General features: G+C 55.3%; 19 protein-coding genes, 1 long non-coding RNA gene, 1 other non-coding gene and 1 pseudogene across 53 annotated transcripts in view; 9 read left to right on the forward strand and 13 right to left on the reverse strand.

The window, feature by feature from the left end:
• Positions 1 to 16,601: 16,601 nt before the first annotated feature.
• On the forward strand, positions 16,602 to 179,898 carry TSPEAR (thrombospondin type laminin G domain and EAR repeats). Its single transcript, XM_088023642.1, has 12 exons — positions 16,602 to 16,686; positions 126,279 to 126,499; positions 154,591 to 154,829; positions 156,825 to 156,915; positions 157,952 to 158,108; positions 159,938 to 160,069; positions 160,727 to 160,953; positions 162,166 to 162,352; positions 163,362 to 163,591; positions 175,151 to 175,338; positions 177,364 to 177,465; positions 179,745 to 179,898. Exons 1-12 carry the CDS (start codon positions 16,602 to 16,604, stop codon positions 179,896 to 179,898), a joined length of 2,013 nt encoding a protein of 670 aa, XP_087879768.1.
• On the reverse strand, positions 24,134 to 24,847 carry KRTAP10-12 (keratin associated protein 10-12). The gene has a single exon (XM_028126492.2). It carries the CDS (start codon positions 24,845 to 24,847, stop codon positions 24,134 to 24,136), a length of 714 nt encoding a protein of 237 aa, XP_027982293.2.
• On the reverse strand, positions 68,348 to 69,169 carry LOC148164951 (uncharacterized). Of its 7 annotated transcripts, XM_088025021.1 has the most exons (3): positions 69,116 to 69,169; positions 68,774 to 69,067; positions 68,348 to 68,725 (listed from the first exon to the last, which is right to left on the reverse strand). In XM_088025021.1, exons 1-3 carry the CDS (start codon positions 69,167 to 69,169, stop codon positions 68,348 to 68,350), a joined length of 726 nt encoding a protein of 241 aa, XP_087881147.1. The 7 variants fall into 7 exon arrangements, with proteins under 7 accessions (XP_087881147.1, XP_087881845.1, XP_087881667.1 ...); XM_088025719.1 differs by having other exon boundaries at positions 68,348 to 68,757; positions 68,893 to 69,169; XM_088025541.1 differs by having other exon boundaries at positions 68,348 to 68,757; positions 68,881 to 69,169.
• Positions 78,814 to 79,749, reverse strand: LOC114226426 (uncharacterized). The gene is made up of 2 exons (XM_088023644.1): positions 79,265 to 79,749; positions 78,814 to 79,117 (listed from the first exon to the last, which is right to left on the reverse strand). The coding sequence occupies exons 1-2, from the start codon at positions 79,747 to 79,749 to the stop codon at positions 78,814 to 78,816; spliced, it is 789 nt and encodes a 262-aa protein (XP_087879770.1).
• Positions 101,168 to 101,869, reverse strand: LOC114226399 (uncharacterized). Its single transcript, XM_088023672.1, has 2 exons — positions 101,816 to 101,869; positions 101,168 to 101,767 (listed from the first exon to the last, which is right to left on the reverse strand). The coding sequence occupies exons 1-2, from the start codon at positions 101,867 to 101,869 to the stop codon at positions 101,168 to 101,170; spliced, it is 654 nt and encodes a 217-aa protein (XP_087879798.1).
• LOC114226400 (uncharacterized) lies at positions 107,499 to 108,197 on the forward strand. Its single transcript, XM_028126483.1, has one exon. The coding sequence runs from the start codon at positions 107,499 to 107,501 to the stop codon at positions 108,195 to 108,197; it is 699 nt and encodes a 232-aa protein (XP_027982284.1).
• On the reverse strand, positions 108,678 to 114,627 carry LOC114226411 (uncharacterized; annotated as a pseudogene).
• On the forward strand, positions 138,495 to 139,304 carry LOC114226398 (uncharacterized). 5 transcript variants are annotated; one of them, XM_028126481.1, is made up of 2 exons: positions 138,495 to 138,981; positions 139,105 to 139,304. In XM_028126481.1, exons 1-2 carry the CDS (start codon positions 138,495 to 138,497, stop codon positions 139,302 to 139,304), a joined length of 687 nt encoding a protein of 228 aa, XP_027982282.1. The 5 variants fall into 5 exon arrangements, with proteins under 5 accessions (XP_027982282.1, XP_087879792.1, XP_087879787.1 ...); XM_088023666.1 differs by having other exon boundaries at positions 138,495 to 138,955; positions 139,088 to 139,304; XM_088023661.1 differs by having other exon boundaries at positions 138,495 to 138,935; positions 139,029 to 139,304.
• On the forward strand, positions 143,319 to 144,161 carry LOC114226396 (uncharacterized). Of its 7 annotated transcripts, none has more exons than XM_088023653.1 (2): positions 143,319 to 143,658; positions 143,803 to 144,161. In XM_088023653.1, the coding sequence occupies exons 1-2, from the start codon at positions 143,319 to 143,321 to the stop codon at positions 144,159 to 144,161; spliced, it is 699 nt and encodes a 232-aa protein (XP_087879779.1). The 7 variants fall into 7 exon arrangements, with proteins under 7 accessions (XP_087879779.1, XP_087879774.1, XP_087879778.1 ...); XM_088023648.1 differs by having other exon boundaries at positions 143,319 to 143,646; positions 143,749 to 144,161; XM_088023652.1 differs by having other exon boundaries at positions 143,319 to 143,619; positions 143,749 to 144,161.
• LOC114226397 (uncharacterized) lies at positions 152,002 to 152,823 on the forward strand. Of its 2 annotated transcripts, none has more exons than XM_088023658.1 (2): positions 152,002 to 152,432; positions 152,610 to 152,823. In XM_088023658.1, the coding sequence occupies exons 1-2, from the start codon at positions 152,002 to 152,004 to the stop codon at positions 152,821 to 152,823; spliced, it is 645 nt and encodes a 214-aa protein (XP_087879784.1). The 2 variants fall into 2 exon arrangements, with proteins under 2 accessions (XP_087879784.1, XP_087879782.1); XM_088023656.1 differs by having other exon boundaries at positions 152,002 to 152,290; positions 152,414 to 152,823.
• Positions 179,899 to 192,329: 12,431 nt separating the features above from the next.
• On the reverse strand, positions 192,330 to 196,690 carry LRRC3 (leucine rich repeat containing 3). Its single transcript, XM_028126508.2, has 2 exons — positions 196,591 to 196,690; positions 192,330 to 195,860 (listed from the first exon to the last, which is right to left on the reverse strand). The coding sequence occupies exon 2, from the start codon at positions 195,697 to 195,699 to the stop codon at positions 194,926 to 194,928; it is 774 nt and encodes a 257-aa protein (XP_027982309.1). The 5' UTR covers positions 195,700 to 195,860; positions 196,591 to 196,690; the 3' UTR covers positions 192,330 to 194,925.
• A 10,180-nt stretch (positions 196,691 to 206,870) lies between these two features.
• TRPM2 (transient receptor potential cation channel subfamily M member 2) lies at positions 206,871 to 267,511 on the reverse strand. Of its 8 annotated transcripts, none has more exons than XM_028126555.2 (35): positions 267,285 to 267,511; positions 264,189 to 264,314; positions 258,884 to 259,131; positions 258,108 to 258,196; positions 248,661 to 248,829; positions 247,939 to 248,119; positions 246,071 to 246,237; positions 243,002 to 243,182; positions 241,725 to 241,786; positions 240,557 to 240,757; positions 237,035 to 237,137; positions 233,771 to 233,892; positions 233,224 to 233,577; positions 230,613 to 230,750; positions 229,154 to 229,283; positions 228,856 to 229,001; positions 228,245 to 228,357; positions 227,475 to 227,688; positions 226,627 to 226,745; positions 225,964 to 226,096; positions 225,364 to 225,535; positions 221,235 to 221,418; positions 219,872 to 220,053; positions 219,533 to 219,665; positions 217,728 to 217,815; positions 215,631 to 215,718; positions 214,816 to 214,973; positions 214,041 to 214,117; positions 213,690 to 213,791; positions 212,338 to 212,424; positions 211,698 to 211,803; positions 210,005 to 210,106; positions 208,438 to 208,554; positions 207,725 to 207,887; positions 206,871 to 207,381 (listed from the first exon to the last, which is right to left on the reverse strand). In XM_028126555.2, the coding sequence occupies exons 3-34, from the start codon at positions 258,977 to 258,979 to the stop codon at positions 207,762 to 207,764; spliced, it is 4,440 nt and encodes a 1,479-aa protein (XP_027982356.2). In that variant the 5' UTR covers positions 258,980 to 259,131; positions 264,189 to 264,314; positions 267,285 to 267,511; the 3' UTR covers positions 206,871 to 207,381; positions 207,725 to 207,761. The 8 variants fall into 8 exon arrangements, with proteins under 8 accessions (XP_027982356.2, XP_027982354.2, XP_027982363.2 ...); XM_028126553.2 differs by having other exon boundaries at positions 258,884 to 259,152; XM_028126562.2 differs by having other exon boundaries at positions 207,725 to 207,851; positions 258,884 to 259,155.
• Positions 211,655 to 211,744, reverse strand: LOC114226455 (Z6 small nucleolar RNA). Its single transcript, XR_003612763.1, has one exon. It is a non-coding gene; the product is annotated as a Z6 small nucleolar RNA (small nucleolar RNA).
• On the forward strand, positions 260,762 to 269,358 carry LOC114226453 (uncharacterized). Of its 2 annotated transcripts, none has more exons than XR_003612760.2 (4): positions 260,762 to 260,884; positions 265,708 to 265,925; positions 267,203 to 267,475; positions 268,028 to 269,358. It is a non-coding gene; the product is annotated as an uncharacterized LOC114226453 (long non-coding RNA). The 2 variants fall into 2 exon arrangements; XR_003612761.2 differs by lacking the exon at positions 260,762 to 260,884 and adding an exon at positions 263,308 to 264,499.
• A 1,684-nt stretch (positions 269,359 to 271,042) lies between these two features.
• On the forward strand, positions 271,043 to 281,432 carry CFAP410 (cilia and flagella associated protein 410). Of its 3 annotated transcripts, XM_028126543.2 has the most exons (7): positions 271,043 to 271,217; positions 272,738 to 272,756; positions 274,139 to 274,185; positions 276,538 to 276,767; positions 277,666 to 277,837; positions 278,628 to 278,718; positions 280,956 to 281,432. In XM_028126543.2, exons 1-7 carry the CDS (start codon positions 271,141 to 271,143, stop codon positions 281,085 to 281,087), a joined length of 768 nt encoding a protein of 255 aa, XP_027982344.2. In that variant the 5' UTR covers positions 271,043 to 271,140; the 3' UTR covers positions 281,088 to 281,432. The 3 variants fall into 3 exon arrangements, 2 of the variants coding, with proteins under 2 accessions (XP_027982344.2, XP_027982345.1); XM_028126544.2 differs by lacking the exon at positions 280,956 to 281,432 and having other exon boundaries at positions 276,538 to 276,936; positions 278,628 to 278,716; XR_015768263.1 differs by lacking the exons at positions 278,628 to 278,718; positions 280,956 to 281,432 and having other exon boundaries at positions 276,538 to 277,106; positions 277,666 to 277,752.
• A 5,546-nt stretch (positions 281,433 to 286,978) lies between these two features.
• Positions 286,979 to 312,365, reverse strand: PFKL (phosphofructokinase, liver type). Its single transcript, XM_028126476.2, has 22 exons — positions 312,225 to 312,365; positions 306,592 to 306,665; positions 303,849 to 303,926; positions 302,053 to 302,242; positions 301,327 to 301,492; positions 300,786 to 300,830; positions 300,421 to 300,529; positions 298,441 to 298,536; positions 297,528 to 297,620; positions 295,729 to 295,854; positions 294,770 to 294,834; positions 294,146 to 294,209; positions 292,710 to 292,856; positions 292,289 to 292,359; positions 291,721 to 291,808; positions 290,936 to 291,088; positions 289,202 to 289,366; positions 288,862 to 288,923; positions 288,503 to 288,614; positions 287,843 to 287,942; positions 287,643 to 287,748; positions 286,979 to 287,454 (listed from the first exon to the last, which is right to left on the reverse strand). The coding sequence occupies exons 1-22, from the start codon at positions 312,307 to 312,309 to the stop codon at positions 287,307 to 287,309; spliced, it is 2,343 nt and encodes a 780-aa protein (XP_027982277.1). The 5' UTR covers positions 312,310 to 312,365; the 3' UTR covers positions 286,979 to 287,306.
• A 9,762-nt stretch (positions 312,366 to 322,127) lies between these two features.
• Positions 322,128 to 332,803, reverse strand: AIRE (autoimmune regulator). The gene is made up of 14 exons (XM_088018960.1): positions 332,558 to 332,803; positions 331,947 to 332,121; positions 331,532 to 331,687; positions 331,113 to 331,160; positions 329,961 to 330,074; positions 328,847 to 328,989; positions 328,657 to 328,737; positions 327,753 to 327,868; positions 326,588 to 326,672; positions 325,832 to 326,029; positions 325,229 to 325,347; positions 325,008 to 325,110; positions 323,236 to 323,304; positions 322,128 to 322,208 (listed from the first exon to the last, which is right to left on the reverse strand). Exons 1-14 carry the CDS (start codon positions 332,801 to 332,803, stop codon positions 322,128 to 322,130), a joined length of 1,734 nt encoding a protein of 577 aa, XP_087875086.1.
• Positions 332,804 to 356,549: 23,746 nt separating this feature from the next.
• DNMT3L (DNA methyltransferase 3 like) lies at positions 356,550 to 381,453 on the forward strand. The gene is made up of 12 exons (XM_028126494.2): positions 356,550 to 356,649; positions 357,044 to 357,217; positions 357,439 to 357,483; positions 358,899 to 358,978; positions 359,059 to 359,171; positions 359,917 to 360,088; positions 363,177 to 363,264; positions 363,827 to 363,915; positions 366,266 to 366,341; positions 366,928 to 367,067; positions 378,152 to 378,237; positions 381,204 to 381,453. The coding sequence occupies exons 1-12, from the start codon at positions 356,550 to 356,552 to the stop codon at positions 381,367 to 381,369; spliced, it is 1,329 nt and encodes a 442-aa protein (XP_027982295.2). The 3' UTR covers positions 381,370 to 381,453.
• Positions 381,454 to 385,553: 4,100 nt separating this feature from the next.
• On the forward strand, positions 385,554 to 395,549 carry ICOSLG (inducible T cell costimulator ligand). 3 transcript variants are annotated; one of them, XM_088023701.1, is made up of 8 exons: positions 385,554 to 385,863; positions 388,022 to 388,062; positions 389,019 to 389,378; positions 389,946 to 390,239; positions 392,308 to 392,479; positions 393,261 to 393,295; positions 393,599 to 393,636; positions 393,752 to 395,549. In XM_088023701.1, exons 1-7 carry the CDS (start codon positions 385,850 to 385,852, stop codon positions 393,634 to 393,636), a joined length of 954 nt encoding a protein of 317 aa, XP_087879827.1. In that variant the 5' UTR covers positions 385,554 to 385,849; the 3' UTR covers positions 393,752 to 395,549. The 3 variants fall into 3 exon arrangements, with proteins under 3 accessions (XP_087879827.1, XP_027982340.2, XP_027982341.1); XM_028126539.2 differs by having other exon boundaries at positions 385,764 to 385,863; positions 389,022 to 389,378; XM_028126540.2 differs by lacking the exon at positions 393,599 to 393,636 and having other exon boundaries at positions 385,764 to 385,863.
• A 53,515-nt stretch (positions 395,550 to 449,064) lies between these two features.
• On the reverse strand, positions 449,065 to 459,467 carry GATD3 (glutamine amidotransferase class 1 domain containing 3). Its single transcript, XM_028126460.2, has 7 exons — positions 459,264 to 459,467; positions 458,500 to 458,552; positions 457,097 to 457,210; positions 456,267 to 456,386; positions 452,851 to 452,943; positions 450,782 to 450,938; positions 449,065 to 449,623 (listed from the first exon to the last, which is right to left on the reverse strand). The coding sequence occupies exons 1-7, from the start codon at positions 459,390 to 459,392 to the stop codon at positions 449,495 to 449,497; spliced, it is 795 nt and encodes a 264-aa protein (XP_027982261.1). The 5' UTR covers positions 459,393 to 459,467; the 3' UTR covers positions 449,065 to 449,494.
• Positions 459,468 to 461,398: 1,931 nt separating this feature from the next.
• Positions 461,399 to 477,002, reverse strand: PWP2 (PWP2 small subunit processome component). Of its 2 annotated transcripts, XM_028126459.2 has the most exons (21): positions 476,941 to 477,002; positions 475,560 to 475,672; positions 474,227 to 474,321; positions 473,857 to 473,956; positions 472,834 to 472,977; positions 471,843 to 471,978; positions 471,361 to 471,581; positions 470,981 to 471,124; positions 470,709 to 470,779; positions 469,871 to 470,007; positions 469,255 to 469,403; positions 468,938 to 469,085; positions 468,578 to 468,728; positions 467,633 to 467,813; positions 466,452 to 466,599; positions 465,920 to 466,028; positions 464,511 to 464,576; positions 463,440 to 463,658; positions 463,137 to 463,287; positions 462,914 to 462,988; positions 461,399 to 461,967 (listed from the first exon to the last, which is right to left on the reverse strand). In XM_028126459.2, exons 1-21 carry the CDS (start codon positions 476,956 to 476,958, stop codon positions 461,796 to 461,798), a joined length of 2,748 nt encoding a protein of 915 aa, XP_027982260.1. In that variant the 5' UTR covers positions 476,959 to 477,002; the 3' UTR covers positions 461,399 to 461,795. The 2 variants fall into 2 exon arrangements, with proteins under 2 accessions (XP_027982260.1, XP_087879839.1); XM_088023713.1 differs by lacking the exons at positions 473,857 to 473,956; positions 474,227 to 474,321; positions 475,560 to 475,672 and having other exon boundaries at positions 476,941 to 476,965.
• Positions 477,003 to 477,931: 929 nt separating this feature from the next.
• Positions 477,932 to 559,519, reverse strand: part of TRAPPC10 (trafficking protein particle complex subunit 10) — an 89,341-nt gene continuing 7,753 nt past the window's right edge. Inside the window, exons 2-23 of one of the 3 annotated variants that reach the window (XM_028126447.2) lie at positions 545,791 to 545,872; positions 541,029 to 541,164; positions 530,795 to 530,991; positions 526,563 to 526,758; positions 524,584 to 524,695; positions 521,786 to 522,033; positions 509,684 to 509,830; positions 508,915 to 509,029; positions 508,051 to 508,127; positions 507,199 to 507,290; positions 505,010 to 505,150; positions 504,582 to 504,694; positions 501,360 to 501,874; positions 500,403 to 500,544; positions 499,204 to 499,362; positions 498,163 to 498,392; positions 490,985 to 491,085; positions 489,524 to 489,647; positions 488,903 to 489,073; positions 484,368 to 484,545; positions 481,570 to 481,764; positions 477,932 to 481,259 (exon numbers count right to left, since the gene is read on the reverse strand). In XM_028126447.2, the coding sequence (XP_027982248.2) occupies positions 481,021 to 481,259; positions 481,570 to 481,764; positions 484,368 to 484,545; positions 488,903 to 489,073; positions 489,524 to 489,647; positions 490,985 to 491,085; positions 498,163 to 498,392; positions 499,204 to 499,362; positions 500,403 to 500,544; positions 501,360 to 501,874; positions 504,582 to 504,694; positions 505,010 to 505,150; positions 507,199 to 507,290; positions 508,051 to 508,127; positions 508,915 to 509,029; positions 509,684 to 509,830; positions 521,786 to 522,033; positions 524,584 to 524,695; positions 526,563 to 526,758; positions 530,795 to 530,991; positions 541,029 to 541,164; positions 545,791 to 545,872 (3,710 nt within the window). In that variant the 3' untranslated portion in view covers positions 477,932 to 481,020. Of the gene's footprint in view, positions 481,260 to 481,569; positions 481,765 to 484,367; positions 484,546 to 488,902; positions 489,074 to 489,523; positions 489,648 to 490,984; positions 491,086 to 498,162; positions 498,393 to 499,203; positions 499,363 to 500,402; positions 500,545 to 501,359; positions 501,875 to 504,581; positions 504,695 to 505,009; positions 505,151 to 507,198; positions 507,291 to 508,050; positions 508,128 to 508,914; positions 509,030 to 509,683; positions 509,831 to 521,785; positions 522,034 to 524,583; positions 524,696 to 526,562; positions 526,759 to 527,112; positions 527,175 to 530,794; positions 530,992 to 541,028; positions 541,165 to 545,790; positions 545,873 to 559,519 lie in introns of those variants that run through there. The other 2 variants (XM_028126449.2, XM_088023717.1) reach the window with 2 other exon arrangements.

The following is a 559,519-nucleotide window of genomic DNA, read 5'->3' on the forward strand; positions in this document are numbered from 1 at the left end:
ACTCTAGCCTTGCTCCCTTTGTTTCACTGCCTCCCCTATCAAGTCACTTCTGTGGGTGTCTTGCTCTAATCCAGCCCTTCCATCACTCTCTGCTCCCTGTGCAACCCTCCCCTCCCCTCCCCTTCCCTCTGAGACCTTGGTTTCCATCACCCACTGGGACCAGGCTGTGGCTCCACACCAGCCCAGAAAAGGTTGGTGGGGTGGAGGTGTGGGTTCCCACAGACCACCTAAGCACACGGTGCCCATGCCTTCCTGTGGATGCAGTGGCCCCGACCTTGCCAGCTCGGCTCTCAGAGGTGCAGCCTCCTGCAGCTTGTCCCTCCTGCTCACTCCTGTGTGGGCACCTTGGCGAGTGACGAGTCGAGGGGTTTCCTCTCCACGGAGGGCCAGGGGCTCTGGGCTGGCACTTGGTGGGATGCCCTGCAGGGAGGGAGGGGCGCATGTGCCCAGGGCCTCACTGTGGCTCCAGAGGACGGATTTGGGATGTGGGTGGGCCCAGGGACCCAGGGATGTGGCAACAGGGTGTGACAGCCCCAAGGTGAGGCTTTCCTGGGGAGCCCTGGAGGCTCAGGGACAAAGCCCACAGTTGGAGTAAGGCCCCCGCTCCCTCGGAGAAGCCCCTGGCACTTTCTGCCTTGGCTGCCCAGGCTTGACTTTGTGACCTTTGAGGTCAGCCAGTAGAAGTACCCACGGTTCTTGCTGGTCACCTACTGCAGGTTGAGTTGTGGCCCCCCAAAATATGTTGCAATCCTGAACCCCAGTTCCAGCAAACGTGACCTTGTTTGGAGACTGGGTCATTGCAGACGTAATGAGTTAAGACGATTTCAGACTGGAGCGGGGTGGACCCTAATCCAGGGGCTGTGTCCTTACGTGGAGGCCGAGCGAAGACACAGGGAGAAGCCACGTGACGATGGAGACACAGCGCGGGCTGATGTGGCACAAGCCAGGGGGCCCTAGAGCCCCCGGAGCGGGACGAGACAAGACGGATCCTCCCCCAGAGCCTTCAGAAAGGGCAGGGCCCTGTGCGGCCTTGCTCTGGGACGTCCGGCCGCCAGAATGTGGGAGGACACTTGTCGGGTCTTTGAAGCCCCGTGCTGTGGTCCTGTGCTCCAGCAGCCCCAGAAGGCGAGTACACCTGCATCTCAAGTCCTCCAGGCCTACCTGGCCATCACGGGGAGAGAAGTAGCACCTCAATCCCCATGGCGCCTGCCTGTGGGTTGTGCCCCCAGGACCCCCTGGGGGGTGGAGACCCCGAGAATTCTGCGAGCACATGACGCAACTGGTGGGGACACCTTGTTCCCCTCGCTGCGGACGAGCCCCGCTTCAGCTTTGGGTCGGCTGACAGCAGGCAGGAGGGTCGTCTGCACGTTCTGCCTGCCATCTGTCTTGGGTCAGAGCCAGAAAACACAGCCTGTCAATGTTGGGTTGCTGTCAGAAGGCAGGGCCTCTGTGGGGCAAACAAGCCCGGGGCGCACTGGGGGCGCCCGGGGGGATGTGTGCTCTGTGCAGCCAGACAGGGGAGTGCTAGAGCCCCGACCGCCCCCGAGCAGGCCTGGGCCCGGGAGCTCCGAGGCTGTCTCGCGCTCTCCAGCCCAGACTGCACCCCCACGTGACCCGACTTTCAGATCGTGTCAGCGACACTGTCCGGCGGGCCTCGGGGCTCCTGCATCCCACACAGAGTTCCTGGGCCCCCATTCCATCCTGCCTCCTGGAACATTAACTCTCCGCCACTGAGAAGACCGGAGAAACCACCGCTCTGGCCCCTCCAGGACCGAGGAGCCCTTGCCAGGTGGGTGCACGGGCCAGCACATGGGGACTGAGGAGGCAGTGGGGTCCGACTCTCCTCTCGCACCTGCTCTGCCTCTGCCCCAAGGTGCCCGGCGGTCTGCTACTCTGGAGGGGCTGCTCCTGCCGCGGTCCCGGGCCTCCGCTTCTGAGACGGGGCCTTGAGACCGCAGGGCCCTGCCCCAGTGCTGCCAGGCTGCTGGGCCTGAGAGCAGGAGACGGAGGCCCCCTGGGCAGGGGACGTCCCGGCTTTGCTCAGAGCCAGAGGCGGGGAACGGGCCAGCTCTGCATGGGGGTCGGGGGTGGGGGGGGCGGTCCACGCACCCAGGGGGCAGTTCCCCTCCTAGTACCGAACCCAAGTTCAGCGGCCCATCGCTTGAAAGGGACTCAAGAGACGAGTTTGGATTGGAAAGGAATTTGAGCTTTATTGAGGAGGCTGGCTCCCCGGGAGAAGGCCGGACTCCAAGGTTTCTGCCTTGTCCCAAACCTGAGACTCCAAGGTTTCTGCCGGGCCCACACAGGGCGCTCAGCGGCTGTAGCCTTCTCGGTCACATGCAGATCGGGGGTGCGGGCTACAGAGTGGTCTCAGTGCTGGGGGCTGGGCCAGGGTGTCCGGTTCTTGTGACGTGCAAGAGGACCCTGTTCTTTCTGCAAAGGGGGCCCAGGTCTACAGGTGCACAAAGGGAGGTCTGTAAGTCATTTGTGTGCCCTGAAAAACATTGTGCTAAAAGATTGCTGGACTAATCAGAAAGCCGAGGTGGCTTCAAACAGGCTTGCTGGCCTCTGTGGCCGGAATGTTCTGGTCCTTCTCTCCTTGGGGCCCGTGGTCTGCAAATCTCAAAGTCAGTACATTCCATTACAGGTCAAGGGCCTTAGTCAGCAAGGAGTGTGTCATCGCGAAGCAAGTTAACCCTTGCAAGGGGCTGGAGTGCTGCTACCCCCGCACACCTCCGCAGGAGAGGGGCACCGCGGCGTCTCCCGGACCGAGCAGGGGTCGGGTGGGCTCTGTGCCTCTGGAAGCTCGTCTGGTCCATGTAGCGCCAGCTGTGAGGAGGGGGCAGAAGGGAAGCGTGTCTCCACGTGCACTGGCTCATCTGTCGTGTGTGCGCACGCGTGTGTGAACGTATCGTGTGTGCATACATGTGTGTATGGTAAGATGTGCGTGCATGTGTGGTGTGAGGGGGTGTGTGTGGTGTGCATGTGTGAGCACACAATTCTTGCTGCTCTATACCACCATGATGCCAAGTGATTCTGTCAGGAAGATTATGGATAGTTTTCATTTCCTCCTTTTTCTCATCAGAATGTGATGAAGTTTCAACAATGAACCTATTTTTACTTGTGTAATAAAAATAAAGTTATTTTTAAAAGCAAATGTGTGTCTAAGTGATGTCACTTACTTGCTGGGGATAATGGCCTAGGGCCGTGGCAGACGCAGCCCGAGCTCCCTGGCCCGTCAACCCTGTTCGGTGGCCTTTCCGTCCCTGTTCTTCTAACAGATCAGACAAGACCATTGTGGTCAGACACAGATCAAACAAGACCATTGTGGTCAGATGGCGCAGAAGGTGGGGGCTGGGGACCTGCAGGCACCTCAGACCCGCAGGGAGAGAAACGCAGCTCTGCCGATGGTGGGGCGGGCCCCACGAGGGGCCTGAGGCGCTCCCTCTCCCCCAACCCCGCCCAAAGCACGCTCCGTGAGGACCAACGTCCAGCGACTGTGTTGCTGGCTCGGTTCCTGATGTCCGAAGAGCATTAGCACCACCGTGTGCTTTGTGTATCTACTTTATTTTAAATAATGACACCTTGGCTCTTCTAGACTGAGTTCTGTCCCCAAGTCATCTGTCGGAGTCCTGACCCCCCAAGCCTCAGAGGGACGGTCTTTGGAGTCCGGGTCTTGGAGGGGTGACAGGTTAAATGGGGTCCCCGGGTGGGCTGGCGTCCTCATAGAGGAGGAGGCGAGGACCCAGGCTCGGGGAGGAGAAGCGCTGTGCTCCTCGTGGGTCTGGCGCGGCTCATCCCGTGGCCCCAGGCCCTCCCCATCTCTCCCTCTTCCTTGGACCGGCTCCCACTCCCCCTCCCTTCCTCAAGCTCTTCCTCTCCTCCCCCCCACCCAGGCTCTCCACTCTGCTCCGTCTGTCTGTCCGACCCCAGGGGGCTGGCACCTGTCCGGTAACCCCTCATCGCCCCTGGGGCCGGAGCTTGTGCACTGCTGGGCTTGCGCACCGCCTGGCGCAAGGGCCCCTCTCCCAGGCCCCCTGGCACCGGCCAGCTCAGTGGCGCTGGCCCTCGGTGGCTGCCGCCCAGCGCCCCACCGTCCAGTCCGACTGAGTGTGGGGAGGACACGCAACTCTGCTGGAAAGCCCCACTGCCAGCCAGGTAGCTGAGAGGCCCCAGGGTCTCGTGCCCGGAGAGCCTGCGTCACCCTCCCACCCGGGCCCGAGTACTGCAGCGAGGCCCCACCGCATGGCCGAGCGCGCGTCGCACGCGTAGCAGCTCCTGGAGGACGGGGCTGAGGGGCAGCAAGGAGCTCGCGGGCCGGGCCCAGACGCGGGAGCTGGAGGAGCAGGAGCGGGGGAGGGGGGCGGAGGCGCAGGGGCTGGGGTGGGACAGCGTGAGGGCCGGTCTCTCCAGGGAACCAGCCCCTCGGGGAGAGGGTGGAGCTGAAGCCGCTCTCAGAGCGCGGTCAAGACCCCAGACGGTGAGAAGGGCCGCCCGGGGCAGATGGGAAGGGATGGCGCCGAGCCCCCCGCTCCTCAGGCCTCTTCCTCCGCCGGCACCCAGGGCGCGCGCAGCCCCCCGGGTCCCACAAGTGTGGCCGCTTAGGCCGCATGCATCTTCATCCTGCTTTGGGGCGCCGCGGAGGGAGTGCGCGCATGCCCAAAGCCTGGCCTTCCGCTCGCATCCCCGAGGGGCAGGGGCTCGGCGGAGGGCGGGCAGCCCGCGGGGTCTCCGGGGCAGGGCGCAGGGCGGGGGCCCGCGCCGCCCCAGCCCCGACTCCGGGCGATTCACATCAAACAGCGGGCGCCTTTGTTCGTGCCGGCGGTGCGTGCGCGCGGGGCTCCCTGCAGCTCCGAGGCCGGGTGCGCTAATGACAGCCCCGCCCCGCGCGCCTTTGAAGTGGGTGCCGCTGCGCCGCCGGCTCGCATCCCGCTAATGGCAGCTTCCCCCCGGGCCCGCTGCTGGTTGCTAAGTTTCCCTGGGTCTTTTCAGCAGGTTGTATGGGAAATTACAGTGTAGCGCCCAGGAGAAGGTAAACCTATGCTTTTATTGGGTTTAGATTAATGTGGGTTAATCTGTAAAGAATTTTAAGAACATGCTTTGCCTGGAGGTGGGAACGGGTGTCCGGGGCAAGCTGCAAATGACAGGCTTGGTGAAGGGGCGGAAGCAGGGTTTGTCAGGGGGCCACACAGCAAAGGCGCCCAGCGCCCTCCTCCTGCCTCTGGAGCTCGGCCCAGAGCACACAGCCCTCGCTGCTTGGTCCCCTCTGCGCCCGCTTTCCTTGTATAACTAGTTAACAAAACTAACTTGAGGGGCGTCTGGGCGGCCCAGGCGGTGAAGCGTCTGCCTTCGACTTGGGTCGTAATCTCAGGGTCCTGAGGTCGAGTCCCACCTCGGGCTCCCTGCGCAGTGGGGAGTCTGCTTCTCCCTCTGCTTCTGCCGCTCCCTGTGCTTGCAAGATCTCTCTCTCGAATAAATAAAATCTTAAAAAAAAAAAAAAAAAAACCTAACTTGAGTGATTGCAAGAATGTGCTTTGGATACAGGAAACAAGCCCAAAGCCACTTAGTAGGGGAGGCAGGGAAATGTTTGGTTCTCCAGAAGGAAGCACAGCGGTGGGGCCCTTAGAACTGCTCCTCCAGCCATCCATGTGCTTCTAGAGATCACCCCTTGGCTTGTGACGGAGGGTCTGGTGTTCCTGAAGTCACGGTCAGCATGGCTTCCTCTCCACGGGCTCCTGTTCTGGACAGAAGCTCCCCTCAGCCCGCCCCCGTTTGCTCTCCAAACACTCCCAGGACGCCTCCTGTAGCAAACCTGGCTGAGCCCAGCGCCTTCCCAGGGAAACTCCCAGGGCCCTCCTTGAACCGCAAATATGACAGCCTCCTGAGCTGTTGGACGGGGCTTATCTGGGTGGAGTCCAGGCTGAGGAGTCTCTCAGAAGCTCTGGGATGTTATTACAGGGCAGAATCGTGTAGAAAACAGTAAATAAATGCCTAAGGCATGTCATAACCTGCTCAGGGAATGGAGGGGCCCCTAGAAACAGATCCTACCACCTGAATCCACATAAAGGGCCCACAGCGAGGGTCCTGAGAACAGTGGTTTCCACTTAAAGTTTAAGAGAACCTCCTCCCCTAAGTGGACATTACACGGAACCCTATGCAGACAGGTAAACGCAGAGCTCCTGTTTGCAGACAGGTCAGCGTCCAGAGCCTCACTTTCCCAGCTCAACTTCCTGCCCCTCCTCCCCCCCTTCCTCCTTCCCCAGCTCAATTTCCTGCACCCCCCCACCCTGTGTGCCTGGAAGGAAATTTAGGAAGCACTGCTCCTACTTTAGTAGTCTGAGTTCTCCAGGGAAACAGAGCCATGTATCTCCTGACAGAGCCTGGGAGAGTCTAAGGAACTGCCTCATGTGACTGGAGGCCAGCAAGTCCACGGTGACATTTGCAGAGAGGGCTGGCCGGGGGAGAGCCGGGGAGAGCTGATGTTGCTGATCCAGTCTGAAGACAGACTTCCGGCAGAATTCCTCCCTCGCAGGGCCCTTTCTCATAAGGCCTTTAGCAGATGGGGCAAGGCCCGCTCGTGTTACGGTGGCAGATAGCCAGGCGCACCCAGAGTGCGCTGGTTTAAATGGTAATCTCATGGAAGAACAGGCCTCCATGGCAGCACCCAGATGCTCTTGCCCTGCAGCCCAGCCTAGCTGACACAGAATTAACCCTCACACTGGCAAATTTTGAGCATCATCCATTTCCCAAATGAAGGCATTTTCTCCCGGGATGTTTTCGGCGGTCTCTGAGCATTCAGGCCTGAGACCCGGCTGACTGGCGCCTGTCCTGCAGTGTGGGCATGGCTGGGGTCCCTCTGGGTGCCTGTCCTGAGGTGTGGATGTGACTGGGTCCCGCAGGGCGTTTAGCTCAGTGGTGAAGAAGCATTTAGGAGGAGAGGCAGACAAGGGGATGAACCGGGTATCAGGCTTGAGCTGGGGTGAGTTCATCCGTAGATTCTGATGTTCTCACCACGTGCTGCTATTTCAGGACTGGCTCAAATGTCTGCTCTTTTGTGCCGCTTTCCCCAACTCCCCAGACGGGGAGCTCCTGCAGGCTCTCCCGGTACTTTCCGTGTCAGGCGCAGGGTCCAGTGGGTGAAAGCTGAGATGGGTGGTGGGGACGTCAGGCGCTGTGGGCACAGGCCACAAGCTGCCCCGGGGGAGCCGGGAGGGCCGGCCTGGGCTTCTCCTGTCCCCGCTGCCTGGGGGAGGAGGAGGGGAGTTGGTTGTGGTGGGGGAAGAGGGCCAGCAGTCGGGTTCCTGGCCCCTGTGCGTGTGTCCTCGGCAACCTCAGCTGGCTCGCGGCCAAGGAACATCACTCAGGACTTGAAGAGCCTTGTGTCAAGAATCCCAGAGGGTGCAGTTGCCCCCCCCCCCGCACGCTAACAGCTCCCCTGCCCCAGTTCTGTGGGTTCTGACCCGAGACCTCCCCCCTCAGGCCAGAGGCAGAGGACTGTTCATTCCTCATAGCAGGGGCCGTGGGCAGGGTCTGCGTTTCCCCCCCGGTATCCACGGGGGACACATCACATGCGGTGGCCTGTAGCGCAGGGAGGAGCCTGTGCTAAGGGAACTTGGGTGTTTTGTCAAAGGCAGGGTGTTCGTTTGTGGGGGCCATCGTCAGAAAGCTTAACAAGCAGCAGTTCATTGTGTCCTTGTCTGGAGCCTGAAGCCCCATCTCAAGGTGTTGCCAGAGCTGCTTCCCCTGGGGCCCCGAGGGGGACTCTGCCCCAGGCTCCGCCCTGCTGTGTCTGCTGGCCGCTCCCTGGTTCCATGGCCGGCCTCTCTGGGGTTTGGTGGCTGGCCACTCCAGGGTTCGGTGGCTGGCCTCTCTGGGGTTCCGTGGCTGGCCTCTCCGGGGTTCCGTGGCTTGTATGTGTGCCACCCAGTCTCTGCCTGTGTCTTCGTCTGGAGTCCATTCCCCTTGGTGCGTGTGTGTGTTCAGATTTCCCCTTGTTTTTGTTTTTTTTTTAAGATTTTATTTATTTATTCGACAGAGAGAGAGACAGTGAGAGAGGGAACACAAGCAGGGGGAGAGGCTGAGGCAGAGGGAGAAGCAGGCTTCCCGCGGAGCGGGGAGCCCGATGCGGGGCTCGGCTGAAGGCAGCCGATTAACGACTGAGCCACCCAGGCGCCCCCAGATTTCCCTTGTTACAGGGATTGTCCTCTTGGACCACAGGGGTCTCTCCTGCTTCAGTGTGACCTCATCTGAACTAACAACATCTGCAATGAGCCAATTACCAAATAAGGTCACATTCTGAGGTCCGGGGCTCAGGACTTCAACACGGGAGTTAGGGGGACACAATTCGGTGCATAGTGGGCCATGAACACAACTGCCTTATGCTTCTGCAAGAGACAGGACATCTCACTTCCAAGGCCGTTCCCTATACAAGTAGCTTTGGCAAGGTAGCTCAGGACGGAGGGCCTTCAACACCCCTGAGGCTCAAGGGACAAGCAGAGCCGGCCAGGGACCCAGGGAGACCTGTCTGTTGCCAAAGCATTCTGTGATCCTAGTGAATCTATGAACCGTTTCAGCAGCACGGGAAACGCTCTCCCTATTTAGCCATCAGGAGGTGTCGCTCTGAAGAACCAGGGAGCAGCCCCTAGAAGGATGAGGTTGTGTGTATTTATCAGAAAGTCAAGGTGTTTTGAGTGTGAGTGAATGACAGAGACAACCCCAGCCCCTCTGTGTCTTGTGCTCACACGTCCAGGACTGTTCTAGGAGCTTCCCGTGTGTGCTACCCCATTAATCCTGCCCGCGGCCCACTGAGGCATCGTGATCCCATCCGGCTCATGAGTAACCAGAGGCACAGAGAGGGTGAGGCAGCTGCTCAGGATCCCCAGCTAATAATTAGCGGAGCCAGGACTCAAAGCCTCCTAACCCCACCCTGTCTGTCCACAGGCCAAGATGTGTTGCACAACATGGCTTTGCAAAAGCCGTGTCAGCTGTGCGTTTACATACAGACTTCTGGAAGGGTCTAGACTAAAACCTTAGAAATGATAGTGTGGCACAGTTATAGATCCCTTCTCCTCTTGTATACAACGAGAATGTTACACGAGTACCGCTTTATGGGTAAGGAGATATGTTACACGCGAGACTCTGGCATGGGCCCCGCCTCATAAGCATCTTTAACTCCAAGGCAGAACGGGGATCGACCCCATCCCCTCTGGTTCTGCAGTTCCTCCTGCACAGCTGAAGGTCACAGAGAGGGCTCAGGCTTCCCCACAGACCCCACGTCTCCCAAACCCAGCGGTCTCTTCTCTGGCCGCTCCGGAGGCTGCAACAGCACCCCTGGTCAGCCACCGTTCCCGGCCAGTCGAGCTGGCCTGCGTGCAGCTCAGCCCCTCGGTCCTCCCCGCTGACCCCTCTGCCCCTTTCTTGTGGCATCTGCAAGGCTCACGCTTTGTCTACCCCATCTCTTATTGCCAGGTTTTCTTCAGGGAAATCAATTTCTGCAACTTAGAGTTTTTCACCTAGATGAGAAAAAGCACCAGCTCAGGACAATGAGACAAAGGTGCATGTTTTGTAAACATATTCAACAAACTTCTAGAAAGGTAAGAGCTTGTGGTAGAGAGGAATGTTAGACACCAACCAGGGAAAATAGGCTGAGAGCACCTAGCGCTCGCAGACACGGATGCACCCAGCAAGATAGCATCAGCTGGGTGGTGTCTCAGGGCGGGGAGAGCAGAGAGCTCAGGGTTGCACATGTGCGGGACGGGTGCTGGACAGATAATGTTGCTAAAACCGCCTGCCAGATAGAGGAAAAAGGTCCTCGTAGACTTCAAAAGAATGTATAAATGCATGAAAGCCCACAAACTGAAAGGAAGAGCTATAATAAGATGTTGGGTCCAGGAAAAAAAACAAGACTAACACCGTGTTAGTAAGAGAATAAAGCATGGATATTCAAAAGGCCAGTGGATCACATGACTTTCATGGCAAACCTTAAGGAAAAAGTAAAGAATGCCAAAATATGCAGCATCAGATACGAGAAAAAATATAATTGCAGATACAGAAGATATTAATTTTATTTTAAGAGAATGTGATGTTAATTCTTTGGCAATAAATTTGAAAATCTGGAGGAAGTGGGTGATTTCCCAGCAAGATATGAGTCATCAGGGGCGCCTGGCTGGTTCAGTCGGTGGAGCGTGTGACTCTTGATTTCGGGGTTGTAGGTTTGAGCCCCGTGTTGGGTGTAGGGTTTACCTAAAAAAAAAAAAAAAAAGGATATAAGTCATCTATATTATCCTATGAAGGAGCAGAAAAACAGAATAAACAAACAAAAGAAATGGAAGTCTGTTTGAAACATTTGCCATCAAGAGTCCCATTTGGAGTTTAAATATGGTCACCGTATTCGCTAACCCTGTTGGTTTAATGGTATTTTTCCTAGATACGATGATCCTATTGTGGAAATGTTGGAACGCGTCCTTTTTCAAGGAAACACATGCAGAAATATCTAGAGTGAAGGTCATATTAACAATTTATGTCCAGATGGCTCAACAGACAAAATGTTCACCCAGGCGCATGCAGACATGTGAGAAAAGCAACACAACACGTCCTCACCCATGGGTGCGTCAAGGCAAAGTAAATGTTTGGTCAAGTTTTCTGTAGAATTGAAAAGTTTTAAAGAAGTGTTGCAAGAAGAAGGCTGAAACATTTTCACAAATGAGACCCAGTTTGTCTGTGGAAAACGAATTCTTAACACTAAAGTCTTCTAGAGCATGGAAAAGCATGGAGAGCACTTGAGTTGGTTTTATCAACCGAGCGTGACCTTCACATCACCCGATGATCAAGATAGTAAGTTCACGAACTGATTACACGTTATTGAATGCCAGGATACAGGGCTGAGCCCAGAGAGGCATAGTCTGGGTGCCTGGAGTTTCCAGTCTGGGGAGAAAGACACATGTCATTCACAGGATCACCTCAACAGTGATCAAAGGGGCCCAAAGGAGAGGTGGAGGAGGTGTGCTGAGAGCCCCTAACAAGGAGGCTTTCCCCAGAGGAGTTAATTAGGCCAAGGAGAGACAAGGGTGTCGAAAGAGAGCCCAACCTGGGAACAACCCTGGTAGGAAGAGGCACATCTAGGTTGTGCTGGAGCCTGGAGGGGGGCCGTGTGTATAGGGGGTGACAGTGCAGTGGGGTTTGGGCAGGTTCAAAGCCCAGGGCCTTGTAGGCCATGCCCCAAACACTGTCTTTATTTGGGTAGCAGTGGGAAGCCAGAAGGGAGACCAGTCTGGCCAGGTTTGAGTTCTGCAGAGATTGCTCGCACCAGGCGGAGGTCCAGAGGGTACAGGACCCAGCTGAGCGGTGACAGTGTGGAATGAAAGTGGCCAGACCAAGAAGGTGACGGGTTGTAGGAGGCAGAGGTGTCTGGGGGTAAACTCAGAGGGACTTCCTGAGGGAGGTGTCAAGGATGAGTTCTGGGTTTCTGGCCTGGAGCCCTGGGTGAGGAGTGTTGGACCGTGCCTTTGTGACACCCAGGAGGGTGTCAGGGGAGCAGCCTGGTGCTCAGCATAGAGGTGGAGCTGAGACACACATTTTTCAGTCTACGGGAAGATGGGAGCCTGAGAGGTTACCTAGAGAGAGAGCAAGGAGAAGAACGTGAGTAGGAAGGCAGCATTCTAATGAACTGTTGGTTGGAGTCCCACAACATATTGCAAGTAAAATGCACCATGACCCCTGTGCTTTATGCCAGGAATGTAAGGGTGGCTCAGCATTAGGGAAGAGAGCACTGTAATTCAGTCCACTGACAAGTTAACATAGAAAACACATGAAGTCATATCAACTGATGTGCAAAAGCATTTGAGGGATACAAACACAGTGATCCGAAGGGGCACCTGCCCCCCAATGTTTGTAGCAGCAATGTCCACCATTGCCAAACTACGGAAAGAGCCCAGATGTCCATCAACAGATGAATGGATAAAGAAGATGTGGTCCATATATACAGTGGAATACCACTCAGCCACCAGAAAGGATGAAATCTTACCATTTACAACGACATGGATGGAACTAGAGGGTATTACACTAAGCGAAATAAGTCAGTCAAAGACAATCATCAGATGATCTCACTCACATGTGGAATTTTAAGAAACAAAACAGGAGCATAGAGGAAGGGAAGGAAAAATAAAATAAGATGAAATCAGAGAGGGAGACAAACTGTGAGAGACTCTCAACTCTGGGAAACAAACTGAGAGTTGCTGGAGGGGAGGGGGCTGGGGGGAGGGGGTAACTGCGTGATGGGCATGAAGGAGGGCACGTGATGGGCTGAGCACGGGGTGTTACATACGACTGATGAATCACTGACCTCTACCTCTGAAACTAATAATACACCATATGGTAACTACACTGAATTTAAATAAATAATTTTTAAAAATTTGAGAAAATGCCGTGGTCATTCCTACTCTAAGTAAAAGAGAAGGAAAACAAATTGGTACACATATTAAAACAGAAGAGCCAAAATTACTCTTCTTGGCAGACAGTATTTATCTAGAAAAACGGGAGATTCTAGGATCAGTAAGTTTAAGGTTGCTAGATACAAGATAGTTGTACTAAAATGAACCAGTTTTCTTTATACTACCAATAAGTAATTACAGGTAGAAATGGGGGGGATAATGTTCATAATGATGATAAAATTATAAATAAATGTGTAGGACATTTACAGGAATAATTTTACAGAAAATGTGCTGGACCTCTGTAATCAAAACTATAAAATTTTTTTGATGAGCTTAATTCAAGGTTGGAATAAACAGAGAGATATCCGTGTTTCTGAGTGGGAAGACTTCGTATCATAAAAATGTCCATTATTCTGAAATTAATCTATAAACTTACTGCCATTCCAATAGGTATTCCTATAATATCTTTGCTTGTTTGATTTTGGTTTTGGAGGTAGAAATGAGAACCAATAATTTTTAAAGTTCACATGAAAGGGAAACTATGAAAGGGAAAAAGAGAACCACCAATACGTTTTTGAAGCGAGAAAGCTAGTGTGTGTGCCCTTGATCTATAGGTATGAGCACTTACTGTAAACACGCACAAATAATGTGTTGGCAAAGGGAATAGACAAAGAGATTTAGTGGAACAGAGATTAATGGAATAGTTCCAAGTATGTGTAGAGGCCTAATCCATCATAAATGTGACATTTCAAGGTGGTGGGGAAAGGAGAGGCATTTAGTAAATAGTGCGTGCATAACAGCTTTCTGGAAACGGAGCTCAAGTCAGTGCATTCCAGATATCCCAGATCACACCCCAGATGGAACAGGGAGCCAAACAGAAACACAGCGTAACAGCAGAGACATCTAGAAGTTGTATTTTAAGACCTAGAAGTCTTAAGGAAAATGTTGCTGACTAAATAAAAATTTTAAATACTTGGCAAAAGACAAAAGCATCAGAAAAATTGTTTAAAGGATCAAAAAAGAAGTGATGGGGGAAATATTTGCAGCCATCCTTTAGCAGGTGGAGGATTACTAGCACCACCATCCACAGGACTCATCACATGACAAGAGAAACAAACCCTTATTCTCTCCTTCAGTAACGCGCCCCCCCTTACTAAGTCACTTCTAGAACGGGATTCTAGTCTGCACTCCTGCACACAGTGGCCCAGTGGCCGACGGGGGCAAGGCTGGGCGCTGGGTGGGGGCAAGCCTGCCGGGTGCCTATCTGGATTCGCCGTCACACGCCAGGCGCTCTTTCTTCCCCGGAGACCCTTTCAATCATCCTGAGAACCGGGGTCACTAAATGTCACATTATGGTCTATATTCCGGAGGAATTTTTGCATCTTTATTGAGAATCCCTGAGGTTCAACTTAACCTCCCAAAAGGCCGGCTTAGTCTAATAGAGCCCCAACCTGGGTGATTGGTTGGCCTCACGTCTTCTTTCTCTAACCTGGAGTTACTGTTTCAGATTTCCCCTTTGCTTGTGACTTCTCCTCGTCTTCCTGGAGAAAGCGCCATTCCCTGCTTGGGATATGTTGACCTGGGGGAGGCGGACTCGCTCGGGCCACACGGCGACGCATTGTGGCCACGTACGGAGGCCCGTGGCGTGCGTGTTGGTGGACCAACCCGTGTCTCCCGCAGAGCGAATGAGGTCCTCCTCTGTCACCACAGTGGATGAGGGGAGTGACGGTCTGCACCTAAGTTACAGGAGACGTCCGTGCAGGGATAGATTTCTGTTTTTCCTCTGGAGGCAGTGAGCAGACCCAGATGCACGGTCGGCCGCTCCTGCCTCCGTTCCGGGCGGGTTGGCCCGTGTCTCGCTGACAACCCAGCCTGCGTCCCCCGGCGTGCAAACCCGGCTATGTGATGCTCCGGCGGGTTGTGAGCCGTCACAGCCGCCCTGGTCTGTGGTGTGCGGCGGGGACTCTGCTCTCACACCTGCTGCTCTCAGCAGCGTCTGCATCAGCGTGACTCCTGGGGCCGCTGGTGAGGCATTTCCAGGGTCAGAGTGCTTGGAGGAAAGGGCTTCCTTTCTTGCTCGGGAGCCCCAGGGAGGGACAGGGGCTCCTGCGTTCGTGTCCGCTCTTCCTCCTCACCAGCATCTCCGAGCCCGTGGGCAGCACAAACTCGCACAGGTGCCGCTTTAGATAAATTACATCCGGCACCTAAATTACGGGCTCTTCCCGCCAATGCGGGTCTCACCGGGCACTTCCTACAGATGTGGAATTTAAAATGTGGAGCATTTAAGTGGCTTGTCCGGGGTGACACAGGAACCAGTCCGGAGAAGGAAGTTCTGAGCTTTTTCTCTGCGCTCGGGCACGTGTTTTTCCAGTTGTACGCATGAACGGGATTTCCCCCGATGAGCCCTTGTTTGTCACTGAGCATGGCTGGTATTACCTGGATGGAACATAACAGAAGGGGACTGTCCCGGGAGGGCTCAGGGTAGCACGATTGTGATTCCTCAGACCCGGTTGTTACAACATGATGCACAGTCATTTACCCACAGTTAGAGGTCAGCAGGAGACGTAGGGTCAGAGGTCAGTGTCAGGTGGAGAGGTCAGCGGGAGTCACAGGGACGCTGCCTGGGTCTGTGTCCTGTGGGAAGTCCCCTGCCCTCCTGGCCCGTGACCACCCAGGGCCACCGAGACCCTCAAAGTTCTCTGCCAGTGGGGAAGGGAGAGAGCAAGACTCCGTCTGGCTCAGACACAGCTGTGTCCTTTCCGTCCACCATCCCGGATGGGCACCTGCCCGGTGGGGTCAGGAAGGCTCCGTCCCTGCGCTGGCTGGCGGGGGTCCCGGGGCAGGGGTGAGGGAGGCCCCCCGAGGGTCCGCCGGGCGCTGTGCATGCGGTCACAGGCAACCTTTCCAGGTTTCCCTCTGAGGACCTCAGTTACCCAGGCCGTGTGACTAGAACAGAAGGCGTTTGTTAATAGCTGTTGGAGCTGTCTGTCTGTCTGTCTGTCTAGAGACAGAGACAGAGAGAATCTCTCCAGCCACAAGCAGTTTCATGCAGAGCCTTGGACATTCTCTCTCCCCTGCCTCCCTCTGTCTCTGTCTCTCTCATCTCCCCCCACGCAGTCCCCCCAACAAGCCCAAGCCCAGGGTCTGCCCTCGTCACAAACACCTGCGGGTGAGCCCCAGACCTGGGGGCAGGCGTGGTGCCTGCGGCCACAGCACTGTCCTTCGGCAGTGAGGAAGATGTCCCTTCGGGGCCCATGAGAGGGGTCCTGCGGACCCGGGGAAGCCACCTGGCACCGGCCGGGGCCTGGGATGAAGGCCCCGGTAAGCCCTGGATAGGGGTCTGCGGCCCGGTGTTTTATAAAAAGGAACAATCACACTTAAGAGCTGTCCTGCCTGGGGCAGCATTTCGTGTCCACTGTGGTTTTGGGAGGTCAGACCTTTGGGCCTCGTCTGGAAGAAATGAGGCTCCTGCTGTGTGCTTGGCGCTCCCCTCCCCCGGGCGGCCCTCCCCGAGTCTTCTCATTAGCCGCTCCTGGGAGGACTGGCTTCCCTCCGGAGGGGAATTCCTGAAACCCAACAGTTGACAAACCCACACACCCTGGGGAGGGCCGGGCACCAGATAAAAGCCGTCCTCACAGCCGGGCCCCTCCTGGGGACGGCCGCTGTCAGCCGGCCCGGCACAGGCTCTGCGCCCTGGCCCCCCCGCGGCTGGCTGTCCTAAGGCAGGCAGCCCAGGATCTGCACCCGAGGAGAACAGGTTCTCGGAGTTTTTCTGGTTGGCTCCAGCTCTCCGCTGGACGATCTATTTCTGTCTTTCCTTTGGGAAAAGCGTGCTTTGCCAATGAGTAATCTCCGTGGTGCTGGGATGCTATCACCTGTCACCCGCGCGGCAGGACCCAAGCCTGTGCGGAGATGAGCTAGGCTGCCGCCCCGACCTGCCCATACCAGCTGCCCCCCCCCCCCCCCCCCGCAGAGCCGGCAGAAGCTTTCTGCCCCCTGCCCCCTGCCGGCCTCCTGTCCCTGCCGCAGGACTCTGGCATGTGGCCTTCACAGTGACTGTCCCCTGCCATCCCACCCCCGCTGCCACCCCCGGAAGGGCTGGCCCAGGTGTCTGAGGAGGAGCTGGGGGCCGAGGACAGGGCCCCTGGATGGAGCTTGGGACCCGGACCCCCCATGTCTGTCCTGCTGATGCTGTGTGTGGCACTCTCGGCCCTGGCGACCCCAGGCCAAGGCACCCAGCAATGGGAGCCCTGCACAGGTAAGGGGGTACAGAGCTGGGAGCCGGGAGGGGTGCAGCTGCGGGTCAGCGCCGCTTCCGGTCCCCCGTCCCTGGGTGCCCGGGTTTGCTTTGGAGGCACCAGCAGTCCGCCCGGGAGACAGCGACAGGGGGATGGCAGAGGCAGAGGTGAAAGGGATGGAGAAGGCTGGCTCGGTGGAAATGCTAACAGGGTGGGGACCGGGTTCAAAGCGAGAACCAGCTGCCATCTGAAGGCTTCACAAGTATTTACCTGTGTACCATCCTGGGGAAGGGCCTTGCACCTGTTTCAGGAATGAGACAGCCCCTCGTGGGGCCCAAGCCCAGAGAACCCCAGGTCTGCACTTAGCAAAGCACGGGGCCGCCCCTGGGCTGGCTGTTCCGTCCCACGGCCCCAAACTCCCACGCCAATGTGGGGAGAGCGCCACTGGCTGGCTCCTCCGAGGGGAGGTTCTGCTCCCCCTGCTTTCAGGAAGGCCCTGTTGACTCGCTAATGACCATGACATCACCATATCTTTCTGGAATTTCTACCTAGAGATTTTATTTATCAAACCTAACATTAAGAACAAAGCGACAGGAAGAGGAAGCCCGGTAGCTGGGACCCCCCCCCCCGAGCACGTGCAGCCTCACCAGGAGGTCAGTGGGGTGGGACGGTCGGGTGTGGGGTTGCAGTTTTATTTGCAAATTACTCATCCTGGGCCCCCTCCCTGTTAGAGCTCTTTGCTCTGATGGCCCTTGGTTCCCAATGACACGAGCAGGAGATGACCGATGATGACCCAAGTCTGGAATGCTCGGGAGGGTGTCCAGGGCAGGTGGGAGGCAAGCAGGCCCCGGGGCTGCTGGAGCAGCGGCAGTGGGCAGGCTGGGGGCAGGACCAAAAGCCCCCCACCGCCACTCTGGGCTCCCGCCTGCAGTGACTGCCTTGGGACTCACGATTTGCAGACAATACAGGAGCTAAGTCAGCCTGTGGCCAAGCGAAGTCCCCAGGGGCTCAGGGGACAGAAGGCTGCCCCCTCCCCAGCAGAGACCGGCCAGCCCCAGAAGGCCCCCCACCACCCTCCCCCCACCGCCGCGCCGAGCCCAGCCGCTGTCCTCAGCACACGGCAGTCTCTGTGTTGGGGGATGAGTCACTGACATGCACCTTCATGCTCCCTTCAGCCCTGGGAACAGCATCAACCTGCACAGTAATAATAAAGGTTATTTATAAAGCCCGCCCCCTCTGCCCTGAAGGCTGGTGCAGATAGTTAAAAGGTGACCCAGTTACAAACACCGGGGACTCAGGAGGAAAGATAAAAGACGGGTAAATAATATCGAACTGTGTTTGGAGTACTTCCAACACACTTGCGCGTGAAGTCAGGACTTCAATGGTTAAAAAAAATCACTTTGATTCCATTCCGTTTTGAAAGGCCCCTGAGTTTCCACAGCTGGGCTGTGCGAGCTGGGGTGGGGGTGAATCCCAGTGGCCTTCGGGCCTCCCGCATGTCTGCGCAGCTGTGCAGGTGGGAGGCGCCTTGGCGGCCACCACGCTGGCTTCCAAAGGCCTGGCCCTGAGTCTGGGACACAGATGAGTCTGCAGCAGTGACCAGTGGGTGAGGGGCCATTCCCAAGGGCTTCTGTACCCCTCTCTGGGGGGGGGTGCCGTGCTGGGGGGCTGGCGGCTCTGATTGCCAGGGCCGCCTCGGGCTGCCCTTCTGTAGGCGTCACTGGAAGGCTGTGGGGGCCCGTGGGCCGGGGTTTTCAGGCATCCCCACCCCAGTGGGACAGCAGAGGAATGCTTATGCCTGCACCCTGGAAAGAGGGAAAGAGCTAACTCAGTGCTCTGCGATGGCAGGTAGGCCAGAGTGGCCCAGGGGCTGGGCGAACAGGGACCTCAAGTCTGGAGGGCCTCGAGTTCGAGTTCACCATTGAGGAGGCTTGGGGAGGACAGTCCAGGAGGCTGGGGCGTGCAGGGAGGGCCTTGTCTGCGCGGCTTTCGCGCAAAGCTCACAGCAGGAGCTGTGTGCTGGACCGCTGGGGCGGGCCTGGGGTCTGGGCCGGAGAGCTGGCTGGGCTTGCCAGGAAACCATGGCCAGGGTCACGCAGGAGCTCGGGCTGGTGAGCAGCTCACCAGTGCCCTTCTGGGGGGTGGGGCTTACCACTTGCAGATACCCCTTCCAGGTTGGGGTTTTAGCGATAGGGAAATTGGGTTCAATGTCTGCCCAGCGTGTGGTTCAGACCCTCTGCTGAGGGGCGGGCCTGGGGACTGGCCTTTCTGCACAGGTGCAGGTGCGTCTGAGGATGGGTCAAGTGTCTGAGAGCCTGGGCCAAGCCAGACAGATGACCTGGCAGGCGGTCAGCATGAACAAGGCAACTAGGGGGCAGGTGGGAGGTGCAGGCCACGGAAACCGGCTCAGGGTGGGAGGGTGGAAGGGAGTCCAGAGCAGAGGGGCTGGGGGCTCGGGGCATGTGCGGGGTGTTGGGGTGGGCTCCCTGGGGGATGAGCATGGCAGGCAGGATTTTGCGGTGAGATGCCTTTTATAAGCTGTTGGCCTCCCTGACCCCAGGAGCCAGCCTTAGTCTTCTGACCGTGGACCCCTCAGCTGCCCCACTGAGCTGGGCCAACGGCTTCGGGACAAAATGGTTGAGATATGGGTCCCTCCGATCCTTCCTAGCTCCTTTTGGACATCTGTGGTTCTGGGCTGCATGGTATGTGTGGTGCCAGGAATTGGCTGGGGCTGTCCTGGGGGAGACACCTGGGTGGGCTGTGTTCCAGACGTGGGCTCGAATCAGGGGGAGCAGCAGCTGTGGGTGGGGAGGGGTGATGCTGGGGAAATGTCATCCATCCCACACCCAGCTTGTCTGCACGGGGACAGGAGGCCAGGGCGGCGGGAGTCTGTGGGAGCCATGCTGGGCACACGTTATGCGCATTACGCTGGACCCTCCCGGGCTGGGGTCACTGGCCGGCTGGCTCCAAGGGGCTGGGGTGCAGGGGAGGTGTAGGAAGCACAGCTCTGAGCTGCTGCAGGGTGGCAGGATCACAATGTCTTGCCTTCCGTTTCATCTGCGCCTGGTGCGCCTGGGGACATCGATATCCCGGGAACACTCACGGGTGGCCTCCTCGCTGGGATTCGGCTTTGGGGACGTCAGAACCTGGTCTAAGAGCATCCCTTCGTTGACCCCTTCTTGCCTCCTTCATTCGCTCAGTCCCCAGGCAGGGACGGTGCTGTGCCCACCATCCCCAGTGCTGGAGCCTGCACCTCGCTCAGACCACGGCTCCGCCAGCCACCAGCCCAGGGAGGCCCTGGCAGTTGCCTCCTCCCCCAGCGTGGGAGGGGCTCAGGGGGGGCCTCAGAGGAGGAAACCTTCAGGGTGGGGGCGGGGAACCCCAGAGGGCTGGGTGCAGGAGTGGGTGGGGCGGTCGGACCTCCGGGTCTGGGTGCCTGTGGGGAGCCCTTCATCCCTGGAGAAAGTATCCACAACGGGACGGGAACAGATGTGCATTTTAACCAACTGAGCCACCCAGGCGCCCCAGATGTGCATTTTAAAAGCTGTCTGGCAGGGCACCTGGGTGGCTCAGATGGTTAAGCGTCTGTGTTCAGCTCAGGTCATGATCCCGGGGTCCTGGGATCGAGTCCAGCGTCAGGCTCCCAGCTCAGCGGGGAGCCTGCTTCTCCTTCTGCCTCTCTCTCTCTCTCTCTCTCTCTCTCTCTCTCGCTCTGTCTCTCATGAATAAATAAGTAAAATCCTTAAAAGCTGTCTGGCAGTGTGGGGCAGCATCGGGCCTCTTTTGCATTTGGGGGGCAGGAAGCCCTCCCCCCACCGCCTGGGCTGCTCTCAGGAGCCACCCACTTTGTCCTCAGGCTTCTCTAACGGAAGCTTTCAGGAGGGTGGTGCTTTTCAGCCTGCGTCCTGGGGAACCCTGGCCGCTCCGCGAGGCCCTCAACACGGGGTGCTGGGAGACTCTGTGTGGGCACGACGCCCCCTCCTGGCGGCCCCTAGGAGCAGGCGTGAGCCTCTCAGCCTACAGCAGTGGGGACTGTTTCTGGGTCCCAGCCACCCTGTGTCCACGCGCTCTGAGCGGCTTCCCACTCTGAGCCGGGAGCGCGCGGCCCGCGGGGTGCGGGGGGCCTCCAGGCGGAGTGTGGCAGCCGGGGCCCCAGGTCTCATCTAAGCTCCGCACCCCCAGGCCAGGCCTTGCGCAGCGCTAGGCAGCGGGGGGGGGGGGGCTGCTGCAGTGGGGGGCAGACAGTCTCTACACTGGTCGTGCTGAGGCTTTTTATTTAGTCCGTATGTGCAGGTTCAGCGACCTGTCCTCTGCAGGAGACCCCACCGCACCCCTCACCTTTGTCCCCCCCCACATCTCAGAGACAGGCACCCCTCTCATTCCCCAGCGCAGAAGAGGCCGTGCCCCAACCTGGGGGTCCCCAGTGCCAGCAGGGGAGCCTGGCTCTGTCACCCTGACGCTCACTTTCGTTTTTAAAAATTCTCACCCATTAGGCCAGGGCACTTTTTTGTTTGCACAAAAGTTAGGAAACAAAGAATATTCATTTTTATCCTGGAACCTCATACGCTGTATGCAGGTTCTCTGACTTGATCTTTGGGGCTAATCATGTATTCACAGGTGGCCTTTCCCACAGTAAAATCAGCAAGCCCCCAGGCATGCTTCTAGTCTGGACTTGGTTCCCCAGCTGCCCACCCCCTTCCCTCCCCCCAGCGCAGAACCCGGGACGCCCAGTTCCCGGCCCCTCCCCGCCCCACCCGCTTTAGCCCCGCCTCATTCCCCCCTCCGCCCCCCCCCCAAGTCCTCCTAGGTGGATTCTGAGCTCCTGGCTTAGGGGGCACGAGGGCGCCCACTTCTCTCTCCCCACCCTGAGTCTGGGGGAGCGATGGGTGACCTGGTCCTTGGATATTACCCTCCGCCTCCTAACCCCGCGGATCCGCCTGAAGGAGCATGCGCCCGGGGCATGGGGCTCAGTGAACAAGCGGCTCCGCGACCCTCGCGGGACCCCGCTGATGCCCCACGTGCTCGGAAATCGGAGGGAGGGGGAATTCGGCCGCGGAAGCCGGTACCCTGCTTAGATGGAGCTTAGATGGAGCTTAGATGGTGTCTCTAGGCCCCGGAGGGAGGCGTCCAGGGGCGGGGCGGGAGGGGTCGGTTGGACGCAGACCGCAGGGAGCGCGGGAGGAGCGGGCGGGGGCAGGCGGGTGTGCGCCCGCGAGTGTGAATGTGTGCACCCACAAGCGTGTGCGCGTGTGAGCGCCCGCGAGCGCGTGAATGTCTATGAGCGTGCATGCACGCGCCGCGGGGAGAACCTGGGGCGACCCCTGCTGTAACATTTGTCTCACCGGTGTGGACGCCCCGCTGGGCCTTTGAGCATACAGGTGCTCGGACGTCCCTCTGAGCCGCACCCGGCGCAGGGCTGCAGATGCCCTGTCCGGGGGTGACCGGCCAGGGTGCAGCAGGCTGGGGGTCCCCCCTGTCGCGTGTCTGGGGGTCGCCCCAGGGAAAGGGCGCCGGTGTTGGGGACAGCCTGCCGCTGATGTCCCCGCAGAGTAGTTCAGGAGGCTGAGCTTTTGGGGCTCCTTTCTGGTTCAAGCGGGCTGTTGTTGGCCAGGTGTGTGCTTTCCCTGAGTGAGCAGTGGGCGCCCTGCAGCGTTGGCGGTGGAATTCAGCGCCCTGAATTTTTCCTAACCGTGAGGCAGACCCAGCTACCATGAGGAATGCAGAGGTGATGCGGGTTACCACCCTGGCAGCACGGGGACGGTCACCAACGAAGCCACCAGCATCCTGCACCCCATTACAGATGTGTATCCTGCATGAGAACCTGCTCCCCCCCCTTTCTTAGTGCCTTCATGGAGAAGCCTGCATCTCAATGCATCATTTGCTTTAAAAGTATTCTGATAACTGTGTTTTCACACAATTATCTCCCCTTGAAATCTGGAGTGTTGTATTTGACACATTTCAATACGCGTTTCTGACAAGGGGCCTGTGGGTTCCAACAGCAGGCCGGAGAGGTTAAGGCACACAGGCGGGGCCTTCCCCAGGGCACTGGTGTTTGGGGGCAGGAGAAGCTAGCCAGAAGACCCAGAGGAGCTCATGGTGGGCAGACTCCCAGGGGTTTCTTCCATAGCAGGGACCCACGAGGGAGGAGGGGCAGGGGCCCCAGGGAGGCAGGGGCAGGAAGAAGGCTTACTCTAAGCAGGGGGGGGGTGTTCACTGTCAACCCCCTCCCTTTGGGGAATGGCTTGCAGGATTTCACGGCCTCCTGGGAGGGAGGGTGTATGCTGGTAACAGGGTAGGGTCTAGAGGCGGAGGAAGCACTGGGGAGAATGGAGGCAGGGGGTTGTAGGTTAGGAAGTGACTCTGTCTAGGAGTGGGGCCTGAGTACAGGAAGTTCCAGGAAACGTGGGGGCGCCATCCAGACTGGCCTCGAGGGAAAACCCCCAGAGGGCAGCAGTCCTGGGCCTCAGACGCCAGTGTGGGCCCTCGAAGTCGCTTACCCTCTGGCGTCTTCCTCTTGACCTCTGCCACTCCGGGCCAGGCCTGGGGCCGGGGACAGGGCGTGTCCCTGGCCTGTGCCAGCAGACAGGCAGCCTCAGGACATTGGAATAAAACCCTGAAGTTCAAGGGGAGATGGAGAGATAGACTCAGGAGGCTGGTGGTCAACAGAAATGTTCTGGCCCAGCCTCTTCCTAGCCCAGAAGTGAACCTGGGCCCTGCCTCCTGGTGCTAGACCGACCAGGGAGACGGAGGCCTGGGGCAACGGGGCCCTCTTGCCAAGGGGCCTGCTGTCCAGGTGGCTGTGGGCCACCTGAGTCCCGAACACTCAGCAGGGCTACCCCAGAGTTGCCTGGACCACCAGGGTGGGCCTCAGCTCAGTGCCGCTGGAAATGCTCCCAAGATGGGCTTGTCAGCAGGATTGCCAGGGTTATGTTAGCCTGGAGGTTTGGAAATCATGAAACAAAGCCAAGCTGCCGGAGAGAACCAATAGAGGCAAGGACGCAAGATTGATTGATTGATTTTGGGGGGGAGGGGCAGAGGGAGGGAGAGAACCCAAGCAGACTCCCTGCTGAGTGCAGAGCCTAACATGGGGCTTGATCTCATGACCCTGAAACCATGATCTGAGCTGAAATCAAGAGTCGGATGCTTAACTGACTGAGCCACCCAGGCGCCCGTGCAAGTTTATTCATTTAGCATCAGATGTGTGTTTGGGTTGGAGGCAAACAGCTTCCAGGAGGGGCAGAGACAGGGCAGGAGGCCGTGTCTGTCAATAGCAGGGGAGGGCTGTCTCAGGTCATCTGGGCGTGATGTGGAGGCTGCAGACAGGCTCAGCCCCAGTTATTAGGGTCCGAAGATGGTTCATGGGGACATGTGCACCAGAGCTTGTGCTGGGTTAAATCCTGAAGGAGGCAGGGTGAGAGCTTGGGGTCCCCCATAGTGCCCAGCTGGCCCCGGGGGGGACGGGCCCCGTCAGCAGCAGGACTTCTGGGCCGAGGCGGGCACGCAGCAGGCCTGGCGGGAGCCCACGGGCCGGCAGAGCAGGGACACGCAGGAGGCCCGGCGGCAGCAGCTGGGCTGGCAGGAGGACGCGGGCACGCAGCAGGCGGGCCTGCACACGGGCTGGCAGAGCAGGGACACGCAGGAGGAAGGCCTGCAGCAGGACGAGGAGCAGGGGCTGGGCCAGCTGCAGGAGGGGGCTGAGCAGGGGGAGGTCTTGCAGCAGACAGGGGTGAAGCAGAGGGGCTTGCAGCAGACAGGGGTGCAGCAGACAGGGGTGCAGCAGACGGGCTTGCAGCAGGTAGGGGTGCAGCAGACGGGCCTGCAGCAGACAGGGGTGCAGCAGACGGACGCACCGCAGGCTTCTTGGCAGGGGGAGGAGCTGCAGCAGGAGGGCTGGCAGGAGCTGGTGCAGGCTGATTGGCAGGGGCTGGACCCGCCGCTCACGGGGGTGCAGATGAGGGTCAGGCAGGAGGCCGGGGCGCAGCCGCTGGGGGTGCAGCCACTGGACTGGCAACAGCTGGGGGCGCAGCAGGGGGCGGCGCAGCAGGGGGGCTCGCAGCAGCTCTCTGGGCAGTCGTCCACCTGCCAGGAGGAGTCGGGGCAGGAGTCCCAGGAGCCGGGCAGGCAGACGCGGCTGCCGTAGCTCAGGTCGCTGGAGCAGACAGACAGGGTGGACGTGGCCATGGTGGGGGCGGTGGGGCTGGAGGAGGGTGTGCGTGTGCGTGTGAGTGTGAGTGTGTGAGTGTGTGTGAGGCGCTCAGGGTGTTTGGGGCTTATATACACCTCAGGGCTGTGTGCTATCCATCACGAGGCCCTGAAAAGCTTGTTTCCTTGTTGTGGAAGCAGGTCCCTGAGGATTCGTGTCACGGGCCCACAGCTGGTAGCTCAGCTCATTCATGACCCAGGAGGGTCAGTGGCTCTTGATACCACCCCCACCCCTGCTCCCGGCATCTCTCTGGGGCTCCGTACTATTCATCCCCATGCTCCTCAACACTCGGTGGAATCATACACATATTTTGTTCTTTTCCATATCATCTTTATTTGGGGATATAAATTCTCTCCTGAGTCCATGAACCAACGAATGGCTGGGAGCTGTATTTATTTTTAGCATATTAGCAAACACTTATGTGTAATTGATCTTCTATGCCAGCAAGTATTCTGAGCAGCTTTGTACATGTCAACTCAGTGACCCTTACAACAACCTTGTGAAGCGGGATCTATGGTTCCCACTTTACCAACGGGGAAACTGAGGCACAAGGAAGCACTTGCACCAAAGCCCACACAAGTGAGCAGAAGAGCCTGGATCAGAACCCGCAGCCCGTGTTCTCAACCACAGACTCTGGTGCCCCGGAAAGCAGAGAGCAATCTGGCTTCTGGGAGAGGGGCCATTTAGACCTGCTGGTGCAGGAGTCTGGGCAGGTGCACAGTGGGTTCCCGGCAGCTGGAACCACCTGACAAGGAGCTGCTTCTATGAAGGCACCAGCCCTTGCACTTATTACGGCAGGAATGTGCACAAACACAGTGGGAGGTGAGCTTGCGGGAGGCAGGCCGTTGGTAAGAGTGAGACTTCACCCAGTTGAGAGTGAGGGAGGGCTGCTTGGCGCCGGAGAGTCTGACGGGGTGAGGGTCCGGGCCCTCAGGGAGCATTGGTGGCTGGGCAGGTGCTCAGCGCAGAGGTACTGCCTGCAGGGGTCCTGGGTGTGGAGCAGGGGGTGCTCCTGAGCTGCATCAGTTGGCACAGTGGGGACCAGGCACCTGGGCAAGAAGGGGTCTCAGGTGTCGGGGCTCTGGCCGCCCTGAGGGAGCCTGAGCCTAGTGGGGGCATGGCCAGGGGAGGCCCCTGCAGGTGGCCTGGCCAGGACTGCCAGCTTTGTACCACGATTGCCGCCCAACTGCCCACCCTCGCGGCGGGAGGTCTGAGAAGTGTGCAGGAGACGGCCCAGGTGCCACGTTCTGTGCTGGGGAGGCCGGTTTGCGGCGGCACCTGGGGGCCAGGGAGGGAGTGCCCAGAAGCCTCAAGAATGGAAGGAGAGCCGGTGGCTCCCCACGGTTTGGAGTCCCCTCCTGGAGGTGGTGGGGGGCATCTCTTGGGACTCTGGGGGCTCCCAGGAGCCAAGCTAGAGCCCAAAGCTCGAGCGTGGTGAGGTGTAGCTGATACCGGCCAAGGGCCCAGGTGGGGCTGGTCCACAGACTCCTCCTTCCTGAGCTGAGGCAGGGGCAGGCGCTGGGTTCTCTGGAACAGCCCCCGCTCCCACTGGGCATGGACAGGACACACGCGGTCATGGTCAGTGGGCAATGCGGCCAGACACTAGTGACCAGTGGGGAAGTCAGATTTAATTGAGGGTCACGCAGTAGGACTGAGACTTGGCATGTTGCTGAGCAGGTAGGGGTTCACAGAGAGATGGGGAGTGAATGTGAAGAGGGTCTTTGCTGGGGAGCCCATCTGGGTTTGCAGCTGGCACTCTGTGGTGAGGCCCCTGGATTCCAAAGAGATGAGGTGGTCCCGTCTTTCCTGACTTTCTGGGGAGGCTGCGCCAACTTGGGCTGGCTGTTGTCAGGTGTGGGCTGGAGCTCACAGGAGACCGGTTAGGCGGTCCGAGCTTTCCAGGCGAGTGCCTGGGGGGCTGAAGCATCTCCATCTCTCAGTGCTCGCCTCGGCGCTCAGCTGCCCACTCCCCTCCAACACCCACCCAAATGCACGCTTGGGCCCTGGGAGGCCAGCGACGTTCACACTCATGGCTGCCCAACAGGCGAGTGCTCCAAGGGCCACAGTGAGGAGGGGCAGTGCAGAGCCCGAAAGTTACCTTAAGTCCATTCCCATTGTTGTGCCACTGTCCCCACCGTCCATCTTCAGGGCTTTGCCATCATCCTGATCTGAAACTCTGTCCCCATTAAGCACCACTGCCCCGTTCCGCAGTCGCCCCAGCCCCCGGCACCCCATCCTGCTCCCGGTGTCTGAATCCGGCTCCCCTGGTCCTTCCTACATGAGGGACCGGGCAGTGCCTGTCCCTCCGGGACCAGCTTATTTCACTCGACGTCACGTCTGCAAGGTTCACCCAGGTAGCAGGTGCCTGCTCTTCTTTCAGTTCGTGGTGAAGAACACCCCACCGAGTGGATGGACCACAGTTTGTTTATCCGGCCACCTGTCCTTGGACCCCTGGGTTGCTTTTACCTTTTAGCTGTTGTGAATAATGCTACAAAGATCATCTGAATTCCCTTTACCCTTTTTTAAGGTATATTCTTAGGAGTGGAATTTCCGGGGGCATATGGTGAGTGCCCAAGTGTTCCCACAGAGGTGCTCCCCGCTATATTCCCACGGGCAAATGTTTGAGGGTTCCAATCTCTCCACATGCTCACCAACACTGGTTCTTTTTCTTCCTTTTTAAATTACAGCCCTCCTAGTGGGTGTGAAATAGTATTGTGGTTGTGGTTTGCATTTCCCTGATGACTAATAATGTGGAGCATTTTTTCGTGTGTGTGTTGACCATCTGTACAATTTTGTTAGGGAAGTGTCCGTTCACGTCCTTTGCCCGCTGTTAAATCAGCTTGCTGGTCTTTTTGGTGCTGAGTTGTATGAGTTCTTTATATATTCTGGATATTAAACTCTTATCAGATACACGATTTGCAAATATTTTCTCCCATTCTGTAGATTGTCTTGTCACTTTCTTGGTGGTGCCTTTTGAGTCATTGAAGTTTTGAATTTTGGTGAAGTCCAACTTATGTTTTTCTTTTGATCTTCATGCTTTTGGCGTCGTAGCTAAGAATCCATTGTCAAATCCAAGATCACAAAGTGTTTCCCCTGCGTTTTCTTCTAAGACATTTTGGTTTTAGCTCTTATGCTTGGGATGTTTATCCATTTTTTTAAAAAGATTTTATTTATTTATTTGACACACAGAGAGAGATAGTGAGAGAGAGAGAGAGGGCACAAGCAGGGGGAGTGGCAGGCAGGCAGAGGGAGACGGAGAAGCAGACTCTCCACCGAGCATGGAGCCTGATGCGGGGCTCGAACCCAGGACCCTGGGATCATGACCTGAGCTGAAGGTAGCTGCCCAACCGAGTGAGCCACCCAGTGCCCTGATGTTTATCCATTTTTAGTTAATTTTTGTATGTTGGGTGAGGTGGGGGGTCCAACTGTGTTATTTTGCATGTAGAAATCCAATTTTTCCAGCCCCATTTGTTGAAAAGATTATTTCTTCCCCCACTGAATAGTCTTGAAACCCTTGTCAAAAATCAACTGGCCATAAGTATATGGGTGTGTCTCTGGACTCTTAACTTTATTCCTTCATTCTATATGTCTGTCCTTGGATGCTGGTTCAATTGCTGTACTTTTGTAGTAAATTTTGAAATTAGCAATTGTGAATCCCCCAACTTTCTTCCTCTTTTCTAAGATTATTCTCTTCTAGGTCCCTATCAATTTGGTATGATTTTGAGGATCAGCTTTTTCATTTCTAGAGAAAAAAGCTTTGGGATTTCGATAAGGATTCCATTGAATCTGCAGGTCACTTTGGGTGGTACTGTCACCTTAACATTGTCTTCCCATCCATGAACATGGGATGTCCTTCCACCTACGCTTGTTTCTTCTGCTCTTGTGGCAGTGTTTTATAGTTATCCCTGTACAAGTCTTTCACCCCTTGGTTAAATTTATTGCTAGGTATTTTATTCTTTTGGATGTGAGTTTTGCTGCTTTAAAAAAATGTTGAAAAGCAGATGACTGCACAAAAAAATACATCTCACTTAGTTTTAGAAAAACACCCATGCTTATTTAATATATCTATTACCAATAACATGCTGTCATGTTTACTGCTCGCTTACATGCTGTTTACATACGTTTCTACTCCTCTATTTATTTATAGCATGCTTATGTTTGGAAGCACAAGCTAGATTTCTGTCACTAGGACTTTGTGAGCACTGTTCCTGAAGTTTGTTGCATGCAGTGTTGTTAATGGCAAGTCTGATGCCAGTCTGACATTTATTTTTCCGTAGATGACTTCTGTTTGTTTTGTTCTCTGGGGATGCTTTTGGGAACCCCTTATTATCCCTAATGTTCTGCAATTTCAACAGGATGTGTCTGGGTTTTCCCCATTCATTTTTCTTGCCATTGCTTAGTCTTTTCAACCTGGAGGCTGTGTCTTCCACTGTGGGACGTGTTCCTTCCTGGGGTTGCATTTCCTCGTCCCCCTGTGTCCTTGCTGTGCTCCCTCTGGGAATCCCACACAGCAGAGGCCACACCCCCCAAGTGGGTCCCTCATGCTGGTTTCTTTTCTCTCATACTTTCTACCTCTTTGACATTTTGTTCTACGTCAGAGGGATTTCTCAACCTCACCTTCAAGCCCCTCTGTTTAATTTTAGATATTAACAACACATTTGATACCTATGATTTTTTGAGGGTAAGTTTTCTGATCGCTCCTTTTCACCACCTCTTGCCCTTGCTTTATGGCTCTAACATCTTCTTGATGTCTGAATATATTTAAGATTTTTACATTTAATTTAACTTTCAATTTCAAAGGTGATTTCTGCTTTGTAAACTGTATGCTTCCTCTGGGGTGTATTTTTATGTTGGTAGTCTCAGGCTTTCTTTCTCAGGCCACTGGCTTTGCTCATGTGCTGGGGGGAGGGTGGGGGGTGGTCCTTGGTGGTCTGGGCTCCTCTTCCACCATGTGACAGTCTGTGTTGAGTTAGAGAAAGCTCACCCATGTGGGGAGGCTGACCTGGCACTCTGGGATTGGGGTGGGGGTCTGCCAGGTGGTGGGCTTCACTTGGGGATAAGAAAGTTGGGAGCCCAGAGGCCAGAATGAGAGTTATGTACCTGGGGGTGCCAACAACTCCCCAGGAGCCTCAGCCCTTCCTGGGTGAAGTGTTCAACTGTCCTAGAGATACACTCTGGTGATGTTCTGGGGAGAGGGGGGACTGCTGGACACTCGGCCTTGGGGCGTGCCTGGCCAGGTGGCCCTGGCTCCTCCCCTCCATTGAGGACACACCCCTCCTCCTCGGGGCCTGCTCATGAGGAGCAAGTGCGGGCCTGCTCCTGGGCCCCTGCCTCGGGGTTGGCAGCCCTCGCCTGTTTCCCATTACGTTTGTGGAGTTCCGCACCCATCGTAAGCTGACTTCTCCCCGACAGTGGGTCCTGGGAGGGCTGACGTGGGAGCGGTGGGCTCAGTCCGCCATCTTGAACGGCAGCGTCCGCTCTCCTGGAGTGCTGGCTTTCCCACAACCACACCCGTACTCTGGGTGTTTGGCCGACCCACAGTCCATCCTTATTCCGTTGGAATGCGGAGTACCCAATTCACATTGAAGATTAGGTTGCCACAGCATGGAGGCTATTGGTTTAATTTCCCATCCAAAGCAGGAATCCCATGTGTGGCTTCTATTTTTCTTTAAAGGAAAATTTTATTTTAAACTACTTAGCTCAACAATTATTTTCAACTATTTTTATTTTCATTTTATTATGAAATATTTCAAACATACAGAAAAGTTGGAAGAATTAAGCAGGGTGTATCCACATACCCACTCCTTGAGCCCATAGCTAACACTGAGCCTCATTTATGTTCTCAGATACTCGCCCATCAAACCACCCCTCTCTCCATACATCTTAGTTTTTTGGAGCATTTCAAAGTAAGTTACAAACAACAGTACACCTCACTCAAACATTTAGGAAGAATACCATTAACAGGAATTCAATTTTTGTGCTTTTGTGTGTGAAGTAATACGAATCCTAGGTATTTCATTTGATGAATTTTCACAAATGCATTCACCTGAGTAGCCCAAACCCTATCAGGACCCACACCTTGACCATACACCCAACCTACCAGGGCCCCAGACATGACCTGTGCCCACTCTTCTGGCCGTGTACCTAACCACTCTCCCCAGATGTCCTCTTCCACCTAGTCAGTTTCACCCAAATCCTCCAGAAGCAGCCATTGTTCTGATCTTTAAAAAGAGTAAGTTAGTTCAGCTTGTCTTAGAGCCTCACTTAAATGGAATCATGCAGCAGGTGCTCTTCTGCCCGACTCCATCCGCCAACACCATGTTTTTGAGATTCATTCATATTGTTGCAAATGCAGTGCGGTCCTCTTAACTGCTGATTTGTATTCCAATGTATGACTGTCATGGTTTGTTTATCCATCCCTGTTGATAGACATGTGGGTTGATCCAGTTCTGCCTCTTACTAAGAGAGTGGAATGAATGTACCTTCTCTTCAAGCCTTCAGCACCCAGAAGCAGGAACAGCCTCCAGGAGCCCATTATTTTGTAGGGTAGCTCTGACTTTTAGGGAACTCTTTCTTCTTTGAGCAGAAATCTGTGTCCCTGTCACCCTGGCTCCTTGGTGCAACCTTTGGGGCAACACACAATGAACATCTCCCCTTGGGAAGCCCCAAGACACATAACTGCAAGCTGCTGTGGGTCACTTGGGCTGTGTCTCTTCCTCCCATTGTTTGCCCCTCATTGGCACAGTTTCCAGGATTCCAAGAACCATGCATGAAGTCCTCATTTGAAACAGGGGGAAGGAATGCCCCATTCAGATCCAAGAGCCTGGATTACCACTTTTCTCAGAGGGGTTCCCCAACATGCTGAGGGGCATGACCGTCCCAAGAGAACCACCCTCGGACAGGACTTCTTCTCAGCCTTTGGCTGGTCCAAGGGAGCAGATGACATGGAGAGACAGCTTCAGGGCAAAATCACAGAAAAACACAGCACTGAGGAGCAGAGAGATTTATTTTTAACGGTCACTAAGCTTTCATGGAGAAGAAAACCACCATCACTGATTCAGAAATGAGACATGATGGGAGAGGTCAATAGAGAATTGATATTCTAGGTGATTTGTCAGCAGCAGTCAGGGGTGCTGCAGGGGGCAGGCCTGCAGACCATGGTGGGGCAGGAGGGCTGGCAGCCCCCAGAGGACTGGCAGGAGGGAGCCACATACACAATGGGCTTGCAGCTCACGGGCAGGCACACAGCAGGCTTGCAGCTCACGGGCAGGCACACAGCAGGCTTGTAGCTCACGGGCACACAGCAGGACGTCTGGCAGGAGCTGGGGGTGCAGCAGGCTGAGCTGCAGGAGGAGGCCTGGCCGCTGGCCACTGGGCAGCACAGGGACAGGTAGCTACAGGTTGACTGGCAGGAAGTGGATGAGCTGCACACAGGCTGGCACAGGAGAGCCACACAGGGGGCACTGCAGGAGCCCCCACAGCCTGGGGGAGGGCAGCAAGTAGGGATGCCGTCCAGGGAACCAGGGCAGGACGTCTGGCAGGGGCTGGGGGTGCAGCAGGTCACCTGAAAGGAGCTGGGCATGCAGCAGGACGTCTGGCAGGAGCTGGGCACGCAGCAGGACGTCTGGCAGGGGCTGGGGGTGCAGCAGGTCAGCTGGAAGGAGCTGGGCACGCAGCAGGACGTCTGGCACGGGCTGGGCACGCAGCAGGACGTCTGGCAGGAGCTGGGCATGCCGCAGGACGTCTGGCAGGGGCTGGGGGTGCAGCTGGCCTGCTGGCAGCCCGTGGAGCAGCTGGTGAAGTACATGGCGGTGTGGGGCTGGAGTGGAGTCAGGGTGGAGGACAGGGCTGGTCTGGAGGCTCCTTCCCCAGGCAGCCTTTATACCCGGGCTGTGGCATCCTGGCAACAAGCCACACAGGTGCCTTCCTCCTGGTTGCCTGACTGTTTTCCTCCTCCTCCTCCTCTGTGCGTCTCTTCCTGGAGTTTCTGGGGGAAGTTCAGGAAACTGCAACAGCTGGAGGCTCAGTGTGACCCAGCAGGCCTGTGATTTCTGGACTCAGAGCCCAGGTTGGATGGTGAAGGAGCATCAGCTGGGGATAGGAGACCCCACATCAGGATGTTCAAGGTCCTCCCCAAGCTTACATACCCTGTCCTCTGTCCACATAAGCACCATCCTGCTCGCCAGACCAGGGGTCCCCCGTTTTGATTTGGAAACTCCGTGATCCAGAAGGTCTTCCCAATGGACCAGAGCCAAGCAGCTGGGCTCCTCATTGGGGACAGCCGTGGCCATGTCATCCACTATGTCAACCAGTCCCAGCTTTGTGCCGGGCACCGTGCTAAGCCTTTTACCTGGATCAGCTCATCACTGACCAGTCACCAATCCTTGCCGCCATCCAAGGGGTAGGTGATACCCCTCTTACATGGAGGCGCAGTTAGATTCCATGATGTTTGTGTGTTCTCACCACTGCGGTGAAGAAGCAGGAATTTGAAGCTGCCCAGTTTCACTCTGGAGTCTGTGGTTTTTACCATTATAGACAGAAGGTCTCCTTATGTGGCCTGGTAACAAGTCACACTAGTTAAGTCATTTCAAGACTGTGGTCTTGGGGGCTCAGGCTGTGGTCAGAGCTGAGACAATGAACAGCCTGGAGCCTGCCTGAGACCACACAGTGGCGTGACCTTGAGACCTGTGGACAAGCCGCGAATCTGTGAGGTCAGCGGTCCACACACTCGCCGCTCTGTTGGCTCTGACCACAGGTTAAAACCGCAGTTAGGACCAAGAGGATTGAGGGCTCACAGGCTCTTTTTCTTTTTCTTTTTTTAAAAGATTTATTTATTAGAGAAAGAGAGAGAGCAGGGGGCTGAGCAGAGGGAGAGAGAATCCCAGGCAGACTCCCTGCTGAGTGCAGAGTCCGACATGGGGCTCGATCTCATGACCCTGAGATCATGACCTGAGCTGAAATCAAGGGTCAGACGCCCAACGGACTGAGCCACCCAGGCGCCCCTCTTTTTTATTTTTCTTAGCTCTTCCTTCTCTTTCAGGTTAGATAATTTCTCTCGATGTGTATTCACTTTCTCGTACTCTTTATTCTTCTATTTTTCACTTCCCAGTGGACATTTCATTTCCACCGTTGTGTTTTCAGTTCTAGAATTCCTTTTTTTTTTTTTACCTGTTTCCATTTATCTGCCCAACATTCCCTCTCCATGCAGTCAAGATAATAATAGTTCCCTTTAATTCTTTGAACGTATCTTCCTTGGATTCTTGAAATGTGTTTGTAAGAGCCGCTCTTCTGCTGTTGTTTGCCAGCCAATGTCCAGACCATCTCAAGTTTCATGACTACTGATGGACTTGTTTCTTTAATTGTGGATTATGTTTCTATATCTTTTATGTCTAGTGATTTTTTATTGTATATTGAACTTAATTATGACACTAGATATAAGACATCTGCATTCTCTTTTACTGGCTATTGATTTTTGTTCTGGTAGACAGTCAGTTATTAACTGGTCTTACAGTTATTAACTGGTGCAGCCTGGTCTTACACTTTGTTGGGGCAGATCTGTTCCATTAGCTGCAGGTGTCCAGGTGTGTGGCTAGGTGTGTGCCTTCAGGAACAGAAGCAGACAGACTCTCCTGTCAGTGACAAGCTGTCCTAGAAAATCATAGAGGACACCTCCCACCCCAAAAAGAGGTCAGAGTCTTTACACTGAGCTTGCCCTGTCCAGGCGGACCCCAGCAGATGCTGTCTGCAGGCAGGCAGGCTCCAGGGTCTCTGTGTGCAAGGAATGAGAAGTGCCATGGAGGAAGGGGTGAGGGAGCACAGATGGATGACTTTCCTCATGCAGGAGACCCCGGAATGGGGAACAGTGTCTCCCTAACAAACAGGCTCGGCCTATGAGTGTCTGGGTCCGGATGCGTGTGCCTCAGTTTGGGTGCCTGGACCTCGCTGAGCTGTGTACATCTTTGGGGCCCTGCTCTGGAAAATTCTTGTAAACCGGTCCTGAGTCTTATAATTCAGCAGCGTCTTGCAGGAGTGTTTTCAGAAATACCATCTTCTGCATTAAATTCTAGAGCTGTTCTCACCATCAAGGGTGGGGTGGAGGGGAATGCAAGAGATGGTGCGTTCTTTGTAAGAGCAGAGTGTGGACTCCGAAGTCTACCAGCCAGAGCCCTGGGGGTGGGGGCAGACAGTGGTCCTTCCTGCCGGCTTTCCGGTGGTTGAGGTCAGGCGAGAGCCCCAGAAGGAGCAGAAGACCTGCCACCAGACTCAGCCAGTCCTCCTCTGAGTCCCACGTGACTGTTGACATCTGTGGGCTGCAGGAGTGCGGCTGGTGTCCTCTCCCACTTCCTGGGGACACCCCTGCTTCTGGTGGGGCTGCACACAGGAGGTCCGTGCCTTTGTCTACTGTGCTTCTCTAAAGAGGAGGCTTTCTCATGACAAGGATCCGAGGTCGCTGCCCACCAGGAGTTCTCCGTGACCCATGCCCTTCCGTCCACCCTCATGCTGCGGGCAGGTGGTCCCAAGTGTCGGCCGTGCTTGACCTGCAGCCGGAAGCTCCTGGGACACTCAGACATGAGCAAGACACACCCATTCTCCCGGCACCTGCCCCAGAGCCTTCCTGATGCCGGAGAGGCTGTCCAGGGACCATCGTCCACCACAGAGGGAGACCAGGATGCCCATGTTTTCAGATCCACACAGAAGTAGCTCTGGCGAAATCGTAAGGAGGCAGAATCCAGCTGGTGTCAGTGACACACTTGGGCGGGTTTCCAAGTGTAACACACGCTTGAAGAGGGGGCAATTAGTCATGAAGGTAAGCGCCAAACAAATAAAACATCTGCAGCAGAAAACCAAGTTCCAGCCCGGAAGAAGCTCAAACAAGGAAGACGGCAGCGTGTCCCGTGCTGTCCGGACACCCGCAGCTCGGGTATAAAGGCCGCCCGGGGATGGAGCCTCCAGACATCACCGCCCTCCTCCCTGACTCCACTCCAGCCCCACGCCACCATGTGCTCCACCAGCTGCTCCACGGGCTGCCAGGCGTCCTGCTGCACCCCCAGCTCCTGCCAGGCATCCTGCTACGTGCCCATGAGCTGCCAGCCCGCCGTGTCCGTGCCCATGAGCTGCCAGCCCGCCGTGTCCGTGCCCGTGAGCTGCAAGCCCGCCGTGTATGTGGTCCCCTCCTGCCAGTCCTCGGTTTGCCTGCCCGTGAGCTACAAGCCCCTCGTGCTCATGGCCCCCTCCTGCCAGTCCTCCGGGGGCTGCCAGCCCTCCCGCCCCACCTTGCTCTGCAGACCCGTCTCCTGTAGCACCCCGTCCTGCTTCTGGCCATGAGCCTCCCACCCAGCTGCTCCCAGGGCACAGGGGGCCACACCTGCTCCCCTCCTGGAACAAGTCTTCAGTGGCCTCCAGGTTCTGCACAGGGCCGATGAAGAACATGCCCAACGGACCCTCTGAAGCCTGTGGCAAGGATGTAGCAGGATGATCTGGATCCCTCTGTGTCCCCTCTGGGAGGCCCTGGTTTCTGGGGTCCTCTGTCTCCAGCAGGGAACCAGCCCTATGTGAGCCAAATAAACCGTGCTTTCCTGATGCAGCTCTGTACGCCTCTCTTCTATATTTTCTGCCCACCTAGTCCATGCTACGAAGGGGGAAGGCTAAGCCCCTTCTCACAGTGGCTCACAGGAAGTGGGAGCCCCTGCTGAGAGAGGGGCAGCGCACGTGGCTGGGGGCCGTGGCCCGCCCTCTTCTGGCCCTAGCCGCTCCTGCTTCCCCTTGGCTGTCGGTTCCTGCCTCAGGGCTTGAGGACAAGCTTTCCCCATTGCGGCAGATGTCCTGTGTCCCGGGTCCCGGGTCCCAGAAAGTTGAGTCCAGCTGTTAGCTCTTTTATAGTTTAGATCTGCAGAACCCAATCAGTTCTGGCCCCTAGCTCGACTCGCTTCCGTTGCCGGTCCACGTGTGGCCCATTTTTAATTGACTGATGATCAATTATTGATTATTTTAATAACCCCCCACGAACCTACTACCTAGAACACCATCAGTACTTTACCCCTGGCTTCTCGGGGTAAAGATTTGTGTGCTCTTTGTTCACTGCCTTTTGAGAGAGAGAGCAGGGCCACCCCTCTGTGCCCCAGAAAATCAAGTGTTCTCACGCAGGGCTCTGAACGACGGCAGGAGGCACTGTCCTGCACGCACCGGCCAGAACTTACTGTCCCCACTCCGTGAACCCATGTCCTGTGTCGTGCATCCTCTTGACTCCTTCCTGCTGCTCTATTTGGGGGCTGTTTCGGGTTAAACCTGCTCCTGGACTTGGGCAGGTGTGGGTGCCGCAGGGGCTGGGGGCAGGAGGGCCTGGCGGTGGACTGTCCCTGCCCCTCCTTTGGCACCTGTGACCCTTCCATTGAGGCCAGCCAACCTCCCGTCCCCTGGCAAAGCGCTCATCTTCTGCGTGTCGGGCAGAGCCTCGGGCTGGGCAGCAGAGCATGGGTGCATGCGATCCAGGCTGTGTGGCCTGGGGAGCCGGCCTCCCCCCCGGGAACGGGCACCAGCTGGAAGTCCCGGGCTGCGCGGAGATATGTGGAATTCGGCTTCTCACTCACCTTGTCTCCGAAGACACCATAGCTCCATGCCTTGTTTCCGGGGGTTGGTTTTGGAATGAATTTTCTGGGTCAGACAAGTGGGTGCGTTTGAGACCCACCAACCTGGCACCTCATGGGCGTGTAGCAGGAAGGGGCCTGGCTGTAGGCCACTGGGCAGCACGGGGACGGGCGCCACAGGCCAGCGAGCAGGAGACACAGCACTGCCATGCAGGGGGCACACGCGAGGGGCACAGCAGAGGCTCCCCTGGCCTGGGGGAGGGCAGCAGCCGGGGGCACCGCACGTGCAGGTGGCGCACGGGGGCTCGAGGCTGGGCTGGGGCAGGGCAGGGACAGCAGCACAGAGCAGAACTGCTGTCTCCCTGGACGTTCCTACCACCCAGGAGTCTGGATTTGATGTGTTGGCTGCACTGCTTGGGCTGCGACACCTGCCACAGGCTCTGCAGCCCCTCCCGCTGTAGAAGAGGAGCCTGGTCCTCTGCTTCCAGTCAGCTCTGTGCTCCACCTCCCAAGCAGGTGTGGTGTGGACAGCACCGCTGATTTGACTCAAACCTGCCCCAGTGTTGCCTGTCCCGGGCATCAGAGGACCGTGAACCAGGAGAAGCCCAGGAGAGGCCCCTCAGCCTCCCTCCCCAGAACCTCTCACCTGGGTGCCTTCTGTCTGCCTGCATCTTCTGCCTCACCCACCTCCACCTGGTCCTGTGCCATAGACAACATGGGCATGCACACGCGGGCATGCACACATGCACACAAGCGTGCACACATATGGGTACACACGCAGGCACACACGGGCACACACACAGTCCTGTACTGGCTTATCAGGCTCCCTTGTGAAACTGGCCAGTGGGAGTTTCCGTGAAGCTCACAGTGTAGGTGGGACACAGGACGCCCGTGCGGGGAACCTTCAGCTATGTTGCCGCGTGAGAGGTGTGTGGCGAGAGAAAGGCTGCTGGCAGAGTCCAGAGAAGGGAAAAGAGTTTTACTGGGTTAGAAAAGCCCTCCCCAGCACCCTCTGCAGGAACCCCACTTGAGATTGGGGTTGGTCACCCCAGTGCATGTCTACACCCATGTTCTGAAAAAAGGCAGTATATTCCCACATGTTTTTAACATTTAAATGGCATCATAAACTGTGCATACTTTTGTAACATGCTTTTCTCCCCCTCAACATTATGTTGGAGAAATCCATCCCTGATGATACCTGTAGCCCTTGCCATTTCTGTTCCTGGCTGTCCAGTATTCCACCGTATGAATATACTGCAATCTGGTTATTCTCCTTCACGGACATTAGGTTGCACTCGATTTTTAGCTACTGCCTCAAATGCTGCCAGTTTCTATTCTTCTAACTTTTCTGGTGCACATGGCCAGTGTTGCTCTCTCCAGAAATGCTCCTGTGTGTATGTGGTCTTCACCTACCCTGGAGCATGGAAACCACTGGGCAGAGTGGCTGTCCCTACCTCACACACCAGCTACCGTGGCACAAGCTATCCCATCCTTTTTAAAAAAAAATTTTATTTAAATTCACTTCATTTACAGTGTATTATTAGTTTCAGACGTAGAGGTCAGTGATTTATCAGTTGCATACAACACCCAGTGCTCACTACATCACGTGCCCTCCTTCATGCCCATCACCCACTTACCCCATCCCCCCGCCCCCCTCCCGTCCAGCAACCCTCAGTTTGTTTCCTGAGATTAAGAGTCTCTTATGGTTTTGTCTCCCTCTCTGATTTTGGTCTTATTTTATTTTTCCCTCTCTTCCCCTATGATACTGTGTTTCGTTTCCTAAATTTCACATGTGTGTGAAATCATAGGATAATTGTCTTTCTCTGACTGACTTATTTCACTCAGCATAATACCCTCTAGTTCCATCCACGTCATTGCAAATGGCAAGATTTCATCCTTTCTGATGGCTGAGTAATATTCCATTGTGTATATATACCACTTCTTCTTTATCCATTCATCTGTCGATGGACATCTGGGCTCTTTCCACAGTTTGGCTATTGTGGACATTGCTGCTATAAACATCAGGGTTCAGGTGCCCCTTCGGATCCCTACATGTGTGTCTTTGTGGTAAATACCCAGTAGTGCAATTGCTGGATCATAGGGTAGCTCTATGTTTAACTTTTTGAGGAACCTCTATACTGTTTTCCAGAGTGGTTGCACCAGCTTGCATTCCCACCAACAGTGTAGGAGGGTTCCCCTTTCTCCGCATCCCCGCCAACATCTGTTGTTTCCTGACTTGTTCATTTTAGCCATTCTGACGGGTGTGAGAGGTATCTCATTGTGGTTTTGTATTTCCCTGAGGTCAAGTGATATTGAACATTTTTTCATGTGTCTGTTGGCCATTTGTATGTCTTCTTTGCAGAAATGTCTGTTTGTGTCTTCTGCCCATTTCTTGATTGGATTATTTGTTCTTTGGTGTTGAATTTGGTAAGTTCTTTATAGATTTTGGATACTAGCCCTTTATTTGATATGTCGTTTGCAATATCTTCTCCCATTCTGTCGGTTGTCTTTTGGTTTTGTGGACTGTTTCTTTTGCTGTGCAGAAGATTTTATCTTGATGAAGTCCTGATAGTTCATTTTTGCCCTTGTTTCCCTTGCCTTTGTCAACATTTCTAGGAAGAAGTTGCTGTGGCTGAGGTCGAAGAGGTTGCTGCCTGTGTTCTCCTCAAGGATTTTGATGGATTTCTGTCTCATATTTAGGTCTTTCATCCATTCTGAGTCTATTTTTGTGTATGGTGCAAGAGAATGGTCCAGTTTCATTCTTCTGCATGTGGCTGTCCAAATTTCCCAGCACCATTTGTTGAAGAGACTGTCTTTGTTCCATTGGACATTCTTTCCTGCTTTGTCAAAGATTACTTGACCATAGAGTTGAGGGTCCATTTCTGGATTTTCTATTCTGTTCCATTGATCTATGTGTCTGTTTTTGTGCCAGTACCATACTGTCTTGATGATGACGGCTTTGTAATAGAGCTTGAAGTCTGGAATTGTGATGCCACCAGCTTTGGTTTTCTTTTTCAACATTCCTTTGGCTATTCCAGGGTCTTTTCTGGTTCCAGACAAATGTTAGGATTATTTGTTTCAGCTTTGTGAAAAAAGTTCATGGTATTTTGATAGAGATTGCATTGAATGTATAGCTTGCTCTAGGTAGCATAGACATTTTAACAATATTTGATCTTCTAATCTATGAGCATGGAACATTTTCCATTTCTTTATGTTTTCCTCAATTTCTTTCATGAGTGTTCTATAGTTTTCTAAGTACAGATCCTTTACCTTTTTGGTTAGGTTTATTCCTAAGTATCTTATGGGTTTTGGTGCTATTGTAAATGAGATAGACTCCTTAATTTCTCTTTCTTCTGTCTCATTGTAAGTGTATAGAAATGCAACTGATTTCTGTGCATTGATTTTATATCCTGCCACTTTGCTGAATTCCTGTATGAGTTCTAGCAATTTTGGGGTGGAGTCTTTTGGGTTTTCCACATAGAGTATCATGTCATCTGAGAAGAGTGAGAGTTTGACTTCTTCTTTGCTATTTGGATAGTTTTTATTTCTTTTTGTTGTCTGATTGCTGAGGCTAGGACTTCTAATACTATGTTGAATAGCAGTGGTGATAGTGGACATCCCTGCTGTGTTCCTGACCTCAGGGGGGAAGCTCTCATTTTCTCCCCATTGAGAATGATATTTGCTGTGGGCTTTTTGTATATGGCTTTTATGATATTGAGGTATGTTCCCTCCATCCTTACACTGGAGAATTTTAATCAGGAAAGAATGCTGTATTTTGTCAAATGCTTTTTCTGAATCTTTTGAGAGGATCATATGGTTCTTGTCCTTTCTTTTATTAATGTAGTGTATCACATTGATTGATTTGCTGATACTGAACCACCCTTGCAGCCCAGGAATAAATCCCACTTGGTCGTGGTGAATAGTCCTTTTAATGTACTATTGGATCCTACTGGCTAGTATTTTGGTGAGAATTTTTGCATCCATGTTCATCAGGGATATTGGCCTGAAATTCTCCTTTTTGGTGGAGTCTTTGTCTGGCTTTGGGATCAAGGTAATGCTGGCCTCATAGAAAGAGTTTGGAAGTTTTCCTTCCATTTCTACACTTTTTGAAACAGCTTCAGAAGAATAGGTATTAATTTTTCTTTAAATGTTTGGTAGAATTCCCCTGGGAGGCCATCCAGCCCTGGGCTCTTATTTGTTGGGAAATTTTTGATTACTGCTTCAATTTCCTTGCTGGTTATGGGTCTGTTCAGGTTTTCTGTTTCTTCCTGGTTCAGTTTTGGTAGTTCATATATTTCTAGGAATGCATCCATTTCTTCCAGATTGTCTAATTTGCTGGGATATAGTTGCTTATAATATGTTTTTAAATTGTTTGTATTTCTTCGGTGTTAGTTGTGATCTCTCCTCTTTCATTCATGATTTTATTTATTTGGGTCCTTTCTCTTTTCTCTTTGATAAGTCTGGTAAGGGTTTATCAATCTTATTAATTCTTTCAAAGAACCAGCTCCTAGTTTCGTTGATCTGTTCTACTGTTCTTTTGGTTTTTATTTCATTGATTTCTGCTCTAATCTTTATTAATTCTCTTCTCCTGCTGGGTTTAAGCTTTATTTTCTGTTCTTTCTCCAGCTTCTTTAGGTGTAAGGTTAGGTTGTGTATTTGAGACTTTTCTTGTTTCTTGAGAAAGGCCTGTATTGCTATATACTTCCCTCTTAAGACCACTTTTGCTGCATCCCAAAGATTTTGAACAGTTGTGTTTTCACTTTCATTGTTTCCATGAATTTTTTAAACTCTTCTTTAATTTCCTGACTGACCCATTAATTCTTTGGTAGGATGCTCTTTAACCTCTATATATTTGAGTTCCTTCCAAATTTCCTCTTGTGATTGAGTTCAAGTTTCAAAGCATTGTGGTCTGGAAGTATGCAGGGAATGATCTCAGTCTTTTGGTACTGGTTGAGACCTGATTTGTGATCCCATATGTGATCTATTCCCTAGAATGTTCCATGTGCACTCGAGAAGAATGTGTATTCTGTTGCTTTAGGATGGAATGCCCTGCATATATCTGTGAAGTCCATCTGGTCCATCTGGTCTGTCAGTGTGTCATTCAAAGCCCTTGTTTCCTTGTCGATCTTCTACTCAGATGATCTGTCCATTGCAGTGAGTGGGGTGTTAAAGTCCCCTACTATTATTGTATTTTTATCAATGTGTTTCTTTAATTTTGTTATTAATTGGTTTATATAATTGGCTGCTCTCATGTTAGGGGCATAAATATTTACAATTGTTAGATCTTGTTGGATAGACCCTTTAATTATCCTAAGGACACTATATCATAATTAAAGGGTCTATCCAACACAGGGCAAGAAACAACAAATGTTGGAGAGGTTGTGGAGAAAGGGGAACCCTCTTACACTGTTGGTGGGAATGCAAGTTGGTATAGCCACTCTGGAAAACAGTGTGGAGGTGCCTCAAAAAATTAAATATAGAGTTACCCTATGACCCAGCAATTACACTTCTAGGTATTTACCCCAAAGACACAGATGTAGTGAAAAGAAGGGCCATATGCACCCCAATGTTCATAGCAGCAATGTCCGTGATAGCCAAACTGTGGAAAGAGCAGAGATGCCCTTCAACAGACGAATGGATAAGGAAGATGTGGTCCATATATACAATGGAATATTACTCAGCCATCAGAAAGGATGAATACCCAACTTTTGCATCAACATGGATGGGACTGGAGGAGATGATGCTAAGTGAAATAAGTCAAGCAGAGAAAGTCATTTATCATATGGTTTCACTTATTTGTGGAACATAAGGAACAGCAAGGAGGACATTAGGAGAAGGAAGGGAAAAATGAAGGGAGGGATATCAGAGGGAGAGATGAACCATGAAAGACTATGGACTCTGAGAAACAAACAGGGTTTTAGAGGGGAGGGGGGTGGGGGGTTGGGTTGGCCCAGTGATGGGTATTAAGGAGGGCATGTTCTGCATGGAGCATTGGGTGTTATATGAAAACAATGAATCGTGGAACACTACATCAAAAACTAATGATGTATTGTATGGTGACTAACATAACATAATAAAATAAAAATTAAAAAGATCGAATTTGTCTGATATAAGGATTGCTACCCCAGCTTGCTTGCTTGTGTTCTTGCGTTCTTGCTTTCTTTTTTTTTTTTTAGATTTTATTTATTTATTTGACAGAGAGAGAGAGACACAGGTGAGAGAGGGAACACAAGCAGGGGGAGTGGGAGAGGGAGAAGTACGCTTCCCGCTGAGCAGGGAGCCCGATGCGGGGCTCAATCCCAGGACCCTGAGATCATGACCTGGGCTGAAGGCAGACGCTTAATGACTGAGCCTCCCAGGCACGCCCCCCCTCAGCTTTCTTTTGATGTCCATAGTATGATAAATGGTTTTCCACCCCCACCCCCTCACTTTCAATCTGGAGGCATCTTTGCAGACAGGATGTCAATTGGTGTTGCTTTTTCATCCAATCTGATACACTGTGTCTTTTGACTGGGACATTCAGCCCACTTACATTCAGAGTAACTACTGAAAGATATGAATTTAGTGCCATTGTATTACTTGTAAAGTCACTGTTTCTGTATATTGTCTCTCTTCCTTTCTGGTCTATGTAACTTTTAGGCTCCCTCTTCTCTTAAAGGGTCCCTTTTAATATTTCTTGTAGGGCTGGTTTAGTGATCACAAATTCTTTTAGTTTCTGTTTGTCTTAGAAGGTTTTTCTTTTTCCTTCTATTTTGAATGACAACCTTGCTGGATAAAGTATTCTTGGCTGCATATTCTTCTTGTTTAGTTCTTTCTGGCCTGCCAGGTCTCTGTGGACAAGTTTTCTGCCAGTCTAATGTTTCTACACTTGTAGGTTACAGACCGCTTGTCCCAAGCTGCTTTCAGGATTTTCTTTTTGTCTCCGAGATTTGCAAGTTTCACTATTATGTGTCGAGGTGTTGACCTATTTTTATTGATTTTGAGGGGGGTTCTCTGTGCCTCCTGGACTTGAATGCCTGCACAGATTAGGGAAGTTCTCTGCTATAATTTGCTCCAATATACCTTCTGCCCCTCTCTCTCTTTCTTCTTCTTCTGGGATCCCAATTATTCTAATATTGTTTCATCTTATGGTATCACTTATCTCTCAAATTCTCCCCTCGTGATCCAGTAGTTGTTTATCTCTCTTTTTCTCAGCTTCTTTATTCTCCATCATTTTGTCTTCTATATCACTAATTCTCTCTTCTGCCTCATTTATCCTAGCAGTTAGAGCCTCCGTTTTTTATTGCATCTCATTAATAGCCTTTTTTATTTTGACTTGATTAGATTTTAGTTCTTTTATTTCTCCAGAAAGGGATTCTCTAGTATCTTCACTTTATTCAAATCCAGTTAGTTTGAAATCGTTATTCTGAACTCTAGTTCTGACATCTTACTTATATCCATACTGATTAGTTCCTTGGCAATCAGTACCGCCTGTTATTCTCTTTTTTGAGGTGAGTTTTTCCATCTTGTCATTCTGTCCAGCTCTGTTCTAGGATATATCCCACGTCTCATACCATGGCTACTACATCCCACATCTCATACCATGGTTACTACAATACCATTGATCCACACGTTGGCAGTCTGGTAGTTGTGAGATACATCTTGGGAGTTTTATTTTCTATTTTTTTTTAATAGGATGACATGTATACAGGAAAGTACACAAAACATAAGGGCACAGGTTGATGAACATTCACAAAGTGAGTGTTTCCTGTAACTGCCACCAGGTCCAAGGAGTGGCACACCCCTTGCCCAGTCCCTCTGCTTCTGGTCCTCCCCTACCACCCGCCCCCATCCTCCTGGGGTGGCTGCCACCCTGACCTCCACCATGACTGAGGACATTCCCTTGTTTCTGAACTTGTGGGAGTGGGATTTCTTGCTAGCCTACAGTCTGTTTCTGGTGTTCAAGTTCGTCTAGCTCATAAAAACAGGAGAGGGGGCGGTCTCATTTTTGTATTCTCTGTGACAGTTTGTACAAGCTTGGAGATGTTTACTCCTTGAATGTTGCCAGCAGACACCTATCGACCTCTGGGTCTGGCATTGTCTTGGTGGGAATTCTGACTCCTGGTTCGATTTCTGCAATGGTTATAGGCTATTCAAGTTCTAAATGATTCATTTTGGAAAGTTATATATTATTAGAGAATTTATTGGGGTTAAGTTGTTTGTAATAGCCGTTGCTGATTTTAAAATCTCCATTTCATCTGTAGTCCTGCCACATTGTTATTCCTGATTTCCTGATCATCCTTATTTGTGCCTTCTCGTTTATTCCACTGGCCTGTCTTGTCAAATAGTGTTTTTTTCATACAATCATCCTTGGCTCTATTGATCTGCGTGGTGTAACTCTTTCCTATTAATTTCTACCTGTGCTTTTGCTATTTCTATACGGAATGACTTTAAGCACACTTCCGTGACAGTTGCCGTAGAAAAACTTCAGAAAGCTAAGCATGAATGCTTTCCATATGTTGTAGAGTGGAACAAAGCAAAAAGGGAAATCTAAGTCCCTTGTTTCCCAAGGATGATAAACTCAGGTTTTCAACCTGTCATGGCTGAGCATCGTTTGTTGTGATAGAAACCAGTTTGCTTTGATCTTGTTGAAATTCTTCATTGACAGATGTGAAAGAGTCTATGTACGTGTACCATGAGCTCAGTGTCTCAAGACATGGTGATCTACAGCTATATATGTATCTACATCTATATTTATTTGGCCCAAAAATGAAATACAAGATGGCATTTTGTCATATATTTGAAGGGTTTTGAGACAAAACACTAATTGCCAGTGTCTCACTTCATCACGATTCATCTAAAGATAAAGAAAAGTGTTTGCAATTTTTCAAATTTTGAATAAATTGATCGTTAACATCATTTTTCTGCTTGCCCTCTCATGTTTGAGCAATGTGTGTCACAGTCTCTCCCTATGATGGAAAGACTATGGCTCCTCTTTGGAATGCACCAGATTTTGTGATTTGAAGCTGTCCTTTGTGGTACATAGAAGTTGAGGATCATTATATCTTCCCACATGAGTTTAATTTTATTATCACTAATGAGACATCACTTCATTAATAACAGCGCTTTCTACCTTAAGCTATATTTCATCTATTAAAATAGTTGCATTAAATGTTTTTGGTTAGTGCTTGCTAGGTGCACTTTTTTACTTTCAATCTTTCCATTCCTTCTGTTTTATACCAGGGGTTGATACCCTTTTAAGGTAAAGGACTAGGCAGTAAATCTCTCCAGCTTGTGGGCTCCTGGTCTCTGCCACAGCCACGAAGCCCTGCTGTTGCAGCATGAACAGCCATAGACAATGTGCAGGCAAAGGAGTGTGGCCATCTCCATTGAAGCCACACTGACACCTGGGCAGAAGCTGGGGGCACCCTGAGTGAGGGCTGCAGCTTGAACCCTGACTTAGACCACGACAGTGCAGAGCTGAATTTTATTTTAAAATAACTCAATCCCTGCGTTTTAACTGGAGAGTTTAATCTAATTATATTTATTATGGTCGCAAATATATTTGAATTTATTTCTATCATCTTATTTGGGATTGTCTTTGCCCTACTGTTCAATGTTGCTTTTAAAAGCCCTTTTCTTAATGTGCTTGCATTGACATGTTGCAAGTCTCATCTTGTTTTCTGCCTTCTCTGGTTGTGAAGTTCTCGGCTTCTAGTCTTTTATCAGTGGTCCTGAGGATTTCAGTGGTCAGGCATTGGTCATGCCCCTTCTTGCCTTGAAAATAAAAGCAGATTCCCTGCAACTTACTGGCATTGTCTGTCCAGGGCTCTAGTTTTACCTTAATTTTTTTTTCTAACCGTGCTAATTAGTCAGCATTGCTGCTATTCTACTCAGTTAATATTTGTTCATCCGCATGTCTACCAGCTTTTTAAGTCACTGTCCCTGTCTGCCTCTCAGATGGCCCCCTGGGGTATAGTCCTTCTTCCTGGGGGTGTCCTGCAGGTGCTCCTGTGCTGAGTGAGTGTTGCCCATAAGTCAGTTTGCCGGGGAATGCAGCTGGAGGTTGAGCATGAGCGCACTGTGGCACATTGACCTTTCTGCCTGCCTAGCTGCCCCCTTGCATGCGCCTGCGGGGTCCGCCCTAGCAACCCCCCATGGGCAAGCCAGGCTTTTCTCTGGCTGCTTCCAGCATGTTTTCTCCTGAGAGCTCCCAGTGCTCACCACCTGGGCAGAGGCTCAGGTATCTCTCACTTACCTGTGCTGCACTTTGTGACTCTGAGGCCGGGCTTCACCATCTCTGGAAAGTAGCCCGTCCCTCTGCTGCTGCCTCATTCCTGTTCTCTCTGGTCTCTCCCTCTGGAAGATCAATTATTGGAGATTGTACCTTTCCCCTTCTATCTTCCAAGTCTCTTGGTCACGTTTTGTTCTTACAGGATCTCTGCAGGTTAGCCTCTAGGTTGTGTCAACCCTTGGCATTCCATCTACTCCACTATTTTCTCCCATGAAGTGGGCTTTTATTTCAGTGATTTTCCATGTTTTAGCTTTAGAAGTTATATCTGGTTCTCCCAAATACATATATCTTTAAAAAAATAACATCTTATTCCTTTTTCTTGTTTTTTTTGTTTGTTTGTTTCATCTTTCAGTCACACCCATGTTTCAAACACGCTTATTTCACATTTGTAATAGGAATCATACAGCAGGGGGTTCTCAGGGTTTGTGTTTCTATGGCCCTTTGCCCATGTGGATGTGTGCACTCATGTGTTTTGTGTTTAGGATTGTTAGCTCATGCTCGAGCGTCTTGGTTGGGTTGACTCTGAAAAGCCCAGACGGCAGGTGCTCACCTCTAGAAAGCATGCACCGGGAATGGCGTTAAACTCATTGTGAACAGTGTCTCACTGAGCACTCATGCCAGCCTCCTGCATCAGGCACTGGCCAGTACCCATTTTACAGATGGGGACACTGAGGTTACAGAGAGGCTGCTCCAGGCAGCAGAGTTTGTAAATGGCAGAGCTGTGACTCAGAGCCAGCTCTGCCCAGCTGTGCAGCACGGGCTCTTTGCCGCAGCGGAGCCTCTGGAGATGGGGGTGCTAAGCTGCCCTTTGTGTGAGGGAAAGGGGAAGGTGGCCCCAGCCAGACCAGAAAAGTTGAGGACAGGGAGCGGTGGTGAGAGCATAGCAGGTGCATGTGCACGTGTCCCTCTACACCTTCCTCTGTTCTGGCCACCTTCACAGGACCTGGCCATCCACACCCTGCCCGTGCTGGCTCACGGGCATCCACCCTGGGCTCCATGGTGGGGCTTGGGGAAGAGCAAACGTGGCATCACGGGCCAGAGAAGGGCCTGGTGTCCTTCTCCTCCCTGTCCTCAAGGGAGCTGTGGCCAGAAGCACGACAGCCCCGAGATGGTGAGGCCCACCGGTGCGCTGCCCCGGAACCTGGCTGAGGAGCCCATAGGTGCCAAGCCCAGACAGGAAGGCCCCAACTGCTCTCTGCCAACGGCAGGTCGGTGGCAAAAAGCACTGCCCCAGGGAGCCGAGGGGAACGGCCTGGCTGGGCTCCACCACCCCCAGCCACCTTGGTGCTGGTCCCCAGGCAGTGGCCCCGACCCTGCCGTGCTGTCTCAGACGTGGCCACACATCCCAGGCGCAGGAATGAGGGGAGTGTGGCAGCACCCTTCCCAGCCCAGGGTTGGGGTGAGCTGACGACAATTTCCAAGGAGGGAATGCCTGATCAATGAGTTTACTGACCAACCCTGGGGGCGGCTCCGAACTCAGTCACCTGTGGGAGCCGTGCAAATGTCCTGGTGATTAGCCAGAGACCAGTGCGGAGCCTGGAAGCTTGTGTCCTGGGAGGCGCCAGCTTGCACCCAGGGCTTCAGCAGCAGGGGAGGATGCAGCAGGGGATGACAGGCATGCAGAGGAGGCCGGTGCAGGAGGGGATCTCACACACAGCAGGCTGGCAGCACACAGGCATGCAGCAGTTCGGGCTGCAAGAGCAGGCCTGGTTGCAGGCCACCAGGCACCAGGGGGCCACGCAACCACAGGCAGGCTGGCAGGAGTTGGCAGTGCTGACCCCCGGCCCACACGGCAGAACCGCACAGGGGACACAGCAGAAGGCCCCCTGGCCTGGGAGAGGGCAGGAGCCAGGGGCACAGCCCAGGGCGGCTGTGGAGCCACTGATGTGGCTCATGGTGGCACGGGCTTGGGGCAGGGCTGTGGCCTCCTTCCTGGTTTGCTCGCATCCTGGCAACACGCCTGCTCTTTGTGCTGCTATTGCTGATTTCACTTCCTGTGCTGGGCGTTCCATGAAGCCAGTCCCACAAGGGAACCCCAGATGCAGAGTGCAGTCTCTGAGCTGGGAATGGCCGGGGCCAAGCGTTAGCCAGGACAATGCAAGGCTGGGTGTTGGGCCCTACTGGCATGTTGGCCTGTGGTCTATTGGCATCAGGTGGACAAATGGACCCCACAGGATCATTCCCCCAGCACTTCAGTCTGCCTGCTCTCTGATCATCGCTCCTCCAAGGGGCCACGTCCTGACTTCTGCAGCACAGCCTTGTTTCTGAGCCCTACAGAGATGGAATGGTGCCGCTTATCTGCCTCTGTGCCTCCTCCTCTCCGTGTTACGTGGGGACGCAGGTGCATACCGACACACACACATGAATTTCAGGCATTTTTACTACCCACATGCCCATGGTGGGGATGCGCCATGGTGTACCCAGCTACAGTCCACAGACCTCTGGGCTGATTCCTGCTCATGGCCGTGATGCACACGGACGTTAGGCTCATCTGTGCATGTGCCTTTCATGCTGATGTGTGTACACATTTCTATTAGACACATGTTTAGGAGCTGAGTTGTGGGGTTTTAGGACATGCACATTTTCAACATACTAGATAATGCCCAACAGAAATCCTTTTTAGATAAGTTGTGCAGAATGATTCCACCAAGTTATGCATCTACCAGGAGCCAGATGTTCCAATCTCACATGACAAATCTTAGTATTGATGCTCTCTCTCTTTTTTAAAGATTTATTTATTTACTTGAGAGAGAGAGAGAGAGAGAATGAGTGGGGGAAGGGGCAGAGGGCAGAGGGAGAGAGAGAATCCCAAGCAGATCCCCGCTGAGTGTGGAGCCCCATGCAGGGCTCAATCCCATGACCCTGAGATCATGACCTGAGCTGAAACCAGGAGTCGGATGCTTAACTGACTGAGCCACCCAGGGGCCCCTTAGTACTGATGCTATCTTTTTAAAGTCCGGTGTATTGAGGTTCAATTTACATATAATAAAATTTAGTCTTCTTAAGTGTACTTGCAAAGAACATCTATAAATGTACACAGTTTATATATATCACACCCACACCACAATTATGGTACAGGACTTCACAGCCACCCCAAATGTGCTCATGACCCTCCCAGCATCTGGAAACCACCGATCTGGTCCCTTTAGTTGTGCTTCTTCTAGAATGCCATGGAAATGAAACCAATAGCATGAAGCCTTTCAAGTTTGTCTTCTTTCACTTTGAATAATCCATTTGAAGCTCATTCATGGTGTTGCATTCATCAGTAGTTTATCCCTCTTATGTTCTGAGTAGTATTGGACACCCACTGATCAATGATAGACATTTGGTTTGCCTCAAGTTTCTGGCTGTTATGAATGAATCACTATAACATGCATGTACAGGTTTCTTTTGTAGACATGTTTTTGTTTCTTTTGAGTAAATGTCTAGGAGTGGAATAGCTGGGCTGCATGCTAAGGGTCTGTCCTGCTGACACCATCTTGCCTTGATCAATGTAGCTTTAGGGTAAGTCTTGAAATCAGCTACTGTTTGTTTCCCCCTCCTTCTTTAAACAAGTTGTTTAGGCAATTCTAGTTTCTTTGACTTTCTATATTGGTATTAGAATAAGCTTATCAATATCTACAAAAATTCATGTTGAGGTTTTGATTGAGATTGTGTTGAAACTATAGATTGGTTTGGAGAAAATTGACATATCTGGCAATCCACGAACATGGTATATTTATTTAGGTCTTCTTTGATTTCTCTCACCAATGTTTTATAGTTTTCAACATATCAATTTTGTACATTCCTCTCTCCCAAGATTTATCCTTATGATTTTTTGATATTTTGATGCTATTGTAAATGGTATTCTTTTTTCTTTTTTTTTATGGGCAAGGTAGAATTTTTATTTTTTATTGTTATGTTAATCACCATACATCATTAGATTTTGATGTAGTGTTCCATCATTCATTGTTTGTACATAACACCCAGTGCTCCACGCAGAACCTGCCCTCTTTAATACCCATCACCAGGCTAACCCATCCCCCCACCCCCCTCCCCTCTAGAACCCTCAGTTTGTTTTTCAGAGTCTATCGTCTTTCATGGTTCGTCTCCCCCTCTGACTTACTCCCCTTCATTCTTCCCCTCCTGCTATCTTCTTCTTTTTTTTTCTTAACATATATTGCATTATTTGTTTCAGAGGTACCGATCTGTGATTCAACAGTCTTGCACAATTCACAGCACTCACCATAGCACATACCCTCCCCACTGTCTGTCACCCAGCCACCCCATCCCTCCCACCCCCCACCACTCCAGCAACACTCAGTTTGTTTCCTGAGATTAAGAATTCCTCATATCAGTGAGGTCATACGATACATGTCTTTCTCTGATTGACTTATTTCACTCAGCATAACACCCTCCAGTTCCATCCACGTCGTTGCAAATGGCAAGATCTCATTCCTTTTGATGGCTGCATTGTGTATATATACCACATCTTCTTTATCCATTCATCTGTCGGTGGACATCTTGGCTCTTTCCACAGTTTGGCTATTGTGGACTCTCCTTTAGGATTTTGATGGACTCCTGTCTCACGTTTAGGTCTTTCAACCATTTGGAATCTATTTTTTTTTAAGATTTTATTTATTTGAGAGAGAGAGAATGAGAGACAGAGAGCATGAGAGGGAAGAGGGTCAGAGGGAGAAGCAGACCCCTGCTGAGCAGGGAGCCCGATGTGGGACTCAATCCCGGGACTCCAGGATCATGACCTGAGCCGAAGGCAGTCGCTTAACCAACTGAGCCACCCAGGTGCCCTGGAGTCTATTTTTGTGTGTGGTGTAAGGAAATGGTCCAGTTTCATTCTTCTGCATGTGGCTGTCCAATTTTCCCGACACCATTTGTTGAAGAGACTGTCTTTATTCCATTGGACATTCTTTCCTGCTTTGTCAAAGATGAGTTGACCATAGAGTTGAAGGTCCATTTCTGGGCTCTCTCTTCTGTTTCATTGATCTATGTGTCTATTTTTGTGCCAGTACCATACTGTCTTGATGATGACAGCTTTGTAATAGAGCTGGAAGTCCGGAATTGTGATGCCACCAGCTTTGCTTTTCTTTTTCAATATTCCTCTGGCTATTCGGGGTCTCTTCTGGTTCCATACAAATTTTAGGATTATTTGTTCCATTTCTTTGAAAAAAATGGATGGTATTTTGATGGGGATTGCATTGAATGTGTAGATTGCTCTAGGTAGCATTGACATCTTCACAATGTTTGTTCTTCCAATCCATGAGCATGGAATGTTTTTCCATTTCTTTGTGTCTTCTTCAATTTCTTTCATGAGTATTTTATAGTTTTCTGAGTACAGATCCTTTGCCTCTTTGGTTAAATTTATTCCTAGGTATCTTATGGTTTTGGGTGCAATTGTAAATGGGATCGACTCCTTGATTTGTCTCTCTTCTGTCTTGTTGTTGGTGTATAGGAATGCCACTGATTTCTGTGCATTGATTTTTATATCCTGCTACTTGACTGAATTCCTGTATGAGTTCTAACAGTTTTGGGGTGGAGTCTTTTGGGTTTTCCACATACAGTATCATATCATCTGCAAAGAGTGAGAGTTTGACTTCTTATTTGCTGATTTGGATGCCTTTGATTTCTTTTTGTTGTCTGATTGCTGTGGCTAGGACTTCTAATACTATGTTGAATAGCAGTGGTGAAAGTGGACATCCCTGCCGCGTTCCTGACCTTAGGGGGAAAGCTCTCAGCTTTCCTCATTGAGAATGATATTCGCTGTGGGTTTTTCACAGATGGCTTTTATGATATTGAGGTATGTACCCTCTATCCCTATACTCTGAAGAGTTTTGATCAAGAGAGGATGCTGTACTTTGTCAAATGCTTTTTCTGCATCTATTGAGAGGATCCTATGATTCTTGTTCTTTCTTTTGTTAATATATTGTATCACGTTGATTGATTTGCAGATGTTGAACCAACTTGCAGCCCAGGGATAAATCCACTTGGTCATGGTGAATAATCCTTTTAATGTACTGTTGGATCCTATTGGCTAGTATTTTGGTGAGAATTTTTGCATCCATGTTCATCAAGGATATTGGTTTGTAATTCTCCTTTTTGATGGGATCTTTGTCTGGTTTTGGGATCAAGGTAATGGTGGCCTCATAAAATGAATCTGGAAGTTTTCCTTCCATTTCTATTTTTTGGAACAGTTTCAGGAGAATAGGTATTAATTCTTCTTTAAATGTTTGGTAGAATTCCCCTGGGATGCAATCTGGCCCTGGGCTTTTGTTTGTTGGGAGATTTTTGATGACTGCTTCAATTTCCTTAGTGGTTATAGGTCTGTTCAGGTTTTCTATTTCTTCCTGGTTCAATTTTGGTAGTTGATACATCTCTAGGAATGCATCCATTTCTTCCAGGTTATCTAATTTGCTGGCATAGAGTTGCTCATAATATGTTCTTATAATTGTTTGTATTTCTTTGGTGTTGGTTGTGATCTCTCCTCTTTCATTCATGATTTTGTTGATTTGGGTCATTTCTCTTTTCTTTTTGATAAGTCTGGCCGGGGTTTATCAATCTTATTAATTCTTTCAAAGAACCAGCTCCTAGTTTTGTTGATCTGTTCTACTGTTCTTTTGGTTTCTATTTCATTGATTTCTGCTCTGATCTTTATGATTTCTCTTCTCCTGCTGGGTTTAGGCTTTCTTTGCTGTTCTTTCTCCAGCTCCTTTAGGTGTAGGGTTAGGTTGTGTATTTGAGACCTTTCTTGTTTCTTGAGAAAGGCTTGTATTGCTATATACTTTCCTCTTAGGACTGCCTTTGCTGTATCCCAAAGATTTTGAACAGTTGTGTTTTCATTTTCATTGGTTTCCATGAATTTTTTAAATTCTTCTTTAATTTCCTGGTTGACCCATTCATTCTTTAGTAGGATGCTCTTTAGCCTCCATGTATTTGAGTTCTTTCCGACTTTCCTCTTGTGGTTGATTTCTAGTTTCAAAGCATTGTGGTCTGAAAATATGCAGGGATTAATCCCAATCTTTTGGTACCAGTTGAGACCTGATTTGTGACCTAGGATGTGATGTATTCTGGAGAATGTTCCATGGGCACTAGAGAAGAATGTGTATTCCGTTGCTTTGGGATGGAATGTTCTGAATATGTCTGGGAAGTCCATTTGGTCCAGTGTGTCATTTAAAGTCCTTATTTCCTTGTTGATCTTTTGCTTAGATGATCTGTCCATTTCAGTCAGGGGGGTGTTAAAGTCCCCCACTATTATTGTATTGTTGTCAATGTGTTTCTTTGCTTTTGTTATTAATTGCCTTATATAATTGGCTGCTCCCATGTTAGGGGCATAGATATTTACAATTGTTAGATCTTCTTGTTGGATAGACCCTTTAAATAGGATATAGTGTCCTTCCTCATCTCTTATTACAGTCTTTGCTTTAAAATCTAATTTGTCTGATATAAGGATTGCCACCCCAGCTGTCTTTTGGTGTCCATTAGCATAGTAAATGGTTTTCCACCCCCTCACACTCAATCTGGGGGTGTCTTTGGGTCTAAAATGAGTCTCTTGCGGACAGCATATCGATGGGTCTTGATTTTTAATCCAATCTGATAGCCTGTGTCTTTTGATTGGGGCCATTTAGCGCATTTACATTCAGGGTAACTATTGAAAGATATGAATTTAGTGCCATTGTATTGCCTGTAAGGTGACTGTTACTGTATATTGTCTGTGTTCCTTTCTGGTCTATGTTGCTTTTAGGCTCTCTCTTTGCTTAGAGGACCCCTGTCAATATTTTTTTCAGGGCTGGTTTCGTGTTTGCAAATTCCTTTAGTTTTTGTTTGTCCTGGAAGCTTTTTATCTCTCCTATTTTCAGCGACAGCCTAGCTGGATATAGTATTCTTGGCCGCATATTTTTCTCGTTTAGTGCTCTGAAGATATCATGCCAGTCCTTTCTGGCCTGCCAGGTCTCTGTGGATAGGTCTGTTGCCAATCTAATGCTTCTACCATTATAGGTTACATATCTCTTCTCCCGAGCTGCTTTCAAGATTTTCTCTTTGTCTCTGAGACTTGTAAGTTTTACTATTAGATGTCGGGGTGTTGACCCATTTTTATTGATTTTGAGAGGGGTTCTCTGTGCCTCCTGGATTTTGATGCCTGTTTCCTTGCCCACATTAGGGAAGTTGTCTGCTATAATGTGCTCCAATATACCTTCTGCCCCTCTCTCCCTTTCTTCTTCTTCTGGGATCCCAATTATTCTAATGTTGTTTCGTCTTATGGTATCGCTTATCTCTCGAATTCTGCCCTCGTGATCCAGTAGTTGTTTATCTCTCTTTTTCTCAGCTTCTTTATTTTCCATCATTTGGTCTTCTATATTGCTAATTCTCTCTTCTGCCTCATTTATCCTAGCAGTTAGTGCCCCCATTTTTGATTGCACCTCATTAATAGTCTTTATTATTTTGACTTGGTTAGATTTTAGTTCTTTTATTTCTCCAGGAAGGGTTTCTCTAATAACTTCCATGCTTTTTTCAAGCCCAGCTAGTATCTTTAAAATCATGATTCTGAACTCTAGGTCTGACATCGTATTAATGTCCGTATTGAGTAGGTTCCTGGCAGACGGTACTACCTCTTGTTCTTTTTGCTGAGGTGATTTTTTCCATCTTGTCATTTTGTCCAGAGGAGAATAGATGAATGAGAGAACAGAATGCTAACAGGTTAACAACATCCCCAGAAAATATACTGTATACAAATCAGAAAAGACCTGAAACCAGGGGAAAAGAAAGGGAAAGAAAGAAAAAAGAAAGAGAAAAAAAAAGAAAAAGATAAAAACAAACAAAAACAGAACAAAACAAAAAAAAAATCCACAACAGAATATGATCAAATATGATCAGGCCAGTGCATAGATCAGTGCTACACACTAGATTTTGGGTGTATTTTGGTCTGTTAGAAGAAAGTGCCTCCTAAAATTTTAAAGAAAGAAAGACTTATATATGTACAAAATAAGGGTTGATACAATGAAGGGATGGAATATGACTAAAGATGAAAATTATAAAAGATTTTATAAAAGGAATTGATAAGTTGTTTGAAAAAAGAAAGAAGAAGATTTAAAAAAGAAAAAATAAAGGGAGAGAATGTGATCAGGCAGGAGACTAGAACAAAGTCATACACTAGTAATTTAGGGTATATTTTGATCTGTTAGAAGAAACTGTATATCAAAATTTTAAAGCGAGAAGAACTTATACATATATATATATATGCCAAAAATATGGGTAACTACTATGAAGGGATAGACTATGACTCTAAAAATGAAAAATAAAAATGTTTTTTTAAAAAAGGGATTGATAAGATGTTGGTTGAAAAAGGGAAAAAGAAAAATAAAAAAAAAAACAGTTAAAAAAATTAACTTTGAAAGACTAATGAATCATGGTAAAAAAGCCATGAGTTCTATGTGCAGTATTCCCCTAGCGCTGGAGTTCTCCCGTTCTCATTGATCGGTAAACTTGGCCTTGGCTTGCTGGCTGTTCGGGCTGATCTTCTGGGGGAGGGGCCTGTTGCTGTGGTTCCCAAATGTCTTTGCCGGAGGCGGAATTGCCCCGCCCTTGTCGGTCCGGGCTAAGCAAGCTGCTCGGGTTTGCTCTCAGGAGCTTTTGTTCCCTGCAAGCTCTCCGTACAGCTTTGGAGGACCAGGGTGAAAATGGTGGCCTCCCAATCTCTGCCCCGGAGGAGCCGAGAACTTGGGGCCCCGCTCCTCAGTGCGCCCCCAGAGAAAAGCAGTCACTTCCGTGTCCCCGGTCTCCGGCCGCACTCTGTGCTCACCCGGCCTGTGATCGAGCGTTTCTATCTCTGGCACCCGACCCCGTGTGGAGTCTCCAAACCCAGCAGATCCCTGCGGTGCGCTCCTGCACCGCTCCTCCCCGGGAAGGAAGGGGAGTCTCCCTGGATCTGCTGCTTGTTGGGTCCCTGCTGCAGGAGCAGTGGCCCGACTGGGCCGCGGATCACAGTTTATGGGAACCCCGAGCTGAGAGCCCGCGCCTCGGCTCTGTCTCTGCAGCCGGCTTCCCCGCTCCGATCCCTGGGAGCTCTGCCGCACTCAGGCACCCCCGGTCTTTCTGTGACCCCGAGGGTCCTGAGACCACACTGTCCCGGGAGGGTTCCACCCCCCGCTTAGCCACTGGAGCGACGTCCCTCCGCGGAGCCGACTTCTAAAAGGTCCGATTTTGTGCTCCGCGGCTCTAGCACTTGCCAGAAGCGGCCGACGGAGGCCCCCTCCCCTGCCGTCTATCCTCCCGAATATCGCCTCGGATTCACTTCTCCGCACGTCCTACCTTCCAGAAAGTGGTCGCTTTTCTGTTCAGAGAGTTGTTGCTATTCTTTTCTTCGATCTCCTGTTGAGTTCGTAGGTGTTCAGAATGGTTTGATCCCTATTCAGCTGAATTCCTGAGACCAGACGAAATCCAGGTCTCCTACTCCTCCGCCAACTTGCTCTGCCCTGGAAGTTTGTATCTTTTGATATCCCTCACTCATTCACTCTCCACCCCCTACCTCTGGAAACCACCAGTCTTGTTTTCTATACTTATGACCTTGTTTTGTTTCCTTTGTTTTGTTTTTTAGATTCCTCATATAAGTGAGATCATACAGTATTTGTCTTTCTCTGACTTATTTTGCTCATCATAGTTATTTTAATGTTTCTGTCTGATAGCTCCAATATCTGGGTCATTTTTTTTTAAAGATTTTATTTATTTATTTGAGAGAGAGAGATAGAAAGCACAAGAGGGAAGAAGGTCAGAGGGAGAAGCAGACTCTCTGCTGAGCAGGGAGTCCGATGCAGGACTCGATCCCGGGACTCCAGGATCATGACCTGAGCCGAAGGCAGTCGCTTAACCAACTGAGCCACCCAGGTGCCCTCTGGGTCATTTTTGAGTCCAGTTTTGTTGATTGTTTTGTCCCCTGACAATAGACAGATTTTTTTTTTCCTTGCTTTTTTGTATGTCTTCTAATTTTTGATTGAATATCAGATACCATGTATTAATTGAAATGGACATAAACAGTGTTTCCTCCTGGAAATGGGTGAGTCTCTTCTGTCAGGTCATCAGTGTGGTGGGGGGAAGTTTGGATCAACCTGCTCAGATGTTGACCTTGTTTTGGGTTTTGTTGTTTTTGTGATGACCTTCAAGGTACCTAAGACTTTGGATTCCTTTTTGGTGGGCTTCCAGTGCCATGTGCTTAGGGCAAGCACTGGAGGCACAACATTCTTGCTCTGCCCTAAGTTTTCAGCTGTCCCTGTGTGCCTGGCACATGGAGGGGACCTCTACACATGCCTGCCTCCCCCCAGGGATTGCCACTGCTCCTGCAGCTGTACCAGTCAGGCTGAGCTGGGAACGGGAAGACTCTGTTGTCCTGGCCCTGGGTCAGTCTTATTTTTTTATTTTTTATTTTTTTAAGATAGTTTATTTATTTATTTATTTGAGAGAGAGAGAGTGCCTGCAAGCAAGAGAGTACAGGCAGAGGGAGCAGCAGAGGGAGAGGGAGAAGCAGACTCCCCACTAAACAGGGAGCCTGATATAGGGCTTGATTCCAGGACCCTGAGATCATAACCTGAGCTGAAGGCAGATGCTTCACCGACTGAGCCACCAGGGGCCCCGACCCTGGGTCAGTCTTGAGCAGGGCCTATGTGCCTGGGCCTTGGAGGGTGAGGCTTTCAGTTCCTGCTGCTCTCCCTGGTGATGGCCAGACTCCACTTTGTAGTTGGGGTGGGTTTGTGTGAGATTTTCCTGCCCTCCCTGTCATAGAGCTCCGATTCCCATCCCCTATTCAGTGTGGGTAGTTTTTCCTCTGCCCTTCCCCATCTACAAGGTGAGTCTCAGGTGGTGGATGTGGGGAGGGAACCTTCCCCCTGCACCCTCCAAGGACCCCCCTTCTCCAGCTGAGCAGTTGGAGAGAGGGCTCCTTGAGGCGGGGCTGCTCTGCTTACGGCTGCATATGTATTCAAGAAAAGAACTTCAAAATACATGAAGATAAACCAGAAGGACAAGCTGTATCAGGAAAGCATGGTTTATTTGGCTCACACAGGGTGGGTTCCCTGCTGGAGACAGAGGACTCCAGAAACCAGGGCCTCCCAGAGGGGACACAGAGGGATCCAGATCATCCTGCTACATCCTTGCCACAGGCTTCAGAGGGTCCGTTGGGCATGTTCTTCATGGGCCCTGTGCAGAACCTGGAGGCCACTGAAGACTTGTTCCAAGAGGGGAGCAGGTGTGGCCCTCTGTGCCCTGGGAGCAGCTGGGTGGGAGGCTCATGGCCAGAAGCAGGACGGGGTGCTACAGGAGACGGGTCTGCAGAGCAAGGTGGGGCGGGAGGGCTGGCAGCCCCCGGAGGACTGGCAGGAGGGGGCCATGAGCACGAGGGGCTTGTAGCTCACGGGCAGGCAAACCGAGGACTGGCAGGAGGGGACCACATACACGGTGGGCTTGCAGCTCATGGGCACGGACACGGCGGGCTGGCAGCTCACGGGCACGGACACGGCGGGCTGGCAGCTCATGGGCACATAGCAGGATGCCTGGCAGGGGCTGGGGGTGCAGCAGGACGCCTGGCAGCCCGTGGAGCAGCTGGTGGAGCACATGGTGGCGTGGGGCTGGAGTGGAGTCAGGGAGGAGGGCGGTGATGTCTGGAGGCTCCTTCCCCGGGCGGCCTTTATGCCCGAGCTGTAGGCGTCCTGGCAACACAGAAGCACAACTGTTGACTTCCTCATAGTTCTTTCCACCATGTTTCCCCCAACATCTTGTGGGACGCACTCTCCTGTGTTATGCTCCACTATAATACATTTAGCTTAGAGGCCAATTTCTTCTTCTGTAAACAGGATCTTCTGGTTTGCCTGTGCGTGGGGTTCGTGCTATTTCTCCAGGCAGTAATGTGCACACAACACCACGCTCCACTCGGTACCGCGTCCCTTATTCCTTTTTGTCTCATGCCCGTCAGTGGTGACTTTGAGGCAGTGATGCATTCTGAGCTTTTATTTTGCACAGGAAAACATTAAACTAGGGATCTGTAAACTGGGAAGCAGGGAAGTCTGTGGGACAAATCTGGCCTGCTCCTTGTTTTGTAAATAAAGTTTTATTGGAAACAGACATGCTTATTTGCTTACATATTGTCTACGGCTTGCACTATAATGCAGAGTGGTTATGAGAGAGACCATGCCCCTGCAAAGCCTGAAATATTTACTATCTTCCCTTTATAGAAAGGTGACCAACTTCTGCCTCCTAGTAATCTATACAATAATTGATTTGTTCATGCAACAAATATATATTGTGTGCTGGCTACAGAGACGTCCTAGCCTCATGAGCCTTGTGGGGCAATGAATAAACGAGAGGATGAAAGTTAATGCATGAAATGACTCCAGAGTGGTCTGAGTCCCGGAAAGGAAAACAGGTTCATGGGTGCCTGGGTGGCTCAGTTGGTTAAGCGACTGCCTTCGGCTCAGGTCATGATCCTGGAGTCCCGGGATCGAGTCCCACATCGGGCTCCCTGCCCAGCAGGGAGTCTGCTTCTCCCTTTGACCCTCCCCCCTCTCATGTGCTCTCTCTCTCTCTCATTCTCACTCTCTCAAATAAATAAAATCTTTAAAAAAAAAAGAAAACAGGTTCAGCACGTAGAGAGGAATAGGCGTGCTGGCGAGTGGTTTGGGGACCTCTGTGTGGAGGCGATGCTGAGCTGGCATGTGGGTGACGTGGAGGGGGCGGAGGTGGTGTTCCAAGCAGAAGCAGCCGTGGGGGCATGAGGACACTGCTGCAGAAATGGGCGCGTTCCTGGAACAGTGGGAAGTCCTGCAGGGTGGGTGCTGGGCTGCCGGTGCAGGTGGACAAGTGCAGACCACACAGCTTGAGTCCAGGCATCATAGTCCCGGGCCGATAGAATAAGAAAGACTGTCGATATGAAGACACATCAGTAGGAATTACCCAATCTGAAAAAGAGAACAGAACTGAGAATCATGAAGACGGTCTATGGACAATATCAGCAAGTCTAACAATAAGCAATTTTAACTCAAGGAGGAGAAGGGAATAATATTGAAACATAAATAATGGACAAAATTCCCCCATTTTTTTTCAAGTAGGCTCCATGCCCAGCATGGAACCCAACGTGGGGCTTGAACTCATGACCCTGAGATCAAGACCTGAGCTGAGATCAAGAGTCAGATGCTCAACCGATTGAGTCATCCAGGCAACACCCCAAATTTGATTTTTTTTTAATTCTAACTTACGGATCCAAGAGTCTCAGAAAACCCCTAAAGCCCCAGCATAATTTGGCACAATGGTAAAGACCGCAGACTCCAGAGTGAAACTGCGCAGCTTCAAATTCCTGCTTCTTCACCCCAGTGGTGAGAGTGCGCCAACATCATGGAATCTAACTGCGCCTCCATGTAAGAGGGGTATCACCTACCCCTTGGATGGCGGCAAGGATTGGTGACTGGTCAGTGATGAGCTGATCCAGGTAAAAGGCTTAGCACAGTGCCCGGCACAAAGCTGGGACTGGTTGACATGGTGGATGACATGGCCATGGCTGTCCGCAATGAGGAGCCCAGCTGCTTGGCTCTGGTCCATTGGGAAGACCTTCTGGATCACGGAGTTTCCAAATCAAAACGGGGGACCCCTGGTCTGGCGAGCAGGATGGTGCTTATGTGGACAGAGGACAGGGTATGTAAGCTTGGGGAGGACCTTGAACATCCTGATGTGGGGTCTCCTATCCCCAGCTGATGCTCCTTCACCATCCAACCTGGGCTCTGAGTCCAGAAATCACAGGGCTGCTGGGTCACACTGAGCCTCCAGCTGTTGCAGTTTCCTGAACTTCCCCCAGAAACTCCAGGAAGAGACGCACAGAGGAGGAAGAGGAGGAAAACAGTCAGGCAACCAGGAGGAAGGCACCTGTGTGGCTTGTTGCCAGGATGCCACAGCCCGGGTATAAAGGCTGCCTGGGGAAGGAGCCTCCAGACCAGCCCTGTCCTCCACCCTGACTCCACTCCAGCCCCACACCGCCATGTACTTCACCAGCTGCTCCACGGGCTGCCAGCAGGCCAGCTGCACCCCCAGCCCCTGCCAGACGTCCTGCTGCGTGCCCAGCTCCTGCCAGACGTCCTTCTGCGTGCCCAGCCCGTGCCAGACGTCCTGCTGCGTGCCCAGCTCCTGCCAGACGTCCTGCTGCGTGCCTCTGAGCTGCCAGATGGCCTGCTGCACCCCCAGCCCCTGCCAGGTGACCTGCTGCACCCCCAGTTCCTGCCAGACATCCTGCTGCATGCCCAGCTCCTGCCAGATGTCCTGCAGCGTGCCCGTGAGCTGCAAGCCTGCTGTGTGCCTGCCCGTGAGCTGCAAGCCAGTTGTGTGCCTGCCCGTGAGCTACAAGCCCATTGTGTATGTGGCTCCCTCCTGCCAGTCCTCTGGGGGCTGCCAGCCCTCCTGCCCCACCCTGGTCTGCAGGCCTGCCCCCTGCGGCACCTCTAACTGCTGCTGAGCCCATGGCTTCCTAGGACCCCTCCTCCGTGCGGTCAGAAGTGGCTGCTCTCCGAACTCCTACCAGGCAGCCCAGACATCATCCACTTCAGACCTTCTGGACCCGACTGACCATCTTACAGCTAACCAGGCGGAGAGAGTCGCCCCTAGTGTCCCTGGCCCCGACCTGGGCCATTCACCCAGCACCCACCTGGCTGGTGCGGAGTGCCCAGGCTCTGCAGCCACCCACACAAAGGTCTAATAAATCCCAGAGTGCATTTGAAGTCCACCCGAGTGTGTGCGGTGTCTCTCCCTTAGTGCCTTTCCCTAAACTGCTTCCTCCAGGGGGAGCTCCCAGAATCCAGGAAAGCTCCCTCTGCAGAGAAGCCACAGGTTACCAGATGGCCGTGCACAGGGCGCTGACCACTCAGAGGTGGCCTCTTGGGCGAGTGGGCGCTCCTAGCTCAGCCTGATGGGCCCCAGGGCTTCCTTTGTCCCACTTTGTCCCTTGAACCAGTGAGGTTATTTCTTACTCTGCTGGGTGGCACTGAGGGCGAATCCCTAACTTTCTGATCTGACCCCTTTTAGGTAAAAAGGTCTCCTGCTCAGCAATTAATATGCAGAGCCAACCTGGTCTAAAAATTAAAAGTGTACGCTCCCTAGAAGAGTATACCTCCTCCTCCCATTTGGGGGGACAGGGCTTTGTGGGTAACTTCCGTGGCCCCGGAGATGTCCACTTCCTCATCCCCACAACTGGTGGATACAGCCCTACAGGCGAGGTGGCTTCCCAGATGGGGTGAACTGAGGGTCTTGCAATGGGAGCCGTCCTGGATTGCCCGGTGGGCTCGCGTCATCCCAGGGATTTGGGAGAAGGGAGAGGAAGGGCTGCCACGGAAGAGGAGGCCGTGGGAAGCGGGACACCGTACTGCGGGTTTGGAGCACCGTCCCCTCCGACTCATTCTCTCCTTGGGCAACGGTAGCCCGCTGACTGTGTAGACGCCTCATCTATGAGCAGTTCAACTGACCGTGTAAATGCCCCACGGAGCAGGTGGCGCCGCTGGCGGCTGGGAGGGACAGTGAGCAGGTTGGGCGGACGCTCCGGGAGGACCCAGCCTGGCCACAGCTTGGTTTTAGCCCCTGAGGCCTGCTTCAGACTCTGGCCTCCGAGCCGTCAGAGTCCGCGGGTGCTGCTGCAGCCACCGAGTGTGCGGTGTGTCTCCGTGGCCACGGCACAGACCCAGCCTCTGCCGCACAGCCCCGGACGGCCGCCCTCCTGTGTGCTCCTGCGGGGAGCCTGCACTGTTCCGGGCCGGGGAACCAGACCTGCCCCTGACGGCGCGGCCTTAGCCCCTGTGGTGTGGCCATGGGCCACCCAAGAGCAAGGGCGCTGGGGCCGCCCCGGAGATGGGCGGGAGGCACACAGAGAGGGCACGGTCATCAGCACAAGGGAGCCGAGGCACACCAGGGTGCCAGGGGGGAGCTGTGTGAGAACCAAGAAATAGTCTAAGAGGAGCGCCTTCGAGGGGGTCCTCCCTGCAGCAGGACCACATATCCACGTATCTGGAAACATCCATTATTGTGAGGTCACGGGTTATAAGGATGGGAAATTCAGGAGGGACTCTCGGAGCACCTCCTATGCGCGGCTCTTCCTCATGCTTGGTCCCATGCAGACCCCACTGCCGGCCACCGGTCTCACCATCACGGGTGTCCAGCCACTGCACGTCACGCCCTGGCCTTGCAGACACCCTCCCTCCAGGCACCCCCGCGGCCACGGCACCAACCACCAGACAGCAGGGGAGGCCTGCCCCGTCTCCTCAGTGATGCCTCTGAGGGCTGTGACCATCCCAGTCTCAGGCATGATGGGTGACGGGGCGTCCGGGTCCGGGGGCTGCCCACAGAAGGGCTCACTGAGATCTGACAACTTAACATTGTCGCTGCATTGTGAACACGTGTTAAAGAAGCTTCCCAAAGTAAAGACACCCGTCACCTCTGACTTCACCATCTCCACTGCTGGGCAATGGTGGCCGGCTGACCGTGTAGACGCCCAGCTGGAGCAGTCCAGCTGACTGTGTAGACACCCTGTCTGTGAGCAGTCTGGCTGACCGTGTAGACGCCCGGCCTGGAGCAGTCCAGCTGACTGTGTAGACACCCTGTCTGTGAGCAGTCTGGCTGGCTGCGTAGACACCCGACTGTGAGCAGTCTGGCTGACCATGTAGACACCCGGCCTGGAGCAGTCCAGCTGACAGCATAGACACCCTGTCTGTGAGCAGTCCGACTGACTGCGTAGACACCTGACTGTGAGCAGTCTGGTTGACTGCGTAGACACCCTGTCTGTGAGCAGTCTGACTGACTGCGTAGACATCTGACTGTGAGCAGTCTGGCTGACTGTGTAGACACCCTGTCTGTGAGCAGTCTGACTGACTGTGTAGACACCCTGTCTGTGAGCAGTCTGGCTGACTGTGTAGACACCTGACTGTGAGCAGTCTGGCTGACCATGTAGACGCCCGGCCTGGAGCAGTCCAGCTGACTGTGTAGACACCCTGTCTGTGAGCAGCCTGACTGACCATGTAGACACCTGTCTGTGAGCAGTCTGACTGACCATGTAGATGCCCAGCCTGGAGCAGTCCAGCTGACTGCGTAGACACCCTGTCTGTGAGCAGTCTGACTGACTGCATAGACACCTGACTGTGAGCAGTCTGGCTGACCATGTAGACGCCCGGCCTGGAGCAGTCCAGCTGACTGTGTAGACACCCTGTCTGTGAGCAGTCTGGCTGACCGTGTAGACGCCTGGCCTGGAGCAGTCCATCTGACTGTGTAGACACCCTGTCTGTGAGCAGACAGCTTACTGTGTAGACCCGCCAGCCAAGAATAGTCTGCCTGACCGTGCAGATGCCCCATCTGTGAGCAGTCTGGCTGACCATGTAGATGCCCCATCTGTGAGCAGCCTGGCTAACTGTGTAGATGCCCCATCCATGAGCAGTCTGGCTGACTGTATAGATGCCCTGTCTGTGAGCAGTCTGACGACCATGTAGATACCTGACTATGAATAGTCTGGCTAATTGTGTAGACACCCCATCTGTGAGCAGTCTGACTGACTGTGTAGACTCCCCGTCTGTGAGCAATCTGACTGACCATGTAGACCCCCCATCTGTGAGCAGCCTGGCTAACTGTGTAGATGCCCTGTCTGTGAGCAGTCTGGATAACTGTGTAGACACCACATCTGTGAGCAGTCTGGCTGACTATGTAGACACCCCATCTGTGAGCAATGTGTCTGATCGTGTAGTTGCCCATCTGTGAGTACTCTGACTATGTAGACACCCCATCTGTGAGCAGTCTGACGACCATGTAGATGCCCCGTCTGTGAGCAGTGTGTCTGACCATGTAGATGCCGTATCTGTGAGCACTCTGACTGACTGTGTACATGCCCACTCTGTGAATAGTCTGGCTGACTGTGTAGACACCCCGTCTGTGAGCAGTTTGGCTGTCTGTGTAGACACCCCGTCTGTGAGCACTCCCTCTGACCATGTAGATGGCCCATCTGTGAGAAATCTGGCTGACTGGGTAGACCCCCTGTCTGTGAGCAGTCTAGCTGACCGTAAGCCACCCTGACCAGGAGCAGCCTGGCCACAGGGTGACCGGCTGTGTCTTCCAAAGCTGTGAGCGACTTTCCTGCAGGAACCGTGAGAAGGTCCTGGATGTGTTCGTGCCACGGGGCCAGAGCAGGGGTACATCCTGCAGGGGCCCCTGCCTGACCCTCCCATGGACTATTTTGGCAACACTGTGGTTTGCTGGTTTCCACGTGAGTCAACATCCCTGTACTTCACTCTTTTTGGTTATGGATGAGGTGAAACCTTCCTCCAGGTCTTTAACTCTGTGCCGTGAAGAATCCATCGAGGTCTCAGTATCTATGCAGACAGTCATGTTTTTTATTAAATTTGAATGAACAAGTAATGGGCACAGATTTTGGATAAATTCAGGCAACTGAGGGATTTAAGAGTCAAGGCGGGTTTACAACCCAGCCCCTTTCTCTTTAAAGGCCCCCTTAGGGTTTTTGCTCTGTCTCCTCTTCCCTGGGATAGAGCTAACTTGGGGTAGGGGTGAAGTCAGCCTCTGTGAGGAGATACCTTCTATTCCTCCCTCCACCTGCTGGGCCTTTGCTGTTCTGCTCCTGTGGGCTTCTTCCATCTGTTCCTGGCACAGGGATCGGTAGGGAGCCTAATGCTGACCTGGCTGGTCTGACTGGTGGCCACTTGATCCTCTAGTGCTAGAGGTCCACTGAGACTGCAGGCTCATCCTCTTCCACTGTCCTGAGGATTTGTCAACAAGGCATCTTTTTGCTCCCTGTCTCCTCAATCAGGCCTTGAGATCTTGAGTAGAATGAATGATGTCTGAACCGACCCCTGCACCCCTCTTGGGGTCTACAGGGATTTGCTGGTGCTGCAGAGCATCAGCCCCTGTGCCCAGACCAGCATGCATGCAGGACCACACAGGTCCTCTGTGTGGACACCTCTCTCCAAGGGAGTCAGCACGGTGCTAGATACTGGACCCTCCAGTGCCCACCAGTTAGGATCGTGCTACTCCCCAGCTCTTTAACCTGCATGGGCAGGGGGCCAGGCGTGGGCTGGAGCTCTAAGCCTTGTGCAACCGCTCTCACCCCCCAGGCCCAGGCTTGGAGGGCTCTTCACCGTGGGGAGGGTGGGCCGCGGGGCCGGGAAGGGACGTGGAGCGTGCAGATCCACATTCAGACATCTCTCAGGTGCTTTGAACTTGGAATTTGAGACTATGTCTTTATTGTTTGCTTCCACCAGACAGAGCTCCAGTCTGGAGTGGTCTCTGAGGAGGAGGAGAAAACAAACACCAGTCTCTAGGTCATGACACAAACATTTTATTGATTATAGCAATTGGCCTTTGTCGTGCGGAACACAAGGAACCGATCCTACAGAAGAGGGTTCCCGGGGTGCCACAGTCCACCTCCGTTGAGGGACTTGTGGGCCATCTGTTGGCAGAAAGCGGTGGCGGCATGTTCGAATCCCCAGTAGGCAGCAGCTGTGTGTCCACCGAGGGGCCGAGGGGTGGTCCTGGTGCCCACAGAGGGGCGTCAGGGCTCCTAAGAGAGGACATTTGTGCCTGGGAACAAAGATGGCAGCACCAGACACAGAGGTTCAAGCTGGTCAGCAGCAGGACTTCTGGGCTGAGGTGAGCATGTAGCAGGCCTGGTGGGAGCCCACGGGCCGGCAGAGCAGGGACATGCAGGAGGCCCGGCGGCAGCAGCTGGGCTGGCAGGAGGAGGCGGGTACGCAGCAGGCGGGCCTGCACACAGGCCGGCAGAGCAGGGACATGGAAGAAGAGGGTCTGCAGCAGGACAAGGAGCAGGGGCTGGGCTGGTTGCAGGAGGGGGCTGAGCAGGGGGAGGACTCGTAGCAGACAGGGGTGCAGAAGACAGGCTTGCAGCAGACAGGGGTGCAGCCGATGGTCTTGCAGCAGACAGGGGTGCAGCAGACGGACACATTGTAGGCTTCCTGGCAGGGGGAGGAGCTGCAGCAGGAGGGCTGGCAGCTAGACTGTTGGCAGCATGAGGAGGCCGAGCAGGGGGAGGCCTGGCAGCAGACAGGTGTGCAGCAGACAGGCTTGCAGCAGACAGGGGTGCTGTAGACGGATGCACCGCAGGCTTCCTGGCAGGGGAAGGAGCTGCAGCAGGAGGGCTGGCAGGAGCTGGTGCAGGCTGACTGGCAGGGGCTGGACCCACAGCTCACGGGGGTGCAGATGAGGGTCAGACAGGGGCTGGACCCACAGCTCACAGGGGTGCAGCCGCTGGACTGGCAACAGCTGGGGGCGCAGCAGGGGGGGGCGCAGCAGGGGGGCTCGCAGCAGCTCTCTGGGCAGTCGTCCACCTGCCAGGAGGAGTCGGGGCAGGAGTCCAAGGAGCCGGGCAGGCAGACGCGGCTGCCGTAGCTCAGGTCGCTGGAGCAGACGGACAGGGTGGACGCAGCCATGGTGGGGGCGGTGGGGCTGGAGGAGGGTGTGCGTGTGAGTGTGAGTGTGAGTGTGAGTGTGTGAGGTGCTGGAGCTAGTGTCTTTTATACCGTCCCGGATGTTTGTGTTGTCCCAGATGAAGGCTCACCACGCCTCTCTTGTGTTGGTGTTTTGGGCTGTGAGGACCATCATTAGGGCCTGTTCTGTTGTCATGACATGATCTTGCTCAGCTTATAAACCTTGGACCGTTCTGGGCAGGGCTGGTTGTCCCTGGTGTGAGCCTGGTTCCTCCGGGACACCTGTAGGGAAAGTGTAGACTCCCTGTGGCTCCCTCTGTGGCCTCCACCTGGCAGGTCATGTGCGGGGGCTCCGGGTGATGGCCCTGGGCTCATGGGACAGCTCCATGTTGACCCAGCCTGGGTGTGCAAGACCTCTCTTGGAGCAGCTGGCCTGGCCTGTGATTGGGAGAAAAGAGGACAGAGGTGCATATTTTAGGGCACAGGAAATGTGGGGCTGATCCTTCCTGGGCAGGCTGGTGAACCTCTGCGGTCCCCGTGTCAGCCAAGGCCAGTGACAAGGAGAAGGATTTCCATGGACAGGACCAGATGTCCTCTCCCCAAGAAAGAGCCAGAATGTCCCAGTGAAGTCTGCACTCCGTAGGTCACATGTAAGGAATCACACAATATATGGCCTCTTGTGTCTGACTTCGTTCACTGAGCATAAAGTTTTCTAGGCTCGCCCGTGTTGTAGCGCATGCCCGTGCATCACTCCTGTTCCTGGCTAATATTCCAGCAAATGGGTTCACCACATTTTATTTCTCTGTTCCTCAGTCAGTGGACATTTGGGTTGTTTCCACCTTTTGGCTGTTGCGAATAGTCCTGCTATGAACATTTTTGTACAAGTTTTTTTTGAAAGCCTCTTTTCAGTTCTTCCAGGTGTATAACTAGCAGTGACATTGCTGGGTCAGGTGGTAACTCTATGTGTAACTTTTGAGGAGCTCCAGACTGCTCTCCACAGCCGCTGCACCATTTTACATTTCCAACGGCAGGGTACGATGTTCCAGTTTCTCCACATGCTCCCCACCACTGCTTCTGTTCTCTTCTTTTTTTAAAAAAATTGCAGCCACCCTAGTGGGTGTGAAGTGGCATTTCATTGTGGTTTTGATTTACATTTCCCTGATGACCAATGATACTGGGTTTCCTTTCAATTGCTTGTTGGCCATTTGAATATTTTCTTTGGAGAAATGTCTATCAAAGCGCTTTGCCCATTTTTAATTCGGTATCTGTAGTTTTGTTATTGAGTTATAGGAGTTCTTTATGTATTCTGGATACTAAACCTTTATCAGAATTATGCTTTGCAAATATTTTCTCTCACTCTGTGGGTTGCCTTTCAGTCTCTTGATAACATCCTTCAATGCACAAAACTTTAACTTTTGATGAAGTACAACTTATCTATGTTTTCTTTTGTTTGGTGTCATAACCAAGAAAATTGTTGCCAAATCTAAGGTCATGCAGATTTACCCCTATGTCTCCTTCCAAGAGTTTTATAGTGTTAACACTTACATTTAGGTGTTTGATTGGTGTTTGAGTTAATTTTTGTATATGGTATGAGGTAGGGTTGAACTTTATTCTTTTGTGTGTGGATGTCCAGCTGTCCCAGCACCATATGTCGAAGAGACTATACTTTCCCCACAAAATGATCTTGATACCCTTGTTGAAAATCAACTGGCCAGATATGTATGAGTTTATTTCTGCACTTTCAATTTTATTTTATTTATTTATTTTTAAAGATTTTATTTATTTGAAAGAGAGCACAAGAGGGGGTAGGGTCAGAGGGAGAAGCAGACTCCCTGCTGAGCAGGGAGCCCAATGTGGGACTCAATCCCGGGACTCCGGGCTCATGACCTGAGCCGAAGGCCGTCACTTAACCAACTGAGCCACCCAGGCACCCTACACTTTCAATTTTATTCCATTGACCTATATGTCTGTCATTATGCCAGGACCACTGTTTCGATCACTGTAGCTTTGTAGTAAGTTCTATGTCTCCCTTCTAATTTGGATGTTTTTTATTTGTTTTTCTTGCCAAATTGCTCTGGCTAGCACTTCTAGCACAGTGTTGAATAGAAGTGGTGAAAACGAGCATCCTTGCCTGTTCCTAGCTTAGGGGAAGGCTTTCAGTCTTTCACCATGGGGGCTGATGTTCCCTGTGGGTTTTCATCTACCTTCTATTATGTTAAGGAACTTCTCTTCTCATAGTTTGTTGAGGGTTTTATTATGAGAGGGTGTTGGCTTTTGTCAGATGCTTTTTATGCATCAGTTGAGATGATCATGTTCCCCCCCCTTCATTCTATTAATGTGCATTACTCTGATTGGTTTTCATATGTTGAATTACTCTTGCATTCTTGGGATAAACTCACTTGGTTATGGTGTATAATTCTCTTAACTTGCTGCTGGATTTTGTTTGATTGTATTTTGTGGAAGGTTTAAAAATCTTAATCTATAAAAAATTTTGGTCTGTAGTGTTTTGTTGTTGTTGTCTTTGTCTGACTTTGATATCAGGATAATGCAGATCTCATAGAATGATTTATAAAGTGTTCTCTCATCTTGTTTTTTGGAAGAATTTGAGAAAGTTTAGTGTTAAGTGTTCTATAAATGTTTAGCAGAACTCAGCATGAAACCATCTGGTCCTGGGCTTTACTTTTGGGGGAGGTTTTGGATTACACTGTGATCTCATTACTTGTTTTATGTCTATTCGGTTTGCCTATTTCTTCTTGAGTCAGTTGGCTCACTTGAGATTCAAAGATACAAATAGATTGAAAGTGAAGGTATGGAAAAAGATATTTCATGCAAATAATAACCAAAAGAGGGCTGGATGGCTATAATAAAATTAGACAAAATGGACTTAGAGTAGGAGACAAAAAAGGACATTAAATATTCATAAAAGGGTCAACATATCAAGAAGATATGACAATTATAAATATATACGTACCTAGTAACAGACTCCCAAAATACTTGAAGCAAAAATTACAGAATTAATTTGTAAACTGACTAAGTTTCTGTTCTACAATAATAATTGGAGACTTCAATAAGTAATTTCCTCTAATAAAAAATGACATAATAGAACAACTAGATCAAAGACCAGTAATGAAACAGAAGCCTTGAATAACACTATAAACCAACTAAGCCCAACATGTATACAAAGTATTCAACTCAACAACAGCAGAATGCATGTTCTTCTCAAGTGCCCATGGAATATTTTCCAGACTAGACCATATGTTGGGCCATAAAACAAATCTCAGTAAATTTTAAAATACTGAAATTATACAAAGTTCTCTGACCACAGTGGAAAGAAAACCAGTAACAGAAGGAAAATGGGAAAATGCACAAATAAATGGAAATTAAACAACACACATTGAAACAACCAATGGGTCGAAAAAGAAATCACAAGAAAAGTTAGAAAATACTTTGGGATGAAAGCAGATGACAACACAAGGAACTAGTACTTACGGGATGCAGCAAAAACAGTGCTCAGAGGCAGATTAATAGCTGTCAACACTTAATTTTTAAAAAAAGAAGTATTTAAACCCATAACCTAACTTTACATCTTAAAGAACTAGAAAAAGAAGAGCAGACAAAACCCAAAGCTGGCAGAGGAAGGAAACAAAGCACAGATTAATTAGAGACTAGAACTACTACAGAGAGACTCAATGAAACCAAAAGTTGGTTCTTTGAAAAGAGCAACAGAATGGACGACCTTTAGCTAGACTGACTAAGAAAAAAAGAGAGAAGACTCAAATTAAATAAAAATGGGGATATCATTACTGACCTTGTATAAGTGAAAAAGGTTATGTGTGAGTACTAACTGGACACCAAAGAGTTAGATGTAATGCATAAATCCTTATAAGCACACAAACTACCCAAACTAACACCCTTACTGGAGTTCTTTATCTCTAACTATGGCTCCAAATCACTGATTAGTGCCCTTTTATTTCAGCCCGAATTATTATTTCTTATAGGGCAGGTCTATCCACTAGCAATGAACTCTTTTGACTTTCATTTACCTTGAAGTGTCTTAATCTTCCCTTCCTACATTTGTTGGGCATGGACTTCTTAGTTGGCAGTCTTTTCCAGCACTTTAAACACTCCATCCCGGGGCGCCTGGGTGGCTCAGTCATTAAACATCTGCCTTCGGCTCAGGTCATGATCCCAGGGTCTTGAGATCGAGGACCGCATTGGGCTCCCTGCTCCGCAGGAAGCCTGCTTCTCCCTCTCCCACTCCCCCTGCTTGTGGTCCTGCTCTCACTCTCTCTTTCTCTGTCAAATAAATAAAATCTTTAAAATAATAATAATAAAAAAAAACCACTCCATCCCACTACCTCCTGCCCTCAACATTTCGGATGAAGAATTGGCGTTAATCTTCCCTTTTGCTGCTTTTAAGATTCTCTCTTTGTCTCTGGATAGCTTGGTTATCATGTAGCTTAATGTGGATGTCTCTGGATTTATTCTACTTGGAGTTCGTTAAGCTTCTTGGATGTGTAGAATCATATTTTTTTTTTTTTGAAGTTTTTGGCCATTATTTCTTCAAATATTTTTTCTGCCCCTTTCTCTCTCCCCTCTTTTGGAGATTCCTGTCAAGTGCATTTTGGTCTACTTGATGGTGTCCCACAGGTCTTGTTATCTCTGTTCATTTATCCTTATTCCTTTTTCCCAACTACTCCTCAGACTGGAGTATTTCAACTGTCCTGTCTTCGTATTTACTAATTCTTTCTTCTGCCCGCTCACATGTGCTATTGAGCTCCTCTAGTGAGGTTATCATTTCAGTTATTGCAATTGGTTCAATAACCCTACAGTTTTTATTTGGTTCCTTTTTTATACTTCTGTCTCTTTATTGATATTCTCAATTTGGTGAACATTATGCTCTTGGTTTCTATTAGTTCTTTGTCCATGGTTTTCTTTGACTCTTAGAGGATATTAAGAGAATGTATTTAAAGGTTTTGTCTAGAAAGTTCAATCCCTGGGCTTCCTCAGGGGCATTTCCTGCTAATTGCTTTTTTCCCTGTGAATGAGCCATCCTTTCTTCCTTCTTTGCATACTTCATAGTTTTTGTTGAAAATTGGACATTTTGAATATTATAATGTGATAATTCCGAATATCAGATTCTCTCCTTCCCTATAGTTTATTGTTGCTGATTGTTGTGACCTATCATTGTGTTTCTGTTTAGTGCCCTTTTATTTCAGCCTGAATTATCATTTCTTGTAGGGCAGGTCTAACCACTAGCAATGACCTCTTTTAACTTTCATTTACCTAAATTATTTTGTAATGACTGCACTCTTTGTCAGATGTGGTCACTGTTCTATTAGCTAGTGGTCAGATAGTGATTTGACAGACAGCTCCTTAAACACCTGGAGCCAAACAATATTTTTTTCCCAGTCTTTGTGGCTGGGCTCTGCTTGCCTGTTGGGACCATGCCCACAACCTTGGGCCAGGCAGTTTACAGCTCTGCCTTTGCTTTCACTTCCTGCCGGTCAGAGCTGGACGTGTATTCAGTGGTGAGTGCTCAGGGCCTTCTCAGTTCCTTTTTGAGCATGAGCCCCTTGTGGGCATGTGTGGGGTCTTCTGGACTGCCAGCCACCTGTGGAAGCCCGAAAGCCTTGTTCCTCCAAGCATTTCATTCCCCAGCTTTCTGTCCTCAGCATTTTGGTGTGTCTTCTGTTTGCCACAACTGATAACCCTTTTCCCAGGCAACAATGGGTTCATTTGACAAACACTCTCTGTGTAGCTGCTTCTCTGCCTTGAAAGAGTTACATGTTATGAGAAATAAAGCCAAGCCCTTGATGTGGGCACCTCCAGAGCCACTGCACAGACAACCACACTTCTCAGAGAATGGGGCCCACTCTCTCCCTCCAGAACCAGGGCCCTCACTGGGACCCAGTCCACCAGGCTGCAGTGGCTTTTGTGTTAATGATGATTTCCCTTGGTCACTGTAAACCTTTGACCATTTTCCACAGTTCAGATGAAATTGATTCTGGCAGCTTTGCCAGTGTCTTCAGTGTTTCTGTGGGGGTGAGGAGGTGGGCCCTCAGAGTTCCCCATTCCTGATGTTCTCCAACATCACTCTTAGTAGGCACAATTTTGAAAAGTCCTTTTGAGGACATTTGTTAATATCTCTCAGAATTTAAAATCAGCAAACACTCTGACCTGCAAGTCCCACTTCTAGGAATTTAGGCACAGTGAAAACATACAGTAGTGCACACAGGTAAGCAGGGAGGATGCTCATGATGGTGTTGTTTGTAACAATCAAAACTAGAGAGACTTTAGTGCCTGTTCCCCTGTTTTTGCATAAATCAATAATGGTGTATCCACCCGTGGGATGCTATGTGTCTAGGTAAAAGAGGCAATGATAAGGTATTATTCCTTATCAAGTTGGCAAAGATAGAAAAATATAAGGCCCCATGCTGTGAATCTAGGCTGTTATTAAGAAGACCCAGACCCTGATGACAAGTGATGTGTGTCTGTTGGCCATTTGTATGTCTTCTTTGGAGAAATGTCTGTTCATGTCTTCTGCCTGTTTCTTGACTGGATTATTACACAACTGATGAGTCATTGGACACTACATCTGAAACTAATGATGAGCTAATTGAATTTAAATAATAAAAAAAAGGAGGACCCAGACCATCTTGTGAGCAATGTGATTTCTACACCTCCACCATCTGACCCATTGCTCTGCAGTTCCAGGTATTCATTCTCAGATTTGCTCATGTGTGTGGGAAGCTGCATCTGGCTACATCTGGACATGTGTGTTCACATTTCCTCCCACCTTCTGGTCTGGACATGTTCTCACACTGTTCTGGCCCTTCTCCACTATTGCTGTCCCCAGTCTTCCTTTCCCAGCTGCTCTCTGCCAACCCAGCCTAGCAGACGGGAGCTCCAGAGGCTGTGTCCTGTTTTTCACCCTCTGCATCCCAGCAGATAGCCTGGTGCTGGAACACAGGGCATTCTGGTGTCTGTGAATGTAGGCATGAGTCCAGGATGCCCACCTGTCCCAAGAAGACCGTCCAGGCACTGGACAAGCCAACTGCCAGTCTCCTCTGTCCCCAGCAAGACTGTGGCCTGTGCTGACCTCTGCAACAGCCCACACCTGTGCATGGGGAGAAGCTGCTTTTACTCATTGTGGGTTGGAGTCTTGGTTCTCAGCCCACGGGATTTTCCTGGAGCAAAGCTTCAGACCCGTGATGGTGGCCAGACAGCAGATCGATGACCTGAGGTAGACATGACTGGCAGGCAGAGCTCCCAGTTCCCCCAAAGGTGGCAGTATAAGCCCCAGAGAGGAGTGGCAGAGACCCTTGGGTGCTGGCTAGTGGTCACACGTCTCCCCTGAGCCCCCCATTCCCAGATCAGCTGTGGGTCCTCTTTGTCAGCAAAATGACCACAGGAAACAGAAGGGAAGTGTGCGAGACACTAAAGTATTTGGTGGGGTTATTCTGTGGACAGGGAGTTGCAGAGGGACAGTGCCTCTGACTGACCCTGGGGTGGTGTGGGCATGAGGGAGTTGCCACTTGCCTGTCAGACCCAGCAGGGTCCATGATCTTCACCTTTCAGGGCATCCTGGGGGTGCTTTGGCGGCATTTTCTGTGGGGGATGCAGATGTGGCTGGGTCATCCCTGGAAGGAGTTCCATGATGACCGATTCACTGGCTGTGAAAGGGAGGGGCTGGGCTTGGTGGCCTCTTCTGGAGTTGAGGATGGGCTTGGGGAAGTCCTGGCTCAGCAGCAAGCAGGGCTACTTTCGGTGACGGTCTAAGTGAGGCAGGCAGGACCCCGATGGGGAGCTCATGGGCATGTAGCCCACTGGGCTGCAGGGGGAGGGCTGGGCGCAGAAGAGCTGGCACAACAGAGCTGTGCAGGGGTCTGTGTGGGGGTCTGGTCCCTCCCAGAGCCCGGGAAAGGGCAGCAGGTAGGCCAGGGACAGGCTGGCTGGCAGCCTGTTGAGCAGCCGGCGTGGCAGGTGGTGGCCTGGGGCTGGGTGGGGTCAGGGTCGAGGTTGGGGCTGGTCAGAAACCCCTTTCCTGGGAGGCTTTAATGGCGTCCTGGCAACAAGCCACATGGGTATCTTGCTACTGTGTTTTCCCAACACTTCATCCCTCAGTTTCCTCCTCGTAAAGAGGGGATGAGGAGCTCGGATCTCAGAGAGCAGGTGTGAGATTAAACCCCCATCCTTTGGGTACCTGTAGTTGTGCAGACCCACAAGCATGGCTACGGCTGGGTGAGGCCGGTGGTGTTTATTGTGAATAAATCAAAGGAATAGTACACGGCTCAGGGCGTTCAACATTACGAACGCTGTGGAAGTGAGACTCTAGAGCGAGGTGACAACAGAGCACAGAGGGCCCGAGCGTGAAACACACTCCAGGCGCCATCACCAAAGTGGGGCGTGGGAGTTTATCAGCACCCCCGCAAAGGGTCTTTGGCTGGATGGGCAGAGCACATGGCCCTGGGTGGTGTGGACCGCAACTGGAAGGGTCTTCACCAGTGGCATGGCCCAAGAGGCTGGGGAAAGGCCTGGAGAATTACAGGTCACTTGTGCAAACCACTCAGGACAAGTGTTCCTAGGGTGGGGGTGGGGGCCTGGGTGGGACAGTACCGGCCATGCTGGCAGGTGATCTTGCTGGATGTCCCCGCCCTTGTCCACACATGTCCTCACACGATGCCACTGGCATCCTGACACCAGAGCAGGCCACTGTCCACAGCAATCGTGGCCTGACGGGGTTCTCAGTTCACAGGGAAGGCCCCGCACCGGGACTCTGAGTCCCTCGTGCTCCCAGGCAGAGTCCAGACGTACCAGATGGTGGCCCTGAGTCCAGCCCAGGATGGGATCCTGGGGCCCTGCCACCCACCCTTAATATTTTGTTTCAAACCTAGTCGTTTTCTTCAGGAGCTTGGAGCAGTGCCTCCCCCACGACACCACCTTTCCGAGAAATGGGTAGAGCCCGCGGGAGGACCCCAGGGGGACCCCAGGCCCATAGGGGCTGTGCTGCCTGCAGCCCCCAGGCCCGCTTGTCTGGGGCCGGTTTGCCCAGCTGGGGCAGTGGGTGGAAACGGGCCAGGGGCTGAGAACCCCCAGACCACAACCCGTGTGCAGGTGCCCAGCCTCGGGAAGCCCTGGGCACGCAGGGCCCAGCAGCACTGACCATCCTGGGCGAGGACATGGCTCCCAGCCCGGGGCCCTGCCCAGAGGAGTCAGGCCCCTGCCCTGCGCCATTTCTCAGTCCCTCATTCCTAGAAATGTTCACAGCGGGAGGAGACCAGTGTCTGGTCAAAACCCTGGGATCCCCCCGCCCCCATGAGGGTCAGAGGAAAGGAAGCAGATCCGTTGGTGAAGTGAGTTTATTGGGGTGCCCGAGGAGGTGCTGACAGGTCGGCCGTTGAGGCCAAGGGACCCGAGCAGAGAAACTGGGAGGGAAGGACAGGGGACCAGAGCAGGTGTAGGCACCTCCCGGGGAGCAGCGGGGTCAGCGTGCCTGGGAGCTAGGAGGTCAAGGTCAGGTCAGGGGAGTGGACACATGGGGGACCCCCCGTCCTGGGGTCAGGACTGGACTGAGGGGGGGCTGGGAGGACCACCGTCACCGGGTGGGTCCTGAGCCCAGATGGCCCCGGGGGGGACGGGCCCCGTCAGCAGCAGGACTTCTGGGCCGAGGCGGGCACGCAGCAGGCCTGGCGGGAGCCCACGGGCCGGCAGAGCAGGGACACGCAGGAGGCCCGGCGGCAGCAGCTGGGCTGGCAGGAGGACGCGGGCACGCAGCAGGCGGGCCTGCACACGGGCTGGCAGAGCAGGGACACGCAGGAGGCCCGGCGGCAGCAGCTGGGCTGACAAGAGGAGATGGGCACGCAGCAGGCGGGCCTGCACACGGGCCGGCAGAGCAGGGACACGCAGGAGGAAGGCCTGCAGCAGGACGAGGAGCAGGGGCTGGGCCAGCTGCAGGAGGGGGCTGAGCAGGGGGAGGTCTTGCAGCAGACAGGGGTGAAGCAGAGGGGCTTGCAGCAGACAGGGGTGCAACAGACGGATGCGCCACAGGTTTCCTGACAGGGCAAGGAGCTGCAGCAGGGGGGCTGGCAGCTAGACTGTTGGCAGCATGAGGCGGCCGAGCAGGGGGAGGTCTCGCAGCAGACAGGGGTGCAGCCAAGGGGCTTGCAGCAGACAGGGGTGCAGCAGACAGGGGTGCAGCAGACGGGCTTGCAGCAGACAGGGGTGCAGCAGACGGACGTGCCACAGGCTTCCTGGCAGGGGGAGGAGCTGCAGCAGGAGGGCTGGCAGGAGCTGGTGCAGGCTGACTGGCAGGGGCTGGACGCGCAGCTCACAGGGGTGTAGATGAGGGTCAGGCAGGAGGGGGGTGCACAGCAGGGGAGGGTGCATCCGCTGGACTGGCAACAGCTGGGGGCGCAGCAGGGGGGCTCGCAGCAGGTCTCTTGGCAATTGTCCACCTGCCGGGAGGATCTGGTGCAAGCGGTAGGTGAGCAGACGCGGCTGCCACAGCTCAGGTCGCTGGAACAGACGGACAGGGTGGACGCGGCCATGACGTACGTCCGGGAGCAGCAGGTGTCGGCCATGCTGGAGTTTTGTGCTGGGAGGTGAGCTGGACAGGGATGTGTGTGACAGGTGCGTGCGTGAGGTGCTCTTGGCATCGGGGCTTTTATATCTGTCCTTGGGGTACTGAGCCTCGCCTGAGTCTTGACCAGCCTTCCTTTTCCTTGTTATTGCTCAGAGTGTGTTTCCTGACAACCCTTACTAGTTTATTTGCTTTAAGATGTTTGTAACATCATCCCCAAGACTCTGAATGTGTCTGGTGAGGGCTGGTGGCTTGTGTCCGGAAAGCAAACACTAGGATGCAGAGCTCCTGTTGGTTGATTGGCTCATGGTCGGGTGTGTCTAAAACCTGGGCTCCTCTTCCCATTTTTGCTTGTGTATCTTTGGTGTGAATTTGGTCTGCTCTACACATGGCCCAGACACTCTTCACTGAACAAGGGTGTGTTGGCTCGGGGGACTGCCCCCTCCCCTGCTGCACCTGCAGACCCTGGAGGGGTGACTCCCATAGTCCATCCCAGACACTGTTCTTATTCCCCTCTTCATCTCACAATTACCAAATGGTGTGTGTATTCTGTTCTTTCCTGAGTTTTCAGTTTTATTATTTATTTTTAAATAAAGTTTTTATTTTAATCATGCGGTGCTCATCACGACAAGTGCCCTCTCTAATCCCCATCACCTATTTCCCCCGTCCCCCCACACACCTTCCCTCTGGTGACCCTCAGTGTGTTCTCTAGAGTTAAGAGTCTGTTTCTCGGTTTGTCTTTTCTTTTTCCCCCTTTGCTCATTTGTTTTGTTTCTTAAATTCCACATATGAGTGAGATTATATGGTATTTGTCTTTCTCTGACTTATTTCACTTAGCGTAATACCCTTTAGCTCCATCCATGTCATTGCAAATGGCAAGATTTCATTCCTTTTTATAGGTGAAAATGTTCCATTGTATATATATATACACCGCATCTTCTTTATCCATTCATCAGTCCATGGACATTTGGGATGTTTCCATAGTTTAGTTACTATAGATAATGCTGCTATAAACATCAGGATGCATGTATCCCTTGAATTAGTATTTTTGTATCCTTTGGGTAAATACTCGGTAGTACAATTGCTGGGTTGTAGGGTAGCTCTATTTTTAACTTCTTGAGGAAACTCCATACAATTTTCCAGAGTGGCTGCATCAGTTTGCATTCCCACCAACAGTGCACAAGGGTTCCCATTTCTCTGCATTCTCGCCAACACCTGTTTTTTTTTTTTTCTTGTGTGTGTGGTTTTTTTTTTTTTAGTCATTCTGAGGGGTGTGAAGTGGTATCTCACTGTGGTTTTAATTTATCTTTCCCTGATGCTGAGTGATGTTGAGCATCTTCACATGTGTCTGTTGGCCATCTGGATCTCTTCTTTGGAGAAATGTCTGTTCTTGTCTTCTGCCCATTTTTCAGTTGAATTATTTGTTTTTTGGGTGTTGAGTTTTACAAGTTCTTCATGTATTTTGGATACTAACTTTTTATCAGATATGTCATTTGCAAATATCTTCTCCCATTCTGTAGGTTGCCTTTTAGTTTTGTTGGTTGTTTCCTTTACTGTGCAGAAGTTTTTTATTTTTTGAAGTCCCAATAGTTTATATTTGCTTTTGTTTTCTATGCAGCATAAACATATCTAGAAACATATTGGTTTGGCAGATGTCAGAGAAATTACTGCCGATATTCTCTAGGATTTTGATGGTTTCCTGTCTCACATTTAGGTCTTTCATCCATTTTGAATTTATTTTTGTGTAAGGTGTAAGGAAATGGTCCAGTTTCATTCTTCTGCATGTGGCTGTCCAATTTCCCCAACACCATTTGTTGAAGAGACTGTCTTTTTTTGCTTGGATATTCTTTCCTGCTTTGTCAAAGTTTAGTTGACCATATAGGTGAGGTTCCATTTCTGGGTTCTCTATTCTGTTCTGTTGAGTTATGTGTCTATTTTTGTGCCAATACCATACTGTCTTGATGATTACAGCTTTGTAATAGAGCTTGAAGTCTGGAATTGTGATGCCACCAGCTTTGCTTTTCTTTTTCAAGATTGCTTTGTCTATTCAGGGTCTTTTGTGGTTCCATACAAATGTTAGGATTGTTTGTTCTAGCTCTGTGAAAAAAGCTGGTGGTACTTTGATAGGCATTGCTTTGAATGTGTACATTGCTTTGGGGAGTACAGACATTTTAATGACATTTGTTTTGCCAGTCCATGACCATGGAATGTTCTTCCATTTCTTTGTGTCATCTTTAATTTCTTTCCTCAGCATTTTATAGTTTTCAGAATACAGGTCTTTCAACTCTTTGGCTAGGTTTATTCCTAAGTATCTTATTATTTTTTTCCTTTCTTTTTTTTTGATGCAGTGTTCCATGATTCATTGTTTGCGTATAACACTCAGTGCTCCAGGCAATACATGCCCTCCTTAATACCCATCACCGGGCTAACCCATCCCCCCACCACCCTCCCCTCTAAAACCCTCAGTTTGTTTCTCAGAGTCCATCGTCTCTCATGGTTCGTCTCCGCCTCTGATTCTCCCCTACTTCATTTTTCCCTTCCTTTTCCTAATGTCCTCCATGCTATCCTTTATGTTCCACAAATAAGTGAAACAATATGATAATTGTCTTTCTCTGCTTGACTTATTTCACTTAGCATAATCCCCTCCAGTTCCATCCATGTTGATGCAAAAGTTGGGTATTCATCCTTTCTGATGGCTGAGTAATATTCCATTGTATATAAGAACCACATCTTCTTTATCCATTCATCTGTTGAAGGGCATCTTGGCTCTTTCCACAGTTTGGCTATTGTGGAAATTATTGCTATGAACATTGGAGTGCATATGGCCCTTCTTTTCACTACATCTGTGTCTTTGGGGTAAATACCCAGGAGTGCAATTGCTGGGTCATAGGGTAGCTCTATTTTAACTTTCTGAGGAACCTCCACACTGTTTTCCAAAGTGGCTGTACCAACTTGCATTCCCACCAACAGTGTAAGAGGGTTCCCCTTTCTCCACAACCTCTCCAACATTTGTTGTTTCTTGCCTTGTCAATTTTTTCCATTCTAACTGGTGTAAGGTGGTATCTCAATGTGGTCTTGATTTGAATTTCCCTGATGGCTAATGATGATGAACATTTTTTCATGTGTCTCTTAGCCATTTGTATGTCTTCTTTTGAGAAGTGTCTGTTCATGTTTTCTGCCCGTTTATTGACTTGATTATTTGTTTTTTGGGTTGAGTTTGAGAAGTTCTTTCTAGATCTTGGATACCAGCCCTTTATCTATAGTGTGATTTGCAAAAATCTTCTCCTATTCTGTGGGTTGCCTCTTTGTTTTATTGACTTTTTATCGTACTGGCACAAAAACAGACACATAGACCAATGGAACAGAATAGAGAGCCCAGATTTGGACCCTCAACTCTATGGTCAAATAATCTTTGACAAAGCAGGAAAAATATGCAATGGAAAAAAGACAGTCTCTTCAATAAATGGTGCTGGGAAAATTGGACAGCCACATGCAGAAGAATGAAACTCGACCATTCTCTAACACCATACACAAAGATGAACTCAAAATGGATGAAAGACCTCAGTGTGAGACAGGAATCCATCAAAATCCTAGAGGAGAACATAGGCAGTAACCCCTTCGACATCGGCCGCAGCAACTTCTTTCAAGACACGTCCCCAAAGGCAAGGGAAACAAAAGTGAAAATGAACTTTTGGGACTTAATCAAGATAAAAATCTTCTGCACAGCAAAGGAAACAGTCTTATTTTTTTAAAGATTTATGTATTTATTTGAGAAAGAGAGAGAGAGCTCATGAGCAGTGAGGAAAGATAGAAGAGACAGAGAGGGAATCTTAAGCAGACTCCCTGCTGAGTGGGGAGCCTGACTCAGGGCTTGATCTCACCACCCTGAGATCATGATCTGAGCCAAAATCAAGAGTTGGATGCTTAACTGACTGAGCCACCCAGGCACCCCAGTATCTTATTATTTTTGATGTAATTGTAAATGTGATTGATTCCTTAATTTCTCTTTCTACTGTTTCATTACTGATGTGTAGAAAGACAACAGATTTCTGTACATTGATTTTGTATCCTGCCACTTTACCAAATTCGTGAATCAGTTTTAGCAGTTTTTTGGTGGCATCTTTCGGGTTTTCTATATAGAGTATCTGTTGTCTACAAATAGTGAAAGTTTGACTTCTTTCTTGCTGATCTGGATGCTTTTTATTTCTTTTTGTTGCCTGATTACTGAGGCTAGGACTTTAGCACTATATTGAATAACAGTGTTGAGAGTGGACATCCCTGTTGTATTTTTCCCTGTTGAAGATGATGTTCACTGTGGATTTTCTTATATGGCCTTTATTATGTTGAGGTATGTTCCCTCTATCCCTACTTTGTTGAGGATTTTATCATGAATGGATGTTGTACTTTGTCAAATGCTTTTTCTGTGTCTTTTGAAATGATCACATGGTTCTTATCCTTTCTCTTATTGATGTGCTGTATCATGTTGATTGATTTGCAAATATTGAACCACCCTTCATATTGATTAAGTCCCACTCGATCGTGATGAGTGATTTTTTAAAAAAATTTTTATTGTTATGTTAATCACCATATATTACATCATTTGTTTTGGTGTAGTGTTCCATGATTCATTGTTTGTTCATAACACCCAGTGCTCCATGCAGAATGTGCCCTCTTTAATACCCATCACCAGGCTAACCCATCCCCCTACCCTCCTCCCCTCTAGAAACCTCAGTTTATTTTTCAGAGTCCATCATCTCCTGGTTCGTCTCCCCCTCTGACTTACTCCCCTTCATTCTTCCTCTCCTGCTATCTTCTTCTTTTTCTTTTTTCTTAAAATATGTTGCGTTATTTGTTTCAGAGGTACAGATCTGTGATTCAACAGTCTTACACAATTCACAGCGCTCACCATAGCACATACCCTCCCCAATGTCTATCACCCAGCCACCCCATCCCTCCCACCCCCCACCACTCCAGCAACCCTCAGTTTGTTCCTGAGATTAAGAATTCCTCATATCAGTGAGGTCATATGATACATGTCTTTCTCTGATTGACTTATTTCACTAAGCATAACACCCTCCAGTTCCATCCATGTCATTGCAAATGGCAAGATCTCATTCCTTTTGATGGCTGCATAATATTCCATTGTGTATATATACCACCTCTTCTTTATCCATTCATCTGTCGATGGACATCTTGGCTCTTTCCACAGTTTGGCTATTGTGGACATTGCTGCTATAAACATTGGGGTGCACGTACCCCTTCGGATCCCTACATTTGTATCTTTGGGGTAAATACCCAGTAGTGCAATTGCTGGATCGAATGGTAGCTCTAATTTCAACTGTTTGAGGAACCTCCATACTGTTTTCCAGAGGGGTTGCACCAGCTTGCATTCCCACCAACAGTGTAGGAGGGTTCCCCTTTCTCCACATCCCCGCCAACATCTGTCTTTCCCTGACTTGTTAATTTTAGCCATTCTGACGGGTGTGAGGTGGTATCTCATTGAGGTTTTGATTTGGATTTCCCTGATGCCGAGCGATGTTGAGCACTTTTTCATGTGCCTGTTGGCCATTTGGATGTCTTCTTTGGAAAAATGTCTGTTCATGTCTTCTGCCCATTTCTTGATTGGATTATTTGTTCTTTGGGTGTTGAGTTTGATAAGTTCTTTATAGATTTTGCATACTAGCCCTTTATCTGATATGTCATTTGCAAATATTTTCTCCCATTCTGTCGGTTGTCTTTTGGTTTTGTGGACTATTTCTTTTACTGTGCAAAAGCTTTTTATCTTGATGAAATCCCAATAGTTCATTTTCGCCCTGGCTTCCCGTGCCTTTGGTGATGTTTCTAGGAAGAAGTTGCTGCGGCTGAGGTCGAAGAGGTTGCTACCTGTGTTCTCCTTTAGGATTTTGATGGACTCCTGTCTCACGTTTAGGTCTTTCAACCATTTGGAGTCTATTTTTGTGTGTGGTGTAAGGAAATGGTCCAGTTTCATTCTTCTGCATGTGGCTGTCCAATTTTCCCAACACCATTGTTGAAGAGACTGTCTTTTTTCCATTGGACATTCTTTCTTGCTTTGTCAAAGATGAGTTGACCAGGGAGTTGAGGGTCCATTTCTGGGCTCTCGATTCTGTTCCATTGATCTATGTGTCTGTTTTTGTGCCAGTACCATACTATCTTGATGATGACAGCTTTGTAATAGAGCTGGAAGTTCGGAATTGTGATGCCGCCAGCTTTGCTTTTCTTTTTCAACATTCCTCTGGCTATTCGGGGTCTCTTCTGGTTCCATACAAATTTTAGGATTATTTGTTCCATTTCTTTGAAAAAAGTGGATGGTATTTTGATGGGGATTGCATTGAATGTGTAGATTGCTCTAGGTAGCATTGACATCTTCACAATGTTGGTTCTCCCAATCCATGAGCATGGAACGTTTTTCCATTTCTTTGTGTCTTCTTCAATTTCTTTCCTGAGTATTTTATAGTTTTCTGAGTACAGATCCTTTACCTCTTTGGTTAAATTTATTCCTAGGTATCTTATGGTTTTGGGTGCAATTGTGAATGGGATCGACTCCTTGATTTGTCTCTCTTCTGTCTTGTTGTTGGTGTATAGGAATGCCACTGATTTCTGTGCATTGATTTTATAGCCTGCTACTTGACTGAATTCCTGTATGAGTTCTAGCAGTTTTGGGGTGGAGTCTTTTGGGTTTTCCACATACAGTATCATACCATCTGCAAAGAGTGAGAGTTTGACTTCTTATTTGCCGATTTGGATGCCTTTGATTTCTTTTTGTTGTCTGATTGCTGTGGCTAGGACTTCTAATACTATGTTGAATAGCAGTGGTGAAAGTGGACATCCCTGCCGCGTTCCTGACCTTAGGGGAAAAGCTCTCAGCTTTTCCCCATTGAGAATGATATTCGCTGTAGGTTTTTCGTAGATGGCTTTTATGATATTGAGGTATGTACCCTCTATCCCTATACTCTGAAGAGTTTTGATCAAGAAAGGATGCTGTACTTTGTCAAATGCTTTTTCTGCATCTATTGAGAGGATCCTATGATTCTTGTTCTTTCTTTTGTTAATGTATTGTGTCACGTTGATTGATTTGCGGATGTTGAACCAGGCTTGCAGCCCAGGGATAAATCCCACTTGGTCGTGGTGAACAATCCTTTTAATGTACTGTTGGATCCTATTGGCTAGTATTTTGGTGAGAATTTTTGCATCCGTGTTCATCAAGGATATTGGTCTGTAATTCTCCTTTTTGATGGGGTCTTTGTCTGGTTTTGGGATCAAGGTAATGGCGGCCTCATAAAATGAATTTGGAAGTTTTCCTTCCATTTCTATTTTTTGGAACAGTTTCAGGAGAATAGGTATTAATTCTTCTTTAAATGTCTGATAGAATTCCCCCGGGAAACCATCTGGCCCTGGGCTTTTGTTTGTTGGGAGATTTTTGATGACTGCTTCAATTTCCTTAGTGGTTATAGGTCTGTTCAGGTTTTCTATTTCTTCCTAGTTCAGTTTTGGTAGTTGATCCATCTCTAGGAATGCACCCATTTCTTCCAGGTTATTTAATTTGCTGGCATAGAGTTGCTCATAATATGTTCTTATAATTGTTTGTATTTCTTTGGTGTGGGTTGTGATCTCTCCTCTTTCATTCATGATTTTGTTGATTTGGGTCATTTCTCTTTTCTTTTTGATCAGTCTGGCCAGGGGTTTATCAATCTTGTTAATTCTTTCAAAGAACCAGCTCCTAGTTTCGTTGATCTGTTCTACTGTTCTTTTGGTTTCTATTTCATTGATTTCTGCTCTGATCTTTATGATTTCTCTTCTCCTGCTGGGTTTAGGCTTTCTTTGCTGTTTTTTCTCTAGCTCCTTTAGGTGTAGGGTTAGGTTGTGTATTTGAGACCTTTCTTGTTTCTTGAGAAAGGCTTGTATTGCTATATACTTTCCTCTCAGGACTGCCTTTGCTGTATCCCAAAGATTTTGAACAGTTGTGTTTTCATTTTCATTGGTTTCCATGAATTTTTTAAATTCTTCTTTAATTTCCTGGTTGACCCATTCATTCTTTAGTAGGATGCTCTTTAGCCTCCATGTATTTGAGTTCTTTCTGACTTTCCTCTTGTGATTGAGTTCTAGTTTCAAAGCATTGTGGTCTGCAAATATGCAGGGAATGATCCCAATCTTTTGGTACCGGTTGAGACCTGATTTGTGACCTAGGATGTGATCAGTTCTGGAGAATGTTCCATGGGCACTAGAGAAGAATGTGTATTCCGTTGCTTTGGGATAGAATGTTCTGAATATGTCTGTGAAGTCCATTTGGTCCGGTGGGTCATTTAAAGTCCTTATTTCCTTGTTGATCTTTTGCTTAGATGATCTGTCCATTTCAGTCGGGGGGTGTTAAAGTCCCCCACTATTATTGTATTGTTGTCAATGTGTTTCTTTGCTTTTGTTATTAATTGCCTTATATAATTGGCTGCTCCCATGTTAGGGGCATAGATATTTACAATTGTTAGATCTTCTTGTTGGATAGACCCTTTAAGTAGGATATTGTGTCCTTCCTCATCTCTTATTACAGTCTTTGTTTTAAAATCTAGTTTGTCTGATATAAGGATTGCCACCCCAGCTGTCTTTTGGTGTCCATTAGCATGGTAAATGGTTTTCCACCCCCTCATTTTCAATCTGGGGGTGTCTTTGGGTCTAAAATGAGTCTCTTGCAGACAGCATATGGATGGGTCTTGTTTTTTAATCCAATCTGATAGCCTGTGTCTTTTGATTGGGGCATTTAGCCCATTTACATTCAGGGTAACTATTGAAAGGTATGAATTTAGTGCCATTGTATTGCCTGTAAGGTGACTGTTACTGTATGTTGTCTGTGTTCCTTTCTGATCTTTCCTGCTTTTAGGCTCTCTCTTTGCTTAGAGGACCCCTTTCAATATTTCTTGGAGGGCTGGTTTCGTGTTTGCAAATTCCTTTAGTTTTTGTTTGTTCTGGAAGCTTTTTATCTCTCCTTCTATTTTCAATGACAGCCTAGCTGGATATAATATTCTTGGCTGCATATTTTTCTCGTTTAGTGCTCTGAAGATATCTTGCCAGTCCTTTCTGGCCTGCCAGGTCTCTGTGGATAGGTCTGTTGCCAATCTAATATTTTTACCATTGTAGGTTACATATCTCTTCTCCCGAGCTGCTTTCAGGATTTTCTCTTTGTCTCTGAGACTCGTAAGTTTTACTATTAGATGTCGGGGTGTTGACCTATTATTATTGATTTTGAGAGGGCTTCTTTGTGCCTCCTGGATTTTGATGCCTGTTTCCTTCCTCACATTAGGGAAATTCTCTGCTATTATTTGCTCCAATATACCTTCTGCCCCTCTCTCTCTTTCTTCTTCTTCTGGGATCCCAATTATTCTAATGTTGTTTCGTCTTATCGTATCACTTATCTCTCGAATTATGCCCTCGTGATCCTGTAGTTGTTTCTCCCTCTTTTTCTAAGCCTCTTTATTTTCCATCATTTGGTCTTCTATATTGCTAATTCTCTCTTCTGCCTCATTTATCCTAGCAGTTAGTGCCCCCATTTTTGATTGCACCTCATCAATAGCCTTTTTGATTTCGACTTGGTTAGATTTTAGTTCTTTTATTTCTCTGGAAAGGGTTTCTCTAATAACTTTTTTCAAGCCCGGCTTTTTTCAAGCCCAGCTAGTATCTTTAAAGTCATGATTCTGAACTCTAGGTCCGACATTGTACTAATGTCCGTATTGAGTAGGTCCCTGGGTGACGGTACTACCTCTTGTTCTTTTTGCTGAGGTGATTTTTCTCGTCTTGTCATTTTGTCCAGAGGAGAATAGATGAATGAGAGAACAAAATGCTAACAGGTTTACAACGTCCCCAGCAAATATACTGTATACAAATCAGAAAAGACCTGAAACCAGGGGAAAAGAAAGGGAAAGAAAGAAAAAAGAAAGAGAAAAAAAAGAAAAAAGAAAAAAAGATAAAAACAAAAACAGAACAATACAAAAAAAGCAGAATATGATCAAATATGATCAGGCTAGTGCATAGATCAGTGCCACACACTAGATTTTGGGCATATTTTGGTCAGTTAGAAAAAAGTGCCTCCTAAAATTTTAAAGGAAGAAAGACATATATATACAAAATAAGGGTTGATACAATGAACGGATAGAAGATGACTGTAAAGATGAAAATTATAAAAGATTTTATAAAAGGACTTGATAATATAAGAAGTTGTTTGAAAAAAGAAAGAAGATTTAAAAAAAAAAAGAAAAAAGGGAGAGAATGTGATCAGGCAGGAGACTAGAACAGAGCCATACACTAGTGATTTAGGGTATATTTTGATCTGTTAGAAGAAACTGTATCTCAAAATTTTAAAGACAGAACAACTTATATATATATGCCAAAAATAAGGTAACTACTATGAAGGGATAAAATATGACTCTAAAAATGAAAAATAAAAAAATTTTTTTTTTAAAAAGAGATTGATAAGATGTTGGTTGAAAAAGGGAAAAAGAAAAAAAAACAGTTAACAAAAATTAACTTTGATGAACTAATGATTCATGGTAAAAAAAAGCCATGAATTCTATGTGCAGTATTCCCCTAGCGCTGGAGTTCTCCCGTTCTCCTTGATCGGTAAACTTGGTCTTGGCTTGCTGGCTGTTCGTGCTGATCTTCTGGGGAGGGGCCTGTTGCCGTGGTTTCCAAATGTCTTTGCCGGAGGCTGAATTGCCCCGCCCTTGTCGGTCCGGGCTAAGCAAGCTGCTCGGGTTTGCTCTCAGGAGCTTTTGTTCCCTGCAAGCTCTCAGTACAGCTTTGGAGGACCAGGGTGAAAATGGTGACCTCCCAATCTCCACCCAGAGGAGCTGAGAACTCGGGGCCCCGCTCCTCAGTGCGCCCCCAGAGAAAAGCAGTCACTCCCATCTCCCCGGTCTCCGGCCGCACTCCGTGCTCACCCGGCCTGTGACCGAGCGTTGCTATCTCTGGCACCCGATCCCGTGTGGAGTCTCCAAACCCAGCAGATCCTTGCGGTGCGCTCCCGCGCCGCTCCTCCCGGGGGAGGAAGGGGAGTCTCCCTGGATCTGCCGCTTGTTGGGTCCCTGCTGCAGGAGCAGTGGCCCGACTGGGCCGCGGATCACAGTTTATGGCCACCCCGAGCTGAGAGCCCGCGCCTCAGCTCCGTCTCTGCAGCCGGCTTCCCTGCTCCGATCCCTGGGAGCTCTGGCGCACTCAGGCTCCCCCGGTCTTTCTGTGACCCCAAGGGTCCTGAGACCACACTGTCCCGCGAGGGTTCCACCCCCCGCTTAGCCACTGCAGCGACGTCCCTCCGCGGAGCCGACTTCTAACAGTTCCAATTTTGTGCCCCGCGGCCTAGCACTTGCCAGAAGCGGCCGACGGAGGCCCCTCCCCCGCCGTCTATCCTCCCGAATATCGCCTCGGATTCACTTCTCCGCACGTCCTACCTTCCAGTAAGTGGTCGCTTCTCTGTTCAGAGAGTTGTTGCTACTCTCCTGTTCGATCTCCTGTTGAGTTCGTAGGTGTTCAGAATGGTTTGATCCCTATTCAGCTGAATTCCTGAGACCAGACGAAATCTAGGTCTCCTACTCCTCCGCCATCTTGCTCCGCCCCCTCGTGATGAGTGATTTTTTAAAAAATTTTTTATTATGTTATGTTAGTCACCATACAGTACATCATTAGTTTTTGATGCAGTGTTCCATGATTCGTAGTTTGCATATAACACCCAGTGCTCCATGCAATTCGTCCCCTCTTTAATACCCATCACTGGGCTAACGTATTGTTGGATTCAGTTTGCTAGTATCTTATTGAGAATGTTTACATCCATGTTCATCAAGGATATTGGCCTGTAGTTTTCTTTTTTAGCAGTGTCTTTATCTGGTTTTGGTATCAGGGTAATGCTGGCCTCATAGAATGAATTTGGAGGTTTTCCTTCCTTTTCTATCTTTTGAAATAGTTTGAGAAGAATGGCTATTAACTCTTTAAATGTCTGGTAGAATTCCCCTGGGAAGCCATCTTGTCCTCGACTTTTGTTTGTTGGGGTTTTTTAAATTATTGATTCAATTTCTTTGCTGGTTATGGGTCTGTTCAGGTTTTCTATTTCTTCCTGTCTCAGTTTTGGTAGTTTGTATGTTTCTAGGAATTTATCCATTTCTTCTATGGTGTTATTTTGTCGGCATATAGTTTTTCATGATATTCTCTTATAATTGTTTGTATGCCTGTGGGGTTTGTTATTATTTCTCCTCTCTCATTTGCGCTTTTATTTTTTGGGTTCCTTTCTCTCTCTCTGTCTCTCTCTCTCTTTTTTGATGTGTCTGGCTAGGGATTTGTTAATTTTATTGATTTTTTTTTTCAAAGAAACAGCTCCTTGTTGCATTGATCTGTTCTCTTTTTTTTTAAGTTTCTGTATCATTTATTTCTGCTCTAATCTTTATTATTTCCCTTCCTCTGACAGTTTTAAGCTTCATTGTTGTTCCTTTTCTAGCTCCTTTGGGTGTAAGTTTAGGTTGTGTATTTGAGATTTTTTTTGCTTTTTGAGGTAAGCCTGTATTCAATATACTTTTCTCTTAGGACCACCTTGGCTTCAGCCCAAATGTTTTGGACTGTCATGTTTTCATTTTCATTTGCTTCCATGTATTTTCTTATTTCTTCTTTAATTTCCTGGTTAACCCATTCATTCTTTAGTAGGGTGTTCTTTAACTTCCATGTATTTGTGTCTTTCCACTTTTTTTCTTGTGTTTGACTTCAAGTTTCACAGTGTTGTTGTTGAGAATATGCATGGTATCTCACTCTTTTTCTTTTCTTTTCTTTTAAATTTTATTATGTTATGTTAGTCACCATACAATACATCATTAGTTTTTGATGTGGTTATCTCACTCTTTTTGTACTTGCTGAAGGCTGATTTGTGACCCAGTATGTGATCTATTCTGGAGACTGTTCCATGTGCACTGGAGAAGAATGTGTATTCTGCTGCTTTAGGATGAAATGTTGTGAATATATCTGTGAGGTCCATCTGGCCCAGCATGTCATTCAGAGCCATTCTTTCCTTCTTCATTTTCTGCTTAGATGATCTGTCCATTGCTATTAGTAGTGTGTTAAAGTCCCTTACTACTAGTGTATTATTATCAATGAGTTCCTTTATGTTTGTTATTAACTGTTGTATATATTTGGGTGCTCCCAAGTTAGGGGCATAAATATTTACTGTTGTTAGATCTTCTGATCTTCTTGTTGGATTGCCCCCCTTATTATGATATAGTGCCCATCGTCATCTCTTATTACAGTCTTTTGTTTCAAATCTAGTTTGTCTGATATAAGTATGGCTACACTGGCTTTCTTTTGACATCCATTTACATGATAGATGTTTCTCCAACTCCTCACTTTCAGTCTGCAGGTGTCTTTACATCTAAAATGAGTCTCTTGTAGGCAGCATATGGATGGGTCTTATTTTTTTTTTTTATCCATTCTGACATCATGTGTCTTTTGATTGGAGTGTTTAGTCCATTTACATTCAGAGTAATTATTGACAGATATGTATTTAGTGACTTTTTAATGTTTTGTGGTTGTTTCTGAATATTTTCTCTGATCTTTTTTTGTCTTTCTCTCTCATGGTTTATTGGTTTTCTTTAGTGATATACTTGGATTTCTTTCCCTTTATTCTTTGCGTATTTGTTAGTGGTTTTGATATATGGTTTAGGTTGTATATATCCTCTTCTGCAAATAACAGTCTATATTAAGTTGATGGTCACTTAAGTTTGAACCCATTCTTTATTCCTGTCCTCCCCACATTTTAGGTATATGTTGTTATATTTTACATCCTTTTATTTTGTACGTTTTTTGGCTGATTATTTATTTTTTCTTTTTTTAAAGATATTTATTTATTTGACAGAGAGACAGCGAGAACGGGAACACAAACAGGAAGATTGGGGAAGGGAGACGCAGGCTTCCTGCTGAGCAGACAGCCCGATGCGGGGCTCGATCCCAGGACCCTGGGATCCTGACCTGAGCCGAAGGCAGACGCTTAATGACTGAGCCACCTAGGCGCCCCCTTGACTGATTTTTTAATAGAAATATTCATTTTTACTGCTTTTGTGCTTCCTGCCTTCATTCTGTCTCTTTGGTCTTTCTTTCCTACTCAAAGAGTCCACTTTAATATTTCTTGCAGGGCTGGCTTAGGTTTTGTTTGCCTAGGAAACTATCTCTGCTTCTATTCTGAATGATAGCCTTGCTGGAGATTTTTCTTATTCAGCACTTCGAATACATCATGCCCCTCCCTTCTGGCTTGTAAAGTTCCTGCTGAAAAATCCCCTGCTAGCCTTATGTGTTTTCCCTTGTAATTTACTGTCTTCTTTTGTCTTGCTGCTTTTAATATATTTATCTTTATCACTATGTTTGTCATTTTAATTACAATATTTCTTAGTGTGGATCTGCTTTTCTTGATTTTGGTGGGAATTCTCTGTACTCCCTGGATCTGAATTCCCTTTTCCTTCCTTAATGAAAGAAGTTTTCAGCTATTATATCTTTTTTTAAAAAGGTTTATTTATTTATTTATTTATTTATTTATTTATTTATTTATTTATGAGAGAAAGCGAGAAGAGCAGGCAGAGGGGAGATGGAGACGCAGGCTCCTTGCTGATCAGGGAACCTGATGCGGGACTCAATCCTAGGACCCTGGGATCATGACTTGAGCTGAAGGCAGCTGCTTAACCAACTGAGCCACCCAGGCACCCCTCAGCATTATATCTTCAAATAAATTCTCTGTCCCCCTTTTCTCTCCCTTCTTCTTCTATAATACAAATGTTATTACATTTTATGGAGTCGCTGATTTCTTAAGTCTATTTTTGTGTTCCATAATCCTTTTTTCTCTCTTTTGTTCAGCTTCATTACTTTCCAGTAGTCTGTCTTCTAGGTCATTAATTCATTCCTCTACTTCTTCCAGCCTGCTGTTCATTCCATCAAGCCTGTTTCTCATTTTGTTTATCAAGCTCTTTATCTCTGCTGTTACTCCTTATCTCTTTGTTAATTGTCTCACTGATGTCCTCCAATCTTTTCTCAAGTCCAGTACAATCATTACTTTAAAGTACAATCATTACTTTAAATTTTCCATCAGGCAGGGCGCCAGTGTGGCTCAGTCGGTTAAGTGTCTGACTCTTGATTTTGGCTCATGTCATGATCTCAGGGTCATGGGATCAAACCCCATGTCAGACTCTGGGCTCAGCATGGAGTCTGCTTGTCCCTCTCCCTCTACTCCTTCCCCCACTCATGCTCTCTCTCTCCCTCTCTAAAAATAAATAAATGAACCTTAAAATTTTTTTCCATTATATCTGTTTCACTTAGATCTCTGGCTGTGGCCTTGTCCTGTTCTTTCATTTGGGACAAATTCCTCTGTCTCCTCATTTTGTCTAGCTTTCTGTACCTATTTCTCTGTGTTAGGAAAGTTAGCTGTGTCTCCTGATTTTGAAGGTAATGACTTTATGAAGAAGAGGTCCTGTAGTGCCCTACCATATAGTGTCCCTTTCTCCCCAGGGCTTGGTGCTTCAGGGACTCTCTCCCGTGTGTGCTGCATATACTCTGCTGTTGTGTCCTGGCTACTTTATCCTTCAGGCCAGTCATCTCTAGGCTTTCTTTATCTGTTGTGGTCAGTGTTTGGTCCCTGTCATGAATGTGGCATATTTTAATTAGCTGTGCTCTGGTCTGCTTGTGAAACGAGACCTGTCACCACCACTACCAGAACTGAGACTCCACGAGACTCCCGTATTGGGAGATGCAGTGTGAATAGACATTTGGGCTGCTCTTCTGGATGAGGGGGCCCATTGCACTGGGACCTAGGTGAGCATGACTGGGAATGGTGGTTCTTCTGGAGCACAGGGGATGTGGGGTTTGGTGTAAGCAAGTTAGGTAGCCAGTGTCATCACTGGGCTGGTTTTTGCAGGTGGCCCTTGCTTATGCTGAGGGATATGGCAGGGAAATGGCACCTGCCAGTTCCTTTATTCACAGAGGGGCCTCTCCATTAAATGCTGCTTCTCTGGGATGTGTTCCTAGATGAGCAAATAACTGTGTGCCTTAGGTGTTCTTCAGATCACTGTTTCCATGCTGTATGTCCGAGGGTTGTTTGCCTTGCATTTTCTCCAAGAGCAGTCCCAATGTCCTCCAGGCTCTCCCAGAGCAAGCACACTGACATTTAAAACTCCAGGCTCTAAGCCCTGCTGGTTGTAAGAACTCATGAAATTCTGACCCTCTTGCTTTCCATGCCAATTGCTATGGGGATTCATTTTCCCTGTGTGCTCCCCTGTGTGCTAGTCTGTCTGTTGCCCCTCTCCATAACAACAGCTCCCTCCCCATTGCAGTGGCCATGATCTGTTTCTCTCCCAAGCCACATCTCTGCACTTCTACCTTCTTTGATGTGGCTTCTTCTCTCCCATTAGTTGTGGAGTTTGTTCTGCCAGTCTTCAGGTCAATTTCTGGGGTATTTAGGATGAATTATCGAATTATATTCATGGGATGAGGTGAACCTAGGGCCCTCCTACTCCACTGCCATCTTCCCAATCCACCCCCCCTTGAGTTTTCAGTTTTGGATATGATGTGGTTTTCTGTTGTGGAGGAAGGCACTTTCTCTTGTTTCTCCCCAAGCCCCATGAAAAGTTCCTCTTCCTAGCCTCAGAAGGCAGTAATATCCCAATATTTGGTTAAGTCATTGTCAAACCTGTATCATTTTAACCAGGGCATGTTGTTCATAGCCAGTTCTGTGTAGTGGGGCCAGATTTAATTTCCTCACTTGTACATATTTTGTTTTTGTTTGTGTTTTTCCTTTTTTAGAGTTAACAATTGCTTCTTATGTTTATTTGCTTCTTTCTCTGTGTACCTATCATTAAATCCTCTCCAAATCCTCTGACTAATTTATCCCCAAGCTCCACTCAAGAGGGTTGAACATGTCAGGTCATCTACCAGCTTCCTTTATTGGAAATGTCTCTCCAAGAGCTCCCTCTATTTGTGGGCTGATGTCTGCTGTCTGTTCCCTTGGCTGCACAGGTGCATACATAGGTGTCATCCAGGGATGTCCTCTCACCATTGTCTTTGGATTTTCCTCCATCTCTCTCTTACCATGGGCTTCTTATTTCCTGAATGTGGTGTCCTTTCCTTTCTGGGTTTATGTCTTTATTGGGTGGAGCACACCCTCTGGTAGCTTTCTGAAAATGGGTGCATGGGAGATAAATTTTTGAGCATAGCATAACTAAAAATGACCTTATTCTGCCCTTATTCTTGATTGATAATTTAGCTGGGTATACTTTTCTGGATTAGAGAAGTTATTTCTTAGAATATTTTGTTGAAGACATAGAATATTTCCAGAATTTCAAATGTTCCCTTGTGCTGTTTCTCAGTTAACCCACCTCCCCCAAGGAGTTACTACTCCACCTTCTTTCCCTGTGGATTGGTTTTGCCTGTTCTAACTACTCCTTAGTTTATGGCTCCTTTTGCTCAACAGAATGTCTGTGATAAGCACCCATGTGGCCGCAGATTCAGTAGTTCATTCATTTTTTGCTGTGCTACAAGTTGCTACGTTAAACCTTGCTATGCATTATTGATTCATTCTCTTTCCCAATAATAAAGACTTAGATTATTTTCAGAATTTGGCTAATATTAATGATGCTGCTATAAAAATTCTTGTGCATTTTGTTTTGGGTGGACATATTTGCCAATCTTTCTTCAGTGTGCACCCACAAGTGGAATTTCTGGGTCGAATGATAGGCACATGGGCAGTTTATTTATTATTTTATTTTATTTTATTTTTTAAAAGATTTTATTTCTTTATTTGACAGAGAGAGAGACACACACAGCGAGAGAGGGAACACGAGCAGGGGGAGTGGGAGAGGGAGAAGCAGGCTTCCTGCTGAGCAGAGAGCCCAATGTGGGGCTCAATCCCAGGACCCTGGGATCATGACCTGAGCCAAAGGCAGCTGATTAACTACTGAGCCACCCAGGCGCCCCAGGCACATGGGCAGTTTAGCTTATGTTTTGTCCAATGGTTTTCTAAAGATATTTACATTCCCACTGGCCAATCTTATGACTTGTAGTCACTCTATATCCTTTATGAAATGAGGTATTGTCAGTCTTTTAAAATTTTACCCATTTTGGAAATGGTGTAGTGATACCACATCATTGCATTAATTTTCATTCCCTGATGACTAAAGCTGCTCACTGAATATTTGGATATCTTTTTTTTTTAAAGATTTTATTTATTTATTTGAGAGAGAGAATGAGATAGAGAGAGAGAGGATGGGGGGGTCAGAGGGAGAAGCAGACTCCCTGCAGAGCAGGGAGCCTGATGCGGGACTCGATCCCAGGACTCCAGGATCATGACCTGAGCCGAAGGCAGTCGCTTAACCAACTGAGCCACCCAGGCGCCCTGGATATCTTTTCTTCTGAGGTTCATGTTCAAGTCATTTGCTTAGTTTTTTAAAAGTAAGATTATTTGTATTTCTCATTGACTTATAAAAATTTATTATATATCCCAATGTGAGTTAATTGTTGTATATATACAGTGGTGTGTGATAAATGCTTAATAACTGGCTCTTTATAAAACAAAACAAAAAAAGCTCTGATTCGTTCCATGTGCCAGTTCCCATGGTATAGTTACACCACAGCTCTCATTGTGATGTTCTGAACACAGAACTGGGAAGAACTGATACAAGTTCTTCCAGCACTCCTTTGGTATGAGTGTTACACACAACTCTTCCAAGTCAGGGACTTGTTTTTCTCATCCTCTTGATGGTGTCCTTTTTAAAAAGTCAACTTTATTAAAGTATGATTTACACACCCTAACATGTACCTATCTAAAGTTTCTATTTGCTTAGTTTTGGGAAAATATGCACCCGTGTGACCACTGCCACAGGCAAGATATAGAACTTCTCCATCATCCTGAAAATTTCCCATGTGCTCTTAACCCCACCCCGTTGGACCCTGGGCCCAGGAAACTACAGAATTCCTTCCCATCTAGGTCAGATTTGTGTTCTCTACAGTTTCACATAAATTAAATTATATAGTATGAACTCTCAAGGTTTGGCGTCTTCCCCGAGTGTATTGAGATATATAAATATGTATATGGTTGCCTTCTTTTTGTGCTGAGTAGTATTCCATTGTGTGTATATAACACAATTTGTTTATCCACTCAGCTGTTGATGCACATATGGCTGGTATGAACATTCATGAACAATTCTTTGTGTGGATTTGTGTGGCTACTTCTCTTGGGTAAAAAGCCAGGAGTGGGATGTCTGGGCCACATGATTTGGTGTATGATTGAGAGACTGCCAAACTGGTTCCAAAGTGACCATACCTGTTTACATTCCCTCTAGCAAATGTGTATGTTTCAGTTTCTCCACATCCTCGCTGACACTCAGGGTAGTTAGACTTGCTAACTTGAGGCATCCTAATGGATGTGTTGTGGTATTCATTGTGTCCTTTGATGAATAGTAATTTCTAATTTTAATGAAGTCCAGTGTAATGACTCTTTCTTTTTTTTTGAGACTTATTTATTTATGTTTTAGAGAGAGTGTGTGTGAAATCGTGTGAGTGGGGGGAGGGGTAGAGGGATAGAAACTTTAAGCAGACTCCCCACTGAGCAAGGAGCCCAACGCCGGGCTCAATCCCACCACCCATGAGATCACAATCTGAGTCAAAACCAAGAGTTGGACACTGAACTGACTGAGCCACCCAGGTGCCCCTGACTCTTTCCTTTTATGTTTAGTGTTTTTGATGTCTTTGCCTACCACACGTTGTGAAGATATTCTCCCGTGTATCCTTTTGGATCTCCACTATTTTACCTTCTGCATTAAGCTCCAATATTCTTGCCCTCCATGCATTAATTTTGTGCATGATGTGAGGAAGTAGGCAAAGTTTGTTTTCCCCATACAGACACGCAGTCAGCTGCCTTCTTTTTGTGTTGTGATCTGGTTGTCCATTCTCCTACTGAAGGGTGTCTCATGGTGTTTAACATTTAGGCCCTCCAAAGTCTGTGGTGAACTAATCCACGTGTTTTTGATGCCTTTCATGTGCACACACGTGAGGTCTTCTCCAGGAGAGCCACCCTGGGGTGTAGGTTGTGCACAGGTTCAGCTTTTCTGGATGTACCAACTTGCTCTGAAACATGAAGACTCACCTGCAGCACAGAGCAGACCTTGTTTCTACCCTCCCGGCCATGCCTGCTGTCATCAGACTCAAACATTTCTGCCAGGCTGATGGGTCTGGGGGACCCCAGGATTTGGTGATTTGCTAGGGGACCTCCCAGGACTCAGCACACAGAGCAGAATCAGCCCAGGGCAAAGGTGCATGGGGAGAAGCCAAGGGATACTGGGCACACATTTCCAGAGCTCTGCCCATTGAGGTCACACAGGACATGCCTAACTCCCCAAACAGGAGCTGTGACAATGTGTCGGATGTGTCATCCCCCAGGGAGCTCATCAGAGGTCAGCACCCAGGGTTTTTATTGGGGTCGCGTTATGTGGGCACCCTCTGCCTGGCTTGTACGAAAATTCCAGATCCCCAGGAAGAGTGGGTATTTAGCACAAGCCATAGTATTTGTACAGTTTATGCCCAGCGAGGCCCTCCTATCATATGGGTGGAAACCCTCCCCAAATCCACATTCCCATACAGCCCCCAAGGGCCCACCTTGTGAACAGGCCTAAGGACAGCTGTCCCTGGCCTGTGGTGCTAGCTCTTAACTACACGGGCCTGTGGAGTCCATCCTTCTGGAGTGCGGGGGCTGGAGACGGTCTGGGTTCCGGGAAGTCAACACTGAAGGGTGGCTCTTCCCCAGACACTGCCATCAGACTATTCAGCCTGTATGTCCTTGAATGTGTGTCCACATGCCAGACACACAAGTCACTGGAGGCACCTCCTGGACTCTACTGAAGGATAGGAACCCCTCAGCTGGGGGACAACCACAGACCGCCCTTACGCGGAGGGTGTCAGGGAGGGGTCTTTGTTGGAAATCACAGACATGCAATCTGGTTAAACCAATCAAAATAAGAATTTATTGGAGGGATTGACAGCTCACAGAGTGAGGGGTGATGGAGAAACCAGCTCAGGGGCCAGGGCTACACTGGGTCCAGTGGCAATGATGAGACACAGCTCTGGAGGAGATAGCTGATCTTCTCTCCCTTCACTGCACATAAGGTTCAAAGGCTTGGGGGAGCCCAGCTGGCCTTGCCGGGGTCACTGCCAACCCAGGTGAGGAGGCAGGGCATGTTGACTTGGGAAAAGTTAGTACTTGAGGAAAGTCAGTGGGACAAGTGCACAGTGGGGAACGGGTGACCAGTGTCCACCGCGGGGCCCAAGGGATGGGACTAGACACTTGTCTTGGTGCTTAATAAAGAATCCAGGCTGTGCAGATGAGTTCTTGAGCTTTGGAGTTCCCTTAAGATCACTCAGCAGCAGGACTTCTGAGTCGAGGCGGGCACGCAGCAGGCCTGGCAGGAGCCCACGGGCCGGCAGAGCAGGGACACGCAGGAGGAGGGTCTGCAGCAGGACGAGGAGCAGGGGCTGGGCTGGCTGCAGGAGGGGGCTGAGCAGAGGGAGGCCTTGCAGCAGACAGGGGTGAAGCAGACGGGCTTGCAGCAGACAGGGGTGAAGCAGATGGATGCACCGCAGGCTTCCTGGCAGGGGGAGGAGCTGCAGCAGGAGGGCTGGCAGCTAGACTGTTGGCAGCATGAAGAGGCCAAGCAGGGGGAGGCCTGGCAGCAGAGAGGGGTGCAGCAGACAAGGGTGCAGCAGACAGGGGTGCAACAGACTGATGTACCACAGGCTTCCTGGCAGGGGGAGGAGCTGCAGCAGGAGGGCTGGCAGGAGCTGGTGCAGGCTGACTGGCAGGGGCTGGACCCGCCGCTCACGGGGGTGCAGATAAGGGTCAGGCAGGAGGCTGGGGTGCAGCTGCTGGGGGTGCAGCCACTGGACTGGCAACAGCTGGGGGTGCAGCAGGGGGCGGCGCAGCAGGGGGGCTCGCAGCAGCTCTCTGGGCAGTCGTCCACCTGCCAGGAGGAGTCGGGGCAGGAGTCCCAGGAGCCGGGCAGGCAGACGTGGCTGCCGTAGCTCAGGTCGCTGGAGCAGACCGACAGGGTGGACGCGGCCATGGTGGGGGCGGTGGGGCTGGAGGAGGGTGTGCGTGTGAGTGTGAGTGTGTGAGTGTGTGTGTGAGGGGCTCGAGCTGTCTGTCGGCTTTTATATTGGGTGTGTGTGTTGTTCCAGCAGCAGGCCCGACTCGTCTCCCTTCCTTGTTGGTGTTTGGAGCCCAGGGGACTCTCATTAGCACCAGCTCTATGTTGGGTTCCATGAGATGTTTGCTTAGCTATAAAACTCCTAGTATATTTTGGGGTCTGTTGACTCATCCTAAGCTACCTCTGGTCCAGAACATACATTGAGCTAGATGGTGTGAGTCTGTAAATAGCATGTCCTGGGGTTGGATTGGCTGTGTAAGAAATCCATCTATTCGAATCCTAACTGCCCTTTTGTGGACACCTGGGTGGGTCTTGTGCACACCAGGGGCCTCTGCTTGTCAGGGGGGCGCAGCTGCCAGAGGAAGAGAGGGTGTGGAGCCGGACATGTTCTGGTTGTGACTCCCTGGTCCTCTCTATGGTGCGGGGAGTTCCCCTGAGTGCACATGCAGGTGAAGGTGGGACAGTCAGGTGGCCACACTTTCCATGTCCTTGGGTGGCCATGTGGGCCACTTCTGCCTGACCACTCACCAAGCCCATGGATTCTGCTTCTGTCCATGGACTTTTTACACCCCAAAGGCTGCAAACCTTGAGTACAAACTGGAGCGCCCTATTTTCTCCCCTACAGGAAGTGCAGCTCCCAAAAATCCTCCATAGGAAAAACAATGGTTGCTTTTGTGTTTCCTGTTGATTTTCTTGATTGTTTTTTTAATTTAATTTTATTATGTTATGTTAGTCACCATACAATACATCATTAGTTTTTGATGTAGTGTTCCATGATTCATTGTTGTCGTGTAACACCCAGTGCTCCACGCAGAACGTGCCCTCCTTAATACCCATCACCAGGCTAACCCATCCCCCCACCCCCTCCCCTCTAGAACCCTCAGTTTGTTTCTCAGAGTCCATCGTCTCTCATGGTTCATTTCTCCCTCCGATCCCCCCCCTTCATTTTTCCCTTCCTTCTCCTAATGTCCTCCATTCTATTCCTTATGTTCCACAAATAAGTGAAACCATATGATAACTGACTTTCTCTGCTTGACTTAGTTCACTTAGCATAATCTCCTCCAGTCCCATCCATGTTGATGGCAAAAGTTGGGTATTCATCCTTTCTGATGGCTGAGTAATCTTCCATTGTATATATTGACCACATCTTCTTTATCCATTCGTCTGTTGAAGGGCATCTCGGCTCCTTCCACAATGTCCCACAATTGTGGACATTGCTGCTATGAACATTGGGGTGCAGGTGCCCCTTCTTTTCACTACATCTGTATCTTTGGGGTAAATACCCAGTCATACAATTGCTGGGTCATAGGGTAGCTCTATTTTTAACTTTTTGAGGAACCTCCATACTGTTTTCCAAAGTGGCTGTACCAACTTGCGTTCCTTGGGTCAGCCCAGCCAGAAACCTAAAAGTCATCCAAAGTCATCCAAACCCCTTTCTTTCTTCTGCAAATAACATCCAAGTGGCCACCAAGTGGTTTTGCTTCCTTCTGCTAAATAAATTTCCCTCCTTTCTGATCCTTTTATCTTCCAAGCATGAATTTATTCGCTGTGGAGCCCAATCCCCCCATGTGCTGGAAACGGTGGCAAGCTAGAGAATGCACGGGTGCACAGGTCACGGCCCCGTGGAGGCCTGCTGGCCAGGGGAGGCAGGCACTTGGAGCCCCATGGTGGCAGTGAAGAACGGGTTCAGCAGCACCGGGCCCAGAGGAGTGGCACCACACCCCAGTGGGAGGGCTCTGGGGGTGCTGGGCAGTGTGTGCTGACCCTGCTGTGTTCATGGGCTCCAATTCTCACCCTTCCTGGACATTCCATTTCCAGCAGTGGTTCTCACCCCAGGCCTCTCACCTATGAGGACGTTCATGCTGGGGAAGAAAGGGGTTCTAGGAATTCAACTAAACTATGGCTGAGTTGTCTTTCTTTATGTCTTGGGTTATAAAACTGGTGTAGATCTGAGTCTGGCCCCCTGTGCTCAGCTTCTGGCCCTTCTGGAGATACAGGAACTGATCTGTAAGCTGAAAGTGCATGGCAGGGTAGGGAGAGGGCGATGTTTGCCGTCTCCGCCAGACGTAGGTATGCCGGCTGAGGATGGCTCGAAAAACTGGATAAAATACAAAAATGTCTGTGCAAAGCTTCTGAAGGCTACTGATGAGACTGAGCATTGAGGGCCAACATGTGGAGACGGGGAGACTTCAGAGAGGCAATCTGGCATTTCAGAGGGGCTCTTCGTGAAGTGCAGTGGATGAATCTTGGTGTGGGGTGTGAGGGGAAGTAACCAGCTTGTAGAGAGGCCAGCAGACGCAGCATGGACCCAAGGGGACAAGACCCCAGGGAGATGGCAGTCCCCGAGAAGAGCTCTAGAGCTGCAGGTGGAATCTCAATGCATTTGCCCAATTTTTATGCTATACAGGAAAGATACTAAGAAAGCCAACGGAAAACCATTAAAACCCAAGCAGAGCTTCTGCAGCTTCATTGCCATGGGGACTCATAACCCTGACGGCTGGCCAAGGAGGAGTGGCTCTCGGGTGGGACCCCTGGACAGCTCAGTCCCAGGAAAGGGGAAGCCAGACGTAGAGCAGCCTCACGTCGGTATGAGTCCTCTGCCCCACTCAGGCCGCCAGCCAGGGCGAGAGCTGAAACTCTTCAGAAGGAGGGAAATTCATCCAGAGCTGCTAGAATTTTTCAGACAATGTCAAACATTCAATCAAGAATTACAGTCATGCCAAGAGACAAACAGATGATAGAAACAAGCCTGAGATGACAGTGCTGGAGTTAATCAGGCACAGACTTTCAAGGTAGTGGTGGTGAAAGTGCTCAGGGAAATAGGTGTAATGAGGGAGATCTTTATTGTAAAACTGAAACATAGACCAAGAAACCAGTAGAAATTCTAGACTGAAGAGAACACAGGACTGGCATTTATGAATTGACCGATGGATGTTCTGGTTGTGGGTGGGTGGCGGACAGGGGACGGACAGCAGGAATGGAGTAATGGGACAGTGTCTTTAAGGGGCCAAAAGAAATGACTGCAGAACTGGAACAGAGCTCCCCAAGAATGCCATTTGGAGGTGAAGGTGCCACAAAACCTCCACAGGACAATGTCTGCTGCCAGACCAGCAGACACAGAGCGGATTCCACACCAGAAGATGCACTTTGAAGTCACTATCCCGGGAAGCTTTTAGGTAGGATGGCCGGAAGGCAGAAGTGAAGGAAGATGGAGAACCTACAAGGATAAACAGGAAACTGGCCCACATTTCCATTCGCAATGTTGTATGTTGTATATTTACAGTTTCCCGGGGGCTCTACGCTGTAGTAGAGATGAACAGTGCAGCTCGAGCAGGTGAGGAGCTGAGGTGTGCGGGGGTCTCAGGGTTGCTCCAGAAGCGGCCCGTGTGCCCGTGCCCGTCAGACTTGACTATCCCAGGAAGGCGCACTGCAGCCTCTGGGCTGACCTCTGAGACAGTCACGAAGCCACAGACAACAAGTAATGAATGGGAGAGGGGAGATAAATAACAAAAATACCCCAAAGCAGTCAGGAAATAGTTTGTAAAAGGAACATAAAACATTTGAGACAAATAGGAAACATAAAATCAGATCGCAGATATAAACCCAATTATCAATAATGAAATTAAATGTAAAGTATTAAATATTTCAATTTACAATAAAGATTGTGATTCTGCACAAAAATGGAAAACCTACATGCAAATTCTAAGAACTAGATCCTAAATATAAGGGCACAGGAAGTTTGGAAGCACAAAGATGGGAAAGATACAAACAAATACACAGGACAATGTGAGATTCTATGCAGCTGCAACCAAGAAAGCGAAATCTTTATGTATTCATAGGAAAGGAGCTCCATGTTATATTGTTACAAAAAAACAGAGGGGGTAGAATATGATGCAGTTTGTATTTTAAAAATGTATATACACAAATGCTTTATACATGTTCGCGTACCTGGATAGAGAGAATAGATGATAGAGTCCCAATCTTCATTATTCATGAATTACTCACTAAAATTTATTTGTAACCCCAAATCAATACTCACAACGTGTGCGTGGTCATTCGCGGACATGTGCAGAGTGCTCCAAATTTAAGACTTGGACACGCGTTCCCAGCTGAGGTGGAATGAGGCTCTGCCTCCTTGTGTCAGCTCGCAGACTGTAAGCCTGTCCTTTACTGTCTCCTTCGTGCTGTGTTTTGCACTTTATGCTGTGATTTTGCTGGTGAAATTGGCCTCAGGCATAGCGCTGAAGGTCTAGGGTTCTGAGCACAATGGGGCTCATATGCTTTGTGGAGGAAATCCACGTCAGATAAGTCTTGCTCGGTCGTGACTTAAGGTGCCATTGGTGGTGAGTCCACTGTTAAATAAGATGTATGTCAAGTATTTATTAAATAAGTCGCTTTAAACAGAGACACACATCAAGCCAGCAATGTATTGAAGGTTGCTGAAAATATGACCAAAGCTTGCAGGGACCCAACCCTGTGTTCCTCTGGGAGTGATGGTTCAGTGTTCCCAGATTTGCTAATTCAGTGTTTTTGGTGACTTTCTAGAACCTAGCAACTGTGACTAACGAAAATGCACCATGTGCGTGTGTGCACGTGTGTGTGCAGACAGAGAATTAGAAACAGAGAGACACAGAGACATGCAGAGAGATAAAGGGCGGGGGGAATGTAGCTGCTTCCTGAGAGGAGGATGGGGTGCTAGTAGGCAGGGCCGAGGGATGCTCACTCTCCGTGGTCACATTGCCGATCTTTCTGTTGTGTCCTGTGTCTGTGCGCTACCTAGTGACGTGGTGGGTTGTCTGGTGTCGTGCGGGGCACGCGGTGAGGGAGTCGGCCAGAAGAAAGGCTGCGGGGGGACTGATTGGGGCCGTCCTGACAGATGAGGCTGCCCCAGAGGAAGACGAGGGCAGTGACCACCACTGATGTCCAGCCCGGGTGCTCAGGTGGCTCACGCATAACCACAGCCCAGGCCGTGTCCTTGTCCCAAGGGGCAGAGGCTTTGGATATACAAAGCCCTGTGGTCTCCAAGCACACAGACAGGTGGAAAGTGGACACACAGACAGGATGCGCTTTGGTGATGAGAAATGCTCTAGAGCTCAGGCCAGGAGGCCCAGCCCGGCAGGTGGCCCTGGGAAGGCACTGACCACCCCTGGCCTCCGGTTCTTCCTTCACAGGGGGCCACAGTCCTGCATCCTCAGGGGGAAGAGGCGTTTGAACCACAGAGAAACTTCCGAATGCCGTCTGCCTGCCAAGCGAGCGACTGCCCCGGGGCAGCCCTGGCTGGTGGCTGGATGTCCATCCCGCTCCTGCTCCCCTGGGACACTGGGTCCGCTCCAGAGTCAGATGCTCCTGGAGGTTTATGAGCTGGACCACATCCAGGCAAAGAAACATTACTCACGTGGCCTGGGAGCCGGAACTAGAGGCTTGTGGGGACCTGGAACACGAGAGCCAGGAGGGATATAAAGACTGTCAGCCTCAGGCACCTCACACACACACACACACACTCACACTCACACGCACACCCTCCTCCAGCCCCACCGCCCCCACCATGGCCGCGTCCACCCTGTCCGTCTGCTCCAGCGACCTGAGCTACGGCAGCCGCGTCTGCCTGCCCGGCTCCTGGGACTCCTGCCCCGACTCCTCCTGGCAGGTGGACGACTGCCCAGAGAGCTGCTGCGAGCCCCCCTGCTGCGCCGCCCCCTGCTGCGCCCCCAGCTGTTGCCAGTCCAGTGGCTGCATCCCCAGCGGTTGCGCCCCGGCCTCCTGCCTGACCCTCATCTGCACCCCCGTGAGCGGCGGGTCCAGCCCCTGCCAATCAGCCTGCACCAGCTCCTGCCAGCCCTCCTGCTGCAGCTCCTCCCCCTGCCAGGAAGCCTGCGGTGCGTCCGTCTGCTGCACCCCTGTCTGCTGCAGGCCCGTCTACTGCACCCCTGCCTGCTGCAAGCCCATCTGCTGCACCCCTGTCTGCTGCAAGCCCCTCTGCTTCACACCTGTCTGCTGCAAGACCTCCCCCTGCTCAGCCCCCTCCTGCAGCTGGCCCAGCCCCTGCTCCTCGTCCTGCTGCAGGCCTTCCTCCTGCGTGTCCCTGCTCTGCCAGCCCGTGTGCAGGCCCGCCTGCTGCGTGCCCGCGTCCTCCTGCCAGCCCAGCTGCTGCCGCCGGGCCTCCTGCGTGTCCCTGCTCTGCTGGCCCGTGGGCTCCCGCCAGGCCTGCTGCGTGCCCGCCTCGGCCCAGAAGTCCTGCTGCTGACGGGGCCCGTCCCCCCCGGGGCTAGCTGGGCTCAGGACCCACCCAGTGACGGTGGTCCTCCCAGCCCCCCCTCAGTCCAGTCCTGACCCCAGGACGGGGTCCCCCATGTGTCCACTCCCCTGACCTGACCTTGACCTCCTAGCTCCCAGGCACGCTGACCCCGCTGCTCCCCGGGAGGTGCCTACACCTGCTCTGGTCCCCTGTCCTTCCCTCCCAGTTTGTCTGCTCGGGTCCCTTGGCCTCAACGGCCGACCTGTCAGCACCTCCTCGGGCACCCCAATAAACTCACTTCACCAACGGATCTGCTTCCTTTCCTCTGACCCTCATGGGGGCGGGGGGATCCCAGGGTTTTGACCAGACACTGGTCTCCTTCCGCCGCGAACATTTCTAGGAATGAGGGACTGAGAAATGGCGCAGGGCAGGGGCCTGACTCCTCTGGGCAGGGCCCCGGGCTGGGAGCCACGCCCTCGCCCAGGACGGTCAGTGCTGCTGGGCCCTGCGTGCCCAGGGCTTCCCGAGGCTGGGCATCTGCACACGGGTCGTGGTCTGGGGGTTCTCAGCCCCTGGCCCGTTTCCACCCACTGCCCCAGCTGGGCAAACCGGCCCCAGACAAGCGGGCCTGGGGGCTGCAGGCAGCACAGCCCCTATGGGCCTGGGGTCCCCCTGGGGTCCTCCCGCGGGCTCTACCCATTTCTTGGAAAGGTGGTGTCATGGGGGAGGCACTGCTCCAAGCTCCTGAAGAAAACGACTAGGTTTGAAACAAAATATTAAGGGTGGGTGGCAGGGCCCCAGGATCCCGTCCTGGGCTGGACTCAGGGCCACCATCTGGTACGTCTGGACTCTGCCTGGGAGCACGAGGGACTCAGAGTCCCGGTGCGGGGCCTTCCCTGTGAACTGAGAACCCCGTCAGGCCACGATTGCTGTGGACAGTGGCCTGCTCTGGTGTCAGGACGCCAGTGGCATCGTGTGAGGACACTTGTGCACAAGGGCGGGGACATCCAGCAAGAACCCCGACCCAGGGCTCCAGAACTGTTGCCAGCAGTGGCCCAGTGGCCCCGCCCCAGGAAGGACCAGACAGAGGTCAGCCTTCCCCTCCCGCGCCCTCCCCTCCGGGCCCGTGAGCCCCTCACTCTCCCCGCGGCTGTGTCCATGGCCAGAGCCCACAAAGGGAGCCCGTGCAGGCCCCTGGCTCTTGGTCTCCTTTCTTGAAACCCCAGCCACCTCCCGCCCCATGCCACACTCCCCACCTGCTGCAAGTTCCTTGCCCACACCCTTCTCCCCGACCAGGGTTTTACCTAATCCTTCCATTTAAAATCAGCTCTGTCCAGGTACAGTTTACATATAATCAGACGCACCCTATTTCATTGTACCGTTTGATGAGTTTTGAGAAAGGTCTGCATCTTGCAGCCTCCACTGGGGGCACGAGGTATCAGCTTCCCTCCTCTACCAAAGGTTTCTCTGAGTCCCAAGTCTCCATGCCCGCCTGCCGCCTGGGAGCAGGTGCTCCCGGAGCTGCTGAAGTTGATCTTTTCTGGAGCATCCAAGGGAAGGAAGTGTACAACAGGCATGCTCAGTGTCCGGCTTCTTTCACTTGCCTCTTCGGTTGCATACCATTATAGTTAATTTCTTTTAATTGACGAGTAGTGTTTTATTGAATGGATGTATTGCAGCTGTTTATTCACCTGTTGACGTCCATCTGGGGTGTCTCCAGGTTTTAATGGTTATGAAGGAAGCCCCTGTAAGCACCTGTACTCTGCATGTTGTCCTCTCTCGGGTAAATACCTAGGCGTAGGCTTGCTGGGTCCTGTGCTAAGTGGGGTGAGCAGGGTGATATTTGCCCTTCCTGATGGCTACTGTGTGTGGGTGGATCAGCTTCCGGTGTGCCTCTTCGTGGTTGTCTGAAGTGTCTGCTCAGAGGCTCTGCCCATTGTTCTGCAATCAGACTGTATTCTTATTCACTGTAAGTGTTCTTCACTTATTGCAGGTAACAGTCATTTATCATATGTGTACATTGCAAATTCCCCCACCTGTGCCTAGACTTTTTACCTTCCTTTTTTTTTTTTAAGATTTTATTTATTTATTTGACAGAGAGAGACACAGCGAGAGCAGGAACACAAGCAGGGGGAGTGAGAGAGGGAGAAGCAGGCCTCCCGCGGAGCAGGGAGCCCGATATGGGGCTCGATCCCAGGACACTGGGACCATGACCTGAACTGAAGGCAGACGCTTAATGACTGAGCCACCCAGGCGCCCTGACTTCTCATTTTCTTGACAGTACTTTTCAGTAGCTGACATCCTTAATTTTGATAAAATTCAACGCATTCCCTTCCTTCAGTGGTGCTAAGGAATTTTTGCCCAAAACTGGGGTCATGCCTGTTTTGTCCTATGTGTACTTCTAAATATTCTATGGTTTTAACTGTCATGTTAAGTTTTATAATCCCTTTCAAGTTAATTTTTGAATATGTTGCTCGTTGTTTCCAGCATCATTTGTTGAGAAAACTATCCTTTCTCCACTGACCGGCCCTTGCCAAAAAATCTATTAACCCTATATGTGTGGGTCTATTTCTGGACCCTGCTCTGTCCGGTCTTCAGCCTTTGTTCTTATACCCATAACACACTGTCTCCATCAACACAGCTTTAAATGAGGTCTTGAAATCCAGCAGTCATCCAATTCTGTTTTTCTTTTTCAAAATTAGTTGGCTATTTTAGGTCCTTTACATTTCTGTATCGATTTTAGAATATATTTTAGAATCAGCTCATCGCTTTCTAAAGAATAACTTGCTGGGATTTTTATTGGAATTGCACTAAACTTGCAGGTAAATTTGGAAAGAATCGACATTTTAACAATATTGAGTCAATTCATAAACATAATATCTATTTCTAGTCATTTAGGGTAACTTTTTTTCTGCAATACACTATCATTTTTAGTACATCGACATTGTACATATATTAAGTTTCTCTATTATTTCATTTTTCAGTGTTTCAGTTAATGGTGTGTTTATTTCATTTCCAAGTACTCAGTGCTACCATGTAGAAATTTAATCAGTTTTTGTGTGTTGACCTTGTATCCTGTGACCTTGCTAACTGCACTTAGGAATTTTAATAGTGTTTTTATATATTCCTTAGGTTTGGACGTGACATTTTCTTTGTGGGAAGGATCTTAACTATAATTCAGTTACTTCAATTGATAGAGGGCTATTTTGGTTTTCTGTTTTTTCTTCTATGAGTTTTTATATGTATATCTTTCCAGGTATTTGTCCATTTCACCTAAGTTGTTGAATGTGTCATTCACTTAAGTTGTTGAATGTGTCAGCATCAAGAGTTGCCTTCTTTTGTTGTTCTTTTAATGTCCGTAGAATCTGGGGCTATAGCCCTTTCTTTATTCCTGATATTATTTATTTATTTCCTTTTCTTGACCAGTCAAGGTAGAAATTTATTAATTTTGGTGATCTTTAAAAATTAGATTTGATTTTATTAATTTTCTCGTGTTTTTCCATTTTCTATTTGGTAGATTTCTACACTTCTTGATTATTTCCTTCCCTCTACCTATTTTGGATTCAACTTGTGCTTATTTTTTGTAGCTTCTAAAGATAGGAGCTTAGATAATTGATGGATTCCTTCTTTTCTAATATAAATTATTAAAGCTATACATTTCCCCCATATGCTGTGTCAGTTGCATTCTATAAAGTTTATTTTTATTTTATTAAAAATACTTCCAATTTTCCATTGTGATTCCTTCTTTGACTCATGGATTATTTTGAAGTGTGTTATTTAATATCCAAATATTTTTTGGTTTTCCAGATATCTTTCTGTTCATGACTTCTGATTTTGTTGTGGTCAAACAACATTCTCTGTATGATGCCAGTTATTTGTCCTATTAAATATATTAAGACTATTAAATATATCAAGACTGGTTTTATGGCCCAGCATATGATTCTTTTTGGTGAATGTTCTATGTACATTTGAAAAAAATGTGAATTCAAGTTCACTGTTGTTGGATGGAATATTGTATACATATCAATAAGGTCATGTTAGTGTATAGTGTTTCTCAAGTGTTCTATATACTTCTCAATTTCATCAAATTTGGAAAACATTTAGCCATTGTCTGTTTAAATATTTTTCTGTCTCCCCTCACCCCTGACCTTTTTCCTCAGGGACTCCAGTTATATTTATGTTAGACCATTTAATATTGTTGCTCCGATCACTGATGCTCTGTTAATTAAAATTTTTTTTCTTACTTTCTTTCAGTTTGGGTAATTTCTATGATTATGTCTCCTAGGTCATCTGCAGTCTTTATTTTACTTTTAAATTCATCCTTTAAATTTTTTATTGTTAATGTTATGTTTCTTACCTCTCGCAGTTCCATTTAGTTCTCTTTTGTATCTTACATTTCTCTCTTCTTTGTGTTCATGTCTTCCTTGAAATCCTTGAACATATTTATCATTGTTGCTTTAACTACCTTGTCTGCTGATTCCAGCATCTGTCATTTCTGAGTTTGTTTGTATAATCTGTTTTGCCTCTTGATTATGGGTTAGATTTTTTTCCCTCTTAATGTATCTAGTGATTTGGGGGCACTTGGGTGGCTCAGTTAGTTGAGCATCCAACTCTTGCTTTTGGCTCAGGTCCTGATCTCAGGGTCGTGGGATGGAGCCCTGTGTTGGGCTTCACACTTAGTGCAGAGTCGGCTCGAGATTCTCTCTCTCCCTCTCCCTCCCCTTCTGCCCCGCCCCCGCTTGTGTGCACGTGCTCTCTCTCTCTCAAATAAAGAAAGAAAAGCATTAAAAAATGTGTCTAGTAATTTTTTATTGGATGCTGGGTTTCAATAAAATAATAGTGTAATACTGTTGAATGTTGTACTTTGTTTCCTTCCTTTAAGGAGTGCTGGGCTTTGTTCTGTCTGGCACTTACCACCTATGGATTGGCTTGATAATTGTGATGCTTCTGTGCTTGTTTTATGTTTTGTTATGGCAGATTGAGAGAAGCCCTTACTCTCAGGCAGGTTTAACATGAGTATTAATATGTGACTTCTGGGATCTGTACTGTGTAACAGATTGCACCCCTCAGCATGTGCTCCTGACACCACACTGGGGATGTGAGAGTGGGGCATTGAGAATATTTTAGGCAATACAGAGATGAAAATTGCTAATTTTGAAGTTAGGAGGGCATTTAGACATACTCTGGAAAAATATGGATCTAGTAGATCCTAATCCTGATTGAACAGGCATCATAAGGAGTGACGGGGCAAATCAAGGAAAAAAACTATCCCATGGATGACAGTACAGGAGGGTGAAGGATGAGCCCAGGATGGCCCCAAGTGGCCAAAGGGCTGCAATACCCACCCACACCCTCTGCTGCCCAGCTGGGACCTCGGGGAATCACAGGAAACCACACAGGGTCCTGCAGGGCGGCAGCATTGTGTACAGAGGGGGAAAGTGGATGTGTGGTCAGGCTGGGGAATAATGACAAGATACATGGAGCCAGGGCTCTGGTCGGTCTTGGGTGTTTATTGGCCAGTTTGCTTAAGTGCATCTAGAGACAGCTGATGGGTTACTGAGCTGAGGGGACAGAGACATGTGGATGGAGGCTGGGCTGACCCTCATGAGGGGTGGGAGATACAGAGGGGAGACCACTGCCACGGGGACTTCCTAGGAGACCTCTGCAAGGTCACACGCTGAGTGTTGATGTGTGGTTTGTCTACATGTGCAGCTCAGCAGCAGACTGGACCAGCAGACACTAGGAATAGTCCATGTGCTGGAGCAATTCAGGACAAGGTGGTCAGGTGCCAGGTGGGACCTGCTCCTGTCCTCAGTGGGGGCAACCCCTTAACATGGGTCAAGACCAGATTGAGGAGTGGTGGCTGGGAGGACCACAGTCACTGGGTGGGCCCTGAGCCCAGCTGGCCATGGGGGGGACATGCCCCATCTGCAGTAGGACTTCTGGGCTAAGATGGGGCTGCAGCAGGCCAGGCACATGGGCCAGCAGAGGAGGGACATGCAGGAGGAGGGTCTGCAGCAGGACAAGGAGCAGGGGCTGGGCTGGCAGCAGGAGGGGGCTGACCAGGGGGAGGTCTCGCAGCAGATGGGCTTGCAGCAGACAGGGGTGCGGCAGATGGATGCACCGCAGGCTTCCTGGCAGGGGGAGGAGCTGCAGCAGGAGGGCTGGCAGGAGCTGGTGCAGGCTGACTGGCAGGGGCTGGACCCGCCGCTCACGGGGGTGCAGATGAGGGTCAGGCAGGAGGCCGGGGTGCAGCCACTGGGGGTGCAGCCGCTGGACTGGCAACAGCTGGGGGCGCAGCAGGGGTCTCGCAGCAGCTCTCTGGGCAGTCGTCCACCTGCCAGGAGGAGTCGGGGCAGGAGTCCCAGGAGCCGGGCAGGCAGACGCGGCTGCCGTAGCTCAGGTCGCTGGAGCAGACCGACAGGGTGGACGCGGCCATGGTGGGGGCGGTGGGGCTGGAGGAGGGTGTGCGTGTGAGTGTGAGTGTGTGTGCGTGTGTGCGTGTGTGTATGTGTGTGTACGTGTGTGCCAGGTGCCCTGACTTTCTCTTCGTACCCTCTCGGCTTGTGCTATTATAGCGGTAGTCTCTCCACACACTCCCCTCCTTGGTGCCTAGAGCCGGGTTCTGCAGAACCAGCCACAGCCCTTTTACTTCCAGGAATCCTTGTTCAGTTCACAAAACTCTGGAAATGGACCTGGAAGTCTCTACTTGTTTTCAGTCCTAGAAAGCAAGCTTGGGGGTGGAGTGCAGGTTTCTTGTTTTAGCAGGTCATTGGGGGCCACAGTGGAATACCTGGGTGTTGAGGGCTGGGTCTCAGGCCCCATCTGGGCAAGAGCTGCCGTGGAGTGCTCTGCTGGCTGAGCACCACCAGGCGCCTCTGTGCTTGGAGGTTTATTTGGTTTCTATATAACGATGATGAGTCATGATTTGTATGCAGCACTGTGTCAGTGTCCTGTGGCTTCAGTAAGAAAGCCCCAGAGACTGGGCGGCTTCAACAACAGAGATTCGTTCTCTCCCAGTTTGGAGGCTCAATGTCCGAGATCAAGGATTGGAGGGTTGGTTCCTCCTGGAGCCATGACAGAGAATCTGTCTCATGCTCTCTTAGCTTTGGGAGTTTGCTGGCAATCTTGGGGTTCCTGGGCTTGTACAAGCATCTCCCCATCTCTGCCTGCATCCTCACACAGCGTCCTCCCTGTGTGCCTGTCTGCATCCACATTTTCTCATTTTACAAGGACGCCAGTCGTATTGGGTTAGGACCCCTCCCCCCCGTGACCTCATTGTATCTTGATCATCTGTGATGACCATCTTTCCAAATAAGGTCACTTCTGCAGGTACTGGGGGTTAGGATTTCAGCATCCTCATGGGACACAATTCGACTTTTAGCAAGCACCTGCTCTGAAGCAGACACAAGGCCAGAATCTGGGATGGAAGGAAAGGTGGTGCAGGTCTCCTTTCTTGGGGACTGCAGTCCACAGCAGGTGAAGGATGGGGCGCAGGTGGCACATGGCATGACGGGCCAGCCGCACCTGCACATCTTCTGCTTGTCTGGGCACAGCTGAGTTCATGGACCACTTTGTGCTTTTGTGTTGTTTACAGAATAATTATAAAAAGAGTACAGTGTTTACACATGCTCTCACCCAGCTTTCTCTAGTAACATCTTACGTATCCACAGATCAGTGACAAATCTTAGAAATCAGCATTGGTGCATTACTGTTCACTAAAGAACAGACCCATTGCCCACATATGTCACCTCTCTGGTCCAGGACCCCACATACATTTGTAAGGTCTCCCTAGTCTTCTCTAGTCTGAGACAGTTTCTTGGTCTTCCCTTATCCTTTGTGTCTTGACACTTTTGAAGAGCCCTGGTCACGTGTGTTTTGGAAATTTGGGGTTGTCTGAGGTTTCCTCGCAATTAGCCTGAGGTTATTATGTTTGGGGAAGAATCCCATCAAAGTAATGTGTCCAGTGAAGCAGGGGTACATGATGTTTCCGTGTCTTGTCACCAGATACACAATTATTTTTCCCTTTGTAATTAATAAATATTTGGGGTGGGGGAGAGTCTATAAGACTTTGCAAACATCCTGTTTCTGCTGTCATGTTTGTCCAGTGGTTTTAACATCCCTCTGGGGGCCACACCTGATGGTGAGTTTCTACTTCCCCATTCCATCTCTACTTATTAACTGAAATTCTTCTGTAAGGAGGAATTGCCCCTTTTCCTCCATTTATTTACCTGCTCTGCTTCAATTTATTTCATTATGGACTAACGAATATTTGTTTTATTATTTGAGTAATAATCCAGTATTATCATTATTTTCTCGTTCACATTGTTCCAGCTTTGAACCTTGGGACCTCCTTCATTTGGCTCCTGTACCTTTCAGCATGTTTCCAACTCCCCAACATCTCACTTTTGGTCCTAGCTCCTCTGGAAATCTCCCCATCCCATTCCTGGAATCAATCACTTCTCCAGCGAGCCCTGATCCTTTTAGTGGATAATGGTATTTAGAAACCACGATCTGGAGCTAGGTGTGCTCAGGGCTGCTGGGGTGTCACTTCTTTAGTGGGCAGAGCAAGGAAATGCTTGTGTGTGTGCTACCGGCCTGATCTCAGGGGGAGGCATTCAGTCCTTGTGCTCGCTGAGGTTTTGTCTAGATTAGCTTTCTCAGGCTAAAAATCTCCCTCAGTAATAACTGAGAGATTTTATCATGAATGGATGTTGGATTTCATGGAATGTTTTTTATGCATTTATTGAGATGATTATACAATTTTCTTTTTTAGTCTGTTAATATAGTGAATTATATTAATTGATTTCTTAAAGCCTTTTATTTTGAAATAATTAGAGATGTACAGGAAATTGCTTTGCAAGTATGAAGAGGTGCTGTGTACTTACATTAATTGATTTTTGAATGTTGAACCAGTCCTGAATTCCCAGATAAACCCCACTTGGTTGTGATGTATTGTCCTTTTTATATGTTGTTGGATTTGATTTGCTAATATTTTATTCAGGATCTTCATGTCTGTTTTTGTGAGGATATTGGTCTGTAGTCTTCTTTTATTGCAATGTCTTCAGTTTTGATAATGCCACCCCCACAAAAGGAGTTGGCAAGGGTTTCCTCCTCTTCTACTTTCTAGAAAAGATTGTGTAGAGTCAGTATTTGGTCTCCTTTAAATACTTGGGAGAATTTCCTGGGAAACTGGAGTTTTCTTTAATAGATATAGGACTTTCTGGTCATGTGTCTCTTCTTTAATGAAGTGCCTACTGAGGAGTTGGTCCATTTCATACAAGGTTTTGAATATATAGGCATAATGTTGTTTGTGGAGGTCCCTCATTATCCTTTAAATTGTGAAAAATAGTTGGTAATAGCCCATCTTTTGTTCTTGATACTGGTAAATTATTTCTTCTTCTTTTTTTTCCCCTGGTCAGTCTGGCTAGAAGTTTATCAATTTTATTCATCTTCTCAAAGAATCAACTTTGGTTTCAATTGATCTCCTCTGTTTTTCTTGTTTTCACTTACATTGAGTTATGTTACATACAATTACACTGACTTATCCTTCCATTTTCAAATTTATTAAGTCAAAGCTTAGACAGTTGATCTGATACCTGTCTTCTCTTCTAATGGAAGCACTTAGTACTATAAACTTCCTTCTCCTTTAGCTGCCCCCACCAACCCTCTGTGCTGATAGCCCTGATCTATTGGCCCTTTCTGGCTCTATTCTCTCTTCATATTTGAAGGGCAATAGAGTTGATGAGGACTCTCACACAATGGGATTGGAAGGCAGGTAAACCTCTAGGTGCTGAGCATTTGGACTTCCACATCCTACAGCCTGAGGCCACTATAGCTGGATTCATCCTCTGTTCCTGTTCTCACTTGCCAGGAGGACGTGAGATAAGGGACCATGGAAAGCTGGCTGGATTGCAGAGATAATCATGCCTGGCAGGAGAGAGTGGTGTTTTTATTACAAAGGTCCCTGGGGGCAGGGACTGGCGCTTCATCTTTGCCTCTCCCACCTCTCAGCTCCTGGCAGAGGAGACTAAGAGGTGGCATTTTGAATCATTAGAGACAAGTTCTGTGGGTGGGACCCTGAGGGCAGCTGAGCATCCTGTCCCGGGAAGAGCTCAGATCAAACCCCCCTTGTCCCCGTACCAGCCTTGTGGTCTGCATTATGCGTGCACTTTCGCCTCCTGAATGTCCACATGCCCAGTGAGGTCAGGTGCTTGTTATACCTAATGAACAACATTCATGAAAGGTGAGAAAAGAAGGTTCTGTTTTGGGTTGGCAAGTGTGGGTCCAGCAAGTGGACTTGTTCCCAGACTGTGTGTGGATTTTTCTGTGCCAGCTGATTAAGGCACCCCACCGGATGTCCTATTGCCGATTTACGTAAGGTGAACTTAACATCGGCTGTGTACTAGCCACATGGATCTTACTCAAGAGTCCTGCTTAGCCAGCCCTGGCAGCCTGCAATCCTGCAGGCAAACACATATCCTCCCACAGGCTCATGTGGGAAACTAATAGTCGACCTAAAACGGGCCCAGCACAGGGCTGACTGCATCATGAGGGATGGGCCATCCATTTCCAGGTCAGTCACTGTGAAGCTGTCCATTTCTGGGGAGCAACTTCTGCCTGCCAGACAGTATTTCTAGTCCTTCCTGCACCCTACAAGACAGGAGGATACCATCCCCTGTTGCTGATGAGGACACTGAGCCTCAGAAGGCCCATGACAAAAGCTGCAGGACATAGTGCATCCCAGGAGAGCTGGGAGCAAAGGCCACAATCCTTGCTATACCATCTGCTTGGTCCTTTGGGCAATGTTGTGCACCCTGAGAACCCTTTGACTTTGGCAGGTGACTGAAGTGGATGCGTATGGATTTAAAAGTATTGATGTGTGTAGAGGGTTTAGTGAGGGCTGGCCACAGAGCACTCTATTATGCCTTTGAGAGGTGATTCTTGGTGTTGCTGCTACTTTGGCGCTCCCCTGAGGCTTCAGTGGCTTAATTGCCACACTGCCTTTGCCTTCCCAAGGCTTCAGATGCATCCATGCTGCAGCCCCAGAGAGTCCAGGAGTTCCGCTCAAAGCCCCATGTGCCAATCTGTTCTACATTCCATGACTTCCTTTAAAACAAGTTAAGACATTCTGCTATGAACATTGGGGTGCATATGGCCCTTCTTTTCACTACATCTGTGTCTTTGGGGTAAATACCCAGGAGTGCAATTGCTGGTCAGAGGGTAGCTCTATTTTTAAATTTTTGAGGAACCTCCACACTGTTTTCCAAAGTGTCCGCAATAGCCAAACCGTGGAAAGAGCCGAGATGCCCTTCAACAGATGAATGGATAAAGAAGATGTGGTCCGTATACACAATGGAAGATTACTCAGCCATCAGAAAGGATGAATACCCAACTTTTACACCCACATGGATGGGACTGGAGGAGATGATGCTAAGTGAAATAAGTGAAGCAGAGAAAGTCAATTATCATATGGTTTCACTTATTTGTGGAACATAAGGAATAGAATGGAGGACATTAGGAGAAGGAAGGGAAAAATGAAGGGGGGGGGATATCAGAGGGAGAGATGAACCATGAGAGACTATGGACTCTGAGAAACAAACAGGGTTTTAGAGGGGAGGCGGGAGGGGGGATGGGTTGGCCCGGTGACGGGTATTAAGGAGGGCACGTACTGCATGGAGCACTGGGTGTTACACGAAAACAATGGACCGTGGATCACTACACCAAAAACTAATGATGTATTGTATGGTGACTAACATAATAAAATAAAATTAAAAAAAATAAAACAAGTTAAGAAAAGCAGGTTTGAACACACAAAAGGGACATGAGTTATTTTCCCATGCATACTTTATCTTTACATTGTTTTCCTATTTCCTTTTTTTAACCATTATAGTAGGAGAAAAATGATCTCTTTCTGACTCGTATTGACTTGAGCATTTTGTCATATGTAAGCCCTTTGGGTTTCTTCTTTTTTTAGGTTGCCTTTTTTTTTTTGAGGATTGTTCTTATATTTTCCTTGTCGATTTTCAGGAGCTCCCTGTTCCTTCTGTAGTTTTCATGGTATGGCAAACACCTTTCTCATTCTGTCCTGGGACTACTGGCCTTCCCCATTGTGTCCCTCCTGAGCAGATGTTCTTGTTTTGATGTGAGCAAGTATAATGACTTCTCATGGTTTGTGTTTATTGAGCTTGGTTGGGGAATCATCTGTACCCCAAAGTCACAGAGATGGCTCCCAACCCTCCCTCTAACTTGGAAGTTTCACCATTCTTCCCCTCCTGGAGGGGTGAGCTGTATATACTGTTTGGGGAAGAGTTCAGTTTGGTTTTCTCCCCACAGATACCCAGCTTTGCCATCACTTTCTCCCAACAACACCTCCCTCCCCACTGATCTGTGTGGACTACTGGCCATGGGTGTTCAAGTTCTCCATCTCTTCTCTCTATGGGTCCACCTGCTTCTTCTTGGGCCTAAACTGGCCTGTTTTGTGATGATGGCTATACATTCAGTCTTACTGTCCCATAGAGCAACACTTATAATACCCTAACCTAAATTCCTAGAAATAAACTCCTCCTGGGCCCTGGGCACACAATTTAAATCAATGAAATCCACAGAGTAAGGATTTCTTGGCCATTTAGTTCTGCTCCCTTTCCACCTCAGTGGTAGAGCCCCTTCTTGGAGACCATCTAGAGTGCAGAATCCACCTGGCTGAGGGGCTGTGCCTCACACCTGCACCCCCAGCCAAGGCAGGTGGCTTCTTCTGAATAACCTGGGTCTTGATGGGCTCCAGTATAGAAAGCCTTTCCAGGGAACAGTTCTGGGGCATGAGGACCCTGGCTCCTGGTCAAAAATCCTGTGCGTGATCTATCAGGCCCAGCCAAGGGCAATCACAAAGGCTTCACCCAGTGGAGGGCATGAGACAGCCCTGCCACACACCAGGCTTGGGATGCTGCCAGGACACTGCCATCCTGGGGGAACTGCAGCAGGGACCCAGGCCTACCAGCCCCACTTGGAGGCCCATCTGCATATGTAGCCCTGGCACCTCCATCAGAGGCCTCCTTGTAGGATGCCTGGAACCTATTTCTGCACCCCCCCACCCCGCCGCTCTGACTCAGTACCTGGTACTTTTCCACACCCAGCACTCCCTCCTCCTCCTTTCTGGGCCCCAGGGCTCATCAACCCATGAGAGGCTTTCATCCTGGGCTCCTGGGCATGACCCCCACCACATGCTCTTCTGTGGGGGGTGGGGGTTCAGTGCTTCCTGTGGCTTTAGCCACTTGCTCATACTGTTGCAGTAGGCGATTGAAGTCTTCATCACTTCTGCCAGTGTGGCTTGCTGCTGTAATTGTCTCCCCCTCAGCTGGGTCCCTGACGGGGGAAGTCACTACCATCCCATGTTACAGATGAGCAAACTGAGGCTCTGAGAGCCTCAGTGAGTCAGTTGTGGGCCAGACCTTAAGACCTTGAGGCTGGTTTAGGACCTTACGTGTAGCCAGTTTTGAGTTCATGTATTTGTGGCTCCGACCACATCTCTGCTGAATGGTAAGGACCTTGAGGACAAAAGCTATTTCTGAAGCTGCCCTTTCTTCTTTCTTTCTTTCTTTCTTTCTTTCTTTCTTTTTCTTTCTTTCTTTCTTTCTTTCTTTCTTTCTTTCTTTCTTTCTTTCTTTCTCTCTTTCTTCTTTAAGATTTTATTTATTCATTCGAGGCACAGAGATAGAGAGAGAGAGAGAGAGAGCATGAGCAGGGGGAGAGGCAGAGGGAGAGGGAGAAGCAGGCTCCCCGCTGAGCCAGGAGCTGGACGTGGGACTTGATCCCAGGATCCCGGGATCATGACTTGAGCCGAACGCAGATGCTCAACAATCTGAGCCACCCCAGCGCCCCTGAAACTGCCTTTTCAAGAAGCCTTTGTAGAATAAACAGAGACCACTTAAATGAGAAGAAGCAAAGGCTGTTTATTCCAAGCTGGCTATAATAGGGGGTCCCCCACCAGCACCGGGTTTGGCAGAGACTCACAGCAGGGGAGGGTGAGAACTTCTAGTGGAAAAAGAGAGGCTCAGGTGGGCCCCACGGGGGCTGTGGTATGGGTAAGCTACACATAGCTACCTCAAGGCGGGGCTGCCCATGTGATTGGTTAGGGGTTAGGGAAGGGGTCCGTTGTTGGCCAAGTCCCGGCTGTTTGGGGCTGATGGCTTCCAGGCTGGCTGGTGTGGAGGCCACCTGCAGGTGGCTCGGCCAGGGTCTGCTTGTGTATACAGCCTCTCAGGGTGAATACAGCAGGTGCAGCGAATGTGTGTCTAACTGATTAATTTGCAGAGCTTCATCACTGTGTGCGTTCTAACCATCTTGCGGTGGCTCTGACTTTTGTAGACTTGGTCACTCCTCATCCCTGCATCCAGCAGGAACGTTTCCAGGGAGGTACAAAACTCTCTGCCCGTGTTAACCTTGGAAACCCTCCAACTGTGTGTGCAGACTGCAGACAAGGCATAGGTGGAGAACCGGATGAGGATGACTGAGCATCTGTGAGCAAATCCTGCTCATCTGTATGGGCTGGAAGGGCAGGGGTGGGGCAGGGGGAGAACAACCAGGAAGGGGCTATTCAATCAAACAATGGAGGGAGAGGCTCTCCCTGGGATTAGCCAAATTCGAGGTTCCCCTGCTGCTAATGCACCCTGATTGCCTGTGCCCGGGGCTCAGCCAGGCTGCAGCATGTTCTGGGTGCTGGCAGCCTCTCTGGGGGTAGACCCGCGTGTCCTGAATAAGAGGCCAGACCCTGGTGGGGCCTCAGCTGAAACCACCGGCCGGTCCCAGTGTCTCTCAGCGTTTTGAGGGTGAATTTAGGGCCCAGTGTTTACTTAGAGCCTCACACGCTCCAGGGACCCCGACCAGACACAACCCCACAGTGCTGGCCAGCCCGAGGGCTCGCCAGAGTCGGTCCGGCGCACAGGCTCGCCCCCCAGATGCCCGTCTCCTCGCTAGAGTCGGGCTGGGACCCTGTGCCGACACACACAGCTGCTTCCAGGGTGACCGCTGCCCTTGGAGGGCATAGACCCTTCTCCCGCGAGCGCCCCCACTGTTGCTGCACGGAGCGGCTGCGTTCAGCGCATGCTCAAGTGTCCCGTCTCCGCGCTCTCTGCGTGCGCTTCGTAACACAGAAGTAACAACAATGCGAATGTACTGCCCCCTCCTCACAGCGCCTCCCAGAGGTCATCGGACGGTGTCCTCCCGACACTGTTCAGGCCCCCCTCCCGCCCCACTGGCCCCCACGCTGTGCACACGCTTCCACCTGACCGAGATCAGCAGTGTGCCCAGTGCAGGCCGCTCACCTCCCGCCCGCCCGCCGTTCCTCCACCGCGAGCGCGGCCACATCCGCGTCGTTGTCCTCTCCCGAAGGACCTCAGTGTCCCCTGCTGTGCCCAAGCCTTGCTGCTGACCTGCTCTGTACCCTGCAGCCAGTCCCTGGGGACGGGCAGGTGTGCTCTCCGTGGCGCTCCTTGGGTGCTGTTGGCCAGGCTGGGCGGGTCCGCGGTCTCCAGTGCGCTCGCTGCCCCCTCCTGTGAGCCCTGGGGACACAGCCCTGCCAGGTTTCCTGTTGGGGGCGTTTATTGGGTAGCGAGAGCGTCTAGCTCCGTGCTGGCCGTTCTGATTCCTCCGCCTGGCCCCCGGGGCCTGAGGGCGCTCAGCCCGCCCCCTCCTTGTGCGGCAGCCCTGCAGCGTGCTCAGGACCGGTCTCTCCCGGACTCGACCACACGCCCGCGGCTCACTTTAGATGCCGTCTTGTCATTTCTTCTCTGTACTTGGGTGCCTGTCCTCGGCACTCCTGTTTCAGAGACAGTTTTCCTTTTTAAATTCCCTTGATTTAAGGGAGGAAAATGTGCTCAGAACAGCAAAGGCCCTCTTGTCTCAGAGCTCCTCTCTGCCACGGGGATGGCCACCTGCCATTCTCATGCTGCTGCCCGACTCTGTGCTTCTTGCAAAAATCAGGTTGTTGTCCTCAATGTCAGCCACCCCCCCCAGAGGCTGGAAGTGACCCAAGACCCCCACACCCACTTGGGCCACAGCCCTTGTTGCTTCAAGGAAGATCGCTGGTTTGACCCCTAATGGAGGGTGTCCCTGGGGTTTCTGGATCCTTCTGTGGGCTGCCTGAGAGCTGTGGGCCAGAGTCGGCCCCAGCCCCTGGGGTCTGGTCCAACGTGACTGCCACGGCGGCCATGTGACCCAGGCCCCTGAGGGGGAGCGATGCTCCCTGGCCTCGTTGAGAAGGAGCTCTCCGCTCTGACTGGTCACTTGCTGTCCTTGCCCACATTCGGAGAGCGGAGGGCTGGGTGCCCTGACTCTGCCTGAAGGCCTTAGGGGTCTTCCCAGGGGCAGGGACTCAGTCACATCCTCTGTGCCACACCAGCCTGGGTCAGGTGTGGAGGGGATGAACTTAGCACGCAGGGCACCTGCAGGCTGGCAGACGCCCCCAGATATTAGCCATCTGTCATTGCCAGCAAGGCGGGGGGTTGGAGCCAATACAGGCAGGACAGGGTGCCCGGTCCACAGGGCCAGCCAGCATCTCTACCTGCCTGGGATGGCTGTGGTTCCCTGGGTTTTGTTGGTGATGGTGACCCTGCTTTGAAGATCGTTTGCCTTGGTAAACCACACGGACCAGTCAATGGCTGACCGAATTTCCTCCTACTTGGAGCCCACCATTAACCCGAAGTGGCGATGTGCGCTCCCGGGGGAGAGTTCGGATTCCCAGGGCCCAGCACCTGTGTGCTACAAGCCACTCCTGCTTTGGGGCCGGTCACTGTCTCTGCCCACAGCCTCCCTGTGAGCGGCGGACACGCACCTCCACGGCTGTGGCTGCAGACACGGCCGCATTCGAACACTTCTCTGGCTGGGCACTAGATTTCCCTGGACTGTCCCCTGCCACTTTCTACCCGGTTCACTTCAGTTGGGCAGATACTGATTTAGCAACTACCGTATGCACTTCTGGGAATACGGAGACGCCACAGTGTCTGTCCCGGACGGGCTGCACACTCGGGAGAGGACACAGGCCACTATGCCCCAAACCAATGCAACGTGGTACATGCCACGAGCCTCCTAGGCTGTCACAGCACAGGAAGACCTTGAGGACCCTGGTCACAGGTCTCTTGTCCAGGGAGGCTGCCCCATCCTGGAAGGGCTCCTCGAATCAAGGGACCTTGGCTCCTGTTGGGAGGGAGGGTGGGCTGTCCATGGCAGACCACACTGGGCCTCAGGGCAGCCTCCACTGTCATCACCGCAGGGCCTGCCTACCTTGCTGACCGAGCCCTGTGGGGAACTAAATGTGGGCTCTGGGCCCAGCACCCCCTTGTCAGACCCAGGCCCCAGGAAAGCCCCTGGGCCTGAGGGGGATGGCGCTGGGAAAGGTTGATTCATTCCTGTGTGCCTGGTCATTTACCCCAGGCCACGGCCAGGCATGGGGTGGCTGGGTCGGCCAGGGTCCAGGCGGTGGCCCCGGGCTCTGCCCCAAGCCAGCACCTCCCTTCCAGGAGCCGGGCCCCACGAGCTGGTCCAGAAACAGCCCCTCTGGCCACAGATGCTGCCATTTTCCTTTCCTATCATCTGGCCTCAAGTGAGGCCAAGCCAGCCCGTCAGCTATGTTCGATGACCTTGAACTGTAGGGCAGAGGTTCTCCGGGGGCATATCTGCCTCTCTGTGGTGTGTGGGAGGAGTGGTGCCCAGTTCCAGGGCGGCCTGCAGGTCACACCAGGGGCCCCACCCTTCCACGGCATGGGGGACACGCGTCACGGAGCCCCACTGAGAGCATAGGGCATGCCACGCTTGGTGGTCCCTGGACTGGTGGAGCCTGGCTCCCGCTTGCGTGCACTCCCTGGGGCCAAGGCTGGGACCCATCCTTCCTCTCTCCCTCTCGCACGCCCAGCATAGCGCGTGGCCATCGACTGGGACAGTGTGCCACGGAATGTGCTTGTGTAGCTCCTTCTGGGCAAAACCCGGGGTGGGGGGGTCCGCAGGTGCATCGTTGACCCTTGGGGCCTCAGTTTCCCCACTGGTAAAGGGGAAACTCATCGGGGCCCGCTTAACCCACCTGTGGTTTCCCTGACACAGACCTGCGCCCCCTGGACATCCTGGCAGAGGCCATCCCTCCACATGGCGCCGCGGGCGGAATCAGGGTCATGCAGGCCCACGGCGTTCGAGGACTCCAGCTCTCAGCCGCCGCTCCCCACGCCTTGAGCTTCCCTGCGTCGAGGATTTTCTTCCGATGTGACCTCTTCCCTGAAGAATTTTCAATCGTCATAACCTTGAAGGTTCCCAATCTTCCCCCGAAGGTCAGTGACGCTCTTTACTCCTGTTTCTGCGTTACACCCTCACCGCCCGAGCATGCGGCCAGCCACTGCTCCCGGGCTCCAGGGTCTCGTTGGGGGGGGTCAAGAGTGGCCGCCCTGATAGGTAGTGAGGTCCCCATCACAGCGACTGTGCAGGCAGAGCTCTGGGACCATTTGCTAGGTGTTTGTCCTGGTGATTCCTGCAACCATAATTTTTCTGGTGGGCTGACCTGTCAAAGGCTAGGCATAATGCTTAGAGTTCCTAGTTTGACATCTTTCCCCGGGAAAGTAGGCAACCAAATAATAAGAGCACGCCCTTTGGGATCTGATTACCTGTGATCTGCAGTCCCATCCACCCCAGACGCAGCTAACATTCCCGTCCCCCCACTCAGCTGGACGCCCCTGAAGGTGGGGGCCCATGGTGCCCACCGCCGCTTCCCCGTGGGGCCGGGACCGTGCCCATCACGGTGTGTGACCACGTCAGAGCCCTCAGTTAAGTAAGGAAAGCTCTTCTGCCCTAACACGGAACCTCCTTGTTCATTTGCTCTGGGGAAGGCGACGCTGCCCTCCGTGCCCTGTGGACATCTGCTCTCGAAAGCCCTCTCGTTCGTGCCTTCGACTCTGCTGAGTTTGCTGTTCCAGTCGCTGTGTTTCCTCTGTTCTGTAATTTCCATTTTCTTCTGTCTTATATAAATTCCACTGCTCAGCCTAAAGCCTCCATCTTGTCAGCTACTGTCCTGAGCACAACTCTAGTATTTGGTCACAAGGACTCCATTCTGTGGACGACTTCCACGTGTGTCCTGCCCGAGGAGTAGCTCTGCTGTCCCCTCCCTCTTTCTCTTTTCTACCACGCTCAGTGGTGCTCATGTAGAACTGATGTTTCAGGAACATCTTTTACCCCAGGGCCTCCACAGAGGGTATGAAATGCAGCGCGTGTGGTGCACACATTCTATCCCAGAGGTCACACTGCCCAGGGGACTCAAATTATATCACTCGGGAAGCATCTTTTATACAAGTGGCTTTATTTCTGTTGTTTTGAGCACATTTTGTTAATGAAATAACACTGACCTTATTTAAATAAACGTATGATAATTTTAGAAACATATCTTATACCCATGCATTTACAGAGTATATTGAATGAAGGACAATGTGGTGAAACCCTCATGCATGTAAATAACACTGTGGGTTTTCGCATGCATATAAGGGCTATTCTAAGAAACGTTTCTAAACATGTGCCGCCAAGGAGTGGTTTTTTTTTTAAGTTTTTATTTAAATTCCAATTAGTTATGTACAGTGTAGTATTAGTTTTAGATGAACAATGCAGTGATTCAGTACTTCCGTACATCAGGACAAGTGCACTCCTGACTCCCCAGCCCCTATTTCCCCCATTCCCCTGCCCCCCTCCTCTCTGGTGACCACAAGTGTGTTCTCTAGAGTTGAGTCTGTTTCTCGGTTTGCCTCTCTCTCTCTCTCTCTTTTTTTTTTTTTGGTCCTCTTGCTCATTTGTTTTGTTTCTTAAATTCCACATATGATTGAGATCATATGGTATTTGTCTTTCTCTGATTGACTTATTTCACTTAGCATAATAATCTCTAGCTCCATCCATGTCCTTGCAAATGGCAAGATTTCATTCCTTTTTAAGGCTGAGTACTATTCCATTGTGTATATGTGACATCTTCTTTATCTACTCATTAGTCAACGGACACTTGGACTGTTTCCCTGGTTTGGCTACTGTTGAAAATGCTCTATATACATAGCTGTGCATGTATCCCTTCAAATTAGTGTTTTTGTATTTGGAGGGTAAATAGTAGTGCAGTTGCTGGGTCGTAGGGTAGCTTTATTTTTAACCTTTTGAGGAACCTCCATACTGTCTTCCAGAGCGGCTGCACCAGCTTGCATTCCCACCAGCAGTGCACGAGGGTTCCCCTTTCTCCACAACCCCGCCAACATCGGTCGTTCCCTGACTTGTTAATTTTAGCCATTCTGACGGGTGTGAGGTGGTATCTCATTGAGGTTTTGATTTGCATTTCCCTGACGCCGAGGGATGTTGAGCACTTTTCATGTGCCTGTTGGCCATCTGGATGTCTTCTTTGGAGGAATGTCTGTTCATGTCTTCTGCCCATTTTTCGATTGAATTATTTGTTTTTTGGGGTGTCGAGTTTTACAAGTTCTTTATAGATTTTGGATACTAGCCCTTTATCTGATATGTCATTTGCAGATATCTTCTCCCATTCTGTTAAGTTGCCTTTAGTTTTGTTGGTTGTTTCCTTTGTTGTGCGGAAGCTTTTTATTTTGATGAAATCCCAATAGTTTATTTTCGCTTTTGTTTTCTTTGCCTCAGGAGAAATATCTAGAAACATGTTGGTTTGGCAGATGTCAGAGGAATTACCGCCCATGTTCTCTTCCAGGATTTTTATGGTTTCAGGTCTCACATTTAGGTCTTTCATCCATTTGGAGTCTATTTTTGTGTGTGGTGTAAGGAAATGGTCCAGTTTCATTCTTCTGCATGTGGCTGTCCAATTTTCCCAACACCATTTGTTGAAAAGACTGTCTTTTTCCCATTGGACATTCTTTCCTGCTTTGTCGAAGATGAGTTGACCATAGAGTTCAAGGTCCATTTCTGGGCTCTCTATTCTGTTCCACTGAGCTATGTGTCTGTTTTTGTGCCGGGACCATACTGTCTTGATGATGACAGCTTTGTAATAGAGCTGGAAGTCCGGAATTGTGATGCCGCCAGCTTTGCTTTTCTTTTTCAGGGTTGCTTTGGCTTTTTGGGGTCTTCTGTGGTTCCATACAAATGTTAGGATTATTTGTTCCAGCTCTGTGAAAAATGTTGTGATATTTTGATAGGAATTGTGTAAAATGTGTAGATTGCTTTGGGTAGTATAGACATATTAACAATATTTGTTCTTCCAATCCAGGGGCATGGAATGTGTTTACCACTTCTTTGTGTCACCTTCAATTTCTTTCCTAAGTATTCTATAGTTTTCAGATCTTTTGCTTCTTTGGTTAGGTTTATTCCTAGGTATCTTATTGTTTTTGGTGCAATTGTAAATGGGACTGATTCCTTGGTTTCCCTTTCTGCTACTTCATTATTAGTGTATAGAAATGCAACAGATTTCTGTACATTGATTTTGTATCCTGCCACTTTACTGAATTCATGAATCAGTTCTAGCAGTTTTTTTGGTAGAGTCTTTTGGGTTTTCTAAAGTGTCATATTGTCTGCAAATAGTGGAAGTTTGACTTCTTCTTTGCTATTTGGATGCCTTTTATTTCTTTTTGTTGTCTGATTACTGAGGCTAGGACTTCCAGTAATATGTTGAATAACAGTGTTGAGAGTGTGTTCCTGACCTTAGGGGAAAAGCTCTCAGTTTTTCCCCATTGAGGATGATGTGGTTTTTTCGTATATGGCCTTTATTATGTTGAAGTATGTTCCCTCTAAACCTATTCTGTTGAAGGTTTTTATCATGAATGGATGTTGTACTTTGTCAAGTGCTTTTTCTGTGTCTATTGAAATGATCACATGATTCTTATCATGTCTCTTATTGATGTGCTGTCATGTTGATTGATTTGCAAATATTGAACCATCCTTTATATTGAATAAATCCCACTTGATCGTGGTGAATTATTTTTTTAATGTTTTATGGGTTTGATTTGCTAGTATCTTGTTGAGAAGTTTTGCATCCATATTCATCAGGGAGATGATCCATAATTCTTTTAGTGGGGTCTTTATCTGGTTTTGGTTATCAGGGTAATGCTGGCCTTGTAGAATGAATTTGGAAGTTTTCCTTCCTTTTCTATTTATTGGAGTAGTTTGAGAAGAACGGGTATTAACTCTTCTTTAAATATCTGGTAGAATTCTAACACCTAACAAATTAGGTGTTAACTTGTTAGTATATAGTTTTTCATAATATTCTCTTACGATTGTTTGTATTTCTGTGGTGTTGGTTGTGATCTCTCCTCTTTCATTCATGATTTTGTTTATTTTGGTTCTTTCTCTTTTCTTTTCCTTTTTTTAAAGATTTTATTTACTTATTTGACACAGAGAGAGCACAAGCAGGGGGAGCGGCAGGCAGAGGGAGAAGCAGGCTCCCTGCTGAGCTGAGAGCCCAACGTGGGCTCGATCCCAGGACCCTGAGATCATGACCTGAGCCGAAAGCAGACACTTAACTGACTGAGCCATCCAGGCGCCCCATCCTTTCTCTTTTCTTTTTGTTAAGTCCGGCTAGGGGCCTATCAATTTTATTAATTCTTTCAAAGAACCAGCTCTTAGTTTCATTGATCTGTTCTACTGGGGGTTTTGTTTGTTTGTTTCTGTATTATTTATTTCTGCTCTAGTCTTTTTTTAAACAATGTTATTTATTCGAGAGAGAGAGAGAGAGAGAGAGAGAGAGAGAGAGAGAGAATGAGCAGGGGGGAGAAGCAGAGGGAGAGGGAAAAGCAGGCTCCCCACTGAGCAGGGATACCAGTGCAGGGCTCAATCCCAGGACCCTGAGATCATAACCTGACCGGAAGGCAGACACCTAACCCACTGCACCACCCAGGCTTCCCTATTTCTGCCCTAATCTTTATTATTTCCCTTCTTCTGCTGGCTTTAGGCTTTATTTGCTGTTCCTTTTCTAGCTCCTTACGTGTAAGGTTAGGCTGTGTATTTGAGACTTTTCTTGTTTCTTGAGAAAGGCTTGTATTGCTATATACTTCCCTCTTAGAACCACCTTTGCTGCATCCCAAAAGTTCTGAACTGGTGTGTTCTCATTTTCATTTGCTTCCATGTATTTTTTTATTTCTTTAATTTCCTGGTTAACCCATTCATCCTTTAGTAGGATGTTCTTTAACCTCCATGTATTTGTGGTCTTTCCAAATTTTTTCTTGTGTTTGACTTCAAGTTTCATAGTGTTTTGGTCTGAGAATATGCATGGTATGATCTCAGTCTTTTGGTACCAGTTGAGACCTGATTTGTGACGTAGTACGTGATTTACTCCGGAGAACGTTCCATGTGCAGTCAAGAACAATGTGTATTCTGCTGCTTTAGGATGAAATGTTCTGAATATATCGTTAAGTCCATCTGGTCCAGTGTGTCGTTCAAAGCCCCTTGTTTCCTTGTTGATCTTCTGCTTAGATGATGTGTCCATTGCTGTGAGTGGGGTGTTAGAGTCCCCTGCTATTATTGTATTATTATCAACGAGTTTCTTTATGTTTATTATTAACTGTTGTACATATTTGGATGCTCCCAAATTAGGGTCATAAATGTTTACAGTTGCTAGATCTTCTTGATGGATTGTCCTCTTTATTATGACAGTGCCCTTCTTCATCTCTCGCTGCAGTCTTTGTTTTAAAGTCTATCTTCTCCCATCTAAGTATTGCTACTCCAGCTTTCTTTCGATGTCCTTTTGCATGATAAATGTTTCTCCATCTCCTCACTTTCTGCAGGTGTTTTTAGGCCTAAAACGGGTCTCTTGTAGGCAGTGCTCAGTGATTTTTTAACAGCCTGATTGAGCTACGACCCACATACCACACAATTCCCTACTTAAGGTGTGCTACTCAGTGATGTTCAGTGTACCCAGCTTCTGTGAAGCCTTCACTGTGGGCAGTTTGCAATTTGCCACCACTTCAGGAGGAAGCCCTGTGCCCTTCAGCTACCCCACCCCTGCACCAGCAACAACTAGTTTACTTTCTGTCTTATCGGTTTGCCTATTCTGGACATTTCACATAAATGGAATGCATTCACATATATACGGTCTTGCTCCTGGCTTCTTTTATGTAGTGTGTCTTCAAGGTTCATCTGTGTGAAAGCGCTCATCAGTACTTCATTCCTTTCTATGGCTAAATAATGTTCAACTGTATGGACATACTGCAGTTTGTTTATCCATTCATCAGTTGATGGACATTTGGGTCATTTCTACCTTTTGGCTACAGTGAATAGTACATGAATATAAACATTCATGTACATGATTTTGTGTAGACATATATTTTTAATTCTCTTGGTCATATACTTAGGTGTGGAATTGCTGGGTCATTTGGTAACTCTATGATTAACTTCTTTTATAAGCAAGGAGCAGAGGGAAAGGGAGAAAAATCTTAAGCAAGCTCCATGCCCAGCACAGAGCCCAACATGGGGCTTGGTCTCACAACCCTGAAACCATGACCTGAGCTGAAATCAAGAGTCAGATGCTTAACTGACTGAGCCACCCAGGCGCCCCTCTAACTTTTTAGGACCTGCCAGACTGTTTGCCAAGGTAGCTGCACCATCTTGCAATTTCTCCACATCCTTGTCAACACTTGTTATGACCTGATTTTTTATTCTAGCCGTCTTCATGGGCAGTAAGTGGCGTCTCACTGGGGCCTTGATTTGCATTCCCTGATGAATAATGACGTGTGTTTTTTTCATGTGTGTGTTGGCTGTTTGTCTGTCTTTTTGTAGAAATATCTATTCAAGTCCTTTGCCCAGTTTTAATTGGATTATTTTCTTTTTTTACTGTGGAGTTATAAATTCTCTATGTATTTCAAATAGAAGACCCTTATCACATATGTGATTTGCAAATATTTTCCCCTATTCTGTAGATTGTCTTTTCACCTTGGTAGTGTCCTTTTTTAAAATTTTTTAAAAATTTGATTATGTTATGTTAGTCACCATACAATACACCATTAGTTTTTGATGTGGTGGTAGTGTCCTTTGAAGCACAAAACCTTTTAATTTTGATGAAGTCAGATTTATCTTTTTTTTTCTTTTCTTGCTTATACTTTTAGTGTCATAGCTTGGAATCCATTGCCAAATGTGAGGTCATGAAAATCTACCCCAATGTTTACTTCTAAGAGTTTTATAGCTTTAGTAATTTTGTTTTGGTCTTTGGTCCATGTGAGTTAATTTTTGTACATGGTGAGAAGTAGGGGTCCACTTCCTTCTTTTGCACATGGATGTCCAGTGGTCCCAGCATCCTTTGTTGAAGAGACTATTCTTTCCCTATTAAAAGAAAGGGAATCCCTTTCTTAATCCCTTGTTGAAATCAATTGACTATAGATATATGGGTTTATTTCTGGACTCTCAATTGTATTCCACTGATAAATGAATAAATACCAATTTATTGTCTAACCTTATGCCAGTAGCACACTGTCTCAATGACTAGCTTTGTAGTAAATTTTGAAACTGAGAAATGCAAGTCTTCCAAATTTGTTCTTATTCAAGATTGTTTTGGCTTATTCTGCATTCCTTGCAATTCCATATTAATTTTAACAGCAACTTGTCAGTTTGTACTAAGAAGTTGCTTGGATTCTGATAGGGATTGCATAAATATGTAAATGGGAGATTACTGCCATACTCACATGTCAGCTCTTCTCATCCTTGAACAGAGATGTTTTCCCACGGATTTAGATTTTCTTTAACAAAACAAAAATGATGTTCTATAGCTTTCAGAGCACTAGTTTTGCAGTTATCTTGTTCCTAAGTATTTATTCATTTTATCTAATTTATGTAAGTTATTGGCATACAGTTGTTCATAGCATTTCTCTGTAATCCTTTTTATTTCTGTGAGGCTGACATCAGTGACCCTTCTTTCATTTCTGATTCTCATCATTTGAGTCTTTTCCTTCTCTTTCTCTCTTTTTCATGATCAATGTAGCGAAAGGGTTATCAATTTTATTGATCTTTTCAAAGAGCCCGTTTTATTGATTTTTCTCTATTGTTTTTCTATTCTCTGTTTCACTTATTTATGCCCTTTTCTTTATTATTTCCTTCCTTCTGCTTGTCTGCAGTGTGGAAGTTTAAGTTATTGATTTGAGACCTTTCTTCTTTCTTAATATATGCACTTACTAGCTATAAGTCTCTAAGAAGTGTTTTAGCTGTATCCTGTAAGTTTTGGTACTTTGTTCTTCACTTTCTTTCATTTAAAAGTATTTTATGATTTCCCTTTTGATTCTTCTTTGACCTTTTGGTTATTTAGGAGTGTGCTGTTTAATTTATGAATCCCATTTTTTTTTCTGTTACTAATTTTTAATTTCATTCCATTGTGGTCAGAGCACATATTTTGTGTTCTATCCATTTTAACATATTGGGGTTTGTTTTATGGCTTAACCTATGTTCTATCCTAGAGGATATGCTCTGTGCATTTCTGAAGAAGGGTATTCTGCTGTTGTTGGCTGAGGTGTCTGACAGATGTCTGTTAGGTCTTGCTGGTTTATAGTGCCATTCTTTGTGTCCTTGATCTTCTCTCCAGTTGTTCCACCCATTGTTGAAATTGGGATATTGAGGTCTTCAACTAATATTATTGTTTATTTTTTCCTTTATGTCTGTCAGCTTTTGCTTTGTGTATTTTGGTGCTGTTATTATTTGCATATATGTTTATAATTATTACATATTCTTCATGGATTGACATTTTTATTATTAAAAAAGTCCCTCTTTGTCTTTAGTAACAATTTTTGTTTTAAAGTCTACTTTATCTGGTGTTAGTAAAATATTAATATTTTCTTATGGCTGCTGTTTCCATGATATATCTTTTTCTATCCTTTTACTTTCAATCTAGCTCTATCTTCTACTCTAAAGTGTGTCTCCTGTAATGAGTGTATAGTTTAATCTCAATTTTATCCAGTCTAACAATCTTCCCTTTGATTGTATTAATTAATTCACAATTAATGTTATTATTGATACATAGTTGATCCTCATTATTCGTGGATTTTGCATTTGCAACTTCACTTACTCACTAAAATTGATTTGTAACCTCAAAGTCAATACTCACTGTGCCTTCACAGTCCTTCGTGGACATGCATAGAGCAGCAAACATTGGGTGTCCCCCCATGGGTGTTCCCAACTGAGGTCAAACAGCTCCACATCTTGTTTCAGCTCATGCTGCAAACAAGTATCCTGTGCTATTTAGTGCCACATTTTCCATGCTCTCGTGCTTCTTATTGGTGATGTCACTGTTTGAAATGGCATCCTAAGTGCAAGAAGGCTATGATGTGCCTCACAGGGAAAATACATATGTTAGATAAGCTTCGTTCAGGAGTGAGTTATGTTGCTATTGGGAAGTGACTTCAGTGTTAAAGTGTCAGCAATGAATATTAAGTATTCACTGTGAAATAATAATGTGTATTGACATACATATATACATTTTATCTGTCCCTGGTTCTTGCTAATATTTGGTCTTTGACACTAGTTCCTGAGATCAAGCTCCTAAATCCCTTGGAATTTCCTGGGTGGTAGGAATGATTTTTGTTATAACGAGGTGATTCTTAGTGGCTGCAGGATGGGGACTACTCACCAGAAAGACCAAGCTTTGATTAGAAGCTTGGTGCTTTCAGCCCCATCCCCATCCTCAGGAAAGAGGAGGGGGCTAGAAATTGAGTTAATAATCAATCATGCCTGCATGATGAAGCCTCCATAAAAACCCCAAATGTATGGAATTCTGAGAACTTCCAGTTTGGTGAACATGTCCACATGCCAGGAGGGTGGTGCACCTCAATTGCACGGGGAGAGAAGCTCCTTTGCTCGGGACCCCTACAGACCTCACTCTCTATCCCTCCACGTGGCTGTTTGTCTGTATCCTAAAAATATCCCTTGCAATAAGTCAGCAAAAGGAAGTCAGCTCTTTTCCTGGGTTCTGTGAGCTGCTTCAGCAAAATATTGAACCCACGGAGGAGTTCATAGGAACCTGTGATTTGTAGCCGAGTCAGACAGAAGTTGTGGGTAACTGGGCCTCTACTGCTGGCATCTGAAGTGGGGCCAGTCTCATGGGTCTGAGCTCTTAACCTGGGGTTCTGCACTAGGTTAGTGTCGGAATGAAACTGAATTTTGGGACACCCAGAGGGTGTTAGAGAGCTGGTTGGTGGGAAAAACCCACATACCTGGTGTCAGAAGCATTACAGGTGAAGGAAGACACTGCGTTTTTCCTAGGCACACATAAAAGGAGGCTCTGTATTGATCGGTTGATGAAAATGGGACCAGGGCACACAGGAAGCTAACTCTAGTTCCCATAGGAGCGATGGGTCAATATTTGCTAATCCAGCGTGTGAGGTGGTTTTCCGTAACACGGTGGCAGCCGGTGGTATGAACGGGCGGCAGCTGGATCTTGCCGGTGGCTTCGCTGTCTTGCTTCCTCTGTGTCTCGTGTCTTTTGTGTGTGTTCCTCTCGTCCTCCTTTGGTGCACTCTTTTGCACTTAGCGAATATTTTCTTAAGCAGCATTTTTATTTCTTTAATGATTTCTCACTTTTTTTTTAGTTTTTCCTAGTTTTGCTCTGGGGCTTCCATATGTTTATTTTAACTTAGCAGAATCTGCTTCCGATTTACACTAAGTCAATTCCAGTGGCGTAAAAACATGCTCCTTTTGTACAGAGCTCCATCTTGTCCCTTCGTGGTCTTGCTGTTACATAAACTCCACCTGTCATTGTTAAAAACCCTTCAATGTATTGTTATAATTATTACCTAATATGCTTTTATGACTTCTAAAAAGCTGAGAGAAGACAGGAAAGCAAGTATTGTACTTCTATAATATACTCGCCTTTTTATCGTTTCTGGTTCCCTTCACGTGTTCCTGTGGATCCGAATTGCCCCCCGCGGTCATTTCCTCTGCCGTACACAGCTTTGCCCCCCCTCGCCTCCCTCGTATTGTCTAACACATCACGTCACACCACGGGCCCCGCAGTGCAGTACGTGCGTCCTGTTGTAGGCAGCTGCTTTAGTCAGAGAAGCAAACGATGTAAGACTCAGTGAAGGAGAAAAACATGGATCCACACCTTCTGTTGTAATCACATGACCACCTTGACTGGCATGTTTCGCGTCCTCCTGTGGATCAGAATTCCCGGCTGGGGTCACTTGCTTTCAGCCTGAGGGGTTCCCCTCAGTGTGTTTTTATAAGGTGGGTCTTCCAATATCAAAATCCCTCAGTTTTTATTTATCTGGGAATGTATTTGGACTCATTTGTAAAAAATAACCTTGTTGGATGGAGGATTCCTGATTGACAACTTATTTGGAGTGCATTGAGCTTCCTGGATGTGTAGATTAAAGTTTTTCAATAGATTTGGAAGGTTTTAAGCCATTAGTCTTTGAGACAATAACATTTCTCCACTGAGGACTGACTATCATGCGGCCCCCAGGACAGCCCCCAGTCCCACCCATTAGAGGACAGTGAAGCTTTCAACCCTGAATCCCACTGGCCCCCAACAAGCCCTTGATGGAACCCTGCAGCTCAGAGCATCACCAAGGGCCTTGCCCTTGCCCCTTCAGAGACTTGGCAGAGTATAGTAGCCGAGCGTCCATGAAGACATGAGGGACCATGCCAGATGCTGTGTACTCACCAGGTCTCAGGTGCGGAACCAAGCACAGGGGCATGAAGCGATGAAACAAATGCATTGCCCATTGTGGTCATTCCTACTGTGCTAGCCCGCATCCACGACCGTGGCCCCTTCTGTGAGCCAATGTCTGCTCCCAGGACACTTTCTTCATACCTGCCCCGGGGCTCACTCCTGGGAGACACATGCCCCATCAACACCCACTACAACCAGCAGCATCAACCCACGAAGTGCATACTGCCCCATGGCCAGGCTGGCTCAGCGTCGTCAGCCCTGTCCACAGCTGAGCATCTCTCCCTTTGCTCAAAGCACAGATTCTAGGATTACTGTACCCTCATCCCTTCCCTTCGGTTAGAAGAGCACCCCCCTCCATGGGATGGAACACAGACTATCACTTTCAGAAAATCACCTGATTTCTGTGGTCTCTATGAAAGCATCAAAGCATTTCTACTGTCTTTCCTTTGGGGACAAACACAGGTCAGGATATAGCCTGAACTCCAATCAGGAGCCTCACAAGCCAGCAGCATTCAGACAGTAACCCAGCACCGGGAAAACAGCACAACACTGAATACCAACAAGGAAGGGAAGGCTTCACTAAGCCTGTTGTTGGGACAACACACACTCACGGGGGGTATAAAAACCAGCAGCCTGAGCACCTCACACACACTCACACACTCACACTCACACGCACACCCTCCTCCAGCCCCACTGCCCCCACCATGGCCACGTCCACCCTGTCTGTCTGCTCCAGCGACCTGAGCTACGGCAGCCGCGTCTGCCTGCCCGGCTCCTGGGACTCCTGCCCCGACTCCTCCTGGCAGGTGGACGACTGCCCAGAGAGCTGCTGCGAGCCCCCCTGCTGCGCCGCCCCCTGCTGCGCCCCCAGCTGTTGCCAGTCCAGCGGCTGCACCCCTGTGAGCTGCGGGTCCAGCCCCTGCTTGACCCTCATCTGCACCCCCGTGAGCGGCGGGTCCAGCCCCTGCCAGTCAGCCTGCACCAGCTCCTGCCAGCCCTCCTGCTGCAGCTCCTCCCCCTGCCAGGAAGCCTGCGGTGCGTCCGTCTGCTGCACCCCTGTCTGCTGCAGGCCCGTCTACTGCACCCCTGTCTGCTGCAAGCCCGTCTACTGCACCCCTCTCTGCTGTGAGACCTCCCCCTGCTCGGCCTCCTCATGCTGCCAACAGTCTAGCTGCCAGCCCTCCTGCTGCAGCTCCTCCCCCTGCTGGGAGGCCTGCGGTGCGTCCGTCTGCTACAAGCCCGTCTGCTTCACCCCTGTCTGCTGCGAGGCCTCCCCTTGCTCAGCCCCCTCCTGCAGCTGGCCCAGCCCTTGCTCCTCGTCCTGCTGCAGGCCTTCCTCCTGCGTGTCTCTGCTCTGCCGGCCCGTGGGCTCCCGCCAGGCCTGCTGCGTGCCCGCGTCCTCCTGCCAGCCCAGCTGCTGCCGCCGGGCCTCCTGCGTGTCCCTGCTCTGCCGGCCCGTGGGCTCCCGCCAGGCCTGCTGCGTGCCCGCCTCGGCCCAGAAGTCCTGCTGCTGACGGGGCACGTCCTCCCATTACTAGTAAGGCCAACTCGTACTTCCACCTGAAATATTAGAAGCCTTGAGTCCAATCTGGGGTCTCCTTCTGCCCCAGAGCACCCACCTCAGCGAGCAAGGCTGAGCCCTCACTGTCTGGCTGTCTCCCTGGGCAGCTCCAAGCTCCCCCCAGGCGCTATGTCCCACCCAGCCACCCCCTCTCCATCCTGGCCGCACTGAGGTCACTTTGTCCTGCCATATGCGAGCGACCTGTCTGTTGATGAATAAAGTCATTGTCAATCCTTCTCCAAAGGCCTCGAATGCTTATCTCAGCAAACCACAGGGAAGGGTTTGGATGCTACACGTGGGCGGGGCTGCATCCAGGGCAACAGCACCCTGGGCAGGGCTGGCCACCTGCACCCGCTGCTGGGCCTTCTGTGGTTGTTGTCCCCCTGCAGCCTCCAGCACAGAGAAACCTGCCCACCTGGGAGACCCCTGGATACCTTCACCAGTGAGGGACACAGGGCCACCTGTCCAGCCCCTGAGCCTTACATCTCAGGGCTGTGGAGCTTTGCTAGGGACAAAGGAGAGCCTGTTTAATAAAGCCTCTGCCTTGAAGTCATGAAGGCTGCTCCAGGACTGGCTTTGGGCAAGATGGTGGCAGCCACTCTCCAGAGACCCTCCGCACAGGGGCGGGACTTCCCTCCACGGGGGGACACCGGGAGCGTGAGCGCTGTGTGCAGGGATGACTGGAGCCTGTGTCAGGCAGGGTTCTCCAGAGTAGCAGCCGACAGGATGTGCACATATGTATAACAGAGACACTGATTTTGAGGAATTGGCTCATGGGCCTGTGGAGCCTGGCACGTCTGAAATCTGCAGGGCGGGCTTCCCAGGGAGAGTGGAGATGCTGCAGCTTGAGTCAGAAGATGGGGTGCTGGTAGCTTCCCTTCCTCCTGGGGGCCCGCTCAGCTTCTACGTCCTTCAGCTGATTGGGTGCGGCTCACCTGCTGAATGGCAGATAGCCTGCTTCACTCAGAGTCGACTGATTTAAATACTAATTTCATCTAAAAAATTTCTCAGCAACATCTGTGTGCGTTTGACCAAACAACGGAGCACGATGGCCTGGCCAAAATGACACATAAAATTAACTGTCACAGGGACCAATGGCTAGGGGGAGAGGGGTATTGGGAAAGCTGGGTCTCGCTGGGGACTCGACTCAGGAATTCAAGTATTGGAAGAAACAGGGGGGAGGGATTCCCACTGTCCCTGCAGGCTCAGAGCCAGGCAGGTGCCTCCCCTGAAGGGTGCAGGCCTTCTCTGGCCCCCAGTGATGGCCCCCGGTGAGGAGGGGCCTTGTCTGGGATGCCTCACACACCCTCTGGTCACATTCGAGGGAAACCATGCAACATTGTGATGTAGGAACCCGAGGTCAGAAGGAAGCCGGTGTCCCATGGACAGCGTTTCCTGGCCCAGAGCACTGTGACTCCAGGGTGGTTAGCTGGCCAGTCGCCCAGGATCCCCGTGGATGCTGACACGGCACCTGCCTGAGCGTGGTACAGGGCGTGTCCTGTCCCTTGACTTGGTCCTGGAGCCACGTCCCCCTTGTGTGAGCTCGGCTCTGTGAACGGCCACACCCGCCCACCTGGCCTCTGGCCTCCTTGGCCCTGTCTGAGCCGGGTCATCTTCAGCCCACCCACTCCTTCCATGCCGGGGCCTCTGTGGCTCCTCCCCCTCCTCCCAGCAGCATTGCTCTGCACACAGCCCCACAGAGCCCCGGAGAGCCCATCCTGCCCGCACAACAGACCCGGTCTGTGTTTGATGGCACCTGCCGAGTTTGAAGTCTCCGCGTGGCCACCACGGCTTTCTGGAATGTCTGCCGCTTCTCACTCACCGTCTTCTTCTCTGGTGACTCCTTGTTTGGGGGGAGAAATGGTCCTTGTCTTGGGAAAGCCTCTGTGGGCACGTGGAGGCCTCTGATGGAGGCTTCTTCCCGCAGAGGTTGAGGGTTTGCTTCTGTCCAGGCTGAGGAGCTGCGACCCGGACACCTCAGCTCCGTTCGCACTTTGCTTTGGCGGGCTGCCCAAGAGGAGCGGTCTGGGCTGCAGAGTGGTCGGGGAGCAGCGGGGGAGCTCACGGGGACACTGATCCCCATGCAAGGCCGAACCCTCGTGGCCTGATCATCTTCGGGGTTTTGATTTCACCTTGCATGTTTTGGGGGGGACACAAACATTCAGTCTGTGTCAGCTGGGTCCCTTCCTCAATCTGACCGGTGCCCCTATGAGAACAGGAGGACACAGACACACACGCTGGGACGGCCGTGTGGACACGAGGGAAGACGGCCGTGTCCACGCGGAGGAGAGAGGCCTCCGAGAGAGCCAGCCAGCGGACACCTTGATCTCAGACTCCCGCCTCCGAGGCTGGAATGTCTGCTGTCCCAGCTGCCTCTCCGGTGCTCTGCGGCTGAACAGACGCGGCCAGCCCCGCTTGGGAGACCCCGTGCTGGGCACTGTGGTCAGCAAGACAAATAAGGTCACTGCCCGCGAGATGCCTACATTCTAGCATGGCTGCAGGGCTGCATGGCGGGGGTCACAACGGACCCAGGCGGCAGGTGGACGGGACGATGCCCTCTCGCCATCAGGGAGTGGGAGGCTTGGCTCAGCTGGAGGCTGAAACCCCAGGAAGAATGCCGTAGGGGAGAGTGTGCAGACAGCCAGCTATGAGGGCAGATGTGGGGCATTCTCGGAGCGGACAGTCCCGCAGAGCTGGGGTGCACGGTCCCAGGCACGCAGCCAGACGGCCGATTTCAGCCGTGTCTGTCTTGAAGAGCCTGACGGACGAAATGACGTGGAGCGATCGCGGGAGGCGCCGGGTTTGATTTGTTCCGTGGGAAGATCCTTTTGGCAGCATCGGGGTGAACGGGTCTCAGTGGGAAAGAACTGGCCACTCTGGGGTGCAGGAAGGGGGTGTGGTCAGCGGGCTGACAGAGGGCAAGGATGGCCAAGACACCAAAGTGAGCCAAGCAGGGAGGACTCGGGTGGCTGCCCAGGTTCTGGCTCGGGAACCCGGTGCTCCGGCCTGGTGGCTCCTTCCCGGGGCAGAGCTGGGTTCGGGGGAGCGTGGGCGGTATGTGCACGTGTCAGGATGTGTGGCCTGGAGCGAAGCACCCTGGGACAGACATTTAGGAATCTCCCGGATACTCAGCACTGTTTACGGGCGGACGGCGGTGGCCGCCCTGGGGTTACCTGGCCCTGGCCCTCCTCGAGCTTACACCAGGGACCCGCCCAGATCCCCAAGTCTATGCCACAGAATCACCAAAGTCTCCGAGAATCGTCCTGCGTGGTCAATGCTGCTTCCGAGACAGCTAGGCCCCGCTCCCCCCGACGGGCACTATGCTCCCGTGAGAGCAAGAGAAAGACCCGCCCCTGCCTCCCTCCCAGGACAGCCGTCTATGCCCTGGGACCCTCCTGGGACCCTCCTGGCCATGCCTTGGTCCAGGTGTGGGTGTGAAAGACCAGCGATCCAAAGACTCCTGATAACATCAGGGGTCTCAGTACACCGCCCCCCTGCTCCTGCCCAGCACATGGCCTCTCCGCCAAGGGACCTGACATCCTCCTCAGCCCTCCCTGGGGCAGCAAGAGCCGGTCTGCGCCTTTCTCCGCCATAACCCTGGACCCTGCACAGCCACAAGCGGTCCCCACGGGCCACCACGAACATCTCCCACAGAGTCATGGACACACATTTCTCCTGGCCCACGACCAGGGCACCTGCAGGTGGACGGCCCCGCACCAGATTCCCCGAGGACCAAACCCCAGTCAGGCGGTCATCAACCTACCTCCGGGCCACTGACTCATCTAGTTAGGCTTCCTTGGCCCTTGGGAACCCCAACAAGGAAGGGGACATGTGAGCCTCCTGTGGGGACAACACCAGGCAGGGGTGGATATAAAAGCCCTGGCATGCCCAGGCGCCTCACACACACACACACACACTCACACTCACACGCACACACACACCCTCCTCCAGCCCCACCGCCCCCACCATGGCCGCGTCCACCCTGTCCGTCTGCTCCAGCGACCTGAGCTACGGCAGCCGTGTCTGCCTGCCCGGCTCCTGGGACTCCTGCCCCGACTCCTCCTGGCAGGTGGACGACTGCCCAGAGAGCTGCTGCGAGCCCCCCTGCTGCGCCGCCCCCTGCTGCGCCCCCAGCTGTTGCCAGTCCAGTGGCTGCACCCCCAGCGGCTGCACCCCGGCCTCCTGCCTGACCCTCATCTGCACCCCCGTGAGCGGCGGGTCCAGCCCCTGCCAGTCAGCCTGCACCAGCTCCTGCCAGCCCCCCTGCTGCGAGCCCCCCTGCTGCACCTCCAGCTGTTGCCAGTCCAGCGGGTGCACCCTCCCCTGCCGTGCGCCCCCCTCCTGCCTGACCTTCATCTGCACCCCCGCGAGCTGCGCGTCCAGCCCCTGCCAATCAGCCTGCACCAGCTCCTGCCAGCCCTCCTGCTGCAGCTCCTCCCCCTGCCAGGAAGCCTGCGGCGCGTCCGTCTGCTGCACCCCTGTCTGCTGCAAGCCCATCTGCTGCACCCCTGTCTGCTGCACCCCTGTCTGCTGCAAGCCCCTTGGCTGCACCCCTGTCTGCTGCAAGACCTCCCCCTGCTCAGCCCCCTCCTGCAGCTGGCCCAGCCCCTGCTCCTCGTCCTGCTGCAGGCCTTCCTCCTGCGTGTCCCTGCTCTGCCAGCCCGTGTGCAGGCCCGCCTGCTGCGTGCCCGCGTCCTCCTGCCAGCCCAGCTGCTGCCGCCGGGCCTCCTGCGTGTCTCTGCTCTGCCGGCCCGTGGGCTCCCGCCAGGCCTGCTGCGTCCCCGCCTCGGCCCAGAAGTCCTGCTGCTGACGGGGCCCATCCCCCCCGGGGCCAGCTGGGCTCAGGACCCACCCAGTGACGGTGGTCCTCCCAGCCCCGCCTCAGTCCAGTCCTGACCCCAGGACGGGGTCCCCCATGTGTCCACTCTCCTGACCTGACCTTGACCTCCTAGCTCCCAGGCACGCTGACCCCGCTGCTCCCCGGGAGGTGCCTACACCTGCTCTGGTCCCCTGTCCTTCCCTCCCAGTTTCTCTGCTCGGGTCCCTTGGCCTCAACGGCCGACCTGTCAGCACCTCCTCGGGCACCCCAATAAACTCACTTCACCAACGGATCTGCTTCCTTTCCTCTGACCCTCATGGGGGCGGGGGGATCCCAGGGTTTTGACCAGACACTGGTCTCCTTCCGCCGTGAACATTTCTAGGAATGAGGGACTGAGAAATGGCGCAGGGCAGGGGCCTGACTCCTCTGGGCAGGGCCCCGGGCTGGGAGCCACGCCCTCGCCCAGGACGGTCAGTGCTGCTGGGCCCTGCGTGCCCAGGGCTTCCCGAGGCTGGGCACCTGCACACGGGTCGTGGTCTGGGGGTTCTCAGCCCCTGGCCCGTTTCCACCCACTGCCCCAGCTGGGCAAACCGACCCCGGACAAGCGGGCCTGGGGGCTGCAGGCAGCACAGCCCCTATGGGCCTGGGGTCCCTCTGGGGTCCTCCCGCGGGCTCTACCCATTTCTCGGAAAGGTGGTGTCGTGGGGGAGGCACTGCTCCTGTCGAGACGGGGTAACAGGGACTGGACACCTTCTTGCCTGGGCCAGCTCAGAACATTGATGAGATCGTGAAACCAGGGTGTCAGATCCTGGGCCTGGGGAGCACAGAACAGAATGGGGGGAGGGGAATGAGCAAGGTGCATGTCGCAGTTGGTGCTCCCACCAGCTGGAGAGTATTTCCAGCCCCCATGCAGAAGGGCAAACCCAGTGGAGCTCCAAGCACCCTGAGTTTCACAGATGGACCTGGGAGCTGGGGGGAGACCCAGGCAGCCTGGTTTGGGTTTGGGGGTCAGAGTGCTGGAGGAGAGACCCCGTCACAGTGGGTCTCTCTACCCTGAAAACCCCCTGTGCTCCTCCTGCTCCTCCCCCGCAGCCCCTGGCACCTGCCGGTTTACTGTCTCCATTTTTGGGTCCTTCCCGGACTGTCCTAGTGTAGGACATCCATACAGCATGGAGATTTCTCAGATTGGCTGTTTTCACTCACTCACAGGTGTGTGAATTTCCTCCCTGTCTCTTCACGGCGCGATTGCGCCCTTCTTTTTTTTTTTCTCCAGTTTGTATTGATGCCAAATACACATAACAGCAAGTCTACCATCTCAACCATTTTTAACTGTACGGGTCAGTGGTCTAAGTACATTCCTAATGTTGTGCAGCCGTCCCCACCGTCCATCTGCAGGACTGTTCATTCCTGGGAGAATGACACCCTGTCCCCATGACCACGGACTCGCCAGCCCCCGCCCCCGGCCCTGGCGTCCACCCTTCCACCTCTGTCTCTGAAGGACCTCATGTCAGTGGAATCCTAGAGTGGTTGTCTTTTTATGACTGGCTTGTGTCACTCCCCATAGTGTCCTCATGCTTCATCCATGTTGAAGTCAGACCTGCTTCCTTTTAAGGCTGAACACTATTCCACTGTGTGGATGGACCACGTTTTGCTTATCTATTCATCCCTCAGTGGACACTTGGGTTCTTCCGCCTTGTAGCTCTTGTGAATAATGCTGCTGTGAACACGGCTTACAAATATCTCTTTGAATGTCTGCTTTCAGTTATTTTGAGCATATGCTCATATAATTGCTGGATCGTATGGTAATTCTGTTAATTTTCTGAAGAACCACCCTACTAATTTCCACAGTGGCCATACCATTTCATGTTCCCACTCACAACGCACAGGGGCTTTACGTCCTCCACATCCTCGTCAACATTTGCTATCTTCTCCTTGTTACGTGTATATATATATTGTATATGCTATACCCTCGCTGTGTTTATATTTAGATAAATATAACTTCTATTATGTATTTATCCTAATGGGGGTAAGGTGGCTTGTCATTGTACTTTTGGTTTGCATTTCTCTAAAGATGAGTGATGTTGAGCATCTTTTCATGTGCTCATTGGTCACACAGTTTGTGCATCTTCTTCGGAAAAATGTCTATTCAAGTCCTTTGCTCATTTTTGAATTGGGTTCTTTGGCTTTTTGTTATCGAGTTTTGGGAGTTCTCATACATTTTAGATATTAATCCCTGATCAGAACATGTTTTTCAAATGTTTTCTCCCCTTTTTTTGGATTACCTTTTATTCTCCATTGGTATTGTCTTTTGACGCAAAAATATTTAAGATTTTGGGGCACCTGGGTGGCTCCATCGTTAAGCATCTGCCTTCAACTCAGGTCATGATCCCAGGGTCCTGGGATCGAGCCCCACATCAGGCTCCTTGCTTGGCGGGGAGCCTGCTTCTCCCTCTCCCACTCCCCCTGCTTGTGTTCCTTCTCTCACTGTCTCTCTCTCTGTCAAACAAATAAATAAAATCTTAAAAATATATTTATTAAAATTTTCATGAAGTCTAATTTTTGTATTTTTTTTTTTTTATGTTGCCTGTGCCTCTGGTGTCATATCCGGGAAATCATTGTGAAATCCAATGTTGCGAAGCTTTCATCCTGTGTTTTCTTCTAAGAGTTTTATAGTTTTAGGTCTGCCATTTAGGTCATGGATCCATTTTGAATTCATTTTTGTGTGTGGTGTGAGGTAGGGGTCCAACTTCATTCTTTTGCACGTGGATCATCAGTTTTCCCAGCACCATTTGTTGAAAAGACTGTTTTTTTTCCATTGAATGTACTTGGTGCCCTTGTGAAAAATGATTTGACCTAATACGTGAAGGTTTATTTCTGGACTCTATTCTATTCCATTTGTCTATATGTCCGTCCATTTTTATGTCACTACCACCCTATGTTGATTATTGTAGCTTTGTAGTTTTCAAATCAGGAAGTGTGAGTCCTCTGGCTTTGTTTTTCACGATTTTTTTGGCTATGCGGGGTCCCTTAAGATTCCATATGAGTGTGAGGGGTTTTATGTTTCCGTAAAAAATGTCATTGAGATTTCAATAATGATTGCATTACATCTGTAGATGCTTTGGGTAGTATCGACATCTTAACAATAATGAGCCTTCTATCCCATGAACGTGGGCTGTTTTTCCATTTATTTATGTCTTCTCTACCATCTTTCAACAATGTTTTATAGTTTTCATTGTATAGGACTTTCCCCTCTGTGGTTAATTCCTTTTATTTTATTCTTTTTTGATGTAATTGTAAATGGGATTGCTTTTATAATTTCCTTTTTGGGTTGTTGATTATTTGTGTATAGAAATGCAACTGATTTTTGTGTGTTGACTTTGTGTCCTGCCATTTTTCTGATTTCACTTACTAGTGCTAACACGTCTTTAGGATTTTCTACGTATAAGGTCATGGCATCTGTGAACAAAGGTGATTTTTCTCTTCCTTTCCAATTTAGACTGCCTTTATGTATTTTATTGTCCAACTGCTCTCTTAGAACCACCAGTACTGTGGTGAATTGAAGCAGCATAAGTGGGCATCCCTGCCTCGTTTCTGATCTTAGAGGAAAAGCTCTCAGTCTTTCACCATTGAGTATGATGTTTGATGTGGGGTTTTCATATACATATTTTATGATACTGAGGTAGTTCCTTCTTTTCCTAGTTTGTTGAGTGTTTGCATCATGAAAGTGTGTTGAATTTTGTCAAATGTTTTTTTCTGTATCAGTTGAGATTATCATGTACTGTTTTCTTTATTCTGGTAATGTGGGGTTTTATACTGACTGATTTTCATATGTGGAACCATCCTTGAATTCCAGAAATAGGTCCTTCTTGGTCATGGTGTATAATCTTTTCACTGTGCTGCTGAATTCAGTTTGCTGGTATTTTGTTGAGGACTTTTGCGTCATTGTTTATAAGGGATATTAGTTTGTGGTTCTGTTCTTGTCATGTCTTTGCCTGGCTTTGTTATCGGGGTAATGTAAGACTCATAGAATGAATTGGGCAGTGTTCCCCCTGTTTAATTTTTTTAAAAAAGCTTATAGTGAACTAGGAATAATTGAAAAACCTGTTAACCTGATATAAGCCATCTGTGAAAATCTTATAGCCAACACCATACTTAATTGTAAAAGACCGAGAGCTTTCCTCCAAAGATCAGGAAAAAGATACAGATGTCCTCTCTCACTGCTCCTACTCAACATCATACTGAAGTCCTACCTGTGCAACCAGCAAGAAAAAGAAATACAAGTCATACATATTGGAAATTAAGATATACAATGGTCTCTACTCACAGAGGACATGAGTGTCCACATAGAAAACCCCAAAGAATCTACGAAAATCTCCTAGAAATATAAGAGAGTTTAGCAAGGTTGAAGTGTGCAAGCCTAAAATAATTAACATTAATTGCATTTCAATAAATAGCAGTAAATAATTAGAATTGAAAAATTTTGTTTAAAGGTGTGCTTTACGACAGAATAAATAATGAAACCGTAGGCATAAATGTCAGGGAATATATACATAATGAGAACTATAAAAATATTGATGAAAGAAATTTAACGAGACATAAGTAAATGGAGAGCTAGACCATGTTTGCAGGTTGGAATATTGTTATGATGTCAGTGACCTCCAGACTGGTCTATAGAATTCAAGGCAATCCCAATCCACATCCCAGTAGCAGCTTTTTGTCAATATGAACAAGTGAATTCTCAAATTGTTTGGAAAGGCAAAGGAGCTCAAATATCCAAATCATTTGAAAATGAAGAACAAAGTTGGAGGACTTCACTACATGACTTCAAGATTTCCTATAATAAAAGTAATCAAGACAACGTGATGTTGGCAAAGGAATGTAAGTAGGCAGATTAATGAAACAGAATAGACACATAGACCCACACGAATACAGTCAACTGATTTCCGACAAAATTGTAAAGGCAAGTTCAAGAGACAGAAGTGTACTTGGAACAATTGGACGTCCAAATCCAAAAAAAAAAAAAAAAAGGAATCTTGACCCATACCTCACACTTAGTGTAAAAATTTAATAAAAATTGATCATAGTCCTAAATGTAAAATGTAAACATTTTAAACCTTTAGAAAAAAACAGGAGAGAATTGTTGTGACCTTACATTAGGCGAATTCTTAGGATTATTACCCAAAGCATGATCTGAAAAAGAAGAAAATTGATAAACTGGGCTTTACCAATATTAAACCTTTTTTCTCTTCAAACAACACTGTTAAGAGCCTGAAAAGAGAAGCCGTAGAGGAGCAGAAAATATTTGCAAGTCACATCTGAGCAAAGTGCTGCTGACCCTTGAGCTACACTGGTCTGGACTGCGAGTGCCCACTCAGATGTGGGTTTTCCCAGTAAATCCGTACCCTACTGTGCATGTGCTTTCTCTTCCTGATGACTTTCTTACTAACATTTTCTTCTCCAGCTCACTTTATTTTAAGAATACAAGTATGTGTTTGTCAACTCTGGGTTATCCGTAGAGATTCTGGTCAACCCGAGACTTAGTCAGCGGTTAGGTTTCTGGGGGGTCAGAGCTCCACGCAAATGTTCGACTGTGAGCGGGTTGGTGCCCTAACGCCCACCTTATTCAAGGATCAACGGCACTCACATCCCAAATGCATAAAGTGCTCTCAAAATTCAATGTCAAGAAAATCTAAAAAAGGAAGGGGCCTGGACATTTGAAGAAATACCAAAAAGACACGTGGATGACAAATAAGCACATAAAAAGATACCTAACACCATTAGTCATCAGGGAAGTGCAAGTTAAAACCTCAAAGAGATACCCTTACTTGCCTTTGGGAATGGCTAAAATGGAAAAGCCCAACCATGCCTAGCACGGGCAAGGGCGTGGCGGAGTGAAGCGCTCATACAGCCCTGGTGGAAATGTAACGTCATTCCACCACTTTGGAAACCATTTTGGCAAGAAAGCACATTCAAGAATCTCAACACAGCATTAGTCATCAGGGCAACGCAAGTTAAAATACAAAGAGATACCACCTCACACCTATTAGAATGGCTAATATTTAACAAAAAAACTGGCAACATCAGGGGCTGGCAAGGATGCAGAACCACGAGAACTCCCATACGCCGCTGGTGGGAACGCAAAATGGCACAGACGCTTTGCAAAATAGTCTGGCGGTTTCTCATCATGTTACACATGCCCTTACCCTGTGATCCAGCTAGGCCACCTCTACGTGTTTACCCTGGAGAAACAAAAACTCACTGCCAGGCAGAAACCGGTACGCAGTGTTGCAGCAGCTTTGGTCATAACCCTCCAAAACAGAAAGCAACGAAGACGTCCTTCACCCGTTGGCAGAATAACCAAATTGTGGTCCATGCATACAGCAGAACGCATTCAGAATAAAGAGACAGGAGCTACTACTGATGTGCCCACAGCACACGTGCAACCCAAGCACATTTTGTTAAATGAAAGAAGCCAGACCCCGAAGGCTGCACATTGTATTTCTATGACATTCTGGAAAAGCCACAAGTCACATCTGAGTAGTGACTGAGAGTCAGGCCGTAGGGGTTTGGGGTGAAGGGAGGTGTTGCCAGGATGGGGAGCACGAGGGACCTTCTGCATGGCCCGGTGGCGGTGCTTGGAGCCAGGGCTCAGAGCCGCGTGCCACCGAGTGCGTTACGTGCAGGGAGGAGGGGAGGATGGTGAGCCGCTGCTTGGCTCTGTCAGGTCAAATGGGCAAAATTCCTCTCCCTGAAGAAGTTAAGACTTGCAACCTGCTTGTTGCTGATTTTTTTTTTTTTTTTTGCTCTTGATTATTTTTTATATTCTACTTCTCTTTGTTTTTGTATTGAGTTTGCTGGACCAGGTGGTCTCGAGATACTTTCATGGACGGTGTTTGAGGGGCAGTTTTTCAGAACAGCTAAAGTATCAGAAGTGCTTAACCTTCCGCAAACTGGGTGGTTTCACTGAGTCACATAATCCAACTCCCCTCCCTCCAGCGTCAAAGATTTGGTTGCATGTCTTTAGGCATCAGGTTCGCTGAGTTACGATGCGATGCCGATCTCTCCCAGGGCATCTAGGTTGTTCAGGTTTGGTGAGAGAGTTCAGCCGTGTGCCTACAGATGCACCGTTTTCTGTTCATCTCATCCCTCCTTTGGTCAGAATTCCACATCCCAAGACCCCGATTCCCTCTGCTCTGAGAAGTGTTCCCTGTGGCTGATCTGTCTTTCTGGAAATCTTGTATGATGGACATTGGATCTTGAGGGCATCATCCATTTCTCTTAAGTTCACCGCATTCCATCTCTGTCATCTGGGCTGAGACACTTTTTCTGCTGTCCCATTCACGCTGGACTGCATGAGCCACCATGCAGCCCTCCGTGTGTGGGGGACGCCCTGTAGCTGATCAGCACACCTGTCCCGGCTTTGCATCCTGCCCACTCCCCGAGACTCTGGGATTCGCAGCCCTCGCCCGCCACACCACGGACCACACCCGAGAGCCAGATACGGTGCGCAGGCTGCACGCCCCGGGGCTCTAGGACTCTAGGTAGCTCCTGTGCTGTTTGCTTAGAGAACTAAACAAAGTCGGGGGCCAGCCCCGTCCTCAACCAGGACAGGCGTTTTACAAGCAGCAAACGCTCGTGTGTAAATAAAGCAGCAGTAATAAGCACTCCCAGGACTCAGTCAAAACACTAACAAGGAAAGGGAAGTCTCAGGGAGCCTCTTGCTGGACAACACACACCTTGCAGGGTATAAAAGCCCACAGCCCAGCACCTCACACACACTCACACACTCACACTCACACGCACACCCTCCTCCAGCCCCACCGCCCCCACCATGGCCACGTCCACCCTGTCTGTCTGCTCCAGCGACCTGAGCTACGGCAGCCGCGTCTGCCTGCCCGGCTCCTGGGACTCCTGCCCCGACTCCTCCTGGCAGGTGGACGACTGCCCAGAGAGCTGCTGCGAGCCCCCCTGCTGCGCCGCCCCCTGCTGCGCCCCCAGCTGTTGCCAGTCCAGCAGCTGCACCCCCAGCGGCTGCGCCCCGGCCTCCTGCCTGACCCTTATCTGCACCCCCGTGAGCGGCGGGTCCAGCCCCTGCCAGTCAGCCTGCACCAGCTCCTGCCAGCCCTCCTGCTGCAGCTCCTCCCCCTGCCAGGAAGCCTGTGGCGCGTCCATCTGTTGCACCCCTGTCTGCTTCAAGCCCGTCGGCTGCACCCCTGTCTGCTGCGAGACCTCCCCCTGCTCGGCCTCCTCATGCTGCCAACAGTCTAGCTGCCAGCCCTCCTGCTGCAGCTCCTTGCCCTGCCAGGAAACCTGTGGCGCGTCCGTCTGCTGCACCTCTGTCTGCTGCAAGCCCCTCTGCTTCACCCCTTTCTGCTGCAAGCCCCTCTGCTTCACCCCTGTCTGCTGCAAGACCTCCCCCTGCTCAGCCCCCTCCTGCAGCTGGCCCAGCCCCTGCTCCTCGTCCTGCTGCAGGCCTTCCTCCTGCGTGTCCCTGCTCTGCCAGCCCGTGTGCAGGCCCGCCTGCTGCGTGCCCGCGTCCTCCTGCCAGCCCAGCTGCTGCCGCCGGGCCTCCTGCGTGTCCCTGCTCTGCCGGCCCGTGGGCTCCCGCCAGGCCTGCTGCGTGCCCGCCTCGGCCCAGAAGTCCTGCTGCTGACGGGGCCCGTCCCCCCCGGGGCCAGCTGGGCTCAGGACCCACCCAGTGACGGTGGTCCTCCCAGCCCCCCCTCAGTCCAGTCCTGACCCCAGGACGGGGTCCCCCATGTGTCCACTCTCCTGACCTGACCTTGACCTCCTAGCTCCCAGGCACGCTGACCCCGCTGCTCCCCGGGAGGTGCCTACACCTGCTCTGGTCCCCTGTCCTTCCCTCCCAGTTTCTCTGCTCGGGTCCCTTGGCCTCAACGGCCGACCTGTCAGCACCTCCTCGGGCACCCCAATAAACTCACTTCACCAACGGATCTGCTTCCTTTCCTCTGACCCTCATGGGGGCGGGGGGATCCCAGGGTTTTGACCAGACACTGGTCTCCTCCCGCCGCGAACATTTCTAGGAATGAGGGACTGAGAAATGGCGCAGGGCAGGGGCCTGACTCCTCTGGGCAGGGCCCCGGGCTGGGAGCCACACCCTCGCCCAGGACGGTCAGTGCCGCTGGGCCCTGCGTGCCCAAAGCCGGAGCCCAGGGATGTGGGGATTCCCGTCCCAGGGCCATGCTGTGAAGTCAGCGCTCCTTCCAGCCCCTTGTCTCGTGTCCCAAGCCACCACCATGAGGATTTTGTCCTGACTTTTTGGCTCTTGGCTTCCACGCATCACCCCACTCCCTGAAAGGTGCCACATGGGAGAGAGGTTCCCTTACTGTGGAGGGTACGTCCGAGTGCCACGGCCCAGCCTGGAAACCAGTGGGGCCTGTGTGTCCCCTCAGCACCACGGGCCGTGTGACCCAAGCGTGCCAAGTGCATTTTACTGGATCTGGTGTTAGGCTGAAGACAAGGATTGTGGCGGCTTTAACGGAGTTGGCAGCATTGTTGCCGGGGAGTGAGCCACCGTTTTAGGAGGCGGAGGCTTGCTGGAGAAGGTGTCGCCCAAACTTCCACACCCGCTGCAGCGCCGTCAGCACCCTGAGCCGCACCCTGAGCCGCACGGGCGGACAGTCAAGTGTGTGCGGTCTGAGCTGGGAAGTGCGGTGCCCCAGGTCTCCAGTTCCGTGGCACTCAGCACCTTCACACTGTCTTGCGCCGTCCCCACCGTCCGTGTCCAGACTTTTCCACCCCCCGCCGAGCCTGATGGCTGCTCCCCCCCAGCCCTGGCACCCCTGTCGTGGTCTCTGTCTCTGAAGGGGGCAGTTCTGGGTCCCTCACGGAGGTGGGGCCATGCGGTACGTGTCCCGTGAGACTGGCTGACCTCGCTCAGCGTGACGTCCTCTGGGGCCACCGGTGCGGACGCCGGGACTTGTGTCTAAGGCTGAGTCACCATGCCCTGTACGGGCCGACCGCGGGTTCCCCGGCTGCCTCCGCGTGCTAGCGCCTGTGACTAAGGGGCTCGGCGGGTCTCTCTGAGACCCAGCCGTCCGTCGGGGCACTGGCCCGGAGCGCCCGCTGGGTCCTGGGCTGATCCTGTAGAGCTGTCTCCAGGGCGTGCTGCTCTGTTCCGTACGACGGGCTACCCCGCCGCAGGGCACCTCTCCACTCTCTGTCCCGGTTCCCCTGCAATGCCGCCAGCACGCTCTCCTGGGTTTTGCTAGCAGCCAGCCTAATAGGTTTGAGCAGGGCTTTTGGTTTTGTCGCAGACCTCGGTCACCGCAGTAGGCCCTGCCCTGCCTCCCCTGTCCGGCCCCCACCCTCCCCTGTCCCACCCTCCCGTGTTCACCCTCCCCCACCCCCATCCCCCCCCCCGCTCAGCCCCCCCGCCCCGCTGCACCCTCTCTTCCAGAAGAATGAATACCTGTTCACAGTGGTGGCGGAGGAGGCGGACGCCCTGCTGCTCGGCCTGCGGTACTCGCCCACCAAGCTGCACTTCCTCTTCCTCAGCCAGGACCCGGCGGGTGCCTGGCAAACCCGAGTGACCTTCCGCAGCCCCGCTCTGATGGACAGCCAGTGGCACACGCTGGTCTTGGCCGTGTCTGAAGGATCTTTCTCCCTCACCACGGACTGTGGCCTCCCGGTGGACATGTAGGTAGCCGGATGCCAGGGGAGGGTGGCGTGGGGCCGTGTGCTGCCCAACAAGACGCATCCGGGGCAGGGGGGCAGGGGGGCAGGGCGGCCATCCCAGGTGCGGCCGGCACTGTGCAGGGCGCACCATGGGCGCTCGGGCGTGTGGGCAAATGGCTGTCGGGAACCATCCCCTGAGGCAGGAGCGCAGGGTCATCGGCGGGGTCCTGTCCTCCGGAAAGGCCAGTGGGAGGGGGCGGATGCAGGCGCCCAGGCTGGGTGCGCTGGACGTGGCGGGGGTGGGGGGTGCCCTGCCGAGCGAGGGTGCCATCGCAGAAGGCCGCAAAGGAAGCTCACAGAGAGCTCAAGCAGCCGAAATGGAGCTGCAGCCTGACCGGAACCCAGCCCCGGCTCTGCGATTTCAGCACATCGTTTGACCCAAGACTCCGTTTGCTTGTCTGGGCTGAGGGAGTGATAAGTCACTAAAACTCCAAATAAACAGGCCGAACCATCCTCTGGTAGCTTCAACCCAGCCCCAGGGCCTCAGAAGCTGGAGTCCGTCCCCTATTCCGCCATCCCCTGTTTGTGAGGCTGGACCAGGGCGCGCGGGGCCCCACAGCTCTGCCAGGGAGTGACGACCCCCATCGCCCTCAGCTTCCACCCTGGCTCACGGGGCTGGGCACTCTCGTTTTTTAAATCACAAATTGTCCAGTTTGCATTAAATCTACCACTATTCCAAATATTACTTGCAAAGGTAGAACCTCACTCTGCTTTGTTGGATGACACTTACTCCCTAATAAAAAGAATCCTTGACATTCAGACACTGTTTAAATATGTCTCTACCACAAGTGCCCCCCATGCCCCCCGAGTACATCAGGGCCTTTACTGGGTGATGATAGTGGGGACCCAGCAGTGGGGACAGCTCTGGGACAGGGAGGAGCACGGGCCAGCGAGGGGGCGGAAGGAGCTGGGGCTGCAGCCGAGCTGCAGGGCCAAGGAGGAACCTGGGCCCTGGGACCGGGCTTCACAGGTGTCACGGCGCACGGAGGGCACACTGTGATCGGAGCTGTGATGGGAGCACGGGTATTCTGGGATGGCGGTCAGGAACTGGCCTCCCCACGGCCAGCTGTAGCCAGACGCAAGGCTGGAGGGAGCAGGTGTGTTTACAGGAGGGTACAGCATCAAGGTGCAGGAGGCAGTGAGGAAATGCACTTGCCTGGCTCGTCTGCCCCAGAGGCCCCAGTCAGGCCATCCCCTGCAGCCGGCGCCCGCCTTTCCCCCGTCCCCAGGCTTCAGCCTCCACGTCCACATCAAGACCCAGCTCTGGCCGCATCTTCCAACATCTCCCAGGTCACCAGCAAGGACCCTTCCCTCCCAGACACCATCCGTTCCCCCACAGGCTTGGTGGAGGGTGGGCAGGCTGGGGACCCAATGCCAGTAGGAGCCACTGAAGGTTCCTGAGAGATGGAGCAGCCACTGAACAGACACCTCTGCAGTCACACCTGCCGAAGACTCTTGTCCTGGGGCAAAGAGCATCCCTCCAATTCAGGTCCAGCAGAACCCAGGAATGGGACCTTGCTTGGAGACGAGCGTCTTTGCAGGTGCGACCAGGGTCATTGAGGTGGTCCTGGAGTAGGGCAGGCCCCCGTCCCAAGTCTGGTGTCCTTCTAAGAAGAGGAGAAGAGGCACGGAGAAGGCCATGTGAAGACAGAGGCAGAGGATATGACATGGGCTACAAGCCGGGGAATGCCAGAAGCCCCCAGAAGCTGGAAGAGGCTAGAGGAACCTCCCCTGGAGCCTGCGGAGGGAGCGCGGCCAGGCGGCACCTTGATCTCAGACTTCTGGCCTCCAGAGCTGAGGGTCATCTGCTGTTCAAGCCCCCAGCGTGTGGTGCTCGTTACAGCCGCCCCGGGAAACTGATACCCCGCCTGTGCTGCTTCTCCCTGCGCTTTTCCACATGAATGGGCTGTGACCCTGCTCCCCCATGGCCCTAAAACCACCCTCAAATGTTTTCAGAATGGCTGACGTGCCCTTCCCAGCCACCCTGTCGGTGCGAGGAGCCCGATTCTTCATCGGCAGCCGGAAGAGGACCAAAGGCCTGTTCACGGTAGGTAAGGGAGGGGCTGCCCCAACAGCCGCGCTCACAGAGGAGCTGCCCCTGCAAGCCTGGTGTCCTCACGCTCTGACTCGACAGATAGGTGTGTGTGCCACGCGGGACCAGGGAGCCCTGAGGTCCCCGGGGGCCCCTTACTCGCCAGGCACATTTCACCATGTTCCCGTGCACACTCATCCTCACTGCCCCCAGAGCTCACACCTTGCACCCTCAGGGCCCTGCTCCATGTCTTCTTCCATGGAGACCTTCCCCCACCCCTCAGAAAAGATGGGCCTTGTACCCATCCCTGTAGCCCTGACCACCCTCAGACCAGCTGTGTGCTTGCTTATTACCTGTCTCTCCCTTAGACCGCAGGTGGGGGACCTTGTTCCATGAGTGTTCCATTTCCTGCTGTGTTGTGTGTAGACCCATGCCTGGTACATGATAGGTGCTTGGTGCATATTTATGGACGGCATGCTTGGGTGGATGGATAGATGGATAGCTGGATGGGCAGGTGGATGGACGTATGGCTGGCTGGCTGGCTGGGTGGATGGACGGATGAGTGATGGGTGGCTGGATGGGTGGGTGAACGTACGGGTGAGTGATGGATGGCTGGATGGGTGGAAGGATGGACATATGGATGGATGGATGAGTGAGTGAGTGATGGATGGATGAATATATGGGTAGATGGATGGACAGGTGGATGAGTGATGGGTGGACTATGGGCGACGGATGGATGGATGGGTAGATGAACAGACAGATGGACAGATGGATGGATGAGCAATGCAGCCCAGTCACTCTAGGTTAGTTCACAGGAAAAACCCCTTCCATGACCTAATTACCTTAGAATGGTGTATAGTTCCCCACCGTTGCTCTCAGTGCTCCCCACTCCCCCCAACCAACCAGCAGACTCTTCTCTCCTACCTCTAGAGGTGGATAGGCCCTTCATCCTCCATTCCCACCCCTCCACCAGGGTCTGGACAGGCTGAGCCCAGCGGTCCAGGCGCTCTCTGGCGATGAGGTTCTGAACATGCTGTCCCTCTCTCTGCAGGGCCTGGTGAGGCAGCTGGTCCTGCTGCCCGGCTCAGACGCCACCTCAAGCCTCTGTCCCTGCAGCAGTGCCGAGCTGGCTGCGCTGTCCATCCCCCCTGTCCTGAAGGGTCTCACAGGGAAGCCAGAAGATAATGAGGTGCTAAAATATCCCTATGGTTAGTAGGTCAAAGCCACCCACTCCCCCTCACTGATGGTGGACCCCAAGAACCTTGTCACTTTCCCACCACTCCTGGGAGCAAAGACAGGAGGGTGATAATCAAATTGACAAAGATACTGGCCCCTTTGGACACACCAGCATCATCCAACATTCCTCCAGGTGGCTCGCCCAGTGGCCGCCAAACCCTGCTTGGACGGTGCCCTCAAGGGACCCCTGGTCCTGCTTGGGATGCCCGGGGCTCTTCCCTGACATCATCTTCCTTCTCTTGAGCCTTCTGACTTCCATCTGCTGCCTGTTTTGCCCCCAGACCAGTATTTGGGGTCTTTATCCCCATCCTTCCCTGATAGGCACCTAAATCTCAGCCCCTGCCCCGGTGGGGACCCCGAACTTCGAGAGGCACATTTCAGTTGTCCGTGACCCCCCAGCCCAGAGGGTCCCCTGCACCGTTCTCTTTAGTGTGTGCTTGTGTGTTCTCCATGTAAAGTTACAGTCTGGACGGTTCATATAAGCCACACCCCTGCCCTGGAGCTGCCAAATCCCCTCCCACCACCACTCCGCCAGGCGGGGAGACAGCCCCCACCACTCCCGAGCCTCACGGTCATGCCTCACCAGTCAGGTGGGCCCCAAGAGCATTGTCCACTCGATCCAGTCCTGGGATGAGTTTCCAAACTCCCAGCAGCACAGGCTGCTGCTTTTTTTTTTTTTTTAAGATTTTATTTATTTATTTGGGAGAGAGAGAATGAGAGAGGGAACACAAGCAGGGGGAGCGGCAGAGGGCGAAGCAGGCTCCCCACTGAGCAGGGAGCCCGATGTGGGGCTCGATCCCGGGACCCTGGGATCATGACCTGAGCCCAAGGCAGATGCTTCACTGACGGAGCCACCCAGGTGCCCCCCCCCCCCTGCTGCTTTTTATTTTTTCATGTTGGAGAGCACGTTAATAGCCTATAAATTGGGGCACCTGGAGGGCTCAGTCGGTTCAGCGTCTGACTCTCGGTTTTGGCTCAGGTCATGATCTCAGGGCCGTGGGATCCAGCCCCACGTTGGGCTCCCTGCTCAGTGGTGAGTCTGCTTGAGATTCTCCCTCTGGCCCTGCTCTCTCTCTCTCTCTCTCTCTAAAATAAATAAATCTTTAAAAAATAGTCTACATATTGATGCAGTTTATTGCCATGATATTTTGAATAATTTTATAGTAACAGTACAATTTTGAATGATTTTTATCGTGAAAGAAGAGACACAGAGGAAAATGATTTCCCTGCACAGTGAAGTTTTCGGGCACTCCATGGAAGTTTCCCACATCCGTCCAGTTACAGCTCAGAACAAGAGGCAGGAGGCAGGGGTGTGAGCCCAGGCCTCCGCCAGGCGCTGATAACATCCAGGTGCCCACAGTGCTGGCCGTCGGCGTGGATGCAGCGCCCACGTCGCTGTGAATCGGCCCCACAGCATCATCAGGACCAGTGGGCTTGGCCTGAGATGAGGTGTAATCACCAGAAGTGATGGGGTCAAACACCGAAAAACAAGGCAAAACTCAAGTTTATACAAACTCGCGCCAGAGAGTGACAGGTCCGAGAGATGAGCAGGGCAGCAGCGTGACGTCTGAGGCTTTTCCAGGGGAAGATGGGCCGCCCTCTGCAGTGGGCAGGGAGGCCGGCAGGGGAGCCTCGAAGCCTCCGTCCTGTCGTGTGGGGCCTCGATGGAGACCCCTGTGTCCTCCTGTTCCCCAAGTGCGGAGGCAAAGGCAGGACGGCCCGGGTCAGGAGTCCGCCTCCCAGCTCCCTCTTCCTCCAGGAAACCTGCACCTGGACACTCCTCTTCCCTGTCTCCCCCCAGAAACCGACATGAGGGTGACGCTGGGCTCCCGGCCTCCGTGCACCAAAGAGGAGGACGCCCAGTTCTGGTTCGACGCCAGCCGGAAGGGGCTGTTCCTGTGTGTGGGCAGCGAGTGGGTCTCCGTGTTAGCAGGTGAAGCGGGCTCTGGGGGCTTACGGCTCTTCTCGAGCCAGCGCATTACTTGGGGATAGGGAGCGCCCCCCCAGGACAGCAGGCCTGCAGGTTTCATCTGGAATCGCATGTCCTCCTGGGCAGGGCTGGTCACCCCTCTGTGTCTAGTCCCCGTGGCCCCGAGGGGGCAGATTCCTGGTGCCCTGTCTGCCACTCGGAACACAGATGCCAGGCGGTGATGCCAGGAACCTGGAAGCATGCCATTCCCCCGAGTGCTTCCCGCAGGGGACAAGGAGTCGAGGCTGCTCAGGGTGCCCGGGACGCTCGCCCACAGGAAACGGGAGCTGGCCGCAGCCGCCACCGCTCGCGAGCCTTGACCCCAGTCCCTCGTGCACTTGAGGGCGCACCTTCGCAGGGGCAGTTGGGTGGGAATGCCTAGTTCAGACCCGACATATCCGTGCCGTCCAGTCAGTGTCCCTGGCCACCCAGCACACCCTGAAACCCGTGCGGGAGCCAGCAGGCTGCTTTGGTGGCCTCTCTGTGACGGAAACATGTGCTCCGGGCAAGTCGCCAGAAAGCCCTGACTGTGGCTAGAGCTGGGGGGTCAGGGCTCGGGGCCCTGGGGTCGCGCCCCCGTCCTGGGAGGTGTTAACCGGGTCTCCACATTTCTGTCACCAGCCAGAGAAAAGCTGGACTATGTGGAGGAGCATCAGAGCCTGTTCACCAACTCAGAGACTCTGGGCATCGAGGTCTTTGCCATCCCCGAGGCCGGGCTCTTCGTGGCAGCCGCCAACCGCAAAACCACATCTGCCATCTACAAGTGGACGGATGGAAAGTTCGCCTCGTACCAGAACATTCGCACGCACCAAGCCCAGTCCTGGAGACACTTCACCATCGGGAAAAAGGCAAGTCTGCACCCAGCGACCGTCCCGATCCTTTTCATCTTGGGAAAACCCAAAGCTTGGGACTGCTCGTGTAGATGGTCTGGCGACGTATTTCTCATGGTTTCAGTCTTACTCAGGTTCTCAGCGGCTTTCAAAGTCGGACACCTGGCGGGGTCTCTAACTCCAGAATGTGAAGTCTGTTTGGCTTCCCACAAAATAGAAAACAAGACCATTCCTATGACACTGTCCAGTTCTAGGTAGACCCACTGGGGCTCAATTAAAAGCTCGTTGGCCCATTTGATGAGTCGGTCAACAAGGCAGAAATCATCTGGGGAAGGAGACAGACTCACTGCAGGGGGCCGGGCACGGAGGTGAGGGTGGGACGCTCACAGGCAGCATCGCCCCGCCCCTGCTGCCAGGGCCGGATGGAGCAGAGGCACGGGCGGTGGGTCTGAGGGGCTGTCCCCAGCATGACCCATTGTCTAACCAGCTCCATCTACACCCTCGACTCCAGGGGCAGTGTCCCGGGGCTGCTGTCCTGCGCCCGGCCCCGGAATAGCTCACTCAGCAGCACGTGTGTGCCAGATACAGCCTGCGCTCACCCAGGCCCGCCCTGAGGATGAACAGGGAGCAGAATGGACCGGCCTCTGTACTCCGGTTGCTCACAGCCCCACCGCGGCTCAGCCGCACTCCCAGTCCCGTGTGGGGAATGGCTGACTAGTGCTCGGGCCTTTTGGTTGGCCACGTTTTCATATAAAAAATGTGAACTTTGCATCACGGAAATATTGGGAAATTCAGAAAAACAAGGGGGGAGGGTCTGTCTGGTCAACGAAACAGGTGTGGGGCTTACTGAGCGCACGCTTGCTTCTGGGCTCGGTGGGCGCGCCCCGCACACCGAGCCAGCTTGCCTCCTGGTCCGGTCGCATGCCGGGCACCTGTGTGTCTAACTCAGCTATGTGACAAGCACGGGCTTCTGTATGGGTGGAGGGCATTATGATGTGTTCTGCTCATCCAGGTGATGAAGGACGAGTCTGGGCATGAAGCTGTTTCCGAGTTTGGGGGTAGAGATGGGGACAACGGGCTGACAAACACAGACACGTTTAAGGGTCTGGAACGGGATGGACAGATCCACAGAGACGGTGGCCCTCGGACGGAGACGCGGGTGCTCAGAGCCTTGGTGCCAGGCCCCTCGAGTGCACGGCAAGAACCAGTGTCCTGGGTTCTCTTGTTCAGGTCTTCCTGGCTGTGGCTAATTTTGAACCGAATGAAAAGGGTCAGGAGTTCTCTGTCATTTACAAATGGAGCCAGACGAAGCTGAGGTTCACGCCATACCAGAGGGTCCCCACCCACAGTGCCCGGGACTGGGAGGCCTTCGAAGTGGCCGGGGAGCACTTCCTGGCCGTGGCCAACCACCGGGAAGGTAGGCTGTGGCCGTCCACGCGGAAGGAAACCACGGGGGCGGGGTGGGGCTGACTCACCTGCGGATTAACAAATTACAGTAAGTCACACCTGGCCCGGTGCTCTGGGCTGGGCCATCTGACAGCGACGTCTGAGGCGAGCACACCTGAGCACCTTCCCCCCGTCCAGGTAGGAAGACAGGCGTGCAGTCTGTGTGGGTGCCTGTCCAGGAGAGTGGTTATGGGAACATGGGCCAGACCACCTCGTTTGAAACTAACCAACTGACTAACTAACTAGCTGGCCCCCTCGGAGGAGGAATTGGCTGAAATAGGTGTGAAGGTGAGCTGCTGGACCGGCAGAGGGACGGTGGTGTGGGCAGTGTGCCGGCAGACAGATGCGGGGCGTTGTCTCGTGCCCTCTAGACACAAACTCTGTGATGCAGTGGGCACGGTGGGGGACGGGCCTGTCGAGGCTGGGGGCCTGGTTTCTGGGCCGGTGACCACCTGAGTGGCCGCAGCTGGCCCCTCCTGGTCGTGTAACTCCGGAGGGCAGGGTCTGAGGCAGCGGGCCCTGTAGGGCATCTGCGGCCAGGGAGCTCTGTAGGGACCCCACTCATGGGCAGGGGGCCCCAGGAGCCCGCTAACCAGTGCTCCCTGGGGAAGGAGCATTCCGGGAGAAGCTCGCTCCGCCAGGGGGGCTCCAGGGAGCACGATGTGAACAGAAGGTGCGAAGGCCTGAGCTGGGGGTACAGTGAGGGCGGCGGGGTCGTCAGGCAGGGGGAGAGGTGAGGGATCCCATCTCTGAGACGGAAGGCCACGGGGGCAGGGGTCTGGAGTCTCCAAAGGAGGGACCCAGGGAGGGCTTTCCCGTGGGCACAGGGGCAGGGAGCACAAGGCTGCTCAGGGAAGTTGCCCAGCGGCCAGAGGCCTGACGGCACCGGACGGACCCCCGGGCCCTGGGGCAGGTCCAGGGCAGGCTGCCGTGAGGGGATGTCTGCCTGTGGTCTCTGACGGCAGCTGCCTGGCTTGCAGGTGACAACCACAACATTGACAGCGTCATCTACAAGTGGAACCCGAGGACCCGCCTCTTCGAGGCCAACCAGACCATTGCTACGTCCGGCGCCTACGACTGGGAGTTCTTCACCGTGGGGCCCTACTCGTTCCTGGCAGTGGCCAACGCCTTCAACGGCACGTCCACAAAGCTGCACTCCCACCTGTATGTCTGGCTCTTCGGCTCCTTCCAGCTGTTCCAGGCCTTCCTGGTAAGGAGCCGGCGGGAGCCCCGTGTCCCGCCTCCATCAGGCCTCCTGGCAGCTGGAGACGCAGGACCCAGGACCTGGGGACCCCAAGAGGCAGGAACAGCGCCGGTTCCAGGCCCCCCTCACCCAGGCACTACCCCCACAGGTGCTCAGAGGGCCCTGTGGTCCCTGGGTGGGTGCCGGCCATGGGACTGGCCTTCCCGTGGGGGTCGGGCTCCTGCCCTGGGGCAGCCAGGCTGCAGGCCCCTGACCTGGCCGAGTATGGGGGCGGGGGGGCCCTGCCCACTTGCACTTCTGACTGTGTGGGTCCCTCAGCTGGTTCCAGGCTCCATGGGGCAGGCTGGCAAAGCCTTTGAGTGGAGCAAGGCGCGACGAGTGTTTATCAGGGCGGGACAGGGCCCGGCGCCCTGGGGAGCCGACTTGACTCTGGTCCTGGCCGAGGGTCCTGGCGAGGAGGCACAGGGGCTGGGCAGGGCCCACACCACCCATCTCAGACCGAGGGGCAGGCGCTTCCCTGTTGCTGAGGGAGCTGTGGGCACTCCATCTCTACTTACTGAGATCATGATGGAGAGCGTGTCACCGGCAACATGACTCCTTCCTCCCCGGATCCTTCCGGAACATCCCTTGCTTGTTTATCTGGCCCCTCGTTCGCCCAGCAGAAATGCTTTGAGGGCTCTCTGTGCCCTGGGGTGGTGACTCCTTTGTCGTTGGACATCGGGGGCAGAGGGGGAAACGCACCGAGCCCCCCTCCTGCTGGGTCTGCAGGGAAATGGGAAGGGCGGTGGGGGCTGTGCCAAGCAGCCCCCACACTGAGACCAGCCCCGTGCAGAGAGCCTGGGGAGACTGAAAGCTGTTGGAACATTCCACGTGCACCGTCTCCTCTCGCACAAGCCTGGAGGCCGCCTACCGGGTGGGTCTCAAACACGAGGAGAAAGATGACGTTCCAGACTGCAGGCTTCCTCTGCAGGCAGCTCCTCCACGGCATGGCTCCCCAGCGGGTGGCATCAGGCATGTGGGAAGTGGAGCCCGGGGCGCTAGGAGAGCCCCCAGCGCAGGGACCAGGCCAGCGCGCTCTGGAGAACAGCTCCTGCTCGTTCCTCCGCCATCCAGGGCTGCACCGTTCATGCCTGGCGGTGGAGGCCGACCTGCCGCCCGCCGCCCGCCCCCTGCCGTCTGCCTTACAGCACTCACAGTGCAGCCGGGGCATCACGTCCAGTGTCCGCGCGGTGGTCGGCGCCCTCGGGGAGGGACGTGAGGACAAGCCGCAGAGGGGGCGGCCGGGTCTGCGATGGGCAGGCAGAAGGCGGCGGCCGAGAAATGCCGCGCTGGGTGGCCCCCGGCTGCGGTGGGCAGGAGGGAGTGGCCAGGCGGCTGTGCCCGGCACGGGGGAGGTGGGTGGCCATGCCAGAGCGACACTGAGGCACATGTGGGAAGCCGGTTCCCGAGCTCGACCCCGAGTTTGCCGGCAGGAGGAGGTCATTCCTGGGGCTGCCATTCCTGAGCGGGGGCGCCCCGGGAGCAGAGGGACCGGGGTGGGCGTGATTCCTTGCAGCCACGCGCCTTGTTACAGGCTGAGCCAGGCGGGCGGAAAGTGCCAGAACCAGGAGCTTCGCCCACCTCCTCCCACTCGGTCCTCACAGAGGACCACGCTGAGTGCTGCCGCAGTCTCCCTTTACACCTGGGGACACTGAGGCACAGGGTTCCGGGACAGCGCCTGGCAGAGCTGGGATGGAACCAGGTGGTGTGGTCTAGTGCTCTGTTCAGTGTTGGACAGAGTCCTCGAGCAGGAGCTCCTTCTCCTTCTCACCATCGCGGTGAGGCCAGGACCCCCGAAAACAGCTTGGCCGGCCTGGGGCAGAGCTGTCCCCCAACAACGGGCCTGGGTGTGTGTTTGCCGGTTTAGGAAAACGTTCAGCGATGGGCGGGGAGCCGACCTCGGGTAGGATTCGCAAGGGGCCTGGACAGCAGGGCCGGTGGCTGAGGGTGACGATGTGGCATGGAGCAGCTGTATAAGGGCCTGGGCAGGTGACAGGCTGACGGCAGCTCGTGTGGGAACCCCGTGAGCTCTAAACAACCTCCAGTGTCACCAGGGTCACACGGCTGCCCGGCCCGGGGAGGGGTCCAGGCGCTCGCACATCTGGAGCCCGCACGAGGGGCGACCACAGGAGCTGAAGGCTTTATTTTGAAGGAAGATGCAGGATGATTGCTTCCAGGTAGCTAATGGGCGGGTGGGAGACAGGGGAGCAAGCCCCTGGAATGTCCCAAGAGCAGGGTCCCGTAGCCAGCATAGAAGGTCACCCACTCCAGGTCTTGAGCACGGCCGACAAACCATGCATTTGGAAGGAATCGAGTTCCTGCTGTGGGTTGGGATCGCATTTGGGAGATTATCATCCCGTGGCTACCCACACCGTGATCCTAAATCGCCTACACTTGAACAAAAGGCCAAGTTAGAAAGCTGCCTTCATCAGGGACCACAACCAGATGCTGCCCACCATCGTCCTCATCAGTGACCACGAACGGATGTCGCGGGGTCCCCAGCTGTTTGGTAAAGGACCCGAAACATGAAATAGTCAAGCTCAAGTGTAGATGTACACCTGCACTGGACCAAACCAAGCTAACTCTAGGAACACAAGGAATTTAAAAAATTGTAATTGCCCTCGGGTGATTGTAATTACCCTAATTACCTTTTAAATTCTAATTACCTTCAGAAGTATTCAAGAAAACATCACATTTATAGAGTCAATACAGAATGCCGTGAAAGAACAGAGTTCTCGGGTATTAAAAATACAGTTGCTGGCCTTACAAGAAGATCCTCGTCAAGCGGACTGGAAGATCAAGGCCGGCGACGCTTCTAGAATGTAGAATAAGATGAGGCAGACAGAGGGGATCGACCGGGAGATCCAGAAGGGGTGACGCGGGAGCAGAGAGCAACGGGGCCATCGAGGGGCTCCCCAGACCTGGCAACGCCCTGTCAGCTGGGGGGCGCTGGCCCTGGAGACCAGCTCAGAGAGGCTCAGGCCGCCGCGCGCTGCAGGTTTCTCACCCGGGTTCCAAAGGAGACCACTTTCAGTCTGAATTCTGTGTGCCATGCTGTGGGCGGGAGAAGGAGCCCAGGCCATGACAAGTGTCCGTGGCTTCCCGCCACCAAGGGTTAGCCCTCACCGGGGTGAAGCACCACGAGGGTCCCCGGGTCTCCTCTGCCATGCGGCTGCTCCATCCGAGGAGAGGCGGAAAGCCCTCACTGGCCGTCACCCCCAGCTCAGTGTCGGCGCCCGTTGGCCAGCACTGGTCACATGAGCTGGCGCAGCTGCATGGGACGCGGGAAATGTGGGCGAGGTGCTGTCCTCAAGGTGTGCACCTGCACACACGGGAGTCTCCAGACACAGGGAGCCAGAGTCGGAACTGTGGCTCCAACCAAGGACGGGGGTGAAGGCAAGTTCCAAGTTCCCGATGGCCCCGGGGGGGAGAGTCCAGGAGGGAGGGTTAGGGAAGAGGAGGCCTGCATGGACGTGTGGGCTGACAGGTGTGAAGACAGGGTGGAAGAACGAAGGTGCAGGCAGAGCCCCAGGAGAGTCTGCTTGACCTGCATGTGGGGATCGTCTCCAGGGGTGGCACGGAGCTCCTCCCACCACTGAAACCCCCGAGAAGGGCTAGGCTCCGCGGGAGTGACATTGGGAGGCGGCCAGGGCACCGTAAGTGCCAACAGCGACATCTCAATCCTGGAGTCACCCTGTGGACAGAGTCTGCAGGCTTGGTCTGGGGTCTGACACTAAGTGCTTATGTTGGGGTTCCTTAGCAGAGGGACAAGGGCAAGGGGAGGTGAAGGAGGGTAGGAGCCCCATATCATCTTCCTAGAGCTCCAGGAGTCAGAGGGGTCTCCCAGGAACCCCTTATAACGGGGACAGTCACCCACAGCCCCCAGGCAGGGGCCCAGGCCCGGCATGGCAGGCTGGGCTCCCAGACCAGCAAGACCAGATGGCTGTGGGCCCTGCCCTGTGCTTGGGGAGTGGTTTCTCCTGTTCCTGACAGCCTCATGCCAGAAACCCTGGGATTTCCATTGATGGCAACTGTTCTTGCCTCCCCCTCTGAAAAGCCTTTCTGCCATTTGCAGAGCTATTTGAAGGGAGGTCTGCGGTTGCCCTTGCTTAGCTGGCCCATGAGTCCCCCTCAGGCCCATTTCACAGATGAGGACACTGAGCTGGGAAGTGAGGGGACCCAGCCGGGGACAGAGGTGGTGCGTGGAGGAGCCAAGCCATCCATACAAGGCCCCATCGTCTGGGGGAGGAGCCTGAAGTCTGGCCCGAGGCCCCGGAAGGGGTCCCTGGGGACGTGTGTCTCCTCACTGTGCCTGTGTGTGCGGCTTGTCCCTCTGAGAGACTCCCAGCTCTCTATCAACATGGGGTTCAGGACAAGAGGCTGAGCGTTGCTGAGCAGACTCACCCAGGGTTGTAGCCCGCTCTGGAGGGCAGGTAGGAGACGTTCCTGGAACGCGGCTTCAGGACTCCATCCTCAGCGACATGGGTGGTACACAAGCCAGCCCCGAAGGTAGCAGCTGCTCTGCACTTTCAGGCAGCATCTGAGAGCCAGCCCCAGTCTGCAGGGGGGCTGTCCCAGGAGCCAGAACTCTGGGGGCTGCTGTCCCCCGACCCTGCAGGCCACTGAGGGAGGCCCCGGGGCAGCCAGCTACTTCGCACCCTGCCCGAAGGCCTTCCCTTACACGTCCCATCTCCTCACGCCTCAGTAATGCCTCAAACCCCAGAAAACCCCACTTTCATGTTTTGCCAGCATTTTTCGCACTGTTGTTTAAATCCTTTTAGGTCCTGGCATTGCATTAGTGTGTTTACTGTTTGAAGTTTTGCAACATCTTTGTGACCGTGAGCTTTGAAGCAGGCAAGGCTGGGTGCTTTGAAAGCCTGTGTGCTCGGAGAGGTGCTGACCTCGCAGGGGCCTTTTCTGGACATGGGGGGCAGAGGGTGTTTGAGGAACGTGCACACGGACTGTGCTGGGAAGGAGCCGGGGGGCGGTGGGCGTCCGAGTTCAGCTCAGGAGGAAGCCCCGGCTGTCCAGGCTTTGTGGCTGGTGTGAATGGGAGGCTGGCTGCTTACCCTGGGACACATTCCCCAACCCCACCTCTCTCACCAGGAATTCCAGAACCTTCCTGCAGGCGGCAGAGACCAAGGCTCCAATGACTTGGCCTCATCATCTTAGAGCAATGGAGGCCGGAGCTGGGTGTGTCCAGGAAGGCACGAACTCCATCTCTGGGAAATCCAGCCTCCAGCTGCTGGGATTTCTGCCCCCTGAGCTTACTGGCTGTGGGGCCTGTGGTCACGGTCATCAAATGTGGACCCAGCGTGGAGGGGTAGGGGAGGGGAGGGGAAGCAGTTGACCACGTCGGGGTTTGTTGCCCGGGAGGCAGCCTGATGCGTGTGAGGGGACGGCCTGGTCCCCACGGGACCCCGGGCGGAGAGAGTCTGAAGTACAAGGGCCTCGGGGCATCTGGCAGGGGAGGGACAGACAGAGTGCTGCCAGGTGGTCAGCGGGTGTGTGGGGGCAGCGGGTGAAACTGGGGGCTTCTCAGAACTTCGTTTCCACGGAGCATGTAAACGTCCAGGAAGGAGTCGGAAGACAGGCAAGAACGTTGGGTTGAGATCTGCACCTGAGAGCTGGGTGGTGTGAGCACCCCTCGGCAGTCAGCACTGCTGGACGGCCCTGGGAAGGGGGCTTCCTCTTGGCGCCTTCTGTTTGCTCAGGGGGCAGGCAGCCGGGGGAGGGGGCCCAGAAGTCGGCCAGGGAGGGTGCTGCCCCCCCTGCAGCCTCCCAGGATGGGACCCTCACCCACCCCGGCCAACTGCCTGCCGTGAGGACAGCAGCATCCCTACCCTGGGGTCCTCTGGGGGGCGGCCTGTCTCCCCCTGGCAGCACGCCCTGCCTCCCTGTTCTGCTACCCAGGCACTCCCAGACCTCGATTCTTTGCTCCATCGAAGCCAGAACCCAAGGGCCTCCTGGCCTAGCCTGATCCTCTGATTACTGGGAGCCCACCCACCCTTGAGGGAGGCCATCAGGGGCTCCAAGTGCGCCTGGCTGCTGAGTCCCCAAAGCGCCATCATCCTGGCCAGGCGCTTGGGCAGCCTGCCAGGCACTGTGCCGGGGGCTGTCGGGGCAGGCACCAGGGGAATTCCGTTGGGAAGGGGGAGCCCGCCCAGCCCAGCAGGTGCCCGGCCACCACACCAGGTGCCAGGCAGGGTTTGGCAGGGCTGTTTGATGTGGGAATTTCTTCTCTCTCTGATGAGTCCCTAATGCACCTAGAACTCAGGAGCCGCCTGACATCAGGCCCCAGGCCCCTGTGCCCCCTGCCCAGGCTGGCGCAGCCGTGGGCAAAGACGTTCCCCACTCTGGCTTCCAAGCGGGAGGAGCCCGGCCTCTGGCTGAGGGCGCGGGTGTTGGCCCTGTTCTGTGAGGGGCTCTGGCAGCCCTGTGGGGGAAGGAGGGGTTGTTGACGGCCAATGGCTGTGACCCCGGGGGGCCTCCTGTGGGTCTCTGCCACCCTCTACCCAGATGAAATACCAGATGCCTAGCTCAGCTTGCATTCCGGGTAAATGATGAGTAATTTTTTAGTAAAAGCATGGCCCCAGTAGTGCATGGGATACACACAGGCTGAAAAATCATTGTTTAACTGGAATTCAAATTGAATGAGATACCCCCGTCCTTGCAGTATCGGGGGGACACACCGACTGGAGGCAGGCTGAGGACCCCTCGAAGCCTCACACACACCTGAGTGCTCCTTCCTGCTGCCAGCCACACCCTCGGCCTTCCTCCTCGCCTCTGGGGCCTCCTCTGCCCCCTGTGCTCCCGGAGCCGCCCACAGCCCCTCCTCAGCCCCCCATCTGTACACGCCTCCCATGCTGGGACTGAAGACAAGGGAACAGGCTGAGGGTCACACAAATTGGAGCTGGGAGGAAGCCCTGGCACCTGGAGAGAGCCTCTCCTCAGACCCACTGCTGGCCACTTGTACTGCAAGGGTGTGCACGTGTATATGCATACAGGTGTGTGCATGTGTGTACACAGGTGCACAAGCGTGCATGCAGCACATACAGTTGTGTGTGTGTGCACGTGTGTGCATGCAGGCACATGCAGGTGTATATGTGTTCAGGTGTGGGCGAGTGTATATAGGTGCACGAGTGTGCAAGCACACGCAGGTGTGTGCACGTGTGTGCACGCGTGAGCATGCAGGCACACGCAGGTGTATGTGTGTTCAGGTGTGGGCGAGTGTATATAGGTGCACGAGTGTGCAAGCACATGCAGGTGTGTGTGCATGTGTGCATGCAGGCACACGCAGGTGTATGTGTGTGGGTGTGGGTGTGTGTGCACAGGTGCATGAGTGTGCATGCAGGCACACTTAGGTGTGTGTGCATGTGTGGTAATGTATGTGTGTGCGTGCAGACTTGTGCATTTACAAGCGTGCAGTTTCCCAGCGGCGTGGTTTCCTCCACACAGGCCTGGAGGGAGCCTGTAGTCTAGCGGGCTGACGACTCCTGTGTGGCTTCTGAGGAGTCGCAGAGCTGCCCTGTGGGACTCTCTGCACAGGTGTGGGTCCCTAGCGGGTGTCCTGTGGACAATGCTGATGGCTCCATGGGCCCCAAGTGTCTCTGAGCGGTGAGATGGCCCCAGGGGACAGAAATAGTGCCACCTCATGGAGCCGCAGTGAGGAGAGGACACACTCATCCAAAGGAGCTTTAGCCCAGCTCCTGGAGCCGGCAGGGAGTCCGTGACCACCAGGTGTGCGGGCCCCTTTGCCCTTGTCCTAGTGAGTTTTATTCTTTTAGCTGAAACTCGCCTGTTCCTGCTCCTCAGGACTGGCCAGACCCGTTTCTGGAGGCCCTGGACTAGGAGCCCATTCAGGGGCTGTGGGAGGACTGTTCTCTGAACCCGGCTGGTTGGCTGGGCCACGGCAGACCATGGCACCCTCTGCTGGGCGTGGAGAAAACGCCACCAGGGCCGCAGAGTTTGTTCTTTGCTCCGTGGCTAGGGTTGCCTGTCGTCAGGGAGACAAGCAGGCAGGCTGGGCCGCACACCCCAAGTTCGCATGTGGGGACAGTGACATCCAAGCAGGTGACAGATGTGCCAAGGAGAGGGAGGCATGTGAAGCCTGGCCCTGGCTGGTCTGGGATGTGAGATGTCCCTCGAGCACAGGCCTCACTGGGCTTTGGGAAGCCGGGGGGGACGCAGTGGCAGACCCAGGGTACTCCTGCAGTGTAGCCAGCTCTGGTCCAGCCGGGACAACCCAGGCCCACACAGGGAGGACCTGCCCCAGGGGGATGCACTGTCCCCAGGGAAGCAGCCCAGTCCCCAGCTTGCCCACGGCGTGGCTTTGAGCATCCATGCGTCCCTGGGCCCGGGCCCTAGTTGATGCAACAGAAATCCTCCGAGACCCCGGCCCTGAGCATGACCCCAAAATGTACAGGAGGAAGGGTGCTAACAGCTACCTGCTGCCCAAACACAAGGAGTGTCCCTGTGTGAGGGGGCACGGCAGTCGGCGGGGATGCTTTCTTTAAGGTATGGGGACTTCCTGCCCTCGGCTTGCTGCAGGAGCTACACAGCAAACGGACGTGCCTCAGACGGACCTAAAGTCCTGAAGACCAATCTCTTTCTTGCTTCGGGGGAGGCTGTGGAACACGGACCCTGGATGTGTTATCCCGTGCCGACTGTCTGGGCAGCAGGAAAAGCTGCAAGTTACCCTTGGGAGGAAGGAACGGACCGTCCACCTTCCACCTGTGCCCGGGGCCTCACACGCTGCCGACCCCACGCTTTCCTCCCTCACGCGGCTCCCCCTGCGCCCCTCCGCGGGGCAGGTGCATGGAGTGCACGGAGCGCCTCCTCCGGGCTCTGCCTTGGCCACATGGAGGATCAAAGATGAGGAAGACATGTTGGCTTTTGCCAATATTTTTGGTTTTACACATTGGGTGTGAAGCGGTCTCTCCGTGTCTTCAAAGTTGTAATTCCAGGGACCAGAGATAGCGGGCACGTCCCCCCCCACCCCCGCCATTTGCTGGCTTCCTGTAGTTCATTTGTGAAATATCTATTCAGGTCTTTGCCCACATTTTACTTTTTCTTCTGTCTTCATTATCGGTGTGCAGGAGTAACAGCTGTAACAGCACGGGGTCCTCGCCACCCGTGCACACTCCGCGGTCCGCGTGCGCCCCGAGCTCACCCCCCGGGGGGCCGCGCATCCGCCCGCACACGCTCGCCTGCCCCCGCGGCTGCCTCCAGCCTTCCCCGTAAAGCGGGCCCCCTGGCAATTCGTTCTGTCAGTCTGTCTGAAAATGACCTTAGCTGGCCTTCATTTGTGAAGGCTATTTTCACTGGTTTTAGAATTCAGGGCTTACATGTTTTCCGTTCGATGACGCTGAGGATGTTTGTCCGTGAACGCTGAGCTTCCCTCCCCCGTGGTGTCGCTGCGCCCTGTGGTCCCAGATGTGTCTTCTCCCGCTGCCTTCAGGCTTCTCGCTCTGTCTTCTTTGTCAGCTGCCTTTGTCCAGGCGTGGATCTTTGTATTTATTCTCCTCTGGGTCTCTGATCTTCTTGGATCTGTGGTTTGGTGTTTTTAATCAAATTTGGAAACATTTTAGCCCTCATGCATGTAAATGTTTCCTTCTGTCTTCTCTTTTCCTTTCCTTCGGGAACTCCACTCACCTGTGGGTTAGGTCGCCTCATATCGTCCCATGGAGCATGGGTTCTGTTCACGTGTATGAGAACCTTTTTCCCCTTTGTGTGCTTCCATTTGGGTAATTCCTGTTGGTGTCCCTTCGGTTCCCCGATTGTCCCTTCTGGACGGCCAGGGGGCTGTCGGTCCCATCCCATGAATGTTTGAATCTAGATATTACCTTTCAGTCACGGGATTGCTCTTCTGCTGCTGTGGTGTTGACAGCTGCCCGGACGTCCCCATTCCTTGCTCGCCGCGTGCGTATTTCCCCAGAGGCTCTCGTCGGACTCATCGGAGAGTCTGCGTCTGCCAGCTTCAGTGTTTGTGGCTGTTCGTACATTTCTGTTCAGTTTTTTCTCTCAGTTGTAGATCACACCTGCCTTCTGCATGAGCCTCCAGCCTCTCGACTTGTTTGTCCCTGGGTCCCTGGACACTGGCCCCAGGTGTGCAGCTCAGGAGCTGGACAAAAACTTGAGAGAGGTTAACGTGGTGAATTTGGGGCTCCCCCTTCCGGGGCTCCCTCCTCTCTCGGATATTCCCCTGCCATTTCTAGCCATTTTGGAAGCTCCAGACTCTCTCCTGGGGACCCCCAGCCAGCCAGCCTGCCGCACCCACTCGAGTGCCATGGTCATGTGGCATGGGGTGAGGAGTCCTCAGAGGGAAAGTCAGACAAACATGAACCATGTGCATGTGATTCCCTTGGTTCAGGGGTCACGGCCCCTCCAGTGTCTGCCTGCCCTTGGCCACTGTCCAGAACCTTCAAAAGGTTGCCCACACAACTGTGTTTGTAATCGCTATCAGCAGGAGGGCCACGGTAGCCTGCATCAGAAGCTGAAAGTCAGGAGGCAAACTTTCAAAGACAATTTCAATGCAAAGTGAGCCACTGCAGCTTCTGCAGCCCATGGGGACAGATGGGGACAATGGAACCCCCTTTCTGCTGACATGGGAACGGAGCGCCCAGCAGCGTCACTCCCTGTGGCTCAGGCTCCCCGAGGGCATTAGCGAGCTCTTCCATCAGCCACAGACCCACCACAGGGAGCCACACTCTCCCTCTGCTGCTCGACCCCCACCATTTGTGGTCTTCCTATGTGGTTGCCCAAAGGGCCTCTCCGTGCACCGACCCTTTGTTTCCCCAGAAAAATGTCTCCACCCATTTCCACCCCCACCCTCTCTCTTCAGGGCTCAGACTCAGAGCCTAGATCTGGACTCCTCTGGTCCTCTCCTTCCCTGTGGACCTGTCCCACCATAATCCCTGAGATGCTGGCCACACCCTGGACATAAACGTCCTCCTCGTGAGCCCCACATGCAAATCAGTTCATGCAGCTTGAGCTCTGGGCAAAGGCTCCACAGCTCGCCATTCGCATACCAGCCCTGTTTTTCCGTGCGCACCTCACCCTCGAGGCTGATAAGTGATTTATGGAGGAACAGCATGCATGGGAGCCCAGAGATGGAGCTGTTGATGGAGTCCAGAGAAAACCTCATGTGGTCCGAAACACAAGTGTCTAGAGATTGCTTCAGAGGTCAGAGCTGGGACTGGAGGAAGCAGAGCGGGCTCCCTGGAAGAGGTGTTTTAGCAGCTGGACCTTGCAGGACGGGCAGCATCAGGCGTAGGGGAGTGGGAGGCACGGAAGGCTGAGAAGCACTTTGCACAGATGATCTCTTCGGGTTTGGGTGCATTTGGGAGCCCACACTCATGACAGGTAGTGAGGCTGGGAGGTGAGCAAAGCCAGATGGGGGAGCGCCGCCGGTCTGGGGCCTGCCGCGCTGTGGGTGCCCGAGCCGTGTCTGTGGGTTAGCTCTGTGGCCCCGGGGCAGCGCTGGGACACTGCTGAGGGTCGCCCGTCCCTCCTTCTTGCTCTCAGACGTTCGGCGCTGCGGACTGGGAGGTGTTCCACATTGGAGAGAGGGTCTTCCTGGCGGTCGCTAACAGTCACAGCTATGACGTGGAGATGCAGGTGCACAATGATTCCTACGTCGTCAACTCGGTCATCTACGAGCTGAATGTCACCGCGCAGACCTTCGTCAAGTTCCAGGAGATTCCCACCTGCAGGTTTGCCTTGTGGCGGGGCGGGCGGGAAGGGCAGGGTCCAGGGAGCGGCTCGGCCGGAGCCTGGCAGTGATCCCAGAGCCGCGCGCCCGCGTCTGTCGGGGTGCACTGTGGCCTCACGGCGCCGCGTGTGCGAAGCTCCTCCAGCTGCAGCGACTTTGGGGCTCCTATTTGTTACCTTGGCTCTACTTGCTTTCCAACTGTGTGCTCGTCTGTCTGTCTGTCTGCTGCAGTTCAGTGATTTTTATTAAAGCCACAGATCTGTGCAACCACCACCAGGTGGTTTTAGGCCATTTTCATCACCCCAAGAGGAAACCCCACCATTCAGCTGTCATAACCCCCCTGCCCTGGCAGCCAGCCGTCTACCTTCGTTCCCAGTCCTGGACGTTTCGTCCGCATGGAATCATGGGGGAGGCAACCTCTGGTGCCCGGCTGCTCTCCTTGGCCATGGTCTCAAAGTTCCTCCACATGGTGGCTTTTCCGGGCTGAGTGATATTCCATCGTGTGGGTGGATCCATTCGTGGACCCCATCCCTCGCCCGCTGATGGACATTTGGGTTCTTTCCACCTTTGACCGAATGGCGTGGCTCCGCAGAGTGGAAATACACCTGCTTTGGGGGCCCAGCAGGGACTCACGGCCAGACGGCTCACTTCCTGCTGCGCTCAAGCAAACCCGGCGTCTGGTAGGAGCCGCGATGCAGACAGTGTGAGTCTGCTTGCTTCTCCCCATCTCGGCCGGTGGACGCATGCCCACGGCACCGCACGCCCGCCACCCGCGGCTGCGCCTCAGGGAGCACAGCAGGGGCTGAATCATAGAGTCAATACTGGTTATAATCATTACTTTGGCGCTGAATCATAGAATCATAGCTGGTCATTACTCGAGGTGGCCCAGATACGGTCCTGCTGGTGGAAGAGGGCAGAGGTGGGGCCCCTGCTGGCCTCAGCCCTGCCCCTGAATGTCCCAGGGGCCCATCTGAGCCCCTGCTCAAGGCCAGCGCCCTCGGTCCCCACAGGAAAGGGACCTGGAGGCAAGTGCCCACTGAGAGAAGGTGGCCTTCTGCTGCCTGAACAGGCCACAGCTCTGAGCGGCCGCACACAGACGCACAGGCCTGGCCTCCGGCGTCCAGCTGAGCCCTGCTTGCTGCATGCGGGGGGCCCGGCTTCCCCACCTCAGAAGAATGCGGCACATGGGTTTGCAGTAAGAAATACAGCTTCTGAACGTAGAACGTTTCTCTGTCGGTCCCCGAACCAGTATCAGGCAAGGAGCCACAGGGCAAATGGGTGACCTCACAGCCAGTGTCCTCAAACCCTGCCTCTGGCGGGGGGTGGGGGTCCTACACACCCCCCTGGAGTGACTGCAGGCTTGGGACCTCTTCTCCGATTCCTTCCACTGCTTTAGAGTGAGAGATTTGGCCCACATTCCACCACAGAACTGAGCGAGCCCACTGTCTACGGATGGATGAACGGATGAGCAAACGGGTCCCTCCACATAGCGGGGTATCATCCAGCCTTAAAGGGAGGGACAGTGACCTAGGCCACCACACACAGACCTTGGGGACACCATGTTCAATGAGATGGGCCGGCACCAAATACGGTGTAACTCCACCAGTACGAGGCCCCCCGAGCGCTCAAACTCAGAGACAGAGGGTAGGGTGGGGGCGCAGGGCTGGGGGAGCTGGTCAGTGTTTAACAGGAACAGAGGTTGGGTTTGGGAAGGTAAGAGTGTCCTGCAGACGGATGCTGGTGATGGTCGCACGGTGTTATGAACGTACTCAGCACCACCGAACCGTACACTTGAGGATGGTTAAGACAGCACAGGTCATGCGAGTTGTATTTTATAAATTTTTAAAATGTTTAAAAAAATTTTAAACAACTGGTTTGCCCTTCCCTGGAATAGACCCAATTCAATGTGTGAGAAAATCACTCTGGCTCTTGGGGTGGCACGGGGCCCCTGGGTTCTGGGATTAGGAGGACTGGCTTGGAGCCGGTGCCCCGGGGTTCACTCACGTCTGCCCCCCTGTCTCCACAGTGCTCTGGACTGGGAGTTTTTCTCGGTGGGAGAAGATTATTTCCTGGTGGTTGCCAACTCGTTTGATGGAAACACCTTCTCTGTAAACAGTATTATTTACAGGTAAAGAGCCTCCAAAGGCTGCCCCCTTCCTCGTCACCTGAGTTTCCCTGGGCCATTGAGGGTATTGGCCTTCCCTGCAGGGCAGGTGACCACCCGCTGTAGTTAGTTGCAGGCTGAGCCTGGGTCACGCCCTGGGGTTGGACAGGTGGCCCGTGGATCACGCTGACGCGCGCCACCTCTGGATTCTGGCCCGTGCTACAGACTTCCAACACCGTACTTTGAGAGTTCTTGGTATTTTATTCTATGAGATGTTCCCGTCCAGGACTGTGGTGGGTCTCTCCCTTTATCCCTTCAATACGGGTTTGCGTGTCCTCATATAGGTGCTGGGCCTTAGCATTAAATTCACTCAGGGAGGCTTTCAAGTTTTGTGAGTACAATACCTGGGGTCTTTTCCTTTCCATTTCCAGCTGCTTATCATGAGTTAACCGTTAACCAAATTATCATCTCAGGTCTGCTAGCTTTTCTTAAGAAGAGTCTTGTGGAACTTCTAGGGGTATAATTACATCCGTGAGTACAAGCCACTCTGCCTCTTGATCTCTAATGTTTGTGCTCCTTACTAGTTTTCTTAATTAGCTAGAAATTCAAGAACAATCTCGACGGCTCAGGACGCCGCCGTCTCCCCAGCGCATGGGACTGACTTCAAGTGTTTGCGTCCATAATAGCGCACGAGTTGGACTGCAGTTTTCTTTTGGGGACTTACCCTTATCCCATTTGATCTGGAGCCCAACTCAATAATACACATGCAGAGTTTTCCACCTACACCCACAGACTGGGATAGTTCAGAGAGTAGGTTCTCTTTTCTCTGCGGTTAGCTTAAATTCGGCTATAAAGCCGCCTGGGCTTGGCTCCGTTGCAGGGGTGTCTCTCGAGCAACTTCCCCAATTTCTCCCATGGTTACTGGTGCAACCAGTCTTTTCACCTCCTCTCCAGACAATCTGAGTCGTCCGTACCTTACCAGAAAAACCACCGATTTTCTTTAGACTTTCTAACTTATTAGAAAGTAGAGTTTTCAACATGACAAAGGAGTTTTTAAAATTCATGTGGAAGCATAGATTTTCAAAGGTCGCCAAGAAAATTTTGAAAAAGAAGAATAGTGAAGGGGGCTCCCGTCGCTTGGAGACAGCGGATGGTTTCTGCCGAAAGTAAGCATGCAGGTGGAGAAGCGCGCAGCCCGGAGGAGAGCCCGCGGTTTACATCCTGCAGCGCGATCGGTGTCGTGTTTCCAGTCAATGGGAAAAGGACGCGTACTTGTAGGTAACCTCCCGTCCGTCTGGAGGGAAACAAAGCTGTAGCCTGCTTCACATCATGTAGAGAAATACACTTCACAGGGATTAACAATCTAGATGTAAAAACTTAAACAGCAGAAACATTAGCGGAAAGGCTAAGGTGACTTTGACCGCACAGCTGCACAGAAAGTCGCGGGGACCTCCTCCAACGAGGCCTGCGGAGGCCACCAGGGCGACTCCCACACCTTCAGGGTTTCTGCGGAAAAAGCATCCCATTCAAAATCAAAGGAAACAACTGACCACACATTTGACAGAAAAGCAACCTGTACAAATTGATAAAAGCCTGTCTTAATTGGGAGACATGGGCAAGGATATGAACAGGAGTGACAGGAAGAAAATGCAAAAACTGTGAGCGAACATGAAGAGTTGTTTCCTCGAAGCCGGAGGACGGCACACGGAGGCCATGCGGGCAGGAGCCACCCAGCCTCCCGGGAAGTCACCTGGACAAATACCCAAATGAAAACACTCCTGCCCTTTGACCCAGGCGCCCCGCCCTAGGGACTCACCCTCAAGAACCCCCCGCCCGTGGATCCCTTTAGCGGGGCAAAGCCTAGAACCGCTGGCTCTGCGGGAGGCATGACAGGCAGGGGGGTGGGGGCGGGCCGCCCAGCGCTGTGCCAGGAGCTGCTACCCACTTTGAAAACAGAGGGGCGCCACGCCGGTGTGGTGACAGGTGTGTGTTTGGGGGCACGCGCTCGCCGTCCACACCGGCCCCGGGAGCAGGGGGAGGTTCCAGCTCAGCCCCGACAATCAACCTTCTGGCACGGCCAGGATCCCGTCCGTGTCCCCCCGCCCAGAGCTGCGGGGTCTTGGACAGGGCAGGGGGCCCATTCCAGGCCTCAGGTTCCCTCTTTGCAGGCCGAGTATGGCGCGGGGAGCTTGTGCAGCTGGGGTGGGGGGGGGGGCGGAGGGACAGGTGCAGGCCTGGAGAGGGCGCCACCGCGCTTCCCTGCTGGGCCTGCAGGGGCGAGGCTGACCGTGCGTCTCCCACAGGTGGCAGGGCTACGAGGGCTTTGTGGCCGTGCACAGCCTCCCGACCTTCGGCTGCAGGGACTGGGAGGCGTTCCGCACCGCGGCCGGCTCCTACCTCCTCTACTCCAGCGCCAAGGAGCCCCGCTCCCGCGTACTGAAGCTGAGGACGGGCTGATGGCACCCTCGCACCCCGCCCAGAGGCCTGGGGAAGCCAGCGTTTCGCCGTCCCCGACCCACGCCGCGGGGACACCTGTCCGCCTCGCTGTCCTGGTAACCATGGCGGCCAGACGGGGCGGCCGGGCAGGTGGCCCGCTGGAGCCCCTGTGCATCCTGCCGGGATTTCTCTTTAAAAGGAAAGTTCACACAAAATGTTACCTCAAAACCAGTGGGGCCCCATCACCATCCGCGGTGGCCCTCTCCCGGCTCCCCTGGCCAGCCCAGATGCGGAAGCGGGCTCAAGGCTGTTTTAGTGTTTTGTACCAGCTATTTATTGTATTCTATCTATGCAGAAATATATTTATGACACTCTTTACCCAAAGCATGGCAGTGTCTGCGTGTGTCTGGGGAACAGCCCTCCGTAAACAGGTCACGAGGCAGCAGGACACGCTCCACCGCCACAGGGCCGTGGGCCTTTGAGGCTCTAGTCTCCCAGAACTATAGGGAGCTGCTTCCTCTGGCCTCAGTTTCCCCAGGAATGCAGTGGGGGTTGGTTTAGGTGAGGAATCACAAGGGGTGCCGGTCAGGTGTCCCACCCGTGGGAGACCGGGCCCGTCCATGGGGTCCATGCGGCTGTGCACGCCGGCCAGCTCCCCAGTCACTGCAGCCGGCCTCGTGGGCATGCAGGATGGACTTGGAACGCCTCCTCGGGGCTGCGCTCGCTCAGCTCCTCTCAAGTCTGACGCCCCAACCCTACAGCAGGCGGGGCCTTCCTGCTTCCCTGGGAACCAGGGGGGGAGGGGAGGTGCCCTCACCACGAGGTGCCCTCCCTCCACCAGGCAGGGCTCCTGGATGTAAATCAATGCTGTGTGCTGGAGGCTTTGCTGGGGCGGCCCTGTGGGGTCCGCACACAGCCGGGAGACCGGGGGTGGGGCGAGGCCAAGCCTGTGCCATTACCCATGGCCACGGGCTCTGGGAGAGCGAAGGCCTGGGGGGGGAGGGAGATGGAGCCGGGCTGCTCAGGGGCCCACACTTATTTCAACGCTCTGCCGCTTCTGTCTTGAAATTCTCGGTGATCTTTGCCCAAGGTCACAGAGCAAGGGGCACAGTGTGGCTCCAGCAAGCCGCAGCCTGGCTTCCCAGGGCCACACGCGTGTGAGAACCGAGTGCCCGTCCTACCCACTCCCAGGAAGGAAAGCTGGGCCTCAGGCTGGGCCAGATGGGGATTTCCCGACCAGAAGCTGGGCCCTCTTCACTTCCAAAAGCTGGGATTTTTCTAGAGCCCCCTTCAGGCCAGTAGTGGGCTGTGTGCCTCCGGGAGGGCTGGGGCTGATCTCAGATAGGACATCCCTCCCAGGGAGAACCACAAAGGGCAGGGGGTGGGGTTCTGGGGCCCCAGGGTGTCTGGGCCACATGGCTATGGTGACAGCCGCGGGTCCGCTGGTCCAGGGAAGCCAGCTGAGGGCGCTGCCTAAAAATGCAGGACCTCTAGTTACATTTGAATCACAGATAAATAACAGGTGCTTTTACTTTTAGTTGACATAGATCACCAATACTGCACAGAACATCTACTAAAGTATGTTTGTGGTTTCCTTGAAGTTCAGATTCGAATGGGCATCCTGTGCTTTGGTTTGCTCCATCTGTCCGCACTCTTTGGAGGGGCTGTGGCGGACGAGACCCTCTGAGGGTCTGCTGGTGGGGGCGGGTTCTGATTTTATCTGAGACGTGACACAAAGAGGAGAGTCAAGGCAATCACGGGCTGGGGTGGCCGCCCCGCGATGACTCTATGTGTCAACTCAGAGGGGGTTTCTGGGTGAGATTAACACAAGTCAGAGGACTCTGGGTAAAGCAGACGGCTTTCCACAAAGCAGGGTTCTCCCCAGTCAGTGGGAGGCAGGGTTGGAGTGATCAAGCAGCCTCCCCAAGCAAGGGGGATTCTCCAGCAGACCGCCTTCAGACTGGAGATGCACCTTTGGCCCTGCCTGTTGTCCCCCAGGCCGGCGGCCCTCAGCAGCCTCTGAAACCCTCTGCACCTTGTGACAAAGCTCTTCCCCCTCCCAAATCCGTCCCGTCGGTGCGGATGCTCTGCAGACAGAGCCCTGGCAAGCACAATGGGCTGACAGACAAAGCACTCAGGAGTCAGGACGTCTTGTGTTTGGTTCCACATGCTATTTCCCAATCACCCAGCCTCAGTTTACCCACAGGGGATGGCCAGCTGGGCGCCATCCCACACAGCTCCTCTCTCCCTGGAGTGACCTGGACAGACATGCACCAGCTTCCTCTCGGCCCAGCTGGGGTCGCTGTGGTGTCTGGCTCGCCCTGGGGGCCGGGGGCCGGGGGCCGGGGGCCGGGGGCTGGGGTGGCCCCCAGGGAAGAAGGAGGCAGGTGACGCAGCGGCACACACAGGGGGAGCAACCGCATCCCCGCCCGGGGCTTAGCCCACAAACCGTGCCACCACGTCCTCGGCACAATATCTGATGTCTGTTCTCCTGAGTGGAAACAGAAAAATGTAAATCAAGATTTGTTTAAATTATGAATGCAAACAAGAGGGGAAATGGACAGAACGTTAAAATATTTACATCTTTTCAAGTCAGCTCTTCTGGTTTCTGTCCTGTGGAACGTTTGCAAGGCGGCATGCGGTTTCGTGTGAATTTGCGTGTGATTTGACGTGACCACATTCTTGTCATGTTGAAAGCAGTGCTATCCTTCGACGGGGCAGTCGTCTGGGGTTTGCCGAGCCGGGCACCTTTTGTCAATCCATGGGATTCTCTTCAAGGGCCTTCACCGTGATAAAGAAGGTCATTTCTTCGAAGTCGTGATTGCCTGGAGAAATACTGTCCGTGGCAGTTTCTGCCGGCCCTCCTCACTTCCAGGCTCCCTCCTAAACCCGGACAAGGCTCAGCACGGCCAGTCCCGCCGGTGCAGCCAGGATGGGACTTTGCCTCTTTCACAGTGTGTCCGGTCAGTAAGTGAGGGAGTGTGCCGGCAAGTTCCTCGTGCTCAGCGGTCATGGCTTCCGGCGTGATGGGCTCCTCTTCCAGGCACCTCTGAACCTCACCACCACCAACACAGCCCTCGGCCTCTGCCACACACATGCACAGCCTCCCGCATGCACACCCACTCATGCACACACCCACTCTCACACACATGCACACACACACAGGTGTGCACACGTCTTCCAGTCCCTCTAGCCAAGTGCTGTCTTGGGCGGCTCCCCTGGGGCCTGGCGCAGCTGAAGTTCAGCACCGGCTGACGGTCCAGGTGGCAATGGTTGTCTGCTCACACTAAGTGCCCACTATGTGCCAGCTGCCCCGCCTGGCCTGCGGACACACACATGGCCAAACAGTCCCAGCCACGACTAAGCTCCAGAGGCTAACACCCAGATTCCTCATGGTGAGCCTCAAGGCCCCGCATGACCCTGCTGTCTCCTCTCCTCCGCCCCCTGCCCAGTCCCTCAGTCTGCGCCTGCCTCCCCGCACCCGGCTCATTCACATGCTCCTTTCCAGGCTGGCATTCTTGTCCCTTGCCTCAGCATTCCCTCACCCAGCCCCTCCGAGAGGCCCTCCCTGACTCAGGTCAACAGAAGCCCCCACCCCCAAACTCCACCGCACAAAAGACAGCCCTCTCTCCAAACCTGGTCGCACTTCATCGCACAACACTTAGAGAAATTCAGAGCTCACATGTGTGCCAACTCCTTTGTGTCTAGCTCCTCCTCTGGAACTTCGGGCCCATTCTTTATGGGCTCCCAAGCCGTCTCCACGGCGCAGGTGCCCCAGACGCTCCCAGCCTTCCCCTGCTCTAGGTGTACTTTGCTGAGAAGACACAATACAGTGGGATTGTGCAGTGCACAGCTTTCCAGTCGGATGAGGGGTTCAAGCCCTGGTTCTTCCCCTTACTGTGTGCACTCGAGCAAGTCACCAAACCCCCTCACCCTTGGTCTCCTGGGGTCTCTCTTGTGTAAAATAGGGAGCCCCCTCCCCCCGGGGCTGTGGCAGGGTGGCAGGGTGTGGACACCGCATGGCCCATAGCTCCTGCACACGGGAGCGGGTTATGGCTGGCCCTGCCTCATCGCCACTTAGCTGCTCAAGGATGTTTTCCTCAACAAAGTTGGCATACCGAAAATCACCTGTGAAAGAAAAAGGCTGCCCTACGTTTGAACATAGATGCATTGATTTAAACCACATGCTAGCAAATCAAAGCGATCAGTAACACAGAACGCCCAAGGGGGCTTCCTCACTCCTGGAAGGACCGTTTCTTCTTAGAGCCTTGGGAATCATCTGGCATGGTAGCAGCACGTCAGCAAGCCTGGAGGAGAGCAGAGCATATCAGCAAGACGTGTGGCTCTGTGACTCTGAAGCAAATTTAAAATTTTACCTTTAGTTTTATTTTATTTTTATTTAATTAGAGGCTCAGACCTAAGAGTCCTGTTCAGGGAGTTTTGCCCCTTGTATAAATCCAGACAGCCACTCCCAAACAAGGCTCGAGCCTTTCTGGCCCCCCAAGGCCCCTTGTGCCCCAGTCCAATCCCCCACCACGCCACCGCCTGCCCTCTGTCACCGGCAAGCTCTGTCATCTTCGGATTTCCTTCAGGCGGGCTCGCGGCTCGCGGCTTGGGTTCTGTGTGCCCCCGTCCCTCAGCCCCGCGGTTGGAGACGCGTCCGTGTTGTTGCATCTGCACTTTGTTCGTTCTTAGTGCCGATTTTATTTTATTTTTTTTAAAAGATTTTATTTATTTATTTGAGAAACAGAGAGAGTGCACAGAGGGAGAGGCAGAGGGAGAAGCCGACTCCCAGCTGAGCAGGGAGCCCGATGAGGGACTGGATCCCAGGACCCTGGGATCATGACCTGAGTCAGAGGCAGATGCCGGAGGCGCCCCTCTTACTGTTGATTTTACTGCTCATTTTTGTTGCTTTATCCCCTCCTATGACGAGGCTGTCACTTGTTTATCTGTTCTCCTATTGATTGGCTTTTGGGTGTTTTCCCATTTGGGGCTGTGGCAAATGTCACTGAGCTCCGTGCCCGGTGCGTGTGGTCACTTCTGTAGCTGCGTATCCAGGAGCGGGGCTGCTGGGTCTCAGGGTAGGTGATGACACGGCTTTATAACCAGCAACTCCAAAAGCCGGGCTGTGGCGCCGTGTGCACCCCGGGGTCATGTGGTCTGGCCTTTCCCCAGGGGAAAGGCACGAGGGTCAGTAGGAACCTGCTATAGAAAGAGTGAGAGGCTTTCGTGAGTTCAGTCGGCCCGTAAGTGCGTAGAAGGGCCCAAGCCCAACTTGTCCTGCTTCATTTCCACAGAGAGAGGACAGCGGAGCCCCAGAGACAGACGCTGCCTGCCACGTCCACAAAACAACAGGCTGGCCCCGTGGTAGTCTCCGGTGGCCACTGTCACAAGTGGCCACACACTAGTGGCCTAAAGCAACAGGACTGTATTATCTTCCAGCTCTGGGGCTCAGCGGTCCCAGCTGTGGGTCTTACCAGGCCAAGGTCAAGGTGTGGGCGGGCTGCACGCCTTCTGTGGGCCCCAGGGGAGAATCCCTTCCTGTCTCCTCCAGCTTCTAGAAGCCCGCTGCATTCCTCAGCTGGGGGCTCCTCTCCCACCTTCCCAGCCAGCAGTCGGGGGCCCTCTGCCCTCTGTCTGCCTCCCCCTTCCACCTACAACAATCAGGCCCACACTTTCCCAAGGTCTGCTGGCCAGCAGCCCTAATCCCACCTTGCTATGGGACCTAATATAGTCACAGGTTCTGGGGATTCAAAGATGGGGGCGTCTTTGAGGGCCCAGCACCCCTGGGGGCTTTGATCCCTCCCCACTTCCACCACTGGAACAGCTGAGACTCCTCCTGCCCGGGTCCCAGACCCCCATCTATCCCTCAAGAGCCGTCCTGCGTAGGGGGAGCGGCAGAGCTGCGTTCAGTCAGGACCCTCACGGTCTCATCCAACAGAGCGTGTGCACCCAGTGGTTGCCCCATGCACAGACAGGGCCTGGTGAAAACCATCCCAACCCCTTAGAGATAAACTAAGGAAACCACAAAAATCGGATTCCGGGAGGTGAGTAAGGATTTGGACACACCCTCGCCGACATTCTAGCACTGTCACTGTTCCCCGAGTTACTGTGTGGTTTTGGTGCCCGCCGACCAGAATCCAAACGCTGCCACTTTTGATGGTGAATGGAGTGATCCACAGAACATTTCGAAGAATCAATATGCAAAAATACTTCGAAAAAATGAGGGAAACCCTGGCCTGCAGGTTTTAAATTATACTAAACCAATTCAATTTGGTCTTGGCACAAGTTTGGAAAAGTTCAAGTTCCAGATGTCAGAAATAAAAAGATTCCAGAATAGAATTTTTTCTTTCTATTTGGATGGAAGCTTTAGAGGTAAAAACAATGGCAGTAAATGAAAAGGGAAGATGACGTATTTGTCAAATAGATAATGTTGCATTTTTACTATCACAAAGTCAAGTTGAAAGGCCAGCATGCTGGTCCGTCCAGGGCTTGACCCTCTGCCCCGCGGTCTGAGGAGCACTCACTACGAGGCCCTCACAGGAACCAGAGCAAAGGGCGCGAGCAAACATTCACAGCAGAGGAAAACAGGCTTGAATTCTGGGGAGTTAACGCCCCCAAGGTCGTCATGGACGTCCCAGGGGCAGGTGCTCCCAGACCTGTCGTGGTGACAGGACCTGCCCGGTCCATCCCGTGGGCCTGCTACGCCATTAAAACCTCAGCCGAGTGGTTCCTGTCTGTTGGCGATGCGAGTTAGGCTTGGAAAACCTCAGGCTTGGTGTCCTCATTATTGCGGCATCCGACTGACAGGCTCTGATTCTCGGCCCAGGGCAAGGACAGAGGTCTGGCGTCCATTCCCAGCCCTTGCTCCAGCGGTTCCAGCCCGTGGCTCTGGAGAGACCGCAGAGCAGGGGAGGCTGGTGGGGACCCGGCTCTGGCCGACCGCACGCAGGGCCGCCCTCTGGTCAGCACCACTAAGCCCGCAGTGACAGCAGGAACCAGCCCCTGGCCGAGCTCGGCCCACCCTGGCCGGTGCCCAGCAGTGGGCGCAGAGGGGTGCTGCCTGAGAGAGTGTGGGCAGCTGAGGGCTCCGGCGAGCAGGACAATGTGTGCCTGCCCAAGGGAGCCACTTGCAGCTCCCGCGCGGATGGAGGGACGCCCCGGTGGGGCCTGCCAGGGGCAGCGCCTCAGAGCTGTGCCGGGGGACTCGCCCTGCACACAGGCTCGGACAACCGGCCCTCAGGGAAGTCCGGCACCGAGATGACCACCGCTCAGAGACGCCCCAGGGTCCTCCTCCCTGCCCTTCCGAAAGCCTCTGTTGGGGGAGGGGAGCAGGGTGAGGAAGGGAGGGGGGCAGGGGGAGGAAGGGGGAGGGGGAGGAGGGGAAGGGGTGGGGAGCACGGGGAGGAGGGGAGGGCGGCAGGGCTGCCTGAGCATGCCCCTCAGCCCCGCGGGCTGGCTGGGAGCCGGGTGGGCTTGTCTCGGGAAGACACTTTCCAGGGGCGACACCCCAGCCCGCAGACTGTCCTGGAGCCACACGGCCACAACCACTCACGAGCTGGGTGGATGCACAGTCCCCCCATCTTTCCGGACCCGTGCTCTTCTTCCTCCACTTGGCCAACTCGGCCTGCCTGCTGAGGCTCGGGGACGGTGCCGTGTCTGTCTGCCGTCCACTGCTGCCCGGCAGCCGGGTCACAGCCCAGCTGGGCGCCCGCCAGCTCAGGGGACCCTGGACGGTCGTGTAGCCTGTGTGCCCCCGTGTCCCCACCTGCTGACGTCCCCTGGTGGCCACACTGCCCCCACGCCGGTCCCTCCCTCCGCGGTGTCTGTGGCCCTCCCTTCGGCCGCCCACCCTGTCCAGGAGCATTGGATCCACAGGAGAGCTTGGCGCAGTGGGCCTAGGGCTCTGGGGTGCTGTCTCCCCTCCCCGTCTGCACAGACTAGGAGCCTAGCTGCTTTGACAGCCAACGTCACGGGCAGCACCCGGTGGCCGGCCTGGCAGCCAGCCCTGCACCCGCTCCTCTGGGCCAGGGTGACGCAAGCAGACCCCGCACTCCTGGCCTCGCTGGGCCCGTGGACGTGCCGCTGCCCCTCCTCACACTCCCTGTGCTTTGAGCCAGGGCGAAACCGAGGCCTACCTCTGTTTTGACAGCACTCGGGCCTGTCCTTCCCGATTGAGAACTTCCAGGCCCGGGCGTCAGGAGGCCCAGATTCCTGCCCAGCCTGGCCCCACACAGCTGGCTCCTGAGTTGGGCATTTGTCCCCTCCAGACCTCAGAGTCTTGGTTTCTCAGCTGAAAATGGAAATATTCCCAACCGCGCCAGGCCACTGGGAGAACTCGTGAGGCTTGCTCATGAGCAGGCTGGCTGGCGCTGGGTGCTGCCGCTGCCCCTGCAGGGCGGGCAGCCCCGCGCTGGACCCACCGGAGGCCTGAGGGCCGCTGCAGACCTCCTGCCCACTTCCGCAGGCCTGGGCACCCTCCTGACTCTGGGACCGTCGGTACCCCGGCCCTGCCCCGCCCCCAAAGCGGGGTCAAGCGCCTGCTCCCTGCTAGCGTGCCCACCCGGCCCCCTGCCCCCCGCCCCATGCCCAGCCCAGCTCATGGAGCCCCCAGCCATCTGCCCAGAGGCCCCCCCAGGTCGGACAGGTGGCAAGACTCTCCCTCTCTCCAGCCGGTGTGGGCGAGGCTGAGGGGGCTCTGGGGGAGAAACAATGAGTGGGGGGGGCACGCCTGCCAGGGGGGCGGGCATGAGAATGAGTAGCGTATGGCCCTGTGTGAGCACGTGTGTGTGCAACCATGCATGTGAGTGGCTTTGCCTGCTGTGTAGTGAGCGTGAGTGTGTGTGTGCACGTGTGCATATAGGACTGCACATGTGAACCTGTTTGCATCGTGTGCATGTGTCATACATGTATGGGGTGCACACGTGAGATCGTGTGTGGTGTCTGTGGGTACCACCCCGCTGCACCCTCACACTGTGGCTCCTGCCCGCTCCCTGGTGGCCCTTCCTCTGGAAAAGGAGTGAGGCCGATGGGTGAAGTGAGCTCCCGAGGTCACCTGGGCACGGCCTGAAGGGCACACTGGCCCCGAGAACTCAGACACGGCGATGGTGAGTAGGGCGCCATGGGGCACGGCAGCCATCTGCTCTGGCCACACTGGCCACTCTCAAAGTGGGGACTGTGTCTGTCCACTGAGGCTCCGCTGTAACAAAGTGCCACACACCTCGTAGCCTCGACAATGCAGGTTATTAATTTAGAGTTCTGGAGGTCTGAAGTCCGAAATGGGCCCCACGGGGCTAAAATCCAGGTGTGGGCAGGACTGGTTCCTTCTGGAGGCTCCGGGGGAGGATCTGCTCCCGTGCCTCTCCAGGTTCCAAAGGCACCTGCCTTCCTCCCTGCTCCCCTTGGCTCGGGGCCACACCTTCCATCTGTGGGATGAAGATGTGGACGTCCCTGTGACCGGGACCAGGAGGGGAGAAGGGTGAAGGCAGAGCGGGCTCGCCAAGTGCCGGCGGGTGGGGCAGGGCCCAGGGGCCAGGCAGTAAGGGCCATCTTGTGGCCCGGGGTTAAGCTGGAAGCATCCATATGAACCCACGGCTGTCTACGGACGGGCCTGCGAGCGAGGGCCCACGGGGCACAGAGGTCTTGCAAGGTCACCCTGCGGAAAGGAACCAGAGCACCGGCTGAGCCCGGGTGGGGCAGGGGAGGTGCAGGGGCAAGAACACGCTGTCCCACGCAGGGGGCAGGCCACCAGACTCAGCCCACGCGGAGAGGCTCCCACCTGCCGGACGGACGATTCGAGCTTCATCCAGGAAAGGAAGCCCAGCAGTTTGTAATCCAGCCCGTGTGTTTAAACTCATGCATAATGATGCTTTCAAAACTACCGGTCATTTTCAGAGGAACCAACTTTCTTTTGAAAACAGGTAAAGAACCAGGCATTCACCCTGCCGTTCCCACGTGACACAGCCATCGGAGAACCAATGTGTGGTGGAGGCTGCTCTTCTTTACGGGAGACTCCAGCTGACAGATGGGGAAGGGGCCGCAGGGCCGAGAATCCAGGGTCAGTGGCCCCAGGGAGTCAGCAGACCTCAGTGTTGATCATGGGTGGCTGCTAACATCACGCCCTCTTTGGAAGGGCACACCACCACCCAGGATGTGGCCTTGCTAGAGAAATCAAACAGAACTACCGGTTCCAGGAAACCGGGGACAGAGGACAAGCTAAACACCACCAGAGGACACACAGCAAAATCCAGACGAGAGGAGGTTCACAGGACGACCACGGAACTGCAAGGAAGCCAAAGGCAGACGGATGAGAGCGTCTACGTTACAAGAGCCATCATGGACATGCCAGCCAGGTGTGCGGTCTGACCTTTATGGAGATCCCGACTCAGACAATCCCCAAAATGGTTTAGAGACGATCAGGGAAACGTGGCCGCTGAGTGGCATTGGGGAGCCACTGTAATTTTTCGGTGCGGATAATAGTTTTGTGTTCAAAAGATTCCACCTCCATGAAACTTCTAGAAAAGGTAAAACTGCAGAAAAAGGAGTTCCTGCGTAAAAAAAAATTCACCATTCACACAGAGAGAGCCCCACTGACCGGGGGAGAGAGGGGCTGGTTCTTGCACCAGGTGATCTCTTTTTTGGAATGGCAGGGCTGGGCGACACCGTGGAAGGCAGGGGGGAGTCCCTGCAGGTGGCAGAGAGACGCCCTTCCCCCTCCAGGAGCTAAGGGGCAGAGAGGGCGTGGGAAGCGGGGGGTAGTCCCCAGAACACACGTGACCTGGCCAGGGCAGCCAGGAGCAGAAGGTGGACAGGGGACAGGAGGGGGCCTGGGCTGGGACAGGCTGTTGGGGACACCCATTTACGGCCACCTGGCTCACAGTCTCCTGGGGCAGGAGAGCGGGGCCTGGCTGTCAATTGCCTGGTGTAAAGACTGCCCGTGGCCAACCTCAAGCTGCCATCATGATGTCAACTGGCTCACCACCTCCCCCAGATACTATTGGCCCCCAAGAGCCGGTTCGAGCCGGTAGGAGCTGGCCCCAGCACCCACGGCAGCCCTGTGCTGACCCAGCTCTTCCACGCTGTGGGCTCGCGGGTCCGGCAGGCCTGGCAGGTCGGCTTCGTGACGAGGTCTACAGTGAAGGGGGCAGGGCGGGGGCGCTGGGTCTGTCGGGTGGGTCACAGGGGTGCAGATAACAGAATCCACGCCAGATGATTTAAGCACAGCGAGGTTTATTGAGAGTTCAGAGGCAGTGAGGACAGCAGGCTCAGACTTTAGACCCAGCTTCCGGGAGAGATGGTTCCAGAAACCAACCCAGGCTCCTGCACTTGCCACACCTCCAGAACATTCCATCTCTGCCACGGTCTGCCCAAGCAGCCCTGCCTCCTCCCCAGGTAACTGAGTCCAGGATCAAAGTCTCATGTACATGCATCTCTGGAGAACGCGCTGCAAGGGAGCCTGGGGAGCGTGGTGCAGGAGGGCAAGCCAGCCAGGGCCGGGCCGGTGCACGGCACCCACTGAGGGGCCCCCAGCACCCAGGGCCAGGCTGTACTGCGCTGCTCAGAACCCCTAGGAGACTGGTCCTCGAGCCCCGGCCTTGACTTTGCCGAACGCTGGGCGGAGCTGTTCAGTTGAGCCTGGCCCCACTCCAGCCCCCCGCAGCGGGGAGTCCACCCGCACACATTCCTTAGACCTCCGAGGGAATGCAAGCCCCCCCAGGCGGCCCCTGTAGCACCATGCTGTGCAGCCCCTGCTTTTAACCGCCGGACACCCTCATCTCCTGCCCACGACTACTGTCCATTAGGGAACATACATCCAGACTGGGTTTACCCAATCTCATGTCTAGTTTAAAACTCATCCACCCCCTGTAGGCCAAGCTGGGAACTGGGGGCCCTGCAGCGCGAGGCGGTCCCCGGGGCCCGGGCTATAGGGCCGTGTGCAGGAGGGAAGCTCTTTTGTGCATCCGCAGCTGCAAGTACCCCCAGTCCCAGCCCCGCAGAAGTCCCGGGGGTGCCTGTCCTGCCTCCCACAGCCTGGCAGGCAGCTCCTGGGAGAGGTCTGGGAAGGGCTTCTGGAGCGGAGCTGGGAGCCTCCCCCTCACCAGGGAGAGCCCCCGAGTGTCAGCACGGCCCATCCCACACTGGGCCACCCGAGAGAGTGACCCCAAAGCCCAAAGAGGAGGGAGGCTGGGGTACCAGGAGGCCACGGGCGTAGGGCGCCCCCGCCTACGGTCAGGGTCAGGGGTGGGGCTCTATCCACGGCGAGGCTGGGGACCGAGGGAGCAGCTCAACCAGAGCATCTGGGCAGGGTGACCCGGCTCCCAAAGGATTATTCCATGAGCCCCTCTCTGGCCCTCTTCACCCCCCTGGCCCTGCGGCCTCCCTAGAAGCCAGAGCCCCACCACCCACCCCCAGGGGAAGGGAGGAGCCGTCCCCACCCCAAGCTGGGTGGCTGTTCCAACCCTCTGCCCCATGGGGAGCCCCCAAATCACCCTGCCCTGACCCCTGACCTGTGAAGTGTTACCTCCTGTGGCCAAGGAGCTTTGCAGACCAGGCCATGTGTCTGTATAAAGTGCTCTGAAGGTCCCTATTCGGATCACAGTGAGAGCCGGGGGCCACCCATGTCCCATAGGCTGTGACCCCATTGCCCCCGACAGACGGGGCAACCCCTTTGTCCTATACCTGACACTGTCAACACGGATTCTCTCAACGAGGCCAGCGTGACCCTGCCCAGCCTCTGCAGATTTAGGACGTGGTCAACCACCCATCGGGGCAGGGGTGGGGGCTGCGTCAGCTGTAGGGCCTGCGGGGGCATCCAGCGATATGTGCTCACACACGGCAGCAAGGAAGGGGGTGGGCCCAGGCAGGGTGTCATCCTAAGGGGTCTCTCAAGGAGAGAGAAAAGGAGGGGCAAAGGGGGGAGGATGGCTGTACCCCGGGAGAGCAGAGTGCTCCCGGGTACCAGGGGTGTGAACTCCCATGAGCAGGAAGGAGCTCTGTGGTCCTGAAGTTTAGGGATTTGGTGGGCTTCTTTGGAGGAAGGTGTCCACTCTGGAATGGCCCCTGAAGGGTGAGGGTCCCAGAAAGACCAGGAGGGCCTGGCAGCCCGACGCTCGGCTCAGGGTGACAGGGAGAGGACCCTTCTGGTGTGTCCAGGGTCCTCGGAAAGGGGCAGCCCCACCCCACTCCCCATGCATCCCCCGAAGAGCCGCATTTGGGTGGAACCCAGGATCTGGGCTGATTCTGGCACAAGAGGAAATGGCGAGTTCCCTGGCAGCGGGACAGGGCCCCCCAGGGCAAGGCTTCCCCCACAGCAAGGCGAGGCTCTCCCCAGGACATGAGTAGCAGCCACAGGACCCTGGCACATGACTCCGCGTCTCTGTCAGGTCACCTCCCTTGGGCAAACCCACAGGTGGTGAGCTCCTTGTGTGGTGGGACCCCTCTCCCCACTGTGTGCGCCCTAGCATGGGTGGGCAGGGGGACCCAAAGCACCCAAGGAGCCTGTGCCCTGCTGGTAGGCCAGCAGCAGTGCCCACCCGGGTCACTGGGACTGACAGGCCACAGGAGGTGGTGCCCAGGCCCTGCCTCCCATCCCCGCACCCCTGGTCTGGGCAGAAGTGGGGTGCTTGTGTGTGGGAGGGTATTTGGGAGCTGTCAGTCATTTCTTTGTAATGCACCATAACTGAAAAAATCAGGACCTTGCTTGGATGGGCCTTTTGGGTGTCAGCTGTGGAGTCTGGATCTCTGAGTCAACCCGTAGATGGGATCAGGTGTTCAAGGCCCACCTGAGGTCATAGGACAATCCCCTGGTACAAACCACCCTCTATTTTAATTCTTTCTAAGCATCTGCTTCACGAGGCTTGTAATCTGTACACCTTAAGTTCATAAGCAATTTATCCCTATTTGTGCTCCCCCCCCACATATTTGAAGCAATTTAAAAATAAGCACTCTTAAAAAAGACATCAAAAAATAAAACTAGAAAGACGGCTCACAGTTAGGTGGAGGTAACGTCTACCCTGAATGTAGAGTAACACAGCTGAGAGAATGCTGAGTTAGCTCTGAGATTCCTGGGGGCAGAGGTGAAGACAGACAGAGACGGGGAGACAGAGAGGGAGCAAGGCAGAGGGTTCCTGTTGCTGGAGAAAAGGTAGCATCCCACTGACCGGCCTTGACACACCGAACACCTGCCCTTGAGAAGGAGCGGCTTCGGTGTTTGTGAGTAGGGAGGCAAGGCACACTGCAGACCCAGGATGACGGGCCTTCCCCCGAACCAGGCACAGACACTGGTAGGACTCGCGGCGGGGACGCACGACACTGCCCCCCTTGATGATCTACTCTGGACCTTTCTCGGGTTTCTGTCCGTGGTTTTCTTGGTTTGGGGGTCTTAGGGTTTCTCCCCCACTCTCCCCGGACTGAAATTTTGGCACAATTGCTACTCTTAACCAACACTCTGAGAATAAACAAAGTTGTTCAAAGGTTAGTTTGAACAACTACCTGTTTCACTTACCTCTCGAGAAAAACCTGGTCTCTACTACTTTGCTCTGGAAAGAGTTCTGCAGTCAGATGGGTTCAGGAAATACTACCAGGGGGACAAGGTAAATCGGTTCTGCCTTCCACAGATGAGTCTACACCCCACCGTCTGCGGGGCAGACCTCACACGCATGGACAAGAGCCTTTCTTCTTGGAATGCCATTCACACCCTACAGGCGCCACGCGGCCGAGGCCAGCAAAGCGCAAGGGACATGGAACGTTATGACAGACGGCCTGGTTTTAAGTCCCAGAGGGGTCACTGCCTGACTGTGTGGTCGTGGGCAACGCCATTTCTCCAAACTCTGGCTTCCTGGCCCCTCAAGTGGGCCTGATGGTCACATTTCGGACTTGAAGCGTGGCGCAGTGACTTGCAACACAAGGGAGGGGTCTGTGGGGGCAGAATGCCGCTCAGAGGGGGCTGGGAGGACCCAGTGCTCGTGGCACCAAAAGCTCGGGTCAGCCACCACCTGCTACGGAAGTGAGGGGGACAGGTGGGCGGTGTTCTGCTTCCGCCAGCAGGCACTAGGGCACTGGGCTGATGGGGTCCTTGGACACGGGGGCGCTGGGCAGGGACTTCAGGTACTCCAGGTGCCTCCTGGCATCCTCCTGGTTCTGGCGCACGTAGTACACGACGTAGGTGATCACCATGGCGAACCAGCCGAACATGGTGACCAGCATGGCCACGTCGGTGGTCTTGCGGTGGGTGCTGCAGAAGCTGACCCCGGAGTCCAGAGCCTGGATCAGCGGCTTGCCCACGAACTCCTCCTGCGCGGCCGTGTGGCAGGCGATCTCGTCCACAGACTCGGGGTCCAGCTTCAGCTCCCACAGGGCCTCCTGGAGCGCACACTCGCAGTGCAGGGGGTTGTGGGACAGGCGGATCTTGGCGCTGAGCTTGCCCAGGGCGTCCTTCGGAATCCTGCGGATGCGGTTATGCGACAGGTCCAGCAGCCGCAGGCCCCCAGCCAGGCCCGAAAAGGCAGCGGGGCCGATGGTTTCGATGGTGTTCTGGGACAAGTCCAGCTCCCTCAGCTGGCTCAGGTGCTGGAAGGCTCCGTTAGGGATGTGGGTGAGCTTGTTGGCATCAAGCTTCAGGAGCACAGCGCTGGCGGGGATGTCCCTGGGGACCTCCTGCAGGCCCCTGGCGCTGCAGTGGACGGCCACGGCCCCGGCGTGCTCAGGGCACTGGCAGCTCTGTGGGCAGGAAGCGCCCAAGCGCAAGCAAAAGAGGAGGATGAGGCAGGACCCCCCGGCGGGGACCGGCAGCGACGAGGGGCTCGGTCTGCCCACGGGGCCCATGCTGACCGCACCTGGGGCCGGGGCGGCGGTCTCCTCCCACTGGGTGCTGCAGACCTGCGCTCTTCCTCACTCCCCCGGCCGCCGCTGTGCAAGTGACCATCTGACACAGGCGTCAACGCTCCCTCCTTCCACGCAAGGAAAAGCGGTGTTCTCCTCCAGCCCTAGAAGAGAGCGGCAATCAGCACCGCGGTGCCGCAGGGAACCCCGGGGAACACTCGGACTCTGCGGGAGATGTCACGGGCACACTGAAGCATCTGGCCAGCGGGGGTCTCTGCAACTTCTCTCCGAGATTCCCAACGCCACCCAGACGAGCAAGGGCAGGTCGCGCTCACCGCTGGCTGGTCCGGGAACCCTGGACACACCCATGGCACACCTACGGGAGCAGGGGCTGGCCCGCCGGAGGAGGGGCCACCCCTCCGAGCTCCTGAGGCTGGAAACCAGGAAGACGGGGCTGCAGGGGTTTCCTAAGAAAGAGGAATGCGGGGCAGAGGGATGGGCAAACGACCGGCGACCGAGCGGTGCGCGCTCGTGGCCGCCGGGGTGGCGGCTGTGGCCGGGGTGGCGGCTGTGGCCGGGGTGGCGGCTGTCGGAGCTGAGCACTTCGCTCATCCTGACAGCCCTCACAGAACTGTAAGCACGGAGAGAGCCCTTCTTTGTCAGCCCAGCGGGGACGAGCACGCGGCCCCGGGGGCGGCGCCTTGCATTTCAGTTGTGGTGGAGAGAGAAGGAAAGCGAGAAGGGAGAAAAGCCAAGCCCTGGGCGCGCGGCCGCGCTGGGGCGTGGAGTGGCGGGGCCGCGCGCGGGGCCTGGCGGGCGGGGCTGGGACCCCAGACCCCGGGATCCCGGGACCCCGCGACCCCGGGCGGCGGACGGGCGGGGCGGGGGCTTTACCTGCACGGCCGCGTCCGGAGGCCGCTCTGCGCGAGGCTCCCGGCTGCTCGGAGCCCGACCCGGAGCCACACCCCGGCGCGGCGGCGACCCCGAGCCTGCGCCCACCTCTGCAGCCGCTCGGGACACACGCGTCTCGGCCTTCGGCTCCGCGGGGCGGGGCCTGGGGCGGGGCGGGGCCTGGGCGGGGCCGTAAGGGCGAGATGGGGTGGGGCCTGCGGGAGGGGCGGGGCTTGAGGCGGAGCTGTGAGGCAAGAACAGACGGGGCCTGGAGGCGGGGCCTGAGGCGGCGGAGGGGTGGGGCTTGGGCGGAGTCTCGGATGGGGCGTGGCCAGGACGAAGCGGGGCTTGAGGACCAGAGGGGCCCGGCCTGGGGCGGAGGGTATGGCCGGGCTTGGGTGGAGTGTGGGGTCTGTGGGACGGGAGCGGGGCGTCACTCTTAGACGGAGGGTGGGGCGCGGGGAGGGGTGGAAATCTCAGGGTCTGTGGGCGTGGCTGGGGGCGGGCCGTAGGGCCGCAGACCCCACCCCTGCTTGTGCGGCTTACGCCCGCGCTGGGAGCAGTGCCTTCCCCGCGGCTCAGCCGGGCGCACCCAAGCTGGTTAACGTGTTCTCCGCCAGGCTGGGTCCTGCCCCAGACCGTGGCCCCAGCCCCTGCCCTCCCGTGTTCTGAGTAGGTAATGTGGGGGTGGGGTCTAGCATTTAAGCTGGATTGGAGCCATCTTTAGGGTTTTATGAAAACAGCCTTATTGTGGTGTAGTGACACACAAAACCTCATATTTACGTTTGCTGTGTTTGACATCTGTATACACCCGTAAAGCCGTCACCACAATCAACAAAGTAAATAGCCCAGAGTTTCCCCTTTCGCTCCGGCCCCCTCACCAGGCAAGTACCGGTCTGCTGGGTCATTGTACATCAGCTTGCATTTCCTGTAATTCATATAAACGGAGTCGTGGTCCTGTCCCTTGTTGCCTAGCTCATTTCAGTCGGCGTAATTATTTCGAGTTTACTCATGTTGATGCGATAATCGATAGCTATTCCTTTTACTGTGGAGTAGTAATGCATTATATGAATGTTCCATGCTTTGTATATTTTTCATTTATTATCCATTTTGGGTTAGTTTTGGTATATGGTGTGAGATATAATTCAAGTTTGTTTTTTCTGCCTATGGCTATCCAGTTTCCGGGGTTGTTTGTTGAAATAATGATCCTTTCTCTGCTGAGTTGCCTTTGTACCTCTGTTGAAAATCAGTGGTCCTTTATATGTGTGTGAACCTAGTTCTGTACTCTGTGTTTCACTGGTCTATTTGCAGATTGTTTAGAAGATTTTATTTACTTATTTAGAGAGTGGGGGGAGGGAGCAGAGAGAGCGGGAGAGAGAGAATCCCAAGGAGACTCCCCACTGAGCACGGAGCTGGACCAAGGGCTCCCTCTCCCCACCCTGAGATCATGACCTGAGCAGAAATCAAGAGTCAGGTGCTCAATCAACTGAGCCACCCAGGCACCCCTCTCTTTGCCTATTTTTATGCCAATTTTCCAAGCTGTCTTCATTGCTGTAGCTTTATAATGATTCTTGAATCAGGTAGTGTGATCTTCCACTTTTGTTTTCATACAGTTCTTTTTGGATATCCTAGATCCTTTGCACTTCCTCATGAATTTTGGATCCAGCTTGCCAACCTCCAGCAAAAAAGCCTGGTGCCTTTTGTTTGGGATTCCACTGAATCTATAGATCAGTTTGAAAGAATTTATATCTTGATGATATTGAGTACTTCAGTCCATGAACATGGTATATCTTCTCATTTATTTAGAACTGCTTTTGTTTCTTTCAGCTGTGTTTTGTAATTTTTGGTTTACATATCTTGCCTATCTCTTGTCAGACTTATTTCTCATAATTTCATGTTATTGTTAATGGTATCTTTATTTCAATTTCTGCTTGTTAAATGCTAATATATAGAAATAAAAGAGATTTTTGGGTTTTTTTTAAGATTTTTTTTATTTTTTATTTTTTATTTATTTTGACAGAGAGAGACACAGCCAGAGAGGGAACACAAGCAGGAGGAGTGGGAGAGGGAGAAGTAGGCTTCCCAATGAGCAGGGAGCCCGAAGCGGGGCTCCATCCCAGGACCCTGGGATCATGACCTGAGCCGAAGGCAGACGCTTAACGACTGAGCCACCCAGGTGCCCCTAAAAGAGATTTTTGTATACTGATCTTAACTTTGCTAAAATCACTTATTTGTTCTAGTAACTTTTTTTTATGGACACCTGAGGATTTTCTACATATACAATCACGTTATCTGTAAATAAAAAGATTATTCTTTTTTTTCCAGTCTGGATGCCTTTTACTTCAATCTGTGTCTAATTGCTTTGGCTAGAGCCTCTATTTCGATACTGAATAGGAGGACTGAGAGCACATATTCTTGTTCATCCCAATCGTAGAGGGAGTGCATTCAGTCCTTTAAGAATAATGTTGGTGGTAGATTGTTTTTGTAGCTGTTCTTATCAGTAAGAGGATGTTCCCTTTGTGAAAATAGAGGAAACCTCTTGAAAATGGAGTCAGGAAGCCCCAAAGAAGCACTGTCACTCATGTCCCACTCCTTGCAGCCTGCATCACCAGCAGGAAGAAGGAAGATAAGAATTATCTTGATGAAGGAGGACATTTTTCCCATAGGAATTTAATCTCCTACTCTTAAAGAGAGGAAGGAAGATCCCTCCCTGTCCTAGCAACAACACACTAACGACCACTTACTGCCAATGAGGAAATGCCACAACCTCGAACTCTTGTTTTCTCCAATAAACTGTTTAAAACAACCCTCCCCAACTTCCTCCTGAAACCAAATAAAAGCTGACCTTCCCTTTATCTCTTTGGACCTGCCTTGGCTCACCATAATTTGCCTCACTCCAAATTGCAATTCCTCTGCTATTCCTGGATAAACTCATTTTGCTAGTAAAAGAAGTGGTTATTTTATTTTTAAGGTTGATACCTTCTATTTCTAGTTTGCTGAGAGTTTGTTTTATCAGGAAGGGTTTTGGATTTTGTCAAATGTCTTTTCTTCACCCATCGAGAAGCTTTTTTAAAGTTAATATGTTCTTATGGGAGATTATATTAACTGATATTCAAGTGTTGAATTAACCTTGTGTCCTTGGAATAAATCCCACTTGGCTATGATGTATCATCATTTTTATATGTTATTACATTATTTAATGAGATAGAGCTGCTGAAATTATATTTTTCCTTGACTGAGTGTTGGTAGTTCATCTCTCTCAAGGAATTGTCTGTTTCCACATACATCAAAGGAACAGAATAGAGAACCCAGAAATGGACCCTCAACTCTATGGCCAACTAATCTCAGACAAAATAGGAAAGAATAGCCAATGGAAAAAAGGCAGTCTCTTCAACAAATGGTGTCAGGAAAATTGGACAGCCACATGCAGAAGAATGAAACTGGACCATTTTCTTACACCACACACAATAATAAGCTCAAAATGGATGAAAGACCTAAATGTGAGATAGAGATCCATCAAAATCCTAGAGGAGGACACAGGCAGCAAACCTCTTTGACCTCAGCCACATCAACTTCTTGCTAGACACGTCTCCAAAGGCAAGGGAAGCAAGGGCAAAAATGAACTATTGGGGCTTCATCAAGATAAAAATCTTTTGTACAGCAAAGGAAACAGTCAACAAAACTAAAAGACAACCTATAGAATGGGAGGAAGATATTTGCAAATGTCTTAGCAGATAAAGGGCTAGTATCCAAAATCTATAAAGAATTTATCAAACTCAACACCCGAAGAACAAATAATCCAATCAAGAAATGGACAGAAGACATGAAAACGCATTTCTCCAAAGAAGACATACAAATAGCCAACAGACACATGAAAAAATGCTCCATATCACTCAGCATCAGGGAAATACAAATCAAAACCACAATGAGGGGTGCCTGGGTGGCTCAGTCATTAAGTGTCTGCCTTCAGCTCAGGTCATGATCCCAGGGTCCTGGGATTGAGTCCCGCATCGGGCTCCCTGCTCGGTGGAAAGCCTGTTTCTCCCTCTCCCACTCCCCCTGCTTGTGTTCCCTCTCTGGCTGTGTGTCTCTCTCTGTCAAATAAATAAAATCTTTAAACAACAACAACAACAAAACTACAATGAGATACCACCTCACACCAGTCAGAATGGCTAAAATTAGTCAGGAAATGACAGATGTTGGCGAGGATGTGGAGAAAGGGGAACCCTCCTACATTGTTAGTGGGAATGCAAGCTGGTGTAGCCACCCTGGAAAACAGTATGGAGGTTCCCCCAAAGTTGAAAATAGAACTACCTTATGACCCAGCAATTGCACTACTAGGTATTTACCCCAAAGATACAAATGCAGTGATCTGAAGGGGCGCCTGTGCCCTAATGTTTATAGTAGCGATGTCCATAATAGCCAAACTATGGAAAGAGTACAGATGTCCATCAACAGACGAATGGATAAAGAAGATGTGGTCCATATATACAATGGAATATTACTCAGCCCTCAGAAAAGATGAAATCTTGCCATTTGCAATGACGTGGATGGAGCTAGAGGGTATTATGCTAAGCGGAATAAGTCAATCAGAGAAAGACAATGATCATACGATCTCACTCACATGTGGAATTTAAGAAACAAAACAGAGGACCATAGAGGAAGGGAGGGAAAAATAAAACAAGATGAAATCAGAGAGGGAGACAAACCATAAGAGACTCTTAATCATAGGAAACAAACTGAGGGTTGCTGGAGGGGAGGTGGGGGGGGTAACTGGGTGATGGGCCTTAAGGAGGGCACGTGATGTAATGAGCACTGGGTATTATATGCAACTGATGAATCACTGACCTCTACCTCTGAAACTAATACACTATGTCGGTTAATTGAATTTAAATAAATAAAAAAAGGAATTGTCTGTTTCATTTAAATTGTTGAATTTATCAGTATAAAGTTACCCATAATGTCCCCTAGTTATCTTTTCAATATGGAATGTGAAGTGATGTCAATTCATTCCTGATATAGGTAATCTGCATCTTCTTTCTTCTATTACTGATTAGTCAGGATAGAAGTCTACCAATTTTATTGACATTTTCAAAGAGCCAGTATTTAGTTTCATTGACTTCCTTATTGTTTACTTTTTTATTTCCCAACTGATCTTTTGCTTACATTGAATTTAATTTCTCTTCATTTTTTTGGTTTCTTAAGGTGAAAGCTGAGCTCACTGGTTTGAGACTTTTCTTCTTCTCTAGTACAGGCATTTTAGCGCTATAAATTTCCCTCCAAGTCCTGCTTTAGCTGCATCCCAGAAATTCTTAATGAAATTCATTAAGTTTGAAACACTTTCTAATTTACCTTTTGATTTCTTTTTTGACTCGTGGATTTAGAAGTGTTTTATTTTGTTTCCAGATGTTTTGGGGCTTTTCCAGAGTTCTTTCTGGTTCTGATTATTAATTTAAATTCATTGTCAGAGAACATACTCTGTATGCTTTGGGTCCTTTTAAACTGATTGACTCATTTTACGGTCCAGAAAGGGGCCTGTGTTAATAATTGTTATATGTGTACTTAAATGTGTTGTATGGTTGTTCCGTGGAATGTTCTAGAAGTGTTGATGAGATCAAGACTGCTGATAGTGCGAGCCTAGAATTTTACGTTATTGCTGATCTTCTATTAATTGTTGACAGAGAGGTGTTGATGACTCTGACTGTGATTGTAGATTTGTCTGCTGTTCCTTGCACTTCTGTCAGCTTTTGCTTCATGTAGTTTGAAGTCCTTTATTCAGATTATGATGTCTTCTTTATAAACTGGCCCTTCATCATTATGAGATAACCCTCTTTACCCCCAGATTGTTTGCCTTGAACTCGGTTTTGTCTGACACTAGCACAGCCGCTGCAGCCTGGTTGCAATTACGTCAGCGTGGGGTGTCTAATTTCATCCTCACACTTTGTCTTTACACTTTGCTTCCTACAGGGTTTCTACAGCACCAAGGTATCTTCATATATTGATTAACTACAAAGGGAAAAATAATCATTTTACGGTGGAGAAGCAGAGCAGAAACCACCCTACCTATGGGACCAAGGTTAATATCATCAGTAATAAGAAATGAGTGTCACTTAGCCCTTGATGCAGTGGACCGAGAAACACACGCCAGCACTTCTGGGCCGTTCTTGCCAATAATGCATGATCTCACTCCAGTCGTGAGAGCTCCTCAAACACACCCGAATTGAAAGACATATTACAAGTGACTGATCAGTGCACTTCATAAAAGACAAGGAAGAAAAGACCGCGTCAGTGTTACAGAGTGGAGCAGAGCGAGGAGAGAGCAGAGCTAACTGCAGTTGGGTCCCAGACAGACTAGGACACCATGGGGGGAGGACGCGACGAGCACCAGGCCACAGCGTTTGCCGGCGGTGCCGTCCTGGCTGAGAGAACCCACGCTCCGGGCTCGGGCTCGGGCTCCGGTCTGTCTTCCTCTGCTCTGCTCCCTTTTCCTCTCTCCCTGCCTTCTTGTGGATGCATTTTTGTGATCACGCCTTTTGTCCTGAGTTGGCCCCCAGCTGTGACTCTTTACGGTGTGATTTCGGTGGCTGCTTAGGGTGTCATGTCCAGCTGTGGCTGCTTACCACAGTGGTTCTTCAGGCCACGTTTGGCCATGGCCCGGGCAGCGGTGGACGTCCTCGTGTGTAGGGACCACACAACACCTGATTATTTCTGCTTTCAACAGCCGACTCTCTCTTTAGAGATTAAAATAATGCAAGTCTTGAATGCAAGCCTTGAAGCTGCAGGTACATCAGTGTGGGGCAAATCAAACAGATGCCTAAAGGGAGCCCCCTTAAAATATTAAGGAATATTTTAATATTCAAATCAAACAAATTAAATGGCGTGCTACCCCAAACCACAGTGCCGGTGCAGGAGAATCCATAGACATGAAGCAGAATGGGAGAGGCTAGACACGCCAAGCTTACGCTGTGTGGTTCTGCTTATGGAAAGTTCCGGAGGGCAGTGATGGGATGGGGCAGGAGGGGTTCCTGGGGCTGCATGTTCTGGATCTGGATCTGAGTGCTGGTTGCTCGCAGATCACATGCGAGATGTGCCCAGAAGACTTAAGTGTGTTCTGCCTCAACAACAGAAAAAAGTAACGTGCCACACAGGTTTGCTGTTCTCGGGCGATTCTGTGTGGACGGATGGACGGACAGATCGATTCAGGTGCTCGTGGAAAGCTGTGTGGTAAAAGCCGTTTTCCCAATCGCATGGCCAGCCTCACAGGGGCCGCCGGCCACCGGCCGGGCCATGGCCACAGAGCCCTGTGAGAGTCTGGCTCTCCGTCCACTCCGGACCATGCGCCTGTGCTCTCAGAAACACCAGAAACCTTCCACTGCTCTCCTGGCCACGTGGTCTGCCCGCAGTAGCTGCCCTTCAGACCGTAATTGGGCTCAGGGCTGATTATCTCACCCATTTATCTACCCAGAATCCAGGCTTGCTGGCCCCAGGGATGCAAGACAGCTGCTCCGGCTGGTTAATTGCTTCCCCATCAGGAAGGTGGTTTTGCTAGGCAAGGTCCGAGAGCATCTTTCTGGGGACCAGCACAGAGGAGCTGAGCCTGCGGCGTCCACAGGGGCCAGGATGAAACCAGGCCAATGAATAAAACACCTCGGTGAGGCCAGCGCGCTGCCCTCCCCCAGGGAGATCGCCCCTCCTCGGGGTGTCTGGCTGTGTGCTCGCCTCTCTGCTGCCCCGCCCCGCCCTTTCTGGTGCACGGTCAGCCCTCTCTGCCCTGGCCTCCACACCGGCCCCAGGGGGGCCCAGCTCCGGCCCTGGCCCAGCCATGGGGACCCCCAGACAGAAGCCGGGGCCTGGCAGGCACTGTTGGAAATAGCTGGCTCCCAGGGGGGACTGGAGCAACACAGAGGGAGAGGACAGAGGGCAGCTGATGGCGAGCCCGAGAAGGCAGGGCCGGGGACCCCGCGGGCTCTCCCAGAGCCTCACCGGCCGACGGATTGCCACGTTCTGCCTGCTTGGTCTGTCTTTTCCAAGAACTGACTTTTTAACGTATCTATCCTGCTGACTTTTATTTTCCTTCCTCCATAAACCCTGCTTCTTTGGCCCCTGCATTTATGTTGTAGCCTTTTCTTGAGCTTCTTCAGTTACAACCTCAGATAATTCACTTTCAGTCTTTGACTTTCGAATAAGCGCATCTAAGGTTATAGAAGTTTCTCTTGAGACTCTTCAGCCGCATCCCACAGGTTGTGACATGAACCCCCTCACTGCCTTGCATTGGTTTGCTCCCCACTAAAGGGGCAGGTCGCAGGCAGGGAGGCGGCGGGTACAGCGGCCACCCTGGGCTTTCCCTGGACAATGCCCAGCTCACGGTGCTTGCTTGTCCTTCCCTGAGCAGCTGGGGGTGGCCCTGGGACCGAGTGCTGGCCAGAGTCTCAAGGACAGCGTCTGCTCTCCTGACAGGCTCTGCCTTCCTCATTAGTGCTCTTGCCCGGGAAGCAGGACCAAAGCCCCTCCAGGGAGGACGGAGGGCAGAGGGCTGCATCACCCAGCAGTGCCCTGCCCTGGACACCACCTCCTGTCCATCCGAGCTGGTCAGGGACCGGTCACTCATCGTCCCAAGCACAGCCTCCTGGAACCACTAGAGGTAGTTTCTGTCCCTTCTGGTGTATGTCCTTGTTCTAAAGTTACTGTTGTTTTGTTTTGTTTTGTTTTGTTTTGAGATTTTATTTATTTAGAGAGACAGCAGGAGTGGGAAGAGGGGCAGAGGGAGAGGGAGAAGCAGGCTCCCCCCTGAGCAGGAAGCGACATGATGCGGGGCTCCATCCCCGGACCCCGACATCACGACCTGAGCTGAAGGCAGACCTTTAACCAACGGAGCCGCCCGGCGCCCCTCTAATGCTACTGTTCTAATGCTCTGGCCGGAGAGTGTGGCTCCGTCCTGGGGCCGCCTTCGCAAAGCTGTTGCGATCTCTCCTCGATGGTGTGACACACGCTTGGTTTTTGTGAATGTCCCGTGTGTCTCCTCCGGCCTCCGGTTCCTGCTGTTGGGGTGGGTGCAGAATCATGTACAGACACATGCATGAGCAGTGTATGTTTATGTATGTGCTATGTCTGTATGCGTATGTTACACGTAAGTTAATACACGGACATACATATTTCACATTATATATATAAACACATTGTCCATCACTTATGTACATGCGTCCATGGGTCCTGCTAGAACTCTTCCCACACCTTTCCCTTTGAGAGCCTTTGCCAGCGCGACTTCCCCACGTTGTTAGCGATCAGACGTCTCTTTGTCTTAGGTGACATAGAAAAATACACGGGAAATAAGACAAACGAGTTGCATTATTTTTTATCCCCATATGAAAATCACGACGTGCAGTCCCGTAATTACCGCTGTACCTTGAGTTCCCTACCATTTTATTTCCTAGTAACCATCCTCTGCGGATTATTGTGCATCCCCTGATCTCGTCGCTCCACTGAATTCCTCGGGGGTGTACGGTTCTTCCCCTGCCTCTGCCCCACCCGTGGCCACTAGCCCCACAACCCTTCTGCGGCCCTGCATCGGTGAGCTGTGCTGTCCACGCGGCACTGCTGTGGGCAGCATCTCCTTCCTCCTTCCGAGTGAGAAGGGACCTAGGCGCTGGGATCGCCCTCATGTCTCGTCTGCCTGCTTCCAGGCAACCGACCCCACTGGCACCTCGATCTCGGACCTCCAGCCTCCAGGACTGGAAAGAAACGTCTGCTGTCTGAGCCGCCCCGTCTGGAATTTTGTTACGGAAGCCGAGCTAAGTCAGTGTTTGCTTTTCTGAAATTCATCTTAGAGAAATTCTTTCAGAAAGGATGTGTGAGTAACACATTTTTTTTTTTTTTTTGAGTCCTTACAATTCCAAAATGTCTTTATTTGGTGCTGCCAGTTGAATGCTAGTTTGGCTAAGTATATGAGTCTAGATAAAAAACCCAGGCCCCCCACCTGCATAGGGGGAGCCATGGAAAGGGCTCGAGATCGAGGAGTCCCAGCCTGGGTGCTGGGGGTCGATGCTGGGGGCCGCATCCCATAGAATAAAGTGTAGGGAGAGGGGCAGGGGTGGATCGGAGACGACATGGTGAGTTTGGGCCTCAGGGACCTGCAGAATGTCCGTGGGGAGGAACCCATAGGAAATGGCCACAAGAGACAGCCTCGGGCCACAGGTGGCTTGGCCATGGATTGGAAGAGGTTTCAGTGGCCCAGACATAGCCCCCTAAACTTGATGTGTAGGAAGCACGGAAGACGCTGGGCAGGCTGGTTTGGGCAGCACATTTAATGTTGGGTTTTACAATATTCCCAGCCCTGATGACTCCTGGGGGTTTATGCTGATGGTTTGTGAGCCACTGACACCGAGCGGGGTGTCTCCCCCGCCATCTATGCCCACCGCCTGCCCCTCCCTGGGCTCACAGGGAGGAGGGAGGGAGTGCCATGCCTGGAGAGCCCCCCCAAGGCCCCAGGGTAGCCCACAGGCAGACACCCTTGGATCCTCAGGTAAGGCGTGTGCTTGCATGGCCCCCTTCCCTCACGCACGGGCTCAGCCCTGACCACCCAGGGCAGTGAAGTGAGGGGCCTGGTGCCCCACCCCAGAACAGGTGAGGGTCCGAGTAAAGTCACAGTGGACACCGTCTCCGGGACGTAGGCCCGAGGAGAAGGCCACGGGGGAGCCCTGACGACCCAGGAAACACCCGCCTTGGGCCAGTGCACATCTGGTCGTGGACGAGCTGCTCACGATGTGACAGGAGGGAATCTGGCTGAGGGCCGAGGCTCTGCAGGGACAAGGGTGGTTGGCAGGGTCCCAGGGGCCACATGTCAACCCTGAGGAATGGCCGAGTGACCAGAGCCAGGTGTCCCCTGCCTTGGCTCTCCCCTTGGGGCACCCTGATGCCCTCCAACTCACAGGCTCATCTGGTCGGCGACTCGAGGTGGCTATGAGAGGTGGCAGATGCCCACAGCACACCACGCGGTGCCCCAGCAGCAGCCCCTGGCCACCCGAGGACCAGGGCGGCATGCGGCTCGGGCAGCCCAAGCCTCCACAGGGACCTCGCACCCCCCAACCTGTGTGCGGGGCAGCCCAAGCCTCCACAGGGACCGCGGGCGGGCTAGCCTCACCTGCCCCTGGCAACAGGGCCCGGCCGGAGTCCACGGGTCAATAGAAAGCCCCAAACAGAGTGGCCACCTTCTGGAGGATGGTCTTGTGGTTGGCATACAGCGGGATGCGCTTGTCCACGACCTGCCACTGGACAGACATCCTGGGGTCACAGGTGTGCAGGTGCTGCAAGGACAAACGGAGATCCTGACTCCCCCCTGAGCCGGCACAGGCACCCCAAAACTTCAGCTGCAGAAGGGCCGCGAGGACGCCACAGCCCTGGTCCCTGCTACAGGCCCGGCCTATGGCTGGCTCACTGTGCTCTTCTAGCAAAGGGGAGTGAGAACAGCTACTTTAGACATGACTCAGAGAATCCTGCCCAGCCCCGAAAATCCTTCGTGAGAACAGACCAGGTGGCCTTATTCTCAGGTGTTTGTCCTGCAAACCCAGCCCCAGGTCTGCTCCCTAGGCCTCGGTGGTCCCAGCTCTAGACTGATCTAAGCATGGGGGATGCTATCCCCGTGAAGACACGTGAATCCTGCAACTCTGGCTCGGCTCTGGCCTCTCCTGGTGCCTCTTGGAGCCCCCTACTCTCTGCAGCCCCCACCCTCTGGTCTTAGCCAGCTCTGGCCACCTGGGAACCCGGGCAGACCCGTCCCGGAGGCCTGGAGGTCCCCCCAGAGCATGCCCGCCCCACGTCTCCCCCTCCTGGGAGTCTGTGGCCGAAGCCCCATACAGAGTTCAGCCTCTTCAGGTCCATGTCGCTCTGGTCTGGGAAGTGGATGCTGATGGCCACCGTCTCAATCCAGGCGTTGTCCGTGTTCCTTGGGTCGTCCACGTACCCCTTGTACACCTGGGGGGCAGCGCGGGGGTAAGCTGGTCTGCCCAGTGGAGCACTGAGCCCCGCCCCGGCGCGCTTCCAGAGGGAGGGGCCCCACGCGAGCCCTTTGCTCCCTCCAGGCCCTGGGACGCCCTGGGCACAGCTGTCTGCTGCCCCAGACCCTGCCCCCATCTCCCTGCCCGGTGCATCTTGCTCCCCAACACGGCCCCAGCTTCCTCACTCAGCTCGCTCCCGGGCTCTGGCCCGACATCCAGACCCTCCTCACTGTTCTTGGAAGGACTGAAACAGGATGGCGGACCTCAAAAACATGACGCTAAGTGAAAGAAGCAGATGCCAAAGGCCGCACACCATGTGATTCCACTAGCAGTGGGGGTCCTGTGGGGGCCGACGGGTGCCTGCGGGGGCGGGGGCGGGGGCGGCAGCGAGCGCTGCTGGGTGGGATGGGCACTTGGGCTGATGCGAATGTGCTGGACAGGTGGACTGATGGTCGCACCCATGGCCAGGGCACTCAAGGCCACTGACCTGCTCACTTTGAAACGGTTAATTTTATGGTACGTGGATTTCAATAAATAAACTACTTAATTTTTCTCACAAAGTACAGAAGAGAGATGGCGGTGTCACCCCCAGCCCTGCCCGGGACGGCCCTCGTGAAAGGACTGGCTCTGTAGGTCAAAACTCTGAACAGCAGCTCTTGCCTGTTTTGCCCCGAGTGGGGCCAGAAACAGGGCCGGGAACAACTCAGATGTCCACTGAGGACGCTCGGCAAATCATGGCGCAGAGCCTCCCAGGGCCATGGAAAAGGGCAGGTGAATTTTTAAATCAGGGCTTAAAAATATGACTATTGCGAATTAAGTGAAAAAGGTTATGGAGAAATGTGTGCCATGTGGCCCCACTTCTGTCAAGCGTGTGTGGTGTTCACGCACAGAGGTCACGGGCTCCGGAGCCCCGCGTGGGCGTGCACAGAGGTCGACAGAGAGCCTGGAGCGGAGCTCTCCGGGCGGCGCCATGGGCGAGAGTGAACGTGGGTGTGTGACGGCAAATGCGGACTGCTTTCGGAATGACGAATAGATTCGATGAAGAATACAGGCCTGACCAAGCTGCACGGGCCAGGGCCTGGGGAGCCGGCGGCTGGCGTCCCAGCGCCCCTCTGCCCAGGGAGACACAGACCCTGTGGTCCCCGTGTGCCCGGGTGTGCTCAGGGCAAGAGTGAGTGTGGGAGGGAGGCACCCAGCCCCTTGATTTACAGAGAATGGGGACAGAGAGGGAAAGCAGGTGCCCAAGGCCCAGAGCCACGGCCTGCCACCCCTCCTGCTCCCAGGTCCTCCCTTCAGGAGCTGCGGGGTGCGGGCTGGGAGCAGGGTGCCCAGCGTCCCATCCTCTGCTCACCCTGCAGCCCTCACCAGCAGCACGCTGTGGGGGACCGGGACACACAGACGGGACTGAAGCAGGACGGCCCCCTTACCTCGGTGCCCTGAATCAGCAAGTTCTGGAAGGAAGACCAGAACTCTCTGCGGAGGACCTGCTTCAGCTTCCGGGGCAGGATCTCTCCTGGTTCGCGAGAGCCCTAAGCAGAGAGGAGGCAGAGGCAGGTCTGCGAGGCTGTGCAGAGACCCACCTCCCCTGGCCACCAGCCCAGTGCGGGCAGCCGGCCAGCCCCGCGGAGGCGCAGGCGGACAAGGGTCTGGCAGCTTGGCTGTCTCGGGGCTGCAGCGATACTGCCCAGAGCCCGCTGCCCACGTCAGCCTGGGATGGAGCAGGGCTGAGTCGGGCCAAAGGCTCAACCTCGGTGGGGTGCAACGGGCACTGGGGCCTCTCTCTGGCGCCCATAAGGAAACCAGTGCCCTGCCCCCCACCTGCCCACCAGCAGGAGGGCATGTTTTCATTGTTTGCATCCCTCAGATGCCATCTCCCACCTCTGCTCCCCCAGGCTGGGCTCCCGGCCATTCCCAACGCCCCCTGCCCCGGGGACCCGGATTCTGAGCCTGCAGCGCCCGGCCCTCGACCCTCTAAGAGACCCTGTTTGTTACTGAAGTCCCTCCAAGTCCCTATCACAGCCATCCTGCTTTGGTCCTTGAGACACGCCTGCCCCTCGAAAGATGCAAGTGCCAGAGACCCATTCAGGCAGGCCACTGGGGGGTCTGCAGGCACAGTGCCCAGGGGGTCTGCAGGCATGCTGCTCGGAAGATGCCAGTTGGTAGGAACCACATTGGGGCTGGGCCAGTGTCCTGACCGGAGAGATTAAAGTGCCCAAGAGGGAGGCTGAATCGTGTTAGAGAAGCCCCAGGGCGAGAGGGGCCGGCCATAAGCCAACCCCCCGTTCAGCATGGTGCTCCCTCAGCTGGGGATACAGGAGTCCTGGCTGCAGGGGCCAGAGCTGCCCAGCGCCCCGGACTCCTTGTTGCAGCCCCGGGACCTGGCCATCCGCAGCCGAGCAGCCACTGGGCCATGGGCAGGTGCCGAGCTGGGGTAGATCACGGACGTCCCGGGAACAGGCTCAGAGGAGAGGCCCCCCCAAACAGGGCCACATCCCAGACACTGTGCACCAGCTCAGAGCCTGTCGGGGGACCTGGTCCTCCTGCCAGGACCCCAGAACAAGGATGGGGGCTGGGGAAGGCAGACTGATCTGGGAGTAAAACCCAAGAGGTTCAGCCCAGGGCCTCCTGCACCCCAATCAGGTTTGTCCCTACAAGGCCTTGGGGTGCACTCCGGCCTTCAGCCCTACAAGCATCTGCCACTCCCTGCCTCCCCACAGCTCTGCACGTTGACTGTCCTCAGAGCTCAGCTCAGCGCCGCACAGAGGTAGGTGCCCGCCCGGGACACCTGCATGAGGAGCTGTGTGGCCCCTGAGGCCACGAGCTCCACAGGAGGCCCAGCTGGGCTCGGACACAGCCCCAGCCCTGAGCCTGGTGCTCAGACACAGCGGGTACCAGTCAGACTCCACACACCAGAGTCTTTGAACCTGTTTTCACAACTGCAGGAGAAGCAAACAGGAGCGGGGTTCCTCCTACAAAGCCCAGTACAAGTTTGCCCTTCAGGACCAGGGACAGAGTCCAGAGCAGGCGGGTGGCAGGGGGTGGGGGTGGCGGGTGACTGCAGTGGGGCAGGTGCTGGGCGCTTGGGTGGGACCGACGGATGGGCAGCTCCCACTGGCTCACCCCTGGCAGGGCCCAGGATTCCGAGAGCAGGTGCTTCACGACCAGCACCTCCAGCATTTTCTTTATGCTCTTCCTGCAGATGGCGCCATCCTGGTTCCGCCTCCACCTGCAGAAGGGGCCGTTCACGGGGGTCCTCTGACAGGAGGGCTCCCCACCTCTGCCCCCCTGCCCTCCCGGGGGCCGACCCTGTCTCCTTCCCCAGCAGCCGCCCCAGGGGAAGAACCGGGCTAGCGGCCATTAGGGGGTGTCTTCCCCACTTCACTACTGCTGGGAGGACCAGCATGGGCTGGCTTCTCAGGCAAATCATTTTCTATCGAAAGCCTCAAAGAGGCACACGCCCTGGCCCCCGCTGACCCACTGCTCACTCTTTGGAAATGCTGGGTGGGATTACACGTATTTTCGTTTTGTCTGTGGTCCTGGGCTTTGGCCGTGGCTTTGCCCCTCTCCCAGAGGCAAGCCAGGAAAGGGGGACCCAAGGGGAAACAAGGGCAGCCCAGGGTGTGGGGACGGGCCTGGGTTTCTCCCAGGGGGTACGGACACTCCCGCCCCATGTCTCGGGTGTGCCCGAGGGTCAGCGGATGGAATGGACCTGAGGAGGGGTCCGTGGGTGACTGGGTGGCCTCATCGGTGGCGTACTCACCGGGTGATCACAGGCTGCAGTGTGTGGTTGGGTCCCAAACAACCAAGGCTTCCCCGCCCACGCAGTCCTGTGCGGCCCATGGGGTTCCTGGGGTGGACAGGGGTCCGCTTAGATTGCCGCTTGCCTCTGGGAGGACCAGGCCGGGGCAGTGGGCAGGGGCCCCTCGGGGGAGCACACCGGCTCCCCCCGGACCTTCTGCGGCCCAGGATCTTCAGGGCACAGACAGCTCACCTCAGTGGGATGCTGGGAAAGAGCCAGCGTGTGGAGGCGCTGATGGGACCCCAGATCCACCAGCCCAGCCAACTCCAACTCCCCACCTAGGACTGTCCCGCTGGGGACACATGTTGTCCCTGAGGGCCTCCGAGGGATGAGGCAGGAGCTTCAGCACACCTTGGAGTTGGTTGGAAAAGCAACATCCGGCCCCACTGCGGACGCAGCAGTGTTGGGGTGGACACCGCGCCCCCCAGAGAGCATGTGCCTAGCTCATCGCGCATAGACACACGTCCGCACCCGAAGGCCTCACACATGCGGGTCCCTCTGTGACATGCCAACCTGCTGTCTCCCCGTGCCACGGCCCCGCGTGGCCTCCTGTCTCGGCAGTGGGGGCCCGTCTCCCACCACCTCCGGACACCGTGGCCCACTCTTGTTCTAGGACATTCCTGAAAGCCCTGCCCCTGCCAGCTCTCTCAAGCGGCCCCAGGGCCCGTCCGCTCCAGGGGCTCACGGTGTCCCAGCAACTGTTGTCCCTAATTCTGACGGCCCCTTTCTCATCCTCCAGCCCCTGGAGCGGCCTCCTCCCCAGCGACTCCGCCCAGAGGAGGCTCCTTCAACTCCAGACCCCCAGGCTGACACACAGAGGTGATCCCCAAGGACTGCCAGGCATGATGTCACCGGTCACTCAACAGCTGGACTCAGACGTACAGAGTGCCCGTCCCCGCACAGAACAGACGCTGGGAAACACGTTCATGCCCTGACGGGACCCCACTGCCCCTCAACGGCTCCCCTGTGGCCAGAACCCTCTCGGGGGAAGTCTGCTCTTTCTCAGAAATCCATGGAGATGGCGGGACGGTCATCCCCATTTTACGGGGAAGAACGGAAGTCCCCGAGGTTACTCAGGGCTGAAGGCAAAGCACCCAAGGCCAGTGGGGTGAGTCCCAGGAGGGGCAGGGAGGGGGGCCTCGTCGAGGTACCAAGGAAACGTTTTATGTCAATGTGTCTTTTCTTCTGTGTTTTGTTCATTTTTACCAGAAAAATGGCTAGTTTGCCAAGACAGGACAGCTGAGCCCAGAAGCAAGCCTCCAAAGGCCCCCACAGGGTCAGGGTGATGCGGGATGGCGGGCGGCCGCACTCACAGAGGGAGCCCATCCTGAACCGCGTAGAGCCCGTGGAAGCTCCGCCGGTCTATGGGCCCATCCACGGCGTTGTAGCTGATGCCAGCCAAGGCTTCCAGGGCGCTGGGAGCAAGTGGAGAGTCACGTCCCGGTAAGAGAGGGTGGTGCCCTGGGCTGGGCCGTCAGAGAGCCTGCGACCGCAGATGCCCACAGCCACGTGCCTCCCAGCACATCCCAGTCCTTGGGGAGAGCGGGCACCCCGTCCAGGCAGGAAGCAGACCCTCGCCCTGAGCCGGCGCTGGCGGTCACCCGGGAGTGCCTGGCGGGTCCCTCGTCCACCCTCCTGCCGGGGGCAGGGATGCACACACTCACTTTCCCACGGGGTCCACCGAGGCCTTGTCCTTCCTGTCGTCCGTGTAAAAGGGTGGGTCATAGATGAGAAACTCCGTCTGCACAAACACGGCGGTTCTCCCCTCAGACGTTTACCCCAGACTACAGCTAGGGCACCCAGGATGACCAACGGCGGCTCCTCCTCGTCAAAGTGCTCATAGCCAAGGACCCCGAGACCCTCCCCAAAGTGCACATGGTAGCTCTGAGCTCAGGCAGGCCTGCGGGGTGCACCCTCCACTGGGGACCCAGCCGAGGGGGCAGCAACGGCACTGCTGGTCTAGGGGAGCCCCCAGGCTGGGGTGGGGGGTCCAGGCTGGACTGCAGGAGTGAGGAAGACTCCAGCTGGCAGGGGATGGGGAGAAGGAATGGAAGCCACAGCCTGGAAGGTTCTGGAAAGGCCAGAGAGAAAGCCCGTGGGGGCAGGGAGGGCCCGCAAAGGCCGTCAGCCCTTCCTCTCCCTTCGATGCTTTCCCTCAGCTGGTGCTCACAAAAGGGGCACTGACCACCTCGGGATGCTGGGGTCCAGGACCAGCGAGGTGGCCAGAGGTGGTGGGACAGTCTGCTCCCCGTGTGGGTCAGATCCCAGCTTCACCACCCCTAGCTGTGTGTACCAGCGGGACTCCGTCTCCTCCTGTGTCCAACACGTCCCTGGGGGGCTGCAGCCGGTGAGTGCACCTGGGGCCCGGCTGTGTCGGAGGGCTCGGGGCAGGACTGCTGCCCCAGAACCCGGGCGCCTCCGGCCAAGGCTGGCACTCACCTCCCAGGGCACCTTCTCGTTGGGCACGGGGAAACGCGTGACGTGGGAGTTGGGGTAGAGGAGGTGCCGGGCGTTCACGTGGTGGGTGTCGCCCACATCTTCTGCCTTCTGCCTGCCGTCCAGCTCATGGTCCTGCCCCTCTGAGGTCGTCTCGGGTGCTGGAACAGCCACAAGGAGCGGTGGGCAAAGCCGGACCCCGGCTCAGGCACCTGCCCACAGGACAGGGGCGTCCTCTATGGCCCTTTACCCAAAACTGAGCCTTCTCCACCTCCCTGAGCCCAGAGTGAACACCACCAGCCCTGAAGGGGGCCCCAGCCCAGGGCCCCAGGACCATGGCTCTGGGAGGACCGAGATCTGGGGTCAGGGAATGTGCCCCCAGCCAGCACCTGCCTCCTTGTGTGGCTGCCCCAGAGCCCGTCCAGTTAAGGAGGGCCAACAATGCCCCAGGAGGGCTAGTCATGCTCACTTCCTGGCTGGCCGCAAACTTGGAAATGCAGACTTTGCTTTCTGTCCCCCAGCACCTTCTGGAGCTGCCCCTCCTTTGTGTCATGATGCACAAGAGGAGGTCAGGGACGTGGGCCAGGCCTCTTCTCAAAGTCCCCCACCTGGTCATGTGGGGGGCTCGGCTGTGCAGGGCCCCTGCTTCTCTGGGACAGGCTATGCTCCCACTGGGCGCTCGGTGCTCAGGAAGAGTTCAGTCAGCCCATCCCCAGGCCTAGGGGGAGCCCTGCCTGCTGCTTCTCCTCCCCATGGACCCCCAGATTCAAAAGAACACAGGCCAGTAGAGACCAGCCGCGGTCGCAGCCTCCACTCACCCAGGGTGGGGAGGCCCTCCTCTGAGCCAAAGCCACCATCCCTCAGCGCCTTCATGATCCAGTGCAATGCTCTGGACGTCTGGGCCACCTGAAAGGCACATCCCAAACAAGGTATGGTCAGCACCTGCCCCCGTACAGCACAGCCACCCCTCCACTGAAACCACAGGGCACCGCTGGTAGCGCCCATCCTGCTGCATCCAAGCCCGCCCTGTTTCCCTCGGTCACCAGCAGTGCCCACCAGAGAGACACAATGGCCACTGGAACTGGACACACCAGAGGCCACTGGACCATGCTGAAGCCCCAGAAGACAGCTCTGAGCCACAGGGAGAAGGTGGGGCACCAAGACCCACGGAGTTTCCCATGGCTCCTGCTCCTCCCAGAGAAAAGAAGCTTCTAGAAACCAAACATACTCAACTGCAGGCGATGGCAGGAGCCACGTGACGAATAGGGGCTAGGAGGACGCCGCTCGGCAGCACCCGTGTTAGAGGGTGTCAGCAAGGCGAGGCCCCACAGGGGAGGAGGCAGTTAGGGCAGACCCCCACATGCAGTGGTCCCTGGGCAGGGGCTGGCTGATGGCGGAGCCCCTGCCAGCCCAGTGGCCAGGTGGCTTGCCCCCACCTGACACAGCAGAGCTGAGAAGAGACAAGACTCCAGTGCCAGCCTGGAGGGCTCAAGCGCTGCCTGCTGGGAGGCTGCTGTGGGCAGCAGGGGCTCTCATAAGAAAGCACAAGTCCTCTGTGCCCCCAGCAAGAGGGGCACAGAAGGGCAGGGACCCAACCTCCACCCTGCCTCCCCCTCCTTATCCTGGAGGCTGGAGGCCTCCCTGACCCGCCAGCCCCCACATCTGCCTTCATTGCTGTGCTTATTAAACCACACTGTGACAATGGACATTTATGTCTGTGCCACCCACACTGGAAACCTCTGAGGGGGAGACAATTCCTGTTCACCTTGACATTCCTCAGGACAGCCCTGGATATGGCACAGAGGAGGAGCAAAGGAAACATGAAATGAAGGATGGATAGATGGATGGATGGATGGATGATGGATGATGGATGGAAGGAAGGATGGATGGATGGATGACAGATGGAAGGAAGGATGGATGGATGGAAGGAAGGATAGACAGATGGATGAATGGAAGGAAGGATGGATGGATGGATGGATGGATGGGGGATGGATGGATGGATGGAAGGAAGGATGGATGGACAGACGGATGGATGGAAGGAAGGACAGATGGATGGAAGAATGGAAGGAAGGAAGGACAGAGGGGTGGATGGAAGAATGGATGGATGGAAGGAAGGATAATGGACGTATGTATGGAAGGATAGATGGATAAATGGATGAACGAATCAATGAACGAATAGATGGATGGGTGGGTGAATGAACGTTCAGGGACCTGAGCCCAGCTAGCCTGCAAGGCTGCTCAGCGCTGCCTGTCTCAGGCCCAGGGCTTGGAGCCCAGTGGATGTGGCTCAACTGGTGGAGGAGCATCAACGTTCATTGATGGGGGATGAGTGGGGCAGGGGCTGTTCACCTAATGCCAACTGCCTATTGACAATGTCCTTTGAGCTCCCTCTTACAAAAGAACAAGCTCCCTGCGTGCAGAAGCATCCAAACCTTGACCCCACAATCCAACCATCGGGGGCTGGTCTGAGATGTCCACACGCTGCTTTCTGATGTTGCTCTCGACATTCAAATGCATCTTGCATCCCCTGTGACCCTCCCTCCCAGCATCCCCAGGCGCCTGGGAAAGCAGGCCAGGGCGTCTGTAATTCCCACAGCGTCTGGACGTAGAGTCCTGCAGAGGGGTCATCTCAGAGGACAGCTCTGAGGAGACCAGAGAAGGGGACCAGAGCAGCTCCCTCAGACCAGCCCCTGGTATAGACACCTCCCAGTGCAGTGAAGTCGAGCTCAGTGGGGAAGTGTTTGACAGAATTTTCTGGAAGACAAAGAAGGCACTTCTTCCGGTTGGGAACGGTTGTCCCAACATTCCCCAAGTCCTTCTCAGGGTCATTTCCCCAGCATGCTCCTTCTCAAAGAGTGGTGCCCAGGCCTGTCGGATGCATGACCCAGAAAAGGAGGGCCCGGCCCGGCACCTACCTGCTCCTCCAGGGAGGACAGTCTCTGCTCCATGGAGCCAGACCGCTTCAGACTTTCCATCTCCAGCAGGTCCACCACAGTGTTGACCCTGGAAGAACACACAGCTGAGCCCAGGCCAGGCTCGAGGGCCCGGATGTTGAGGAAACATGGCGCTAGGCTGCAGGGGGAGGTCCCTGCCAGATCCAGCAGCCTGGCCCCTCCTGCCCTTAACTTCAGGCCTCTTCCCCTCTATCTGAAAGTATTTATAACATACATTTCTATGCAGAATGAGCACTGCCTCCTGCCCTGAAGGGGAAGATCTGGTAGCGAGTGCATTGCCCCCCACCTCACACAGCCATTCTGACTCCTGTAGGGGCCTCCCCGGGGGAGAGAGACCCAAGTATGCGAGATGCTCCTCGCCTTGATTGGCCCGCGGGCTGCCAGAAGGCGAAGCACAAAGCTCCGAGCCGCTTCTGGGCCGCACTGGGCGGGGGGAGGGGCAGCACTGCTGCTCGGGTGACGTCTGTCTGGTTTGGTCCTATTTTGCTACAACATGGGAGTTTCAGCGGCTCTGGTCTGCCGCGTTTACAGTAAGTAATTCCAGACGTCATCCAGGCTCTCCCGTCTGCCTGTGCGTGGGGTGCCCAGTCCCACCTGCAGGGGACGCTCTCCTGTAAGAGAGCTGGCCCCCACTTCAGGGACCGGTGGGCGCGGAGGTGGGCCCGTGGCCCACTGTGAATGGTTCTCTAGGGAGCGGGGAGGGACGTGCCTCACTGAGGCCCAGGCGTTGACTCTTCCTCTCACTGTGTGTCCCCTAATCCCACAAAAGCCACAAAACCGCTTCCTGCCACGGACCCCATCCAGCCCGTGAATATGCTGCGTGGGTACTGCGTGTCTTTGGACCCTTATGACTCTTGTCAGCACGACAAGCTTGTCAGAGACCCCACCTCATCAACAGACCCCTTCCCCACTTTGTGGCTCAGCCACAGGGCTGTGGGGCCGCGGTGCGCCTCCCGGGGCCTCGGATCCCTCCCCCGACCCAGGGAGGGAAGGTGGCCGGTGCAGGGTAGCATCGTCCCCTGTGCTCCAGCCAGGACGTGCTCCTGCCTTACACGTGCGCTCCCTCCCGTGCCATGCCAGGCGATGGCTGTCATCACGGCTCCGTTCGCCGAGGAGCCCAGAGACGCACAGCAAGGCAGGTGCACGGCTCTAAGGAGAGGTGTGCTCAGGCTCGGCCTGGCTGCAGGGAGCCCACCCCTGGATGCTCAAGGCCCCAGGACGTCCTTCTACACACACGGCCCACGGGACTGCACCAGGGACAGGACATAGCTACGGGGCACGTGTCCCCTGCCTCCTCCTGGCCCACAGCAAGGCATACCCTGACTGCAGGACCAACTCCTCCCACCCTTCAGGGCTGGGGGGTGAGCAGCCCCGACCTTACACCAGAAAGAAGGCGGGAGGGAGGAACTGGGGGCAGGGGGACAATGCTCAGTGAGCCTGAGCTCCAGGCTCGGCCACCACGGCCCCACAGAACCGGCAGCAAGGCTGTGTGCCAGTAAGCTCACTGAGCTCACCCCCCAGGCCAAGCGGGCCTCCCCCACCAGCACCCCTCCTTTAGCCCTGTCTGCAGGGGTCAGCCCTGTCTTCGGCCCGGGTGGGGTCCCACCCCGTGGGGTCCCGTCCTCCTAAGGACCCAGAGGGAAGGCCATGAGTCAGTTGGAGGACACAGGTTTCCCGCCCCAGGGGCTGGCCCAGGTGGGCTATGGCCCTGTGTGACTTGGAGCTGCAGGGGTTTCCCGCCCCCGGGCTGCCCCGGCCTCCCCTACTTATCACTGATGTCTTGTATCCGCTGCTCGGGCCTCTGCTTCTGCTGGTACTGCTGGTTCTGCAGGTAGTTCTCCTTCAGGTAGATCTCCCAGGACAGAAGGGCGGCCTCCTCGTTCTTCTCCAGCTTGCTCTCTGCGGGGCAGGCAGGGGCAGATGGAGGGAGGGGGGACTGGGAGGGGCTGCGGCGGGGAGGAAGGGCTGGGGGGAGGTCGGAGGCCCATGGAGCTTCCAGGATTCTGGAAGGAGCAAACCACGCTCCCTGTGGGCCCCTGACTGCACCCAGGACCCGAGACAGCGGAGAGTGCGCTCTGGGGACCACGGAGGGAGGGCCGGCTCACTGAGCTGCTTGTGCCTCTTGGCGGGTATCTTCAGGACGACCCTCTTGATGAACAGGTGCAGGTGGCTGAAGAGGATGAAGGGGGGCGGCGCGGGGGGCCTGCCGTGGTACTCCTCTATCAGGTCGTGGCGCTGGAACTTCCAGATCTGGTCCGTGTGCTCCTGGACCTGCTGGAACGTGTAGCTGGCAGGAGGCAAGGGGCGCGGGTCATGGAAGAGCTGGCAGGACCCCCAGAATCGCCCACAGCACCCCCTGAGGGGCCTGGGGTGCAGCCCATGGAAAGCAAACACACAGCACCCCGGAGGACAATTCCTGATGCAGACAACGACCAGCCTCAGGGTTCTGCGCTTCCTGGGAGTTTCAGCAGTTTCAGTGGTGAGAATGAAGAACACCTGGATTTCAGATGTTATAAAACTTGTGAGCGGACAAAACAGGCAGAGGACTGTTGGGAGGTGGACAGGGTCCTGGCATTTGACAAAATCTCAACAGAGATTATCTGTTGAATTTGACACAGAGAAGGGACAGGATCTTCAAGGGCGGACGTGGCTCATCTCCGCACACTTGTCGTCTAGCCGGAGGGCCCTGGCGGGCTGCCCAATGCCAGATGTAGAGAGGCCCCCAAGGGGCGAGAGAGAAAGACACCCATCCAGACCAGGAACGCAAGGGACCCTGTGCGGCTGACCCCCACTCGGCTCCTGTTGGGGCTTCGTACACAGAGGATGAATACAGGTCATCCCGTATCCGAAGAGCCGCGCCCTTAAATGCTGGGACACACTCTTCCACATCCAGAGATGACCTCAGCCAGGTCCCCTTGCCCCGCACAGCCCAGCTCCGTTGTTTGCAAAATGGAAGGTCTGCACAGGGGCGCCTGGGTGGCTCAGTGGGCGAAGCGTCTGCCTCCAGCTCAGGTCATGATCCCAGGGTCCCGGGAGCCTGCTTTTCCCTCTGCCTGCCCCTCCCCCTGCTTGTGCTCTCTCTCTCTCTCTCTCTCAAATAAATAAAATCTTTAAAAAAAAATAAATGAAAGCTCTACACAGAAAGCTTTCGCCCTCTGGATCTTACTCGTTTCCACAAACAATCTGTGATGTAATATTTTCTCCACCAGAACAGAAGCTGAGCAAAGCTCGGGTATTTCTGAGAGCCCTGGGTGAGAATCCAAGCTGCGCCCCGATGTGGCTGTGCCCTGGGCCCCCCAGGAGGCTCACTTCCCCGTGAGTCCCCCGGCCCGTGGGCAGCCTCTGCGCAGCAGGGAGCAGGGAGAAGGGCCATGCACTGGGCCAAGCGAGGCAGCTCGCAGCGCTGGCGTCTGGGGCCCCGGGCTCGCTCCGTCCGCACTGGCTGGGCCCCGCATGGGCAGCACTCACTTGAACATGGCAATGAGGAGGTTCAGCAGCAGGATGTTGGTGAAAAGCAGGTAAAGGCAGAGCAGGATGACGGTCAGCCACTCGGGGAAGGCAGGCTCGTGCCGGATGGCGTCGCTCTCGGGGCACTTGGGCTTGTAGGGATCTGTGCCATTGGGGCTGCACTGGTCCAGGCTGAAATTCACACCTGGGGGGGGCGGGCAGGGAACAAAGAAACCACACAGAGTCACAAGTGTCCCTTGGGCAATGAGCATCCCTGGGGCCTGGACGCCCCCTCAGCTGTCAGCTCAGGCCCAGAGAGAGGCGTCTGTCCACACCCAAGTGTCCTCTGTGGGCAGGAAGAGGGAAGGACCCCTCCAGGACTCTTGCCTGGGCCCCAGGCAAGAACCAGCCCCGGGGCGGGGTGACACAGGCCCCAGCCATGGAGAGCCCAGTGCCGTGGGAGAGAATTCGAACCGAGAAAAGGAACAACTTTCACAATGAGGAAGGAGGCAGGGGGAGGGAACCATGTGTCACGGGCCACATGCTGACCCACACAACGGGGTGGGGGGTACAAACCGAAGTGCAGTCCCACATTTGTAGCAAAGGGAAGGGTGCAGAAGATAATAAAACATAAACAGACGTCCAGCTTGTATGTCAAAACACTCCCAAGGAGGCGTAGCCATTGGCAGCTCTTAACGGCAGCGAACCGGGGAAGTGGGGTTACAGACATTATTCTTTATACCTACTCTGGATTTAACATTTTTCAAAAATGAGCATGCACTATTTTCTTTAAAAACTGGAAGTCTGTACCTCCCACCACCCTGCGCCCTTTTTGCCAATCTCCCCACCCAACAAGCATGCACTGTAAGGAGAAGAAAGAGCCCAAATCAATAACATAACCTTCTACTTTAGTAAACTAAAAAAAGGAAAGCAAACTGAACCCAAAAAAGAAGGAAATAAGAAAGATCAAAATGCAATAACAGAGAGAATACAAAAAACAATAAAGAAAATCAATAAAAACCAAAATCTGTTTCCTGGAAAAGATTAAGAAGATTACAACCCTTTACCTAGATTTATCAAGGGGAAAAAAGGTTCAAATTGTTCAAGTTATAAACGAAAGAAAGAACATTACTACCAACCCTACAATAATAAAAAGAACTATAAGGAAATATTACAGAACTGTGTGCTAACAAAGTAGATGACTTGGAAAAATGGGCAAACTCCTAGAAAGAGATAAAACACCAGAAGTGACTGAAGAAGAAGTGGGAAATACAAACAGACCTATAACAGGCGAAAAGATTGAAGTAATAATTTAAAACTTCACACAAAGAAGAGTTCAGGCCCAGATGACTTCACTGGTGAATTCTACTGAATGTTTAAAGAATTAAAACCAATCCTTCACAAACTTTTCCAAAATGTGAAGGAGGAGGGAACACTGCTAACTCATTCTATGAGGCCAGTATCACCCTGATACCAAAACCAGACGAAAACAAAACTATAGACCAATGCCCTTTATGAACATAGATGCAAAAACCCTCCCCAAAATGCCAGCAAACTGAATCCAGCAACACATAAAAAGAATTTCACACCATGACGGAGTGAGATATATCCCAGGAAGGCAGAGTTGGTTTTACATCTGGAAATCAATTAATATAACACACCATATTAATAGCATGAAGAACAAAAGTCATGTGAACATTTCAACAGATGCAGGAAAAGTGTTTGACAAAATCCTATACGCTTTTATAATAAAAGCACTCAAGAAACTAGGGATAGAAGGGTGCTTCTTCACTCTGATGAAGGACATTTACAAAAACCCCACAGTGAACATCATACTTAATAGTGAAAGACTGAAAGCTTCGCCCTCTAAGATCAGGAACAACATAAAAATGTTTGTTCTGGACACTTCTATTCAATGTTGTACCAGGAGTTCTAGCCAGGATAATGAAGCAAGAAAAAGAAATAAATGTATCAGATGGGAAAGGAACAAGTAAAAGCACCTATATTTGCAGAGGGCATGATCTTGTATATAGTAAATCCTGAGGAATCCACTAAAAAACTATGAGAGCTGTAAAGACGTTCAGCATGGTTTCAGGATACAAGATCAACACGCAAATATAGCATATTTCTACACACTAGCAATAAACAATCCCAAAAATGAAATTAATAAAATAATTCTATTTACAATAACATGAAAAAGAATAAAAATCTTAAGAATAAACTTAAAAGGAGTGTAAGTTACACACTGAAAATTATAAAAATTGTTGAAATAAACTGAAGATCTAAATAAGCAGAAAGGCATCCCATGCTCACAGTCAAAATCCTAGATGCCTTTTGGAGAAAGTGAGAAGCTGAATCCAAAATTCATGTGGACCCAAGGAACCCACAGGCCAAAGCAATCTTGAAAAAGAAGAACAAAGTTGAAGGACTCACACATCCTGATTGTGAAACTTACTACGAAATTACATTTGCCAAGACCATGTGGTGTTGGCACAAGAACAGACATACAGATCAACAGAATAGGGTTGAGAGTCTATAGATAAACCCTTTCGTTAATGGTCAATTGATTTTTGACATGGAGGCCAAGACAATTCAATAGGGAGAAATCGTCTTTTCAATACATGGTGCTTGAACAACCGGAAATTTGCATGCAAAAGAATGGCCCTTACCTCACACTGTATAAAAAATTAGTTTAAATAGCTCAACAGCCAAAAGTAAGAACAAAAGCTATTACTTCAGGAATAACTACACAGACATAAGTCTTCATGACCTTGGGTCAGGCATCAGGTTCTGAGATATGACACCAAAAGCACAAATGATAAAAGCGATTGATAAGGTGGCCTTCATCAAAGCTAAAAACTTTTGTGTTTTGAAGGACACGAGAAAGAAGGTGACACACTGACCCACAGAGTATATTGGTAAATCACACATATGAGAAGAAACTGGTGTCCATATGTAGAGAATTCTCGTATATCAGTAAGAAAGAAAAATAATCCACTTGAGAAATGGGCCAAGGAGAGGAGTAGACATTTCTCCAGAGAAGACATCCGAATGGCTCAGGGAGCACATGAAGAGATGCTCCACATCATTCACCATCAGGGAAATGCAAATCAGAGCCACAATGAAATGCGCTTCACACTCACTGGGATGGGCAGAAGCAAAAAAAAAAAAGCCAATGACAAGCCAGAGAGAATGTGGAAATTGGGGCCCTCATGTACGTTGCTGGTGGGGACATAAAACACAGGACAGCTGCCACAGAAAATAGTTTGGCCGGTTCTCAAAAAGTTAAACACAGATTTAGCATACAACCCAACAGGTATACATTACAGTTCCAGATATAAACCCAAGAGAGATGAAAACATATGTCCACACAAAAGCTTATAAAAAAACATAAATAACTGTTCATAGCAATGTTATTCATAACAGCCAAAAAGTAGAAACAATGCATGTTCACCAACTTATAAATGCATAAACTAAATGTGGTCTATCCATATGATGGAATATTATTTAGTAATAAATAGAAGGGAATTAAATACTGATGCAGGCTACAATATGGGTGAGTCTTGAAAACGTTACACTAAGAAAAAGCAAGATACAAAGATTACATATTACATTATCTGATTTACATGAAATGTCCAGCAAAGACAAATTGAACAGACGGAAAGTAGATTAGAGGTCGCCAACAGTTGGGGGGGATGGGGAGTGACTGCTAATGGGTGTCTTTGGTGGGTGATGCAAATGTTCTAAAGTTAGATCCTCTAAGTACACTAAAAACCACTAAAGCACACACTTTATACAGGTGAGCTTCACGGTGTGTGAATTATATCTCGATGAAGCTGTTGAAAACAAAAAACTCCGTATACAAAAAGGATTCTGCCCGTCCAGAGGAGGAGGAGGGCCAGGGAGGCATGCGGTGTGGGGGAGGGGTGTCACCTGAGGCCCCAGAGCCCCAGGCCACATCCCTGGCCCGCCTGGGACCTCAGCACAGCTTCAGCTTCGAAGATCCCAACCCCCTCAACCGAACATCACACGCACCTGCCTCTCTGCCATGCAGGCACTTGGGGAGATGCGACCCCCGTCCCCCTGTCTCCCACCCTTCTGTGAGCTTTGCAGGTGCCCCTGCTGGAGCTGTCAACACCCCATGTCCTACCGTCGATGTAAGCCGGCATCTGCCCGAAGATGGTGAGGTATGACTGGTAGACAACCCCCCGAAAGATCCAGTCTACCCGGCTCTCGTTGTGGATGAGGATGGCCTGCTTGGCCACCCCAAAAGACACCACCCACACCGCCAACAGGAAGAGGAAAAAGAAGACGTCCTTCATCTGCAGAGACAGAGGGGCCCCAGCTGCAGCCGTGTGCACCCACAAGGGCCCCCTCCCCCCACACCCAGGTTGTGCGCTCTGCAGCGGTGGGAGAAGCCGCCGATGCCCAGGGCAGGGACACGGGGGCTCACAGTCCTGGGCCTGTCCCCATATCCTAACAGGGTGCTGGGCACCACGCGATGCATATGAGGGGCTGGATGTGACTGTGACCCATGGAGGGGAGTGACCGGAGCTGTAACAGCAATAAGGAACGAGCTGTGGAGATTGGGGGAGGCTGCCTGGAAGACATGACATACAGGCAAGGACCCGAGACAGGCATGCTGGGGTTGGGAGCCCGAGGGCAAAGCAGGGACATGGGAACCTAGCGGTGCGCTCAAGCCCTGGGGCACCTCACTTCCAGCTGGTGCAGGACCCGCTCATCCCCTTACCATCCGCTTCACGATGATTATCTTGGGCCCCAGCGTCTTACTGATGGTAAAAATGTGCATCAGCCGGAGGCAGAACATGATGAAGTCCAGAGAGAGGATGATGCGCCCGGAGTACAGCAGCCCGGGAATGAGCCTGCCCAAGGCAGAATCAAGGACCCCTCAGCTCGCCGCTGCCGGAGCCTGGCCCCAGCTGCCTGCTCACCTGCCCGAGCTAACATGTGGCTCTGGAGGCCTCTGGACCCCAAAGTACTAAAAAGGGGTATGAGCTCATGGACCAGAGCTTCCAGGGAGGTGTGTTTTCCAGAAAAGTCTGGAAGCCCAGCCTTGGGCAGGGTAGGCAGGCCACACAGGCCTCTTGGGAGGCAGTGTGGCTGGTCCCTCTTGCTTCTTGGAGAAAGGGACCGTGGCAGGGACGCATGTGGCCCCAGTGGGCAGCGGAGTGGCCAGGGCCACAGCAGGAGGTGCCAGAAGGGGCCACTGGGCTGCAGACGCTCAGCCATCTGAGGGGGCAGGGAGCTCTGGCACCTTCCTCCTCTGCTCCCCCAGCAGTCCTGGGGTAGGTTCTGCCCACCAGACAGACAACAGGCCGGTTCGGGGGCACCTGAGCCCTCGGGGCTGCCGTCGCAGACGGCGGGGAGGTCCAGGGCAGACGGGGCCCCTCACCTGCAGGTCAGTCCTGCTACGAAGAGCAGGATGGCACCAATGTCCAGCTTATTCCAGAAGTCGCTGAAGTACAGGAGTGCCATCTTCATCAGCCCGAACCCGTCGGGGTCATAGAAGAGCTGAGAGAGGGCATGGTTAGGGGCCTGGCTGTCACCACCATCGTCACCTGAGCAGTGAGAGCACTCGCTCCTTCCCGGAGAGGGAGGCCAGCCAGGCAGGGCACAGACTTCCACCGTCCCTGGGCCCCCGGGTCGAGGAGCAGTGGGAGAGGAGCTCCAGGCAGAGGCGTTGCCAGGCTGCCCTGAGCCCGCCCTCCGACCGACCACAGCCCTGCTCAATTCGCAATTGGCTGTGTTCTTGGGGCTGACTGTCCTCTCTGTCAGCAGCCAGCCAGCTCCCACCGGACCCCTGTTCACCTGCTTCCACGGCAGCCCCAAGAGGGGTGGGGGCCGCGGCAGCCCTGGGCCCTGGCAGCTGGGCGGGTCCCTTCCGGAGATGGTCAGACTCGGGGAGGAGGGTACACGTGGGTCCCCATTTTGGGGCTGCCACCTTTGAGGCTGGGGCTTTGTCCCTGGGAGAGGGTCTGGCTTCAGGAGGCCGTGCGGCCAGAGGAAAGCTGGGAGAGGCCGGTGGGACAGCGCTGCCTCCCGCACCTGCCTCCCAGGAGCTCTGAGGCCACCCGGGCCCTGGCCGCGGTGTGTGGGTGTCTGTGAGCCCACCGTGGGCCCACCCACGAAAGGGACCCGGCTGCGGGTCCCGGGGCCAGGGGCCCCCAGATGGGGGCGGGGGCCAGAGGACAATCCACGTGGGCTGGGGACGTGGGGAAGGGCGCGGGGGTGGGGGCACACCTGCCGCAGCTCCTCACACACCAGGGAGAAGAGCCAGAAGTAGATGAGGTACTCGCACCACGAGGGTGAGGGCTGGAAGTCCGCCATGAGCACGTAGGCGAAGAGGCACAGGAAGGCACAGTAGGACAAGGTGTTGAGGTGGAAGACGACCACGGGCGCGCTGAAGAAGGCGCGGACCCGGGGCAGGCCCCGGCCGGCCTGCAGCTTCCGCTCCCTGCAGACACCAGGGGGAGGGGGATGGCGAGGCTGCGAGGGGCCCCAAGAGCCCGCGGGAGCGCTGCCTCCCCCAAGGAGTGGGGCCAAAGTGCTCATGCGCTCACATCACATGACAGACAGAAGCACCAGGACAGACGCTGTCCATGCAGAGCCCACGGACCCTGCATGGGCAGCCACGGAGAGGGCTCCACCGGACGGCTCCACGTAAGGGAGGACCCTGAGAGAGCCCTTTGGCTCTGGTTTTGCTAGGACTGAAATGAAATGCTTGGCTAGTGGGTGCTCAGGGCAGGGCAGGTGCTCCGTGTAAAGTAGGTGCTCAGGGCAGGGCAGGTGCTTAATGTCAGGTGAGTGACAATGCAGGGCAGGTGCTCCGCCCACAGTGGGTGCTTCCCACAGGTGGGGACCCTCCCTCTGCCTCCCGCCCGCATGCCTCTCGACCGCTGTAGGACCCAGCGGCAGCCATGAGGACAGGCATGACTTGCCCCCTGCGAGCACAATTGGGAAGGAAGGTCTGAGGCCCCGGCCCTGCCCACAGCCCAGCAGCCAGCTGGTACCTGAAGGAGATGAGGCTGGTATAGAGCAGCGGGAAGGCCAGCATACACAGGATCACCCGCCAGAGCCCGTTGTCCACGCAGAGCTGGCCCCACCACACCTTGGTTAGAAAGGCCTGTGGACAAAGGAGGCAGCTTCAGAATAGGGGGCGCCCCCTGGGACCCCACCGCTGAGGGTGAACGATGCGTCTGCTCCATGCAAAGTGCCTTGCATGCTCCCTAACACAGTGCTCTGACGCCCCCGGCCACGCCATGTGGTGGGCAGTGCAGGACGGACCCCATCATCTGCCGGCTGAGGAAGAGGCTCCGGGTGGGCAGGGCCCGGCCAGTCTTTCTCAGGGGAACGGGCTGGGGCCACCCGGAGGACTGCAGGCTCCCAGGTAGGAACACCCCTGTAGGGATGAGCCCTCACAACCCACCACCCGCTCTCTCTTAGCGTCAGTTTCCTGACCTGCAAAACGGGAGGGGAGCACACGACCAAGGGCCAGGCCCTGTCGCCGGGACCCCGGGCGGCCGCAGCACAGGGACCTGTGTGCCTGGAGGTGAGCGAGAGGCTGCATCAGTGCCCACAGCCCACGGGCAGCTCTTCTTGGACGCGAGCCTCAGAAGGTCACCTGGATGCCTCCGTGAGACACGAACTTCATGTCCTTGGCCTGCAGGGCCAGCTGCAGGCAGGTGGTCTTCCCCCAGGCCTCCGACACACGGGTGAGCAGTTTCTGCGCTCTTTCCTCGTCCTTCCGGTGGCACTCGGTGAACACCCCTGGCAGAAGGAAGATCCATGTCCGACCTGGGGACAGCATCCGGGAGTGGCTCCTCCAGATGCCACAGTCCGGGCAGGACCAGGGACGAGGACCCTGGGGTGACAGGTGAGGAGCTGAGCCGTGGTCCAGGGCCACCGCCCCGTGAACTCACCGATGGCTCTGTGTTCATACTCGTCAGCGAGCACCAACATCCCCTCCAAACTATCCATGTCCTCCTCCTCCTTGGACAGCTCCTTCAGGATCTTGCTGCAGGCCAAGGCCGCCACAATGCAGTCCTGGCTCTGGGCACCAGGGGAGCTACCGTGAGGACCTGGACGGTCCAGCCCAGGAACCCCAGTCACACTACCCGGGGGTGATGAGAACAGAGGCCTCACGACAGCATGGGCCGCTACGTGATTACTTGTGCCCCTGTCCACATAAACCACTTGGGTCACCCCATATCAGGAGGTGAGCCTGAGCTGGTGGCCCAGTCTCCCGCACTGGCCAGTGGGAGGGGTCTGCTTGCCCACCCAGAGCACGGCCCAGACAGCATGAGTCCCAGCACTGCCTGGGCATCTGGTCAAGCCCAGGCACGGGGCTAAAGGGCAGAAATGGGACCAGGTCCACACAAGTCCCCCTCAGGCTCTAGGCACCCTGCCTCAATGGCACTGCCAGTCCCAGGCACCAGGGATGCTGAGAAAATCTCAAGGAGGCCTCTCAAAGCACAGCCCAGAGACACTGTCTGGCCCACAACAAGGGGCTGGTGGCAGAGCCTGGAAATCTTTGGTCCTCCCATGCACTGAGCCCCACAGAGCACACCCGAGGCCACAGTCAGGCCTAGCTCTGCTGCTGACCCACCACGTACCTTGGGAAAGGACAAACCTCCCAGAACTATGGAGAGGGTGGAAGCCACCAAAACCTCTCTGCTGGTGACACTGGGGAGGGGGTCAATTCCATAAAAGCAATTTGGAAATGCCAACACTGAGAAGTAGGGGACCTCTCTGAGAAAAAAAATCACACTTTAATTTCCCTTTAAGGAGAGAATCTGCTTGAAGTAAAGGAAAACCACGTGTGGGGGACTTGAGCCTGGCACGTCCTCCATCATGACCATGAAGCTGCCCACAGCCTAGTGATGAGGGAGCTGAGGGCTGATGTTCCCAAAGAGCCCACAAAGGGGCTCAGGGCAGGCACATCAGGGGCTTGCTCCCCATCCGAGTAACAGACTGTCTCTGTCGAGATCCCTAATGGTCAGTGGAAGGAGATTCAGCCCCTCCAGGGATGTCACCTTCTGCAGAGTTTCTACTGAGCAGGTCGGCCATGGCACAGGGGCCAACTCACCAGAACCCACCCGTGTCGCCATGGAGGTTGGCTCCACCCAGCTGTGCCTGCATGCTGAGCCTCCACCCTGGACAGCCCACCTTCTTAAAATTCTTTTCTTGCCTGAGCCAAGCTCTCTGTTCTCCAACACTGGGCACTCTGGGTCCCTTCTGGGATCATGGACACCCACCACCCTCCCTCCAAGGTCACATGCTCCTCTACCCGCTGTTGGTCCTGGGCTTTCTGGCCACATTCCCTGGCTAGAGCCCTGTCACCTGTTCACACACAGTCATGCGTCTTGAGAAACTAGTTACCTGCGCCCAGATGATTTCTGCCAGCTCCCGACGGTTCTGGATGATGGCCCAAATGAGAAGATCACGGATTGGATCTATGGTGAAGGCCACATGTCCTGGTGAACGCTTGTTGAGGGACCGGAGACTCACTCCCTGCATCTGGTGAGCAGTGGACATTCAGAACCTCTCCTAGGTCCCCACTAGCATCAGTATCCCTGGGTGGGCCTGTTGAGGGTACAGGTCTTGAACCCAGCTCCACACCTTCCCAGAACCACTGTCCCTAGAGGCTGAGCCCCCCACACCTTTCCAGAACCACTGTCCCTGGAGGGTGAGCCCTGCAACTTGCATTTTCAACAACACCTTAGCCCGATTTCATGCATACCGGAATTTTAAAACTGTCACTCTGGAGGGGCGCCTGGGTGGCTCAGATGGTTAAGCATCTGCCTTTGGCTCAGGTCATGATCCCAGGGTCCTGGGATCGAGCCCTGCATCGGGTTCCCTGCTCAGCGGAGAGCCTGCTTCTCCCCCTCCCTCTGCTTCTCCCCCTGCTCAGGTTCTCTCTATCTCTGTGTCTTGAATGAATAAATCAAAAATCTTTAAAAAAAAATAAATAAAATCTTAAAAAAAATTAAAAAAATAAAACTATCACTCTGGAGACATGTAGAAACATTCAGAAAGTGGAATACCCAGCTAATTCTTTTGCCAACAATTGTAGCCTCTTATTTACACAACAGGCACCTCGAGTTTCCTTAATCTTATCTGACGGCATCAAAGCCTTTCTGTGAGGTCAACTTCTAGCACAGAGTCTGTTCTAGATTCATGGCTGTGAGCTACTCAAGGGAATCTACACAGTGTCTCCTGCAGAGAAGGCCAATAAGAAAGAGCCAAACGGATAAGGATTACATGTGACCAGGAGGGCACCTCACCCCCAGGCATACTCAATTCACACAGTGATGCAGGAATCCAGCTTCCTAGCCCATCAATCAGTAAACACCTACTCAGACAGTCTGGAAACAATTTCCAGAAGTGAGAACACATATCCCACACCACACGCAAGATTCCACTTTCTTTAAGAAACTTTAGAAATTTCTTGAAGCCTTGTCTTTATATTAAAAGAAATGAGTTGACACACTAAATAAATTATGGACATGGTTAACTATGAGCTTCCACTTTGGACATTTTTAAAGGGTATCTTAAATACAGTGGAATCAAGAAGAGCAGAATTGTGAATCCACAAAACCAAGCCACAACAACATCTTTCTCAGGTGGGGTCAGACAGAGCTCACCTGAGACAATGGATGAATTTGAAAACCTGAAGGAATGGGATAATTTTCTGCCAAAAAAACCCCCAAAACAACAACAACAACAAACCAAAATTGATTGTAGAACACATAGAAAACCTAAACCAAGAAATTATCAGAAAAGAAACTGGAGAAAGTTCTTAGAGCTACTACCCAAAAAGGCACTGAGCCCTGATGGACTCACAGGAGAGCCTGCTGAGCTTGTAAGAACAAAGAATTCCAGCCAAATAGACTGTTCCAGAGCAAAGAAATAAAGAAGGTTTCCCAATGGTTTTCCCAAGGATAACATAAAGCTGATACCAGAACCTGACAAAGATAGCCCCCAAAATAAAACTACAATCAAAGGCTCAAACATTCTGATGCAAAAACCATGAAAATATTGGCAACATAATCCAGCATCATACTAAACACATGTTCTGCTGCAATCAAGTTGAGATTAAAACAGGAATAAAAATGTTTTGCTATCAGGAAATCTATTAAAATAATTCAGCAAATTCATAGGTTAATGAAGAAGAGCAGTTCAAATTCCCAAAACGCACCTGACAAAACTCAGCACTTGGGCTTCATTTGTGAAAGCTTAAAGAACCGGGGAGGCGGATACTTGCTGACATTACACTTAGCGCTGAGATGCTGCAGGATTCCCATCAAATATGGATAGAGACTAGAAAAGGACTTCTCCCGTGCTGCAGTGCACATGCTGGGTACCCTCACAGAGATCTGGTGGAGTTCTGCTGACCTGACCACATGTGGCCAGGACTGGGGTTCATGGCATGAGGGGGACCATTTTCCCCACATAACCTTTTGTACCGTTTGAAATTTTTAGAAAGGGAGAATTATGGACTGAAATGCGTCCCCAGAATTTGTATGTTGAAGCCCCAGCTCCTAAAGTGACTGTATTTGGAGACAGGGCGTCTGAGGAGGTGATTAGGGCCATAGGTTGTGGCCTTGATTTGATAGGACCGGTGTCCCTATAAGAAGAGAGGACACCATTGCTCTCTGTATCTCTCTGTGTGCCCACTGAACAAGAACTACATGTGGACGTGGCAAGAAGGCGGCCGTTCTCAAGCCAGGAAGAGAGGCCCCACTGGAAACCAACCCCGCTGATGTCTTGACCTCGGACTTTAGCCTCCAGCCTGTGAGAGACTAAATGTCTGTTGTTTAAGCCACCCGGGCTATGGTATCTTGTGATGGCGGCCCTGACAGACCAAGACAGGGAGTGTATTTCCTTTCCAATAACAATAAAAGATTATTTCTTTAAACAAAAGTGCTAAGGACCTAGCAGCGGCCTAGCACCCAGGCCAGGTGGGGTGGGGCCCGTCACCAGCACGCACGTTGAGCTTGATGTTTGGCATGGGGAGCAGGAGACGGGGCCGATCGCCTGTCCGGGGCCGGGGGTACAGCGGCTGCGTGAAGTCCCCCAGGAGCTCCCGGAGCACCTGGGCCACGTGGTGCATCTGCACGCGGGGGGCGGTGGGCCCGGACACCGGCTGCTCGGGCTCCTCGGCCAGCACCTTCTGCAGCTTGCTGTGGAACAGGCAGGAGGGGTCCAGGTGCTGGTACAGGTAGAGCAGGGTGTCCCAGGTCACGAACTCCTTCAGCCGCACCCCATTCTCCAGGAAGAGCTTCACGAACTCGGGCTTGTTGGAAATGAGGGCGGCCATCATCACGGGGTGCAGCTCTGAAGGCTGAGAGAGAGCACCATGGGGCGCACGCCTCGCACACCCTGATTGCAGTGTGTCCGATTTGGGAAGGGAGGAAGTGGCCGGGGTGCTCTCCACCAGGACGAGGGCTGGGGTCTAGACAGAGGCCACCCTCCAGGGCCTGTCCTTGCTCCTGCTGGCCAACAAGGCCATACGCAGGGCCACCTGGGAGCCCTACCTTCCACTGCCGCTCATCAGAGAAGATCTCGCTCCGGGCGATGTCCACACGGTTCCACGCCACCGCCAACTTCAGCTGGTGGCCCCAGTTCTCGTGGCCAAAGTAGTCATGGCTCCGAGAGGCTGCAGGCAAAAGGCACTCGCGTCAGGGGGCTTCGGTCTGGGCCTCAAAGCCACTTCCCTGCATCCGACAAAGTCAGACAGGGAGGCACCTGTCACCAAGCCTGGTCTCTCCGTGACTTCGACTGAAGAGCATGCCCAGCGGCAAAATCTGCCTCCCTCCGAGGGCACTTTTCCTTTCAGTGCTGGAATCAGAGACTCTCTGGGTTTGGGGCATCGCTCGGGCTCACCCCTGCCCCCTGCCTGGTCAAACCCCTCATCCCCCAAGCTTAAAGAAAACACCGTCTCAGACAGACAGGCGTTTCTGAAGGAACATTCGAAAGTGACACCTGCACATGCGGTCTGTTCCCTTTCCCGCCTTCAGTGCAAACCCAGAGTTTGGCCAGCCTCTCACCACAGGCACTCTGCAAACCAGTTCCTGCTCTCTCTTGTTGGCGTTGTGCACTAAAGCACGGGTGCTTATTTGGGGAAGGAAACAGCAACTTCGACCCTTTCTCACACCACACGATGCAGAAGCCAGTGTGAGGCGCAGTGCGGAGGCGTGAGCAGAAGGCTGTGCCCGCAGCGATGCTGCGTGAAGCCTGCAGCCACGGGTGTGCGGGTTTCTCGGGGGCGGGGAACATGAGCCATACGCGACAAAATGGATCGATTATGCTCCTGTAAAACCTAAGCCTTCCGCTCGCCAAGGACACCTTGAAGGAGCTAGGAAAGGGGGCCAGGAACCCAAGAGAAAACACCCCAGGGCATGTATCGGACAGAGGCCCTGTATCCGACTGCATCAAGAACTCTTATGACTCAAAAACGAGGCGACCAACAACCAAATAAACGCGGACAGAAGACCTGAAAGACCCATCACCAAGATGATACGTACATGGCCAACAACCCCAGGATGTCGCCGGCCATCGGGGAGACGCGAATTCAGACCACACCTAGCTGTCACCTCACACGCCCCGAACGGTGGACCGCGCTGCCGGACGGTGAGGACGCAGAGCCGCTAGAGGTCGCGTCCACGCCTGGCGGCGGGGTAAAGGGGTGTGATCTCGTTGGAAAACGGTTTGGCGGTTTCTTATCAAGTTAAACATATGCTTACCATAAAGAACCAGTAATTCCACCCCGAGATGTGGACCCAAGAGAAACGAGAATAGCAGCTTTATTTATAAGAGCCCCACGCTGGAGGCGGCCTGCACGTCCAGCGACACATGCACTGGAAAACTAGTGGAGGACTGCTCGCGGCAGAAAGGAACGGAGTTCTGGGATGTGCGACAACACGGAAAAATCTCCAAAATATTGCGCTGAGCTGGAGAAGCAGGACAGAAAGGACTACTGCGTCTGCCTCCATTTAAGTGAGGCTCTGGCACGGGGATAAGCCCGTCTATGAGGACAGAAAGCAGATAAATGGTTGCCTGAAGCACACAGAGGCACAGGGAGCTTTTGAGGGCGAGGGCCGGGGGGAGGGACGTGTCCCGTGTCTGGATTGGATGGGTGCACGGGGGGGACATACCTGTTAAAATGCACACAGCAGTAAACCCAGGATGGGGGACTTTAACTGTATATAAGCCATACCTCAATAAAGGTGATTTTTAAAAGGGGCTGTCATTGAAAAACCATATATATGTGTGTATTTCTATTTTTTCATATGTACTCACATAATAAAGAGAGAGTCCCTTTCTCCCAGAGTCCCACTGCCTTTCTCCTGAGCAACGAATTACAACCACTTATTCTGTGTTGCTTCCAGAAATAAATGCGGCCTCCGTCTCTGCCCCATGACCCGCTCTCCCCGCCGGACCGGGACTTGGAAGGCACCGTCCACGGACGCTGCCCAACAAGCTTTCCCTAACTCCTCACAGAGGGTAACATACCTCTAAAGGGCACCACCTTAAATGTGCAGCTCAGCGACTCTGGCTGATGTCTACACCTGTGTCACCACCACCAGGATCAAGAAATGGAACTTTCCACCACCCCAGAGGCTCCCTACCCGCTCGGCGCGGGCCCCAGCAGAAACCACGATCCACAGCGCTGGCTTCACTGGTTCTTGGATGCCCAAGAGCACACTCGAGAGCAGACATTGGGGTCCATCCTGGCCGTGGGCGAGGGGTCCTGCCCTCCCCAGGGCCCCAGGAACCCCCTTCACCGCCTTCGAGGGCATTTCCCCGGACGCGGGCGGCCTGGTGTCCCTCTTCTGGCTCCTTCGGCCACTTCACAGAAGGCTAGGAAGGGACAGACGTCCTCATGGCCCCGTCCTTGAACAGAAGGGTCGGGCGCCACAAAGTGAGACTGTCGCCCCCCCGCTGTCACACGGACATTCACGCCGGCTTTTCCGGCCCCCTGTGTCCTTGCTGGTGGGGGTCTGCAGGGTCCATGGGCTCCACGGCGGCATCCCGCCTCCTGCTGTGCCACATGCTCGCCCTCCACAGTTGCTCTGATTCTATTCAGCCGGCTCCACCCGGCTCTTCTGTCTCCCTGGACAGAGGTCCTGACGTGGGGGCCCTGGTTCTGGTTTTAACCATCTCGCTGGTTCTGGGAGGTTTTATGTCAGGAGGAGATTGCAGAACAAAGCCTGGGTTTGAGCCTCTCCCACCAGAGCTTCCTGCCCTGCTGCCCGGCTCTGCCTGGGCCGCGTCCCTGGAGGGTGAGGGGCAGCCGGCGGGCAGAACATCAGGACATCTGCAGCCCTGTCGGAGCCAGTGGGAGGGACGGGGGAATCTGTCTTCCCCCGGGAGGGGGAGGGGGGAGCGTGGGGCAGAGAGCAGACCAACGGGTTGGCCCAAGCCCGGCCACCGCGGGAGCTTTAGTGTCCGGGGGGGGGGGGGGGCGGTCCCTGCTGTGTGCGAGGACGTGTGGGAGGCCAGGGGCAGGCCTCCCGAGGCCTGGAATCGTATGTGCAGCTGTGACGACCACGGGGGGCACCTTAGTGCGGGTGCCCTCGGGTTCCCGTGAAGCAGAGAAGTTGCAGAAAGGAGCCCGAACCCCCGACACCGGCTACGGGGCACCCCCCGCCTGGCAGGAGAGTGAGGTGGGCCCCAGCACGGTGCACCAGCAGCTGTCCTCTGAGCAGCGCGTCTGACCCAGGGGTCGGTTTTTGGCTCAGGCAAACTCAGGGTCCCGAGGCCCCTTGTTTTGCTTCTCCCTCTCGCCGGACCCTCACCTTTCAGCAAGGCCTGCAGGATGGCCACGTCCACGTCCTGCTGGCCACCCCTGCCTTCCCGGAAGACGGTCAGCAGCTGCCGCCTCCGGACGATGTCTTGGATCTGCAACAGACATTGCCCGAGTGAGGTTTGGGGTGACACGCAGGCGCCCTGCCTCCTCAAAGGGCACCTGCAGAATCGAGACCCCAGAGACACAGCCGAGCCCAGGCCTGAGTCCTGCCTGCCAGTGTGGCCTGGGCCAGCACCTCGCCTCCCCACGCCCCTGGTGGTGAAGATGCAGACACAGAAGGACCAAATATGCAATGTTCATGAGTGGTCTGCTGGTGGAAACACCCCAGGTGTGAGGAATTTCACACTGGCACGAGACAGTGTCTGCTGAATGCCGGACACCGCTGAACTGGAGACTTCTCCCCACTCCTCACCTTGCCTACCTACCTACCTGCCCGCCCACCAGCCATCCAGGCGTCCACCCACCCACCCACCTACCTGTCCACGCACCTATCTACCTGCTTGACCTACCTACCTACCTACCCATCCATCTATCCAGCCACCTACTATGTCGTCCATCCGTCCATCCCTGTATCTATCACCCATCTATCCATCACATCTAAGCCTGCAGCCAGGCACTGCTCCCCATCAGCCCTTCACCCTGAGGCCAGGGTGAGCCTTTCACAGGCACATCACACCAGAGCTCCCATGGGCTTCCGGCCCCTCTCCCTAGCTCCCTAGTCGGCCACGCCCAGCCTTGCCTGCCCTATCCCCCCCACCCCAGCCCGGCCCCCCTCCCCACCTAGAGGGCGGCCTCACTCGCCCCAACCTTCCCCATCCCTCAGGTCCACCTTTCACGCTGACTCCAAAATACCCCCCGTCTCCCTGCCCAGCCCCCCCTCCCCCAGCTGAAATAATGTCTCCTGAGTTTAGGCCCTGAGCCGAGTGGGAGCATTTGAGCTTATGTGTGCGGACACAGTACCAAGCACTTTGTGTAGATACTCGCTGTCTGTCCTCTGAGCTTAAGCGATAATTATCCCTATTTTAAGGACAAGAAAACAACGCTCAGAGAGAGCAAACAATTCCCTTTTGACACACCCCTCTCTGGTGTTGGCTGCAAGCCCCCGCAATGAGCACGCCCTCACCACGGTGGACGTCCATGCCCACCCGCGGCAGCATCGGAGGGAACATCCCTGCCACCACCCACAGTGTAGACCGACGCTCTGAGGTTTGTTGAATGAATAGCGGATCGAGACTCTGTAGCTGAGGGTCCCCTCCCCCCCAAACAGGAATGACAATGAATGGCAAGACTTGAGATGGATTCGCACGAGACCTTTTTTAGGGCTTTTGCGTCAGTCACGGAGAGTGGATCGAAACAGGCAACTTTTGACAACAGTGAGTTAGATTCAGTTCAAAGAATTGCCTGAATAATTTATAAGGTAACTGGGGAAAGGCCTCAGGGCGTGCCCACCAATGCCCAACGGCACCATCGGGAGCCGAGCTGACGCTCACGGCCGGACCTCGGCGTCTTCACAGACTGAGCCGGTGCTCAGGGCGAAACCATCTCACGGAACGTCCGGATCTAACGTGGTCACTCAGAGACCGCAGCATGTGCACACGAGAACTGTTGCCCCCACCAGGCCCAACCCCTCCCAAGCCTGCACCCCCTCTCCACCTGGCTGACCATGGCTGTCCCTGTGGTCCTGGCTGCTAGGCACAGACTGTCCGCGTGGCTGGAAATTAGACATGGTCAGAGGAGCTAAGCTGATCTACAGACGTGCCCCGAAAAGCACCTGTCAGGCACTTAAAACTTTGGAATCGCAGAAGTTTTTACAACCCGGCTTGCTGTTCACACACCTCAGTGAAGCACAGAGACTGAGCTTCTTGCTGAGGAAACCGAGAACCCAAGAAGCAACAAGAATGCGGCTGTGAAACAGAGGTCAGGTGACCTCAGACAGATGGGCCCTGAGCCCCCAGGTTCAGAGAGCAGCAGGGACAGCAGGGTCCGCGTGACCACCGGAGCAGGAGGTGCTGGGGGCTCCCCGCTCGAGCTCCCCCAGGCTGGCCGGGGCTGCGTGCACCAGCGAGGGCCGACCCGGCCACACTCCTTCACGCTCATCCCCCCCACCCGCCCCGGGCCCGGCAGGCTGCGGTCCTTCCGCAGAGCTCACGGGGGCCACCCAAAGTCTGCTCTGGGGACACAGCCGCTTCTCAGGCCCACTGCAAACGCTGCAGCTCTCCCAACAGAGCCAGACAGGCTCTGGGCATCTGCAAGCGTCAGGGGAAGAGTCTTTGCACCATTCCAGCTCTAACTGCCCCCACCCCCAACCCCCACCCCCCGCCTGCGAGGACCCCCGCTCCGAGAGATCACGGGGCGCCCACGAGGCTCACAGCTCCAGAGCTGAGGATAGGGGCAGAAAGTGGGGCCCCCCGGTCCCCAGCGTGCCCACAGCCGGAGCAGCCCCCCCTCCTCCTGAGCTTAAGGACGCTCCAGAAAATCTTTGCAGTCCGGCAGCTAGCTGCAGGGAGGGCAGGGGGAGGGCTCTGCATTCAGCCAACAGTGAGGAACCAACGTTCATCTCTCAGTTTCAACAGTGCGCAGCGCCTCCGCAGGATGTGAGCATCAGGAGAGGTTGGGTGAAGCATGGATAGAAACCCTCTATCTCGGCAACTGGCCAACAAAACTAAAATTATTCCAGGATAAAAAGAGCGCGAGAGCAGGGCCAGGGCCCTGGACAGAGGCTGAGCCCAGCAGCCGAGGGCCAGGCCCGACCCTCCTGTGGCATGCGCCCAAGGTGTTAGCTGCGGGTTCGTGTCCCCAAACTCCGGGTGTCCGCTCAGGATGTCCTGCCGTGGAGCCCCGCAGGGGGCCTCTTGGAGAGCAGGGGGGTCCCCTGGAATGCTCCTTGCACTTGCAGATCCCCAGGAGGGGCCCCCATCTGCAGATGCCTCCGGCTGAGGGGTGCCCATGAAGCCCCTTCCAGATGCCACACGGGCCCCTCTCCCCTCACCTGCCTCCCTGCCTTGCTGGCCCTCAAACGCCTCCATTCATCTGCCCGGGGGCGGGGGGGCGCAGGGCTGAGCTTGCCAGGCTTGCAGGCTGTGCCTGACCCTGCCACCTGTGGCTGTCACCTGGAGCACCCCCGTGGCCTGGATCTCGGCTCTCCAGGCTTCTGGCCCTGCCCTGGCCTCCGTGGCAGCCTCTTGCCCCCAACCCAGCAGGCCTTTCCTCTGAAACAGCTGTGCGGTCAGCCCCCAGTGTTCCCCAGCATAGGCCTGAACTTCCGGGGGCAAGAGGTTCAACACGTGCCCACCCTCGGCAGGATAGTGTGCTGCCTCAGCTGAAGGCTTCCCAACCTACCCAGGGCCCCCTGCCTGCCTGGCACGAAGCTCCCGCCCTCCAAAGCCCGCCATGCCCCCTCCAGGCCCACTGGGGTCTCCCGATTCTGGGCTGCAGCCCCGGTCCTGTTTCCAGGCTAACGGCGTCTGGGAGCTGGCTGCACACCTCCTGACCCACGGGCCCGTCTGCTCACCTTTTTGGTCCACTCGACAATCCTGCTCTCGCTGAGGGTCTCAAACATCTCCTGGAAGAACAGGCTGAGCTTCTGCTGAATCCTGGAAATGGTGATCTCGGATATGGGCAGGCCAGCCACCTGGGCAATGACGTCGGCCACGCGGCCCGAGCCCTCCACGACCACGCAGGGGGTGCCATTGGCGATGGCATTGTAGATGGTCTGCAAGGCAAGGGACCCCCCCTCCGTGAGCCCCGAGCTGACTCTCCCCGAACCGGGCACTTCTCCAGCAGCATGGCTCAGCATCAGAGCTAAGGGGCTCCTGCGAAATGTACCAAAAACATTGAGTTTGGTAGCATTCCCCTGCCCAGAGGGGAAAAGTGGCTCATCCTGATAGACCAGCTTCTTCAGGCCCATTGCTCAGGTGGACCATGACCACCGAAACAGAGCCCCCATGACGAATCGGCCCACTGATCTGTGTCGCGGGAGAGGGTGCCACCCGGCCCGGCCCTTGGGGAGGCCCAGCGTGAGACCAGGGCAGATGCCCCAACACCCAGGGTGAGGCCAGCTTCGGGAAGGGCCTTGGATCCCCTGCGGGAAGGACACCCTCCGGGCCGACGAGGCAGGTCTGGGCGCCGTCTGTGGGACCCCCGTGCAGAGCGCTGCACACGGGCAGGGAGTGGGCACCAGGTGCACCCCCGCCCCCCCAGGAGTCCTCAGGGGACATTTCCTGGGGTCCTTCTCCTGCCCTAAATGTGCTATTATCCCGCAGCGGAAGTGAAGTCAGCCAGCGCTCCAGCAGCAAGACCAACCACATGCTGTGGACTGGGTTCTCCGTGGGAGCCAGCTTTACATTCAGCTGTGGTCCTGTGGGACTAGGGCAGGGCCTGACCTCCACGCGGACGCTCCCCCATCCGGCTCCGTCCTTGCTGCCATCCCCCGGGGGCCCCTCTTCCTGGCCAGACACCCAGGGCCGGAGCCAGCACGTCCCCCCCCCCACAGCAGGGAACCTCCTCGAAGGCCGCCTTCCCGCTACACCTGGAAGGGCCCTGCCACACGCCCCCTCCCTTTCTCCCGGCCCCGCCCTTGCCAACGGCCCCGCGGGATGCTGGTCAGGGGGCTTCGGGCCAACAGTCCCCCCTGCAGGAGAGCTTGACCCTCAGAGCCCCCTCCCCCAGCCAGTACTCACGTGCAGCGTGCCGGGCCCCCCTTCCAGCACCACACAGACGATGGGGATCTTGATGGCCACGCCTAGGACGAAGCACAGATCCGCAGTTTAGGGAATATGGGGGCTCGGACCCTCCACCTGGGCACTCTCACCCGCCTCCCACCAGCTCTGGCCTAATCACGGCGGATGCATCCGATGGGAGATGCGCAGGAAGTAGTCAGTAGCTTTCGCAGGCTGATGCTCTGCAGTCGGTGGACAACCTGCTCGCTCTGTGTAACAAGAGCAAATCCGAGGCCCTGAGACGGACCCTCCACCACGTACTCGCACTCCTGTTTTGGGGCAGGAGGGGAGGAGGGCCGTCTGCCTGAGCGGCCACCATGACCAGCCTGCTTCTCTCGCCGGCCCTTTTATGGCACCTCAAACCTGGGCACGCCATGGGGATGCACAGAGCCGGTGGGTGGAAGGCACCGTCAAGGTGGGGGGGCACGGCATGGGGAGAGCAGGGGAATCCCCTGGAACGCTCCCTGCATCTGCAGATCCCCAGGAGGGGCCCCCATCTGCAGACCTCTGTCCCACCATTCACCCCAGCCCTGACCCCTCCATCCATCCCAGAGGCCTGGGGCCTGCTGAGGACCTTAGAAATCTCTCCGGGGCAGCAAACTTTGCCTCCAGGTGCCGCCGAGGCTGCTCTGCCCCCTCATCTGTCCCCCCTCAGGCAAAGCCAGGCTCTAGGTTGTGGTTCCGGGCCAGTGGCACCAGCCTCACCTGAGGCCCGAGAGCGGCCAAGTTGGCAGGTCCTCGGGGGTCTTGAACACCCCTGCTCACTGCTCTAAAAGCTCCCACTCAACCTGCTATGGAGCCGGAACCTCCTGCTATCTGGGTCCCCCCTCTACCTCCCAAATCGTGCACGAATTCCTGCGTGTTTGCCCTTCCCGTGTCCCAGAACCCACCCCATCCCACCCACAGGGAAACGGTGTCAGGGCCGTGTTCTGCACGTTCCTGTTTCTGTACTGAGCCCGTGTTTGTGCTGTAGGGTGATTGTAGGTGGTCCACGACCCGAGAGAGAGCAGAAAAGCCAGGGGCCTGCCGCCACCTCCCTCCACCGGTTAAACGGGGTGAGAGAAGGCGTCCCCACTGAACGCTCACAGAGCGACAGTGGGAAGAAGTGCAGCTGTGCCCGAGGCCGCCCCGAGCAGCCAACCTGTTGGGACGTCCTGCCGCGGCCGCCTGTGCCCGGGCCTCCTGGACCAGCCGGCACCCCCACCGCCGGACAGCCCTCAGAACTACGCTCCACTCACCTCCTCTTTCCTTTGTCTGCTCGGATATGAACTTCTCCAGCTTCGTCCGCAGGGGAATCTCGACCCCGTAGCGGCCGTGGGTCCCGTCGTCCACGAGGATGAAGTGGGAGTGGTTACTGTCCAGGCAGGTCAGGTGCCCTTGGCCTTCCTCGTCCATGATGTACTCAGCGGGAAAGCTGCCCTGGGAACGGCCAGAGAAGCGTCAGACAGGGACAGACGGGCAGTTCTGCGTCTTGAATCTTAGGACTGGGGGGTCCAGTAGGCTGGATAATGAGCCCCAAAGATAGGAAGTCCTAAACCCTGGAACCTGTGAACGTTACCTTATTTGGAAAAAGAGCCATTGCAGGTTTGATTGAGTTAAGCATAACATGGGAAGATTCTCCTGAAAGGTCCAGGCAGGTCCTGGACCTTTCAGGGTCCTTACAGGGGGAGGGAGAGGGAGACGGACCACCACGCCGGGGGAGAGCCTGGCGACTGTGAAGGCAAAGACCCCAGCACCGGGCCACAGCCAAGGAGAGCCCACAGCTGCCCGGCCAGGCGTGGACCCCCACCCCGCAAGCCCCACTGACTCCAGGAGTGGGAGAGAGCCGCGCAGATGGTGTCGCAAAAGCGGCGAGGGCTTGGAACGCGGTGTTGGGTGGAGGCTGACCGAACATGGGCACGGGGTAGAAAAGGCCCGGCCACCTGGAACAGAGCGCGCTGGGCGGGCACGCAGGGCAGAGGGCACGGCGGGCACCGCCAGAGGGGGCGGGGAGCGGGCTGAGCGAGCCAAGGCTGTCTCCAGCGGCAGAGTGTCCCTGGCCGTACTGACGGACGCTGAGGTGCTGCTGGGGGCGGACACGAGGGCCATGGCATTGGAAACGGGAGGAGGGTGACCGTCCTCTCTGAGGACCGATCCAGGAAGGACGGCAGCGGGGCCAGCGCACACAGAAAGCGGAGCTGAGCCGCGTGGGGCCGCTGTGCAGAGAGCGCCAGTGTGAGCGACGGGCGTGGACACTGAGCCAGGGGCTTTCTGAGCAGCAGTGCAGGTGCCGCCTGGCTTCTTCTCGCTCAGGAAGGGGACAGGCTGAGGGGACCGGGACTTGATGACGGGCGACACGCTCAGCCTATGCTGATCGCGATGCCTGCCTGCAAGCTCCCCGCTCGCGGACAGGAGGCCCCTCTCAGGCAGGGCTGGACCTTTGCTGGGGATGCGACAAGAGGCGTGTGACTGTGGGCTCAACCATCTCGGGGGAGCCCGGAACACAGGTGGCATGAGGACCAGCTCCGTGTCTGTGGCATGCCCCACCCCCGCCGGGACACATGCCGCAAAGACAGGATGTTGTGTCAGCAGAAGCACTGCTAACCTGGACCAAAGGAAAACAGGATGTTGGACTCCCAAACCTCTTCAGGCGGGAAACAGCAGATAACCTTCAAGAAAACGGCATAATCATCCCCGGGGCAGGGTCACGGACGAGGCAGAGGCTGGGCCTCGAGTCACAGAGATTCCAGAGTTCAGCGACCTAACGGATTTCCCCGCTGGGCTAGAGATTGCTGGGGACCTGGCACCCCTTTATTCCCGGCACGTTCCCCTTTTTGGGATGAGAACATGCAGCTATTCTGGGATGCCCATCCCCTTATTGTATTCCAGAAGAAAGAAACTTGTTTTCCAGTGTCACGGGGCCACGCACGATGGGGAGCCTTGTCCCAGGACGGATCACATGCAGAGCGTCGTTTGTGCCCAATTAGGATGATTCAGATGATGAGATCGGGCACTTTTTGGCTGAGCGGATGCTCTAATGGGTTGATAAGGTGGGGAGTCTAGGGATGGGGTGAATGTACTTTGTGTGTGGGACGGACGTAAATCTTTGGGGGTCAGAGGGTAGCCTGCAGCAGGCAAGCCACTGTCATCCAAAGACATCAGGACCCCGAGCCAGGGAAGGCCTAGCAGCCAGCAGAATCTGCAGGAGGCAGAAGAAGCCTCCCCCAGAGCCTCTGGAGGGAGGACAGCCTGTCTGCCCCTTGACTGTGGCGAGGGAGGCTCATTCCAGAACTTTGGCTTCCGGGCGTGGGAGAGTGCATTTCTGCTGCTCTCAGCCACCAGGTTTGCGATCGCGGGTTCCAGCGGCCCCTGGACACTGATCCAGGAGGGACGGCTGTGGGGCCAGCACACACATCCCCTGCGGTCCACAGAGGAGGGCAGGGAGCCGTCATGGGGAGAAAGTCGAGAGTGGTCTCGGAAGTCACCCCATCTCTCTTGGCCTCGGGTTTCCACTCCCGGGAATGAGCAGGCAAGGTGGAGCAGTCCCGTCCCTCTAAACACACCTGTCGCTCTGACACAGGAGGACAAAGCCTGGCCAATCACCAGCAACCGTGATGGAAAAGGGGTCACCGTCACAGAAGGGATCGTCCTGGGAAAGAGCACTCAGCACCGTGGCCCCCAAACCAGGAGGCCCCCATTCATAAAGCACCACTCACAGGCCCATCGTGGGCCAGTGTGTTCCAGGACGTGTCTGACTGTGTGAGTCAAGTGGACGTGTGCTCTGTGCCACTGTGTCCTTTAACAGTCTTGTTGGATGAACCCGAAGATCTTTTCCAACGCAAGTCTCCGCGTTCAAGCGATGGTCCCCACTACCGCCCCCTCTCGGCAACACACTGGCGTGGCAGCGACGGCCAGAAACCGTTCTGGGCTGGAACCACCGCAGGGTGCGCGGTTCCAAGGGTTCAAGTGAGGCTCTGGGATCAGACAGCCTAGGTCCTCCCTAACCCAGACGCATCCTGCCCTCTGCGAAATCCGTGTCTCATCTGAGCAGCTGTTCCGATGACCTGTGGTGGTTCTGAGGCGGCTCCTACGTGGGCCCGTCCTGTGGTTGTAAGGGAGTCCAGCCACGTTAGCGGCCTCCCCCGGTCATCGGGGTCTGCGGTGCAGCCGGGCATGAGCCCCGGTCTCCTGAGCCCCTATCCAGGCTCTTCTCTCTCCGCTGCATTTACCCCGGTGTCCAGCTGGCGGCCTGTCCGCTGCAGCACCCAGTGGGATCCTACACCTCACCTCCCCTGCCCCCGAGCCCCAGAGGAGGTCGCCGAGCTCACCGAGGGGTGGATCAGGCCTTCCCGGTTGTGCACGGTGCCCCACGTGGCAATACCGACAGTGACGATTTCTCCTTCGTTGTAGCTGCTGCTCAGGGTGAAGTCCCGCACCGCCTCGCCCACCTGCTTCATCACGCCCGTGTGGGACCCGCCGGTGATAATCCAGGCTCCTGGGGAGAGGAGCAGAGGTGTGCACCTGCCACGCACAAGCCTGACGCTGAGGGCCCTGTGTGCTTCCCATGCTCACTCCCCTTTATCTGTGGGCCCTTCCTCAAGGGCTCTCTAGCTCCTCCCCAGGCATAAGTCTCAGAACCAGGACCACGGAGGAAGCCACACTGTGATTCTGTCTTCACGGTGTGGCTCTGGGGGCCAAGGTCTCCCACCTGCTCAGGTAGGCGGTGGGGACAGGAACGGAGACAGCAGGCCCCTGTCCCCACCTGCCCGCTGCTTCTCTGTCCTGGACTCAGGAATACATTTATCTGGATTCTTCTCCTCCAGGACATGAATGTCCATCTGCCCCTCAGTCCCTGGGGCCCGAGTGTGGTGGACGATTCCCCTGCTCCTGACCTACTCACCTCACCACGCTGCCCACTGGCACATGGCTTGCAGTGGCCCCAACAGGGGACCCCCTTCCCAGCCACGGCCCGGCCCGGCCCGGGGACCTGCTCTGCCACCCCACGCAGGCGAGGAGCATGAACGCCAGGCCCGGGTGCCGTGAATCTGTGCCGCAGCTGTTCTTGCTGCATCTCTCCTGCCACGAGAAAGCCGATCCCCGTGGGGTCTGCTCCCCTAACCTGTGTCCCGGGTGAGGGGAGACGGGGGAGAGCTGCCACCGCGGGCGTGCAGCTGCCTCCCGTGAACGCGGGCAAAGGGTCGACTTCACGGCTGTGCGGCTGCCTGTTCCCAGGGCCAAGCCGAGTGCGGCACAGAAGCCAGTTCTGTGTGGCGTTGCCATAAGGAACAAGCTCAAACACGTGGTGTGGCCTTTGGGGCCAGGACGTGGCAGCCAGGACATTGCTACTGAATGCGGAAAAAGATGACCATCAAGACTTGTCACCTGTGATGACCTGGGGGACAGGTGAGCACCTAACAGGTTCACAGCCGAGGTCACGAGTGTGCCTGGGTGAGGGTCAGCTGCATTTAGCCGAGTCCCGCGTGCTGAGGAGACTCCAAGAGACACGGGCCAGGAGGACTCAGACTGAACCTCTGTTTCAGGGCAAGGACCAGAGGGCGTGGGCCTCCTACGCTGCTAAAACCGGATCCTAGAAAGAGGGTCAGTGTCCTCCTGGGTGGCCGCAGTCTCACCTGGACCCAGAACCCTCGCTCTCCTGCCGTTAACCTACCCAGTGTAGCCCCCTTGGAGGCCACCTGCACCATGGCTACTCCTCCAGCGTCCCTCTGAGAGAGAGCCAAGGGCCACCTCCCGTGTGGCGCACGCAGCCTTGGGCCCTGCCCTGTGCTCACGAGGTGTGGTCTCGGGGGGCATGGAGCCCTGAGGCAGTCACTTCGCATGGCAGTCCCTCCTTCCCAGATGTGGACAGAGGGATGCGGTAGCAGGGATCTGGTTAACGGAGACCCTCACCGACATCCCCACGACTAACACAAACACCTCCAGCCTCCTCCACGAGCCACCACATTGGCTCACAGTTAACTCGGGCCTCCTGTGAGTGCAGAGCAGTGCGGCACCATCAGGAGCCTGCTAGAGCTGTCCACCCCACGGGCAAGCCTCGCAGCTGCCACTGTGGACCAGCAAGGCCCGGCTGAGTCTGACCTGGCAGGGCATGGCCGCGGTGACCCCTGAGGACTGCTCCAGTCCCAGCACCCTGTGCTGTCCGCTCAGCCCACCCATGGCTCCCAGCCCCAAGTGCTACCTGTGGTCTGGGCCACCTTGACCAGGCCTCTTCGGAAGACACTCTTCAGCCTGGGCTTCATGTTGAAGTCCTTGGCCCCGCCTGTCACCGAGATGAGGAGGTTGGGGATGTCCAGGCCCCAGTACTGGGTCATGAGGTGGTAGATCACGCTGGGGGGCGTGTCCTGGGAGAGGCGAACGTACTACAGGGAAGTCAGAGGACAGCGGAGGACACCCTGTGTCAGCGAGTGGCCAGCCCAGCCCCAGAGACGGCAGTGCAGCCATGCCTGAGAGCCCCAGGCCAGGGGATGGACGCCTCCCACCCTGGGTCTAGACTCAGTGAGTAAAAGTGGCCACGCCCAAGTAGGATAAGGATCGAGAGGACAGGGGAAGGGGCGACGGCCCAGCGGGATGACAGCCCACGCCTGGGGAGACCAGCCCGCATCTTCCCAGCTCCCTCGGCCCAGCCCTGTGCCCACATCCTCCTCCCCACCCCGCTTCTCTGCTGTCGGACGCACCCAGCCCAAGGCTCACCCTGCCCTGTGGAGACCCAGAACGCCGAGAGCACCGTGGGTCTCCTGTGAGCCTTGTGGCGCCCCCGCCCACCCTTCCCCTAGTGCTGGCAGGCTGGATGCCTCGGGTCTCAGCCAGCCTCTCTTTCCCATGCCAGGAAGTCCTGGCCACTCAGAACATGGAAGGTTGACGCGAGCCCACGGTGAAAACAACAGAGGGATGAGGACCCACCTTTCCCACCTTCTGGCCCAGGCCCGTGAAAACAATGTCACCAAAGGCGTCTGTGGGCATCTCCTGCACGTGTTTTTTTGGGTCCCAATCCTTGCCCTGCAAAGTGTGGGGCCTGGTAGCCTCCTCCAAGTGTTGTTGCCGTGTGTATCCGCACTCACACACCACCTTCCTGCAAAGACCATGCAGTCACTGGAGGAAGCAAGGTGCCCCTGTGCTTCCCTCTGGGGTGTCAGGACTTCCAGCCCCCAGCAGTGAGGAGGCACCCCCAGCAGCAGGGTCAGTGGAGGCCCAGTGGGGAGCGGAGCATCCCTCCCACACCCACAGGAACAAGAAGCCCCTCCCTGCCAAGTATCAACTCAGGCTGAGAGGGGCTTGGACTTCTATGCCCATGTGGCAATAATGAGGCAGTGGCCCCCTTCCCCATAGATAGGTGATAGGGGACCCGCTAAAACACAGGATGCAGAATCTTACATATAATACCCAAAATATCACAGTTTCAAATTGAAAATCACTAGTCATACCAGGAATAGGAAAATCTGCTCCAGAATGAGAAAGACAGCAGCCCCCAATGCCAAGGTGATACAGACGTTAGGATTAACTGTCAAGGATTTCATGGCAGCTATCATAAAAATGCCTTACCAAGGAATCATGAACACACTTGAAAAAAATGAAAAAAAATGAAAAAAAAAATGTAGTCTCAGCAAAGAAACAGAAGGTACATCAAATGGAAATTTAGAAGTAAAAAATGCACTAACCAACCAAATTTCAAAAAAATTTTCAATTTTCAAATTTCAATTTTCAATTTTCAAAAAAAAAAAAATCAGTGGGTGAACTCAGCCAATGAATGAAGGTGGCAGAGGAGAGAATCCATGAACTTCAAGATAGAACACAGAAATAACCCAATACAAACACCAGAGAGAAAACAGACCTAAATAAACAACGAAGTGAGGAGCCTCTAGGACCTGCAGGACTATGACGAAAGACCAAACATGCGTGTCGTCAGAGTCCCAGAGGGAAAAGAGAAAGGAGGCAGGGCTGGAGAAGCATGTAAAGAAATTATGACCGATCACAATGAGCACTGAGTTATGTATGGAAGGGTTATGTATAACACTGTACATTAACCATCCTGGAATTAAAATTTAAAAGTTAATAAAAAAATATGACCAAATGGGAGCTTTCCCAGCAATGCAAGGTTGGGTTATCATATTAACAGAATAAGGAAAAGAAGTCTAATGATCATTTTCTTGGGTACATAAAGTGTTTCACCAAATTCAACACCCGTTTATAATAGCGACTCCCGACAAAGTAAGAACGGAGGGGAACTTTCTCAACCTGGTGCAAAGGCATCTGTGAAAATCCTACTGCTAACACCATACTCAAGGATGAAAGGCTGAGCACTTTGTCATGAAGACTGGGGACAAGACAGAGGTGTTGACCCTCAACTCTGCTGTACAGCACGGCACCAGAGGTCCTAGCTAACGGAATGGCAGAAAAAAAGGGGGGGGGAAGAAGAGAAAAGAAAAGAAGAGAAGAGAAAAGAAAAAAGAAGGAGGGAAGGAGAAAAAGAAAAGGCACAGATATAGGAAAAGAAGTAAAACTATCTTTATTCACAAATGACATAATTTGGTGTGTACAAAATCCTAAGGACTCTACAAAAAGCTATAAGACTTACAATAAGTCTAACACATTTGTAGGGTATAACGTCAACAGAAATAAATCCATTCTATGTCAATTAGGAACCGAACAATTAGAAACTGAAACCAAAACAAAATACTACCTATAATAGCAAAGAAACATAAAAAAATGGCCAAAATCTCCTGCATTTGGAAAGGACATAAATCTACAGATTCAAGAATCTCAGGGAACACCAAACACAATACACCCGAAGACATGTATGCCAGGATACGTGAAATCAAAAGTCTATAAACCAAAGACAAAAGAAAAAAATCTCGAACGCAGCAAGATGGAAATGACACCTTATCTATTGGGGAGAAATCGTTCAAGTAACAAACAACTTCTCATCAGAAACCAGAAAGAAGTGCAAGGAGGAGGTGGCAAACAAAACCAGAACCTCCGACCCAGAATTCTCTACTCAGCAAAAACATCATTCACACGGGAAGTGGAAGCTGGACATCCTCAAATGCAGGAAAACTAAGGGAATCACCTGCAGAGCTACCCAAAAAGGATGGATGAAGGACATTCTCTAAACAGAAATGGAGTGATAGCAGGTGAAATTGTTGAATATCAGAAAGGAAGAAAGAACAATGGGAAGGGTAAATGGGGCTCCAAAGAGATGTCTGAGTCCCTCAGAAGCGCAGAAAAAGAAAAACAAAAAAAACCAAAAAACAAACTGAAAGCAGAAAAATTAAGCAGCAGATTTAAATCCTAACATTGATAATTACATTAAATATAATGTCCTAAATATGCCCATTTAAAAAAACACCGATCGGCAGAGTGGGTTAAAAAAATAAGACCTAATTGTTTTCTTCCAAAATCTCACTTGCAGTATAATGATGGTGGCAAACCGGAAGCGACCGGACGACCCAGCAATGAAGAGAAGACCACTGGACAGACACAACACGAGTGGATCTTGAAGGCGTCGCACTGAAGGAAAAACTGGAAGGACCACGTAGGGTAGGACTCCTCCTGTGACATTCTCGAGGTGAGGAAGTTATAGGGATGAAGAACAGATTCATGGTTGCCAGGGGTGAGGGTGACAGGGGCAGAGGACGTGAGTAACCAGTGGTGGAACCAGGGGAGATATCGTTTGTGTCTCTGCAACTTCCCAAACTCTATAATTATTCCAAAATAAAAAGGTTAAAAATCCCCAGATGGTGCAGCCTCCAAGCAGCACCTTCTAGACATAGGCCCAACAGGATGCGTGAGGCCCCCACCCTGCAGCCCAGCCCCAGGCCCAGCTGGCCTAACCTGGGTGCTGCTACAGGAGAACCCCATCTCTAGGACTCCCTGCTCTGATTTCTGCTTTCCCCACAAGAACGCATCAACGCCTCCCGGCAGCTATGTCCTCCTCTCTTATTTCCTTCATGTTCATGGGTTGAGACTTTTTATTCCTTTACTGCTATTCACTGGGGCTACAGGAGAGAGAGGAGATAAACCTTGTTGAATTGGAAATTATGAATTTTTAGGTTCTGACTTTTTGTTAGTATCGAGTGACCTGAAAGACAAGATCCAAATGAGACAGAACAACCAGTCCAAGGCCAGGTGAGACTGGGGCCAGGTGAGGCCGGGGCCAGGTGAGGCCAGGGCCAGGTAGCACAGGGAAAGGACGGCTGGGCTGCCCTGCCACTTACCCAATGCACAGTCCCAGACGCCCTGGCTCTCCATATCTCTGCTTGTAGATAAGGAAAACAGTGCATTCCCTGACCCCCACCCTACTAAATATTTTGAGGGACAAACAATGTTCTAGAAATAATTTTTTAAAGATTTTATTTATTTATTTGAGAGAGAGAGAGTGCGCATGAGCCGGGGGAGGGGCAGAGCAACAAGCAGACTCCCTGCTGAGCACAGAGCCCAACGCAGGGCTCGATCCCAGGACCCCAAGATCATAACCTGAGCCAAAGTCAGATGCCCAACCAACTGAGCCACCCAGGTGCCCCTAGAAATAATTGATAAAACTAGTGCAAAACAGTTGACCATGCAGAGCACCAAGGATGGGTTAAGAGACGCACAACCTCTTACACCATACACAGAAATAAACTCAAAATGGATGAAAGACCTAAACATGAGACAGGAATCCATCAAAATCCTGGAGGAGAACACAGGCTGCAACCTCTGTGACCTCAGACTCAGCAACTTCTTCCGAGACACGCCTCCAAAGGCCAGGGAAGCAAGGGCAAAAATGAACTATTGGGACTTCATCAAGATTAAAAGCTTCTGCACAGCAAAGGAAATAATCAACAAAACCAAAGACAACGGACAGAAGGGGAGAAGATATTTGCAAATGTCTTATCAAAGGGCTAGTATTCAAAATCTATCAAGAACTTATCAAACTCAACCTCCAAAGAACAAATAATCCAATCAAGAAATGGGCAGAAAACATGAACAGACATTTCTGCAAAGAAGACATCCAAATGGCCAACAGACCCATGAAAAAGTGCTCAGCATCACTCAGCATCAGGGAAATCCAAATCTAAACCTCAATGAGATACCACCTCACACCAGTCAGAATGGCTAGAATTAACAAGTCAGGAAACGACAGATGTTGGCGGGGATGCGGAGAAAGGGGGACCCTCCTACACTGTTGGTGGGAATGCAAGCTGGTGCAGCCACCCTGGAGAACAGTATGGAGGTTCCTCAAACAGTTGAAAATAGAGCTGCCCTACGACCCAGCAATTGCACTACTGGGTAGTTACCCCAAAGATACAAATGTAGGGATCCGAAGGGGTACGTGCACCCCGATGTTTATAGCAGCAATGTCCACAATAGCCAAACTGTGGAAAGAGCCAAGATGTCCATCGACAGATGAATGGATAAAGAAGGTGTGGTTCATATACACAACGGAATATTACGCAGCCATAAAAAAATGAAAGCTTGCCATTTGCAACGACGTGGATGGAACTAGAGGGTTTTATGCTAAGCGAAATAAGTCAATCAGGGAAAGACAATTATATGATTTCACTCATATGTGGAATTTAAGAAACTAAACAGAGGAGCACAGAGGAAGGGAAGGAAAAATAAAACAAGGTGTAGTCAGAGAAGGAGACAAACCACGAGAGGAATCACAGGACACAAACGGAGGGTCGCTGGAGGGGAGAGGGACGGGGGGATGGGGTAACTGGGTGACGGGCATTAGGGAGGGCACGTGGGTGTTCTATGCAACTGATGAATCACTGACCTCTACCCCTGAAACTAATTATAACTAATAATAACTAATAACTAATACAGTATACGTTAACTACATGGAATTTAAATAAAAAATTAAGAGACCCACAGCCTGCGCTGTACCCAGTGCTCCTGAGCTCCTCCAGGGCTGCCCCTCCTGCTGTGTGGAGTGACCACAGGGGCCTCCCACTGCTCTGAGCACAGGGCCCACCTGTGGTGAGCTCAGGGCATGCCCTCTGACCCCCTCCATAGACCTCCTAAGGCGGACTCAAGGCACTCGCAGACCTGCAATGATCTCGGAGTACACGTGTGCTGTGTGACGTCCTCGACCTACGGTCCACGGCGGGGACGGAGCCACCAGGATGAAGACCCAGCTCTTTATCTTGGCCCAGTGCTGCCCCAGACTTTCTACATCTCTAATAGCCTGTGACAGGCCACCTCCTTAGCTGGTCTCTGAGCCAGCCCCTCTGCTGAGCTTAGGTCTTAAATCTACATGGTTTCCCAAGCTGACTCAAGGCAGGAAACGGCACCCAGTCCACTGGCCCAGAAATTAAATAATCAGAGCGTTTCTGCGGGGCTCTTGGCCCAGACAGGCATAAAGGGGAACACCAGCACCAGCCCTGTGGGAGGACAGAGCCCACAGAGGCGCGGTCTCTCTGTCTGGGTCCCTCCCAGCCGTCCGGAGAGGCACCTTGTCTCACTGAGCACGCTCGCCTCGTCCTGAAGATCGTTTCCGAAACATCCATTTCCGTCTGTGTTTGACGGTGGAGGATTTGGTGTCCCGGGGAAGAGAACCACATGCCAAGGCCGCGAGGTAAACGTGACAGAATGCGGGGACGGTCCGGGGTGGCGGCAGGGAGAAGGGCAGAGCTGAGCGGGACCCTTGGGACAGGGGACTAATGAGAGACGGCAGGTGAGGCGGGGGGCTCGGGTCTGGAAGAAGGTGTGAGGGACCCTAGCGCATTTGATGGAAATGTTTAAAGTGTGGAAGTACATCTGTTTCGAGGCTCCACTGGTGATGGGGAGGACCTTCCCTGCTGGAGGGACCCATTTGATGGGCGAGAAGAGAAGGGCTCTGTGCAGGACGCGCTCCCGGCAGGCCTGACGCCGCGGTCAGAGGGGCCTGCTCACACGGCTGGCCCCTGCTGGCCCCTGCCCACCGGCTTTCAGAGCGCTCTGCAGTCCCTGACCCGTGGACTCTGCCCTGGACCCGCACTGCGCAGACGCTGGGATTTATGCGGAACACCTGCTTTCCCTCGGGGCCTGGAATTTGGGGGGTGCTGGGCAGAGATGCCTATGGGATCAGCCCATTGGGCTAACCCGGGGCACTGAGTCCCCAACAGCTTTGCAGGACAGAGACATGGCGCACAGCTGCTGCATTTTTCCCAGCTGGCGTGCCCCTCGGGAGGGGGAGAGCGTCGCAAGCCTGCGCGTGGGGTCTCCGGACCCCGCTTGTGTGTTTTCCCTTGCTGGGCCTGGTGTGTAACCCTGTGACAGCCTGTCACCAGGTCCCAGAAGTCTTAGCAAATCACTGAACTCGTAGCGTGGCCTCGAGGACCCCCCGAAACCAGCCTCCACCGCCCACCTCTGCCTGGAAATAGCCCCCCTTCCTCCCTGGGACCTGCCCGCCCGCGGGGAGCACCTTCCACATGGGAAACACGCTGATGAGCAGCAGGCTGTGGACACACTGTCCTCCTCCATGCTTACCAGGGTGCCAGGCAGCCGTGGCGGCCCCAACCACCAGGCACCCGACCACTCCACAGACCCCACTCTTGCCATGTGTGGTCCCAAATCGTCGAGAAGGAAAATAAGAGATCACAAGGATGCTCTCTTCTTTAATGAACGTGCTCTAGGACCCAATCTGAGGGCCACTGGTGCTTCCGGGTGGTGACCCAGGCACTGGCCGCCTCCAGGACTCCCAATACACCTGGTGAGTTCTCAGTTGGCGGAGGACCTTGGCACAGCTGCACCTCGCCAAGCTTTCCGCCCTCCCTACGGTTCCTGACGCCCCGGGCCCTGGAGCTCTCCCCAGGACTTCCGGGAGCCTGCTTCCCCTTTCCAGCTATAAATCCTACCCCCGAGTTCACATTCATTTAAAGCTTCTGAAACACAATTTAGGGAACTGCATCAATAAGACGGCCAATCAGGAAACAGTGGACTCCGTTCATTCCAGTTGCTGTTAACCAGTTACACTGACACGTACTCAGAATAAAATACCTCTAGGTGCCCCCAACTTTCTGGCCCTCACTGGGTCCCATGGTCCCCAATCCTCAATGTGACATCCGAGGGGATGAGCCACTCCACCTGCTATCTCCCTGTGGCACGCCCCACATTAAACCTGATGCCAGTAAAGGTGCTTCTGGAAATTTCCAGAACCAAACACATCCTGAGCACTTTCTTCAATGTGGGGAAAGGGGTAGGGAGCCCCATTTCAGCCTCAAACCCAAGCTGTGTCCCCCAGCCCTCGCTGACCCATCAACATTCCTCACAGGGTGGTAATTCAGAGCAAAGAAGGGGTCTGGAGTTCCATCGGTGGCACCCCGGAGCCCCTGCAAGCTGGAAACCAGATATGGTACATCTCAGAATGACTCTGCAGCCAGTGAGTCCTGTATGGGGACTTTGGGTGGCTCTAGTTCTCTCTGAGGCTATGTCCATAAGCTTATTTTAACATAACTAAAACTGGAAACCTCAACGCAACGCTCTCTCTGTACGTTGTCAGACTGAGCCGTGTAGCCGGGAAACCACCTGCAGCATGTATCAGAGGTCACTGAGCTAGAGCACGCTAGCAGCCGTCTGGCTCAGGGGTCTGCTCCCAGCAGTGAGAGGTGAGGACCCTTCTCTGAAGCGGGGCCAAGCCAGGGGCGTGAAGCCCAACACGTGTGCAGGACGTGAACCCCGGCACATGTGCAGGACATGCAGGGTGTGAACCCTGACACATGGGTAGGGCATGAACCCTGGCACGTGTGCAGGACGTGCAGGGCATGAACCCTGACATGTGTGCAGGATGTGCAGGGCATGAACCCCAACATGTGTGCAGGACATGAACCCCAGCACATGTGCAGGACGTGCAGGGCGTGAACCCTGACATGTGTGCAGGACGTGAACCCTGGCACATGTGCAGGACATGCAGGGTGTGAACCCTGACATGTGTGCAGGACATGCAGGGCATGAACCCTGACATGTGTGTAGGGCGTGAACCCTGGCACGTGTGCAGGACGTGCAGGGCATGAACCCTGACATGTGTGCAGGACGTGCAGGGCATGAACCCCGACATGTGTGCAGGACGTGCAGGGCGTGAACCCTGACATGTGTGCAGGACGTGCAGGGCGTGAACCCTGACATGTGTGCAGGACGTGAACCCCAGCACATGTGCAGGACGTGCAGGGTGTGAACCCTGACACGTGTGTAGGGCGTGAACCCCGACATGTGTGCAGGGCATGAACTCTGACACGTGTGCAGGATGTGCAGGGCGTGAACCCTGACATGTGTGCAGGACGTGAACCCCGGCACATGTGCAGGACATGTAGGGTGTGAACCCTGACACGTGTGTAGGGCGTGAACCCCGACACATGTGCAGGGCATGAACCCCGACACGTGTGCAGGGCGACACCGGGGCATGCCGCAGGACCCCAGGAACGGCATCATTGTTGGGGGCCACTCCTGCCTGACTCCATGTCATCGTCCCTCCACCTTCCCCATAGAGGGCCTTCCCACACAGGCTCCTCCTGCAGCGTCATGCGACATGTGTGAGCTGGATGATATCTGTCCACGATGGGGAGAGAGAAAGTGACACTGCTACCACAAAGCCACACAATCGTGGTGCGGTTGACTGGTATAAAAGACAGGTACATGGACTGTGGGGGAGGGAGCGGTTACTTCCTAGGGCAGTCAGGGAGGGCTGCTCAGCAGAGGCAGTGTTGGCCACGAAGAAGGAGTGGAAGAAGTAAGAAAGGACGTGGCCCGTCTGCGGCACAGTGCAGACTAGGGTGTGGCTGCAGGGGAGGCACGAACACAGACATGCTCTGAGCATCCTCAAGGAACACCAAGCCACACCACGCCTCCCATGAGGTTCCTGCAGAGCTGCCCGCAGGCTCCCCCCGACTCATGGGGGACCAGTGGCCCAGGAGTGAAATGTCCCGCAGCGTGGAGGCACCGTGGCCACTACTGCTGGTGGAGGTGGTCGTGGCGGCCACACCAGAGCCCCGGGCTCCGTGGAGAGGAGTGGCAACAATGGTGCAGTGGGGCTTTGGGGTGAGGGGTCCCTGTCTGGATGTGGCACCCTCCCCGGTGAGGGGCCTGGGTTGTGGGCTTTCCTTGAGGCCCCTTACGGTTCCCGAACCCTGTGACACTCTCTACTCCAGAGGGAAATGAGCATTCTAGAGGCGTGCCACTGGTGCCCAACTGGGTTCAAGTCCAAGCACCACCGCAGAGGGGTCCCATTATGACCCTGGATGGGTCACCTAAGCTCTCTGCACCTCTTCTGCAAGCAGGACGGGGAGAAGCTGCTCCCCACAGCAAGCTCCAGGGGTAAGCGGAAATGCCGTGACCACCCAAGGCCACACAGACAGCCACCCGTGGGCACGGCCACACTGCCAGGCCACTCACCCGGCGTCCGACAGTTTGGAGCTCTCCACAAAGTACATGCACTCCTTCTTCTTGATATTTTGCGGGACCCATGAGCTGAGATTTTCTTGCTGAGGATAAAAAGGGCACCTTGAGAGTCCTGGGCAATCACAACACTATTCGGGGGAGCACACCCTACACTGCCCTTAGACACAGCTGAGCCCCCTGTCCAGCTTTGGGGGCCTCTTCCTGGGATGGGGGGCTGGCTGAGGCTCTCAGGTGTGGGTTCCAGCAGGAGGATCACTTCCCAGAACTTCCAGTTTCTCTGTTAACGCTACCTTCCTCGGGAACAGAGCCATGTGGCGGATAAGGGTCTGGACACCTGCCTCCGTCCTGGCGAGACAGCAAGCTGAGATGCCCTCCTGCCCACCTGACCAGGGGCCCAGAAAATCAAACGCGCCCTTCTGCACAGTCTTGTCCCGGGCCTCCGGGAATCGGGTCCAGGACTTGGGTGGTGCTCAGGGCCTTCCCAGTCAAATCAGGGACATGAGGGGCGACGGCTTCCCGTGAGTCTGGCTCCGGACAGGACTGACGTGCTTACCCAGCACCCTCCCAACCAGACCAAGAACATGAAGGGGTCGTGCAGCCCATGGGAGGGGACAGAGCTGGCCACTTACCCTTCTCTCCAGGCCCCTTTCCCCCAGCCCCACTGAGCCTCTGCCCGGGCAGGGAACACACCCCTCCCTGGTTGTCATCGTGCCCCAACAGGGCTCTGGTGGACCCGGCCAATGGGGGCCTGCGGACCCCCAGAATCCTACCTTTGTACTGTTGCCAAACAGGTACTGCAACCTCCTGGTCTTGCAGAGACTGCTGTTGCTGCACCGGAGACTGGGGACCATGCCCAGGTCAGCCATCCTCCTGGCTACACCCCGAAGTCCGCCTCCTGCCTGGAGCCGGCTTTCCTCAGGGTTGGGGGCTCCGTCCTGCAGGCTGCTCCCACTCCAGCTTCCACAGTCTCCTGGCCCCCTCAGGACAGCCTTTCCTCCAGCTCACGAGGCTGAAGGTTCTGGAAGGACAACATGGACAGCTGCTGGAGTAGATCAGAGAGGGAAATGAGGCAGGTGTCTGAAAGGACCAGGCACAGGTCTCCTTGGGTGGGGCCCGGCCGCCTCGCAGATCTACACACTTCCCCCACCGCCCACGCTCTGTGCCCCAGCCAGGACCCTGCATGCGCCCAGAGCCTGGGTGTCCATCTGTAACGAGAGCAACCTCAGGTCACAGCGAAGGGCCCAAGGAAAAGCTCTGTCCCCACCCCTGCTGCTCCTGGCATTTCAGAGATCAGGGGGCTGCCCTCCCAGCACGGGCCCAGAGTGCGGGGAGGGGGGCAGAACGATTTCAAAGGAGGAGCCGCCGCTGCCCTGCACCCCTCCCATCTTGGGCTCTGTTCTCTGAATTCCCGCAGTGAGCCATGCAGTAGCCCCTGGTCCTTCCTTCCAGTCGGCCCCCTTTGGGATGGGCATGTCTGCCCTGTACCCCATCATTGCATTTGGGACAGCTTCACAGCTGGAGAGGAGTCTGCCTCAGCATGAACGTACCTGGGGTCTCCCCCCACCCCTGACTTAGATGAGATTTAGATCAGACTTTGGAATCCCCGCCCCTCCTCCACCCCCCACAGTCTGGACCCTGGAAGAGTCTGGAAACCCAGGGATGGCCATGATCTTACAAAGTCCCCCCTCCAACCTTCTCTGAGGTTCTCCCCCAAATCCGACCATCAGTCCTTTCTTCACATTTCCCCCGAAAGCAGTTGTGGTCACCCTGGTTCACAGCTCTAATTCTCCTTATGCAATGGCACAGCTGTGTCTTAAGAACACTTTGAAAGGAAATGGCTTCCAAGAAGACAGGCACGCAGAGACAGAAACACACAGAAGGTGTCGGCACACGGGCCTGCACGTACCGTCACACAAAGTACACGTCTAGGTGCTCACTGTAAAACTCCTTCCACTTTGCTGTGTGTTTGGAAATTTTTACTTAAAAGGTAGGAAAGAAACCCAAAATACAATCAGTGGACTCAAAAAGTAGAGCGTAATGGTATAGACACTAATTATAATAAATATATGAGATCAGGGTAGCTCTACAAATGTTTCTGAAATACAAAAAAAAAAAAAAAAAATGCCCATCTATAAGTGTCATTCGGCACAGGCCCCTGACGGGAATGTGAAGCTGTTCCACAGAGCGGGTGGGCCTGAGCGGGGTGGATGTCCAAATCTGAGCGCTGCTCTGAGCAATCCTCAGGAGCAGAGAGGACAGAAGGGGCCACGGGCCATGAGCACAGGCGCACGGGGAGGGGGCCCCACAGCAGGTCTGTGCCCAGGCAGCACCCCTCATCCCCGCCTCCCGCAGTCCAGGGGGGGCGCTGAAAGACGGTGCCCCTGGCAGCATCGGGACTAGACACCAAGCCCAAACAGAATGAAAGTCCGAGGACCGTGCTTTATAGCAGCCACGTGGGGCCAGGATGTGGAGAACTCACAGAGACAGGGCCACCTCCTCACACCCCACCCACCCCAGCCTGAAAGGCCCAACCAACAGACTTCACATGTGAGGCTACGGAGCCCAGGCTGGCCAGGGGGCCCCACCACCCCCGTCTCTGCTTCCCTTTCTGGGCTGTGTACCTGCTCCCTGCAGCTCCCCAGGTCAGACACCCTCTGAAATCCAGGTTGCGAAAACACTTTTGAGACTATAAATAGCTATACACTGGATGAGGGACGAAGGAAGTGCCACCCAACAGCACTGGGCCCTGTGGTCGGATCTCCCAGGTCTGGGTAAGGCGCCCCCCCGCAGACTGCGCTTGGCCTTGCCGCAGCCCAGCCTGGGTCCCTGCGCCTCACGCTCCGGCCGGCGCCCAGGCCCGCAACCCCACCCCGGAGCTTGGCCCGGACTCTGCGCCCCCGCAGCGCCCCAGCTTGTGCCCCCGCGCCCGCATCAGCACCCCGGCCAGCGCCTAGGTCCCGGCCCCGGGTAGCACGCACCCTAGCCGGCGCGTCGCTTGTGCCTGCAGCCCAGCCCGCGCCCCTGGATCCTGGGACATCCTCCTCCCAACCCGCGCACCCTCCCCTCCCCCACCCGCGCCGGTCATGCTACCTGTCTCCGCACCCCGGTGCTGTCCATCCCGGTGCGGGGTGGGGGTGGGGGGCGTACCTGCTCAGAGCGGGCCCGTGTCCCCGCGTCACTCGCGCCGCTGCGCAGGACCGCCAGCTGGCCCCGCGGGGACGCCCGCACCTCGGGCTGAGCGTGCGCCCCGCGCAGTCCCCCCCCCCCGCCCCGCCCGCTCCGCAGCGCGCTCTGCGTCAGCCTGCGGAGTCCCGCGTCCGCGAGAGAGCCAAGGACGCGGGCTCCAAGACGCCCCACCTGCGGGGTTCCGCCTTCCTGGAGACCCCTAGACCGGGCTCTCAGGCAGGCGCTTGCCTCCCGAGGGGCTAGCAGCCAGCTTCTCTTTGAAAGGCTGGGTGGCAGCAATTCTCCCCAAGCCCTGCCCCTCGCTGGGCTGGGAGGGGAGGTGGGGGGTGAGGGGCTCAGGTGGTAGGCAGGGCAGGAGACCCAAGTGGGCCTGGGGCCTGGGTGAGCCACCTTCCCTACAGGCTTCAGAATCTTCTCCACCAAGATTCCTGCAGCTACCCTCACCCCAGTCTTCCTGGCAGGGCCCAAAGCCAGGAGGCTGTTCCCAGTCAGGCAGGACCGGCCGAGCTCTCACCACAGAGCAGCCAGGTGGTAGGCGCTGGCCACGGGGCCCCACAGGTGTCCAACTCCTCCCTGGTTGCCTTGGCCCTTATCAGTTCTCCTGACTGGAAGAACCATAGGAATTGTGACCCTCCCCCCAAACACAGCTGATTGCAGCTTCCCTAGAGGTCCAAACCACCCCCCACAGGGCTCTCACCTCACAAAGGCCACTGCCCTCTCCTTCCCAGCCACCAGCCCACAGTGCCCCGCAGCCACTCCTGGGCCCTGGGCCTCTCTGACCAGGGGGCGGGGGGCTGCGGCTGACCGCCGGCTGACTAGCCACCCTTTCACTTCCTCCCCTGGCTGTATGACCTAGTGTCCAGATTCCTGCCCACAACATCCTCCACCGGAAGGCCCCCAGCCTTTATCTGCCCCTGCCTCTCCACAAAGGAGCCAGCCACAGTGCTATGGGTCCACGGGACGCCTGGTGCACCGTCCCACCCTCCGGAGGTCTGTGTGCAGCGTGGGGAAGGTGTCAGAACCCAGCAGAGCCCCTCGTACAGGCCAGTACTTGATGGATTTCTCAAGACACGTCGATAGGCACAAAGGTGTCTGGAGCCCTCCTCTGAAGCAGTTAGCACCGCGGAGGCAGAGAGTGGGCGGCAGTGAGCAGGACCACCGCAGACTCTCACCTGCAGGAGGCCAGCCCACCTGTCAGCTGCGGCATTCTGAGTCCACCGGCTCGGGCATTCGACAGGTGCCCACCACAGGAGCTGCCGCCACCCTGGACGGGGGTCTTAGGCCCCGGGTAACCGGCCAAGGAAGCAGAGACCCGCCAGCGCGTGCGGCTGTGTCTAGGCCCCCGCCCAGCGCTCCTTCCCTGGGCTGCCTTCAGGCCTGAGAGCCATCTCATTGACAAAAAGCACACGGTGTGCGCGTGCATGTGTGCGTGTGCGCGTGTTAATATGTCATGACACGGTAACAACTGCAGAGCTCTGGCGGGTGGCACGGCGGACTGCCTTTTGCTTCCAAGTATATCCCAGGGCCTCCGTGGGCACGTCGGCTGAGGGGAAGTTGTTCACGAAACAGGCTGCTGACCCGGCATCTGTGCTCACGCTGTCCCCCATGTGGTTCCTTCCCTTCTAAAGAGAAACCACACATTTCACAAGAAGGCCACATTCCATCTGCCAGGACGCCATTGCAAGAGCACTTATGAAACATCCTTCCCATAAAAATAAAAAGGCATTTGACCATAAAGCAGGAAGACAGCAAGTACTGATGTCAATTGCATGTTGTCTCAAGTTCAGATAAAGGAAATGCAAAGCAGAGGACTTTTTCCGACATGGACAACATGCCCGAGATAAAAACCTCTAGCAGCAAAAAGAAAACCGCAATCCGTGAAAAAGGGAGCAATCTGACCGGTTGGCATCAGCACACTCCGGTCATGAATAATACACAGGAGTAGAGCAGCTCGGCTGCTGGCTCCTGGGGTGGTTCCGAGGGGTGGGGGGGGCAGCACGGCCAGGGTCTAGCGCAGGGGCTGCAAACTTCTGTCCGGCCACATGGTAAATACTTCAGGACTTTCGGGCCCAGGATCTCCCCCTGACTGCTCAACGGTGGCCCTGCAGCCAGAAAGCAGCCACTGGGCCACAGGGAAATGGATGGGTGTGGCTGGGTGCCAATAACACTTTATAAAAACCCGCAGCGGCTGTGTTTTCGGACCCCTGGTCTAGAGCAAGCCCCGGGAGAGGTGGGCTTCATGCTGGGGACACCGTTGTTTTCCTTCATCTCTTCATGTCTGAGGTCGACAGATCAGCTGCATTCCGAAACGGCTCATGGAAAGGGACTCCCCATGAGATGTGAAGGTGAAGTGGGAGCCACACGGTGCGCACGCAGATACTCTGCGACTAAGGGGCACGGCCCGCCCCGGTCTCTGCAGGCCTGCCCCAAGAGCCAGAGCTGGCAGCACGTTTCCAAGCAAACAGTGATGGGGACAGAGCTGGAAGTGACCCCTCAGGTCACTGCATGAGATGAACACACACGGGCCACTCTTCCCACTGCAGGTGTGTTCTGTGGTTTGCTGCGGGGATGTGAAACATGCGGCGGCCTGTCCTTCCTGAGCTCTCTCAGCGCCGGCCGGGGGCACCCTCCAAGCAGAGGGGTCAGCGAGGTTTATTTGCTTGTGTGCACCCTCCTTGGCAAGTGCCACATCGCGCTCCGCACACCTGTTTGCCGTCCTCACAACGCGACGTGCCAGGAAACCTTCTCCTGCCCATATTCCCTGACGAGGGACCTGTGACTCAGGGAAACTAAGGACCACCCCAAGGACCGCCGGCCGGGTCCAAAGGCACCTGCAGGCCCAGCGTTCATCTTGGTCAGCCCATCCCCAGGCATTTCCCGAAGCCTTACCGTGCCCAGAACCTGTTGAGGGGCGAGGGCTCCAGGAGGACAGAAGCTCAGGTCTCCACGGGCAGAATGGCACCAACAACTTTAGGTTCTGTGTCGTGAACACTGAGGAACTCAGCTGGGCAGGAGCTGGAGAACAAGGAGGGGTCAAGGTCAGGGGAGAGCAGGTGCAAAGGCCCTGAGGTGAACTCAAGTCTGTGTGTTGGAGGACAACAGGAAGGCCACCAAGGCCAGCAGAGCCAAGGGAGTACCGCAAGAGATGAGGGCGGCAAAAGCAGGGCCCAGACCAGGAAGGGCCTCGGGCAGGGAAGCAGGTACCTTGGTCTGACACGATGTCGTTTGGGGCCCTGTGCTGGTGGGTCAAACCACCATGGGCCTCAGACTGTGGTGCTGGCCAAGGCGCCACAGGCAGGAAGGGCAAGCCCAGAGCCAGAATGTGCCCACTCTGTGGGAAGGCACTGCCGTCCTGGTCCTTTGAGCGATGCCGTGGTGCGTGGCCTCTGTCTGGGCCTCCGTGGCCATGCCCTTCCTGATCCACCGGCAGCCCATAGCGGGCTCAGGATGGACACTGATGGATGCCAACCGGCCAAGGAATTTCCCTCCCGAGCTGTCCAGCACCTCATCCATGGTGGATGTCCCTGATGGGCCTCAACGGGGGGCATGAGGATCTCCACTCTGCCGCCCACTGCCAGTGCCTCTTCCCGATCCCCTGGTCCCTGGTTTTCCAGTCTTCCTCCCCTTGGGCCCCCACCAGAGCATCAGGCCACTCCAGTCATGATTCCACCATGCTCTAATGTCAGTGTTCTTCCCTTCCCCCACAGAGGAGAGAGGCAGGTGCTCCGTGCGGGGGGCTGGTCCCCCTTGGGCCTCATGCACAGCCAGGCACGATGGGGCTGGCCGCCTGGTCACGTGGTGTCTACCAGGGCTTCCAAAGCATGGATAGCGCCCACTCAGGTGGCACAGCGCCTTGCTCCAAACACTGTGGGGTCTGCATGGTGATTTTCCTATTGAGGCTTATCCCCCACCAGACCTCCAGCACCGGGGGTCTGGCCAGGTCATATGGCCCACACAGCAGGCTGCCTGCACCCCAGAGGCCCCGGAGTCGAGTGAGGAGCTAGGCCTTTATGCCCCACGTTGATCAGTCCGTCACTGGATGGAGTTAGCCCCTGGAAGGCCACCCCAAGGAGCCTGACACCTGAGGGCCGTGGCCCCAGCGCACAGAAGCCGGGGAGAAGCCCTTTCCCACAGGAGTGTCTGGTGGGGTGACTCAGGGCACCCCCAGCTTAGGATCCCAGAAGCCATGCAGAGCTGAGGGCAGGGCCTGGTGTGGGGCAGCGGCTCCAGGTGGCCCCCACTGGTCCTGCCGTGCTGCCCCCTGTGCATGCGGGACGGCGGGTCGCCTCCAAGGTGATGGACTGCAGCGCCCAGGCTTCTGTCCCTGAGCTTGTGTTGAATTTCTCCCCCTCCCTCATCACTCACTCCCCAGAGGCTGTGTGGTAATAATGAAGCTTCCTGCCCACAGCCTCGTGAACAAGGTTGGAAAACCCTGCTCGAGTCACCAGAGACGGCAGCCCCGGCCCACAGCTTGACCTCCGCAGAGGCCCCAAGCCAGGCGCCCGGCCCAGCGGCTCACAGATCCCCGCCCCCCGGGACCGGTGAGATGGTAATGTCTACTGTCGTGAGCTGCTACATTCGAGGCTGTTTGTTATGCAGCCATGGATAACTGATACAGGTGGAAAGGTTCGATGGCGGAGCGCGGGGGTGGGGGTGGCGGATAGAGGGAAGGCTGGGGCCGGTCCGGGTCATCGCCCAGGCTGTGCGTGGGCAGAACAGCATGGCCAGTGGGCCCAGTGTGCAGTCCCCCTCCCGGCACACTGAGGAGAGCACAGAGGTGGCTCGTTGCCCTCAGCAGTACTCCTGGCAGTGAGAGGCAGCCACCCCCACACCAGCGGGTGACTCCCCCAGCAGGGGTGCTGAACAGCCGCCTCAGGGAGACCGAGCCAGCAGCTACAGGCAGGCCATGTCCGGTGCTCTCCGGGGAGCGGGGCCCACAGGGAGCCCTGAGGCCGGTGGCCCTCCAGCTGTGCACCTGAGCCCCAGGGGCCTGCCCCGGGACCCCCCACCAGTGATAGGCCAGGGCCCATGCCCTGGGGCTGGGCAGCTCCCCCGCAGAGCGCCGGTTCCTGGGAGGGTCTCTGCTGAGAGCAGTCTGGAGGCAGAGTCGCTGAAACACAGAGGGGACGAGTCCCCAAAGGAGACCCTGGCGGGAGGAGGGCAGGCAGGCCTGGGGACTGTGCACCCTGGGGTCCCCTTGTTAGCAAGTGACAGTTTCTGCTGTCATTGGAGAAGCAGGGCTCACGCCTGGAGCACGTTCCCCCCCAACCCCAGGACCTTCCCCTCTGCCCCACTGTCCAGCCCAAGCGCCCCAAACTTTCCGCTGCGCCTCAGTCCCTACCCTGAGGGTAGGCCCGCTGTGGGGCAGGCCCCGCATGAGTTCTGGGCCTGCAGGCTGTAGGGAGGAGAGCAGGCCCCTTCCCTGGGTCCCGATCACCCCTGCTGGAGGAGCGCCATCCCCAGAACTGCCCAGGGTCCCAGGACCCAGGTAGAGAGAATACCGCACTCCCAAGCCCCTGGAGGCCCCTCCCCTCCCCCCTCCAGCCCCACGGCTTCCAAGAGCCCTAAGGAGGAGGTGCTGACGTTGTCCGTACCAGAAAGGCAGCTTGCGGGCGTTCTGGGGGGGGGGGGGGTGGCACGCGGGTCTGGCACACGGGTACTGGCGGAAACGAAGTTTGGGACTCAGCTCGGCTAGAACTAGAAGAAAGGAGACTGTCCTCTTGTAGCCAGGGCCACCAGGACAACCCCAGGGCACCAGCCACGTGGCCACCCTATGAGCAGAGCCCCAGAGGGCTGAGAGCGGGGAGTTTCCCCGGGAATAAGGAAGTGTGCGCAGGGACACGAGGCAAGATGTGGCGGCCAGCCAAACGCAAGGTGTGTTCGGGCTGTCATCTTTCCCACAGCAACCAGCAGCCGAAGCAGCGGGTGCTCTTTTTCTCGGATGTTCTTCTGGGTCATCTCCCCTCCCTCTCTCCCATCACCCACCTCGGGCATGTGGCTCCGGCCAGCAGTCCCGGCCTTTCAGAGCCGGCCGCAGCACCGGATTCGTGGTGGCATGGGGTGGTGCCAGGCCAATCCCCAAACACGCACCGGAGTCACTGGGAAAAAGCTTTCTCGCTTCTGGACTTGAGCAGAGAGTAGACAGCATCCGACGCGGGCAATTGAAGGCTGGGAGGGTGAGTAGACACCGGGCCCCGATAACGAAGACTGAGGCCCTGGATCCAGCCACACTTGAAGCCACGCCCCTTGGCTTCTCAGTCACATGAACCAAAGTTCCATTTTTGGGTTAAGCAAGTTTGTGTTGCATTTCTGCCTGCCAGGGTTCATTCCAAGAAGCAAAAGCCCTATGAGCATGGTGCAATATGAATAGTGTTACAACTTTACACAATTGTGGAAGGGAGCTAGGGACGTGGAAATCCAGGAGAAGCTGGAGAAATGCGAGGGAGGGGGGCAATAAGCAGCCCTCCCCAGGCAGGGAGGCAGGTGCCGAGGAGGGAGCTGGCAGGGGAGCTGGGGAGCTGGGCAGGTCCAGTTCTGCAAGCGGGACCACAAGGGGGTCGGATGGAGAGGTCTGTGGAAGGCAGTGACCCCTTCAGACCCCTGCCACCGTGAGTCTGCAACAAGGGATGTGGTAGAGCCACCCTCGGGAAGAGGACACACTGCAGGGAAGACCCCTGTCCCCCCAACCCCACCCTTCTGCATCCACCCATCTCTCCATTTCTGCCCAGGATGGCCTTCACTACTCCTCTGCCACCTTCCAACGTGCATGCGAACGTCCTGGAGTCAAGTCCTGCCTCGAGCTACACAGGGAAGGGACTTCTGGCATTGCACAGTGACACAACCCAAATCACCACGCTTAACTCACCAAAGAATCCTCACCTTACAAGTGTCATCTGAGTCACCAGGACCTTCAACCGGCTCACACCCCAGCCACTCTCTTGAACAGCCAAATAGAGGAGGTAGGGGCTGCAGAGGCCCCCAGAAGCTAGAGAGCTGGAAGCACAGCTGTCCCCCTTCCCCACGTGTGGGTGCCCAACAGGTGCCGCTCCTCCCCTTCGGCTGAGAGGGTTCCTGCCAGAGGCTGCCTGGACTCAGGGACAAGTGCTCCTGTTCCCCGGTGATTGGTGCAGGGGAGATCCACACACCCGAACCCGAGGGCCTTGACCTATTCCAGGCAGACCCGCAAGGTCTCCACACCTCTTTCCCCCATCACCCCCATTACCTACAGAAAACCCTCCAGGTGCAGCCCTCTCCTGAGAGCTGGGGTCTGTGCCACAGCCCTCCCTGGCATGGCTCACACCCCACCTGGACTGGTCCTTTTGCCTGGACCATAGCGGTCCAGGTAGGAGGGGGAGGGGCCATCTCAGCCAGGTGGGGTCCAGCAGGGCCAGCAACTCCCAAGCCCCCTTCCTGTCAGCCACTGGCCCACAGCCACGACATACAATGCCCCGTCACAAGCCTGCTCAGTCTTCCCCAGAACGAATTTCTGCAGATGTCTGCTTCTGTCTGCTGGTGGCACTGTCATCCACAGCTTGGGCAGACTCTCCGGATGCTTCTACACCACCTCTTGGGCCAGCCTGCTCTTCACAGCTCCTGGCAGCCCCTACTTTATCCCTGTCACCTGGTGGCTCTCAGGTTGGGACAGCCAGAAGCCCTCTCTGCAAGCTCCCATAGCCTGGGCCTCCTGGAATCTTCCTGCCACTCTCAGTGAGGCGGAGCTCAGGTCTGCCTTTCTTAGGTCGAGCCTCATTGGTTAGATCACCCTCTGCCCACTTGAAGGCTAAGAACTCAGAATGTGCTGCTCTGAAACCCCCCTATGCTCCCAAATCTTACACTGACTCAACCATGGCCACCCTGAGCACCCTCCCTCATTCCCCAGCCTTCCGGCCACCCTATTCCTGAACTGTTTCTTCCACGGGATGGACCCACAGTGCCCCTGCAGGCCACTACCCAAACCTTGGCTTCTTGTGACTGCAGGATTCCCGCACGAGAGGTGTTCTGTCCTGCCCTGAGACCTGGACAGGTCCCCAGGGGCTGCTACTAAAACCACTGTCCGTTTGAGAGCTCTCACTGCCACTGTTTGTGAGCCTTCTTTCTCCTCAAAGAACACCAAAGTTCTCTGTTGCCTGAGGAGACTCACACACCGTTTTGGGGGCCACCTCCCCCATGCCTCGGTGAGAGCCCTCAAGGCAAGAATCTGACTGCTAAACCACTCATGGCACGCCGTGGCCCGGCAAAACACGGCACAAGGACACAACCCAAAGCAGCAGCAATTGTTAAACTACTGTGGGAAGGCTTTCCTCTTTGTGGGATCCCCCATGTTGCCTTTGTAATACTAGCAGCAGGGCTGAGCGGGATGGGGGATCCTGCAGTACAATTCGGCTCTCTCCCACGGCGTCTCACCTCTCGCCATGCCACAGGGCCCTTCCAGGCCGGCCCTCCACATGTCTCAGGGACCCTGGGAAAGCAACGTCTGTCTGACCTCTGTTCCAGAAAACATTATTCTGACACTTCTTAAAACAGTAGGGAAGACTTCATTCAAGACTATTGCAGTAAGGGAGAGAGGCTGGCCTCGACTCCAAATACAGAGGACACAAGAGGGGTTTACAGCCAAGGAGCAGAGTCGGGGGCCAGTGGACGGAAAAGACCTGAGACATCATGGGTAGGGGGTCTCGCAGGCTAAGATGATCAGACCCTACCTGGGGGATGAAGAACTTAATCAGCTAATGGGGGTGATCAGACATCAGGGGTGGGGGTGACAGGCTTTGCTGAGACGGGGCTGTGGGCAGGTCACAGGCAGGACAGCGGCTTGGTGAAAAAGAGGCCTTAGACGATGACTCAAGTGGGGTCCTGTCACCTACCCCAGCTCTGAGATCCCAAACGCCGGCCAATGTAACCTGCACCCCTGGTAATCTTTGATTTCTAAAAGGCTTAACATGGGGCGCCTGGGTGGCTCAGTCGTTGAGCGGCTGCCTTCGGCTCAGGTCACGGTCCCGGGGTCCTGGGATCGAGCCCCGCGTCGGGCTCCCTGCTCGGCGGGAAGCCCGCTTCTCCCGCTCCCGCTCCCCTGCTTGCGTTCCCTCCCTCGCTGCGTCTGTCTCCGTCAAATAAATAAGTAAAATCTTTAAAAATAAAAAAAAAAGGCTTAACCCTTGAAAGGCCACCTTTCCTTAAATGCTCAAGGGGAGGGAGGGACTCCACACAGCCCCACGACTGCCCCCGATTTCTTATTTCAACAGTTTAAAATAGCAGTTATTCAGGGAGTCAAGAAACTGTCATCTCTATCCTCCAGGCTTGGGGGTCTGGGCTCTCGGGGGCTCACAGGCTGGGGGCTGGGGTCCTCGAGGGATCGGGGCTCGAAAGCTCGGGACTGCGGGGACTCGGAGGCTCGAGGGATCGGGGGTTCGGCGGCTCGGAGCTCCGGGCTGGGAGCCTTGGGGGCTCGGGGATGGGGGGGTTTGAGGGCTCGAGGGCTCGGGGGCTCCGGGGTTCGGGGGCTTGGGGCTCGGTCATGAAGAAGCTCCTCAACCGGTCGCAGCCGAAATGCGTCACAGGCCGTATCCCCAAACCGCACATGCGCCGCACCGGGCGCACAGCCCGAGGGGCGGGGCGGGGCAGGCCGGGGCGGAGCCAACGTCCTGAGCGCAAGTTGGATGGCCTCACTGCGCTCGCGCCGCACCGCCCCCTCACGGGGGTGACCAATGGGCTCGCAGGACCCGCCCCTGGCGACGGGGCCCCGCCCCCTGGAGACTGCAGCCGCCGAGTCGAGAGCCTCCCGGCTAGCGGGCGGTGGGTCCGGGGCAGGGCCGGGCCGCGTCTGGGTTCCCGGCGGCCCTCCGCCATGAAGCTGACTCGGAAGATGGTCCTGTCCCGGGCCAAGGCCTCGGAGCTGCACAGTGTGCGGAAGCTCAACTGCTGGTGAGGACCCAGAGGCTGGGGCCGTCCCCGCGCGTCCTCCGCGCTGCCCAGCACCCGCGCCCGGGCGGAGCGGCCCCGGACCTGCACCTCCGCCCTGGCCGGGGGCGGGAAGGGCCTGCGGAGGAGCCACAGGGCGATTCGGGGTGGAAGGGAGCAGGTGCCCGGGCCCCACAGCCTGCGGGGGGAACTGCCACAAGCCCAGGTGGCCATTGCCAAAGATCCTTCCAGAACTTTTACCCCCTCTGGGTTGTGGTGTTTCAGACGCAGGCTCCAAACATGCTAGCTTTTCTCAAAACAATTGGAATTGCCTTCAAGTCTTGTCGGCCTTCTAGATAGCATTGGTGGGGCAAACGGTTCCCTTCGGGAAGGGACTGTTTTCTCACATTGTGGGTCATTGGGAGCCAAGTCGACTAATAAGGTGGGAGACGGAGGGGATTTTTTTTTTTAAAGCAGCTCTTTTTTTTTTTTAAGATTTTATTTATTTATTTGCCAGAGAGAGAGAGCACAAGCAGGGGGAGAAGCAGGCCTCTTGCTGAGCAGGGAGCCTGATGTGGGACTCGAACCCAGGACCCTGGGATCATGACCTGAGCCGAAGGCAGACGCTTAACCGACTGAGCCACCCAGACGTGTCCCGAGACAGAGGGGATTAACACGTTCCTAGTGGGAAAGATAGAGAGCTGAGCCTCCAGAGTAACGATTCGGGAAACATTTCTGTAACTGAGTCCTGTTGGGAGGGGCTGTCCCCAGGTGCCTCACGGTCTGGGAGGTGACACAGGACATGATACAGGAGCTGTGGGGTCAGTGCAGGCTCCAAGGTGGGGTGGCCAGGTCTGGCTGGGCCAAGGAAGGACAGACACACTTCAGGAACTCCTGAAAGACCTACAGGCGGGGCTTCACGCACGCCTGTACACACTGGGCAGTGGAGCTGGGGCGGGAGGAACTCAGCCCCCAGTCCGCCTTCCTCCTGGGAAGTGTCACAGATTGACTGCAGTGAGCTCTGCCTGTGGCACTTCTGACATTCGGCCCTGTCTCTTGTTCCCAATAACGCCCCGCTTTGTTTTGCATGAGGTGGCCAGGCTTTGTCTGAGCAGGGGAAGACAAGGGCCCTGATTCCGGCTCTCCAGCGTTTGCTTCATGAGCTGCATGTTCCACAGCCTTTGAACTGGGCCCCTCACAAGGACTTGCTTGTTTACTGACATCAGTGAGGGACATTGTCCTGCCTTGCCACAGCCTGGAGAATGAATGGATCTTTGTGCCCTCCAAGTGCAGTGGCTCTCCTGCTCCTCAGTCTGAGAAGCGCCCCTCAAGCACTGAGCATAGAGAGTTTTGTTGCAGATAGCCCCGCAACAAGTTTTGACACCTTTGTCAGTCATCTGGACAGGCTGTCCCTGACTTTGTCACTGACATCGTAGAATTTTAGCTTGTAGACATTTGTCATTAATTTTTGGAATTTTTGTTTCTAATATTTTTTTACTCAACTTTACCAAAATTAAAGTATGTATGTCTTTTTTTTCCCCTAGGGGCAGCCGCCTCACAGATGTAAGTATTATGCCGATCATCTCCAAATGCTCTCTGATCCCAAAAGTTGTATCCTGTTCCCCAGGAGGATCGCTGAATTTACAGAACTGCACACATCCATTCAGCCCCTAATCTGGTACTTGGTTCATTTAGCAGCTTTCGTAATGTGGAACGACTAAGGAAAGAGATGTTCCAAGTGCCCAGCTTTATTTTGAAATTCCTTTAAGTGTTCTCCTGTCAGTGGAAGTCTCCATGTGCCACCTCTCACGGAGGAGGGAGCAGATCCCAAGTTCGGCTGCGGATGAACGTCAGAGGGCTTTGCTGCACCTTAGACGTGCACTCTGCCGGGAGGCTCTTTTCATGGGTTCCTGGGCTGTGAGTCACTGAGGAGGTTGCTCACTTCAGCTCCTGCTCTCGGTGGGATCCAGTGTTGTGCTCCCCCCTCCAGGCCATGCCAGGAGGGGATGGGGCCCAGGGTGGGGGTCAGGGAGCAGTGCCCTGAGCTGAGCCATGGGTCTGTGAACAGATTTCTTTCCCTTTCTCTCTCTCCTGGAATGAATGTCCCTGACTTACACAGGGATCATGTACCTGTCTTTTCTTTCTTACTTAGTTTTGTCACTTGAACTGTACCTTTCCTTGAAAACAGAGTCAGAAATGCTGCTGAGACAGTGGGTTATCCAGAAAAGTTGAGTCCACCTCACGCTATAACTGAAATGCAGCATATCCAAGCAGCCAAAAACAACCCTAAAAAAACAAAAATACCACCGTAGCAGAAAACAAATCCACTGCACATGTGAAGCATTCTGAGCAGACCGTGAGCCTGTTGAGGTCAAGGGCGTCATCTGGCTCGGTGCCTGCGCATGGCAAGTGCAAAGACACTTGAGCACTGCCCCGCCCATCGGCCTCACAGGTTAGGGAGCCGTTGTGGACCAAGCCGAGCACCCTGCTGCTCTTTTCTCCTGAATTGACAGTATTAAAATGGCATGAGATCCAGTCTCAATCCTGTCTCCCTTTTGGCCCAGCTTTGTTGGCCAAGCCCTCTCCTTGTGCCGCAGGGACAGCAAGACAGAGGTTCTCTGTCCAGCGTAGGGGCCACAGAGGTCCCCTTACCCGATGTCTTCTGCGGGCATCGAAGGGTAGGGATGGTGGCCGCGTTTGACGGTGGCGAGAGAGAGCGTGCGTGTTTCTCCCTTGGGTGTAGGGAACCCGAGGGCAATGCAGTACACGGAGTATGAGGCAGAGCCTGCACGCTCTCGCGCGTCATGTGCCAGCCCCAGTGAGGCCGGGGCATGGCTCCGCTTCGGCTGTGGCGGCGGCGCCGAGTGTGGCGCATCGCGGGTCTGCTCTGGGCTCGCGGGGAGTGCCCGGCGGCCTGTGCCCCATCAGCGTCCTTTCCTTCCTAGGTCTCCATCTGCCGGGAGATGCCCAGCCTGGAGGTGATCACCCTCAGGTACCTACACACCTGCTGTGCTCTGAGTCACGGGGCTCGAAAGAAGGAGAACCTCCACATGCCTTTAGATAACCTGAAAACTCCCAACGAGAGCGTGTCTGCGACGGCCGCCTCTGTGCGCGGGGCAGCCGGGCAGCACAAGTCCCCTCCGAGCTCTGCCCGCCCGTCCCCCTCGAGCACGCTGCTGTGTCCTTGCCCGCCCTCCCTGTGATCGTGGGCACAGCCCCCACCCCACACGATGAGCAGCCGCCGTCACGTCTGCCACCAGCGCCCCCACCGTTTCTGCCATCTGGTTCTGTTGCTGCCAGGAGCTCTGCCAGTGTCTCTGTGTCACATGCTCTCTCATTTTGATAGCCACCCCTTCCGGGGGCATTGGCATCTTAACAGACTAGGGAGGCCGTGGACGAACCAAATGTAGCTGCTGGGATTTCTGGCAGTTGGGCAGTTTGGAGGGTCGGGGGAGGGAGCATTGTCCTCTGCCTCTGAACTCCCTCCTGCCCCCTTGGGAGCCTCAGGGAGGCTCAGCATCTCTGGGCCTCAGTTTCCCTCTCTGTAATGTGGACCTAATACCGGCATCTGCCCACGTGGGGGCAGTGAGGAGTGAGTGCAGGCAGGAAAACAGAGTGCTTGGGGAGCGTTCATGCGCCAGATATCTGTGTCACTGACTTGTTATCAGTGAGGCTGTGTTTTGAGCCCGGAGAGCCTTCCCTGATGAATGAATGGATTGCCTTTCATTCCTGAAAATAGGTGTGGCTCAAACCCTAGCTCTACCCTGCCTGGAGTGATACGGGGCAAGTTGCTGGGCCTCCCTGTGCTGCAGGATCTGTCGTGCTCACAGCTCAGAGAAAGGACGGGGGGCCCAGGTTGTTGACTGAGCTCAGGTGCCCGGTCTGCGTGGCTGGCTGCGTTGGAACCCGAGTGTAAATCGCTGCGTGAATGCAGGGTGCAAGTCCTTTCCTGGAGGGCAGTCACTTCCCTTTGGTCTCAGCCGCGCGTGGAGGCGGGCTGTCTAGTCTGTTCTGGCTGCTGGAACAGAATCCCGTAGACCAGGCGGCTTGCGGACGATAGACACCGTGTGTCGTGCCTCTGGAGCTGCAAGTCCAAGCTGGTGCTGGTATTTTCAGTGTCTGGGGAGGCCCTCTTCTGGCTGGGTCCTCGCATTGGGGAGGGGGAAGGGGGCTCAGGGCGCTCTTTCATGAGGGCACCGGTCCCCTCCGAACCCCATCACCTTAGGGGTTAGGTTTCAGCATAGGAGTTTGGGGGGCACAAATACTCAATACAACCACAGTTAGCCCAGTGGTCCCGTAGGGCAGCAGGCCGGGGTACAGATTCGGATCTTCATGTTACACCCTGGCCTGTGCCTCGGACAGCTTCCTCAGACTTGGAGATGGCAAACCCTGAGTCCTGCTCAGGGTGCAGTGGCGACCGCTGCACTCCTGGCTCTCGAGTGAAGCAGGCCATACGCTGAGCGCAGCGCTCCATGCTGGCAACCCCATTAGTAAGTGGGGCCACCACTGCAGTGTTGTCTTAGGGACGAATTAGGCCATCGCTGCCCACACCAGTGCAGCCTCCAGCAAAGAATGTTCTGGATAGGTCTGGCCCTTGGGGCAGTGTGGCTTGGAGAGGCCCCACCCGTGCCCTCCACATGCAGGGAGCGGCAGTGGCCCCAGAGCTGCAGAGGAGGACTGTGTTGCATGGTGCTGCCGCCAGGCTCGCAGTCCTGGGCGCCTGCTCTTAAGCCCAGTGCGTGTTCGTGGGCCATCTGCTCTTGTGGAGGTGGGAAGGTTTCTGCTTGTGTCCGTGCAAGCCTGTAGGGTCTCTGCCCAGAGGCTTGGGTGATTTTCTGTCTCTGATGTGTTCACAATTCTGAGGAACAAAACGTAAACCCACATACTCCGTTTCTTCCTTAGGCATGGGATTTGGGAAGTTGGGTGCTCGGTTCTCTGTCACTCGGAGCTTGCTTGTGTTTGCTGTGGGTTTTTCTGGCCGCTGCCTACTTTGGGGCACAGAGACGTTCCTTGGTGGCCGGTTTCCTGTCCTGTGAGGGAAAGTGAGACCTCTGACTCCCCAGCTGACTCCAGGAGGCCTGCACCGAGCAGGAGGCCAGGGTGTTGCTCACTGCTGCTCATCTGTCCAGCCTGAGGGACTTCCCATCCTTACGCTTTCTCCTTGGCCTGGGGTGTTTGTTGAACCTGTGACTCACGCTGTCCACTTTTGACCTCCTTCCAAGGCGAGGGCAGATGGGCCCGACCCCGGGGCTGCTCTCGCCTGGTGTTTGCAGCGGACCCGAGAGGAGTGTGGAGGGGCGCCGCCCTCCGCGAGCGGGGTGCTAACCGTGCCGTCCCTGTGCAGCGTCAACAGCGTCTCCACCCTGGAGCCCGTGAGCCGGTGCCAGCAGCTGAGCGAGCTCTACCTGCGGAAGAACTGCATCCCCAGCCTGGCAGAGCTCTTCTACCTGAAGGGCCTGCCGCGCCTGCGCGTGCTCTGGCTGGCGGAGAACCCGTGCTGCGGCACCGACCCCCACCTCTACCGCATGACCGTCCTGCGCAACCTGCCGCACCTGCAGAAGCTGGACAACCAGGGTGGGTGTCGCACCGCCCGGCACCTGCACGTGCCCAGCCCTTCCAGACGCAGCGGGGGCCCCCTTCCTGTGGTCTCGGGGGGAGTCCCCCAGGCTGCTCCTCCTCGTTTCGCAAGTCTGAGTGGGTCCGACCCCCCGGGTGCGGCCCCACGCGGAGTGTGGGATCGCAGGTGGGCCTCACGCACGCTTCACCCACCTCCTGCCTGGGCATGCCGTTGCTTCTGCTGCTTTGTTCCTGCTCAGAACTCTGCTCCAGACACTTACCCGAGTGGCCTGGCGAGCGGGTGACGGTCCCAGCGGGCTGGCCACGTCCATGCTGGCCCCCGGGGCCCCGCGGCAGGTGAGGCACGCCCGTGGTCCCCCGCCTACCCAGCACTGGTCCCCCCGCTGCTTGCCTCTTCCTGCTGGAGGCCTGAGGGTCCTCCCTGCGGCTCTGACCCGCTCCTTCCCCACCCGTTCTCCAGGGTCTCTGCCGGGCTCTGCGAGGCCACTGGCATTGCTGCGCCAGTTCTTGGCCCTGGTCATGCGTGCACAGTTCTTTCCCCCAGAAAACAAGTGTTATATAAGTTAGCGCAGAGAAATTAAGCCACGGGGGAGTGAAACAGGCTCATATTGTGTACTCTGTTCCTTTTTAACGCTGACCTTAATTTGGCTTCTTACGAACACTTGCTTGTAGCAGGGGCTGGAATTGAGATTCATATGCAGCTCGGGCCAGGACAGGGAGGTGACAGGACCCGGCCCTGCTCTCGAGGGGCTGGCCAGTGGGGCGGAGACACACCCCTCCTGTCTCCGGCAGACTGTGCTGGGCGTGGCATCGAAGGCAGAGCCGCGGCCCGGGGTGGGGGGGGCTTCTGTGGGGGCGAGTCCGCTCTGATAATGTCATCCCCCCCACTCTGAAGCCGTGACCGAGGAGGAGCTGTCCCGTGCGCTGATGGAGGGGGAGGAGGTCACAGCCCCCAGCGGACAGGGCACGGGGAATGGCGGGCCTGCGCTGTCCTACGCCCTGAGCGCCATGGACACCACTGCTGAGACCCGGCAGGACACGCTGGGCTGTGGCCAGGAGGAGACGAGGTGAGCTGGCGGGGGCGGCGGGCCTGTCCCCGGGTCCTCCTGTGGAGTCGGTGGGCCTCTCTGGGGAGGGAGGGAAAGGAGCGCTCTGCCCACGGTGGTTCTTTGCCGTCTGTGGCTCTCATCGCTCCCCAGCCTGCTCGCAGCTGTGTGCCCGGAAGGCTCAGGGCCCGGGGCTTGTGTGGGTACGGAGCCACCCTCGTAGCTGGAGCGGCCTGGGGGTGGGGCGGGGGATGTGGGCCAGTGGGCACCACGGGGTCCAGCACTGCGGTCCCCCCGAGGGAAGGCCACCTGAGCTGCTGTGGGGCGGGGAGGGCTGTGCGGCCCTGAGGGGGGCCCTCCCTGACCACAGCACCGCAGACGGGCCTGAAGCAGCCTCTGGGGGCAGGCTGTTTCTGAGCAGCCGCGGAGCACGGAGAATGTTGTAGAAACAGTCGAGCCCAGCGGGGTTCAGGCTGCGTCCACTTGGCAGCCAAGCCCGCCGTCCTGTTTCCCACCAGTGCAGGAGGCCACCTGCGTGCTGCCCACTGCTCTGCGTTCCCATTTGCATCTTCAGCGCCCCCAACCCTGGTGGGAGCCCAGGTACAGCGAGGGGCCCCCCGGGGGCCCAGAGAGATACGTGCTAGGCCACAAATCCTTCGTCCCACCCGCCCGTGCAGTGCTCCGTCCCTCCAGAAGCAATGTCACCAAGTGGCAGTTCTCCTTCCTTGCTGTGCTCCGAGGCCCTGGGGTTGGAAACGGGGCCCCGAGCAGGTCAGGCCTCACAGCCCCATGCTCCCTCTCCTACCCACAGCATCCAGAGCCAACTCAGCCTGAAGGCACCTTCCCGGGACCGGTTTCCTTCCTTCTCACAGAGGGACACCATGAGCAGTCGCAAGAACAGGGTGAGCATGACGGGGACAGCCCTGGCTGGAGGTGGCCGCCATTTCCAATGCCCAGAATGGGGGGGGGGGTGGGGCTGGACAGGCTGCAGACAGCCAGGGTCTCACCGAGCCGGGCCCCAGAGGGTGGGAAGCTGGCTCTGAGCTGAACTGGAAGTGGCACACCAGAGCGACTGTGCCAGCAGAGAAGTAGCAACCCCGGGGAGAGGAGACCCCCAAACCAGCCTGCAGGCAGCTTGGTGCAGCGCGGGACCTGGGTCCACCCCGCGTCTGGCCTGGGGGTGGGAGGGCGGCTCTGGCGGCACCTGACGCTGCAGGGGCTGCTGCTCTCGGGGAGGCCTCCCTGTCCTGGCAGGGCGGCTTCCGTGTCACCGTGGCTCCTGTTGGTCCCTAAAAGAGTGATAGGTTCAAGAAGTGGGTCATGTGGGCACTTCCATCAACAATGCTGGACCTTTCCAAGCGTCTGTTTCCTTGTCATTCTGGTCTGTCCTGGGGGCTTGTCCCCCTTCTGGTCAGTGGGCTGGCCATGTGATCCAGGCTCATACCCAAGGGGACAGGGGCCATGTCTTCCCATGTGTGTCCTCATGAGACAGAAAGCGCAGCTTCCCTGTGGACCTCCCCACCCCCCCACCCAGCAGGACTGGCTTCATCAACTGGAATTGCTCACGTCCTGAGTGTGAGCGTCATTGGCCAGGAGAATGGGGTCACCACCGTTAGCTTGGCCCAGCGGGGACCTTGCCTCCTGGTCACATGGGAGGGGGGCTGCCTGAGCAGAGCTGGAGTCCGAGGGAGGCCTGTGACCCGCAGCACCTGCTCCCAGCTCTGGCTGCAGGGTCCAACAAGAGCCGTGGGAGCAGCGAGACTCACACTGGAGGGACTCCACAGCTGGGGCCGGGGGTGCCAGCACCCCCTCGAGGGACTTGAAAGCTTGTGGGAGGCACAGGGGGGGATGGATGGAGGCCCTGTCCTTGGGAGGGGCCAGCCTGCCCTCCGGGAAAAGTGTCCCCCCAGAGCTGACAGAAGTCACTGCAGGCTGCAGGCCAGTGTAGGCAGCGGTCACCGGGCCTGTGGCCCCTTCCCTGCACAGGTCATCGTCCTCTGCAGGGTCCGTGCACTTGTGTAACCCCCTACACGGCCCCCGGAGCGGGTCAGCCTCTGCAGGGGCTGCACACGTGTGTAGCCCCCTACACGTCCCCCGGAGCGGGTCAGCCTCTGCAGGGTCCGCGCATGTGTGTAGCCCCCTACACGGCCCCCGGAGCGGGTCAGCCTCTGCAGGGGCTGCACACGTGTGTAGCCCCCTACACGGCCCCCGGAGCGGGTCAGCCTCTGCAGGGTCCGCGCACGTGTGTAGCCCCCTACACGGCCCCCGGAGCGGGTCAGCCTCTGCAGGGTCCGCGCACGTGTGTAGCCCCCTACACGGCCCCCGGAGCGGGTCAGCCTCTGCAGGCAGGGCAAGGCCCAAACCTCCCTCCTCCCCACACCCAGGCCTTTGAGAGCACGGGGCGTTGGGTTGGGGGTCACCCCAAGACTGAATCACTCATCCAGCTCGGTGCGTTCCATATATGCAGACTGAAAATCATCAACCCCCCTGGAACAGGCAGAGCTGCTTCCGGGGGCAGAAAGGAAGGCTCTGGCTCTACTTTGAATGTGGAAGTGGCTTGGTCCTCCCACGGAAGGTCCTGCAAGCCTGAGTGGGGGGATGCGGGTGGCCGGGGAGGCCGCACCGGTGTAGGTCTGCGGGGGGAGCAGGACCCCCGAGGGTAGCTGAGGTCAGGGGTTAGTGCCCTGGGGTGGGCAGGGGCTCTGTTGCCGAGCCCCAGTGTGACCCTCTGAGCAGATGGCACGTTGCTGCCGTGCGCCCCCGCTCACACCCAGCCCTCCTGTCACCTCCCGGGAAGAGCCAGCTCGAGTAGCCCCCGTGTGCAGAATTCTCTCTTGCTCCAGGGTGGGTAGAAACCACATGCACACGCGTGACACACATAAGCGGTGTGTGTGAGAGAGAGAGAGAGCGAGCACACGTTCCTGAGCGCCGTCCTGGCCACTCAGCCCCTTCTGACCCCTGCCGAGCGGCTGGCTGTGTGGCCGAGGGCCTATTGCTTGGCCTCTCTGGGCAGTCCGTGCAGGCGCTGCCACTCGTCTGCCGGAGTCTCTGTGCGCTGTCCTGGGTTGCCTGGAAGGCCGCTCGCCTGCGATGTCCGTGTCTGGGTGGGGGGCACTCAGTGGTGACTCTGTGCCCCCAGAACAATGTGCTGACCGCCGTCCTGCTGCTCCTGAGGGAGCTGGACGCCGAGGGGCTGGAGACCGTGCACCAGACCGTGGCCAGCCGGCTCCAGGCCCTGCGCAAGCAGGACCTGCAGGAGGACGTGGAGTGACCGTCAGTCGGAAACCCGAGCTGCCACGCCTTCCTCCCGCGACCCCGTGCCCAAGCACCTGGGAGACGTGGGGTCCCTTCCACGGCCACGGCCTCTACTGGACCCCGGCTGAGTCCCAGCACGTGGGCTGTGTCCCAGGAAGTTCAGGCCTGCCTGGGGAAGCCAAGCCCTCGGTGTGGATGGCGCCCCAGCGAGAGCAGGAAGGGCGTCGGGCACTGTGCCAGGTGCCCTCCTGCCCGGGGCCCAGGTGCACGCCAGCCTGTGTGGGGGGCCCACCTGGACTTGGCTCTTCCTGAGGCGGGCATGGCTGCCACCATCCCTAATAAATATCTTACTGAAGTCTGATCTGGAAGCAGGCGTTTCCTAGGGGACAGACATGACCTTGACGTTGTTTTGAAGGTGAGGGCCGTCGCTCATGCACGTTTCTCCTATCAGTTCTCTGCCCCAGTTGTGGAATAGGCTCTGTCCACCATGGCCAGCTTCCAGAATGGTGCGGTCCTTAGAGTGACTTGGCATCAGCAGACCCACACCGCTGCTGCTGGCCGCCACCGGGACATGTCGTGCAGCTGTTAGGGTGGGGGCAGGACTGGAGAACGCACCTTCCTTTTTTCTCTGCCTTTTTGAGAGCCCGCAGGGCCAGGGGTTTGTGCGGATGGGTGGGAGAGGCCCGGGGTGGGCAGGATGCAGGTGCAGCCGTGGAGAGGCAGTGGCTGGGGGAGGACACCTCAGGGAGAGCCACGGGCCTTGCTCTGATGGTAGTGCTGCAGGCCGAGGGGCCTTCCTAGTGCTCCCCTGCAGCTGAGGATGCCTCCCTGGGCTGGGGAGCGGCGTGGCCTCTGAGCCGGTAGCCGGTCTTACTGTGGCCGGGACAGGAGCAGGGTTGCCTTCACCCCCGCTCCGGTTGATGGGGACCCAGATCTGTGTAATGTGTCCATCACCGTGCTAGCAGAGGGGTGACTTGTGCGCCGTGTGCAAGGATCCAGGTGGGGTGGCCATGCCCAGGAGACGGTGCTGCCCTTAAAGAGAGGCTGCACTCAGGCCAGCGAGTTTCAAACGGCCTGGGGCCCAGGAGGGCTGCTGGGCGCTGGGTGCTGGGCCCCCGGCGGGTGGTTGCTCTCTGGGGCATCTGTGGTTCTCCAGGAACTGAGTGGCAGAAGCGAGGCGTCGCCATGTGGGGGCGTCTGTGAGGGGTGGCCACCCGGCCGTGTGTGCACTTTCCTCTGTATGTGGGGACAGGCAGACTCTCAATAAAGCGTCTGAGAGCAAGCTGGGGGTGCTTGTGTTAAATTGAGAACACTCTCCCTTCCCCACCCACCTGGCGGGGCTCACACCAACTTCCCGCCTGCGCCATCACCTGGTGCGCCCCAGTTAGGGACCTTGGATTGGCCACCAGGCTGGCTGGGCCCTGAGCACCCCAGGGCTCTGCTCCCACTCAGCGGCCGGAGAGCTCTGAGCTCAGGGGGAGATGCACTTTGAGAAGAGACCAGGGCTCTTTGCTGCCGGCATTCTCCACGAACAGACACACGGGCTCCAGGGCTGCCCTGGGGAGCCCGAGGTTTTGGGGGGCCCCGCCAGGGTCTGGGGGCAGCCCAGGCTGGCCTAGTGTGCTGCCAGCACGCATCTGGGGAGTTCTGTGCAGCTGAGGGAGCGCTGGCCTGGCCGGGAGTGGACGCCCACAGTGGCCTCGCCGAGTGCAAGCGGCGCTGGGCATCCACATCCCGCGAGGGGACTTGTTTGCTGGCCTGCGCCACCTGCACCCCTGCATTTCTAGCGTGTGCTCGGCCAGGCCGTGACCAGCGTGGGCACACGGGACCCCACACTTGCAGGGTGCTCTGCCCCCACATCACGCAGCCGGGTCTTAGCCGCTCCCTGGGAAGTCGGCCGTTCAGGTCCTGCAGGGCTGTCCAGTTTCGTGTGAGGAAGAAATACTGCTTGTGCGTGAAGGGCTGAGCTGCCCATCACGGCGGCACACTTGGGAGGCTGGTGGCCATGGTTCTCACCCGGGGAGCCCCACCTGCGCCCTCCCCTCCCCAGGGGCTGGTGGGGAGCAGGGGTGGGCAGGGGTGGGGGAAACCTGTGAATGCTAGCCCGGCTGATGATGTAGCGTCCACATCACCCCCTTCCAGATGTCCCCAAGTAGGAAAACCGGACAGCTTCACTACACCTGCCCACGCGCCCGACAGCTAGGGTCCCCGTGGTGAGCGTCCTTACTGGGCCGGCCGACTGAGCTCACCGGGGGGGCCTTGGGGGTCTGGGACGGCGCCCCGATGCCTGCTACGGCCCACCCCCTCCCCGCGTGCAGGCCCTCTGGAGACGTTCTGAAGTCCTGCCGTGAGCACACCTGTGTGTGGGCGATTTCCCAGAAATGCTCTCCAGTGCTCCCCAGAGCCCTGTCAGCAGCAGAATTGTCGAAAAATGTTCAATCTGCCAGACACTGAGGACTCCTGCTTCAGCGGATGCTTCTCAGAATCCTGGTATCCCGGTAAGATTTACTCATGGGCTTCGTTGCCCGGAAAGTTCGCAGAAGTACCTGTATTTTTCAGGGCTGAGATAGTCTGCGCATAGCAGCCTGGGGTGCAGGAATGATGGGACGGAGGATGCATTTGTGGCCGCCTGCATCCCAGAGCCTTCGGCAGCCAGCAGGCCCCGGGGGGCGGGGGGGCCGGCTTGCCCCGTGGGCTGCACCCTCCTCCAACAAGGGACGGTGGCTTCGGGGAGCCGCCCTCCAGGGCCGCCCTGTGCCTTGGGGACAGCCGTCCGGGTGGAAAGCTGGCTCTGGGTTCAGCTGCTCCCCCTGCTTCCCAGCAGGCCAGCCTCGGCCCAGGGGTGCTGAATAGGGGCTGGGGAGCCGTGGGGACGGGGCTGCTTCACAAGGCAGATGGGATTACTGCTCTGCTTTCTGGACCATGTAGACACCTGCCCAGCGCCCCACTCTGCAGCAGACCCCACTGGCCGCTCCCAGGACCCTGCCCCAGCCACAGATAGCCAGAGAGCAATACTTGCTCCCTAGTTCACCATCTTCCTGGGGCCTCCAGCACCCCTTTCTCCAGCAACGCTCTCGAGGCCCCTCACACCCCTACCCTGTACTGAGAACCATCTCGGCACACACTTTCCTGCAAGTAAGGCCGGGACTTGCTGTCTGTGGGATTCTCAGGTGGCCCCAAGGTCCCAGACCCCTGCTGTGTACACCCATATGACCCCCACCCCCAAGTAGGGGGGCTCTGTGACTATGATGGATACCCTGCATATATGGCCAAGGTGAAGGAGCTTCAGAGATGTACTTGAGGTCCCTAACCAGCTGCCTGAGTTAATCAGAGGGAGATTGGCCTGGGTGGGCCGGGCCTAATCAGGGAGCCCCTGCGGCGCTCCTTTATAGGTGCCAACCGATTAGGGCTGAAGAGGGTGTGGGCCTTCTGTCCCTGAGCTCAGAGACTGGAAGCAGCAGACGTCCACTGCCGCCCCCGGAATTCGGCCACAGGCAGCTCAGAAGAGCCTGAGGTCCAGGAACAGCCCTCAGTCACGGCTGTTCGTGAGCCAAGGACCCAGCTCAGCTGCGCCCACACTCCTGAGCTACTGTGAGGTCACAAATGGGGGTGTTTGAACCCAGTATGTTTGTGGTGGTTCTCAGGAAACCAGCACGGTCTCCCTGCGGGGAGCCGAGTCCTGCAGGAGCTCCAGCCCACAGCGGAGCCCCTGCCTGCTCCCCCCCCCCCCCCGCCAGCAGGCCCCTGCGGGCATGGCCTGCCGCCTGCCTGCCCCGCCCGCCCCCCTCTCCGCGCAGCAGGGACCCACCGTGGGCTCTCTCCCATCCACATTGTGCGTGTCCGGGTTCACAGGCAGACTCGGTGAGGCCTTGGCTGTGTGCTCTTGGGCCGGTGGCTCCCGAGCAGACTCCACACAGCATCTGTACCATGGGACACAGAAGCCTCTGGCATTTGTCCACAGCCTCCCTGGGTCATGATCAGAGGCCCACGCACACACGCTGGGAATGCAGAAGCCACTTCCAGGGGTCTCGCGCCCACCAGAGCAGCCCTGCTCTGGGCTGGGGCCTCCCACGGTGGCGAGCCCCTGACCCTCAGGTGCGGTGCAGAGGGCACACTTGTCAGTGCCCTGCGGCCAGGCTACTGGTACCACCCCCATCCTGCTGGACACCCACACGCTGTGTCCTCGAGGATGAGCTGGAGGGCAGAGCCCACTGGGCCTGGGGTTCAGGGCCTGCTCCCCAGCCTGGGATGGCCCTAGGACAGCCAGGCCTTGGGGGCTTCTTCCAGGACAGGGAGCCCCCCTTTGCTTGAGGAGCCAGGGCCTGGCTGCAAGGAGGGGGTGTTGGGACACCAGGGGCCGGGCCTGGACGCCTCGGCCTTCTGCTGCAGGCCACGGCCGGTGCATGCCCCGCCTCTCAGGCTGTGGCATGGTGGCCGTGGCAGGCGGGGGAGGCTGTGCTCCAGGAGGCAGAGGCCGGCGTGAGGCCGGCGTGAGGCCGGGCCCTGTGGCTGCGGAAGCGTTTGGCTGAGCGCCATTTGCTAGCATCTCCAGACGCCGCACGTTCAGGCAAAACCAGTAAGAACGTCCCGCAGTTAGGCTCCCGAGGCTCCCCAGCTCCCTTCCCCAGGCCAGGCCCTGGGTGCCCTGGGAGGCCTGACCGGCACCGGGGCGGGGGGGCAGGGGGCTGGCAAGGGAGGGGTCAGCATGGAGCAGGGCCTGGGCCAGCTTGGCGTCTGGGCTGAGTGCGGCTGTGTGCTTGACAGATGGACACGTGGCTGTACACTGGAGGGTGTTTCTGCTACAGCCAGGGTCCTCCCAGGGAGTCCCCACCTCCGGGCCACAGCCTCCCCACTCACATGCGTAAGCACACACACGTGTACTCACCTGTACGGACACACGTGCACACATACACTCAAACACACTTACACTCACACGTGTACATGTATGCACTCACATGCACACTCAGGTTTCTGGGACCCAGGAACTGGTCCCTGGTCTCTCAAGGTTCAGACACTTGGGACCCTCTCCTTGGGGAACTGCCCCCTCCTCGGCCTGCCCCAGGAGCACCCACACTCGTGGCAGGCAGAGTAGACCAGAGGGGCCCCAGCTCCAGAAAGCCCTCAGGCTCGGAGCCCCTACAGTGAGGAGGGCGGGGTCCCCTGACCCGGCCCCCACCATGCCAGCTGCTTCCTTGGAGTGACCAAGGCACCCTGCCAAGGTCTTGGGGACGTGAAGGCAGCTAGAGGGACAGAGGGCCCCAGCCTGGTCCCTAGGCCCAACCAGGAGATCCCCTGCCCAGAGCCCCTGATGTGGCCTGTGAGCCCCCAAAGCCAGGGGCTCCCCACAAAACCTTATGGGTCCCAGACCCTCCCCCTGAGCCTCTGCAGGTGCCAAGGGCAGGAGTGCAGGCTAGGAGCAGCCCTGGACTGAGTGCCCAGGTAACCGCGGTGGGAACAGAAGTGGATCGTGCAGCAAGCTCAGGAGGAACAGAGGTCCCCGAGAGTACAGATGGTGTTAAGGTTCAGCCCGTCCTTCTGGGGACCCTGGTGCCGGCACCACACTGCAGAGCAAGGCTCCATGCCGCCCCCAGAGTTCGTGGTGCATTGGCCCTCGGCTCCCAGTGGTGACGGCGTTTCTGACAGCCTCCCGCAGTCGCCCACCCCCCACCAGGGTCTCCCTGCGGTGCTTGCTCTCATCAGCCACTTGCCCCAGGATCTTTGGCTGTTTCTGAGACCCCAGTCCAGGCAGGGAATGTTCCAGGTCAGAGCCAGGGCCTGGAACCAGGCTCAGAAGCCCTCCCAAGACGGGGGGTGGGCAGGCCCGTATGCAAGCCAGGGGCTCCCACCCAGCCGCCCACCCTCCTGGGAGGTTTCCCAGGGCCTGCTGTCCAGAGACTGGCCACACTCCACAGTCAGGGTGATTTTATTTCTAGAAAAGGTGGCAAGCTCCATGCTGCATGGTGGCCAGTGTGCACAGAAGCGGGCGTGGCGAGGCCCACAGGGAATGGCGTCCCCGCACAGGTGCCCCCACAGTCCCCGGATCAGAAGGTGGGTGTCCAGGGGGCTCCATGTTGTAGGAGAGCCCAGCGGGCAGCGCGGGTGCAGCTAGGGCCGCGAAGGCCCTGGAGCCAGACCGAGAGGGCCGCAGCCCCCGCCCGCCCCCCCCCCGCCCGCCCGCCTGCAGGTTCCCGGGAGGGAGGAGAGGGGGCCGGCAGAGGCAGCTGTGGCCGCGGCTTCAGAAGCCCTTGTCGATGCTGAGGCTGCGGCGGGTGACGTGCTCCAGCTCCCCGGACACGTAGTCGGCCATGCTGATGCGGTAATGCGCCAGCATCTTCAGCATGAGTCGCAGGTTCAGCCACCACTGCTCCCGGGGCATGCGGTGTCTGTGGCGGGGCGGGATCGGGGCTCAGGGGCAGTCCCCCCGGGAACAGCCCCGTGGTGGTGTGAAGACTGTCCCTCCCGCGTCTGCCCCCAGGACGGGCTCGGCACAGGCCCGCTGGGCGAGGGAGGCACAGGGATGGCCTGGGGCATGGGGACGGGGCGGTCCAGCGCTCTCTTCAGAGGCACTTACTCAAAGTCCGTGTCCTTCTTGAGCTCGGTGACAGGGCTGAAGGCCACTGCCTTCTTCTGCAGGCCGATCACACAGGCCGAGTCGGGGGCGTTGGCAAACACTCGTCCTGTGGGCACAGACTCTCGTTGGCAGCCCTGAACCCTGGGCCCTGGCAGAGGGCAAGGTCAGGCCCAGGGCCACCACCCCGCCCTGCCACGCACCATTGCGGTAGACCGCCCGCAGCTTCTCCGACATCCAGAGCATGGCCTTCACCCCGAGCTTGGTCCCGTAGTTCCGGTCAAACGGGGTCGGAGCACCGCCCTGGAAACACAGCGGGGGAGGAGGCAGGTGGGCGCTCCAGGGGCCCAGCAGCCTGGCCCCACAGTGACCTCAGGGGAGCCCCCCCCTCCCAGGCAGCTTCTGACACCCCATGCCCTCCCACCCCCGTTATTTCCAGTCTGTTCCCTCTTTCTCCACCCCAAATCCGGCTGGAGAACCACCTCCAGAGGCTGGCCGGTGGGCTGCCTGCTCGTCCAGTCGGGTGGCCTCCTTGGGCCCCCCATCGGGCAGGCACAGCCCACCACTGGTGAGCACGGACTCCCCCAGGGAGGGGGGACCCTCCCTCCGTGGGCTGGGAAACCACACAGCTCGGGCTCCCTGCAGGCCCACAGGAGGCCAAGCACGGAGGGGACCGGGCCTGGCCCGTCCTAGCGCTGAGGACGCGGCGGGACAGGAGCCTCGCCCTCCTCACCTGCGCAGGGGAATGAGGAGCATGTGACAGGTGCACAGGGAGGGGCCCTCATCCTGCCACAGCCTCCCGACCCCTCAGCCCAGGCACAGATGGAGGCAGAGACCAGGACCCGCGCTCCCCTAGCCCGTACCTGCTGCAGGTGGCCCAGGACGTTGGTCCTACAGTCAAACACGCCCTTCCCCTCGGAGGAGTACAGGTTATACAGAAACTCCGTGGTGTAGTGTTCATGGCACTTCTCATTTCTGGAAGGAGGGGCCGGGCCTGGGTTAAGTGGGAGCCGGCTGGGGTCTCATCCCAGACACTGAGCCCCCACGGGGCCGGGCCACAGACCAGTTCTGGGAGAGGGGACGGTGCCCCTGGAGAGGCCCGTCCGGCCTGGCTCCGCCCAGCTGCCCCTCCACAGTGGCCCCGACCCGCAGCCTGCGCCCCAAAGCCCCACCATGGCTCAGGCAGACCTCCCCTGCCCGGCCCACCTCCCGGCAGCCTCACCGGAGCACCAGGCCCCTCTGGATGTCCGTCTTCATCTTCTCCGTCATGTGCTCCACGTTGGCCTGGGGGCGGGGGGTCCGCAGGGTGAGCCGGGCGTCAGCCGGCTGTGTGGGCAGCAATCCCCCGGACTGGCCCACCCTGGAGCCTGGGGGACCCGGGGGCCGCGGGGAGGCCTGCAGGCTGCAGCCGGTGGCGGCAGGCCCCCGGTGAGGGGGCCAGGCCAGGTCATGGCGGCCGACACGCAGACACAGGGTAGGGGGATTGTGTGCGCCTTAGAGGGGACCCCCACTCAGCCCCGCGGGGGGTCTGCAACGGGAGACGGGCTGGGGGCTCAGCTCACTTTCAAGTCTTGGATGTTGAAAGGGTCCTCGAAGACGTAGGCGGCGTCGGCACCCACCGCGATGCCCGTCACCGTGGCCAGGTAACCGCAGTAGCCCCCCATGGTCTCCACGATGAACACGCGGCGCTTGGTCCCCGAAGCCGACTGCTTGATGCGGTCACAGCTCTGGGGGTCGGGGGCAGTCAGGGCCTTCCCCGTGGGCCAAGGGAGCCACCGGTGCCCGGGGACCCAGGACTCTCCTGGAGTGGACCGTGGAGGGGGCGGAGGCCAGGACAGCCCCGTGCCCTGCTGTTCCTAGGGGGTCACAGCCCTCCCCACGCGCTCCTCACAGGGCCCTCTGAAGCAGGGTCCTCAACTGGGGTCACTGTGCGCCCGGGGCACAGGGGGTGTCACCAGCACCTGCTGGGCAGGCCAGCGACGGCGCTAAGAGGCTCTGATGTTGGGCCAGGGAAACACTGGGCCTTCATTTTCTCATCGGTCAGTGGGAACGTGGGGTCGTGGGAACAGGGGACCAGGTGACATGAAGTCCACGGTCTGCAGATGCCAACAACGAAGTGACAACGGAGAGTTCTAACCCAAAAGGGTCAGAGTTTGAAAGGGAAATTATAACATTAAAGAACTGAGAAAGAAAAATGAGACCAGTAGGCTACTGGGGTCTGAACCATGAGGTTAAATCCCAAGTAAGAGACAACCAGCAAAGTGGAGGAAACTGCTCCAGTGTTTGCCAAAGGATCAATATCCTACTTCTGTCCGTAGAGAGCACTTACAAATAAACTCACTACGAGAAAAATGGGCAAAAAAACCAGAAAAAGGTAATTTTCCATAAAATCTTCAAAAGAGCAATAAACAGAGAAAAAAGCTCAGCTTCACCAGAAATCAGAGCATTCTTCCCGTCATAAAAGCAAAGACAAGACGGGGTTTGGTGCCGGTGAGCGGCAGGGGCACGGAGCCTCCGAGGAGCTGTGCGGCCCACAGCTGGTGGGCCGCAGGGGTGGGGCTGTGGGATCACGGGGTCTCCGGGTCGGCAGGTGGGGGGGCTCCTGTAGCCGCGTTTGTTCTTCTTTCTTTTTTAAGATTTTATTTATTTATTTGAGAGGAAGAGACAGAGAGAGAGAGCACGAGAGGGAAGAGGGTCCGAGGGAGAAGCAGACTCCCCGCCGAGCAGGGAGCCCGATGCGGGACTCGATCCCGGGACTCCAGGATCATGACCTGAGCCGAAGGCTGTCGCTTAACCAACGGAGCCACCCAGGCGCCCTAGTCGCGTTTGTTCTATGCGTGTTTTCTCCTTTCTCTAGCATCACGCAGAAGCTGCTCGGTTCGGCCCGAGGCCCCCACACACACGGAGGGGCTGACCCCTTGGGGGCAGTGGGCTCACAGGGGGTCCCAGGTGGGGTGGGAGAGCCATGGGGAGGCCCCCACGGGGCCCCAGGCGGCACCCACCCTCCCACATCCCAGCCGGGGGGCCTGGGCTCTCCCGCGTCCAGGCGCGGCTGTTCACTGGACGGGACCGCGGCCCGCCGCCCACACACCAGCCCCGCCCAGTCGGTTCTGGCCCTGACAGCCCAGGTCCTCGTGCCGCAGTGACCCCAGAGCCACAGCCCTGCCTGACACCCAGGAGGCCTCCCTCCCCACGGCAGCCCCCCTGGGAGCCCGCCACCGTGCCCCTTTCTCCGGGGCCCGCCCCACGCCCGCCCATGTCCTGCCCGAGCGCGGCAGCGGGGCCTGGCGCCCTACCTCCATGGCGGCGTTGACAGCGGTGTCCGAGCCCAGGCTGAAGTCGGTGCCCGGTACGTTGTTGCTGATGGTGGCCGGGATGACGCACATGACGATGCAGAGCTCCTCGTAGCGCCCGCGCGCCTCCACCAACTGCAGCACCCCCTCGTAGGCCTGTGGGCGCAAGGCCGGGCTGGGGCCGGGAGGAGGCAGGGCGAGGCGAAAGCGGGCTCCCAGGCCAGGCGTCCTCGGCCGGCCTCCCCAGCTGACCTGCGGTGTGCCTGGGGCGGGGTGCCGGGACCCAGCTGCTCCCACCCCCAGGGCCGCCTGTGCGGCCGCGGTCAGCCAGGGAAGCTGCACTCCGAGGAGGACAGAAAGGAGGCCCGCCCGCCCTGCTGTGACCCCATTCGCGTGGTGCAGGCGGCGGGGGGCTGGGGCCCCCCCGGGAAAGGGCAAGAACGGGCAAGTGTCATTTACGGGGGGCTGGCCGCGCACAGTGTCACCCCAGCGTGGGCTGAGGTGCTCAGACCTCCGCCCGGGAGCTGCACGAGGGACCCCATCTCACAGCAGCGAGGGAACGGACGAGGAGGCCGTGCGGCTCGCCGTGCCAGGCTGCCCACCCCCAGCAGCAGCTGCTGCACCTCCCCCTGCCTCTCCCCTCCGCCCCCCTGCGCCCCCCCACCTCCTCCTCACCAGCACCCGGTTGCCAGCACCAATTTAAACTTTGTGAAGCCTACACTGGACCCCGTGGCCCCCAGGAGTCCGGCTGGCCCGTGGACTTCCCTGCACCCGGCAGTGGCCCTCACCTCAAAGCCACCGATGACCAGCAGGGCGTGGATGTTGTGGGTACGGATGTTTTCCACTATCTTCTCCATGTAGCTCTTGGGCAGCGTCCTGCACGGGACATTAAGTCAGACGCACGTGGTGCGGCACGCCAGGCTGCCGGGACCTGCATCCACACGGTAGCTGACCGCAGGGGACGGCGGGCCCTGGACCTGGTGCTGTGATGCCCGTTGAGAGGCGGAGGCAGAGGCTCAGCGCCGGGGGTACAGGGAGGCCCGAGCACCGGCGCGGGAGGGGACGCATGCTTCCTGCTGCCTGGGAGCCCACTCCCTGCCCGAGAGGATGCTCTCCGCCGGCGTGGGACCACCCGGGCAGCTTTCCCCTGCGCAGGTGACCTCGGGGCACTCTCGGCCACAAAGAGGCAGGCGGGAGGGTCTGCAGCCCGTTCCGGGCAGGCCACCAGCCAGAAGTCCCCAGCCACGGGGCAGGAGTCCCCTTGCAGCCCCCGCCCCTCCTGAGCCTGCTCCCTGGCTTCCTGCCCCCCACTGCCAACAGTGGCCAGGGGGCCCGGGCCCTTGGCCAGCAGCTCACCTCTTGGTTCCCAGCATGGAGCCGCCACGGCCCAGCCAGCCGGCCACGTCATGCCAACTCACTTCTTGTACCTGCAGGGGAGTGGGGCGTGCAGCCTCAGGGGGCAGGCCGGGGGCACTCACCCATTTCTCCTCAGGTGACAGGTGTCCCCATCTGAGAGGGGACAGAAGCTGTGCCAGGCGCTGAGCGGCACACTGCAGGTCAGAGCATGGTCCCGGGCCCCCCGCCGGGGAGCTAACCCCTCTCCAGAGAGCCTGCTATCCACCTTCTTTGTGGACCTGAGCTGGGCCATCGCCTGTGACTTTGTCCCATGAGCCCCCTGGTCCTTGTTCGCTGTGAGCAAGCTGGGGGTGGGTCACACAACAACACACATGGGCCACCACGGCAGGCGCTGGCCCGCGTCCCTGCTGCCCACACCTACCTGACCCTTGGCCAGGCCTTCGAAGCCATCGTGCACGACATACACCGTGTGGCCCTGGGAGATGCCGGACCGCACGGCCGAGCGCACCGCCGCGTTCATGCCAGCCGCCGGGGCGCCCACGTTCAGGATGGCCAGGGAGAAGTTGGTCTTCAGAGAAGGAAGGGGGACAGGAAGGTGAGCACGGGGCCGGGGAGGAACCGGCAGACCCAGATGGAAGTCAGCGAGAGCACGGCCTCCGGAACCGGGCCCGGGGTCTCATGGCCGCCTGCACATCTTCCTGAGTGGACACCCCTGGGAATGACATTCGTCTGCCCTACGACGCCACGAGTGTCTGGCCAAGACCCAGACGAGCCATGGTGCAAGCCCGGCTCGTGACCCGCCAGGGCCTCAGCCAAAGGCTTCAGCCGGACTTCGGTGGCTCCCAGCCAAGCGTGGCTGGTGGGGGCAGCGGTGCGGGTGCGGGCCAGAGTCAGTGCCCGTCTGGAAGCTTCCAGCAATCACGCCACACTCCGGGCTCAGAGCAGCCAGCGCCCCATGCACTTGGCGAGCGGCACGGATGCATAGTGAAGGGGGCCACGGAGGCCACGGAAGTTTTCTAGGAGCCACGTTAATCAAGTGCAAAGAAGCAGGTGACGCTATTTTAGTAGCAGGGCTGGTTTAACCTGACGAACCAAAATTATCACCTCAACCTGGAGACTCCAACAGGCTCTCACATCAGCTTTCCAGACTGTGTTCCAGAGCCCGGCGCGTGCCGGGCACATACAGCCCCCCTCGCTGGGCAGCCACGTCCTGAGCACTCTGTGGCCACACGTGGCCGGCCAGTGGCTCTGCCAGACAGCGTGGCTCTAATGGGTCCAGGGAACACAGACCTGCCGCCCCAGACGCGGTCACACCGCCATGGTCCCAGACGGGGCGACCACACCACTGGACCGGGGTGTGGCCCATCCCTAACTAGCTCCTGGGACGAGCGGGGGCCAGGACCCCACTGTCCGGGACAGTCTCAACGGGACCCTTCCCTCATCCCCGGGGTTTCAGAAACACGTCCTGCTGTCGTCCTTACTTTGAGGAAAGCCCATTTCATGAGGCTTTTAGCTATTTTAGAACATTTCATAAGCGCGAGATTCCTCCTGTCCTGACCTACACCTGTGGGCCTAACTTAATGTCCTTCAGCTGTTGGCTAAGCAAGCAGCCAGGGTCACATCCAGGCCCAGGACCTGCTGGTCAAGCAGTAGCCGCGCCTCTCAGCTCACAGCTCAGACCCCAGACGGGAGGGAGGGTCCACGGGCCCCCTGGGCCAGCTCGGAGCTCCCTGTCCTGGGCAGGCCCCAACCCCGCGGGCGGGCAGACAGGGGCAGACCCTGGCAGCGGAGGCGGGCTCGCAGCCGCGGCAGCCAAGGTGATAGTGACCGAGGGGCCTGCAGCTCACACCACCTCACCTTCTCTTTGGAGAGCTTCTGGTGTGCAAGCAGCTTGTAAATGTTCCAGTTGTTCTCAAAGCTCCTGGAAAGGAAGCCGTCATGCATCATGCAGCCCACAGCCACGGCCACACCACTCAGCCACAAAGAAGCGCCGCCCGCTACCCCACTCTAAGCCCTGGCTGGGGGCAGGCAGGACGGCCCTGCAGAATGCGCGGCCCGCACGCCCCTCTCAGCAAAGCATGGGCCCCGCATCCAGCCCGTGCGGGTGGGCGGCTCGGAGCAGGTGGGAGGCACGGCTCGGGCAGTCTGGGCTGCTGCAGGTCCCGTCCCCCGGGCCCCTCCAGGCCTGCCCCCACTGCTTCCTTCTGTGGACGTCCCCCCCGCCCCAGGCCCCACCCAGCTGCCCTCTCCCCTCCGCCCTGCCCGGCAGCTCCGGTCCACCCCACAGCCTGCCGGCTTCCCAGTCACAGGGACCACTGAGCCCCCGCTCCTGCCGCTGCACTCCACACTCAGCGGACGGGTCTCGGGAGAGACGTGCAGCTCCAGCTCTGCAGGCACAGCCGTGTGCGAGCCACGCAGGGGTCTGCAGTGGGCCCGCCGCCCAGGGAGCCGCTCCGGTTCCAGGCCCCGGGAGGCCCTCACCTGCCGCGGAGCTGGATGGCCTCGTCAAACCTCTTCTCATCCATGGCCTTCTGCACCTCCTTTGTCTTAACGGAAACGAGAAACACAGACTGGAGGAGGCCTGGCGCATGCTCACAGCGGCCGCCGGCTCGGTGGGCTTGTCCTGCACCTGCCGGGCAGCGGTCACTGCCAAGGCCAGCAGTCGGGAGGGCTGGCTGAGACCAGGCGGCCACCAGGTCTTCCCCGGCAGGGCCCGCGCCTCCGCAGCAACATGGGGCCCTGCCAGGGCCTCGGGACCAGAGCAGAAGCAGGGCCAGCAGCAGTCAGGCCAGAGGCCTTCCAAGAGAAGTATCAGGGAGGCCAAACCTCCACACCCCCGTGACTCCTGCAGAGCCAGGGCCAGTGTCCCCAGTCCCTCTGCTCCGGCCTCCCCGAGTGTCCCCCCACGCCTGCTGAGTTCACACAGGGGCTCTGGCCACCCACCCGTCCCCCTCCCTCCCATCCTGCCCCAGACACCCCACCCTGCCCAGCCTGGAAGGTCAGTCCAGGGCCAACGGCTCCAGGAAGCTCCACGACCCTGGCTGCCCCGGCCCTCTGCAGCTCCCACCCCTCTCTCGGGGCTCGTGCCACCTCGGGGACATGCTCGCACCTCCCTCTCCAACCTGGAGACGCCCCGAGGCCACGATAGGTAACAAAGGAGCAGCGGAACCCCGCGCGTGTCCGGGGGCAGAAAGCACCCAGCCGGGTGGGGCGGTGTCCCTGCTGCTCCGTGTGGGACTGGGGGGGGGGGGCACCACACCAGGGCCTCCTGGGGAAGGCAGATGGGGTGCGGAGGGGCCTGTGCAGCAGGCCCGCTGGGTGGGGCCCCGAGAGGCCCTGGAGGGACAGGAGGGCCTGTGGGGAAGGGGGCCGCAGCGCAGAGCAGGGGCATCTCTCTTGGGAGCCCCCACCTGGCCCACCCTGGGCAGGCGAGCACTTACCACCTGCACACACTCCATGAGGGGCAGCCGCACCGACTGGTTCCCCGAGAGGCTGACCACGCAGGCCTGCGTGTCCGGTGTGGCCTCCAGCAGTGCCATGACCGCCTCCATGCCCATCTTGCTGCTCTGAGCGGGGAGAGGGGCGGGCGGGTCGCAAGCAGGTGGGCGCCCCCCGCCCCGAGCCGTGTGCACATGACCCTTCTCGGCTCTGGGGCCACGCTGAGCTGGCCCCACACCATGCACCCGACGTCCCTTCACCCTCATCTTCATCCCCCGCCCCCAACACACACACACACACACACACACACTGGTTGAAGCTCCTAGAACAGGTGGCACCAGAAATGACCTATGACCACCGTCCACGAGAGCCCCTCTGGGGGCTCGGACAGCCCTGTGAAGGAGGCTTGTCCCCACCGGAGTCACCGCCTGACGACAGCTGGTGAAAACCAGAGCCCATTCCCAGGGCTCCTTCCACTATGACAAGGCTTCTCGCTTGGGCCCGTGTCACAGTGGTCCTCATGCACGAGGAAATGATGGACATGGGCTGGTGGGCCAGGTGAGCTGACACATGTGGGAACGGCCCCCCTTGGGGACAAATCACACATGTGGATCCCGGCACAGCCAACGGGTCCAGCCCGTGCTCAAGAAAGCAAGGCCTGCGGAAAATGTGGCCTGCCCTATGAGGTCAGGTGGGCGCTACCCAGCCTCCGGCCGCACACCCAGACAATGCTCCCAGGCTCCGAGGCTTTCCGCACCTCGTGAGCGAGGCACCGACTGCTCAGGTCTGCATCGGGAACACCCAGGGAAGACAGTTCCTGTGCCGCTCAGGAGCACGGCACGGACAGCTCATTCGGGGGATCTGGGGTCCCTGAGCTCAGGCTCCTGGCCTGTGGTGCCGTCCACTGTGTGCAGGTGTGGCCTGTGGGCACCGGGGCTCAGGACCAGCACAAAATGCCGCTGCTCTAGCTGTCCTTGGTCTCTGACCCGGGCATCTCGGGTCTTCCACCAGCTTCTACAGACTGGCAGCCCAGTCTGTTCTCCTGCAGGGAGGGGAGACCCAGAGCCGTCCCCACACATCTCTGCCCCCCAGGCTCAGTGGAAGGACAGTGCTTGGCCCTGCTGTCCCAGGACCCTCAGGAGGCTCTCCTGAGCGCATCCCGGCAGCCTCATGTAGGGGGGCAGAAAGCGCCCAGCCAGGTGGGTCAGTGTCCCTGCTGCTCCGTGTGGGACTGGCGTGAGGGACACGCGGGGGCCTCCTGGAGAAGGCAGGTGCAGCTCCCCGCAGGCCCAGGCCCAGGGTGACCAGCCCTTGTGGGTGGGCACTTTACCACCCATGGGGCCTTTCCGGGCCCCCAGACCCTGTCCCCATTTGGTGGCACAGGATTCCCACTCGGCAGAGGACCAGGAAGGACCCAGCAGTGGTCAGGACAGCGATGGCGCTCAGGCCACAATCCAGGCCTCTGCATCGCCAGGGCCTCCCCCAGACCCTAAGGGCTGTGATGCTGGACTCAGAAGCACCAGACGTCAGAGCCTGGAAGGGCTGAGCCGTGCACCTTATCTTCTGTGCAGCCCCTCCTTTCCTGCCGAAAGCCATCACTGGGGCCTGGGAGCCTAGGTTGCCGAGGTGTGGGGCAGGGGTGGGTGCGCTGTTGAGACACAGGACCCTAGCCCCACATTTCCCACCAGAGAAACGGAGGGGCCACTCATCGGTCTCATCTACGAGGGCAGCAGCGGCGAGGAAATGCCCACCACACTCACCCACGCGTGCACACCCAGGGCCAGGGCAGAGCCCCACCTACCAGGATGCGGTCGAACGCTGAAGGGGTCCCTCCCCTCTGCACGTGGCCCAGCACAGTCACACGTGTGTCGAAGCCCAGCCTCTGGACCACCAGCTGCTCATTGGGAGAGAGTCGGGGGGTCCTTGGGTTCAGTGCCCACCCCACGGGCCCCTAACCCTGGTCCTCGCCACTCCCCATCCTCAGGGATGCTGGGGTGTGAGCCCCCCAAGGGCCTGCAGAGCCAGCCCAGGATTCATGCCCACAGCATGTGAGTGTGGGCATTTCCGTGTGTGTGTGTGGCTGTGTGGGTGTGCATGGCAGCGTCCCTGTGGCCTGTGGTCTGGCTTTAGCCCCTCGTCAGGCTCCACCAGGCCTGTGGCCCTGGGCCGTCAGTGCAGACTCAGTGGATGGACTGGCTCCTGACTGGGGACACAGAGGCTGCGCGGCCAAAGAAAGGGGGCACAGGAGGATGGGGGCCCAGGGCCCTGGGGTGGAGTGCAGCAGGTGGGCGGAGGTCACAAGGAAGGACTCCCCACTGCCGTGAGTCCTGCACTGGGTGGGGGTCACTGTCACCGAGGGGCCAGCAGGGGCGGGGCCCTGTCATGGGGATGTTTTTGAGGCCTGGACTCGGTCTCTGGGATGGGGGGTGGGCCTGCCCTGCAGGGAACATGTTCTGAACAAAGACTAGAAGCCGGGGAATGGGTGGCTCCCAACTGATGTGGGGCCCAGCTCGGCCTCTGGGGCCAGCCTTCTCGGGGAGCCCCCCGGCATGCCCACCCACATCTGGCTATCGTCAGGAACGAGGAAGCACCCTCCAGGAGTCTGGTGTCCATGGGCCCCAGCAGGAGCACTTGGGGACTGGAGATAAAGGGGTGCCTGCCCCCACCGAGGCCCCACCCATCCCATGTGACCCAACCCCCTCCCCAGAACTCACGTCCTTCACGTAGCGGGAGGAGATGGGCTTCCCGTTGCGGTCAATGGCGCCCTCGGCAATGATGATGATGTTCAGTCGGGACCCCGTGCTCCGAGTCTAGGTCAGAGAGGCCCCGGGCTCAGCCGCCAGCCTGCAGACGCCTGCCCCCGACGCTGCAATCGCGCCTTCCCGGGGTCCACGCCCAGGGGCCCACAGTCCACACCGCAGGGGTGAAGGGTGGACTGAGATGAGGGGGTGGGGAGGGGCTGCAGGAGCGCCGGCGAGTGGGCGCCCTCAGAGCTGGGAACCAGGCAGACGGCACGGCAGGGATTCGGCACGGGTGCTCCCAGGAAAGCAGTCACGACAGGAAGCCGCGTGGCGCGGCAGCCTCCCCAGGACTCAGGGCTGCCGGCCGGGATGCAGGGCAGAGGGGCCCTCGACTTAGGCCTCCCAGCCAATCCTGCCAGCAGCTAACCTGGGGCCCTGAGGTCACCTCCAAGCTTCAGTTTCCTTATCCTTAGAATGGGTGACCTCACAGTGCTGGCCACCAGCCAGGGCTTCCTGGAGCGAGACCCCCTCCCCTCCCCAGGCCATGGAGGGTCGAAGGCGGCACCGAGCTCTCTGGGCAAAGCCCTTCCCAAGTCTTCATTTCTTCAAATATATTCAAAACATTCACTCTGGCCCACAAGCCCCCCGTCTGCCCCACAGCATCCAAAGAGCCTCAGAGAGGAAGCCGGCCAGAGCAGCTCCCGCGAGCCCCAGGGCAGGGGAGGGAGAGGTGGAAGTGGAGGGCTGCCTGGAGGTGGTGACACTGGTGCAGGTGAGCGGAGACAGGGCGGCAGGTGGAGCAGAAGAGCCGGGGGGCGGGGGCAGAGAGGGGTAACATCTGTACCTCACAGGTGGGGAATCGGAGGCTCAGGGAAGCCGAGGGAGGGCCCGAGGGTCTCACAGAGCAGGAAAGACCCTTCCAGAAAGGCCCGGCCCCACATTCGCAGCAAGTGAGCCAAGGCCGAGGTTGGCCAGGGACCATGCTACCAAGCCCTGCTCCACATGGTCAAGGCCACAGGGCCCCTGCTGAAGGAAAGGACTCCCCCCACGGACAGAACACGGGCCTCCAGCCAGCCCCACCCACTGGGCTTCACGTGGCCCTGCCCTTGGCCTCGCTGGGCCTGCGCAGAGATGTAACGCAAGGGGCCGCTGGGTGGCCTGGGCAGTGGATGGGACTGATGCTGCCACCGTCCCACGGAGACAGGGACACTGAGCGCCAGCCCCGGGCCCACCCACCTGTCCCTCAGAGGACAGAGGGCCTGCATGCTGACCTCCCAGGGCCTTCAAAACTGAAGAAAGGGGCAAGCCCCTGGGCGGCCTCGGTGCTTACCCTGGGGGCGCAGGCCGAGCCTGAGTGTGAACTTCGGGGCTCGATCTCAGGGGGCCCCCCCGCCTCAAGTCCAGACCACAGCCCCTTGATCTAAAGGCCCCCCTCCCTACCTCAGGGCCCTCCTGTCTACTGCTGAGCCCTGCCCTGGCCGAGGGGCCAACCTGTGCTGGCTGGGGCATCTTGGGGGTCCCCAGGGCAGACTGTCGGCCCGTTCCACATCAGCACCCCGACTCCATCGTGAGGGGCCCGGAGCCGCGTCCCAAACACTCCGCTCGTCCCCCGACAAGGCCTCAGCCCCCGGCTGCCTCTCCATCCGTTCCTGCCTCCACGGCCCATTTGGGGCCTCATCTGCTGGGGTCACTGCCCCATGTCCCATCCACCATCTTCAAGAGGCCACCCCCCTTGGCTCAGGCTCAGTGGCCACGGCCCCCAGGAAGCCAGCATGACTGTGACCTGCTCCTGCCCCCTCCCCATGTCAGCACTGACCACGAGGAGCTGAGCCCGGGGCACTGTCCTGAGCACCATCTTCCTCGGCCCAAGGACGCACCCTGGGGGACACCTGTCCCTGTGCCGTCTGGGCGGCTCGCAGCAGGAACCTCCGGGAGAAGCCCGTCCCCACTCACCTCACCCAGCCTCTCACACATCAAGTTCTCCCAGCCATCCTCGGGGGGTGCCTCAGGGATGAACAGCCAGTCGGCCCCCGAGGCCAGGGCGGACACCAGGGCCAGGTACCTGGAAGAACAGTGTTAGGTGCTACAGCGGGCGGTGGGGTGCAGCCCGGTACCATGGTCCAAACCCCGGGTCACGGGGGAGGTACGGCTCTGAGCCCCATCCAGCCCCAAAACCGGGACTCGCCACGCCCTGAACTCTCATTCCTACGGCGTGAAGTCAGCACCTGCCCCATTCCAGGCACCGTGGAGGTGCCAACACCCCTCACTCCTGCTCCCCGACAGCCCCTCCCCCCACTGACCAGGGCAGCCCCCCGTACCCGCAGTGCCGTCCCATCACCTCCAGCACAAAGGTCCTCTGGTGGCTGTGGACACGGAACAGGGTAGAATCTGTCAGTATGCACCCCGGTGAGCTGTCTGCACAGCCCGGCCCGGCCCGGCCCGGCAGAAACGGCCTCGGGGCACGGAAGCGGCGCCACGCTGCCCACGGCCATGCCGCCCAAGGCCCCAGCCCTGTCCCACAAGTGCCCCAGCGACCCAGCAGACTCAGGAGCTGCCCGAGGACAGACAGCCCATCCCACTGCCAGGGCGGCCGGGTGTCTGCACGAAAGGCCAGCTCTGCCTTGGGTTCACCCCCAGCCTTTGGGCCGGTTTCCACGGAGCTGCTCCCACGGCGGAGGCCACTCGCCTGGGCCTGGCCATCCCTGGCCAGGAGTCTGAGCGCCCCCTGAGGGGTGCAGCCCTGCCCCAGGGCCGGCAGGCAGCCTGACAAAGACCATGTACAAAGCTGGGGCCCCTGCCAACCCCACCGAGTGGCGGCCTCAGCCCAGGCTTGCCCGGTCGGCGGGGGGCCCCGCTCACCTCTGGGCGGTGGTGGTGATGGCGTCAATGACCTCCATGATGCGGTGCAGGGCCGAGTCGGTGCCGATGGTCATGTCGGTGCCGCAGAAGTCATTGTCGATGGAACCCACCAGGCCCGCGATGCTCAGGTGCGAGTACGTCCGCGCCGTGCTCTCCGAGATCTTGCCTGGGCAAGGAGCCAGCCCTGAGGCCCCGCCGGCCCCGCCCCAGCACCCCCGGCCATAGCCCCCCCCGGCCCCGCCCAGTGCCCGGGTCCTACAGCAGGGGTGGGGCGGCTGAAGCAGAGGCTGAGCCCGAGAGATCTCCTGGGCACCCTGGGAGAGTGCACGCCTCCTTCCCTTCTCCGGGGCCCCACAGGGACCGAACGCAACTCCCAGAGGCCACTTTCCGACCTCAAACTGTGACAAGGTCTGTAACCCACGTCCGGGAATCACTTACAGACAGGACGTGTCCACACAGCACAGGATGTCCCCCGGGACTGCTGTCCACCACCAGGAGCGCGGATGCTGCTGGGGGGCCCTGACGCTGCATCCCCCAAACACTGACGTCTCACTACCGGCCGAACCCACCCAGCGCTCCGAGAGACGGCCAGGGAGGCCCTGACCTTGGGCTGGGCCGGGCCCTCTCCTCCCAGCAGGCAGATGCACCCCGCGTCTTCACGTCCCCACAACCTCGCCCTGCCTGTTCCTGCCCCCTGGCCGATCCGTGCCGGGGCCCCCGACCCACCTGCCCCCACCAGCTCCTCCAACAGGCTGCCCCACTCGCTGCGGAAGATGTTGGCGCCCGTGAGGCTGCCGTCCCCGCCGATGACACACAGGTTGGTGATGCCACGCTGCACGAGGTTGTAGGCCGCCGCCAGGCGTCCCTCCCGAGTGGTGAAGGCCTTGCAGCGGGCGCTGCCGATGATGGTGCCGCCCTGCATGGACGAGACGGCAGCCTTGGGGTACGCAGGGGCACCGGGGGGATCCCGGCACTGGGCAGTGAGGGAGGGGCTTGTGGGCCTCGCAGAACTGACAGAGAGAGAGAGAGAGAGAGAGAGAGAGAGAGAGAGAGAGAGAAGTCCAGGGGCTTCTCTGGAAGCCTGGGCAGGTGCCCCCAGCTCCGGGGTCCTCCTCGCACTCACAGCGAGAATGCCCACATGCCAGGCTCAGAAGTTCAAACAAGGTGGTGGAGAGAGAAGGCTCTGAAATCTGTAACACGCGCGCACAGGCCGGTCACCAGTGCAGGGAGCTCCCTGAGCCGCCGCAAGAGGAACACACCTTCAGCAGCCCAGCCCTGGCCAGCTTGGGTCCAGGGCTCCCCCAGGACGCAGCCACAGCCCACACCTGCAGGCCCGCTGTGCTCCGGCCAGACCTGGAGAGCAGAGTGCCCCGTGTCCCGGCATGCTGCTCATGAGACCCGCCAGGCCGGGCCCCGGGCCCCCAGACTTACAGAGGCTGGTGCAGCGGCACCACCCTGGAGGCAGAGACCAAATCCTCCCTCGTCTGCCCCCCATAGCGCCTCTGGGGCCGGAGTGGGGCGGATGGCAGGGTGCCTCTCGGCAACCCTCCTGAAGATGCTCAGCTTTCCTCCCAAGAGCCCCTCCTGCCCCCTCCTGCCTCCGTGCTCTGAGCCCCCCACTCCTCCCCAAACACCAGCTCTTTCCGGGCCCCTCCACCTGCCTACCTTCGATGCTGCTTCACAGCCCAGCTTAGTGCTCACAGTCTAAAGCCCCTTCCCCAGGGCTGCTCTCCCAGAACAGAGAGGCCACCGCCATCCTCAGACACAGGGTTAGAGCAGAGCAAATGGCCAGGTCAGGGTCTGAGGCCTGAGGAACGCCCTCCCTCGGCCCCTGGGGTGGAGGACAAGGTGGTGGCCAGGCCATAGCCCCATTCCAGGACACGACGGGGTGGGGGGGTGTCTAGGGAAGCCCAAGAAGGAGGCTCATCCACGTCCCAGTGGACAGACCAGAGCAGGGACGGCCAAGTGGGCCTATCCCACAGGAGCCTGGGGCAGTGGAGTCCAACAGGAATGCCTGCCCTGGGCAGGAGGGGTGGGCAGCGCCCGCGGGGTTGGCCGTGCCTGGGCACCAGGGTCCAGCCCTGGCCCCCCACTGCTCCCGCTGACCCACCTGTGCCTTCCAATGACGACCGGCCACTTGAATGGCCCGGCCCTCTGTAAGCTGGGGAGAGACACCAGCTTGCCTGCTGCCCCGGTCACTGGGAAGCTCAGCAGGACGACCGAGGGGAAGACCAGGCAGAGGGTGCAAGAGGCCACTCGGAGGCCGTGGCACACCTTTCCCAAAGGGTCCTGTCCTCCCCGCCCGCCCTTTGCCGAAGACTGAGCGTGATTGCAGCAGAGCCACATCCTGGAGCCATCCTGTGTCCCCACGACCCTGCAGCAGCCGATGGCCGGGTCAGCCCGGAGCCCGCCCACTCTGGGACGGCGTCCGTGTGTATTTGTGTGTGTGCGCGTGCGCCCGTGTATGTGTGTGCGCATGGGCATGCTCACGGGCACCAAGGGGTCGCCCCACTGAGGCTTACCAGCTGGATGATGTTGGAGACGCTGAGCCAGTTGGCCTGCTTGATGTTCTCGCCTCCTTCCACGAGGCCCTCGTAACCCTGAAACCAGAGGGGGCCTGCGTGAGCCAGGAGCCCACGGCACGTCGGCTGGAACAGGGCGCTGGGACATTGCGCCCAAACCCCATCTGGCTCCAGGGTCCTGACTGCTGAGGCTCCCCCACACCAGGGGCCTTGGGACATAAAGCTGGGCTTGGCCGGCAGTCTCGGGCTGTCAGAGGGAGCGGCCCAGGGCGCCCAGCTGGCCCCTCCAGAAGCCCTTCTGCAGGGGCTGGTGAGCCTATTGACTAGAGCTGACATGCGGCAGAGGCTCGCTGGCGGCCAGCCTGATGAGCTGCCGAGCCCTGCGCGTCATGTCCCCGAGACCAGAAACCTCAGCAGCCCAGCGCCCAGCGGCCCGCTGCCCTGGAGCCTCCCGCCAAGGAAGCTGCTGTCCTGCCTCCTACGGGTACCGACGGCCAGAGTGTCTGCCCTTTGCATCTGGGGGCCCCACGCAGCCACGTGCCGGGGTGCGTGGCCGCTGCTGCGCCACCCGTCATCACGCGGCCCCACGGGCTGGTGATCTGTGCACTGCTCTCCAGCTTGAGCCGTAGAGATCATGCTGCTAAGAACACACATGTGTCCAAGCAGGGGCCCCATAGTCACTGGGTGTGTGAGCTGCTGATGGCATGGCCACACGGCGCCCCACGTGCTCGTGGCCACCTCCTCGCCAACGGGCAACGCGGCCGGGATGTCGGGTGCACGCCACCGCCCCGAGGGTGTGTCGGTCCCTGCAGGTGGTTCTAACTGGAAGTTCCCTAGGGCAGAAGCCACCAGGAGGGCCTGGGAGGAGGCGGGCTCCAGCATCTTGCCCATTGCTCCATCACGTGGCCTACACCTTTCTTAACTGTCGCGGTTCTTCATATGGTCTGGACACAGGGCATGTGCATTTATGAGCAGCGAAAAGACGCGGCACCACCACACTGAGAGGAGCAGGGCCGCCTCCTCCCTGCAGCCCTCCCCGCCTCCTCCCCTCGGGCCAGTTCACCCTGTTGTCCATCACCTGAGCCTGCAGGGACCTGGGCGGCGAGGCCCTGGGGCAGGCAGGGCAAAGGCTCCTGGCGGTGGGGATGGGGGGGGCAAGTGCCCACCCTGCCAGGAACCAGAACTAGATGAGGGTTCTCAGGGTCGCAGGGGGGCCTGAGGGACCACCAGGCTGCTTTCTCCCGCTTAGGTCAGGTCGGGACCCTCCCCCCTCCCCCCCATCTCCCTCAGGAATTTTCTGCCACTAGGACACAAGCCAGCCCCTCCCCCAACCCAGGCACCAGAAAAAGCCAGAAAATGACCTGAAAACCCACAGCTGACACCGTCCAGAGCAAGCAGCTACGAACAGGCAGCTCTGCGCCCACAGAAGCCCAGGACTGGGCGCGGAGCCCAAGCACAGTGCCGGCCTGGCCCCCTTGCCCCACTGTGTACCCAGCATCCCCGGAGACCCGGCCGTGGCCGGTCAGCTCAGCTAGAGTCAAAGTCTGACAGACACAGCCCTCCTTTCCTGGCCTTGGAAACTTCTAGAATGTCTCTGCATACCTCTACCCACGGTGTGTCACCCTGCCCTCCCCCAACCCTTCTCCCTCTGCAGCCCTGCGGCAGCTCCCTGCGTCACCTCTGAGCCCCGAGGTCCAGTGTTGGCTCCTGGGCCATTTCTGGATGAGCAGGCCCGCTTCCTGACCCTCCAGGTGTCAGGACTGTGAAAAGTGCATTCATTCACGATGTTGCAATAGCTTACGTGCCCTAACATCCCTGCGTAACCGAAGAGACAGCTCACAGTCACGGCGGTAAGGATGCACCTGTCACACGCACAGAAGCTCAGGGAGCCCGGGCGGGACCCATGGAACTAGCCAGTCCCTGGAGACTCTTCCCCTGTCCCCCAGAAGGTTCTAGACCATTACCAGGTGTGGGCCTGCCCACCTGCTCACTGGTTCATGTACTCAGACATCCCCGTGCAGCCGAGGGCTGCGTGTGGACCGGCCTGAGCTGGGGCCCAGGTGAAGGGACACGGACAGCCCACAAGCAGGGGAGGAGAGCGGGGGAAATGGAACTGGCTGGGGTTCGCTACAGTCTATGCAAAAAGTGAAAACAAAACAACACAACAGCCAAAAAACCACAAGGAAACATTCCACAAGGGTGTGTGAGCTGGTGCCCATGTGTGGGTGTGGGAACCCACAGGCTGGAGGGTCAGCCTCAAATCTGAAACGGGGATGGGGTAGGGGGGGCCAGGCAAAGGGGGCAGCATTCAGCGAGAACAAGATAGAGCGAGAATGCTCTGTCGCCCCCACTGTTATTATGGGTACTTTGGACACCGTTTGCCCTGCGCACGCTGAAGGGTGCAGGGGGGCTGGGGTCCGAGCGGCACGGGGCTGGAAGGACGGTGGGTGGGGATGAGGTCCTGGGCCTCTGAGGGCCACAGCTTCCCCCCGACCCTGCACCTCAAGGGCCATGGCCCGCCCCATAAGCACCCAGTGTGGGCTCCCCACCTGCACCCCAGAGCCAGGGCCCAGCCCCTCCCCACCCAACCCCAGGCCACCCTGACCAGCCTCCACATCCCCATCCCTGCTCTCTGAACCGTGAGTGGTGGTCAGGGGTCTGTCCTTCCTCCCCACGTGCTGGCCCCAACACGCAGCCCGCCTAGCCGCCGTGGGGGGGCCCGGGACCCTGGCCCATGCCTTACCTCGTAGATGAGGAAAACTTTGGCTCCTACGTAAATGCCCATGCGCGTCACAGCTCTGACAGCCGCGTTCATACCTGCGAGGGGGCGGGGCAACACCCATCAGTGGAGGCGCACACGTGTCGGGACCCGGGACCATCGTCCCCCACATCTCAGGGGCTACCGAGCTAGGAGTTCGAGGTCCAACCCCGGGGGCCCGGTCAGGCACAGGGTGAACCACTGCAGGGCTGTTTCAGCCTCTGAGCATTCAGAAGTAAGGTGCCCCTAGGGTTAAACCAGGAGAACCCACGCCCGGCCTGATTCGGCCTGAGCCGGGGACCAGGTGGGTGTGAACGCTCCAGACCCTTTACAGCCGCATCCACTCCCACACGGACTGCTCAGCAGAGCCCCCACCCCCCGCCCCACAGGGCCAGGCCCCGCCCTCGAGGGGTGAGAACGAGCAGCTGAGTGCTTGGCCCAAGATAGAAAGGGGGGGCCCATGGGGGCAGCACCTTCCAAACCCACCTCTCCTGCTCTGCTGCCGACTCCCAGGCCACGACAGCAGGGCGCAGCTCAGGGGGCACACCGAGGGCAGTGCCCACCAGCCCCGAGGCCTGAGTCCCCTGCCCCCCCCCCCCCCCCCGGCCCCTGTCCTAGACAGAGGGTGCTGTGAGGCAGGACAGGACAGTGCCCCCTCGGGCCAGCATCCACAGCGGGCGGCGGGGGGGTGTGGCAGCCTCAGGCAGTGCAGCCGGGCTGGGCTCCGGCTCTGCCCTCCAGCCCACACGCGCCAACAGAAGCCACCAGACTCCAGCAGGTCGCCCAGCCCCAGTCCCCTGGCCAAATAGCAGCTACCCTGAAAAGATGAGCCCTCATGGGGCAGGAGAAGGGGCAGCGTGTGGGAAATACTCCATGCCCAGAGGACCCTCAGGCCCCCCTTCACAGCTGCTTCTGAGACCGCGGCCCACAGATGGAAAGGTGTCTGCTTGAGGTCCCCTCTGTGTCCTCGGGGACCAGGGCACGGTGGGCGCTCACGAGATGAAGCTGAACCACGCCCTCTGGGGCGGCCTGCAGAGCAGTCCCCTGCTGCTGCTGACGGGGGGCGGGGGGATGATGGGCCCTCGCCCAGGGAGCGAGCCTCCAGGCAGCCGGACGGGCAGGTCACGCACCGTGGCCAGTGGCCCCAGTGCCACACACCCTGGGTCCTACCCTCCGATACCGGGTCTGGGGGCCAGATGGCAGAGGTGCCCTGTGTTGGTGCCCCCCCGAGACCACCGCCTACTCCTCCTGCCTGCCTTCCTGCCAGTCCTGGCCTGCGAGCGCACACGCACCTCCTGTGCTCTGTCCCAAGCTTAGGGAGCCTTCTCCCCGGAAGGCAGCCCCCCCCGCCCCAAGCCCCTCCCCTCTGCCCCCCCCAGCTGGGCCTACTGGCTTCTGGGGCCCCTCACCACATGTGTGCTCCGCCTGGGGACCCCGGTGTGAGGACTCTGGGCCTCCACCCTGGTTACACAAGTCTCCCAAGTCTGCAGCCTGGAAGGCAGGGCCCGGGGGGGACAGCAGGTCACAGGGCTGCACGGAGCACTTGAGGAGGAGCCCAGCAGACAGCCCCTCCCATGCGTAGGCTCAGGGCACGGGGCTCCCAGGAGAGCCAGCATTCCCTCTCCACAGACGAGAAGCTGAGGTTCCGGAGGGAGGGTAGGGGGCCTGCTGGAGCCCCAGCAGGTGATGGACCCTGATCCTCCCTGCGCCCACCCAGCAGCCGAGGGCCCTGCTGCCGAGGTCCAATGCCAGGGGTTCTAGCAGCAGGGGCACCCGGACGACTCGGGGACAGAGCACAGAGGCCAGCCGGGACCGGAGCCGGCCACACTCGCCGCTTACGCTCTTGACTTCAGCAAGGGAAGCCCATGGCTGAAGAAACCATAAATGTCTCAGGACCCCAAAGGGGGAGAAGCAGGGTTGCAGAGAATGAAGTTCAGGCAGGATCCCGGAGGGCACCACACACCCGCCAGCGCCTGTGGGGTGGGGAGGGAGACGAGATAGCAGCAGACCGTCCCCACCCCGCCCCCAGGCCCCAGCCGGCCCAGGCTTTCCACTCTCTCCTATCTTGGGGCGAGGCCACTTGGGGCCCACTGCAGGCTCAAGGTCCAAGCCCCACCTCTGGCTCAGGAGGTGAGGACACAGGGCACAGGGCACAGGCGGGGACTCTGGCGTGGAGCGGGAGGACAGTGGCCAGGGACCCAGGCCCACCGTCCGACTGGAGGTCCCCCTGGTCGCCCCTGGCTGTGTGTGCCTCTGCGCAGGCCAGCCCCGGGGTCATGATCGTCTCCCGAGCCCGCCAGGGGGCTCGCCTGGGGCCCTGGACAGCGCAGGGCCCCCAGGCTCACGCTACCCTGCTCAGACCGTGCTATGGGATGGCGTGAATTTCAGAACAGGACCTGGCCAGCTGCCGTGGGAATGCGGCCCGCGCGCTGGATTTCCCTGCACACCTCACTGTAAGCTGCTTCTTGAAAGAGCCTTTTCATTGTCCTTTAATCTGCTTTTCTTTCTCAAAATAAACCCTAGGCTGTAGACCAAGCCCCAAGGCCCGGGCAGGGTCAGGAGAGCAGCTTCGGCCTCCCACCCTCGACCCTCGGCCCTGCAGTGGGCCACGGACACAGCAACCGAACCGCAGTCTGAAGTCCACACGTGACTTTTCCTCATCCGCTCCCCCAAAAAAAGTGTGAGAAAGTGGTGGCCATGTGGTGACACTGGGCTTGGAGGAACAACTTTAATTACAGGCTGGGAGCCTGGCTGCCACGACACAAGATGGGGGTGGGGGGGGTGGGGGGGCGGTGGGGGGGTGGGGGGGAGCTCATTCCCGCCTGCAGGGACAGGGGCGGGGGCTGGGACGACACAAGGTGGGGGGCGGTGGGGGGGGTGGGGGGGTGGGGGGGAGCTAATTCCCGCCTGCAGGGACAGGGGCGGGGGCTGGGACGACACAAGGTGGGGGGGGTGGGGGGGCGGTGGGGGGGTGGGGGGGAGCTCATTCCCGCCTGCAGGGACAGGGGCGGGGGCTGGGACGACACAAGGTGGGGGGCGGTGGGGGGGGTGGGGGGGTGGGGGGGAGCTAATTCCCGCCTGCAGGGACAGGGGCGGGGGCTGGGACGACACAAGGTGGGGGGGGTGGGGGGGCGGTGGGGGGGTGGGGGGAGCTCATTCCCGCCTGCAGGGACAGGGGCGGGGGGGGCAGGTCCCAGTCTTTCCTCGTCTTCTTACTTTCGCACCAAGTCTGCCCCCCGCCCCCGCTGCCTTCCCTCAACTGGTGCGCAGGAAGGGGGAGGCTGGAGCCCGCAGAGGATGCTCTGCCCCCTCCCCCATTTACAAAGGGCCGTGCTGGGGTCACGTCGACACGGCCCAACCACCACCAGGTCTGGCCCTCTACTCCATGAGGGTGGTGGCTTTCACGCATTCCAACAGATGCAGAACTCAGCATCCAGGAGGAAAGTGCACCCCAAGGTCCCCACTCTCCATGGCTGCTGTCAGCCCGGCACCCACACCCGAGGGCACGCGTCATCGGGTGCGTCTTCGGGTCCCTGTGAGCTCAGCCTTTATTTGGAAGGCAACGGGGCCCCCTAAACTGAGAACCCATCCTCTGGAGCCAGATCGTGGGGGAAGAGCAGGCAAGAGGGCGAGCCAGCCCAGGGCCTGCACCCACGGACTGGTCTCAGGAATTACACACCAGAAAGGCTCCATTCTCCCCCGGAATACCAGCTGGCCCCTGCATCTTCCTTCCAGCATCGGCCCTGAGCCCTGAACTAGGAAGGGTGTGGAGTCACCCTCCGCGGCAGCTCCAAGCATCAGACCAGAGCGCCCGTGCTCTTGGGAAGTGAGGACACTCTCAGAGAAGGGCATGAGGCAAGGCGGCGAGGGCCAGCCACACTCCAGCCACATCCGAGAGGCACTGCCCATTCTGGGTGAGAGCCAGGGCCAGGCTGGCCGCCTGGAGACCAGCAGCTCACACAGGCTTGGCTCTCATCTGGCCCACCGTCCGGGCTGACAGCTCCCTCGTGCCCAGGGCCCCTTCCTCCCTGGCCCTTCAGCCGCCTGCCCTGATCCCCCGTCCTCGGCTTAGTCTGCGCCAGGAGAGGGCAGGGGCATGCCACCTGCAGGGCTTTGCACCCGTCCCTAAATGCGTGCCCTTTCACCTTCTCCAGCCCCTCAGGTCTCATCTCCTTGTGCAGATGGCAGCATTGTGGGGGGGTGGGGGGGGACCGCCGCGCCAGCAGGAACCAAGGGAGTCTGGGGATGTGCCTCTCCTTGCGTACACACAGCCTCTCCCACGGTCTGATCGGGAACGATGCCTCCCCAAGGCCTCCCCAAGGACACGCTCCACGGTTGCGCCCCTCGCCCTGTGTGCTCCAGGCCGCCCCCAATGCCCAGCCAACAGGCAACAAGGGCTCTGGCCACAGGGGCTGCCCCCCGCCCGCCTGCCACACCAGGCCCAGGGGGCTCAGCACCAGTTGCAGGAGGGCCCCTGCGCAGCGCAGCACGCCGACGGCTGGCCGATTCTGCCCTCCTGGGCTCGTGAAGGCCTCTTCCTCCTGTACCTCTTCCCTGCTTCTGAAGGGGAAATGGGGAGCCGGGGCCAGAGAGGGAAGCAGAGAGTGTGTCTGCACCTCCTGATGTGGAAGCAGGCGGACCCGGCCCATCCCTCCAGCAGTCTGGGCCCTGCTCTACTTGAGGTCACTCGCGGGGTTCCGGAAGGGCGAGTGGCTGCGCTGGCTGAGCAGTGGAGGTGCCACACCGCCCCCCCCCCCCCAGGCCCGAGGCACTGGACAGCAACAGTCAGGGCGAGACCAGGCTGCGGGGACACACACAGACCCGCTCTGCCAGGCCCCTGCCGCGGGGCCGCCCAGGGCGCAGGCCACCAGGAAGCTGGCCTCTCCCTACAGAGGAGGTGAGAACAGGTCCGCCCGCAGGAAAATTCCCCAAGCCCCAGCCGGCGCCCCTCCCACCCAGCGCTCTTCCCCACCCAGGCCCAGACCCGAAGGGCCGTTCTTGTCCGTCGGCCACTCCCGGCCCGGCCAGCCCGGAGGGAGAAGGGGACAGGGAAGGGGTGCAGCGTCTGATTGGCCTCGAAGGGGAGGCGGTGGTTCGGCGAAGCACGACGGCCCCCGGTAGCGTGCCTGAACCAGGAAGAGCAGGGCTCCGGGGCCCGAGGCGGGGACCTGCCCAGCCCCGGGCGACCTCCGCTCAGCGTGACCTCCAGGAAACGGGGTCCTGACACGTGCTGCCCGGCAAAGGGCGCGGGGAGCGGCCGGGCTGGCCCGAGGGCGCGGGAGTGACGCCGCCACTCGCGCGCGTCCCAGGGCCACCGCGGCCGCGCAGACACACCTCCGGGCGGCCGGGGGGCGGGGCGCGGAGGCCGTGGCGGGCGGCACGTCCGCCCGCGGCTCCGGCGCGTCTGGCGGGGAGGGGGGCGGGCGCCGGCGCCGACAGAGGGACCCGCAGCGGGCCCGGGAGCGCGGCCCTGGGGGCGCAGGCTGCAGCGCGGGGTCGGCCGGCCGCGCGCCCCCGGGTCGCAGCTGGTGGAGGGGGGAGAGCGCGCCCGGAGGGGCCCAGGGACAGGCAGACCCCCCCCGCCCCGGCCCGGCGACGGGCCCCGCGCCCCCGCCCACCTTGCGCATCTCCGCCGCTGGTCAGCACGCCGATGGCCTTGCCGGCCCCGGACATTCGCAGCTTCTCCAGGTCCACGGTGGCCATGGCGGCGCCGAGACGGGCCGCGCTCGCTCCCGCCGGGGCCGCGCACTGTCGCCGGGCCCGCCCCGCGCCTCTGTCCCCGCCCCGCGCCACGTGTGAGGTCACCGGCCGGGGGCGCAGGCAGGGGCGGGGAGTGCGGCCGTGAGGCGGTCCCCGGGCCCCGGTGCGACGACACGGGGCGGCATCCCCACCGCGACCTCTGACCGAGCGGCCCACGGGGTTTCAGTATGGCAAACGCGGCGCGTTGATGGACAGTCCGTGCCATCACCCGACCCGCAGCCAAGCTTTCCCAGAGCGTTACAGACGGCCGGTCCCCTGCCAAACCCTGCGAAGTATTTGCAGTTCTAGGACCGGTCTGTTAGAACTTTGCTTTTCAAGAAGTTGGTTGCAGGAGCCCAAGTACCCCTCCGTCCTATTCGGGCACCCAGGGAGCGCCTTCAGGCCGTAGTTCAGGGCCCGCTGAGCGGGTGCAGCTGCTTGATTAGGATGCCGAATGGAAGTTAGAGCAAAACCAGCCAGCCTTCACTTGTTCATTCCTGCTTCAGTAAACACCTGCTGGACCCTTGGAAAACTTGCACACCAAAGTCATATGGGAGCTGGGACCTGGGTCAGGACAATGGCCTCCACCTCGCATGGTCCATGGGTCAGCCAGGTGGAATGATGGAGCCCTTCTTGTGAGCCAGGACCCCAGGAGTGGGGGACCAGCAGGGATGCAAAACAGCCTGGCCCCCACCCTCAGGGAGACTGGTCCCGAGAATCCCTGTGAACCAAATAAGGGGCTCCCCAGAAAAGCACCCATCCTGCAGGAGCCCTTACCCAGGACTGGCGACTGGGAAGGCCCAGACAGCCACCAGGAGTCTTGGGATGCAGGTAACATTCTGTCTCCTGAGCTGAGCGGTGACAGGGCGTGGTTGCTTTATGAAAATGCAGCATGCTGATCACCTATGATTCGTGCATTTTCTTTATGTGTTATGTTCTAATAAAACGTTTGCCTAAAGAGATTCCATTGTTGTGGTAGGAGAAACGGGGAGGTATTAGTCAAAGGGGGGCAGAGATCTGTTCTGCAGGATCAATGAGTCCTGGAGCTCCACTGTCCTGCACGGCACCTGTTCACAATTCTGCAGTGTACCCTTAAAGCTCATGCTGGGGCGCCTGGTGGCTCAGTCGGTTGAGCATCCAACTCTTGGTTTTAGCTCAGGTCATGATCTCAGGGTGGCGGAATTGAGCCCCACAGCAGGCTCCATGCTCAGCTTGGAGTCTGTTTGAGATTCTTCCTCCCCCTCTGCCTCCCCCTCTGCCCCTCTCCCCGACCCCTGTGCATGCTTTCTCTCCAATAAACAAAATCTTTTTTAAAAACCTCATGCTAAGTCTTTTTATCACAAATAATGATGATAATAATGAATAAAGAGGGTAACTAACAGCATTTAAATTTTTTTTTCCAAGAAAACCATTCCATTGTGTGGAATATTGGGAAAGAGTAGAGATTTGGGATTGGCAGGGGGCAGGGGGCCGGGGGAGTGGTGAGTGTGAACACAGACCACCGCGCACCTTATTTAACCGCAGAAAATACGAAAACGCAGCAAGCGCTAGGTCCAGGATAGAGAGTGTGAACCACACACCTGATGTTCCCTCCGGGGTAACCAATATGCTCATGTTTTTGTTCACCATTTTCTTGCTTTTCTTCTAGTTTCACACGTGTGTGTGTGTGCACTTAAAAACGCATGGTTTAGCTGTGCAAAGCTAAGTGGCAAACGCAAAGATCCTTGGGCAAAGAAAGGCCACTGTAACCGCTGTTGGACTGAAGCTCTCGCAGAAACGGAATGGTCTCTGGGCCACAGTCCGCCCATCTCCCTGACAGCTGCAGCATCAGATGCTGTTGCTGCGTGACGAAGTACCCCGAAACTTGGAGGCCTGTAAAGCGACACCCATTTACGAGCTCATGGTTTCTGAGAGCCAGGGCTTAGAACGTGGCTCCACTGCGTGGTTCTGGTTCAGGATCCCCTGTGAGGGTGGCTGCATCATCTGCAGGCTCAACGGGGACTGGAGGGGCTGCTCTGGCAACAGCACCCACACGTGGCTGTGGTCGCTTCAGTGTCCTCAAACATGGTGCTGGCTCCCCCCACAGAAAGCGATCCAAGGGGAAAGCCACAGTGCTTTCGATGACCTAACCTCCGGAGTCACACATGGCACTTCCAGCACATTCTGTCCTTTAGAAACAAGTTGCTAAGTTCAGCCCACGCTCAAGGCGAGAGCTCCCCCTCTTGAGGAAACAGAGATCAAAGAACGTGGTGACATGTTTTAAAGCCACCACCAGTCCCTTCCAGGGAGACAACTCAGCAGGGCTGTGGTGTGGGCGGGTCCTAGACATTAGGCAGGCATATAATTGGGGAATGGGCTGGTTTTTCCTGCTGCCAAGCAAACTGAGGGCCCCCTCCTGGCTCTCAGAAGATCAAATGCATGTCCCGATTGCACAGAAAACATTGAATGTTTTCTGACACGGAGTGTGCCTGGAGGTTTTTCCCACACCAACCAATTCTCCGACACCAACTGGGTGGGCAACAATTTAATTCAATTCCGACCCTAATTACCCAGTTAGGGTCAGACTCCACAGGTTAAGGGCTCAGCCCCACAGGACTGTCTCCACCTCAGATGCCAGTCATAAGTGGTGGGGCCCCAGGTCACCCACACTTCTGTCCGACTTGGCCATATTTTGGGGGTTCCCACAACTCCCCCTCCTCGGGCTTGATAATTTGCTAGAACAGCTCACAGAACTCAGGAGAGCGCTTTACTTACTATTGCTGGTTTATTAGAAAGGATATGATAAGGGATGTGGATGAACAGCCAGATGAAGAGGTCCATAGGGCAAGGTCCAGAAGGGTCCCAAGTGCAGAAGCTTTCCGTCCTCAAGGAGTTGGTGCGCCACGCTCCTGGCAGGTGGGTGTGTTCGCCAACCCAGGAGCACTCCAAACCCCTGTGCTTAGGGTTTTTATGGGGGTTCCATCATGCTAGCACAATTGATTACATCGCCAGCCATTGGTAATTACCTCAATCTCTGCCCCTCGCCTCTCTCTGAGCTTGGGGGTGGCTGAAAGCTCCCACTCTCTGATCACTGGTTGCTTCTGGTGACCAGTCCCCCATCCTCCAAGAGTCACCTCATTGACATATCCTCAGGTGTGGTGGAATGGGGCTTGTTTTGAGTAACACTAGGTGCTCCTCTCGGCCCTATACATCAGGAAATCTCCAGGGTTTTAGAAGCTCTTGTGTCAGGAATCTGGGAGAAAAAGAACAAATATATATTTCCTATTATCACAGAGGGGAAAAAAGAGGCTCATCGGTCACAGTGACACCACGTCGGGCCCAGATAATCTGGGCCACTCACCTGGCCGTCTGCTCTCAGTCTATGAAGATGGAACGATGGTGGGGACAATGTCTTTCCGGGGGAAAGACAGCCCTCAAACTGTGCCCTGAGGCCTGCTGCCCCAGTGTGGATGGCGGCCATCACCATCAGGTGTGCACCTGTCAGCCCTAGGATCTCCGTCACCATCAGTGTCCTTTGTGCATCTCATGTCTACCTGTTCCCAAATCTGGGTGGGGCACATGCTCCTTCCCGATGAAGTGCTCATGGGAGGCATTTTTTGAGGTTCTGCACATGTTTGAATTGACGTTGCTCTACCCTGACACCCAGATGGAGATTTGTTGTATATAGAATTTTAGTTAGAAAACATCTTCCTACAGAATCAGGGAGGTGCATTCCATGGTTCTATGGCTTCCAACATTGCTATTGAGAAGTCAAAGCCACTCTGACTCCTCACCATTTGCACACAACCCAATATTCTCTCTCCAGAAGCTTGTAGAATCTTCCTTTCCCAGGTGTTGCGGAGCTCCACAATGAAGTGCCTCAGCGGGTCTGCTTCCCACGGCGGGGCTGGGCACGCGCTGCATCCTCCGAATGCAGCGGTGCGTGTTTTCTGTCTGGGACAAGGGCTTGAATCGTTTCACCAAGGACCTCTTCCACTCTGCTCTCCCCTTCCCTCTTCCAGGAGCTCCCGCCCTTTGCAGCTTGGATCCTGCGCTGATCACCTTTGTGTATTTTCTGTAACTTTCCTATGTTCTAACTCGTTTCTGCTCTACTTTCAGAGAGATTTCTTTCACTTGATATCTCAACCTTGTGTGAAGTTCTCTCATTCGGCTGGCATGGTTTTGACTTTCAAGAGTTGTTGTTCTCTGAATGTTCCTTTCAACAGCGTCCTGTTCTTATCGCGTAAATAGAGGACCCATCTCCCTAAGGATCTTGCTACTAGTTTCATTTAATTTTTTAACATTCTCTCCTCCATTCCAAGACTTTTCTTTCATTCACCCGGCTTTATTTCTTCTTGTTTCTTGCTCTGGGTCATGTTAGAGGAGTGTCTGGGGAAGGTTGACTATCGCGGTTAAGGTAGGTTAAGCCAGGGCTCCTCACACAAGCCTCGTCTGCCTGCCCCTGGCTCGTGGTCTGTGGGCCACGGGGAGACAACAAGTGCCACAGATGCAGTCCAGAGTCTGCAGAGGAGCAGGGCAGGGACCTGCCCAGGGGGGTGGCGCGGGTCAACAGTGAGTGCTGGGAGGCTTCTCTGGGAAGATGGGCAGCTGACTTGGCTACGGGCTGAACTGGGGACTGTGATCACCTTCTGGCAGCTTGGAAAGGGCCTGTGGGTCTGTCATTGGGGTTTTGTCTCTGCTCGTGGGCTTGCGCGTTTTGCTGTGTCGGGTTTCAAGCACGCACTTGAGTAGAGAGAGCAGTAGAATGGCCCCGTGTGCCCCTCATCCCATCCCGCCTCTGAAGGGTCTTCAAGAACGCCTCTCTGGGTGGAGGACAGAGGGGAGGGACGATTCCGGGGACAGAGGCAGAGTGGGCGCAGGTGGCTATCTCTGGGGGCACAAGCAGTGTTGGCTGGTTTTATGGTGGTGACGGCAGAGAAGGGGGCGGATCTATGGCTTGTTTAGGAGGCCCAACCAGAAAGCCTGGGGACACAGGGTGGGACAGTGTTGGTGCCAACCAGGGCTGGACATTCCCTTCATGGAGGTCCACTTGGGAGGCCCACCCCGCCGTCCCGTGAGGCCCTTCAGCTGTGCCAGGGCTATTGCTCTGCCTCGTCCCGGGGCTGCCCCTCATCTCTGTGTAAAGGCAGCTCCTGTGGGCATCACGAGGGCTGTTCAGAGAACAGGTAGCTGAAGCCCCAGCTCCGCCGTAGGAAGCGCCACACTGAAATGGGGAGAGCAAGGTGGTGCTCATCCATTCACTTATTCACTCACTTGTGCACAGGCTCTGTCGAGACTGGCAGGTCTGGGCTAGGGGCAGCGGTGGGCGACCACCCACCCACGGGGGCTCGCGTGTCTGGCATGAGGAGGATGTGCCTTTCAGAAATCATACTCTTGCAGTTATTTAAAAACAATCTGAATGACAACAACTTACAAAGGAAAAATCACCCATAATCCGTGCTGTAACAACCTGTGTTTGTTGTTTAGTGTTTCCTCCTAGTATTTCTCTCTCCCTGTGTTTGTGCACACACACTACCCATTTACATATGCACATATGTACGTATATTTATCCACATACACATATTCTGTACATATACACTCTATATACCTTCTTTCTTTATACATACACATACTCTATGTACGTATGTGTGCATACATAGACATGGGAAAGTAGGAATATATAAATATGTAAGTAAATACATTTAATTTAAATTAATACTCATCTGTTTCCCTACCAGGCTTGTACTCAGCATTTCTAGTATCTGGATAATATCCCAGTCTGTAGATATAACACTATTTCTCAAAATATTCCCTGAATAGTCTGCAAGTGTCTGCCGAACAGCCCTGCACTGGCCCTGGTCAGCCTGGTCTCTGCACTGTCTCCAACACAGCCTGCCCTTGGCACGTACGGTCTGGAGGGGACAGGCAGTGAGCGAGTAACTAGACAAAAGACAGTCACAACAGGAGTGCGGGCTGAGGGACGGAGAGGCGGGTGTGCACAAGAACGAGGGGCTTCCGTGGGACAGGGGTGCAGCTGTGTCCTCACCACACACAGGAACGGGCTTCCTCTGGTCGGTATGTCTCTGCCAGGGGGCTGAGGCCCTCTGGCTGGGCTGTGTGGGGCACATCACGTGGACTCGCCTGTTATCAGGCAGCTTTGAGCTGGTTTGCGGGTGGGCGGCTGAAGGAAATTCTGCAGGTGGAGCAGAGTTGTCTATCCCTGCAGCCCCTGTGAGACCCCTCCCAGAGGGGCTTTCAGAGCCCTGTGAAAATCGGCAGAGGCATGGCCCTCAAAACTGTCTTTAAAGCACAGGGTTCACCGCTGGGTGACTCCAGAGTTCCTGCCCAGGGTGCACGTCTGAGGCATGAGTTCCGTCCAGTTCAGGTTACGGCTTTGCTCCAGCCCTGCTTTGCTATCTTGAGTTTAACTGTGTCCAGAAATACTGCCTTTTTCTGAGCCCACTGGGCATGTCCACAGGCACCAGGCTCTTCACCCACTGGTGAGCCATGTCTCTGACCCTGAACCAGTGCGGCCCACTCAGTCCGCCAAACAGGACCAGGCACCTCAGGGCAGGACTGGCTGCAGGGCCCGGTCCACAATGAAACTCAGACCCCTTGCCCATAAATTGTTAGTAATTTCAAAACAGTGACAACTGAGCTTCCAACCAAGTGCTGGCCTGTCTACAGGCCCCTGCTGACTCTTTGGATTGGAAGAGCTGATGTTGGTATTCTGGCCCTGTCGTGTCCTCAATAAAGAAAAAAGGTACTCAGGGCACTTGATGACAATGGTAAGGGACCTTTCAAGGGGACCGCAGCAGCAGGGCAGAGGGCTCGAGCTCAAGTCCGAGCACAGCCCCAAACGTGGGGTTTAAGGCCAAGGAGCAGGTGGGGCACCTCACGGTGGATGCAGGAGAAGAAACACGGAGGTGGGGGCACTGGGGCCAAAGCCCCCCCCAGGGCTCCTTCGGAGGGCGGCCCTCAGCACCGCAGAGCGGGACGGCCCTTGGACACAGGCTCCTACAGAGGTGCTTCGGTTCAAACTCGGCCATGAGGGCAGGTCCTAACCCAATCTGCCCGGGGCCTGTGAGTCGAGGGGATGAGGACCAGGCAGAGGGCCCAGCCAGTGAGGACGTGGAGTCCTCGGGAGGGGCCTCGGGAGGGGCGTCCGGCCCCCAGGACTGAGTGTCTGCCGTCTGAGCCACGCCGCGGGAAACCCGTGTGGCGGGCGCTGGGGCAGAAGGGCCGGCTCAGTCCCGCGTGCACCTGCTCGCTTGCTTGGCAGCCACACGCTTCAGGCTGTTACAGAGACAGACACTGTTCCCATGCTGGGAGCAAGACAAACTTCCAAACCCACAGACAGATGGACGAGAGCAAGCGGACGCGCCACAGCGGGCGGGATGTCCGCAGAGCACGGTGGCGCCGGCTGCAGAGCCGCAGGGCCCGCCTGTATCCCTGTCTGAGATGCCAGAGGCACACGACGGCCACACGAATGCAGGCTCACGGCCAGGAGTGAGCCCCTGAAGACGTGGGCACACAAGCCCCGTCCTGGCCTCCTCTGTCCCTGCCCTGCGGCTGGGGGCGGGGGCGGGGGTCCTTCTGCATCTCCGGCACGCACACCACAGACAGGACGGGCGGATTCTCAAGGATGGAAGGGCCGCCCGGCAGAGGCGCCCACAAAGCTGTGTGGCCCACGGTGTGGTCGGGTGAGGGGGGCTCGGGGCCTCGGGGGCTCAAGTCCCCAGGAGGAGATGAGCCGGGGTGGGCCACCAGCGGGAGCCCTGAGCCCCCAGAGGGCCGCCGTGGACCCGTCTGTAGAGGGATTCTGATGGGGTTGGGGCCTCCAGGCCCTGGAGCCCCCAGGGGTCGACCCAGTGGTGCCAGGGCTGCGCGGGGCTGAGAGGCAGGCCAGCGCATGTCTGTGCACAGTGACACAGGGATTCGCGGTCTGGGTGCATTCGTGGGGAAGGGGGCAATGTGGACACATTTGGGCAACATGGGTTCGCCCTGTCAGCTCCCCGACACAACCCCTGCCCCACCACGGCCACCCCATTGGCTGCTCAAGGTCCGGCCCCACTCCATCCCGTAAGTGAGGGCTGGGGGCCGGGACAGGTGGGCTTGGGGCCCAGCGGCGCTCCATCTGTGGGGGAGGAGAGGGCCCTCGGGAAGCGGGGGGCTGTGAGTAAGGGAGACAGACATGCCCCTCCGTGCCCCCCCACCCCCGCTCTGCAGGAGTGAGCCTGGGCCTGCTCATAGGCACTCCCTCCCAAAGCCTGTCTCTGTCTGTCTCAGCTCAGAAAAGCCATCCCCCCTCTGAGCTGCATCCACGTGGCGGGCGCCCCTCCTGGCCTTCCTGTCTGTCTGTCCCACTGCTGCCCACACGGCCTGGCCGGGCCAGCTGTCTGCCTGCTCCCAAAACAGCAATGTCCACCTCGGTGCAACTCCCCCAAGGACCCTGGGACTCTGACCCCAACCCCTGGGCGTTGGTTTGGCCTCCCCCGCCCTGCCCCGCCCTAAAGCACCGCTGTCCTAGGTGGGGCCACCCTCCCTGCCCCATTCCCAAGGGGCTGCCTAGAAGCCCGTGTGTGGACCAGGGGGCCCTGGAGGTATCCAGAGGGGCGGGGTGAGCCAGCCAGACCTCACGAGTCCTGTTCCTGACGTTGCTCCCTGCCTGGGCTGCCCGGGGTGGGGATGCAAGCCGCCGTCCGAGTCAGCACACGTGTCCCGGCCCTGCTGCCCACACACAGCAAGGCCTCTGGCCACTCCCTCCCTCCACATCCGGGCATATTCCACCGCAGGGTCCCTGCGGCGGGGGGGTGCTTCTGGCTGCCCTGACGTCTCCTTCCACTGCAACTGACCCCGCAGCTGTGCCCTAGACAGGAGTCCTGGGGCCCGGGACCCCCAGCCGTGGGCCAGCATCTGCCTGGGAGGAAAGTAAGGGGTGGCGCTGTCCGTGCAGAGGCCCCTGCGCTCTGACCACCTGACCTGGTGTCTGTCCCTGCACCTGCCATCTCCACCTCCACCCCCAGCACCCTCCCGCCCCAGCCCCGGCCCTGCTTCATGCCTCACAGTGGTCACCTGCCTCTTGCGCGCACGATCTGTCCCTCCTGCTGGAATACCCCTCTCGGACCCCCGTGCCTGGACAAATATGCACGATAGGGAAGATCACGTTTTGGATAAATGTCTGACTGAACAAGGAGGTGGCGCTGGGGCAGATGTGTGGGATGTGGAGCACGGAGGGAAGGAAGCTCTCAGCCCTGGAGGCTCTGGCGGGGGGTGACGGAGGCGGTGGGGGCACAAGGGGGCAGCAGAGGTGGGCGGGCCCAGACCGCAGGCTCGGATCTCACTGGGGGCAGAGGGGAGCCAGCCGAGAAAGGAGCGCGCCGTCCACTTCTCGGGGCCATTCCTGCGCGTGGGCCTCTCCCTTCCCACCAGCATGGCCCACACTTCGGGCACCGGAAATGCAGGGACCCACACCCCACTGGAGAGCATGTCAAACCCCCACAGGAGTGGCTTTTATTTGAGTACATGCAATGCCTCGTGTGTCCACGAAGACAAGCCCGCGACAAGCCGAGCGTGGACAACACGGGGACCTTTCTGTTTTTCTCGGTCCTAGCCTGGCTTCCAGGGGTGGGGAGTGTGTCCTGCTGGTCCTTCTCAGAGCAGGCCACCAGGAGCACAGGTGGATCTCACTGGCATCTGTTGATTTTCGGAGATGGGAGAGGGGGGTCCGCTCTCAGCTGAGGCCGCGTCTCCGGGGGCCTCCCCTCCCCCAGTGCTGCCCCGCAGACCCTGGCCATCCTGGATCAGGAGGGGAAGGTGGGTGCCTCAGCCAGCGGGCGGGACATGCTCTGGATGGCCCACTGCAGGATGCCGTCAAAGGAGTGCTGCAAAAGACAGCAAAGCAGAGGCCTCGGGGACCCGCCAGAGCCCCAGGGGACAGATGTGTATACCCTGGCCTCCGGCGTCACCCTCCTATTCAGAGGTAGGGAAACTGAGGCCCGAGGCACCACAAGACATGTCAGTCGAGGGAGGACTCCTCATCCAGTGCTCCGTCTCGGCAGCCTGGAAGCACAGGGCGTGGCCACTGCGGCTGTTTTGCCTCCTTCTTCTTCTGGGGCTCTCTCCCTCACTGTGCTCAGGGGCCTGACGCTCCCACAGGATGGAGGGGTCATGAGAAGGCCCAATATTCCAGCAGAATGGGGTGACCACACCAGAAGGGGCTGGTGAGTCTGCCCCTCTCTCCAGCGGTCTCAGGCGGCCGCCCCAGCCAGAGATATGGAGTCTGGGCTCCCCCACAAAGACACTTGCACTGTGTGGGACCCCCCTGTGCCCAGCCCACCACACAGGGCAGGGCCCCATGTCCCAAGGAGGACACATGTGGGCTGCCTGGCTCTGGGTATGGCTGGAGGAGTCTGACCTCCGGTCAAAAGAAGGCGGAATCCCTAAAAGCCCCATTTTCGTCCCAGTGACTGTGGCTGTTCATCTTAGGGCAGAGAGGCCTGGGGTGATAGGGGGCCGTGAGAGGCCCACTGAAGGTGGTCCACTGAGAGGTTCCAGGGTGCCCGCCCCACCCCTCGGGGACAGCAGGCTTCCGCAGTGCTGGTGCTGAGGTTCTGCAGCCCATGGCCCCAGGGGATTTAGGACCTCTGGACAGGGCTAGACGCAGGAAGGGCTCAGGGCCCCCTTTGGGCTCCTTTGTGTGCTCGGGGCTCCTGCATGTGCGGGGAGGGGCCGGCATGGGCCTGTGGTACTCAGCGCACCCAGAGACAGGGGATCTCCCAGCCGCCCCAAGGCTTGGGTGCCGGCTGCTCTGGAGGCCAGCCTGGAGGACGAGGGGCTGGTGGAAGGCCAGCCTGGAGGCCAGCCTGGAGGAGGACGGGCTGGTAGAAGGCCTGCGGGGTGATGCATTACCTCGCTTAGGAGGGACTCCAGGTCATCCCTGTGCACAACCGGCTCGTGACCAGCAGAACCGTCTCCTGCCTGGAGCCCAGGAAAGGGAGGTCAGCCTGACTTCCGCACCCCTGCTAGGGACGGCCAAAACAAAGCAGGACTCCCTGCAGAGGCCACAGGGGCCTGGGGGCACAGGCTCATGCCCGGGCAGTGGCGGTGCTGCCCCGCACAGGGCCCCAGGATCTGAATTCTAACACCCGGCTCCTCCCAGGGTGGTGGGCGCAGGCAGGGTGGGCATGAGCGAGCTTCGGGGCTGCTGGCCAGGGTCCTGGCGCAGCTGGAAGCTGGTTTCCCGAGGCCCCCGGGGGCTGCCGGCCTCCGCATGCTACACGCCTCCTTCCGGAGAAAGCCAGGCAACTTAAGAGAACCAGCTAGCAGGGACCCTGTCATGGATGGGGAAACTGAGGCCCAGAGAGGAAAGTTCCTGGTCCGATGCCAGCCATTCAACCATCCACCAAAGGCTGCCAGGGCCCACGGTGCCCCTGGGCAAGGGGCCAGGGCAGGGAGTGAACCACACAGGATACTGCCAGTTTCTAGCTCAAAACAGCCAAGCCTCAGCTCATCAACACCGGCCCGGGGGCAGCAGCAGCTCCAGGGCGGGAAGGAGGAGCACAGCCTCCAGGGTGTGCAGGGGCCCGGGGAGGGGGGGGGGGGTGTCGGTCCAGGGCCACACCCACATTCTTGAGTCTGCCCCTGGGGAAGGTGGGGCTAGGGGAGGGGCCAAGGGGGCTGGGACAAGTCACTCTCCAAGGTCATTACATTTTACATCACAAGGACAAGGTCTTTTTAAAAGCAAAGACCCCAGGTGTCGATGAGGCATCTTTTGGAGGGCAGTACCCCCTCCTGGCGGGGGACAGGGGTGCCCCCGAGAGGGCTTGCGCACACTCAGTGCAGATGGGTGGGGATGATGGGAGGCCTCCAGGCCGATCTGCACACTGCAGGCAGGCGGATATGGGCCAGGCCACGGGGTTGCATCAAGCCCCCTTGTGGACAGGGCCTCGGCCCCCCAGGGCCTGGGCCGGCCTGGTACCCACGCAGCGTTTTCGGGGGGAGCACGCGGTGTGGCTGGGAAGGAGGGTGGGCCACAGATGGGGGTAGGACTTATCACCTCCCCCAGGGCCCTCCGAGGTTGTCCTGGGGGCAGGGACATGGTCAGGAGGGCCCCTGCTGTGGGAGGCAGCCAGGCTCCTGAAGGAGCACCCAGGACTCCCGCCCCCCAGGTTCCCAGGACCACTGCGGCTCAGCAGGAAGGCAGAGGAATGACCACAGACGGCTTGCTCTCCCCAAGGCTCCGGCTGGCTGCAGGATGGGGCCGGAGAGGGTGCCCAGCCCGCCACTGCGGGAGGACTAGGAGCCCAGTACAGAGCCGGGGCACACTGGGCAGTCCAGTATGCTTGCTCATCCCAGGTGTGGGGTCTCCTGGCTGCTTCCGCCTCACCCCCACCCCACCAGGGGGTATGTGACCCCAGGGGCTGGGAGAGGGGGGACTTGGGGCTGGGCTCGGTCATCGTGAAACAGGTGCATCCAACTGGCATCTCATTCCACTATTGCTTAGTGGGTTTCCCTTTCAAACAGATGTTATCAAAAAGGAGTCTATTTGAACAACTGTATTGTATAAACAATGAACAAGGGGTTCATTGGTGCACACCCGCGAAGCTGGCGCCTGGAGTGGACCTGGAGGTGTGCTGGCCCCCCAATCCCGCGGGGTCCGCGCCTCCCCGGGTAGCACTGACCTTAGCAGGCCCCGGAGCAGCGCGGGCGGGGTTCGGGGAGGGCGCCCCCTCCTCGGGGGCCAGGGCGGCATCTCCGGAGCAGGATCGGCAGTGCGGGGCCGCCCTACGCACAGCGGACGAGGGTGTCGGTGTGTGTCGGCGGGGGGGGGGGGGGTCGGGGAGGGGCGGCCCCCCCGGTGTCCCTCCCCTCCCCGGCCCGGCGCCCCAGCCGCCGCACTCACCCTGGCCGGGCGGTGCCCCCGGGAAAGTGGCAGCGCCAGTGGAAGGCGGCGGCGCAGTGTGCGCACCGCAGCGCGTCGGTCCCGTCCCCGCACACGCCGCACCGCGCGGCCGCCGGGCCCTGGCGGGGAGCAGAGCCGTGACTGCGGCGGGGAGAGGCGCGCACCCCGGCCCCTGGGAGCTCAGGGACACCTGGCACCTTTGGACTGCAGCCCTGAGAGACCTCGCTCCCCCTTGGTGGGCCCGGACCCCTTTTAGAGTTGGTCAAGGGGACCCCAGAACCGCGCCCCCAGGAGAGGCGGGAGTGTGGGGGATGGGCTATCCCCCCTTATTGTGGTGCCTGGGGGGGAGGGGTTTCAGGATCAGGTGGCAAGTTTGCTTCCCCTGCCCCAGCTCTTCACAGCGCTCTGCCCTTGTTCTGGGCGCGCTCCTCCCAGCACCCAGCCCCTGGGCCACCCTCTCCATGGCCAGTCTGGCTGCTCTTGGCAAAGGCCTCCCTCAGCCCTGACCCCAACCCCCCATCTGACTACTGCCCCGCGTGCCCCTGCACGTCAGAGCTCCATCTCCGCAGACCCTGAGCCCCCCCAACAGACAGCCACCCCAACTCCCGCAGCCCTCACCTGCTGCCCCTCAGGGCCCACACACAGCAGGGGCCGCAGGGCTGAGGGGTCCAGCACCGGCAAGGGGGTTGCCGAAGGTGGGGCCAGCAGGTGCTTGTAGGGGACAGCAGCGTCTATCGCAGCGGGGGGCTCCCTGGACAGTCCCTTCGCCTCTTCTCCTGCCAACCTCAGTCCCAGAAGGACCTGGAACCAGAGGGTCAGTGCTTGGAGCGGCCACAGGGGACCTACACGGCACCACCCAGGGAGTCAGTGATCGCCGGGACCCTGGCAGCCCCAGAGGCTGGTGTGGGGGGACCCTGGCAACCCCAGAGGCTGGTGTGGGGGGAACCCCGCACTGGGTTGCAAAGGTTTGGGTACAGTTCCTGGCTCAGCAAGGTCCTTGAGACTTTCCCCACTTAAGACTGGGTGTCTGTGGCCCTCACAGGCTGTCAGTGATCACTCAGTATATACCTGGGCACGGGTTGTACCACTCACGTCTTTGCTGCAACGGAATGCTTAAAACATTTTTAGAGAATGTTCTCAGTAGCCAAAGTGCATCCCCTGTGCTGGACCGACAGAGCTGAGGCCCCGAGTCAGCCCCGAGAAACGGGGCCATCGTAAAGGCCACTTCCCAGTGTAGAAGGCCAAGCTGGTGAGGCCAGGCCAGGGTTGGGGGTGCACGGTTCTAGGGCTGGGGCCGGTCTGACCTACAGGAGCAGCCAGGATGCTGGACAGAGGGCCCTGCAGGGGACCTGTGCATACCGGGGTCTCCACAGGTGGCTCCTGGGGCCGGGGCAGGTCCTGCTGGGCTCTTCCCTGGAGGCAGCTGGAGCACCTCCAGGTCCCGCTGCTCACGTGTTCACCAGCCAGATGCATGCAAGGTGAGCAGAACGGACAGTAGACTCCCAAACACATAGGGCAGGGGAGACCCGAGGGTTCCTCCAAGTCACCCCTTTCCCTTTACAGGTGGGGAAACTGAGGCCTGGGCAGGACAGCGGGCCGAGCCACAGTGGAGGTGCTGCCTTGGCCAGTCAGCGGGAGTGGGACATTTACGCCCGGTGGGGTGGCCCTCGCTAGCCTGGTCAGTGTCCCATCTGAGAGCTTCTCTGATGAGCCCCGAGAATCCCGGACACCGGCTAACCTGGAGTGGCCTGTGTGTGGCTCTCATGGGCCCCGCCCCGTCAGTGGGACCTCTCTGAACTGGGGTGTTGATACCCCCCAGGCCCACATTTCCACAAAGGGGGTGGTGCCTAGCAGAAGGGGACATGGTCAAGGGCGGGAAGGAAGACGGCAGCCCCATTGCCGGAGCTGAGTGAGGACCCTGGCCGCACCCTCTCATTTTAGTGACGAGCGTCTGGGGCTCAGAGACAAGCGGCCTAGCCAAGGTTACTCAGGGAGCCGGGAAGGGCCAGAGTAGAAGGGGGCTCACCTCTCCCACCCAGGCTCTTCCCCATGGCTGCAGTGACCCGCGGGAGCTGGTGGGAGAGGGCAGGGCTGGGAGGGCGGGGGAAGGGAGCGCCAGGAGGCGGACTCTGGAGGCCTCGTGCCCTGCCGGGGACGGGCACCCACGCCGCCTGACTTCTTGCCTGGAGAGGGGGGACTGGCTGCTCGTAGGAGCTTGGGCTGGGGGTGTGTGATGAGATGGGAAAGGATGGCCGTTCTTCACCAGGAGCCTTCATCCTGCTTCTCTGCCCTCTGGGGCCCTGCTGGCCAGGCTTGGAGGGAGGCAGTGCGGCCACACGGGGAGGGGGGGTGCCAGGCCCCAGGCCCCAGCCCCACTTCCCAGTGATGTGGACCAAGGCCTCCCTCCCAGGTGGGCCCCGCTTCCCTCCGTGGAACGGAGAGGCTTCTGGGCCGCCTCGTGCTCAGGGTCAGCTGGGTAGAAGTGGCCATGAAGCCAGGTGGGGGGGCGGCCTGGGTGGCTCACCTGGGAATGTCGCGGAGCGGTGGCGACAGGCAGGCCAGGTGGAAGGCCTGGGGGCAGCCGTCGCAGCAGATGAGCTCCCCGCCGTCCCGGCATACAGCACACTCATCCTCGTTCTTCTGACGCGGGCAAGACACACGCGTCCTCTGGAAGATCCCGGGACGGGGCAGCGCCCTCCCCGAGAGCCCCTCAGAATAGCTCCACTGCAGCGGTCCCCAGGGGCACCCAGGTGCCCTGCCTGCTCCCTGCTGGCCCATGCCTACAATTCTGCCCCGGCTCGCCGCCCTCCCCCAGGATGCCCTCCATCTCTGAGGCTCTAGGCCCCACTGCACCATCCTGCCTGATGGTGACACAGTCCCCTCCGGGGTGCCACCTCCTTCAGAAGCCCAGCAGACCGGGCAGCCCTGCACTGCAACGAGCATGCTCATTGTAATAATCCCCCCTGACCCTGCTATCAGGGGAGCCCTTGGGGGCAGGCAGGGATCCTGCTCACTCCTGGGTGCCTGGGGCCCAGTCCGCGCCTGGCATGGGAGAGCGGCGGTCAGATCTGGGATGGGTTCGGCCTTGTTCTCGGAGCCCAAGGATGTGCTTGATGCTCAGCTCCCTGGCTCCCAGCAGGGGCCACCTCCCCACCCGTCGGCCCCTGGTGAGACAAGGGGCAGCTGGTGCCTCGACCAGACCTGTGGTGTTCAAAGCCTGGTAGGACTCACTTTCTCTGACTTATTTGAATTTTTACAGTTGTGTTATCAGAAAAAATCGTACTAAACCAAAGCTCTACTCTGTGAACAGGAGCTCAGGCCTCTGTCCTCCTCACCCGAGTGAGTGGCCTAGCCAAGGGGCAGAGCGGCAGAAGGCCGCCCTTGGGATGGGGGGGAGGGAGGAGTTCCACTCGTGGTCCGGGCATTACCTGGTGCAGCTGGGGCTCGCTGGGGAGGGCAGGAGGGGCCTGCACCCTGCCCTGCTGGCCTGTTCTCAGCTCACCTGCACCCTGCTGCGGGGGAGAGGGGGGTCATCAGAGTGAGGAGCCCCCTCATGCAGGCCCGGTCCCAGATGAGCTCTGTGGGCGCTGGGCGAGGGGTGTCAAGGGCGGTGCTTACAGGGACAGAAGCCTGGGTCCCCTTGGGTCGGACCAGGGTCTTCAGGCTGCTGCTCCGGGTCTTGTTCTTCCCCCCACTGGGGTCTTCGAACTTGCTGGGAGCATAAAACTCCCCCCCAACCTGGAGGCACTTCTTGGAGCCACCTGGGAGGAGAGGCTGACTGGTCCCCGCTCAGCTGCACTCCTGGCCTGGGCGCCGTGGGTAGGCGGGTGCAGAGGCTGGGCGCTCTGCAGCTTTCTCCTGCTTCTCCCCCACTGCACTCAGCCCCGCTCAGCTCTGCGACCAGGGTCCTGGGCACAGGAGGGGTCTTCTGCGGGGACTGTACTGGGTGAAGCGTGTCCACCAAATTTGCATCCACCTGGAATCTCAGAGTGCAGACTTACTGGGGAGTAGGGTCTTTATAGGTGGGATTAGTTAAGATGGGCTCCCGAGGGACACTGGGTCCAATGACGGTGTCCCCAAGAAGAGCAGAGAGGACACAGACAGACACAGGGAGGAGACCCTGTGACTTGGAGGCAGAGGCTGCAGTGATGGGGCCGGGCACAAGGCCTGCCAGCAACCAGCCTCGAGCCTCCGGAGGGAGCAAGGCCCTGCCAACACCTTGATTTTGGAACTCCTGTTGTTCTAAGCTGCCCAGTTTGTGGCCATTCGTTATAACTGCCACAGCGAACTACTGCGGGGTCCTCAGGGCCCTCCCTGGGGGGTGAGACCAGGGCCTGCATTGGCCCCAAGGGCCAGCGTGGGCCCTGGCTGTCCTTGGCATCCCTGCCGGCAGGTGCCCAGCCCAGAGGGAAGGGAGGGAGGTGGTGTGGGGGCGGGGCAGGTGCTAGAAGGCTGTCCTGCTGGAGAACCTCCTGGGGGTGGGGGGTGAGCCCAAGACTCTAAGGGGCCCCTCTGAGCGCACAGAGGCGACCCAGGATGTGGCCCTGGACCGCCTGCCCTACAGAAGTCCAGGAGTCCCCCACCCCTGAGGGGAGCCCTCGGTGCCCATCCTGCCCCTCCAGAGGCAGCAGAGCCACGGTCCCACCTGCGCTGCGGCTGCCAGGTGCAAAGGATGGACGTGGATCCGGGGGCCTGAGTCCCCCCTCGCGGCCCCTCTGGTGGTGCCCTCTACCTGACTCAAACACCTGCTGGATGAGAATCCCCTCCACTGCCCCACAGGCTCCTGGGACATCCCCAGACGACACCGTCACGGCTCTCTGGACCGAAGTGGACATGGTCTGAATTCCTGGGAAAGGGAGCCCCAGATGAGGGGGTCATCAACTGGAAAGAGGACCACCTCTTTCCTGCAGGCAGTGGGGAGCGAGAGGTGCCTGGGCTGTGGAATCTTTCTTTCCTTCTGCCCAGGGCAGGCCTCGGAGGGGGCCCAGCCCCTCCATCACAGACAGACAGCCCATGTGTAACTGCGGAGAGGGGCCATGGGTACGTCTGGTATGCATATGTGTGCACGTGGGGTGTGTGTGCGTGTGGTGTGTGTGCGTGTGGTGTGTGGTGTGTGTGTGTGTGGTGTGGGGTGCGCACTGTGTGTGTGTGGTGTGTGTGTGCGCGTGGTGTTTGTGTGTATGATGTGTCTGTATGTGTGGTGTGTGTGTGTGTGGTGTGTATGTGGTGTGTGGTGTGTGTGTGGTGTGTGTGGTGTGTGTGCATGTGGTGTGTGTGCGTGTGGTGTGGGATGCACACTGTGTGTGGTGTATGTGTGCGTCTGGTGTGTGTGTGTTGTGTGTGCACGCGTGTGGTGTGTGTGTGTGTGTTGTGCGCGTGCGTGTGGTGTGTGTGCGTGGTGTGTGTGTGCGTGTGGTGTGTGTGCGTGGTGTGTGCGTGCGGATGCGGCGTGGGAGCTCACTGCACACGGCGGGCAGGGATGAACAGGGCCCCCGGCCCTGGCCCTGGGCTGTGCTGGGAAGGAGGCAGAGCTCGGGGCTGCCGCCCAAAGGTCAGGCAACCACAGGTCTCTGGGGTCCCCCGGGCTGGGGCAAGGAGGGGACGGATGGGGGCCCGGCGTCATCCAGCTGACGGACCGAGCAGGACTCTGGCAGAAGCACAGTCTGAGCCAGGCCTGTAGGACAGGGACGTGGACCGGGCACACGTGGGGTGACCGAGACGCCCCCCCTTGCCCCCAGTGCGTCCGTCCAGCCGAGGCTTTGGGGGGAGACACCAGGCCAGCATGGTCCCGCCCCCAGGACAGGCCCTTGGAGGGCAGCACCCGCCGAGGCTCTTGATCCCTTGACCCCGGCCCAGGAGCGGGAGGCCTGGGGGCCTGGCTCACCGTTCCCGGCAGGAGGCTTCTGGGCCGGCTTGGCCTTCGCTTCGGGGCCTGCAGGGGGAGCGCACCAGCCTGGCCCTGGTCTCCGCGCTGGGGCCAAAGCCAGCGGCCAAGGGTGGGGGCAGGAGAACACTGGCTGTGGCCTCCCCAAGTCCCCCGGGGTCCTTTCGCTTTACCGTGCTCTGGTGTCCACACCCGTAAAAGGACGTAACACCCACCTGCCTGCTTCCTGGGGCCCTGGGACAAGGGACAGCTAGGCTCATCCATCCGAGCATCCAGAGGGGACCTCCGCAGCCCCTGCCAGGCTGGCTCCGGGCCAGGCGGCTGGTGCTCCAGAGCCCGTGGTCGGGGGGAGGGTGTGCTCAGGGGCTGTCGGGCTCCCCAGGGCAATCTGTGGCTGACTAGCTCCTCAAACTAGGTACCTGGGCTGGAGGTGCCCCGTGGAGACAGTGCCGCCGGCGGGGTGGCTCTTGGCTCCTCCAGGGCCTTCCTCTTGGTGGGGGGTCTGGGCAGCGGCACTGGGGCCTTGGGGCCCGGCGGGGGCTTCCTCCCCTTCCGGGGCTGGCTGAGGTCCACATCTGCAGGGTGCAAGCGGCGGCCGAGCCTCAAGAGCAGAACCCACACCTTGGCAAGGTGGGCGAGACCTCGGCCCTTTGGCATGCAGAAGCCAGGACGGTCCTGGGTGATGTCCAGGGGCCCCCTAACCACGCCCTGACCTTCCCTCTTCCGTCCAGCTGGGCTGACTCCAGCAGCCCCAGGCCCCCAGCGGTGGGGGGGGTTGCTGAGCCCCACGGGACCCCAGCCCCCAGCCCTCCGCCACCGCAGTGCCCTCCCCACCTTTGGGGAAGCTGTCTAGGATGGGCTGCAGCCGGGCGTATCTCTCCAGGTTGTAGTCCTTAAAGAGAACTTTCCAGAAGCCCAGGATGGCAGCCGCGTCTTGGGTCAGGAGCCACGAGAGGAGCGCGTGGAAGGCCTGCGGGCAGCCTTCCTTCTCCTTCAGACGCAGAGTCTCCTGAAGCAGGAGTGGGGAGTGGGAGGCCCTGCCTCCTGCCTCCCCAGTACCCCCACTTCCTGCCACCGCCCCCAGAGGGTGCTGCAGGAGAGCCGGGCACCGTGTCCATGCCCTTGGGTTGAGGTGGGCGTGGGGGTGCCCGGGGTGCTGGGGGCGAGGGAGGCCCCCCTGGAACTCACCTTAGGGGACCACACCCCTGGCTTGGAGGGCAGCTTCAGGAGGGCTGGGAGGGGGTGTTGGGGAGGACAGGAACGTGTCCTGGAGACCGGGCCCCACCCCCTCTTCACACCAGCAGCCCCCATCCCAGCCCCCTGGCCCCCACTCGAGGGGGGCGGCTAGGGTCCATCTGGAGCTCACCCTCCCAGACATTGCCCCTGGCTGGACGGCAGAGCTTGGGGAAGGCTGGGGGGCACTGGGGGCCTGGGTTGGGGCCCACCTGGAACTTGTCCTCGGGCACCACGTCGTGGTCGGCCAGCGCATGCAGCAGCGGGAAGGCGCTGTCCACCGCCATGGCGATCTCCGTGCGGTGCAGCCTCAGGAGGCGGCGCAGCACGGTGTCCCCCCCTGCCCGGGCCTCGCCCACCCTCACGGGGTCTGGGGGCATGGGGCTGGGGGCCCCCTCTCCCCTCCTGGGGTCCCGCGGCCTTTGGGTGCCGCTGGACTTGTGGAGCGTCTGGGCCATCTCCGCCTCCTGGGCCTGGCGCGGCCCCTGCCCTGCCGGGCACCTGGGCGGGCGCTCCTGGGCGAGTACCTGTGCCGGGCTGAGCCCAGCCAGAGCCCAGTCTCTCTTATAGCAGGACCCTTCCCCCGGCCCCGAAAGAGCAAAGCCTGTGTTCCCCCAGAGCCAATCAGGACCGGAGGGAGGGGCAGGAGTGGAAACTTCTCTGTAGTCCAGTAAAGACAAGGTCCCAGCCACCCCAATTCCGCACCTGCCAGGAAGCCGTTGGCGTCTCTCTCGTTGTAAAGGAGGCTTCGGAGCCAGGGCACGCCCCTCTGTGAGAGGGCTCCGGCTCTCAGGCCCCGACCGCAGGGCTGGTTGGGGCAGGGCCCCTGGTGGGGAGGGGGCATGACCACCTCCACCGCTCAGGGCCCTGGGCCTGGGCTGGAGGACGGTCAGATGGAGGGGCGCTTGTCTGATGGAGGCCCAGAGGCTGTGTGACGCTGGGCCGGCCGCTTTCCCTCTCTGAGACCCAGCCCCTTCATCTTTAACATGAGCACATTGCCCTGGGGGACCCAGTGGCACCCTCCCCTCCCCTTCCTGCAGCTGTGTTCAGAAACACTTGGAGAAGGCCGCGGACCCTGTGGACTGATGCCCCTGAGTATGGGTCCCCGGAGCTTCTGTCCTTGTCCTGCTCACAGCCCAGGGGAGGGACGCCCCAGGAGCCTTCCTAGGGCTAGTGACAGAGGCCGGAGGATGGTGTAGGAAAGCGGGGAGGCGGTCCCAGGGGGGTTGCAGCAGAAGAGGGACCCGCATCCCAGGCTGTGGTGGGCGAGCGCAGGGGACAGGGGCCTGGCAGATTGCGAGACCCGTAGTGGCCCAGTGTGGACAAGGGCCACAGAGGAAAGGCCCGTCCGGGCAGCCAGGCCTCCGAGCCGCGGGAGGGCTTTGGAAGAAGAACCTGGTCAGGTTTGGATGGGGCTGGAGGTGAGTGCGGGCGCCAGGAAGCCTGGGGTCTGGGCAGTGCTGGGCTGGGAGGGGTCGCCTGGGCAGGGGGAGAGGGGCCCAGACAGATTCCATGGGGGTGTCGCCAAGATTTCTCATGAGTTTAGGTCGCTATGTTCTCTACTGAGGTGGGGGTTGTGGGGTGGGGGCTGCTGAGGGCCGCCCCCTCCTCCTACCGCGGTGTGCATGTCTCACCCCTTCCGGGCCTGGGTTCCTGGGAGTTCAGTCCCAGGCAAGCTGAGATTGCTGCCGGGCAGGGGTTCTGAGGTGTTCAGGAACAAGCCTGAGCTCGGGCGGTGGGGGTTGTCACCCAGAGAGCCAGGACCTGTGTGAGGACCTGGAGAGCAGTGAGGGTCAGAACAGATGGGTGCGGCTGTGGAATGTCCCGGGGCCTCTGACCTGCCCACCTCTGGGGCTCCGAGCCCTCCGGCGGCAATGCTGTGGGCTGGCCGTGGAGGAGTGGGACTTGGGGCAGGGCCAGGCTGTCCTGCCCTGTGCCATCCACAGACGCCCAGAGGGAACACCCCCACGGCCCCCCACCAAACCCCGTCCCCTCTGTGTCTATGTACCCACTGCGGGATCTGAAAGAAAGCAGAAGTCAAAGTCACCCCTGAACCTAGGGTCCCCTAGAGCACCCCGTGTCCCCTCGCTCATGTGGGTCGGGTCTCAGGGAGCGGAGCCACTTTGTGCCACATGTAACGGCACCTGCTGGGCCAGCAAGCTGCAGGGCTCCCACATAGTGGCCCCAGGGGTGCTGGGGACCCGCGCTTGTGTGGCATTAGGGTGACCAGCAGCCACCTCTCCGGCCGCTCAGTGTTCCTCTCCTTTGGGCCAAGCTGCCCTCCAACACCACTCCACACTTGGCAGTTTTCCCCCAGTGGCCGGCTCATCAAGGGACACTTTAACCACAAGACAACGGTCCAGGGGATTAAAAATAGCCAAGATCAAGTCTTCACCTCACTTTTCTCGAGCTATGAAAGCCTCGTGGGTGCACCTGGGTCAGCAGCCTGGCCTGGCCTGCAGGCACCACCCAGCTTCTCACTTAGAGATCAGCAATGAGCCTCCTTGGAGAATTCTGGACTTTCCACCATGTGGGGGGTTTCCCTGGCGGCCCCTTCCTGCAGGTGACCTGGAGCCACCAGGGATGGCGGGGGTAGCCTGTGACACCCAGAGAGGAGCCAGGGCAAGGGGCCCAGCTCTGCCCTCAGCCGCCCACTGCCGTTGTAGAGCTGAACTCACTCAGTCCCTCCGCGAGGCACCGGGCACGGCAATATGCCTGACGCTTGGCCGGCCATCTCCACACCTCTGTCCTCACCTGCAAGGGATCTCTTCCTCCAGCGTGGTTGTTTTACGTATCAGACACGTCTAGCCCACCACGCTCCAGGCCCTGTTCTGAGTACTTTGCAATTACACTCCATCTCACAACTGCCCCGCTAGGTCAGTGTTATTATCATCCCATTCTACAGATAAGGAGACTGAGGCACAGGGAAGCTAAGGAACCTGACCAAAGTTACACTGTGAGTAAATGGCCTTGGATGGATAGCGTCCGGGTCCACACTCTCAGCACACAGGACACTGCTCAAGTGCCCAGGCCATGTCAGGTACAAAGAGGGGGAAATGCTTCCCATGTGACATGCCCAGAGATCGGGGCAGGGTAGGTCAGGGACCGGAGGGGGCCTGCTCCTTGGCTGCTTGGCCTTGGCTCCCTCAAAGAAGCCTGGACTCGGTGATCTTCTGCCTTGCTGCGGATGGAGGCTTCAGAATGTGTGGCCCCTGGAAGGGGCTGGGCTCCCAGCGGTTAGGAGGTACGGAGCGCTTCAGGGGACGTAGGCCTCAGCTCAGGGAATAGGGCAGGAGGGGCCTGGGCCCTGCCCGCTGGGAAGTCCCCAGCGGGTAGGGCATCAGGGGAGGCTCGGTCTCCTGGTAATGCTTTGCCAGGACTTTAGAGCTGTATCAGCCACCAGCTAGCAGAGTGACCCTTTCTGAGCCTCAGTTTGCCCATGAAAGATGCTCAACATCACTAATTATTAGAGAAATGCAAATGAAAGCCAAATGAGATACCACCTCGCACCTACCAGGATGGCTATTATCAAAAAATAGAAAGTAATGTGTTGGTGAAGATATGGAGAAATTAGAATACTCCTACATTGTTGGTGGAATGCCAAATGGTGCACCCACCGAGGAAAATGTTTGGTGGTTCCTCAGTAAGTCCCTTGGTAAGTTAAGTTCTTTTTTTTTAAAGATTTTATTTTTAAGTAATCTCCACACCCAACGTGGGGCTCGAACCCGCAAACCCAAGATCAAGAGTCACATGCTCCACTGACTGAGTCAGCCAGGTGCCCCAATATGCTAAATTCTTCAGTAAGAATTACCATATTACCCAGCCATTCCACTCCCAGGATACCCCCAAAAGAACTGAAAGGAATGTTCAAACAAAAACTTGTACACAAATGTTCATAGCAGCACTATTCACAACAGCTAAAGGGTGGAAACAACTCAAATGTTCATCTGCAGAAGAATGGGTAAATCAAATGTGGCCTATTTATACAATAGAATTATTTAGCCATGAAAAAAGATGAATTACAGACGCCTGCTACAATGTGGATAAACCTCAAAAACATGATGCTAACTGAAATAAGCCAGACCTAAATGACCACTCGTTATACAATTCCATTTATATGAAATACCCAGAATAGGAAAATGCACAGAGACAGTAGATAGATTAGTGGTTTGCAGGAGCTGGGGGAAGGAGGGGGTGACTGCTAACGGGTATGGAGTGTCCATTTAGGGTGATGACGAAGTTCTGGAAATTGACAGTGATAGTTCCACAACATTACGATATACTAATTACTACTGCATTTTGAACTTTCAAATAATAAAAATTGTACATTTTATGATATGTGTATCTTACTGCAAATAAAAATCCATTCTAAAAATCAGTCAGGCATATTTGTGTGGATCTGTTTTTGGGGTCTCTATTCTGTTCCATTGATCTGTGTGTCTATCCATCCACCAGTACCACAAAGTCTTGATTACCACAACTATATAACAAATCTTGAAATCTGGTAGACCAGGTACTCCCATTTTTTAAAAAAATATTTTATTTATCTATTTGACAGAGAGGGAGAGAGAGCCCAAGCAGGGAGAGTGGAGCGCAGAGGGAGAGGGAGAAGCAGACTCCCCACGGAGCAGGGAGCCCGATGCGGGGCTCCATCCCAGGACCCCGGGATCATGACCTGAGCCGAAGGCAGACGCTGAACCGACTGAGCCACCCAGGCGGCGCCATCTCCTCCCATTTTATTCTTCTTTTTCAAAATTGTTTCTGTTACTCTAATTCCTTTGATTTTCCATATAAATTTTAGAGTAATTCTACTTATAAAAAATCTTGCCATGATTTTGATAGGAATTACATTAAACCTATATGCCAATTTGAGGAAAATTAACATCTTTATTATGTTGAGTGTTGCAATCCATGAACATGGTATGTTTCTCCATTTATTTAGAGCTTCATTGACTTCCTTCATCAGTGTTCTGTTGTTTTCAGCATACAAGTCCTATACATGTTTTGTTAGACTTACACCTAGGCAGTTAATTTTTTGAGCAAGTGTAAATAGTTTTGTGATTCTACTTTTGATGTCCACGTGTTTGTGCATTGTCAGTATATAGAAATACAAATGATTTTTTGCATGTTCATCTTATATCCCACAACCTTGCTGAACTCGCTTTATTGGCCTAGAAGTGTTTTCATTTTGTTTTGTTTTGTTATAGAATCTTTGGGATTTTCTACAAATACAATCATGTCATCTGTAAGTAGAAACAGTTTGATCTCTTCCTTCCCGATCTATATGACTGTTAAATTTCCTTGCCTTGCCTTATTGCACTGCCTAGGACTTCCAGCACTATGTTGAATAGAAGTGATGAGAGTGGACATCCTTGCCTTGTTCCTGAACTCAGGGGAAAAGCATCCTCTTGCATATTAAGTATAATGTTAGCTGCAGGTTTTTTTAAGTTTTCTTTATCAACTTTAGAAAGCCCTTTTCTAATCCTATCTTTATGAGAGTTTTTATCATGAATGTGTGTTAAATTTTGTCAGATGCTTTTTCTGCATTGATCAATATGATCATGTGATTTTTCTTCTTTAGTCTCTTAACATGGTAGGTTACATAGGTTGATTTTTGAATATTGACCCAGTCTTGAATCCCTTGAACAAACTCCCCTTGGCCACAGTGTATAATTATTTTCGTATATTGTTGAATTTTTTTGCTAATATTTTCTTAAGGATTTTCACGAGGTATATCAGCCTATACGATTTTGTTGGTTTGTTTGCCTTGTTTTTATGATCTTTGTATGGTTTTGGTATCAGAATTATATTAGCTGCAGGGGCAGGGGCAGGAGCAGAGGGAGAGGGAGAGAGAATCTCAAGCAGACTCCCCCCTGAGCACAGAGCGTGGAGCCCGACGTGGAGTTCGATCCCAGGACCCTGGGATCATGACTTGAGCTGAAACCAAGAGTCAGATATTCAACTGTTGCTCTGCGCAGATGCCCTGATGTGTGTTGATTTTTCAAAAAATTTCTCAAAGAACCAGCTCTGTTTCATTGATGTTCTCTATTATTTTTCTGTTATCACTTCTATTGATTTTTGCTCTTATTTTTACTATTCCTTTTCTTCTGCTTGCTTTGGGCTTATATTGCTCCTTTTCTTCTAGGTTCTTTGTTTTTAATTTAATTTAATTTAAATTCAATTTATTAACACAGTGTATTATTAGTTTCAGAGGTAGAGGTCAGTGATTCATCAGTCTTATACAACACCCAGCGCTCATTACATCACGTGCCCTCCTTCATGCCTGTCATCCAGTTACCCCGTCCCTCTGCCGCCCTCCCCTCCAACAACCCTCAGTTTGTTTCCTATGGTTAAGAGTCTCTTACGGTTTTTTTTCCTCTCTCTGTTTTTATTGTATTTTACTCTTCCTTCCCTTCCCCTATGTTCCTGTTTTGTTTCTTAAATTCTACATATGAGTGAAATCATATGGTATATGTCTTTCCCTGATTGACTTATTTTGCTTAACATAATACCCTCTAGTTCCATCCACATTGTTGCAAATGGCAAGATTTCATTTTTTGATGGCTGAGTAATACTCCATTGTATGTATACACACACACACACACACACACACACACACACACACACACACAGCCCACATTTCTTTATCCATTTATCTGTCGATGGACATCTAGGCTCTTTCCATAGTATGGCTATTATGGGCATTACTGCTATAAACACTGAGGTGCAGGTGCCCCTTCAGATCACTGTGTTTGTATCCTTTGTGTAAATACCCAGTAGTGCAATTGCTGGGTCGCAGGGTAGTTCTATTTTCAACTTTTTGAGGAACCTCCACACTGTTTTCCAGAGTGGCTGCACCAGTTGCCATCCCACCAACAGTGTAAGAAGGTTCCCCATTCTACGCGTCCCCGCCAACATCTCTCATTTCCTGACTTGTTAATTTTAGCCATTCTGACTGGTGTGAGGTGGTATCTCATTGTGGTTTTGATTTGTATTTCCCTGATGCTGAGTGATATTGAGCATTTTTTCCTGTGTCTGTTGGCCATTTGTATGTCTTCTTTGGAGAAATGTCTGTTCATGTCTTCTGCCCATTTCTTGATTGGATCATTTGTTCCATGGGTGTTGAGTTTGATGAGTTCTTTATGGATCTCGGATACTAGCCCTTTATCTGATAAAACATTTGCAAATATCTTCTCCCATTCTGTAGATTGTCTTTCGGTTTGGTCGACTGTTTCCTTTGTGGTGCAAAACTTTTTATCTTGATGAAGTCCCAATAGCTCATTTTTACCTTTGTTTCCCTTGCCTTTGGAGATGTGTCTAGCCAGAAGTTCCTGCAGCCAAGGTCAAAGACATTGCTGCCTGTGCTCTCTTCTAGGATTTTGATGGATTCCTGTCTCACATTTCATTTATTTTGAGTTTATTTTTGTGTGTGGTATAAGAAATTGATCCAGTTCCATTCTTCTGCATGTGGCTGTCCAATTTTCCCAACACCATTTGTTGAAGAGACTGTCTTTTTCCATTGGACATTCTTTCCTGCTTTGCTGAGGATTAGTTGACCATAGAGTTGAAGGTCCATTTCTGGGCTCTCTATTCTGTTCCATTGGTCTATGTGTCTGTTTTTGTGCCAGCACCACACTGTTTTGATAATTACAGCTTTGTAATAGAGCTTGAAGTCTGGAATTGGGATGCCATCAGCTTTGGTTTTCTTTTTCAACTTTCCTTTGGCTATTCGGGGTCTTTTCTGGTTCCATACAAATTTTAGGATTATTTGTTCCAGCTCTGTGAAAAATATTGATGGTATTTTGATTGGGATTGTGCTGAATGTATAGATTGTTCTGTGGCATAGACATATTAACAATTTTTGTTCTTCCAATCCATGAGCATGGAACATTTTTCCATTTCTTTGTGTCTGCCTCAATTTCTTTCATGAGTATTCTATAGTTTTCTGAGTACAGATCCTTTGCCTCTTTGGTTAGATTTATTCCTAGGTGTCTTATGGTTTTTGGTGCAGTTGTAAATGGAATCGATTCCTTAATTTCTCTTCTTCTGTCTCATTGTTAGTGTATAGAAATATAACTGATTTCTGTGCATTGATTCTGTATCCTGCCACTTCACTAAATTCCTGTATGAGTTCTAGCAATTTTGGGGTGGAGTCTTTTGGGTTTTTCACATACAGTATCATGTCATCTGTGAAGAGTGAGAGTTTGACTTCTTCTTTGCTATTTGGATAACTTTTATTTCTTTTTGTTGTCTAATTGCTGAGGCTAGGACTTCTAGTACTATGTTGAATAGCAGTGGTGAGAGTGGACATCCCTGCCGCGTTCCTGACCTTAGGGGACAAGCTCTCAGTTTTTCCCCGTTAAGAATGATATTCGCTGTGGGTTTTTCATAGATGGCTTTTATGATATTGGGGTATATTCCCTCTATCACTACACTGTGAAGAGTTTTAATCAAGAAAGGATGCTGTATTTTGTCAAATGCTTTTTCTGCATCTATTGAGAGGATCATATGGTTCTTGTCCTTTCTTCTATTAATGTAGTGTATCACATTGATTGATTTGCAGATGTTGAACCACTCTTGCAGCCCAGGAATAAATCCCACTTGGTTGTGGTGAATAATCCTTTTAATGTACTGTTGGATCCTATTGGCTAGTATCTTGGTGAGAATTCTTGCATCCATGTTCATCAGGGATATTGGTCTGTAATTCTCCTTTTTGGTGGAGTCTGTCTGGTTTTGGGATCAAGGTAATGCTGGCCTCATAGAAAGAGTTTGGAAGTTTTCCTTCCATTTCTATTTTTTGAAACAGCTTCAGAAGAATAGGTATTAGTTCATCTTTAAATGTTTTGTAGAATTCCCCTGGGAAACCATCTGGCCCTGGACTCTTGTTTGTTGGAAGATTTTTTATTACTGCTTCAATTTCCTTACTGGTTATGGGTCTGTTCAGGTTTTCTGTTTCTTCCTGATTCAGTTTTGGTAGTTCTTATGTTTCTAGGAATGCATCCATTTCTTCCAGATTGCCTAATTTGTTGGGATACTGTTGCTCATAATATGTTCTTAAAATTGTTTGTATTTCTTCAGTGTTGGTCGTGATCTCTCCTCTTTCATTCATGATTTTATTTATTTGGGTCCTTTCTCTTTTCTTTTTGATAAGTATGGCCAGGGATTTATCAATCTTATTAATTCTTTCAAAGAACTAGCTCTTAGTTTCATTGATCTGTTCTACTATTCTTTTGGTTTTTATTTCATTGTTTTCTGCTCTAATCTGTTTTATTTCTCTTCTCCTGCTGGGTTTAGGCTTTATTTGCTGTTCTTTCTCCAACTTCTTTAGGTGTAAGTTTAGGTTGTGTATTTGAGACTTTTCCTGTGTCTTGAGAAAGGCTTGTATTGCTATATACTTCCCTTTTAGGACCACCTTTGCTGAATCCCAAAGGTTTTGAACAGTTTTGTTTTCATTTTCATTTGTTTCCGTGAATTTTTAAAATTCTTCTTTAATTTCCTGGTTGACCCATTCATTCTTTATTTTTTTAAAAGATTTTATTTATTCATTTGAGAGAGAGAGAGAGCACAAGTGGGGGGCAGGGGAGAAGAAGAGGGAGAGAGGGAGAAGCAGGCTCCCCACTGAGCAGGAAGAGCAGGAAGACCACGACCTGAGCCGAAGACAGAAGCCCAGCCAACTGAGCCACCCTGGTGCCACCCCCCATTCATTCTTTAGTAGGATGCTCTTTAACCTCCATGTTTTGTTTTCCTTCCAAATTTCCTCTTGTGATTTAATTCAAGTTTTAAAGCATTGTGCTCTGAAAATATGCAGGGAATAATTCTAATCTTTTGGTACAAGTTGAGACCTGATTTGTGACCCTATTCTAGGTTCTTGATGTGGGTGCATCAGTTATTGCTTTGAGATGGTTCCTCTTTTCTAATGTCTGCATTAAGCACTGTAGCATTCTCTTGGCTCTGCTTTAGCTGCAACCCACAATGTTGGGTATTTTGGTTTATTCATTTTCATTCAATTCAATGTGTTTTTGAGATTTCTCTTTAACCCATGGATTATTTAGAAGTGTGATGTTTAGTTTTCTCATTATTGGAGACTTTTCTGTTATCTTTCTGCTATTAATTTCTAATTTGACTCCCGTGTGATCAGAAAACACATGTTATATGACCTCACTTCTCTTAAGTTTGTTGCGGTTTGTTCATGGCCCAGGATGTGGTCTATCTTGGTATATAACTGTGCAAACTTGAAAAGAATGTGTATGTGCTGCTGTTGGGTGAATGTTCTGTAAATGTTGATTAGATGTTGGCTGTTGGCTGACAGTGATGTAGGGTTTCTCTACGTGTTTGCTGATTATTTTGTCTATTGCTGAGAAGGGGATGCTGACATCTCCAGTTGCCTTGTGGATTTGTCTGCTCCTCCTTTCAGTTCTGTTAAGTTTGGGCCCCATGATTTTCAGCTCCATTGTTTGTTGTGTACATGTCTAGGCTTTCATGTCTTCTTGGCAGATTAACCATTTCATCACTATGTAATGATAAAAGGGTCAATTTTCATTGTTCTGTCATTTTCTTTGCCTTGAACTGTACTTTATCTGGTATTCAGATAGCCATGCTTTTTTCCCTTTTTTTTTTTGAAGATTTTATTTATTTATTTTACAGAGAGAGACACAGCGAGAGAGGGAACACAAGCAGGGGGAGTGGCAGAGGGAGAAGCAGGCTTCCCGCTGAGCAGGGATCCCGATGCAGGGCTCGATCCCAGGACCCTGGGATCATGACCTGAGCCAAAGGGAGATGCTTAACCGACTGAGCCACCCAGGTGCCTCAACCATGCTTTCTTTTGAGCAATGTTTGCATGATACATCTTTCCCCGTCCATCCTGTTACTTCCCATCTACCTACATTGTTATAGTTGAAGTGAATTTCTTGTACACAGCATATAGTTGGTCGTTTTTAAAAATCTACTCTGTGCAACCAGGCTTTTAACTGGTATACTTAGAAAAATCTACATTTAATGTTATTATTGATGTGTTAGGGCTTAAATCCATCATTTTACTTTTGTTTTCTGTTCATTCTCTCTGTTTTCTTTTTCCTGCCTTCCTATGGGTTTCCTGAACGCCTTACAGAATCCCATTGTGATTTGTCTATAGTATCTTTTCATATAGATTTTTTAGTGTGCTCTGTTATGATATTATCTATCTATAACTCATCACAATCTGCTGGTGTCAACATTTTACCAGTTTGAGTGAAATGTAGAAACCTCATCTCACTTTACATCCTTTTAGCTTTCCCGTTTATAATATGATTTCCTTAAATATTTATTCAAGTACATTTAGAACTACATCAGACAATGTTATATTTTTTGCTTCCACTGTCAAACATAAATCTATAAAACTCAGAAGAAGAAAGGAAATGTATTCACCCACATTTTTAATCTTTTCATTGTTCCTCCCTTCTTGTTGCTGTTCCAGAACTCCTTCTTTAATCATTTCCTTTTGCTCAGATATTCTTTTAGGGTAGGTACGCTGGTGACAAATTCCTTTAGTTTTCTTCTATCAGAGAATTCCTTAGTTCCTTCTTTATTCTTGAAGGACATTGTCACTGGACCCAGACTTCTGGGTTAGTAGTTCTCCTTGTTCAACACCTGAAAAATGTTTCTTACCTCCATAATTTTTGAAATTTGGTGTCATTTGAATTGTTTTTCCTATTATAGGTAAGATGTCAGATCTCTCTCACTGCTTTCAAGGATTCCTTGTCCTTAGTTTTCAGAAGTTTTACCATCATGTGTCTCAGTGTGAATTTCTTTGGGTTTATCCTACTTGGGATTTGTTCAGCTTGCTGATCTATAGGGCTTTATGACTTCTGCCAAAATTTGAGAACTTTTCGGTCATCATTTCATGCATTTTTTAACCCCATGCTCTTTCTCTTCTCCTTCTGGGACTCTGATGACAAATCCTGTGCTGTAACCACCCAGGTCCCTTGGGCTCTGTTCGCTTTTCTCAGTATATTATGTCTGTGTTGTTCAGACTGGGCCCCTCTGTTCTTTTTTTTTTTTTTTAAAGTAGGCTCCACACCCAGTGCTTAAACTCACACTTCTGAGATCAAGACCTGAGCTGAGATCTAGAATCAGATGCTTAATCGACTGAACCACCCAAGTGCCCCGGGTACCTCTGATCTATCTTCCAGGTCACTGATTCTTTCCTTGATCCCTCCATGGAGTTTTTTGTTTTTCTTTTTATTTAGTTGTTATTTATTTAGCTATTGTATTCTCATCGGGCTCTTCCTTACATCTTCTATTTCTTTGCTGAGACTTTTTCTTGACTAGGACTTGCTATTTTTCCACTTGTTTCTAATGTGTTCATAAATGTTCATTGAAGCGTTTTTATAATGGCTGCCATATTTCTCAGAGATCTCCAGAGAAACATAACCAGTACAATGCATATATATTATTTAAAAATTTGGGGCGCCTGGGTGGCTCAGTTGGTTAAGTGACTGCCTTCAGCTCAGGTCATGATCCTGGAGTCCCGGGATCGAGTCCCACATTGGGCTCCCTGCTCAGCAGGGAGTCTGCTTCTCCCTCTGACCTTCCCCACCTCACATGTGCTTTCTTTCTCTCTCATTCTCTCTCTCTCAAATAAATAAATAAAATCTTTTAAAAAAATAAAAATAAATAAATAAAAATTTGCTCACAGGATTATGGAGGCTGAGAGGTTCCAAGATCTACAGCCAGCAAGTTGGAGACCCAGCAGAGCTGATGGTGCAAGTTCGAGTCTGAAAGCAGGCAGGTTTGAGACCCAAGAACAACCAGCGTTTCAGTCCAGTCTGAAGGCCAGAAAAGACCAATGCCCCAACTCAGGGTGGTCAGGGAGGAAGAGTTCCCTCTTGCTCATGGGAGGGTCAGCCTTTTTATTCTCCTCAGGCCTCCCACTGATTGGACAGCTTTTGTTGTCTGTGCCTGTTGGTGTTTCTGGGTTGCTGGCTTCTTCAGTAACAGGCCTGGGGTATGAAGCATAAATTGAAAATAAATCAAGCCAGGGAACTAATCACTATGTTATTCCTTGGGTTCCAAGGTCCCTTGAAAGGTTGGTCTGCCTTCTCTCCACCTTTCAGAGTCTTCTTATATTCATTTTGTGTATAACACCCAGGGGTTTCCATTAGGCTTAGCAGGAGGAATAGGGAAGACCATGCCTATCCCTCTTCCCACACTGACATTGCTATTTTAAAAGCATGTATTAAATGCACACTTTCCAGCCAGTGCATGGCTGCCCAGGTGGCCTTTGCTTTGACAGAAGGTTTTAGGGTTTCTGCACTTCCATTTTTGAGAACAAGGCATCAGTGGGAAGACACCAGGCATGCTCCCTCCTCCAAGATCCCAGGGGTGCTAAATGTGCATGCGGGATGAAGTGTGGAAGCATTTATTTAGCACTTATTCTGTGCCAGGCAGTGTTCTAGGAGAACAAAACTGACCAAACTTGCCACCCAAGAAGTTCCTACTCTCGCAGGAGGAGACTCACAATAAACAGAATAGATAAGTGACCCATGCTGCACCTAGAGGCGGTGAGTGCAAAAGAAGAAACCAAAGCAGGAAGGATGAGAGAAACAGGCATGGGGCAGGAGGCGTCAGGGTTTGCAGATATGAGAGGAGAGGCCGCCTGAGAAGACAACTCTGAATAAAGACGTGAGCAGCAGAGGTCTCTGGAGAGCAGCTCTCTGGACACAGAAGCAGCAGGTGCAGAGGCCCGGGCAGGCACCTGTCCAGCAGGGAGACCAGTGGCTAGGAGCGTGGCCACTTAGGCCTCCCTACTTGGGGTCTGGCCAGTGCCTTCTGTTGAAAGTGTGTGGTCCCTGGAGTAGCAACATTGTCATCCCTGGGAGCATGCTGGAAATGCAGGGCTGCAGAGTCCAGCACTCTGGGGAGGACCCAGCAACCAGTGGTTTTATAAGACCCTGGTGGTGAGAAGGGGAGGAGCTTCTGCCGGAATCACTGGCTTCATAAAATGGACCTTTATTTTAGATACGAATTCTGGAGAATGACAGTCATGACAAAACTGAGTCTGCAGACTCCTCTCATGGATTTTCCTCCATTTTGTCTTTATTGAGATACAATTTATATGGAATGAATCGCATAGACCTTGAGTAATCATCTGAGTTTTGACAGATGCACACGCCTGTGTAGCTCACATTTCCATTATGATATTGAACACTTGCCTCTCCCCAGAAGGTTCCCTTGTCCCACCTCCTGGAAGTCACCACTGATCTGCTTTCCATCACTGGAGATCCGTTTTTGCTTGTGCTGGGTTTTGACAAAGAGAGAACAATCTCGCTTGACTTCTTTCACTCAGATTATGTCTGAGGTTGGGCCGTATCTCTGCGCGCATCAGGACTGTGGTCCCTTTGTTGCTGGACACACCAAGTTTGCTTCTCCCCCCGCCCGTGGGAAGACATCTGGGCTACCGTGAACAAAGCTGACATGAAACTTCTTGTCCAGGTTCTTGTGTTTTCATTCCTTTTGGGCAAGTAAATACTTGCCAGGAGTGAACACATCATTTTGCATTCCCACCGGCAACGCAGGAGGACCCCAGTTGCTCCCCATTCTCGATACCCTGGTATTGTCTGGTTACAGCCATTCCGGTGGGGGTGAGGTGGCGTCTCATTGTTTGGATCTGCATTTCCCTGACGGGAATGTTGTTGATCTCCACGCTCTCCTTGGCCACTTGCGTGTCTTCCATTGGCTGCCTGTTCAAGTCTTTTGACTGTTTTTAAAAACTGGCTGTTTGCATTATTGATTTGTAAGAGTTCTTTACATATTCCGGACACAAGTTTATGTCAGCTATTATGAAAATTCCATGCATATTTTCTCTAATCTGGGGGTGGCCATTCCATTCTCTTAACGGCATCTCTTGATAAGCAGAAGTCTTTAATTCTGATAAGTGCTGTGTATCGATTTTCCTTTTATGGTTATTGCTTTCTGCCCTTCCCAAATCCTTGCTTATCTCTAATGCAGAGATAATCTTCTGTTCTCCAGAAGCTGTATCATTTACTTTTTTAAAATAGATTTTATTGAAATCTTTTTTGAAAAAGCTATTTTTTAGAGCAGTTTTAGGTTCCCAGCAAAACTGAGAAGAGAGTTCAGAGTTACCATCGGCCCCTGCCCCCGCTCATGCGCAGCCTCCCGCACAGTGGACATCCCGCACCTGTCACCATCACCCAGAGGCTACAGTGCACATCGGGGTTCCTTCTGGGTGTCGCGTGTTCTCTGGATTTTAACAAATGTGTAATGACATGTAGCCACCATGAAAGGATCATGCAGAGTGGCTTCACCACCCAAGAAACACTGTGTGCTCCGCCTGGTCCTCCCCCTGGGGTTGACGTCTGAGTGTGATGTGCAGCAGGCAGGGACTGAGTTTTATTTTTGGGTGTGTGATTGTCCAAGTATTCCAGCACCATGTCTTGAAAAGATGGTGTTTTCTCTGTTGCATGGCTTTTGTTCCTGTGTCAAAGACCAGCTGTCCTCAGGCAGGAGGGCTGTCTCTGGCTGTCCCCTCTCTTCCACGGATCTGCACATCTGTCCCCTCGCCTGTGCCTCACAGTCCAGACGACTGCAGCTTATTATCCCTAAATCGGGCCCTGGGTGCCCTCTGCCCACCTTTCCATCCGCACAGGATGTTCGCACTCACCCTGCCGAATGTTACACCTTCTGGTGGGGAGGGGGGCCTCTCTGTGGCTCCCCACTGAGAGCCCCCCACCACCTCAGCCCCTCCTTGGCATTCCACACCCAGGACCAGAGTCAAGCTTGGGCCTCCGTCCAACATGCCAGGAGAAGGAGCCTGTAGCTCTGAGGGCTCCTGCCTGTATGGGCCCTGACTCTACCTCCGCTCGCCCCTCAGCACCGGCCCGGCACACGCGTGGGCTTCCCCAGGCTTACGGAAGCCCCTCCTGTCCCCTCTGCATCTTCCCTCTGCCGGGCCAGCATCCAGCGCAGGACCTTCCCATCTGACCACGGCCCTTGGTGGCCTCCCCTCTGCCAAGCTTTCCGCTCAGAGCTGAGGGTTTGGGCAGTGGGGCCCCAGGAGAGCACCCCCTCCGGACCCCGGCCCTGGACGTGGACCTGGTCAGCAGCAGGGTGTGTGGCAGAGCTCCCACGACTGAGGGGTTAAAGCATGCCACGGAAGCCAGGAAGGAGAACCGCTGGGCACTGAACAAAGAGGGGGAAAGCACCTGGGGCGGCTGGGGTCTTGGTAGGGCCTTCCCATGGAGAGGCCAGCTCGGCGAGGAGGTGACAGAGAGCAGGGTTGGCTGGACCAGGGATGTGGACTCTGGAATCGGAAATTGGTGCCTGAGCTTTGGGGGCCGAGAGCCCTGACCACCAGGTGGGAACCAATGGAGTTGACCCAGCTGGGGGGGGACACGGGCTTCTCGGGGCTGCACTGCCTTACTGACATTGTCCCTCAGGTGGAGATGCTCCTTCCCTGATGGCGGCTCGTGGGCAGCTCCGGGCACCAGAAGGGAGCCTCACTGTCTTTGGTCGCCCTTCCTCTGAACCCCAGCTCAGCTCAGCCTCCCAGCCGTTGGGTCCCGGTCCTCAGGCCCTGAAGAACCGGGCTGCGGCCCACCTGGCCGCAGGCTGCCGCCCTGCCCAGCCCCTACCAGGGCCCGTCCTGGAGCAGGGTCAAGCCATGCTCATTGAGTGGACATGAGGATGAGCCTCCCCACAGGCCAGGGACAGGGGACAGGAGCGCCAGCCTGACAAGTGCTGATGGCCCAGGGCTGGGGGGAGCCAGACCCTTGGTGAGGGAAGGGGACAGAGCGCTTGACAACGTGAGTGTGGAAAACACACTGAGGGTTTTTCTCCCCTGAACCAGTGCCCCCAGCCTCCCCCCACTGCCCTGCGCCCCCTGGGCAGACCCTGCCACTCACTGGCCCTGCCGGCTGTGTGGTGGTGTGGACCCTGGGCCCCAGCGGGTTAGGGAAGCATGCACGGAGACCAGTGTTCTCTGGGGACATTGCTCCCAAAACACACGGTGGGACTGGCTCGTCCCTACCTGCCTCTGTCCTGTTGAGTCTGCGGAGAACCAGTGACAGATGTGACCTGCTTCGTGGTTGGAGGGGGGAGGGGAGGGCCCTGCAGATAATGTATGAGGATGAAGGAACGGAAACCACCCAAGCGTCCCTCGAGGGAAGCAGGTCAGAGGCCAGACAGAGCATCCCATGGGCGATGGAAAGGCCAGCAGGGTAGCCGGGGCTGTGAGCAGGGACCTGCCCTGCGAGCATTAAGCGCTATAGAGCCACGCAGTGTGTATAAGGTGACTCAGTTACTGTGAAGAAAAACAAGAGAAGAAGAAAGCAAGCCTGGGCATCTGGAAGGGCCCACAGGCCCCATGAGCCCCGGGCTGGGGCGGGGTTCCCTGTACAATCAATACGCTTCGATGTGGCTGGGGCTTTATAATATGCACTTACATTCATTTTCCTATTAAAAATAGAAAATACTGAAAGATTTTTTTTAGATTTTTTTAAAAAATAGAAAATAAAAGGTAGTGGAAAATATTCACAGTACCCAACAAAACATCAAATAATTAGAAATAAAGAAATCTGCGGCACCCACTTTTTTATAAAGAAGAAAAAACAGGGGCGCTGCCTGGGTGGCTCAGTCGGTTAAGCATCTGCCTTCGGCTCAGGTCATGGTCCCAGGGTCCTGGGATCGAACCCCGCGTCGGGCTCCCTGCTCAGCGGGAAGCCTGCTTCTCCCTCCGCCCCTCCCCCTGCTTGTGTTCTCTCTCTTTGACAAATAAATAAATAAATAAATAAAATCTTAAAAAAAAAAAAAGAAGAAGACAGAAAGAAACAGAAAGATACACCGTGTTCCTGGGCTTCATTTCTTAATTGTATTTTTTTTTTTGTCTGTTCTTCCTTAATCTCTGAGGCTTGTATAGTCCATTCCAATCACTACAGGGATTTTAGAACTTGACTCCAACATTCTTTGGGAAGATGAAGCACAGGCACAAGACCCTCTTGACAACTGTCGCATTCCCCAGGCACCTGCGTGGTTATAAAGGGGCCAGGAGGGGGTTGGGGTTGGGGCCTGGTGCCGCCGCAGACGCCCGCTCGCGGGGTGAGATGCGAGCCCGCAGTGCGACCCAGACACATCTGAGGACGGAGAGCCTAACAAAGGCATCATTTTTAACACATTCGTGTGACTGAATGGATGGATTCCTCATAGCTGGTCTTGAGACAAAGGGCAAATCATTTGCAAAAGTCATGCCAAACACCAAAAAATACTCTGATTCAAGACATAAGTTGAAAAAAATGAAACATAATGCTGAGATAAAGATAAATGTCTTTATCCTCTGGGGATGGAGAGGATCTTTTAAAGTACGATGGGAAAAGTGGAAATCATGAAGGAAAAAGCCGTTAGCTCTGACTTAACGATGCAGGACAGTCGCGTATACAAACAGCGTAGACCGTCAGGATGCACGTGACAAGCTGAGGGAAATGTTGGCAGCAGACACACGAGGGTGATGTAAGAGTCAGGATCTTTAATAGATAAGGAGCTCTCAAATCAGCAAGAAAGAGACAAGCTGTCAAGAGTGGAAAGAAGCAGAGAGGAGACTGATTTTCCCGGCCGTGTCCCCAGCCCAGCACAGACTGACGTGGCGTGTCCAGCCCCGTGAGCCACCGCCCTGTGCCCGAGGCTCCCCCACCACAGCTCTGAGTGGGGTGCTGTTGGGAAGGGCGCCCTTCTGGGGCTGGGGTCTCTGCAATGCACCCAGAGGCAGGGATGAGGCGGCAGTCCCCCATCTCAGCCAGGAGAGGGGGATGTCTGGTCATTTTTGCGGGCAGCGTGGGCTTACGTGGCTTGGAAGGGCACCTTGTCTTCTCCACTCAGGTCACAGAGTGACCTTGTGTGGGGTCTTTGGCGTCTAGCAGGAGCACAGGGGACCCAGCTGGGGGGCCTGGAGCCTCCTCGCTCCTCTCTGCTTCTGGCGCTGAAGCTCTGAGCCCAGCGTTGTTTGTCCTCACAGCCGATGAGCCCAGCCCGGGGGCCAGCAGCTTTGCCCCATCTTCGGAAGCCCGGTCACAGGGACCTCGGGACGGTGTGGCGGTCAGACTGGCCCGGGACACGCTGTGTGCCCGTCCTCTGCCCGGGGGTTCATGACTTCCGTCAATGCATTTCAGTCTCTGGGAAGTCCTACAGGAAACGTGCTTGGCCCTCCGTCTCCCTTAACGTGCTTAGCAAAGAAGGGCCCCCTCCCACCGCATTTACAGACACTGCACATGAAAGTGTGCCCACGGGGCGCCGGTTTGGGAAAGCAGCTCCAGACCCGGCAGAGGGCGGGGTGCAGCATCTCTCCCGGGGAGCCCGCCGTCCAGGGAGGGCACCAAGGTGTGAAGTCTGCGAGCCCCCGCCGCCCTGAGCTACAGGCGGCCAGGAGCCCCCACCTGATATCTGGAGGGAAGGAAAACTGGACCCGAACTCCAGCCCCCAGATGGACACTTGTGCTCGGTCACTTCCCAAACGTGCTTCAGGGCGGTGGTGCCCGGCGTCTGCCCCCGGCCAACATGCTCTCCAGGTGAGATGCGTCACGGCGCCGGCTGCCAGGCCCCCTCTCTCTGCTTCATTTGCCCCAGAACTCTCTCCAGTTACCTGGTGTGGGACCCCGAGCCCCTCTTGCTATTCCTGGGGCCACCGCAGAAACACAGAAGGACAGCATGAGGGCTGACGTGGGCTGGGGCTGTCTCTCCCCAGTCCCAGGACACAAGTGTCAAACCTGCTTGGCGCCCTGGCACCGGGCTGGGATCCACTCTGGCTACGCATGACCACCCCCAGCCCCAGCTGGGCTGGGGGCCACCCGCAGTCTGGAGGATGCCCTTGTGCCCCAGAGCACCTGAACCTCCCCCTCATACCCAGGATCGAGCTGTGGGTGACCCTGTCAGGCCGGAAGAGGGTGTTAGCAGCCACCTGAGAGTGACCCCCGGGCCAGGTGGGACCTCATCCCATGCCCACTGTGGCTCTGAGGCTGTGGGGGCTCCTGCAAAGGCTGTCAGTGTGTGTGGCCTGTGCCCACGGCTGCCCCGCGGACGTCCTGGCCATGGGAGGGCAGGGAGATCAGGCGTCCTGGTTTGGGTTGGGCAGGGCTGGGGCTCACCTGGAAGCTTCCAAACCGGCCCTCACAGGGCCTGGGTGATGCCGGGTGCATGGCCAGGGCTCAGCCAGGAATTCCCGTGGAGGTGGAGAAAGCCTATTTTAGGTCCTGCCCTTTGCTCCCACAAGGGACTCTCCACGTGTGTGATCTTAGGCTCTTCCTGGGGTTTCCGTGGGTGAGAACAGGTGTCCAGAGATCCCCACAGGCCTACCACCCGCGGCCAGCAGAGCAAGCCTGCATAGCTCAGGGTCTGATCTTGGGGGTGGCCTGAGGGACTGAGCTGGTCACCAAGAGGCCAGCTCCTCTGAGACCTGTCTCCAGACCACCAGGGCAGCGCCTCTCAGTGCCCCCCTCCAGACAGTTGCAACAGGGTGCCCAGGGACCCCAAAACTGACAGCAAGGCCCCTGCATGGGAACATCCTGGGGCCACACCAGTGCCTGTCCACTCACCCTGTGCAGCACCTTCTGTGAGCCTCTGCCCCACATGGTGAGGACCAGCTGCTCCTGTCCCCCAGGCACTCTTCCTGCTGTATGGTCCCAACAATGAGAACACCGTCTCTTCCGTGGAGCTGGAACAGCCCCTGGAGCCCCCCAGGGAGTCTGGCATCCTCCAGACTCCAGAACAATGCAGATGGGCCAGGGGGTGCAGGAGTGATGCGGGGGTCAGGCGGCCCCAATCGCTCCCGGTCCCTGTGATGATTTTCACTCTGGTGTCCTTGTTAAAAAACAAAACTAAGGTAAATAAGAGGAGGAGAAAGCAACAAAGACAGTTTTCACTACAAAAAAATTAAATTTAAAATAAAAAAAAAATGGGGGTGCCTGGATGGCACAGTCGGTTAGGCATCTGACTCTTGGTTTCAGCTCAGGTCATGATCTCAGGGTGGTGAGATCGAGCCCCGTGTCGGGCTCGCACTCAGCAGGGAGTCTGCTTGAGATTCTCTCTCCTTCTCCCTCTGCCCCTCCTGCTCATGCTCTCGCTGTCTCTAAAATAAATAAATAAATCTTTAAAAAATTAAAAATAAAAAATTTTAGAATAAATATTTTTAAATATTTAGAAGAGTATCTTAAATATCCTGTGCTCATGTAACTAATATTGTTATAATATCCACATTACCCAAAACAATCTACAGACTCTGTGCAATCCCTAGCAAAACTCTGATGGCATTTTTCACAGAAATAGAACAAACTATCCCAAAATGTGTATGGAAACACAAAGGACCCCCAAATGGCCAAAGCAATCTTGAGGAAGAAGAACAAAGTTGGAAACATCATACTTCCTGATTTCAAACCGTATCACAGAGCTGTAATAGTTAAAATGGTGTGATAGCCGCATAAAAACAGACACACAGGTCAGTAGACAGACATAAAATAGACAGCCCAGAAATAAACCCATGCATACATGGGCAATTAATTTATGACAAAGGAGCCAAGAATATACAATGAGAAAAGGTGGCCTCTTTATCCATGGTGTTGGGAAAACTGGACATGCAAAAGAATTAAACTGGACCACTTTCTTATACCACACACAAAAATAAACTCAAAATGCCTTAAAGACTTAAACGTTAAGACCTGAAACCATAAAACTCCAAATTTGTTAATTCTATATCTGATAAGGTGTCAATATTCAAAATATATAAAGGACACATAGAGTTCAATAGCAATAAAACAAACAATCCTCTTAAAAAATGGGCAGCAGGTCTCAATAGTACCTTTTTTTTTCCAAAGAAGACCTACAGATATCCAACAGACACATGAAAAGATGCTCAATATCACTAATCAGGGAAATGCAAATCAAAACCACCATGAGATCACCTCACACCTGTCAGAATGGCTAAAATCAAAAAGACAAGAAATGCCATGCTGGCGGGGATGCGGAGCAAGGGGAACGCTCTCACACTGTCGGTGGGAATGCGAGCTGGTGCGGCCACTCTGGAAAACAGTGTGGAGCGTCCTCAAAAAGTTAAAAGCAGAGCCACCCTACGACCCAGCAATCCCGCTTCTGGGCATTTATCCAAAGAAGACGAAAACACTGATTCAAAAAGTTGTCTGCACCCCCCTCTTCACTGCGGCATTATCATGTGCTACAGCCAAGACCTGGAAGCAGCCTGAGTGTCCGTGGATCAATGGATAGAGAAAACATTGTCTGTGTGCACAGTAGAATATTATTCACCATAAAAAGAAGGAAATCTTGCCATTTGCAACAACACGGATGGAACTTGAGGACATTATGCTAAGTGAAATAGGTCAGACAGAGAAAGACAAACACCATATGACCTCTCTTTTATAAATTTTATCTTAATTTATTTGAATTCAATTAACCGACATAGTGTATTAGTAGTTTCAGAGGTAGAGGTCAGTGATTCATCAGTTGCATGTAACACCCAGTGCTCACTACATCACGTGCCCTCCCTAATGCCCGTCACCCGGTTACCCCCTCCCACCAGCCCCCTCCCCTCCAGCAACCCTCAGTTTGTTTCCTGTGATTAAGAGTCTTTTATGGTTTGTCTCCCTCTCTGATTTCTTCTTGTTTTATTTTCCCTTCCCTTCCTCTGTGCTCCTCTCTTTTGTTTCTTAAATTCCACATATGAGTGCGATCATGTGATAATTGTGTTCCCCATATGACCTCTCCTATATGTGGGATCTAAACACACACACACACACACACACACCCCTGAACTCAGGGCCACAGGGAACAGGGTGGTGGCTGCCAGAGGTGGAGGATGAGGGGGTCAGGTGACAAAATGGGTGAAGGTGGTCAAAAGACGCAAACTTCCAGTTACAAAATAAGCAAGTTGTGAGAGCGTAATGCACAGCATAAGACTATAGTTAACAATACAGTGTTATTAAAAAATAATAATTTCAAAACCGTTTTATATTTACAGTTTGTTACAAGGGACGGAGCACCACTGATACATTGTTACCTAAAGTAACAAGCCACAGTGAACTCACATTTCCTTCATTTTCCCTAATGTCCTTTCCTGGTCCCAAGATCCCATGGGACATTTCATTGGCAGGTCTCCTTGGGCTCCTCTTGGCTGTGAGGCATTTTGGACTTTCTTAGCCTTTGATGACCTTGGCAGTTTTTTGAACTCCTGGGCAGGATCTGGCAGAGTGTCCCTCTACTGGAATCTTCTGGTGATTCTCTCGTGGGTTGAGAGAGGTAGGGCTCATGGATTGTCGGGAGGAAGACCATGGAGGGGGAGTGCCCTCCTTGTCACAGCTGAAGTCAACCTTGGTAGCCCAGCAGAGGCGGGGGTCTGTCAGGTTCCTCACTGCAGAATCACTGCCCTCCCCGTTCTGCAATTTTCACAGGGGAGTCACTGGGCCCACAGCCAAGTTGGGAGAAAGGGAGTTACGACCCCCTCCCCCGGTATCTCCCCAACATCTGCGCAGCCCCATAATAACTGTCTTGAGGCCGGGCCCCTGCAGGTGGTCCTCTGCCTCCCACTCACAGCCCCTGCGGAGTCCCCAGTAGGGCCTAAATGTGCCCCCCTCCAGCCCTGGCCCCCCACCTGCTGGCCCTGGGCCCATCCCACCTAAGCTACCTAAGCCTGCACAGAACTCCCTCACCCTGACCCCTCAACCTCCTGCCCTCCGCTGCTGGAGCCCCGCCTCCACCTCAGCCCAGAGCACTGAGCCCCCTAAGCCCCGCCCCCAGCACCCCTCCCCCGCCCAGCTCCCTATCTCCCCGCCTGCCCTAGTCCCCCCCAACTCCGCCTCCAACTCAGTGCCCCCTTACTGCATCCCCCTCACCCCACACCCTAAACCCCCTCATAGAAGTGGGCTCTTAACCCCACCCATCCTGAAGGCTCTCCTCCCCCCTCCCCCGCTGGACTCCCTAACCCCCCCACCCAGCATGAGTGCCCCGCATGAGCCCTTCACCCTTCCACCCAACACCCCCTGGCAGTGAGGGCTTCCTTGCCCCTCCCCCGCACCTCCCCGCCCCCGCACGTCACGCAGCTCGCGGGAACCCTGCGCGCCCCCCACCCCAGTGCTCTTCTGCGGGTCTGTACCCCTGGCCCCCAGTTTTCCGACCCCACGCGTCTCCTACTGGTTTCTGGGAAGCCCCTTGTCCGGGTTTCATGGCCCTCTCACCCCGGGGGACCCTGAGTGTGGAGACCCTGGACCGCTCAGACTCTGACCTGCTGGACGAGGAGCCTTGGCAGGCCACCTGTGAAATCCGTGAGTCGTTTTACTTCTCGGGGCCTCGGCCTCCTGTGCTTGCGGTGTCATCCCCGGAGACCACAGGCTGGGGCCTAGGGGACACTGTGAGAGGGGAGAGCGTGGGGTGTGGGAGGGACCGGAAGCTGTGGGTAGACCTGGGCCCCTCCACCCCACCTAAGGCCTCCTTGCCCTCCCCTTTGTGGGGAGAAGCCCACAGGACCCCACACTGTGGCAGGGGCCCTGGGCGGGGAGGGACCTGCCACAGGGACCACACCGGGCCTCCTGGCAAGGTTGGCACTCACCACAGGTCTTTCTGGCCCTGGATGCTGGGGCAGGAGGGGCAGGCGGTACCACAGGAGGTGGGTGGGACCCAAGCTGGGGGGTGGGGTGCATCCCCCGTGCTGGGAGCCAGGGCTCCCAGGCAGAGGCCCACTGGCCACTCTCTCCCTCCGTACCTGCCCTTTCTCCCGGCGGGGTCTCCATGTGGTTGTCCCAGTCCCGGAGCCGGACACAGAGCACAGCATGGACGTCATCCTGGTGGGCTCCAGCGAGCTGTCAGCGCCGGCTTCCCCCAGGCCCTGCAGAGGTAAGGGTACTGGGTCCATCACTTAGGATGCCAACCCCAGGCCTGGGCCATGTCTAGGGTCCCAGGCTTCTGGAATATTCACACGCCTGGGGAGGGGCAGGAGGCCCCCCCTCGCTGCCCCCCAGCTCCTGTGACATCAGATCACCCCCGTGACACTTGGCCATGTTTACATGAGAGCAAAGCAGGAGAGGGGACGGTCTCCTTCTTGTTTTCTTTTCCAGATCTTCTTGCATATGAAGTCAAGGTTAACCAGAGAGACATAGAAGGTGAGCCCTGGCCCCGGTAGAGGGGAAGGTCAACCAGCTCCGGCCAGCCTTGGTCAGCCTCACGCGGCCGCTGACCCCGGAGAAGGCCCTGGCTATCGCGGGGGCCCTGTTCCTCTCCCCGCACCCACCCCAGGTCCCCCGAGGCTTCATTCCAGTATCTCCCAGTACAGTCACAGAGTTAGGCAACCTTCACCGAAGTCTAATCTTAGGGCAATTTTGTCACCCAAAAAGAGACCCAGGACCCCACCCTGGCCACTGCCTCCCCTTTTCAGCATTAGGTGACCATGAATCTCCTTTGTTTTTCTGTGGATATGCCTGTTCTGGACCCCTTGTATTTCCGTAGGCATTTTTTAAAAATTTATTTATTTATTTGAGAGAGAACAAGCATGTGTAGGGGAGGGGGGAGGGGGGAGGGGGGAGGGGGGAGGGAGGAGGGCCAGAAAGAAAGAAAGAGAATCTGAAGGAGACTCCACGCCCAGCACAGAGCCTGAGGTGGGGGGCTCTGTCCCAGGACTCTGAGACCATGCCCGACCCAAGCCAGACACTTACCCAACAGAGCCGCCCAGACGCCCCTCCATACGCATTTTAGGATCAGCTTATCAATTTTTACCAAAAATCAAAAAACAAACAAACAAAACCCTGAACAGAAAAGCCAGCTGGGATCTTGAGGGGGATCTGTAGACCAGCTGGGGTCTTGAGGGGGATCTGTAGACCAGCTGGGGTCTTGAGGGGGATCTGTAGACCAGCTGGGATCTTGAGGGGCATCTGTAGACCAGCTGGGATCTTGAGGGGGATCTGTAGACCAGCTGGGATCTTGAGGGGCATCTGTAGACCAGCTGGGGTCTTGAGGGGCATCTGTAGACCAGCTGGGGTCTTGAGGGGGATCTGTAGACCAGCTGGGATCTTGAGGGGCATCTGTAGACCAGCTGGGGTCTTGAGGGGGATCTGTAGACCAGCTGGGATCTTGAGGGGCATCTGTAGACCAGCTGGGGTCTTGAGGGGGATCTGTAGACCAGCTGGGGTCTTGAGGGGGATCTGTAGACCAGCTGGGGTCTTGAGGGGGATCTGTAGACCAGCTGGGATCTTGAGGGGGGTCTGTAGACCAGCTGGGATCTTGAGGGGCATCTGTAGACCAGCTGGGGTCTTGAGGGGGATCTGTAGACCAGCTGGGGTCTTGAGGGGGATCTGTAGACCAGCTGGGGAGACCTGGCGCTGTAACCAGGCTAAGTCTTCTGATCCGTACGCAGGAGATCCTGTGATACCGTCCCATTTGCGTAGATCTTTCATTTTTTTCTGCGACGTTCTGTGGTTATCCGTGTACGGGTCTTGCCCTTCTTCCGTTACGTTCATTGCTAAGTCTGTTGCTCTGTTTGCTGGTGTCACGACCCGTGGGGCGCGTCGGACGTCCGCGTCAGACATGTGCATCTGCTGTGGGAGCTTCCAGGTGCACACACAGCACCCTCTGTTTGAAGGGGGGATGTGTGCTCCATGCAAGGTAAGCGGGGAGCTGAGGGGTGGCTTGCTGGAGGCCTCGGGGTAGAGGGGGGTGCCATCCTGGCTCTGCCCCTCGCCAAGGACAAGTTTCTGGACTGCCTCTTCCTGTACGACGATGATGGGTACCAGTCGTACTGTTCCATCTGCTGCGCAGGAGAGACGCTGCTCATCTGCGAAAACCCCGACTGCACCCGGTGAGCCCGGGGGCGCCGGCCCGGCGGGGGCGGGGGGCGCTCAGCAGGGTGGCGGGGGGACTTGAGGGGCAGTATGGGCAAAGGAGCCCCTGCCCACCATCCAGGGCTCACCCAGCATCTGGGCTCCTTGGCCTGCAGCGTGGGGGGATTTCCCCCCAAGATGATTTCCATTTCCATCCCAAGTATTTTGTTTGGTATTGAGCCTTGACATGTGGGAGGTGAGGCGTCGGAAGATTTGCGTTCCTGATTTTTCTCTTTATTGTTGTTAGTGCGAAGACATGTGGCTCCCTCAGTCATGAGCGGGGAAGTGACGCAAACCCCGCTCCCCGGGGGCTTGCGGTCAGGGCCAAGGCCAGGCTCCAGCTGAGGTCCTCCCCGCCCCCTCTCTCTGGGCCCCAGACCTGCCCCCCAGCGGGTGTCTGTGCCCTTGGGTTCCCTGGGAGACCCTAACTTCTCGCAGGCTCTGCAGGTGGGGCAGACCGGAGGCTTAGCGGATTCCGTGGAATCTGTCTTTGCCCGCTAATCACCCCCCACCTCGCTGTCTTCTGCAGATGGCTCCCTCGTGCTGCTCTAGGTCCCTAGGAGGGACTGGTCCCCCTTCCCGGGTGACAGCTCACCCTCCTCCCTGCCCCGTGCGTGCGGGGTGAGTCTTTCCCCATGAGCCTGAGGGTGGCTTCCATCGCTCCCCGCTGCCTGGTGGCCTTTGGGAGGCCACTTCCGTGACTGGGACTCTGCTTGACTCCAGATGCTACTGCTTCGAGTGTGTGGACACGCTGGTCGGCCCCGGGACCTCGGGGAAAGTTCAGGCCATGAGCAACTGGGTGTGTTTCCTGTGCCTGCCCTTCCCCCGCAGCGGGCTCCTGCACAGGAGAAGGAAATGGCGGGGCTGGCTGAAGGCCTTCTGTGACCGCGAGTCGGTGAGGGGTGAGGGGCGGCGGGCAGGTGGGGGGGGCAGCAGTGGCGGGGGGTGGGGGCTGGGCTCCCAGGACTGACGAGCCATGCGCAGGGGCCTTAACCCTCAGTTTTCTCTGCTGCCAGTGGCAGAATGCCCCTCTGCTCTGATAGCTGATGCTGAAACTAAGGCTTTTAAGCAAATACGCTTGCCTCATTTTCCTCTCTGAGGGCATGCTCCACTAGACGGTCTAGTTTTTTTGAAAATTACCATGGTTTGGCAGGTGTGCTTCTTCCAAGCCAGGGAGTGAGGCATTTGCAGCAGGTGGGAGTGGGGCTCAGCAGAGGTGCACCCCCAAGTCCAGCAAATGGGAGCAAAGACGTAGGCAGCGGGCACAGACGGGACATGGACAGGGCACCGTGGGGTGCAGACTCGGGGCACAGACAGGATGCAGATGGGGCACAGACTCGGGGCGCAGACAGGATACAGACTCGGGGCACAGACGGGGTGCAGACGGGGCACAGACTTGGGGAAGAGATGGGGTGCAGACGGGGCACAGATAGGGCACAGACTCGGGAGGCAGACGGGGCCCAGACCTGGGGCACAGATGGGGCACAGACGTGGGGCATGAACGAGGGATCTCTTGAGGGTGGAGGCCAGGAGCCGTGAACTAAGCAGGAGCTATGGGTTCATCAAAGTGGGATGAACTATGGCCTTCAAGTCCTAACCCCTGGTACCTGTGAATGTGGCCGATGTTGGAGGTAGGGTCTTGGTAGTTGTGATTCAGCTACGGATCTCCAGGTGGGATCAGCTTGGTTGGGGAGCACCTGCAAGGCAATGACAGGTGTCACAGAGAGGAGAGAGGGATGGAGACACCCAGAAGGAAGCCAGCCGCGTGACCAGGGGAGGGAGGCTGGAGGGACTGTCTACGAGCCAAGGAGCCCAAGGACTGCTGGCCAGCATAGGGACGCTTGGGAGAGGCAGGAGGACCCTCCCTCAGAGTCCCCAGAGGGAGCCAGACCCGCCACATTTGGACTTGGACTTCTGGCCTCCAGAGTAAAAATAAATGAGTGGTTTTAAGTCACAGTTTATATTCAGTGTTATGGCAGCCCCAGGAAGCTAAGACAGAAGAGTGGTCACCCTGGGTGAGCAAGCAGGGACAGCAAGGGAGCCACACCCACATCCGGCAAAACAGGGCGCCCCCTCCACCTCTCAGCCTCCAGCTCCCCCTCAGCCTCCAGCCCCCCCAGCCTCCAGCCCCCTCCAGCCTCCAGCTCCCTCAGCCTCCAGCCCCCCCAGCCTCCAGCCCCCTCAGCCTCCAGCTCCCCCTCAGCCTCCAGCCCCCTCCAGCCTCCAGCTCCCCCCTCAGCCTCCAGCTCCCCCCTCAGCCTCCAGCCCCCCTCAGCCTCCAGCTCCCCCCTCAGCCTCCAGCTCCCCCTCAGCCCCCAGCTCCCCCTCAGCCTCCAGCCCCCTCCAGCCTCCAGCTCCCCCCTCAGCCTCCAGCTCCCCCCTCAGCCTCTAGCTCCCCCTCAGCCTCCAGCCCCCCTCAGCCTCCAGCTCCCCCCTCAGCCTCCAGCTCCCCCTCAGCCTCCAGCTCCCCCTCAGCCTCCAGCCCCCCCAGCCTCCAGCTCCCCCTCAGCCTCCAGCTCCCCCTCAGCCTCCAGCTCCCCCTCAGCCTCCAGCCCCCCCAGCCTCCAGCCCCCCTCAGCCTCCAGCTCCCCCCTCAGCCTCCAGCTCCTCCCAGCATCCAGCTCCTTCTGGAGGTTGAACAGAGTCTTCTCCTCACCCAGCAAGATTCACCCTGTGGATGTGGGAAGAGGAGTCCCCGTGGAGCCGGCTTTCTGGGCGGCTGCTGTGTGGTGGGAAGCAGGCGGGGTGAGAGGGCTGCCCCCCGCCCACCTGGATGTGCCCGAGCCGTGCATCTCACTGGTGTCTCCCTGACGGGGCTGGGGCACCAGTGGGCTGGGAGATGGTATGTGCTGACCCTAGGGTGTCTCCCCACCTCCATGGGCTCCCCTCTCTCCTGGGGCCTGGTGCTGGCCCCGGGCACCCATACCTGGGTTCTCGGCCACGACAGTTCTGGGAACGCCCTGCACCGCCTTGCTGGCCACCTGGGCACAGGGGTGGGCCCGGCCAGGTGCCTGGCACAGGCCGGGAGCCTGGACAGCTTATGCCCCATGGCCGACGTGCCTTTATGGTTTTGGAAGAGGAGGTGCATGCGATCCTAGTAGAACTTTCTGCCCACTCCATCAGTGGGATCCATCCCAGTGTAGACAGATGCCATGCTGGCCAGCTGCAGGAAATTTCCCTTGGGAAGGAAATGAAGTTGATATTCAGAAGTTTTAATGCTGGCGCAGTGCTGAGTGGGGGAGGCAGGGAAGAAGGAGCTCCCCACCCCACCCCAACCCTCCCCAGCTGCAGCAGGGGACCAGGACACCCCCAGGGTCCATCAGAGCCGCACCCATACTGGACCCCCTGCCCTCCTCACACCCACCTCTGAACTTGCCAGCCCCCCACCCATTGGCTCCAGCCACAGGCAGAGCCTTCCCCATGTGGCTCTGGGGCTCCTGCTCAGGCCTGCTCCCGGCCAGGTGGTGGCTTGATGCCCTGTGTGTGGGAGGCCAGGCACCCCCAAGTGCATCCTCTTGGATTCACACGCAGGGGTCCTGGAAGGTTGTGGGTGCGTGTCCTCCACTGGCTCTCTGGTCCTTTGTCCTCAGCTGGGAGCTCTCAGGGCTGCCAGGTGGCTCGGGGACCACGCCGAGAGCCCACACAGGGAAGGAGAGGAGTCGGGGAATCCCACTGCTGTACCTGTTCAGGATCCCCCAAGAAATCCAGAGGAAGTGCTTCCTCTCGGATAGAATTGTCTTCCTCCACGATCAGGAAAAGCCCCTCGCTCTTGCCTTTCCCCTGCTCGAGATGACCCGGTGGGGGTCGGGGCTGCAGACCTCAGCCTGGGGGGCCACGTGGGCAGGGCAGGGCCAGCCTGTCGTGGAGGCGCGTTCAGGGGTGTCTGCCTCGTTGGGGAGATGCCCCTGCGGGACCAGAAAGAATTTTCCTTGTGCCTCATGGGCTCTGCAACCAGGTCACCACGAAAACTGTGTTTTTAATAGGAGAATCCCTTGGAGACGTATAAAACAGTGCCCGTGTGGAAGAGAGAGCCGGTCCGGGTCCTGTCCCTTTTTGGGAACATCCGGAGAGGTGAGCGTAGTGAGAGCACCGGGGGTCCTGCACGGGGGACGGGAGCTGGAGAATGTTCCCTGCGAGCCTTGCGCACCACGGTCCCGGTGGCCTCGCGGGCACCCCAGCTGTGAACCGGGTGCCAGCGAAGGAGTCAGGAGGCATGGCCCCAGGCCACCCTGCCCGGATGGTGCATCCCTTGGTCTAATTTGTAAGGTCCTTTCTGGCCTGTCTTCCCTCCAGCAGGCCAAGGGCTCTGTGAGGCGGTGCCCAGGGCTCCCGCAACCACGCCCACGTGTCCCACAGCCTGGCTGGGTGACCGCAGCCTGGCGGATTTCCTAACCCAGAGCATGACACCACAGCCTTGGAAGGCCTGGTTTCGCAACAAATTCCTTGACTTAAATCAATACTCAGTGGAGTTGACTTGCTTGGTGTGTAACGTCACAAATAGCTTCATCCTCGGCCCCAGTCACCTGGTTAAACGGAGAGCGTTTGCTCATGTTTCCGGGTCAGTCATTGGCCATTTCATTCTGCGGGGGTCAAACGCTGGCCCTTCTGTGCCTCCTCCTGTCTCCCCTTGCAGAGCTCGTGAGTTTGGGCTTCTTGGAGAGTGGTTCCGCCCCGGGAGGATTGAAGCACTTGGACGATGTCACAGATGTTGTGAGGAGGGACGTGAGTAGTGCCGTGTGCCTCTGGGGCCAGGGTGAGCGCAGGTGTGCGGGACAGCCCGTGGGGGCCGGGGGGTGTGGCTTGCAGGGACGGCACCCCACAGGCAGTGGGGGAGAAGGGAGGGCTGTTTTCCTGACCCGCGCGCTGCCCACAGCCCAGAGCAGAGCCGCGGGCCTGACCTCCAGCCGAGGGGTTGAAATGCCGGGGGCCAGTCCCAGCACTGGGGACGGTGCTGCCCAGACTGGGGGCTTAACCCCGCCCGTCGTCTCAAAGAAAACCTTGAACTGAACAGCCAGTCACTGTTTGGGGGCATCCTCCGACCACAGCGACGGCATGTTCCGACTCCCTGGAAGGCTGTTTCCTGCTGTCTGGGACAGTGGCCTTGGAGGAAGTGCCTCCTGATGACGCAGCAGGACACCACTGGGCCTGGAGCCCTTCCCGGCTGGGGGGAGGGGGCTGCGAAGCCTCCTCTGGCGGCCCCAGGGCAGGAGGACCTGGCCCGTGGGGCTCTGCCAGCAGGAGAGAGGATTGGTCCTGCGAGCCACCAACCGTGGGCGGAGGGTTTGGGGCCGGCTGGTCACAAGGAGGGGCCCGTGTGGGGGTTCTGCTCCGCCCTGCCTCAGCGCTCTGCGCCCCCTCAGGCCCGGGAGCCCATGGTCCGAGGGGCTAGCCCTCCTCTCCGGCCGTGCCTGGGGGAGCCCAGCAGGGTCTTGTCCCCCTCGGGGCTCCCCTGCCCTGAAGCCAGCGCTGGTCTCTTCACGGGGCGGGCACACCCCAACCCCACACCCTTAACCTTCGTTACCATGGGCCTCATCCAAGACCCCACATCTGCCGTCACCCCATCCCCTGTAGACAGCCCACCGTGGGGCATTTCTGGAGCCTGCCCCCGCACGATGCTCATCCCAGACCCCAGGGCCAAGCCCTCAGACTGGGTGTGCAACAGGACGGTGACGTGAGGCCTCCCCTACACGGGGGCCTCTCCCTGCCCACTGGCTATGGCTCCCAGACGCCCGCCTTCCCCAGTGAAGCCTGTGGTCGGTCGCAAGGCAGGACACCTGATTTCTGTAGCTAGCCTGTGGCCTCTATTATGGATAGTCACGTGATGCCTACGATCACCAGCAACGTGTGCCATCATTTTTGATAGTAGTACTCGAAATCTGTGTTCTCTCAGTAGCCATGGGGACACCTGTTACAGCAACCCCGGATCAGGGGTGCGTGGCATCACTCAGCGCCCCACGCCACCCCTCCGACCTCACTTCCTTTCACAAGGCCTGTGACACAGGGCCGGACTGCTCGCAGCCCCTCCTAGAGATGGGGAGCGGCCGTCCGCGCCTGCTCCTGGCGGTGGGTTTCCAGGAGATTTAAAGTGAACTCCGGCGGGCTTCTGTTCCAGGCCGGAGGGGAGGGGCCGGCAGCTGGGGGGAACTGGGAGTTCTCGCTTAGACTCGGTCTTTTTCTGTGCTCGGCCTCACCGTGACAGGTTCGGGGGGTCAGCGGCTGACTGTCGGGTTGCTTGTCTGGGACCGTCAGCCCGCACTCGGCGCCTTGCGCCCCTGACCCGCTCTCCTCTGTCCAGACACCCCTCCTGTAAGCCCGGCCAGAGCCCAGCAGCCAGACGCCCCCAGGGGCACGCTCAGCGACACTAGCCTTTGGGGGCACACGGGGACAAGGTGGAGGTGGGCGCAAGGTTTGGGGGCCTACCCGTAGGATGCAGGCTCTTGCTGAGCTGCTCGGGGGACAGTCAAGGGGGCAGGGGCTATTAGGAAACCGGGGGTCCAGTATCTGGGTCTCTCATTAGTTTGTTTTAGTAGAAAGACAGGGGCCGGGATTGTCATTAGTGGGAGTCCCTCAGGCCGCCCGCAGAGGAGCACCTGTGCTTGAAGAGCATCCTTTTGTTGTCTGCTCAGGCACGAGTGGGGGTGGATTTTATCATTTTCCACGGGCCTGCAGTGACCGGCTGGCAGGGAAGGTGGCCGCCCGGCAGTTAGCTGCAGGCTGCCGGCTGTCACGTCGGGGGCACACAAGGATTCCACGTGAATCCTGGGGCGTCACTGCCAACCTTCCCAGGGCCGCTTCTGTAAGGCACAGCGGGGTCGCCTCGGACCCTGAGTGCCCTGCGGAGGGCTGGCCTCCCCTCAGAGGACGGAGGCCGGGCTCCGCGCGTCCCCGAGGCCGGTGGCGACCGAGAACCACCACGGCGGGGCTGACTGGTGGGCCTCACTGCCCCAGCGGGGGGCTCTGCGGGGGCCCAGCCTCATCGTGAGCCTCCCACCTGGACACACGAGGTGCCCGCCGCTGTGGGGACACTTGGCCCCTGAAAGCCTGAGGCAGGACAGTGTGCCGTCTCCCGCAGGTGGAAGGATGGGGCCCATTTGACCTTGTGTACGGCTCCACACCCGCCCTTGGCCACGCTTGCGACCACCCTCCGGGTAAGAGACGGCGGTCTGCCCACATCCCGGGCCCTCTCAGCCCCACACCCTCCTGCATCCTGAGGGGCGGCCGCATTCTGAGGAGCCGTCGTCCTCGGGCCTCACCCGCACGAGTAGCCTGTCCACTCAGCGAGTACGGTTTGGTGGGTTTGACCCGCGGGAAGCCACGCTGCATCCGAGGGTGGGGGGGACCCGTCCCTGCGGAAGCTGCCTGGCGCCCACCCGCTGTGCTCTGTGCCCCTGTCGCAGGTGCTCTGCGTGGACACATGCACAGGAGGACACGCACGTGCGCTTTGCCCGCGGGCTTGTCTCCCCCTGTGTTGTCCCTTACTAACCGCAGGGCGCCTGGGTGAGGCGGGGGACTGCACTCGGGGCCACACGGACCCCGGGGCCCTTGAGCCTCAGCCGCTCTGGCGGGGACAGGCCTGCCCTGGGGAGTAGGTGGGTGCCCGCAGCAGACCAGCCACGCCGGAGTGGCCCTCCCAAGTCACCCCTGGCCCCCCAGCCCCTCAGCCTCCCCCCTCCCACCGTGTCCCCTCACGGGCACCGCCCGCACACACGTACACACCCTCCCCCCCCCCCGCAGCGTGGTACCTGTTCCAGTTCCACCGCGTCCTGCAGTACGCGAGGCCCAGGCCAGGCAGCCAGCAGCCCTTCTTCTGGATGTTCGTAGACAATCTGGTGCTGAGCCAAGATGACCAGACCGTAGCCACTCGCTTCCTGGAGGTACGTGCAATGCCGCAGTCTGGGTGGCGGGCAGGGAGCCCTCCCCAGGGACATGCCAGTGCCTCCAGGGGACAGCACGGCTCACGGCCCCACCCCGCAGCCTCCTCTTCTTGGGGCTCACGAGGGCCCGCTGCAATCCCGAGGCACAGACCCTGTTGGTGGCCTTGGAGGGCGTCCCCTGCCCGCAGCTCCTGCACTTCTGGACACGTGGGGCTCCCGGTTTGTGCACAAAAACATCTCCGGACACGGGCACACGCCACACACGTACACATAATCACACGTGCACTCATGCACACACACGTGTACTCATCCTCTGGGGCGCAGACAGCCTTGGGTTTCCTCCGCCTGCCTGAATCCCTGACCCTGAGAGCAGCGTCCTGGGCTCAGCTGGCCTGGGCCCCTCCCAGCACTGCCCCCCTCAGGACAGCCCCCGCTGGGGCCTGGTGTCCCCCCTTCTCAGGACGTCTCCCCCACGCTCACAGCAGAAAGGCTCCTTGCTGCCCGGCCCTGTCCCCCTTGCCTGGTTACCTCCGGGATGCTTTATGCAAATACAGGCAAATCTGGCGAGGCCCCGCTCTGCTCTGCAGCTGGCTTTCTCCCATGAACAGTCCCCTCGGAAACCCCTCCGCTGCACACACGCCTCCCTCGTTCGCTGCTTCAGCGGCAGTGTTCTGTGCAGTTCAATTCTGTTCAGTTTTACTTTGTATGGACACAAAAAATGTGTTCCGCCTGTTCCCTGTTGATGGGTATTGGGGTTGTTGTAGTCTTGTGGGGACATCTGCGGGATGGATCCCAGGAAGGACGTTGATGTGCAAAGTTCGGTCATCCTTACAGCCGTGTCTCCCTGCCCAGCCTCCAGCCCCCCAGCAGGGCCCGCGGGGTGCACGCTTTCCCGCGCAGTCCTGCTGCGCTGGGGCCTGGGTTCCACCGTGTTTTCGCGACCTTCCGTTTTGCCGTCTGACCGGGTTTGATGTGTACACGACACATTGTTGATTTTTGTGTGTTCGTTTGGCTCCTTGTTGAGTCACCTCGCCGACTACGGTAGTTTCCGGTCGATCGGATTAGACTTTCTGGGTATTTGAGATGGTCCTCTGCAAACAGCTGTCACCTTTTCTTCTAAGTTTGCTCCTGAGACACCCTGCTCTTGTCTCGTGGTGCAGGCGCCTGCCGGACAGTGTTGGATCACAGCGTTGACAGGACAGCCCTGTCTGTGTTTGCCTGTCACAGAAATGTGTCCAGGGCTTCCCTACACAGCTGGCTCTCAGGTCGGGGTTGATGTATTTCACTATGCTAGGGAACTTACCAGAAGTTTCCACTGATTTCCGTGTTAATCTCGTCAAGAGTAGTTGTTGGATTCTGTCAAACGTTCTTTTTTAAGTCTGTGGAGATCGTTAGGTTATTTTCCTCTTTAGATCTATGAAGAAGATATGATATAGGATTCCTAATAAGGAAGCAACCCCAGGATCTGGGGAAAAATCCACTCAGTTGGGTGCATGATTCTTTTCACGTCTTTCTGAATTCTGGTGCACGACGTTTCCTTTGGGACGCGCTCGAGACAACTGCTCTGTTCCGTGCAGGTGTCCACATGGAACCTGCTTTATAAACCTACCTGAAAAATGGAATTCTCCCGTGAAACTGTGTGGATAGGCTGTTGCGGCCATTGTGCTAAAATGGGGAAGCTCTGGGGCGCCTGGGTGGCTCAGTCAGTTGAGTGTCTGCCTTCGGCTCAGATCATGATCCCAGAATCCTGGGATCCAGCCCCGCATCGGGCTCCGTGCTCCGCGGGAAGCCTGCTTCTCCCTCTCCCTCTGCCTGCCTGCCTGCCTACTTGTAATCTATGTGTGTGTGTGTGTGTGTGTGTGTGTGTGTGTGTGTGTGTGTGTGTGAAATAAATAAATAAATAATCTTAAAAATAAAAAATAAAAAAATAAGATGGGGTAGCTAAAGGACCCTACTACAATTTTCCATCTCTTCTGAGATCGGTTTGGTAAGTTATGTTCTCCTAGAATACCATCCGTGAGTTACGGTTTTAAAAGTCATTTTCACGGCAGTAAGCGAAGTGTTCCCATGATTCTCCTGCTTTCTTCCATGTCTGTGGTGATTTCTCCTCGTTAGGAAGTCTAATGCCGCCACATAAATGCAGCCAGGACCAGGTTTGTAACCTGCACTATTTATAAAAAAAAAAAAAAAAAAAAATCTTTGAATAAGTAATTGTGGGTCCAGCCAAAAAGTGCAGATTCCAAATGTGGGTGCCAGTTTCCAGCACACGTAGAGGACAGCAAAAATACTGACTTTTGATCGTTTTGCACATGCGTTTGGCAGGTCACAAGTGGTCCCAAACCCAAAGTAGTCCAGAAAGGGAGCTTTCCACGTTTTCTATAACAGCTCCCATCTTGCTGTGGACCTGCATTCCTGCTGCAGGTGGGGAAAACCTAGACGTGCCAAATGTAGGTACCATGTCTTTCAGCTCTGGCAGGTGACTGGTGTTCTGCACCAAAGATTCACAACCGCTGTGTCTCAGCTTCCAAAAGGAAAGAGAACTTTATTATAGAAACCCAATAGAAACAGAAGATGAAAGGAATCTACACATAGATGAAGGTAATAGGGAGCAATAAATGAGAACAAGGCAAAGTTACATCAGATCAGGTACTTGGAACACCCAACCTTATCAGCTGGGAAGCCCTGTGGAGACACCCAGGGTGGAGTCCCCACTGAGAGGCCTGGGCATCTCGGCCTCCCTGCAGCGGAGACTTCCCGCTGACCATCCCCATAAGGGCCGTATTTATGGGGCCAGTGGCGGGGTCTGAGGTTAAACATTGGCTCACTTACATGCAGTTTGGAGTGAGCTGCATTTCTATGTTCTCATGTTTCTGTATTGTCAAGGAGCCTGGGCTGCGTGTGTCTGCCTCCCCTCGGGGATTCCAAAACTCTGCACTTTTTGGCTGGACCCACTATTACTCCAGCCTGGAGCAGCAGGGGACCTGAGACAAGATTCGTAGCCCTTGGTGTCCAGAACAGAAGGGCCAGTTCTGACCTGGAGGCCGGATCATATATTGTAAATAACCAGGCTCCCAAGGTTGTTTGTGCAGCACGAGTCTCACAAACACCATTCCTCAGCCTGCCTGTGCACGTCCCGGTGGTGGGTTCTGCGGGATAAATCACACAAACATCTGTCCATGTGGAGCATTCAGTTCTTGAGCTGCCACGCATCATCCAACACTATATATACCTGCAAAGCACTTTTTACATATCCATAGTCCAGCAGCACATTTTAAGTAACACAATGAGCATAATTATAAGTCAGGCATCCCTTAAAAACCCTCCCCAGTGGGGTAACCAATCAAACCAGGGGAAGTATTGATTTGACCAAGTTCATGTCTCACGTTATTTATAAATTTATCCATTTTTTAGAATTATCAGTAATGTTAAAACAGCACGTTCGTGGAGATTCATTACATTTTAAGAACAGAAGGTAATCTACAGTAGCTCTATTTTGTAATAATGTTTCTCACGGAGCAGTTAATTCCTGATTCATGGCTGCGAAGTCATTCGCAGTATCCTTAACTATTTTAGAGGTTATGCAAGGTATCTGTGTTATTTCATTCTGTTCACACACTATTCATCCAGGTGTAGCTCAAATGCTGGCTGTGAGAGCAACAGCAGCAGAAGGAGGTAACAGGGTTTAGAAGAACATCACAATCAGCCGGCAAGGCGCGGTTCCCGCGAAGACTTTCTTTTTCTTTCTTTTTTTTTTTTTTTAAAGATTTTATTTATTTATTTGACAGAGAGAAAGACAGCGAGAGCAGGAACACAAGCAGGGCAGAGGGTCAGAGGGAGAAGCAGGCTTCCCGCCGTGTAGGGAGCCCGATGTGGGACTCGATCCCAGGACCCTGGGATCATGACCTGAGCCAAAGGCAGACGCTTAAGGACTGAGCCACCCACGCGCCCTCCCGCGAAGACTTTCAAGAGGATGTGACACAGGCAGAAAGTTTCCCTACAGCACACGCACCTTGATGATGTTTCAGAGTATAGTTATACTGGAGGTTTGCTCATAAACCACGACCCTCCAAAAGGCGATAACAAAGTGTCGACTGGGGCGTATATATGAGAGTTACGGTTACAAGTAGAAGGAATTGTAGAGCAATTCACACGTTTCAGTGAAAGGCATAGGTCCCTAATATGGGAAAGGGAGGAGGCACATCAATGTTAGCAATTGATAATGGAAGATTAGTACTATTGAGGTGTAAGAATTTACTTAAAGAAGTCCCTCTGCCAATGATATTTTGTCTTAATAGGTTTTGGGGACTATTTCCTTTGAGTACACAAAGAACTGAGGTTTAACCCATTAGTTGCCAGGTGCACCCAGAAATTGTTTTCTCTTAAAAGAACAGTACGATTGTTATGCAGTGTTACAAGTATAGATTCTTGTTCAGAACTGACATCAGTGGGGGTCTGCTTTCTCCCTTTTATACATGTATATTCACCATCATCGGACAAGGTGACGGCTTGTAGCCGTATAGTGAAATTAATAGTTATCTTGACGAGTTTGGTCAGTGAGGTTATGAAAACGTCCCACACATTTTTGGGAATAAATCTCATATCTATTGTGATACCAGGTAAAGAACAGTTGGTCCAACAGAGCAGGCTCAGTGGCTGCCCTACTCCAACGAGACAGCCGTGGGCTGAGTCTGCAGGATATGGGTGGGTTGTGTCCACCTGGGAAAGCACAGAACCCACATTTGTGTTTATGATTCGTGGAGGGAAACATACATTAAGGGAACATGATGTAACTTATCATCACCAGAATACATTACTATCACTGTAGCATCGCCTCCTTGAGCAATTACTTCGGCAGGAGTGGGAATACTGTTGGATGGCTTTGTCACCGAAGGCTTTGCCCCCAGCTCCCAAGCATCTCTGGAGCCAAACCCCCATCTCCCCTTACAGGGACAGAGCCAGGCTGCAACGAGAGTAATTGGTGCGACAAGAGTAATTGTCCAGTCCAATCATATTTTTGTACTGAAAGCATGTGCTTTCCAGAATTGAGTGAAGGGACCTTTGCCTCCCCTTGATAATCAGGATCAATGGCTCATCCGAATATTTGTATTCCTCTTATGCCAGTCCTGACCGCTCCACGATCTATCCAGATGTTTTGGGGGGAGGGCAGTGAATTCCTAGGCTGGTAGGCACAGTCACCTGACAACTGTAATTTATTTGTGCTTCTCTCATAGAACGTAAATCTAGTCCAGCAGACTCAGGGATGGCTCTGTAAGGTAATTTAGCACCTGAATTAATATCCCAGCATATTAATATTGATTGGAATGGTTTTGTCACATTGCTTATTTGCAAATAAGGGGGTTTCATCTGACCTAGTGGAGTTTCATTTTGACTCGTAGGTCTGTTGCTTAGGACTTTTATTTTTTTTTATTTTTTTTAAGATTTTATTTATTTATTTGACAGAGAGACACAGCGAGAGAGGGAACACAAGCAGGGGGAGGGGGAGAGGGAGAGGCAGGCTTCCCGCGGAGCAGGGAGCCCGGTGCGGGGCTCGATCCCAGGACCCTGGGACCATGGCCCGAGCCGAAGGCAGACGCTCAACAACTGAGCCACCCAGGCGCCCCTGCTTAGGACTTTTAAAGCCTCAGTTAAGTATAGCTTTCGTTTTGGTAAAGAACCATCCCCTAATTTTTTTAAATTCCTGTTTAAGCAGAGTCCTTCTGTCCGTTCCCCCAACCCAGCCGCCTGCAGGTGATGGGGAATATGATAAATCCACTCCACACTCTATGAGGCGACAAAAGCTTTCACTAACTTACCTGCAGAGTAGAAGGCTTTATCACTCTGGATCTGAGTAATTACATCATAATATAAGAGGATAGTCTCTAAGGTTTTGATTGTATTCTGCTGGGTGGCATATGGGCAAAGAGAGAAACCACGAAGTACCCCGAACAAGTGTCCACTGCCACACAAATGTATTGACAACCTGTACCAGCCCCACATAATCTCCTTGCCAAATCTGAGCGGGGCGTCTTCCCCACTGAATCTGTCTTTTGTACTGTTGTGGAATTTTCTGCTTCTGCCAAATCTGACAAATTGGGCTTTTTTAAAAAATATTATTTATTTATTTATTTTTTTGACAGAGAGAGAGAGAGAGAGAGAGAGAGAGAGAGAGCATAAGCAGGGGGAGCAGCAGAGGGAGAGGGAGAAGCAGACTCCCCGCCGAGCAGGGAGCCCGATGCGGGACTCGATCCCAGGACCCCGGGATCATGACCTGAGCCGAAGGCAGACGCTTAACCAGCTGAGCCACCCAGGTGCCCCTAAATTGGGCATTTTAATATGGTTTCTTTTATGGCTTCCTGAGTGATGGGTATCCCACGGTCCTGGACCCACCTGGGAGTAAGTAGCCTGCTCTCCCAAATGTCCGTTTTTCTCATGCACTCATTGCGCTGGTTTGGTGTCAGGCCCAGGCTCAGTTACATTTGCCGTGATTTGGGCGGGCGAGTCACCCACTTCACTGAGGGTCCACTCTGTGGATGTAGACACACTGTTAGCATCCACGTGGAAAACAGTGATTTTAGTATTGTGGGCCCACTGCCAAATGTCTTCCCATGGGGAGTGTTCCCCAATCTCTTTACCGGTAGCAGTCCTTTGGTGTTTTTTCCATCATGTCATCCATCCTGCTAGACCATTGGCCACTGACCAGGAGTCAGTATGTAGGTGACATTGTCCCTCTTGCTCTTGGTTTAAGACTGTGTAAACAGCGGAAAGCTCTGCATGTTGGCTACTCACCCCATCTCCCTGTGTTTGTAACGTCTTTTTAAGATGGGGGTTGTAAGCTACAGCTTTCCAGAGGCTAGCATTATTAATAAATTCTGCCTTTCGTCAGTAAACCAGGCATGCTGTGGTTCTTTGGTTAGTTGATCATTTGGCTTCCTCCCCGTCATAGAGGAATGGGCTAATGGGACATCAGGAGGACATATTGACTCATTGGGATTAGTAGCCAGGTCATTAACTTCTTCATGCAGGTGATATTCCTTTTATGCCAGGCTTAGCCCAGTCTTGTCTATACCACTTCTGTTTTATTATGCCAGCTTCCTGCGCGTGTCTGATTTTATGAGCAGTAGGATTTCCTGGAATCCGTACATACTAGGAATCTGAGGCCTTATTAATACATGATGATTTACAGTTATAAGTTCAGTATCAGCCAGTGCCCCGGAGCCTGCCAATCATTGATTTTTCAAATGAGGTCTGAGGGGTACTGCCCGAAGGGAGCTTCCTAGCCCCAAATCCTGAAGGCACCCGCTTAGCCGTCTTGTTTCTGCCATAAGCTCCAGGTAGCATTTTCCCCTTCCCCTGAGACCAGCAGCTCAACAGGCCCAGGTCTAACGGGCCATAAATCCAAAGCAGCTTGAACAGCCGGTTTCACTCGCTGAGAAGCCTGTTGCCCAGCAGCACACCAATTAAACTGATGCTTCTTTCGAGTAACTTTCTAGACAGGGTTTAATAGCGGCCCCAGATGTGGGATATGGTTTCTCCAGAACCCAAACAATCTTTTTTTTTTTTTTAAAGATTTTATTTATTTATTTGAGAGAGAGAGAATGAGAGAGAGAGAGCACGAGAGGGAAGAGGGTCAGAGGGAGAAGCAGACTCCCCGCCGAGCAGGGAGCCCGATGTGGGACTCGATCCCAGGACTCCAGGATCATGACCTGAGCCGAAGGCAGTCGCTTAACCAACTGAGCCACCCAGGCGCCCCAGAACCCAAACAATCTTACAAATTTCTGAGCTTACTGTTCATTTTGTGGTGATTTAGAGTTTAAATATTTTTATTTGCTTTGGGTTAATTCTTTTTCTTTTATCCCAGAAAATTCCCAGAAATTTAACTGACTCAATCCTTGTATTTTGGAAGAATTAATGTCCCATCCCTTTCGTTTCATTTAGTAGCAACTCTAAGGCCTCTGCACCTGTGACTCGTGGTCTCCCCGGATTAAACTATGGTCTGTGTAGTGAGGGATTAGAACCCTGATGGGCAACTTAGTTGGGGCCAGATGTGCTACTAGGGCAGTGGCGGATCGTGGGGCTCTGTACATACCCTCAAGGCAGCCGGGTAAATATAAACCGACGGCCTTGCCACGTGAAGCAAATTGAGTCCAAGACTCGGGAGGAGCAGGGATGGTAAAAAAAGGCACTTGCCAAATCAGTCACTGCGTACCGGGGGCCGGCACGGGCTTGGATCTGCTCAGTGAAGGTAATTATGTCCAGCAGGACAGCGGGTAATGGAGGGGTAACTTTAATTCCTTATAATATGTTATTAGCCACTCGCCATCACTTTTTTTCACTGACCGAATGGGATTATTCCACTCAATAGTAGCAGCTACCAGTACACCTGTCGGGATGGAACCCTAAATAGTGTGCTACCACTACCGTCCTGCCCACTGGGAATATGGGGTGGTTGTATCCGCGCCACTGGGGATGCCGCGGAGTGGGCGGGGGCTCTGCTAGCTTGCCTCCGATGACCGGTGTCAGTGTACGTTGGAATGCGCATGTTCCAAACTGATACATGCCGTCGAATAAGGCCAGTGTGAGACCCTTGAGACTATGGATGCCAATTAGGTATTCGGGAACGGACGCTAGCGTTGCGTCATGATCTCTCTTCGGTAACTGCCCTGTTTTTAAAGGAAGTGTTGCCTGCATTCCCGGTGTTACCCCCACCCCACCCCACCCCCGGTCCAGTAATGCCAACTAATCATCCTTGGGACTTGTTGGGGTTTCCTTATATCAAATGGGCCTCTGGCCCGGTGTCCACAAGGGCCTGAGCAGTAGTGGTTGATCCATTTTTCCAATATGGAGTCATGGGCACATGGGGTCGTTCATCCTTTCGGGTGAATTCGACATCCTTGCTTGCTCTGGGGCTTGGCCTCTCCGAGGAGGTCAGAGCTGGGTGCTGGCAGCGCCCAGACCATATAGGCACACTGGCCATGACAGGAGGGCCTCTCCTGACCCTACTGGGCGTAGGGCGTTGGGCAGCTCGAGATAGAATCTCACTGACTTCCTGCTGAGAAAGATCCTCAATAGCGTCTTTCCTCTCCCCTGCCTGGTGGTCCCCCGCTGCTCGGGGGGCTCCGTCTGGGAGACCGAGGCTGAACGGGGCGAGCTTGCCCCTCGTCGGCGCTCTGGTCAGTCCCGGTCTCATCATCGTCCTCGACGTCGCCCAGCAGAAGCCAGAGCCGGGCGCACTTTCTTAGTAACCCCCTTTCCTCTCCTCTCTTTGTATTTGTCTTCGGCCATCCGTATGGCCGCTTTTTCCGCCACATGCTGGTAAGTGTGGATTTGGTCAGAAAGAACATCAGTCTGACATTGCGGCAGCACCTTTCGAGATTGCAAATCGGCTACTCCTTTTCCGATTTGAGTCTTTCCTTCTGACACTTATCACAGTGCTCCGCATCCCGCCTGAACGCTGTCATCCGCGGCGAGCAAGCAACGACACCCCACCTGTCCCAGCTACGGTCCGCAAGCACCTAGAAGATGCGGCCGCTCAGCTGACTGTGTTTACTTGCCTGTTGCTCACACAGATTGGCCCGCTTAGACCATTCCTTTGCAGTGAGCAAAACTGTAGGTCTTCCCACCCGAGAATATCAACGTCGGGGTGGGGGTTCCCTCCTCGAAACAGAAAAGGCGTGTCCTGAACCCTGCCAACTACGTCAGTTATGTTCTGCACAAGGTACACAACCGCTGAGTGTCAGCTTCCAAAAGGAAAGAGAACTTTATTATAGAAACCCAATAGAAACAGAAGATGAAAGGAATCTACACATAGATGAAGGTAATAGGGAGCAATAAATGAGAACAAGGCAAAGTTACGGCAGATCAGGTACTTGGAACACCCAACCTTATCAGCTGGGGAAGCCCCGTGGGACACCCAGGGTGGAGTCTCCACTGAGAGGCCTGGGCATCTCGGCCTCCCTGCAGCTGAGACTTCCCGCTGACCATCCCCATAAGGGCCGTATTTATGGGGCCAGTGACGGGGTCTGAGGTTAAACATTGGCTCACCTACGTGCAGTTTGGAGTGAGCTGCATTTCTGTGTTCTCATGTTTCTGTATTGTCAAGGAGCCTGGGCTGCGTGTGTCTGCCTCCCCTCGGGGATTCCATCCTGGGGTCCAGCCCAGCCCGGAGCAGCAGGGGACCTGAGACAAGATTCGTAGCCCTTGGTGTCCAGAACAGAAGGGCCAGTTCTGACCTGGAGGCCGGATCATATATTGTAAATAACCAGGCTCCCAAGGTTGTTCGCGCAGCGCGAGTCTCACAAACACCATTCCTCAGCCTGCCTGTGCACGTGCCGGTGGTGGGTTCTGCGGGATAAATCACACAAACATCTGTCCATGTGGCACAAGCGGCCATCGGGTGTCTCTCCCAGCCAGGTGTCTGGATACAGGAAGAGGTGGGTGTGTCCACAGCACTTGGGCTCAGGAGCAGTCCACATGGGACCCCTCCGGCCCCCCGAGTCCACGCGGGTGGAGTCGGCCTGTCTCCTGTTGTGTGTCAGGGACCAGGTGGCTTCTTGCCTCAGTTTCGATGCCCCCTCCCTTCCATGGCTCCCCCTCCCATCGGTGGAAGGTCCGTTCCCCTCCCACCCCCTCCCCATCCTTTCGGGGCCTTCTAGGGAGACTGGGACTCCAGGATCCAGGCACCAGGCAGCCTCCTTGGCTCCCAAGGCCCCGGCCCTTCAGAAGACTCTCTGTCTGCCAGCAAAGCCTCTTATCTTCCTGAAGCAGAACAGTCTTGGCTCAAAGACCAAGGACATCTTTATCCTTCAGGGGACTCCACCTCTGAGTTGGAGCGGGTGGAGAATTCCTGCCCCTGTGACCTGTGGGAATGAAAAAAGGGAAAATCTACTGGTTAAAAGTTTTACGATAAGATCTCAGCCTCTTTTCCTCATAAGGTCATAAAGGAAAACAGATGTGACACATAAGCAAGGTCGCCCGAGACACAGTCTGGGAAGGCCCGGCGTGGTGCCCGTGGTGGCTGAGGCCTGTGGGCACTGTGGGGGGCAGAGGTCGTCACCCTGATCCCAGCCGACGTTTCCATCCCTCAGGCCGACCCCGTGACCATCCAGGACGTCTGCGGCCGGGCCGTCCAGAACGCCGTGCATGTGTGGAGCAACATCCCAGCTGTGAGAAGGTTCCCTGTGCGTTCCAGGGCCCGTGGGAGCTGGGGGTGGGGGTGGGGGGCGCTGGTCCAGCGTCAGGCTCGCCACAGAAACGCAAGTTTGAGAACACATTGTTGTGCCCAGGTCAGGGGCTTTGTCTGGTAGGCCTTTGGTCTGCCCCCAAAATTCTGGGCATGCTCAAGGTCAGAAGGCCGGCTCCCACTTTGAGGACCTCTCCCCAGCTTCTTGCACTAAGGCTGTCTGAGGTGCTTCCCTCCGGACCTTGTGGTGCTTCCTGAGTCCTGAGAAGGAAGTCCACACTCCCAGACACATGTCACCTGGCCACCTGCGCCCTGGAGTCCCAGCCCCGGCCTCTTGGAGCTCTGCCCTGCCCTACACACCCCACACTTGCACACACTCACACCCACCTGCTCACACTCATCCACACACCTACACCTGCTCACACATTCACGCCCATCTGCTCACGGACCCACACCTGGTCACACATATTCACATACCTGCTCGCGCGTTCACACCCACCTGCTCACGTTCATCCACACACCCACACCTGCGCACACATTCACGCCCCTCTGCTCACGCATATTCACACACCTCACATTCATCCACACGCCTGCTCGCAGACCACCTGCTCACACTCATTCACACACCCACACCTCACACACTCACACCCACCTGTCCACACATGTTCGCATGCCTGCTCACACTCACGCTCATCTACACACCCACACATGTTCATAATTCAAACCCATCTGCTCACATACCCACACCTGCTCACACATATTCACACACCTGCTCACACACTCACACCCATCTGCTCACACTCACCTACACACCCACACCTGCTCACACATATTCACATACCTACTCACACACGCCCACTTGCTCACACTCACCCACACGCCTGCTCACACACCCATCTGCTCACTCATTCACACACCCACACCTGTTCACACATTCACACACCCACACCTGTTCACACATTCACACCTATCTGCTCACACACACCCCTGCTCACACTCATCCACACACTTGCGCATACACGGACATCCACCTGCTCACATTCTTTCACACATCACATCTCACAGCTGCTCATGCTCACACCTACCTGCTCAAGCTCACACACAACTCACAGTCTTTTGCTCATATTCATTTACACACCTGCTCATACATTCCTATTCAGCTCATGCTTGTTCACACCCTCACACCCACCTGCTAACACTCGTTCACACACCTGCTCATGCTCACACACAGGTTCACATCCACACACCTCACATACCCACCTGCTCACACTCATTCACACCCACACCTGCTCACATATATTCACATGCCTGCTCACACTCACACCTACCTGCTCACGTTCATTCACAAATCACACCTCACACACAGCTGCTCATGCTCACACAACTCATTGTCCTCTGCTCACACTCATCCATACACCTGCTCATACGCTCACGCCCACCTGCTCGCACTCATTCACACACAGGTTCACACACACTCACGCTAACACAAGCTCACCACAGTGCATTTCTAGGCTGTCCTGAACAACAGTCCCTCAAACACACCATGCCTTGGGCCTTCACACGTACCCCTTCTCTGCTGCCTGAACATTCTTGGGACTGTCCTTTCTCATGAACATTCTGTCTGCCTCCCGGCCCCCAGCACACCCCCAGCCCCTGCTCCCCCCGGCCCCACTCCTCTGGACAGCTTTCTGCTCCCAGGACACCTGCCCTCACTCTTCTGTCCTTACCTGCACACTGTGCCCCGGAGCCCCTGAGGACACAGCCATCTCCCTGCCCCACACCCTGGGCCCTGTGGCACCTGCCCTTGTGTTGAGCCAACACTGACAGGATCTAAGCGAAGTCGTGTCTTCTCCTCCTGACAGCGAGTTTCTGGAAAATTCTGCCCACCCACCTCCCAATTCCAGCATGCCCCTAGCTTGTAGTGTGGCACGTGCTCATGGCAGAGCCCACCAAGCCTTGGCGCTTACCAGGCCCACACCCTGGCTCTGTGTTTGGGTGGAGCCCAAGTGAAGCAGCGCTCCACGTGTGGTTTCCGGAAGCCTTGAGCTGACTCAGGCCGCCTCTTCTGCTCACTGCCCTTCCCCCACCTCACCCCCTTGGGGGCGGCAGGTGCCCAGGGAAGCAGGGAGGCAGCTGGTTCCCAGAGATAAAGCTGGAAGCAGCGTCTTCAAATGGGCGCTTTCCTTCAGGCTGGGAGCCTCCCAGTCGCTGCCTTACTGTTGGCAGCTACCTCAGGACAGACAGCCTCAGGCAGTAGGGCAGGCCTGGGGAGGTATTTGGGGGGGGGGGCTGGGATGGGCACTGCGTGTTTCTGCCTCCTCATTTGCGGCCTTAATCCCCAAATTAAACCCCAAAGTGTTCCCCGACTCCGGCGGGGTGCCTGGGAGCCTGAGATGGGGCCGGGGGTGGGTGGCGGCGGCTGCCGTGTCCAGAAGCCGTGGGTCCCACCGCTTGCATCAGCTTGCGAGCCAGGCAGCCTGTGTTCTGCCCCCGCCAGCCCCATACTCAGGTCCTCCAGCACAGGCAGCCTCGGGACCCTCAGGGGGCCGGGCTTGGTGCCATTCGGGTCTTGGGAACAGGAATTCCTTGGGAATGATGCGCAGGGCAGTTAACCAGCCCTGCCCACCGAGTCCTGCCCTTTCTTCCATGTGGGTTTCCTCCGCAATGGCTTCTTCACACGGAACGTGGACCTGCTGAGTGGGGCCAGTGTCCCGGCTCCTCCCTGGGGGAAGCAGGAGGTGCGGGGGCCATCTGGTCCCCTACCGGCCAGGACTGCTTATCATCTACCACCGGCCGGAAGACTCACAAGATGGGCGAGGTCTTCGAAGGATGTTTCTCTTAGAGACCTCTGGATTACCTAGTGAGACGCACCGCAGGCTTCCCGGTGTGCCCCCCAACCCCCACGGGGCCCGTGCGGAGCCCGGGTTGGTAACGAGCCTCCTTCTGTCCTTTGGCAGCAGGCACTCTGCCCCGGCTTCCCGCGAGGAATTGACCCTGCTGGCTCAGGACAGGCAGAGAACAAAGCTCCCCGCCCAGGGGCCCGCCAAGCTGGTGAAGAATTGTTTTCTCCCCCTGAGAGAATATTTCAAGTATTTTTCAACAGGACTCACTTCCTCTTTATAAATGATTTATTTTACTATGAAGAAGAAAAGACTTTTCTTAGAACCAGGCAACTTTCCTTACATTGTTTCTTTTTTCCTTTCCAAATTATTATTTTATTTGCTTGACTTCGGATTTCCCAAGGTTGCCACAGACATGCGTTCCCTTTGGGTGTGGTGCTGCAGGGCCCTGGCCCTATGGTGCCCTTCTGGGGAGGGGGGTGGGTGAAGTTCCCAGCCCCTGACCGGGGACACCACCCTGATGTTATGAAGCATATTTGCTGCTGAAAATGTTTCCTGTGCCGGTTGAGAAGTTAAAAATATATTTATTGTGGTCGTTATGGGTCACATTCTCGTGTTTCTGTGTGTAAGGACAGCCTTTATTGTATCCTGTGGGACGTGGGACTGTGCATGAGGAAGATGAGCAGGACACATTGTCCGGAGCGGGTGTGGCCCTCGCTCCCTGTGTGCTGGGCCGTGCTGGCCATGGCTGTGCTGGCTCGTGACCGCCATTGGCCGTGATAATGAAAACCACTCAGCCTGATGATAGCTGCGCGAAATTGTAGAATATCACACTTGGGAAGCAAAGGGAGCACGGACTGAGCAGGCCGCGCGGAGGCCAGATCCGCTCGCGAGGCACGAGCCCGCGGGTGCCCCTTACACCAGAGGGACTTGCTTGCAGAAGGCAGGATCCCTGCTCACGCCGAGCCCATCGCAGAGCTGGCTTCAGGTCACTCATAATGAATCCTAAAGGGATCTTTCCTGATGAGCCAGAGAATCCCCCCAGGGGTGTAGCTTAGACAGTTAACAGACACAGGTTGTCCGGGGGGGTCCCAGCAGGGGCAAGGAGCCCCCCCGCCACGCCCCAGCCTGTGCTGGCGCTGGTAGTAGAATATGGTGAAATCAGATGGGTAATTGTCCAGGATGACCTGGGGAGGTCCTTAATGTGATCACAAAGGTCCTTATCAGGGGAGGCAGAGGGAGACCTGACTTCATACAGGGAAGGTCATGACCCTGGAGAACGCGAAGCAGCGACAAACCAAGAAAGCCTGGGGCCACCGGGCGCAGAAGACCTCGGAAGGATCTTCACCCAGAGCTCCTGAAGGAGCTGATTCCAGACATCCAGCCTCCAGATCTTAGAGAGAGTACATTTTTGTTGCTTTAAGATGCCAAGCTTGTGGTGATTTAGGGCTCCCCCAGGAAACAGACACACCTGCTATAGGAGAAAAGATGGGCTCCCCGGGACCAGGGATCACACTGAGGGCTGCCCACAGGTCCCCTGTTCCGGGCTGTGCCGGACCCCCAGGGAGCTGCTCAGGACCGCCCAGGGGAAAGCCTGGGTCTCTAGCATCAAAGCACATGCCGCTCCCTTCCACGTCTGCACCGAGAACTTGGCAATCCCCACCACCAATACCCTTCCAGCTTGGTGCCCAGGGCGGCCTAGATGTTCCTCCAGTGGGCTTCTGCCTCCACACCCTCTGACTGCCGGAGAAACATGGTCATGGTCAAGGGGAAGAAAGGAAAACCTCTCAGCTGCAGGGAGCCTCCGAGGGCTGTTCTGTTTTTCCATTTGTCTTAAAATAACTCTGTGTTTGTGACCCACGGGCTAGCGTCCGTGTGAATGTTTTATACGTATCAACTCACAATAACCACATATGAACTCAGCTTTTTGAGGAAGGTGTTGTAACTATTTCCACTTCACAAATGGGAAAATGCGAGCACAGAGGAGTTAAGTAACTTGCCCCAGGTCACACAGCTCCTGAGAAGCAGAGCTGGGATGTGAATAGAACATGCATTTATCAGGCTGAGGTTCCTGGGGCTGGTCTTGGAGGTGCTCCTTCCCCCCACGGCCCCAAGCCTGGCTAGAAGGCCCCTTCCAGCCACCTGCATCCCTGCCCCTTCTCTACCTGCTCAACAAACAGGATGTTCCCTCGGTCCCCATTCTGGACTGCCCTGGTAGCAGCACCTGGCCTGGGGCCTGGCACGAGGGGCTGCTGCCCAGGAAGCAGAGCCGGCACCCCTCAGCTCTGCAGGTTAGCCCCTTCGAGCCCCTCTCCCCATCCCGCCCTCCCTCCCTCCCCGCTGCCCTGGGGCAGTGGCCGGGCCGCCTCGGGCTTCCGGACCTACCCACCCGACTGGGCACCTTCCCTTCCCCGCGCCTAAAAGCCCCTTGCACTTTGGGCCCGCCCCTCTCCGCCCTCCAACCCCCGGGGCAGCGTGGGCTCCTCGCGGGGGGGCCTCCGGAGGTAGAGCTCAACCCAGGCGTCGGCCAATCAATGCAGCCTAGCCCCTCCCCCTTCCAATCAGAGGGAGTCCCGGGATTTGCGGGGTGGGGGTGGGGGGCTGGACCCGGGAAGTCTGGGAGGGGGAGGTGTTCCCAGCCCGGCGATCCAACTCACCTGCGGATTTTGCCCCGGCTGGCCCTCGCCAAACGGGTTCTCTGCCGCCAACTGCCGCCAACCCGAGGGGCAGCAGGGCCGCCGACATCGTGTCTCCTTCCAGACCCGCGGGCCTGAGCCGGTGCCCCTCCCCCAAGTGTACCCGGCTACATTTGTTCAAGCTGCGCTTTGGATGGCAATGGTTTTCCGGTTCTGGGAATAGGAAGCGTCCTGAGACCTCCGTATGATTTGATTTATGACCACACCCTGCTCTGCCAAATCTTACCTTCCCTCTGGGCCCCTGTCTCCCGGCCCCTTCATGGCGCCCCAAGTTCAGGCGGCCGGTGCCTTCACTGGACACGTGAACGGAGTCCTGGCCTGGCTCCCTGGCTGTGCCCTCCTTGCTAAAGGGGAGGGTGGCCCCGCTTGGCCTGTTTAAATCCTGCACCCTAATTTCCTAGCCTGCCCGGAAGGGGTGAAGCCCCGAGCTCTAGGACTGCATTCGCAGTCCCTGCCGGCCAGGTTTCACCTGCAGGCCCCTCCTCCCTGCGCGTCCTCCTGGGCGGCTCCTGGACGTCCCGCCCCTGCTTCCTCTCCGGTTTCCACAGGAATGCTAACTAACTTCCTTGGAGCAGAGGTTCTGTTTTCAGAGTTCATCCTTGCGCTCACGGAGCACCTGGCCTGCAGGAGGTGCACCTACATCTTTGTTGAGTGGATGGCAGGCTGCTGGAGGAGGCTGGGGTCTGGGGAGCCCTCCTTGCTTGGCCCTCCCCTCACACCCTGCCGTCTCCTGCACCCCCCTCCCCAGAGGCCGGCCTCTGCCCCCCATCAGCCTGGGTAGCGGACTTGGAGAGGGTGGGGGGGTGGGTATTGGGAGGACACACTGCCCCTGCCAGCTCCCCGGACACCAGAGGCGGGACGTCTGGGATTCCAGGCCCTTCCAGGGGCAGCCTCTGCAAGAAGAGCACCCTACTCCCCCGTGGCCCCACCTACCTCACCTCACTGGCCCTGCCTGGCCTGTGGGGGACGGGGTGGGACAGTGACTCAGCCCGGCAGCGCAGAGAGGAGGCCGAGGGAGCTGGGCGGGGTGGGGGGAAGGGAGCAAACGGGGCTTTTAACCCGCGCTCCGCGGCTTCGCGCACTTTCCCAGAGAGAAAACAGGAGTGCCAAGTCCCACAGCCTTGGAGGAGCAGACGTGAACTGGTTTCCACGCAGTGGGCCCCTCAGAGCCTTTAATATCCACCTATGCCGTGGCTTATGGCACAGGATCCCCCAAAAGAATAAGGGGGCCAAGCTGGGGGCGGGCCTCCCGGACCTGGCGCTGGACTGGACAGCAGAGACCGCCTACCTTCCCTCCTTCCTTCTAGTCATTCACTCGTTCCTAAACGGGGCTCTTACTTCCCCTAAGACTTGGAGGTGCTGACTCCCGTTCGAGGGAGGCAGGGGAGGAGGGGGGACGGCGGGCACTCAGACCAGCCCAGCCTCGGGCAGGGAAGCGTGTGTTCCTGGGGCCGGGTGCGCAGTAGGCGCCGCCGCGGCCCCGGACGCTTGGGGGCGCGGACGGTCTGCGCGACACTGGGGGACAGCACTTGGCCTCCCACGGCCCCTGCAGCCTGGCAAGCCTCCCACAGAGCCCTCGGCCGCCGTCCTCCCTGGTATCACGCACCACCACCCCACTCCCCCAAACTTCCCGGGACACCTTTAGCGCCCAGGTCCCTGCCCAGCGTCCGTGGCCGGGGAAGACGAACTTGTGGAGCTTGTGACAGAGCTTCCGTTCCGTGGCCCCGCCCACGGCCATCGTGGGAGGGACTGGGCAGGGGGTGGGATCAGAGGCGAGGCCCGGGCAGGGGCCACGGAAAGCGCTCGGCCCCGCGACTTGCTTGGAGCTCAGAGCCTCGGAGGTGCGCGCGCGCGCAGTTACAGCTGGGTTCCAGCGCTGCGAGGGCTCCCGCGGCCCGAGGTCTCTCGCGCTCCGAGGTCTCCCGAGGCCCGAGGTCTCTCGCGCTCCGAGGTCTCCCGAGGCCCGAGGTCTCTCGCGCTCCGAGGTCTCCCGAGGCCCGAAGGCTCCCGCGACCCGAGGTCTCCCGAGGCCCGAAGGCTCCCGCGACCCGAGGTCCCGCCCCCACCATGCGGCTGAGAAGGTTAGTGTGCGGACGCCGGGGAAGAAGCGCGGGGCGGGCGCCGCAGGAGCAGGGAGCAGGATCCCGAGGTGGTCGGATAGGACACCCACTCACCTGGTGGCCCAGGCGGAATCCGTGGGAGGGTCGGCCCCTGGGAGCCAGGCGGCATCCGGAGCCCCTACCTGCAGGCGGGTGGCATCCGCCCAGGGGTGGGGCGGGTCGTAGGGGACCAACGGCAGCGCGTGGGTGTACTTGGAGGCGGATCCACGCGAAGGAAGGAGAGCAGCCGCACACTGGACTAGCGGACCAGCGCCCCCGGGGCCCCCGCGTCCCAGGCCAACCCCCCCGCCTCAGGCCAGAGCCCCCAACGGGTTGCCCAGAGGCAGGCCTTGACCTCGCAGTGCCAGGATCACTCTTCAGGGCCAGCTGGTGCCCACCGTCTGGTGCCATGTCCTCCCCCCACACACCTAGGATCCCCCTCCCCCATCAGCGGAGCCTCCCTGGAGGACGGGCTCAGGCCAGCCCATCACTCCTGGTCCTTGCTAGCGGGAAGGTGTGGATGACTGCTTTCTCCCAGCTTTTTGCCAGAATACCCCCTTCAGGTCACATTGTGGCGTCGACGGGCTGTGCCCCCCCTTGATAAGCCGGTTTGGCGGCAACACCTGGGTCCTGCCACCCAGTCTCCCCAGTTATAAATGTAGGTCCTTGAATGTCACAGCCACCCATACCCAGAGCCTGGGGGGTTGGCCTAGGAGCCAGCTGGGGACAGCAAGGGCCCAGGAGCGCCCAAGAAGAGGGCCCAGGGAGCACCGAGGGAGAAGGCAGATCTGTCTCCCTCCCCAGAACCCAGAGCATGTGTTCACGCCCCCAGGGAGCCCCCAGATAACCCCACGAGGCCCTGGGAGGCGTATGTCCCCTGGGCCCTCAGCACAGAAAGGGGGTCTGATGGGCACCATGGGAGACCAATGGGGGGGTCACCAAGGGGTTTTCACAGCCTTATGTTCTAGAAGGTAGCTCTGGCCCCAGGGAAGGGACCTGGACATGGGGGTATGGAAGTTGTCCCTGAGGGCAGGAATGGTGGCCCCAACAGGGACAGTGACAGAGGACAGGCCTGCCTGCAGGCTGTGACTTCTGTAGGGTGTGGGGGAGCTCCTGATGGCCCAGGGTCTGGCTTGGCAGGACATGCCTGAATGTGCTCTCAAGGGACGGGCCTCCATGCCCACGCAGACGACAGCTCTTGGGTGCGAGGCAGGGGTTCCCACGGGTCTGGAGCTCACTCAGCAGACACAGGATCCTGGGAGGCCTGCAGGAGTGGGTGGCTGGGCTGAGGCATGCAGGGGGTGTGGAGTCTCCCAGGTCGAAGGTCTGCTTCAAGGAGTCTGGGAAGTCCCCAGAGGGATTTGCTGGCCCCTGGCGGCCAAGCTGCCCGCCAGCTCTGGAAGAGCCACCCGATTTGGTTTCTGGTTTCAGAATGATCATGTTCCTTCAGAGGGCTGCCCAGAAACTCAGCTGCTGCTGCCCTTGCACACATTAGATCCTCTCTGTCTCCCAAAGCTTGTCTTATTAAGATTTATTTATTTATTTATTTATTTATTTATTTATTTATTTCGGAGAGAGAGAGAGCGCGCGAGTGGGAGGGGCAGAGGGAGAGAGAGAATCCTTGAGCAGACTCTGCCCTGAGCAGGGAGCCGGGCCGGGACTTGATCCCACGACCCTGAGATCATGACCTGAGCCGAAACTAAGAGTCGGGTGCTTAACCGCCTGAGGCACCCAGGTGCCTCTCTGTGCCTCAAAACTCAAACGTAGCTCTGACTACAAACACCTTCAAAGTGTGTTTTTCTGATTTCATACAATTTCTTGGACTCCATGTGCAGCAGAGGCCAGGCCAGAGCTGGGCTGGAGGCTGTGACCTTGGGGGTGGCTCCCACCACCCCTCGTGATCACACTGTCGGCGTCGGGGGGGGCGCTGGCTGGTGGCTCAGGACTGGCAGTGCTGCTGGGGTGGTCCTGACCCCCCTGAGGAGTTCCCCCACCTCCACCTCGGGAACCGCCTGCTGGGCTGAGGCTGTGGGTGTGGTCGCATTTCTCTGTGGGCACAGCCAGTCCCGCCCACGAGGAGCAGTCAGCCTGGTTCGGAAGGAGCAGGAACTCACCTGACTTTCTGGTCGTTTCTTTCCAGTCCCGGGATGTTCCTGCTGCTGCTTGGCGCCCTGCAAGCCAGTAAGTCCGGGGCGCTCCTGGGGGGCACCTCTTACTCCAGCCCTTCAGGGCTGACCACTGAGGCTGCAGTTGCGGGCATCAGCAGGGTCCTCACCAGGGCCCTTCTTGCTTCTCTGGGGGCCCCTGAGAGAAAGCTGGGACCCGGGGCTTGGGTAGCGAGCAGATTGAAGGCCACAAAGGGGAGCGCTTGTGCAGACCCCACAGTTCTTGTTTGGGTTCGTGTTTTCGCGGAGGTAGATTACAGCTCGTCTCACATGTTTCAGTCCCTCTGCTTTCCCGATGAGCTGGGGCCCCCCGTTTCTCCTGACCCCTTCGCCCCAGTCCACCCCGGGGAGCCTGCAAAGCCACCACCTTGCAGAAGAGCAAGGAACGGGGATTCAGCACTGCCGCCGAGGCCGAGGGCTCGCCGAGCCTTCCAGCCCCGAGGGTGGCGGCCCGGGGACACCATCGCTTTCCCTGCAGGCGTTTCTGTGGTTGCAGATGGTAAAACTGCTCTGGGTACAGCGCGTCAGCCTTCCTGAGGTAGTGTGAGCACCATTAGAATGCCGTTGCTGAGAAACTGGTTTCTTCTAAAAGTCTGAATTAAAAAAAAAAACAAAAAACATTTGTTTTGAATTCATTGTAAATACCCAAGAAGTAGCCAAAACAGCGCAGCGCGGTCCTGGGCGCCCACCTGTCCCCTCCCTTCTGCTGATGCTAGCCTCTCACGTAAGGATCGCAGTCCATGTGGGACAATACGGTGCCTGCCAAAAATGTCTGAATTTTAAGCATGCTATCGCATTCCTACATCTGTCTCATTAATATGTTACATTTCTGCTGAAATGAGTCAGAAGTGGTGTTTGAGTCTTGTGACGAACAAGCTTCCTTCTCCCCCCCGCCCCCCGCTCCCCAGTAGAGTAACTTTGCAGGCAAGGAATCAACCGCAGAAAATCCATTTCGTACTTTTCGAATCACAGCAGATATCCAAGAGCAAGAAGTCAGAGCGCTGGTGGGCAGCGACGTCAAGCTCAGCTGCGGTTTCCACGAAGGACACACTTTTGATTTAGATGACCTCTATGTGTATTGGCAAATCAGCATCATGGGCCACCCAACGACCGTGACGTACTACCTCTCTGGGAACAGCTCGGCCGGCCTCGAGGACAACCACTACAGGGACAGGGCCTGGCTCATGCCGGAGAGCATGAAGCACGGCGACTTCTCCCTGCATCTCTACAACGTCACCCCCCAAGATGAACAGAAGTTCAACTGCCTGGTGTTTAGGAAATCCTTGCAGTTAAAAAAGATTTTGGAGGTGATGGTGACGCTGCACGTGGCAGGTAGGACCACTAAAGCTGGCGGGAGCCGTCCCAGCCCAGCCTTACAGCCCAGAGCACGTATGAGCAAGGCGCGGTCCCGGGCTCATTCACCTGCTTCTTGCGTTGAGAACCTCCCAATCTCTCCTGGCGGGTTTCTGTCTAACCGGGGGGTGGGGCTGAGCTGGTTGAAAACTCATCCAACTGGTAGGAAGTTTTCTGTAGCCTGAGTTGATCTGGTCTCACGGAAGAACTCCTAATCTTGCTGTCTTTTCCTTAAATTCTCCAACTCAACCCCAGCTAGATGTTCTGAATGAAATTAGGAGAGAGTGCTGTAAAGCACTAAGTGAGATCAGACTTTAGGAGACAATTCAGGTCGACCAAGGACCTCAGCTCAGCAGAGACGGGCTGTGTCATCTGGAGTGGGGCCACTCACGGGCAGAACAGTGTGGGGGGCTGCCCAGACCACAGTCCACTGGGGTCAGGGGCACGATGGGCCGCCTCCCTCTAACCTGGCCTTGATGCCCTGTGCCCCTCCAGTTCTGACCTTCAGCACCTGCCTCCCTCACCACCCACCCCCCTCTCCTGCAGCAAACTACAGCATGCCCGTGGTCCAGGTCCCAAGCGGCCTGCCCGAGGACGAGGAGCTCACGCTCACGTGCACATCTATGAATGGCTATCCGAAGCCAAATGTGTACTGGATCAACAAGACGGACAACAGCATGCTGACCGAGGGCCTGCAGAACAGCACGGTCTTCCTGAATGCACGGGGCCTGTACAATGTGGTCAGCGTCCTGCGGATCAGGCGGACCCCCAGTGTGAATGTCGGCTGCTGCATAGAGAACGTCCTTCTGCACCAAAACCTGACTGGCATTGGCCAGGCAGGTAAGGTCCTCCGGGGTCTGCCAGTGGAAGCCAGCCCAAGACTGTGGGCCTGCAGTGACTCGGAGGACAGGCCCCTGCAAGGTGCCTTGGCGGTGGCTTCCAAAATCTGGTTGGAAGGGGGAGGCGGTGACAGGCAGCCCTTGAAGGGCAGGAAGGGGGCTGGGCGCTCAGTGCACGTTCCTTGACTTAATGTTCATTCTCGGGCTCAGTTTTGCTGACCCATTTTACAGATGAGGGACTGAGGATGGAAGGTTGTGTAGGACGAGGCAGTGATGGCATCAGGATTGAAGGCACGCCTGCACAGTCTTTGAGCTTGTGCCCCTTCAGAAGGCCAGAGCCCCAACCCGGGGTTCCAGCTGCCGGAACCGGGCCTGCCTGCTGGCTCGGGGCTTCCCCGCGGGAGGGGTGCAGACAGGTGGCTCCTTCATAGAGGCCGCGGGCTCTTCAATCTGCGTGTCCCTGTCAGGACGTTGAGATGACAGGTTCCCAGCGGGTGGAGGTGGGGTCCGTGACAGTGGTGATGCCCGCAGGACACCCCCCCCCCCCAGTAGCCTGCAGGGCCCTGAGCAAACTGGAGAGAAAGGCTGGGCTCCTTGTTCAGGAGCTATAAGAATCCAAGATGGCAGCAGCAGAGCGTGACACCACGCGCAAGCCTTCCGAGTGTGGGCCTTCAGGCCTCTGTGTGGGTCGCACGCCGTGAGGCTGGCTGTGACCCCCGGGAACTTCGGCAGGGCCTCCATCTTCCTTCCTGAAATCAGGACACAGCCTTGTGACTCAGTGGTCACGGTCTCTGAGCCCAGACGGACCAGGACAAGGGCTGCCCCTGACAGCCCGCCTCTGACCACGGCCTCTGAGCCACGCTCTCCCTGGCAGAGCAGTCCGGGCGGGGGGTGAAGGGGAACCGGAAGGTTCTCCTAGGCAGTGGTGTCGGCTCTAGTGCTGTGGGACAACTGGGGGGCGTGTACAAGCCCCCCACGCCCAGACCCAGTGGATCAGCACCTCTTAGCCTCTCTCAGGATGATTGCAGTGCACGCTCAACACCGAGCCACTGAATGGTTTCTCCAGGTTTGGAGAAACATGGGGCGTTTGTAACAAGCTTCCCAGGGGTGCCATGGCTGGTCTGCCCGTGAGAACCACATTCCAAGGGGCTAAGCAATGGGACGTTGAGATGGGCGGGATTAGCCCCCTTGTGCAAGGGGGTGCAGCCACGGCGGGGAACGGGGTGCAGCCACGGCGGGGAACGGTAATCGCAGAGTTTCCGCATGGCCCAGCCGTTCCCCTCCCAGGCGCTGGCCCCGCAGAACTGAAAATGAGACTCACATCCTGGTACATGAGCGTTCACAGCAGCATTATTCACACGAACCAAATCATGAGCAGATTGACACATCCATCCACACGGTGCAATATTACTCAGCCACGAAAAGGAACGAAACACTGCCACGTGGACGGGTCTTGAGGACGTCAGGGGCAGTGAGAGACGCCAGGCGGGAAAGGCCCTGCACTCTCTGGCTGCATGTATATGAACCTCCTGGGACAGGCAAATCCAGAGCCAGACAGTCGTCGCGTGGGGGCCGGGCGGGGGGAGGGGAGGCAGGCACGGCAGATGGGGTCCGGTGGCCCTTTGGAGTGAAGGAAAGGTTCTGGAACCAGATCACGACGATGGCCGTGCCACGCTGTGGACGGACGTCACTGCAAAATGGCAACATTGACGTCATGTGAATTTCACCTTGGTTTTTGTTTTTTTAAAGTCAGCAATAAAGCTGAAAAAAATAAATCACATTAGCCGGGAGGAATGTGTGCTTGCGGCCACGCCCGACCCGGTGCGGGCGCTGCAGAGGCTGGGCTCCGGGCGGCCCGGGCGGGGGTGCCACCAGGAAGACCGGGAGGCTCACCTGAGGGAGAGAACCCCTCCCCCTCCCCCCACCGGCCTCGGGTTCAAACATCCCAAAACAGTGCCAGGGAAATGCTGTGGCCTCAGCACCTCCCTGAAGCCCCTCTTGCTCTGTCAGAAGGCCCTTCCCTTCCTCCACACCCATTAAGTCTTGCGTTCCTTTCCTCTTTCTTGTAGAAACACCCAGGGCAACCAAACCCAGCAACACGGGGAGCCACACCGGCGTCCACAGAAAGGGCCACGGGACGGTGCTGAGCGCCCTGGCTGTGCTGGGCGTGGTCGTGGTGGTGGCCGCGGCCGTCGGCTGGGTGTGCAGAAGCAGGTGCCGCCCCCACGGGATCCACGCCAGGTATCAGACCAGGTGCTGGTGGTCGGGGCTAAGCATTTCTGGGGTTGGCGTGAGCCAGATGCCTTTTTCAAGGTGTTGGCACTGCTCGAGGCCGTCTCCCAGCTTGGGGTGGGAGTGGCAGCTTCTGAATTTAGAGGGCAGGATGGAGTACCTTTCTATGGAAGCCAAGCTGCCTTCAGTCCTGAATTCTGGCCAAACTTAAGGACAGATGGAGAGAGTCTGGGTGTTGACCCTCTAAAACAAAGCAGCAGAATGCACAGAAAAGGCCAGAACATAAACAAGGTCACACCCCAAGGGTCAACCAGGAAGGGCTGTGGGGGGCAAGGGACGTCTTGCCAGGTCAGCCTGGTGGTAGAGGCCGGTGAGCATCCCCTGAGATAAAGGTGACAAAGCTGGGGACCTTCCAGATCTTTCCGGAGGGTGGGGCCCGGGTCGCTGCTGGGTTAACAAGTTCGCTCCAAGGTGGAGCCCTTCCCTAAGGGAAGTTTCCCTGTGCTCCCTGGGAGCCTCCAGCGTGTTGCCCATTTCGCCATCCCAGAAAGACTTCCCATGGCCTGCAGCCCCGTGCCCGTCTGGCCAGGCCCTGGGGAGGTGCCCAGAGCCTCTTACAGCGCCCTGAACTTAGCTCTGACAAAGCATCTTCCTGGAAAGCCGGGTGGCCTGAGGGACCCTCCCCTGTGGGCTCCCCCCTGCCCGGCACCCAGAGCCACTGGGGGTTTAGAGCGGCCCCCTCCCCCACCTTGCGTTGCCCACCCTGAGCATTTCTGGTTCCTTCCCACAGGTGCCGGCCTGCAAGGCCAGAGCAGGCATTCTCTGGTGAGTTGGCCGCAAGGGAAGGGGCCGGTGGAGAGCAAGTGCAGGTTATGGGAGTGGGCGGCTGGGTGGTGGCTTTCTCGGGGTCTGCCTTTGGCACGAGCTATACTTGATGGCCAGGGGAATAGATGTTTCCATTTTCAGAGACACGGTGAACCCCTCGGGAAGGCGCTTCCCACTTGCCCCCTTTGGCATGTAATCAATCCTTGCTGACGCTGGGTTACGGAATTTTCCAGACATGCAAGCAGAGAGCCTGGGATGATGACCCCCAGGCACATCCCCCGAACTTCACCCTTTTCTCCCTAGGGCCACCCTCCCCACTCCACCCCCACGGGGGGGCTTGAGTGAGTCCAGACACTGTGTCCTTTGTCAGAGAACAGCTACCCATGGCAAGCACCCCCACTGTCCCAGGAGCCAAGGTCAGTGTGATTCCTACACCCCTTTCTTTTTCTTTCTTAGACTATGTTTGACGAGAACTCACCGCCTGGGAGGTGGACAAGGGCTTCTGTGAGATGCCACCGGGAGGGACGGCGGACAGCAGCTGGAGAATTGACTCGGGCAGGCCTGGTGGCCCAGGGGGACCGTCTGCCCCCATCGGCACCGTTAACAAGGGGGCTTCGTGGACACGGGGCCTCTCCGGCCTGAAGGGGCACGCAGGGCCGTGCCTGACCCCAGGGACAGTGTTCCAGGGGCTGCCCCGATCCTGGAATGAGGACCTTTTGAAAGAGTCAGCAGCTCCAGAACACACACGCCCCCCCATGTGGGCAGGCTCCCCAGCTCTGGGGCTTCGTGATGGCTCCCCCCACCACCCCCCTGCAGCCCATGGGGCCCTTCTCAATATCCAAAACCTGCGGGGGGTTTGGGGAGATGGAGGTTTTCTGAGACCAGAGGAGGGCGTCTTATTTAGGAAGAAGAGAGAGGGTGCGGGCTTTTCCGCGACTATCCTGCTGGGTGAAGGTCACTCAAGGGTGTCTGTGGGACACGAAGGTGCAGGAGCCCCATTCCACCTGCACCCCGAGATGTAGGACCTGTGTGTCTGCACACGTGTGTGTGTCCAAGATGCAGGAAATGGTCAACACTGCAAAATCCCTGAATGGCTCCTGGGAATGTGTGTTCCTCCGGGACCTTCACTGGGAAGAAACCCCAACCTTGTTTGTTTTGGTCAAAAGCTGGATTTCCCTCCTAAAAAGACAGTGGAATTTTTCGAGAAGACAGTCTGCTGCTGGGGCCACCATGGCAGGAGCCGCGGCCTCCGGGGAAACCCAGAAACCCGCTCAGGCAGGATTGGGAGCTCGCGTCTCCGGTGGACACGGGCTTTGCCAGGTGGCCATCGAGGGCCTTCAGAGTGGCGCCATGACCCGCACGGAGGAGGCGTTCTCCCGGCAGAGCGGCAGCGGGTCAGAATGTGGCGCTAATTCCATCCACCCTCTGCACCTGTCACCCCTGCCCCCCCCCAGAACCGACGTAAACGCCAGGCCCCTCAGAGCCCCCGGGCCAAGCAGCGGACAGCAGAAGTATGCAGCCCACAGCTCTGATGGTTTCCACGTTGTGGCCCCAAATGAACCTCGCCACTTGTGTTCCCAGAAGGTTCTGTGAAGGAGGCTGCCAGGTCACGCGGGTGTGCGCACCCTGTGGGAAACGCAGCCTGTCATCCCGCCTGGGGTCACTCAGCACTGGTGGCACCCCATGGGAAACGCAGCCTGTCGTCCTGCCTGGGGTCACTCAGCACTGGTGGGCGGACGTCAGAAGCCTGCAGGCCCCAGACCCGGACCGGGACAAACACGAGGACCGGGCTCAAGGGCGAAGCTGTTATAAGAAATTGTTCGTTGTCTATTTTTGTGCCCAGAACTCCTCACACGGCTCTGACATGAGTGTCATGTGCCAGACCACGTGAAGCATTAGAAGGGACGTGTCGCTACAGAGGGACGGGGTCACGGGCATCCGGAGCAAAAAGCACAAAGTGACCGCTGGGTGTGGAAGGGCGTGCGGAGCCTGCCTGCAGCCCTGGGCCCTTCCCCGGGGGGAGCCACCCTGCAGCCCCCCTGCAGCAGACCCTGCTCGCCGGGCACCCACCCAGGCAGGACCCTGTGGTCTGGTTCCGGCTCCTTCGGGTCTGGGAAGATGTACAGTGACCCCTTGCCCCTCAGCCTGGACATCACCGTCTGCTCCTCACGCTGTGCTTTGGGCAGGCCGGAGGCCAATGTTCTCGTGTCTGCCTCTGGAAACCCGATTCACGAGAATACAAGATGGAAGCGGTGTCTGTGTCTAGCGGCTTCGGTCAGCGCAGCAGGTGCCTGCGAGTATTGTCCTTCCTGCTCCTCCAGGGCCCTGCCCCATTGGTGTTCACCCCGGGGGACGCTGGGCAAGGTCTGGTGGCATTTTTCGGTTGTCACACGTGGGGTTGCCACTGGCCTTTAATGGGTAGAGGCACCCAGGACGACCTGCCACAGAGAAGTACCCCCCACCCCGGGGGTCCGTGTCTGAGAGCGAGAATCCCTGCCCTGCGCAGTCACCTGCCCCTGGGAGGCAGGGCAAGCGGGGCCTCCTGTCCCCTACCGCATAGGGGCTGCCGGCCCACGGCTGTCTGTGGCGTAGGACAGGGGATTCATGGTTCACGGGTCCAGGCCAGGGAACATCCCCCCTCAGGCTCCTTCCTGCTTGGCTCAGCTCCATCCAGAGTCTCGAACCATCTCACTGTGCTCAGTATGTGGCCGGTGGGCGCCCAGCCTTGCTGTGGGGCAGAGGCCCCGCCCAGACGCCCAGGCCCTGGGGAATCCTGGCCTCGGGGGGCCCCTGGCTCCTGCCACAGCCGCCCATCCTGCACATAATAGGTGCGGTAAGACCCCTGGGGAGGAGGCCGGGCGAGCACACAGGGCGGCTCATCGTGAGGGCAGGGGACGGAAGCCTCAGCTGTCTGTGCGGCCTGAGCCAGACGCTTCTCCCTGCTGTAGGGTGAGGAGGCTGGGAAGAGCTGCTGCCCACTGGCCCTGCTGCTCAGATGCTTCGACGACCCTGGCCGGTGTGTTCGGCCCCCACGCCAGGGAGGGCAGCTGCGGCTTTCGAATGGCCATTCAGGCCGGGGCTGGAGCCGGCAGGCGGGCTCTGGGCAGTGCAGAAGGTCCCCCAGCCCCACATCTGGTCCCTCCCCCCCACCCCCCAGTTCCCAGCTTTCCAGAAACAGAAGGCAGCCACGCTGAGATCTGAGGTCATTCTGTCCTTAGAGACGGACTGCACTCTGACACCCCAACAGCACTAGAACCCCTGCCCCAGCTGCTCCCAAGCGTTCTCCAGCCCTGATGCAGGTGCCCCCTGGCCCCCCGCCTTCACCCCGGCATCCGGCCTCCTCATTCCCACCCTCCCAGGGCCCGCGGGGCGTTAATGTCAAGAATCCAGGGGCCAGGAGAGGAGGCCTGGGGAGGGGGCTCCTCCTGCCACGTCCCTGGTTGGGAGGTCCTGGGAAGGACCCTTGGGCCCCTCACGGCACAAAGAGAGGGAAGCTGTAAGGCCCAGATGCTGTGCGGGGTCCTGGCCAGCCAGCTCTGGGTAGGACGGGGTTGGCCACTGGGGGCACAGGCTCCTATGGACCTTGATCTGGGCCTTCGGGGAGTGACAAGGGGTGTCTAAGCCAGGAACCGTCCAGGATCCTCGCTCCCTCCCCCGTCCATGCTCCCCCGCCGGCCTCCGGCCCCCGCCCGCCTCCCCTCCCCCGCCGGCCTCCCCTCCCCCGCCCGCCTCCCCTCCCCCGCCCGCCTCCCCTCCCCCGCCGGCCTCCCCTCCCCCGCCCGCCTCCCCTCCCCCGCCGGCCTCCCTCCCCCGCCGGCCTCCCCTCCCCCGCCCGCCTCCCCTCCCCCGCCCTCCTCCCTCCCCCGCCCTCCTCCCCACCCCCAGCTCCCTCTCACTGGGTCTGGGCCTGAGCGCGGGGCTCCACCGTTCCCCGGGGAGAGTGATTCATCTCTCGGAGTCCCTGCACGGTGCCAGGTGCCAGGCTGCTGTGAACAGGCCACCAGGAAGGGGGAGGGCACCTGTCACAGCTGAGGTGGCTCCCAGGCTGTGAAGGGGGTGGTCACCCGACTGCCCTGGGGATCTGCACCCGGAGGCCCAGAAGGCACAGTGTCCCAGGGAGGGCCGATGCCACGTGTGGTTCAAAATGTCACCCTGAACTGAGCATGGTGAGGGCGAGGGGACCGCAAAGATGCCTGCTTCAGATCCAGGCTGAGCCCCCCTCTCCACGTTCTCCTTGAGTCCAGAGAATGACCAAGAGGGAACAGGGGCAAACACCAGAATTTGGCAAAATACAGCCCGAGAGGAGAGCCGGGCCCGGGCCCCCGGGAGCCCCGGGTGGTGAGGGCCAGGTGAAGGCTGCGAGCTCCGCGAGCGTCCTGGAGGCTTAGCGCTTTCTTCTTTCCCAGTCTGGAGGCCAGCGTCCAAGAACAAGGCACTGGCCGGCCGGGTCCTGCGAAGGCTCACGGGGAGGACCCCTCCGTGCCTCCTCCGGCGGCCAGGGGCTCGAGGCCACCCCGCGTAAGCCGCACCCCTCCCTCCTCCTCCCTGTGTCGGTCTCCCCCTCGTCCAGAGCACACCAGCCGCTGGATTTAGGGCCCACCCTGACCCAGGCCGACCTCATCTTAACTAAAATTTCGGGGGTAGGGGGACACCGTTCGACCCTCCCCAGTACCAAGAGGGAGAAGGCAGGGAGGGGCTCGGGAGAGGGAAGAAGGGGCCAGCGTGGGGGCCCACAGCCTGGCCGGGGTCCGGACACACATGCGGGGCGTGCTGGTGGCCTGGTGCTCCCCCACCTGGGCCTTGGCCCCCGTGTGGGCCTGCGTGGACACAGCCCACATTCATTCCATCCAAGGAGTGCTGCCCACGGGCCAGGCCCTGCCGGCCCACGATTCCCACTGCACAGGCCCCGGCCCTGGCACCGCATCACCCTTCCCGTGGGCCCACTCAGCCGGTCTCTACCGGTGGTGAGGTGGGTCCGGCTGCAGTCTGCATCAGAGCCTGCAAGAGAGGCTGACTGGGGAAGGGGCAGCCCAGGCACCCTAGGCCCCCACCTCCCTCTGGGCCTGCCTGAGGGCCTGTCCCCCGCCGTGGACGGGCAGCCCCGCTCGAGCACGAGCACGTAGATCTCGGCCTCCCTGCAATGAAACCGAGTCTGCATTCTCCCGGAGGCTGGATGCAGGCTGGGCTGAGGCTGGAGGAGGTCGCGGGTGGAGGACAAGACCTCCCCAGAGGCGTGCCGGGGAAGATACGGCACGTGGCCGAGGCTGCCGGAGAGGGGCCCGGGGAGCGATGGGTTCCAGGCTCAGGAATCGCCGGGCTCCAGAGGACGGAGATCTAGCAGATCCTGTTTCACCGCCAAGGTCGGACTCCGTCCTCCGCGGCCCCAGCCCTGCAAGGCCCGGCACGCACCGACAGAGAGCAGCCATCCATGGAGCCCAGCCTCCACCTGGCCCAAAGGAGGTCGGCGGCCAACTCCGGTCCAGGTAGAAGAGTCGTGATGAGATCGCACTACAGACTCCCCCAAAATCAAGAAACGTTAGAGCCACGGCCGTGGACCCTGTGGCTGCCTCCTCCCTCGGCGTGTGGTGGGCGCTCCGGGCAGAGGTGCGGTTCTCCCGTTCCGCTCAGCGGCTGCCTGGGAGCCTGGCCCCCCGAGCTTGCCACCGACTTGGGGCGCTGCCCTCGGCCACAGACAGGCTAGGGCCGTTTGCACAAAGAGGGTCAGCATCTCAGGCTTTCGGCCAAGTTTCCCATTTACCCCTGTATGTGCCGTCAAGGTCCCAGGCCTGTCCTGGTATTTTAATATTTATTGGGTTCTCTGTTCATCTTCCAACAAAACCTCCCATTTGAAAAAGAAAAATCACCTCCTGAGAGTCTAAGCAGACCTGTTTGGGAAGGAAGAGAGCTCATGTCACCATCTAAATTGGCTTGTCCCCTCTGGGGCCGGGTGGGAATGAGATGGTAGAGGGGCCGGGCTGGCGGGGCCCCGTGCCGGGGACCAGGGACCAACAAGGGGAGACCTGCGCTGGGAGCTTTGAAAGAGAGGAACTCCCACCTACTTGGGACTGTTGCTTATAAAATATTACTTAATGGTGGAACAAACTCGGGAACCATCTTCCCTCTATAATAAAATAAAGCATCAAGCAAAGGCTGGTAGTAACATATGACAATGAAGGGCACCTTGAGGGCCCAGGTCTGGGAAGGGCTACTTGCAAACCGGAGACCCACGATGGGAGGGGAACTCACGGTCAGAGGGGTCCTGTGGTCAGGGGGGACCCACAGTCAGAGGGGGACCCACGTCAGGGGAACCCAAGGTCAGAGGGGGACCGACATTAGGGGGGACCCAGTCAGAAGGGGAACCCCCGGTCGGGGGGGGACCCATGGTCAGGGTGGATCCATGCTCGGGGAGGGGACCCACAGTCAGGGGGACAAAGGTCAGAGAGGGGCCTACGGGCAGAGACCTCACAGTCAGGGGCACCTGGAGTCGGGGGGACCCAAGGTCAGAGGGACCCATGATCAGGGGGAGACCCAAGGTCCCAGGGGGACCCGGCCTGCCCGGAGGAAGGACTGTCCTGGATTGTTTTCGTTGTGAAGACTCGCGGCACGAGATCAGAATTAGGGGGTCCTCCACGGAGCTGGCGCCCTGGCCTGGAGTCCTTCCTGGGGGCGGCAGGGCCAGGGCGTGCTGGGCTCCAGGGAGCGCCGCCTCGAGCAGCCGGGGCACAACGCGGGCCTTGAACCAGCGGGCATGTTCCGAAGGGGCCGGAAGCGCCCTTGATGAAGGTCGCCGAACAGCCACAGGGAAAATCGCAATAAAACCCAGCCTGGGTAGAGGAGAGAGCAACAGACTTTTAGTTAAAATTACCTCCCTGAACTTCCTGTCTGCTTTCTGGGCCTGAAAGAGGAAGCGACACTTCACGGCCTAAGAAGCCAATTCGGAAAAGGGCCCCCTAGTACATGTAGGATTTCCCAAAGCCAGCCCTGGCATCCCTTCCAAAACAGGGTTCCCGTGGAGCAGGAGGGCAGCGGGGCGGCCACAGCTGGGAGCCAGGGCCAAGGACGGGGTGCCGGCCAGTCCCATCCACGCTGCCGAGCGCCCCGCCCAGCGACTCAGCCCCTCTGTGCAGAGGGCGGGCGGTGAGGGGCCTCTGTTCCAGCAGCCTCTAGACCGCGCTTCTGGAGCTTCCCAGAGAGGCAGCAGGGGTCCCGTTGGAAGGTGAGGCCAATGACGTCCAGTGAGGGGACCCACCTTCCTCCCAGACCCCCTGCGGAAGTGTGCCTGGGGCTGCCCAGGGTGCCGGACCCGAGGGGGGCCTCTCCGGAGCCACCCCCCAGGGTCAGTCCCCCCGAGGCCGCGGGGTGTCCCTGAGCCCAGTGGACATCAGCGGGTGAGATTCCTGGCATCACTCAGAGACATGAGCCCCGCAGCGGGTAGACCAGAGAGCCCTGTGCAGAGGCGAAGCCACCTTGTAGGGCAAAGTTTAGACCAGAAACCGCGGGTGACCAAAGGATATGATTAGATAAATATACAAGCGAACTTTTAAATTGTTTGCATCAAATTCCACCACGCCTGCAATCTTTTTCTGAAAAAAACAGAAGATCCTCGAACAGCTGGATTCATTCCTCTAGACCGGCATGTCCACCCCCTGATCTTACTCCATGCAAGAGACTGGGCTCGTTCATTCAGACAAGAACATCTAAGAGATCGTGCCCAAACCCAGGGGCCTCGGGACCACTCTGTTGGGTTCATTGGGTGCTGCTGGTGGAGGGGCAGACGGAGGGAGAGAGGACAGGCGTTGCCCCCCAGCTCCCTCCAGAGAGGTCAGCCTGTGCCCTCCCTGCTCCAGACCCTGCTCCAGGCGGGACCGCTCTGCAGGTGCTTACCCACGGGGCTGAGCGGTCACGCTCTGTGGCTCGTGGGCCTGTGTCACTGGTGGCCGCGGACGCCCCCGGACTTGAAAACAAGCCTCTTGCCTTTCGCCCCATGTGTCTTCCTACACAGCTGCACCATGAATGGTGGGCATTTGAATGGCACATTGTTAGAAGTCACAGCTCATCGGATCTTCATAATAACACTGTCGTGTGGAAGGACAAGCAAAAATCCCCTTCCCAGTGGCAAGGATGCTGAGCAAAATCGCCCACCCGGCACACTGCTAACGGCAGAATCTTCCAATTCCATATTATGGCCTCTTTCCACTGTGCTGGAGTCCCCGCTACACCAGCTGAGCTCCTGGATGTATCCCCCACTCCGGGGGTTCAATTGTTGGTACACACCCCCTGGGGTCCCGTGAGGACTTCCTGAGAGCTTTTAACAAAGTCCCATACCAGGCCAATTATGTCACAGGGTCTGGAGTGGGCCCCAGGCATCCGGTTTTTAAAGCTCCCCAAGTGAATGTTCCAGGAGCCAACCCAGCCTGGCTCTGGGGATTGGGGCGCTCGTGACAGCTACAGCCAAAGGAAGTCCCACCTCCTGATTTTACTGAACGAAGACCGGGCCCCAGGAGTCTGGGACCCAAGGCAGTCCCTGAGTGCAGCCCAATTCCAGCAAGGGACCCCAGGCGAAAGCCTAAGGCAGCGCTCACCCACAGGGGCCTGCACGCGCTTGGACCCGCCAGCACGGCCCCCCTGCCGTGTGGTGCCTGTTCTGGCCCTGCAGACCCCAGGCCATGGGAAACAGTGGTTAGGTGTTCAGAAGCCTTGCAGCCAGTTGTGAAGGGGCTGGTAGCACGCAGGTGGCTGCAGCAGGGTAGGGCGCGCTCACGCGGCAGAAACCGGCTTGCCCGGCAGGGCTGGTGTAGGGCTGGACTCCATCTTGGAAAGCCACTTTGCCCCCACACACTGCTCCCTGGTCTCTGAGCCCAGAACCCTTCCCAAATTATTTATCTCAATCTTTGCGTTTCTTGTCCAAATGTCCTAGCTGGTGAAATGCTGTTTATCTAAAGAACCTTTGGCGCAAATCAGCCCAGGGCGTTTTCTCTAAATAATGATGCTTAGCATGGGCCCCATAGTTTATTTGCAAAACCCAGGAATGAATCGTCAGTGTCTTTTTTTTTTTTTTTTTTTAAATGTTGGATGGCTGCTTTCCACAGGACCACTCCCCAACCCAACAGACTGTTGGTCATCTGCAGCAGTGGTCTCTCAAGCCTCCCCCCAGGGAAGCCCCCAGAGATTACATTGTTTGCTCAAGAAATAGTCCTCAGCTCCAGGACACATCACTTTCGTGGCTTGATTTATAGTAGCTCCTTTTGATAAGGGGAATTTCCATCAGTTGGTTAAAAATGTTTTTAACGGCCTCTATTTTTAACACTTTCAGTTGAGGCCCCGTTTGTCTCTGTAAGTCCAAGATCCAAGGACTTTCTCTTCTCAGCAAACTGTCTTGTTATATCAGTCTTGGGGCAGCACACGTGGTGGCTTTCTGGTCATGCATCCACCCTTCACCCACCCGGCTTCCATCCATCCACCCATCCATCATCCATCCGCCCAGCCACCCACCCACCCGGCTTCCATCCATCCACCCCTCCATCATCCATCCGCCCAGCCACCCACCCACCCGGCTTCCATCCATCCACCCCTCCATCATCCATCCGCCCAGCCACCCACCCACCCGGCTTCCATCCATCCACCCCTCCATCATCCATCCGCCCAGCCACCCACCCACCCGGCTTCCATCCATCCACCCCTCCATCATCCATCCGCCCAGCCACCCACCCACCCGGCTTCCATCCATCCACCCCTCCATCATCCATCCGCCCAGCCACCCACCCACCCGGCTTCCATCCATCCACCCCTCCATCATCCATCCGCCCAGCCACCCACCCACCCGGCTTCCATCCATCCACCCCTCCATCATCCATCCGCCCAGCCACCCACCCACCCGGCTTCCATCCATCCACCCCTCCATCATCCATCCGCCCAGCCACCCACCCACCCAGCATCCATCCATCCACCCCTCCATCATCCATCTGCCCAGCCACCCACCCACCCGGCTTCCATCCATCCACCCATCCATCATCCATCCGCCCAGCCACCCACCCACCCAGCATCCATCCATCCACCCATCCATCATCCATCCGCCCAGCCACCCACCCACCCAGCATCCATCCATCCACCCCTCCATCATCCATCCGCCCAGCCACCCACCCACCCAGCATCCATCCATCCACCCCTCCATCATCCATCCGCCCAGCCACCCACCCACCCAGCATCCATCCATCCATCCATCCATCATCCATCCGCCCAGCCACCCACCCACCCGGCTTCCATCCATCCATCCATTCAGCATTTACTAACTTGACATTCACCCCACCCGCCCCCAGGAGGGTTCAAATGTTCACTGAGTGCTGAGTCAGGGCAGGAATTGGGGGATGTGGGTGTGCTACAGGGAGATCAGGTGAACAAGAGAATATCAGGGTGATCAGGGCTCTGGAACAGAGTAAAGAGGGTGACAGGGCAGAAGGGGGACATTTCCTTGTGTTTCTCTGGAGGGCTCCGAGGAGGTGTTGTGTACGCAGACGTACCCCCTGTAGCCCTGCACTTATTCTGGGCAGTGAGGGGCAGTGACCTGCCGGAGACATGACACAAGCTCAGCCATCAACCCTCTCTCAGGGGTGGACCCAAGCCAGCACCCGCTGACGGAGACGCTAGCTGCACCCTGCTCCCGCAGTGGTGAGGGAGGCCAGTGGAGGAGGGGCGCTTGCCCGCGGGGGCTGGGCTCGCCCAGTGGTAAGCAGGGGCTCAGGGCCCCACAGACCCACTCCTCCAGACAGAGGATGGCTAGGCTTATCTCGAAGCTGGTAGATTTATTCTGAAGAGTGAGAACACACAGTAAGTGGACAAAGATGTTCCCTCGCTGAGACAATAAAAACTCCTGTTCTCTCTCCTCTCCCCGTTCCCGTGGCGTGTTGTTTTGCCCGCATCCTCAGCCCACTGACCTGCGAGGGCTCTTCCCGCCCCCGGGGGCCGGGTCATGCGGCCCCGGGCTGGGCGTGTCACGAGTGCCTGACAGTTGCGTGGGGTTCGCACAGCGTGACCTGTCTGCACGGGCTCTGGATCCCTGGGGTGCTCTGGCGCTGGTGGGGGTGGGACAGGCCAGGCAGGTGTGTCCGGAAGGGCGCTGCCTGGGTGAGCAGGCGGAGAGCTGCCCCCTCTCTCTGGTCACCACCGCCACCAGCTGCTGGAAAGACCCCAAGTCTCAGCTTTCCCACATGGCAAGGGCCTGCCCACTGCGAGCTGGGGCTCCCAGCTATTGGCACAGAAGGGGAGGGGACATGGCCCCGACACAGACTCTGAGCACCTGTCCATCTTCCCTAGGTGGGTGGAGGAAGGAGGGAGCCCTGAGCCTCTCTCTCATGCCGGACAGGAACCTGGGGAACCTTTTTCCAGAATCAGTTCCCAGACAACTTCTGACATTATCTGACATGGCTACCACCCTGTGCTTCAGCCACAGAAAGACCTAGAAATGACCCATCAGTGCCCTTGGCTTTCAGAGGTCCCGGTGGCCTGTTAGAGGCCCACATGCAAGTGCTGGGAACCTGCTCTGTGGTCCTGACCGCCCCCAGGGCCCATCTCTGTGGTCTTGACCTCCCAGGGGGCCCATCTCTGTGGTCCCGACCCCCATGGGGCCACGTTCTGCGGTTATGTTCTGACCTGAAAACATGCAAAAAATCAGGATTTGGAGTGACGTGCCCAGGATAATCCCTTCAGAACAACTCTGCCTGTGGACCCAGGGAATTTGCCCCTCTGTGAGCAGGAGGAGGTAAGGGAGGGACACGCACGTGGACACCCTCAAGGGGACACCCTCCGGGGCGGCATCCTGAGGTTGAGCCTCCATCCCTGCCTCCTTGGACCAGCCTCACGGCTGTGTTAGCAGCCCCAACCCAACTCACAGGGCTCAATGACCAGCCAGACAAGAAGGCCTCGGGTCTGTGGGGTGGGTCCGTGCCCCCTGCCCCCCTCCCTTCCCCCACGGGCTCAGGACGTCCCTGGCCTTCCAAGAGGGGTCTTGTCGTCTCCACGGTGTCCCGTCACCTGCCTGCCACTCCTCCTGTCCTGCACCCACCCCGCTCACACGTGCCTCGGGCCCCCCCCTTGAGTCCCCATCTCCCGCACAAAGCCTCGCCCATGTCCCAGTGGTGACAGTACGACAGGGTCCCGCCCCCTCTGCAGGAGGCAGAGGGCCCCCGTGGGCCCCCCGGGCCTGGTGTTCTCCATGGGCTCCGGGTGCTGTGAGGAGCGGGGTTTCAGCACCATGGCCCTCTGTGGCTCGTTCTGACACCGTTGTGTCCCGGGAGGGGGGACAGCTTCTCCAGGGGAGGAGGAAGGACGCAGAGTGACAGGTGGGCGCAGACCCGGACAGCGGGCCCAGGCACCTGGGGCTGACAAGAGCACAGCGGGTTCGGGGGTGATGTGCTGGACAGGACTGGTCACAGAGAGGGCAGGGGGCACCGTGACGTCAATGAGCCAAACGCAGCCCAAGGAATGACGTGCCAGCTCCGTCCAGAGCAGGCTTCTCCCCAGGCGCCATGGACTCTGGGGCCACGTCCCTCTGTCCTGGGCCCTGTGGGGAGCAGAGCAGCATCCTGGCCCCCACCCACGGCTTGCCAGTAGCACCCCGCCCCAGCAGGGACAACCCAGAAAGTCTCCAGACTTTGCCGAGCTTTGAGAACTTGCAGGTAGACCCAGCTGCGACCCGGGATAAGGACTGTCCCAGCCGCTTGCCCGCAGGATCCGAGGTACCCAGTCGGGCGAGGCTGGGGGTGACGTTGGTCACACTGTGTGTGGAGCGGGCAGCCGTCCTCCCGGTGGCCCTGACAGTGCCGGGGTCGCGCACACCGCTGAGCGCGCCGGTGGGTGCCCGGGTGAGCGAGTGAGCGAGTGAGCGAGTGAAGGCCCCGGCCACACAGGCCGCTGCGCCCGTTTGCTCTTTGTCCCCCTCGGCCCCCCAGGGCCTGGAGCAGAATTCGCTGTCTAACTTCGGAAAACCCCTCCAGAAAAGTCTAGTAAAAGCAGGTGTGTGGTTTATCGTGGGAGGAAATAAAGCACAGCGGTGGCGCATCCACGCTTGGGCAGCCTCTCGCAAAGGGCCGCGGCCCGGAACACCCCCTGCACGGATTTGGGGGGCAGGGCCGGGCCCGGAGCCAACCTGCTGGAGTGGGCGCCGGCCCGTCCCTTTGTGGCCAGTGCTGGGCTTGGGCGGTTCCCTGGGGAGTGCCGGCAGTAAGTGCCTTTGTCCCCCCACCCCTGCCTCAAGTGGCCCTCACGGGTCGTGGGTGTGGCGCAGGCGGCCCTGCAGCTGGGGGGGAGCTCGCCGAGGGGGCGTGAGGCCCAGCCCGCATCCCCCCCCCCCGCCCCAGCATCACTAGCATCACTAGGACTGCCTTTGCTGTTGGCAACAGCGGGCGGAGCGGGCAGCAGGCTGCGAGGAGGGGGCAGGAGCCGATGAGCTGTAGGCCACAGAGGGGCCGCGGAGGGACCGTCTGAGAACCGGCTGCAGCCGGCAGGGCCCACAGCCACCTGCAGAGGGGCTGGGCTCGCCAGGTGCTGTGGGCCTCGTTCACGGGGTCATGGCCTGGGGCCCCAGCTGCGACTTCCCTACATTGCCACCCGGAGGAGGCCCCGGGGGTGCAGGGCCCCCCTGCATTGCCCTGGTGTTGGGGGGCCCCACCCCCTGACCTCACTGGTGGGCTGCCGCCGTAGGAGAGCCAGCCCCGGCCCCCCAGATGGCACCCTGACTGCCTGACCCAGCCGTTTCCTGAGGCCCCAGTGTGTGTCTCCTCTGGGGGAGCCGCAGATCCGGGGGCCTCACCAGACCTGAACGGGCCGGCTCTCGGGGCTCATTTCCTCCTGGTTTCAGAGCTGGTTGTGCCTCACGGGATTAAAGCCGTCTCCCCCAGGAGCACTTTGACTTACTTATTTTCTTAAATCATGATCAAGTAGTTGGAGCAGGTGCCTGGATCGGCAGCCAAGAGACTGATTTTATATCCAGAAGTTTCTATTTCACAATCCGGACGTCACACATATTTTACAAGATAGTCTTCACCACGAGGCAAAGTCCTGTCTCCTGCTGATATAAAATGAACGCGTGTTAGGGATTTTGCGTGACTCATTTTAGGGAGGGACCCGGTGAGCTGCTCCAGGGGACTCAGAGTCGAAGCGAGAAGGCACAAGTTCGGGCGGAGCAGGGGAAAGGAGACAGGCATTCACCAGCGGGTGGCTCTCCCGCGGGGTCTGCTGGGGCCACGGGAACACAGCGCACAGCAGGGAGCCTGCCAACCACCGGCCCGGACTGGCGCTCTCACGGTTGGGGGCCATGAGTCATGTGTCATGGCAGCAGCCGTCTTGTGCCACTTCTGGTCTGGCGAACGCACCGCCTGCCTGGGTCTCTGCCCCACCTGGCCATTTCCTCTGGGTTCCCCTTGTCCTATAAACACACATGTCGCTGGATTTTAGGGCCCACCGTGACTCAGGGTGATCTTATCCCAAGTTCCTTAAGTTAATTACATCTGCAAACACTATCTCCATTCATGGGGGCTGGGGCGGGAGGTGGGCGTATCTCTTTGGGGCCACTGCTCGACCCCCTGTCTATGAACAGGAATTACCCATTTTGCTCTCAGATATATATAATTTGCAGCAAGTGAAAGTGCGCACAGGCAACAAAAGGCTAGAATCAGAAACCCCAGAAGGAGTTACTGTTCCTGCAGGACATCATCTCCGAATCTTTGTTGCTCATTCCGAGCTCCCTTACGCTCAGTTCCCGGAGAATGATTCCGGGCCCCTGGGATGACAGACATCACTGTTATGGCTGCAGACACAGGACTGGGGACCGGGTAAGCTCTGTTTCGGACATGGGGCCTGAGGGGCCCCAGGGTGGGTGTCTGAAGAACCCACAGGGGCTGAGTCAGAACCTGGGATTTGGGGGTCTGTGTTCAGGGTGGAGTGTGGCACGGACAGAACTTTTGGAAAGACCCACCTGAGCATCCCTTTCTCTCCCAGGCTTCACTTCCTCTTCCCTGCATCTCTCCCCTCAACACCCAAGCTGGCAGGCATCATTCCCACCCCAAAAGCCCAAACCACCACCACAAAACTCTAATCTTCTGCCCTCCCCTCCCCTCCCTTCCCACAGTGCCTTCGTTTTGCGGAGGGCCGGCCTGCCTCAGGGCCTTTGCATCTGCTGTTCCCTCTCCTAAGTGCTCCTCCGCAGGCGTCTGTCGGCACATTCTCCTCGCTCCAGTTGGTCTCTGCTCGGAGAGGCCCCACCACCCTCACTCTCGTCCCTTCTCCACAGAGTCCTGGGCCATGCTGTACTGCATTTGCACGGGACTCTATCTTTTCCATCCCAGGTCCCCAGCACCTAGAACAGCATCTGTCCTGTGGCTGTCACCGCCACCACCACCACCAGGTGCTCAGCAAGCAATACCTGTTGATGGATGAGGGATGAGCCCTTGCTCCTCTGGCCTGGGAGAAGAGACTCCCTCCTTGCCTCCCCCTCCTCCCACCCAGGTCCATCTCAAGTGCAGCACCCCCTACACACCCCCTCCAGGGCTTGCCTTGCGTTGAGTGGTGCCTGGGTCCCCTCTGCCTCCTTACTGGGGATAAAAAGCTGGCAGGGTCTGGGGAGGCAAGGGTGTTTACAAAGAACAAGGTTGGGTGGGAAATGTTGGGTAGAGTGGAGCAGGCAACTGGGGAGGCAGCGGAGTGGGGGGTGGTGCAACAACCAGGTATGAGGTACTCCCCCTGGCCTTGCTGCACTCTCCATTCCGTGGGAGCTGAGGGGCCAGAGCCCACCTTCTATAGGCTGCTCTGCTGTTAACTCGGGTGTGTGCTGGTTCCTGGGGTGGGACACCAGGCCTCTGCAGGGCCAACTGGAGGGAGTCAGGTACAGCCGGAAGCCAACAGCTCAGGGGCATAGCAGGCAGTGCTCTGGGTCATGGCCTTATCCCTGGAGACCCACTCAACTGGAGGAAGGTAGTTGTATCATGGAGCATCTATTTGCACAAATTGATATGCAGGGGCCAAAGGGCACCTGGGAAGACGTATTGTCATGAGCTCCGAGGGAGAGAGTGGAAAGGTTGGGAGGAAGAGGGCAGTGTAAGAGAAAAGGAAAGGAAAGGAAAAAGGAAAGGAAAAAGGAAAGGAAAGGAAAGCATGTACAAAGACCAGGAAAAACATATGGCAGTATCAGAAAGGAACTGTAATCCTAGTATACTACCAGCCAAGGGACTCTTCTGTGGTCAGGGTGGGTCTGGGGGCTCTGACAGAAACCTGGTCAGTGTCATCTGTGCTGGACGGTATCCCTAGTGACCATGGACCTAAGTAGACTGGAATCTCTGAGGAAATTCTAGGGATTTTTAGGAGACCAATGCACGTTTCTCTTCCCCAAACACTCACAGGGAACTCAGAAAGCCCCAAAGATTGGGGCCACTGGGATTTATTTTCCAGAGAAGCACATTCCAAGTTTGCACTCTGATCTCAATTAATGGGATAGAGTCCCTCAGTGACCATGGCTCCCAGGAAAGCAAACAAGCAAAGCCCCCCACGGCAGGGTCTCCACCCAGCCCTAACCCGTGGCCCCGCTAGGCAATACTTGCCTTGTCGAGCAATTAATTGCTCCACAGCCATCCCACTGCAAGCCTATACCAAATGCCTTCTCCATGCTTGGTGCCAGGAAATCAAGAGGCAGACAGGACGATCAGACAGACAGGTCTCTGTCCTAGGTGACTTCCATCTGACCCCCTCTCCTCTTCACGGAACCCTCGCTTTGCAGGGTTCTGTGAGAGGAAACAGGGTCACCCTGCTTCATCAGGGTCACCCCACTAGGCCTCAATGGGAGGAAGGTAGTTGTATCATGGAGCATCTATTTGCACAAATTGATATGCAGGGGCTGAAGGGCACCTGTGAGGAGGTGTTGTTATGAGCTCCCAGAGAGAGAGTGGAGAGGTTGGGAGGAAGAGCGGAGTGTAAGAGAAAAAGAAAAGCATGTAGAAAGACCAGGAAAAACATAAGGCAGTATCAGAAAAGAAATATAATCATAATGTACTCTTGGCCTTTGCTATAAGCAGTATTTCTTTCTTCAATCAAAATAACAAATACAGTTGATTATGAATCATGATATTGAGAGAATGAAGAGGAGAAATGAGGGTGTAAAAGAGCTAAAATCGAATTATTCATAGCAAAAGACCAATAAGTAAGGTCTAAAAATGGTATCACCCAAGTGGCAGGCTCTCTGTATCGTGGCTGTGGGTGATGTCCTGAAGCACTCATAAGAGTGTGTCTACAGAAAGCACACACCTCCTCCAGTCAGTCCCCTGGTAGCCCCGCAACCCATCAGAGGGGCACCTTAATGGACCACTGGCAGAGTTCCTGACTATCCACCCTTTTTCCAACACAGATTTCACCCTCAATACTATTGACACTCTCTGTGGTGGAGCCATCCTGTGCATCGTAGGATGGTGGGCAGCATCCCTGGCCTCGACCCTCTAGGTGCCAATAGCAGGTATGCCTTCAGGTACCACCATGTGTTCCCTGACAACTGGCCTTGGTGGAAACCTAATGTTACAGGATTGATACTCATGAACTTGTTATTATCAAATGCAAAAGTTTAAGTGTACATAAACAATGGGCTTGAAATTCTGAATCAGGGATGTATGATGGCAACGTTCTAAGTAGTTGGAAGTAGCAATTACATGTTTATACCTAATGCACAGGAGAAGCCCACCTAGCAAGTGCTCAGATCCCAGAGAAAGCCTAAAACATTTTCTACCAATCACACTTTATATAACCAGAGCTCAGCTTCTGCCTGGAATTCAGGTGTGCTTGGTACATTTTTAGACCAGACCCCTTGTTATTAATGGAAATGCTGGTTCTAAAATCTCAACCCAGAAGTTGGATCTTTCTTGTATCTATTTTTAGAAAATTTGCTCTTTTGATTCTTTAAGGGAAATTTTGTCTTGCCCAAATTTTTTATAAAATGACATCAAGAGTTGAAAGGTGATTACCAGGGGCTGGGGGGGGGGCGTAGGAGGGAGGGGGGGGGAACGGGCGGGCAGATGGCGCCAAAGGGTACAAACTTCCAGTTATAAAATGAGTAAGTTCTGGGGATCTAATGTACAGCATGAGGATGGCTAATAATTACTGTCTTATACACATGAAAGTTGCTAACAGCCCCGCTATTCAATGTTCTCACCACAGAAAGAAGCGGTAATCCCGTGAGCGGTGGAGGTGTCAGCTAACAGGACAGTGCCCATCATTTTACAATAAGTGTATCAAATCAACACGTTGTGCCCCTCAAACGTACAAAATGTTATACATCGATTCTATCTCAATAAAACTGGGGAAAAATAAAAATTAAAAAAAATCACACCGTGAGAAAAATGACATTGAGTGTCTCAGACTGGAATGGGACGTTTCATGCCGCTTCTCCAGTGAATTGATCAGGAGCACACGAGCACCCAGCACAGCGTTATTTCTATTTGGCCAGTAAGAGAATCGGTTCCATATGATGTCGGTCCGTGGATCCTTCTCGGCAGAGACGTTTCATAGAAACGAACAAAAGACAGCTGGATGATCACCATCAGACTGAATTAAAAATAAATAAATGGAAGCCCCCCACAAGGCTGAGGGTCTCCAGGTTCCCAGGCAGCCGGCGTTGTGGCTGGACGGAAACTGGCCTCTCACCAAAACTGCTCTGGCGTCTTGCCAGGAGGGCCAGGCTCTCTCCTGGAAGGGTTCTCAACGGCATCATGCAAAACCTGGTCTGAAAACGCTGCCTTTCTCAAGAGTCAACGCAAGGTTTTCATTTTTGTTTTCTGGGTCATCATGGATTAATTTTGTTTTCTTATGAAAAGCAGCAGGAATGGTAACAACTAAACTTAGTCTCACCACAAAGAACCGCATTCCAAGGGAATTTCACATTCCGGAATTTAGGAAGTGGGACCCCGGTTTGCCTCACTCCCTCCCATAACCAGCCTCAGCTCTGGGTGCTGCTGAATTGATCCCAGCTGGGAGCGGGGCGCTGGCCTCGCAGGGTGCACCTTTGACATTGAGAGCGAGTGAGATGTCGCAGATCTGAGTGCTCCTTGGGGGTGTCCAGCCCCCCCCCCCACAGCTTCTCTTGGTCTGGACGGGCTGCCAAGCACCCTGCATCCTGGTGGTTTCATTTTCTGGGGACTCCTTGAGTTCCCGCGATGCGGGGGCAGCTGGGGGGGAAAGTGGGGCCCCGCCTTCTGTACTCCCCACCCCCATCTGTGCAAACGCCTTCCCGGCTGCCCGTGGCTTGTCCTGTCCTGGAGTGGCCAACCTGCCCCCCTGAGGCTGGACAGCTGGAGCCCGTTGTTCTGGGCCACCAGGGCCTGGATGGATGCACTTATGCTGCTGGCAAGAAAACAGTGTTGAAACATCCCCAGTAATGCAAGTAACAGGAAGGTCATCCTGCTCTTTTAAGTGGCAAAGTAAATATCAGTGTCAAGGTCCTGGCTCGAGGCCACTCCGTTTGTTAAGACGTATGTGTAGCTATTTGTAAGGAAACTACTTAGTTGCTTCTTGTTCTCCCTTGGCTTGTCTTCGCTGTGGTCTTCTTATGTGAGGTTTTTTTCTTTTTTAACATTTATTTATTTATTAGAGACACACAGAGAGAGAGAGAGAGAGAGAGCAGGGGGAGGGTCAGAGGGAGAGAATCTCCAGCAGACTCCCCAACTGAGCGCAGCGCCCAAGGCCGGGCTCGATCTCAGGACCCTGAGATCACGACCTGAGCCAAAACCGACCTGAGCCACCCAGGCGCCCCTTAGGTGAGTTTTGATAACCACCACCCAAAAGTCACCATTCTCATGCTGCTTCAGCGAGTTCGATGGAAATTTGATCCCACGGTAAGGTATTCGTTTCCTACGCCGTTGTAAGCGGCCAGCACGATGTAGAGGCTTACAACAGCACATTGTTACCTACAGTCCTGGAGGCCAGTCCACGGTCAGCCTCTGTGGGCTAACACGCACATGTCAGCGCCACAGTGCTCCTTGAGCAGGGGCGGGAGAGAGTCCATTTCTAGAGCCTGCCCCTGTGGCCTCTCCCGCCGCCCCTCCCTCTCTGCCCCCTGCTTCCGCCCTCACGCCTCCTCTCCCTTTTGCCACGAGCCTCCTGTCTCCGCAGAAGACCTCGAGACGACCCTGGGCCCCAGGTAACCCGGGATCACCTCCCTTCTTGAGCACTGCGGTGTGATCCCATCTGCAAAGTGCGGCGCACCTGTCCGCTAACACTCCCCGGCTCCCGGGATGGGCTGCAGGCGTCTCTGGGGGTCCGTTATTCCACCTGCTATGCTGAGACTTTGTGTGAGTTCGCAGCACAGCTTTCCCGTTAAATAGGAAACTATTTGAAGATTTAAAAAAAAAAAAAAGACAAAGAAAAGCAGAGGTGACCCTCAGAAACAGCAACAGGAAGGGTTAGAAGTGGTCATCTCGGGACAGCACGGGGCTGGGCGGCGTGGGGAACACAGAGTACCCTGTCTTTACAGACTTTTCCCATTTTTTTGAGATTTTTTTAATTTTGTTTTTCAGATTTTTTAAAAACTGAAAACAATTATTACATAATAACATTTTTTCAATTACAGAAGAAGAAGGAGGAGGAGAAGGAGAGGAAGGAGAGGAAGACAAAGGGCCGGAACAGAGGGGGCCCTCTAGGCTGGTGGCCTTCGAACTGGGGACACGGAAGTACCAAACGCTTTCCTAGGGGCACAGGTAGGGGACCAGGCACCGGAGCTTCAACTCCCGAAGGTTCCTTTCCAGAGACAGCTTGCAGAGTGGCCCCCGGCCCCGCGCTGTCGGTCTCTGCGTGGCCGGCTCCCATCCTCGCTGATGGCGAGCCCGGCTATGCGTGCGGGCTTGTGGGCCCACACCGGGTGCTCTGAGTTCTCCGAGGGGCAGGGTGAGGTGGCGAGAGGGGCACGGACATCCTGGGTCACCCTGACAGTGGCCAGGGAGATGGGGGGGAGACCCCGAGTCACCGCACAAAGGCTAACTCCACACGCTCAGAGGCAGCCACCCTTCTCAGCAGCTCGCCGGTCCCCCGAGGTGGACACGGCTGGGAAGAGAAGCAGCCTCAGCTCGACGGTCTGGCCGCGGCCCCGAGGCCTGTGAGCACGGGCACGGAGGTCTCCTGCTCCGCTCGCCTTCGCGCGTCCTGGACAAAAGCCACGTTCCCCGCAGCCTGCCGGTGAAGATGAACCTGCCCCCCACCCCCGCCCCCGCCCCAGCCCGGTTCTGGACCGGCAGGGAAACTTGACCTTCCTGTAGTGGAATCAACTGTGTGGACCCGACTGACACGTGACTCTTATTTAATAACTAACGAGCACAAGAGTCCGGTTCGTGCACAACGCTTGCGCACAGCCCACCTCCCCGAACCCCGACCCGGCCTGCCACCCTCCCACACTCACAGTTCACGAAGGAATACCAAGCCTGGGGTCACTCCCTCCTGTTACAAAAGGTGCATGCTTTTTGCCACGTGTTGCCACATCGCTAAAAAACGGTGATGAGACCAAGCGTGTCGTCTCGGGTTCGCGACATACTAGGAAGGCATCAGTTAATCAGAGGAAACTCCCCGCTTCCATCTTGGCTCCTGCTGGGCGTCCCACGGCGCCCGCTCCGCCCTTCCACCCGCGGTCCACGGTCTGCTCCGGAGTTCACACTGGCGCGTGGCCCCCATCGACAAACCCACCCCAGGTGACCCGTGTGGCGGGGCGGGGGGCGGGGGGCGGCTGCCAGTGAGGATGCCGTGCTCTCGGTGGGACACACATCTGCCGCTTGGTGTTTTCTGGCAAGAATACATTTGAAGCACATAAATATAGAGGTTTATTGAATTTATTTTATATGGCTATAAATATATATAAGCGCTGAACAGAGAAACGTGTAATGAAATGAGCAAGACTGTTAAACAATTTCCCAAGCTTTTGTGAATAGGGCACCCTGCTAGCCTCCACTTGCGAGAGGGACGTGGAAAACCACCAGCCACCTTGGGACTGAGCAGCCCCAGAAATTAGGGAGACAGCGATGTAACTGGCTGCTGAGTGAACCCTTCTGTGAACCAGGAGACCTGGGCTCCCCCACGACCATGAGGGCCTCACAAACCACCTGCCCTGTGACTTGGGACCCTTCCTGAGGAAAGAATTCAGACACTTTGCTTTTTAATTTTTAGCTGCTACAGAACCCCTTCTGGCCCCGTGTATAACATGAAGGACAGGAGCAGAGCTGGTGCCAGGCTCTGGCTCATTCTAGCAATGAGAAAGCTCTGGAAACACGAGCACAACAGAGCCTCACCCACCTCCCACAGAGACGCTTTCCCAGCAAATCTGACTCGGGGGTGGAATAATCCCTCTGTGATGACATGCTGGCTGATTTTCCCAACGCGCACAACCCAGAAGGAAAGCTGAAGCATTCAAAGCCTCGCGGTTCCAGCACACAACACTGACTCTGCTTCTCCACGGATGGAGTATTTTGCTGCCGAAAAGCAAAAACGTGATCAAGAAAAGAACGTTTCAAACAAAAAAGTGTTGGAAAAAAGTCCTTTGGGAGCAGATGAATGGAAATGTGACCTTATGGGGAGAAGAGGGGAAGGTACGAAATTTCTACAAGACGCTGACTATGTGGCCCCTGTATTGTCGCAAGTAGGTGATGGCGGGCATCGAGCTGCTACAGTCTTTGGAGGCACTTACAAGACGCACTTCAGGGTCACAAATGATTTCCTTTGCAACTACTTGAGCTTTCATGAGACATCATGGCTGTGAGAGGGGTCCACCCAGAGACTCAGGTCTCCCGGCCCCACAGCAGCCCCCGGCGCCCCGAGCCACGGCAGGTCACATCTCTAGTGACCGCGCGGGGAGCCAGATGGCACCCCCCCAGCCCCTCATACCAGCCACTGACTGCCTCCAGCTCCACACCAGCTGGAGCCCTGCCCCTACCCAGTCACATGGGTGCGTGCCCCCAGCTTCCCCGACCCCAGGGGCCAGCCCCTGCCTCCCTGCCCCCCATACCACGCGCACGGTGTGTGGGGGGCACACCCTGCCAGAGCGAGCTGGAAAATGGCCTTGATTTGGGTGGTCTTTGTTTACTTGTGCAGTTATTGACTTTAGAATGTGCTGGGGGGCTTGGAGTTTCTCAGCATGCGTTCAGGGCTCTGTGAACCACGGGGCCTCAGAAGCAAACTGCTTGTCCTGGTCGGGGGGCGAGGGAGGGCCGGGGTGGGCCGAGGAGGGTCTGGGGCCTGGTGTGGGCAGGGGGGCAGCAGGCCCAGGGACACCCATATATCATCCCATCAGTCGGGGGCCACCACAGGGCTCGCGGGGTGGGGGGAGAGGTGCCAACCCGGGACACCCGAGGGAGACGAGGCAGGTGTGTCCCCTGGGAAGCCGAGGACGCCTGAGGTCACACCCAGCGCAGGTTCCACGTTTCGCTCTGAGCGGTCGGAGTCTAGAGCAGGTGGTGTGCGGGATCCAGACGGGGCTCAGACAAGGGAGGGCTTTAGGGCCAGGCCTGGAGGTGGCAGGTATCACTTCTGCCCCTAGTCCTCCGTCTGCACGCAGACACCCGGCTGTACCCAGGTGTCAGGGGCGCTGGGAGGTGTGGGTTCGCTGTGCTCCCTGAAGAAAAAGGACAACAGCTTGATCCCGCGGGCAGGCAGCCACGGTCCCAGGCAGGACTGAGGACACTGGTCCACACCCCGCCTGCCCCTCAGCGGCCCCTCCCAGCCAAGCCGAGGCCCCATGCCGCCGCTAGAACAACCTCTGTCTCCACCAGGAACCTGAGTTTGAATTCCAGGCTCCTTCCTGTTCCCCAACCCCGGGTCGCGTTCCCAAGCCCTCTGCCTGACCGTCACCCCCCAACTTGCTTAAGTCACCACCTGTCATGGGACACAGTGAACTCTGCCCTCAAAACAAATCTAGCATCACCAATTCTACCCTTACTTATTCCTTCCTTTGGGACATCGTATTGGTCAGCATCTGCTGTAGTGACAAGCAGCCCCACATGTCAGAGGCTCACGACACGCATTGTGTGACATGCGAGCACTGTGGGCCCGCCACGGGTTTGTCGGCACAGCTGGGCTCAGAGGCCCGGCTGGCTCCAGGGTCGTCCAGCTCCTGTTCTCCTGGAGGACCGCTCCGTAAGCAGGGAAAACCGGACTCGGGTGCGGCTACCTCGCATTGGCCAAGGCAAGTCACACGGTCAAGCTCCAGCGCAGTGGGGTCAGGGAGGCTGGCAGGATGGGGGCAAGCGATACCCTCTACCCCCGTGAGCACTAGGCTCTCCTGCCACCGTGGCTGTCTTCTTTCAGGTTACGCCCATGTCCCCACCAGCGGAGAGTGGATTATGGTGCTGCTCACTACTTCCTGCCCACCCACCGGCAGGTCAAGGAGAAGGGACAGCGACAGCCAGGGGCAGGGGCAGGGGAGGCCCCCAGTGGGGACCGGCCAGGGCCTCCCTTGTCACCACTGGCATGGTTGCTTTCCCCTGGAGGGACGCAAGAGGAACTGTTCCCACCGGCTGAGCAGCCAGGAGCTGAGCCCCTCAGGTCTGGGTTTGCCTGGGTGGACCATTCTCCTGCAGGCCTGAGGGGTGGCCCAGGGGCCAGGGGGGGCCCCCGAGGCCCCAGGGGTAGGAGGCAGACCAGAAGTCAAGAAGGAGCCACACAGAGATCCATCCTGGGACATCTCCCTTCTTCTTGGGGTTTTCCTGGGACTCTCTGGGGACAGAAGAGAAACCTGCTCGCTGCTCCAGCCACTCCCAGCATCCTTTCTGGACAGCAAGCTCCTGGCTACTGAGCCCTGAACAGTGATGTCTTAGCCTGTGCGTCTGGGAGGCCCCGTGGGGAGCCACGGCCGTGCCTGCAGCTGCTAGACGTTCTGAGAAAGGGGCCGGGTAGGTGGGCAGTGGAGGGCAGAGAGGGGTGGGCCAGACAAGCCCCCATCCAGGCAGCCAGGGCAGAACCTGCTGCTGTGAGGAGAGCGCCTGTCACCTTCCCCAGGCGAGCCCCTACACCTGGCCACCACCGTGTGCTGTGGGACTGAACTGAGCCCGCTGGGGGAGGGGGGCCTGACCGCAAACATCCAGCTGGGAAACGGAAGAGCTGGTCTTGCCCCGTGGCCCCGAGATGCAGCTCCACGCCATCCCCTTGCGCAGCGTGACCTGGAAGCTGTGGGCTAGTGATTGCTAAGGTCCAGAACAGCCCACCTGTGCAGCCATGTTGCCAAGCCCCTGGGACATAAAAGTCCACGGCAAGGGGAGGAGGGGGAGCCCCGTGCCCCAGGGAAGTCCCAAGTCCTCAGGCCTGATGCCCAGGTGGGAGTCCTTGAATGGCGGAGCTCAGAGCTGCCATTGCAGAGGCGGGAGGTGGAGGCCCAGGGAGGCTGTCATGGTGTCCGGTTCCGGCTCTTCGGCCGCAAAGCTGGCGAGAGACTCAGCCGGCTGCAGGTGAGGGTGTGGAGTGCACACTAGCCCCTGCCACTTACCTCCGCGGCCACTGTCTTCTCTGAGAAATGAGCATGGGACAGGCGCCCCTAGGGCTCGTGTGGCTAAGTGTGTGTTTCACCGTGTTGTCACGTGCAAAGGGGCAGAGCGCAGCTAGACAGGGCCCGTGTGCCCGGGTGTTGAGCATCCTCACTGCAGCGCCACTTGGTTGATGCACCTCTGCCCAGGCTCACCCACCCTAGACCGCCCGGTGCCTTGGGGCCCGCTCTGCCCTCAGTCACGTGACGTTGTTGCCTGGGGACCCATCGTCATGCACCAAAGCGCCGCAGCAAATGTCAGGGGATCCCTCTCAGCTGTGTCCCAGGGGGAGGGGTTTCTCCCATTCCCAAGGGCTGAGGCTTCGACCTGGCCCCCAGACCACAGAAGCTGTCCACTCCCTGGAGACTCCAGAGAGCGCTCGAGCCCAGAGATGTAAGCCGTGCATCGTGCAGCCATCCCAGGCAGCCCAGGAGACCGGCACAGATCCATCTGTCATGGAGAGCAGGCTCGGCAGCCCGGCCAGGCCCCGGCCCGGGCATGTGGCAGAGCACCAGGGGCCGGCGGGCCCAGGGGGACTGCTTGGTGCTAGTCTCCTGGCTAAGGGACATTCCCAACCCCTTGTGGAGGAAACACTACTGAGCTTTCTGACTCACCCGTCTACCCGGACAGGGAGCTGCACGTGGCCCTCAGCCTTTCCAGACAAGGCCGCCTGCCCAAGTCCCGACTCACAGAGCCTTCTTTGCCTGTGATCAGGTGTCCAGGTTGGTGGGTCCCACCCGACCTGGCAGTCAGCGTGCAGGCGCCATGCGTGGGCAGGGCTCGGCTCCACCTGGGTGCACGTGGTCTACACTGGCCCCCACGCTTGTCCCAGGCCCCCCACACGTGCCGCACACCAGGAACGTGCCCAGTGTGGCACCAGCTGCCGACGGGGACAAGGAGGATGTAGCAGGCAGAGCCCTTGCCTCAAGGAGCATCGGGCCCAGCAGGGAAGCGAGGCTCACACCTGACTCAGCTGAGGAGCTGCCTGACCGGAGGGAGGGAAGCCAGGGGGACGCTGGGAGTGACGCTTGCCACACCCACACACATGGGCACATGTGAGCACAGACTCCTTCCCGGCCGAGGGAAGGGATAAACATGACCGGGGTCAATGGACGAAGAGGTCCACAGTCCACCCAGCAAGTCCCGGACCGGGGCAGTGACCCAGTGAGAGGGCAGGAGGGCCGCGCTGCTGGTTCTTCGTACGGACAGCGAGAGAGGCAGTGGGCAGCCTCAAGACCGCTGATCTGGGTGCAATCACAGTGACAACGGGGCTGGAACTCATGCCCTCAGCCACCTTCACATCACCATGGGGCACGCCAGAGCCATGTGCCCTGGTGGCCAAGATGACTCTCACATTGTCAGATTTCCATCCACGTGCGAATTTTTATTGTTTGTAGCTCGGATTTATCAAGTAGTTTTGCATGTCTGTCCCCAAGGGTGGTGGCTTGCAAATTCAAGCCAAGGTTAAACAGATGGCCTTAATTACACATTCCCTCCGCCCCAGCTCCACAATCTGCCAAAAGCGCAGCCAGAGGCAGAGCAAAACAAGAACACAGGGAAATCTCTGGCATGAACGCGGATAACTCTTCTTGAAAAAGCCCACTGACGCATCCAGGTGCAAAAGAATGAACTCACACCAGATACAAAAATTGACTCACACTGGATCCAGACCTAAATGTAAGAGCTTAAACTATAAAACTCTTAGAGGAAAGATGTAGGACAAGCTTCCTGACACTGGATTGGGCAGTGATTTCTTGGATATGACACCAAAAGCACAAATATCAAAAGAAAAAAAATAAATGAACTGGACCTGCATCAAAATTAAAAACTCTTGTGCATCAGAGGACATAGTCAACAGGGTGAAAGGCAGCCCGAGAATGAGAGAAAATATTTGCAAATCATAGATCCCATAAAGGGCTGATATCCCAGAATATACAAAGAACTCCTAATGATCAACAAAAACCAAAACAAGCCTGATTTTAAAAATGGGCAAAGGACTTGAATACACATTTCTCCAAGGAAAATATAAAAATTGGCAATCAGCAAAAGATGCTCCATATCACTGATCGCTAGGGAAATTTCACATCCAAACCAAATGAGTCATCACTTCACACCCGTTAGGATGGCTCTGATTAAAACAACAACAAACAACACAAAACAAGAAAACCAAAGGGCTCAAGAAGAGATATATGGGAATTCTCTGTACTTTCTGCTCGATGTCTCTTGAATCCAAAACTGCCCTAAAAAACAGAGTCTATTAATTTTTAAAGTGTATACACAAAAATAAAATTAAGAGCTTTAAATTTTTTTTAAAAAGGGAAAAACACAAGTGTCGGCAAGGACGAGGAATAGCTGGAACCCTCGTGCACTGTTGGTGGGAATGTATGATGGCAGAAAATGGGATGGGGGCGCTCCTCAAAAAATTAAGCAAACACCTACTACATCATCCAGTGATCCCACTTCTGGGCATATGCCCCCAAAAAAGCAAAAGCAAGAAGTTGAATGGGTATTTGCACCCCATGCTTACACAGTACTCTTCACAATAGCCAAAAAGTGGAAGGAAACAACCCAATGTCCATGAGCAGTTGGACGGGTAAATAAAATGTGGACAGTACAGACAATGGAATAGTAACCAGTCTTAAACAGGAAGGACGTTCTGACACCTGCCACAACGCAGTGAACCTGTAGGACACCATACTGAGTGCCACGAGCCAGTCACCAGAGGACAAATCCTGTGTGATCCACGTATCTGAGGGACACAGAGGAGTCAGTTCAGAGACAGAAAGTAGGACGGTGGGTGCCGGGCACGTTTCATGGGGATGGGGTTTCAGTTTGGGAAGATGAAGGGTTCCAGAGGTGGGTGGTGGGGACAGCGGCACAACTGAGCAAATATGCTCAATGCTGCTGGGCTGTGCGCTGAGAAATGGCTAGAATGGTAAATTTCATGTCGTATATAATCTACCACAACTTAAAAAATAAAGATCCTCCACGTAGCATACGTATTTTCATAATAAAAACGTTAAGCTCTATGGTTCCTTAAATTCTTTGTAGATACATCGTGATGCGCACCATGCTGCACCACATCCACAGAGACCTCTCAGGTAAGCACGCACCAGATCGGCCATTCCTGTGTTGGTTATCTTTAAACTCGAGGGTAGGAATAACCTGTTATTTCTGTGAGAGTTGTGATTTTCAGCTAAGAAACGTTAAATAATTTGAGTTTGTAAACCGATAGTAGAATATGTAAGGGAACTTGATTTGCTATAAGCTCATTTATGAGACAAGTAAGAGCAATTTAAGTGTCTGGGAAGTTTGGTTTGTTTGTGTTGTTTGGTTTGTTTCTTGCCAGGGGTTTGACTTGCTTAAAAAGAGAAATGAATACATTAAATTCTCAGGGAACTTAGAGCACTAACGGGAAGTTAACTTGAATAAAGAGCCAATCCATGGGGCGCCTGGGTGGCTCAGTCATTAAGCATCTGCCTTCGGCTCAGGTCATGACCCCAGGGTCCTGGGATCGAGCCCCGCATCGCGCTCCCGGCTCAGTGGAGAGCCTGCTTCTCCCTCTCCCTCTGTCTGCCGCTCTGTCCACTTGTGCGCTCTCTCTCTCTCTCTGTCAAATAAATAAATAAAATGTAGGAAAAAAAAAAAGAGCCAATCCACAGCCATCAGCATACGGAAAGGCCAGAGGTCACCCAGTTTGATGGTCCTGAACTCCATCAGCCCGCTAAACCCGCGTTCCAGCAGTAAGACGGCATCTGGTGAGACTCTCCACAGTGGCGGCCGGGGACAGCATTTGCTGATGAAGACGGCTGTATCAGAAGTAAATCGTGTGTGCACGGCAAGAACCCCGAAGATCCCCGTCGCTCACCTATCCGGAAAATGTCTGTGAGCGTCATGCCGGGGTCCCCAGGGGACCGCGGAGCCCAGGCTGGGTGTAGGGCTGCTCCAGGACTTTGGGGGCTGAAGTGAGGGAGTCGCGCCCACCCCCATGAAAATCAGGAGCAAACAACTGCTTTCTTAGCAAAACAGAAATTGCCAAACCCAGTCCTAGAAGTACACCTGAATGGTTCAACTTCTGTCGGAGAAGTTAGGAAGGTGGTTAAAGCTCTACCTTTGGAAAACGTCAGCCAGACTAGCTTGTATTTACTTCTCGAATAGCTATTTCAATCTTGTATAAACTCTTCTTGGCCACAGAAAGAGACGGAAAGCCTCCTTTAATTTATGAAAGCGTAACCCCATGAAGATAGCCCCTAGGAATGATGCCATTTCGGGTGTGCCTGCAGACACAAACACTCCCCACACGGCGGCACCCAGGCCCCGTGCTGACATGTCCGGTCACCACGCTGCCACCAAGCCCAGGCCAGGCCAGCAGTGCGAGCATGGCTCAGGGGCAGGACATCACCAGCGCCGAGAAGAAACACAGGCGGGAAGAAGGGTGCAGAGAACCCGAGATGCACGCCCTGAGAGTGAAGGCCCCCTCAATGGGAGGCCTGAGCCGGGGGTCAGCAGGGGTGGGTGCAGCGGCGGGAGTGTGGAGACCTGCAGGGACCAGAGGCACCAGCGGGTGGGCGCCCAGGGGGTCAGGAAGGCATGGGGAGGCAAAAGGTCAGGCAGATCCCAGGGACGCCCACCCCGGACCCCGCTTGCCTCCGTCCTGTCTCCGGTCCACGCACCCGAGGAAGGGGGCTGGCAGGCCTTCCTGGGCCCGGTGCCCGCTCTGAGCAGAGGCAGGGCCAGACTGCCCCACGGTCAGGGGCCAGGAGTCCGGGCAGGGGCCGGGCAGTTCAGAGATGAGCCCTCTGCCCTGTCCTCTCGTGCCCCCCAAGGAGACGGGCAAACCTGCCACAGGCAGGTTGAGCTAAGGTCACATTGGCCAAGCTTATCCTGGGGTCCCAAGTGAGCTGCCATGGGTAAGTCTTTGATGGTCATGATAAACAGTAGAAAGAAGCTCAACAGCTGAAGAATTTGGAAGCAAATCAAGACGTCGAGCCATCATCCCTCCCTGAAAGGCTGTGCATATATCTGCCAAAACTACAAATATTTTGCCTGAGCCAAAGAACTTCATCACACTTAACAAAACCAAGATGCGTTCTTTCATAATGTCTGATCTCCAGTTCATGTTCGTTTCCCAAACCGCCGAAGACCATCGTCTTCAGCCCGTCTCTGCGAAGGGGGGTCCGAGGGAGCCCACACGCGCAGTTGTCGTTAACCCCGAGCCTCATGTTCGGCACCGCGCTGGGGACAGGCAAGCTGTCCCGGAGAGCGCCCGCGGCCGGATTTGCCTGCTTGCTGGCATCCCGTCGTTGGGTCAGCAGTGTTGGCCAGAGTGCCCTGCAGCTGGTGTCAGGGTGAGGAACCCTGTCCCCGAGGGGAGACGAGATCCGGTTTTCACCCTGTCATGGGCTCAAGACCAAGTTCGGGACCAATCTGGTGATTTCAGATCAGTATGCTGAAATTGACTGGGTGACTCAGGGTGAAAAAATACACATCACTTCCTTCCCAAAGGAAAAGCGTTATGTAATCAAAACCCAGCCATTTGACTCTGCAGTAATGGGTGTCAGAAACCCCATAAACTCCCTCATTCTCAGCTTCTCTTGAAGAAAGCTGACTTGGCTTTCACACCAGAGAAACTCAGCAGGAAACCAAGCACGGCTCTGTGTTAGCGCCTGGGCACCCAGGCACCTTCCCAACCACCGCCTGACCCTTGTGGCCCTTCCCCCTTCTGGTGACGCCCGGCGGGGCCCTACTCCTCCTCCTACCCCTGGGGTCTCCTGACTGCAGTCCCCATCCCAGGCGGTGTGTCACGGGATCCCCATGCCCACAGCCAGTGCCCGTCCCACCGGAAGCTCTAGCAAGGAAACCCGGCACAGAGCCGGGCGCACGCACCCTCGCAGGGCAGGCCCCGTGGAAGTTCCCCCTGCTGACCAGGCTCCCCGAGGGAGGGCCCCCTCCTGCCGGGCGATGAGCACGGAGCAGGGACGTGCGGGACCAGCAACGAGCATGACTGGGGTGGGAGCCATGTTTGACGGCAGGGCCAGAACCCCAGGCTCCAGGAAGCCACTTGGGCCCTGCTTTCCCCGTGGGGCAGGGGGCAGGTCTCGGCAGGACCTTGGGGTCCAGGCAGGCTCCACTTTACCGGGTACCCCTGATCAGCCGAGCTCTCAGCTCTCCCCTGCTCAGCAGGATCCTCGGGCTCAGAAGGCAGCACCTTGAGCTACTCTGCTGCCCGGGAGACTGCCCACGAGGCTGCCCGGTTTGCAACACACACACAGACACTCAGACACACACACGCACACTCAGATACAAACTCAGACACACACAGATACACACACACACTCAGACACACACGCACACTCACACACAGAGATACACTCAGACACACACAGATACACACACACAGACACTCAGACACACACAGATACACACGCACACTCAGACACACACGCACACTCACACACAGAGATACACTCAGACACACACAGATACACACACAGACACTCAGACACACACGCACACTCACACACACAGATACTCAGACACACACAGATACACACGCACACTCAGACACACACGCGCACACTCAGAGACACACACACAGGGCATCCGAGCCCGGCAGCTGGGCGCGGAGTCAGCACCACGTTGAACAGCTCCGCAGGTGACTGGCGTCCGTGGCATCTGCGACGCGCTGCAGTGGACAGGACTCTGGTGGCCAGGCAGCAACCCGGCACCACCATGGTCAGCAAAGGGCCTGGGCAGGTGACTTCCAGGACGGCACACGTGGTCTCCGCCCCACGCCGCTCCCGCGACCACACGACCCGTGGCAAAGGGATCCTAACGATGTGAGTCAGTGATGCATCGGCCGACCCTCCTGGAGGGAGGCTCTCGGGTGGGCTTGGTCTCCTCAAGGCGGCCCTGGAGAACAGTCTCCCCGGGCGGCGCGGAAGGGAAAGGCAGGGTTCTGCGTGCCCGTGCTGGCTTGAGGACGGAGCCCCCGCTGCCCCCGCCCCCAGGGTGGCCTCAGGGACGGGCGGAAGGAAACAGGGCCAGTGGCCCTCGAGCACCAGCGCCTGGGTCCCACCGCACCCAGAGGTAGCCTGTCCGCGGCCCGCTGGCCCCTCATCTCAGCCTGGTGAATCGAGCACGGGCCCACCATGCTGGACCTCTGCCCAGAGGCAGAGCCAAAACGCCGCTGTGGGTTCTTCTCACCTAACTTGTTTATCTTTGCTGTGCTAAAACACACATAAGGAAATTTACCGCTTTATGGATTTTAAAATGCATGATTCAGTGGCATCCAGTACCTCTGCAGTATTGTGAACATCACTTCTATCGGGTTACAGACCTTTTGGTGAACGGTGGCCCCAAATCCAGCTCTCTGAAAACTCGCCTGGAGAAAGTTGTGGGTCTTGGCCAGAGGCCCAGGTGCCGCGGGAAGTCCCTGCTGGCCGCTCACCAACCAGGCCACCAAGGAGACCGTTTCCTCCTGGCAAGCCCCACCTGTGTTTACTTTCTCCAGGCCGCCTGGGGAAACTCCACACCCAGCCCTCCAGGGCCAGCTCTTGCTGGAGAACATCCCGCCCACCGCAAACCTCGGGTGCTGCGAGGACATGAGCCCCGAGACACTCAAGGGCGTGCTATCTGGTGGGGGATGGTCTGCTCTTGACCTGGGGCACCGAGGGCCAGCCGGTCGCCCTCCCTAGGCACTCCCGGGCATCCTGGCTGCCGCCCGAAGTCCTGGAATTTTCCAGGGGGAGGATCTGGACTCGAGGCAGGTGCGGAGGGTGGGGGCACTGGTCTGCACGTGGCTGTCTTTGCAGCAGGGTGTGGACTGACCGGAGCTACGGGCACTGCCTCTGGGCCAGACACCCACAAGGTTGCAGACCCCAGGCTTTCCCCAGCACCTGCCACCTGGGTTATACCGGGTCTGCTGGGCCGCAGGCCAGGGTCCAAATAAACATGCCTCCTTCCTGGAGAGGAGTTTCTGGTTCTGCAAAATGCAGCCACCCTCTCTGACCTCACCGTGAATCCATCCACCCACACAAATATAAATACATATTCATATAAATGCAGATACACACAACGGGCCTCAGCAGCCCCCCAGTGCACTGGCGACCTGCCTTCCCTTTCCCGGAGCCAGACAGACATGGGGGGGTGGGCGTGGGGCGGGGGAGGGGCGGCAGCGTTCCAGTTCTTCTTTGTCCACCAAGGCTCATCCTAGAATCTTCTTTCTGCCCATCAGGTAGCGGGAGAAATTAACCACGTCCACCACCCCGGCCCCGTCAAGTCTGCAAGCACCCGCTTTCTTACTTGAGACGTTTTCATCTCTGCAGGAAACCCAAAGGAAGGTGCAGCCCCTCCCTCAGCACTCAGGACACCGCACCTGCCACCCTCATCCCGGGGAAGGGCCCCGTGAGCCCCTGGCTGGCGGACGGCATCGGAGAGGGAAGTACGTGGGATCCAGGTGCGTGGGACGAACCGGGTGGCTGCCGTGAGGTCCGATCACACGTGCGGGTGAGCGTGGCTCCCACCCCTCCCCACTGCTCCGGGCCCCAGTGCTGTTGTGAAGCTGTCACTGCGAATGGTCCTACAGCGGGTTTGACTTGGGAGCCAAACCACCCCCAAGTGTAGGTGATACTGAACGTGTCGCAGCCCCGCTCACAAGCACACACTGCTCTCTGAATGACACACTTCACACCTGTCACCTGGTCGGGCTGCCCCGCTCCCGGCCCGAACGGCCCCCGTGGAGGATGAGGTACGGCCCCGGCTGTCTCTCGGGAAGGCTGTGCGCACACACAGGACACGTGCAGCACTCGCAGAGCTGGGCACGGTCGGGGCAGGAGGGCGGGCAGGCGGGACCCCGGCCCGGAGCGGGCTCGTCTGGGCCACCCCTGGAGCACAGGGGTCTCCCACTTAAAGGCCTCTGAGTTCTCCTCCAAGTTGGTTATTTTATGGAAATCAAACAGGTGTCCCTCTAAAGATGACACGCCGCTGTGCCGGCACCGTGAGAAGGCTGCCTCGGGAGAAGGCTGGCTGACCCCCAGAAGGCAGCATGCCCTACTTCCCAGTGGGCCTCGGGGGCCTTCCTGGCCTGGGACTTGAGGCCCCCACAGCACTGCTTGTCTGGCTGTCCTCTGCCAGGGGCTTGGCACCTGCTCCCACGGGGCCAGAGCGCCTGCCCTGCCCGCTAACGTACCTTCCACCTGGCCCCGTGAGCAGCCGGGGACCCTGCTCCTGGGGTGGGACGGGTGCAGTGGCGGCAGGCCCACACCGCAGCGGGAGAGGGCGGGGGGGGGTTCTGGGGGCAGGAGTCATAGAGGCCAGAGGGGACGGAGTCCCCGAGACCCCCACTGTCCACCCTCAGCCATCCCCACCCCAGCAACCAGAGGCTGCAGGTTCTACGGAGGAAACGGGTGGGCGTGTGCAGGAGTCGGCATGCTCCCGTCCCAGGAGTGGGGAAGCCCCGGCTGCCGGGCCGGGTTCGGAGCGCCCCACCCCACGGACAGCCCGCCTTCCAACCTCCCCGACCCGACAGCCCAGGGGCTGTGCCCCCCAGCTTGCCGGGACACCAGACTCCATACCCGGCGCTCTGGCCAGCAGGGTGGCGGGCGTCCCCACCCCTGGTTTATGGCCCTGGTCTGGGCTCTGCAATATTTCCCTGCCAAGGGAAATATTGCAGCCCCACTGCCCTCTGCCCCCGGCTCGGTGCCACCCACAGCTCACTTCCTCCCAGCCCGGCCTGTCTCAGGGTCAGGCTCCCATGCAGAGAAACGAAAAGCCAGGGCAAGTCCCCAGCTGCTTCCCAGGAAAGTCCCCATGGAGCCCCACTCCCGCCCGACATTTCCACGAGGCTCAGTTTAGCCCGAGCAGGAAAGGGGATTTCTCTCTCCTGAGAACCTGAGAGTCTGACAGGCACCCCGGTGCCCGTCACATCCCCTCATACTGCCCTGGTGGCCGTCGGGCTCGGGGGAGAGGGGCCCTCGCTGGACGGGCTGCACGAGAAGAGGCGAGGGGGCACCCCACCCACCCCACCACGGGGCGCTAGGACCCCAGCCTGCCTCCCGCCTTCTAGAGCTTTCCTGGGGCAACAGGGTCTGCCGGTACCTTCCAGGAACCAGAGGCCCCTGCAGAAAGGGGCCTAGAAGCAGGTATATTTGGGGTCAGGGCAAGGCGATGGAACAGAACAGGATGGTGTCCTGGGCTCCAGCCGGTGTGGCAGCCCCTTGGGACCCCGCTGGGGGGACCGTTCCTGGAGGAGCCCAGGACACGCGCACGGGAGGTGCGCTCAGCCCTACTCCCTTCTCAGCCCTGGCCTCACTGCATCTCTGGCCTCCCCGGAGCCTTGTAAGGCCGCCTAGTCCCAGCCCTTAAGTCCAGCCCTCCTGCACCCCCCACCGCCAGAGCCCCTCCCCCGCGGCGCTGACGCCCTTTCCTTTGATCTTTACTCTCTTCAATTTCGAGCAGTCTGTGCCGCTCTTCACTGAGTTTCATCCATTGAGCCCGTTGATGGGCATCCACGCTGTGCTAGGCTCCTCCCTACACAGGCCCTCGGGGAGGAGGCATGGGAACAGCCCATGCAAAGGCCCTGGGGCACAGAGGTGCTTGGCCAGCAGAGTGGCCGAGCTCAGAGAGGTCCCAGGTCCAGGCAGGGCCAGGCATGGCCTTGAGGGATGGGCCTTTGAGAGTGTGATCTGGCCACACACTCCCCCTGGGTGTGAAGAGGCACCTCCCTTCATCTCTCAGGAGGGCAGGGGTCCCCTCCTGGCCCTGCTTTAGCCAGCATTCTCTCCGCTGACCTGGGTGACTCCACTTTCACATGGGGTTTCCCCAGGGGCTGTGTCTGTGGCAAGGAGCCTGACCAGGAAATTCCCAGAGCACAGTCAACGAGGGAAAACGGGCCTCAGGCCAGGCCTGGCAAGGTCAGGCCCGAGGAGCCTGGCATGGGCTCCCGAGGCCCCTGGAGGCCAGGACTGCAGCTGCTCCCAGGGCAGGAGAGTGGGGCGCCCCTGCATCACCACGGGCTTCCCCTGCAGGGGCCACACCCGTCTGCCTGTGCGCGGCCAGCCCGCAGTCGTGCAGTGACCTTCAGGGACGCGGGCTGGCCCACGGGTCCAGGGGAGAGCAGACTCGCTGCCCCCAGCAAGGGGCAGGGAGCAAAGCAAGGGTGCTCAGGCCCTCGAGAGCTGCGTCGCTGTCTGGGAAGTGACCCCGACTCTGAAGGCAAGAGGACCGGGCAGGGACAGAGGGCGGTCGCAGAGCAGGGCACAGTGCCCACAGGGGTCTGGAGCTCGAGGTCGCCAGCTGCCCCTCACCCGTGGGTGCAGGGCAGGTGGCCATGGAGGAAGGGGCTCTGAGCTAGGGAGGGGCACAGGAACCTGGGAGGGCACGGAGAAGTCTGGAGGGGAGGGAGGTGCAGGGCCCGTGCCCCAGCGGGAGGGGGCTGCACCCTGGCCTTATTGAGAACCGATAGGGCCTGGGGCGATGGGAAGCCCGCCGATTCTAGTCCATTCCATGCGGTTTCAAGTCTCCGCAGTTGCCCTGCACCAGAGGTCCGGCCCCCACCCGCTGCACCCACCGGCTGCACCCCAGGTTGGTCTGTGCCCGTGAGGACAGGGCGGGCCGTGAGGCTGCACTACGCATCCCCGATACGGCGGTCCGGTCAAGTTCATGCCCCAGTGCAAACGGCCAGGCATTCCTGCGTCCTGGCGCTGCCCTGGAGGCTCCACAGACAGCGTGTGGCATGAGGGGCCGGGGCTGGGGTGCGAGGCGCAGGAGTGCTCATGTGCCGGGGCCCCCTGTCCATTACGTGCTCTTGCTCTTGTGAGACAGGGGTGCCTGGGGTCATCGTCGGGGAGGGAGTCTGAGGAGGGGGCACAGAAGGGCACAGGGGCACTGGACCCCCCGGAGGAGCCCCCCACCAGAGGGGGTGCTGAGCTCAGGGGAGAGGAAGCCGGGGCCTCCCTGCCACCCCTTTGCAGGCCGGCCAGCGGTGGGCACTTAGTTCTCGCCCCTGGGCTGCCACTGGACGGTGCCTGACCTCCCGTGCGCCTCCTCCTTCCAGGCGGGGCCTCCCTAAGCCCCTTCATCGCCCCTACGGCCGACCGACACCCTTCCCGCTCTGGGCCCTGCCCTTGAGGTCCCCCCGGGTCCCTGGAAAGAGTCTCAGCAGCGGACGCGGGACAACTGTGACCCCTGAGGGCATCTGTGTTTGCAGAGCCCGCGCTCCAGACCGGGTGCTGGTCCTGCCCACATGGAACGCACGCCTGTTCTCCCCAAGTGACCCCACTGACCAGAGTCCCCCATCGCAGCCCCCTCTCCTCCTGGGCCCGGGACACAGGGTCCTCTCTGACCACTGGCCCCCACCCTGCTTGGGCCAACCCCTTCCCCACTCTCCCCTGCTGCTTCTCTTCCAGGAAAGACTCCAAAATCGGCGTCCCAGCCCCCGATGTCATCTCAGACGTACCTTGGCGAGAGCCTCGGCCCCACCCGCCACCGCGGGCCCACTCCCTGCCCTCACCTTGGCGTCCGTCCACGGCAGCCAGGGGACCCCCCCGATGCCATTCCACTGTGTCTCTCCCTGCTCTGGCCCCCGGGCGGCTCCCCAGAGCCTCCAGACAGATCCAGCCGCCCCCCCCCGCCACAGCCTCCCTGTGCTCTGGCCCCCGGGCGGCTCCCCTCCTCCCGTCACCCCACCTGCCTGCCCCCCTCCTGTGCCCAGGCTGCGTCCGCTCGTGGGCAGTGTTCTCTGGAGTCCACTTGCTGATAACCCAGCCACACCCTCCACGCCCCTCACCTGCCGCCCTAGCCTAACCTGTCCTAAGCTCTGAGCGCCTCCAGAAATAGCTTCTTGATTCTCCCCGTTTCACAGGTGAAGAAATTGAGGCCCAGAGAAGTGGGCAGCCTGCCCCGGGCCACACAGCACAGAGGACAGAGCTCACTCAGAGTGAAGTGGCCCTGCCTGGCCCCTTGCCGTGCCAGGCTAACTCAGCAGGCAATGCTCCCCAAAGGGCGGCAGCTTGGGAGAAGAGAGCCCAGGCCGCCCACATGTTCCTGCTGACACAGACCTAGGAGGCGGGATGGGTGGCATCCCGGGCACGGGCGGATGGTGGCGGACAGGCACAGCAAGAGAGCCCAGGGCCCCGACCGGGCCTGCTGCAGCCCTGCAGGGACCCAAGGCAGCCCCCGGAACACGCGGGCGGCTGGGGCCCGGCAGCAGGCGCGTGGGGCGGCCACGGTCCCGCGGGAGCATCGCAGGAGGGCAGGGCGGAGGCGCCAGGCCAGAGGGCTCACGGCGCAGCCCCTGCCCCAGGGTGGACCGAGGAGCCGTACCTGAAAACATTTACATTGTCAAAATGTTTTCAGGATTTGAAAGAAAAAAGTCCACGTGCGGGTTATTACTCTTGGTATTTTGAGGAAACAGAGTCAAATTTCAAATCATCACCAGCCGGTAACACACCCGTTCAGACACGTGTCTGTGCACGATGCGTGTGCCCTGGGGTCGTGGCCTCGGCTGGCCGTGCTGGGTGGCAGGTGAGGAGCCGGGGCCCCGGAGCTCGAGGAAACCTGCTGGGCTTGGGGCTGCGGCCGTGGAACCTGGTCCTCCGGGAGACCAAGCGATTGAGTCATACAGCGACTTTCTTAGAAACCGAGAGTTTCAGAATACGACAAGGTGCCACAGATACGCGGTGAGCGAGGTTAGCCCCCCCGACACGATGCTGGATGTGGAAATGTTGACAGTGCTTGCGAAGCTCCCGACGCCTTCGCTCCATTCTCTCTCTGTCCGCGGCGGGTCCCAGGAATAACCTAGAGAGCGCGCCACCGGCCACGTGTGGTCTGGCCCGGGCCCCGGTGTGGAAGTGTCACCGGAAGGAACCGGAGAAGTGGCAAATCCAAGCCCGCGACGGGACAGGCGAGGCTGGAAGGGGCCGGAACGCCATCCGGGGGCTGAGCTTCGGACACAATCAGGGCTCTAGTTCGCAGTAAACACCTTGAAGGAATAAAAACCCAGACACCCAAAGAGAAATTTTATTAAACCTCAAACCGAAACTAAGCCAAAAAAGCAAAAGAGGCTAAGAAGAAGGGGAACGGAGGGGAGAGCAGCCAGTAACAGGCGCACCCGTGAAACCAGAACATGGCCCCTGAAGCCCCCTGTGACCCCCGCCTTGTCCTGAGACCGCCGGTGGCGGCAGGGGCCACCAGGAGGGGCCGCTGGGGGCGGAGGCGGGGCACCCCGCGGGACTCCGTAGTGCGTCTGCACCAGGGGGTGGTGACAGCCCCGCGGCCAGGAGGCCTGAGTTCGGGGCCCCATGCCGGGCACCTGCCTGCTGGGAGCAAGCACCCATAGCACCCACGGGGCCCAGCTCGGCAACCTCTGGACCGGGGTGCTTGTCCGCAGCACCGCTGACATTCGGGGCGGCCCCCCTTGCGTGGCGGGGGCTGCCCTCCACCCTGGGGGCGCTGAGGGGCACCCCGCTCCATGTGAAGCCGCTGTCGTCCCTGGGCGTCGGCACGTCATCTCCAGAGGGCAGAGTTAAGTTTCGGAACAGCTGCTCCAGACCCACCCCCAGGTTACAGGAAGCCGGCAAGGGGACCCCGGAGGGGCGGTGAGGCCCAGAGTGCGGATCGCTGCCCGCAGCAAAGTGAACGTCCTCAAGAACGGAGTCCAGGCTCAGAGAAGCTGGTGGGAGCCAGGGTGGGGCCGGGAGGCGTTTGCGGAACAGCAGAGACATGCCCATGGGAACTCCTACAGAATGTTCTAGGGCAGGGAGGCCGTTAGGACACCCTCCTTGTCCCAGGAGAAGTGCCCAAACATCCACAGCTTTCAAAACAGTACATCACAAAATAATGTACACGTCAGGTGGGGGAGAGGCAAGGCCAACGCGCCACGGCTCTCCTGGGGGGAAGGTGTGGGCGCTCACTCCCCAGGCCTTCAACTTTCCTGTACCCGCTTCACAATTTCCACAGCGCACACCCATGCGGATGGCCACTGCATGGATGCCAAAACAGAAGGCGACAAGAGCCCCGCGCACGGATGCGGAGAACGTGGAGCCCCCCGCGCGGCTGGCCAGAACGTCGAGGGGCCCAGCCGCTGTGGAGACAGCATGGCAGTTCCTCAAAACATTAAAAATAGAGCCAGCCTATGACCCAGAAATTCCACTTCTGGGTATTTATCCAAAAGAAGTGAAAGTAGGATCTCAAAGTTGCGTCTGCACAGCCCGGCTCTCAGCAGCGTCATTCGCGGCGGCCAGGATGTGGGGGCAGCCTGCGCACCCGCGGAAGGAGGGAGAAGCCAGTTGCGGTCCGTCCGCCTCGGCGAGGAAGAAGTCCCGGCACCTGCTGCCACACGGACGAGCCTTGAGGGCCACGTGCAAGTGAGACGCACAGGCCACCAAAGGCCACAGGCCATGTGGTCCCCTCGCGGGAGGCCACCAGAGAAGCGAGGGCCTGGACCGAGTGGACGGGGGGCGCCGGGGGCCGGGGAGGTGGCGTCTCCTGAGGACAGGGCTCAGCCGGGAGATGGGAAAGTCTGGACTCGGGCAGCGGGACGGCTGCCCGCCCGTGAGAAGGTGCTGAGTGCCACGGCAATGTGCCCTTGAAAAGGTCCAGGTGGCATTATGTGTATTTTGCCGCAATTGGAACGAGGTACTACTGGCTCAGGAAGTAGTCTTGACACAACCAAATGTGGGAGCGACCTCCCACGTTCTGACCCAGAAACCGCAGGCATGTCCCCCCAGTGCGTGTGGCCGCACAAGGCTGTGCGTGGGGAGGGGCCGAAAGAGGAACCGGGCCCCTGGCCGCTCCTGTCACTGGGCCACCGGGGGGCTGGGGGGCAGTGGGGGGGGGGACTTCCTCTCGGTCCCAGGCTGAAAGCTGCCGGCTCAGTCATCCTGAAATTCAGGCCTCCCAGAACTTCCTGAATATTTCCTGAGACCGAGGCCTCGGACTTTCAGGTCCGAGAGGGGCCGGCACGGGCCCAGGATGTGCGAAGTCAGCCGCCCCCGTTCCGGGGGTTCTTGGGGTTTCTTCCTACTTCTCTCCAGGGCGGCCTCCCGGTCCACCGTGGCCTGCGGCCTGGGCTCTGTCCCTTGGCTCATCCCAACCCTGGGGGAGCTCGTGGGGCCAGGCAGGTGGGGGTCACGACCCCAGGACACGTGGCAGGGTGCTCGGCGTGGGGTCAGCAGGGTGAACGCTGCCCACCAGGCGGCCTCCAGCGGGGCCCCCTCGCGGCTCCGGCCCTGGCCCGGGCTGCCCCAGGGCCAGGCCACCCCAGGGTCCCTCCAGCACTGCCTGCAAGCGAGCCTCACCCCCCGGGGTCCCTCCTGAGGCCCACGGGACGGGGTCCTGCGCCCCGCTGAGGAGCCCCCGCGGCCCCGGCCGCTTACCCCCGGGGCTGTCCCGGGCGGCGCGGGCCTCACTGCCACTCGGGACAGGCCGGAGTCAGGCTGTGGCGCGGCTGCGGCTGGACTCAAAGTGTGAGGGGTCCGCGTGGCACCCAGTGCCGACCGGGGTGACCCGATGCTGCGGGGTGGGGGGCGGGGGGGTCCTGGAGGAGGCGGACCCTGGGAACTGGGGGGCTCACGTGTCCCCTTGCCCCCCACAGGCTTGGGGGCCCTACTGAGCCAGGTGGCCCCAGCCCAGGAGAGGCGGAGGGGGCAGGGCTCCCGAGACGGGCAGTGAGTCATGGCACGGCTTTGAGGACAGACGACCCTGGTGTGGCCCTGGGTCTGAGCGCCTGAGGACGGGAGGCGTCTTCCCCGCACCTGCGTCCCTCTGGGTTTCCTCACATCACTGGGGGAAGCGAAGAAACGGGGGCCCCAAGTAGGGCCACTGGCTCCAGCACCGGGCAGGGACACACAGGGTTCTGGACAGCAAGTGTCCCCTCCGTGGTGATGACTTCAGGGAGGGGCCTGCACGCGGGACTCCTGGTGGTGGAGGTGGGGGTGGAGGTGCTGGAGACGCAGAGGAGAGCCCCGTGTAGGGGCGAGGGGCGCGGCCAGATGCAGCCGGACCGGTAGGGGGGCGGGGGGTGAGGGACTCAGCAGGGATGGACCCGGAAGCCCCAGGGCGAGCCCAGCGTGCAGAGATGCCAGGCGCCTGGTGAGGCGTGGCTAGAGGACCCCCGGCCAGCGCATGGCCAGGCTGCAGCGTGAGGAGGAAGGAACACGCCGAGTCCCTCCCTGCACGAAGGGCAAACACAGGGCGAACCCAGGGGCCAGGGCTGAGGCCGCGGCATGGAGGTGGCGGGGTGCACGCAGGGCAGCGGCGCGCAGGTTGGGAGAGTGAGGGATACACGTCAGGACGGAGGAGCTGGGCCTTCCTGCCGCCGGTGGGCACCTCAGTCTGCAGAAGCTGGAGAATGAGTCTCAGGGAGAAGGGACACAGACGGCCAGGCATGGGGCGGCCCCCTGATCTCCAGAGAGGCCCCAGGAGCCCCACGGTGCCGAGCCTGAGTCCCCTACCTGCTCCAAGTCAGCAGGAAGGTGGGCCGTGACACACGCGGTGACAGTCCCCGCTAAAGTCCTGCCCAGCTCAGCCCCGGTCCTGACCCAGCCGCCGCCCTCCGCTCCCAGAGCTGAGCCCACCTTCCCCCGCTGGCCGGCCCCCCACCCATCAAGAGGAGGTCCAGTCAGTGTGTTGAGAACCTGGTGGGAGCCTCCACCCAAGAGGCAACTGAGCTCCAGTGGGGCCACTCCCCCGAGCCCAGGGAGTGCAGAGGGAACGTGCTGTGGGAACTCCCACCCCTAGCCACCAGCCATGGCCACAGCCACGGCCGGAGCAGCCCGCGAGTGGGGCTTCCCAGACGAAGGCCATCTCGCCGCAGAAGCCCCCAGGGAAGGCCCTGGGGACCCTCCTGCCCAAGGCCCCGCAGCGGGAGGGCCCTGGAGTCAGGCCCACAGGACCGCAGAGGTCCGAGAGCATCCACGAGAGAAGAGCTCACACCCCGAGACTCTTTCTGTACGGCAACGCGGCTGTAAGACGTTCCTAAGCTTGATTCCGTGACCCCATTTCCGAGAAAATGCCCTGAAGGAAAAGTCTTGGAGACCAAAATGTGCCTTCTAACTTCATTTACTATTTATTTTTATCTTTTTAAAGATTTGCGCGCGAGAGAAAGAGAGAATGGGGGGAGGGGCAGAGGGAGAGAGAATCCCAAGCAGACTCCCTCCTGAGCACGGAGCCCGACGTGGGGCTCGATCCCACGACCCTGAGATCACGGCCTGAGCAGAAAGAGCTGGACACTGAACTGAATGCACCCCCCAGGCGCCCCCCAACTGCATTTTAATCAGGAAGAGTTGCAAAGAAGCCCACCGTCAGTTCAAACAATGGGGTGGGGAGGGAGTGCCCCTGGACAAGATGCCAGGCGACCACTTGGAGCTCAGGAAGGAACAGCGACAGCGCACAGGCTGTGGAAACGTGCTGACCCGCGTGCCCAGAATTACCAGGTCTGGGAGTGTTCGCATGTGCCCCAGGCACACACCACCACCGGGCAGGGCTGCTCAAGGCTGGCGGGGTCAGGCGCTTGCTCTTTCTTCCCTCAACGTACAGCAATCCGGCTGCTGCACCCCTACAGTCATAACTCGGGTAAGTGTGAAAGCGCAGGCGGCTGCTTCCGTCTCCTTCCCCACGCCGCTGTCCTCAGTGGGCTCTTCCCTGTCGGCACTGGGGAAAACCATCTTGGAGTAACTAAGGGCTTTTCCACGGGGACAGTGAGTGGCCCCCCCACTGCCCCTGGACGAGCGCCCACCTCCAGGAGGGGCAGTGCACCCCACAGCCCACGCTTGCAGCCAGCGTGGCCTCCCGGGGGCCTCACAAAGGGGAGGCCAAGCCCCTCATCGGACAGCAGCTCTGAGTTCTCATGCCCTTGGGCTTGGCCAGTAAGGGGGTGGCCCAGAGCTCGGGCCGGAGGCCAGCGTCCGCTCTCCTGGCAGACACCCCCAGGGGCATGTCTCGGGCGCTCCACGCAGTCCTGGCGTGTGCTTTGGTTCCCACTGTCGGCCTCTGCAGGGGTGGCGGGCGGAGAGGGCAGGAGCGCACCAAATCGAATGCTAGACACAGCAGAAACAATGTGCAGCTGGGCCTCCGTGGCACAGGTGACACGCAGGAGAAACCCCCTGACACAGTGCCCGCCCACCGGGAAGAAGCGCCGGGCTGAGGAGGCTTGCCTTCGTCATCCCTCGGCAGCGTGACACGGCCCCACGCGGCCACCGCGCCAGGGCCCGGCTCGGGACCCGAAGATGCTGTGGTCTCCCTCTCCTCCAAGGTGACTCATTTGCTACAGGACAGACCTTTCAGACCCATTAAGCACTTTCAATAAAAGCTGGTCCCCAGCTGGAAATCCCCCTCAAAATCCCCTACAGGGACCAACTTCCTCCACCAGAGACAGCTGAGGGCCGGGATGCCCGCGTCACCTGCCCGCGCTCCAGACCGGGTGCTGGTCCTGCCCTATGGGAGCAGCCAGCAGGTGGGAAAACCAGGCTGGGCAGCAGCCCCCCCCCCGCCCCGGCTGCTGAGGGATGGCATTCCCGCAGCGCCCCCCATAAAGGGGCACGTGGGAGCTGATGCACAGGGTGGGGGCAAGGAAGCCCCGCTCACCCTGCCCTGCAGGCGACCCAGAGCCTAACTCCCCCTCCAGAGCCCTGTGACCCACCCCCCAGCGGTCTCCCCCACCTGCACAGCCCCCCTCCGTAAATCCCGACGCCCCGCTCAGGTTGGTTCTGGGGAAATGGTCTAGGACGGCCACCTGGGGGCCCCCTGAACAGAGCGTCCTCTCTGGCGGGGCAGCCGCGAGGAAGGGCTGCGGGCTCGGGGGAGAGGTGGCCGTGCACGGCTCGTCCAGATGCCTCCGCCACTCTCAGACAGAGGACAGCCCTGGGCCCCGGCCGAGGTCCCAGCGGTCGGGGCAGAGCTGGGGTCCGAGTCCCAGACAGCCTCTTTCTTCAGTTTCTTCTCTGAGGACCAGCTCAGGAGGGTTTCCCGGAACCGGAACAGTTTCCACCATGACCCAGGCTGGATCAGTCCCTAGAGACAGGCAGGGGGCTGCTGGGTGGGTGACGAGGGTCCTAGAACCAGATGCTGGCGTGGCCCCACGTCACTGAACCGTACAGTAACTCTTATGTGTCCTTTACCAAATTAAAAACAATAATCTGCATACCCCCTGAAAACCTCCGGACTCAGGGGTGCCAACGCCTTCCCAGCCGCGCGTCCTGCCCCTGGGATCTGTCTGCAGGGTCCTGGTCGGCTGCTCATGGGGCCCCCAGGACACGCTGTGCTCTGTCAAGGGTCAGGGTTTAAACCTACGCGGTTACCAGCTTCACTTCACCTTCCGCCCCTGTGTGGACTTAACAACAAGGATGGCCTTGTGGGCTGAACGGTGTCTCCCTGAGAGCCGCGTGTCGAAGCCCGGGCCCCCAGCTCCCCGGAGTGGCACGGCAGACACGGGGCCTCTACAGAGGCTCAGGCGCACTCACGGGGGTGGCCCTAAACCCGTATGACTGCGTCCCTATGCGGGAGGACAGATGTGCAGAGGGACGGCCGCGTGAGGACGCAGAGCATGACAGTGTCTACAGCCGGGGAGAGGCCTCAGGTGCAGCGACGCTGCCCACCTGGCCCTCAGACGTCAGCCTCCAGGACCGGGACGACTGTCTGCTGTCTGATGCGCCCGTGCGGCCGCCCCAGGACATGACACAGACAGGCTCCTTTGTTCCCCCAAACTGTCTCGTCCCCAGGCCGGGAGCAGGTCCCTCCTGGGTGGAGAGTCTGAGCATACCCGTGGGACCCCCGGCCATGTGCACGGAGCCCTAGGTGGACACAGAAACTTCTGGAGACACGTTTCACGGCACTTCCTGTTTCGGGCCAGACCAGAAGCACCATGAGACGCTTCAGAAGTATTTCAGTACTTCTGCTATCTGACCGCAGCCAAAACCAGGAAGTGCAGGGAAGCATGAAAACGCAGAAAATACTGAAGAGAACATTGAAAAAAGAATGACGTTTACATTATCTGAAGACGATCCCACGGATTTCTTCCAAGTCCCTGCTGTACCCCCCCAGCATAACACCCTTTCCTGTCGGAGCCAAGAGCTAGGGCCACACTGGGGCGCGAGCGCAGAGCAGGGAGGCCGGGGGCCAGGGCTAGTGCAGGTGGCCGCCTCCACGTGGGGCAGGAACAGAGTGGGGTCCAGAGCGGTCAGGCACCCGGGGGTCGGTGGTGCACGGAGGGCCCCCGGCCCCACTTCTCAGCAGCAGAGGGCCTAGGGCCTGGGGCTGGGCCTCTGAGGAGCTTCCCGGGTCCTGGGAGACTCTGAACAGACTCGAGGCCCATGAGCTTGAAGTGATGTCATCTCAGGGGAGCCCTGACTGCATGACCTTCAGCCAGAGCCACGGGGGACCCAAGGGCCAGAGCAGCAGACAGCGTGCAGGCTGCCCAAGGACCAAGCACAGCCCCTAACCTCCGCGACCCAGGAGGGCCTGGAAGCCACGGCAGGGGAGGTGCACAGAGAGCACCTCTCCTTGGAGCTGTGGGGCCTCTGGCGGGACTCTCACTTTGCGCCTCAGTTTCTCTCTCATGAACGAGATCCTAGGGCCTCCTGTGATGGAATGTGTCCCTCCCCGCCCCAGTTCATGTCGGCATCCTAAGCCCCAGCACCTGGGGAAGTGACCGTATTTGGAAACAGGGTCTTTGCAGACGCGATGAAGCTGAAATGAGGTCACTAGGGTGGGCTCTCATCTACTAGGACTGGTTTGCTCATACCACGGGGAGGTGTGGACGCAGGCACACGAGGGGGTGCCACGGGACGATGCAGAGACTGGGAGATGCTTCCACGAGCCAAGGAGCCCCGGAGCTTCCAGCAAACGCCCTGGCCCCCGTGATCTCCAGACGGCGAGGACGAAGGTCCGTGTAGTCCGAGCTGGCCTGTCACGGCGGCCAGAGGGAAGCGCCGCGCCTGTGTCACAGGTGTGCAGTGAAGAGTCCGCGGCATCAAGTATGGACAGTGCCTGGCCCATGAGGGCATGCCCTGGGGGAAGCGTGGTCACGTGAGCAATGGGGACCCAGGAACTGGAAGGTTCTGGGAAGCCTAAGGGAGGGGAGGCAAGTGTGAGTGGATCCCTAAGGCTGACCGGTGCGTAAAACAAGGCCTGTACCTGCTGGGCCCAAGGGCCAGGATCGGAGCCTCTGCAGCCCGCACAGCAAACTCCAAGGTCTCCCTGGAAAGAGTCTCAGCAGCGGACGCGGGACAACTGTGACCCCTGAGGGCATCTGTGTTTGCAGAGTCGCGGTTTTCAAAGGACCGATGCGGGTGCGACCCCACTTGCCCCTCAGAACCGACTGGACGGAAGGGTGCCGGAGGCCGCCGAGGATACTTCTGCAGCAGCCCGTGGACAGGGCAGGCCCACCACCCTGGGTGCCCCTGAGCCCTGGGCCACCGCCCTCGTCCCCACGAATTAAAGACACTCCAAAGCAGGCCCCCAGCTCGTGCCCGTCAGGACCCTTCTGGCTTCCTGCTCAGCACCTCCAGTCCCCCTGAATTCTGCCCCTCCAGGTGGAGAGTAGGGGCCCCAGGAACTGCCCAAAGCTTTTCCGAGCAAGGTGGAGGCGGGGTGGGAGGCCCGGCCTGCTGTTGCCACAGCAAAGCCCTGTGGTCAGAAGCAGCATCCACACTGTCCCTCTCCCTTGCTGCCCCCTGCATGGTTCTGTAGAGCTGGGCCACGGGTCCGGGTCTCCACATGACTGGCCGGTGCCCGTTTTCCTGGGGCTGCACTGGTTTCTAAGAAGGAGACTCATATTGCAAAGTAATCAATACACACAGCGTGGACGCAGAGCCTGTGGGCTGGCATCTGCCCGACGCCATCCTAGAGGCTCACACGCACACACTCACCCCTGCATGCCTGCACGTGTGTGTAACACATCCCACACGCACACACACACCTACACACACATGTGCACACACCGCCACGCACACCCCAAGCCCCCGGGAGCCCCGTGAGTGCAAGCTCTCACCTCCGCTTCTCTATGGCCACGGCAGTCTCGGGACCTGCCCGAGGTGCCACTGAGCGGGGATCAGGAGCCAGGCCCCTGGTCAACACCACCCAGGAAACAAGAGGCGCCCTGAGTCCTGGGCAGCGCTGCCGGTGGCCTCGGGCACAGGCTCTGAACACAGACCAGTGGCACCAGCTGACTACGGCATAAGCCCGGATCCCTCTAGGGCTCCAGCTTTCACCAGGTCTATTGTCATCAGAGATGGACGTCTGCCACCTTCTCCGATATCCCCAGCAACACGCTCCTGGCTCCCAAAGCTGCTCCCCAGAGGACACGCGTCCAGAACACAGGGCTCAGGGCCTGACTGGAGCCCCACGGCCACCTGGACAGGCATCTGGGGCAGCCGGGCCTGCCTCGTTGGGGGATGCCTGTTCTAGAAAGCCCCCCTGCACACACAGGTGGACCCCAAGCACACCAACACCCAGGGTGTTTCTTCCCCACCAAAAACCTGTTCTTCTCTTGGACGATGGTTGTGGCTTTTACCCGGGACCCCCTGAAGCCCCTCACAAACCCTCTCCCACAAGTCCCACGGACGCCCCAGCATCTGCAGCACCAGCCGTGCACGCTCCCTGCAGGCCTACACCCGGGGGGGCGCTCAGATGGGAGTCCAGCCAGGCTTCCTGAAGGAGTCTTTGCCGTCCTGGAGGACCCCACATTCAGCAGCCGCTCTACAGAGAAATGCATACACACAGGGTCACAGCTGGGGCTCCGGGTCACTTGGTGTCCAGCAGAGCTCGTGGGCAGGGACAGCACAACCACTGAGAAGTGACCCGCGAGGTCAAAAGTGGCTTCTTGGGGAGCACTGTAGTGCGGGCCCAGCAAGAAGCCCCCAGGAGCACCCCACACCCACGAGGCTGGCCATTATCGGAACGGGACAAGGAGGTGCAGCAATGCAGTGGGGCGGCCGCTGTACACGACAGTGCAGGGTACCCCAATAAATCAAATACAGAACCACCGTGCGATGCAGCCATCCTACCTCTGGGCCCATCCCCCAAAGAAGCGGTCGGCTACCTGGCATCTGGACACGTGCGTTCACAGCAGCATTGCGCACAAAGCCGAACGGTGAGGCCAGCCAGTGCCCATCACCCACCCCCAACGACCGGACAAACAAAATGCTGAATGTTACCCAGCCGATCCAAGGAAGGATAGTCTGACACCTGCGACAACGCGGGTGAACCCTGAGAACATCGCACTCAGGGACGTCAGCCAGTCACCAAACACGGATGCCGTGTGGGCCCCTCATACGAGGCGCCAGGGCAGCAGACTCAGACACGGAGCGGGTGGGGGCGCCAGGGGCTGGGGTGGGGGTGGGGAGTCAGCGCTTTCCCGGGACCGAATCCCAGCTTGGGAAGATGACGTGGACCCTGCAGGCGTCCAAGGTCCTGGAGAGGACGGCTGCCAACAGTGTGGATGTACTTACCCCACTGAAGGTACGTTTTAAAATAGCTAAAATGACATACCTCATGTTATGTATATTTTACCACAATAAGAGGAAAGAACGTTTAAGAAAGGCTGACGAGACAGCAGCCCGGCCCAGAGCTGCAGCAGGGGGACCCCTGTGCCACGCAGCCCCGATGCCCACCCAGCCGCGGGCCCCCCCGAGGCTGCGGGGGGTGGGGGGCAGGCCCAGCCCGACCTGGGCAGGTCTGACGCTCTCCGGGAGCTGCAGCCAACCGTCCTGCGGGGCACCGCCCGAGCACCGGCCTCTCCCACACCCCAGCCACGTCCTGCCCCCACCCACCTGGAGCTGCAGGTGCCTGTGAGACCTGCCGACTTTCCCCAGGCCCCCTTCCAGATCCCAGCCCCTGCTGCCGGGCAGACTAGTGAGAGGAAAGGCTCATCGGAGGCAGCTGCGAAAGCGCTGGCGTGAATCTACTCGTGCCGCCCACAGGTGCCAACTCAGGGCTTACGTCACACCAGGCCCCAGGCGGAGGGCTCGGCCCCGAGATGAGCAAGAATGGTCCCACCCAGTCCCATGGGGCTCGGCCAGAGGCATAGACCGCGTGCCGCCGGCAGCCTGCTGGACAGGCCTCCCACCCAGCCTGGGCAGGGGTCTACCAGTTGCCTCTTCTGAGTAACAAACTACCCCAAAACTTAGTGGCTTAAAACATCATTTTATTTGTTCACAGTTCTGTGAGTCCACCATCTGGGCTGGTCTTCCCGGGGCTGTTCGTGCCCCTGTGATCACCGGTGCAGCTCGGACACCCCAGCCAGCTTCTCGGGGCGGGGCCTCCAGCACTCCTGCCCCCTTGTCTCTGGGAGCACCCGCCTCCCACCCAGCCTGGCCAGCACAGCTGCAGCGCCCATCCCAGACCAGCACGTCCCTCCCTCGGTGCCCGCCCACTCCTTTCTCACACAGAGGAAGGGGCAGGCACACGGAGCACTTCCGGATCTGATGAGAACCAGTGAGAACGTCCAAAGCCACACAACCTCCCTGCAGAAGTGCGGCAGAGAGAACACACTGCAGGTTCTGCTGGGCCGATTCCAGAACGGTCTGCTCTGCCGGGGTAATCCAAACAGCCCTCAGCATAGAGCAGGTAAAAGGCGACACGCCGAAAATCTACAGCTAGGCCTATCATATTCACACCATAGAAGAGCAAGATAAAGTCTTGAAAGAAGTTGGAGGAAAAAAACACCTTTTCGCGGAGCAAAGAATGACTTCCAAAGTCTCCTCAGACACCATGTGAGCGGGAAGACAGCAGGGTGAATACTCAAAAGTGCTGAGAGAAAAAAACCCACCAACCTAGATTTCTCCACCCTGCGAAATTGTCTTTCAAAAGTGAAGGAGAAACAAAGACTTTCTCAAACTAAAACTGAGGGGATTGGCCAGCAGACCCGCCTCGCAAGAAAGGTTAAAAGAAGTTCTTCTCAGAGAAGTAACGCGGGCCAAAAACTCAGATCCACATAAAGGAAGGAGTAAGTGAAGGAAAAGTAAAAACTTGCTTTTCTTATTCTTACTTGATCAGCAGTTCATTCAAAATAACAGGCACGACGTCAGTCAATGATCACGACTTGCAGGTAAGGAAGTGCGTGGCAGCAGGACACTGGAGGCACGGGGGTAGGAATCAGGACCACCACGTGACCAGAAGGCACTCCTACCACCTGGGAGCTGACACACTGTTATCTGAAAGCAGTGGATTAGTTGTAAACAGACCGCAGGCTGTAGGGCAGCAACGAAAACCAGTGAAAAAGCAGTTTAGATGATACACTACCAAAGGAGAGAAAACGGAACCCTATGAAATGCTCAATTAAAACCATGCAAGGCAGAGAAAGAGGGGAAGACAAAAACAGGACAAAGACCAAGGGCAACAAACAGAGAAGAGTCACGGGTGTGGTCGACATTAGTCCAACAGTATCAGTCATCACTGACCGTCAATGGTCCAAACGCACCTATGGAAAGACTGACCGTCAGAGTGGATCAAAGACACAGTTCAACTGTATGCAGTCTTCGAGAAACCCACTTTAAATACAGGCCCATTTAGCTTAAAAGTAAATGGATAAAGGAAAATACGCCATGTTAACGCTAATCAAAAGTGGGAGTTGCTTTATCAGTTTCAGACACAGCAACTTTAGAAGGAAGGAAGTTACCAGGCATAAAGAACAGTATTACGTAGTAACAAGAGGGTCAATCCTTCAGGAAGATGTAACAATCCTTAACACATATGCACCTAACAACAGAGCATCAGTTACGTGAGGCAAAGGGTGACAGAACTGCAAGGAGAAACAGATGAACCCACCGTTACAGCTGGGGGCTTCAACACCGGTCTCAGGAAAGGACAGATCCAGGAGGCAGAAATCAGGAAGGACACAATCAAACTCACCACCACCATCCACCAACGGGACATAATGTGCATCTACAGACCACTTCATCCAACAACAGCAAGATACACATGCCTCTCAAGCTCACACGGGGCACTCACCAAGACAGACCATGTTCTCGGCCATAAACACACCTCAACAAATTTAAAGGAATAGAAACCCTACAACGTCTGCTCCCAGACCACAGGAGAATGAAACCAGTAACTGAAAGGCGATTGGAAAATCCCTAAATACTTGGAGATTAAACAACACACTCCTAAATAACACATGGATCAAAGAAGTCGTCTCAGGAGAAATTTAAAAATATTTAGAACTAAATAAAAATCAAAATACAACTTAATCAAAATGTGTGAGATGCAGCAAAAGCAGTATTCAGAGGGAAATTTACAGCATCAGATGCATACGTTATAAAAGAAAAAAGATCTAAATGAATAACCTTAGGAAATCTGAAAAAGGAAAACATTATAAATCCAAAGCAAACAAAAATAAGACATAATAAAAATCAGAGCAGAAATCAATGAAATAGAAAAAAAAAAAATCAATGAGACCAAAAGTTGAGTCTTCGAGAAAAATCAGTACAGATCCACAGACACTGTAAGGATAATAAACAAATACCACACAGAACTCGATGCCCATACATTTGGTAACTTGGCTGAAATGGATCTGCTCCTTAAAAGACACAACGTGAAGAGGCCTGTATCTATTAAAGAAAAATGGAGTCAATAATTAATGACTTTTCAAAACAGAAAACACCAGGCCCAGATGGGTTCACTAGTGAATCCTACCAAATATTTAAGGAAGAAATCATACTGAATCTCTACAATCTCTTTCAGAGGACATAAGCATGCTCCTCGGCCCGGCCTCCATGTTCACAAGTTTCCAGGGCCCTCCATCCACGGTCTTGTCACGGACACCAGGCACATCACCCGTATCCTCTGCCGCCCCACGCCCGTGATGCCCTTGAACTAACTTTCTAGCCATTCCTGCTGGGCCTCCATCTGGAATGTTCTTTACACACAGCCAGCCTCAGCCCAGAATCTACCTGTTGCACCCGCCGCCCCCCCCCCCCAAGCTCTGGGACAGCCCCTGGCATTCAGGAGGTACTCGATCGTCACCAACAAATAAGTGACCAACTCCGTCTGGCTCTGGTCTGCTGCGGCCACCCTCCGGGCCTTCCCAACGCTTCAGATCTACTTCCTGAGCACAGGCTCTAGCGCCGGTCTTCCGGCTGGACCTTCCACTGTGGCCAGTCAGGACCACCCCCCAGGGCTGCTGCAACAGTTCAGCGAGGAGGTGCAGGTGCCTCCGGGCTCTGGAAGCCATGCGCACTAGCATCACTGAATCTTGTCACTGCCATGGGATTTTTAGGAGGAAAGCAAGACATGCATGTGCCCTTCCGAACTGGACGATCAGATGCTTCATCCGCCTGAAAAGCTACAGGATGGACAACGGCGCGAATCTACCCCATCACCGAGCATTCCTGTGGGGACTTGTCCTTGCGTCTCCCCGTTCCCTCTCTGCTCACCCCCCTTCCCGGGAAGCGTAGCAAGAGGGGGTACCCAGTCAGCCTGCCATTTCTCCAGCGCGGCTCTGCCATCAGGTGCTCTGTGCCCCACAGTGCCTGAGATCACCCATGCCCCTGCGGAGACCCCCGAGGGAGTGGAGGCGGGTGGGGGCTCTGGGTGGTGCCAGTGGTTGCCCTTGCCCAGGGCCCCACTTCCCGAGGGCGCACGGCCACGTGGGGACGGCTCCTGGGCCGCTGAACACCGCCGCTCTGCTCCGGGGGCACGTCCCCTGGTGTTTCCAGAAGAAATCAAACTGCAGAGCAGATGGGTTCATCACCGCAGCTTCCAGATGAACTACTGACGTGAAGGTGGAAGGCAGACAACAGAGAACATGGGGAGAGAAAGCCTCCCTGACCTGGGAGGAAAGTTATCTTCGACAGAACACCACACACCAGAAAGGGCTGTGGACGGGCCTACACAGAAGCCAGGAGAATGTGCTCATCGAGGCCCCCTCGAAGAAGAAAAGGCCAATGGAAGAAAACACGCATGACCCACGTACCTGACGGAGGACACGTAGCCGGGAATGCACACGTACCTCCAATAATGAATAAGAACCCGAACACGTGCTTCACCAAAGCAAACAACCAAAAAGCAGAAAAAAACCAACAAAAAGGTGATTAGAGACAGCAGACATCAGGGAGACACCAGAGAAAACCAAGGGCCACACCATCCACATCTGCTAGGTGGCCATCAGGACACGGAGAAGGCCCGCCAGGCCCAAGCGCCACGTTGGCCGGGGGTGGCTGGGGCGCTCGTGCAGTGCAGCACCTTATTCACTAAAGCCAAGCTCCAAACTCCCTACAGTCCAGAAGCCCACACCTGGATGTAGCACCCGATGTGCCCGGAAACGCGCCCAGGCACCTACAAGAGCGTTCATAAAGGCAGTGCTCCCGTGACATGGGAAAGCCCGTGGAGAGACCCGCTGGGGAGAACTCGTCCACAGACGAAAGCCACACAGCAAGGGCTCCCTGTGCACGGAGCCAAGAGCGCTCGGGCCTGGCGGGGCGGGGAGACCCTCTGCCCTCTGGTCCCAGCTGCACTTGCTGTGAGACCTCGCCGAGCTGCACGCTTGGGACCCAGGCGCTCTTCCCTACGTGCACACACACAAAAAGGGTTTCGACAGACAAGTTTCTTAGGAAGGAGACGGTTATCCTCAGTGACCTGACCTCTGATGGGCCCTGGGAGGCTGCCCAGAGCAAGGGCAATCCTGGTGCCCGCAGGTGGGCCGAGGGGGTTCCTGCTGCTGGGGCGGGGGGGGGGGGGGAGGCAGGTCCCCAGAGAACAGAGTTCCCGTGGAAGGTCAGACATGTCGAGGCCAGCTGACCCAGACACCAGGTGGGCTGGGGGGCCGGGCGGCATGGCATCAGGCATTACTGCCCCGCCCACAGGCCCGAAAACCAGGAGGTTCATCATCACTTACCTCTCACAGCAGCGGGGGGTGGGGGGCCTGGGCCTCTGCGCCCCATTCCCAGGCCCAGACTAAACGGCCCGCTACGTGGACCCCGGCAGCTGCGTGTGGGGGCATCCCCGGGGGTCACGGGACGCGGGCCGGAGGGGGAATGTGCTACAGCGAGTGAAGCCCGCGCCACACTCAGGCTGAGACCTGAGACGTCTCCCCCCACACAGAGAAGCACACACACAAGGACCATCAGCCAGTGCTGCTTCTTTATCACCTCACGTCGGCTGTGGCTCGTGGCCTGGGACCAACCCGACAGTCCCTGCCCAGCAGGCTGACCCGACAGGCTGAGCGTCTGCAACGTCCCTTCCTTCCTGGAAAGCAAGAAACCTCGCTCACGCACCTCACACACCAGCTTCAGAAGGTGCCACACGCAGCCGGCAGAGTGTCCGTCCGGAAAGCAGTTTATTCTCCCTGGCCTCGGTGCAACCCCCTTCCCATTTTAGTACATTTTTACTCCACGTTAGAGAACTTTCAATTGCCAATAAGCATGATAATGCGATTTCCTAAGTACTAGATTCGTAAACTCAAAAAAATTCTTTCCTCCCCAAACCAGGTATCCTAAGGCCAGCCAAACGTGAGGCAGTGGGGAGACGGGTCTCCCAACTCTCTTCCTGAAAAAGCAGGCCCCACTTTAACCTCAGGTCACACAAGGAGTCCAGCCTCCGCGGTGTGGACGGAACGCCACACACGGATCCATCCCTGGCCCCAAGGATGCCTCTTTGGGCAGAAAATACCTACAGAAGAAAAACTGAAGCCACGGGGAAAACAGGCCACCAGCTCCACCTGGTGGAGGACGCAGGGCTCGCGGCACGGTCACTTTCCACAGAGTTCCAGCACCTTCTTCACCATGGCCCCGATCCCGTCGTGGATGTGGTGAAGCTCCGTCTCGCACATGAAGGCCGGGGTCGTGACCACCTTGTTTTTCTGGTCCACGTGAGCTTCGTGCACGGAAGTTATGGGAAAACGTCAGCCAGCAAGGACCAGAGCATTACAGGCGTGAAGCATCCACCCCAGCCCCCGCTCCAGGCCCCTTCTCAAGGCAGCTCGCAACAGGGCTTCCTCCTGCTGCAGTCTGTGCCCACGGGGCCCCGTCCCGTGCTGCCTGCGCTCACGACTGGAGGATGCAGTCCTCCCAACCTCAGCGAGCAGAGCGCTGGCTTCACAAGACGCCCCAGGGCGGCCCAGCCCACAGGACCCAGACGCACCCACAGACCTGGGCTGCACACACACGCGCGCCGGCCTGGGCCCCACAGCAACCCTGGAGCGGGCAAAAGCAGCTCTGTTCTTCCGATCAAGAAAGTAAACCAGAGAGCTTGTCCACGGCAAGAGGCCAGCCCAACCTGGGACCCTCCCTCTACACAAGCTGCGCCCCTGTCCTGGTCACCCAGACCCCAGGCAGTGACAGGCCTGGCCCCGCTGGCCACTCCGCGCGGGAGGGGGATGGAACCCTTCACCCGAAGCCGTGTGCAAGAAGAGAAAGGCACCTTCGAGGCAGACACCCAGAGCGTCCTGGCGTTGTCTCCCACACCCTCCGCTCCTCACCTCTGGCCCATGGGGAGAGTCTGCGTCCAGCTGTGGACCCGGAATGTGGTCGGCCTATGGCCCAAGGCTCCGTGCGCACAGCACTCGGGCACCCGCGGGACGATCGGGGGCCCACAAGGCCACCGGGGATGGCTACCCGTCTGCACCGCCCAGGGGCTTCCAGCCAGGCCATCCCACGCCCACCCCCCGCCATACTTCTTCCCTCTGCAGCGGCCCCCCACCCTGCAGCGCGTGCTCCCTCCCCTCCCGGCCAGAAACTCGTCCCCATCGAGCCTGGAGCCGTCGGGCCGTCGGCTGGCCGGACGAGGCAGCCCAGCAGAGCTCCAGGCCTGGGGTGTGCCGCACACAGCAAGCATCCACCGGGCCAACTCGGAAACACGGCCTGGGGACCGGTACGTCATGGCACTGGGTGCCACGCCCGTCGCGCACCTGCTCCCAGAGGCCCCCGGCCGCGCAGTCCTAGTTCAAGAGGCTGCCTGCCCGGGGCAGTCCCCAAGGGTCAGAGAAGGGGTCCCCAGCACCACATGCCACTGCCACGCTGGCTGCCGGAAAGGATATGGTCACTCCCTTCACACAGTGCTTGGCGCCCAGGGCTTTGATAGCTTCCGCGGTCCCTGCGTAGGGCCACTTGCCACCTTCTTCCTGCTCGTGGCCCACGGTGACCTCGACGCCACGGAGCACTCTGGCTGCCAGGACGGGAGCGATGCAGCACAAGCTGAAAAGTGAGGGACAGGGTCGGCACATGGGTTGGCTCAGAGAGCACGTGTGGCCGCCGGGCCCGGGGCGCAGCAGGGAATACTGAAGGAACGGAATTGACCTTGAGGATGAGAACAAATGGTATCCGCTGAGCCCACAGAGCGAGGAGCAAGCCTCAGCTCGCTCCCCGCATGTGCTGCAGGCTCTGGGCACCCGGGGACCAGGCCTGGCCACGGAGTAGGGGGCCAGAGGGCACCGGGCCACCCGCCATGCTGTGCGCAGGGATGGGCTCGGATGGCAACAGTGGACTTAGGCCTGAGTTTCAGGGTGGCTTTTCACACAGCAACAGCTAACCCCAGAACACTGACTTCTCTGGAGAGAGTACAAGAGCGGTCTCATGGGACCCATGGGTGTGCTGGGCATCACAGGAGTGAAGGGCCCCCTCCCAGGAGAGCACCAAGCCCCACTACACCCACGTGGGCCATTCCCAAGGTGCCTGAGCCTCGCGGTTCGCTCCTGGGGCGCGTGCGGGGCTGTGTGGCCGGCGCTTGCCCTCGGGGCTCGTATGAGGCTCTGCTCCAGCCAGGAGGCCCTGCTGACCAGCAGCACCAGACCCTGCACTGGGACCCCACCCACGGCAGGCAGTGCGCGCTCAGGGGACGCGTGTGGCACCACCGCACAGCTGCAGCCGGGCCTCCCTGCCCTCCCCCGGGGTGCACACACGCTGCCAGTGGCCCTCTGCCCGGGCTCATCTGCAGCACGGCCTGCCTGCTTCTCCCATGCCCACTGGAACGGCTCTGCAGACACACCGCTCCGACGAGCCATGAGAAAGTAAGGTCGGAACACGCTTGTGTTCCCTTTCAAACTTCACAACACCCAAAACGACGTGCTCAGAAACCCGTGGGAGAAAATTTTCCTCTGCCACCAAGTAGGTAACAAGTGATTGAACCCAGTGTCTCTGAAGTGCCCCGCGTCACAAGCCCACAGACACCTGGCAGCCAGCACGGGATGCATGCAAACGGCGCTGCGGCCACATCAGCCCTGCTCTCGAGTCGCAAACGTAGGCCCGAGCTCAGGGGACACACGAGCAAGACGGCGCAGCCACCAGACCCCCCGCTCCCACCTGCGCTTCCGACACAGGGTCCTCCTTGGCGCCCACCCACGTGAATGGGTGTTGCTCCAGAGACAGCGTCCAGCAAGGGGAGAGGCCGGTGGCGGCGCTGTGACCCACTCCCTGGGCAGCTCGGCTCTTCCGAGCAGACGTGCTCCCAGCCTATGCAGCCGAGGCCGGTGCCTGCCGCGAGGAGGGGACTCCCGCACAGTGACTGGGCACGACCTCTGGTGAGTGACCTTCGCAGGAACCGTCCTAACACGACCCTGCTCACACGACTGTCAGGAGGCCGGCGTGCTCCCACGTCCGCACCCCACTGTCTCCAGTGTGTCGAGCAGAGCAGAGCTGCTGAGGGGGCTTCCCGAACCAGCAGGCCCAAGCCGAGCCCTCTCCACGCTGCAGTGCATTCACGTGGACGAGCAACCCACGGCGTCAGCACGGGAGCGTGGGTAACCGCTGGGAGGTCGGTGCAGGCCGTGTGTGACGAGCCTGGGTCTGGTGAGTCGAGGCCGTGCCGCTGAGTCTGGGCGCGCGAGAGCATGCCGCCCCAGGAGGGCAGCGGGGACCAACTGGCGCCAGCCCACCCCGAGCGAGGACGGGCGGGCAGATGCCAGGCAAGGGGAAGGGGTGCTGGAAAAGGCTGGGGTCAGGGGAGGACTGACTGGGGAGCCTTCTGGAAGCTCTCCTTCCTGTTAAGTCACCAGGACAAATTACCGGGACCACAGAGTTTTCCAAGCTGGAAGGTACCCGTGACGGCGCGTGAAGCCCGAGTGAAAACAACCTTAAGGCCACACGGCCCCCCCGCCCCCCTGCCACATACCCGATGGGCTTGCCGGCCTTGTGGAACTCCTTCAGGACTCGCTCCACGTCCTCGTGGACTTTGCAATCTTTCCCGTCAACGGCGAACGTGCTCCTACCACAAGAGGAGGCATCCTCAGATCTCACAGCTGGGGGTGTATGTGCCTGGGGAGCCTCCAACCCCACCCTGGACACACACCCATGGCTCCGCTAACTCCCCAGCACCTGAGACAAGCAGTTAATGTGCATGTGCGTGGTTTTTCATGTAATTACATATATAATTTTTTCCACTTTTTAAAGCAGAAAGAAGCAAGCACAGCAGGAAAGGGGGCAGCAGAGAGGTGAGGTGGGGAAGCCGATCCCCGAGCGAACCAAAGCCGGCAGGTGCGCAGGCAGTGGGCCACACCCAAGGGGTCCTCAGAGGTCTGCTCCATAAGCTAAGGGGCAGCAAGACATGCCATGGGCCTAAAAGCCGTGACAGGCAATCCACGGAGAAGGAAGAGATGCGGTTAGATGAGATGCGGCTTCCCTCAGCACAACGAGGACAGCTCAGGGGTCTGGACGGCCTCCCCTCCCACCGGCTACACGCCGGCACCTCCCTGGGAGGCAACCCCGAAGCACACGCGCTTTACCCAGAGCCCCACTCTGGCTCTGCTCTGGGCACGTGTGGACGCCTCCGTCCTGGGCCGACTACTGCAGTGTCGCGGGCACAGGCCTGGGGGACGCGTGGGCGCCACGGAGCTCTGCCATCCTGCGGTGCTGTCTCAGGGTGTGCCCGCACGGCCAAACGTATCACAGTTCACCCTCTAGATACAAGTCAACTATATCCCCCAAAAGCTGTCAGGCCAAAAGTGAGAACTGGAAACCACCGCTGTCCATCAGAGCTGGGTCGTCTACCCGACGGGATCTGCGCGTGCAGCCGTGAGGTGGTTAATGGGCCACCAACAAGCCACACCATTTGTGAAAAACACAAAACACAGAACAATAAGCTTAACAGGCCTCCATCTGGTTAGACTTTCCTTTTTTTAAAAAAAAGATTTATCTTACAAAGAGTGAGAACGCACACAGAGGGGAGAGGCAGAGGCAGAGGAAGAGAGAGAACCTCAAGCAGACTCCCAGTGAGCACGGAGTCCGACGTGGAGCTCCATCTCACGACCCTGAGATCACAACCTGAGCCGAAGAGTTGGACACTCAACCAACTGCACCAGCCAGGCACCCTGGTTAGATTTTTAATACAACCACACGGGAATCTCTCGGGAAGCACGTGTGAAAGGGGGAAACAGTGCAGGGACAAGCCTGAGGCCCCAAACAGGAGAGAGCGAGTTCCCACGGGGAACTTGTCCCCAGCGAACTCGCCTGCCGTTCCTTGCTGCGTGCACACAGCACGACCAACAGCCACAGTAGCCACGGCTAAGGAGACCAACCACAGCAAGCTGGCCTGTCTTCTGGAAAGGTCAGGAGGAATAAGGTAAGTGACCATAAGCCACAGCTTCCCCCAAGGAAGACTGAGCTCACAGACATGAGCGCTGACCCAAGGCAACCGCTCCCTTGAATGCAGAGCAAAGACCCGCCTACAACCCGGTGCACCTCCTATCTGTGCTTGCAAGCCAACCGCGTGTGGGTGGTCAGCTGTACCACGGACACAACCCGAGCAGATCCCTGCAGTGCCCTCACCCCAGGGATGGTGCTGATGATCAGAGACAAGGTTCATCTTCCCGAGGAAGAGACCCTGGTCCTGGCAGCATCAAGCCCAGCCAACGCAGGCCATTCTCTGCCATCTACTGCCAAGGGGCGCATGAAGGAGGCAGTGACAAGGGAAGCTCGCCCGACAGGCTGGTTCTTGGAAGACAAAGTGGACGTGAGGGGGAGGGAGGGCTCCCAGCAGGAGGAAGGAGTATGGGAACGGCTCCCAGGACAAAGCCGTTCAGATGTCTGCAGGCCGAGGGGAGCCATGAACTGTCAGAACACGTTAGGGAGCCTGCCCTGCCCCTGACTTCTGGGTGCAGGGCACCCAGACACAGCCAGCCAGGACACTGTTGCAGGGGAACGGCACCCATCAACTAACCCAAACGGGGGTGGGGGGCAACGAGCACAAGGGTCCAAAGCGTCTGGCTCAAACCCCGCCCCACCCCATGCCCTATGCACAAGGAGTCCACAGGGAGGTAGAGTTGATGAACGACGGTCCAGGTTAGGGAAAGCAGCTCTGACCAGAGAAGGGACATTCTGCTGCGAGTCTTGGGCAGGCAGCTGGCCACACGGGTCAGTAAGGGGGAAAGTCTACGGTCCAGACACAGACAAAACTCCTGGGGGAGGTCAGAGAGGGGTGCCGGGGCAGGAGGGGAGACTCCACGAAGGAGCAGCTGGGAAGAGGGCCTGGCCAGTTCCCACGATGCTCACAGAGAACTCGAGAGCGGGGAGGAGGAGAGGGAGAACAGGAGCCCATCGCAGAAGGCAGTGGTGAGCAGAGACCTTCGAGGACACCAGACAGCACCGCAAGGAAACCCAAGGGGTACGCGCTGGCCGAGGCTGTGAGGTGAGGGTGCAGGCGGCACCCCGCACCCACTTCATCTGGGAGGGGAGGGGAGGGGCGGGAGCAGGGAGCAGGGAGGCGGAAGGCTGGGGCGGGCTGCCTGAGTTCACAGCCAGCCACTCCGTCAGAGGCCCCTGGGCGTGGGCCAGAGCAGCCGGCTCACCCGAGAAAAAGGAAAACGCTCCACTTGAAGCCTGATCTGCCCATCCGCTGGGTTTCCACTGAAACCCACCCAGTCTAGGCTGTTACTCCACTAGGGTCCACGTCTGAACCCCAAAGCGTGGGGTACAGCTGCTTCCTGTCTTCCCAAGCCAGCTACGGTGAAGCCGCCTCAGAGGGGATGTGCCGGGCTGGTGAGGCCAGCGCAGAGGATTTCTATGAGGCGGGCAGAAAGATGTAGAGAAATGAGAAATGAGAACAGAAAGAAGACCTGAAACCCAAACGTCACGCCGGCGGGGTGACAGCTTGAGGTCCAGCTACCATGGCAACGACCCAGAGAACAAAACAAGAAAGGACTCCCTTCCTCCGGTCAGGACCAGCCTCTACACGGCCCACCAGAAAAGCGGTTTCCCTGCTGCAAGGCCCACGAAGAGGAGGTGTCCGCGAGAAACACGTGCAGACACGCGGGTCCTGATGGGACAAGACCACCGGCACAGTGGTGAGATCAGTGGACGCCGAAGCCCCCCCCACCCCCCGCAACAGTGGCCGGTACCAAGAGCACTCAGCAAGCAGTGAGACAAAAATCCACGTCTTGCTCAAGTTCCACCTGAGCCCCATCCTACAGCGGCGTCCTGTTACAGCGCAGCTCCGTGCAGGCTCTGGGACCACCCTGCAGCGGCTCACACGGCCACCCCGTCCCCCGCTGTGCTACAGGTGGAAAGCAGAGACCCCAGAGCTCCAGCACGCACAGGTTTTTGGCAGCTCCAAAGCCTCCAGGGAAAATGGCAGCGTCGTGATTGGCTGCGCTGAGCCTGGCCAGATTGGTGATCTTCCCGCGGGCGATCCTCGCAGACTCCGTCAGGACATTCCTGGGAGAGAACACAGAGAGGCCTGAGGACCGCGTCAGCGTGCAGAGAGCGGAGCGGGGCGCGCGGGAGGCCACCGCACGAGAACACACGTCCTCTGCCCTAGGGAAGGCCCGGGCCCGTGCGCCGGAGGTCGGGGCCCAGGAAAGCCAGTCCAGCCAGTCTAGCCCCCGGCAGCATCTGCAGCACTTAGTCCTGGGCACTGACGAAAGACAGCATAGGGGTGGGAAGGTCCAGGTACTGCACAGGGGGAGGGAAGCAACCCAGGGCCAACCACAGCAGGCGCTACCTCCTCCAGGCTGCGTGGCCCGGTGCCCGGGCAGGAAGACAAAGCCCGGGCTGACAGAGGCCCTGCAGCTCCCAGGAGACAGAGCTCTCCCTGGCTGGACCCTGCGGCCGGAGCAAGACGGGCGGGGCGAGAGGGTGCCAAAGGCTGCATGTGCCTCAGGGACAGAAACGCTCAGAGAGATCCAGAGAGATCGGGGCCCAAGCAGGGGCAGGAGGCAGGAGTCCCAGCCGAGCCGCACGGCAGGTGGTCACGAAACACAGGCAGGACGACTTGTGGTGGGCATCAGAAGGCAACAAGAGCATGAGAACGGCCCGGAACACAGCCAGATCCGCAGCCAGGACAACGCAACCAAGCACACAGGTTCTCAAGGAGCTTCTAGCAGGCACTGGCCCACACTCCAGGGCGAGAGGGGCAGGACCCACACCTGGTTTCACTCTCAGAAGGCTGCCCCTTGGTGTGGTCAACCACGTGCATCTGAGGGATGTCAGGAGCAAAGATCTGGACCTCGGCCCCGCCACGACTCAGGTGGACCAGCACCCTGCACGGAAGAAAATCAGACCGGCTGAGACGTACCTGGCCCGGCGTGACCCCCTCGCTTCTGTGAGCGGGACTTCTGCAGAGTGCCCCGTATCCACCCCTGACGTATATTACCATCACGTGAGCTTTACAGAAAACTACGGCCGGCTTGCCAATAACCCAAACATCCGCAATCCAGATTCTCTGTCACTGAACTAGCCTGGAGAGCCCAGCTGGTCCCCAAGCTCCCTTTACAAACTGGGGTGCAGGGGACACGTGACTCGACTGGTCACAGCCTGGACGTCTAAGTTCTCAGGCTGCTTCGTGGTGCTCTTCTTCCCACAGGCCAATCAGTGCAGGGCTGGAGGATCTGAGCCGGGCTTTGGTCAGGACAGTAGGTGCAAGTCCTGCTCTGTCCCACCTTTCTGTCACAGCCAGGGGGCTGGGGGAGAGATGTGCAGGTCTCCCCCCAAGGGCTGCTCTGTGCCAGGCACATGTCCACATCTGTTCTAGACCCGGGGCTCTCACCGTCCCCCTTCAGAGGAGGCGGCGTGAGGGGCATGAGCGGGTAGGGCCAGCACCACCCTGGCCCTCAGGCTCTGCTCCTTGGGACCTGCAGGGCTCTCCACGCGGCCCATGGCCGCACTGTCCGCCCGCCACCCCGTGCTTCTGCATTCTCGTGCCCCCGCCCCAAGGCCCTGCCCCAAGCCCCCATCTGGAAGCTCTCCTGGCCCTCTCCCGCCCACTAGCTCGGCACACTCCAAAGTCCACTGCATGCCCAGTGCCCATGCGGGCAGCCGAGGGAAGCCGCAGGCTGGGGAGGGGCCTCGGGCTCCTCTGGGTACCGGCAGCCCTGCGCCTGGGAGGGGCATGTTCCCCAACCATGCGCTAACTCTCCCTCCCAACCTACTCCAGCCAGGACGACACCTACCACTCCAGCGCACACGAACCTTTTTTAAAAAACTAAAAAAAACAGTACAAACGACTTAGCAACAGCTGACAGGCCACATCAAAGAAACCGTCTACAGCCCAGGGCGGCTCACCGCCTTAAAATCACACCAGAGCCCCGAATGAGAATGGGGACGCCTGCCCGGGGACTTCAAAGTGAAGCAGCGGGTGATAACAGAACACCAGACGTGTTCAGGGCTTATCTCTGGGGCACAAGGCCACGGAAGGTACTTAACGGGCTTGTCCGCGGCTCCTGGCGCCGCACACGAGTGACTCAAATGCGTCCCTGCTCTCCCTCGCTTCTGTCTAATCAAAGGGTCTCCAAACGGTCGCGGCAAAAGCAAAGCGTCCTTCCCGGCTTACGCGGAGGCCTCGTGGAGCTCAGTCCCGTCGTAGACTCCGCAACCAGACAGCACCTGCAGACGGGCAGGGGTCAAGGGGGAGTCCACCCGGACACGGCGGGCCCGGGGAGCGGGGCGGAGAAGGGCGCTGGCCTCAGACGGCTGGAGGTGAGGAGGCTCTGGCCTTGGGCAGCGGTGGGGCTGGGGGGGAGCGGCCCAGCCTGCGGGCAGGGCTGGGGGCAGGGGGGCCCGCCCTGGGAGCGGGCGTGCCTCGGGGTCGCCCTCGGGGTCGCCCTCGGGCGGGGGCTGGGGGGCGGGCGGGGCTGGGGGCAGGGGGGCCGGCCCTGGGAGCGGGCGTGCCTCGGGGTCGCCCTCGGGCGGGGGCTGGGGGGCGGGCCTGGGGGAGGGCAGGGGGCCCGCCCTGGGAGCGGGCGTGCCTCGGGGTCGCCCTCGGGCGGGGGCTGGGGGGCGGGCGGGGCTGGGGGCAGGGGGGCCCGCCCTGGGAGCGGGCGTGCCTCGGGGTCGCCCTCGGGCGGGGGCTGGGGGGCGGGCGGGGCTGGGGGCAGGGGGGCCGGCCCTGGGAGCGGGCGTGCCTCGGGGTCGCCCTCGGGCGGGGGCTGGGGGGCGGGCCTGGGGGAGGGCAGGGGGCCCGCCCTGGGAGCGGGCGTGCCTCGGGGTCGCCCTCGGGGTCGCCCTCGGGCGGGGGCTGGGGGGCGGGCCTGGGGGAGGGCAGGGGGCCCGACCTCGGCGGGAGCCCCGCCCCCAGGCCCGCCCGCGTCCACTTACCAGCGCCACCCTGGCCCCCGGGCGCGGCGCGGAGCTGTGGAGGGGCGCGCGGGGGGTGGACGCATGAAGCGGCGCGAACGCGGACGCCGCCAACAGTCTGGACGCCACCAGGGCCCGGACCGCCGCCATGACCGCGCGGGGACAGCGAGTCGCAGGGTCACGCGGCCACAGAGCCCCGCACGGAGCCAGCGTGCGCCGCGCCTGCGCAGTCGGCCTGGCCGCCGTTCCCGCCCACTCGCCGGTGGGCGGGGCCGCGCCTGCGCAAGCCGCCCTCCCCAAGGCGCTGCGCGCGCCGCCGGCGGCCTGCCTGGACTCAACCGTCGCTAACGGGGGATGGGAGGGTTCCTTCAGGTACTAGCTGGGGTTCCTCCGTTGAAAACCTCTGGGTGTTACCCAGGAGTCAGGTGGCGGGAGGCGACTGCATAAATTATTATACCCTCCTTTAATCTATCAATTTTCAAACTCCCAGCAGGTGTTCAAGATCATTTAAACGGTCCCCGTTGAGGCCCCCGGGGAACGGCAGACACCCCGGGCGCAAGGCCGGCCGTCACTGAGATTGGAACCGCTCCATTTTTAAGACTTCTAGGGTTAATCTCTAGGGTTAATAACACGGGATATCATAAAAGTTGGAACCGAAGACGGGCTTGGAACAGTCCTGGTCTCTACTCCTGAACCTTCATCCCGCACCCCTCCATCTCTGCCGACGGACCCGGGACAGCCATTCTCCCTCCTTTCCCCGCAGCTGGGAATTCTCCCGCGGGGATCCTGGCTTCTCCCCGGGGCCAGCCCGTCCATCCCTCTCCCTCCTCAGGGCCACGTCCGGAGCGCGAGCTGGCAGGAGACACGGGGTCATGGGGATGAGGCCACAGCCTGCACTGAGTCGGCTCCGCTTTCAGGAAGGTAATGCTAGATGCGGATTCGGATCCAGCCGGTCTGGGAGCCAAGAGCCTGCCTCTCTCCCAAGCCCCATGGCAGGCGCTGCTCCTGCCAGGCCTTGAGCAGGTAGGAGGCTGGCCACAGCTCCGGGACCTGCAGAGCCCCCACCTCCCAGTTGTCTGCACCTCCGGGGGCTGCTCAGCTGCACTTTAACCTTACAAATAACACTGACAGGTTTACCAACAAAAATGCGTTCATTGGAAAACAGCAGAGAATTGCAGCCCATGAAAAGGAGGCTGCAGGAAAACTGAAACCATAGGCAGGTCAGGAGAACAGAGCAGAGGAGGCCCTTTTATAGAGGAAAGGGGGCGCGCGGTTGTTGTAAAAACAGTCCACTGGAGTAAACTGGGAGCTGGAAGTGCAGTGGCCTCTCACTGACTGGGCTGCCCCTGGGGAGAGGAGGAAACCTTCCTTCCCCGTTGGGGTCTGCAGGTGCCCGGGAGGGACAGGCCTGAGGGCTCCCCCTGCTGGCCTCCAGACTCTGCTCGAAAGGAGAGTGTTCCTTTTGTGAACTTTTGACAACGTCAGTGCGCACACGTGACCTTACCAAAAAGGCAGAGGCGAGGAGTTGGTTAGACCAGACAGTGTTCTAGCCTCAGCTGCAGGGAGTAGCTGTGAGCACAGACCCCCAGTGACAGCAGGGGCCCGAGCACACGCACCGTGGGTGCACAGACCCCGTCATAGAGCCCCAGGAGCGGGCACAGGCAGCAGCTCCTGGCACTGCCCACCTGGGGAGCTGGCAGCACCTCTGGGGGAGCCCCAGGCTGGGATCCAGTGGACGCTGTGCCCGCCCGCTGGAGGGAAAGTGCTACACCCAGCTGGGTGGCATTTTCATTTTCCTGCTCCTGGATGGAGGCTGTCCCCACCGAGCCCCAGGGACCAGGGACGGAGCCTGGCAGGAAAGAGCAGCTCGTCTCCTCCATGTGGCCCTGCAGAGCTGGCACCGGAGGTCTGAGTGAGCTCCCCGAGAGCACCGTCCAGTCCCAGCCCCAGGGACCAAAGGGCATCCCCCTCCAAGGTCAGAGTGCACAGAGACTTTGGGGGCAGGTGGCCAGGGGTGGGGGCCGTGCGGGCTGGGGCGTGGTGAGCACTCCAGCAGCCCTGCTCACTCATCCCCCCAGCACAGAGAGGCCAACAGGCAGGTGGCCCCAATCCCCCTGCGTGACCCAGGATACGGTATAAACACTTTCAATTCAGAGTTCAGATTCAATCCGTACTTTTATCTCACAAAACCTCATTTTTTCATCTCTATCATCACAACTGTATTAAAAATATAAATATCGGTCATACAAAGTTCCAGTCTATAAAAACGACCCCATTCACGTCTCTAGAGAGGCGTTTCCAACAGTAGACAAACAACGTTCATTCTGCTCACACCACGCGGGTCCCCAGGCCCGTGTGCCAAGCCGGTGCTGGCCCGGGGAGCGGGCGGCTGGCCCCGGCGCTGCAGCCGTGTTTGGCGCCTACGGGAAAAGCGAGTCCTCCACGTGGGTGTCTCTGCACCGCCCTCCCACTCGCTTCCCGGGCGCAGGCCACGGGGCTCCGTCTCTTCGGGGGTCTTAACCGAAACAAGCAGGGTTGGGAACGGGGCCGGCCCTACACCAGCTGCCCGTCCCCATCCCCCTGTCCTGCGCCGAGCAGGTGCAGAGTGTCGTCATCGGACGCGTCTGCTTCCTCGTCGCTTCCCAGCGGTTCGGAGGGGCGTTTTAGGCCCCGCTGCTTGGACACGGCCAGAGCGTACTGGATGTTATAGCGGTTCCAGTCACACCTGTTAAAAGTGCACAGGAGTCCCGTCAGGAAAAGCGACAGCTTTTCCCTCGTATCAAGACTCTGGCTCACCTGGCGCCCAAGCACCTTCTCTGTGACCCCGAGAGCAACCCGCCACGGGGACCCACACGGCCTCCCCAGTCCCACCAGAGCCCGAGGAAGGGGCTGCCGCACAGCTTCACAGCCGTGAGCAGAGAGGGACACCTGGGCTCAGGTCATTCCCCATGTGAACAAAGGAAAGAGAAAAATCACACCGTTGTTTCCCGCGGGAAACCCCCTGGTAAGAGCTAAAGGTACAGGACTAACGAGGAAACCACCGTCCCTGTGAGAAACCTCAAACAAAATCCACGTTTGGCAACGTAACTCAAGCCCCCCGCCCGAATTAATACACAACAGCTGCGTCCTACGCATCAGCAGCAGGTCACTACATGCAGGAGTCCCGGAACGATGCATTTACGGGAACGCCAAATTACAAGGAACTGGTCTCCCAGACTGAGCTCTGCAGACTCACGGAGGCCTCAACAAACAGCAGGCTCTCCCAGGCACACAGCAGAATTGACGCAGGCCCCCCATGCCCCCCATGGCGTCCCAGCGGGTGGTCAGGACTCTCAGAAGAAAAGCCTCCAAGAGGAAGAGCTTGTTCTAGACTCCTAAAGACTGAAAAAGCCGTCAAGGACAGAACAGGCCTCTGCCTACGGACACTGGGCAGACACCCGCAAGGGCAGAGAACACGCCTCTGGGGATGGAGTGGGGACACCTGGCCACGGGCCCCGAAGACCGCCCCGGACACCCCAGTGGTTTCACTGGGACAGCACTCTCTTTTCAACTCCCGGCCACGCCTGAAGCTGGCCCACCTCGAGTCCCACCGTGGGGCAGCCCCCCGTGTGGAACCAGCAGGGGATGGGGCCACCCCAGCCCTGCCCGCCAACAACGCCAGCAACACGTACAGCTTGGAGATGTCGTCCAAGTGCCGCTGGATGCTCTTCTGAAGGAACTGAACGGCCGGCAGCACCTTCCCCACTCTGCAAAGGAGACCTGCCTCAGTGCACGGCCTCAGCCAAACGCCACGTGGCCCCTCCCGTGGGCGCGCGCACAGCTCCCCCTCTGATCTGCAAAGCCCAGCCGAGTGACAGGACTCACAGCTGACCGCGCGGGAAAAGCGCCTCTTACCTGGACTTCAGCTTCTGCCCGTGCACCAGGAGCAATTTCTGAGTCCATATGAGGTAGAATTCCAAGTGGCGAGACACTTCAAAGGATGAAGCTAAGAACTCCAGCACTTTCTCCACGTACAACTCAGGAAGCGAGGAGCTGACAACTTCGACTGCAGGAAAAGGACAAAGCCAGGCTCACTTTGCAAAGAACTCTCCCATCAGGAGAAAAGGTGAGGACAGCTCTGCAGGGACCCGAGACCCTGACCGCCAGGCACAGACGTGGGTGCTCACGGCCCGCCCTGGGCCCTGTCCCGGGGCTCACCCTCGTCCCAGGGCACCGACTCCAGCACCTCCTGCAGCAGCTTCCTCTCGTTGAGCCGGAAGGCCATGAGAATGGCCCTGGTGTAGTCCTGCTGGCGCAGGGCCGCCCGAATCCTCACGGGGGTGACGCCGGTGTCCAGTTCAAATGGGTCAAACAGCATCTGGGTGTCCAGGGAGTAGACGAGGAGCCCCTCGGTGGTGGTGGCCGCCCAGCAGTGCCCTGGGAAACCAAGCCGTCGAGGGCCTTCCTAAACACCGATTTTCCCTTTTCCCCACCTTTTTAAAGAACAGGTACTGGGTATGTCCTCGTGACCCCAAGCGCAATAGCAAGAAAGGTACACAGGGATGCCTTCCTCCCACTCCCGCCCCAGCCGCCGGTTCCTCTTGGAGGGGCGCCGGGGTCGCTGGGGGGAGCAGACACACCCGTGCACACTCCATGCCGTCTGCCTGCACCAGCCCTGGTCAGCTCCTCCGTGAGGGCGCACACTCGTCTCTGCGGGCCATGCGGCCTCTGCCGAGACGCTGCAGCGGCACCGTGGGGCCCAGGGAAGACGCACAGCACAACCAGCACGGCGGTCCGGAAATCCGCAGGCGCCCAAACGAGGGGCTGCCGGAGTCGTCCCCGGCCACGGTCTGCAGCCCGGCTCGCAGAGCGGCACACGGCCAGACACTGCGGCCCGCGGCTCCCATCACTCGCTCGATGCGGGGGAGGGCCAGCCATCACCCCGCAGACAAGCCCGCCACCAGCCTCTGTCCTGCTCGCTCCGCGGGACCGCATTTACCTAATGGTCCCAGGCCCCAGGGGCACAGACCCTCCCCCGCAGCCCCTCCAACGACTGCACACCCGAGTGGTGCTCAGGGCGGGTGCCTGCCTCCCGTTTCAATACCCAGCAGGTCTGAGGCCACCCCCTTCAGTGTCCCCTGAAGAACAGCAGGGCCCAGGGCCAGCCAAAAGCTGTGACCAACCTTGTCCCTGAGAGCAGAGGTGACAGGCCCACACCGTGGGCCCAGAAGCCCAGCAGGACTGACCCCCACCCTTCCCGGCACCAACAACCTGCTGCTTGGGGCTCACCGGTGGGAGAGAAGCGAAGCGATGTCACCCTGATTTCAGGCTTGAAGTGCCGAGAGCTCATGTCACCTGGAAAACAGGGTGGCACCTCTCTTACCACTCACCGGACAAAAGGAGGGCCCCCCTGCTGCTCTGGGCCCGTCAAGAGCAGCGGCCCTGCCCCCTAGCCTTCCCACTCTGTACGCACATGCAGCAGAGTCCTGGCCCAGGGCCCCAGCAGCTATTTCCTGGGCACCGCAGGCCTCCACAGACGAGCCTTTGGAGCCCCCGCTCCCAGGAGCATCCACTCAGCTTGGCCAGCAGACATTTGGCAAAGGCCTTGGCCCAGCCCCAGGGCTGTGAGGCAGGGTGGCCCCGGTCCCCACCAGCCCATTTTGCCCAGCACTTTGTGCAGTGCACAAGTCACGCGACTGCACAAGGCAGCTCTGTGCAGTGGAGGCACATCCTCACTGGGCATCACCACGTGAATCCCTTCTGCAAATTTATTTTCATATCTGCTGCTTAAGGGATGACATGTTCCTGGGGCATGAAATTCAAGGACACACAAATCATCTGAGAAAAGTCGGGCTCCTCTCTGGAGGCCACCTATCTCCTCAGAAATACTCTGCTGGGGGCTCTTGACCTCAGGATGACCAACACTTTGGGGCTGCGTCCTCATGGGTCCAGCAGACCCCCTGGTCTCCCCACATTCAACGCCCACAGCACCTGCTCTGCTCAAATCGTGACCTTCAAAATGTCTCCAGACAGGCTGAGAACCACCTCTGCACATCCCTGAGGAGTTAGGGACCTTATTTTCATTAAGAGATGCCCGAGAACACGTGTGGCACAGGCAGGGGCTGCTCCAGGGCCCACATCGATGGTGCAGTCCTCCCATCACCCATCTGGTCGCTGAGGCGCCCCCGCTCCCCCACATGCAGGCTGGGCTCCCGGGCACTCGGAGCGGCATGAGCCAGGGCTGGAATGAGCTGGCCCAGGCCGGCACCAGCAGGGAGGCCGGCATCAGGGCAGGGCAGCCGCGTGTCCAGGGCCCGCACACCGACTTTCTAGCTGGCAGATGTCCCCTCCTGACAGTCTACCAGGGCCTAAGGGCCCCCTGTTTCCTGCCCTGTCCCCGTGAGGGGTGTGCCCCCCTTGGGCCTCCTCGACTGCCCAGCCCCCTGACCCCGAAGTCCTCCTTGTGGCCACATGGGGGCGAGCGCGAGGCACAGGGCTGGGCGGCGGCCAGAGAGCAAAGCCACAGGCCCAGACAGGCAAGGGGGCCGCGGGCCCCCCGTGTGGGGCAAGAGCTCCTGGACCCAATCACCGCAGCCCCAGTAGGAGAGCAAAGCCGCTGTCACCCGGAAAAACGGGTGGTGGGCAGGGCAGCCTGCTGCGGCCAGGACCTTGGGGGAGACGAGGGGCCCCCCGCTCACCTTTCTTTACACCCGGCAGTGGTATCACAGCTCCGTCCTCCACCCCAGCGTCTTGATCGATTAGCGCCAGGTTGCCAAACTCTGTCATTTTCCTTCGGTTCAAAAACTCCTAGAAGGACAAAACCCCAGGTGTCTCACCCATCAGGCGGAGGGCATGAGCCGGCCCCCAGCCCCTGCCTGGCTCACGTGACACAAACACCGGAGGAGACACAGCTCCGTGGGAAACACCCATGGGACACACGGATCCCGAGACAGCGACAAGCCCGTCCTCACCCCAGGCGAGAAGGAACCTGCCCTCAGAGCCTGCTGCAGGCGGGCTCGGACTCTAACGCAGCCCTGGCAAGGGCCCTCGTGAGCCTCTGCGGGGCCGGCACACACGGGGGCGTCTGCTCGCTCCGCCTGCCCATCCGCAGGGAAGCAACAAGCAAGCGTGCCCCCGGAGTCACTCAGGAGGGGGCGGGCCTCGCCCTGCAGCGGGGCCGGCAGGCGTGGAGGGCAGGGCCGGGCCAGACAGACCTGAGTGCTCCCTCACCTCCATGGCGTCCAGGGAGAGGTTGCAGGAGATCTCAAACTTCTTCCTGAGGATCTGCTCCTTGACGTGATAGATGCACACGAACTTGGACATCCCTCCCGCCAGGACGCTCTGGCCGTCCGCAGAGTAGCACAGAGTGGTAAAGGCCCTGAAGCAGAGGGAGCACGAGTGTAGTCACCACCCAGAGACCCCCGACGTGTGGTGCTCCCCCCGAGCCCCAGGAGGCAAACAGCGCCCCCAGCAGCCTCGGCAGGGCTCCGGCCCAAGCCTCAAAAGACCCCGTCACCTGCTCTGCTCCACGGCCGCAGCACCCTCAGGAGGGACCTCCCCAAGAGACGCGACCCTTTCACGGGAGGCCCACGTGGCTCAAGTGGCAGGGTTTCCTTTTCGAAGCCAGATGGACAAGGAGGCCACCTTGCCTGCCACGAGCAGTGGCCCCTGGCAGGGGTGCCGGCTCGGCCCCGCGCGAGCAGAAGCTGGGCACGCACTGGCCCGGCTGCTCACAGGATGTGCGACGGTGTTACAAGCGACACCAAAGAGCGCGAGCAGAAGGAAACTGGACAAGACTTCACCAAATCTGAACGCGTTCGTGCTCCAAAGACACCGTCGAGAGTGAGGGGAGCCCTGACGGCAGAAAGAAGAATTTCCACCCCCAGATCCGTCAAGCATCGTCCATCTCGAATACGTGAACTGTCACGACGCCGCAGTAAAGGCAAGCCAATTCAGGGAGCAGATGCCCCGATGGGCCTTCTCCAGACCCCGCGTGCGAACGAGAAGACGCTGGACAGCGCCAGCCTTCAGGAACAGAGGCAGAACCTCATGCGGACAGTGCCTCACACCCGGCCCTAGAGGTTTGTCGTTTTAAACACCACGCAGGAACGGGTATTGCTGGTGTGTGGGGAAGCGGCCCCTGTGGGTGGCACAGCCGCTTTGAAAAACACTCCGGTTTCTCACAGAAGTGAACCCCGAACCTCCCAAGGCACACACACACCCCGAAAAACACAAGGACAGATGCGTTCACGGATGCTGGTCCCTGCCCGCTCCCGAAGCCCAGGGGGGCGTGAGGACACAGGGGCCGACTAATCACACCCCAACGCAGGCTCCGTGCCCACTCCCCGGCCCGGGGAACCCCCGGGCTTCGGGGCGGGACCCACCACACCGGCTCTCGCCGAGGCACTCACTTCCCCTTGGCTGAGTGCTTGGCGGTGACCTTATCCAGCTCCTTCCTGCCCGTCTTGAGGTCATGCCTGCCCTCAATGGAGCCCGTCTGCACGGCGTTCTCAGGGTCCCAGAAGGTGATCTGGGAGTTCAGGGTGGCCACAGCCAGCTCCGCACCATCGGGGCGAAAGGTCACAGCCAGAGCTGAAGAAAGACACATCATCAGGGCCAGAGGAAGAGCCAAGGCTCCAGCAGGCAGCTGCGCCCGCCATGCCCTCACCCTACCTCAAGTCAGAAAAGCCAGGCGGGCCCCAGCTCCCTGAGTCAGCGCCTGATGGGCGGGGGGGCCCCCGGCTCTCCCCAGAGAAGCTCCACCCTGCGAGGGAGGCCCCCAGGCCCCAACCACCTTGGGGGGGCAGGGGCAAGAGGGTCCGGGTGGGGTCCCAGGGCAGGCACAAGGCCAGCCTGCGGGGAGGGCACGGGCGAGGGACAAGGCCGGGCAGGGGAGAGGCACCCGGAGGTCACAAGAGGGGCTTCTGACAGAACCGCAGGACAGACTACAAACAGACTAACTGGAGGCTGGAGGTCAGTGTGGAGGCCCCGCAGAGACCCAGGCCATCCACCGGCTGCTTAAAAGCACGTACCAGGGCCGGGTGGGGCGGACAAGCAGCGACACTGTGGAGGCCCGTGGATCCCAGGGGCCCGCGGGGCAGGACGGCTTCACCCGCACACGCAGATGGTGGGTCCCCAGGTGGCCTCCTGCACCTACAGTCGCCTCAGGGTTCTCCCCAGGGCTCGGCCTGACAGAGCACCGGCCGCTTCTCAGGGACGGCGGCTCGGGAGGGAGCGCCCGGCTCGCTCTCCTAGAGAGGAGCCCGACGCCGAGTGACAGAACGGGGCCACCAAGGCGGATGGATGAGGCTCCCTCCCCGGGTGACACCTCGTACCCGCATCCCCCATGCACCCACCGTCCGAGGTCAGGCCCAGCGTCTCCGTGGTCCTCCAGCTGTCCGCCATGTCCCACAGGCGCACGGTCCTGTCCCAGGAGGCACTGGCCAGGACCGATCTCACGGGATTAAAGCACAGACTGCTGACAGGACCCTCGTGACCAGACAGCACCTACGGCGCCCAGAGAGCAGTGTGACGACACAGCCTCGGGGGCCTGGGCGTACCAGGCCCGCACACCCAGGCTGCGGGACGGGCGGGCTGACGAGGGTCTCGCTGTCAGTGCGGGAGGGGAGGAGCTGCGGCCAGAACACGCTGCTCAGCCCCTCGGCTCCGCAGAGGTGCCCTCCCCGCCGCCCCGGCCCCCCACACTCAGCCCTTACGTCCAGGAGCCTGCCTGTCTGCATGGACCAGATGAAGACCTCGAAGGAGTCCTGGGCCCCGGCAGAAACGACCTCCCCGCTGCAGTCCACAGCCACGCAGGAGAACTGGGTGGGCCGCGGGGACGTGAAGGTGCGGAAGTTCCGGTACCTGCCCGAAGACAGCAGTTGGCTGGCATGGCTCACAAAGCCCCGACGCCCCGAGTCCCCGAGGGCTCGGGCTTGCCCTGAGCCCGTCCACGCTATGCGCTTCCTGGCAAGCCCACGGCCCCTCAGCCCCACTATCACGGCCCACCCAGAGGACTGAGCGGGAAGGTCACCTGTGAAGGTCAAAGGCACGCACAGTCCCGTCCATGGAAGAGGTCACAATGACATAGCCAGTGGCCGTGAAGGTCACGCCAGTGACCCCACTCGAATGCTCTGTGAACGTGACGAAGCAGAAGCCGCTGAGAGTGTTCCACACCTTGACCTGCAGCGGGAAGGGCATGAGCAGCGGGGCTGGCCACAGCTCAGGAGGGCGCACACGCGCGCGCGCGCACACGCACACACAGGTCGCCTCAACCAGGACCCCCCCTGACGTGCACGCACCTGCCCTACGGGCCCCCACCAGCCCCTCGCCAGCCTTGTCACCGCAAGAGGCGCAGCAAGCACGCGCCCACAGAACGTGGCTGCCCCCACACACCAACCCGCAGCCAAGCGGCTGCATGCGCGCAGGCCGAGCCGGAAACAGAGAGATAGACGGCCCGCCCTCCCCACCCAGTTCCGGGTAGTCTCTGAACATCTTCTCACGAGCCTGGACGCAGCGGGGTGAGCCCGTGGGCTCCAGGCTGAACCCCGGAGTCGGGGCCTGGCTCTCCCTCCCTGGGGGCACAGCAGGACGAGACGCCGCACCCCTCCCAGCCCAGGCCCCAGCCCTTGCTGCCCGCCGAGCCCCACCTTGCCGTCATCACTGCCGGTGACGATGTACTGCCCGTCGGGGGAGTAGGCCAGGGACACCATGCTGTTGAAATGGCCCTGCTGCTTGAGCACATAGGACTCGCTCTGCCACTCCCACACCAGCAGCTGGCCCAGGCCTGCAGAGCACACGGGGGGACGGGCACCGGCACCCTGACCTCAGACCCAGCAAGGCAAGTGCCCCCATCACGCTAACCTGAGAGCAGGCACCCCGCAGAGACTGACCTCCCAAGTCATGGTCTCACAGGCACCTGCTGCGGCCCCCAGAGGCCCCCAGCACAGGCCCCGCGGCCGACCAAGCCGGGGCCTCAGCCCACAGCTGCAGGCCCCGCGGCCGACCGAGGCGGGAGCTCGGCCCACAGCTGCAGGCCCCGCGGCCGACCGAGGCGGGAGCTCGGCCCACAGCTGCAGGCCCCGCAGCCGACCGAGCCACGGGCTCAGCCCACAGCTGCAGGCCCCGCAGCCGACCGAGCCACGGGCTCAGCCCACAGCTGCAGGCCCCGCGGCCGACCGAGCCACGGGCTCAGCCCACAGCTGTCAGTGCGGGAGGGGAGGAGGCCGACCGAGCCACGGGCTCAGCCCACAGCTGCAGGCCCCGCGGCCGACCGAGGCGGAGGCTCAGTCTACAAGGTGGTCGCACCTCAGAGGAGCGCCGGTTCTGCACCCCCATGGCTCCCTCCCACAGGACCCACTGTGCTTGCTCGCACTGGGCCGTCAAAGGGGCTTTTCCCAGGAGCTGGCGGGCGGGGGGGGGGGCCACGGTCGGCGGTCGGAGAGCAGCTCTCTTCTCGTTCTCGTACGACCGTACACTGAGACGAACCTGAGCAGCCAAAGGCGATCCAGTCTCCGGACCCATTGAGAGCGATGGAAGCGATCCTCCGATCAGAGATGCTGAGCGGGAGAGCACAGTGTCTGAAAGGCGGGCAGGCGGCACCGCGAGCCCCTCTGTCCACCGCCCACCTGGCCGCTCCACAGCCCTCACCCCGCGCAGCGGGACACACGCGGCACAGCCGTGTGTGCACACCCCCGCCGTCGGGCCTGCGGGGTCAGTAAGCACACGCGGGCCCCCACGGCACCGGGTGGGGCGCTCACCTCAGGGAGTGGATGAGGTTGAACTCGGGGAGCTCGTGAAGGTGGAAGATCCCAGAGGCAAAGCCAGTGACCAAGAGGTGGGTCTTCTTGTGAAACGCCGCGGCTGTCAGATTGTTAAAATCTCCCTCTTTATTGAAAAAGTACCTAAGCAGGAGGATGATCAGAAGAGTTGTGGACAGAGCGCCAGACAACCAGGCTGATCTCAGCCTGCACCCAGGACCCCCAGGCCACGGGCCCCGGCTCTACACAGGGGACCCGCGGCCCTGCTGCCCTGGCCTCTCACTCCCCGTCGCCCGAGGATGCCCCCCCCTCCCCCGGGACGGGCCCACTGTCTGCGTTAGCCGCGACGGTGCGAGGCCCCCGCCCCGGGGGACACCTACTTGGCCAGCCGAGAGTATTTCACTTTTCCCTGCTGCTCCGCGGCAGCCGGCGCGGCCTTCGCCCGGACGGCGTTCTCCTCCTCCGCCTCCTCTTCGTCCTCGTCCCGTGCCCCCTGCAGCAGCTCCGCCTTCCAGCCCGCGGGGGCTTTCAGCCGCAGGCCCTCCGGGGGGGTGTCACACTGCCACACGCACAGGGCGCCGTCCTGGCTGAGTGTGTACAGCTGTAAAAGGGAGTGTCTGCGACTGGGTGCGGCCCGCCCCGACACCAGCCCCAGCCCCGCCGGCCACATGGGGGACCCCGCGCCACCAGAGCCTGCCCCGAGCGCTGGCAGGGGCGAGGCCCAAGGGACAGCCAACAGGTGCCGCCGCTTCCTAAACACCCCCGGGTAACGTGGGAGGGCGCCTGTGTCTACAGGGGGAGGCCTGGCACGTGGCTGCGATCTGGAATCCAGCGGGCGAGACGCCCCGGACACGGGACGTACGTCTAGGCTGCTGGATTCGAAGAAGCAGGCCACGATCACGTCTTTGTGCCCCCCGAGCGCGTAGTAGACGAGGTTGTCCCAGCGCTCAGCTCCAAACACCCACGTGGACATGTCCTTGCTCCCGACCGCAAAGCACCTGGACGGAGAAGACAGGGCGCGTCCTCAGGGCTCACGGTGGAGGGCCACCCCAGCACACGGGAGTCGCCCAGGGCGACCAGCCCCGGTCTGCCCGGCCTGCATCTCCCGCCGAGCGTCGGCCGCATCCACCTGTGCTGCTCAGGGAACGCGTCACCACCCCTCCTCACAAAGCAGTCCCTCACGGGACGGCAGCCCCGGGGAGCCCTAAGAGCCGACTGCCAAGCCCACCGGGTGCCATGTGGGGAGCCCTGCTCCTCACGCCTCCCTGGCTCCCCGTGACCCCAGTCTGAGGGAACCCGGCTTATGGCACAAACACGGCCAGACGCAAGAATAGGTGGCGCCTTGCTGAAGAGGCGGGAAGGCTTGGCGGCAGGGCGCCCCACCCCCGCCCCCAGGGTGGTCCGCCATACAAACCCGCCCAGACCACCAGCCCCCACCTCCCCCTGCGCAGACAGCGGGCAGCTGGGCACGAGCCAGCAGCCTTTCAGGGCGGTGAGGGGTGCAGCCGTAAGAGGACGCGGCCGGCCCCCCTGCTGGGAGAAGCCCTCCCCCCCCCCCCGCCCCAACCCTCCCTCCCACGGACAGAGCTGCTCCGGACATTTGGCAGAACGGATTCTAGCACGCGTGGCAAGCTCCCGACCCTGCGCTCTGGTTTCCCAAGACAGATGCCAGGCTGGTGCAGGCCCAACTCACGACCAGGAGCCCAAATGGTCTCCAGCCCCACAGGACGCTCAAGAGATACCATTACAAAGGGAAACTCTGGGATTCGACAAGAGTCTCCAAGGCTCCCCATCCAACAAGAGGCCGGTTACAGGGGTTCCTCCCCCACACCGGCCCCAGCCCCGGGCCTCACCTGGAGTCGTCTGTCCAGTCGATGCACGTGGTCTCATCGTACGGCCCAAAGTAGGTTTTGTCCAGGACGAACGCGTTGAATTCCCGCTTCCTCCCGGGAGCATGGTACATCTGAGCGATGTTGCCTTTTGTGACGACGAACTTCCTGCCGCAGAAATGGGAGCCGTCAGGATCCAACACCCATGTAGTCCCAAGACCAGCTCAGAGCCTCTGAGGACAGCGCCCCTGCCGTGAGCAGCTTCCTACGAGAGGCGAACGTGGGGGCCAGCCTCACCACGGCCCCCGACCCCCGTCTTCTCCTGCAGGGACCCTGAACCCAGCCACCCCACTGCCATGGAGCACAGGCGCCCCCGGCACTCCTGCCAGTGTGGGGGACAGCCGTCAAGGCCAGGCCCCACCTGGACAGCCCTGGGGGAGCTGGAAGGACAACACGGGTTCCACACAACGAACGCAGAGGATGGCCACTGCCTTCTAAGGGGTTTCTGAGGCTGGACACGGGATGGGGGCTCACAGCTGAAACCCAGAGCCGCCCCCGCCACAGCACATCCAGGTCAGCCTGGGTGTGAGCAACCTGGGAACGAGCCCCCCTCTCTCCTGGGGCCCTTGAACCCGGGGCAAGGCTGGGTCCGGTCAGGACCCCGTCCGCACACATTCTCCTCACTGTGGACCTCAAAGCTGGGGGTCAGTGCCACTCAGAGCCAGGGGCTCCTTTGTGGCTCTGCTGTCTGGAGGCCGCAAGACCCTCTGAGGACCCTGACTCTTCTGGAAGTGGTTTTGGTCGAGAACCTTTAGAAGCTCCCACTCAAGATGGGAGCACCAGCCCTGGCGGAGGGGAGCAGAGGTTGCGGCCACATGGGCCTGCAGGAGCCCAGAGTCCACACCGAAAGACTGTCCCCAGCCCAGAGGAGGCACGCGCACAGACTCCCTCACTGACACCTCCGCTCCGAAGAGCCCCCGAGCCCTGCTGCGCCCATCATGGAGCCTGGGCTTGGAGAACGCCCTGCCCCAAGCCCCAGGCCCCCACCTGCCATCAGGAGAGAAGGAGACACTGTGCACTGAGCCCTTGAAGTGGAAGTGGTGAAGCACGGACCTGCACACCAGGCTGACCAGCAGCGCGTCCCCCCCTGCAGCGAGGGAGAGAGGCAAATGTGTAGTCGCCCCAGATAGGACGGCCACGGCCCAGCCCGGCAGGACACCCGGGCACGTCCACATCCCCCACACATGCCCTCACCCCAAAGCCCACGAGGGTCCCAGGCAAGGAAGCGACTGGGGGAGAGGACTGGGGGAGCCTAGAACCCCAGAGGGACTTGGTGTTGGCCTTGAGTCACCATGACCCCTGCCCTGCCTGTCCCCCCAGCTGTCTGCACTGCAGCCTCCCGGTCAAGGGTGCCTACCTTCATCAACGATGATGGCCAGGCGGCCGTCTGGGGACAGCCCTACACACCTGACATTGTACCGAGTAGCCAAGGGCAGAGTGTTGGATTTGTTGCTAAAAGACAAGAACCACAACTGTGTAGCTGGTCGCAGTCGTAAGGCGAGGAAGGGGCAGCCTCAGGCCACCCACCCCCTCACCCCCCTCTTGTCCCTGGCCAGCTCCAGGGCCAGAGCACACAGCTTGTCCCCAGCTCCCTGCTGGAGAAGAGGAAATAAGACCAGGTCCCTGGAGAAAATTTGGCAAAGCGTATTCAAAACCTTAAAAATGGGCTTTGGTTTGGGGCGTCTGGTGGCTCAGTCGGTTGAGTGTCCGACTTTTGATTTTGGCTCAAGTTGTGAACTCCGGGTCGTGGGATGGAGCCCCGGGTCAGGCTCCACGCTCAGTGAGGAGTCTGCTTGAGGTCCTCCCTCCTCCTCCCTCTGCCCCCGCCCACACGCATGTGCACACACGCTCTCTCACACGAAAAAAGTAAACAAAAAGGGAGGGGGGGCCTTTGGTTGTCCATTTTGTTGTAGAAGTGTGTCCCAAGAGGATTCCACAAATGTTACAAAGTCCCCACTAGAAATGAGCTAAATGTTCAATGGAAGGAATTAACCATAAGAACTGCACGACCCTGTAAAACTGTCGTTACAAGATGGGAAAATAAGTAACATGAAAAACAAACAACCGTTGGCTCGGATTCTGACTTTGTTCCTTATTATTTTACTTCCTAGTTTTCCTCCACCGAGCGTGTGGTCCTTACTCCAGGCCTGTGACAATCTCGCCTGCTGGCCCAGGGTACCCCGCCCAGGTATTTGGAGCTTCAGGAAATAAGTCCCAGAGAGGATGGGGCCCATCGTCCCACTGTACGGATGCGGAGGCAGAACAGCAGAGCAGGACGCAAGTCCAGGCAGCCACGCCACAGGAGGCTCTCACCCTGGCCACGTGACTCTGGGACGGGGTGACAACCATTGAGGAGTCCTGCCCCTTGAGGAGAAAGGAACAGAGCCACAGGCTCGTCCGGGAGGAGCGTGAAACTGGCCAGCAGAACCGGGCTGCGCTGAGCACAGCGGTGGCCCAGCGGGGGGTCAGGGCAGCCTCCAGACCCAGTACCTAGGTGACCGAGACCCCAGGGCTTAGCCAAGGGACTAGAGCAAACCAGTCCCACTACTGACCCAGCTGCTCTAAGTAACGGGGAGGTGGAGGGGGCACTAGGAAGGGGAAGAGGAGGGAGACACGGTCAGTTTGCCCGCACGCCCTAACAGCACGGCGGCTGTAACACACTGCTACTAAAGTCGTCTCAACACACTTACTTTCTAAGGTCAAATACAGTGACTCTATTTCCCACAGGACTGATCACTGAATTTCCATCGCACGTAAAATTCAAATTTCCACACCGATAGACTGTCCCCAGCAAATTTGAAAACTGAAAAGAAAATAACCCGTCTTAATACAACGAAAGCCCAAAATGTCTCAACTCCAGGAAAGGCTTAAGTGAGGCCTCTGGTCCAGGAGACGGCACAGAGCCCCCCTCCCCTCGGGCCCCTGGCCATTCCTGGGGTCCCTCCTGGGACACGTCCTGGCCACCTATGCAGCCCAGCCTGCAGTGAGAGAGAAGAAGGGTAAGTGAGCCCAATCCCCAGGGGCTCCAAGCCCCCAAAGAAGAGGGTGAGGGCCACTGTGCGCATCTGGGGGGCTTCCATACACAGAAAGGGGACCCACGTGGCAGGGAGAGAAAAGCTGGAGCAATGAAAAGCACTTGCCCGGCATCTTGAGCTCAACGCTTCCCCAGCAAAGTAACCTGCCGGAGTCCAATCCATGAACTCACTGGTTCGCGCACTGAAGGGTGCACTGGAGATGTCGCTGTGCCCAGGGTCTGTGCCCTCGATGCCCTCCTATTCTACCCCGGGCAGGCAGGGCAGGGAAGAGCTAATTACAGAGTGTGTGCAGTGCCTGGAAGGCTGCACGAGAAGGGAGAGCTGGTTCGGAGGTGGGTCAGGGACAGACCCTTGGAGGGCCGCCTAGACTGGGCCCTAGACGGAAGGAGTGGGCAGGGCCAGCGTCTGGAGCTGCAGGAGGGCACGGGGAGACGCCCGGCCAGCTGGCAAGGCCGTAAGCAGAGGCCTGCTGTGACCCATTCCCGCGTTTCAGACCATGTTAATGACCGTGGGGACAACAGGGGGAGCAGGGAGGCGAGCTAGGTGGCGGCGTCCCGAACGGGCAGGTGGCCCCCGGAACGGAGACGAGCCGGATACGGGAAGGCGGAGGGCCGCCACCCCGCGGCTCCAGGTTTGGGTCTCGGGGCAAGGGCGCGTGGCGCTGAAGAAGGCCCGCGCTGCGGCCGGGGCCAGGCCGAGCCGGAGACAGCAGGGGCAGGGACGGCGTCAACCTCCAGCGTCCCCGCCCACGGGGCGGCCGAGAGACCCGCCCGCGGAGGAAGAGGAGGGCAGGCTCCCGCGGCATGGAGCCGGGAACCAGGCCTTGAAGCCCGCGCTGGCCCGCCGCCGCTCACCCCGCCGGGGCTCCGTTCTCTCCCGCCCACACCTGAAGCCTGAGGCCGGGACCCTCCCCTTCCCGTCCGGGGATCGCCGCGCACGGCCCCGCGGCCGGCCGCGCGGGTTACAGGCTGACAGCGCGGCCACGCCCCGCTCTCCCGCCCCGCGCCCGCTCCCCAGCCGCTGCGCCCGGGCTCACCCGGTACGCGAACTTCATCGCGGCCGCCACACGTGTGCCACCGCGCAGCCGCCGCGCCCCGCCCGTCGGCCCCAAGCACGCACTTCCGGGACTGGCCGCCACCGCGCACCACAGCGCCCCCAGGAGACCCGGAGGGGCGGCGCCGCCCGAGGCGGAGCCCAAGCCTGCAGACCCCGCCCCCACTGCACCCCGAGGCGGAGCCCAGAACCCAGGCCACGCCCACGGCTCCTCTCCGGGGCGGAGCCCAGGCCGTGGGCCTCGCCCCCACCGCGCCTCGAGGCGGAGCCCAGCCCGTAGGCTCCGTCCCCGTCTCCTCCCCAAGGCGGAGCCCAGTCCCGCAGACCCCGCCCCCACCGCGCCCCGAGGCAGAACCCAGCCCCGCGGGCCACGCCCCCACCGCACCCTGAAGCGGAGCCCCGCCCTCAGACCCCGCCCCTACCGCGCCCCGAGGCGGATCCTAGACCGCGGGCCACGCCCCCACCGCGTCCGGAGGCGGAGCCATACCCAGGGCCGCGCACCTGCCTCACCCCGCAAGGCCGGGTCTCCTGGCCCATTGGGCAGGGCTCCCGCCGCCGCCGCCGCCGCCGCCGCCGCCCGGAAGGTTCGTGCCCTGAGTAGGTGAGGCACTCGGACTTCACCTTCACTTAATAGCTCTGCGTTATGAACGGGGCGGGGGCAAAACCAAGGAAACGCCGAAGAAGCCGAAGAAATTGTATTAGAGATGCTACCAAAGGTCACAAACACAGTTAATTTGTCAAGCGGTGTCTGCAAAAAAATACCCCAAACCCTGAAGACTCAAATGTCTTTGTTCCTGTGGGCTATTGGGCGATGAATTATGAAAAAAATCCCTAATGCTCCCTCCCCACAAAGTAAATAATCTGGGCTATCAGTCAGGAACAAGGATTAGGGAGAGAAGACAAGAAAATGCTTTAACTTTACACACTCAACTTTCATGCTCCTCGGCAAAAGAATGAAGTTCAAAACAGCAAAGTTTCTTCTTAAAATGTGTATTTTCAGAATTATAATTCTTACATTTTAAAGTCTTAATACAATGGTTTTAGTCTAACAATATATTACAGAATAATGTGAAAAATGACTCTCATAGTAAACCATGAAAATGGAATTAATACCTGCAGTGTCAAAGTCACCAACTTGCCACCTTTTCCAGTCACAGAATCCCAGCAAATTGTATTAACGATACTTTCGGGTCTTGTAGCCTGACATACGCTATGAATAAATTTAGAGAAAGGGGCACTTTCATGAAAAATCAAATTCCAAAATCACGGATTTATTTTAAAGATCACAGTTGACAGCAAAACATTTAGATCAGCGTAGTTTGTTCTTTAAAAAGTAGCATAACTTTTCATTTTATGTACACATCTGGAGTGTTTCTTTAATTTGATTTTATAACTCAATCTTATATTAAACACTAAAGAAAAACTGAATAGAAGCCTGTGTGTATTGTCTCTGCTATAACTACAGGGTATCAACCAAGACTTAACTAGTACAGGAATCCAACCCACGACCGGCTGTGCTGACAATGGACTGTAGGTAAAAGTCATTTTCAGATTAATACAATTTCCACATTAGAATCAAAAGTTATAATTTTTCCAATCATAGGAAACCCCATGAAATTCACCAAAATTATAACTTATTTCCTTTTCCATTTGCTAGTATTTACATGTTCCACAATATGTGTAAAACGTTTGCATATTCTCCTTTTTAGATGCACATTCTATATCCGGCTTCACAATTATTTAACAGCTGCTACATCTTTATTAACAAAACCAGCTTGTCTCAAACACATAAGCCTTATTTTATTTTAGACAACAAAAATCCAAGTACTGCTTTAAAAAAAAAAAGGTGAACTTTTAGGTGACATTTTTCATTTGTGTAGAACAAAACAAAATAAAAATAGAGGCACCCATGTAACTTAGATTGCAAAAGATCTTTTGGGTAATGGGGGAGGGAACAAACCTGCAATAAATTTGATTTTATACAAATTGAAAACAGTAAGAAACCACCATGAACATTCTGGATTTCTCCTTCATTTTTTCCCTCTATTATGCAACTAGAGAATTTCATCTTGGGATTAGAACCCAGAAACAAAAAATCAAACAGAAGTAAGGTAACCATCGAATCACAGCCCCACCTTCCAGAGGGTGAGAGGGAAAGCCACATTATACACGGTGTGAGGCTTTTCCGACAGAATCAAATCGCAAAGATCTCTTCATTCACAGGGCTTGGCAGATCTGTAGGGCAATCATCAATTTTTACAATAAAACAAAACTTATTTTAGAAACCCTAAACTATCATTAGATTCTGAAGTTCTAATTTGCCTAACTAGTTGACTAATAAACTTACTAGTTTTAAAGTGCACCTAAGGAAGATCATTTTCTGAAAAGTTTATAAACACACCAGTATTGATCTTCTTTACACATTTCCAATCTCTGTAAATGATAAAAGACATGGGGCAGGGTGGGGAGAATGACACCACCTTATTTTTTGGGTGAGTGAAAAGACAGCACAGAGAAGCGTGGACACAACTGCTCTGCTCGAGTTTCTCCGAGCTGCCCCTTGGCCCCTGCTGCCCGCCACGCTGCCGCACCAGCCTCTCTCCCGCCGGTGACCAGCGGGACCGGCAGCAGCAGCAAAGGCGCCTTTCCTCTGGGGCTCACATGCTTGAGGTTATTCCCATGAGGCCGCACCCTCTGCTGGACCTGACTACACTCGCTTGCCTCAGTCCAGTCAGCTTGATTCCAACCACACTTTCCCAGGGCAGTGAGAGTTCTCTATTTCTTATGTACAAAAATACATTGCTTTGGAGAGCTGGAGAAGGCTGCATACACCCAACACTTATTTACAAAGCTGTGACTCTCACACCAGTAACAACAAACACACGTTTATTTTGTCCTTGATTTTTGGTGCAACTTATACATAAACATTACATCAGTTAGTCTGTACTTTTAAAAATAATAAATCAACCCTATGTACAATTAAATTTACAACCGAAAGCAAATTAATCCATTGGTATGGTGTGACTGTAATTTTAGTGGACCAGCGGAGAATATTCCAAGACTTTCGTCCTTCCTACAGCCAAACTAGAAGCACACTGAGAGGGGCCCCCACCAGTCTCCCCTGAAATGGAGCCTCTTAATCTCTAGGGTTTAAGGTGCAGAAGAAACATATTGATTATACAGTGACAATGACATGTCAAGACTTTAAAGGCGAGAACAAAACAACATATCAACCCCCACATATATAATAATTAAAAAATAAATACATACTTAATTTCAAGTGCATATTGACATTCAGTCAACATCATGGGGAACAGGGGTTCCAGAAAGATTTGTTCCTAAACTATTTCAATGCCAAGTTGTCCTTTAGGCCCTGGTCTAATCTTCCCGAAGTACCTTTAAGATGGCTCCAGCTAATGGAGGCTCCAGGTCCACCCAGTGTGACACCCCAAGGCACAGAAAGGGTTCTGTTCCCTCCCCACCCAGCCCTCAGCCTCACTGACCTGCCCTAACAGGGTGTTATTCTAGAAAAGTAGAGTAGTGACTCCTCTCAGGTAAAAAATGGTGTTTTATCCCCCAAGAGACTCAGAAATCCACCCGGTCAAGAAGCTGGAGGACAGCCGTGTGACCAGGAAGGCACACACGTGTGACAACTAAGACGGCAGGGTGTGCCGTGTGTCTCCCTGGAAGGCACACGGACTCCATAAGGAACCAGCAGACGGGGAGGCCACCAGGCGAGGGGGCACAGTGCGCATCTTCCGGGAGCAGGGAAGGGGCGACGGAAGGGAGTGGGGCTCTGGGCGGACACCGCAGGACACCAGCACAGACACAGGGACGGGGAGATTGAGAGTAACGAGTCCTCTTACACCATGGACAACACAAAAAAAACGCGGTAACTCAGCCGACCGGCCGCACACTGAAATTCTCCGATGCTTCCGTGGGCAGGCAGAATCACCGAAAGTCTGGTTAGCGCTAGAATGTTGCGATGGAGAGAGCAATGGAGCCAGGATCCCTTCGAGTGCGCTCACACCCAGCCTAGGGCGTGTGCCGACCCGAGGCACGGTCATGTGACGCTGACTTCGAGAACATGGTCATCTTTGCTGGGGATGACCAGGACCTGCATGCCCATGCTGGAGTTGAAGACCTGGCCGGGCGGCAGCGCCTGCAGTCGGGGCATGGGCAAGCCTTTGTGCTCGCTGCTGGAGGCCGAGTGCACGCTGCCCCTGCTCTTGATGCTGCTGCTGTCCAGCTGGTCATCCACGTGCTTGTCCACCGACAGGCTGTCGTTCTCTATCCAGCTATCTGCAAAATTCACAGGAAGTGAGACACGGCCCACTGACTCGGACGGGCTACCTACCCCAGGGAACAGTGAGCCGCCCGAGCGACCTTCAGAGCACGAGAGTAAGTGAGGTGGCCCCTTTAAGGAGAACCTAGCGCATGGGCCCTCAGAGGACCCGTGGAGGCTTCGGAGCAGGTGCCTACAACTTGCAACCCACTGGCACCAAACATGCCGTCGATCAGCAAGCCCGGTCCCTACGAGGCGACGTTACCACCTCCCCGCATGGAGCTCTCACTCACTGCAACCGTGAGCGCACCCTTCAAGAGTCCTTACCAGCATCCAGTTGTGAGGAGTGCGCAGAGTGATGGGGGAGGTATTTAAACAGCCTGACGTCGGGAAGGGGGAGGTAGCCCGCGAAGAGGGGCATCACCTCCATGTGGACCCGGTGAGTAGCCTGGGCGACCACAGGCATGGAGATGACACCAGAGCTTTTCCCACACACTGCCCAGTTGCTACTGTTGTCGACCACTGGAACAGAGGGAGAGCACTGCTTTACCCCAGGAAGGGCATTCGGTATTCACAGCAAAATAAGAGCCATCAAGAGTCCCGCACGCCAGAGTGCAAACCCGAAACCAGATACATTCTATGCCGCACTATCTTGTAACTGACCTCAACAGGAAACAGAATGGTTTAATGACACGACGCATCTGAGAGGCATAGGGAAAATCACTTTTTTCTCCTCAAGTTAACAAATCAACAGGGATTCAACTGTACTCAAAACCTTTGTGTCAGCCTTCCAGAGTATGGGGGCTCTGGCTGTGAAATTTGGAATGGGGGTGGAACAGGGTGGCGGTCCCCCTAGTAAGCGGTGGCATCAGACTGGGGGTCCCAGTCCCAACTCTGCCGCTCAGACGAGCCTCTCAATAGGACAGAAAGAGATGTATGGAAAGCCCTTCTACCAGCACAGCGGACATTCTTAACATATGGCAGTTACGAGCACTAATGATCACAACACAACTGTGATGTAATTCAGTGTAATCCAAAGGAGCCTTGTCTTCAACAAGCCGACGGCCTTGCAAAAGGTGACAGCAGCTCTGTCAAGGGGACACTGAGCAGGGCCCAGGAGCTCCACTGAGGAGCAAAGAAGGGGTCACAGAGGGATGGCTTCCTACAGAGGGGGAGGGGGAGCCTCTGGGGACAAGTGGTACCAAAGGACATGCAGAGGCTAAAGCGGCATCTGGGAGGGAGACACCGGAGCAGTTCTCAGAGGGTGGTCCCTGGGGCACCAGGAGGTCACGCTCCCACCTCTCTCCCCGGGCTGCGGTGCGTACCGGTGGCCAGGACCGGAGGCCTGAGCATGAACCGAGGCCCCACGTGCACGGAGAGTCAGTGGCTTCCTCACCACCACACACTTGAGGACAGAAATTGCCAGTTTTACTTAAGGATGTCCTTCGTGAAGTAGTCGAAATTAATTTTATTAAACCCAATCCTTAAGGAAAGATCTTTTTAACTTTATCTCTGAAATGATTACAGACTCCCGAGAAGCTGCACACCATTAGAGAGGGCCCCCGGCCCCCGAGCTCCCTGGGACTGCACCAGCAGTGCTCTTTGGTCTGGGGTACTGGGCAGATGTCTCGAAAATGAAGGGCGTGAGGGGCACCTGGGTGGCTCAGTCGTTAAGAGTCTGCCTTCGGCTCGGGTCATGATCCCAGGGTCCTGGGATCGAGCCCCGCGTCGGGCTCCCTGCTCGGCGAGAAGCCTGCTTCTCCCTCTCCCGCTCCCCCTGCTTGTGCTGTCTCTCTCTCTGTCAAATACATAAATAAGATCTTAAAAAAAAAAAAAGAAAAAAGAAAACAAAGGGCGTGAGCCTGTCACTTCAAAGAAGTTGCCAATGATACGATCTGAAACTGATCAAGAGTGAGAATCTCGGAAAACCGGTCTTTGCCACTGTGAGCCCGGCAGTGTCCCAGGACTCACGCTACCCCAGTGAGCTCCGTGTGGGCCAGAGACGGATGCCAGCCTGTGATACTGTCCAATGAAAGGCGTCCACATGTGTGCGATCTGCACACCTCAGGAGCCATGTTTTCCCAGTGACCGAGGCATGGCACCGCAAAATGATGCCTGGGTAAAGGGGCCTCTCAAACTACAAGCCAGATCTGAGGATTTGAGGATACGGAGTACGAAAAGTTCATTCACACGATTCAGATGCCATTCTGTAACTGGCCTGAAAAAAAGTACCACTTGTCAAGTTCTGGTGAAAAGCCAAAGAAGAACAGCCACGGTTATCGGAAGGCTGTTAAAATCGACCTCCCTTTACCAACTACGGATCTGTGTGACCCTGGCACGTCCTTGCGCCCTTCAGCCAGAGTCCCACACGTCAGCACTGAGAGCGCAGCAGGGGGGACGAGCCAGCTCCCTTCCGGGAGGCCCGATGTTAGGGAGAGTTGAAAGAATGCAAATTAATGTCATTCTTCTATTTTTTGTCTTGTTTTCCTAGTTTTGGAAAACGAAAACAGTTCTTTTTCAAGCATGAGGTCATATAATGCGTTTACTGTGATTTTTAAGTAACTAGAGAAAGAAATCTTTGGCTCCTCAACCATTTCTTAGAGCATAAACGGTCGTGACACCCCAAACTGAGAGCTGCTCCTGAAGCAGCCCGGGCCCTGGAGGAGGTGGACGGTGACGGGTGTCTGGGAGTGGTGGGCGCAGGGGGTGGGGGGGAGCCCAGGCGGGGGGCCAGTGTCAGGTGTGGGGGATGAAAGGAGGCCAGAGGGAAAAGGGCCCGGACTCGAGGACACATGGACCGCGGGGCAGCAGAGTTGGGACCTTGCTCCCGTGGCGTGGGGAAGACCCCGTATCACAGGCAGAGAGGGAATGAATGGGCAGCTCCAGGGGCCACCGTGTTCTCAGCACTGGGCCCAATGACTGCTTGAGAATCTCCCCAGGAACCAAGTCCAACATCCTACCAGCCTAGGACCACGCCACATAATAAAACATTCAAATGAGCTTTTTTGATTCTAGAACATTCTCTCTTCAGACAAGGAACACCACACTCTGTGGAAGAGAGGGTGCAATCCCTTCACGCACTGGAGCAGCCCAGCAGTGAGGGGAAAAGACGTCTCCAGACCTACCTTCATACATAAGCTTGGTCGAAAAATACTCGTCGGATTCTGACAGTGCCTCGTCTTTGTCCACCTCCAAGAGGCCCGAGAGCCGCGTGATGGACACCTCCAGGGAGCAGAGCGAGCCTGTCCGACAGTGCTCCGTTCCCGAAGGGGGCAGTATCTCAGCTCTCACATTATATAATGTCTGCGCAAGAAAGGGAGAGACAAGCACAAGTGTGTACACAACCGGAAGAGGCGCTCCTCTAGGCCCAGGGGTGCTGCCCACAGACATGAGAGAGGGACAGAGGGGCCGGGCCGGCCGGAAGAGCTGCTGGGTGCCGACCCTTTCCAAGCACGCACAACAGCAGCAAGGACGGGCCCTCGCCCTCCGCACGCCTGTCACCCAGACTCAGGATTATCAATGTTATGCTTCATTTGCTCTCTTTCTCTATGCATCAACACGTTATTTCTCTGCCCGGGGCATTGATGGCAAATTCCGGAGAACCTGTGGCTTCACCCCTCTGTACCTCAGCAGGTGTCCCTAGAAACATGAACATCCTCCTACAAACACGAAGCCAGAACCACAACGAGCGAAGGTCACACTCCTTCCCTGCTACTGTGCAGTATCATAACCACCTTTGGCCAAACGTTCCTTTCTCCACGGTGACCTCTTCATCCAACGGCCTCACCCACTCACACCTGCCCGACACCCTCACCACCTGGGACAAACAACACCCAAGCCTGCCCAGGGGCAGGTGGCCTCACCCACCCCACACGCTGGCAGGTCTACTTTGAAAGGAAAGCGTTCTTTCTTCAGGATCCTGTGAGAGTGTAGCTCAGCAACTCCTGTTGTCGCTGCCTCGGCATCCACCTTGCTGGCCCAGGAGCCTGTGGGGTGTGTGAGGGGCCGCCCTGCATGGACGCGGGCCCTCATGCAAGCACATGCCCTAGATACCAGCCACACCGTCACAAGCAAATGTAAGCTCCTGACAGGGTTTCCCCGATGCACCCTTGTGATCGACAGCCCCTCGCCACCCCACCCCCAGCACCTTCCCCTATGTGCCGCTTAGATGAGAGCCCCGTGGGGCTACCAGAACCCACAGTCGTGGGTCCCGGGCTCCAGTCCAGCTGGAGCCCGGAAACCCCAGCGCCCTCCAACCACAGACCCTGATAAAGACACGTGGCCCACGTCTGCACTCTGCCCTCACCTCTCCGTGCGGCCCCTCAAGGCATGCCATGTACTTCCGCTAGGACCTACGAGTATTAAACTTCTCTTTTTCAATTTCTCGTGGTCTTTTGTTGAACCAGGGCTTACCACCCGGCACTCTGCGCTTCACATAACAAGTGTTGATTTACTAAAGTCATAACATAAGCTTGGACACATGGACATGGGAAATAATTATAGCACAGCTCGATTCAAAAGTATTCTGCTGGTATTATAAAATGTTCAAAGAAAAGAGACTTTAGAATTTTAAAAAGCCTATTGCCAAAATACAACATTTTCCTGGGAGTTAACGAGGCTAAACAGTAGTCCTAGATGGGCCTTGCTCAGTGGTTTCTCCAGGCAAATACTCAAAGGCACCTGTTTGGAAGTGGCACAGACTTCTACAGATCTGAAGGGAGCCCCCCCACCAGGGTCCTCTGTGGCCTTCCAAGGCCAAGGGCATAAAGGCGGCCGGGTACGCAACCCCAGGCCAGAGCAGAGGCCTCCGTGTGGCAGGGAATGGAGATGGCAAAAGCGGCAGGGGAAGGAGAAGCAGGGGCTGACGGAACAGCTTCCTGCTCCCACAAAGCCCCCCAGCCGGGAGAACGCAGTCTGGGAGGTTAGCGAGCTCAGCCGAGGAAGAGTGAGCTTTGCTTGGAGCTCAGAAGGGAGCCCAGAGACAGAATGATGTAGGGAAGTGTGCTCCTAAGTGCATGTCCTCGAACACTGCCTTCTGACAGCTGTGGGATGGAGGAGCGTGGCTGGGGTGGGGGGAAGCACTGGACCGGAAGTTAGCAGTGAGGTGCCTCCCCACCTGACAGCAGCTGTCGGCTCCTAGAAACAAACTCTAACACGGAAGGCCAACTGATGTCAACAAGGATGCCGAGGCCAGCCACCAGGGAAAGAACAGTGTAAAGCGGTACAGGGACACCGGAATAGCCACACGGGAAGAATGAATTTGGACGCCACATCTCACCACACACAAAAGTGAACCCAAAGGAGATCACGGACCTAAATGTAGAAAGTATAAAACTCTCAGAAGAAAACACAGGAGGCGATCTTTCTGATCTCAGGATAAGCAATGATCTCTTAGACCCTACACCCAAAATACAAGCAATAAAAGCAATTGATAAGGTGGACTTCATCAAAGTGAAAAACTTCTGTGGTTCAAAGGACACCATGGAGAAAGGGACAACACAAGCCACGGAACGGGAGGAGACGCCTGCAAACGGCATCTACGACAAGGGACGGCCGTCGGGACTATATAAAGGACCCTTACAACTCTCGAATAGAAAGACAACCCTACATATTTAAAAAACGGGCAAAGGATAGGTACAGACACCTTTCCAAAGAAGATATGCAAGCCGCCAACAAGCACCCGAAAGGTGCCCGGCATCACTGGCTATCAGGGAAACGCCCATCCAAACCACGATGGCAGGCACCTCGCGCCTGCTGGGGCAGTGGAAGCGGAAGACGCTGAGGACAAAGGGAGACCTCACATGTCGCCGGGAGGCGGGGGTGGGGGGGGTGAAGTGACGGCGGCCCTTTGGAAAACAGAGCAGCGCCTTCTCAAAAAGTTAAACAGAGTTCCCATATGGCCCGGCAAGTCCACCCAGATTCTCACCCAAGAGAGAACTGAACACAGAGAACTCGCCCAGCGATTCCCACAGCGTTAGTATTCACGACGGCCCCACGGGGAAGAGAGCCCGGATGGCAGCCACTGAGACATGGCAAGGAAAATGGGGTCCACGCCACACCATGGACGACTATTCAGCCATAAAAAGGAGTGAAGTCTGGTATGCGCTACGTTCACTCACGAGCCCTGGAAACAGGGTGCCAGGGGGAAGAAGCCAGTCTCGAAAGGCGCCCACGTCCAATGCCCCTGGTTACACGCCATGTTCACAACAGGCCAGTCTGCAGGCTGACCTGCCCCTGGGTTAGTGGTCACCTAGGCCTGGGAAGAGGCAGGGGTGGGGGGGTGACTGGGAGCGGGGCAGAAGGTTTCTTTCTGGAATGATGAAAGTGTTCTAAAATAAGACCATGGGGATGGGTGCACAACTCCGTCGACAGGCTAACTGCTCTGAAGTGGACACTTCAAGTGGCTGAAGTGCGTGGCATGTAAGCGATGTAACTCAATAAAGCTTTCTCGGGAGAAGTTGGTGTCTCTATTTCCAGCCCTCAGAGATGACCAGTTTTCAAACAGCCATCCAGCAGGCAGGTTTCTTCACTCAGTTTGCAGTTAGAAAGAAAACCGTTATCTGTGCTCTTGAAGAGGAAGCAGACCAGACCGGGAAGGAGCCATGAAGCTGCCAGCGCTCTAATAATCGCTGGCCGGCTGCGAGCAAACCAGACGAACTGTATGCGGGCTCCGGCACACGAACGGTTTCACGTGGCACAGCTGGGAGCACATCGGAAAGCCATGTGTGCACGCTACAGAGAGATCACGCTGCTGAGTATGCTGGAGCCTACAGCTGGTCCGAGAGAGGGGCAGAGCAGGGGGCTGGGAGGAGGTACTGAAGAAATCACTGATGTCAAGAGCTATAAACACAAACACATCTGCAAGTGTTGTTGGACGATTCCGGTAGTAAAGAGAAGGAATGGAAACACCAGAAAATTGTGTATTTACATACTGATTTACCTGGCACAAAATCCAAGTCTCACCGAAGAAACGAAAACACAAGTGCCTCTCCCCACCCAGCTCAAGGCCACCTCCAGCTCCACACGTGTACGCAGGTTACAGGACGGTCTTCACAATACGGAGTCAGTAGGTTTCCATTAACAGTTTCCGTTTTTCTTTTAAAAAGAAACCCCCTTGGGGCCCCTGGGTGGCTCAGTGGGGGAAGCACCTGCCTTCGGCTCAGGTCGTGGTCCCAGGGTCCCGGGATCGAGCCCTGCATCGGGCTCCCTGCTCAGCGGGGGGTCTGCTTCTCCCTCCGCCCCTCCCCCTGCTCATGCTCGCGCTTACTCTCCCTCTCTCAAATAAGAAAATAAAATCTTAAAAAAAAAAATAAAAAGAAAACCCCTTGATAAAGTAACCCTGAGCAGCAGCCAGGACCAGGATGAGCACATTCTCACTGTAAGCAGGAGAAAAGGGAGCAGAGCCCCTGAGTCTTCACTCCTTACACTCATCTTATGACCACCGGCAAGACTGCAGGACCCGACACCCGAGAAGGACCTGAGTGTCTAGGGTACAAGCCGCAAACGACTGAGCTGCCCCAAACGTTAACTATTTTCCTGGATCTGTTGCTTCATTATACTGAAGGTTTTTCTCTACCTGATTTTTTAGATTAAAAGGAGTATGATGCCACCTTTCAGGTCCCCCCACAACACCCCCACCAAAAAATAATACGATACATACAAAAAAATTTTCCACTTGAAATTCGTAAGTGTACGGCTTCAAGGGGATAGACAGCTGTCCTTCAGAAGCCGGGGCGAATCCAACGGAGAACCGGCAGTGCAGAGAAGGCGGGGGCTCCCGCGCCCACTTGAGCTCCCACACAAAGAACACGGATTGCTTGCTGTGGGTGTGCTGCAAGGACAGTCGCTGTCACCGCGCGCAGCCAGCCCCCAGCCCCGCCAACCCCGAGCTGCACTACCACCCGACCGCCACCACCCTGCCTGCACGCTGCCCCGCGGTCCTGTGGCCCCAGACCCGCCCGGGGCCCTCCTGCCCGTCTCGCCCTGAGAGTAGGACCGGTCTGATTCTTCTCCAGATACAAGTATCATTCCCTTCCTACTCCACCCACCATGCCGCTCAGTGCCCAACATGAAACGCAAACACGCGCGTCGCGGTTCCCAAGCACTCGGGGATGCGCTTGCGCTGTCCGCTTATCACCAGGGCGGCCAGTCTCTGTGTTGCAAGGCTCCCTCTACAAACACGGTGTTTTCCTCAGAACCTTCTGGTCACTCCGGCGTCACACTCCCGCTCCCACTCTGTTTTCTGCTGAGGGCCTTCTGCTCGATTCTGGAGAAGGGTTACCTGCGGGGACTTGGCGTTCAGCGGCACCAGCTGCAGGTCAGCACTTCCGGGATCCACAAGGTTACCGTCGGACAGCTGAAAGTCAAGTTCTGACAAATTCTGGACGCACACTTGAATGTACTTCCTAAAGCAGAGCAAGAGAAAACAGGATTTTGCAACTTAAGAACTTCATTAAATGTGTTTTGGTTAAGAAGACCCTCTCTGGGGAACTTTCTGAAAAGTGACGCGGCAAAGTAAGAACCAGTCGCTACCTGCGTTTCTACTTCCAATCTCACACGGGAAAGTACCCCGAGACCAAATCTCCCCAAGCAAGCTATTTCTAAGGAAAAATGGATCAAAGAATGCTCTGTTCCTGACCCAGTGTCACGATGTGATCATAACTGGCTCGCAGTAGGTGAGGACGGAGAGAGTGACCACCCCTCCCGGAGAGACTATGAGCAGAGTTCCCATCCCTCCCTGTCACACAGGGAGAGGAGTCTGAAAGAAAGCACCCCAACTTCTGTTTGGAAGTGCTGGTGTCTTTCGCCATTAATATGTGCAGTGCCCTCCCTGTAACGGGAAGGGCAAGAAAGCAAAACTGCTCCTGTAATGTCCACTCGAAATACAGTTCTGACATTTTGGTGATCAGTTTATGCAAATATCATCAACAGATGACAGCAAAAGGAATTTTACAGTGAGAGGCCACACTCTGCCCTGAGCCCAGGGGTCTGGGCGCACACCAGCACTAACAGTGGGACAAGCATGAAGCACAGGGCCCCACCTCCAAACTGTCTCGTCCAAAGGCTGACTCAGACTCTAATGCAGCTTCTAGAGCACTGAGTGCTTCTCAACCGGAGGCAGTTCTGCCCCTGCGGGTGACACCATGCAACATCTCGAGATAGACTTTTGGTTGTCACAAGGGGGCCGGGGGGAATGGGGAGTGCTACCGGCCTAAGACCAGGGAGTCAGGGGTGCTGCTAAACACCCTACGGTTCGAAGGACTGCCCCCCCCCGGCCCCACAAACAAGAAGGAGTTCTCAGACCCAAAGCGTCAGCAGTGCTGAGGCTGAAGAACCCCACCCCAGACGTAACCAGCAGTCAGCAGAGGAACGAGTTACACAAACCCACAGGAATGCGACCAAATTCAGAACGGTGGGCCTTCTTTCTGGAGGAAAACTGAACCAAGTTCAGCAATGGGTCACTGGCTTGAGAAACAGGAGGAGAGACGAGAAAGGATCTAGTCATCAAACAGGGACTTGGTTTGGATCCCACATCCTACAAACCAACTGCACACAGTCATCTTTGAGACCGCTGGGGACACCTGACTCTGGTCGGGGAATCACTGAGAATCCGTACAAGCGGACGACAGCCTCACGGCTGTGTAAGAAAGCACGCTCAAGGTCACTGAGGACACGCTCTGAGCAGCAAGGTCTGCACGCAGGACAGTGTGGCCCAGGAGCAGGGCCCGGAGCCCGCCTTTACCGTGTCCCGGCTGACAAAAGCGAGTGTGTGGTCCGGAAGGGCAGGCTGAAGGTCAGAGCGATGACGGTGGAATAGATGGACCACGGGCAGTCAATGGACACCTGAGGAGAAACACAGGGATGCGCCTTCAGACCCCTCGCCCGACCACAGCCACCACCACACCGTCCACCCAGGTCAGCAGTGGCTGCCGATTTCCTAGACGGGGGATGGCCTTACCACTTCTTACTCAGAAAGCAAATCCCCACTAATCACATGCACAAACAAAGGGGAAACATAAAGCTAAGTCCACAGACAAGAAAAATAAACATGGAAGTGGCCGGATGGCCGCGAGACTCCAGAACAGTCTCGGAGGCTCCAGAGCAGATGCGGTGGCCAGCAGCCCCAGCACCCTCTCGGGCTTCCCACACCGACGTGGCCATGACGCCAGACGTGTTTTCTAACACTGCAGGAGGTGGTGACAAAGTGCTTTTAGTCGCTCTGTCACAATGACATGAGCAATCATTAACTATTACAAAATTAAAGGAATTATCCAAACACTCTACACGACAACGAATACGTAAGAGAAGAGCAAGCACTCTGCGGGTGGAGCGTGGGCCAAGCTACTAAGCCCCTAAGGACACAGGCCATGCCTCCAGCTTCCTTCCATGTCCCCCACGGGAAAAATGAACACACCGAGCACAGACACGTGCTCATCCAGCACTGGTTTTGTGCTCATGCTAAAGGAAGTATCATCTTTGCCTCCTGAATTGTTACCAGATAAGGAAAAAAGAAATTTTAAGGAATGAAAATTAAAATGTTATCCCTTAGGTGCTGGCTGGTCTGATGTTCTATACCATAACCTCTTTGCAATGACTGTTAGCCTTTTATCCTGTTTTTGTGCATGCATGTCTTTTTTTTTTTTTAATGATTCAACTTATTTACACTAAAAAACAAAAACAAGCAAAAAAACAAAGCAAAACAAAACAGTTTACCCTTTTCTCCTAGCGCCCACCCCCACCCCTGCCCTGGGGCACCCACCAGTCTGCTCTATCTATGAACTTGACTTTAATTATTTTAGATTCCACATGTAAGAGAGATCAAATTGTATTTGTCTTTCTCTGACTTATTTCCCCTAGCAAAATGCCTTCCAGGTCCATCCATATTGTTGCAAATGGTAAGATTTCCTTCTTTTTTATGGTGAATAATATTCCATGTGAACACAGACAATGTTTTCAGATCCATTCATCCATCCATGAACAACTTAGGTGGTTTCCATGACTTGGCTGTAGCAAATGATGCTGCGGTAACAGGGGGGTGCAGACAGTTTTTCAAGTAACTGCTTTCATTTTCTTTGGGTAAATACGTAGTGGTGAGATTGCTGGGTCATAGGGTAGCTCTATTTTTAACATTCCGAGGAACCCCCATACTGTTTTCCAGAGTGGCTGCACCAGTCTGCACTCCCACCAGCAGGGAACAAGGGCTCCCCTTTCTCCGCACCCTCCCAGCCTGATTAGTGATGTCGAACACCTGTATGTATGCTCTGGAAAAATACTCAGATCTTCTGCACACGCTTTAATCAGACTGGGGGGAGGGCTGCTGCTGGGTTGTAGGAGTCCTTTATATATTTTAGGTATTAACACCTTATCAAATATATGATTTGCAAGTATTTTCTCCCATTCTGTAGGTTGTCTTTTCATTTTGTTTATGGTCTCCTTTGCTGTGCAGAAGCTTTTAGGTTGATGTAGTCCCACTTGTTTATTTTTGCTTTTGTTGTCAGATCCATAAAATCATTGCCAAGACCAGTTTCAAGGAGCTTAGCACCTACGTTTTCTTCTAGGAACTTTATGGTTTCAGGTCTTACCTTCTAGCTTTTAATCCACTTTGAGTTAACTTTTTTTGGACAGTTTAGGACAAGGATCGAGCCTTGTTCTTTTGCATGTGGCTGTCCAGTTTTCCCAATACCATTTATTTGAGGACACTGTCCTTTCTCCATTACACATTCCTGGCTCCTTTGTCATAAATTAATTGATCGAATATATGTGGACTTATTTCTGGGCTCTGTACTCTGTCCCATTGATCTGTGTATCGGCTTTTAGGCCGCTACCACAGTGTTTTGATAACTACAGCTTTGTAACAGTTTGAAGTCAGGGAGCATGATACCTCCAGCTTTGTTCTTTCTCAAGATTGCTTTGGCTATTTGGGGTCTCTTGTGGTTTCATACAGATTTTAGGATTATTTGCTCTATTTCTGTGAAAAATGCCATTGGAATTTTAATAGGGATTACACTAAATCTATATATTGCCGGGTAGTATGGACATTTTAACAATATTAAATCTTTCAACCATGAGCACAGAATATCTTTCCATGTATTTGTGTCTTCTTCAATTTCTTTCATTAATGTCCTATAGCTTTCAATATACACATCTTTCACCTCCTTGGTTAAGTTTATTCCTAGTGACTTTATTCTTTTTGATGCAGTTACAAATTCAATTGTTTGATTTCTCTTTCTGATAGTTCATTAGTATATAGAAACACAACAGATTTCTACATATTTATTTTGCATCCTGCAACTTTACTGAATTTATTTACTCTTCAGTTTTTTGATGAAGTAAGTCTTTAGGACTCTACATATAACATTATGTTATCTGCAAATAGTGACATTTTACTTCTTTCCTTCCAATTAGGATGCCTTTTATTTCTTTTTCTTGCCTAACTACTCCGGCAAGGACTTCCAGTACCATGTTGAATAAAAGTGACAAGAGTGGGCATCCTTGACTTATTCCTGATCTTAGAGGAAAAGCTTTCAGCTTTTCACCATTAAGCATGACATTAGCTGCGGGCTTGTCAGATATGGCCTTTATTATGCTGAGGTATGTTCCCTCTATACCCACTTTGTTGAGTTTTTATCATAAATGGATACGGAATTTGGCCAAATGCTTTTCCTAAGTCTACTGAGATGATCATATGATGCTCACCCTTCACTTTGCTGCTGCGGTGTATCACCTCGATTTGTGACTGGTGAACCATCCTTGCACCCCTGAAATAAAGCCCACTCGATCACGTGTATGATCCTTTTGGTGCATTGTTAAATGCGGTTTGCTAAGCTGTTGTTGAGGATTTTGCTTGTATGCTCATCAGAGATACTGGCCTCTAATGTTCTTTGCTTGTAGTATCCTTTTCTGGTTTTGGTATCAGGTTAACACTGGCCCTGGAAGAGTTCCCTCCTCTGCCCCTCTTTGGAAGAGTTTGAGAGGAACTAGTATTAATGAATTCTTCTTTGAACCTTGGATAGAGCTCACCAGTGAAGCCATCTGGTTGTCGTTTGTCGGGAGGTTTCTGATCATTGATTCAATCTCCTTTAGTAAGGAGACTAGTAATCAGTCTGTTCAGATTTTCTGTTTTATCATGATTCACTCTTGGCAGGTTGTATGTTCCTAGGAATTTATCCATTTCTTCTAGGTTGTTCAATTTGTGGGCATACAATCATCCATAGTAGTCTCTTATGATCCTTTGTATTTCTGTGGTGTCAGCTGTAACACCTCGTTCATTTCTGATTTGGCTCCTCTCTCTTTTTATCTCGGTGAGTTTAGCAAAAGGTTTGTCAATTTTATCTTTTCAAAGAACGGGCTCTTGGTTTCATTGATCATTTCTATTGTCTTTTTAGTCAAATTCATTTATTTCTGTTGTAATGTTCGTTAGTTCCTTTCTCCTACTAACTTTGGGCTTCATTTGTTCTTCTCTTTCTAGTTCCTTAAGGTGTAAAATGAGGTTGTTTGAGACTTTTCCTCTTTCTTGAAGCAGGCCTATTGCTATGAACTTCCCTCTTAGAATGGCTGTTGCTGCATTTCATAAATTCTGGTATGTTACATTTCCATTTTCATTTGCCTCAATGTATGCTTTGATTTCTCTTGATTTCTTCTTTTGGCCAATTGATTGTTCAGTAGCAGGTGGCTTAATCCCCACATATTTGTGAATTTTCCAGTTTTCTTCATGTAATTAATCTCTAGTTTCATATTGTTGGGGTCAGAAAAGATGCATGATGTGATTTCAACCCTCTTAAATTTGTTAAGACTTGTTTTGTGGCCTAATATACAATCTATCCTGGTGAAATGTTCCATGCGCACTTGAATGTGTATTCTGCTGCTTTTGGATCAATGTTCTGCAAATATCTGTTAAGTCCATCTGATCTAATGTGTCATTTAAGGCGTTTCCTTACTGATCTCCTGTCTGGATGATCTATCCATTGATATAAATGAGGTATTAAATTCCTCTCTTATCGTACCGCTGTCTGTTTCTCCCTTTAGGTCTGCTAATACTTGCTTTACATACTTAGGTCCTCCTGTGTTGGGTGCATAAATATCTACAAGTGTTATATCTTCTTGGGGGAATGATCTCACTATCATTATGTTACACTCTCCTTTGTCTCTTGTTACAGTCTTTGCTTTAAAGTCTATTTTGTCTGATAAAGTATAGCTGCTCCCGATTTCTTTTGGTTCCTTTAGGTTTTGGTTTCACTTTGGTCTATGTGTGCCCTTATGTCAGAAGTGAGTCTCTTGTACGCAGTATATATAGATGAGTCTTGCTTTTTTTACCCATTCAGCCATTCCCTGTCTTTGGAGAATTTAGTCCACCTACATCTGAAGTAATTATTGATAGGCACGTGCTTATTGCCACTTTTGTTCATTGTTTCCTGATGGTTTTTGTAGTTCCTCTCTATTCCTTTCTTCTTTTCTGCTTTCTTCCTTTGTGGTTTGATGACTTTCTTTGATGGTATGCTTATTTTTTCTTTATCTTTTGTATGTTTGCTACAGGTTTTTGCTCTGTGGCTACCGTGAGGCTTACATATAACAACTTATAACAGTCTATTTTACATTGACAACTTAAGTTTCTAAATCTCAACATTTTTACTCTCCCTCATCCCCACATTTGATATTTTTGATGTCACACTTAACATCTTTTTATCTGCATATTCCTCAGTTATTGTAATCATAGTTATTTTTACCACCTATGTCTTTGAGTCTTCACCCTAGCTTTATAAGTGCTTAACTCGCTACTTTTACTATCTATTTCACCTTTTCAGTGAGATTTATTCTTTCACATGTGTTCTTGCGACCACCTTTTCTTTTCAGCTTAAAGAACATTCCTTGTTCTTTAAGGCCAGGTTAGTGGTGATGAACTCCTATAGCTTTTGTTTCTCTGGAAAACACTTTATCTCTCCTTCACTTCTGAATGATCGTTTTGCCAGGTACCATATCTTGCTTAGAGATTTTTCCTTTCAGCACTTTGAATATATCGTGCCACTCCCTCTGGCCTGCAAAGTTTCTGCTAAAAATTCTGCTGATAGACTTAGGGGGGTTTCCTTGTACTTAATAAGCTGTTTTTCTCTTGCTGTTTTGTTTTTTTTTTTAACCTCCTTCCCCCCCTACCCCAACCCCATCTCCTGCTGCTTTTAAGATTCTCTTCTGGTCTTTAATTTTTGACATGTGATCATCATGTGTCTTGGTGGGGCGCCTGGGGGGCTCAGTCGTTGAGCGTCTGCCTTCGGCTCAGGTCATGGTCTCAGGGTCCTGGGATCGAGCCCCACCATCGGGCTCCCTGCTCCGCGGGGAGCCTGCTTCTCCCTCTCCCGCTCCCCCTGCTTGTGTTCCCTCTCTCGCTGTGTCTCTGTCAAATAAATAAATAAAATCTTAAAAAAAAACAAACAAACAATAATGTGTCTTGGTGTGGGTCTCTCTGGGTTCCTTTTATTTGAAACTCTCTGGGCTTCGTGGATCTGGACGTCTGTTTCCTTTCCCAGATTAGGGAAGGTTTTAGCCATTATTTCTTCAAGGAGATTTCTGACCTCTTCTCTCTCTCTTCTCCTTCTGGAAGCCCCATGATCCTAATATTATGTTGTTTGTTTGTTGTTGTCCTATAAGCCCCTAAGCTGTCTTCTTTTTTTTTCTTTCATTCTTCTTTCTTTTTGCTGCTCTGATTGACTGAGTTCCCCTGCCTTGACGTTGAGCTGTCTGATCCTTTCTTCCGCTTCATCGAGGCTGCATTTCGGGTCAGCTACTGTAGTCTTCAGCCTGTGACTTCTATCTGGTACATTCTATTTCCCATCTCTTTGTTGAAGTTCTGTGTCCATACGTTCTCCCATTTGGTGAGCATCTTCATGAGCATTACTTTGAACTCCTTATCAGGTAAATTTCTTATTTATTGCCATTTCATTAAGATTTTTTTTTTTTTCCTGAGTTTTCACCTTGTTCTTCCGGTTCTGGAACATACTCCTCTGTTTCTTCACTCTGCTGGACTCTGTGCCTATAAGGTAGATGGCACAACCGCCTCTCCCTGCCTTAAAGGAGCAGCGCCTGATGTAGGAGATGAGCCTCATCATTCAATCCTGTCCCAGTTCCTGCTTGTTGCTTGAACCTTTGTGCCGTCCAAGGACTTACTGAATTTTTAATACCTTCTAGCAGTTGAGGGATGTGCCAAGACTTGCCATGGTCCTAGAGGGGAGGATCTCAGCCTCTAGATTCAGGGAGACTGGCAGCCAGACCCGCAGGCAGCAGCTTTTAAAAGCATGCAGATAACCACAGGTCTGTGGGACCACACGTGTACAGTTCTACAGTTGGGTTAAAAAACTCTCAGAACTGATATTCGTGTTACAAGACATGGACACACCTGAATAAGCACAATGTAAGCACAATGGTAGCGACACACTGCTTGAGCTAAGGACTGACTGTGGCTCTGGGACCAAAGTCATGGCTCTCTCAAGTAACTGTCAATAAACACCAACATCGAAGCATAAAATGGCAGAGCCTCCTCTTTGCCAAGTTCGACGTGACGCTTCAGTAGACAGAAACCGAAGCACACCAAGACACACAACTCACTCTAGCCTAGTCACCAAGACAAATGGACTACAAACCCAAACTTACCTCTCCTAAAGCAAACATTCTATTTCTTACAATAAACTGTCCTCCCCTCTGGAGTTGGTATAGAAACTTAGAGCCTGTTTGTCTTTGTCCTTGCAAGATGTACCCTTTATCTAAGAAGGGGTGATTCAAAGATATAAATGCTAAACCCAGCGAGAGGATGTGGAGTCAGGAATGGGAAATCTGCCACTTCAACACAAGTCATCTCTTGGGTCCTGTCTTTCGGAACAAGCACGACCGGCAGAGGCTGCGGGCATGGGCGGAGCACTTCCAGCCCCTCCTTACTTTATGGTCCGTGGTAGCCATGCAGTGGCCAGCTTTCTGTGTGTCCTTATGCTTCCTATGGGGCTCTGTCATCCCCAGCATGCTGCTCTCTCCTCCAGTCACTGGAGCTGAAGGTAAAGAGAGAACTTCCAGTTCAAACTCAATCATGTGGTATGCAGGAGCAGCAGGCAGACTGATGCTTGTGACCTTGTCAGACGACTGAACCCGGAGCAACACATCAGAAGCCTTTTCTAGGAAAGACAGAAAAAGTCACTTCTAACACATTCCCTGTGTTTCCTTGTTCCTTTCTCTTCTGGTAGGTGATAGGCCCAGCAGTTTAGTTCCAGCCCAACTCCCGCTGCTCCTATGCACCTGCAAGAGTGTACCTAGGAAGGATTAAGGTGGCAGGGCAGAGGCAGGAAAATGAGGACCAAAACCCTCTAAGACAGTAATACGGTATAAGCCAGCTGGCTGTAGACCAGAACGGTCACTGTGCTAAGTCTGAAGACAGAAAAGGGACACTTCGCACGTGGCCCACCAGGTACCGGGTGTTTCCCTGCACGTCGTGCTCCCATTCCGTTCCCCTAGAAGAACAGCTCCCGCCCAGGAGGGGAGCAGCGTCCTTCCCTCTCCGTACCTCATGCCTGGAGATCAAGGGAGATGGGACTTTTCTAGGGCTTCTGGCCAGTGCCTAAAAAGGCTGATTTGCTTTTACTTTTTGGTGAGGGGGGTTAGGGAGGTAGGAGGAGATTGCAGCCTGGCAAGGCATCCTCTTGGAGCAGGGGCCCCAGTCCGTGATGCTGCATTATAAGCCCTTAGCAAGGTCAGCACCACCTGGCCACCAAGTATATACACGGCTCTGTCTATTCACCCCAAATTATGATGTCCCACCCAAGGTCAGGCTCCCAGCCCACCTACAGGCAGGACACGGCCACGAAAAGAGCTGCAGGGAGAAGTGATTCTCAGACGCTGCCTGCGGACAGCGGGGGCCCCAGGCGCCCTACAGCCTCACGGGCGCAACAATGGCAAGAGACCGCCTTCCCCAGGCGACTGCCGCCTCACCTCTTGTGTTGGAGTAGATCACTGCTCTGTTCTCTGCATGACACAGGATGAGCATGGCTTCCGCGTTGCTGAGCTGGAGGCTGTCCCCGTTTTTTACTGTATAATGGCCAGTAGTCACAGTGAACTTTACCTTCTGAGGAATACCAGCCAAAAGGCTATCTGAAGGGAAGAAGACAGCAATCAGCATCACGATCAATCGATGGGGGCCCTGCTGTGAGGTCAGAAGGGCGCGAAAGCAGATTTATTCCTTCTAAAGACTCCGTATTTCACTCCTGGCTCCAGCCCTCCACCCTCACGGTCCATCTCGATCACAGGGATGCAGGGTTGGGGGGGGGGGGGGCCTGCTGGGAACAAGAGAATCTGAGTCTTATCAGCACCGAAGAAAGACTTATTAGGGCTCACAGTGGCAGGCATGTCTACGACGGTCCCAAAATTCAGCTGCCAGTAAGTTAGTAAGAGAGAAGCAGCTAAGGACCCTAAAGAACAGACTAACGGAAGCGCACGTACTATTCATGCTCTTCAGAACTGTTTCTGGCCTTTTCAGGTGAGGCCTTCACGACCTTCGGTTCAGAAACCGCTGGGAGAAGGGGGCCGCTACTGCTTGCCCCCCGACGGGAACGGAGGGCGGAGATGGGCTGAGCTCCCCAAGGGTCCCACGCCAGGAGGGCAGGAGGAAGGAGGCAAGAGATCAGGACCCAGGAGGAGGAGCGCACAGAGGAGAGGGATGGGACGGCACAAGCGAGAACGGGAGCGAGGGGCCGCGGCCGGGAGCGGGGGCGGGAGCACGGCCAGCCCCTCCCCCGGCTGGTTCGGGGTGTCCCAGGCCTTCAGAGCAGGGGCGCCCGGCTCTTCCCGTGAGAGTCCTCTGACGGCGCCATCTGAGAGGCTGTCCAGCATCTGAGGACCTTTCCTGGTGGCCCTGGGGGGCTTTTAAAATCAGGGAAGTAGGGAGTGTGGAGAGATTAAATAGAAAAAAAGGCTTTCCTTGAATTTTTTCCCAAGTGGAAGACACGAGCCAAATCAATACACCCTGTCCAGCCCCAGCAACGCATCAGTGTCTTCATCAAGTGCCACGTGGTCTTCAGTAATTTGCTTATACCAACGCCTTCTAATTTCGGGACTTGACAAAAGGACAGCAGCTTTGGACAGGGCTCCCGGGCGAGGCCAGCCAGGCTCCCGGCAGCCAGCGGCCCACTCACCGGCCAGTGGCTCCACGCGCAGCTGCGGCTCCTGCGAGTACACGTCGTACTGCACCAGCGGGTAGAGGTGAGGGAGCACGAACCGCACCGGCCCCACCGAGACGCACAGCTGCCGCAGCGTGTATGTCCCGGGCTCCTTGGCCTAGGGTCAGACGCGAGCGTTCGGAAAGTCACCCCCCACCCTCGGAACGGCCGTCCCGAGGGCGGCTACACCGCCATGTCTGGGCAGTGCCCGTTTGCCTCTCCCTGCCCTGCCCCCCCCCCCCCCGGGTCTGCGCTTCTGCCTCAGCCCGTGGGCCGCTCACGAGCGCCTCAGGGGCCCTCGGTCGGGGGCTTTCTAAGTGACTGAGGCCTCAATGCGCCTTTCTGCTTCTAAGAATGTATTTTCGAGTTAATACACGTCCTTTGTGGCCTCCTCTCCTCAAAGGGGTTCCGTGGAACCTTAGCCTGAGACCTCAGACCTGCTCCGAGCCTCGACTGAGAACACACGTGACAACAGTGCTTTGTGCTGTGGCCGGGCCCTCCTCGCTCAGCGGGACTCAAAGGACACACCGCCTTGGGGAAGAGGTGTATGAGAGCAGTCACCGCCGCTGCTTTGCTACCCACGCGGCCAAACGAAAGGAAAACAACGTTTAACACGGACCCGGGCCATCTTCTCTGAAATGTCATTTCGACAAACGAGGCTATATTTTAATGCAAAGGGAAAAAACTCTAAATCCAGTGAGAGCAAAAATAATTACCCACGTTAAGAATTTCTTTCAAAATTTATCAACTGTCATAACATTGTGTGTCAAAGATTTTTTAAAATACCAGTCTGTTTTTCTTTAAGGATATAAACAAAACCCAGGGTAGCGCACAGAGGCCTCCACCGAATTCTCATCACACTGCCAACAGCCCCGGCGAGCTCGAAACCCTTCCTGAGCATCTGCAAAGTCAGCTCCCCATCCCGACACATACCTGCGTCCTGAACATTAGCCTATTGGCCCCCGGTTCCAGAGTCACGTCGTTACATTTGAGCACGTGGGCCCCGCCCTCCAGAGCCACGCCTGAGGGCGTTTCCAGAGACGCGCAGCTCTCTTGCCTCCTCAGCAGCATGTGGGCGTTCTTGCATATAATCCCTGTTGTGTTCAAGGAATTATCAGAGGGACTTCTCTCAAACATCTCATATAACTCCAGTGCTGGTAAGTTGTTCTGGGATGCGGGGCAAGGCGAGGTCTCCGTTGGAAAGTTAATAATCCCATTGGACGTCTTGTGCTTGGTAAGCCACTCGGCGGTCTTCCGGTAGTTGTTCTTCTCGATGCTGAAGTGGACGTTGATTGCAATCTGCTCCACATGGACGGGGACGGGCATCTGGCTGCACATGGTTATGTCCACGGACAAAACACCGCCCACATGGACCACAGCGTTGGAAGGGGTAAAATGGAGATCTCTCAGTTGTGCAAAACAATGCAGAGGGAGTACTATCTTGTGACCTGTAAACGCACATCACCACGAGTTACTCGCCAAGTCTCGCTCTAGACCACCTACAGGCAGCAGGGCCTTGGTCACCCCGGGGCCTGCTGGAGCCCATGCAACACCACAATCAAGAGGCAGTGCTAGTCAGAAGAGACGGTTGAAACTTCCCAACCCCATACCATCGTCACACACCAAAACACGCTACACTGTCAAAAGTAGAACATAAACACAGGCCTACATAGCCCCCTGGAAATCATAAAATCTGAAGAAATTAAGCTCTATAAGTTCTGTTCTGGCAAACCTAAGAGAAAAACAGGTTGATTAACACCTGAATTTTAAAACCATATTTGTAAATAGTCCAATTCTTAGGGCTGTTTCCAAGAATTCCACCACTCTCCCAACTACATAAAGAAATTCTCAAGTGAAGATGTCTATGTTCCTCCCGTATATCTGGAAATAAACCCAGCTGCTTGCCAGCCTATGAAGTCAGCCAATGAAGTGGGGAGCCCTGCCTCCTGGACCCCAATAGGACAGTGAAGCCCCAGCCCCACCGTTACTAAGGGGGAACAACCCGCTACACTCTGTGGCCTCCTTTCTATAAGCACCTGGCTTCTTGAGAAAATCTACAAGGCTGCCTACTGACTGGTCAGTGTTTACTATAGTAAACACTAAACAACTATAGGACGGACTTGCAGAAATTAGTGTTCTAAAACAGTGGACATCATAGAATAGCTTGTTCATACAGAGACAGCAAGGCACGCCGGCAGGAGAAGCATGCCTGCCCAGGCTCACACACACGAAAGCAAACACGGCACACGGCTCTGCCGATGAGAGTTGGGGGCACATTAAAGAATCTACAAATATAAGCCAGTGCCATGCTGCTCCTGAGAAACCCACCCAGACGGCTCACTGTGAGTGAAATACAGCCCAGCAATCAGTGACCCTAGCTACCTAAAGCCACGATCTTCAGAAACACTGGCTTTCGGGTAGCTAGTAACTGCCACGGACTGCACTGTGCAAGTGGACGTCCCAGCCCCCAGTGTGACAGTGTGCGAAGAGGGGTCGTCCGGGAGGTAACTGGGCTTATCAGAAGAGACACTACAGTGCTCCCTCTCTCTCCCCTCCCCGCCCCCCCAACCCCAAGCCATCGCTCTGTCTCTCTCTCTCTCCCACTGCCATGTAAGGACAAGCCAGGAGGAGACACATCATCGGAAAGCAACTCTGATGGCACCTTGACCTTGGACGTCCAGCCTCCAGAACTGTGAGCAATAACATCTGTTGTTTAAGTACCTGGTCAGTGGCACTTTGTTATAGCAGCCCAAGTTGACTAAGGCAGGAATTATTTTAAATAAGTACTCCTCTTAATAAACTAAGCACAAGGAGCTAAATGTTACAATAAATTGAACCTGACCACACGGCACCACCTATGAAGTGTATCTGCCAAATCATTAGACTAAACCTAAGCCTTTCAGACCGACTTTCCTGCTGGACGCTCCTAGGAGGAAACACTCAACAAATTCCAAAGATGGGAAAGGCTATGAGATAACTGGCTCGATGTCTTTAAAAGTCAGTGTCTTACAACCCTGATGTCACACAACTGAATGGATAAACAGAATGTGGTCCATCCATACAATGGACCATTATTCAGCCGTAAAAAGGAATAAAGCGCTGACACAGGCTTCGACATGGGTGAATCTTGACACCATGATGCTCGGTGACATAAGCTGGTCACAGAGGTCCACATACGGTATGGCTCCACCTATGTGAAATATAAAGTAGGCATCTACAGGATCAGTGGTTGCCAGGGGCTGAGGGTGGGGCGGTAGGAGGAAAGTTGGGAAGAAATAAGTATGGGGCTTCTAGAATTGACTATATAGCGATGGCTGCACATATTTGTGGATACACTAAAAGCCACTCAATTGTACACTGCAAATGGGTGAATTCTATCTCAATAAAGCTGGTAATATTAAAAAAGGAAACAACGATGGGAAGAACTGTTCTAAATTAAAAGAGAATTGAGGTACAACGATCAAAGGCAGCACGTGGTCCCTGACTGGACTCCAATAAACCTAATTTACAGAAACATCTTCCAAGCCGCTAAGGGAGACTGGAACACAGGCCACTAGCGGGTGCGTGGGGGCGCCCCTGATTTCAGAAGGCCACATGGAGCGGCCCCAGGGTGACGTGTGACGTGCGGTGTGCAGGCACAGGGAAGCTCAGCAGCAAGACGGCAGACACAGGTTGGCCACAAAGCTGCTCAGTCGAGGTGGGGAGCCGATAACACTGGATTATTCCTTCTACTTTCCTATAGCATTTGAAGATTTTCACAATGAAAAGTTTTAAAAGTTACTCTGACCTGGGCTGTCAGCCGGTAAAGCAAAGTGTCTCTCAGAAAGAAATGGGACAAATACCATATGCTCTCACTCATACAAGGAATTTAAGAAACAAAACAAAGGAAGAAACAAAAAAGAGACAAAACAACAAACTCTTAACTACAGAACAAAGTGGTGGCTGCCAGAGGGGCGGCGGGCACGGACGAGTCAGACAGGAGGTGGGGACGAAGAACACACTTGTCACGTTGAGGGGATGAGCACTGAGTCATGTGGAGAAGTCTTGACTCACTATATCGTACACCGGAAACTAACAGAACGCTGTACGGTAACTAGATTTCAATATAAACAAACAAAAAGGGTTCTTAACAGCCCCCCAAAGAGCAAGTCTGACCTGGGCTGTCTGTCTGGCGGCTGGCAAAGCTGAGTATCTCTTGGCAGAAGTGTTTCCGCTCCTCTTCAGTTACATGGTGATCGCTGGCCAAAAGGCTACTGGTCTGAAGGTAGCTGGAGGGAAGAGTCAAGGGGTCTGGCAAAGGACCCCACCCTGAGTGGCGCTGGGCGCAAGCGGGCTCCACGGTCCCTGGAGCCTCCAGGTGCAGCCCAGTGGGGATGCTCCCTCATGGCTAAGTTATTAGGAACTCAAAAGGAGATCAGACATGTTGACGAGGCACCTAACTTCCATGTGACACGGGACATCAGAACAAGGCAGGCTTTTTCTCTCTTAACTATGAGGTGCTTATTAAACACTCCCTGTAGGCACCTCTGCTTGTACAGAGAGCAAGTCTCCCGTTGCACGGGAACATCAAACTTAAAGGATACTTTTCGGTTTGTCCAAGATGCTTCTGACATTCGGCGAGCTGCTTCCTTGTGTGCGTGATAGGGAGTGCCCAACCCTCAGCCAGGTAATTTTTCAATGCTCCTTGAAGATAGATTTCTGCCTTCTGTGGAGACTTTTTCCTCCTTGCAAATCGACAAACAAGCTTTCGTCACGGTTCATGATAATCATGACCTGCCCGCCACCCACCGCGAGCCTACGCCATGACAGTGCACCATCCCGGTCCTTCCCCGACACTCCCCAGAGGAGGGGGTGCGCAAGTGGAGCCGGCGAACATGCTCATGCCAAGCCCACAGAGCGTGTCCAGCATCATACACTCGCCAAAAAACTTTCACAGGGAATCTCAGGATAAGAAAGTAAAGGCACTGCTCACTATTTCGAGCTGACACACAAGAACGCCAAGCTTAAGCAAGGTGAAGGATTTGTCCACAGGTACAGAGCTAGTTAGCCAGGGAGCTGTGAAATCTGCACCCAGTGCCACACCTCCTACTAGAGACAGGCACACACAGAAGCAGTCTATATGGCCCAACTGAGAGTCTGGAGCTTGGATCTACTCTCAAACTCAGGCAAACAGCCCTGAGCAGACTTCAGAGATTTACAGAGAACCAGAAGAATTTAAATAGCAACACACATCACCCAAGAGAGGATCTTCCAGTCCCAATTTAAACCTTCAAGATGTTCAGAATAAAACCAAGTTCAAAGCACAACTGAGGAGAGCTGGCCAAAGCCTCTGTGACAATACGAACCCCTGACCTTCCCCGCAGGGCTGCACTCACGGGACGAAGACCAACACTGAGCAAGCACTCACCCTTTCTAGGCACCCTGGGGAGACATCCCAGGGCGTACTCCCCTACCCTTACAGAAATGAGAGTTCTCAGATCCTCAAATCACATAAATGTTCAAGCTATCAAATTACATGCATTATGTGTGCCGGTATTCCTATATTCCCGTGTTTCAAAGGGGTCAGAACCTTCGATGCTTCTTCAGTTACTATCTCTAGCCAAAGACTCTTGAGTTCTAGAGCAGCAGATCCACAGACCACGCCTCAGCCCCCAGCGATGGAAGCCAGTGGCCACCCAGCTAGTCTGTGGCAAGCTGGAACCAGGACCCAAAGTCTCTGATTAGCATTCCAGCGCCATCCCACCAGGGCTCCCGGCCTCTGGATGCACTGGCGTCCAGGCGGGCTCAACTCATAGCATCTGAGGATGCGGCCTCTTTGCCCCATCGACTAAACACTTACTCCTCAGATTCCCTAGATGGAGACTCGGGAGCGCCAAACTCTAGCCCTGACTGCCCGCCGTCAGGTGCGTGACTGGCTGCCCCAAGCACATCTGGAAAACCAGGAAGTTCATCCAGATGATACACGAATCCCTCTGCAGCTACTTTAACCAGTTAAATTATTCTTTCTGGTTTCATCTAATAAAATTACTTTATTAATTCTAGATTTCAAGATGGCATTTCAAGCACACACTTGAGAAGACTTAAACATCTTTTCCCTTAGATTTTCTATGCTTTTCCAGAGCTCTGGCCAGGGTTTCTTCTCTTCAATAGGCTGATTTTATCAAACATGTGAGAAAAATGCTAAGTTCTGAGTCTTATCTCTAGCACCCGACCCTAAAGCTGGGGTGAGACTGGCGATGTTCGCAGCCCGTGCACACCGTCTCCCCCAGAGCAGCCCTCTCTCGCACGCAGCACACACGCAGGGACTGCACATCACTGACCTCCAGGTTTTCAATCTGCCCAGGAAGCAACTGACATGAACCAGAGAAAATGCTATATGATAAAAGAGTATTTCAGAATCTGCGTCCCAATTTATGCCACTGGATAAAAATTCCTATTTCCTCCCTAATTCTTTCATTAAATAAAAGCATAATACTAGATATCAGATATGTTCTAAACACCACCTGCATACAGAAGTACGTTACATTAGTTTAATTAAAAAAAAGAAACACAAAGACCAGTAACAGATGTGAAGGGTTAAGAAGCTAAAAATCTCTCCATCTGGTCTTCAGGAGAAACTGAGAAACAAAGCTGATGCTGATGGGTTGACAGGTTCTACATTTTTCATTCTACACATTTATGTGCATGTCACATTAACCCCACACGCGACAGACCCTTTCCTACTACACGTGTGACATGTATGAAACTCTGAGAAACATTCCCGATCAATTACATGTAGAACTCTGCCAGGTCCTTCCCGACGAGCCTCGCAGAGCGGGTCCTCCCGATGCTCGTGTGCATCTCGATGGCAGCGTGGGACAGGTCCTGTGAGAAAGGAGACGCCCACGTCAGCCTGTACAAGTCCTACACTCACTCACCCGATGGGGAAGCAAAAGACCTTGTCATGAATATCACATCACTGTTTACGTCACATCTGTGTTTGTGTTGAGTTTTTATGTAATGTGTGATTTATGCAAAGTCATTAACTCGTACATAAATTATGAAGCATAATGACAACCAAAATACGAACTCAGCAGGCAGAGAATATTTAACTCCTCAAAGTACTTTCCATATGTGGGCAACATTTTTACTATTTTTCTCACTTTTTGGATAACAGGGACAAAAAAGCTCTGTCAACTACTCCCAGGTTCCCCGAGACTCGGGAGTGCAGCCGGCCCACCCGGCTCCTGCCCGCACTGTGCTTCCCGCAGGCTCGCCAAATCAAAATCTTTTAAAAATCAAGCACAATACCTCTGTTCAAGTCTAAAGCATTTTTTTTGTACATAGAAACCCGTTCATTATCCTCCCTTATAATTTCTGTTCTACTGAATGAGCACTACCACTCTGAACAAACTTAGAAATATCCACAGATGCTTTTATGCCTAATTACGGCACCAGAGGTACTAACGAACAACTATCCCAGGTGCCATCTGCAGCTCCCTAGGGACCACAAGGAAACATAAACGGCCAATAAGAAGGAGGTCCCGAACACCATCCCATCCCCTATCCCAAGGCCACGTAGCGGCAAAGTCTTCCAGAGGCCGTTTTCTGCCATGGGTAGACAGGGACCGTTTGTAATACTTACTAAGTAGTGCTTTTCAAAAGCTTCTACTGATGACAACGCTTCTTTGAGTTTCTTGTAAGGACTCTGAGCTGTGTTGGCTTAAACAAAAAGAAATAAGAGTCCTTATCCGTCCTCAGTGTGTCCAGTCATGAGTTCACATCCACCCTCAAACGCCACAGGTTCGGGGGGTTCACCTGCTGCCCAGGGAAATCACAAACAGCCATGCACCTGGAACCACATCACTACCTCTGTGCTTGTCCAATGAGAATAGCCATGAGAGACTCTAAACCCTGCGTGTAATATTTCATTCTCGATGGAGACTGGGGTTCTTAAATCCGTCACTTCCACAGTGATCGCACGTGTGTCAGGCTGGAGCCCAGCAACGTGAACATCACACGTCCCACACGTGGTCTGGAGAGCAGCAAGGCTTTGGCTAAATCTCACTCCTACCATTCTGTTTACACCTGCAAGAAGCAGTAAGGCTCCTTCCAAAGGGCTCTGTGACCTATGAGTAACTTATGGGGTAAAAGGATTTGTCTGTCCATATTGCTCGGAAACTGGATCCCCTGTGATTCAGAGGGCGATCTTAACCCCACACAGGCTGTAGAAAGTCATGACCAGCTTGCGTAAGCCTGTGAGAAACTCAGAAACATTTTTAAAAATCCTCCCAACTTCTTAAACTATGTCTAACACTTCTTTACATTAGTAAAAGGCAAATAAAATATCTCACATATTAATCTGGTCAGCTAACAAGGAGTATAATTTCTAATTTCCCAAATGGGGAGCGATTATATGGTTAGAACTTGAATGAAATGTGCCAAGATACAACCAACATTCTCCTGACTTTCCACTGTACCACCTGCTCAGACACACATCAAAAAGTACCTGTTTCAGGTCGCTCAGCTCCCAAACCTGCCAAAAGATCAACTATCCTGTTGAGGTCCTCTGAGTTAGGTCCTTTTTCTGACACAAGTCCACACAGATAGCCCAAGGACTTTAGCTGTTGAGATAAACCCACAATTTCAAGTAACTGGCAACAGCAGGCAGCAGAGAACTTATGAATTTGAATATAAAAATTAACATCCAACTAAATTCTAGAAGACCCTTAGCTTTCCATCCAAATACTTCTTACCTGCATGTAGAAACACATCTCACTGGGATCATTCTGCCCTCACACCTTCCACGTGCTAACCTGAGTGACCGGAGACCAGGCGGTCTCAGCTCAGGCCACTCACCTACCTGCACGGTCCCACGCTTTCAAGGCCTCCCGCCCAGTCTGCACCCGGTGACCTGACACGAGCAGGCCATCCTGCCACAACAGCGGGTGACCATCCGTCACTTACAGGCAGAAGCCACTCTCACTTTTACACGACATTTCCCACTTCACCCTTCTTTGCACCTCCCTCCCCCCCCCCGCCCCAACTGCTGGTGTAGAGCATCTTCGGCACAAACAGGGCAAGCACTTGGTCTCTGCTGAAGAGTGACACTGGCAAGGAACCACTCTGTGCCTCACTACTACTAGACATGCCCTGAAGTGACGAGAACCGCCTGTGCGATGACCAAGGGAACCACACTTCTCCAAACAGCTTCCTCCATCCACCGGCCCCAGGGGCCCAGCCCAGAACAACACCCGTGCCTGCATTCGGGAGGTTACCTTTTCAGTGGCATAGCTCCATAACCCCACAGTGTGGGCGATGTTCGAGTCGATCTGCGCCCGGTCACAGCAACCCTCTATCCTCTGCAGCACCTCCAGGCAGCTCAGGAACACCCAGCAGTCCAGAGCACCGGGCGGGACAGAGACCTGGAGGGCACAAGCACGGTGTGAAGACAGAGCTCGGCACCGTCCCGCGCTCTGGTGAGTGTGCCCCTTCGAGCAGCGACCCCACCCAGGGCTGCCGTCTGCATGGCTACGGGAATGGAACAGGGGACCGGAGCACAGGCCCATCAGTTCGCCTCCAGACAGGAGGGGCGATCCACGTCCAAACACAGTTTTTGGTTTTATGTTTCCAATGATAATGAGAGCCTTGGGAGGGACGTGACTTTCAATAATCTATTTTGAAAAGCTTATTAAGAAAAGGCAGCTACAAAAAGGGCTGGCTATCACCGCTTATCTGGGTTTGAAGAGTACACATTATGAAGGGCCGAAGCCAGCACCTCAGGTGAGCACTGGGCCCCATTTCGGAAAGACCATGCTCAATACATGAAATCCGAGCATTAAGTAAGTTATCAGGTGATACTTAGGAATTATTTAATTTGTTCATTTTTTCAGGTATGATTAAGTCTGGAAAAAAGAGCTCCTACAGTTTAGAGATACCCTCTGAACTATCACCCACAGATAAAACATGATGTCTAAGATTTGCCTAAAAATAGCCCAGGGGACCATGGATATAGGGACACAGATGAAGAGGAGAATGGTCACTTGCAGGCTGGTAGCCGCTGTAGCCGGGTGGCAGACCCAGACGTCCATCGCATCACCCTCTCTACTGCTGTACATATCTGAGCCTTTCCGTTGCAAGACTAATAACGCAAATGCCGTATTATCGCAAATACAGAAAGCATCTACTGTGTCTATGACTGACTCTAAGATACACTTTTTCCCACGTTTAAGCATCTCTGAAATAGGAACGTGTCTCACCATCAATGGCATCTTAACGCTTCAAGTTGCCGGGGCTGACCATTTTCCTGGTGGCACTAATCCTACGAGGGATCTTACCACTGGCACTCCAGTTATTATTCAAAACTCGGAACGTAAGAGGTAACTGTACATCACTTGACAAGGGAAGCTGCCTAATGCTGACAAAAGACTCCTTTGACACATGCTGAGCGCAAATACAAGGACCTGGAACCAACTGGAAGGAACCAGAGTGCCAATGTTCCCAAAAAGCTAAATTGCCCAGTCTCTGCAAAATGAGATAAACGACTTAGATCCTCTCAGACGAAAAATGGGCCTAAAAACCATTTACACTGTCAGAAGCTCCTCTGGCCCAGACGATGCACCATATGCCAGGGGTGCAGAGGAAAGCTGGTTGGCAGGATGCAGCCCGGGGACAAGGTCAGGGCACACCCCTCCCTCCCCAATCACACCAAGGCGGGCTGAGTCGGCTGAGCCGGCCTCACGGGCCCTCCTGGCTCCCGGGTACCGCACATTCCGAGTACCGTCACCTCACAAGACAGTACCATCACAGGCAGCCGTTTTGTGGAAGCTTCTGCTGAATGTGCCACCTCTCCTCAGGCACACGCTCGTTATCTGCCAGCAAGAATAAAGGGAATGCACCAAAGCTATACACAGGGCTTCTGCCTCAGATGAACCCAGAAGAGAAAGGGAACACCTAGTAGTCAGAGCAGGGAGCTGCTGCAGGGAAGAGCTCCAGGAGGGGCTACAGGGGGAGGGGGAGCACTAGGAAGGGCCACAGGGGGAGCAGTGAGAAGGGCCACAGGGGGAGCACAAGGAGGAGCCGCGAGGGGGAGCAGTGAGAGGGGCCGCAAGGGGAGAGCACTGAGAAGGACTGCAGGGGGAGCACTGAGAGCGGCCGCAGGGGGAGCACTAGGAAGGACCGCAGGGGGAGCACTGCGAGGGGCCGCAGGGGGAACACTGGGAAGGGCCGCAGGGGGAGCATGGGGAGGAGCTGCGAGGGGGGAACACTAAGAGGGGCCGCAGGGGGAGCGCTGAGAAGGGCCGCACGGGGGGAGCCCTGGGAAGGACCGCAGGGGGAGCACTGTGAAGGACCGCAGGGGGAGCACTGCGAAGGACTGCAGGGGAGAGCACGGGGAGGAGCAAGGGGGAGCACTAAGGGCTGCGGGGGGGCCAGGTGCAGGCTGGCAGGTGTCTGGGATCTGAGTATGTGTGGGCGGGGCAGCAGCGGCCAAGCACCTGGGCCGAGCACCTGAGCGTGAGACACTGAAGGGTGCACCTGTACACGGGCAGGCTCTAGAAGAGGCGCGTGCCATGACAGAAAAGTCTTCCTCTGTGCAAAGACTATGGACTAGCTACTTCCTTGGCACCTTTGTTTTCTGCAAAGAGCAAGTACCACCTTAGTGAGTTTGGAAGAACGGTGCATGGGAAGCAGGAGCGTCCAGCGGCAGCAGGAGCTTGGCTAAGGGCAGGAAAAGCACAACCACCATGGACCGACTTCCAAGCTGGAGGCGGCTGCGGCCAGCAGCAAAGGACACGGCAGGCAGGGGGCGCCTCTCGACTGGAGGTCCCCCAGTGACTGCTGGTTCCGGTCCTGCCCGGGAGGCCCCCTGCCATCCCCACGTGGACCGCTCCCCGGCTGCGGCTCTGGCTTCTCCCGGTCCTGCTCAGGAGCGTGAGTCCTGACTGGCTCCATGCAGAAGGAACGGCTGCGGCTTCTACACTTGCCATCACACGCCAGTTAAGCTTTTGCTGAAAGACACTGGCCTAGGAACTGGAACCACACTCACTGGTGCGGGCGCGGCTCCCCCCAAAGCCCAGCTGCACATCCCACAGGCCCAGCCCTTTTACACGCGTCAGGGCCTGACAGAGCTGGGCACAACCTTAGGAGCGGCAATCTAGGGCTTGCAGAAATGCTTAAAATATCATCGGAGCCGTAGTTCTCTCGTCGCTTAAAAAAAAAAAAAAAAGGTTACGAGTACATACAGTGAGGTATGCACGGGGCCCAACCTCTAACCTCAGAGCCCCGTGAAGTTTTACAGCTGGACCACCACTCAAATCAAGAACAGGTCACCATCATTATGTTGGAAGGTTCCCTTGAGCCCCCTTCCCCAGTCAAAACACACCCCAAAAGGTATAACCCCTTTCTGCCCTCGGTCACCAGTGGGTGGCTGAACCTCCTACAAACCAAACCACACAGCACGAGCTCTTCTGTATGCGGCTTCCCTGTCGAACATAAGAGTGCGATCCAACCTCACCGGGCCTGTCAGCAGCTTGCACTTCACTGCTCGGTCCTATGCCCTTCTACGAATATGCCACGATTTATTTATCCATCCCCACCCACAGGCGTTTGGGTTGTTTCCGGGGTTTGGCTATATCGTGGGTACAACTACTTGCAATGCCGCCCCCCCCCCTCCGGGGGAGGAAGCCTTCTCTGACTCGGAAGACCCCCGGCCCCCTGCGCACCAATCGACGCAAAAGGATAAAGGAGGACAGCATCAGTGGCCCCTCTCCTGCGGGAACCCCTGCAGCATCAGGGCAAGGAGAGATCAACACTGGGTCTCTCGGGAGGCCTCAGGGCCCACGGGGGAGCCCCAGCCTCCTGTGAGATCCACGGAGGTGCAGCAAGGGGAGCGCGGCCTGGCCACCAAGTGTCGGTGGTCTCCCAGTCCAGGCACAATCCGCTCACCAAAGGTGACCTGATCATAAGCCATGCTGCCTAGTAACACAGCTGCACCAACTTGATCTAGCCCCAAGGAAAAAGAGCTGGGAACTTAGTCAAAGTCAGGCCCCTCTGAACACCCCCCTACTTGTCTTTTGGTTGGACTCCTTCTTCTTGGGTACGTACCTAGGAACAGATTGCTGAGTCAAAGGACATTTCAGCTTCAGGAGACAATACCAAAGAGTTTTCCACAGCAGTTGTATCACCATGTGCGAGCTCCAATTTTTCTGTTTGATACTGTCAGTTTTTCTACGGGTTACCATCATCCATTACGGTAGAGTTTGAGAATGGTTTAAAAGTCCCGTGAAGTTTGGAAAAGTGGGCTCGTTCTGCAGCCAGGGCTAGAACCAGTTCTAGACCTGTTCCAGCAATCACGCTCACCTCAGCCAGCCGGTCTGGGAGCAGCAGGCCCGGGGCGTGGGGGGGGGGGGGCAGGGACACATACCTCAGCAAACACGTGAGGAGTGCCCCAGGTCTCACCCAGGAGGCAGCAGCCCCCCAAAGTCCACACCCCACAACCCCACGCTGCCCAAACCCACGAAGGATGAGCCTCAGCTCTGCTCTGAGGGCGAGCTTGCCCAGCAGCGCACACAGCTCTGCTGTGAGCCCGGGTGGTGGGCTCAGCACCTTTTGACAATTCACATTCCCTAACAAGAAGGAAGATGAGCACCTTTCCACAGACTTCTGGGCCATTTGTATAACCTCTTTTGTAAACAACACACTTTTTAAATTGATTTCTTCATACAGGTCTCTATCCGAAAGCACCACACTCCTATGAAACCCTCCGTAAGCCGAGATGACATAAGGCGCAGGATCAAGTGCCGTTAGTTTACGTGGAAAACCTTTGAGCATTCCCAGACCCCCAAAAATCACTTCTCACGGGCTTTTCTGATCCCCAGGACATGTCTAGCTAATGGACACACAGAATCAGTCGAGATCGAGCCCAGATGCTCAGGGATGCAGCTGAGAGCCCCGGGGCCGGAGGCTGAGATGCCACGGGTGGTTCGCGGGGCAGGAGGTGGGGGGCCGCGCTCTCTGCTCGGGTGCAATCCGCCGCTGGACGCTGTTCTCGCTTTTCGCCTTTTCTTCCCCCAAGAGCAGAAATCCTCTTCGGATTTCTTCTGGTTAGTGAGGACAGGTATGAATGTAGGTCTTTTGTAACGGTGAAGTGGTATAAAACAAACTTTTGAAAAATGGGGATACGTGCACATCTTCTTTGGTTTCTTAAAGCCCCCCTCCTTTCCTAAGACCACTATTATCAGTAACCCCAAGAGCTGTTTTACCATTTTCTAAACCTACAGTTAAATGCCTCCTTTTTATTCTTTCTTTTGTTAAACTGACATTTTTTGCAAGACCGAACACTGAGAAACACAGCATCATAAGGCACCCCGACGTGCCCACCCCCCGTTGGAGACTCACAGGTGCAGCGGAGCCCCGCGCCCTGCCACGTCCAGCTCCGCCAGTCGCCATCCCCTTCACAAACCTGTTCCTGGCCGGAAGCCTCACAACAGACAGCTTTTGAACGCTGTACACAAGGAAGCAAAACGCATATATCCTTTTGTGTCTGACTTCTCTCGCTCTCTTGTTGGGGAGACCGGCCCACTACACGCCCGTCTGCTTCCACTGCTGTCCGCCAGTCTGCTGTGCAAACAGCCCACAAGGATCGTCCCCGCGAACGCGATGGACGTTCGGCTTATTTCGTTTCCAGCAATTATGAATGACGCGGCCACGAGCACGCTGGCTCATCTCTTGGTACGCGCACGGCATGTCTGTGTGGATGCCCAGGGCCGGACAGCCGGGTCACCGGGCACTCAGTGCAAGCACCAGTTCCCACCCCCCGAGCCATGAACAGGCTCATTTCCTGCCCGCTCGCTGCCACCGGCCGAGCCTGCCATTGCAGCCATCCTGGGGCTGTGCACTGGCCTCCGCACACCTAGTTTGCACTTCACTAGGATGAAGCCCCTTTCCATATGCTTTCTGGCCATTGGGATAGCTTCTTCTGCCTATTTTTCTATTGATCTGTCAGTCTCTTTTCATTGATCTGCAGGAGTTCTTCACATATTCTGGGAAGAGCCCTTCCTACCTACGTATCCTGCTGGCGCTCTTCCATGCTGTGGCTCGCATCCTCACTCACGTAAATGCTACCTGCCGACAGAGAGAAGTTCCGATTTCAGTGTAGTTCAGTCTGTCCCTCTCTTCCTTTACGGTCAGTGCCTTTAGTCCCGTGTCAGAAATATCTGCTAACCTCCAGGTCATGGAAATAGTCTCCCATATTCTCTTCTAGAAGCTTGTCTTATCTTTAATGTTTGGATCAAAACTCCACCTGGAATTGTGTCTGGTATGAGATCGAGATTTATTTTTACATATAGACATTCGGTAGATCCACTGAATAAATTTTTTTGAATCCATTTAGTTAAAATGTACTCCAACTGCCCTAGTCCTCCGCAGTGGATTATGACCTCAGCCCCTGGCTCTTCTCCCGCCTCCATCTAATTGTTGGCCTCCATCTGCCCCCCACCCCACCAGGTCCCACACCTTTCATGGCACCCTGGCCTCAAACCCGACTACGACTCCTTACCAGACGATGGAACAAAACCCAGGTCTCAGGATGCCATACAAACACTTCCATAATCTCTTCAAAATCCAGCTTCTGACAGCTCTGTAGCCTTACCGGCAAGCCCTGCCTTACCCCTTAAGTTCTAGCAAGACTGAGCTCCTTCATAGTTTCTTCACTAAAACTTTCTTTGCCTTAAACACGCTCTCACATTTGCCACCACGAGCCCCATCTACCTGGCAAATTCTCACTCAACCTACTCATTCCATTAAAATGTAAACTCCCCCGGATGGGTTTGGTCTATCTTGCTCTCTGCTAAAAATGCAGTGCCTAGAACAAATGCTTGCTTGGCACAACACAGGTGCTCCGGGAATATCTGTTGAACAGAAGAATCTTTTAAAACCCAGCTCATACAAGACCACCTCTAGAAGAAACATGCCCTGGCACAAAGTAGGCGCCATGAAAACGCTCACTGAACTGAACTGAAGCACCCGTGCAGGGATGGGACCTCTGCATCCTTGATACTCCTCCTGTACCCAGACGTTCTTCTCTAATCACCTGGCGACACTGCTCTGACCCCTGTTCCCACGGCTGGCTCAGTGTACTTGACCGCTGAGTTTCCCGCGTCAGGAGGGACCTGCTTCTTCCTCATCTGCGTGCCGTGCCCACACCCCATGTTTACCACAGTGCCCTGCAGGCAACTGACTGGCTCCCAAACGACACTTGCCAGCCCTTCTTCTCTCCTGAGAGCCACCAACCCTCACTGGTTCCTCCTCAGCAACACCTCCGGCATTTACCTGTCCTCCTGTCCATTCCTACTCCTCTTCCACGTCAGGTCCTCAAGACTCCAGGTCATGCAATGACCCCTGCCCCTGTCTACCGTGAAGCCCCACAGAGCTTCTGGAACACAGCAAGCACTCAGGAACACTAAGCTACACTCCTCAGAGATGCCTCGGCTTCTGTTTTCTGCTGAGCCCGAACCTCGGGACATAGATCCAAGTAGTCAGCCTGGAAGGCACCTCTTTCCTGTCTCATCCAGTTTAACCTGGAAGCTTCTACCACATGCAGCCCCTGCTCACAAACTGCTGGACTGGCCGTGACGGCCTCTTGTGCCTAGCTCTGGCCAGTCTCTAGACCAGGTGGCTCTTCTGGGGTCCTACCCCGCGTGGAAGCATAATCAAAACCAAAGCTGACAAAAGACAATCAGTACTGAGGGAGACCCACGTTCTAAAAAATCATTTGGGAAGTCATCATAACAAATATATAATATGGTCTTGTAGAAAATATCTCCCTTATATTCTCACTTACAATTTGGTAAGGATTAAAATATATGCACTTGACTACTTTTTTTTCTTACCAAAGATGCAGAGAAACAGGCACTGCTAGCGTAAATGAAAAATGGGAAGATCTTTCTGGAAGGCAATTCGACAATGTTACTAAAAGCTTTAAAAACAAGTGTGTCCTTGAGCTAGCAATTCTACGTGTATGAACACATCGCATGTAGACAGACGGACGAGAATACACACTGCTTCAGTTGTAAATAATTCTGAGCAATCCAAATGTTCAAAACAGGACTGACTGAATGAACGCACTGCCTCTGCAGACAAAAAGGCCACAGACCAAAAAGGACCCCTCCTGCTGTTAGAATAAGCATTCTATCTTCCAAATTCACAGAGACAATATATTCAATGTTTGGTAAATGGGAGGGCATTTTTTTTAGTGTTGTAGGAAAAAAGAAATACCCTCTGAAAGAGTCATCTGACTGAGCTCATGAAGAAATGCTACACTCTGGATGTCACTCCTTGATCCCTACTGGCTGTACGGGGCAGGTACAATGTGCATTTTTACACGTTTTCAATCAGGGCAGCTGGCCCAAGGCTCTTCCCTGGCACCCCTGGTCCAGCACTGCAGGTCCCACTGCAGAGGTGGGGCTTGTTCCCATGGCATCCGGCTTGTTCCCATGGCATCTGGCCTCCTACTCTCAAAGAAGATACTTTAAATCTACAGACAAATCAATCAGAAGGTTAGCAGGATGTGTTTTACAAACCACAGAAGCAAACATACGTGGCCTTTCTGCTAAAGAAATGTCACAATTAGAAATGCAGGAAAGGGCTGTTAATACTTAGGCTTTGGGCTTAAAAGGATTAACAAAAGAAGCTGAGCCCTACAAGCACTACACCCGGACCAGCCTGCAAGCTGGCTGAGCCCCTGGCCTCTCCACACACACAGCATCGCCCCCAGCCCGGGACCGCACCATGCCGAGCCCCCTCGGGCCTGGGTCAGAAGCCGCAGCTCCACACTGGCCTCTGGCCACTGATACAAAGGTGAAAAACACCCCACCAAAAAGCTAGCCCCGACACCAGGAAATGAGTCTATTTTTTAGAGTAAAATTAAATGTATAGAAAATGTAAATAATGTGGGGTCTTTTGAATTTTGAATATTTCCACAAAAATTTAAAAGAAACTCTAAGAATATACTTTTCCAGGTAACTGCCAACTGAAAAATGTACTCAAGGTAAAATAACGCTCCCCCTGGAAACCAAGCTCTAGAAAGAACCTGAGATGAGAAAGCTGAGAGAATGATTCTGTGGCTGAAGTACCACGGAGCCTCCAGTCTTACGACAGTGCGGACGCGCACGTTCACACGGACTCTCTGTCCTTGCAAAGAAATATTCGAGAAGATGTTACCAAGGAAGGTCACCCTCAGACCTGACTGGCACAAGGGGCTGACACACGGCAGGGCAGCGTGAAAAGCTCAGCTCCCTGGGCACGCTCAGCACCCACACGGCAGCTTCTGTTTGCCTCCATGGATGGAAAAGGGGGGCTCATGGGGGCAAGTAAACGAGTCACGGTCCCTGGTGGGGAGGCGTGGCATGCGGTGGGGTCTGAGCGCAGACCTTCCGGCTCCAGAGCCCACCCTCCGTGCCGGACTGTCTCCCTAAAACCGGGCCCTCACAAAGTACTCCTGACAACCAGGTTAGAGTCAAGCTGCTGGGACGGCGGAGGGGACGGAAAGCAGCTCCCAGCAGAGGCCCGCAAGGGGCCGGCATTCACGTCGGTGCCAACCACACGTGAGCGCAAGTGTCCCACGAGGACTGTGCCGGCTCACCCGTGGGATGAACAGAGTCGAGTCGACAAAGGAGGTTGGCAGCTTGTGCCCCGGGCAGTTCAACAGGCACAGCACGCTTCTGGGGCCCAGCTACTGTCCACGGCACTCATGTGGCAGGGATGCCGAGGGATGGCACGGCAACAGAGCACCCCCCCCCCACCCCATTGTGTACAGCACGGGGAGACCAGGGAACAAGAAGTTGGGTTGTTAGGACAGAGAAAGAGAGAGAAAGCAAACAGTGGGCACCATGTCCTCCCCCTGAATTCAGCTCTGGTCAACTCATCTCAGGCAGGACACAGCAGAACCAGACAGGTGCAAAGTACAATCAACATGATTCATAGTGGGGGACAGCCCCCTCTCGAGGAACGGTCGAGAGGACGATGACCGTTTCACTCAGAACAGAACCGAACCAGGGGAAAGAATACTGCAACGGATGTGACGTGCATCCCACAACACAAAGCATGCGAAAAGCCCTCAGTGAACGTCCGCACCAGAGGCCAAGAGCCTAGAGGATGGAGGTACATCATGCTGGCGTTCACGTGGACTCTCTGGAGCCAGGAGCATTTCCGAGTACGAGCCCCACCACCTGCTCCTTGCATGTTTCTCTTTCCAGCCAAGAGGGCAGTAACCGATCATTTCCACGCACTTCTCCGATGGCCAGAGGTAGCAGGGAGCTCAGGAGACAAGCCAAGGCGGGCAGGAGAACCCGCTGTGCGTGCTGCTACTCCACAAATGAGTGGGGACACCACACGTGTCCCCACGCAGCCTGCCTGCACCGTCTGGGCATGCCGGAGTGACCAGGGACCCATGCTAGGACGATGATGCCTGTGAGCAGCCATCAGAGGAAGAGGCCTCTCCACTCCTCCCCTAGGCTCCACTATGTCCCCAGCAGGCCCCGCAGATCTGGGGAGCTGTATGCAACGCATCCCCAGGCTCCCTCACCCTCCAGCTTCCAGAATGCTTGGCGGAGCCGGCAGGGGGTGGTAGCAGGTGCGCAGCTGGGTCCCTGCAGGGTCAGCGGCCCCTCACCAGGAGGGCCCAGCCCCTCACCGTGGTGGCGGCCACTCCGGCAATGTTTCCTCGCCTCTCTGCCGGTTGGCTGCCGTGCTGTGACAAGGTAACTTCCTGGGCAAGAGCAAGAATTTCAGACACATTCTAACTCCTTCAGGTTGTGACGGGCGGGGCCCAGCACCAAGGGGCTGGCTCTGCACCACCCTCCAGGGTTTCCCACCCACGCCCTGGGCCGCATGACAGGGCCTCCTGATGGACCCGCCCGGGGTTACCCCCAGTTTGAAGGTGCTGAGTGTGAATAACTTGGACTCTAGCACAGAGCCTATTTCTCCCCCCATCCGCTAAGATGACAATATCTCTAAATCAGGTAAAACACCTAGGCACACACGAACACAGACAGCCCTGTCCTCCCCTGCTCTGTACAGCCAGATCGGAGTAGCCAAAGCAGATCACCCAAGTCCACGCGGTTCGACGGAGCCACAAGAGTATCCTTCCATGGTGGAAGATGGTACTTCCCTCATTTGCTTAATTAGGTATCTAGGCAAGAAAAATAATTTGATACAAATTCTTACATTCCTGAGTTTGTGGCTCAGCTAGGCTAGGCGTTTCTCCTTTAGAAATTAACCAAAATAATTTCTCTTCATTTGGGTAAAAAAAAAAAAAAGTTTCTATCACTTAAGATTATTTCAAACTAAGTGTTGAGCCTGTTCTTTAGTATTCTAGGATACAGAGGATGAAAGTTACTCTATTATGAAAGCCCGGTTTCACCAGGGTTTGGCTAACGCAGTACAACTATACTCAAGGACCTCGTACAGCTGTGCCCCTTGGCGTGCCGGCAGCGGCAGGACAGAGAGCACAAGTCCAGCGTGCAGCCTGACCCTGGGGCTGCTCGTGTTGCCGGGTGAGCCACCTCCCCACTTCCAGGCCTGCCTTCCTCCTTTGTAAAATGGAGTTAGATCGTTCACCTCATTCCTCACCGGGGAATGGGGCGGGGTGAGGTGGGGGTGTCCGTGAGCCCCGCGAGATGATGCGTAACCCTGTGTAGGTGCCCCTTTCTGGGCAGAGAGGTCACTGCAACAAAAAAGGGGAGACCCCCCCCCCGCCCAGGCTACACAGTCACGAACGCCCCCTTACCTCACTAAAACGTGTATGATTCTGTGGGCGGTAAGAGTGCAGGAGCCCTGGGGCACTCGATCCTCAAAGGCCAACATTCCGCGACCGACGCACAGTATACGGCCTCACTCAACGGCTTTCATTCACACACACGTGCACATGCGTACCCATCATGCACCCTCCTGAAACTTCATGCTACTAATTCCTGCGTGTCACACTGTTACCCGTGTGTTCAAATGCAAAACAAAAAGGCAGCTCGGAAATCAAGTGAAGGTCCGCCGACAAGGCCTCACACCGTGTGTGTGGCAGGTGAGCGATCTTCCTCAGGGAATAAAGCCAAAGTGCTCTCAAAACCTTACATGAAGAAACTGACAAAAGAGTCTTGCTTTGGGCCAATATGAACTCCCCCACGCTGAGAGCAGAAATGACACTTCTGAACAATTAACTAATCGATGTAAAGAGTAACTGTACAAATAATATGCTACAAATGCAGGACATTCAGGAAAAGAGAACTCTCTCCTACAGCACAAACAGTTCAATGCCTGGGATTCGTGGCTCAGAGTTTTGGGTTTGAACAACGAAGAAACGAGTAAATTGGGAAAAACAGGAGACTCACTTCTAAGAGCTTCAGTTCCTGCACACAGCTGTGCAGCAGCTCTAGGGCGCGCTGAGCCACCTCCCACGGCCTCTGCAGGAAGAGAAGCAAGGTGCACTGGCGAGAGAACAGGTAACTGCGCAGATCTAAGACGGTGGCTTCTTGCCTCTGTATCAGTTCGCGCTTCTCCATGTCTATGGGCTTCCGGAGGACCAATCCATCCCAGCTCTTCACCGGCTGGCAGAAAAAAGTCAGCCAGTTGGCACCATCTAAACAAACACACATCATGAAAGGCGCTGACTACAGATTACTTCACCTGACTGAGGTTCTTGCTCAAGGCTGTGAGACCTCACAGACCAACGGGCAGCTCAACAACCAATTACTCCCTAACCACGGGCCCGCCCCGTTTCCATGGGCATGGAACCAGGCTAGTGATGTGGGGACAGGGTAGCTCCCACGAGTATTCCCACTCGGTACATGGCAACTGATGATGAGCACAAGGCAACATGACCTGGGCCACAAGGCACACCGAGGCACCATGTCCAGAGGGTCGTGAACAGGTCGGGAGGCAACTGGAGACTGCCGGGCTAAGGGGTCAGGGAGGCCTCAGGCTCCGTGCTCCGTCAGCTCTGAGACAAGGCACAAGGCCTGGGTTGGAACGTACTGTGCCAGCTCCTCTCTGCCTGGGTGCCAGAGAGCAGCCCATTCACGAGACCGTGCTGGTGTTTCCGTCTCCCTAACCGAAGCCTCACACCTATCTCTAACTCGACCATGTCAGCTACCTGAATCATCTCCTGCAGAAAAGGACAGTAGGCACAGGAAGAAGTAGTAGCGGGAAGAAGAAGGGAAACATTCTTGCTTGTCAAAAATTTCCAGCGAGGCTCCCCAATTCTAGCTTATAGCCCCAAACGCAAACATGGCCTTAAAGTAAGCATAACAGCCCACGATAACTAGTCATTCAACCCATATGGCAAAACTTAATCTATTTTCCTCACTCCAAAAGAGAGCTGTCATACCATTTCATGCTGCATTCCCACCAGGAAGCAACTCAATATTGGCACACTGATGTTACTAAATATCTCAAGTGCCAACTACAACTAACAGCAGCCTTTACTGATTGGAACTTATACACAGAGCTGCTCAAGTGCACACCTAGGAGGGTACCCGCCCCAGCCCTCAGAGTGCCTACACCAGCAGACCCCTCTGTTGGCCCTCTGCCCAGCGTTCTCCTGGCTCCCTCTCACATTTCATTCAGGCCTCTGTGTCAATGCCACCTCCTCAGAGAGCCTCCCAGACCACACCTAGATCACCCAGCACCTACCGTCACACTCTGCCCCTTCACCCGCAACCCCTTCTGCGGCCTGCACTCATTACAACTACCTGACTTGAAGTTTTTTTTACTTCTACACCTGTTTCCCCTTCATGTAAACTCCATGAAGGAAGCGGTTTTGTTTGTAATCTACTATATTCAGAACAGCACCTGGTCATACGGGACTCTCAATAAGCATCCATTAAATGAATAAACAAAAATGAACAATCTTATCATTCAGCTGCAAAACATGGTTCAAGCTTACTTTTGGACTCTAATTTGTCCCAGATTTTAAAACAGAGAGAACAAAGAAATTATGCAAAATACGACATAAGAAACATGTAAGATATCTAAATATGTACAATATGGAGATGTGAAATATATTTTTACCTCTTCTCAAATTTTTAAAGCTTAATTAGTAAACACTTTGTTCTGGTTATGTTTACATTTGTGTCTTAGCAAAGTAAGAGATCCAAATCTGAACTTCCTAAAACTTGGTTTGGAGAGAAAATCAACTGGTGCCGTTCATCATCATTCCTAGAACAAAGACGGTGCCCAAGCTGACTGTCCCAGCACCTCATCTTCCTACAGATTTTCTAACTAGGGTTCCCTGAAATGACTCCTTTCTTCAGACACCGTATCAGGGTTCTCTCAAAAAGAACACCCAACAAAGATGTCTGTTACCGCACTGTGTGTGGTGGTCAGAACGGAGACAACCCAAATGTCCAAGACCAGGGGCAGCTGGATTAACCCTCATGGGTCCACATTGTGGAGCACGATGCAGATATTGACAAACATGTCTTACACCAAAGGGCAGCTGCGCTAACCCTCATGGGTCCCCACTGTGGAGCAGGACGCAGCTATTAACGAACATACCCTAAAACCTGACCTGTTAACTTGGAACGATGCCCACGGTGGGCTGTTAAGAAGAACCAGCTACAGACAAATGTCTACATAGGATGATGCCATTTCTATCAATACAGGTATCACCCAAAACACAGTGAGAACAATTATGAACTTTTTTCTCTGTATATGGTTTCACTGTGCTAATTTTGTACTTCTAAAATAATTCAAGACTTTAAAATTTTAAAAGAAAGATGAACACCCCTTACAGCGGTGCCATTTAAAACTCTGCAATGAGCGCTCAAGTATTATAAAGACAGACTGTCAACAGAAGCACAAGATCCCACTCTTACGCTAGCAAGGAGGCACAGAATCAGAAGCATAACCAGCCGGCTCTAAGTAGGAGAAAAGACTCTTTATACCTGAAAAACACCCTCTTCATAAATGCTTTTCTTGCTTAGGATGCTTCTAACAGTGAAAGCGACCAGTTGTTAATTCTCGTATCATTTCTATTAGAACTATTAAGAACATATCCTACATAATTTGCACAAAACAATAAAAGGTGACTTAATCATTAAGCAAATAAATAATGGTAGCTTCTAGACTATTTAAGAGTGGGGAAAACTATACTAGGAAAAGAATTTGCTTCTAAAAGTGCGCTACTCACCCCCAGCACCAAAGTTGACCACGTACTGAGAAAACAGGGCATCCAGTTCGTCATATTGTACCAGGGCATCTTCAAATTGTTGTAGCATCTCAAATACAAAGGCAAGTTCTTCCTAGTTACCCCAACAAAAGTTTTTTAAAAGGCAAAAATGTCAATCAACTTTTTGAAACAATGTGTTGCTATTAAAGATGACAACAGAGAAAAAGCATGCAGCATTAAAAGTAACACTTCTATCATACTAAGTAAACATCAATCTCATGACCATAAGGTGTTAACATTTACAAATACACAAAGAGGCGTCCAGAAGGAAGGAGGAAGAGACCACCATGAGCCCTGCAACCATCCACGGCCCCTCAGCAGCAGGGACAGGACCGGGCACCCTCTATCTTTGGTACCGCCCTTGCCTTCCCAGACACACGCTTTTTAACTGGCATTCCTCTATATGGAAGCGCTGAACCTTCTCCATTTACTAATCTAACCAGCTTTTATATCTATGAGGGCTCATGGATATGAATTGTATTCCATGGGTTAAAATCCAGTTCTATCATTGTTTTGTTGTACAAACGGTCCCAGCTTTGGCCATTAGGAGGCTCCTTTAGGTGGTGCTAACATTCTTCTGATGGACCTCCATCTTTTTGGGGGGGTACTTCCTTACTTTCTGGTAAGTTTTATTCCTGGTCCATCTTGTATTTTCCCTACCCCAGCCCTGGAATCAACCACTTCTAGAAGGAGCCCTGGCACTTATTGTTAAGAATGGAGTTTATGGGCGCCTGGGTGGCTCAGGTGGATGAAGCATCTGCCTTCGGCTCAGGTCATGATCCCAGGGTCGTGGGATCGAGTCCCGCATCGGGCTCCCTGCTCAGCGGGGGGTCTGCTTCTCCCTCTGCCTCCATTCCTCCCACCCCCGCTTGCACTGTCTCTCTCTCAAATACATAGGATTAAAAAAAAAAAAAAAAAAAAGGATGGAGTTTAGAAACCAAGATTTCGGCACTAAGTGTGCTTATGTTACTGAGAAGTCCTTTTTCTCTAGGCCCTGTCAGAGGACAGGTGTATAATCCTCACACACATGCATCTCTATTTCTGATCCATCCATGGCTTCATGCTCCTGCCTCAGAGTCCAATCCCACACCACTGGATTCACTTGGATTCCCCCTCTCCTTGTTTGTAGCTCTTAGAAACCAAGTTTAATAAGCTTGAAAGGTGAAGTGACAGGGTCATCTGTGAGGTCTGTAACAGGTCAATCCTACAATGAGCTGTGGACGGGTTCAACTCCCTTATGCGCATCTCGTCACCCAAATGCCACTAAGATGTAAGCAACAGAGTCAGAGATAAGCATCAAAATTTCTAATCAGAATTGGTCTTTTATTTGTTCAAGGTGCATTATTTCTTCATTAATTTACACACAAGTGCAATTTAAATGCGAAAATTGGGGTTTTTTTCAGTCAAAATACAGTGAACAAGAGTAAGGAAACCTGAGGGCAACATTCCTGTCACTCTCTGCAGCGTTAGAAAGTTCCTCTAGAAACCAGCTTAAGACCGTTCATTACTGGAACTCAAGACTACAGAACAAAACCACAGAGGAAATAAATGCGCCGGGAAGCCCTAATCTACCCGCGGTGTCCGGCAGGTGGCCGGCGTCTCTGTCCTCGGCTAGCGCTCCTCAGCCTCAGGCACTTCCGTGGTGGCTACCCCGGGAGGCCCAACGTATTAGCAAAACCCAGAGGACTCTGCGGCCAAAGCCCTGTCATAAAGGGCCAGATGCCGAGCTCGGAAGCAGCAGAAGAGCTGATGACGGAACTACCCAGGAGACCACCTCTGATCCGCTTGAGGGGCTCTGAGACGGAAACGTCTGTCAGCTACTATGTAGTGTCTCTTGGGTTTTAAAAACTATGCCAATAAGCATGACCACCAGAAGCCTGCCGTATTTATAAAGACGGAAGAGAAAAAGGGCGCGTCTGGTTCTGCCCTCCGTCACGCACCTGGACCATGAAATAGTCGCAGAAGCTCCAGCCTGGCTCAGTTCTCTTCTCCCGCAAGGTCCTCATGTCGTCCTCAAATCTGCCTAGGTTTTTGGTAAAAGACATAAGAAGCGATGTCCTGAGTTTGGTCAGGAAGGCATTCCAGGATTCCTGAGTTCGAGAAGAGTCCTTCAGGGGGTCAGAGAGCACGACACACCTGCAGAGACACGAACGAACCGTCTGGAAAACACTCCCCGAGCATAGCACGCGGCCCAACGGCTACTACTTCCCTGCAGTGCCGACCACCATCCTCCCCCAGCCCTTCCCTCGTTCACTGCTGACAAACGTCCGGCGGGCGGTGAGAAACCAGGTCAGGAAAAGGTTTCACCAGAAACTGGCTTAATGCCCCACGAGCCATCAGTGCTGCAGAAGGACGTCTCAGACCCGGCCTCTGGGGCTCCCAGTAAAGTAAGGCGACCATGTCACCATCAGTCCCCAAACCGCATCCATGCTGCCCTGTTCAAACACTGCTCTGGTTCGCAGTAACTGGCAGGACAGAACTCAGAGTTACCGTTTCGGCAGGGACCCAGCCGCGCTGTCCGGCTCTGCTCGAGCCCACCCAACTTCCCGGGCTCTCCTCTCTTCGTCTAGCACATTCTTAGTCAGCCCTCCAAACCCGGCTGGGCTGACACACGGCCTCATGGGACCCGGCCCCCACTGCCCTGCCCTCTGGGCCCCGCTGTGATCACACTGCCACCACGGCAGGTGCCGTGCTGCAAACACTTCCTCTCGGTAGATCTCTCCCTCCCCCCAGACCTGAGACTGAGCGCTCCACAAGAGCAGGGTTCGTAAATAATTCATAAATGAAACTTAAAGAATACAGCTGAACATGCAGATATGATGCAATTTCACTACAAAAAGAGGGCAGCTGGCTGGCTCAGTCAGCAGAGCACGTGCCTCCTGATCTCAGGTTGTGAGTTCAGCCCCATGTTGGGCATGGAGGCTACTTAAGGGGGAAAAAAAAAAAAAACCATCCGCGGTGTGGAAATATCAAAGGCATAAAATTAAAAGTTTCCGATGGATTTGGAAAAGGTAACGTATCCAACTAACAGACTGGAAAAGCTAGATTTCTTTACCCTTGTTAATAATAATTTACAAAGAAAATGATTAAATATGGACTCAAATAATTTTAAAATACTGGTGCTATGGGCTTCAATATTTCTCCTCAGGAATATGTTCCCTTCATTACTAGCAAGTAGCAAAATGGACAGATTCTAAGTCTCTGTGCCCCATCACACCCTTTGGAGGAAGGGCTAAATCTCTGGAATTACAAAAAGGCGGACAAAACACATGAAGTCGCCCACAGTGTAGACGATCCAGCAGGTGAATAATCAGTCCCAAGAAGAAGGTTTGAAAATTGGTAACTGGCTTTAATTCCAGACATTCCAGCCCACGGTGCTGTTTCTTCCCCTGAAAACAAAGGGGTCCCACCAGCTCACTCCTAAAGCCCCAGAGGACTAACATGCATTTATTCACTAGAGGAGATGCTAGAATCTGTCAGTTCAGCCATTTATCCTTAAGCCGTTCTCAAGGGTTGTGAACCATCGGCATCTATTCCTGACCAGACACAGGATTCTCCCCCGAAGCTAGGTGGGTGGAAGGGAGAGGAAACGGCCACGGGCACCAACCAGAGATAGTCTCTGTGTCCTGGGACCTGGTGCTTACTGAGCAGACCACATAATTCACTAAGTTCTCTATCCCTTATCAGCCCCTTCAACTTTCATGGTTTCTAGACCTTCTTTCTATAACAAAAAGGAACTACGCTTCAGAAATTCACATTAAGCTTGGACGTTTCACTCAGAAGGGAGAGCCCAAAACAGCTGCTCAGACGGGGGGGGGGGGGGAGAAGGGGGGCGGGCATCCAGTGTGGAGAAGGGCCCCCCCAGAGTGCACCGGCGGCCTGGCACCCAGGGCAGCCACTCACAGGGGCCCGGCCCCCGCCAGTCACGGGGCTGCCACTCACACCGGCAGCTCAGGGGTCAGCCCTCTGACAGCAATACTCACCAAAAGCCTGAAAATTGCACAAAACCTTCAGCCAAGCAATTTTCCTTTTAGGGATGTATCCTAAGGAAATCATTAAGGACGTACACAACAACCAAGCTCGAAAGATGTTTACGATCCTGTTCATCCTAAGCGGTAACGTGTCTGTCCAGCAGAGGACCGGATAAACCACTAGTACATCACCACTAGGGCGTGTCACACGCTCACTGACAATAACGGGGGAGAAACACATTCATTGTTCATGGGAACCTTTTTACAACATATTAAGTGCAAAAAGCAAGCACAAAACATTATGCATGGTATATTGAGAAAGTTTGAAAAATACATACCAAACACTAAGAGTTAAGATCTATTTTCACTTTGCTTATCATCTTCTTCTAATAACCCTACCATGAACATGCAGTGTTTACAATCACAAATTACATACAAAATTAAGCCGCCCCAGGGCCAAGTGCACCAACGTTTCCAAAGGCCAGAAATCATACCGGCTAATAAAACAATTGCCAATATAGATGTTATCAAATTTGTATGTATGAATATCTGACCCAGCTCTTTACTTTAAAAATCAAAGTACAGATTTGTTAAAGGTAGCTTGCAAATTAATGAAAATCAAAATGCTGGAAGGCATGTTTATATACTGAGGTGAAATGTTAAAAATTTTAGTAAGTTAGATGTCATGTATAAAGAGTGAGTCATTAAAAACAAGCTAGGTTTCAGTGGACTCGGCAGGAACACACTTTAAGCAATCAGATAAAATGATAACATAGGCTTAAAAGGAAATCAACAGGCACTTTGAAAAAAATCCTCTAATTCGAACATGTCACAGGTTTAGACTAATATGCCCCATTAGTACCAATTTATGTACTTAATAACATTCCAAAGAAATGTGACCAAGAAGCAGTTTGGTCTGGCCATCAGTCAGCGCCCACAGCCCCCTGTGGCCTCTCCCTGTGGAACACCAGAGCTGTCTTCCCCTCAAGCCTCCCGGCGGCCTGCTCCTCCTTCCAGAACAAGTGTGCCGGTATACCCGAACCACACAGGGGAAGGACTCTCAGTAATGGGGCATCTTGTCGAAATGCTAAGTCGATTCCTTTGGGATAACTAGTTTATGAATAACAGGCCTTAGGAAAAAGTCCCAGAAGTCCAGATGTCATGAAATTTCTCTAAGATAAACCATAAGCTCAACAACCTAATATTTATTTCAAACTATAAATAAAGCAAGTCTGAACATTACTCTGCATCCAGAACTGTGTGGAACATGAAAAGGAAGCCCATGAAGGCTCCTTCCCCTGAAAAACTGTCAATTTCCTGGGTGGCCTGACACAGGGCGCGGTCACAGTGTCAGTGTGACACAGTGTGGGCTCTCCTGGCCACACAGCCGGGGTTTGGCCCGCGCTCTTCCCCGAGCTCCCAGGTGCCCTTCGCCTCAAAGCCTCGCCCCCTGCTCCAGTCTCTGGTCGCACTCAGAGCACCGGCCACCAGGGTGCCACAGGTGTGGACATGGGTATGAAGCCATGCCCCATCCCTCCGGGAGACCACACCGGACCAGGGCGGGGACCAGGCTCAGTGCTGCACCCCAGGACCTGGGGGAGTCAAAGCACTGACCTACAACCTACAGACTAAACCCCCAGATCTCAGGAAAAATGCCACTAGGCCTGGCACCGCTGAAACGGGAAGTAAGCTCCCCCCACCGCCAGAAACAGAACAGGGCCCAACAGAGAGAAGCAAGGGGAAAGTAAGTCCATGAAATAACATAGCCACCGAAGTTTCGGGGTTCCCTTTCAGATTCTAAAGATCAAGTCAGCATTTCAGAATTCCGGTTCTGAGGAACTCGTAATAGGTATTAAGGTAAACAAACAAAACACGGGGCCCCCTCACCAAAGGCATGACGGGAACCCTGCTGTAGACAAGGACCACGGGACTTCCCAAAACCCCGGCTACACCGACACGCAAGACGGGTCCTCGAAGGGGATCCACCGTGCTGTGTCTCCTCCACGGTCGCCAGGCAGCGTTTCACCGGCCAGAGCAGAAACACTGCGACGAGGGGCCCTGGGCTTCCCTTCAGCAGCCCCCCACCCGTGCTGAAGCGTCAGGCCCGCCACCCTCGACACGGAGTCAGAGCCCCTACGTGGAAAGCAGTAATGTCCACCGGCCAGGTATCAGCCAATGAGGTAAATTAAAGATACACTTACCTGTCACTCTGTTTATTACAAAAATCATTTCTTATTTTGTCCACAATGGAAGTTCGGGGAAGGATGTTGGTTTTGTTTTTTTTCTTGGCATCATTTTCAACTACCACTATTAGCCAGTCCACAGAGCTATGAGCTTTCAGAACATTCTGCCACTTGGTAAGGTCGTCTTTTACTGTAGCTTTATACACTTCAGTATCCTAAAAATAAAAAAGTCACTGTGAAGGAAAGTTAATCAATGCCCTTCAGTTTAACAGCGAAATGTGTCCACTAACAGAGAATACATCAGCCACAGCGCTTCATCGCTGGGAGCTGGGGGCGCTCTGGGCAGGCCCGGTGACACCGAGGCAAGACAGCTCCAATGTCACAGAGGAAAAGACCGAGAGAGAGCTCAGTAAACTGCCCACAGCAACACAGACCATTGGGCAAGCTGGGACTTGAAAACCCAGGTCTGCTCTGCCAAAGGCCTCGTGCCCAAGAACTGCGTTAATCGCACCCTAGCACATGCCCAGTGCGGTGGGGCGAAGCAGCTCCTCCTACCCAGGCCGGAGGCCGTGCATCTGCAGGAAGCCCAGGCTGCCTCCAGGCAGTGTCCTCCGCGGGCCCCCCAGAACCACTCCAATGCAAATGCCACTTGCAGGCCACAACAGGGGCAAGGCAGCTTCCGATGCAAGCCCAAGGAAAGAGGACGATCTAGGGCTTCCTGAGAGCTGTTCTAATTCACAAGGACTAAAAGGGGAACCATCCTGGTCCTAAAAAGTCAATGCTGCTTCGGACTCAGAGTCCCAGAGCCCATGAGCCTGCCTCCGCTCATCCAGAGAGAAGTGGGAAGAGACAAAATTTCCTTGCTATGGGTAACTGTTGATAATTGCACTTATGCTCCATAAATCTACTTAGCAGATCTATAATGAAAATCTAAAACCAGGATACTTAATTCATATCCAAATCAGGCATTTAAAAACCTCTGCAAGCTATAATTTATACCTACTGTTTAAATATGTATTTCCCCCCCTTTTTTTAATATAAAGATTCCTTGTTACCCTGCCCATATTTTCTCCGGATTTTTTAGTCTCTCTTGAATATGCTAATGGAATCAATCCATGAATGAGAAATCTCAAATTCTGTACCCAGTCCCTCCTGTGGTTTAATTGATAAGTAAAAAGTTCCAGAAGTGAGTACTTTTAATTTTTAGGCTGATTTTTAAGAACTGCTGTGTCCTCAGTTTAAATTAAAAAAAAAAAAATACAATCTGGAAAGATCTTCTGCTGAAGAAACAAGAGGAAAACCATCTTATGAAGAATGATCTTCAGTGAGCCACCACTGTCAGGAACGCGCTCCCCCACTGTGGCCTCCACAGAAGGGCGGCTCGTAGGGCGGGCTGCCTGCACCTCACCACGCCCGCGCTCTGCGGGGTTCTGGGGCCCACGTGCAGCAGGCCTGCAGAGTGCAACCAAAGGCCACCGACCCCACATCGCAGGTCCCAGGGTCAGGGAGCCTGAAAGAGCTGAGAAGCACCCTCTACCGAGCCCAGCCCCAGCTCCCAGCTCTCCAAACCGGGAGGGGCTGCCACACCCCCTGAGCAGACACCAGTCCCCCACTCCTGGGACGCTCTGCTTGCGGCAGAGACCTGGCTGGGCAACAGCAGGGCAACGCCCCCAAAGTCCTGGTGAGGTGAGCAGTATGTCATCTAGGCCCTCACTTGTGACAGTGAGCAGCCATGGACATTACTAACAAGACCCAGTGACTGCTGAGAAGTGCCCAAGCTGAGCCAGTGAGGCTGAGGGTGTCTCCAGGAAACAAAGTCATTGGCAGGGAAGGTAGGGAAGGCGCCCACAGTCGGGGAGGAGGAGGGCACCAAGCGGCGGGGAGCGGCCCTGCCTGGGCACCGGAGCCACACAGGGCAAGAATGGTATCACAGCACAAGATGTGGAACCCCAAGTGAGAGGATGGAGAGTCGACTGGGGGGGGCTGCAATGGGGTGTCAGAGGCCAAGAAGGGCACGGAGGGCCTCCCTGTTGGGGTGACCTGATCCGGGGTGCTGTGGGTCAGCCAAGGTGAGGAGGGAAGGGATTCGATGTAGAGCATCAGCCCCAGGGCAGGGAGGGGGCACCGAGCTGGGGGAGGGGGGGACAGCAGTGACAGAAGGCTCCTTGACGGCGATCATTCAAATAAGCAAAGCTACACAGGACAGTGAGCGCCTGGCTTCTCCACGTCAGAGAAGGAAGTCACAAACCCGGAAAGGGAGGGCACTAGAATCACCCTGCGGTGCAGGACCGGAATCGGACCGTGTACACACGTGTATGTGCACACACACTTACAAACGGAAATAGACGTAAATGCGCGTGTGGGTAGTCACACACGTGCACGCGTCCACGCACTTCCCAGCGGCACCCACCGCCAGGGCTCTGGAACAAAGAGCACGTCCAGCTCCAGGGCTCGGTTTCTACGTACAATTCCCCACTAAAACAACCAGCGCTCCCTGGAGGAGCGGATGACCCCAGCGCTCAGGCAGGGAAAGGACAGGATGACCTGGCACATCCTGTGGCAGGGAGAGCTCAGAAAAGAAGGGCGTGTCAAAACGTCATCAAGGCCAAACCTGGGACAACATGAGCATTAAAATCAACACCGATAGGGAAGGATTACACTGGGCGCCTGGGTGGCTCAGGTGGTTGGGCGACTGCCTTCGGCTCAGGTCATGGTCCTGGAGTCCTGGGATCGAGTCCCGCGTCGGGCTCCCTGCTCGGCTAGGAGTCTGCTTCTCCCTCGGACCCTCCCCCTTCTCGTGCTCTCTGTCTCTCATTCTCTCTCTCTCAAATAAATAAATAAATAAATCTTTTAAAAAAAAAAAAAAAAAAGGAAAGGATTACACTCCCCAAACTAGAAATCCATGGGTGCATACTGACATGGACCAATAAACAAGACAACTGCCTCAGGCAGGAGGTAGACTAACACAACCACCTGAAGCAACCGAAACAGAAACAGGTGAGGAGAGCCCTACAAGTGGTCAGACCACTGCTCAGAGCTCCCAGCCCACGGCATCGCAAGGGGCACTGAGGTCACGCCTGGCAGGTGCCCTGCTTCTCCCTCTCCCACTCCCCCTGCTTGTGTTCCCTCTCTCGCTATATTTCTGTCAAATAAATAAATAAAATTTTTAGAATAGACTCAGTAAGGATACAGATAATAGAATTAGTAAAAAAAAAAAAAACGTTAAAGTGCTTATTGTGACCATATTCCGTGTGTTCAAGAAGATTCCATCAGAGGAAAAACTGATGTTAAGCAGAGACATGGAAGATATTTTAAAAAGAAGGTAAAGACCCTTATGGATCTTCTAGAGATAAAAACCACAATGTCTAAGCTGCAAAATATACTGGGTAGGAGGGATTAAGAGCAGATTAGACACCAGAGAAGAAACGATTAGGTAACCTGAAGACAAAGAAGCAGAAATCATCCAAATGAAACAGAGAAAGACTGAGAAGCCATCAACACAGTGTCACTGAGCTGGGGGACTTCCAGAGCCTAATATGTGAGTAACTGGAGCCCCAGAGGAGAGGGGGGAAGGGAGGAACACAACAAGTATCTGAAGAAATAATGACCAAAAGTGTTCCAAATCTAAATCAAAACTACAACCCCATAATGCCTAAAACACCGCAAGCACAAAAACACCAAGAAAAGTACCCCAGGGCATATCATAGACGGTTTAAAACCAATGACAAGGAAAACAAATCTTAAATCACCCAAGGGGGAAAAAAAGATACTTTAAATACAAAGTAACAAAGACAAGAAGGAAAGACTCCTCATGGGTCACAGTGTAAACCAAGACAGTGGAGAAACATCTTTTACCTGCTGGAAAGAAATAAAGAATTGTGAGTCTAGAATTCTATATCCAGTAAAATATTTTGCAAAAATCAAGGCTTCCTCAGATGCACAGAAGCTGGAAGAATTCTCACCATGGACCTGCCCTCTAAAGAAGGAAAGGGGAGCAAGTGGTAACTAAGAGACTATGTTCTTACCTCTAATCTCTACAAAATAACCGTTTAAAGCAAAAACAGTAACAACGAACGGTTCTGTCCGAAACAAGACCACTGACACAAAGGCGGACTCCGTGCGTGGCCTAGCCCCATTTGAAGGAAGGAGGTGATGGTTTGAAGAAAGGAGGTGATGTTGCAGATGTGCACCAGAAACCCAAAAGCAACTACTAACCTAGCGCAGGAATTTTACTTTTAATTCTAAAATCCCAAATATTACCTACTTGCTCCAGAAAACTTTCCTTAACAGATAATGATCAAAACTAAAGCAAAACAACAACAACAACAAAACACAGGCTCCCTACTAGAAAAAGCAATTTTAAGGGGAAAAAAACCCTTATTCATAGTGTCTACAAAAAGTGTCTAGCAATATAAATGCAAGACTTCTATGAAAAACGTTAGCACACATTACTTTTTTTTTTTTTTTAAGACTTTTTTAATTCATTTGAGACAGAGAGAGAGAGCACGAGCAGGGGCAGAGGGAGAGGGGGAAGCAGATTCCCTGCTGAGCAGAGAGCCCAACGTGGGGCTCAATCCCAGGACCTGGAGATCACGACCTGGGTCGAAGGCAGACGCTTAACCATCTGAGCCACCCAGGCGCCCCCATTAGCACACATTACTAAGGGCATCAAAAAGGCATAAAGAATGGAGAGACCATGTTTCAAGATATGAAGACCTGTGATTTTTAAGATTCTCCCCAAATGAATCCACAACTTATTCAAGGCAATCCCAACCAAAACACCTCCCGGTCCTTCCCTTTCTCTTTTCAATAGCTACTCCTGTTCTATATGGCTTTGTAACAAACCACTACAACGTGCAGTGGTCCGGAACGTTCACTCTGCTCACCAATCTACGACCTAGACAAGACCAGGCACACAGCTCACCTGCCCCAGCCGGTGCGGCACATGAAGGCTGGGAGCGAGAAGGCCATCATGTGTCTGCTGCTGGATCGCTAGCTTGTTGGCAAGGATCTGCTGGGACCGGGGATGCACACCTCCAGGTGGCCTTCCCATGTGGCACTTGGCTTCCTCACAGAATGGTGGCTGGGCTCTAAGAGCACGCATTCCCCAGAGGGCCCCACAGAAGATGTATTACTTTTTATGACTTAGTCTCAAAAGTGACAGTGCCCCTCCTCCCAGGCAGAGGCCCACTCTGATTCAACTAGAGGAAACACTGACCAGGCCTCTCAATGGAGGAAGGTCACTGCCATGGAGAGAAGAGCATGGGGGATGGAATATGTAGACACAATCGTTTTTGGAAAATAAAATTTGTATACCTAACAATCTGATTCTAAAATTTACATGGAAGAAAAAAATGTATACTAGCCAAGGGATGTATTTTAAAAGAACAGACATCGGGGCACCTGGGTGGCTCAGATGGTTAACCAACGGCCTTCGGCTCAGGTCATGATCCCGGAGTCCTGGGATGGAGTCCCACATCGGGCTCCCTGCTCAGCAGGGAGTCTGCTTCTCCCTCTGACCCTCCCCCCCTCTCATGTGCTTTCTCTCTCTCTCATTCTCTCTCTCAAATAAATAAATAAAATCTTAAAAAATAAAAATAAAAAAAAAGAACAGACATCAATACATATTATAAAAATGCAATAATTAAAAGTCTGGTCCTGACACAGAATAGACGATGATCAACAGAACATAACGCATACATGACATTGGTCTAAAATAAAGGTGAGGGCGCCTGGGTGGCTCAGTTGGTTAAGCGACTGCCTTCGGCTCAGGTCATGATCCTGGAGTCCCAGGATCGAGTCCCGCATCAGGCTCCCTCCTCGGCGGGGAGCCTGCTTCTCCCTCTGACCCTCTTCCCTCTCGTGCTCTCTATCTCTCATTCTCCCTCTCTCAAATAAATAAATGAAAAATCTTTAAAAAAAATAAAAATAAAAATAACAAATAATAAAATAAAATAAAGGTGAAATTTTCAGCAAGTAGAAAAGAGACAGACAATTATGAAATGATGTTAGGCCAATGTGCTACCCAATTAAGACTATAAAATTAGACCTTTAATCCTCCACACCTCCTGCCACACACAAAAATAACTTGAAGCTATACAGATCCAAATATAGAACACAAATTATAAAATTATTAAGAGAAAACATAGGAGAAAACCAATTATTACCTTGAGACAGACAAGGCCTTCCTCAACATGATACACTCTATTCAGAAACCATTTTTAAAACGACATATTTCACTCCATAAAAACTGTAACAGTCATGAATACCTATGCACTAATGATACATGAACTACCTACACAAAACACAAACTACAGATGACGCAAGAGAAACTCAAACACACCAGTAATGGAAGACTCTAACACACCGTGGTCAGCCAGACAGGTCAAGTGAACAGAACATTAAAATATAAATGACCTAAACAACAAATCGGTAAGACAGCTCGTAGGGATCTACATTTAGCATTACAATCTAAAAAGCAGAAAAAATACTTTCTCAAACACGGAACATCCCAAGAAACTGATCATTTATTAGATCATGGAGAAAAGGTAAGTTTCAGAAAGCAGAAATATTATATACAACATCCTCATCACAATGCAATAAAATTAGGAATTTTAAAATAAAAATTTTAAAGAATTTTTTTCTGGAAATTAAAAAACATCATGTTAAACTGTTGGGTGAAAGGGGCAATACAAACTGAAAGCAGAGACTTTCTGAAAAATGACTGAATCCTGGGATTTAAATTCCTATCTTTAATGACTTATATCATTTAAATTGAAAATGAAAAGAAATGCATTCCAACTCAAAAAAAAAAAAAAAACTAGAAAAAAACAAAGTAAACCTTAAGAAAGCAAAAGGAAGGAAATAAAAATGAAAGCAGAAATTAATAAAGTAGAAAACACACTAACGGTGTATCAGAAATAAAAACCCCGGTTCTCTGAGAAGAAAGAATCCACAACTACAAATAGCTAATTTAATCAAGGAAGAAAGGGGAAAAGTACAAAATATACAACGAAATAACAATGGGGAAATAACTGTTGCCACAGAGAGTATTTTAAAAGTCAAAAAAAGACCACTTTGCACACTTTCAAGACATTAAATTTTATAACTTAACTGAAATGTATAATTTCTAAGAAAGATACAGTTTATCAAAATTGACGAATGGCTGTAAGAGACCCATTTCCATGAAAAGTACGTAGAAAGTGATCAAGGAACTGTCCTGTAAGGAAGTACCAAGTCCAGATGGTTTCAGAGGAGAACCCTATCAATCCTTAGAGACCACACTGGTCTAGTGCTACATTTATAAACTGTCTCAAAAATAGGAAACAAATGAAAACTCCAAATTATATTTATGAAGCAAGTATAATATTGATACCTAAACCTGACAGAAACAATACGAAAAAACTTACAGACCAATCACTTGTGACCGTAGATGCAAAAAAAAATCCTAATTTGGGTGAACAGACACAAATACCACATTAAAAAACTGATACTTTGACCAAGTAGTATTTATACCAGGAATGCAAGTATGGCTCAATAATAAGAAACCCATTAATATAACCCAACGTATCAGTAAATTTAAGTGGAAAAAACCCCTATGATTATCCCCACTGAGTATGAAAAAGCCTTTACTAACAAAATTCAAGAATGTGTTCCTAATAAAGATCCTTGAGGAAACAGGAAGGGATGGATACCCGACCCAGCTGGTGCCCGTTTCGCTCCGTCCCACAGCCAGCACCCTCCTCACTGGGCACACATCGCAGGCGCCCCCATGGAGGTCAGAACAAGGCAACAATGCCCACCGTCTCCACCACTATTTAACAATGGGGTCCAACAGAGGAAACAACTGGAGGCCTAAGACCTGAAAGAGAAGAGATGACATGATGGGGGCCCTGGGGCCTAGAGAAGCCGCGATGAAACAAACTCAAACAGTAAGAGAATTCGCAAGGCTAACATGGAAAACAGCAGCAGCCTTCACATACACCACAACAACCAACTAGAAGATGTAATGAGAGAGAAAACCCCATGGACGTCAGCAACAAAAGAAGGAAAATGCTTAGACATACATTTAAGCAGAAACATGTGAACTCTATCATGGATGAAGAAAAGCATCCCTCAAATACTTCTAAAGGACACAGACGTGCACAGATAGAAAGACCTCCCTGGTTCAGGGTCAGAAGGTCTCCATACCACCAAGACGTTGTCTCTGCACACAGTAAGTTATAGCTCAACGTGGTCCCGATAAAAAACCCAGGAAGTTCCACCTGGAACTCAGTAGCTCAGTACTGACGTTCACATGGAGAAGTACCCATGCAAGAGCAAGGGGAATATACTGTGACAAGGACGGGCCCGAGGGCGGCCTGGCCTACCAGAGAGGAACACGGACCATCCCCGGCCGCAGGGCGGGAGCCACAATGCGGCGAACACGGCTGCGCGGGTCGGAGGACTGAGCGAGGAGGCACCTGCGGTGATGCTATCTGGAGCCAGGGCAGACGCCAGCACGGACCGGGACAGCGCAGCAGAGAGCCCCGGGGGCTGAGGCTCCAACCGGAGGCACAGCATCGAGCCCTGGTCTCCGAGACGCACACTTTCCTAGCTCGTCTCCCGAAGGGCCGGCGGCCCAGACACGCCCGCAGCACCAGGGGCAGCGGGGCTCTGAGAAGAAGCGGCCGACTCCAGGACAAGGGCAGCACTGGTACGAGAGCCCAGGATACCTTGTTGTCCCTGAAAGTTAGAGAAGTCCCTGAAAAGGACCCAGGGGCCGGTCTGAAGTGACTCTCACCGGCCAAATCTGAGACGACCTGAGCATCACAGTGAGGACAAAGGATGGCAAAGCATCACACGGGACAGAAACCCACGTGGGCAATTCCCAGAGCAGAGAACCACTGATCAGCTTGGAGGAAGGCTGGTTCAGGAGGGCAGCCCTCCGTAAAGACTGGTTCAGGAAGAGTCATCGCTGGGTGCTCAATCTAAGGGGAAAGCTGGACAAGGAGCAGGGTAATCCTGTGGTCTTACGGTGGGCCCCCCAGAGATGGCTTATTAATTGCAAGGGGAAAACAGTACCTACAGCATGGAGAAACCCTGACCACAACATCAAATCTAACATCACCGCCGAGGGGCCAGAGAGAGAAGAGGCACTTCAGGCCTAGGACAGCCATGCTTAGGCCTGCTCACGGCGGCGGGGCGGCGGGGCGGGGGTGGGGGGGGCGCTTTGCTGAGGCCTGGGAACATGGATCATGGGATGGTTCCCACCACCACGTGACAAAGGGCCTCACTGGGCACAAGCTCTTTGTACAGATACTATGGCTTGTGCTGAACACCTGCTTTCCCTCTAGAAAACCCCTCTAGAGTTTTGGTACGAGCCAGGCAGGGGGTGCCCACGTGCCTGAACCCCAACAAAAGCCCTGGGTGCTCACCTTTGATGAGCTCCCTGGCAGACGTGCCCCATGTGTCATCACACTCACTGCTGGGGGTATAAGCCCGCCCTGCATGGCGGACTCCACTGAGAAAGGCTACAAAGCAAAATCCACAAAGGCAAAAGGGTTCAGGAGTAAAGCTTCCAGTCCCTTCTTTAAATCACACCACACTACTTCTGCATCCTCAGATTCAGGTGAAAATACACAACACGAAATGATGTGTGTATGCTGGATATCGCTAAAACAAACAGGAAGAAATGACCCACGGTGTTGTCTCTTAGTTCACGACAGAAGAATTCTGTCAAGAGCGACAAGCTTCTTTCTGGGTTCATAAATACGCAGTTGCAAAGTACAAGTAAGGTCCCTGGATGGGTGGCCATGGAGCGCCTGCTCTGGAGGTACCGTGACAGTGAGGAAGCAGGGCAGTCCCCTGCCTTCAGAAAGCCCACAAAGCAGCAGGAGAGACCCACAAGAATGAAGTCGAGTAGCTATCATGACAGTGAATATCGGGGGTTCGGAAACAAAGCTCGGAGTAAATATTAACAAGACCTAGAGGCCCCGAGGGCGCAGGGCGCTCACAAGAACTCAAAACGTGGCAAGTAAGATTGTACCTGGTGGTTACCCAGAAGGCAGAACACGGAACCAGAGCAGAAGCGTGGAGCGACAGAGGCACTGGGCATCTGACAGTGGGAACGAGGAAAGAGGACACCAAGTAGAGCCCATTAAAAAGTCAATTTGAAAAATGAGCGTTGTCTGAACAAAAGCTAGACCGGTGAATTCTTGATCCCATTCCAAGGCATTTTCTGGTCATTTCTTCTTCCTCCACGAATACTTACACAGCATTCCGTCCAATAAATATGAAGGAAGGGGAAGGTAAGCAGGGCTTTGTTTCCTTCTTTGGGCAGCAGCTCCTCCTTGAATTGAACAAAGTTAGATTCTAGGTGAATCATCTTTGGAGCCCGGCCATAGGACCTACAAACAATTTTTAAAACGTCACTAAGAAAAATGACTACAGAAGGCTCAGCAGAAAGAAAAGGGGGAAAAAAAAATCCAACAATAATTTAATCATATCCATGAATTCAAAAGTACATATATGGTATTAATCCTGAGTGATAATGATAATACTCTGTCCAGAAGGGTTCTACACACTATCTCAGCACGGTTCACGTGTCCGTGTCACAGCTCCCTCTCCGTCAGGACTTTCACCTTGCTCTGACGCATGCACACCAATATCCTACTTAACCAGGGCTCTTTGCAACAACACAGACTTCTGAGAAAAATGGATATTACTTGGAGTTTCACTGAATCTCTAAGTCACTATAAAAAAAAAAAAGATTCCCAAATGTCAAAAGCGCCGTTTGAAGACATAAAAGCTTTAAACTAAACAAATACTTTTATGATCACCTGCAAGACCCAAACCAGAGAGGGGCGCACCCCAGCCCCTGCACGCCCACCCCCCCCCCCAGGGAGGAACAGAGATAGCCCACAGGCTGCAGACCCCCATCTATGGCTATCAGGGCACGGCTGCCATTTCACTGTACTTCTAAAAAATACATTAGGCTCCATACACCTTTCCTCCACACTTATATTTTCCACTTCTAGTAGCTGTCTCTCTTGACACGTTTCTAAGCCGGATTCTTGTATTTTTTGTCCAATCTAAGGGGTCTGTGTCTAACACCCTGAAACTAACCATATTTAACATGATTATGCTGATGCCTGAACTTGTGTACTTTCTATTTTCAGGCTCTCTATTTTTCCCTATCCTTGTGAGACGAATCCAGTTTTCTTTTTCCACCCTTTTCCTCTGCTGGTTTGAAAGTTTAACCATCTATTTCTATTCTGCTGTTGGTTACATTTTTATTTTTAATATGCATAAACTTAAGTGTTTCTTTTAAAGATTAATGTCTACCCTCTCCTTGAACGAGACAAGTACACTTTCTTCTCTCTGCTTCCTTCCCCACATCTAAAATTTTAGGTTTTTTCTTAATTTTTGAAAGGACTGATAATCTTAAGTTTAGCAAAATACTTTTATGACTTCTTTGCTGGTGACTGCTTCTTTCATCTGAATTCTGGGTTCATTTTCCTTCCTGTTGAGATGTGTCCTTTCATTATTTCAGGGTGGTAAGGTTTGTGACCATACTCTATTTCTCAACTCTCTGCATGGCGTGGCAAGCAATGAACACGAGAGCGGCCCTCCAGAGCACATACATGAAGCTCTGCGCAGCCAGAAGTGACACATCCTGGTCCCAGATGGCTCCCCGGCCTTCAAGGGACAAACCCTGTCAGTCCTGCCTCAGCAAAGCCCACCGGCCCACGGGCGGGGAGAGGGGGGCTGACTCGGTCTTCCCTTCCACCTGTGAGTTTGAGTAGCACAAACTTCTAGGTTGAAAGGCGTTTTCCATCAGTACTTTGAGAAGTGCTGGCTCTTACGCTGCATTTTCAATGTTGTAGAGACTGCAGACCTGGTTTCCTTTTCTGTCTGTTTTCCTGGCATGGCTTTTGGTTTGCTGTGTTTTGCTTTCATTGCACGGGACATTTTGTGGGCTCCAGCAAGCCCGTGATTCACCTCTGGGAACATCCTGACCTTCATTCTTCAGATACTGCCTGTCGCCCGTTCTCTGTCCTCTGCTCTGAAACTTCCTGTTGTCCCCCACATCTCGGCGTGTCCCTGTGTCCCCCCCTGCAGCTCTGGGCCCCCGTCCCCCACCCCCCATGCTGTGTGGCAGGGCTCTGCAGCTCCGTTTTCCCCACTCCCCGACGTGCTCTCCTGCATACGGCAGTTCAGCGCATCTAGGAAAACCTTGGCTTCAAGCTTAGTCCCAAGATCTACTCAATTGTACATTCTGATCACAGTCACATGTACCTGCTTTAACATGTCGAATAGTATCAAAAGGCCTTTCTCTCTCTCTTACTCTCTCTCTCTCTCTCACACACACGCACACACACACACACACACACACACACACACACACACAGACACACACGCAGCTGCCTACCCCGGCCTCCATCCCTCCCCTCCTGTACTAGTTCTCCTAGAGCTACTCTGACAAGTTACCACAAACCCAGAGGCTTAAACAACATTAATTCTCTCCCAGCTCAGGAGGCCAGAAATTTGAAATGAAGGAGTTGGCAGCATTGGCTTCCTCTGGACACTCTGTGGGAGAACTTCCTCGTCTCTCCTGCCTCCCGGCAAACCGGGACGGTCCCAGCCTGTAGCCCCCCACTGCGATCTCTGTGGCCATGTCCACGCGGACTGCTTGTTCCTCTGCAAGCATGTTCTTGCCGAGATGCCCGTCACTGGATTTAGGGCCCACACCACTCCAGGATGATCTCATGTGATCCTTCACTCAAATACACTGTAAGATCCTCGTTGCAAATAAACTCACACTCGCAGTTCACGGATGGACGGATCTTCTAAGGGCCGCCATTCAGCCCACCGTATCTCCCCAAACGCTTTCCTCTTAGACACGATGTCCAAATGTCCAAGGAGGCAGGCTCAGCTCTGCCCCCCGCCCTCCTAGCTGCCCTCTCCCCACCGACTGTCGTCCTGATGCCGTGGCCCCCTCTTACTGAATGCAGCAGCACCAGCTGCTCGGGAGCCAAGCAGCACACTCTGGTTACGCAGCTTTATGATGTGCTTTCGTCTTCTTGCGTCTTCGTTCTCTCAGCTCAGAGTCACCATTTCCGGTTCTGCCCCAGCTCCCTCCCCAGCTCCCGGACAGAACTGCAAACCCCAAGCGCCAGCAGCTGCTCAGTCAAGCCTCAGCGGCCCCAGCAGGCCCTTTGTCCTGGGGGTGGGGGGGTCCCTCAGAAGGCCTCCCGCTCCAATCAGGAAGGCACCATGGGGACGCAGCAGGTCTCTTCCTGGGGCCCTCCGGTCTGTCCCGCGATGAATTCCCTACCCTCCTGCCCCGGGAGCTCCGCCGCCTGGCCGCACCTGGTCAGATGCACACTGGCCCTCCTCCCCGCTGCCTGCGGCGCCTCGAATCCACGGGGCTGGAGCTCATCGGAGCCGCAGGCTCCCGCGGAGGTGGCCCCGCGCCGCCTGCCCCCTCCCGGCGCGCTCTGGCCTCACCTGCAGCGGTCCCGGGCCCCGTCACCTGCGTCTCCAGGAGCCGCCTCTGCAGATACAGGATACACAGGCTCAGCCTCCTCTCCCGAGGCCTCTTGTCCTTCCCCGGGGAAGGTGGCCAGTCTCCACTGCGTCACCCACACCCCTCTCTGTCCCTGCACCCTCACGCCCCTTTGGCCCTTCCTCCAGCTCAGGCAGGTTCAGGAAGGCGAAGAGATGAACGCACACGAAATCTACAGTCTCTCCTTGTTTCCTCATGACCCCTTGTCTTGTTTCATGGACACACATCTTTGCTTTTGTCTTTCTGGATGTTTAAATAATGTGCATTAGAGATCCTCTGCAGACTCCCCCATCTCGCCAGACATTAAGTCCTCCACTGAGTTATCTTCTCCTGCGACAGCACGGGGCCTCCTCAGATGTTGAACAATTCTCCCACTTTCTATCTGCTCTTTATATTGCATTTAATTACTAAATTGAAAAAATTACTAAATTGAAAAAATGCACTCCTTCTAACATGGTATTAGACACAAAAATGAGCCTGGACCCCATCTCTGGTGAGTCACCCCCAGAAAGCCACATCAATTCTTCACGTGGCAGCGCACACACTGGTGGTCGGAGGGAAATGATGCCGCGAGAACTGGAACTACGAGAGCGTGAACGACAACCGGAAATGTGCATACACCTTGATTAAAATCGGAATCCCTGTACTAACAAGTCAAACTCCAAACATTCTCTAGAAATAATAGCTAATCTTAGCAGAAATAAGTTTTCCAATAAGATAATTCAAATGCGGACTACTTCTCCGAACAAGTCACGAGATGAACAATCACATACAAAGGACCAATGGGATGGCCGGTCTGGTTTCCCCCCTAATTTTTAAATAACATCTTTCCACATACTTCCTCATCCTTAAGAAAGGAGCACAGGAGCTCAGGGTGAACGGAGGTCTTGCTGAGACGGTAGGTAAAGGCCATGTGTTCTGCTCTAACATGGAGTCCGAGTGCATGTCTCCTTTCCAAAACGCCTGTGCCTTTAAGACCCTCTGACGCAGACTCTTAACTCTAAGGAACAAACTGAGGGTTGCTGGAGGGGTGAGGGGCGGGGGATGGGGTAACCGGGTGACGGGCACTAAGGAGGGCACGTGATGTGATGAGCCCTGGGTGTTATATGCAACTGACGTATCCCTGAACTCTACCTCTGAAACTAATAATACATTATATGTTAAACTGAATTTAAATAAGCAATTTCTTTAAGAAAAGATACTCTGATGTACCATGAGGAATCAGAAGTCATTCCTATAAAAGAGGGCCTTTAACTCAAAATAACTGTCTTGTTTCTACCACCCTCTGTCTCGGTAAGAAAAATCAACATATTCCTTAAAAAGTGAGGCCCACAGATTATGTGATATGTTCAGTTTCTTTACAAGACACTTTACAACTTGGGCTTTAACTTTTACTACCTCACTTGCTCACAGAAATGTCTACAAAACGAAGAGAGAGATAAAGTCAAAAACAGATATGCCACACCTTCTCCATTCCATCGGTTCTCTTGGAAGCTGCTGGGAAAGCGTTGGATAAATAGAGGTAAATAAATTCTGATCTCCAGCACCTACAACAGGAACAAAGAGAAATCCAGTTACGACATTTTTAGGTGAATACAGGCAAAATGGGGTCTAAAATTTATTGAATTGGTAATTTTAGACACTTTTATATTTAGTAAAATGACATCACAAAACAAGATTGTTTTATACCTTTAAATAACTGATCTCAAGAAAACCCAGCACTTGACATCCATAGTCTAACTTCACCCTTACAACACCTCCGTGTGGTCCTAACGATTTTCCCCAAGGAGACTGAGGATCAGGGAATGAGGCTAGGAAACGCTGAGTACCCTGCCCAAGGCCACAAAGCTATGGAGAGAGGGAGCTGGCTCAGGTCCACCAGCTGCCTTCTGAGTGTGTGACCTACAGCCATGGCTTTCTTCTGCTTCATGCGAACAGCCACAAACGTCATGCAGAAAAGGAAACCCCGAGAAGTGAACGTGACCTTCTTCACCAAAATAAACTCAATATGCATCCAGATGATAGTAGGAGCTAAAATATACACAAGACACTCTGTGTGCGCACACGACACACAAGACACCTGGTGTGCCTTCTCTGATTTAGCCCTCACGGTAACTGCTAAGGCAGGCAAGCACCACCCCATTTCACAGATCAGGAAGGCGAGGTTTGAGAGGCCAATGCGTTGGGAGCACAAAACTAGCTCATGGCGGATTCTAGTTATGAATCCAGGTGTGTCTGACTTCAAGCTGCAGGCTCAGTTTTCCACTCAGCTCTTTTAGCTTTAACAGAACTGGAAAGTCCATTAAGCTCTCATAAAATGATAGGATAACCACATTATACCTAAGCTAAAAAAGAACCTTTTAATATAGATGACTCAACTCTTACACTGGAGGATCCTCAAACTTTAAGCAAAACCATTAACCAAATTGCTTTTGTATTGATCTTAAAGAAATCATTGGGAATTGATGTGGGCCATTAACACATTTGCTTATTTTGCTATCATGAACATAAAAAACAAAGACCTCCCCAAACCCATATAACGTTATCAAGTCACTGCGGAGAGTGGTGATGTTTTTGAGCAGCGGAAGGGAACGTCAGAGGCAGGGGCGGGGTGACGTAACAAGCGAGACCCTTGGCCGGGCCTTCTCCGCACCACACCATCTCCTAGCTCAGCGCTCCTGGGGACACTACCACCCCGCCTGGGCCTCAGAGGGCCGCCTGTGAAATGAGAAATAAGAACACCTTGGGCTGTGGCGAAGGTCAAATGAGTCAACACAAATAAATAACCTTGAACTCCGGGCCTGACAAAGTAGTCTGGGTTACTCTTGCTACATATTTTGTTAAAACAAAAACAACTCTTATGTTTTCACTTAATCATTTTTCATTGTATTCATTTATTTAGTAGTCCTCTTAGAAATCATTAAAGTAAGAAAATAATCAGTTAGGCTCAGATTTCTTATCTTGGATTGCCAATCCTACTGCCTCCTTAAAAGGGTCCAAGGTTCATGTACAAAAATGACATGATTGCTACTTCCGCTGAGTAGCCATCCGGGGGAGCATGCGGAAGCCCTCTCCTGCTTCACTTGTGTGCACTCGTCCTTGGAACGAAGTCTCACATGAGTACACATGGGTATAGACAGCCTCACAATAAAACTCATCTAAATGGAGACCATAAAGTGATTTTTCTTATACTCTCATGGAATAAATCTTTAATTTGTGTCCTCAATTTAATTTTAAAAGATTACAGGTCAACCAGCACAGTAACTGTGGACTTAAATGTGACTGACCTCAGTGTTTTACAAACAGAACTGTGTCCCCCACAAAATTCATGTTGAAATCCTAACCCCCAGTACCTCTGAATGCGACTGTACTTGGAAATCAGGTCTTTAAAGAGGTGATTCAGTTAAATGAGGTCCTTAGGGTCTTCCGGCCCTGATCTAATCCGACTGATGCCCTTTTAAGAACAGAAAATGTGGACACACAGAGAAACACTAGGGGTGTGAAAAGCTCACGTGAGGACAGAGAGAGAAGACAGCCGTCTACACGACAAGGAGGGAAAGCCTCAGCAGCCAACCCTATGGACGCCTTGATCTTGGATTTCCAGCCTTCACAACTCAAGCTTCTCGTTCGCTTGCTTCAGCCTCACAGGCTGTGCCCCTCGGCTGCTCGGTCACAGCATCCCAGTGGACTAACACTGTGCCCCCCGATCTACATTTGAAGGTCAAATCTTTCTACCCCACTGAAGCTCTACACTGAGAACGAAGAAAAGCTACCCTGATTTTCCAGAATGCACACCCATTCTTACCCTAATAGCATCAATCTTTATATCGAGTATCATGCAACCCTGAGATGCCCCTGAATGTGGGCTCCAGAGAGCCGGAGCACGGAAGGAGAAAGGGGAGTGTAGGCACAAACCTCCGAAGGAATTACATCTCAGCTTCCGTGACAGGTGACTGAATTAACAACCATGCATACCTCGGAGAATCCCCAACAGCCTAATCACGAGGCAGACAAGTCCTTAGAGCTTTGAGGTCTGAACTAGAAGACAGAGCAACTTCCTGGCTGACGTCTGTTAGAAAGTAGCTACTAAAAGCAAAAATGAGGCTTTTAAGACTGATGCGCCCAGCCTCAGAAAACCCTGTTTAGAAAATTGCTGTTTATTTTTCCACCTCAAGAGGCCTATTAAAAGACTGAAGTCAAGCTATTTATTCTAACAACTAAGATCCCTTTTTGTGTTTGTGAGAAAGGAGAGACTCCTCAAAATAATTAATAAGGGTAATTCAAAGCATAATCCCATTAACATAAACCTCTCTCTCCTTGCGTGTGTCTAATATGCCCCTGTTCTCATCATTATAGGGGACATATGGAGATAGGAGGGCTGGGGGCGGCTCCAGGGGTGTGCAGACCACCACAGTCACCCTCCGCCCCTGGCCAGTATCCGAGCACAGCAGTACCCTGGCAGGAGGGGCGGGGGGATGGGGACAGGCACAGAAGCCACTCAAATGTGAAGGGAAACATGCGGACAGTTACCCTGCTGGGAAGAGAGGGACGCAGGCACTCAGGGTGCTGCCCGGACCTGCCAGGCACCCGCTCCAGGCTGAGAAAAGCCCAGCTCAGACATCCCCCACAACAAAGGCAGGCAGAGTCCCAGGTTTTTGTTTTTTTTAAGATTTTATTTATTTATTCATGAGAGACAGAGGGAGAGAGAGAGAGAGAGAGAGAGAGAGAGATGCAGAGGGAGAAGCAGGCTCCCCGCTGAGCAGGGAGCCCGATGCGGGACTCGATCCCAGGACCCTGGGATCATGACCTGACCCAAAGGCAGACGCTTAACCATCTGAGCCACCCAGGCGCCCCGAGTCCCAGGTTTCTGATTATATGAACCTGTTTTCTTCTTATTTCTGCCAGCAGTAACTGGATTTTCTGTCAGATGCAGTCAGATGACTGGCCAGACCTTTGCTACTTCCTGAATTCTGAGATTTTTAACAGCATATATTTATATGTATTAATCATGTAATTTAAAACTTTTTATATTGGGTGCCTGGGTGGCTCAGATGGTTAAGCATCTGCCTTCGGCTCAGGTCGTGATCCCAGGGTCCTGGGATCGAGCCCCACATCAGGCTCCTGGCTCAGCGGGGAAGCCTGCTTCTCCCTCTCCCTCTGCTTCTCCCCCTCCCTCTGCTTCTCCCCCTGCTCATGCTCTCTCTATCTCTGTGTCTCGAATGAATAAAATCTCTAAAAAAAAAAAAAAAATTTTTATGCTAAAAGCAGGTAAGACTGCTAATTAAACACGGAAGGAAAAAGAATTCAAAAAATATTATTTCAGTGATTTAAGCATAAATGGGTCCTCTTTCAACAAATTCAACATTTTTCTTATACCTTTAAAACAGAGGGAATTGGGAACTCCATTATAGAGAAAATAATTAGTAACTTGTATCAACATTAAAAAGACACTAACATGTGTCCAGCTGACAAAATATAAATAACTACAGATATAGATGTATCACGTGGATTTGAGATCACCAACAAAAAGACTGTAAGAAAACAGATATTTTTTTGAAATAACTCTAATCTTCAAAGAAGTCAATCATAGCAAAAATAGAAACCGGCAGGCTAGACAGTCTTTTCTGACCCAAGAAGCTGTCACTGATATGAGTCTAACCAAAGCTTTAACAGCAGGCCGAGCCGACCCCCCCCCCCCCCGACTCCCACCCTGGTCCCAGGCTGCCGGCACAGTCCTACACCATTTGCATTACTCCCCAGCAACCTGAAGAACAGTGCAAACTTTCACTTTCGATCACTTTAGTTTAGGGTCCGCTAGAACTACAAAGTCACAAAGTTATTTAGTGTCAAAACATCTTTGAAATTCACATTTTTCATTCTTAACACTAGATGGCAACGGAACAGAATCAACACTAAGTTGAGTACAAGACTTGAGGATGTCCTGCTTTGCAGGAAGATACCTCCAACGAGACAACCCATCAGCGCTTTACCTTGTTGGAAGTCTATGTCCAAACCGTCCGGCAGGGTTCTATTTGAGGGACGAGATGACAGGGGTGTTCACTTTCTGCATTTCAGGAATACAGGATATCTAAACTAAACTAAAAGGTACATAGTCTAACATAAAAGAAAAATGTTTTACCTACCTTCAAAAAGCTATCAACTGGTTGTTACTAATGTTCCTATAATGTTTATGCAACAATTTTTTGAAGATTTTAGGACTCAATTATGACATTAAGAGTGAATTTGGCACTAAATGGTCTACAGAAAAAGTAGCTTGAATTACCAAATGTGATTTGAGTGCTCGACAGCTATAAATTATGTCTCGGGGGAAACACAAGGCTAAATTGAAAAGTTACCCTCAGTTGGGAAGGACACAGGATTTTCATGCTTGCACAATCATGACTCCCCATGATTTTTTTTTCCCCCAGACATGTGTTAAGGGCATTTGGAAAACTCTGTCCCGGTCCTGCTTTCCAGAACGTTTGAATATGCTACTTTACAAGACAAGGGACGAATAAGGTCCATGAAAGATAAGGTTGCTTATCAGGTGATTTTTTTTTTTAAGATTTTATTTATTTACTTGAGAGAGAGAGAGAATGAGAGACAGAGAGCACAAGAGGGAAGAAGGTCAGAGGGAGAAGCCGACTACACCCTGTCGAGCAGGGAGCCCGATGTGGGACTCAATCCCGGGACTCCAGGACCATGACCTGAGCCCAAGGCAGTCGCTGAACCAACTGAGCCGCCCAGGCGCCCTGCTTATCAGGTGATTTTAAATCACGAGATTATCCCGGATTATCCAGGTGGGCCAATGTGCCCAGAGGGGGCGATATTCAGTGGGGACGAGGGAGGCAGAAGAGCCAGAACCTAAGAGTTGGTATCATGAGAAGGACTGAACTGGTCACTGTTGGCTTTGAAGATGGAGGAAGGGCCATGAGCCAAGGAAAGTAGGCAGCCTCTAGAAGCTGGAAAAGGACAAGGGGATGGATTCTCTCCTAGAAGTTACCAGCCCTGCCAACCTCTTGATTTTAGCCCAAGGAGACCCATTTCAGACTTCTGACCTCCAGAACTCTAAGATAATACATTAGTGTTATTTTAAGGCACTGAGTCTATGTAATTTGTTACAGCACCCACCAGAAAAATTAAAGTATTTAATTAAAAAAAAAGTCTACATAATACCTTTCTTCTGATGCTACAGGAGGGCTCGCTAAGCTACAGAGAGGGTGTGGCACCAGGTGAGAGCTAGCTAAAAGAAGTCAGAGGGGCTATCTGTTTGCTGCCAACAACGACTGCATGGTGGGCCTGGAATGCCCTCAGCACTTGGCACACACTTACTGTGAACTCACAAGCCGGCCTGAGGAGAGAGGGCCACTCCACGGACTGGAAACCGAGGCCGGAGGTCAAGCATGGAAACCTGCTCGACGACAAAGCTGGGACTGATTCACCTCCAGCCAGCCTGGCTCTGGACTCAATATTCTTCTCTACTGCCCTGGGTTGCTTCTCTATTTCTTAGTTTTGCTGTTTGCTAATTAATCTGCACAGAGGCTCTGTCGATGCTGCTTGGCTGAAGGTACAGGTTCCAGAAGACCTTCCATCAGTAGTGAACATTTCTGTCATCTGCTTACCAGTTACTAGCCCGTAAACATGCAAAGCTACGAAATCTTAACACAAAAATATAAAAGGATCAGGACGCTGTAACCATGAGAAAGTGGCAGAGAAAAACAAAAGGTTTATAGCCGATTTACAACTGATGGGTAGCTTTCCTCATGATACATACATTTCCAAGATCAGTATTTTTATTTGGAGATTTATGTTGGGTAAAAGATCTTAAATCAGGTTTATAAATATTTGTTGATACCCTCATACAATATAATTTTTCTTCCAATTCTTTAGTATGGTCTTAGTAAAGGGAAATAGTAACTTTTCCAATAAAACACATCTCCCACCGTATCCTAAGCTGTTGAAGACATCCAGATTATTTCAGGCTAGGCAACATCTTAATTTAAAGGCATTAGGTTTACCCTGCAGGACTCCACAGCCCCTCCTCATCCCCCCACCCTACCCCACCCCCTGCACTAAGGGGGTGGCAAAGACGGATGGATTGTAGCTCAACGTAAACAGGTGCTGAGGTAAGAGACCTGCATTTGGAGCGCTGAGTGTCTCCCCTCTGAGGACCTCCTTACGGGGACTCTAGAAGCTACCTGGCCATGGAGTAGCTGGACGAGAACCAGATGACCAATTTCAAGGCCTTCCAAGCAAGGGAGCCTATGATTCTACCTTTGAGCAAATAAGTCAAAGGAAATATATACCTTACCCAGCCTTTGTTTTATAGAAAAGTTTTCAGAAAGAGCCATTCTCTAAGTATGCTGTTAACAAAAGAAAGCTATAGTTCACGGGGGGGGGGGGGGGGGGGGGGGCAGTGCATTCCTGTTTGAATACAAGGGTTAAAGAGAGCCCTGTCATTAACCCTAACGATGCATGTACCTGCCCACAGACCACCATGAATGAATTGTTCCTCAACAGCTTTTGGTAAAACAGACTTTCAAATGAATGATAAAAGTATCTAAGGTCACAAACTGGGAAGTCAGGTCAACCTGCTCAAACACGTGTAAAGCGCATTTGCTATACTTCTTGTACAACATCAGCACAGTAATGAAAAGTAATTAATGCATCAAACTGGTAGCTCTTTCATGGGGAAAACCAAATGCGTCATCATGGAAGACGGAAAACCTCGCCAGAGTATCTGCACAGAAAAGGCTTTCACACGGCGCCTGGGGGGCTCAGTCGGTGAAGCGGCTGCCTTCGGCTCAGGTCATGGTCCCAGGGTCCTGGGATCGAGCCCGGCACCGGGCTCCCTGCTCCGCGGAGAGCCTGCTTCTCCCTCTCCCTCCGTCTGCCGCTCTGCCTAGCTGTGCTATCTCTGTTAAATAAATAAATAAATAAATAAATAATCTTTAAAAAAAAGAAAAGGCTTTCACATTTGGGGTTGGGAGGTGGGGAGTGAGGTTCATGACAAAAAACAAAAAGATCCAGATGTTATCCAAATTCTAGAAGTAGAAGCCAAGGCTTAAGTCTGTGCCCTAAAATTACTGGGCAACAGACTCCTGTTTCTGTGTATACACCCTGCCCTCCCTTTATCGCGAGGCACATATCTGAGAAGAAACAAGTGAGCCCTCCCTCAGCTCTGTCCTGCAGAGGCCAAGTTGAAAGAAAAGTAATTCCTACAGTCAACATGATGAGGATGATGGGGGTCGCCTTTATCTGATTGTCAGCTGTCCTGCCAAAACGCCCATTTTCGATCACGTTCCAGTAAGTCCTGCCATTTCACCGCCGGCAGTCAAGTGATGCCTACTCCTTCTGGCTTCCAGCTTTGCCCCTGACCCTCACCGTGGCGCCACGTGCACATGGTCACCGTCCCAGGCTGCTTCTCTCTCGCCTAGCAGCCAGTCTCTGGTAACAATTACTCCCCCCGGGGTGTGATCAAAGGGGAAAAATTATAGTATATGTTAGCGATAATCAAATTATATGCTGTGGGAGTTTGCAGAGAAGGAACCAAAGCCTATACAGAGAGACCAATCACAAGATATGAAGTCCCAAAGTCTTTTTCTTTTTCAACATGAAAGACAATTCAGCACACACCAAGAGCACCAAAAGATTTAAGTAAACACTTCTAACCAGGAGGCCAACAGTCCTGTTCTCCGCTCTCGGGGGTCAGAGACCAAATACAACCTAAAACTGAGGAGCTGAAACAGAAAACGAAGGACTGGATGGGTGCATCTAAATATAAGAGCACCGAAGAATCAGCCCTCTAACGGCTTACAGATTTTTAAATAAAGGAAATATAGGATGATTGTAGCAGTTTGAATCACAGCATTTACAAGTTCAAGGGATCTTGCCTGCTCCAGGCCCAACCCCTGCCCTGGGGCTCTGGAGAGCCGGGCTCCTGAAACCTCTCTTTCCGCAGGGCTCCCAAAGACCACTTTCTCAGTGAGGTCTAGCTGCAGCTTCCAAAAGGCTCACCATTACGGCGGGGAATTTAGCAATACCTGGCAAAATTAAAGAGTTTACCACAGCCCCAGCAATCCCTGAAGGAATCCATCCCAGCAGACACACCACAAGGCCATTTGATTCAGGACTATTTGAAAGAACAAAAGACCAAACCCTCCAATTCCACGGACAGGACTGGAATAGAATAAAGCACGGAGCATCCACAGTCCCCGTAACAGGAGCTCTACAGGACTATAAAAAGCCAACAGGAAAGACCTCCAGGAAATGTTGAGAGAAAAAGAGGGGAGGGGGATGTGTCTTGGTCTGTAATCTCCTATCTAAGAAAGGGAAGTACAAATGCATATGAATTTTTTTTTCTTTATGGCAGGGTTACATTTAGGTGAGGGAAGGGTCAGGGTGCAGGGAGGACAGAAGTCTAAGCTATATAACCGCTGCTGCGTGGAAGATCTGGTTTTGAAAGCATGTAAATGTTTTATATAATTATAATACAAAGTTACATTTTAAAAAAGCTTTCCCTAAAAAGTAGCAGAAAAAAAGAAAACAAATGGAGTTAGACGCACGCATGGCTAGCAGCGCAGCCACAGGGAAAGAGCTGGGACAAGGCTGCCCGTCGGACTGTGCGCTCCTGGTGGGAGGTGTCCAAATGCCACAGAGAACCACTGAAAGCATTTTAAATCTGTCCTCACGAGTCACTGTTGACGGCGGAGTGACAGAGACCGTATAAAGTGGGACCTACAGCACCCGCTAGGTGTTCGGGAGAAATGCTTTGTTCCAGGCCCAGCTGGCCTGCGGAATCAGAAACTGGGGTGGAACCCGGCGTCAGGTTCTAACAAGCCCACTAGGGCACTCTGATGCAGCTCCAGTTTGAGAAGACCCTACCTCCGTCATCCCCAGTATGCACAAAATGGGAGGGAAGAAGATACAGACGATCCAGCAGTTCATTAAACCCCCAAGTTCTGAAATTGAATCACAAAGACCAGTGTGAACTTTCGGTGTACTTCACCTTTGAATTCCCAGCTCTGTGCCATAAAAAGAAGACCCAGCAGCAGCCAGCAGCCCAAGCAGGTAGCCTGGGGTCTTGAAAAACCTTTTCCCACTAAAAAGAAGCGGGGTTCCTTGGAGAAATGGCTGACTCCAGGGCCAAGGCTGGAAACGAGTCTGGAACATAACACAACAGAGAGCAAAGAAAAGAACAAAAGATTCCTACAACTTGGAGGCCAACCAAGTAGGCAAAGATGGAACCGCCTGCCCGTCGGTAAGGACAGCACTGGCCACGGACTGAAACAAAGCAGGTAGGTCTAAATCCTTAAATTTATAATAATACTTAAAAAAAAAAAAAAAAAACATGGTACCTGATCACCACTGGAGGACACTCACTTTGAGTGAACCAACTTACTATACACAGGAAGTGAGTGAGGCATTTAGTCTGCCTTTCCTACACAAACCACACCACTGGATAAGCAAGGAACACACATACACACTTTTTTTTTTTTTAAAGATTCTATTTATTTATTTAAGAGCAAGAGCGCACGTGCCCACAAGCAGGGGGAGCGGCAGAGGGAGAGGAGAAGCAGACTCCCCACGGAGCAGGGAGCACCACGTGGGGCTCTATTCCAGGACCCTGGGCAGGCGTTAAACCCACTGAGCCGCCCAGGCGCCCCCACAAACACACTTTCTACAGACACATTTCCACTAACAAATGAAGACAAAACGGTAACATTAGAATTTCACCATTCCGGACCCCACGGGGCATAAGCGACAGGAGAAGGGCCGCACCCATCGGAGAGACACCAGCAGAGCCTGCATGCCACTGGTGGAGAGACGCCCCCAGCCAGGAGACAGTCTTGCCAAAACCATCCAACCCGAACCTGACCCAGCCTCTGGCTCCAAGGACCACCTTCCAGGAGACACAGAACCCTGAGGACAGAGGGCACCATGGGACGCAGCTGGCCGAGTGGGGGCAGTGAGCATGACGCGGTCACAGGACAGAACCCGGGCTCCTCGGGAAACTGCCAGGAACAAAAGGGAGACGGAGGGAAACCCACGGTTTGCAGACAGAGAGCACGATCTCAAACCCTTATCTGGACACCAATTAATTCAAAGAGCTTAAAAGAAAAAGACATTGAAGACACACAGAAAATGTAAATGCTGAATATTTGATATTAGGGAAAATTTTTTCGATGTGATAAAGGTTTCATAGTTGTTTTTAAAAAGTCCTGATCCTTTAGAGATACGCTGTCTTGAGGGACACACACTGTCTCAGCTCAGGCTGCCGGGACAAAATAAATACCATGACGGAGTTTCCTCCAACACCAACACCAACTTGTTTTCTCCCAGTTCTGGAGCCCGGAAGTCCAAGATCAAGGTGCTGGACATTCAGTTCCAGGTGCCTAACGTCTTCCTGGTTTGGGGCTTTCCTCAGTGTGCGTGAGGAGGGAGGCGCGCCCTCTTCCTCCTCTCATAAGGCCACTGGCTCCATCCTCGGGGCCCAGCCCTCATCCCCTTCCAGCCCGCAGACCGCGGCTCCAAACACCGGCACACCGGCCGTCAGGGCTCCAGCACACGAACTGCGGGGAGGGACACAAACCTTCAGTCCATTACACACGCACGCGCGGGTACCTGATGTCATGCTCGGGCTCTGCTTCAGAAGCACGCGGCATTGGAGGGAACGGGGTAGAGGGAAGCAAGACTGGCCAACTCTCCCAAATGCCGAAGTTGGCGGACAGGTTTGTGGGGTTTCATTATACTACTCCACTTTTGCACACATTTGCAAGTTTCCATCATAAAAAGTGTGAAACACATAAAAAGTGTGAAATACTACAATTCTCCCACTTCCCTTATCCTTTTCTTTCTTCCACAGCACCGATCGCTGATTACATAATTCGCTATTTTTGCCTATTGTGTTCCTCCTCTCAGTGGACTGGAAGCTCTACCAGGGCTGGGGGCTTTGCTGGCGGAGGTAACCCAAACCCTACAACAGTACCCGGCCGGCCCAGGTGCGCGGTGCGCGCCTGCTGACCGGGGAGCCTCCCCTGAGCCCTTCATATTCTTCACCAGACAAGCCAGGGCCCCGGAGCACGGCACACCCTGCAGCGGAGGTAACAGCAGTGCTGGCCGTCAGATTATGTTCTCAGGATATGAATGCGATTTTAGAACAGGTAAGATTATACTGGAAATTTCTAGTGTGGCTGACTGATTCAGTTCTTAGACTGCTGAACCCAAGGAAGCTAGATTTTTATTTTACTTAACTCTGTGGCAAAGGCTTTCTCCGAGGGGAAATTTTAGGGACAAGTCCCCCTTCCTTCCATGTGGGCAGATGGTGTGTGCTTCCCCAGCTGCCTGTAAAGTTGTGGTAGAGGAGGAGTCAGGCACCTCGATGCTGACCCTCACTGCGCTATCACATACTGGGGGGTCAGGCACAGCGGAGCCGGCTCTCAGGCCTTCATCTTCAAAGTGACCTGACGGCCCAACCTGTTGTTCACCTCCGTGCTTAGAAACTCACTGACCCAGCTGGTCTAAAAGTGCCCATAAATGGCGAGCTATGAGGTAGTAAAAATTACTACCCAAACGGGTTACTGTTAGTGCCAAGGCTCCACCTAAAATTTTAGCTCTAAAATATATGCCATTGCTTCCAAATGCTAAACAGGATCTGTTAAAAACAAGAAAACCTTCCAAACATACAACAGTTCCCAGTGAAACCAAGGTCTAAATCTGTTGTCAGTTTCTTCATAATTTCTCTACTCACTATTTTTTTAGTTTTGCAAACAAGGGCCTAAAATAATATGAAGGAACAAAATATTACGGAACGTAAGTGCAAGAAGCCAAATAAAGGCCTTTGTTTCCCTAGCGGAAAATAAGGAAAGAGAGATTACAAAAAATGTTCACTATTTCTAAGAGATCATACCACCTTGTGTCAACATCTAGAGCCCCAAATCCCAGATGCCAAGGAATCGTTCCCCTGGTCAAGAGCCCAGCGAGGACAAACCTCTAAATACAGAAGCAGCGATATAAAACCAGAGGCACGCAGTGGACGCCGGCTGCCACGCGCCAGGACGCCAGTGCCGACGCTGTGGTGTGGGGAAGGAACGCAGCCCCCGAAAAGATCTGTCCACGCCCGACCCCCAGAAGCTGGGGATGGGGCCTTATTTGGAAAAAGGATCTTTGCAGATGTAATGAAGTTCAGGCTCTCCGATGAGATCACCCCAGATCATCTGGGTGGGCCCTAAATCCAATGACAAGTGTCGTGATAAGGGACAGGAGAGCAAATGCAGAGGCGTGAAGCCAGAGAGCAGCCCCGTGAAGATAAGGCGGAGGCTGAGGCCAAAGGAGCGCCAAAGACTGCTGGGCGCTGGGAGAGGCAGGAGGACCCTCCCCCGGAGCCGCAGGAGGAGCAAGCACACAGCCCACCAGCACCTCGACTTTCAACCTCTGGTCTCCAGAACTGTGAGAGAAGAGATTTCCCGTGTTTTAAGCCGGCAAGTTTCTGATAATTTGTGACAACAGCCCTGGGAAACTAATGCATATGGTATAACGTACAAAAATAGAATGCACATCTTTTCCTAATGCCATTCCAATTCATGTCTTAGACATGTTTTCGGCTATACCTCTTAAATGTCAAAGAAACACAGCTGAACACATGATTCAGAAGAGGCCCAATCACCAATAAACATATAAAAAGAACTTCACTAATCATCGGGTAAATGCACCCCCAAACATAACTAGATTTCATCAAAATTAAAAATGTACTTCAAGGGGCGCCTGGGTGGCTCAGTCATTAAGCGTCTGCCTTCGGCTCAGGTCATGATCCCAGGGTCCTGGGATCGAGCCCCACAACGGGCTCCCTGCCCCGCGGGAAGCCTGCTTCTCCCTCCCACTCCCCCTGCTTGTGTTCCTGCTCTCGCTGTGTCTCTCTCTGTCAAATAAATAAATAAATAATCTTTAAAAAAAATGTACTTCAAAAGATAGCACTAAGAAAATTAAAAGACAGCCAAAGATTAGGAAAAAGTATTTGCAAATCATGGCTCTGATAAAGGACATGTATCAGCAAATATGAACGCTTATAACTCAATGATAATCTAATTTAAAAATGGGCAAAATAGGGCGCCTGGGTGGCTCAGTTGGTTGGGCCACTGCCTTCGGCTCGGGTCATGATCCTGGAGTCCTGGGATCGAGTCCCGCGTCGGGCTCCC

The sequence above is a fragment of the Eumetopias jubatus genome, unplaced genomic scaffold, assembly GCF_037043125.1.
Source record: "Eumetopias jubatus isolate StellerSeaLion01/CBP00866 unplaced genomic scaffold, mEumJub1_p1.0 scaffold_1, whole genome shotgun sequence".
In the NCBI taxonomy this organism is placed as follows: Eukaryota; Metazoa; Chordata; class Mammalia; order Carnivora; family Otariidae; genus Eumetopias; species Eumetopias jubatus.

Coding starts and splice junctions, on each gene's coding strand:
- LOC114226400 (XM_028126483.1), top strand. CDS start 107,499: ATGGCCGCGTCCACCCTGTCCGTCTGCTCCAGCGACCTGAGCTACGGC.
- GATD3 (XM_028126460.2), bottom strand. CDS start 459,392: ATGGCGGCGGTCCGGGCCCTGGTGGCGTCCAGACTGTTGGCGGCGTCC. Junction 457,211..458,499: donor GAGCTCCACGAGGCCTCCGC/GTAAGCCGGGAA, acceptor TCTTCCGTGCAG/GGTGCTGGTCCACCTGAGTC. Junction 456,387..457,096: donor CCTTCTGAGAGTGAAACCAG/GTGTGGGTCCTG, acceptor GTTCTCTCCCAG/GAATGTCCTGACGGAGTCTG.
- TSPEAR (XM_088023642.1), top strand. CDS start 16,602: ATGTCTGTCCTGCTGATGCTGTGTGTGGCACTCTCGGCCCTGGCGACC. Junction 154,830..156,824: donor TGTGGCCTCCCGGTGGACAT/GTAGGTAGCCGG, acceptor AAATGTTTTCAG/AATGGCTGACGTGCCCTTCC. Junction 160,070..160,726: donor GTGGGTCTCCGTGTTAGCAG/GTGAAGCGGGCT, acceptor TTCTGTCACCAG/CCAGAGAAAAGCTGGACTAT.
- PWP2 (XM_028126459.2), bottom strand. Junction 469,086..469,254: donor CGTGCCTTTGACCTTCACAG/GTGACCTTCCCG, acceptor GTCTTCGGGCAG/GTACCGGAACTTCCGCACCT. Junction 466,029..466,451: donor TCTCCCTGGACGCCATGGAG/GTGAGGGAGCAC, acceptor TTGTCCTTCTAG/GAGTTTTTGAACCGAAGGAA.
- LRRC3 (XM_028126508.2), bottom strand. CDS start 195,699: ATGGGCCCCGTGGGCAGACCGAGCCCCTCGTCGCTGCCGGTCCCCGCC.
- LOC148164951 (XM_088024621.1), bottom strand. CDS start 69,169: ATGGCTGCGTCCACCCTGTCCGTCTGCTCCAGCGACCTGAGCTACGGC.
- LOC114226397 (XM_088023656.1), top strand. CDS start 152,002: ATGGCCACGTCCACCCTGTCTGTCTGCTCCAGCGACCTGAGCTACGGC. Junction 152,291..152,413: donor AGCCTGCACCAGCTCCTGCC/AGCCCTCCTGCT, acceptor CCCCCTGCTCGG/CCTCCTCATGCTGCCAACAG.
- KRTAP10-12 (XM_028126492.2), bottom strand. CDS start 24,847: ATGGCCACGTCCACCCTGTCTGTCTGCTCCAGCGACCTGAGCTACGGC.
- LOC114226426 (XM_088023644.1), bottom strand. CDS start 79,749: ATGGCCGACACCTGCTGCTCCCGGACGTACGTCATGGCCGCGTCCACC. Junction 79,118..79,264: donor GCCGCCTCATGCTGCCAACA/GTCTAGCTGCCA, acceptor CCCCTCCTGCAG/CTGGCCCAGCCCCTGCTCCT.
- AIRE (XM_088018960.1), bottom strand. CDS start 332,803: ATGGCCCAGACGCTCCACAAGTCCAGCGGCACCCAAAGGCCGCGGGAC. Junction 331,161..331,531: donor ACGGGGCACCTCCAGCCCAG/GTACCTAGTTTG, acceptor CTCCCCCTGCAG/GCCCCGAAGCGAAGGCCAAG. Junction 326,030..326,587: donor AGCCACCTGTGGAGACCCCG/GTATGCACAGGT, acceptor CTCTGGTTCCAG/GTCCTTCTGGGACTGAGGTT.
- PFKL (XM_028126476.2), bottom strand. CDS start 312,309: ATGGCCACCGTGGACCTGGAGAAGCTGCGAATGTCCGGGGCCGGCAAG. Junction 294,835..295,728: donor TCATGGAGTGTGTGCAGGTG/GTAAGTGCTCGC, acceptor GTTTCCGTTAAG/ACAAAGGAGGTGCAGAAGGC. Junction 291,809..292,288: donor TCCATGCTGGGAACCAAGAG/GTGAGCTGCTGG, acceptor TGTCCCGTGCAG/GACGCTGCCCAAGAGCTACA.
- DNMT3L (XM_028126494.2), top strand. CDS start 356,550: ATGGCCCTCTCACCCCGGGGGACCCTGAGTGTGGAGACCCTGGACCGC. Junction 363,916..366,265: donor CAGATGTTGTGAGGAGGGAC/GTGAGTAGTGCC, acceptor CGTCTCCCGCAG/GTGGAAGGATGGGGCCCATT. Junction 366,342..366,927: donor CGCTTGCGACCACCCTCCGG/GTAAGAGACGGC, acceptor CCCCCCCCGCAG/CGTGGTACCTGTTCCAGTTC.
- LOC114226396 (XM_028126478.1), top strand. CDS start 143,319: ATGGCCGCGTCCACCCTGTCCGTCTGCTCCAGCGACCTGAGCTACGGC.
- TRPM2 (XM_028126555.2), bottom strand. CDS start 258,979: ATGGCTGACCTGGGCATGGTCCCCAGTCTCCGGTGCAGCAACAGCAGT. Junction 246,238..247,938: donor CAAGGTGGCCCAGACCACAG/GTAGCACTTGGG, acceptor TCCTCTCCCCAG/GAGCCTGGATTATCACCGGC. Junction 211,804..212,337: donor CTGCAGCCTGTGATCACCCG/GTGAGTACGCCA, acceptor CCCCTTCTGCAG/GTGGAGGCGGAACCAGGATG.
- ICOSLG (XM_088023701.1), top strand. Junction 388,063..389,018: donor GCTTGGCGCCCTGCAAGCCA/GTAAGTCCGGGG, acceptor TTCGAATCACAG/CAGATATCCAAGAGCAAGAA. Junction 389,379..389,945: donor GGTGACGCTGCACGTGGCAG/GTAGGACCACTA, acceptor CCTCTCCTGCAG/CAAACTACAGCATGCCCGTG.
- CFAP410 (XM_028126543.2), top strand. CDS start 271,141: ATGAAGCTGACTCGGAAGATGGTCCTGTCCCGGGCCAAGGCCTCGGAG. Junction 276,768..277,665: donor GCAGAAGCTGGACAACCAGG/GTGGGTGTCGCA, acceptor CCCACTCTGAAG/CCGTGACCGAGGAGGAGCTG. Junction 278,719..280,955: donor TGAGCAGTCGCAAGAACAGG/GTGAGCATGACG, acceptor CTGTGCCCCCAG/AACAATGTGCTGACCGCCGT.
- LOC114226399 (XM_088023672.1), bottom strand. CDS start 101,869: ATGGCCGCGTCCACCCTGTCGGTCTGCTCCAGCGACCTGAGCTACGGC. Junction 101,768..101,815: donor ACCTGAGCTACGGCAGCCAC/GTCTGCCTGCCC, acceptor TCCTCCTGGCAG/GTGGACGACTGCCCAGAGAG.
- LOC114226398 (XM_088023660.1), top strand. CDS start 138,495: ATGGCCACGTCCACCCTGTCTGTCTGCTCCAGCGACCTGAGCTACGGC. Junction 138,549..138,596: donor ACCTGAGCTACGGCAGCCGC/GTCTGCCTGCCC, acceptor TCCTCCTGGCAG/GTGGACGACTGCCCAGAGAG.